Source organism: Leptinotarsa decemlineata, unplaced genomic scaffold, assembly GCF_025532065.1.
Source record: "Leptinotarsa decemlineata unplaced genomic scaffold, Ldec_3_MD MMD2_P_RNA_scaffold_9, whole genome shotgun sequence".
In the NCBI taxonomy this organism is placed as follows: domain Eukaryota; kingdom Metazoa; phylum Arthropoda; class Insecta; order Coleoptera; family Chrysomelidae; genus Leptinotarsa; species Leptinotarsa decemlineata.
Genome location: NW_027412536.1, coordinates 15824975 through 16264720, shown reverse-complemented (window position 1 = coordinate 16264720; position 439746 = coordinate 15824975). Strand labels below are relative to the sequence as shown.

Genomic DNA, 439746 nt, shown 5'->3' with positions numbered 1-439746 from the left:
ACAATTTCCATTGGCAGACAGTTTGAAAATTAACTCCAAAATTTTTAACTTAACTGGAAGTACTTCGTGAAAGGTATATATTGTTCTCATTCTAATGAACTTTATCAACAGGTACTTCAATTTGGAAGTCTCTTTTGAACGATATAACACATGTGGCCATTTCCATTCAAAATGACGGCTAGAATCCATTTTCTCCAAATTTAATATGGCGGCACTATGATGTCAGCAATGGAGACATTGTCAAACAATTTGATATATGGAATAGCAAACGACAGAATTTTATTCTTTTCCTTATTTTTGTTAATGTCATATTCCACTCATTTTTCATATTTTTTGAACTTTGATATCAAAGTATACCCCCTTAACTACAAAAAAATTTCGAATATACTTTGTTGTTCATTTTCGTATACCAGTGAAATAGTGAAATTGTCAAAGCTACCTTACATTATTGTGAATTAATAACCACACTTTATCACTGTCACTAATTAAATAATTAGTATTTTCACCATTTTTTCTGTAGTAAATGAGGTACACTTCGATGTCAAAGTTCAAAAATTTACACTTTCTATTGAGATTTTCGAGATAAATGAAGTAAAATATGGCATTGAAAAAATCACAAAAAAGTGAGTGGCTTAGCAAAAAATTACAATTTTCAAATGTTTATTCAAAATTGAATTCCGTTGTTTGTTTCTCCCTACACCGATTTGTTCGACAGTATCTTCACAGATGACATCGTTGTACAGCCCTATTGAATTTGGATATAATGATTCCTACACCGCCATTTTGAATGGAAATGTCCCCATGTGTTATATCTTTAAAAAGATAAATTTGTATCCGAACAAATGATTAGAAAAATTATACAGGCTTGGGTTTATTTTCGGTTAACCCTGAATAAATTTTCAAGTACTCAAGTGTGTCATCATTGAAAATATCGGCATTGATAAAAACAATACCTTCATCCAAATTCTAAATCTCTCACCTCATAAACAATTGAATGGCGCCGTATGAAATTATTTCGTTGTATACAGGGTTCTATTTGAATTTTTTGATTTTGATTTTCGATTAAACCGAAATAGGTTACCAATTGTTTTATAGTTAAAAATATCGGTTTCAATAAATAATAACCTCAGTTCAAAATTTGGAATTTCCCACACCACAAACAACAGAAGAGTTCTCTCTCCATAAGCACTTTGGACCTAATCTAATTTAAACCCACGAGCAACTGACTGGCGCCATGTACGCTGAATACTTCCTGATCTATCACAGTTATGACAGATATATAAAATTGGTTTCTGAATTAACTTTCGACTACAGATATAGAAGTAGTTTCGGGAGCTATTTCCGAATGACGACGAGCAATGATTACATGTCAATTGTTGTAATGGCTTTCTCGTTGCACCACTTCATTATTTTCCTACAGTTTGAAATAAATTATAGTTTGAAATGAACAACGAAGTGAGACCTTAGAACCCCAACGGTCAACATTCACACTACACTTGCCATGCGGCTTTTTTCAAAATGGACCGACACATCCTGAGTACTGCACTTTTGGTCATGACGTTGGGCCTTGCTACTACCAGAAGAGGAATTGTTCGAAACATTTACAACCTTTCCTACCGTTTCCCATCCAACCAACTATATGATATCGTCAAACTCACACATATTAACGAAAGATTCCAGAAACTCTTAATCCGAACTCTGAACAGCACAAACACCGCTGTCACTGACACGCTGTCAACTCCCTGGAAGCCATGCGCAATCCCGAGGAAGATGCTTCCTTTTCCCCCAGGGTTCCTAGGAGCCCTGGAGGATATTCCGAAGCAGTTCCAGGAGATCATGGTTGAATTTTCGCTGGCAATCCCTATATCATCGCAGGCCAGACCAAAACCAAGCCGAAAATCAACTCATGCTATTGTGCCCGATCACGAATCGCGATGCACAAGAAGAAGTATACCAAACCTCTTCTTTAGAATAAGAGCGTTGTTACCACATTATACTTGTAAAACTAACAACTAACAAACTTAAGATTTACTAACATATAATAAAGAGAATATTGTAGCCCCATAAATATATTGTATACTAACCCGACCTAAGTCTAACGCATAAGTTTATAACACCGGACCCACAAACAAGACCATCCAAAAACGGAACCTATGTAACAAAACCCACCAAAAACTTATTTGAATTGAATCACCTTCCTATTTGATATATTTTTTGAGTGCTTCGTCCATAAATTTTCCCTGAATAGATATGAGAATAATAATATCATCTGTCTTGAAGATATCGGTTGCTCCAAAACAAAACATGGTATCTGACATAGAAATGAAAATTGGTTGATAGGCCCAAATAAACGATATTCGGACGTATCTTTTGAACCAGTCTATTCAATAATCACTGAGTTCCCCTTTGTTTACTCCCTTCTTCTATTTTATCTGTCTGTTTAAGGTTAGTTGAAAGAACAGACATTTAATTTATCGACTTAATGAATTGAACGTCGCCCAATATTTGAATCATTGTAAAGCATAGTTTTTCATTTTTTTTATGATAGAGTCACACATTATTATTATTTTCAACTCAAGGTTGCGTTGTTCGAGCCCTATTCCCAGAAGCCTCGATACATTTTTTGGGGCGCATTAGTATTATTAACCAACGATCACTCCCCACACCATGGGGTAAGTGATCATTGGCTCCGAGAATCATGTGCCCTGAGCAAACGCAGTGAGCCAAGAATTACAGCCTTCTGCATTTGTCCAGCTAGGATTTTCGCCTTAGTGCGGCATCTTGAGATGCGAGAGTAGAGTGGGCATCCCAACCAGAAAAGTTGTTTTATAATTCCATGGTGTTGCAACAGTTCTATTTTATTAGTATTTTATAATTACTTCCAAAATGCTAATTGATTATATTAGATGATCGGTGAACACAATACAGTTGTAGGCAATAAAAGTGTTTTATAAATTTGTCATAGAAACGTTTATGAAATAAAATTAAAAACCATTATAAAATAGTCAGGAAGTTATCATAGAAACGTTTTTGCAACTAACTTATAAAACCTATTTTCCTATAAAAGTAAATTGTTGTGTAGCAGTTTTATAACACTTTTCTGCGAGATTTTTATGATAGTTATAAAACTATTTCAAGCTTATTTTATAACTGTTTCCTGTAGCTTTAATGAAATTATTTTATTAGAACGCTTTCAGATACTATTTTATTTTCATTACCATATTGTCACTTCAATGATAATTTCCCAACTATTTTATAGTATGGTATATTAACTACAATTCAAAAACACTAATATAACTGTTATAAAATCAAATTGCTTTAGCTAATATATATTTGCTGCCACCAAGAATAAAATGCAGCATTTAGTTATGTTTAGTAAGTATATTTTTGTTTAGTTATTCAAGTGGGACACCATCGATATCGTGGTGGAAATTAGTTCTTCAGCAACTTCTAAATATTTGATTTTTATTGAGTATAGGTACCCCATAAGCAAATTCAATATTTTCAATTCATCCCTAATTTTAGACACTATGATATACATATATATGTATATATATATATATGTATATATATATATATATATATATATATATATATATATATATATATATATAGTGGATTTTTCTGTTTGTATCCCGAATATATAAATAAAAATAAATAATAACTCAATGGCGGCCATTTTGAACATTTATTGGGGGGTATATAATAGTTTTAGATTCAGTTCGAAGTGCTTCAAATATACGAAGAAATGACTTGGTAATCCCCAAAAAAAACTTTCTGGAAGCTTTGAGTCGCCCTGTATATTGGAAATACTAAAAAAACACTTTAAACTATCCCATCTAACCTAGTGCTTCAATTTTTTTTGCGAAAAACAGAAAAAGGGTATTATAATGGTTAAAACCCGTCGTTTAGCCTTTATAATCGATAAAAAAAACTTTTTAGCCAAAACATCCCGACAGATAATATTTATCCAAACTGTATGTGAGAAATTCTTCATTCATACAAACACTTTTGTAGAAACCTACAGCTTTAAAAGTAGTCCGACTCTGCCGCAATACCATTATTCTTAACAGTTTTCTAGGGGTAACATAGTAGCTAAAATACGTTGAAATATTTGCTACTGATACCAATTCATTTTATAGAATGACGCCATTTTAAATAATAGCGATCCGGGATACTGAAATTAGATGAGTTGAAAATATGAAATACCGCACATACAGTGATATTTACAGCTGAAAAGTAGATAAATATTATAACATTATATTATTTAGAATAAAGTGAGTTAAGTTTGTGACTAGAAAATCAATACGTCGACAGAGTGAATTTTTGTATAATTAATAATTTTACCGAAAACATTCATAAATGAGTGGTGCGCTTAAATTTTGCTAATAAGAGGCTATATATTTGTCAATAAAATTTCATTTGCAGTAAAAATATCAATCTTCGAAACACAAACAATGCTTCAACAGTTTTATGAGTGCAAAAGTGAAATTTTAAAATGGCTTCAACCTTTCTATTTCTTAGTTTTCAGTTGGTGACATATCAATTATATTTTCCTAGTGTCCAATACAAAATTACTTCTTGCGTCTTCAAGAAAACTTTTTTAACACTTTTTTATTTTATTGTTATCGTTTTCGGCTGTATTATATTTTATAACGCCTACTTGGAACTACTAAAAAACTCTTATAAAACTGTCTTCTGATTATTTTATAAGTATCGATTAAATATGAAGCAAAAGTGCAGTAAGGGAAGTCTTTACAAAACTACTTTTTGAGAGTGTTAGACAAATTTTATAGTAACTGCCAAAATGTTTATAAAACTGTTTTGTAGTGTTTGTAAAAGACCTTACAAAATATTGATAATAACTATAATGTTTCATAAAACGGTGCCAATTTCCTATTTATAGCAGTTTTATAAACATATTGAAAACATTTCTGGGAGAAATGTAGTTTTATAATTTGTTCCTCCGAAACGTTTCCGCAACTATTAGAAAATACGAAATTGCTAGTTGGACATCATTCCAACTACTCCAACCATCTTGACAGGGCGGTCTGGAAATAGTCTGCGGATTTCGAAGAGAAAAATCCCGATATTTTATCCAGTTTTATTTATATTTTCAGACGCCAGGATCTAAAACCTCCACGACAAATTTCGTCTTGCTCTGGTGGTCGAGAAGGACCACATCAGGCTTATTAGCTTCTCTGAGCCTGAGAATGCAAAATGAATAGTTCCAATAAATTCTGCACTTTTCGTTTCCGACAATGAATTCAATATCCCCCGAAGCGTTTCAGGCAACACCGGCAAGTGTCGTAAGTGGTAATAAACTCTTAGGGCCGCGTTATGTCGATGGATAAAGCTAAAACCGCATTTGCTGGACATGCTGGAAACAAGTGCATCAGGGTCTCAGACCGTAAAATATTGCACCGGTTCCGAATATACACCATAATCAAACCACAGTATCTACTATTTTTAAATTTTTTTCTTGCTCATTCAACAAATCATTAATTTTTCACGTAATGTGTATAACATATAGTATGAAAATGCAACAAGCTTTCAGTATCAATATTGAGTATGTTTCGAGTGTTCTGTCCATATGATTCATTGAAAAAGTTAACATTGTGCAGAAAATAACTTCTCCAATAATTTAGGAATGGATAAATAGCTTCATTTACTCATGACAAATATAAAATCAGTCTTGCAGGCATATGTTTTCTTGTGAAACAAGTCATTCAGATTGAAATGGTTGAAGAGTAGGATTAATTCCAAATTAAAAGAAGAGTATAGCGTCTCTGATGAGTATACATTTTTCTGATTTCGAATGCAGCAAAATTTTGTCGTAGTTGATCAAACAATTAGAAAATTGTTTCTTTTCTTTTAAGAAATGATCCGCTTCGAATTGCACTATTTCAACTCCTTCATAGAACAAGCGTTATTATAATTAGTAAAATATTTTCAAAATTACAGAATTATCGTTTTATTGTCGTTTCAATACACAATTAGTTAATTTTAATTTCGAAAATTAATGACCTAATAGTGAATCAAAATACGAACACTTCCCTATAGTAACTAGGCATACTAATATATTCTGAAGACAACACTTGCCTGGTGAAACGAGAAAAGTGCGGCAGTTCTATCTTCATGATAGTTAATCATAAAAGGCATTCATAGCAACATTTCAACACCATTCTGAACTAACTTCAATGTCTAACTTCAAAATATTGTGGATCAAGTTAAATAATTTTTTATATTCGAAGAAAGTATGATACAGTGTTTCTCTTGTCTTTCTTTACTGATAAATCTAAAGAATGTTGAAATTATATTAGTATTACATCTTTTTAGACAAGTTTCATTGGTCAAATATGTACTTTAAAGTGGTCCATTAGGTTTGAAATATAATTTCATTTGGATCAATCGTCTTATTCTGGAAAATCATCATCATTATCAGAAACATGAATGAAAAACGGACAAACTAGCCATATATTTGCATCTGAACTGCGCCACAACCACAGTAATGTAAGAAAGTGGAATATCGATTGACCCATATTCTATATTTGAACCGCAAACGAAGTTTGTCATGCATTCAAATATTCGAACTGTCGTCCACAGCGCATGTTAATGTCATTCACTAGACATATGAAAATTATTTGTTAGCGACAAATCTGCTGCACCCGACGAAATAATGGAAGCGCCAGCTAAAGGAGGAATGGCATTATATGACAAAAAACTCCTAGAACTCCAAGAGAAGTTGAAGGAAAGGTAAGGACGAATAACAAGAGAGCTTTGTCAATATTTTTATTATTTTCCACCAACCTCATTACATATTGTAATTGAAGAAAACACTGCTTCTAGGCATTAGTTGTTGAATAGCACACTGCATGGGACATACGCTACCTGTTCAAAAAATAAGTTGAATTTAAATTTTTCACAAAAAAATATGTATTTATCAATAGATTTCTATTTTACTCCCTCCAAATTGGTCCCCCTCAGATATAATACACTTGTACCAACATTTGTTTTCAATCCTCTTCAACCTTGGGGGCAGAAAACATTCGCAGAGGACCAAATCCCTTGAATAATGTGGATGAGGCATGATTATAGTCTTGTTTTTGGCCAAAAATTACGAACAAGCAATAACGAGTGATCAGGTGCATTTCGTGATGCAAAAGTCATGAAATGTTTTTCCACAATAAGGGACGTTTTATTCATATTGCTTCTCGCAAGCGACGCATGACTTCAAAATAATACTTTCTCTCACCGTGCGACCATGTGCGACCTGATGCATTACGTCACGATAATCGAAGAAGACAGTGAGCAAAACCTTGACATTTGATCAAACTTGGCTCTGCTGGGCTTGAACTTCAGTTTCGATTTAGTTCAGTGAAAAGCTCATATAAAAGCCGCAGAGATTACCTCACTTCTGCGGAAACACAAGGATAAGCCAATGCATGGGGCCTTCATCAATAACATTAGAGACCTTGGCTTATCAAAGCGCCTGACTTTCCTCAGGTCGAGTAGGCTGAAGTCGGAAACTGAGGGGTTCATCATGGCTTGCCAGGGTGGTGTCTTCAACACCTTAGTCTACCGCAGTCGCGTGATGAGTACAAAGGTTCCTGACACAGGACCAGCCGTGATGCTCACGATAACCTAATGCACTTGCTATCAGTATGTCCAGCATATGCAGTCTCGGCCTACATCTATCGACATAACGATATACTACCATTACGGTATTGACGAGACACCATTGTTGCCCTACGCTCCGAAAAGAGGAGAGAAAACGGATAAAATATCGAGATTTTCTCTTCAAACTCCGCAGACTCTTTCCAGACCACTCTATCAAGATGGTTGTTCTGATTATTGGAATCCTTGGTGGAAAATCATACCGGCTTGCCGTACTAAGGCAGAAATCTTAGCCGGACAGATGCAGCAGGCTGTCATTCTTGGCTCACTGCGCTTGCTCAGTGCACATGTTTCTCGGACACAATGATTATTTGCCCCACGGTATGGGGAGTGGCCGTTGGTTGATAATGCAAGCGCACCCCCCCGAATGTATCGGGGCTTCTGGGGATAGGGCCCGACCAGCGCAAACTACGGTTGAAAAAAATAAATCTTCCTTATTCCCAAGAAACAAGAACAGGGATAAAATTTAAAATAATGATTTAATAAATAATTTCAATATTAACATATCAGTTAAATATATAGCACATAAATACATAAAGACAAACACGTATATTTTACATGTATTTTGTGGAATTGGTCGCGGTGGTAGTGCGCCCGACTCACGATCGGAAGGCCGTGGGTTCGATTTCCGCCTCGACCAGATATTTTTCTCGAGAGAATTTATCTGGATGAAGCTGGAATGATTCTGCAACCGCGTTAGGAATCACACATTACAAGGTAAAACCTCGTTAGTCCTTAATTCGCACAAGTTTCTCAACTTCTGAGAGTTGTTGTTCATTTAGGGGCGACAGCTGATTAACGAAAAAACAGATTTTAAACAGACAGAGACAAAACAGTATATACATATATACATACATTTTTACATATACACACACATATACATATATAAATATATACATTTTTAAATTATAATGGTAATTAAAAACGAATAATGTAATATGGAGATCATAATTTTAATTAGAGGAAGAAAGCAGAAACTTTTTCAATTCTGATTTGAATTTTGTTTTTTGGTTCATTTTTAGTTTCTCTGGAAGATTATTATATCTTATAATCCTAAATGAAATATTGATTTCTCCCCAAATTTTGAGCGATATGATTCAACTAGTAGTTTTTTGCTTGTCTTGTATTATAGTCCTGGATGGTATTCATTTGATTGAAATCCAAATTTGGATATTTGTGATTGTTTCTAACAGTTATGACTCTTTTCAACAAATCTTAGCTATGCTCATTCAGCAATTTTGGCTTGAACTTTGCTGCCACATGCTTCAGTCCCGAAATTTACGAAAAAATTGCAAGCCATGAGCCAACTCAATTCCATTTTTCACATGAAATTTGATGCAAACTTTGTGATCCATTATTTTCGATAGTAGAAAATCGCCGAACAAAACACTTTCAACAATTAACTCTTTGAAGCATGGTGGTACACGTTATGCACCACATATTCCTAGTCCTTTAAGCATGGTGGTCCATGAAATGTACCACATATAAATGAATTTTTCTCGGAGTAGCATAACGGTTTATTTTGTGAACCACAGGGTGTCGATCTTTGTTTACATATAGACTCGATATTTCAAGGCCGAATAAGACACCACCTGACAGTTAAATTATTGTACATCATATTAGTTGTTTTTGTGACAGTAGGGTGTGCTGTTGTTGGGCGTTTCCTCTCGTAAACAAAATTCATTTGTTTCTTTATTGTTTTGATGGCATACATCGATAACTGATATACTCAGGTAAAGAATATTGTATGAAATGAAATAAAATACTCGAGATTCTGTAACTGAGAGTCTCATTTGTGAATATTCAATATTCGTACCACCGTGCATGTAGGTTATTTCTCTTTTAGCGCCAAAATGGATGATAATGAAGAATTGCCATTCAGATTAGTGGGTTTATCCAGAGCCGAATTGTGCAATGAATTATACGCTGATATTCCTTTGGGAAATGAATCAGGAAACGATTCGGATGATATTGGTAGTGATTCTGAGAATGTAAATGAATTTCAGAATATCGAACCACCATTAGAACTTGAGATAGATAATGATTGGGAGGTTGATGATCTACTTCCACTCTCCAATTTTAGAGATGTTCCGGTCGTTCGACAGAAACCAGAATGGAATAAAACTTACAATGTCGCTGTTGCGACCCATTTCTCAGAAGACAGTGGCCCTGTGAATATTTCTGGCATTTCTAGACCCTGTCAACTTTTTGAGTTGTTTTTATCTGATAACATACTTGATGACATCGTTTTCCAAACGAACTTGTATGCAACTCAGACTAGACACGGTCGTATGTTCAAACCTCTGACTATTATTGAACTAAAATGTTTTCTGGGCATGAATTTACTGATGGGGTTGAAAAAATTGCCTAGCTATCGGGACTACTGGTCATCTGCTGCTGACTTTCATGACAGTTTCGTGAGCAATTTGATGACAGTGAATAGATTTGGATGGATTCTCACAAATCTCCATATCAATGATAATGCATTGATGCCATGTCGTGGTTCGCCTGATTTCGATAAACTTTATAAAATTCGGCCATTCCTGTCATTACAAACAAATTTTTTGAAGTACTTTAGACCATCCGAATTCATAGCTATTGATGAGTCTATGATAAAATTCAAAGGCCGTTCCTCACTAAAACAATACCTACGTGGGTACAAGGTCTGAGTATTGGCAGATAAAAGTGGATATTGTTATAAATTCGAAATCTACACTGGAAAAACAGGAAACTCGTCCGAGAAAGCTCTTGGGGGGAAAGTTATGACTACATTGTGCAAAGGCCTTGAAAACAAAGGTCACAAGTTATTCTTCGACAATTATTTCAGCAGTGTTGAGCTTATGGAAGATTTAAAAAAGCTAAAAATATTCGCATGTGCAACTATAAATCCAACAAGAAGAGAGTTACCCGTTTTCCGAAAAGATCAGGAATTGAAACTGGGCGACTTTGATCATTATACAAGCAACAATGGCATATATACGGTCAAATGGAAGGATAAACGTTGCGTACATCTGATTTCGAACTATCATCAATCAAATGAAGTGACTAAAGTTAATCGTAAAACAAAAACAGGAGTTATCCAAGAAGTTCCCTGTCCAGCCATTCTATCTGATTACAATGCTCACATGAATTCCGTTGATGAGTTGGATCAACTGAAAAGTTGTTATGAAATCGACAGAAATTCAAAGAAATGGTGGCATAGGATTTTCTTTCACTTTTTAGATGTATGTATTGTTAACGCATATGTTCTACATAAGCAACTGGATGCTTCTTCCAAATTAAGTATGAAAGATTTCAGACGTGAAGTAATCACTTCTTTGATATCACACACAAAAATATGTCAAAAAGAAAATGGTCAGATGCCCTCGAAACCTATACAAATCAAAAAACATAAGCCGTATGTTCCCCCAGAAATAAGACATAGGGAAAATGCCCATATGCCTGTATATGGCTCAAGAAGAAGATGTGCACACTGTAGCACCAGGGAGAAACAGATACGTACCGACTGGATGTGCGAAACCTGCAATATCCCATTATGTTTATCTGAATCTAAGAATTGTTTTTCTGATTATCATAATGTATAATCAAGGATAATATTGTACTCGAATCAACTTAATATATAAGGCCTGGTTTTCATGTTTGTTCATCCTAATATCCCTAATTGCATGGTGGTACATATGACATACCACCTTAGAATAGTTATTTAAACAAAACAAAAAATTCTGTAAACGTACCTAGGGTATATTTCATAAATTAGTGTTCAATAATAACGAAAGAAACTGAATGAATTACAGAAATATATATTCTGTGCTGCTAAGGTATATTTCGCAGTGTTCGCTCTGTGCCTCAAAGAGTTAAGCTTCTCACCAAGAAAATAAACATCCCAGCCACTTGAAACTGGGAACATATGTTCGAGACAAGAGTACCAACATAAAAAAAATCGCTAATCGAATGTACGTAGCCCACGAAGTTTGAACAATAACCTTATTTTTTAATAGTCCAGGTATGAAGCATATTGAAATTTGTTCGTTTTGTCTTGTTCCACAATTCGAAATTTACTGTTATTCCATACATATCAAACGTTACATACGAAATATACATAAAAGATATGAATACAATTATTCAACAATTCATCCAGAATGAGACACAATTGGATTCATAATTATTATACAACAAAATTTCTCAACCGACGGTTGAGAAAGAGTTTCCATTTCACCTGACTGATTCAAGATTGATACAAACACTCTGGTACGATTTATTGGACCTCTTTTCTACAAAATATTTTGTCAAAAATATTAGACCCACGGTACTCTTGGTGAGATAATAAAGAGATCCAGGAAATTTCAGTATTCCGTTTACAGAGGAACTAAGCGCACACAAGTGACAGTTTGACAATGTCACGTCGTCATTTTAAATAAATAGATTTGAAAATAAATATGTACATAATATTAACATAATGGTTCATGAATTGAAGATCTGTATGCTCATTTGTAAATTTAGGCGTTATTTTGATAGGTGGAAATTCAATTGCACTACGCATTTCGTACAATCAAGTGAAATTCCTCACGATATAAGGATCCAAATTTCAATTATGTCTACTATGTCTTCATGAAAGTTTATAAAAGATCATCGAAGATGTTAAAGCTATTTTCTTCACTCACTTTGTATTCAATTCCTTATCAAGCTTCCCTAGAGTAATGAGTAGATTTTGATTACAGTCATAAATTTATATGAATGTAAGCTTTTGAAAATATAAAGTCAATGGAATCTAAAACAACCAATCCGTGAAAAACATATTTCATACCAACCGTGGTAATCTATCTATCTATACTTATAAATGCCTAGGAAGCTAAAATTCGGTATATAGGTGTTTCCTAGAACTTAGATGTGCACTAAGAAAAGACTTTCAAATATTCGAACTGGGGCGCCCCCCGTGGGGGTAAAAGCAGCGCGGTTACATATGAAAATTACCTTTTCATCATTGTTTTTCCGTACCGCTATATTTTCGGAGGCTGAAGTTTTGTATGCAGGTTCGCTTTTATGTTATAGATGTGCAATAAAAAAGAATGTTTAAATATTCGAACTGGAGCGACCCCTGTGGGGGAAAATGCGGCACATTTACACATGAAAATCACCTTTTCATCAGTGTTTCTCCGTACCGGTACATTTTCGGGAGCTGAAATTTTAATAAATCGATGAATGTAGCCGTTACTACGTGGTAGGAAATCATAATGAAGAACAATTGAAACAGTTCAATGTATAAGTTAGAAAATGTCATTATAGGACGAAACTGCAGTAACGTTAGTTACAAATAAAAGTGGTACAAAACATAGAAAGTTTCAATTTTCATTTTTTCAGCTGAAATTTTGTATGTAGATTTGTTTGTTTTATATTGTAGATGTGCAATAAGGAAGGATTCACGAATATTCCAACTGAGACGCCAGCCGCGGAGAAAAAGACGCTTTCATGAAATAAAGTTACCTTTTCATCACTGTTTCTTTATACTGGTATATTTTCAGAGGCTGAAATTTTGTATGTAGGTTCGTATTCGTGTTATAGATATGAATTAAAAAAGTCATTTCGAATATTCCAACTGGGGAGGCCCCCCTGGGCATAACAAAGGCGTGTTTACATATGAAAATTACCTTTTCGTCACTGTTACTCCGTACCGCTATATTTTCGGAGGCTGAAATTTTCTATGTAGGTTTGTTTTATGTTTTAGATGTGCAATAAGAAATTATTTTTGAATATTCCTCCCTGGAAATGAAAGGAGTGCATTTACATTTGAAAATTACCTTTTCATCACTGTTTTTCCGTACCGCTTAATTTTCGGAGGCTAGAATTTTCTATGTAGGTTCGTTATATAGTGTGCATTAAGAAGGTATTTTCAAATATTTCAACCTCCTTTGGGGATAAAAGGGACGCGTTTACATATAAAAATTACTTTTTCATAAATAATTGAATAAAACTAGCCGATACTTGATGAAAGTCCATATTAAAACTAATTGATACACTTTATTGTATGATTTTCACTATAAAGAGTTTTACAAAAAACCGACACGTGTTTCGCTATACAATAAGTTTCTCAAGCATACATTGTAACTGAAAGTTACTTCTGAATTACAAACATTTTATACTCTAACCAGTCTAACCTATTACCTACTCGTATGCCTAATTTCTAAAGAATGAATCTACCTGGAAAGTTCTGGTAAGAATTTATTGAATATATCATAAATTTTTCGAAAGTACCGTAATCATACCAACTATTTTCACCTGGAAAGAACAGATTCAATAATGGTGAATTATTCAATTCAGATATTGGGAGTTTTTGAATTTGTTTATTTCCATACTCTCCAACAGGTAAAGTGTTTTTTGTTCAATTCAGTATTCATATAAGAGTATTTGTTTAGGAAATATTTTTTTTTGTGTAATTCAATATTTATATGAAAGTAGCTGTTTCAGGAGGGCTTTTTCTTCCAGTTTGTGTCTGAAAGTTACTTCTTTGAATGATCTACACATCTATGTATAGAGTGATTTTTTTTGAAATTGATTGCTTCCTTTCTTTCTTTGGAAGTTTCCCACATTTTTTTGTATCAGGATGAAGTAGTAGAAAGCCAAAAACTTTCTTTCCCAAAAATTTGTAACTCCTAAAAATATAACAAAAGTTATATTCTCGATCCTATATTTGATATGAATTTCCAATTTAAACAAAAGTTATATTCTCGATCCTATATTTGATATGAATTTCCACAAAATAAATAGGTCATCAATCGAACAAACCAATTTATCTCCAATAGCTGTTAAACAAGCCTCTATAATAGGGGAGCCCAAGCGGGGATTTCGGGATTTACTAAAGCACGGCAGATTGTACCCGGTTAAGTACCTCCACCAAATATGAGCCCCCTATATAGTGAAGGATAAACGATCAGATTAGTAAAAAAAATTGATCATCAGAAATTCTCGAGCGCGGCAGATTAAGGTAAGGTGAGTTAATTACATGCTGAAAAGTGTATATTCCAGTAACCTGACAATTTGAGAGTGACGTAAAGAAAGGGTAGGGCAGCAAAGTTGTAAAAGAAACGCCATTTCGACATTCTCGAGCGTAGCTAATTTTTTTTATTTTGAAGGATATAAGTCAAGGATAACGAAAAATATACAATCTGACGATTTCCGCAAGCCGAAATAACAAAAATTCATCGCGTCCCTACTCTGAATTCTGTTGCCATGACACCATCACAGCTGATCACAGAGACTCGTTCGTGATGAAGATGAAGATGATGATTAATTAATCAATTGATTATAAAAAATTAAATTTTTTAAAAAACATACACTTATTTATTTGCATGCTATTTCCTGAGCTTTTCGATTATTTAAGTTCAATGATTTAAAAAATAATACTTTTTTTTGTCTGATTAGGCGAATCCCTCTAGATAATCGTCAGATTGTGAGACATCATGTCTAGAACATAAAGATGAACCATATATATCTTAATCTGACGCGCTTGAGTATTTCAAAATGGCGAATTTTTTTGCGCATTATAATAATGACCGCGAGTTTGCGTCAGATTATTGAATGAGAGCTTTTTTTGTTGCACTTCACACCCCCCTAGAAAATCTGACGCGCTCGATTAAATTTTTTTTCTTCTCACTTTTAACCCTTACGTACAACCACCCGCATTATGTAAACGATCAGATTAACATACGAACATTATTAAAAATACGTAGAACATTGATACTATCAATATCTGACGCGCTCGAGTATGTCCATGCAACAGTATTCTTTTACTTATTTAAAAATCTATAGCCGCTTCCCCCACCGATGAAAAGTTATATATTATATAACATTTTTTTTCTTCTTATCATCTGAGCTTTGCAACCTAATATGTCTCTATGACGCTTGAGTAAATCCCCATTTTGCATCGTGGGCTCCCCTACTATAAGTATACAGTTCTGAACAAAGAAATCGGGAGTTTCAAAATGACGCCAATAGTTCTGTAGGATTTCCTGTTGAAGAAGTCTTGCTGCAAGGACCTCTCTATGAATTTTAGGAATTGCATAAAATTTTGGGCAAACTCCATTATATTCAAGGTTCTTTCAAGATTTTCATCTATCTAGCTTTTGAATTACTTTTTTTTATATAAGCAGATAAATCACTGTAGATTTTATGTTAATTCTGATGGTTCTTATGATCTATGAAACACTTACGCTAGTTGCACACACACCGATTTTGGACGGCCAGTATAAAATCGACCGATATTTTATTGGTAGCGAGTATTTGCACACTCACCGGATTTTTATCGGTCAAACAATCAGTTGCTTTGTTGTCGTAATTAGCACGCACTACCAAAACGAAGTTAATGCGTAGTAACTACAATTTCACCGAGCATTCGAGACTGGAATGGTCGGTAAAAAACCGGCGAGTCTGCAAGAGTGTACGCCACTACTTCCCGGTACTGCCGGCGATACAGTGGCAGTGGACGGCTGCTCACCGGTATTTTACCGGCGACGATCACCGGTCGGCGTGTGTGCCAGGTCCCGTTCCCACATGTGGTTCACTATTGGAATTTGGACGACCGGTACAAAGTCGGCCGTCCAAAATCGGTGTGTGTGCAACTAGCGTTTACTTCTCAAACACATGTGTCACTGCCGACAAATTTCAATAAAGTTATTTAACATTCAGTGGATTTATTATTTGACTAATTATCGTTTACTGTTTATTGTGACATGCGGTCAAAACCGCAACTTTCATTTTAAAACTGTTTCTTCAATCCATATGTATCACCTTTTAATTATATTTCTTATATCAAATTCTGAATGTGTTAATCCCTGTAAACATTTTCATTTCCAACAGATATTTGAAGTGGTACTGTAAATTCACATATCTTTAAATCGTTTGAAATAAATCAATCACTGAATGTTCGAAAATTGTTTTTCTTCATGCCTTGTCCATATTGTCGAGTTTTCTGTGTATCACGGAATATTCATTCGTTATTTTTTTGTGATATAAATTTTTTTTCAGAGAACGGATGCATTGCAAAAAATTGCAATTCCAGTGCAGAAAATTGATTGACAAGGATCGGAAAAGACAAGAACGAAATGATGAAATTATTCGAAGTTTGGAAGATATAGAAATGCGAATGCGTAGATTGGCCTCAAAAACGAAGGATCTGGAATTATTTAAATATTCAAAGGAAAACTATTCACAGAAAAACCGACATTTTCAAAGTGGAATTGAAGAGTCGGCTGAAATGCCTTTCACACTGAACCATAATAGAGAAGAATATTATGAAGAAACTTTGAACAGGAACAAATCATCTGATTTCAATAATCGGGACAAAAAATTGAATGAACCTATATTTCATAGATTCAATAAAACTCCAGACGATCTAAACTCTTTAGCCGAACATATGACAAACTCTATTTCTTCCAGATACTACAAAAAAGATATTATTGAAACAACACCAAACCTAAGTTATCATACTGTCAGTCCTCCTAAAAAAGAATTTGAAAAAGGTGTATACAATGAAATTAGGAATGAGAAAATGTCATATGATACCAAAGATTTGAAAGTTCATGAGCCGAAAATGTTCGAAACGATTGGCGAATATAAACTAAATGAAAGTTCTTACTCATTTGATCACCTTCAGAATCTCGTCTCTGAAAACAAAGACGAGACTGATAATCAACCTTCAATTATAGATTCCCAGAAGGATGACCAACTTCAGGAAACTCCAGTGTACAGAGATGGTGAAGATGATATGGACCAAGAACCTTCACAGATTGAACGGGAAAAGAAAAATGGTTCAAAACTTGAAAAGTCTATGAATATATCACATGAATCAGGCTTGAACAATTTGAATTCTGTTGAGAAAGATCTAATTTGCGAAAATAAATCCAGAAATCAGGATATATGTCCGTCAGGAGAGCATGATTTGATAGAAAAAAAATCTGAGAATGTTGCTTCATTGAACAGGAATGAGTATCAAAATTCAAAGGTCGAAAAAAATCTTGATAAGAGCTATCAATTAACTGAAGAACATGTTGGTTATCAGCATGTTGATGAAAATAATGAAGTCCATGATAAAAAAGAGACTGGACCATTGAATAATTATAACGATTATCAAATCACTCAGCCAGATTATGACGATGAACTCAACGAATCCAATCAGTACTTCACCGATAGTGAACCAAAACAATTTTCTACAACGAAGCTCGATGAATTTTCTGCACAGAATAATGATCGAAATAACGAAAATACAGCCTCTGAATTACAGCCTGATGTGAATGGACAATCTATTATATACTCTGACAATACATATGACGAATATGACCAACCGATAAATCACATTGAACAAACTCTTCATTGCAGTGAAACAGAACATCTTCAGAATTCAAATATTGACAATAATCGTACTGAAAACAGGAAAATTCCTACTCATCCAAACAAAACTGAAGAATTGGATCTGTTAACAGAAACTTTAGATAAGGAACAGGAAGAAAATTCAAAACAGTATCAAGATACTGAAATATCAAAAACAAACAAAGATGAATGTGAAACACAAAATGTTTCTCCAAATCAAGTAACTTTTGATGAAATACATTCTGAAGAAGTACCACATGAGATACAACAATCTATGAGAACTTTCGAATTTGAACATGAGATCGATAGCAGTGATCAACAACAAGATCAACATCTAGATGAGCAGTACGATCCCCATACCCAACAATTCGAACACGGTAGTCATCTTCAGTATGATGAGAATGGTCAACCCATTCTTCACTATGAGGAGAATAGTCATCTTCAAGAATATGATCCAAATGCGGGATATCATTATGATCAACAGTATAACAATACTGGCCAACATTATGAAGAAAATAGTGAAACGTATCACCAGCAATATGGGCAATATGATGAAAGCCAAATGTACCATCAAACAGGAGAAATCCACAACTTAGAAGGAGGACATCAGCTTTACGTGAACCAGGATGGCCAATACGTTGAAAATAACCCCCAAAATTATCAGTACAATGAAGTGATGAATATCGGTGAAAATAATACTGGGATTTATCCAAATCAGGATGGAATATATCCTGATAATTTTCAAGCATCAGGAAGTGAAGGAATTAACGCGACAGAAGTACATCCTGATGCCTACATGGGCCAAATGGGGCAATATGATCAAACCGGTAATATATCTCCACACACATACCAACAGCATCAGCAAGTTAATGATACCATGAACGATGGTGATGTAGAACAAGTATTGAAAAGTGAGGTAACTACTGCTAATGATCACGAAGTAATACAAAATGAGGTACCAAGTACTAGAGAAAATAAAGAAAATATTGAAAACCCTAGTCAGTAAGCCAATTTGTTGAAATTGATTTGTTTCCATGACATTTATTCTTGTTGAAATACAATAAATGTTTGAAACAACGATTTTTTTATCAAAACTTCAGCTCAATATAGAGAGAATTAGAACCAAAAATTAGTATCTGAAAACAAAACTAAATTTTTGAAATAACAACTCACAGTTAATTAAAATTAATGTTTTCGATGAAGTTCTATACACCGATATCCCTTGTACTTTCTTATCCGATATAAAAAAACATAGTCGCAAAATGTGTTTGTTTCAGTATATATAACCCAAGAACTGCAGGATCACTTTTCATGATTTTTATTTGTTGGATTTGTCACCGCCCAGAAAAACAGACACCAATATGTCTTGGCACAATCATGTCGCTGGAATTGCAGAGGCTGCTTCTCAAAACCTTGAAACACTATTCAGAACCAGAAAATTGTACACACCTCAGCAAACTTTTGATGCTTTGTAAAGCTCAGAACAGATCATTTCAAGAGTATTGTTCTCATGTATGGCGATCCGCCCCTAAGCATACTCTGAAGCTGCTGGGCTCGATCCAAAAAAGAGTCATCCGCCTGTTCGGATAGGCGAACATCACTTGAAACCTTGATAGTCTGGAACATTGAAGAAATATCGGAGATTTGTCTCTTTTCTATGGATAATTTCACTGAAAATATTTAAGTTACTTGGCACATTTGATTCCACCAAAAGCGGTCATCATTTTAAAGTTCTACTGCGTGAAATAAACTTCCTGAGAACGTTTTTTCAAATGGATTTCTTCTCCATCAATTCGAATCCAATGTGAATCGCTACTTTTGTACGGGCACCTCTTTTAGAGCGCCTTAAGGATTTCCCTGTTGTGCTTGTGTTTTGTCCTTGAAAAAAATGAGCGGATACTTTAGTTACACCGCCTCGCTCGCTCGTTGGGTCGCCAAGCTTAGATGTTACTAAAAATTCAGGCACCTATCCAGGATAACTCCCAGATATCGCGCGCTTCTCTTCTCGTCAATGCAGTTACCCTTGACTCGCAACTTCCCGAAGATCTTCACGTTAATAGTTTACGAGCTCCGTTCTATTAAGGTTGACCTCGATTTTGTAACGCTAGAAACACGACACGACCAATCTGTTGATGAGGATCTGAGGCTGTTGCTCCGCCACCTCGCTCGCATTTATCGCAGTATCATCTGTGTATATGCCCACATATCGAAAAGTCATGCGTGTACAGAGAGTACAAGTGCAGTAGTGACAGGCAGGACCCCTACGGAACACATGCTTCAATTGGATAATTCGTAGATGTGGTTTGGTCCACTCTCACACAAAAAGCTCGGTTGCTAAAGTAGGATTCAAGAATCGTAATCACATATAAGGGCATACCTACCGACCACATATTGGCGACAAATCCTTCTAACCAAACTTCATCGAAAGCTTTTTCATTAACCGGTTGATGAATTCCTTCACCCCGTGAACAACTCGGAATAGTTGACAAGTCGTACTCCGACCTCGCCGGAACCCGAATTGCTCTTCAGGAATGAGGTTCATCCTGTCTTCCAGGCGAAGAAGTATACTCCCAAGAATATCATCAATGACCTTCGCCACCGCACTGAGCAGCGAGATCGGGCGATAGGTACCAATAAGGGTTTTATGTTTTTCAGACTTATGTATGGGTACTACCTCCGCGTGCTTCAGACAATCTGGATAATGCTCCCTGTGGAAAATCAAAGCTCCAGGTGTGGATGGGGTTAAGGTAGTTTTACAGCGCCATCTGCCGCGAAAGGGTGTTGAACAACTAGTACATATATTTAACGGTATAACACTGCCTCTTACAGCATCTGTAGTGATAAATCCTGGTAACATTAGTTTATGTTCTTGCCGAAGCTTCGTTTCGTACAGAAATATTATGTCAACATCATGCGAATGAATCAAGTTGATAACATTGTGGTAATTGTTACCAAATCCATTAATATTCAGCATGCATGCCTTCATAAGTAATTGAAATTTTTACTCGTTTATTCGCGAACGTCGCGAATGCGTTCCACTTTTCCAAGAGGCTTTTAGTACCCGCCATGAGATCACAACGGTTATTGGTTGAACGTATAATCTTAGATAGATTCAACATCTCGCTCAATCTTCGGTACCAATACTTATAAATGACTTGCTTATTCCTCTATCTTTATGAAATTTCATAGATTCTGAAAGATGTGATGATTAAAAAGTTTATGATTATGATTCATTATTTCAAAAATACAAGAAAATTTATTTTCATCGATAAGTATTTTATAAAGTAGAATTGAAAAAAACGTGATTCTATATTTGGCATTAGGAAATTGAATAATTTCTTGAAAAATAAAGGTGCAATCATAGCGTGTAATACTTTTCTACAAAAAAATAATGAATATTACTGGAGTTTTTCCCAACACCAATTCGTTATTTTTAACACCTCGACACGTGTTTCGATCATCTTCAAAGAGGAAGATTAAAACTAGAAACTAATGCTAAGCTAACCCTATTTATGCTATATAGGTATCCCATACAGGTAAACCATCCAGGTGTACCACCCACATACGTATATCAACCCAAATTAATATTACAATTTTGCCTTATTTATTATTTTACAATATATGTTTATGTAAAACACTGTTCAGCTACATAAAAATTATTTTACAATATTGCCTACCTTAATTTATTTTTGCAATATGTCCTTATGTAGTAATCAGTAAACCCAACAATATTATTTTATTTTAACAAGCTATATAGTATGCTCTTTGGTATAGGTCCGTCATCGTTATTCATAATATTATTGTGTTTACTTATTTCTACACTCTCATAGGCATCTAGTTGCCTGTTGTTGTTAACTTGTCAAACTAATCTTAATGAACTAAAGTCTATGGAATGGTTTTGTTGCAAAATATGATGGGCGACTGCTGGTTTTTCAGGTCTTCCATATTTTGAGTGTGCTATGTGTTCCTTATATCTTTTTGTCTGTCCAGTCCTTACATTCAATTTCGTAAATTCTAGACTTTTCCGAATTCTCGACTTTGTCTTTTGGACTTCCCAAAAGGCTCTATAGTATATGACTTGTTTTGAAAACCACCTTCATACCTAGTTCCTTGAAAATCTTTCCAAAGTTCCTCGTGTATTGGTGGTATGGAACTGAGATGTATTTATCTTGGTTTTTGCAAAGTGGCTCACTAAGGAATTTGAAACCTTGTCTATTGCGGAATCAAGTTTTAGTATAAAAAACTCTTCAGAGTTCATACAACATACAAAAAACGTGGTTCTGCAGGAAGGTGAGATTTTGGTTTCTTTTGATGTTAGTTCCTTATTTCCTAGCGTCCCGATCCCGCAGACCTTGGAATACCTCGGGGAATTAGTAGAGAAAAATTATTTCAATAATAACAAAATCGATGAATTCGTTTTTCTCACTAATTTGTGTATGAAACAAAATCGGTTCCAGGTAGAAGGTTGATTTTATGAACAACAGGAAGGAACGGCCATAGGAAACCCCTTGTCCCCCTACCTGGCAGACCTGTTCATGAGCAGATTCGAAATGGAAACCAAAGAAAAGTCGAAGTATTTTCCTAGGATTTGGCTAAGGTATGTGGATGATATTTTCGCAATATTCGATACCAAAAAATTGAATATTGACGACTTTGTTTCCATTTTAAATAATAGATGTCCATCAATAAAATTCACGTATGAGTTAGAAAATAAGGGACAACTACCATTTCTTGACGTTTTGGTAATGAGAAGCCAATATGGAGGGTTAGAATACGATATATTTAGAAAAGAGACAAGCACGTACAGGTATATTCCTGTACGTGTTCACATCACTGTAGACAACAAAAACGTGCTAGGTTGAATTTTTTAGTGCATCGTCTTTTGACTTTCCCTCTAATACATGATAGGTTCACCAAAGAAAGACACAGGAAGTAGCAGTGACTAACGGTTTCTCGAGGGGTATTGTAGATGACATAATAAGGAAGAAGAAGTTTGGGTTAAGAATGAACGAAATCTCAACTTTCAGAAAGGACAAAAACCAAGATAAATACATCTTAGTTCCATACCACCAATATACGAGGAACTTTGGAAAGATTTTCAAGGAACTAGGTATGAAAGTGGGTTTTAAAATAAGTCATACACTACAGAGCCTTTTGGGAAGTCCAAAAGACGAAGTCTAGAATTTGGAAAAGTCTGGAATTTACGAAACTGAATGTATGGACTGCGATGCAAAATATTATGGACAGACAAAAAGATCTATTGAAGTAAGATATAAGGAACACATAGCACACTTAAAATATAGAAGACCTGAAAAATCAGCAGTCGCCCATCATATTTTGCAACAAAACCATTCCATAGACTTCAGTTTATAAGGATTAGTTAGACAAGTTAACAACAACAGGCAACTAGATGCCTATGAGAGTGTAGAAATAAGTAAACACAATAATATTATGAATAACGATGACGGACCTATACCAAAGAGCATACTATATAGCTTGTTAAAATAAAATAATATTGTTGGGTTTACTGATTACTACATAAGGACACATTGCAAAAATAAATTTAGATAGTCAATATTGTGAAATAAATTGTTATATAGCTGAAAATTGTTTTATATAAACATATATTGTAAAATAATAGATAAGACAAAATTGTAAAATTAATTTAGGTTGGTATACCTGTATGGGTGGTACACCTGGATGGTTTACCTGTATGAGATACCTATATACCATAAATAGGGTTAGCTTGGCATTAGTTTCTAGTTTTAATCTTCTATTTGAAGATGATCACTTGGTGACCGAAACAGGTATCGAGGTGTTAAAAATAACGAATTGGTGTTGGGGAAAAACTCCAGTAATATTCATTACTACACCAAAGGTTCCAAACAGTGCATCATAAGTACAAAAAAAAATAAGTTAAAATTGTTTTGATCACTGCTTATATTAATGAATAATATACAAAAAATTTCAAACAGTCCTTGACGTTTCACAACAAGATAGTACAACAATTTCATCTTAGATTCAAACTGGCGGATTGAGTTTGGGAAGAAGTTCTGAATTTCCTCAGGTAGACATATAAATCGTAGTAGCTATTTTGACCATATTGATAATATAAAGTGTTTCTATAATTAGTTCGTAAGCGTTCCAGTAGTCCATCGGCAGGTACATGAAAAACTTCTGGAGCTTCTTTTGTAATATCGACATCACCTGAAATGTAATTATTATTGTTTTCAACAGAATAATAATTTAAATGTCTCAATTACAGGTATGACTGCAATCAAGTTGTCACCGTCGATAAACCAAAATGAGCTATTTATCATTGCTGTCTCAAAAACAGAGATTGGGATAAAAAAAATTTAAAAAGCTAGATGTAATAATTGATGGTGAAATTGAAAAATTCAATTAAATCGTTGTGGAAAAAATAGAATAGTGTGAAAAAGAATTTCAGATATTCAAATATGAATATTCGAATGGCAATTCTTAGTAATATGGGGCAAAATGCTTGCATCAGCTCCCAAATACACCAGAACTATAACAATCTTATCGACATCATCGGTCTAAACTTTACGAAATCCTAAGATCCTACGAAAACTAAGAACTTCCAGTTACACATAAGATAGTCCAATAATTGAATGGAAGTTCTTCGATCAGGTGGCAATTGACATACTGACGAAATGTGATAATTCCTCCAACGATTATGTGCTACGTGGTTGAGTTGTCTGACCTCTTCTAAATTGAGTAACAAGCTAATGTTAGGTATTGGGTCGCAATAAGAGAAACACTACAATGATTTCAGTAAGTTGGAGGACCTTTCCAACTCCAGACTTCTCAAGTGAATATCTTTTAACTGTCACTACTGTCAAGGCTTTTGGGTTCATGCCTACAGGGTTCAACGAGGCTGGAATTCTCTTGGCCTGAATTTTCGTTTTCTGTCCCCTGATCCCTATTCACCAAGTTACTCTCATTCAGTCGGCATGTGACATAACTTATGTTAGATATCACGAGATAATCTGCCACCCAGTAGACATGCACGTGCTTTCCTTTGAGTTAGTTCAATTCATAAACACATAACATAGACAGACGGAACCATTTTGTAGAGTTTTGAATTCCAATAAATATTTGGAATTTAGTATTGTATTTAACATATCTCCAGGAGCTCAGAAGTGGGATAAAGAACCGCGTGTAAGTTAGATTGCATGATTCAACAAAATTGTCGAATATGCCAACATGTCAAAAAATAAACGGAATCAAAGAGCAAGGTCAGGTTCTACTGATTCAACTACAAGTTCAAGTTCGAGTTCCTTCAGAGGATCGCCAAAGATTTCATGGAAGAAAGACTTCGAGAAAATCATCCAGAGGTTCAAGAAAGTCGAGACATTCGGGTAGTTTCAAAAAGTGACACAACTGAGAAACAACTGGTTTAATTCGAGGAGAGTACTACACTTCATTCGTGAAAGACCTACCAGTAATGTCTTTGCAGAAGTTGTACCAGATTTCGACCCTAGCAAGGAAAATATTTCCGAATGGTCCATATTATCGATGAGCATGACCACTGTTATAGCTGGGACGAAAATACGATGACATTTCAGGCACTTCAAAAGTTGAAAGGTAGAGCTGAAAGTTGGTACTATAATTACATCAAGGATTGAATTGAATGGGCAAAATTTTCATGGGCAAAATGGAAGAAACTACTTAGGGGCCGTCCATTAATCACGTGATGTTTTTCTAAGCATTTTCAACCCCCCGTCCTCTTGGTAATACGTGGTGAGGTTTGTTTAAGACTAATTGCCCCCTTCCACACCCAAAATCACGTTTATTTTTTAGTAACTACAAAGAATCTTGAAATTGTTCCTTTCTTATACTCTGCAAATAGGTCTTTCATACAAATCACCTAATTTAGACATTGTTTTAAGGAAAAACGTACGAGGTAACGGTGTGTGCATGTATTCGGCGCCGTTGCCTGGTAACGGCGAGTCAAAGTCACATTACACGCCATTTCTCGGTTTAGAAATCGCGCGTTTCACGAAAAAATAAATACACGTGATATCTTATTACACCCCCATACCCCCTTGTGATATTTCGTTATTTTTGCTAACTTCCCCCTCTTTCAAGCCTCACGTGATTATGGGATGGCCCCTTTGTGGTATATCTCAAATAGATCTCAAAGAGATAGATATATCTCTTTTCTTGCATATAGCCAGCAAATCTGTTGAAAATATTGATTGAAATTTGCATAGTTTCACCAAGATCACCAAATTTCAAATAAAGGTAAATTTCAAACGAAGAAAAAATTGCATTGTCACTTTTGTGGTAAAACGAGACACGTAAGAAGATAACATAATAATATAATAATAATAATAAAATATTGTGAAGTTTTTACAACCTAAGAATGTTCATCAACTCCGTCAGTAATCAGGTTTGATACATTACTTCAGAAAATTCATATATGAATTTGCTGATGAGTCGAACATACTAAAAAAAGTTATTGCGTGAAAGTCAAAATTGGGCGTGGACAGATGAACTTATTCTGGCGATGTCTTGAATTTATTGGAGCCTCTGGAGACACCCTACATTTTGTTTTATGAAAGAGAGGACATTGGCAGATCAAGATCTTCAGATGATGTCATGCTGCAGGTTTTTCTGGGTTTTCCTGCAGCTGAAAAAGCAATCAAAAAATACTTATATCGAGACCGTAGCTCATAATTTTTTATTCGAACCTGGAAGCTATGCCGTATATTGAAGGCAATAGAAACGGATTGTGTGGAATTCTCATGAAAGTCACAGACGTTGCCAAAAAACCAGTGGCGTTATTATTGTATACAGACTTCAGCTCGAAAAAATGAATTTTATTTTTCGAACTTGAGCTGATTGCTATAATTGCTAATGTTGAAAAATTTCGTCACTAACTTGAATGTTGGATCCATACGGATTGTTAAATGTTAAAAATACTCTCCAAAAGAAAACTAACACTGCAAGAATATGTCTGTTGATTTTGAGGCTTCAAAAATCCGGGACAACAAATGCGGCACGTCGATGCATTGAGTCGCAACTAAATGCCCAGTGGAACTGAAAAATATCGTGTCGAATCAGTTATGATCATTTCTGAGGTAGACTGGTTAGCTAAAGTTCAGAATTAAAACCCGTAAATTAGAAAAATACTAAAAATTTTGGAAAAGAGGAAGATGTTTCTAATAAATATGATTTTAGAATAACAGAAGATGGATGAAATGGGTAATTTCTTCATTGAAAAGACACTGCAGAGAGTTATGGAGAGATTTTGGTTTCCCAGGATGAGAAGGTGCAAAGCCAATAGGTGCAGTGTCAATACTATAAGGCTAAATAGGGATAACTCTCCACATAGACCAGGTTGGGCCATTCATAAAAACTAAAAACACATATTGTGGATTCATTCAGGTAATTATGGGTTTATTCACAAAATTCCCATTCATTTGTGCAGTACCCAGTACTTGAAGTAAACCGGTGATTGAACAGATGACAAATATTATCAACAGTTTGAATCTCTAACTCGAGCGATCTAAAATATTGGCAAAGCTTTCGTCTCCTCTAAGCTACAGAAGTTTTGCACAGAAAAGATAATATGTCACTATCATACGGCTATAACTATGCCTAGAGCAAATGGGTAGAAAAAACATTTCAATAAAACCAATAAATGAAGCAAATGAATCCAAGATCTTTTCGGTATTGAATTCAATGCAATACGTGTCCGTTATATGAATCATGTCACTGAAACACTAGCAATATATGTGTCAAAATTGAGAAAAAAAGTTAGAAAAAAATTAGGACAGTAGAAGAAAACAAAATGAATACTCTAACAGCAGACGTATCAGCGAACCGGAGTATCTATTAGGAGATAAAGTACTTGTTGAAGTAATGAATTTTGAAATCGATGGATCCAGTAAAATAATAGGGCATGATCGGCATACGATCAAGGATGATCTTGGATCTGAGAGATGTATGACAGGCAAACGCTATGAAGCAGTCATAACAGCTGGACATAGTAATAACTTTTGAAATTCTTGAAATAGAAAGTTCTGAAATGGCAACAATAATAAAAACTCGTTTCAGTCTGAATGTTGAAGATAATTTCATTCGTGACAATTTTCAGCTTTTGCCGTTCAGGAAGTAATGGGTTTCTGCTTACCAGAAGATTTTGGTGGGCATAGTATATCTTGCAGATAGTGGTGGAGTTTTTAAAAATTATTTTGGATTGAATTTTACGGTAGGGTATCATTATGTTAGTGAACCATTACCTTTTATAAGAATCCTTTCAGAATTTCGAAAACCTGTTTTTCATTTTCTCTTCGGATCGTCATCGGAATTTTTGGGCTTATCTTTTTTTCCAGCCATGTCTTTCTCGCTCAACTTCTTAATTAACAACTCGGTGTTATTTTTTGGAAACTTTTCCCCTTCAATATCTTTACTTTCTGTCAACTTAAATCCAAATTCCGATTTATTATCATTTTTCTCTGTTTGATTAACTTGTTCGTTATTCAAAAACTCAAATTCTTCTCGTAATTTTTTTAACAATTCATATCTCATCTTCAATATCTGCTCCTTATGTGTTTCTTTATTTTTATCGTCGTTCTCCGAGGTTCTTTCGCTTTTTTTGGACATCAAAGCTGGTAAAAAGCTCTCATCGTATTTTGCCGGTTTGCCTGTCTTCACTCGTATGTAAGTAATTTTGAGATTTCGATATTTTGCGTTTGACTTTTTGGGTACTGGAACAACTTCTCTGCGAAGTTCATCTGTCAGGGTGGTTACATCAAACCTGGGCTGAGAAAAGAGCACCTGCATAATGGATTGCGGGGGAATTTGAATTTGATAACAAAATTTTGTCGTAGGACTTTTCGCAGTTTTTGATTCAATTGGCGGATAGACTGGCAAAACCTTCTCTATCACTAGTGTGCTGGTCACTTTTGGAGTTAGTTGTCTTGAAACCACCTTATTGTTTTCAGTCTTCTTGTTATCTGAAATGCGTACTAAGTTTTGTTTCTGCTTGTAGATCAACGGTTTTGCTTCTTTTTGTATAGATTGTTGTTGATCACTAATCAATTGGTCTCTGCTAGCTATTTCACTCTTCATTTCTGCAACCAAAAATTTGTTAAAATGTCTGAATTTGTCTAGGTTTCTACTAGTCTCAAAATCGTGATTCGTAATTTTTAAAGACCCTGATTTACCTTTTCTGTCAAACTTTCCATTTTTTACTCGTTTGTCAAGGATGTGTTCAATTTTTGCTACAACATTTTGTTCAGTGTAATTGTGTGGTCCTGAGTCTTTGTTGGAAAATATACAGGAAAGATCAGTTCCAATGATTCTTTCCCCAAAGTCTACAGGATCCATGACAACGTTTATTTTTGGAAACATTTCTTGAATTTTTGCTCGAGCTTTTCTGATATTATTTTTTTCGACTAGTTTAGTCATTGTTTTACCCCACTTACCTATCAGATTCTTTATTTCTGGAGCAGATTTATTTTTCTTTGAGTCATTTAGCAGAGTGTCTAGATTCAAATTGATCCTTGGTATTGAAACCTGTTTTTCTAGTAAATATTTTGATGATGAAGGCCTGACAATTGAATGTTTTTCCGTAGAAGATGCAGAATCATTTCGATTATTCATTTCCTTTGACTTCACATAATCCAAACATTGCGATGATAACGAGCGCTCCAGAAAATATTTATTCCAATATTTGTCTCCTTCTTTTCCAAGTGACGAAAGTGAGCGCTCCAGTAAATATTTACTCGAATTCTTCTCTCCTTCTTTTCCAAATGATTTTGCTTTCAAATTCATCTCCTTCAGTGCTGGCTTATTTGTACTTTTTTGATTGTATATGTATTCATTTGAGATTTTTTCCAAAGAGTTCTGTCCTTTTTCAGATAATTTTGTTATCGAAATTGGTTTCTTTACCAAATGTTTTTTCCGTTCAAGTTCCATGAAGGGTCTCTCATGCAACTCAAGATTTTCTTCTAGATTATTACTTTTCTTCGAAGGTACTTTCCTTAGAATTGCTTTCTGAGTGTTGGGTTGTTTGTGATATTTCTTGTTTTTGAACTGATTTTCTGAATGGTAATTTCCAAAGTTACCATAAGGTTTCTGCTTGCTTTTTTGTATTTTTTTTGCTTTCGTCAAGTGACTCAATATTTTCTGAGAACCCACTTTCTTTTCTTTTTCATCTACAAGGTATTCCAAACAATATCTTGGACTGAAAATGCCGTATTTTGTATTTTTGGATACTTTTTCAGTTTTTTTCTCAGGATTAGGTACGCTGATATTATGTTGATGAAATCTCTTAGTACTATCTTCAAGTTTCAACCCACTATCTATTTCAAGTTTATATTTCCTCTGATTTCTCTGTAGTTTTTTCGTTTCGTTGTTATTTTCGATGTGTTCAGTCGAACGACCAAATTGAGAAAGATTTTTTCTCAAGTTACCGGTCTCTAGTGCTTTTGTGTCTTGTTTCACGTTATCGCTTTTTGTTTTACTTGTTGTGAGTTCTATCTTCTGGATCTTATAAATCGACGATGGTCTTTCGTTTTCAACAGAGTCCAATTTTTTCCCCATATTTCTTTTATCCTTTTTCTTGCGACTATTTCTATTATTTTTTCTCAGATTTCTATCGAATAATTGGATAATCCGTTCCTTAGATTTTTTTCTTTGAAATATTTTGATTTCATTCAAAACCATATTTTGATCACTAAGATCTTCTAATTTTTTGTTATTTACCCTATATTTTTCCATAATCATTTCGAGATAGACGCTTCCATATATTTCTTTCAATGATTCATCTTTGAGCTCCTTTGTTCGTTCTTCTTCCGCTGTTGAATTGATTATATCTTGGCGCACATGTTTCTGATTGGGTTCATCCAGTCTATTTGAGTAACTTTTAGCAGACTTCAAGTTTTTGGAACTTGACGGTGAATTCAATGTTCGTAATGATTTATTAACATATTTACTCACCTTTTTGATATTTGGTTCTAATGCTGTATTATTGTGTTGAAATTTTTCCGATACACCAAAAGTCTTATTAATTCTAATGATTGCTTTATTTTTCAGCTTACCTGGCAATGGTCCAATTTTAGGTGCCTTAGGATCACTTTTCTTTTGGTTGTCATCTGCGACCACCTTTTTTCCCGGAGCATAAGGATTTTTTGGTAAAATCACTTTCAAAAGTAATTTGGATGATTTTTTTCCTCTGCTATCTCCATTATTTCCTCCTAAATATGTCTCATGATCTCCATTTTTTTCTTGTCCCCGAAACATTCCTTGAGATGAAGAGACGCATTCTAATTTATTTATTTTCGTTTGATTGTTAGACCGTTCTGTATCGAATACATTATCAACAAACCCTTTCTTATGAACGTTATATTTTCTATTTGTCTCTTCCATTTTGAAATGTTCACTAGTTGTCTTCGGAAGAGTTAACCTAACCACACATTTTGGCACTATTTCTGCCGTTTTTGACTTTTTCTTGTTTTTTCGAAAACACAAGGAAAAGCAATCAGTAGTATTTTCTATAACGTTCAAGACTTCGAGAGACTTAGGTCTTTTTGACTGTTTGTTTTCATCTGTGAAATTCTTCTTTTTATTCGATGATGAATTCTTGGTATTTTCAAAAGAGTCGTATGATGTCAACAAAGAAGATTTCGCAGAGAGTTTACTTCCTAAGATATTTTCCTGAAGACGTGCAGGAGTGAAACTAGTAGATTTTTTCAGTTTGTTCGATTCTGAAGTTTCGCTGAGTTTTTTCGATAGGTTCAAATCTTGTTGCAGTGTTGTGAAATGTTTTTTTTTATCTGGATCTGGTTCATTCATATTAGTTTTTGCTGTCTTAAGTTTAACATCGGCATTTTTCTTACATTGGTTTTTATCTGTGGATTTGGAACTGTTCTTACACTGTTGACGTAATTTTCTTTGTCCTAGATACGATGTTTCTTCAAATGTTGGTAGTAATAATGTATTTGCTCTCTTCAAAGGTTTTCTGATTTCCTCCGGATCGTTTTCGTCCAATGAAAACATTTTCAACAGTTTTGAAGTTTTCATTGGTTCCTTTAGAGGCTTGTCGTATTCATCGGGGTCATTTTCGTCCAGTGAAAACATTTTTGATAGTGGAGAAGATTTGATTGAATAGTTTTCCTTTGTAGAGTTGTTTTCAGTCTTTCTATCAGAGGTGCCTAAGTTCTCTGATTTCAATAATTTCCACGACTTCAGATTACTTTCGAGAGATATTGAACGTTGTTCTTTTCTGGAGTGCTTTGTTGGTAACCCCAATTTAGAAGACATTGTTTTGGAATACTGAGGCGGTTTTGATTCTGAATGATTTGCTGAAGTCTCAGCTTGATGTTTTATTATTTCGGGGGATTTTGAGTCTTCAGAGATGTCGGCAAGCTGTCTAGAAAACCTGTTATGATCACTTTTTTTATTTTTTGAATATTGCTCAGTATGAATTTTAGACGTAAGTGTATATTTTTTCAAATTTTTCTTGAACTCAGTTTTTTCTGTATTTCCTTCAAAATTTTCATCGTCATCTAAAAGAAACGTTCTCAGAAGACATGAATCGGTTTTAGATTTCAGCGCGTCAGTTTTAGTCATAGACATTAAACAATTTTTCGGTGGAAGTACTTGTGTTGGCCTTTGGTTTATAGTTTTAAAATGTTTCAAATTTTTTTCCAGCAAATTTGATACAGGAGTTTTCACTGGAATAGATTCATCAACGGAAATTTTCATGTTTGAAGAAACATTTTCTTTGGTAAACCCAATTCGTTTACTGTTATTTTGTGGATTACGTGCACTCCATACTTTTTTTTGTGACAATTTAGGTTGACTGACCTTATCTACAACAATTTTTTGTTCGAGTGGCAACTCTTCACTTTGTTTTCTGTTTTGAGGAAATTTTAACTTCAGTAGTTTTGGTGGCCATTTCAATTCTTTTGATTCATCTGTTCCCTTTCTCAGTTTTGTTGAAACTGTCTCTTCAAGATCGTGTTTCTTCTGATGGACTTTTCTGTCTACAATCGTTCCTTTCTCTAAACACATTTTTGAATCATCTCTCTCATTTTGGTGATTACGTTCTATAAACATGACTTTTTCAGCTGTCTGTGGCAAATCCAAACTAACTGAACTTCTTGACTGTTTTGAAATCGTTGATTCATCATTTCTGATTTCTTCATTTTTTGCAGTACAAATATTATTTTCAATAGTATTCTCATCCACTTCTTTAGATTTTGGAACTGGTTTTTCAGACAGTTTTTCGTAATCAGTTTTTTGCTCCTTTGGATATGTTTTTTCCATAATTTCACAATTTTTTTGGGGGGGATCATCCAGATCTTCTATTGGTACAATTTTGGCGAATTCTAACTTGTTACTAGTCATATTCTCAGCAGTATGTTCAAATTCTTCACTGATTTTGATTAAATTTTCATCAGATCCGTCTTTATATGTTATTTTCAATTCTTCTATGAAAGCTAAAATGGTTATCCAATTTTTTAAACCTTTAGTCCAATCATGTTTTGGTTTGTATCGGTAACCGAAAACAATATCTTCAAGGTCATCTTTTCCCATTTGCTCATATATCGAATTTCTGTATTTCCTTTTGAATTCTCCACTACTGAAACTTTCTTCAGTTTTTTTCTCAGTCTCTTCAATCATGGAGTTACCTTCAACCATTTTTGGAGTGTCGCCGGTTTTTGGTGGGGGAAAAACAAGGTCTTTCTTAGATTTTGGCTTGTCTTTCTTTTCATTTCGTGGTTTCGGTTTATTGATTGGTGGATTTTCTTTCCTGATTGAAGGCCTATTATTTAGGTGAATAGAAGTTTGAAAAACGTCTTGATTATATTGAAACTTTGTATTCTCTTCTGAAGAATTTTCAACGACTTGATCTTTCTGAAATTCGTCTACTTCAGACTCAGAATGCTTTGGGGGTTGTAAAAAAACTTCTTTCCGAATTGGTGGTTGATGCTCCTCGGTTGGATTGGAAATGTCTAGACGGTTTAGAGCAGCACTGGACTGGATACGTGAAGGTTCATGAGAATTCAATGGCTTTTCTTGCGATTGAATGACCTGGTGAGAAGTCCCTTTGTTTTGCAGATGGTTTGCACTATGAGAATCTTTCATTCGACCGTGACGAGATACGAAGTCTTCAGAGACATCCAGTAAATTTTTGAAGCTGTCTAGTAGATGATTATATTCTGGTTCTTCTTTTAATATTTTCGATATATTTTTACTGTCAAGTTTATTTTTCATCTCTACTATATCTGTTACGATATCATCCTGTTCAGGATCTTTCTCTTTCAAGATGTAAAGGAAAGTTTCCTTCACAGCTACATTGTTTTCAGAAACAATACCGTTGTTAACTTCTACCAATTGTTCAGAATACTTAAAATTCTCGTTATCTTTGTTGGAATGCTCATTGAGTGATTGCTCCAAAGAATACTTGTTAGACTTAGAAGAAGGAACTGCCTGTGTATTCTCTTCAGAATATTCACTTTTTGAAATGTCTCCATCGGTTTCGATATTTTTATTCGTATCTAATAAATATTTATATTTTTCATTCTGTGTCACTTCTGCCTCTCTAGTACTGAAATCATTTGGTGAGATTTGAACCTCACCAGTCCTGCTGGTTAACTGGTTCGGGTGCTTTACTGTTGTCTCATTTCTTTTTGAACCCTCTTCTATTCCTAGTTGAACAGCTTTTTCAGATAGTTTGATTGATTCATTTTCATTTGTAATATTATTCTCCACTTTCGTGGCATTTTCTATCATTTTTTCAATTTTCAAACTCCTTGCCATATTTTCCGACAGCTGGTTTGTCAGTTGAGCCTGTAGTTCTCCCAAATTTCTCATTTGATTTTTTCCAGCTTCTTTGAGTTTCTCTAGATACTGACTAGAAGGCTCTAAAATATTTTTCACCTTCTCTTTATACTTAGACTCCTCACTGTGGCTTTTTATGTAATCAATTTGATTCAATTGGGGGGTTTGTTTTGGATAAGCATTTTTCGAATGAGTTTCTGTGGATGTTGTGAGGTCTTTTACCGGGTCGTTTTGCCGTTCAACTTCTATCGAATGAACTCGCAACTCAGTTTTTGAAGAGTTTCCTTCGTGTATATCAGAAGAGCTATTCAAAATATTTTTCGAACTAAACCTTTTTTCTGGATCAACAATGTTTTTCGTAGTTTGTTCAATGCTCTTCTGTTCATTTTGAGATGATTTTTTGTTGCCCATATGCATGTCAGATTTACTTCGAACTTCATATTGTTCTAATATTTTCTTATAGATTTTGTTTTGTAGATATGCCTTTCTTTCATTTTCACTTTCAGACACTTTTTCTGACAAAGCATCATCAGGCTGAAAATTTTCCAAGGAATATTTTGGCGCATTTTTTATTACTGGCGATCTGGTTGATGTTCGCTCTGGCGTTGATCTGAATTTTGGAATTATAACTTTAGCTTTCGCCTCAGATTTTTTTCTCAAAGTTTCTTCATCTGGAATGAGCGTGAATTTCTTTCTCTCATTTGCACTTACTTGCTCTCTATCATGATCCAATAATTTTTTAAATAAAGGTTTCACCTCACTGGACCGATTTTCAGCGGCTTTATCCGAGTTAATCTCTTCTAATTTAAAGGATGTAGAATTTATATTGTCTAAATTTTTCACTGTTCTCATTTTCTCTTCCGCAGGTTTTATGAATTCCAACTTTTTGTCGACATGCTTTATGTTTTCGTCAATTTTATTTGTGCCTTTCGATTTCAATAAGTTATCAGTTTTATTTTTGTCATCATTCTTCTCGACATTTTTAGTGAGTAGTTCTTGAACCTTTTCCTTTCCTTCGATTTCTTTAGATTTAATATTCTTATTTTCGTTCACGTTGATTTTTTTCAGACTAAGATTTTCCACCATAGAGGATGTTCGAATTGGGTAATTCGCTATACTTAATCTACTAATGGAAGTTTGATTTTTCAGTTCATTCAATTTTTTCAAATATTCCCTCAGACTTTCTGCTGGATTCACTATCTTGGATTGGTTTTCCGTATGACCTACATCTTGTACATCTTCTGTATCCTTTTTCCCACCCTGACTCAGTTGGTATTTCAATAAATTTTGGGCAACACAATTGTTGTCATGTTTTGCGATTCTATCGGATTTATCTGTTAGGGCATCGTTTTGTTTTTCAGAATTTTGATAATTAATTTTTTTATGATCAGATACCGCTTCATCTTGTTTTTCTATAGGATGTGTATATACTTTTTCCTGGAATGTGGGAATTTTCTTAGGAATATCGCCAATTTCATCTACGTAAGCTACGTAGCTCTCTTTCGTTTTCAAGCATATGCCATCAACGTCAAATGTTTCACTTTTTTCAACTAAAAGCCTTTTTGGATATCTAATCATTTGCTTCATATCTCTTTGGGTATCACTTGGTAATATGGGATGTTGTGTTATTTTTGAGTTTCTTGCTAAATGATGTAGAGGAATTACTGGTGTTTCCTGATTTTTTTCGATTTTGTTTACGTTGTCTCCCGCAGATAACACTTTGTCTGGTTCTCCACATCGTTCTCCGACAGCATCATTATCTGCAAAATAAAATATTCGATGAGATAATTTTGATTCAATGTGGTATTCAATAATACAGTTGAAATTGAAAGATTCGGAAAAGACGATTGTGAATACTAATAATCGAAACGTCGTGAAGTAACTTGGTTTGAAATCTTTTGATTTTTATTTCTTAAGTGTTCACTTTTCAAGTGTTGCTTGAGTTTTATTCAATTGTGATTTCATTTCAGTGTTTTTTTGCTTAATATAATTGTTATTTTCAGCAGTTATTTTCTGCTGCGACTGATATCTGATCAGGGCGAGGTGTTTAGCGAATATGGATATACAAGGCTAATGATACAACACATTTGGCCAGTATGAATGTCCGAGTGATAAACGTGATTGAACGAACATGGATATCTGAGGTGATGATATCTGATCAGGTTGATGTCTTAACTTCAACCATGGAAAATGAGGTCGGTGGGTCGAAAAGCTGCCGGATGTTTTTGGAGCTCTAATGATACAATCAACTCCAGCATGCATTTCACATTCGTTAATCTTATGTTTCATCATTGAGGGTAGGCACTCAAACTGAAAAGCAAGGTGACGACCGAGCTGTACAGGTTGTTAGGTGGGTGAAGCAGTAATAGCAGGGGAGCCCACAATGCAAAATGGGGATTTACTTGAGCGTCATTAAGACATATTATGTTGCATAGCTTAGATGATAAGAAGAAAAAAATGTTATATAATATATACCTTTCCGTCGATGGGGGAAGCGGCTATAGATTTTTAAATATGTAAAAAATACTGTTGCATAGACATACTCGAGCGCGTCAGATATTGATAGCATCAATGTCCTACGTATTTTTAATAATGTTGGTATGTTAATCTGATCGTTTGCATGATGTGAGTGGTTGTACGTAAGGGTTGAAAGTGAAAAGAAAAAAAAATTAATCGAGCGCGTCATATTTTCTAAGTTGGTGTTGAGTGCAACAAAAAAAGCTCTCATTCAATAATCTGACGATTTCGATCTGACGCAAACTCGCGGCCATTATTATAATGTGCAAAAAAAATTCGCCATTTTGAAATACTCAGAAGCGTCAGATAAAGATATATATGATTCATCTCTATGTTTTAGACGTGCTGTCTCATAATCTGACGATTATCTAAAGAGATTCGCTTAATCTGACAAAAACAATATCAAAAAAAAATATTCTTCGAACTTAATTAATTGAAAAGCTCAGGAAATAGCATGCAAATAAATAAGTGTATGTTTTTTATAAGAAAATATTTTTTTAATGGCTCAAAAAAATTTAATTATTTATAATCAATTGATTAATTAATGAAGAAATGAGAAATGAAACTTTCTATGTTTTTTAACACTTTTATTTATAACTAACGTTACTGCAGTTTCGTCTTATAAGGACATTTTCAAACTTAAACTTGTTTAGGTATAAGTTTGAAAATGTCCTTATATATTGTATAAGTTTGAAAATGTATTTATAGGACAAAACTGCAGTAACGTTAGTTACAAATAAAAGTGGTAAAAAAAATAGAAAGTGTAATTTCTCTTTTCTTCATTATGATTTCCTACCACGTAGTAACGGCTACATCCATTAATTAATTGGTTAATTAATCATCATCTTCAACACGAACGATATATGGGACTTATTATTTGGTGGAGGTACTTAACCGGGTACAAGGTATCCCCCTGTATATTAATCTGCCGCGCTTCAGTAAATCCCGAAATCCCCTCTTGGGCTCCCCTATTATAACAGGAAAAAGCACAAAGGCGTAGTGCTAGGTTACTCAACAGATAACCGTGACTGGTGAAAAGGTAATTAACGTTCACATATTAGTTGAAAGTACAGGAGGGCAATATTCAAGGCCCATCGTTTGAAAGTGGGTACGAGTGACGATCTTACGAAGGTAGATACAAGTGGCAATAGTATGAAGGCGAGTACGATTGATAGTTTTCCTTCAATAGCGAGTGAGCGGATGATACAGGGCTTAACGGAACTTGGTGCGACTAAAGTATCAGGACCAGACCTGGTTGGCCCAAATGCTGAAAAATCCAAGTCCGTTCTGTCAAATACTAAAATGTGTGTAGAGAAAAGGCGATTCAACACTCACCAGAGGGGTAATTTAGTGTTCTGGTGGATCATGGCTACTAAAATGATGGTATCGGCGTTAGTAAAAAAATTACCAATGAGTATGAGAATCCGAATGAGGTGTCAGTACCTACTTATAAGCCGTTCAAGGCTTGGGTGCTGTATTATAGCATATTATGCTCTGAATAAGGTGGATTATAAATTATACTGTGTTTCACAGACTTATGGTACACCCCTCTTTTTTTCCTTATTCTTTCACCTATTTTTACAGAACTATTAATATTGATTATGCTTACAAAGAGGCATTTTTTGATGTAATTTGAGATTTTTTTCAACTTCCGGTTTTTCCGGAATTCTTATCAACGTTTAATTTTCAAATAGAACACCCTGTACATCATTACATTTTTGAAATCTACACAATTTTCTGAATCCAATGATACCCCTCGCTCGGTTTATTTTTCGATCTAGAGAGCCATGAAAAATTAAGTATTTTCGCAATTTATTAAAAGTAAATTAATGAGGTGGCTATGAATTAGAAAAAACTTTTGACATTTCTTACATTAGTTACTGAACACATTGTTGTCAATCGGATTTCTAACAAAAATAAATTAAAAACGCCACAAGTGTATAACAGAAACGAGGAAGTAGATATGCTATTGATTTATGGGGAATGTAGGCAAAATGCAGTTGCGGCTCACCGGTTATACTCGGAGCGATATCCCGCGCGACAATGTCCGTCTAGAAATTATTTCATGCGTCTTGAAGAGAAGTTCAGACGTGGGCCTGATCATAATGAGGGTAATGAAAGTTTTATTATATCTGAAGAAATGGAAATAAATGTCCTCATGAGGTTGGAAATCGATAAAACAGTATCTCTTAGGCAGTTGGCTTTTGAGTTGGATATCAGTCGTGAAAGTGTAATAAGAATTGTAAAAAAACACAAGTATCGATCTTTTAAATATCAACTTCACCAACATCTGTATGACGCCGATAGCGTAAGAAGGGTGGAATATTGCAGATGGGTTCTACACAATAATGTGCAGCCCAATAATGAGTTTTTGAAAACAATTGTATTCTCAAATGAGTCAAGATTCACCAATCTTGGTTTCTTTAATAGACAGAATACCCGATATTGGGCACTAGAAAATCAGAATTTGTTTCGGCAGGGAAATTTGATGGTCCTTTGAGTGGTTATAGATAGCTAGGTTTTCTCAGAAATGAAATTGAAGGATATTTAGAAGATTTACTGATTAATCTGGCAAATCGACTGATTTTTCAGCAGGATGGAGCACCTCCCCATAATAATAGGATAGTGAGTACCTTCGTGATAGATTTGGGGAGCAATGGATTGGAACACATGGTCCTATTAGGAGGCCTGCTATATCACCCGACTTAACCCCGTTGGACTTTTTCATTTGTGAATTTTACCATTTTTGGATTCATGGATTTAGTCTGAATGGTGGAATATTTTTTGGGAAAAATTTACGCCTAGGTGACTTTGGTCGGAGCTGAGTTAAACTGAAGACCTCAGCTAATGTCAGAAAATTACAATCGCATGGTTTCATTGACTGTTATCTGACGATACTAATTTATTTGTAATACAACGTTAACAAAAATCAGCTAACCAACGAACAACTTAAATCATTTGACAAATATTCGAATTTATCAAAAATTATAATGTAGTAAATTTGCAATATACATTTCCCCCTGATCAACTCATTCAGTCTGTTCCTCTAATACTTGGTTGTTTTCTTCAAATACAAATGTAATTTCACATGGCAAATCGTCAGGAAATATACCTAGTGGATAACTGATCTCTTATGTAGAATTTTTACCCATGAAGATGTCCAATAGTTGTCACAAACATAATTTCTGCTTTTCAAATTCTCAAAGGGGCCGTGCTCTCCCCTACGCTGCACTCACTTTACACCAGTGACTTTCCGAGGTCTGAGCGTGTGAAGATATCTCTGTACGCCGATGACACGGCTCTCCTCTCATCTTCCATGGGTCGGGAGCTTGGTGTCGTCTACATGCAACGTGCATTGGACGAGCTCGAGCGCTGGTACCTCGAATAGAAGATCCGAGTGAACCCGGACAAGACTCGGGCAATTATCATGGGAAGACTGAAATCTTCTCCGGACAGAAAAGTGAGGATCTGTGGAAGAAGGATCGACTGCAGGCGCGGGTAAAGTACCTCGGCCTTCTAATAGACCGTAGGCTCAACTGGAACCCGCACATCACAACCGTGAAGGCAAAGATCGAGGGTCGGATTAAAAGTCTGTACCCTCTGATCAACAGACGTTCTAAATTAAGCCTAAAGAACAAGACTACTATCTATAAAACGATGTTCAAGCCTGTCATCATGTACGCTTCAGACGTCTGGGGACAAGCGGCTCCGGCAAAATAAGTTAATACGGATGATAGTGAATGCTCCGTGGTTCGCACGGAACGAAGCCATCTGCAGAGATGAGCAGCTGTCTTCCATTAAGCAGTCAGCTATGGATTATGCTGTAGACGAATCCTCCAGATATAGAAGGCCCAGACACTCTGTCGAGTGAGGCCCTCATGCCCTCCGTTGAAAGATGAACAATGTAATGATAACAATAATAATGTCTTTATTTCCAATGAAAAATAAAATGTTACATAATATTCGTCTTGTTACTCAGAAATCCCAAGGGGGATTTCTGAGTAACACTCTCAACTCAACCCATGCTATTTTGAATATTCATATCATAACTTAAAGACTAACCTAACTAATCCTAAAACCTAAATTTATATAACACAGTTTGATGTCTGAGGACATGCCGCCATCCCATAAATCAGTCTTGACCCGTTTGTCTCTCTAACCTACACCAGTCGAAAGGGTGAGGGAGCCAGGCTCTAACCTGTTTAAGCCAAGATGACACGAACAAACAAACAAACCTGCCTATTGAACTAACTAGAACTCATATGCTGAAAATGTTTATATTGAGAAATAATATATTTTTGGGCAATATTTTTGTTTTATTCAAACAAAACGTTTGATCTATACAGGGTGTCTACTAAACAGAATTTAAGGGACTATTCCTACTACTATTATAAGGATATTTTGTCCTTGATGGTTTTTGATAGGCCACTTTGTTTCGAATATACGGGGCGAAAAAGAATTTCGACAATAACAATTTATTACCAAAAATTACATGTAATGTTTCTTAAACTACAAGAACTGTTTAAAATTACTACTCCTCGCTCGTATGCAAGAATCCAATCCTCTCCTCATCGACTCCCGAACTCTTTTAAAAACACTAGGATTGTTTCTGATTGCGTTACTCCCAGCAATCATCCGATTTCTCAAATCTTCCACATCTTCCACCGGAGTTGTATAAACTAATGACTTCAAGTGGCCCCATAGGAAATAATCTAGGGTGTTCAAGTTCGGTGATCGAGCAGGCCATAAGTCCACCTCGACCAATCCAGCGATCTCCGTATGTTACTGTTGAAAACTATCGAGCCAATATGCTAAAATGCGCTGGTGCACCATCGTGCACATACCAAACTGTATTTCTTGTAACCGATGGTACATTCTTCAGAAACTGAGGTAGCGTTTGTTCTAAAAAGTTGCGGTATACCTCGCCGGTAAGTCTTTCTGGCAGAAATACCGGTCTAATTAAAAAGTCACTTGAAATTCCCACCCAAACGTTCAACGAGAACTCATGTTGAAAGTGATCTTCGAGCAACTCATGTGCATTTTCTTCAACCCAAACATGGTTATTGTGAAAATTCCTTATGGCATTCCTCGATAAATTGGCTTCATCGATAAAAAGAATAAGTGTCAGTAGTTGAGGGATTTGAAGCAATGTGCACAAAATCCATTAACAGAATGCAATAAGTGGAAAAAAATCTGCAGGAAGAAGTGCCTGAACTTATATATTGTATGGGTACAACAAATAGTTTCTAAGATGATCCAAATCGTCCCGTTATTTACATTTAACGTAAGTGAACGTACCTGGATCTTTTCCTATCATGCCCAGCACATTATCTTCTACTTCTACCGTTCTAACAGTCATTGGCCTTCCTGGTCCTCCATTTCGCTTCATTGCTCCTGTTTCACGAAGTTGTTGATGTATACTTTGGAAGGTTTTTCTATTAGGCACATTACGATTTAGAAATCGTTCAACGTACAACCGCCTAGCTTTCAATGAATTTCAAAAACTACACCTCACGATTTGATATCCACAAACTTTATTTGAAAAATATATCACAATATTTTTCGCTAGCACAGCACACTATGGATCTTCAACAAGTAACGGCCGAATCAATCAGAAAATTTCAATGAATTGCCATCAGCAAGTCCATGAATGAAATGCATGTCAGCTATCTCTGCGTTACTATAGCCATTCATGATAGAGGACTTCACTAACAAGACTTTGAATATTGAACACGTCAAATAGACAAAGTTAATCAGTTTCAACCTATTCGACACATACAAATAATCATTCATAAGACATACTATTCAAATTGAATGTCTGCAGCCGTTTGTAGTATTCGGAATACTTGGATTGTTGGATTTTTTATTACTTGTTACATCCGGTATAGTAAGCTATAATTTTGTTTCAGCTACGTTGATAACTTTAAAATTACCAAAATTGTTATTGTCGAAATTCTTTTTCGCCCCGTATCTTCGAAACAAAGATCATCAAAGGACAAAATATCCTTAGGATAGTTCATGTTTAATAAATACCCTGTATACCGCATATTCTCTTAAAATGTTCTGCAAGTAAATTGATGTGCATTCAAAAATGGAAGTGGAATGGAATGGAAATTGGAAGATAATCGAAATTTGATCAGCCAATACAAGAATAAACATGGTTGAAATATTCTCCAAATCAACTTTTCATCGATTTACTTTTTAGCTATGACATATTTTTGATACGATTTCTGAACGGCTCAATACATATCTACACAATATTATATATTCACTTACTTCAAAAAAGGAGATTATTAATTTGAGTCGTAGGTCAGCCTCGGATATAGGAGGAGAAAATTTGGTCACTTGCCCCAAGATGCAGTTCCAGGGGGATTAGTATCAGCTATAATATCATAAGGACATTGATAACTAACGAAATAATTTTATCACAGTTTTCGAAAGCACGTTATTTGGTAACATCCCGACGCCGAAGGCGGAGGGATGTTACCTAAAATAACGTGCTTGAGGAAGTTGTGATAAAATTATGAGTTATTTATCAATGTTCGAGGGATATTTGGTGAGAAAATTTTTTGCAATTCGAACAAAATTATTTATTGAACACACAGTTATTAAAAGAACAATTCGTATAATGATATTCCGTTGATCTTGCTGTATTTGCCTCGGTTACTGCATAGGTGTTTCCACGCATACTATTGATTATTTGGTTATGATGTTCCTGATCAATATTCAAATAAGGTTTTATGGAATTTCCATTATTATGCCCAGTAATTTTCAACAATTGCTGTTCTTGAACTCCACTCTTAGCTAGAATTCATATTTTCTGGTGTCACAAAACTCCATAAATATTTTCCAAGTGTATTTTTTACTACTGACAGTATTTTTTGGTGTATTTTCTTCAATGATTTTGTCAATTGCCGCATCATTTTGAACACCAAAGCGAGGAAGTGACATTTTCGAAATAAATTGAATTACTGAAATGTCAAACAACTTTATTGTGTTGGTTGCTTAGCAATGTCATGACATAAGTGATAACTACCAGTGAAAACTATCCATGGGTAGTTATCAGTGTAATGATGGTTTCATTGGTTATTTCGACACACATGACTAGAAATAGACAAATTTGATAGGATAATTTTTTTGGCAAAAAATTTTCAATATAATATGTTCCAAAGAAAACTTGTTTCACTAGCATGCAGGGCACGATGCTCTACTAATTATTCATTTGCTTTTAAATACCCAGTTAAGTTTCGAACACAGCCTCAGTTATTTTATGAACATATCCTAAGTCCTGGCTAATTTACGAAAAGTTCTGGAAGAAACTGAAGAATACCCTCCAGCTGCAGAATATAAGAATGAAGCTGAGACTGAACGTTGAAATGAGAAAAGGAGATAGATATTTTTTTGCGGCTTCAACTGCTAGATTATTAGCCGCGTACTTGTTATTCGTTCTTCAAATTTGAGCTGTTATATTTGTGGTTTTCAAGAATGCCATCAGGTTGCTCAATGTTCGTCACATAGAATTTCTCTCATTACCCCAGTTCTGTTATGTTGTCTCGCGTTTTTCTCATATTCTGGACATTCTACAAGTATTTGTTGTACTGTTTGGCATAAAGGTTCTTGTTCGCCAAGTAGCACGTATAGGCGTGTCATTTTTGTATGGCCGATTCGCAGACGTGTGAGAACAACTTGTTTTTTTCTGGTCAATTTCAATGGTGAGATTCGCTTATTTACACTAGGTTTTGAGCATTTCAGTTTCGCGTCAAATTCATTCCAAAGAGTCTGCCAGTCACTTCGATTTCATTATAATTCTTCAGATCTTCTAGGTGGAGTGGTACATCTTCATATTCGTTGGAGTTAGCAACCATTCTAGCTGCCTTGTTCTCGTTATTCTATATGCCACTAGATATTATTAACGGGTGATTTCTTAAGAGGTATATGATTTTATTTTCGAAACAACACAAAAAATTTGAAAATATTGATGAAATCTTTATTGGAATCGATAGAACGATCAATATAATTTAATGTTTGAAGATGATTTCATGCAAATGTGGTCTGCGGCTCCGCTTTAGATGGCCCATGCGCAAGGTCCAATTTTGGCACACTCTCTCTAACAAATCGACCGGTTTTTCACGTATAAATGCTTCAATATTGGCTTCCAGAGCGCCAGTCATTGCTGGATTATCCCTGTAGACATGAGCTTTAACATGCTCCCCAAGAAATTATCCAAAGGCGTTAAATCACACGATCTAAGCAGCCAATTGACGGGCCCCAAACGTGAGATATACTGTTCACTAAAGGCGGCTCTTATTTAGGCCATTTTTTCGCGTGCCGTGTGGCATGTAGCACCGTCTTGTTGAAACCACATGTCAGGCATATCCATTTCTTTCATTTTGGGCAATAAAAAGTAGTCAATCATCACACAGTAGCGCTCGCCATTCACAGTAACGTTCCGATGATGCCACCGACCCATAATCCACACCAAACAGTGACCTTTCGGGATGCGTCAGTAGCTCTTGTAATGCTTGTGGCTGGTCTTCACTCCAGATGCGGCAATTTTGGTTGTTAACGTATAAATTCAACCAGAAATGAGCCTCGTCGCTGAACACAATTTTTCGATTAAAATGTGGATCTTACTCCAACTTTGTCAGCGCCCATTCACCAAATGTTAGACGTTGTGGTAGGTCGTGTGGCTTTAATTCTTGCACCAGGTTTTACACCTAAATCCTTTCGCAAAATTTTCCACATAGTGGACTAACAGAGGCCCAACTGCTGCAAACGGCGGCGAATCGACATTTCACGGTCATCACAAACACTGGCGGGTACAGCCGCAATATTGTCTTCGGTCCTCAGTCTATGTATGCGTGTTGGTGGTTTAATGTTCAATAATATAAACTGGGTTCGAAATTTAGTCACAAGCTTCCGAATAGCTCCCTCAGTAGGCTGACGAAACTGTCCATAAATTGGATGAAGTTCACGATGTACTTTCTTCACCGAGCATGAATTTTGATAATAAAATTCAATATTTTGCAGGCGTTGTTCATTCGTAAATCGACTCATGGTTAAATTATAGACCAAACTGAACAAGTTTGACAATGACACAAGACAAGATTCACGGTTGATCTGTCAAAAACAGTGTTGCCAAAAAGATACCAACAAAAAAATTACGCATTATTTTATGTTATGTGGCGATAAGGCAAAATGAAAAACCAATAGAAGATCAGGTCAAAGAGGCGGCACATATATTAGAAAAGTGTAGAATTAAGTGAGTCCTTAAAAACAAACTAATATCCGAAAAGAAAAGCCAACACGATGAAATCTATGAGGGCGAATTAAGAACGTTATAGATCCAACTGGGTAGTTTTTCAAAAACACAGAAGCAATACAAAGGAAACCAGTGTATAGATTGCAGAAAATGAAAATTTTGTTCACCTTATTGGCCACACGTTTTTTAGACTGAAGATCTGAAAATATGGAGCTGATCTAGTTCCAGAAATTTGAATAGAGTTGATTTTCACCAGAGAATAGCCATCCTCAAAAAGCAAGTGAAAAAAATATGCAATATACCTACTAGACATTTCCTATTGCATCTGCAAGCTATGAACGAGGCTCACTTGTCATGTTTTCTGTCAAACTAATGAGAAACTTATCAGCTATAAGGCAATAAAGTCGTAAAAATGTATTCAGGGTCACAAAGAATGTCCCTTATTATATATTTGTGACACGTTAAAAGAACTTCTCGATGTTCATATCATTGAAATTGTAATAATAATGATAATATTTATTCACTATTTGAGATACAAAGTGAAAATTAATCAATAAAGTTTGACATATTGAAAAGAAAATAAGAAAACCATTTTTCACTGCAAAGCAATGCAATTACATATTTTAGCATGACCTGCAATCTGATCAACTTTTTTATCAACAATTTCCGATATTGTCAAAAGTAAAAGTTCTTTACTCATGAGTAAAATGTATATTTTTGAAAAACCTCTTATACGACTGAAGTAATTTGATGATTCAGGTTTGAGTCTTGGCAGAATTTTCAATAAAGAATAACTTTCTCCCTTAAAGTTGATATTAAAAAAGTTTTACTGAAACATACTGTATGTACGAAATTAACCAACAAAACGAAAACGAAAGTATTTATGAAACAAATTAGGGTCCTAATTTTTTTTAGGTCGGTGAACTTCAAAAAATTGTTTTCTTTATCAATTTAGTGTGTCTGTATATACAAATATCATTTCATAATTTGGAGTAAATTCAGTTATTCAGATTTCTTTTCTGACGGAAAGGAGATCAACATAAAACCTAACCCTCATCCAACATGATTATAATACTCAATATCCTGTATATTGGTGAATAATTCAGAAAATTCCAGTTTATTGATATCTGAAAATTTTGAACACAACTTCACTGCAAAATTTTAATAAAAGCTTGGGGGTTATTTTTCACATCAACATATTTTTTCAGTCACTGGAATCGAAGCATTTCCAGTGTTAGGTACGATTCCGTCGTTTTTTTTTTCTATTCTGGTTACTACTTTAAAAGAAACAGATACAATTTTACAGTCCTAGTTATTACAGGATTGTACATGTAATATATTAAATTTTATTCTGAACGCACCCTCTCCCATTAATACCTGCATTCAATTCAGGTAATTTCAATGTATGAATAAAGAATGGACATTTATATGGGGAAATTTTTAAGTCGTGTTGTATTCGTAAAGATTGCCTCCTAAAATCTTTCGTTCCAATCAAACTGCGAGACAACCGTTATTTCAAACTCAACTGAATGTGCCATCTTGAAAATTAAATTTGAAACCTCTGGAGTAAAATGAATCTATAACACTTTTCCAACAGCAGTTAGTCATCAGGAGAAAAATAATAATACATTCTTCAATGTTTTCATATGTCGTTGGACTCGCTTGATCATTTCAATTTTTTCTCATAAATTTGGACGTTCAATGAGCATTTTGTTGCTATTTTTCATGTATTTACTTCCAAACTAAGCGGACTATAAAAGCTAGCTATAAAGAGCACGCTCCACTCATTCAATTTCATAAATGAGAAAAGTCCAGTACCGCTAATCAAGCTTCAGATTTCGAAATTTTTAGATGTCTTCGAAAGTTTATAAATCGAAATATGTGCAATGAGAACGGTGACAAAGATCCCATTTAAAACAACCCGTTGATGCTAACTCATGTAATGATACTTATGATGTACTGTTTGGAACCTTTGGTGTAGTAATGAATATTACTGGAGTTTTTTCCAACACCAAATTGTTATTTTTACACCTCGACACGTGTTTCGATCACCAAGTGATCATCTTTAAGAGGAAGATAAAACTAGAAACTACTCAAAACTGAAGCTATTTATGCTATTCAGGTACATCATACAGGTAGGTAATCAGTAATACCATCCATACAAGTGTACCACCATAAATTAATTTTACAATTGGCCTTTCTATTATTTTACAATATGTCCTTATGTATGTTTAAATGTTACAGCTATATATAGAACAATTTTCAGCTATATAAAATTAGTTTCACAATATTGCCTATCTAAATATATTTACAATGTGTCTTTTTGTAGTAATCAGTAAACCCAACAATATTATTTCAACAAGCTATATAGTATGCTATTTGGTATTGGTCCGTTATCGTTATTCATAATATTATTATGTTTACTTATTTCTACACTCTCATAGGCATCTAGTTGCCTGTTGTTGTTGTCTTGACGTTTTCGTAATGAGGAGCAAAGATGGAGGGATAGAATACGATATATTTAGAAAAGAAACAAGCACGTACAGGTATATTCCTGACAGTTCACATCACTGTGGACAGCACAAACGTGCTGGGTTGAATTTTTTGATGCATCGTCTTTTGACTTTCCCTCTTACACATGATAGGTTCAAAAAAGAAAAACGTACAATACAGGAAATAGCAGCCACTAACGGTTTCCCGAGGGGTATTGTAGATGACATAATTAGGAAAAAGAAGTTTAGGTTAAGAATGAACGAAATCTCGACTTTCAGAAAGGACAAACACCAAGATAAATACATCTCAGTTCCATACCACCAATATACGAAGAACTTTGGAAAGATTTTCAAGGAACTAGGTATGAAGGTGGTTTTTAAAACAAGTCATACACTGCAGAGCCTTTTGGGAAGTCCAATTTCGTAAATTCCAGACTTTTCGAGAATTCGGAAAAGTCTGGAATTTACGAAATTGAATGTAAGGACTGCGATGCAAAATATTATGGACAGATCTATTAGATATAAGGAACACATAGCACACTTAAAATATGGAAGACCTGAAAAATCAGCAGTCACCCATCATATTTTGCAACAAAACCATTCCATAGACTTCAGTTCTCTAAGATTAGTTAGACAAGTTAACAACAACAGGCAACTAGATGCCTATGAGAGTGTAGAAATAAGTAAACATAATCATATTATGAATAACGATAACGGACCAATACCAAATAGCATACTATATAGCTTGTTGAAATAATATTGTTGGGTTTACTGATTACTACAAAAAGAAACATTGTAAATATATTTAGATAGACAATATTGTGAAACTAATTTTATATAGCTGAAAATTGTTCTATATATAGCTGTAACATTTAAACATACATAAGGACATATTGTAAAATAATAGAAAGGCCAATTGTAAAATTAATTTAGGGTGGTACACTTGTAGAGGTGGTATTACTGATTACCTACCTGTATGATGTACCTGAATAGCATAAATAGCTTTAGTTTTGAGTAGTTTCTAGTTTTATCTTCCTCTTGAAGATGATCACTTGGTGATCAAAACACGTGTCGAGGTGTAAAAATAACGATTTGGTGTTGGGAAAAAACTCCAGTAATATTCATGTAATGATATATATAGATAATTAATCAATGAATAAAGATATTTTTCGTTATCAGGCCCTATAATGCTTGAAAACTAATGATTATAAAACTCAAATGAGAATAGTTATTATTATTAGAAAACCCTGATAATAGAATTGCCTGAAAATGCACAACGTTTTTACGAGTGATGCACAGAAATATTCAGATATTTCCTACTTACCTTCCACTAGTTCCTTTGGCTTCAACATTTTCAACTGAACTTTTGCTTGGCTCTTCAATAGGATAACGTTATATTTCTGGTTGATTGACATTTTTGCTGTCTTGGTGGCCTTCTTTACCATAGGATGTTGACTTATGAGATGTTTAATAGAATCCTCAGTTTTCGCATTTTTCTCGCAAATTTTTTCTCGTCGCTTCTTAATAGCACTAATAACCTTCAACAAGTTCTGATCTAATTCTTGTTTATATGGTATAATTTCTATAGTGTTTATTTGGACCCTAGGCTTCGGTTTTTGTTCTTCGCGGAATTTGGCATTAGACATTTTTTCAATTTTCTTTCTCACCGATTTATCGATATGATAAGATGGTGTCAAACCTAATTTGTGTTTGATTATATGAGTTGGATACACAATTTTCAGGGCTTTTTTGTTGTTTTTGGAAGTCATCTTCTTCTTTTCCAGCACCTTTCTCTTCTGCGCCATTTCCTTTATGGTTAGAGACTTCTTGGGTATGAGTCTAAGAACTTGTTTCGGAGTTTTCTCCTCAATCATTATTTTGTTATTGTTACTGCGTTTACTATTTGATTTTTCGGCCTTCTCTTCATCAGCAATGACTACTAATTCATGGGGATATCTAATTTTGAAAGGTTCCGGAGTCCATCCAATAATATTGTGTGCCCTATCAACACGCTGTTTCTTATGTTTAATTCTCATGCACTGTTCAAACGCTTTTTTGTATAATTCCAAAGCTCTATGGTTTTTAAAATATTTTTTGTTGTTCTCTTTAGCTTGATTCGCGGTAGATGAATAACAAAATTTAGATGAAGTAGAAAACATCAAGAATTTTACTTTCCTGTTGCATTTTTCCGGGAAGAGAGATTTTTTCAGAAATTTCAGTCCGGTTTTCCCAACACAAGAAGATGAAAAAGTCCTTGATGTTTTGAATGTTATTTCATTTTTTTTTGAACTTCGTTGCGAATTTTCCTCTGTATTCGTCGAATGTGACTTGGGGGCATTTTTCTTCTGATGTGACGTACTGGCATGGCAAACACTTAGAATTTTCTTGTAAATGGTAGTGAATTTTGTCAAGGACTTGTTACATTTTGGTAGACTTCTAGACAGTAATTTATACATTTGGAATATATTTACTACAATTTTGAATGATGAATATATGTTAATGTGATTTGACAAATTTGACAGTGACACAAACATAGTTGTTACAACAGCAAACTATTGAGTTTTTACAGGATGTTTCAAGTTGGGACAATGAGTTGATGTCAGAATCTCAAAAATATATTGACCATTTTGAGATTTTTCACCTTCCCATTCCAATAAATATAAAAATTGGGTAAATATTCGTTTTGAGGGCACCCGGCGATTTTGAAAAAAATTTTGAGTCTACTTACGTATTTTGATGCTTAGATTACGAATCCGAAAGGAAGGAGCGGCAATCCCCCTTATTTACAAAGTTACGGCCCTCCAAAGTTCAGAAAAGGGCAACTTTTCAGCCTTCTTTTTCACAAGATAAACTATTTAAAAACACAACTATTTATTAACTAGGTCCCCTTTACACCTTATTCGTCCTTAATTGACACTTTCAATTCATCAACCAACATTTTTCTTAGAAAAAACTCAATTTAAAAACGAATGCTTCTTCCAGATTAGTTACTAGTGACATTTCAGATAAAAGTGGTTGGTATTTGCCGCCGCCTACTATTACAAATTCGTAGATTTGGATTTCTAGTTTGACTTGAGTAATTAGAAAAACACAAAATGGATTTGAACGAAATTAATTATTTGGTGAAAGAGAGAAAAAATTTTTTTCTTTATTTGGTTCAAGTAGTTGCAATGAAAAGTGTAAATTGGCAATATTGACAGCATCAACCGTACCAACTATACCATTAACCTTAAAAACGTAAAATACAGAGATATATAAACAAAAAGCAGCTCCGTACATTGTTGGAGTGAAAAGTATCAAGGAAGGAGGAATAAGGTGTAAAGGCGGCCCAGTGAATGAATGCTTGTGTTTTTAAATAGTTTATCTTGTAAAAAAGAAGGCTGAAAAGTTGTCCTTTTCTGAACTTTGAAGGGCCGTAACTTTGTAAATAAGGGAGAGCGCCGCTTTTTTCTTTCGGATTCGTAATCTGCGCATCAAAATACGTAAGTACACTCAAATCGCCGGGTGCCCCAAAACGAATATTTATCAAAATGGGTTTCACAAAAATAATGTTCTGTTTATCACTGACCTATCGTATTCAAAAATTTTAACTATCAAAAAATGAGATAAGAAATTATATTGATCAAAGATAAACAGAATCCAGGCTATTAGGCGGTGATCTAATGAAATCTAAAGTACCAAACGTTTTGTCCACTACTGCGGCATACATCATCAGTGTTATATGCGTTTACTGCGAAGACGAAAGATATATGTAGAGGTCTTAGCATTGTCAAAATGCTAATGAATCTTACATTTTTTTTGGTTGTTAAATTTTCGATCTTTTTTTGATAGGCAATATTATCGAATTCGACAAGTTGCTGATAATTTTTTTTTGTGAAAACTTCTTTGAATTTACGCAGTAACTCATTGGGTACTTCAACACTATAATGTTCTACATTATAATTTTCATATTTTTCGGATTGTGGAAGATGAAAAAAAACAAAAAAAGGTCGACGAAAAACTATGAAAAATATAATTTGTAAAATATGGGTTGAATATAACTGGAGTTTTATCCCAACACCAAACCGTTATTTTAACACCTCGACACGTGTTTCGATCATTAGTGTGAAGTTACCCACAACTTTTCATCCACAGTTTATGACGAAGGACAATCGAACAGGGTTTAGAATGAGATTTGCGAACAGTGTTGCCAGATTGCAAATATTAATCATTTTACCTGTATTTTGATGTTATCATTTTAAAAACATGATATATTATTGAAACATGTCGAATAAATGAGTCGGCATTCTACATAAACTCATTATATCAGCCAACTGTCCGTATACAAGCAGTAATACCGAAAAAAATGTAAAATAAGAGTAAAATATTATTCAGGAAAAATTCATTCGTACCGAAACAGGTAGCGAATGAGAACTGGAAAAATAGTTTCTCAGTAAAAATGTTATGACTTGTAAAAAGTATGTCATTTGAAATATCCTGCGTTAAACAATACCGAATGCCCAGGAAAGACATCCACAAATTATCAAATTTCTCACTGATCAAAAATAGTTTGTTGACGGAAATTTCAGGATTATTTCAGCGAAAGTATATCTATCGACGTGCTACAACAAATTTGCGTACCATTCGTTTCTTGGGTGCGAAAAAAAATAGTTCCATATATTCTGAACTGAATTATTCAAAAAAGTCGAATTTCTCACTTATCAAAAATAGTTTGACGATGAAAATTTCAGAATATATTCTTCTGAAGTATATCTATCGACGTGCTGAAACAGATTTGCGTACCATACGTTCCTTGGGTGCGAAAAAAAATAGTTCCATATATTCGGAACTGAATAACTCAAAAAAAGTATAATTTCTCTCTTATCAAAATAGTTTGTCGATGAAAATTTCAGAATATATTCTACTAAAGTATATCTATCGACGTGATCAAACAGATTTGCGTACCATACGTTCCTTGGGTGCGAAAAAAATACTTCCATATATTCGGAACTGAATTACCCAAAAAAGTCAAATTTCTCACTTATCAAGAATAGTTTGTCGATGAAAATTTCAGAATATATTCTTCTGAAGTATATCTATCGACGTGGTTAAACAGATTTGCGTACCATACGTTCCTTGGGTGCGAAAAAAATACTTCCATATATTCGGAACTGAATTACCCAAAAAAGTCAAATTTCTCACTTATCAAGAATAGTTTGTCGATGAAAATTTCAGAATATATTCTTCTGAAGTATATCTATCGAGGTGGCTAAACAGATTTGCGTACCATACGTTCTTTCGGGGCAAAAAAAAGTTCCGTATATTCGGAACTGAACTACTCATGAAAGTCAAGTTTCTCACTTATCAAAAATAGTTTGTCGATGAAAATTTCAGAATATATTCTTCTAAAGTATATCTTTCGACGTGCTGAAAAAGATTTGCGTACCATACGTTCCTTGGTTGCGAAAAACACTAGTTCCGTATATTCGGAACTGAATTACCCAAAAAAGTCAAATTTCTCACTTATCAAGAATAGTTTGTCGATGAAAATTTCAGAATATATTCTACTAAAGTATATCTATCGACGTGATCAAACAGATTTGCGTACCATACGTTCCTTGGGTGCGAAAAAAATACTTCCATATATTCGGAACTGAATTACCCAAAAAAGTCAAATTTCTCACTTATCAAGAATAGTTTGTCGATGAAAATTTCAGAATATATTCTTCTGAAGTATATCTATCGACGTGGTTAAACAGATTTGCGTACCATACGTTCCTTGGGTGCGAAATAAAATAGTTCCGTATATTCGGAACTGAATTACCCAAAAAAGTCAAATTTCTCACTTATCAAGAATAGTTTGTCGATGAAAATTTCAGAATATATTCTACTAAAGTATATCTATCGACGTGGTCAAACAGATTTGCGTACCATACGTTCCTTGGGTGCGAAAAAAAATACTTCCATATATTCGGAACTGAATTACCCAAAAAAGTCAAGTTTCTCACTTATCAAGAATAGTTTGTCGATGAAAATTTCAGAATATATTCTTCTGAAGTATATCTATCGACGTGGTTAAACAGATTTGCGTACCATACGTTCCTTGGGTGCGAAATAAAATAGTTCCGTATATTCGGAACTGAATTACTCAAAAAAGTCAAATTTCTCACTTATCAAAAATAGTTTGTCGATGAAAGTTTCAGAATATATCCTTCTGAAGTATATCTATCGAGGTGGCTAAACAGATTTGCGTACCATACGTTCCTTGGGTGCGAAAAAAAATACTTCCATATATTCGGAACTGAATTACTCAAAAAAGTCAAATTTCTCACTAATCAAAAAAAGTTTGTCGATGAAAGTTTCAGAATATATCCTTCTGAAGTATATCTATCGGAGTGGCTGAACGGATTTGCGTACCATACGTTCCTTGGGTGCGAAAAAAATACTTCCTTATATTCGGAACTGAATTACTCAAAAAAGTCAAATTTCTCACTTATCAAAAATAGTTTGTCGATGAAAATTTCAGAATATATTCTTCTAAAGTATATCTTTCGACGTGCTGAAAAAGATTTGCGTACCATACGTTCCTTGGTTGCGAAAAAAAATAGTTCCGTATATTCGGAACTGAATTAACCAAAAAAGTCAAATTTCTCACTTATCAAAAATAGTTTGTCGATGAAAGTTTCAGAATATATCCTTCTGAAGTATATCTATCGAGGTGGCTAAACAGATTTGCGTACCATACGTTCCTTCGGTGCAAAAATAAAGTTCCGTGTATTCGGAACTGAACTACTCATGAAAGTCAAGTTTCTCACTTATCAAAAATAGTTTGTCGATGAAAATTTTAGAATATATTCTTCTAAAGTATATCTTCCGACGTGCTGAAAAAGATTTGCGTACCATACGTTCCTTGGTTGCGAAAAAAAATAGTTCCGTATATTCGGAACTGAATTACCCAAAAAAGTCAAATTTCTCACTTATCAAAAATAGTTTGTCGATGAAAATTTCAGAATATATTCTTCTAAAGTATATCTATCGACGTGATCAAACAGATTTGCGTACCATACTTTCCTTGGGTGCGAAAAAAATACTTCCATATATTCGGAACTGAATTACCCAAAAAAGTCAAATTTCTCACTTATCAAGAATAGTTTGTCGATGAAAATTTCAGAATATATTGTGTTAAAGTATATCTATCGACGTGTTCAAACAGATTTGCGTACCATACGTTCCTTCGGTGCAAAAAAAAAGTTCCGTATATTCGGCACTGAATTACTCAAAGAAAGTCAAATTTCTCACTTATCAAGAATAGTTTGTCGATGAAAGTTTTAGAATATATCCTTCTGAAGTATATCTATCGACGTGTTCAAACAGATTTGCGTACCATACGTTCCTTCGGTGCAAAAAAAAAAGTTCCGTATATTCGGAACTGAATTACTCAAAGAAAGTCAAATTTCTCACTTATCAAGAATAGTTTGTCGATGAAAGTTTCAGAATATATCCTTCTGAAGTATATCTATCGAGGTGGCTAAACAGATTTGCGTACCATACGTTCCTTCGGTGCAAAAAAATAGTTCCGTATATTCGGAACTGAATTACCCAAAAAAGTCAAATTTCTCACTTATCAAGAATAGTTTGTCGATGAAAATTTCAGAATATATTCTTCTGAAGTATATCTATCTACGTGTTCAAACAGATTTGCGTACCATACGTTCCTTCGGTGCGAAAAAAAAGTTCCATATATTCGGAACTGAATTACCCAAAAAAGTCAAATTTCTCACTTATCAAGAATAGTTTGTCGATGAAAATTTCAGAATATATTCTTCTGAAGTATATCTATCGACGTGGTCAAACAGATTTGCGTACCATACGTTCCTTGGGTGCGAAAAAAAATACTTCCATATATTCGGAACTGAATTACTCAAAAAAGTCAAATTTCTCACTAATCAAAAAAAGTTTGTCGATGAAAGTTTCAGAATATATCCTTCTGAAGTATATCTATCGGAGTGGCTGAACGGATTTGCGTACCATACGTTCCTTGGGTGCGAAAAAAATACTTCCTTATATTCGGAACTGAATTACTCAAAAAAGTCAAATTTCTCACTTATCAAAAATAGTTTGTCGATGAAAATTTCAGAATATATTCTTCTAAAGTATATCTTTCGACGTGCTGAAAAAGATTTGCGTACCATACGTTCCTTGGTTGCGAAAAAAAATAGTTCCGTATATTCGGAACTGAATTAACCAAAAAAGTCAAATTTCTCACTTATCAAAAATAGTTTGTCGATGAAAGTTTCAGAATATATCCTTCTGAAGTATATCTATCGAGGTGGCTAAACAGATTTGCGTACCATACGTTCCTTCGGTGCAAAAATAAAGTTCCGTGTATTCGGAACTGAACTACTCATGAAAGTCAAGTTTCTCACTTATCAAAAATAGTTTGTCGATGAAAATTTTAGAATATATTCTTCTGAAGTATATCTTCCGACGTGCTGAAAAAGATTTGCGTACCATACGTTCCTTGGTTGCGAAAAAAAATAGTTCCGTATATTCGGAACTGAATTACCCAAAAAAGTCAAATTTCTCACTTATCAAAAATAGTTTGTCGATGAAAATTTCAGAATATATTCTTCTAAAGTATATCTATCGACGTGATCAAACAGATTTGCGTACCATACTTTCCTTGGGTGCGAAAAAAATACTTCCATATATTCGGAACTGAATTACCCAAAAAAGTCAAATTTCTCACTTATCAAGAATAGTTTGTCGATGAAAATTTCAGAATATATTGTGTTAAAGTATATCTATCGACGTGTTCAAACAGATTTGCGTACCATACGTTCCTTCGGTGCAAAAAAAAAAGTTCCGTATATTCGGCACTGAATTACTCAAAGAAAGTCAAATTTCTCACTTATCAAGAATAGTTTGTCGATGAAAGTTTCAGAATATATCCTTCTGAAGTATATCTATCGACGTGTTCAAACAGATTTGCGTACCATACGTTCCTTCGGTGCAAAAAAAAAAGTTCCGTATATTCGGAACTGAATTACTCAAAGAAAGTCAAATTTCTCACTTATCAAGAATAGTTTGTCGATGAAAGTTTCAGAATATATCCTTCTGAAGTATATCTATCGAGGTGGCTAAACAGATTTGCGTACCATACGTTCCTTCGGTGCAAAAAAATAGTTCCGTATATTCGGAACTGAATTACCCAAAAAAGTCAAATTTCTCACTTATCAAGAATAATTTGTCGATGAAAATTTCAGAGTATATTCTACTAAAGTATATCTATCGACGTGGTCAAACAGATTTGCGTACCATACGTTCCTTGGGTGCGAAAAAAAATAGTTCCATATATTCGGAACTGAATAACTCAAAAAAAGTAAAATTTCTCATTTATCAAAAATAGTTTGTGGATGAAAATTTCAGAATATATTCTTTGAAGGTATATGCATCGACGTGCTGGAACAGATTTGCGCAACCTCCGTTGCGAAAAAAAAAAGTTCCGTTTATTGGAAACCAAATTATTCAAAATAGTTAAATTTCTCACTTAAAAAAAGATTGTTAATGAAATTTTCAGAGTACAGTCTTCGAAAGTATGTCTATTCACGTATTTGGAAAGATCTGATTAAAATCTTTTTTTTCTGTTCTTTTCAAATTTAAATCTTTAATCTGATAACATCTTTAGTATGACTATTCAGTTGAACATTTAAATGAATGAAATAATATAATACCATAATGAATTAATATCATTATCATTATTTATAGATTCAGATAGGTATTTATCATAATCTGACTTAATATTGGACAGTTTACAATAAATTAGAAATGTAGACAATAATAATTGATGGAAAAACTGAAATTGTAACTTCATCTGAATAAATGATCAACATTTCGAAGTGAATAATACATTTTATTTTTCACAAAAACTTAAAACAATCGTTCTAAACAAAACAGAAAAATACTTAGCAATAGCTTTGAATTTAAATAATAATAAGTATTTTTTAACGAATTTAAACAAACAACAAATCTCTTATAGATATATAAATAGCAGGATCTTCACATACTTTTGTCAACATTGCATCATACTAATTATTAAAAAATTAAGATCACAGCTACCCATCGATTATTATTAAGCTTAAGATAATTAATAATCAGTGTCAGAAAATTTTCTTATCATAGGTATATTTTACATTTTCAAATCGGCTAGACGGCTAGACAAATTTAGGTATGTACATGTACATTTTCGATATTGCAATTAGTTTCACAGCACACCTGGTGTTTTGCAGAAAATTTCTGAACATGTCGAATCTTTACGAAGTTTCACTTGGGTTATGACCTTTGACTAATTACTGTGGTTTTGAGCTTCGACTTCATACATACATCCAACTTCAAGTAGTACTGACTTCGGTTATTGAATAATGCAGCAAAATATTCCGACTGGTTGTTTCATATGGATAATTCTAAAATTGAACGATTGTCATTCATAAAAGAGTTAACATTGAATATGTAAAATGTTACCTGAACAGAACGTTGTATTTAATATCATTTGGCATGATGGCCAAAATATAATTCTTCTTACGGTGACGGTAGCATATGACTGACTGGTCGTTATATATAGATAATTCTGAAACTGAAGTTATTATTCATAAAGAAGATAACATTGAATATTTGAAATATTACCTGACAGAACGTTGTATTTACCATTATTTGGCATGTTGGCCAAATATATTATTCTTCTTACGGTGAAGATGGCATATGACCGATTGGTCGTTATATGTAGATGATTCTAAAAATGAAAGGTTGCTATTCATAAAGAAGATAACATTAAATATTTGAAATATTACCTGACAGAACGTTGTATTTACCATTATTTGGCTTGTTGGCCAAAATAAAATTCTTCTTACGGTGACGGTAGCATATGACCGACTGGTCGTTATATATAGATAATTCTAAAAATGATGATGTTATTCATAAAGAAGATAACATTGAATATTTGAAATATTACCTGACAGAACGTTGTATTTACCATTATTTGGCATGTTGACCAAATATATTATTCTTCTTACGGTGAAGATGGCATATGACCGATTGGTCGTTATATGTAGATAATTCTATAAATGAAAGGTTGCTATTCATAAAGAAGATAACATCAAATATTTGAAATATTACCTGACAGAACGTTGTATTTACCATTATTTGGCTTGTTGGCCAAAATAAAATTCTTCTTACGGTGACGGTAGCATATGACCGACTGGTCGTTATATATAGATAATTCTAAAAATGATGATGTTATTCATAAAGAAGATAACATTGAATATTTGAAATATTACCTGACATAACGTTGTATTTACCATTATTTGGCATGTTGGCCAAATATATTATTCTTTTTACGGTGAAGATGGCATATGACCGATTGGTCGTTATATGTAGATAATTCTAAAAATGAAAGATTGTTATTCATAAAGAAGATAACATTAAATATTTGAAATATTACCTGACAGAACGTTGTATTTACCATTATTTGGCATGTTGGCCAAAATATAATTCTTCTTACGGTGAAGATAGCATATGACCGACTGGTCGTTATATATAGATAATTCTAAAAATGAAAGGTTGTTATTCATAAAGAAGATAACATTAAATATTTGAAATATCACCTGACAGAACGTTGTATTTACCATTATTTGGCATGTTAGCCAAAATATAATTCTTCTTACGGTGACGGTAGCATATGACTGACTGGTCTTTATATATAGATAATTCTAAAAATGAAGATGTTATTCATAAAGAAGATAACATTGAATATTTGAAATATTACCTGACAGAACGTTGTATTTACCATTATTTGGCAGGTTGGCCAAAATATAATTCTTCTTACGGTGAAGATAGCATATGACTGACTGGTCTTTATATATAGATAATTCTAAAAATGAAGATGTTATTCATGAAGAAGATAACATTGAATATTTGAAATATTACCTGACAGAGCGTTGTATTTACCATTATTTGGCATGTTAGCCAAAATATTATTCTTGTTACGGTTGAGGTAGCATATATTTAAAAGTAAATGGTTCACATAATACGTATCGCGTCAAAGGTGACATTTTCGAATAGAAGTGCATATTATTACAATTGGATTATCATAGTTCGTTTCATATGTTTTAATAAATCGGTACTTTCATCATAGACTAGAACATTTTCCATAATTGTACTTTTATAATTTTTAAATTCATCAATGAATTTAACGAATATGCTTTCATTTTCCCAAATGAAAAGGTTTTCTTTCTATAAATTGTATAGTTATCGTTACATATCCATCACAAAAATTTAGTGACCAATTCCGTCAATAAACATATATTTCGATCATTTTGCCAGAATTTTTGAATATTCTGAAAGCTATTATTATTAGAAAAAAAGAAGTAATCACAACTATGAGGTTTTACACGGGTATATTAGGTAAAGGAGTACTAATATGTAAAGATGAATAACTATCCGTAAACACCAGCAAAAATGCCAATAAATTGACAGATGTAGCCGTAGTAATGGCTACATCTATCAATTTATTGCAAGTTATAACAGTTTACTAATTACTTCTACTAATTGGTAGCGTGTACTCTATTCCCTACTCCACCGGTAACTTTACTCATCAGATCAAAATTAAATTTTGAATACATATGTCGCAATAATCATAAGGGAATGTGTAGTCAGTTACTTTTATATTTTTACTAATACATGAAATATGAATTATTCTTTTACAACAAGTACATGTAATACAGTTCTTAGTTACTATATCACCACACAAAAGGCATCTTTTCTGCATTTTGGAAGAAGCGTTCAAAATAAACAATTTCATTTTTTCTCTATATGCTTCTGGTTTGAAGTTTTTCAACAAAGAGTCATGTTTCAAAATCTGTTCGAAAAAATATAATATAAAAATGCCACAGTTACAATCGTCCGTTTGTTTTACATGTTCTATATTTTTTATTTTCCAGTTGCCTTTGAGGAGAGAATGGTAATGTGTGTATTTTAAAAAATTCAGGAATAATTTTAAATATTTTTCTGACGAGGAATGTGTCTCTCCCATAGGATTAATGAATGTAAAATATTTTTTTTGAATATCTATCAATATAAGACACCAGTGATTTCGATTAATCAATAGTGGAATGGCGATATTACCTTTTTCAATTTCAAATTGATTTTTTGATTGTGAATTTGTGGATGTTTCACTAAATATATTTTCTCCCAAATGAGAGTCTAGTATTTGATATGGTTGATCATTAGTGTCATTCAATAAATGGAACGCAATATCAATTAAAAAATTGGATAACCATTGATTAGTATTCAACGTGAGATAATCACTGGCAGATAATTCTCTAATCATATATTTCATGTTTTCAAAAACTGCAACTATATAATCTCGGTCTGTTGATTTATAATAAGAAGAATTCTGTATTAGGCCATTAGATAGGATAACAAATGGTATTTCAGGAAAGCGAAATAACTTCCAAATTTCTCTTTCGCCTACATGAGACTCATCTAAAATATTCGGAAGTACAAAATTGTAATAAAAAAATAATAATTTCGGCAACATGTATTCCCAGGTTTCTTTATTTCGAAAAATTCGTTTTATGAATATACCCTTTTTTGTATATATAACCAAATCACACCAATTTCTATCGACAATCTCTAACATACCTTGGATCTGATAGTGATATATATGATTGATATTAAGGTCGCCGTTAGCTGACATATAGTCCAATTTGTTCTGGAGAATAGCTTCTCTTGGGTCAAACTGCCTTATGGAATAAGGACATTTAATTTCCACTATTCCTGTAGAATTGACCAATCCGTCTGGAGAACAACCTAAACAGGGATATGTGGGGTGAATTCGTAAACCAGAAGGATTGCAATTGTTTTTAGTTTTCATTGTGTATTGTTCTATGGCAATTTCTTCATTTTCTATTCCATATCTGACAGCTACTACTTGAGGAGTAGTTTTGTTGATTAAATTATATGCCAATGTCACTAATGATTTTCTAGTTTTTGCTTTACAAACGACCCCAAAATTAGACGCTGTTAAACGTTTTTTTCTTTCGGCGATCCAAATACTCGATTTTCTTTGTTGTTTGGTTGATTTTTCTAGATCATAAAAGTTTACATTAGCTAATTCTTTCAAAAAAAAATCATATTTTTCTGCCTGATCATAACCAGATTGTTCCCTATTTTCAACAACATTTTTGTTACGATCCTTCAAACAAAATTTACAAACAAAATCCCCACTGAAACTGTCACTTTCGGACTTTTCACATGTTGCGTGAACCCAACCATCACATACATCACATTGCACCCATAGTACAGTCACGTCAAGATATCCTTTTCCACAGTACAAACACATACTTAAAGTTTTGTCATTTTGTTCTGCGTAGGAATCGATAGCGGATTTTCCGAAATATTTTGGAACATAGGTTGGCTTCTTCCAAGTTTCTTTGTGATCCAAAATCTTGGCATCAAGATTTTTGTTTCTTGTACATCTCTTGGGATCGATGTTAAACAGAGTCTCTTTACAAATACCAATAGTATATTCTCTGATTTTCCTCACCACCCTGCTACATTTTTGACTTTTGTCACTTTTCAAAACTATATTTTTTATAATTCCAAAGAATCTTTCGACTGGTGCATTACTCAATTTTTTTTTACATAGAATTTTACTCCACAAAGGCAACAGTGGTATGTATTTTTTCATTACACAATGGTATAAATTTGGGTTATAAAATTTATTACTTTGCTTTTCTGAGCATATTTCAACTTGTTGTATTTTCGTAAACTCTCTGAACTTCTTATAATACACACTATTTTTATACAAGGTGTTGGCATCAGTATCTACTTCTTGTGGGGCAGATATCTGATCACTGTTCAAACTTAATGAATTCGGTAAAACTAATGCTTTTTTTGTCAAAACATTTTTTGCCCTTGAAACAGATTCAGTTTCTGTGGTGCTACTCAGTAGAATTACCAGACACTTGAGCCACTCAAATATTTCTTTCAATTCGTTGAGGTCAAATAAGGCAGCAAATTTGAATTTCAAAAATTCTCTCTCAGGAATGTCACTCGTGGTTTTATTTATGTCGTTGCAAATAACTTTGAAAAAATGACAGCAACACATATGTATTTCAGTTATCTCATTTGGTCTTGAACTGCTATCATTCAAATAACTATATGTGTTGTTAATATAATCTAATAAAGACATATTATTCCAAAATATAGAAATTGCATTCAAAAATGCGTAAGAAAAATCTACTACAATATTTGAAAATATTGGCCATCTTTTAAAAATTTTTACTGAGTAAATTTTAAATTTCGACAACCAATTACCAATTGATCCAGTGTCATGATTACCAGTGATCATTTCCAGAACTGGACAAACCCGATTATTTTTTGTTTGTATTATTCCTGCATAATAGTAAATTTTATTTCTAACATTTTTTGGTCTTCTGATGATTGTGCCTGTAGCATCTAAATAAAGAGTTGGTTTGACCTCCATTGACGTTTCCTTAAAAACCAAATCAACTTGTTCTCGACTGAAAATATGCACAAAAAAAGGTTCGCCTACAGAATTAATATAATTGTTGTTGTCTCTGTACATCAAAATCATGTCTACAACATCATCGTCACATCTGTCATTTTTTGATAATATCTCTGATCTTAACTTTCTGTAAACGCTATCTGATTTTACTTTACCTAAATTACCAGACTGAACATTCATTTTTGAAAATTCTTTCAAATCTTTGTGTTTTTTTAGTATTGGTTTTCTTGTTAGTAATGAATTACTTAATAGTTTTCTTTCTGCCCCCCTAACATGACTCGTGAACATTTTTAAATGATTATAATGCAAAGAAGAACTCCGAACTAAAACAACATGATCATACATCTTAGTGATATCTTTTATTATCAAAATAAATAATTTGCAATTGTGCATACAATAAGCGTAGATGATGATGTGATCTTTGTTTTTTACATATCTATGGTGTTTCATATTCACTATACAAATGTTGTTCACTGATTTGATTTTTTTTCGTAAGACAAAATTATACATTCCCCTCAGCAATTTATTTTTTGAACTGATTGAAGTAAATTCTTTATGTGTTAAAATGAAAGAGCCTTCGAGCACGTTACAATGTGAGTATTTTGGTCGCACCCAGCTTGGATTCTTAAGATTTTTACTACCAACTGGTAATAGATCCAATGATTTATCATTTTTACTTATTTTTTTTAAACACTTTTGGCACAACATATTTTTCGCTTGAGACGGAATCATACAAACTGATATCGGAAGAATTTATTAAAGTTTTCTCGTGAGTTGAATGTACACTTTCTTTCACCGACTTGAAACAATGGTTTTTTCTCATTTTCGATAATTATATTATTTTCTACCGCTTTGTCACCTTCTGCCGCAAAATAATCTGACTTTCTTTTTTTTTTAGTTTCAATATTGTTTTTTTTTGGCGAAATAACTGAAATATTCAAGGATGAATTGACGCTCTTCAAATTTTCAGATATAATTGTATTGTTTTCTATAAATTCCTCACATTCTATAGCGAAGGAATCTGATTTTCTAATTTTTTTAATTTCTATATTCGTTTTTTCTGGCGAAATAACTGATATATTCAAGGATGAATTGACACTCTTTAAACTTTCAGAAAATGGAGTTGACGATCTGAATTTTCTTAATTTATGTTTGTTTCTATTATGGAAAGCTTTCAATCTCAACCTATTTTTTAAAGAATTCCGTTTTCCAAGAAATATACAAAGTTTGGAATAACTACCTTCTTTACTATAATATGATTCTGATAAATCTATTTTGAGTACTGTTACAGCTTTTTTGATTTGTTGTAATAAATCACTTATCATAATATGGTTTTCGTTATGAGACACGATGAGTTCCTTTATATTTCCGTAATTAAATCTGATAGCACGGTATATATTGAACATATTTCTCTTACTATCCACCCCAAAAATTATTTTTGCCAATTTATGATATACATTATCGTTATATTTGATATTTTTTAACAAATCGTAAGTATACTTAGCTTTCGAAATTTCTTGTGCCAGCGAGTTATAATCAATCTTATTTTTTCGAAAAACCATATTGAATTTTCTATAAGACGTTGGTCATTAAAAATATTATTGTGATGAATGAAACAACAATAAATCATGTATCTAACTGAAAGTGTCTAATTAATAGACTATTATTAATATAACTTCTAATCTAATTAATGTTGTTAACATACCTTCACTAAAAACAATTTTTAAACAAACAGCTACCCGAACCAAAACAAGTGAATCAGCAAGTTCTATTTGAAAAATGAATCCTGTGATACAATCGGAACCGAAAATTTATTATTTTGCAGGTCTGCAGGTCAGCAAATTGTTTTCAATAGACATTGGTATCGTAATCTTGTAGGAGGGCAGAAATTCTTGTAGGCTAATCATTTTCGACAATTCAAACCCCCACCCTTGTAGTATTGAAAAATTTCCAATTTCTCATAAAATTGAAAATAAACCTTCCAGGTCAGCAGAAATTCTTGCAAGTCGGATCCCCCAGTTATGAATTTCTACCAGATTATTCATTTTCGACAAAAAAATTCAATCTCCACCCTTCGAGTAAAAAAATATTTCACAATACCCATGAAATTGAAAATGAACTTTTCTGAAATAATACATTAGACGTTGATTGTAATATTCCATACATATCAGATTTGGAACATTAAAGATGGTCATTTTTTAAGTAAAGAGGAGGCATCGGGTTGGAAAACTGAAATACTACCAACGTCTGTATAAATGTATGCTCTATGACTATATATTATATATAAATGGGTTAGTGTTTAACAATAAAGAGGAAGATTAAACTTCCTCTTGAAGATGGTCATTTGGTGATCGAAACACGTGTCGAGATGTTAAAAATATTGATTTGGTTTTGGGAAAAAACTCCAGTAATATTCAAACGTTTCATTGTTACCCACTAACCCATTTATATATATAATATATATAATCATAGAGCAGATATTCATACAGAAAAACCTTATAATCCAGATTGAATATAAGAACATTCTGAAGAACATTTTGACAATATATAATGTATAGCATTACAAAAGGCCTGAATATAATATTAGATCTTGAGAGACTTTTTGGTAGGAACATAGTAATTTTGAAACAGAAGATGTAGAAGAGTATATAATATTCACTAATATTTGAAAACAAAAATATTATCGATATACTATTTTTGCGAGATTCCAAATTTAAACCGATGAAAAACGGATACTCAATTGTATTATGCACAAAAAAGTTCGCCACAGTCACAGAGAGCCGTCGTTTATCTTCGATGACCTTTGTGTAGTCATATTTAAAGAAAAACATTTTTTTATGTTTTCGTTGAGGAACTAGGATTTTAGTTCTTGAGGTTTATTTGTTACGGAAAATAAATGTGTGTGTAATTTCAATATTTGTTTTTTTGTGCGATATTGCAACCAAGAGTAAATTATTTTGACACTCATGAACGTTGGTAGTATTTCTGTTTTCCTACCCGATGCCTCCTCTTTACTTAAAAAATGACCATCTGAAATGTTCCAAATCTGATATGTATGGAATATTACAATCAACCTCTTATGTATGATTTCAGAAAATTTCAATTTCATGGGGATTGTGAAATATTTTCATACTCGAACGGTGGAGATTGAATTTTTTTGTCGAAAATGATTAACCTGGTCGAGATTTGAATCGAGAGGCCCGTCCTGTAAGAATATCTGTCCTCCTACGAAATTACAATAGCAATGTCTAATGAGAACAATCTGCTAACCTGCAGTCTTGCTAAATAGTTACATCTGCTTGTAATAATGCCATCTCCATTAAGATATTTTACGCAGTGGCGGATTTACAAATGTTTAAGGTGAAGGTTGTACTCTGTTGCCACTCTTGCCACTAGAATTGTCATGCCCTACATTATTTTGACAATCCCAACAATTTCGTTGAAACTGTAGGTAAAATCATTTTGGGTATATTTTTGAGCTAATTAAATCTGAATCATTTACGAGCGGAGTAATATTTTCTACTCACACAATAAGGTACATAGGTAAACGTGAATAAATATTCTTCAATGCGCTTCCGAACAGTTAAAAAAAATAACTCAGTCGTATTATAAAAGTTCGTTGCAATAAATTCTGTGGTCAAAATCATCGTCATGAGTAATCTTGTTCATTAATTCTGACTATGCAAAAAAAAGCAAAGGTGTTCAATTTTTCGTGGCTCAAGGTCAATCTCAGATAATTTTTTAGCCTTTTCAGACAAGAAAAGCTTCTCTCGCTCAGACAATTTGTGAGAGGAGGAAAGTCATCCGCAACATTCGTTGCAGATTTCTATCTGTGAGATATCAGACAACCGGCATGCCAAAATCTCTTTAATTTCCATGATGTAGTAAAAAAAATTGTTCCCCAAATTTGTCGCCCCAGAAATATGCCGCCCTAGGCTCAAGCCTACTCAGCCTGGTAGTAAATCCGCCACTGATTTTACGTGATTGCACACCACATGAAAGGAAAGTTGCAAGGGTTTTGCGTTTCCGCCCCATTTTGACAAAACTGAACAGGTAAACTTTGGCATACCATTGTGCGAGAGCTCTACTTTCTAGGATATTCATGAGATTTTTATTACATTTCGAAGAAATATGGAAACATTCCAGTGCCTACTAATGAGTACCTTAATCAGAATATAATCCCATTAAAATACTTGAGACACAATAGAAAGTGTGCTAGAGACATTCAGTCCTGGCAACGACGCCCAATATGAACTCTGCAGTATTGGAACTTTTAATTTTCTGGTTTTCACTTGACAGCGGCTAATGTTTATAAAGGAGTATTTTGTATCATTTTGATTCAACAGAAATAAACAAAATATAAAAAACTTTTTATGATGCTTATGATCCTTTCATGAGAGGTCCTCAATATAACTAGTACACTAAGATCATTTTAATGTATAAATTCGTGAATGAGCAGAACCAATTGATACATTTTATCACACCGAAGGAACGTATGGTACGCAAATCTGTTTGAACACGTCGATAGATATACTTCAGAAGAATATATTCTGAAATTTTCATCGACAAACTATTCTTGATAAGTGAGAAATTTGACTTTTTTGGGTAATTCAGTTCCGAATATACGGAACTATTTTTTTTCGCAACCAAGGAACGTATGGTACGCAAATCTTTTTCAGCACGTCGAAAGATATACTTTAGAAGAATATATTCTAGAATTTTCATCGACAAACTATTCTTGATAAGTGAGAAATTTGACTTTTTTGGGTAATTCAGTTCCGAATATACGGAACTATTTTTTTTCGCAACCAAGGAACGTATGGTACGCAAATCTTTTTCAGCACGTCGAAAGATGTACTTTAGAAGAAAATCTTCTAAAATTTTCATCGACAAACTATTCTTGATAAGTGAGAAATTTGACTTTTTGGGTAATTCAGTTCCGAATATATGGAACTATTTTTTTTTCGCAACCAAGGAACGTATGGTACGCAAATCTTTTCCAGTACGTCGGAAGATATACTTTAGAAGAATATATTCTAAAATTTTCATCGACAAACTATTTTTGATAAGTGAGAAATTTGACTTTCATGAGTAGTTCAGTTCCGAATATACGGAACTTTTTTTTTGCACCGAAGGAACGTATGGTACGCAAATCTGTTTCAGCACGTCGATAGATATACTTTAGAAGAATATATTCTGAAATTTTCATCGACAAACTATTTTTGATAAGTGAGAAATTTGAGTTTTTTGAGTAATTCAGTTCCGAATATACGGAAGTATTTTTTTTCGCACCCAAGGAACGTATGGTACTCAAATCTGTTTAACCACGTCGATAGATATACTTTAGTAGAATATATTCTGAAATTTTCATCGACAAACTATTCTTGATAAGTGAGAAATTTGACTTTTTTGGGTAATTCAGTTCCGAATATATGGAACTATTTTTTTTCGCAACCAAGGAACGTATGGTACGCAAATCTTTTTCAGCACGTCGAAAGATATACTTTAGAAGAATATATTCTAGAATTTTCATCGACAAACTATTTTTGATAAGTGAGAAATTTGACTTTCATGAGTAGTTCAGTTCCGAATATACGGAACTTTTTTTTTGCACCGAAGGAACGTATGGTACGCAAATCTGTTTCAGCACGTCGATAGATATACTTCAGAAGAATATGTCCTGAAATTTTAATCAACAAACTATTTTTGATAAGTGAGAAATTTGACTTTATTTGAATAATTCAGTCCAGAAAATGTGGAACTATTTTTTTTCGCACCCAAGGAACGTATGGTACGCAAATCTGTTCAACCACGTTGATAGATATACTTTAGAAGAATATATTCTGAAATTTTCATCGACGAACTATTTTTGATAAGTGAGAAATTTGAGTTTTTTGAGTAATTCAGTTCCGAATATACGGAAGTATTTTTTTTCTCACCCAAGGAACGTATGGTACGCAAATCTGTTCAACCACGTCGATAGATATACTTTAGAAGAATATATTCTGAAATTTTCATCGACAAACTATTTTTGATAAGTGAGAAATTTGAGTTTTTTGAGTAATTCAGTTCCGAATATACGGAAGTATTTTTTTTCTCACCCATGGAACGTATGGTACGCAAATCTGTTCAACCACGTCGATAGATATACTTTAGAAGAATATATTCTGAAATTTTCATCGACAAACTATTCTTGATAAGTGAGAAATTTGACTTTTTTGGGTAATTCAGTTCCGAATATATGGAACTTTTTTTTTCGCACCGAAGGAACGTATGGTACGCAAATCTGTTTGAACACGTCGATAGATATACTTCAGAAGAATATATTCTGAAATTTTCATCGACAAACTATTCTTGATAAGTGAGAAATTTGACTTTTTTGGGTAATTCAGTTCCGAATATACGGAACTATTTTTTTTCGCAACCAAGGAACGTATGGTACGCAAATCTTTTTCAGCACGTCGAAAGATATACTTTAGAAGAATATATTCTAGAATTTTCATCGACAAACTATTCTTGATAAGTGAGAAATTTGACTTTTTTGGGTAATTCAGTTCCGAATATACGGAACTATTTTTTTTCGCAACCAAGGAACGTATGGTACGCAAATCTTTTTCAGCACGTCGGAAGATGTACTTTAGAAGAAAATCTTCTAAAATTTTCATCGACAAACTATTCTTGATAAGTGAGAAATTTGACTTTTTTGGGTAATTCAGTTCCGAATATATGGAACTATTTTTTTTCGCAACCAAGGAACGTATGGTACGCAAATCTTTTCCAGTACGTCGGAAGATATACTTTAGAAGAATATATTCTAAAATTTTCATCGACAAACTATTTTTGATAAGTGAGAAATTTGACTTTCATGAGTAGTTCAGTTCCGAATATACGGAACTTTTTTTTTGCACCGAAGGAACGTATGGTACGCAAATCTGTTTCAGCACGTCGATAGATATACTTTAGAAGAATATATTCTGAAATTTTCATCGACAAACTATTTTTGATAAGTGAGAAATTTGAGTTTTTTGAGTAATTCAGTTCCGAATATACGGAAGTATTTTTTTTCGCACCCAAGGAACGTATGGTACTCAAATCTGTTTAACCACGTCGATAGATATACTTTAGTAGAATATATTCTGAAATTTTCATCGACAAACTATTCTTGATAAGTGAGAAATTTGACTTTTTTGGGTAATTCAGTTCCGAATATATGGAACTATTTTTTTTCGCAACCAAGGAACGTATGGTACGCAAATCTTTTTCAGCACGTCGAAAGATATACTTTAGAAGAATATATTCTAGAATTTTCATCGACAAACTATTTTTGATAAGTGAGAAATTTGACTTTCATGAGTAGTTCAGTTCCGAATATACGGAACTTTTTTTTTGCACCGAAGGAACGTATGGTACGCAAATCTGTTTCAGCACGTCGATAGATATACTTCAGAAGAATATGTCCTGAAATTTTAATCAACAAACTATTTTTGATAAGTGAGAAATTTGACTTTATTTGAATAATTCAGTCCAGAAAATGTGGAACTATTTTTTTTTCGCACCCAAGGAACGTATGGTACGCAAATCTGTTCAACCACGTTGATAGATATACTTTAGAAGAATATATTCTGAAATTTTCATCGACGAACTATTTTTGATAAGTGAGAAATTTGAGTTTTTTGAGTAATTCAGTTCCGAATATACGGAAGTATTTTTTTTCTCACCCAAGGAACGTATGATACGCAAATCTGTTCAACCACGTCGATAGATATACTTTAGAAGAATATATTCTGAAATTTTCATCGACAAACTATTTTTGATAAGTGAGAAATTTGAGTTTTTTGAGTAATTCAGTTCCGAATATACGGAAGTATTTTTTTTCTCACCCAAGGAACGTATGGTACGCAAATCTGTTCAACCACGTCGATAGATATACTTTAGAAGAATATATTCTGAAATTTTCATCGACAAACTATTCTTGATAAGTGAGAAATTTGACTTTTTTGGGTAATTCAGTTCCGAATATATGGAACTTTTTTTTTCGCACCGAAGGAACGTATGGTACGCAAATCTGTTCGAACACGTCGATAGATATACTTCAGAAGAATATATTCTGAAATTTTCATCGACAAACTATTCTTGATAAGTGAGAAATTTGACTTTCTTGGGTAATTCAGTTCCGAATATACGGAACTATTTTTTTTCGCAACCAAGGAACGTATGGTACGCAAATCTTTTTCAGCACGTCGAAAGATATACTTTAGAAGAATATATTCTAAAATTTTCATCGACAAACTATTTTTGATAAGTGAGAAACTTGACATTCATGAGTAGTTCAGTTCCGAATATACGGAACTTTTTTTTGCACCGAAGGAACGTATGGTACGCAGATCTGTTTGAACACGTCGATAGATATACTTTAGAAGAATATATTCTGAAATTTTCACCGACAAACTATTCTTGATAAGTGAGAAATTTGACTTTTTTGGGTAATTCAGTTCCGAATATATGGAACTTTTTTTTTCGCACCGAAGGAACGTATGGTACGCAATTCTGTTTAGCCACCTCGATAGATATACTTCAGAAGGATATATTCTGAAACTTTCATCGACAAACTATTTTTGATAAGTGAGAAATTTGAGTTTTTTGAGTAATTCAGTTCCGAATATACGGAAGTATTTTTTTTCGCACCCAAGGAACGTATGGTACGCGAATTTGTTCCAGCACGTCGATAGATATACTTTAGAAGAATATATTCTGAAATTTTTATCGACAAACTATTTTTGATAAGTGAGAAATTTGAGTTTTTTGAGTTATTCAGTTCCGAATATACGGAAGTATTTTTTTTCGCACCCAAGGAACGTATGGTACGCAAATCTGTTCAACCACGTCGATAGATATACTTTAGAAGAATATATTCTGAAATTTTCATCGACAAACTATTTTTGATAAGTGAGAAATTTGAGTTTTTTGAGTAATTCAGTTCCGAATATACGGAAGTATTTTTTTTCGCACTCAAGGAACGTATGGTACGCAAATCTGTTTGACCACGTCGATAGATATACTTTAGAAGAATATATTCTGAAATTTTCATCGACAAACTATTCTTGATAAGTGAGAATTTTGACTTTTTTGGGTAATTCAGTTCCAAATATATGGAACTTTTTTTTTCGCACCGAAGGAACGTATGGTACGCAAATCTGTTTCAACACGTAGATAGATATACTTCAGAAGAATATATTCTGAAATTTTCATCGACAAACTATTCTTGATAAGTGAGAAATTTGACTTTTTTGGGTAATTCAGTTCCGAATATACGGAACTATTTTTTTTCGCAACCAAGGAACGTATGGTACGCAAATCTTTTTCAGCACGTCGAAAGATATACTTTAGAAGAATATATTCTGAAATTTTCATCGACAAACTATTTTTGATAAGTGAGAAATTTGACTTTTTTGAGTAATTCAGTTCCGAATATAAGGAAGTATTTTTTTTTCGCACCCAAGGAACGTATGGTACGCAAATCCGTTCAGCCACCTCGATAGATATACTTCAGAAGGATATATTCTGAAACTTTCATCGACAAACTATTTTTGATTAGTGAGAAATTTGACTTTTTTGAGTAATTCAGTTCCGAATATATGGAAGTATTTTTTTCGCACCCAAGGAACGTATGGTACGCAAATCTGTTCGACCACGTCGATAGATATACTTTAGAAGAATATATTCTGAAATTTTCATCGACAAACTATTCTTGATAAGTGAGAAATTTGACTTTTTTGGGTAATTCAGTTCCGAATATATGGAACTTTTTTTTTCGCACCGAAGGAACGTATGGTACGCAAATCTGTTTAGCCACCTCGATAGATATACTTCAGAAGGATATATTCTGAAACTTTCATCGACAAACTATTTTTGATAAGTGAGAAATTTGAGTTTTTTGAGTAATTCAGTTCCGAATATAAGGAAGTATTTTTTTTCGCACCCAAGGAACGTATGGTACGCAAATCTGTTCAACCACGTCGATAGATATACTTAAGAAGAATATATTCTGAAATTTTCATCGACAAACTATTCTTGATAAGTGAGAAATTTGACTTTTTTGGTAATTCAGTTCCGAATATACGGAACTATTTTTTTTCGCAACCAAGGAACGTATGGTACGCAAATCTTTTTCAGCACGTCGAAAGATATACTTTAGAAGAATATATTCTAAAATTTTCATCGACAAACTATTTTTGATAAGAGAGAAATTATACTTTTTTTAAGTTATTCAGTTCCGAATATATGGAACAATTTTTTTTTGCACCCAAGGAACGAATGGTACGCAAATCTGTTTCAGCACGTCGATAGATATACTTCAGAAGAATATATTCTGAAATTTTCATCGACAAACTATTTTTGATAAGTGAGAAATTCGACTTTTTTGAATAATTCAGTTCAGAATATATGGAACTATTTTTTTTCGCACCCAAGAAACGAATGGTACGCAAATTTGTTGTAGCACGTCGATAGATATACTTTCGCTGAAATAATCCTGAAATTTCCGTCAACAAACTATTTTTGATCAGTGAGAAATTTGATAATTTGTGGATGTCTTTCCTGGGCATTCGGTATTGTTTAACGCAGGATATTTCAAATGACATACTTTTTACAAGTCATAAAATTTTTACCGAGAAACTATTTTTCCAGTTCTCATTCGCTACCTGTTTCGGTACGAATGAATTTTTCCTGAATAATATTTTACTCTTATTTTACATTTTTTTCGGTATTACTGCTTGTATACGGACAGTTGGCTGATATAATGAGTTTATGTAGAATGCCGACTCATTTATTCGACATGTTTCAATAATATATCATGTTTTTAAAATGATAACATCAAAATACAGGTAAAATTATTAATATTTGCAATCTGGCAACACTGTTCGCAAATCTCATTCTAAACCCTGTTCGATTGTCCTTCGTCATAAACTGTGGATGAAAAGTTGTGGGTAACTTCACACTAATGTTTCGATCACCAAGTTAACATACTTTATTTATGATGTTTATGATGTTATATCTAATCGTATACTCAGATATTAATAACAAAATAGATGACTTTTCTAATAATACTGATTTAACTATTAAGCATGCTATGTTGGAAAAAAACAACAAGAGTGAGAATATAAACATACTTAAATTATATTATTTCCACTCTTCTAGCTTTTCTGTTTGCGAAATCCTTAATTATCTCGTGTATGTCTATATGGTCTAGTATGGCCTCCTCTATGAATATTGTTGCTGAATTTGTTAATCTTGCCTGGCTCATTATTGAGCGCGATTTTTTTTTTATAAGTTTTAATTCAGAAAGTAACTCTCCGCGCTCGCTACGGTAACTGGCATAGTTAGCAAAATTCGTAATGCTATGGTGATATTAGGGCAAACAGCTGTCAAATTGTTTAAATATATTAATTCGATAATTTTCACCACATCGTCATTAAATTTTTTGAAAAAAAGACTGACACGACACAATTTCTTCACACAAATCATCGGCGTTAATATCCAATGAATCATTTGCAGCTACTTCTCAATCGACTTTGATCTTGGTCATCACTTAGTTTAAATAAAAAATGAAATACGTCATTATGAATATTCAATAAATTGAATAATTCGTCTACCCAGGATAAAGCTTGATCCAATATATAAAAAATACATTAATTTTAAAAGCGGTTTTCGGATCATTTATAGTATGGTCATTTATAGTATGGCCTTAGGAGTCTTCAAGAGGAAGATTAAACTGATTAGAAACTGATTAAAGTTTTAACAGTTTGATCTTCCTTCTGAAGATTGTTGAGCGCGATCGCTCGCCATCACGTTTGGCGCTTGCTATATGAAACTTGATATTTCGCATCTCGATTAGATGTAGAAGGACATCTACATCCAGGGGACAGTAAAGGAGACTAGACCTCCTCATTGTACCTTCGTCATTTTCAACTTTGAATATATAAAACTTGGTACTGAGCTTCTGTGCTCGGTACACTTTCATCGAGGGTTTTCGAATTTACATATCATAGGAAGTGAGTAGGCTACTCCTGCAATTTCCAGTAGGAGGAACACGAAAGTCGGTATATAGTTTTTCAATTAAATATAAAGGAAAATATATTGATACCAAAGTTGGAGAATGCGTAGCTCCAAAGTAATTCAATAAATTACCTTGACTTAACCATTACGAAAAATAACAATAAACATGAATTTGCAATTTTCCACAAACCATCTTGCACGGACATTATCATACATAATTCCTCCACACACCCTTACCAGCATAAAGTTTTTGCATTCAATAATATACTTCACAGACTATTGAATATTCCCGTGTTAGAAATCACACGTTGAAAGGAAAGACCTCGTTAGTCCTTAGTTCGCACAAGTTTCTCAACTTCTGAGAGTTGTCGTTCGTATGGGTGCGCCAGCTGATTAAGGGAAAAACAGATTTTAAACATATTTAAACTAAGAGTAATTTCCAGAGGGAGCTGAGTTTGATCAAACAAATCGCGGTCAACATCGGTTATGAGGTAGATATTACAGGCTCCATTCTTTCCAAAAAACTACAAAAGCAAGCCATTGGCGTGGGCTACCTAAACTCAAGATGCGATAACGTCAGTTATACAGAACGAATAATAGTTTAATTTATTAAAAACAACAAAGACACAACTTCGGTGTCGGATAGATCAGGAGTATATAAGCTGACTTGTGGCTCTTGTCCAAAACTGTATATTGGCCAAACAGAGAGAATATTTTCCCAAAGAATTAAAGAGCATATAAGTAGTTTTGTAAAAAATAGAAAGACCAATTCCACATTTGCGAACCACTTTTTAGCAGAAGGACATGAGTTCAATCATATGACGTGTTGCATTTAGAAGAGAAGAGTTTGAAACTCAATCTTCTAGAATGTTTAGAAATCAATAGATTCAGGAACTCGGGTAATTTACTGAATTATCAATTAGAATTGAATTAACTCCCCATTACTAAATATTTTTTCAACTGGGACATAAGCTCAGGTAATTTAATTCATTACGAACTTAGGTAAAAATCAGGTACTTGAAATGTAGGTAAAATGTATATATTTCATCAGTTCGGACTTCCATTGTCTAATATAATATAAATTGATTTGAAATCCCTGAAAAAAAATAAAAAGATTAACCGAAAATAACAATTTTATTGAACAAAAATACTGAAATTACAAAGAAATAACATGCAAGCAACAACCAAAAAATAAAAAATTTAAATAATAATAAAAGCTGAAAATTAAAAAATATTATTGACAAATAATGAAAAATTAAAATTAAAAGATTCCAAACCAAGTTACGTCACGACGTTTCGATTGTTAGTATCCACAATCGTCTTCGAGTGATAACTGGACTTATTCCTCCGAGATCCGACTATTTATAGGTCATTCGAGTGCTTTCCCCTATTCCCTCTTCCCTCTCTCCGCCTGGTTTTAGCGGGAGATGACCGTTTTGCAGGAGATGGTCTTTTTCCGCTTGATTAGAGGTTTCCATATGTTACGTATCTCTACGCTAGCTTGACTAAATGCATTGTTGGACAACATATACGCGGCTTCTTTAAATTTTCTCCTAAACCAGTGTTCCTCTTTGTGGATGATTTCAGCTTGAGCGCACTTGATATTATGTTGATGAGTCCAAACATGCTCTGCTATTCCGGATTTGCTGGTTTCTCCTCCTGGATGTGTTTCTTGTGCTCAGCAATGCGAGCTTTCAATGGCCTCTCAGTTTCATCGATGTATGATTCTCCGCACTCGCAGGGTATCCGGTAAATGCAATTCTTGGAATCGAAGTCCGCGTTTGGTGGCCTGCTTTCGTAAGGCTGCTACGGATAGTGTTCCTAAATCTAAAACAGGTCCTGATATTATACTTAGACCCAACCCTTCTTATCCTTTCCGATAATTCTCTGATATAGGGAAATACAAGTACTGGTTGTGGCGGCTTCTCTTCCTTGTGGAGCTTTTGCTGTCTTCTAGCTAAAGCCTGTTCTACCATCACTCTGGAGTAACCATTTCGTTGAAGGTCATTTTTGATGATGCCTAGTTCCTTTTCGAGACCTTCCTTTGTATTACAGAGCCCGAAGGCACGGTCTAGTAAAGTCTTGATGATTCTTGTCTTGGTCGATTGATGGTGGTTGAATTTTTGGTTCAGATACTGTCCTGTGTGAGTGGGTTTTCGATATACAGATGTTTCCCATTTAGTGTCGGTCCTCTTCACCGATACGTCTAAGAAAGGCATTTCGTTGTGGACTTCCTACTCCATTGTGAAAGTGATTTAAGGACTTACGTTGTTGATGTGCTCCTGGAAAGTGTCTAGTTCTGCATTCCCATGATTCCATATTATGAAGGTGTCGTCTATGTATCTCAACCAGACACGGACTTCTTGTGGGCTTCTTCAAAGGCCAGAGTTTTAAACCACTCCATATGTTTATTAGCTATAACCGGTGAAAGTGTCGACCCCATTGGCAGTTCATCATCTTGCATAAAGAATTCGTCCTTCAATTGGAAGTAGCAGTTTCGTACACAGCATCCTAGTAATTCCATGATAACTTGTATCGGTAAGTTTGTTCTATCTTTCAGGTCCCCATCTTCGGATAGCTTCTTCTGTACGATTTGAAGTGCTTCTTCGACAGAAACGTTGGTGTAGAGGCTTTCCACGTCGAAACTGATTAGTTGATCCACTTTGACTTCGAATTTCTCCTAGTAGTTCAACGAAATGCCTCGAATTTTTCACAAAATATGATGTTTTACCTTGCAATGGTTTAATTATTGGTAGTAATTAGTTGGACAAGTTCTGAGTGGCTGAATCTCTAGAGCTAATGATCGGTCTGAGCGGAACATCTTTTTTGTGGATTTTGGGTAGTCCATACAAGTGAGGGGCTTACTGAGGTGCGGTGTTAGCGATGATCTCTCTTTTTCCGAAAAATAGACTTGGTGTCTCCCCTAAACAGTAGGTTCTGGTAAATGCCTGTCGGAAAACACTTACTTCCCTGGCTGATACCACGCTGGATATTGAATTATATCCGACAGACATTTATGCAAGATACTTCACAAAGGTTAGTCTCGCAGATGATTCTCATTCATCCAACTGCAGGACCATACTGAAATTATTTGAGTGGATCACCTACAGCCGGTTTCGAGGTATTCCCTCTCGTTAGTACAGGAAAGATCCTATCCAGGCAGCAAAGTGTCTGAGAGTTGATTAATTTCAACGCGACTCGACTGCATGCATGAAACATTCGTTTAAGAGAAAGATCAACTTGTGACAGCTTCATCAGGTGAACAAACTTCCAAGCGGGAAAGATAGATTATATATACCAATATTCTGACAGAGATCAAAACGTGTCTGTATTATATTGTATTTGCAATATTATAAATAACATTTCCTTGGAAATGGATTCTGTCGGGCAATGAATGATATATTATTATTACATATCATATCAGTCTGTTAACCTGATGATGCTAACTATGTAAGCGAAACGCCCGTCGAGAGATAGCATTTTTGTTGTGGTGAGGAAAAAATGTTTTCAATAGAACAGGTCTGCTCTTTTGTTTGAAAGGAGTTGACAATGTTTCGTGGTGCATTTCATTAGTTTAGACTTCCATTGTTCAATATGATATAAATTGATTTGAAATACCTGAAAAATTCTGAAAAAAATTAAAGAAGATTAGCTGAAAAATAACAATATTATTACGCAAAAAACTGAAATTACAATGAAATAAAATACAAGCAACAACCAGAAAATTAAAAAAAAACTATTAACGCGAGATTAAAATTTAAAATTTATTAACAAGAAATGAAAAATAAAAAATCAAAAGTCTTCAAATTAAGTTACTTCACGACATTTCGATTGTTACTACCCACAATCGTCTTCGGGGGATAATTGGACGTATTCCTCCTGAAAGAGGGGATAGGTGAAAGCATACAAATGACCTATAAATAGTCAGATCTCGAAGGAATAAGTCCAGTTATCGCCCGAAGACGAGTGTAGATATTAACACTCGAAACGTCGTGAAGTAACTTGGTTTGGAATCTTTCAATTTTATATTTTCAATTTTCATTTCTTGTCAGTAATTTTTTTAATTTGTTCAGCTCGTGTTTACAGTTCAAATTTTTTTGTTTATTTGTGGTCGTTGCTTGTATTTATTTCATTTTAATTTCAGTTTTTTGCTTAATATAATTGTTATTTTTCAGGTATTCAGGTATTTCAAATCAATTTATATCATATTGGACAATGGAAGTCCGAAATAATTAAATGCAGGTCTACAAATTCAATCTTAACCTCTCTCGTTTGAGTTTGCTTTTTCTTTCAGATTTCCTGATTTTAGGATTTTTAATTTATTTGACTATTACAAATCAGGATACTAGTACTCAACATTTTCTGAATGTAATAGATTGAATTATGTGATAAGTAGGGGGTATATACTTATATATAATTTATTCAGTAATTAGGAGACCAAAAACTAACCCAATAAATAGAAACTCATTTAACGACACTAATTCAATGGTACTCATTTAATGGCCCTCATTACCGAGGTAATGTTTCGTCGAAATGTAAAAACGATAATCTAACTTAGTTGTACAATTCAGTTCTAGTCGTGTCATCCTGATGATGAAACTTGGTTAGCAAAATATGCGTCCAGAGACAGTGTTTTTATTCTGGTGTGGAAAAAAGTTTTGATTTGAGTGTTTTACATAATAAGTAATAACTTATATTTGCTTGTAGAGGTTTATTGAGACAGTTTTTCAATGCGTTTCATCTCATTTTTGACTTACTTTGAGTAAATCAGAGAAAACATTTCGAACACTCAACTCAATTGGTTTTTTGTTTCTTGTTCATATACCAAAAATATCCCCGTTCTTCATTAATCAACTTTCTCCCACTCTTGTTTTTGAAACAGTTTTTCCGGAAGCTATCACGACGAATGGCATTTTCATCTTCAAGGAAAACTTCTTCTACTTTCCTTTTTCCTAAAATATTACCCTTATTATTAGCAGTTGATAAGTTAATCCTGGATTGTCTCATCACGTTGTTGGTTACTTTCGGATAGATTATCATGGAAGCAGTTTTGTTGAACTTGACTTCTTTGCTGGGTGTCTGTCGTGGCATTTCATTACCGACATGCCTCTTCAAAATTGATTTTTTTGTCTGGAACAATTCATGCGTTAGGCTGTCTACAGACTTTATAGCGTTAAACTTTGTATTCGCTACACTATCGATGTTGAAGTTTTGCCAAGGGTAAGAACTTTTCGCACATATGGGTGGTTCATTAAAGCTGTCCGAAATAGGCATATTTTCCAATTTCTCTCTAATATTCAAGTCGACATAACTGATCTTCTGCTGAAGGCTTATATTGCTAGAGCTCCGACAGAAGTTTGAATTTGACCATGTCACCCTCAAACTTTCATGAGAGGTGCTTGAAGTTACACCTTTCGTCTTTGATATCACAGAAATAGTTCTTTCCGACTTTTGCTTGGTCGTTCCCAAATCATCCGAGGATACTTTTTGATGAACCACGGCTGGTTCGCTTTGGTTCCTCTTGACGGAAGCTTCTTTGTCACAGGATCTTTTATAGTTCCGAAATATATTTGATATAAATTTGATGGGATTGCGGTTTTTGAAATAGTTAAAACATGGGTTATTCATGACGAAAATGACTTTAAAATTTTTCATTGGGTCTCGAAGAGTCAAACTGAAAAAGCGACAGCTTGTGACAGAAGCCTTCTCTCTTAACGTTATTTGTGGACGATAAAATACAGGCTGATGACATTAAACTGCAGATTATTAACACCAAAAAAAATTAATATTTCGAGTGAAATTTGAAAAATTTGTTTCTTCCAGGTGACCTATGACAAAATAGGATTTAGCTATGCCTGCCTGAAATAACCACTTTCCTGGCTGACATAATGTCAGATATTTCAAAACGACAGATTTTATTTTTTTGCTCTACCGCTTCCATTTTCAATAATATCAAAAAATAACAGAGAAATTTAGGCTTTATTTCATGTGCTTCATAATCTGGGTGAACTCATTTTTCAATGCAACGTTTCGTTCATTGAATTCCATCATCAATATATGTTTTTCAAATACTGACCTGTATATTGTTTTATACATTTTCGTAGTCATTATAATTACAAATTCGTTCATATATCACAACATCTATATTTCCCGACGTTTCTTCCCGAAACCACATCATCACTATCATTTTTTATTAACAGCTCGAATTTCCGAATGTTACTGAAATCCAGGGTTCTCCTGACGATAATGTCGTTCATTGAGATTATAAATATTTGTATTCACTGAAATCCAACTAAATTTCTGTCAGAGTCGTCTTGAAAAAGAGAGATCAATAATATTTGTATCAATACCAAGCCATTCATAATTTCCAAATGTCTTTTGAAAATTTGTAGCTACCCAAAAATTTCTGTTCTGAAAATGAGGATAATAACAAGAATTAACTAATAAAAATACTATATTAAAAAAGTCATAGATGATTTTCACGAGAAACATGATAAGCGATAATTTCTTTTTTTGAAGTAAGCCATGAAAAACATGAATGTGAATGTCAAGTTAATTTTCACACACAAAATAAAAGTTATTCTAATCGTTGAGCGATTTTAAGGGAGAAACATGACTTTTTCCAATGACGAAAAAGTGGATATGCTTTTTGTATATTCGAGATGTTTGAGGAATGCTACCAAATCTCTGGCAATGTATCAGGAGTTGTATCGTGAACGACCACAACCTAATCATAGATATTTTCAACGAATAGAAAATACTTTACGGAATTATGGATCTTTTGAAAAACCCTCTGAAAGAAAATGTACGGTTACTGAATATGGTGGAGATAATTAAATCGGCGTTTTAGGTGAGTTCAAAGAAGATTCACAATAATGATAAAGTGACATTAATTTGATTTAGGGTTTATGGAAAATACAAAAATTGAGAGCAAGGAAGTATCTCTGAGGGAAATTGCTCATAATTCGGCCATATCCACTACGTCTGTACGGAAAATTTTGAAGAAAAATAAATAAAAGCCTTATCGAGTCAGGAAAGTTCATCATTTGCGTTTAACAGACTTCAACAGGAGAAAAGGTTTTTGTAGATGGCTCATTAGAAAATTTTGCCAAGATAATGAAATTTGTAAAAAAAAATTGTGGTGTGATGGATGGACGGATGGTTCAACAACCATAACATTATCATTGGCGACAAGAAAATGAATATTTACGTAGAGTTACCAATTTTCAAGAAAGATACGGTGTTAACGTATGACTTGATGTTCTTGATAATAAAGTTATTGGCCCCTACTTTTTTTTAAACACCTCTGACCGATAATGCCAAGATAATGAAATTTGTAAAAAAAATGTGTGGTGTGATGAAAGTACATTTACCAATAACGGATGGTTCAACAACAATAACATTATCATTGGCGACAAGAAAATGAATATTTACATAGAGTAACCAATTTTCAAGAGAGATATGATGTTAACTTATGGCTTGGTGTTCTTGATAATAAAATTATTGGCCCCCACTTTTTTTAAACATCTCTGACTGAAGAATTATACTTGGATTTCTTATCAGGGACTCTAATTGAGTTATTAGATTTGCCACTTAGCCTCATGAGAAAATATGAGTATTTCCAACAAGACGGAGTTCCACCACATCGCAGGAGAATCTGCAGAGATTTCCTCAATGCAAATATGCCAGGAAGGTGGATAGGAAATAATGATCCTATTGAATGGCCACCACGTTCACCGGACCTTTCTCTTCTAGATTTTTCGTTGTGGGGTTTCATAAAAGATCAAGTATTCAGAACAACTTTTGAAAATATTGAAGAATCGAAAGATTCAATAAGGAGTGCCTGCATCGCTATAACTCCACAGATGTTAGAGAACTGCCACAAGCACATTATTTCTAAAGCAAGTATTTGTTTAAGAAATTATATATATATATATATATATATATATATATATATATATATATATATATATATATATATATATATATATATATATATATATATACATATATATATATATTATCTGCGAGCGCTTTCGACAGCTGGTCGTGCTATTATCATCTAGCCTCTACTCAAACTGAACGTGTCATCCATATGTCCTTTTATAGGGTCCGAACGCCTCAATGCAGGTACTCCAGGTACTTCAGGTAAATTTGTCTGTATTTGGATTACATCAGGTACTATTCTTTGTGCTGGATCTTCTCTAGGTTTACTGTTTCTAGGAGTGTGTATTGATTTTTTTAAAATATTGAATGTTATGTCTTGTTGTGTTTTGATTTGAACTTGTTCCTCGATAAGAGATTTATGACTGTTGAATTTAAGGATGTTTACGTTTTCCCAAATGTCCATGCGGTTTCCCTTATTGACTTGTTTTATGAGTTTTATGTTCTCTGTTGGGGGGAAATTATGTTTGTTTTGTAGAACAGAGAACCATTATATATATATATATATATATATATATATATATATATATATATATATATATATATATAGGCTGATTCACGGTGGATGGCACATTAGACGTTTCTGGTGAACCAGACAACGGATCACTTTGAAAATTTAATGGAGGGCATATTCGGACATTCTCTAGCCAACTAAAATATTTTCGACAATGCGGTGTTGCCGCTTCTATTAGAAAGCAGTAGCAACTTTGATTTTTCAAATGGAACACTCTGTATATAATATTATTTTTGGAATCTCCAACAATTGCCCGACAACTTTTCTTGATATTTCCCTATACCTATCTGTTACCGTTTTCGAAATAAAAATTAATTTCAATTTTTTTCTTCGAAAATCATGACTTCTAAAAATGCCGATATCTTTTAGTTAAGAAGTACTATGATATCGAAATTTGGTTTGGAGTTAGGTGATACTTGGGACACTTCCCACACGTCAGCCTAATCTCCGTTACTTCAATACAGGGTGGTAAAAAAATACAGTTTTTTCGTTTGCTTGAAATAGTTGCTGAAATTTGATTATTTTAAATGGAACACCCTGTATATTATTGAAAATTCCGAAAGCTGCTGAAATTTGCTTTCTTTCTATGTATATCATACCTATACCTAACTAGTCAAGTTTCGGACTTATGAACATTTATTTGTGAAAATGTCCCTTCAGAATGGTATTTCCATTCGGTATTTGGTAAGCAGGCCATGATTACTATTTGACAGTAGCGTTGTGACATTCTCCTAATAATATCGACATTTTCGTCACTTCAGAAGTTGCAAATACCTTCAAAACGATGGAACAAAACTATTCAAACGAAGTTCTTATGAATTTGTTTATTATTTTTGGACAGTGTGTCAAAATTATCAGCAGAACATGTAGAAAGTTCAATGAAATGTATCGGAATCTACCGCCAATGAACCTCAAGAAATTTATACGAATTCAGAACAATTTCAATGCATTTGGATCAACTTTAAAAGCACCAAGAAACTTGCCTCGACCCGTAACTTTCGAAGACAACCAGATTAATGTCTTAGCACCTTCCAACCAGATTGAAAAAAAAAAGTTTTTTTGAAACCCAAAATAAAATTTATATTTCAAAAAATTACATATTATGCTCAATATAAAATTTTTATGTAGTAATACTATTTACAAAGAACAAATTCTAACTATACACAATATTATGTACATTAGCATTATTATTATTATTATTACATTATTTCTATTTTGACAATAAGAATATCTGCCAACTCAATAGGATTCAACAAAAAATGAAATTATAATGGATTTCCTTTTGGGTTACCAGTTTTGACTAAATTGGCCAGCTCAATTGCACTATATCCCAGCAACTGTTTCAAATCACACACAAACTTGTAGACGAATCTTTTTCCATGCACTTTTGAAATCATGTCTCCATCATAGTAATAACGCAAAGCCCTTGACAATTTCTCATAGTTCATCATGGGTTTGTTTTTGCGTACACCCCACAAGCGAGCAACTATTTCAGGATGGTTCAATCTGAATTCTCCATCTTTACCTGAAAAACAAAATGAAATAATTATTTGAGGGATGTAAACTCCAAAGTACTTATCGGTCTGGGAGGCAGGGACATTTGGAATAGTTATTCCAACAAAGTTAGTTCTTGTTGTTTCATAATGATAAAGTTAACAAAACTAAAGTTTACCACTCAAATGTTGAGTTTTTAAATGACAAATTATAAAATATGTAAATAATTATGATGTAAATACCTTATATCTACAAACCTGAAACTATGTTTAATGTTTATCAGTAACTTGAAATGGAAAATAATGAAAACCTACCACGTATGTGAATATTCTATCAAGAAGAGTAGAGCTTTATTCAACAATGTTATATAGAAATACATTATTGGTATACTTGAAGACTGGCTGTAAATCAAATTATCTAAAAGAACCATTCATTCAGGCCAGTCTCAACTCACCTACACTGTAGTTTATGGACTGACACCTATCAGAAAACAACTACTTCCCTGGCTAACACCACGAAGGGCGTTGGATTGTATCGATAATTGAAAATCGATTCCGACAGTTGTATCGCCAACAGCATGCGCACGTGTTTTGCCATGTAATGACTTCTTCGGGTGTGTCTTTACTGTAAAGACTTTACTGTGGCCCGAAGCCATTGTATATGGTAAATGTTTTTTGAATACGTTAGTTATGGATTTTCATCAAGTATCGGCCAATTCCATCATATAACAATAATATATTATGCCTATTTCAAAGAACTTGCTTGGTTGAAATATTCCGTTTAATTGTAAAAACATGAGAAACTTTTTGATAATTGTTTTGAATATTGAATTCCAATTTTTTCACTGATTTATCGAGAACATTATACAAGTTGAAGTTCAGAGAATGTTTGTTGCTAACAATTTTTAATAATAATAATAATTATTTATTTCCAGTAGGACAATAAAATTGTGTAGGAAGTGTCAATACAATACAAATTAAAAAAGAAAAGAAAAGAGGAAGACAGGCTCCTGCTCTAAAACTAAGATGACTATGCGTTATTCAAAGAACTCCTGCAAAGCATAAAAACATTTTTCTAATAAATATTTTTTAATGATTTTTTGAACAGAGAAAAACTATTCAAGGCCTTTAAATAATCTGAAAGGTGATTATATATCTTTGGACCTATGTATTCTGGTTCACATGATGTTACTTTCAATCTAGCTAATGGCAAATGAAAATGGTTCTTGGTTTTAGTATCATGTTGGTGAAGTTTTAGATTTATTGTAAATCTTGATTCATTTTTGAACACATACATACACAGTTCAAAAATATAAACTAAAGTTAAAACACCGTAATCATTAAAAAGTGCGTTGCATGATTATCTATTAGAAAAATTTGCTATGCACCTCAGAATTCGCTTTTGTGCTATAAAAACATTTCCTGCTGTGGTGGAGCCACCCCAGAAACAGATACAATAACTAAGTCTTGATTCTACTTGAGCATAATATATATTTAGCAGCTGACTCTTTGTTAAAACTGTTCGTAAATTGATGAAGAGAAACTTCAATGAATTAAGTTTTGATATTAATTGTTGACAGTGGCCTTTCCAATTGACGAACTCATCTAAAATGATTCCCAAGAATCTTACATTGTGATCAGTATTTGTTAGGGTCACATTGTTCACCATGAAATGTATGTTTTCCACTCTGTTTTGTCAGTTGTGAATACGAATAACATCTGTTTTGTCCGCATTGAAAAATAAATCGTTGTTATTGAAATAATTTGATATCCGCCTTACTATTCTGGCACAATTGTTTTGTAATTCTTTTATATCTGGTGCAGATATAACTAGCGAAAAGTCATCTGCATAATATAATGACCTTCGGTAACTACTGATTCACTGTTATTTACATAGAGTACAAATAATAAAGGATCCATTATTGAACCCTGTGGCACTCCCATACCTAGATTCAAATATTCGGAATTGACTCTATAGATTTTATTTTTTCTCTCAACTTGAACTGACACATATTGTTTTCTATTTTCCAGAAATGATGTCAGCCAACTGAGAGAAACCCCTCTTATACCATACATTTTTAATTTTGAAATAAGTTTTTTATGATTAACGATGTCAAATGATCTACTTAAATCACAAAGAATCACGGCTGGGCACTCTACTCCATTTACATACTCTAGGATTTTCTTTAATAATGAAAACATTGCTGTATTTATTGATTTTTCGGAACGAAATCCATGTTGCATTTGACTTAATATGGAATGTTTATTTAAAAATGAACAGAGGCGTGCAAGAAACTTTAGACAATCCACAGGGGACCGTAATAGGGCGATCATTTTCCATGGATGTTGGATCCTATTTTTTGAAAATGGGTATAATTTTTCCAGTTTTTAAATGATTTGGAAAAACACCTACTGTAAATGACATATTGATCAAATGCGTCAAAGGCGCAATAATTACAGGAAGAACTCTTTTTAATATGAACATAGGATCTGGACCTGATGATTTTTTATTTTGTAGTTTGTTATTTAATAGTATAAACAATTCATCACCTGTGTATGGAGTCAAATACATCGTGTGAGTGTTGAAATATACTAATTTTTCAAATTCACTGTTTATAGAGCGTATTTGATTCACTAACTTAGTAGGAGTGTTGATAAAAAAGTATTAAACAAGGAAGAGATAGCTGGTCCTCCAACCTAATATTTATGTCATTGTATGTTCTATGTTTATTTGTTAATTCAGATACCACATTCCATGAGGCACGGCTCTTATTAGGGACTTCATGTATCTTATCTTGGTAATATTTTTTCTTTTTTTTTTCTTTAATAAAGGCTTGATTTTTTCTGTTTGCCTCTTCATAGACTGGAAAAAAAGTTGAATATGTATTTTTTAAACTAAACAAATCTCTCAATGGTGTACCAGAATGTATGATTGAATCATCTACCCATCTCTTATTATTGTCCTTGTAATTAAATCTATTTTCAGGAAAATTTTGATTAAAATGGTTGAGTGAAATTTCATAAAAATAGTTGAAAGCTTCATTGAAATCTGTAATTCTGTAAACATTTTCCCACTGTTCATAAATTAAGGAGTTTTCAAAATTCATTGTGTTACTTTCATTAAGTTTCTCTTTATTTCACTTTTGACGTGACTGACTTTATCCTTATTCAAAGTATCCAGCTCTAAAAGTGCTATTCTATGATCTGAAATATTGTCTAAAACACAGCAAGTACCACTATTAGAAAAATTTATGAAAATCTGATCGATTATTGTTGATGTGGTATCCGTTACTTGGGTAAGCCATCCTATTAACGAAATTAAATTAAAACAAGATAAAACCATACACAATGAATTAAAGTTTTTGTTTGTATACATGTCAAAGTTAAAATCACCGCAGAGTATAAAATGGATTCTGGGTTTGTACAGACAGTCTAACATCTCAGAAATCTCATCTAAAAATAAATTAGCATCTCCACTAGGAGCTCTATAACAGTTTAAAACAATAATTTGTGCCATGTTTTGTTTTAAAGGAATCGGCACAAATTTCAAAGTGTTTTTCAACACACAACAACAAAATTTCGATATATCTATGGATTTCATTTCAAAACTGTGATGGGCCCATATGCTAACCACTCCACAGCGCATGATTGGTCTGCAGTAGAAACTAGTTAGTTTATAACCTTCAATATTTGAGCAGTTCAATTGATCATATTTTACTCCTATTTCCACTAAACATAAAAAATTTGTAGCGATGTGAATTTGGATATGTGATCGCTGTATAACAAATCAGCTTTATCACTATTTAATGTATTTATATTAAGTAATAGAATATGTGGTCGAAATATCACACTATTGTGGTGGTTTCCCTGCATTTGTCCCAGTGAGAAATCAACAGATCTGCATATCCGATGTTAAATTGATGAAAATCACTGTTTTACAAATTTGTTTTTATGTATCTCTAACAAAACATTGTATATGTATAAAGAAGGTACGACATAATACCAACCTCTATAAAGCGTTGATTAACAGACATTGCAAATATGGTGTCCAATTAGTATTAATGAAAACAAATTGAATATGGGTAAAAACTGGACTCATATCATTTAGTAGATCTGAGTTATAGAGAATCTTATAAAACTAAACAATAAATCAGTTCCTCTTAAAAACTAAATCTAATTCTTAGGGGTTTACAATCGATACTTCATTCAATTGGGGTAAACATATAAAAATGCCCAATTCTAAACTCTATTATATGTACCTATAACGATGAGATTGGAACCTTTGGTGTGAAAGTTGAATAACTTTTTTCGAGATCAATTGCCCTAACACCAAACTGATATTTTTGCACTCGACGCTCGTTTCGCCAACAAAGTTAGCATCCTCAGGAGAAGACAATTGATACCTAGTCTAGTCTGGTTAATCCTTATATACTAAAATTTGTTACCTGAGGTTGTATACCTTAAGTCCAATATGGAATTTCTCGGTAATTAACTACCTGCAAGTTCTTAGTAATTATTCTCTTCCTAACAGAAGATTAAAAAGCGGGAAAAACCGGGATGGGTCCCGCTTTTTAAAAAGTGGGACTAAACGGGATGGGTCCCGCTTTTTAATCTTCTGTTAGGAAGAGAATAATTACTAAGAACTTGCAGGTAGTTAATTACCGAGAAATTCCATATTGGACTTCAGGTATACAACCTCAGGTAACAAATTTTAGTATATAAGGATTAACCAGACTAGACTAGGTATAAATTTTCTTCTCCTGAGGATGCTAACTTTGTTGGCGAAACGCGCGTCGAGTGCAAAAATATCAGTTTGGTGTTGGGGCAGTTGATCTCGAAAAAAGTTATTTTATTATATGTATCCTTAGATAGTCTAAAAGCAAAGATCTCTGGCTTACAGAGACAGGCTTGTCTGGATATCAGTGGTGTCATCAGTACCACACCGTCAGCGGCTATGGAGATCCTTCCAAATCTACTACCACTCTACATTTTTCGTGCAATTGCACGAATCAATTTAATGCAACTCTCCTCGATAGGAAGACTTAACAGATTGTCTCTGGACTGGATTCCTGACCATACTGGTCTGGAAGGTAATAAAGCTGCTGACTCCCTTGCAAAGGAGGGTGCTACAAGCAGCTTCATCGGACCAGAACCTGTCATTGGCATCGCTATAGGCTTTGCCAAGCAAACATTGAACACCTGAATGGCAAGAAGATTTATGGATTTCTGGCAGAATCTTCCAGGATTGGATCACTCCAAGGCTTTTATTCACCCTTCGAAGCTTGATACCAAACAGTTGTTGAACTGCAGTAGGAATGAACTACGATGTCTAACAGACCTTCTTACAGGTGTCATTTGAATCATCTTATCATCTTATGCAGAGACTTGGACTGTCGGAAGACAGTGTGTGTCGCCTCTGTTTGGAAAATGATGAAACAGCAGAGCATATACTTTGTGCCTTTGTGCCGCTGGGGACCGAATCAGATTCTTAGAGTTCGGCAGAGCAGTACCCTTTTCATCTGACCTGAAAGAGCACTCACCATACAAACGAGTCGGCTTCGTTAATAAGCTGGGTCTATTTGTCCGAGTGTGAATTGGTGTGAGCCACAATAAATCCTTGCGGATTGCGGTGGAGGGTCGAATAGACCCACTCACTTCAGACATAACCTAACCTAGTCTAAAAGTATATTACTATGCCCAAGTCTAGTCAATAATTCAATAAGGTTGTAGTAATTTTCTGGGAATCAGCTGCAAATGCTAAGAAGATAATTAACTCTATGCTGAAAATAAATTGCAGAGTGTGAAAATATTTCGAACATATAGAAATACTAACAGTTCCTTCACTATATTTCTCACACCTAGTCACTTTTGCAAAAAACATCACATTATCTTCACAAAAAATTGTGATACATATACTGCTAAAATGAACATACATACGAGAAATCGAAAAAAATGTTTTGAACAGGAGTCTCAATATAGAGCAATAAAATCCTACCTGTGTCTTCACAAAGAAATCAGACATACAGAAGACACAAAAAAGTACTTGAAACATAAAATATAATGGATAAATGTGTCATTGATTTTACTATAATTTATTTATACAACTTATGTATTTGTACTTGTATTTAATAATAATAATGTTAATAATAATAATAATGGTGTTTATTGGGTGAAATAGAATATAACAACCAAGAGACAAAGTTCAAAACTGCAGTGTAGAACACTACAGGTTTGTTCTACCACACCAGCTACGGGAACTGGCAACAAAAATATAACAAATACAAAAAACAAAAAATAGAAAAAGACATACATTATAAACCTGATATCGATCAGTATTCGAGTAACAACAAAAAAGAAATATAGACATGGATAAATTATTGAGTAGTCAAGTTTGTTTACCTAGTAGCTCAATTTTCAATTTTGGCCAAAAAATACCTATTTTGAAATGGTTTAAATGAGAGGGAAGTTTATTGTAAACGTTGCATATCTGATATGTAAATGATCACTCAAAAAATTCATGAGTGTGTATCGAAGGAGTTAATAACCCTTTGTGCCGTACATTCAAGTTGTGTATGTCAGTCTGAAATATAATTTCATTACATAGATGAGTCGGAATTTTATTGAAGATAACCTTATGATAGAAACACGCTGAGTGTGGCGACCTTCGGTTTTCCATATTGAGCCAATAAGTTTCTGACAGCTTTGACGAGATTCTGTTCCTTCTACCATGAATGAGGTGAAGGCAGGAGTTTTGAAACGTATGAAGTTTTTTCTTATTCCTAATTGTGACGCTTGGTCCATAGAGTACATCTGCATACAAATAAATAAGCTTGCATTAGCTTAATGAACTGACTGGCCGTTGTCCGCGACTTAGCCCGCTTAGAATAGGCTTGGTTCATAGAGTACATCTGCATACAAATAAATAAGCTTGCATAAGCTTAATGAACTGACTGGCCGTTGTCCGCGACTTCGCCCGCTTAGAATTTTGTTTTGTCACATTAACTTTCGTGACAGACCATTTCAAACAAAAAGTTACATATATTTTCTCATTAACACAAAATTTCAGGTTTCCAACTTCGAAACTGATGAAATTCAATACAATCTTTAAACCCCTATTTTTCCCCTTGAGGGTGGAAATTCCTGATTCCATTTTTTGATGCTTATTTACTGTTTACAAACAACCTACCTATATATTTCAAGATTCTAGATTCAGTAGCTTCGGCTGTACATTAATATAAGAGTGTCAGTCAATCAATAGGATTCCTATTCGACATCTACATGATGGAGTCTAGGGGTGTATTATCAAATGCACTCTCTGTATCCAAGAAAACAGCTGAAAGAACTTCTGCGTTCTTGTAAACATATTCTGCTTTTTTCATGACTCAGCATAAAGCTCTTTCTGTCGATATACCTGATCTTGACTTATATTGGCCTTGATGGTACTGTGGTACTGGTACTGTGTCTCTAATATGCCTGTCAAGTAGTTTTTTATAAGGTGTCTTATGTAATTGGCATGAACTAATTGGTATCAAGAGCTTCAACAAGTCCTGTCCCATTTTCCCAGATTTCAGAATGAAGGCTCTAATCAGACTCCAGACTGAGCAAATGCAATCTAATCTCAGCGACAGATATGGTTGGAACGGGTTTATGGCTCTTTTGATTTCATCCAAATCTACCAAATTCTCGCCACCACCCAATCCTCTCTGCGTGACCTTGTGGGTGCCTCACCTTTTGTGATAGACTTGTGATTTGCTTACAGATTATTTATTGACAACCGAGATCCCTTCAATAATATTTCAGTCTGGCGTATATTTGGGTCTGAATCTCTCCTAGATTTCGTCAGGGCTTTGTTGTATTTTGACTTATGTTTTTTTTCTGGTGGTTTTGAATGGATATGATCAAGGTAGGAGACCCTCCGATTCCAAAGTTCATATGCTGATTATCTGAACAAATTTCGTCATCAGACACATTCCATTTCTCAAATTAGTTACTTATAAGTAATAGTGTGATAAATATATCACTTTCCAGCACAACGTGCTTATGAAGGTAGGTTTATTGCCACAGTATAAAATTAAATTGTTTGTCATAATAAACTGTAGTAAATGCTCACTACTTTCATTGGTATCAGTGTTCCCCCAGACCAGGTAGAATCAATTGGCATCAAAGCCAATTATGAGCTATTAGCTCGTCCATATTCCTGGTCGGTGGTGGTTCCCGACTATCGTAAGGAAGGTAAGCTGATTCAATGACAATTTTCTCAGGTTCATCCTAACCAGCCATCTTTAATGATCAATAGGTTGATAATAATAACCTGTATAAATAAAAAATCTTACCAATCCACTGAATGACGGCTTTGTATTCCCGTGTTGTGAGAAGTTCTAGTAAAAATTGCCATAACTGAATCTGCCCATTATTTCCAGTCTTGTTACCACTGGGAGTATTAGATCCTGGGTCAAAATATCTTACAGCCGTGGAGTAGTTCAAAATCTTCAAATCTTTCTTAGTTGTTATCTAGAAAATAAAAAGTGGTTTTAGTGGCAAACACTTTGAATTGTCAATACTTTTTTCTGTGACAACCAACAGCAATTGATAGTGTACAGCGTACTGCACTTTATGGAAAATTTCACCATGAAAAATGAGAAATAAAACTTTCTTTGTTTTTTACCACTTGTAAATGGTTACAATGGTTTAAAAATGTCCTTATAGGACGAAACTGCAGCTACGTTAGTTGCAAATACAAGTGGTATAGTATTTCCAATACCAATTGAAACAGCACAGAGAAGGAATTCCCGCCTCGACATAGGCATATTATTTCTCAGTGGTAGTTTTTTAGTTACTTATTCTTTCAATCATAGCAATTGATCACCACATGAAAAAGTTATCTCAACTGAATTTTTCCACCATGGTTAATTACGAAAAACTTCGAAATTTAAGGTAGTTGATTTCCGAGTCAAAAAGTCTAAAATACAATAAAAACACAAATATCATACCAAATTCTCGTCAAACATATATATATATATATATATATATATATATATATATATATATATATATATATATATATATATATATATATATAAATCTTTTGTTGACAAATTAATTTGCAGGTAGTGGTTTCACTAGGTAATTACCAAAAAATCAATTAGGATAATCATCATTTAACAAACAAAGTCCGCATCGGACCAAAAAACTTTAGGTATATAAAAAGCTAATCCTTGTCTTTAGATTCAGTATCAATTTGCTTCTCCTGAAGCTAACCTTGTTAGCGAAACGTGCGTCGAGTGCAAAAATATCAGTTTGGTGTTAGGGTAATTGATCTCTAGAAAAAGTTTTCAAAAATCGGTTTACAAAACCACTCACTACCTCACCTAACCCCACGAACACACGGCACTGATAAAGAAATATTGTGAAACGGACAAAAAATTAGTATTCAGCCAGTCCAGCTAGCCGAGCCTTTACTCCTCAACTACATTTGATAGCACGTTTACTAACTATCTGGTCGACTAGGGGCCACAGACAAAAAATGTTTATGACTGTACTCTTATTTTTATTGCCGTTCCAATTGGGAATGGATAGACTATAAAAAACATGATGATCTCCTACCACGTAGAAACGGCTAGATCCATCAATTTATTGGAAAATTTCACATTGGTAAACATGCTAACAACATTCAACTTGTACAGTAATTGAAGCTACACGATCAAAGATGTTAATTCACAATTTTACTTGATAATTCTATGATGAAGCATGTATTTGGTTAAATGACTATGTCAGTAAATAAAACTGTTGCACATTAATAAATACTAAGAAATAGTTTTGAAAGCACCCATTTAAAACCATTTGCTGATTGTTGTTGCAAACATTGTTTTTTTATTACCAAGTTTAGAAAAATTGCTAACCCACCTTGCTCGGTTTCGACGCTTTAGTTAATACTCTTTTTGGATGATCTTCTTTTGTTGTTGCTAAAAAGTTACATAAATATCAATCCCAATATAATGAATTTCCCAAATTCGACTTACCGACCACATTCATTTTCCTCAGGAGTTCTAAATGAGTCCAGAATACATCTCCTGGATCATTTGGAACAATTTTCTGAAAATCTTGAATTGTTAATTCATTCAGCTGTTTTCCATCCATAGACCAATCACTAAGTTTAATTTTGGTTAAATTAAATTGTCGAACCGCCCATTGTACCCAGTGCCTCACATGAAGAGTACTCCTAGAAACAAATACCACAGGTTATTTTTTTAGCTTATTCTACTATTGCTACCTCGAAAACGGTAGGTCCTACAAGATTGGTTAAATGAACCAAGAGTTGAGTTTTTGAAGGCACACAGATTGATATTCTCAGATCGAAGAAAACATGAACTATTTTTTGTGAAAAACTGAAAATGACATTTCGTTTTTTTTTTGCCCTAGCGCCTCCATTTTCAACAATATCAAAACAAGATAAAGGAACTTTTTGCTTCATTTCATATTTGTTTTCTTTTGGTTATACTCAATTTTCAATGCATTTTTTCATTATTGAAATCCATTAACATATTTTTTAAGGATATGGACCTTTTATATCCATATATAAATTTAAAAAGTCATTAGGATTAAAAATTCATTGATGTTTAATATGTCGAATAGTTCTCCAGCATACAGGGGAGATTTTGTGTACCATGTTTTGTTAAATTGATTTAGGTGTATGTTGTTTTTATATCTAGTATCGTGCTCGTGAAGATCGCTATTTTTTGTAAATAATAATAATAATAAGTCGGAAACTGAGGGGTTCATCATGGCTTGCCAAGATGGTGTCTTCAACACCTTAGTCTACCGCAGTTGCGTGATGGGTATAGAGGTTCCTGACACAAGGTGCAGGGCCTGCCGCGAGGCACCCGAGACCCTAATGCACTTGCTATCAGCTTGTCCAGCATATGCGGTCTGGGTCTATCTATATCCATCGACATAACGCGGCCCTAAGAGTGCTATATTACCATCTACGGCACTCTTACGGTATTGACGAGACACCGGTGTTCCCTACGCTCCGGGGGATATTGAATCCGTTGTGGGGAACGAGAAGTGCCGAATTTATTGGAACTATTCGTTCCCCACCCTCAGGCTCATACAAGCTAATAAGCCTGATGTAGTCCTTCTCGACCACCAGAGCAAAACGATATTTGTCGTGGAGTTTTCAGCTCCTGGCGAGACGAATATCGTGAGAAAAGAGGAGGAAAAACGGATAAAATATCGAGATTTTCTCTTCGAACTCCGCACACTCTATCCAGACCAATCTGTCGAAATGGTTGTTCTGATTATTGGAGTCCTTGGTGGAATGATGTCCTCTCTACTCTCGAATCTTGAAATCATACCGGCTTGCCGCACTAAGGCAGAAATCTTAGCCGCACAGATGCAGAAGGCTGTCATTCTTGGCTCACTGTGCTTGCTCAGGGCACATGATTCTCGGACCCAATGATCACTTACCCCACGGTGTGGGGAGTGGTTATTGGTTGATAATGCTGGCGCGCCCTCCCGAATGTAAGGGGGCTTCGGGGGATAGGGCCAGACCAGCGCACACTACGGTGAAAATAATAATAATAATAATGCAGGAATTGCACCATTTTTCCTTAGGGCAGCTGCTCGAGCAGCTGATGAACTCGGTATAGTTTTCGACTCTGAACGAGGTGACCACAACTCTGTCACCGAGTTGGAACCCGTTCAGCAAAAAGCTCAGATAAAAGCCGCAGAGATCACCAATGCAATGCCAATGCATGGGGTCTTCTTCAATAACATTGGAGACCTTGGCTTATCAAAGCGCCTGACGTTCGCTTTTCTCAGGTCGAGTGAGCTGGAGTCGGAAACTGGGGGGTTCATCATGCCTTGCCAGGATGGTGTCTTCAACACCTTAGTCTACCGCAATTGCGTGATGGGTATAGAGGTTCCTGACACAAGGTGCAGGGCCTGCCGCGAGGCGCCCGAGACCCTAATGCACTTAATATCAGCATGTCCAGCATATGCGGTTTCGAGATTTTCTCTTCAAACTCCGTAGACTCTATCCAGATCACTCTGTCAAGATGGTTGATCTGATTATTGGAGTCCTTAGTGGAATGATATCCTCTCTACTCTCGAATCTTAAAATCATACCGGCTTGCCGCACTAAGGCAGAAATCTTAGTCGCACAGATGCAGAAGGTTGTCATTCTTGGCTCACTGCGCTTGCTCAGGGCACATGATTCTCGGACACAATGATCACTTACCCCACGGTGTGGGGAGTGGTCATTGGTTGATAATGCTGGCGCGCCCTCCCGAATATATCGGGGCTTCGGCGGATAGGGCCTGACCAGCGCACACTTCGGTAAAAAAAATAATAATAATAATAATAATAAATGACCTTTATTTTACTTGGCGGAGTTTAGAATACATCGCTACTCTTCCACTTCACCAAGCATACATAGGTAAATAAATACAAATAAAATTAATTCTAAAATGTTAGATATAGATAGATAGATAGCTACATTTATTTCAACAGAGTATTTTATAATCATTCACAGGAGTAGCAGAATATTTCTGTCTGAGAAATATGTCAAAAGGAAAATTGTAAAAATATCAAATCTATGTGTACATATAAATCTAAAAATGAAGCATTCAAAATGAATAGCTTCAAGTTTCAAACACGATTACAAACAAATTAAAATGTGCGTCATATTGCGCATGATTACTGAAAGTAGAGATAATTTCTATAAATACATAGTGCAATTTTCAATAAAATTTGGTTCATAAATTTCCACAGGCCAGAAAATATTCATCAGTATTGTAGGGCTCTAGATTTCATAAGAATTTTCTTACAGATTTCAGAAATCTGTTAGCAACGACAATATCTTTCGTTTTTCGGAAGATTATTATAAAATTTCATTTCAGCATAGTTCATATACGTTCATATAGGGATTTTGCATGGATGGTATATGAGAAGTCTTTTCTTTGTCTTGTCTCGTAAATATGCGTTTTGCGATGTATGTCAAAATGGCCTGGATGATTGATGATAAATTTTATTGATTCATATATATAGATTGCTGACACAGCTGTTGAAAATAATCTGTTAAAAAATGAACTAAAACGGGAAAGATTTTAAAGAACTTTTTATTTGGTTACTTGATGTCAAGATCGTTGTTTATTCAGGCCAAATTTTTTGAATCTATATTTGAAAGATAATGAAAAAAGCTGTTTCATACTTTCTTTGATATTATTGTAGATACTAACAGCCTGATAAGAGACGAAACTGTTTGGATTTATGCCGTATATTCACTCCGATTTCTGAGACTTCTATATCATGTGTATCGCGTCTGTATATCAACTTCTTCAGAAAATATTGAGGTTGCTGTTTTATTCTGAGGTTATGAATGACGTTAGCCAGATGCAGTTCTCTTCTGTTAATCATTTTCAGCCACCCAATCTGATTTATAGAAGGAGATACATGATTTCTGAATTTCAAACCAAGAATAAATCTGGTATATGCATTCTGAACTCTCTGTATTCTTGATGATGTGATTTGATCGAGACAAGGGTCATAGACGATATCGCAGTAGTTGAATATGGATAAAATTAAACTATCGCATAAAATGATTTACATGTTTCGACTGAGACAATGTCTGATCGAATAAAATTTTTTTAACGAACCATAAGCTTTACGTATTAGTGAGTTGACATGTGATTGAAAGCGTAATTTGTCCCAAACATTTAACTTCATCGCTAAATTCAATATCGTGATTGTCGATCCTAATTTTGATACTATGTATGGCCCTCTGTCTGTACAAGATGAATTGTTAGGATTTATATTCAAACAATGATTTCTAAAAATATTCACGACGTTTTTCATATCTAATATGTGTGATTGAGCACTTATTTACTTTATGGTAATTCGAGATCACTTAAATGAAACGAATAAAAAAACTTTTGTCTAAATACCACTGGTAAATTTTATTTATACGACCAGTTTCGGGTTTGACCCCATTAACAAGTTTTATACTTGCAGCTTCTAGATGGAAAGTCGACTGGGGTGGATGGGGTACCTAACGAAGTTATTCGTAAGGTGATAGAATGGAAAGGCAATTGTATGATGGAAATTTTCAATGCCTGTCTGGTAAGAGGACTTTTCCCCGAGGCATGGAAGCGCACAAAGGTTGTTTGGATACCAAAGAAGGACGGAAATCCCAGGCATGGGAAGGATGTTGGACAGGCTTCTTATCGGTAGGATGCAAATCTGGTGCGAAAGAAAGTTAAAATTCTCACCAAGAGGGAGGATGGATACTGTTATGGCAGTAGAGAGTATGGTGAATAGAATGAGAGAAAATAAGAGATGAAGGAGACATATTGGTTGTGGCGTTGGACCTGTCGAACGCTTTTAATGCAAGAGCTTCATAGGAGAGAGAACACTCACCTGTGGTTCAGCCTCTGAAACGGTGAACAGAGGCTGTCTGCAAGGTTCAAGTCTAAGACCGACACTATGGCTGATAGTGATGAAAGCATGGTTTGAGCGAATCAATAGTATGACAGCCAGACAAGGCATTAGGGCCACTGGATTACAAGTGCAAGCCAACGGGGATGACCAGCATGTCATCGAGGGTAATTCTGTCGAAAGCATAGAGGACAGATGGAAGTTGGTATGGAATTAATGTAAGGCATGGGAGGAGGACATGTGACTGAGTTACAATGATAGGAAGGCGGAGTATATGTACATACCAACTAGGAAGGATGAATGACCCCCGGTCCTAGGTATGAATGGGAAAGTATGGAAACGATAGCGAGCGTTAAGTACCTCGGAATTGTGGTGGACTGTTCATAAACCCACCACAAGAAAGTAAGAAAAAAACTGAGTGTGCTAGCGGGAAAAATGAGAAAATGGACCGGGAGGAACATTGGCCTAAAGAGTAATATATGAAAGGGTAGCCAAACCTGCGGCTTTGTATGGAGTACAGGTGTGGGGGAACAGGGTGCATGATAGCAGGGTGAGGAGACAGTTGAGTGCAGCAATAGGGTGCATGTAGGGTGCATAGGGAGACAGTTGAGTGCAGCACAGAGGCCCTTCCTGTTGGAAGAGGATTACATCCAACGGCTGCGCTCAGTGTCATCACTGGAATGGCACCATTACAGATAGAAGGATGGGCCAGATATCAAGAATGGATAGTGAACGGAGCAAGAAAGATTGGGGACAGGGTGAAAGGAGTCAATAGGATATTCCCCTGGTTGCAAGGGGTGTTGCTGTAAGAGATGGAGGATGAAGGAGTGATTGAAGTATATGCAGATGCCGAAGTGAGGATGGATGATGAAATAATGGGGATAGGCAGGGCATATAAAAGGGGAGAGGAATGAAAGGATCACCAGACAAAGCAACGTAAATGAGGCAGAGTTGATTGCGATCGAGCGAGTGACCAGCATATGGAGCATGGATGAGAGCGTGAAATTAATTCAGTGACTCTGCTATGGCTGTGAAACAACTGAAAGTAGGAAGAGTGAGGACTAAAAGGGTAGCAAGGATTCAGCAGATGTTCAAGGAAAGGAGTGCTAGGGAGTACGTACCCAGATCACGTGGAATAGGGGACACGATGGCAACAACGTAGGAAATACGAAGGCTAATGAGGAAGCCACCAAGGGTATGAATAAAACAGAGGTCACATGGGAAGTAGGAAAAGCGTATAGTAAGTTAGATGAGAGAAAAGGGATAAAAGAGAATATCAGAAGAGGATGGCAGAGGGAATGGGAGAGAGGTACGACTGGGCAGCTGTTCTACAGATTTGGTAGAACAGTCGGGTATGAATCATTAGATCTGTCGCGGAAGGCTGTCCAACTGCTCACGGGACATGGGAACTTTCCGTGATATCTGGCAAGATTTAACCTGGGTCCGGAGGTTCCCTGCTCCTGTAACTATAGGAAGCCTGAAACGTCAGAGGACGTGATTGATAGATGTACGAACGGGGACAGGATTGGTTGGAGAGTGGAAGGAGAGGACGGAAAGGATGAATGGTTGAGAGACGTAAATGGGAAAAAAGATGAATGGATACGACTTGTGAATAATTGGGCGGACAATGTGGTGAGGGAAGAAAGGGAAGGATAGATAGTGAACTGCTCGCGTACATGCGTAGTGAGCTAGGAGGTGGGGTTATGATCTCCCCAGTCATGGCAGGAAACGAAACTGATCGCTTGTATATGTTGATGTACAACTGGGATACTTGGGTGGGTCAAATAGACCCAACCCAAATCATTCTTTGTTTTTTATATTTCTTATATATATGTTTGCCTATTTTGAAAGGGCTAGAATTGTTATTTTCAAGTTATATTTGATGTATTATGGTGTATGAATTGTTTGTAATTTTCTGGTAATAAAGGAACTGGGTCTTCTAGCCCGCTGATTCGTCTCCCCGTATTGCCGACGCTTTGGCGCCGGTGATACGGGGGGAGGGTAGTTCGGAGGAGTAGGGGTTCCCTTAGCAGTGGTGACGCTAGATAGAGGAAAGATGCCTGATGTAAGACCTACACTGTCAACTACGAACTATACATTACTTTTCCCAAGTAGAGAGGACTAGATCCTCCAGGAGAAGGAAATATTAAGAGCATATAGTTGTTGATCCATCAGGTGTTTTCAGTTGCAGACCCAGGACAGATATATTAACCTGCCTAGGAACCTTTGCGACTGTATTTCAAGCGGATATTGTGTGCGGAGAGATTGGTAAAATCCAACCTCACACACAAGTCACTCAAAATTTTCTCGGACAGTCAAGTGGCGTTGAAAGCTCTTGGCTTCTACTGAGCAACGTCTAACTCTCCTCAATAGGAAGACTTAATAAATTGTCTCTGGTCTGGATTCCTCGCCACACTGGCCTGGAAGGCAATGAGGCTCCCTTGCAAAGGAGGGTGCTGCAAGCAGCTTCATCGGACCAGAACCTATCACGATAATCCATATCGTGCGTTTTGGGCTACAAATATTCTATCAAAATCTCATACCACATCGCCATGACATTCTAATTGAAGAAATATGCGACTATGCCATTGCAAAATTTATACTTAAGAGGTTTTTTTCATCTACAAATAATTTCATTTGCTTAATCACGAAAAATTCTGCATTAAGTTTCTTGCAATATGCAGATCCCAATTCAGAGATTCATCTAACATGTTACCTATTACCATCTGAACTGAAAGACCACTCACCATACAAACTAATCGGCTTCGTTAAGAAGCTGGGTTTATTTATTTATAGACCCACTCACTTTGGACCTAACCTAACCTAACCTAACATGATACCTACATATATACAAAAATAATAAGATCTAAGGTGCCAGTTAGCTGAATATAAATAAATTCATTTTGATTTCTGTTGTGGTATTTCATTTTGCAGTTGAGTCCTGAATATTAGGTCATTTATAATAGCTACTGATTGTTCCTTCAGTTCATATGAATTATGGTCCGTATGAATTTACATCCATTATGCTCAAAATTTCAACAATTGGGAGATTTAGGTAAACTTATGGTTTTCAACTAAACTGGAGTAATGACTTGACAATTATTTTGAGTTGCATAAGAACATAGAATTTAGTGACAAAGTAAATAATTGAGGTTTCTGAATTAGTAATAATAGTTTAGCCAACATACCACTCCTTGGTATCTAATGGAATTTTTAACCTCTCTTGTTCCTTTTTGTAGTTATCATCGACTTGCCACTGAACTACTACATTTTTTTGCTTGCTGTTCTTGCTGTTTTCGGTGGCATGAGGTTGTTTGGGTACGTCAGAATCTGAGCTCTTCTTTGTATCTACATCTTCTTCATAAGACAAAAATGTTTACATTAGCTTATTTTCATCTATTTAAGTCAAACCCCCACACTCTATCGGTATATCCACACCATTTGAATATTGTAACATACAAAATGATGTTTACCTATATGAACATAATCTTCGGCAGGTTTCAAAACATCAATAATATTTATTCTCTTCAAATTAGTTTGAACTTGAACATTGACTTGAACTAAGCCTTCTCCTTGAACACATTGTTCAACCAAATTTTTATTATCTTCCAACTGAAACAAAATGATAACAGTTAAGCTCTGACACATACCGCCAAGCATTAGTGAATGTAGATTGCCTTAGGACGGCATTCAAGAAGGTAATATTCCTAATTTTCCTTAATAGGCATCTGAGGGTGATCAAAATAGCTGTTTGGAGTCGAAAATAATTTTGATTTTTTTTCATTCTTATCATCTTTGGAAACTATATTCATGGACAATCATCAATCGTAGTCAACATCAACATTCAAACAAAGCAATATTTGTTGGTGATAATTATAGTTACCAATAGTATAAATGTTATACCTGTGTGAAATCTTCACACTATTCTATTTTAGTATATTCATAATATTTTAACATTGTTAATGATATTTAATCGCTCCTTAATAAAATATCTTTTTTTTTAGTCCCAGTGTAATGTTTGGGTTTTCCTGGCTTGAAACATTTTTCATTTCCAAATCACCTCACAATAATTTGTTTCTTCACCAGTAAGTTTGGGTTTCTCATTCTTTATGATTTATGCAATTTATTTTCAGATGTAATATCTTGATATCATTTCAATTCAAAAAAGGTATTTTTTCACATTCCATCACTTGGTCCAAAACTTTGTTTTATTAATTTCTCCAATGATGTACTGATAATTCAATGTCAAGTAAACTACTGATAACATACTTGACATAAAATGTATACGTAGATGTAATAAGTAGGATGTAACATATTAGGTTGATTCAAAAGTTGTCCATTTTTGTGAGTCTACTTTAAACTATAATATCTCAGTGAATACTTATTAAATTCAATCGAAATAATGGGCATTTGAATTAGTGCACCTTTGCCAATGGAACACAAGCCGATTGATTCTGTCAGCAAAAATAGTGTGTGCTCGGGATTCGATGAAGTCGACGAAGGTCGTTTTTGCCTGGTCCTGATTGGCGAAGGTTCTACCGATGCTAACGTTATCGAAGGGTCGTTTTGGTTGCGCAAAAGCAAAGAACACACATCGAAATGTAAAAATTCCTCTCGATCATTCAAATCGTGGGGCACCCGCTTTTAGAGGTTTTGACCTTTCCAATACGTTTAAAACCATCAAAAACGGCATGTGACTGAAGTCGTTATTCCGCCATCCTGGATTATTGTAGGTCGATCACTTCATGGCTCACCTTCGGGGCTAAAATATCCGGAAAGAAATTTCACTAATCAAGGTCAAACGGTGCGTTCATTAAGACTATCATTGCGAAATGATTGGCCAGAAAACGCTCGACGATAGTAATAAACTGAAAAGATGCAAAAAAAAATAAATTTGGAAAAAAATTACTATGAAGTGCACACACTGCGGACACTTTCTGGGATTTGTCCCTTCTCATACCACAAAGATCTGACTAAGTGAGTTCGTCACATTGCTTGGATTCTTTCACAAGAGAGGAAACTCTGGATGGAGATGAAAAACCAATGTGTTCGAGGTGCAAGCAAAGGAGAAAATGTACAAAAGTCCTTATCAATCTATAAGTTTCCCCGTATTTTAGTAATTCATTTGAAAAGATTCTCTCCGACGGAAAGGTTCAGAGGCAAATTGAATGTTTCCATTGACTTTTCTTCAGATGGATTAGATATGAGCAGTTATGCAGCAGACAATGGGGCTCCTTGTCGTTATAATCTATATGCACTTTCAAATCACAGTGGGACTACTTACAACGGACATTACACAGCATATTGCAGACACCCATATAGTGGCACGTGGCATGAATACAACGATTCACACGTGTTCCCAATTTCGCCAAAATCACTTGTGAGCAATGAGGCATATGTCCTCTTTTATGAACAGGAGGGAACGGAGCAGCACCTTTGATGTTTTTTTTTTCTTCTTCTTTCCTTTTTTTATAATCTTAGTTCTTTCAATTGATTTGTATTTCATGATTGTTCCAAATATAAATAAATGCTTACTTTTTTCTCTTTCTTTTTCTTTATATACCTCAGTAACTATTCACTTTAGAGAAAAATTTAAAAAGGACACAGATTTTGAAATTAAATTTTACATTGAGTATAGCTCTTTGCAAAATGGAAAAAAAATTAATTGTTGTGAAAATAGCAAAAAAAATATATAACTTATACAGCTCTGATATTTATCATCACCAACAAGGCATGAAGCATATATTCTCCAGTATGCAGATGACACCTCCCTAATTGCGCATGATCAAACGCCAGACAAAGTTATTAACAACTTGGAACATCTTGCAACAATAACAAATAACTAGTTCAATAAATGGAGGCTCCAGCCAAACCCATCTAAGTCTCAGTTCATTATATTTAATCATCGGAATACCGCAACTTCTCCAACAATCAACGTTTTCCAACATATCTTGCATGCCAAATCGACAGTTGATTACCTAGGTGTTACGCTTGATTCCAGACTAAATTTCAACAGCCACGTCAATAACAAAAAAAGAAAGTGATTGCAAGAGCCGCACATTTCACAAGTTTAACAAACCCGGGAGCAGGTGCAAACATATCAACAGCAAGCCGAATATATAAACTAATCTATCGTCCACTTATTGAATACTCGCACCAACTGTTTCTCAATATCAAACAAAGGGCCTCGAAAACAATTAAAGTATCTGAAACAACGGCTATAAGGAAAATAACAAGATTAAGGCATCCCAATAACCTCAAACACAACCGTCTAAACCCTCTGCTATACCAACTCACTGGTATTATCCCTATCGAGGAAAGACTACCATCGCTTACTCAGAAGTTTGCTAGAAAAGATGACAATGTAGAAATCATTTGAAAGTATGCTGTGAGATGAAAACCTCCATGCAAATGTACGATATCGACACCCAACAGAAACACTGTTAGAAAAATTAACACAAGTTTATCAATGAAATTGTTTTGTTTGTTCATTTTTATATCCATATATTTTTTTTATATTGTAAAATAAGCTATGTTGTTTCAAAGCAATTCTGTTACACAAGCGGAAGGACTTCGGTCGATAGCCAGTTCAACAAAATTGTAATTTTGTTCAATAAATTACAATTATTATTATTATTATTATTAGCAAAAATAATAGTATTCAACCACTTTTTTTAATAGTTTACCTATAGGATTTTCCTCATCTTAGGAAAAGTTTGGATTGATTTTGGCAACAATGTACATTCTCTAGTCAACTGATGATTTCGATGAAAAACATTATCAGTGTTAGTTATGCTTTCAGGCCTAGATAAGTCTGTACATTTATCAAGGTGCAAAGTAAGTTGTTTATTTGCTGTAAACTCCCGTAAAACTTGTCATTAATGCAGAGATGAGAAATTGGTAATGGAAGTCCGTAACTTAGGGATACTTGAGCTAGCAATAGCAGGGATACATGACTCAAATAAATATTTTTGAAACATTTTGTTTTCACAGATGCCTCAAAATTATAAACATGTAAATGGTGTAAATCTCAGAAAAGTGCTTTCAGCTAATGTAATTAGATTAGATAAGATATCACTTCATTTCCTACAGGCATTCACCCAATTACAGGAAATGTACAAATCTGTTGATACAAAATATAGGCAAAACAGGATAATTACATAAAAAAATTAGCTACAGCTAAAAGAAATAGAATAGAAATAGAAGATATCACACGAAGAAAAAAAGTGAAAGTAATGAAAAATGCATTTGAAAAAGATTTAGAAAATTCACCCGCCCAACTGTATGAGTTCCAACAGGGTTTGAAATTTCACGAAATATGCTACTTTATGAAATTTGAAGGTTAAGAAACATTTCCAACATCAATAAATTGATGGATGTAGCTGTTACTACATGGTAGGAGATCATTATGAAAAATGAAACTTCCTATGTTTTTATACCACTTGTAATTATATTGCACACAACAAATATTCAGTGAAACCGAGGAACTAGAATTCCGCCTTTGAAAAGTTAAGATATTATTGTATAATTTTTTTGCTACTTTTTTTGATAGGCTGCCTATAGGATGTCTATAAAGTTCTCCATTACAATTTTCATATTGTGGGAGGTAAAAATACCCAAAGAAGGTCGATGAAAATTATATAAGTATTGAAAAGATAGTAAATTTCTTCTTCCTTACTCTTATTTGAAATATACCTTCTACAATAAAAAAATAGTTAACAATTTGTGTATTTGCGAGAATAAATATGTAGGTACATTTTTGTATGTGCAGATTTTGATGTCATAAATCCTCAGTGTTCAGTTATGAATGTGATCAGCAGACATAAATACATAAATAAAAAGGTCTAGCTTCATAACCAAATAATTATCTATTAAAAAATGTTTACAACATTTTTAAATGAACTTACAATCTGCACTCCTTGAAGGGCAAATATATATCCTGGTAAGCCCACCCCCAAACGATTTTCTATCAACTTTCGTAATTTAGTGAGGGGTTCGCGTATATCCATATGCTGCATAATGTATTGCGACTGGGGATTAGGAACCATACTCATAAAATCAGAGTCTAATTCATTCATCAGATTTTCTTCAAACTCAGACACGGCATCAAGCATTCCTACAAGCAAAGAAATTAGAAAATATTTCAGAATTATTCATTTTGTGATTCCGTATGGGTTTGTTAACCTTTGTATAAAGATGAACAACACTGTTATTGATCAGTAAAAGCCATTAGTTTCACCTTTTCATCAGTACGACGGCTGAAAAACTGCCTAAACTCTAAAACAGCTTGAAAGAAGCTTAAAAGGTGTTACTCAATAACTTACCAAACTGAACAGGATCCTCAAGTGTGACAATATCCTGATTACCACTGTTAGAAGTATCATTACTATCCTCTTCGCTTATGTTACCTTGCGAATCTAACTTCACTGTTGGCATTGATGTTTCTAATTTATATTCTATCATATTACCATCTTCATCTAGAATGTATCTAAAACAACTTTTTTAATTAGTACCATTTTCAGTTTTCTCTTACTTTCTCACTTTTTGTATGGTTCTGATTGCGATGTGATAACCTGCTGCCCAAATTCATTCACATTCAATATAAATGTAGGTGATTTTTTATCCATTTCCAGAAATTGTAACAAGATTAATGAACAAGTAAGGCAAAATAAAATTATATTTTGTTAGCAAAATTTCCATATACATGACAAGTTGGACTGGCTGTCAATGTCAATTCAACTACAGAATAGAAACAACCAGAATCACAGATTAAATATCAGAATTGGAACTCCATGCGGCGTTTATGATCTTTATTCCGTGTTTTCAAGGACCTTGATGATGACATCTCGGTGTAGATCTGAGGGTCGGCTTTGCCCAATAGGTATATAAAAGATCACTTCCGTCTTTAGTTTTAATATCATCCCAGATATTCTGAAAGAACTTCTGGGGCTATATGTATTCCGAAAATATTTTTATTTTATATATATTTATATATTATATTATTTTATATACATTCATATCTTTGAATATTTTTGTTTTGTGGGAGAAGGTACATAAAAAAATGAAAGGTATAGACATATCTGGAACAGAATTAGACGAATTTTATTGATGGATTTTGACTTCAATATTGGAAATAAAGTAATACACAATATAATTATAATATTCATGCAGTTATTGTTCACTGTGGTTCTGGCGTTGAATTTGGTCATTATTACGCCTTGGTCAAAGAAGAAACGGACTGGTTTAAGTTTGACGATAGTCGTGTCACGAAGTGTTCTGGCGATGCATTGAATTTATTTGAGCCTCTGGAGACACCCTACATTTTGTTTTATAAGAGAGAGGACATTGTTAGATCAAGATCTTCAGATGATGTGGTGCTGCAGGTTTTTCCGGGTTTTCCTGCAGCTGAATAAGCAAATGCGCCACTGGAATCAATGAAGTCGCCCCGGAGCGCCAATTAATTTTTATTGTTATTTTTATTTCATTTTTATCGTTGTTTTAATAAAATATTATAAAAATCATTTCAGGGGTATATAATTAAAATACAATGTTTGTTTGAATAATAAAATCAATTAATACTCAACACAAAAACACTTTGTGAATGACAAAAATGAAATATACTCACTATAGTGTCGTCAAATAATTAATTCTGTATTTTTCTTCTTGCTAGATTTAGAAATATATGACGGAATTGGCCGATACTTGATTAAAATCCACAACTAAAGTATTCAAAAAACACTTTATTGTGTTATACAAAAACGCAACACGCTCAACCAGTCGAATTAAATTACACATAAATAATTTCCCGATTAAACCTGTGGTGTCGTTTGTAACGGCACCTACCGTGAAAATCTCAGAAATCCTCTTAAAATTGATTCAAACTATATCAATTTCAATCCGAGATTTAGTATAAATAATATTTCTTATTAATAAGTGAATATTATATAAAACTTAATTCTTCCTGGTAACGCCAAATTAATATTGTTTGATGTCCAAAATTTATTTATAAGTATTCCGCCAATTGAAACAATTGGACAAAAATCACGAGAATCCAGTAGTAAAACGGGAAATTTTAGATTCATTTACTATTTATTTATCTCAAAATTATTTCCAGTTTGACGAAAAGTTTTATTCGTGCAGTGAAAAACTAATAATGGGAAACCCTTTGAGCCCTTAGCCGGCTGAAATTTCATGAATAACATAGAGTATGAGATCCATAATAATCAGTTAACTATTTCTTGTACTGGTGCAGATACGTAGATGATATCTTAGTCTGTTTTGCTGGCACATATAGGCAATTAGGCAAGTTCATTGAATATGTCAATTCCATCCATCCGTCGAAAAAATTCACCACTGAAAGAAAGGTGAATAATTCAATAAATTAAATTGACTTAACCATTACTACAAATAACAATACACATGATTTTGCAATTTTCCACAAACCATCTTACACTGGCATTATCATACAAAATTCCTCCACACAGCCTTACCAGCATAAAGTGGCTGCATTCAGTAGTATGTTTCATATTGAATATTCCACTGTCTGAGAGTAATTTCCAGAGAGAACCCAGTTTGATCAAACAAATCGCGGTCAACAACGGTTATAAGGTAGATATTATAGACTCCATTCTTTCCAAAAAACTACAAAAGCAAGCCATGGATCAGGCCTACCGAAATTCAAGATGCGATACGTCAGTTATAGGACATTGTCATATTTGGGTTAACCCACCAATAATATTGCCCGTTTTTTTTGAAGAAAAAATGCGTAAACGTAGTTTACAGAACGAATAATAGTCTAAGTGAATTCATTAAAAACAATAAAGACAAAACTTCGGTGTTGGATAGATCAGGAGTATATAAGCTGACTTGTGGCACATTTTCCCAAATAATTACAGAGAATAGGAGTGGTGGTTTTCAGGGTCGGAAATTATGATCTGTTGGTCAAAAAAACAATATGGTGGCTCCAAGATGGCGGACGAAATTTGTAGTTATGGTTCGATTCGAAACAAAATTGTTATATAGGGATTTTCAGGGTAGGAAATTATGACCATATCGGAGCATAATTACAAATTTCGTCCGCCATCTTGGATCCACCATATTGTTTTTGGCATTGAGAAACAAATCATAATTTTCGACCTTGAAAACCATCACATATCAATTTGGAATTAAATCGGACCATAATTGCAAATCTTAGCAGCCATTTTATTTTTTCCCTCAGAAAAATTCCATAATGCATTGTCACCGTATTTATGCCAAATTAGCTTGCAAATGACGTATCATAATTTGGAACATTTTTTTCCGCAAGAGGGCGCCAAAAAGAAGTTAGGTGGCGAAAATTGACATGGCCGAATTCCTTATGAAATTACCTTTTTAATGACGTGTCACACTTACTACTTTCCTTATTCAAATTGTTTTGGTAATAGTGACCGAGGGGTGGGGGAGAGGTATGACAGTAGAGGTTATGATAGAAAGATGTCCCCATTGGATTACAAATCGACGTGTGTTTTAGCATTTTTTTCAGAAAACATGTGTTTTGAAGATATTCGATCTGTTTCTTTTTCGGTGCCCCACTCTGTACAGTATAAGCCCATTAGTCCGGCATCCAACAGTTCAGAATGCCCGATAGTCCGGCATCGCTCAGGAAAATTCTGAAAATTTTGGTTTTCTCCAAAAGTGTCTTTAAAGCAAATAAAAACGCTCGAGAGCCATTCGGAAGCTTTCGGGATAGTTCGGGATCATCCGGAATCGCTCGGTATTGTTCGGAAACAATTAGCGGCCGGATAGTCTCAGCTATCACAACAAATACAGGTGCATGAAGCGTCTTTGCCATTATATGAAATGTAAAATAAACTTGGTTGTATTTGCATACTGTATTTGTAGTTTACCAACCTAATTGTTCTTATGATGTACTGTTTGGAACCTTTGGTGTAACAATAAATATTACTGGAGTTTTTTCCCCTTATCTTCCTCTTGAAGATGATCACTTGGTGATCGAAACACGTGTCGAGGTGTAAAAATAACGATTTGGTGTTAGGAAAAAACTCCAGTAATATTCTAATTGTTCTTATAATTACGATTTATGTATGTACTTAAAAAGTGTACAAAGTACATTTGTTTTACGGCAAAGCCTACACTAAACGGCAGGGGCACCGCCCGATAGACCGAAATTTTCGGAAGTCCCGCACCGAGCCGGTACTGAACGTGCCAGATTATCGGACTTCTACTGTATATAAAAAATCATAGAATTATGAAGTTCAACCTCTGCTACTGTGATTGTTCCATGAAAGTAAAAAAGGTTCCACTTAAAGCTCACAGAAAGTTTATATTTCTAATGTGCACTTGTTCAATAAAAGTAAAAATAAAGACTCCGCTGAAAGCCCAGAAAAGTTTCTATTTCTGGTGTGGCTTATCAGGTATCTATATTTCACAAGAAAAAAATTTACTGGTATCGAAAGGCCAATTTATTACAAATTATTTACAAATGTTACAAAAATAATATTGAAATATGTTGATCACAGTACATAAATTTATCACTAACAACGTTTCCACAATATATAAAATTAAAATTGATATTGTCACGAATTTCCTTGTGGGTTGCCTGTTTTGACTAAATTGGCAAGTTCTATAGCATTGTAGCCCAATAATTGCTTTAGATCGCACACAAACTTGTAAACGAATCTTTTTCCATGCACTTTTGAAATCATGTCTCCATCATAGTAATATCGCAATGCTCTTGATAATTTCTCATAGTTCATCATGGGTTTTTTTTTTCGAACACCCCATAACTGAGCAACTACTTCAGGATTATTGAACCTGAATTCTCCATCATTTCCTAAAAACAAAAATCATATGAATTTGGTGCGTTGTTTTTTTGTTTCAATGAAACACAAAATTGGAATTGAAAAGGAATATTTTTAGGAGATATTAGTTATTTGGTAAAACGTATTTTGGCTTTCTACATTTATTGATTAATGATGGAGAAGTAGAAAGCCAAAAAGGTTTTTTAAAAATTGTTCTTGATAACATAGGTTATAGATTGTATCAAAATGATTTGAAGTCAAACCCTAATAATTTTTAAAAGGGTTTACTGAATATAAAAATCCGCTGAGTGAAACCAAAATGGAAGACATATATTAAACTGAGGCATTCTCAGTATTTATGATCCAACATTTCTAATGACTTTCATTGTCAAACCTGTGAAAGAAAAGTACACCTCTCAGAACACTGGGCAAATAATGATTTGTACAATAACAATGAATTTGTAACTTAGTCAGCCCAGTATAACATTTCAAAACAGTCACAGAAATCATAACTATGTATATACGAGGGTTGCCTTTATGTGTCGGGATTTGGCAACCCTAGTGTTGCAATCTGGCAACTGACAGCTCTATCGTAAAGTAACACACTTTTGAGCCTATACTTACTCAGAACGTTTTGACATACGCCCGCTATTTGTGTTGTTTACAGTAACTTGAAAGATTCATCTCGGCCTAAAAATAGAATTAAATCGTGAACATTTTAGTGCGATTGTTTTTTACAACTTTCGACGTGGATTAACTCAGCAACAGTGCATGGATGAACTTAATTCAATTTTTTACGATGAAGCTCCATCAAGGACCAGTGTTTATTGATAGTATGGTGAATTCAATCGTGGTCGTACTTCACTCGAAGACGAATTTCGTGAAGGTCGTCCAAAATCAGTTGCTCCGAAAACCATTGATGCTGTGCGCGAACTGATATCGCAAGAACGTCATGTGACTTATCGTGAGTTTGAGACAACCTCTTAGACATTAGTGGAACCAGCATACATTCGATATTGCATAAACATTTGACTGTCAAAAAAATTTGTTCACGTTGGATCCCACACAATTTGTCAATCGGTCAAAAAAAGGCTTGTGTCGATTGGTCAAAGTTAATGCTCAAAAAATACGATCGCGGTGCTTCGAAACACGTCTATGACATCGTGACAGGTGATGAATCGTGGATTTACGCGTATGAGCCCGAAAGTAAACAGCAGTCAACTATATGGGTGTTTTCAAGATGAACCAAATCCAACAAAAGTTGTTCGCGTACGAAACACTTCCAAGCAAATGATCGCCTGTTTTTTCGGAAAAACTGGACATGCCGCAACCGTACCACTAGAACAACGCAGAACAGTCGATTCTGAGTGGTACACAACCATTTATTTGCCAGTTGTCTTCCAAGAAATCAGAAAAAACAACCGCCGAAGACGGGTCAGTCTTCACCACGACAATGCGAGCTCTCACACAAACAACCCAAAACATTAATTTGATGAGTCATCCGCCGTATAGCCCTGACTTGGCACCGAATGACGTCTATTTATTCTCGCACGTAAAAAACAAACTGAGAGGTCAACGTTTTTCGACACCTGAAGAAGTGGTTGGTGCATTCAGAATGCATCTTTTGGAGATACCTCAGTTAGAGTGGCAAAAGTGCTTCGACAATTGGTTCAAACGCATGCAAAAGTGTATAGATCTTCATGGGGAATATTTTGAAATACAATAAAGTGATTTCCGATGATTAATATTTGTTTTTGTTGTCTAATCCCGAAATATGAAAGGCAACCCTCGTATTTCGAAATATTTATTTTTTAGTATGTATGTATCTCTCTTCGATACGGTCTTCAGACGCGGTTTGATCTCAGAGTATTGGTACATTCTTTTCTGCTTGGGGCTTTGTTCACGAGATGGCGCTATTACTAGTTAACAATCTTTTTCTTAGACGAAGGTTTCATATATGCAGCTGAGCCCTGTTGAAATTAATCGAGTACCAGGCACTTTGGTGTTTGAGTCGGATCTTCACTGATGAGAGGTAATACCTTCAAACCGGTCTGTAGGTGATCTACTCGACTGATTTCAGCAAGGTCCTGTTGCTGGATGAACAAGAAACATCTGCAAGACTAACTTCTGTGAGGTATCTTGTATAAATATCTGTCAAATATAACTCAATGTGCAGCGTGGTATTAACCAGGAAGTAGTTGTTTTCCGGAAGGTATTTACCAGAACCTACGGTGAAGGTAATTAGGAGAGATCAATATTTCAAGATGTCATTTCAAATATTTATTTTCTAGTACTTATGTATAAATAAATTGATGGATGTAGCCGTCATAATGAAGAAAAGAGAATTGAAACTTTCTATGTTTTTTTACCACTTTTATTTATAACTAACGTTAATACAGTTTCGTCCTATAAGGACATTTTCAAACTTGAATTTTAAAAGTGGTAAAAAACAGAAAGTTTCAATTCTCTTTTCTTTATTACTTATGTATCTCTTCACAATACAGTACTCACACAATGAAGGTATCTAAATAGATGAAAAGCAGAGGAGCTTCGTGGTTTTTAACTAAGTCAGTCTAAACTAGATTAGGCATTCTTCATTTTATGAAACACCTGATAAAATTCTAGAAAGAGTTAAGAAAAATGTAAAGGAATATATTTGTTTAAAATCAATTTAATATGATCATCATTGACATGAGTAACCAAAAATAACTTATTCAAAAAAAAAGGAAAATCTGTTCTAACATTACTAACCAGAAATCAATGTACCGACAGGAAATAGTATATTATGCAACGATCATGTAATGATGGTTATTAAGACACGAGCATTAACCGGGATACGAAACGAGCCGAAGGCGAGTTTTGTATGGTATATGCGAGTGTATTAATAACCATTACATGAGAGTTGCATACGTTATTTTTTCTAAACCCGATAAATAATGAAAAACTATAAATATTATATTTGTATTGAACACATTTACAGTAATTAACTCATATTTTTTTAAAAAAACACAAACTTAATGGTATTATCATGGATATATGAAAACTATAAAGATTCTAATTATATTTATATTGAATATAACAACTGTAATTAATATGATCTTTTAAAAATATTGGAGCCGATGGTATTCCTTCTATATCGCTGTTTTCAGACATTTTGATAATATAGGTAGGTAATATGAAAACTGATTTTGACAAATAAAGCAATTAGTTACTTAGGTTAGAATCTATGACAAACAAAGGAACAGGATTCTTGATTGAAAAATTATGGGTTTCTATTGGTTGATAATCTGTATCGTTATGAAAAATCTGTATCATAATGGATATCATTATGAAACGGATTATGGTCATATAAATGTATTGTTAGAGTACGGGTGTAGAAAAAGATATCTAAAAAACCATAAATCGCACTAGTATAAAAACATCTTTAATTAATTAATATCTGTTAACAATGCTTTTGAGTAACAATTCTATCAGATAAGGAAATGTCTATTGAAAAACCTCAAAAAATTATGAATTGAACGAAATACACCCAAAAATGAGTACATGATATTGACTTTTGTCGATTCCTCAACTCAAAAATGGAGCATTTCTCATCTTGTTGAAAAAAAAACGCTGAAATATAGTTCTATCCTAAAAATAGCAAGAACACTCGTCTATATAACCATAGGCTAGAATCAACTATTCCTGTGGGAAAATATCTCTAAATATTAGAAATGCTTTTATATAAATATAAATTAAAGAATAGGTACCTTTTATGAATCCCTACTTATTGAATATATAAAAAATTAAAAACTTCAACAAAAAGACATAATAAATTAAAAATATCAGTGGAAACTCTAAAAGGTAATGTTAACAAATTAACCTGAGATTTTTCTATCATAAACAAATGATGAAAAAGAGAATATCTGTAACTAGGTAGGTAGGTATAGTCCAGTCACTTTAGTATAAAAAAAGGGGTTAACCTCGGAATGAGAAGTAATAAGCTACATATTTGTATATAACTTTATTATGGCGTTCTAAAAGCTGACTCAAAAGTCTCATATAATCTTGTGTCTGTACCGGAAGTTATAAGAGGTCAAAGGTAAAAAAAAAAACAGTTTTTCGCGGTTATCTCAGTTTCTATTGCTCCAATGACGATAACTATTATAAAAATTGTAGAGCATAAAATTTAGGATAAATTTTATTTGAAACTTTTTTTCATGAGCTCAATCGTTTTTGAGATAGAGGGCGGTAAACGCGCAGCATGCCTACCGTAATCCAAGGTCAACCGTGAATATCTGTGAATATTACCTTCAATTTTGAACAATTTGTATTATTTATCAGTTGATATATTTAACAACATTTTACAATTCACATATATTAATTCAATAATACTTACCTACTTTGTGTAATTAAAAACTCATTATAAAATAACTATTGTACATTTTAATGTATTGAAAATACATTTTAAATATAATAGTTTTCAAATACCCATTTTTCTATTATGATTATAACTTGGTAGACATCTTTTCAATACAACCTTTTTCTATGACGTTTATACCTGAAATGAGAATTCAGTGCCCCTATATAATACGACCTTCGTCATATATTATATAGTTAGTTCATTATATATTATATAGAACGTCCATTTTGTGGTGTAATTCGCAACTTGTTTATCTAGCAACAGGTGATTTTAGGAATGGGCGATATTTTAAGGAAAGGGTATTTTTTGTATATTCTTATCAGTCGTCAAATGGATTTCGCTTTGAAAAAATGACCATTTTTCGAAAGAAATGCTCATTTAAGAAAAACTATTGAACTTAGCCATAGGGAATACTTAATGAAATTTGTAGAGGTTTCGTTGGCGCTTCTTATGGATCAATAATATACAGGGTGTTCCATTTAATATAAGGAAGATTTTGCAAATTTTCATTTACAATATTTGGCAAGCGGTTTTTCATACCCTGTATATCACAGGTCGATTTCAGATATATCGTTTGAGAGAGTTACCAATGTAGAATATTCGACCGAAAAAAAATTTCAACTGGACTTGGCACCACTTTATAATTTCAAATATTCTGAGTGACGAATATTGGAAAAAAAAACCTGTCATGCTAGATATCTCGAAAACCATCAATATTTTCGAAGTGCAGATATACATAAAGTTTATTTTATTTTCTATGAAGAAACCGAAAAAGCGATAAAAAATATAGGTTGCCATTTAAAAAGACACAGTTGGGATCCGCCCAGAAAAAATCGAACACCCTGTGTGACTGCCAATATTTTTATTTTGTCGAGCTCGAGCAATAAGGTAATATTATAGAAAATTAGATTCCTATCTGCTTCCTATATAGAGATATGGAACACCGCGCCACTGTTGCAGGACCCTGTATATATATATATATATATATATATATATATATATATATATATATATATATATATATATATATATATATATATAATAATGTGATAAGTATACTATATTATCTAACATAAAAAAATTTATACCTTTTAAAGATGAAATACTTAATTATTTTTATATTTAAAATGTATTTTCAATATATTAAAATGTACAATAATTATTTCAAAATGAGTTTTTAATTACACAAAGTAGGTAGGTATTATTAAATTAATATATGTGAATTGTAAAATGTTGTTAAATATAATATATCAACTGATAAATAATACAATATTCAAAATTGAAGGTAATATTCACAGATATTCACGGTTGACCTTCGATTACAGTTGGCACGCTGCGCGTTTACCGCCCTCTATCTCAAAAACGATTGAGCACATGAAAAAAAAGTTCAAATAAAATTTGAAGCAAATTGTAAAGCAAATTTTATGCTTTACAATGTTTATAATAGTTGTTAACATCATTGGAGCAATAGAAACTGAGATAACCATGAAAAACTGTTTTTTTTTACCTTTGATCTCGTATATCTTCCGATACAGACACGAGATTATATGAGACTTGTGAGACAGCTTTTAGAGCGCCATAATAAAGGTAAATACAAATAATTAGCTCATTACCTCTCATTCCGAGGTTATTAGCTAAATTAACTGGACTGGTAGGTCTAAAGCGAGTGGGTCTATTCGACCCTCCACCGCAAACCACAAGGGTTTATTGTGGCTCACACCTATTCACACTCGGCCAAATAAACCCAGCTTCTTAACGAAGCCGATTAGTTTGTATGGTGAGTGGACTTTCAAGTCAGATGGTGAGAGTACAGATCTGCTGAACCCAACGAATCTGATTCAGTCCCCAGCGGGGAAGGCAGGCACAAAGTATATGCTCTGCTGTTTCATCGTTTTTTAGACAGAGGCGACACACACTGTCTTTCGACAGTCCAAGTCTCTGCATATGATATCTGTAACTTAGTTACATATCTGTAACTAAGTTTAATTCTTTTTTTCAATTTGTACCAAAACATTCATAATGTAAATTCATGGCGGATGCTATAATAATGTATGTTATGTTGGATCAGATCAGAGAAATCTATTGTAATAAAATGTAATTACTTACAAATATTAGAAAACAAATATCTTACCAATCCACTGAATGACATTTCCATATTCTCGTGTTATAAGAAGTTCCAGCAGAAATTGCCACAACTGTATCTGCCCATTATGGCTACTTTTGTTACCACTACTGGTACAGGGTCCTTGGTCAAAATATCGAACAGCTGTAGAGTAATTGAGAATCTTCATTTCCTTTTTGGTTGTTACCTAGAAAATGTTTTCCTTAACTTTAAAAATAAAGTTATTTCTAGGTGACGTACAACAAAGAAATTTAAAAGAATTGCTAAAAACATAATTTTACGGAAGATAAAATAAAACCAAACAACAACTACAACTATTATCACAACACCAACAACTAAAAACATGAGAACAACCACAATAACAGCTAATTTCTTCAAATGTGATATCCTACTTCTCTGGTCTTTCTGGCGGATGACTCTTTTCTGGATACGATAAATTGGGACAGTGCCAAAATTCTAAGGACAGAGTTCTAAGAAACAAAATAAAAACTAATACAAATGACAAGGTATAATTATGAATGGAAATGATAATATGGCATCATGCTCAAATCAATTTAGATCAAACATGGCTTTTTCTGATAAAGGAAGCTGAACAGGAAAATTTCATACCAAGTAAAAATATCAACATCCAGTGTACTGTCTATGTGGAAAACTTATTCAATTTCGAAGGACATTGAATTTGACATTTATACAACAGTGTGTTTTTTTTGAGACAGGGACTAGGGCTGATTCCCAAAACATATCCAAAGGAAGTATATTTTCATCTGAAATTCATATACTTCTTGATTTTTGAATGATACATCTGGAAACGTGGTTCATTTAAAAATTTTCAAATACCAGAAATAGTGTGTGTTCATTAAATACAAATCTAAGTGCTTCATTACCTCTTATTGCTCGGTAAGGTTCAATAATACAGATCTGTTGCCTCATTTAATCTACTCTATGTTCAATATTCACAAGAGCGTGGAAAAAAATGCCTTTGTTAAATATATTTCGCTCTGTTGACTCTGTGATCACGTAATGTCAAATTTGCATCAGCTCGTACAGCACCATATTTTTAAAATCGAACACACCTATTGGTAATACATTAGAAAGACGGGTCACACTTATTCAGTTTTCATAATTTATATCAAATCAATAATATTACAAATTCAAGAAATGTTTACTTAGATTTAATATTCTCATCACTCATTAATATGTCTGTTCAAAATCCATCAGACCCAATTTTTCAAAATACATTACATTATTCAGCAGTTTGTTTTGATAAAAAAAATGATACAAACGAATATCTAAAATATGATGAATACTTTTATCATTTCATAAATGGAGATTATAAGGGCATGAATAATTTTTTGCTCAACATTTACTGGGATTTGGAAATACTGAATAATGAGGATTTAAATTTTACAGTTACAAATTTTTATAATGTTCTTGTGATGCACTGTTTGGAACCTTTGGTGTAGTAATGAATATTGCTGGAGTTTTTTCCCAACACCAAATCGTTATTTTCAACACCTAGGCACTTGTTTCGATCACCAAGTGATCATCTTCAAAGAAGAAGTTTTAATTTTCCTCTTTGAAGGCTAAGGAGCCCGAAACCGGTCTGTAATTGTGCCCGTTCCAAAATTGAAGGTCGACTCTTTCAGTTGTATTGCCAATTGCATATGCAGGAAATGTTCTGTGAAGATTCGTGCACTGCCGCCTGTCGGATATAATCCAACGCCGTTCGTGGTATTAGCCAGTGGAGTAGTTGTTTTGTGATAGGCGTCAGTCCATTCAACGTACTGTGTAGGTATATCCGAGACTGGCTTGAACATTCAAAGTTCATTTCTTTAGATTTATAATTATAGAAAACATTCCTATCAACTTCGAAGTGAATTCCAGTTTTGCATAATCTGCTATTTCAGAATATTTATATTTGAAATATTTCAAAAACATTCCTTTGAATAATAATGATTCATGTTTGAGGGATAATTTAGGTATGATATTTAAACCATTATTTGAAGGTAATCCTTATGATCTCAAAATCTATGTTATACAAAACGATGGACCTCTACTCATTGGTCGTAATGCATTGAGTTGGGAGTAATACATAAATCACGCTGAAATTAGTGGTGTTTATTATTTATATTCTGTTTGAATATTCATCTTAATATGCATATAGAACAGAAAGTTAGTGCTGTCATAGATCACCATTTACCAAAAACTTCTTTAATAATTGGTATAATATTTAGTAAACGTTTCGTAGATTCTCTTACAATTATAGTCTCAAAGAAGAGAAATGGATGGGCCCATTGTCTCTGAATAATAACAACACAGTTAAAAGTCATTAATTTCAATTTGACTCATCTCCCAACATATTATTAAAAATGGGAGTTGCAATTACACTATGAGTAATCAATAGCCAATGAATCACCAATAAGGATGTATGATTGAAGTAATTGAATCTCTAGTATTCTAACTATGAACTTTACACTCGGTAAAAGAAACTTCAGTTATTATGCAATATGCTATGGTATCTAAGTATATGATTTTCCAAAAGCTGCAAACTCACCCTACTCAATTTTACCACTTTCGGTAATGTTCTTGTAGGAGTATCTTCCAATCTTGTTGCTGGAAAATAATGAATTTAGTCCTGGTATAGTAAGATAATCAATTTAAATTTACCGATAACATTGTTTTTTCTCAGGAGTTCTAAATGAGTCCAGAATACATCTTCTGGATCATTTGGGACAAGTTTCTGAAAGTCTTGTATTGTCAACTTATTTAAATGTTTTCCATCCATCGTCCAATCACTAAGTTTGATATCTGTTAAATTGAATTGACGCACTGCCCATTGTATCCAGTGCCTTACATGAAGTGTATTCCTGGAAATAAATAGCAATTTTTCTACCTAATTTAACTGTTGATGTTTAGATTGAATGTCAAAAATTAAGAAATATTGAACAATTGCCTGAATATCTGCAAACAATAGTTATACTTATACGAACTTGGTGTTGGGTATTACCGGACAGTTTCTGGACATGAGCCTATTTTACCTTATCAGATGCATTAACAGTTTTTTTTGTCAATTTCTCGTTCAAAGTTTCTCAACAGTTCTGAATTGAATTTTACGTTTGTGAATGCAAAATCTAATTTTGAGAACCAGATAATGCTCAATAAGTAAAAATATAGATAAAAGATCTTTACAGAAAAAAATTGTCTTCCTAATGCAAGTAGTAACTTTTTATTAAATATAATAGATTTTCATAAATTGTTCAAAGTGTAAGAGATCAGGTTCATAGATTGAAATATTCAAGAAAAAATGTATAGTTCAGCAGGTCTGTATTTAAAATAATATAATTAAACTAACTTTCGCAATGTGAAAGTTGAATTTTTTTTTAAAACTCATATTAACTTTTTGATAATATCAATCACCATGAATTCAATTATTTCGGGCTTCCTTTGTCTAGTATGATTCTACTATGGTTCGAAATCTATGAAAAAACAAATGAAATTAGTGAATATTACTGGAGCTATATCTGTTTAAACAGATGAATCTTCCTCTTGAAGATGATCACTTGGTGATCGAAACACGTGCCGAGGTGTTAAAATAACGGTTTGGTGTTGGTATAAAACTTCACTGATATTATTACCACACCAAATGTGTGCATCACAAGTAAATAGAATTAGAATGAATAGCTAAAATATTAATTATAATTACCAATAAAACGTGAAATGAAAATACAATAAAAGAAATTGAATAATTAATATACAAAATGAAAATGACAAAATAAATTAAAAAAGATTTCAAACCAAGTTACTTCACAACGTTTCAATTGCTGGTATCCACAGTCGTCTTCAGGTGATGACTGGACTATTCCTTCAAAAGATGACTATTGGTCATTGGAGCATTTTCTCCTATCCCTTTTTTCCTCTTTTCGCTTCACCAGTTTAGGGATAATTGCCGGTTTGGCGGGAGTTAACTATTATCCGCTTGATTACAGGTTTCCATATGTTACTTGACTGAATGTGTCGTTGGAAACATATATGCAGCTTCTTTGAACTTCCTCTTAAACCAGTGTTCCTCTTTGTGGATGATCTCAGCATGGGACCACTTGATGTTATGTTGATGACTTCGTGAAGTAACTTGGTTTGAAGTCTTTTTTGATTAATTTCTTTATTTTTTCTCATTTTTATTTTTCATTTTCTTTATTCTGTGGTCATTTTCATTTCACGTTTCACTATTAATTACAATTGATATTTTAGCTATTCATACTAATTTTATTTGTTCTTTCACGCTCTGCTTTTCCCGATTTGCTGGTTTCTCGCTGAGTGTTTTTCTTGTGCTTGGCCTTAAGGACACACTGAAAAACACAGCTAGGAGAAACCAGCGAATTAGTAATAGCAGAGCATGTTTGGTCTCATCAACATAACACCAAGCAGTCCCAGGAAGCAGGAAGTTTAAAGAAGCTGCATATATGTTGTCCAACGACGCATTCAGCCAAGCTAGTGTAAATATACACAACATATGGAAACCTGTAATCAAGCGGATAACGGTCAACTCCCGCTATACCAGTGAAAAGAGGGTGAAAAGAGGGGAAAGGAGAAAGTGCTCGAATGACCTATAAATAGTCATCTCTCGGGGGAATAGTCTGCCATCACCCGAAGACGATTGTGAATACTAACAATCAAAAAATAAGTAACTTGGTTTGAAATTGTTTTAAATTTATTTTTTAATTTTTTGCTTATTTTTATTTTTCAATTTTTCCTACTTTAGTCATTTTCATTTTATATCTTGATTATTTTATTCGTATTGTTGTATTTTCATTTCAATTTTATTGTTTAATATAATTGATATTTTAACTATTCATTCTAATTTTATTTGTTCATTCATAGATTTGGAATCGCAGTAGAATCATATCAGGCAATGGAAGTCCGAACTAATAAAATTCACCATGAAACATTGTCAACCACTTTCGAACAAACGTTCAATCACCATACTTGATTTAATATACTAGGTACATATTATTATTAAAACAACCAACATTTTGATAAACAACCAACTTCTAACAAAAATCTTATTTGTTTGAAGGTGATTGACAATGTTTCATGGTGACTTTCATTAGTTGGGATTTCCATTGTCTAATATATGATTTGAAATAACAAATGAAAATTAAAAAGAATAGCTAAAAATAACAATTATATTAAGCAAAAGAAACATGAAAAGAAATTACAATAAAATAAAAATCAAGCAAAAAATTGAACAATTGAAATAAAAATAAAAAATTTAAAGATTTCACAAATTACTTCACGTTTTGATTGTTAGTATCCACAATCGTCAGTCATCACCCGAAGACGATTGTGGATACTAAAAATAGAAACATCGTGAAGTAACTTGGCTTGAAATCTTTAATTTTATTTCATTCTGATTGTTCAATTTTAAATTTTTTGCCTAATTTTTATTAAATTGTAATTTCTTTTTAGGGTTTTTTACTTAATATAATTGTCATTTTAGTTATTCGTTTCAATTTTCATTTGTTATTTCAGAGATTTCAAATCATTTCATATTAGACAATGGAAGTCTGAACTAATGAAATTCAAAAATCTTACTTCTTGGTTTGAAATTGAGTTGTCGAATCCTACAAATCAAGTTTTTTTTTATGACTATTGGAAAAAAACCTACCATTCTTTTGAATTTAAAGGAATGTTCAACCTTTTCTGTTCCTTTTTGTAGTTATCATCAACTTTCCACTGCACTGCTATATTTTTATTTGTCTTTGCTTTGTTTTGTTGCTCACTGGCCTGCGGTTGTTCAGGGACATCATTTTTTGATTTTTTCTGTACATTTTCATCTTTTCCAGAGAAAAATAGGTTTGAATTATTTTGTTTTCATCTGTTAGGATTACATCTACTGTCTACTTGCCCTCACATTTTATGAAAGCAGAACAATAATGAGCTATAAAATATTCACCTTTATAAACATAATCTTCAGCAGGTTTTAAAACATCGACAATATTAATCCTCTTCAAATTGGTTTGAACTTGAACATTGACTTGTACTATACCCTCTCCTTGAACACATTGTTCAACCAAATTTTTGTCGTCTTCCAACTGAAATAAAATAAAAGTAAGAACAAGTATTGAACATATCACATATTTGATCAAATCCTATATAGAAACATCGTTTTCTCAGAAACGTTCCTGAGAACGTAAAAAAAATTATTCTCACCAACTCACCCCTTAACTTTCGAATCTCGAAAATATAGTAAGTATGTATTCGGAATATGTAAGAGACTATAAAGATGTCTGCAAGTAGGTTACTCAAATATACATAAATGAACTGAAGCAAAAGAATCACAGAAATATTGATCTTAAAATAAGTAAGTCACAAAATAAATAGAAAACTATGTGGCAAGCAATTAATAACATTCAGAAACAAAACAGTTAATCCATTGAGATTGTCATTTTTTAATGTGAAAATGAAATATTGAATCTGAACATGGCCAATAACACAGGTCAACAGTGTTTTTGTCACATGAACTTTGTGATGTATTTTGTTTATGTTGGCCTACCCCCATTATAAATATATAATAATTTTGTTTCAATGGCATCCAGTTTTTTTGTGACCTATATATTCATTTCTGAACTAATATACGTCATTTAGGCGGCTGTATAGCTATTGCATCAGCTAACATACATATTATTTTCGTTAGGTACATCGCAAATATTCAGCGAAAGTGTTCTACTAACCCTGACAGTTTTGTTATGTGTGTGAAGAATCAGCTTTTACATTCCAGCGTCGAAATTTCACCCCACTAATTGAACAGTGCTTTTAAGATTATTTTGGATTTACTGTGCAGCATCAAGATAAATTCTGGGTCCCAGATAAATGTTGTGTAACGTGTGTGAGACTCCTATTAGGTTGGGCTTTTATTTGAGTCGAACAAAAATAAAAGGCATTACAACTAAGGCCAAACATACTATCCAGTATCCAAAGTTGTCTTCGGCCAACAGACCCATCCTACATAGTGCCGAACTGCTTGTGCCAAAGCCTCCAAATCGAACAGAAAATCGAGATTCCAGTCCGGCAGAACTTGTTCGCATGAGGAATATGAAGATAGTGACCCAAGTTATGAACCGCAAACTTCAAAGAACCGCACTTATTGAAAAAAAGTGATTTAAAACGATTTAATACTGATTTGATTTGAAATAAAACCTTACTTTCCTAAAGTCCATTGTAATAATATTTATGTTGTGATGAATGTGACTCCTCAAAAACTAGTTTGAAAGTAGTGTTGCTCCATAACAGAAACGAACTCCCTTCAGTGCTGGTTGCTCATGATTCTGATATGAAAGAGACTTACGAAAATATGAGATTTCTTCTTGAAAAAATAAATACAGTGAACACGCTTGGAAAATTTGTGGCGATTTGAAAGTTATTTATTATTTGCTTGGACTATATGTTGATTATACAAAATTTTGCTGTTTTATTTGCGAATGGTACAGCAGAGACAGAAAAAGTCACTAATAAAATTAAATGTGACTCAAGCGTGAGTCACTTACTCCAGGCTGTAAAAATGTTAAAAATAAGCCTTTATAGTGAACCCTGATGACATACTTTTACCACCGTTGCCCTCGGTCTGATGAAAAAATTTGCAAAAGCTATGCGCAAAGATGTCAGTGGATTTTTATATCTGAAAGAGAAATTCCCCAATCTCAGCGACGCGAAAATTGAAGGAAGAATATTTGTAGGCTAACAAATACGACAACTTATGAAGGATAAGAGCTCTGAGAGGAGAACTAAATGACTAGGAAAAAAACGCCTGGAAATGTTTTGTGAGTGTTGTCCTAAATTTCCTAGGAAATTATAAAGCGGAAAACACAAAGACTTAATAGAGGAACTAATAATGTCAGATAAAGCTTTGGGGTATAATGTGCCCTAAAAAATACGTATGTAAGGGAAGAGATTCCATCAGGATATTTACTTAATAGAGAAGCGTTATCAATGGAAATGGAGCCCAGGAATGCTAGCAGATTATTGTTAGAAACTCAGGAGGAATCTACCACAAGACAAATATTCACGAAAATCATAAATATTTATTGTACAGTAATTAATAATTTCTCTGAGTATAGATGATTTTTGTAATTTTCACCAAAATATATGCTTTGATGTCAAGGCAAAAACCTGTTGTGTCAATTTTTTTTCATTGATACAATATTGGTTAGTGACCCTAGTAGACTCAAAGTTTGATATAAGTTTTCATGTAACAAAAAAACAGTTACAAATTTTTTGACCAGTGTAATTTTAATAAACATTTCACACAAATCAAATATCAACAAGTTACCAAAAAGAATATAACACTTTGTTCTAACTCTCTCAGCCGATATCCGAATAGATTATTTCAAGTTGGTAAACGACCTCAAAAGCTTTAATGCAAGTAGCTGATATCATATCCCGAATGATCTTCTTGAGAAATGTGCAAATGCAGGTTACAAAGAGTTAAAATTAAAAATGTTCTTAGTGAGTCCTCAGTAATCAATCAAGGCATCCCATAGAGATCTTCATTTGGTCTAGTACTCATTTCAATATATGCAACTGACCTGATAAAACATCTTCACAGTCTCACAGAATTACACATCACTGTACCTATATGCTGATGATATAAACATTAGCATTACTCGTCAAAGTAATGTAATAGTAAAGTAAACAACAGGGACAATATATCATGACAAAGTGATAATATTGGCCGACAAAAACCATCTAAATCTGAACCTCAATGAAGCAACCTTGATTGAGTTTACGTTGTTTAGGCCTACAAACAAATTTAAAATCTATGAAAATAACCAATTGGAGGTAGTATCAAATTCAATAATGACAATGCTTGCTCTTAGGTTAGGTTAAGTCAGTGTTTTTTAAACTTTTTAAATATACGACCCCTTTCCAGGCTGAAAAATCCCGGCGACCCCCTTGGGCAATAGAAAGACAAAAAAATGTCAAATAATTATAGACTAAATTTATGACTTCCTTTATTTATTAAAATAAAAAATAAATGTACAGTAAATTACGAGGTAAGGCCTAACGCGTTGTTTTTGCGGGTGAAGGGGGTGGAGCGCCCCGCACCAGCCGCCACCGCCTGCACAATTACGTTCTTTTATCTCGACTCGACCATTCTCGACTTACCAAACCTCAGCAATAACGTACGAACGTGATTGTTTTCCATGGATAAGTTTCTTGAAAGATCGCAGCCTTCAATATCTGGTACGAGTGCCAGTAGTGGAGGTGAATCACACCCGAAAAAAATAGACAATATGATGACAATTACTTGAAATACGGGTTTACAGTCCTAAATAGTAAACCTCAATGTGTAATTTGTGGCTATGTTTTGTCACGTGAGAGTATGAAACCGTCAAAGCTTATACGACATCTCACAACCAAGCATCAAAAAGAAGCTGATAAGCCGTTGGATTTCTTTGAACAAAAGTTGAAAGCTCTTAACCAGCAGCAAAATACTATGATTCAGGTAATAAAATAGCTTTCACATAGTGTTGTAGTAATATTAAAGTCAGCGCTTAAGCGTTCGAACTCAAGCCGAGTTTATTTAAATTTTTGTAGTTTTTAGTGTTTCTGTATTAATTTTGGAATGCAATTTTTCAATTTGTCAAAAATTTATTTATTTTATTTTGTTTGTTTCTAGAAATCTAGTGTCAACGAATCATCATTATTGGCTAGCTATAAAGTTGCCTATCGCATCGCTAAAGCAGGGAAGTCACATACAATTACCGAAAATCTTATTTTGCCAGCAGCTCTAGATATGGTTGAAATTATGGTCAGCAAGCAGGAGGCAAATAAGTTGAAAAGTATACCTCTTTCTGATAATACAATTTCACACAGAATAGAAGATACGGCCAATGACATTCGAGACCAAGTAGTTGAAAAATTAAAGAAGAGCCCACATTTTGCTTTACAGTTTGACGAATCTACAGATGTTTCAGATTGTGCTCAGTTTGTAATGTTTGTGAGATATGAAGCAGATATGAGTATCGAGGAAGAAATATTATTTTGCAAACCGCTTCCAGCAAACACTTCTGGACAGTATTTGTACGATATGTTTTTAAAAAGTACTTGCGACAATAACATTGATTGGAAAAAATGAATCGCTATTTGCAGCGATGGTGCTAAAAGTATGTCTGGAAAAAATAGCGGACTTGTTGCAAAATCAAAATCAATAATGCCAAACGTATCATGAACAAACTGTTTTCTTCATCGACAAGCTCTAGCTGCTAAGGTTTTAAGAGTTCTAGAACTTCAAGCTGAATTGCTAATGTTCTTACAAGATGCCAAATCTGAATATGCTAATCACTTTTCTGAACCTGTTTGGCTCTTAAAATTATCATTTCTGGCAGATTTTTTTAATCATCCCAATAATTTGAATGAGAATCTCCAAGGTAGACATGAAAATATTTTAACAGCTAAAGATAAAGTGAAAGCATTTCATGTAAAACTTCATTTATGGTTAACCTCTCTGCAAAACAGTATATTTGAGTCATTTCCATGCCTTCAGAAAACTATTAAAGATAATGCAACAGATCAATCGCTTGTAGTCGGAACTCACATTCCCTGCATGATACAGAGCTTACATAATCTGCAAGAGAAACTATTAACATACTTTCCAGACTTGCACTCTGAAACTGACAACGGGCGCAGATGGATTCTAAACCCTTTCTTGGATAAGTCAATAGAACTGGCTGATCTGACTACAAATGTGAAAGAAAATCTTATAGATTTAGCTGCTGACGGCATGCTTAAAATGGAATTTTGTTCACAAACTGTTGACGTGTTTTGGATGAAAAGGAAACAAGAATATCCTGAGCTCGCAAAGGAAGCTCTTAAATTATTAGTGCCATTCGCCACTTCATACTTATGTGAACTGACGTTCTCTTCAATGGTAGAAATTAAATCTAAAAAAAGAAATCGGCTTCAATTAGAAAACGATTTGATTGTAAATATTTCAAAAATAGCACCACGATTTGATTTTTTTTTGAAAAATAAACAAACTCATCCTTCACACTATAATTTTGTTTTACTGTAGTGAACCATGTAGAACCTTCCCTTTTTTTCTTTTGCCGGCGACCCCCCGAGTAAGGCTCCGCAACCCCCCTAGGGGTCGCGACCCACAGATTGAGAAACACTGGGTTAAGTCAAAAGTGAGTGGGCCTATTCGACCCTCCACCGCAATCCGCAAGGATTTATTGTGGCTCACACATATTCAAACTCGACCAAATAAACCCAGCTTCTTGACGAAGCCGATTAGTTAATATGGGGAGCTAGAGACAATATGATAAGGTTTCCTATTGAGGAGAGTTGTTTTTGGCAATTTTCTACCTATTAAGACGTTGCTCGATAGGAGCCAAAAGCTTTCTACGTTGCATGACTGTCCGAAAATATTTTTATTGACTTGTAAATGAGGTTGGATTCTTCCAATCTCTCCGCACACAATTCATTAGCATAGATTTCCACTTGAAATACAGTCGCGTAGGTCCCTAGGTAGGTTAATATCTCCGTTGTGGGTCTGCAACTGAAAATACCTGCACCAGAGCCTGAAGGTGTTTTTGATCCATCTGAAAGCCAACAATTATCTTCTCTTAATATTTACTTCTCCTGGAAGATTCAATTCTCTCTACTCGGGATAAGTACTGTATAAGGCAGTTTGTAGTTGACAGTTGGAGACATAATGTCAGAGATTATTCCCAGAATGCTGCGACTTTCAGTGTCAGCCAGCAGTCTAGTGTACTCTGCATTATATTGCCTCGTGCAATTGGCGATGTGAACAAGTCTATATGTAGTCCATCTAGCCTCTCTCTTCAGAAAAATGTGGAGAGGAGGTAGTTCTAGAAGGATTTCCATGGCCGCTGACGGTGTGAAACTGATGGCACCACAGATAGCCTGTCTCTGTAAGCCAGAGAGCTTCGCCCGAGCCGTTTTCTGCAAAGCCTTCGGCCACCAGGCAATTGCCAAATAAGTGATCATTGGTCTGACAATCATCACATATATCCAATGGATTTGTTTGGGACCTAAACCCCAAGAAATCTTTAACATGTCCATAGGGACAGTCTGTATTTGTGTAAAACTTTCTCCAAATGAGCGTCCTTGGTGAAGGGAATTAACACAGTTTTTCTGGGGTTGACAAACATCTGCTCCCTCTGGCACCAACTGTGAACATACTTTGGAGGATATTACACGCTACCCTTCCCGACGTGAACCTTACCAAGACGACAGTCATCTATATAAGCTTGTAGTTGTGGAATTGGCCGCGGTGGTAGTGCGCCCGACTCACGATCGGAAGGCAGTGGGTTCGATTCCCGCCTCGACCAGATATTTTACTCGAGAGAATTTATCTGGTTGAAGCTGGGATGATTCTGCAACCGTGTTAGGAATCACTTGTTCAAAGGTAAGACCTCATTAGTCCTTAGCTCGCACAAGTTTCTCAAATTCTAAGAGTTTTCGTTCGTATGGGGGCGACAGCTGATTAACGGAAAAACAGATTTTAAACAAATTTTTTAAACTTCTCTTCTAACAAGGGCAACAAGCAAACTATCAATCAGGAGCCACCACGATCAGGGCAGTTCCTGTTGACCCTGAACCTAATGGCCTCGCCTTGAAGAGTCATAGTTGCAGTTCTGTTTACCAACATGGCATAGATCCATTCGGTTATGGTCAATTCTATGGCTTTTCCAGCCAAGGTTGATCCTATAGATTTAGGTAGTGCATTGTCAAATGCTCCTTCAATACTGAGGAATACAGCAACTGCAATTTCCTTGTTGTCAAGGGAATGGGAAATTTTCTCTACAAGTGTGTTAGATGCTAAATCTGTCGATTTGTTGGTTTGATATGCATACTGGTGATTATTCAGGAGGGTTACATATAAAGCAACCTTCCTGATATGTCCGTTCAGTATCCTTTCAAGTCCTTTCAACAGGCAGGACGTAAGGGTGATTGGTCATACCGATTTGGGATGTGGGTCTTTCCAACCCACTTCAGGTATATATACCGCCCTTACTGCCAACCAACTGGGTAGTATGTAGTTCCACGCAATACTAGCTCTATACAATTTTATGAGAATGGGTCAAATTATTTCCAGTCCTATTGAAGAAGAGCTGAAAATACACCATCCTCTCCAGGAGATTTGAAGGGCTGAAATGACCTGATAGCCCATTAAATTGTGCGGATTGCAATACAACCACCTCTACCTAGTGCGGATTGAATACTGACACATTTAATTTATGTATTCCAAACACACAAATTGAATAGGGAAAAGTGTTTTTTTTATAAATCAGTGTTGAAATAAAAGTTTCAAAAGTATTTTTCTTTTGTGTAATTCAAGCTGTTTCAAGAGGGCTTTATTTTCCCTTTTGTGTCTGAAAGTTACTTCTTTGCATGATCTTCAAATCTTTGTATAAAGTTACTTTTTTAAATCGATTGCTTCCTTGCTTCAATTTAAAAAAGTGATCATTAACAATGAAGTTTCTAAAGTATAGGTTTTGTTTCACTTCATGATATAAGGGAATTTATTTGCCATGTTCTATAAAATAAGTTTATATCTTGTGATTTTATTTTTCCAAACACTGTCAATTGCATTATCACACGAAAAACTACACATGCTTATTTAGAATGCAGGAGTATGCCTCTGTTTTGAATTAAAAAATTGTACTTTCAAATGTACTTACTATCTGCAGACCTTGAAGAGCAAAAATGTATCCCTGTAAACCCACTCCCAAACGGTTTTCTATCAACTTTCGTAATGTTGTAAGGGGTTCCTGTATATTCATATACTGCTGGATGTATTGTGATGTGTGATTGGGTACCATATTCAAAAAGTCTGTGTCCAACTCATTCATTAGATTTTCCTCAAATTCGGACACCTCATCAAAAGAATTAATTAAACCTGAAAACAAATATATTGTAACTTGTGAAAAAATTAACTTCACCCACTAACCAAATTGGGCGGGATCTTCTAAATTTCCCATGTTCAGATTCCCATTATTATTAGAAGTTTCATTACTATCACCACTTATGATATCATGCGAATCTAAATCAATCATTGGCATTGATTTTCCTGGCTTACATTCTATCAATTCTCCATCCTCACTCAAAATGAATCTAAAAAACATTTATTTCAGTCATAAAACTGTTTTTTAGATATGTTTAACTATAGTACTTTTTGAAAGATTCAGGCTGGGAAGTTATGACCTGCTGATCACCATTATTTATACTAAACATCGTGACTTCATCCATAATTTCAATTCACAGAGAAAGTAAATTGAGTAACACCATAAAAAGAAACATATTCACTCAGAAGAAATGAAAAACAACAAACAAATCAAAGGCAAACACCAAACACCTGAAAATCGATTTTTGAGGTTACGATTTTTTTTTTATTCTTCTTCCATTTGTATGTTCGTTGCGTCGTTGCTTCTTTAGTCAGGCACATTTAACCAGTGTGCCTTCTATTACATAACATAATAAGAGCTTTCAGATTTGATAACTTTGTTAAAAAAAGGTTTTCAATAATGAAGCGATTTGTTAATTATTGATTTCGTCAATATTGTCAGGAAAAAAGGTTGCATCAGCTAAGAAAGACCAAGAAGCATCCTGCTGCGCAGATTGACTTGAGAAAAATGAGACCATGAGAAGTTTGTAATAAATGTTCACAGATTATGAGGGATTTTATAGGATGGCATTTTGGTAGACTTATGTCGGTATTCGCCGTTTTCTCTGCGAAAGCCTGCTTAAAACTCAAGCCAACCTTAAATGTTTGCGGTATGCACCACAGAACAATAAACGTAGCTTAGCCAAGCGCCAAAACAACTTGGCAACGTTGTATCTTTTCAGGGATAATTACTGTTTACGCATCAATTGACCTTATTAAGTGATGCGACCTCATAGTTGCCAACTACGGTAAAATAATGACATTTAACAATTTGACATTTGCTAATGGATAAATAACCTATCTTTCTGACTTCCTTCTGTATTTTAATTTCTGGGACAGACCATTTTATATCTCTTCATAGCTGATTCTTCATTCTGGAGCCCCAACTTCATATAGAACGACTGGAAATCTCTTTTCAGACAAATTCTTGAAATCAGTTTCTCATTTACCAAAAAGGAAAATGCAGAAGGAACTCAGAAAGAAAGGTTATTTACTTATTAGCAAATGTCAAATGTCATTATTTTACCGCAGTTGGCAACCATGGGGTCACATCATTTAATAAGGTCAATTCTCAAATTATGAGAACCGAATGTTAGGTGAATTTAATAAAATTTGGGGTTTCGATGGTTTACTTCCACCTTGTTGTCAAAAAGTATCAGAATCAGACAGAAGAACATACTTACCAGTGAATTTTCATATCTATTACAAACGAAATTAATGAAAAAGTAAGGGTTTCAAACTTCACCTCAACGAAGAATTAATTTTTGCAATTCAATCATAGTCCCCTTATTGCAAAATAAGATCTAACTGACCACGTATAGAGAGAGAAATGTTCTATACAAGACTACCTGCATCTCGACCGATGGCCAGCTCTGCTGAACAATAATAATACTATAAAACTACTTATACATTTTCTTTTTTACATGTAGTCAGTTATATCTTAGGTGCTTGTATTAAAAAAAAGTAAAAACAATTGAATGTTTTTTTCTACAAATCGTTTTCGAATTCTAAAGTATATTCTATGATCTCCAACACATATAGTGTTGTCAGCTTGGTCAGTCCGAATCTTCTGTAAAAGGCCATATCATCCATCTCCTCGAAAATTCTTCGTGGAAATCCAAAATAAATGATGTGTAAGACGACATTATTGACTTCCAGCATGATTTCATCTTCTTGTTCCATCATTCTGCAACAACTGATTTCAATTTCACAAGTCCGTTTACTGAAACATTTTAGCAAAACGACACTTACATTATTTCCAAAACTAAAGAATAAAAAGTGAGTTTCTGATTTCTACATAAACTTGGCTTCACATATAAAGCCATCGAATTTGGCCGCTTACATTTAAGCGAATTGAGGATACGGTGTATACAAAACTGAAGCGTTAAGCAAGTTTTTTCCCTTAAGCTTCGCTTACTCGTATAAGGCGAATACGGGCATTAGGAAATGAGACTTCTCTCTGTGCTATTACATTATATCCTGGTGACAGTCTCTTAATATTCAGTTTATTGGGAAAGAATTCAAGTAATTCATTGAATTAAAACACTCGGGAGAAAGTTGTCTGGCATATCATATATATTAGGTTTTTTTTCAAGTCTAAAATTTTCAAGTTTCAATAATCTATTCATGAAGAAGACTTACTTTCATACTTCCATATGAAAATAAAAAAAATATTTGGTATATAAAGTTCTGATTCTTCATTTCGTGAATGATGATATTGGACGTATCTATTGATCCGAGTATTTGAACAATGTTTTCACGAAAACAAAATGATAATAATAATGAGGGTACCTGACTCGGACCCAATGACTCACTCTCCACAATTTTAGGAGTGGTCGTTGGTTGATGATGCTTACGCGTCCTTCCGAATGTGTCGCAGCTTCGGGTACAGGGTCGGGTACCTGATCAACCTTTAGTTAAAATGAAAATAACAATAACATTGGTAATAATGAATGGTGGAGAGATCACTTCACTCCAACCCTAGTCGCGTGATGGGTTTGGAGGTTCCAGGTAAGGGGTTTCGGGTTTGTCGCGAAACGCCTGCGATTCTAATGCACTCGCTGTAAGCATGTCCAGCATATGCGGACTCAGCCTATACTTATCCATCGACAAAACGCGGCCTTAAGAGTGCTTCATTACTAGCTACGTCACTGTTACGGTATAGATGAGACAGCTCTGTTGACCTACGCTCTGGGAGATATTGAAACGTTTTCAGAGAGTGAAAGAATTCTTGAACAGTGAAGTTCGAGGAGTACTGAGTTGAACCTCAAAACGATGAGCAGCCACAGTCTGTCGCGTATTTCTGATATGTACCAGTCTTGGTGGAATCAAATGTGCCAAGTCACTTGAATAATAATAATAATAATCTTTTCTGGATAGAATCCAGCAGCTTCCGGGTATGCTTAGGAGCGGAGCTCTGTACATGAGAAAAATACTTCGAAGTAGGTCTGATCTGAGATTTATAAACCATCAAAAGTTGCTGAGGTGTGTACAATTTTCTGGTTCAAAACAGTATTCCAAGCTTTGGAGAATCGGCTTTTGCAATTCCAGCGGCATGATTGTGCCAAGACATATTCATTTTAACCCCCAACAAACTTATCGAAGCAGGAAGTGGAATTGTCTGACCTGACATTAATATATCCGGTTCGGAGACATATATCTCTTTGTAGAAAACCGATGCCTGGATTTTTGAGACATTGAATTGAACCTAGTTATTTTCACCCCAATTCGGAATTACTTCTAGATCCTCATCAAGATGTGCAACCTCCTGCTGCCGGTGAAGATGTGAATCCGCCACTGATGTCCTGGAATCCAAATTGAATGACGAGACAAGTTGCTGTCGTAAGCAAAGCAATATATTGGATTCTTGGTGTTTTCCAATGAGTCGTTGGTATACAAAAAAAAAGTTGGAGACAATATAGATCCCTGGGGAACACCAGCGTTGATGGTAAAAGTATTCGAGAGATATCCGTCGACGACCACTTGCAGGAAACGTTCTTTTAGGAGGCTGAAGAGTCATACACAAAAATGATCCGACAAGCCATAGCTTCAAAGTTTGGCCAGAAACCACTCATGCCACACACGGTCAAAGGCGTTAGAAAAATCATGCACTGTTGTGGAGATTTTAGCTCCAGGTGAGCCGAATTTATCCGAAAATATGATGAAAAACTGATAAAAAACCAAGATTTCTTTCTTCGAACTTCACAGACTCTCTCGAAACCACTGGCTGTTTTGATTAATGAAGTCCTCAGTGGAATGCTGCCCTCTTTACTCTCTAATCTCAAGATCAGGCCGGCTCTCTGAACTAAGACAGAAATCTTAGCCAGACAAATGCGGAAGGCTGTCATTCTTAGCTCACTGCGCTTGCTTAAGGCACTCGATTCTTGGACCCAATGATCACCTAGCCCACGGTGTGGGGAGTGGTCATTGGTTTATAATGCTCGATTGTATCGGGCTTTGTGAGATGGGGCCCGATAATCGCAATCTTGGGGAAAATAATAATAATAAGCACCGGACTGGCTTCACCATAACATTTGGTCACGTCAGAGTTCAAACAGGTTGGGTCGCTTTCAGAAAGGGTATATTCCAGGGCGATTCTCTCAGCCCCCCTTCATTACTGCATCTCACTGTTGCCATTATCCGTTGCGCTCAGAATTACTCGAGGGTTTAATTGTGACAACCCCGGAAATGGGAGGCATAAGGTCAACCATTTTTTTATATGGATTATCCTAAACTTTATGCCCCTGCAAAAAAAGATATTCATCAATCCTTGAGGGTGGTGGAAGAGTACACGCATTCAATCGGTATGAAATATGGGATAGACAAATGTGTAACGATTCATTTCAAAAGAGGAAGATGCGAAGACTATTTGAATGGAGGAAAATCGAGGTCACCTCTGGGTGGAATAACGCCACTCATAAGAGATAACAGCTGTAAAGAACTCTCTCCGCGGCAAGTATCAGCACAAACTCCGACATATCTTGTCATCGGGAATGTCGAAGAAGAACAAAGTCGTTGCTACGAATATGCGTGCCGTTCAAATTTCACTCTACCCGTTTGAATTGGATCCGTGAATTGGACCCGTGAGAAGGTGTATCAATTCGTCGTAAAGACCCTAAAAATGATGCATTTCTATAGGAGTTTGTATTCCAAATCGTCCGTTCCACGGTTGTAATACCCTCAACAACAGTTACTCGATGGAGAGTGTGAAGTCAGTGATCCGGGAAATATCAAAATTTATTGAAACAATTCATTCTCCACCCTCGGGCTTATACAAGCTATTAAACCTGATGTAGTTGTTCTCGACCATCTTAGCAAGACAATATTTGTTGTACGGTTTTCAGCTTCCGGTGAGACGAATATCGTCCGAAAAGAAAAAAAAACGGATAAAATATCGATATTTTCTCTTGGAACCCCGCAGATTCTACCCAGACCACTCTGTTGAGATGGTTGTTCTGATTCTTTGATTGAATGATGTCCTCTCTACTTTCGAATCTCAAGATCATACCAACTTGCTGCATTGAGGCAGAAATCTTGGCCGAATGGATGCAGAAGGCTGTCATTCTTGGCTCATCGCGCCTGCTTAAAAAACATGATAACATGATTCTCGGACCCAATGATCACTTAACCCATGGTGACAGGAGTCGTCATTGGTTGATAATACCTGCGCGCCCTCGCGACCGTGTCGGAGCTTCGAGGACAGGACCAGCTTACCCTTCGATGAAATAATGATGATAACAATAATAATTTATATTTCAGGCACTATAATGTTTCTCACTCGCTGCCCCTTTGGAGTCATGTTATAACATAAAACTCATAACAGCGCCTCCTTCATATTCATTTACTTTCACGTAAATTATCTACCCATTGGTAATGGAATTCGAAAATCTTATAACTTGATGAATGAGATTCATAATTTATAGTAACAAGCGCAATTACATTTTTTATCGCTTTCTGGGAACTGTTTAACTAGTCAATTTCTTCCAAGTATCCGAAAAACACTGCGGGCTTCTGTTCTCTGTATTGATATCTTGCTGAACCATTCTCATATTTCTCTGGACACAACATGGGTTGTATGGACAATAAGAGCCAAACAATTTATGGAAATTGTTTGACTCTTGTGATCCAAATCCTCTCCTATGCATAAAATGTGACGAGCTGTCTCTGTCCCTTTGTTGCATTACCTGCTGCTGAGGTCTCCGTTGTACAGCCCTATGTATAGGTGTACTCTTAATAAACAGTTTTCAGTGACCTTATACTTGCCTGTTCTGCTGTTGAACTGTTCTGAGCCTCCCGGCTCAGCTGTTTCGGTTCTATTCTCAGACGGTATCATCATCAATCTGGCTCCGCTTCAAAGATTTTCTTACCCTTAGAGCTGGGTCAGGGCCTATTTATGGAGTTGGGGATCCATGCGGGCTACACTCTCAGTTTTTTCGTTTCTCATGATACCTGAGCGTTCTTGACTCCAGTTCATAATCAATTTATTCCTGTTCGCCAGCTCCGTTCCTCACGACTTCCCCAAACCAGTCTTGATGTCACATTAATACTTACAGTGAATAGAGACACAGCACCTCAAACTTTCTGTTTTTAACCACTTTTATTTGTAACCAACGCTACTGCAGTTTCATCCTATAAGAACATTTTCAAAGTTGTACATTGAACTAACAATGATTGATTACATTAGCTCTTATAAAACACCACAGACAAAACCCGCAATTATCTCTTTTATCAAAATATGTTAGAGATCTGGATTGTTCAATCTGTAAGTGAATTTACGGCTTTGTTTTCGGACTAACTTCTGGATTGTATCTGCGTTAAAACCATTATTATGGCCTATCTGTGTAATTACATCAATGTCTCTAGCTAGATTGTTAGTATTGTAGTAGGCAGTGAGAATGCTCTGTGCAACATTGAATTGTAGGCTGCTAATTTATGACTGTCCGGATGGAAAGAATCACTTGGGATGGTAATTTTTGTATAGCTAGGTTTTCTGAAAACAGTGAACTCAAATTTATTTTGATTGTCTGTAATGGTCAGGTCTAAGAAATTTATCTGTTTCTCTATCTCTGTTTCCAGTGTGAACTGAATGTTGATATTATGATATTGAGATTATTCATGAATGTCATAAATTGGTTCAGCTGTCGGGTAGTAGCTCTGAAACAGGCGAGAATATCGTCTACATATCTGTACCAAAAATGAATATGTTTTTTACCCAGGTCAGAGTTTAGTATAGTAGTCTCCAAGCTGTTCATAAATATGTTTGTTAAAAGTGGACTAAAAGGTGAGCCCATTGGTAAACCTGAATCCTGTTTATAAACAGTCTTACAGTGCATATTGCGAGTTCAAGATTATCAAGACACTATTTTCTTATAATTTTTATTCAATTTCAGTCCAAATTCATTTGTGAATGTTTCTTTGAGTTGACATGGAACAATATGAAATGAAACAGAACTTCTTCTGAAAAAAACGCTATTCTAGTTTGTTTTTGTCAAAATAAGCTTGGAAAAACATCCACTTTTCCATAAATGATGGAACGAAGGCTTCTGAAGTCGTGAATTTGACAGGCGGTTCAAGCTGCTTCAAGAGAGATTTAAATGTTTCTATAGATTCTATGCAGGAAGAACCAATCAACTGAAAGAGAAAGTATTCATCAATATTTGAGAAATATACCCTACATTTATATTTCCTCACGTGAGTCATGAACTTGCCATCAGGTTTCAATATCTTGAAAGACAGCTTCAAAACTTTGTTGATGAAAGTCCAAAGTTCAGAGTGTTTCTTCGAAATAGGAACGTCAGTCAAGTCACCAAAAATGTAGTCAAATTTTCTATCTTCTTTAAAGTACTGATCCAAAAATATCAAACAATCTCCAACTATTATCTATAATAAACAAATATGTTTTATCAACTCAAGGAAATGAACAGAGCAGAATTATTCTGAAAATAGATACAAACGGAAGACATACAAACAGGTAATCATTATAATAAGCAAATTAATAATATAATATGCGATGCTTTCAAAACTGACTCAAAAGCATGAAATAATTCATTCATGATGATGATTAAATAATTTTCCCAATAAATTTTATTTTGAACGCGTTTCTCTGGTACCAGTAACTGATGAAGTTACGTTGTAGCGAAACCCTCTTCGAATAAAATCAATTATGAAAATTTTATAATAATTATCATGGATAGTAGGTATTATTATTTTCCATCAAGTAACGGATTAGATTATTCATAATATGGAATTATTTCTCACACAATTATAGGTATAACTCCATATAAATTCCTACGTTCAAATAGATTATACTTTCCTTAAAAATATATGATTGTGTATGCAAATACATGTCAATTTAGAGACTACAGGGAGTAGCTTTTTTTTAAAAGTCACACTTTATTTTTCGGTGAAATAAAGTTTTTTGAGACTTGGGTAGATTATTTATGCATAAATATGACAATCCTAAAAAATTTTAAACATTTTTTCTTTTCGCATATCTTTTGATATAAATAAGGGCATCCGCATGGACGGTGCTATAGGGATTATACAGTAAGTTTTCGGTCTGTTTGATAATAGAAAGAATAGGATAGTATTTGAGGATAATTTAACGTACCTATTATCAGACCGTCAATCGTTCAACCGTATTGGACTCATATAGTTGTAAGAAAATTGAAAAATACGAAAAATATTACGTTTATGAAAGATGAGTCACCTTCACATTGTGATCGGTTGGTCTATGAGTAGCTAAATGGCAATTATTTGAACCGCTGGAAAGGTAGACAGACAGAGATAACCTGAAATGCTATTCGAATATTGAAATTATGGTATTTATCGTTCATTTGTAAATTCTTTAACCCAATTACTTAGAAACTGCTAGTTTGAGTGATAATAAGACCTCTTTTTTATTAAACAAATAATAATAGCCCCATTTTTGCGTCAAGTGATGGCATGCTATTGTATTTTTATGAAGAAAAAAAAAATAAAAATTATGCTTTTGACGTGAATTTTGTGATACCTTGATATCTTGTCCCGTCCAAAAATCAGGAGGGGAGAGGTAATTTGGTATTCGCAGTGTATATTATATAGTATTGAAAATGAATGCAATTATTATACTGTACTATCGTCTTTCCACTGCTGGTTCTATAATGTAAATGATTCAACTGAATTAGTTATGATTCCACTAGTGTAGTCATTTTTATTCATCGGTAGCATCTGCAACGTGCAGATTGATGTGGATTGTTATTATTATAACAGAATTCTAAAATAAGTAATCAATCAACATTATGATGAAATTGGCTTATACTTGATGAAAATCCATAAATAACGTGTTTAAAGAATATTTTATTGTGAGATTTTCACTAAACAGTTTTACAAAAACGCAACACGAGTTTCGCCATGCAATGGTTTCTTCAGCGTTTTTGTAAAACTGTTTAGGTGAAAATTTTACAATGCAGTGTTTTTTGAATAGGTAAATTAATATTAACCAATCTAAGAAAATTCGAACAATTGATAACACTTGATTAATGAACAAAAGGGTGTCAAGGAAAAATAAAGTATATGGTGAATAAATATTTGTGATTCTGATACATAATTATTACACTGGCTCACCGAATAATACTTTTTGGATTCACAAGCAGACTTGACAATTGTGCGAACGAATATGAATATTTTTGACTACAGTTCATTAAAGTAATCATTAATCAGTATTTTCCTTGAGTTTTACATTCGAATTGTCAAAACTAGATGTCGCGCTCTTTGTGGTTCAACAGAATACCACATCTAAGGTGTTTTCTGTAGTTTAATCGTAATCGAGTGTGTATTCAAAAACGATTCGTAGTTACGTCATTGGTAGTAAGATTAGCTGGAATGATTCAATTTGTGTCAGATGTCAAATTCAATAATAAAAACAAACTTTTCAATTTTCTCTAACTCAATTATAATCGGATTTGTGCAAGTAATACTTTTCCAGCTTTATTTTGTTTTTTTTAAGGACAAAACACAAGCACTACAAGAAAATCCGGGAAAATTTTATTTTATGGGATACTCACGGATTTTCGCGAATTTTTCTACGACGATACTACGTGATAGTAGAAATTCGGATCACTTTTTATTTTTTGTCGCACTCAATTAGTTTTCGAGATATAACCTGTCAAAGTTTGTATGACGTCATATTTTACCTTTTTTTTAAGTAATAAACGATTGCAATTTACATATTTTTTATTCAACACATCTTTTTCCATATCATCGCACTCTTTTCTATCCCTTTTCATTCACTTTTTGCCAAGTTTCTTGAAGTTAGATTGAAATTTAATAATTTGTCATATATGGTAACTCAACCTAACCTTACCCGACCTAACCTAACTCAGTCTAATCTTACTTAAGAATTTAAAAAAACTATTCTAACCTGTCCTCCAAATTCTAAAAGGAACGTATTTTCGAATATTTACTTTTGTAAAAACTATCTTTCCTCAATATCTAACCTGACCTCCGAATTCTAAAAGGAACGTATTTTCAAATACTGAAACTTAATGCAATTTATAAAAAGTGATTTGTGTGCACCTAACAAATTATGGAATTTTATTCTAATTTCAGGAAACTCGGCAATACGTGATTGAAAAGGGATATAAAAAGGTGCGATGATATGGAAAAAGTTGTGTTTTAAAAAAAGGTAAAATATGACGTCATACAAACTTCAACAGGTTACCTATATCTCGAAAACTAATTGAGTCCGACAAAAAATAAAAAGTGTTCTGAATTCCTACCATCATGTAATATCATCCCAGAAAAAATCGCGAAAATACGTGCGTATCCCATACAGTTTAATTCAGCCGAAAATCTTTAAGGAGCTCTCAGATCGGTGTCTGTGCGAAAGTAGCGATTCACATTGGATTTGAATCACTGGAGGTTGAATCCATTTGGAAAAACGTTCTCAGGAAGTTTATTCCACATAAACGCAGTTCTCCAGATGAAAGACTTCTTTAATAGTGAAGTTCGAGGTGTACCGAGCTGAACCTGAAAACGATGAGCAGGCACAGTCCGTCGCGTATTTCTGATATGTACCCCTCTTGGTAGAATCAAATGTGCCAAGTCACTTGAACACCTCCCGTGAAAGTATATATAGAAGAGAGACATATCTCCAACTTTCTTCGATGTTCCAGGAGATCAATGTCGCACGTGATGTTCGCGTCTCCAATCAGGCGGATGTCGCTTTTCTAGATGGAATCCAGCAACTTCAGGGTATGTTTGGGGGCAGAGCTCTGTACATGAGAACAATACTCCAAAAAAGGTCTGTTCTAAGCTTTATAAAGCATCAAAAGTTGCTGAGGTGTGTATACTTAGTTTTCTGGTTCGGAACAGTGTTTTAAGCTTTCGAGAAGCAGCCCTTGCAATTCCAGAGACATGATTGTGCCAAGACATATTGGTGTTCATTTTAACCCCCAACAAACTTATCGAAGCAGAAAGCGGAATTGTCCGACTTGACATTATTATATCCGGTTCGGAGACATGTATCTTCTTGGAGAACATCGATGCCTGGGGTTCTGTACATCCTTACAACGTATTTGATGAAAAGTTTTCAGCACTTTATGAACTATAATGATCAAAATAAAGCAGAAACTGACAACTGACGTATCGTAATGTCAAATTCCGTTTCAAAACCAACCCCACGCTATTTTTGAAATATGATGAATACGTTTCAAATCATAGTTGATGTGACATCATCGTTTCAACGACAGAATGAATGTATTTGAATCACAGATGAATACGTTTTGAATACATGAGCGCCAGAAAACGCCTCTAATAGTTATTGATGTTTCGAAAGGAGCACATACGTGGCGATTGGAAAAATAATATTTCAGAAGGTAACCATTTACATTGGACGAGTGTATAAGTATTTCAAAGTTATCGTGAACGATTACTCCTATAGATTCTACATTAAAGAACCCAACAGAACAAGAAGGCGCTGCAGACACGTTAATACAACAAGATGAAAAGCAGTTCTGTACATGGCTAGTAACTCACAATAGTCGCAATCATTCCGCTGAAGGAGTAGAGTATGCTAGTTTCGTGCAGAAAAAGTTACAATTATTGTCATTGTTGATAACACTAGACAGTCTTGTTTCCACTTACCAGGTCTCATCAATGGTGCTAGGCTGAACCACTGACCTGTCCTAATGAGGACAAGCCTGAAAGTAATGGAAATGACATCTCCACCTACGAAGATGCCATCTATGTGATCAACAGAAGATTCAATTCTCGAATATCAAAGATACAAGAGGCTCCTTAGGGGTATCAGTAGCCAAAGACGTCTTCGACGTCAATCGCCGAAAGAGATTCGACCTCTGTCTTTCACTACAGCTTTCACTGCAAAGCAGCTAGATAGACTCCCATACAGTAGTGCTAGACTGAAAACTGAACTTTCTTTAAAATGACAAGCCTGAAAGTGAAGACGATGATATCTTCTACGAAAATTCCATCTATAGGATCGACAAAGTATCGACTATTGAAGCCTCGTTTATCTTCAATCCTCGAATTTCAATGCCTAGTTTATATTGGATATTCGAGAATTGAGTCTGCTGTTGATCGCACAGATGGCATACTAATGAAGAGTGATATCATCGCTTATACTTTCAGACTTGTCCTTTTTAGAACAGTTTAGCCTAGCACCACTAATGTGAACTCATGGGCCGAAACAACGCTGTCTTATGTTGGATCACAAATCTATCTGCCTTGCAGTGATAGCAACGGTAAAAAGTCACAGGACAAATCTCTTTCGTCGATCGATGTCGAAGCTTGGCTTTGCAATTAATCGCCATAAGGAGCCTTGTTTATCGTGGTTATTAGAGGATTGAGTCTCCTGTCGATCCCATAGATGACATCTTCGTAGGGGGATAAATTTGGCATTGCAACTGATTGCTTTGAGAAGCCTTGTTTATATTTGTTTTACGAGGATTGGGTCTTCTGTCGATCCCCCAGATGACATCGTTGAAGGGGGAGATGTCGTTGCCTTTACTTACTTGATAACATAGTTTCGAATGAAACAAAGAACTAATACTTAAATATTTTTCGGGAGACTTGCCTTATAATTATCTCCCGAATATTCATCTAAGACACTGCCACAAACTGACCTCATGTATATTGCACATGCTGTCATAACAACTTCGTCTATTTCTAACATTATCACTTCCTTTGGGTTTTCGTTGAGCAATTCTCGAAGAAGGGCACCATCTCCTCCACCTGGAAACTGGTCTTTATATAGTGGGCTGTTCAAAAATTAAGTGAATGTTCATGAAATTATTTTACATTTTTATGTTGGTACACTCGTCTCCAACATATGATCACTGTTTCAGCGGTTTAGCATGTTATATGTTTAGTTTATTGGTGGTGGGCATAAAAGTTCTGAGTGATCGTTGATTTTCTGCTACCAAAAAATGTAGATGGAAATGAAATTGAGTGCTCAAAAATACTTGGAATGTTGACAGTGGCATACGGTGATTGTATTCTGCGTCAGAAAAACGTTTACGAGTGGTAGAAGATTTTCACAGGAGGTGTAGAAGATGTGGATAACGACGCTTGCCCTAGTCGCCCCAGAACATCAAAACCTGAGGAATATGTTGAGGAAGTAAAGAACATTATTATGGTGAATCGTCGAATCACTATAATAGAAGTTGCTGAGGATGTCGGCATATCGATATCATCATGACATGAAATTTTTTGGGAAATTCTGGGCATGAAGCGTGTGACAGCAAAGTTCGATCCAAAATTGCTGAATTTTGACCAAAACAACCGTCAGATGAGCTCTGCTCAGGAATTGTTGCCTGACGTCAACGATGATCCAGATTTGCTCAAAAGGGTCATAACTGGTGACGAATCATGGGTATATGGTTATGACACCTAAACCAAAGTCCAATCGTTCCAATGGAAGAGTGCAGAAGAAGCAAGACCAAGGCCAAGGCCAAGTTCGATGAAATGCCAAGGTTTTGCTCACTGTTTTCTTCGATGACCGTGGCATATCGCATCAGGAGTTCCTGCTACATGAACACACGGTCAATAGGAAATATTATCTTGAAATTATGCGCAGCTTGCGAGGAGCAATACGAAAGAAACCTCCGAAAAAAGGTTTTATGGAAAAACAATTCATGGCTTTTGCATCACGATTTGTGCGTTCCATTAAGCTTGTGGCTTACTTGTCCGGCATAGCACAGTACGGCCCGTCCCGTCAAAATATGTATAGGATTGAAACGATGAGAAAGAATGAAGAACCGCCCACTAGCCCGGCTCGGCACAGCCAAGAGCGCCCGCCGCCGGAAAGGATTACAGATCTCCGATCCTGTCCGGCAAATAACGGTACTTACGTGCTGTGACGGACTGGCCAAGTGAGCGCATTGTCGGCCAGCGCTTGCCAGCTTGCTATTCCATCAGTTGACAGCACGGTGTGTACCTATGAAAATTAACGAGAAAAATTGAGATGCTTGTTAAGACAGGCTCTAGAATATCCAGAAGTTCTGAAAATATTGCCAGAAGTAGTAGAAGAAATCGTTCCAGAAATACTGGAAAAATTTCTCCTCGTCTTCTTTCAGGTCGTTGAAAAGATGATGACATTTTTCCAGATTTACCCTCTTTTGATTAATGGGATGGACCCACATCCTTCTTTTTTGAGACTATTTTCTTCTATATTCAATAATGCGGCCACTTTAATGATGACTTCTTCGTCAGAACTGCTAGTGATAGACACGTTTCTGTCACCGCTCGATGTCAACTGAAATTCCCTTGAAATCGAACAAACAGCACCTTCAGTATGCTGGTTGTAGCTGGACAAGTGGGCGACAAGTTTTAAGCGCTCACAACGATCAACACTCCTTAATGGCCGGGACACACTTCTTCATACACCTCTCCGATCCGACTCCGGTTTGATTTTGCCCCAAAAGCGGATCGGTGCAGGATCGCCAGTGTGCAGGAGAGTGCAGTGTCATACATGCTTCCGACTTCTTTCTTCGATTTACCACTCCGGTTTGATACACTTGCTACTCTCGCCAGTGTCCTCTAAAAGCAAAATGTTCAAGAATTTTAGCAACTGCGATTTAGCGATTATGGCACTCTGTTTGGAAGAAGATGAGGAAAATCAGAGATCTCTCATAGAGAACAGCGGTTCAGCTCTTCAGTATGGTCATATAGAACTGGATATTTTCTGACGGTTTTAATAACATTTTTTAAATTTAATTTTAAGAAAACAAAAAACTCAAATATCATACAAACTCCAAGCGATACCCGTCCCGCAGCTGGAGAATGAATAGGCTGCACTATGGGATCGTGATCGAATGCAGGATCGGAGTCGGATGGGAGCGCGGTTGGCTACGTATCGGACCGATGTGAACTACTCTATTCGGACTAAAGTACCATTTCCCTCTCAGACAATCGTCCGACTGTATGATGGGAGTCGGACACTCGTCCGACTGTATGATGGGAGTCGGATCAGAAGGGTGTATGACAAGTGAAATATGACATTTGAAGCTTGGAGATGTCGACAAGAAATTTAAGAGTAGCATAAATTTAGAGTATAATCTAGGTGTGCAATTAGACATGACACTTTCAAAATCTACAGTGCAATATGTGATATAATACAAGTGTATTTTATCTGAGGGGGAATACTTTGAAGGGGACACAATGGAAATTAATGAATAAATTAATGTTTCGAGAAAAATTAAAGTTCACCTTATTTTTTGAATAGAGTAGTATAACAATTACATATTTGAGGAAACCTACGAACTGTAGTTGCTTTCTTCTTATCAACCCAAATATAGTAGTTTTTGTTATAAAGTTTATAAGTCATACCATCACAGGTAAGCATTTAAGAACTCACCTAATATTAATATTTCTTTGTCTTTGTAGTCTTCGATCCCTCTTGCCATCAGAGTCTCAGTATAAATCAAATCCGCTTCGGAAATATCTGAAATTTTGAAATGTAGAGACTAAAGTGAAATGAAAGTTCGAAAAGTGTACTAATTGAGCATTTTCAAGTTGGAAAAACAGAAGGAATGGTATCGACTATCTTAGATTCTATCAAAGGTTGTTTTTTCTAGAAGAGTTTTCAATAATTCCAATGTTTCAACAATAACAAATTGAAGAAACTTACATCAATCATTCTAAATTATACAAATGAAATATCAAAATTATAACTCAGGCATAATGTTTGGCAGAGATATATTCATTTGAATATGTGGATCAGTGATTCAGAGTTCTTTGAAGTCATCTATAGTATATAAGTTTGGCCTGATCATTGATAGTATGTGTTTTATTCCATAACAGTTTCACTGATTTGTATCAAAATTTCATAATGACAAATATCGAATGGATATTGAAAGTGAGATTCAAAATGTTTTTATTCGATAAACACTTACTTCATATGTAGCTCACAGCTTTAGCAAACGCCATGATTATTATTCGTAAAGGCTTGAAACTTCCACAATTCACTTTCCTAATTCTAAAAAAAGTAGTGATGAAAGATATAAGTATGTCTAAATATTTCTTAAGGAGAATTGTTTTTTCAAATAAATTGTACCTGTTTGAAATTGTACTGAAAAATAAAAAATTATCAGCCAGTTGTGAAAAGAAGTTGAAGGAAAACCATTTTTCTTTGTTTGCTCTTTTTGAGGATATTGAAATATTGAATGTTGAATTTGCACAGTCTTTCCTAACTGATTATTCACAAAGTACTTTCGAATTATTCTTGTATGTAAAAAAATTGTGGGGCGTAGATCTTTTTGAAATTTTTGAGATTTCTTATACAGATAGTATAATCCAAATAATTGACAGCTTGATATATTTGATTCACTTTATATAGAATATCCAATTTATTATACTCGAACACCGTGAAAATGATTTATTCTCATATCCTGAAATATACAAGTTATTGATTTTTAATTTTGATTTAATTGAACCATTAATGTGTTATTTACTATATTTGTATACGGCTATTAAATAACGAGACTCGCGCGCATAGAGGGCGCCCTATAAGGGTGGGAAAAAATCGAGTAGTGCGTTGGGTATCCGGAAATCTTCTATATTCACGTACCAAAACAAGTTTTCGTCACTATTATAGTATTTGTGTAGTAGCGGTTTGAAACGAACGTGTTTTTTTCTCGTGCCGAAAAACATGTGTGTCGAAAAACAGAAGCAACGTTGAATTGAAAAAAACTCCGACTGATGCAAGAGGCCTATAGGGACAATTCTTTATCTTGTCCGCGTGTTTTGAGTGGTGTAAGCGCTTCAGTGAGGGCCGAGAGAGCACTGAAGATGACCAGCGCCCAGGTCGCCCTGTAAATGTTTCAACTCCAGAGACAGTGACCAAAATCAACCAAATTGTGCGTGCAGATCGTCGAATGAGCATCCGGATGATTGCCGACGCTGTAAACGCCAATAAAGAAACGGTTAGAAACATTTTACATGAGGAATTACACATGACAAAAGTCTGTGCGAAGTTGGTGCCAAAAAACCTGACTGCTGACCAAAAGCTCTTTCGTCAACAGGTCTGCTCAGATTTCCTAGAAAGGTTAGAACAAGATCCCGGACTGATGAAAAACATTATTAGTTGGGACGAAACGTGAATTTTTCAATACGATGTTGAAACAAAGCGGCAATCGATGCATTAGAAGACGCCTGAATCGCCCAGAATCAAAATGCAAGGCAATGTTGATCGTTTTTTCGACATTAACGGTATCGTGATGACTGAATGGGTTGACTTACTACCCTTACGAGGGTAGGGGAGTATATTGAAGAGGAGCATTTGAATGTAGAATAATTTTTATAATAAATCTCCTTTTCGTAACCAGTCTCGTTATTTGAAAAATAAAAGTTATTGGAAATTAATAGTTATGCAATAAGAAATTGGTCGATTTATAATATTCGTTGAATGAATAAATGCTATAAAATCCCGACAAAAATATGTCACTGTTTTTCGAGTTTGAAAGCTGTGGATTTTTGGAATTTCTTCCTGACGTTTCGCTGGCGCGAGTGGCTACCTTCTTCAGAGGTTCAACCATCATGGCTTGCTGTCCGATGACTAACTTTTAGGCTTCGTAAAGCGTATTTATTCCTTTTCAGGTAATCAGTTGTATTGGTACCTGTATTTGTACCTGTACTTGTACCTGCACGTGTACCTGTACTTGTATCTGTACTTGAACCTGGAACATTAACAACCTTGCTGCCTGTTGTCATTCTGTTCGTTATTCTCAAATTCCTTAAAATGGGGTTCTATATTCGACTGAGGTTCACCGCTTCTTCTCTTCTGTTGAAATTCTCCGTGTGTTTGTGGATCTCTATTGCCTCCCATACCAGTCGGCTATAGTACCCCTGGTTGGGGGCAATTAGTTATGTGTTTTTTCAAACAAAATTATGTGGTCTCCTTCATTAAGCGCGTGTTCTGCCACAGCTGACTTGTTCGCTTGGCCTAGTCTGCAGTTCCTGCAGCCTAAAAGTTAGTCATCGGAGAGCAAGCCATGATGGTTAAACCTCTGAAGAAGCTAGCCACTCGTGCCAGCGAAACGTCAGGAAGAAATTCCAAACTCGGCTTTCAAACTCGAAAAACAGTGACACTGAAAACCTCAGCCGCGAAAGTCTGAACCATTTTGTCAATGATGGGAGGGGTCGATTTTTTTTCTTTGGTGTTAATGACTTCCACTACCATGCCAATTGATTTCTTGTTCTAGATAGGTTATATTGGTTTTCAATTCATCTGGTGAACATCATCACTATTTCCAGTCTATCAGTTCCCAATTACCATACCAACATACCTTCACCTAGATGAATTCTCGCAAGAGTATAACAAGTCGGAATTGCGTCCGACTTCGGTCCCCGGGGTTGTGAGCCGGGCACTTATTGACAGTACCAAATACAGCTGATTTTTATTGAATAGCCATTTGGACACATAATTTTTAACTTTCCACCCCTCCATCCTGAAGGGTGAAAACCCTCATTTCAAAATTTTGAAAAGTAACTCTTTTGGTAATACGACTGAAAAATTCCCTACACTGAATACACCAGAAAGGTTTTTTTCAATCATTCCTTCCTACATAAACTTTTTGGCATGATTTGTTATCTTTGTCCATTTTTGAATTGTTGATCTTTTTATGTGTATCCAAGGAGTTACCAGTCTTATACATTATGTTGATGTTCTCTTTTGATGGTAGTTTTTTCATTTTATCTGATGATTTTCCAGTATATGTGATTTGTAGGTGTTAGTGTTACTTTAAATGTGCGGTTATACTTGAGGGAGCAGATGTCTGTTAACCCCAGCAAAACTTGGATAATCCCCTTCACCAGGAGGAGAAAATTGGACGATCTAACGCCACTTTCCCTCAATGGTGAAGTCATTCCATTTGGAACGGAGGTGAAATATCTTGGCATTGTCCTTGATAAAAAACTCACCTGGAACGCCTAATTGGAAAAAGTTTCACACAAAGCCAGACTGTCCCCATAGACATGTCGCAGGATTTGTCGTAAAACTTGGGGTTTGGGTCCCAAACAAATCCATTGGATTTATGTGATGATTTTCATAACAATGTTCACTTATGGTGCAATTGCCTTGTGGCCTAAAGCTTTACTGAAAACGGCCCAGGCGAAGCTTTCTGGCTTACACAGAGAGGCAAGTCTGGCCATCAGTGGTGCCATCAGTACCACACCGTCAGCGGCCATGGAGATCTTTCTAGATCTATCTCCTCTCCACATTTTTCTTGAGAGAGAAGCTAGATGGACTGCATAAAGACATGTGCACATTGCCAATTGCACAAATCAACTTAACGCAGAGTGCAACAGGCTGTTGGAATAGGAAATATTGAGAGCAGATAGTTGTTGGTTCACAGATGGATCAAAAACACCTTTCCAGTTCTGGTGCAGGTGTTTTCTGTCGCAGACCCAGGACAGAGATATCAACCTGCCTGTCATTGGCATCGCTTTACGCTTTGACAAACAAAGATTGAACACCTGGATGGCAAGAAGATTCATGCACTTCTGGCAGAATCTTCCGAAATTGGCTCACTCCAAGGCGTTAATTCACCCTTCGAAGCTTGATACCAAACAGTTGTTGGACTACTTGGGATGAACTACGATGTCTAACAAGCCTTCTTACACGTCACTGTCATTTGACTCATCATATGCAGAGACTCGAACTATCGGAGGACAATGTGTGTCGCCTCTGTTTGCAAAATGATAGAACAGCAGAGCACATACTTTGTGCCTGCCCCGATGGGGACCGAATCAGGTGTTTACAGTTCGGCAGAGCCGTACTCTTACCATCTGTCCTGAAAAATCACTCACCATACAAACTAATCGGCTTCGTTAAAAAGCCGATTGGTCTAGTGTGAATAAGTGTGAGCCCCAATAAACTCTTGCGGGTTGCGGTGGAGGGTCGAATAGACCCATTTACTTTGGGCCTAACCTAACCTATACTTGGTTAATGACCTGTTTGAAAAGTTTTTTGTCAAGGATGTGATGAATCATGAAGTTGAAGTTTGTATTTTCTGCAATTTGTTTTATCACATTTGATTCCTTATAAAAATTCCCTGTGGACATCGGGATACTGATGAGTCTGTAGATCATGACATTGTGAGCTGTTAATTTTTATTAATGAAGATGATTAGAATGTTTATTGACAGTTGTGTCTGTATGGATTGATTGTTATATGTATATATTGTGTGTTATATGTCGAGGGATATATCTATTTAAAAAAACGTACAATTGTTTTCTCACATGAAGATCAATTTACGAATTACAGTCTTGATTATCTATAATTTAATGGTTTTGACCTGAATTAAAGTTCATTCTTTTCTTTTTCGAACATAAAGATAAGAACTTAGTTTCGAAAATGTTGTTAAATATTGATTTATTCTTTGGTTATTACCTACTGAACGAGTTCTCTAGTCGGTTCATTTCATTCAATGCTTCATTGCTGCATGGTTTTTTGTCTGTTAATTCAGTACAGTTTAGTTTATCAATAAAGAGAACTTTCAGTGATTTAACTCTTGAGGCTACGTACACTTGTCAAGTAGCAAAGAGCGTTAAGCCTAACTAGATAGCAGATTTCCATCACAAATCGGCCTTCTTGTAAAATTTTCTTTGCCAGCAGTTGACCCTTGTCGGTCCCTTCACCATTTGTTCGAGCACCACCAAACTATCCCCAACCTTTGACGAGTTATAACTATTCGAAGTTGGTATGTTGGCCATCTTTTGTCCACCATACCAAATTTGTTTTTCCTTGAACTTTTTTATTTGCTATAACTACATATCACGGAGGTGAATAAAAACATTTTTGGGAGTTCGCCATATTGGACTAATAAAGAAGCGATTTCATTTTTCATATTTTCGACTGAGTTAACATAAGAGGTACTTTGACATCCAATTTTTTGAAATCAGTATCGACATGGATCATTTTACAATATACTTCTGTCAAGGACTTTATAGAATTTATCCATTACTTTTGGGAAGCTGTTACTGATAACATCAGTTGGAAGAAATACTTTATAATATTGAATTGACAGATTCATTATCTGACTTCCATTAATTTTGGTTATTTAATCAAATTTGAAAACTAAAAATTAAAAAGATAAATTGATGGACTCCGCTGTAATAATATAGTATATTATGCCAATTGGGGTGAATTATCGAAATATAATGGAAAAGTTGAAAAAAATATCAGAATTAATTCGAAAATATCAGTCTGTTGTTATACGACAGTTTATTTGAGTATCCAATTGTTACTTTTCATACTTTTTCAACATCCTAGTTTTTCAGTTTTGCCAATTTCAAAAAAAGATATGAGGAATGTTTCTAAACTTACTTTGTAAATCATCTAACACAAGCATATTTCCCAGAGTCTTAGAATGTACGATTTGCACCTTTTGATATGGAGAATTTTGCTCGAAAAGAATTTTATCAATATCATACTCCAAAAGACGTTCATCTGAAAGAAAAAATATACAGTATTATATATCAACAAATCAGCCTCCAAGCACTTAACACTAGTTAAATGAAATGAATAGAAACACCTTTGTCTAAATACTACTAGTAGATTTCATTTATACGACCGGTTTCAGGTTTGACCCCATTATAACCCGAAACCGATTGTATAAATAAAATCTACCAGTGGTATTTAGACAAAAGTTTATTTTATTCATTTCGTTTAAGTGAAATGAATAAAAAATATGAAATTAAAAAAAATGTATGCAAAAAATTTCAAATTTAAATAATTTGAGATTTAAACTAGCATGTAGCCAGACAGTGAATATTACATATAAAGATTTCAGTATCACATGTTAAGTAACATTTGAATAGATAATGAAATATGGGTACATATATATATATATATATATATATATATATATATATATATATATATATATATATATAATATATATATATATATATATATATATATATATATAAAATTATTATTAAAACAGAGATATTTGGTTTCATAACTGATACAAATACCCTAGTGAACAATTGAAAACAATTAAAAACAATAAATGAAAAATCAATAAATGATAGCCAATAATGTCCCAAATAATTCCACATAACTATAAAATTTGTATTCTATTACTTTTTTTTCAATTCTTTGAGTGCTCTTTTTTTATTTCTTCAGGTAATTCATTGAACTCGTGGAAGCCCTTAAAAATTAACGAATTCATGGTATTTCCGAATGCCGGTCTGTTTATATGTATATTATTGGAATTTCTTGTATTATAATTATGAATGTTTTCATTGAATTTTATGTAATCTGTAATCTGGCACATTCTGGTGCCATTCAATTTACAATTTTGTATACTAGAGTCATTATAAAATAGTAGAGTCTACTTTCAATTGATAACCAATTCAAATAATCAAGCATACTTTTTATGGGAGTACAGCGATTTGTTTTAGAGATTACTCTCATCCCTCGATTTTGTTGTTTTATGTAGCATATTTAATTTATTGAGGTTAAATAAAAATAATAATGAAGCACAATAATCAAAGTGTGGTTGAATAATGGTATTGTAAACTGTTACTTTGGACTGCATTGACAAATTTTGTGCTATTCTACTGAAAAAATATAGTTTTTTCGATATTTTCTTATGTATATATTCAAAGTGATTGTCAAAATTTAAAAAATTATCCAGTTGAAAACCAAGGTATTTAACTGATGAAACAACTTCAATTTTTTCGTTATTGATATTGAGGTTTATACCGTTGATATCTAGAGAACTGTGTTTATATTTCGTGGTGAATATCATTGCTTTTGTTACAAGTATTAAAAGATGATGTTTACAAAGTAGCGTGTTAAAAATATTTTTAACACAGTGTTGAAAGTATGACACCACTGTTACAGTCACTAAACATACTATGCACGACGTGGTAACCAAAATTAGTAACATTATCGATGAATTCACGTCTTGATGTGAACGCAACCGACTAGTCTTGAACACCTCAAAATCAGTGATAATGAAATTTCATAACAGAAATAATAATATTCAAGATGCAATGTTCTCTATTGATGAAATAGATATGTCACAAGAAGTAAAATTTTTAGGAACAATTGTGGATGAAGCCTTGAACAGGAACTCTCATATTGATGGTGTCTGCAAGAAACTCAATAAAGCATGTTTTGCCATAAAGCAGATAAAAAACTGTATAGATCAGAAAAGTCTGATTAGCATCTATTATGCAATGGCTTTTTCACATATTTCCTTGAACATCATGTCTTGGGGGTGCGGTTCAGATTTCAACAGGGTATTTATAGGACAGAAACGTATTCTGAGACTAATTTTTGACATGGAATATCGTAAAAGTTGTAAACCAGTGTCTATAAGAAATCATCTCCTAAGTATTCCACAAAATTTTCCGGTTTATATGTCAATTAACAACTGAGCAAAAGCAATGAATCTTTTTCTTGAAGTACGAAAAATCACTCACTAGCAGCGCTAGTAGTTCGGTAGGGACAAACACTGTCTAATCCTCATATAAACATATGGTAAATTACATATAAAAAAGAAAGTTTTTAACACAAGATGATGTTTCTGGAGCAAAACTATAATTTGCAACTGTGAAGGATAACAAAGCAACGGGAAAAAAAGTGAATTAATAGACAGGTTAATATACAAACTCTAGTAAAAGAGTAGCGGTAGATTCTGTAATAAAAGAAATTTAAAATAATTATGAATTTCAGATTTATATCCCAGTAAAATATGAAGCAAATATAGATGGTAATGAAATGAATTTAATTAAATATAATAAATGAATATAGTTTAATAAATGATTGAGGATATATCTCATTCTAATCAATGGTAATTAACTATGAAAAGTTTACTATTCATTTCATGTTTAGAGCATACATATGAATATTTATGTAATTTTTTACACTGGTAAATCCACTCTTCTCGAAGCATGTATCAATTTCTTTCATCTAACCTCATTATTATGAGGTTTTATAAATGGTATAAAAAACACGTTTTCTTTCGGATATCGATTAACCGACGTGCAATTCGCAAAACAGCAATGCTTTGTTGGCATTATACCAGCACAAAATAATTTTTTTAAACAGATTCATATTTTTGAATAATAAATTAATATTACGTAAATAACACTATTTTACATGTGAATAGTTTATGTTTGTCCCTACTACTAGTGCTGCCTCTCGTGACACGTTCGCTGTACTATTCTCAGAAAAAAGACTCATTGAGAGTACCCCTTCACAGGAAAGCTAAATTACAAAAATCACCCCTATATTATGGGATCATCCTGTATAATAAACTGCCATCTTCGATTAAAACTCTGAAATCCGAAAATGTGTTCTATAACCGTCTTAAATCCTTGCTCATTGAAAAGTGTTACTATAGTCGCCAGGAATACCTAAACGATAATTTAATGTAGTTATTTTCTGAATAAGTCTAATGTGAATGTCATAAATGTTATTTATTAGTGTTATAGTATGCTTTTTGTTTTTAATTAACCTGCCATATGTACATATTGTACCCATTGACTAAAATAAATTATTATTAATTTTATTATTATAATATAAGATATGTCTTACTGACAATTGCGTTTGTAAGTATGTCCATATTTTTATTCATTTGTGTTTTTACTACATATCGTTTTTATAGGTTCACAACTTTTTTCTATACTTCATTTCAACTATGTACCGAGGGTAAATGGTTTGATTCAATTGACGTACCGTATTTATATATTATACCACAGTGGTTTATTATATTATCATTATTATTATTATTTTTTACAGGATTTTGTTGACGAAATAGCAATGAACGAAACATAATTATTCAATTTTCAAGGAAGTTTTATTATGAAGAACAGATATAGATACAATTAAATTCTGTCACTATTTTATTATATACATTAATTATATTTCATGGACATTAACATTTATTCTTGAAGTGAAGAGGACGATGCTGTAACGGTGGGACTATTCTTTCTGCAATAGCCATTTTATAAGAAATAGATTGATCGATGTAACCCTCAGCTACTGTTGTAGACTTCCATCCTCCGTGCTGCTTCTGATTCTGCTAGCAAAGAAGCAGAAGGCCTTCTCCTTTGGTTCCGGGAGGTTCAGAGACTCAACAACGGTACAGGGTATTTTTCCAAACGTGTTTATAGCAACTGGGTTGGCACTGCATTTATAATTTGAGTATTTCAGAAAAAAGGTTGATGATTGATAACAGAAGGGAGTAATGCAACGTATTTATTAAAATAAGTCAATGTTTTTTCCGATAAATCAATGATTTATCCATTAATATATTGTCTTCTATTAATAAATGGCACAGCGCTCTTCACGCCGGCAGGCTCTATATATACCTACCGAAATATATATATATATATATATATATATATATATATATATATATATATATATATATATATATACAGAGAAAGATTTATTATATATATATATATATATATATTTCGATATATATTTATATGTTCAACTGATTGTTTTTTACTCAATTTTACTGCCCTGAAGAAGCTTCCCACTAGAGGCGAAAGCTTGGCAAAGTGAAGCAGAGTTTTTGATTTTTTGACTGAGAGATCCCGTTATTCCTTTCTACTGTACATTTCTCCAGTCGCTAAGTTTCTCAAGTTCATATATATATAGTAATATATATATATATATATATATATATATATATATATATATATATATATATATATATATATATTATATATATATATTATATATATAGTACAGGTAAATTTTCCCACGTGTTATATTCTTCTCCACGAAACAAGTGCCTGCACTTATCGCAGAAGTTCCTCATTCACTTCCATCATGTACTCATCATTTTATTTCAAATATTGTAGTGAATACAGTTATTATTTTTTACCGTAGTAAGCGCTGGTCAGGCCCTATCCCCTGAAGCCCCGATACATTCGGGAGGGCACGTCTGCAACCAACGACCACTCCCCACTACCATGGGGTGAGTGATCATTGGGTCCGAGCATCATGTGCACTGAGCAAGCGCAGTGAGCCAAGAATGACAGCCTTCTACATCTGTTCCGGCTAAGATTTCTGCCTTATTCCATTTTTCCTCCTTCGATATTCGTCTCTCCAGAACTGAAAACTCTACGACAAATATCGTCTTGCTCTGCTGGTCGAGAAGGACTACATCAGGCTTATTAGCTCGTATAAGCCTGAGGGAGTTCATGATGAAATAATTTGTTTTTCTGTTTGATTGTTGTCAGTGGTAATGATAGTTATTTCAAATGAAACGCTATAAAAATATCAAATGTGGTATACCCTTGGATTGTGAATTTATCGCTTCATCAATATCTGTAATGAATAAATACAGGTCCATATTAAAAAAAAGTTGATGACGGCCATGTTGACACGAAACGTTTTATCGAATATTCATTATCACATCGTCATAGTACACTTCGAATACAATAATATTTTTCTTTTCCATTTTTGATATTCTACGAAATAACAGTTCCATTCGAAAAAAAAGAAAACCAGCATTTTTTATTTTCCCCATATAACTCGAGAAGGGCGAAAGTTCCCGTGAATTTTCTCAGACCATTGCATTGTTCCCGATGAGAGTTATCTTTTTCCCATTTAATCGTCTTCGTATCTGTTACGGTTTAGTATATAGCAAAGTTACCACATGATGAAAAAAACGGCCTGTATAGAGGTGTAATCATTGAGTCTTGATAATACCGCTTCAAAATCTTGTTTTTCGTTTGTTTTTTGTATTCAATGTCGTGTCAATTATTTATAATATATGTTTTTTGCGAAAGTACCGTAAACTTCGGCAGATCCGGTCGACCTTCTAGCTCCTGTCGAATTAAAGAAGAACGCACCTCAATAAACTTGGATTTTAAAGGTCGAGCTGTTTTTACTATTGTGGAAAAAAGTCAATATTATACAGGGCGAGTCCCGAGTAATAAGACGATAACTGGAAGGTAGACGAAAAATATATACAATGATTTTACATGACACTCTGAAAAAAGTTTTTTCATATAGAATAGGTACCTCCTTTCAGCTCTTCCTATAATATTCCCACTCATGACAAACTCATCTAATTCACCTTTGAAAGACATAATATTAGTTTTTGCCATATTCATGGATAACTGGTTTGAGGCGCACCATCTTTTCACTTCATACGTATCATCCCTGATCATTTCAAAAAGTGTTTCCGGATCTTTATTATTCCAGAGTATACTCCTATCGTCCGCAAACAACGTTAATTTTCCTGAAATATTTATTCTGGCCAAGTCATTTATGTACAGTAAGGAGAGAGTTGGTCCGAGTATTGACCCCTGAGGCACACCACATTCTACAGGCAAATCATCAGAGTATTTTGTCGTTTTAACAACATGGCTTCTACCTGAGAGATTTGATTCAAAACATTCCTGAGAGACACCTCTAGCGTCATAGTGATAAAGCTTTCGCAACAGTATTCTGTGGTTCACATAGTCGAACGCCTTTGATAAATCACAGAGTATCGTCTCAATAGCTTCACCTCGATTTATCTTAGTATATACATCATACAAAAAATAAAATATTGCATCATTTGTACCTTTTTTAAGCTCAAAAGTCGAACTGGGCATTTGAGATGATCCCTTTTTAAGAATGTAGATAATCTAGCCTTCACCAACTTCTCACTAATTTTTGCTAGTATAGGAATGAGAGAGATAGGTCTATAGTTGGATAGATCATCACGGTCACCACCTTTATGCAGGGGAATTACTACAGATATGTTCAGGAAATCAGGAAATGTACCATTGTAAAAAGTTTTATTTATTACACGAACCAGAATATCAAATGAATTTTCTGGTAGATTTTCAAATATTCGTACAAAGATATAATCAATGCCTGAAGTAGTTTTATTTGTAAAAGTTGTTATAGTATTTCCCATTTCAGTTGAATCGGTATCGTGGAGTACTAGAGAATCAGCTTTGAAAGTGAGCTAATGGGTCAACTTGTAGAGATATATTTTCTTTTCTTATATAGTCAGTGGGCATACTTGAAGAAGACTGGCTATAAATCAAATCATCTAAAAGAACAATTCGGTTGGTTACCTCGCTTACAGGCAGATGGGGCGATGACAAACCTTTTGTTTGTTGTCCGTTTCAGCCTAGTTCGGAAATCGTCGACTTTATGTTGATGATAGATAATACCTTGCACTGATGAGTGGCCAAAGAGCCCAAAATCGGTCTGCAAGTGTGTTCCAATAATAGAAAATATATTGCGGCGGTTGTATCGCCAACAGCATATGCAGGAATAACTTCAGTAAAGAATCCTGAACTGACACCTGTCGGATATAATCTAACGGCCTTCGTGGTATTGCCCAGGGGAGTAGTTGTTTTCTGATAGATGTCTGTTCATTAACCGACAGTGTAGGGAGTTGAGACTGGCATGAACGAATTGTTATTTTAGATAATTTGATATATTTTCTGATATTTTGTCAGCATTGAATCAGTAATGTTTATTTAAGACATCAGGCCATAATGATGCTTCAACTTTCCTGATATTTCTGCCTCTGAGGCTGTTTATCACATGCCAGATCTCTTTAGACTTATTTTTGGCATATTGTAAAGAATATGTTGATATCGAAGGTCGATGTTCTATAAATGCAAATTATATAAAGGTTAATTTTTCACAATGGACTAATGAGAATTCGAAATGAGATTCTAACAGATAATTTTTAAGTTTGTCTGCATCTACAAATTGATAGCCTTCGAGGAAACAATTTTTTATCAATATCATGGTTCCCCCATGGACAGTATCGGTTCTTGTTTATTTGAATAGTATGCTATAATTTGGCATTGAAGATGAAAATCATAAATTTTTGAGAGGTATCAATTGACCCCCTGATAATGCTTGTTTTATCATAGTACTGTGAATAACTATTTTTGCATTCTTATGTATAGTTTGAATCAACAATCAATTAATAAATCGATTCACTGACGTCTAAAATTTCATTTGGAAATGGAAATCGGATGCGGTGAACAAACGGTAACTGTTGAAACTCGTGTCAGCTGAGAATTAACGATTTCTTACCTTTTATGGTGCAATTTCTAGCACGGGTGTAATGATACCTACTCAGTGAAAATCAAGAATCCAGCGAAAAAAAGAAAAGAAGAAAATAAAAAAGGAGGGAAAATTAAAAAGATTATGAAAATGAAAGAAAAAAGGAGGAAGAAAAAACGTTTCGGCAAATCGTCTCTTGCCATCTTCTGGTGACGTCTGAAGTGGAAATTATTCTTGTGGGGATCGAAAACACAGAGCACGAAGCGAAACAGCTCATCATTTACAGTGTGCAACATATGGGATTTTTTCAATTGATTGCACAACCCAAATACTTTAATGAAATGAATAAAAACATTTTCGTCTAATTTCCACTGGTTAATTTTATTTATACGACTGATTTCGGGTTTAACCTCATTATCAAGTATAAAACTAAAATGTGAAATTTGAAAACCTCGTTATATCGGGAGTTAAGATAGAGAGGTAAGATAGAGGGACAGGTACTTAAACGAACCAGGGTACCAACTGTAAAATTCAACACTGAAGATTATAGGAGTTGCCAAACTCATAAATTCAAGAGAGGAGACCTACATAAATCGAGTTGCTCATTCAGGGGCATATATTTTAGGTTTTTAATTGATTCATTACATATGTGTAGGATTTTGTTCATACATTGTAGAGTTTTTGCCAAACAGACGTGTTCACGGAGCGTTACGTCAATATTTCTACCGGTTTGGCCAGTAGGTATATACTGCAGAGCATTCGCCACACTCTATTCTATATAGGTATACCTGATTTGGGTTTTGCATTAAATAGAGTTCTGCCTAAATTATTATTACTCATTAAAGCTGTTGTTATTTTGTATTTAGAGAAGTAATTTTGAATATTTTCTGAAAATTTACCTGAGTAATTGATGCTACTATACTTACAACCAAAATACAGATAGTGCGCATGTTCGGTAATAATTTTAGATGCACTTAGAATGGTTGCTAGTCAAACAGCATACAAGATAGGTAAAAAAATATAAAAATTGCTCAAGGGAAAAGCACCCTTCTTTCAGAAACTTCAGCAAAATGTTATTGAGAAAAGTTATTTGCAGTTGAAAGTTATGTTCAAATACTCAAATGCTTAGACATTTTTTAGTTTTTCAATTATTTTCTTTAATTTTTTCCCAGTTTGTAATTTTTTATAATCACCCTAAACACTTTCATAAGTTAATCATAACAAAATTAGTTGAGCATGATTTTATTCAAACTCATGCATATTTGTGCAATTAACTTGGAATTATTTTTTTTAGGGAATCACAAACTTCATGTTTGTTGCAACGATATTTAAAACAACTTTCAAATTTCACAAACCATATTTTTCACGAGGTAAAACATTAATAATGGTAATATGTATATTCAAAAACTCTCATTTTCTATGAACATTTTGTATTTGAAATGTTTGTGAAAAAGCTTTACAAATTAATCGACAAACATGAAATCCTTTTAAAATAATCGCAAATACCCAAGAAACAAAACAAATGAGGGTTGAAAGTGAACATATTATTACTTTTATAGATAAATATTAACAAAATAATCGAAAAGGAATAACACAATGTTTTCAATAGTATTTGAAAGCGGTGCCGATGGTTTTGACAATTTTTATCGGCTTATTTTTATTATAACTTAACCAATCTCAAATGTGTGAAGAAAGAATTATCGATGTGTTTCTTAGAATCCACTTTCTCGTTAAATGCATCTAATTGTCAGATCATAAAATTCGCTAAGAGTAGATCGCAACACACTTGCTGGAATATTTCTACAATGAAATCGTGTCGAATTTTCAAGCTTCTCAGCATTTTTGAATGGTCGATACTTGTAAACATTTTGCTTTAAATATCCTCATGAAAAATCTAATGGGGTGAGATCTGGCGAACGTGGAGGCCATCTTGGATCAGTATTTCGTAATAAACATTTATCACCAAATTTCCATTTGAACATTCTGAAACAATTCTAGTGGAATGAGCAGGACATCCATCATGTACAAACCACAATTTATGTAGTTCTTGAAAGCTCATATTGTTCAAAAAATTAGTTAGTTTGTAGATAGGTACCACCAGTTAGGTTGTTGTGGAAAAAAATGGCCCTATTAATTTGTTGTTAACAGTACTGCACCATACATTTATTTTCTGATAATATTGGTTTTTATTGTCATTGTGTCATTTGGATTTTCATCTGACAATTTTGGGAAAAGATAACGCCATTTGTTGTAAACGTGGATTCATCTCCAAAAAGAATGTATTTATAGAAATCATGTTGATTTTTTATTTGTCCTTGAATCCACATGCAGAAGTCAAACCGGAAGTCATAGTATCCTTCTTGAAACATGCTAATAAAAATAGGCTTATAGACATCTTAAATAATAAAATTGAAAATATAAGTTGAGCAAGGGCTTTGTTCACGAGATAGAGCTCAAAATAGTTAACGATCTTTCTCTTAGACGAAGCCTTCATACGTGCCATCGAGACGCTTTGAAATTAATCGAGTCTTAGGCACATTGTTGTTTGAGTCAGATCTTTCTTGCACTGATGAGTGGTAATAACTCGAAACCGGTCTGTAGATGATATACTCGATTGATTTCAGCATGGTCCTACTGCAGAATGAACGAGAAACATCTGCAAGACTATATGGGGTATCTTGCATGGATGTGTTGGATATAATTCAATGTCCAGTATGGTATTAGCTCGGCAGGCAGGTACGTTGGGAGAGATGAATGCTCTGAGATTTCATTGCGAAATATTTATTTTCGTATGAAACTCCATGAATACTTTCGAGCTAAATGCATGGAGATGAATGATAGATACATTAAAACTTTTTAAACATAGTTTAAACATAGCATAATTATTTCTTAATGTAATAGTAATAGTAATATTATCATTGAAGAATAAAAAAAATATACTCCATATCATGGAAAGGCGATGTCAACACCATACTCACAGGAAAAGTTAAATATGTGTGATTGATGATTTGTTTATTTTATGGTAAGTCATGATCACTTTAATGAAATGAATAAAAAACACTAGTCAATTATATTTATACGACCGGTTTCGGGTTTAACCCCATTATCAAGTATAAAAATAAAATGTGAAATTTGAAAAAACTCGGTTATATGGGGATTTTTTAGGTAAGATAGGATAGGTAGTTGAATGAAACAGGGTGCCAACTTCAAAATTCAACACTGAAGATAATAGGGTTTGTTAAACTCATAAATTCAAGAGTAGATACCTACATTGTTTACTGTAATTTCCTTAATTGTTTTTAGTTCATCTTGAAAATTCTTTTCAGGTCAAGGGATTGCGAAAGCTCTGTGTACCATTGACCTAAACGTGGATAACTTATGCGAGAGTGGACTCAAAGAGTCAAAGGGAATTGTACAGTCTGTGTATGTGTTTTTCCGGTAGATATTCAATTCTGTTTAAAAATCTGTTGTTCCGTTAATCAGCTTAATTGAAAACCATTATTGACTCTTGAAATATTCAAATCTAAGAAGTTAAGCTCCTTGTTTTGTTTGAATTCTACTGTGAATTTAATTTTGTTATGCAGACTATTCAGAAAGTTTAAAAATTGTTTCATTTGTCTATTTGAACCATCAAAACCAACCAGTACGTCATCAACATATCTGAACCAAAATACAATATGTTTCTGAGAAAGGGGGTTATTAAGGATGCGGGTATTTTCTAGTGTGTCCATGAAAATGTCTGCCAAAATGGCACCTAATGGTGAGTCCATAAGGGGACCTGAGTTTTGTAGACGAAAATTATTATTATATTTGAAGAAATTTTGTTTCAGATACGTATTCAGGGGATTGTAATGGTAGTTATATATAGATTTGTATTACAATTTAGAACTGTGTTTGAAGGATTGACTTTTGTGAGGTCTCTGAATCTTGAATTTCACATTTTAGTTTTATACTTGATAATGCGGTTAAACCCGAAACGGGTCGTATAAATAAAATTGCCTGATGGTAATTAGAGACAAAAGTGTTTTTTATTCATTTCATTAAAGTGAAAAGTTAAATATCAGCATACGAGTCGTAATAACAGCACAAAAATATCTCGGCGAGAGGATGAGGGAGAGCAATAATGTTTACCTTGGAAAAAAATAATCCACGAAATCAACTTCAAATCAACAGGTAGAGTATAATATTAGCATACACATCTTGACAACAACATAAAAATCCCTTATTGGGCGGATGATAATAATAATATTATTCATGAAAATGATATCGGAGAGCACCTTGTATTACATCGAATGTTTCAGTTGTTAATCAACAACATTGACATAATTTCATATTTCGAAACTCCTTCGGCATCTGTCGAAAAATTGAAGAAATGAATAATCAAAAAGGAATTACTGCCAATATATTGGATTTTTTTCGTCCATTTCTGAAGACGGAGGCAGATTTCGGCCTCCGAAACGTTAAGATAAGTATTGTATTATTTCTTAACAATTTTTTGATAGGTAAAATGGTTAAATACGACAAGTTACAGATAAATAGAAGATTTTTCTTTGTTAAAAATACTTTGATTTTTAACTGAAAAGTTCAGCCCCAAAAGTTACTGCGTAATATGAACCACTGAAGAGTCCAAACAGACAATAACTTGTATTCATTAATTTTGCTTACATATTGAAAAATCAATGTATAAAATGAAATTTATGTGTTTAGCTTTTTCCATATGGTTGACGTTACGGAAAATATTTTCTGTTTTTGAAAATATGAAACATTCACTTCAGAACATCTACTGAATTGCAAATAAATATACAGTGCATTCCATTTAAAACGAGCAACCCTGAATAATTTTTGTTACAATAATTTGCAGGAAAAATAAAAAAAACGTCAACCATAGTATACGAAGGGGCACATTTTGACATATTCCCATTTGATGTTACTTCCCCTATCGCACCTTTAGAGCATGTCATCAATTTTTTTAAATGGATCACCCTACATTGTTTCGCATTATCAGATGCTCCATGATGAGTAGATTTCAACAAAGTATAGAAAATATGATCTGAAGTTTATGGTTTGGGAGCTACACATTGTTTGAGTTGAAAACGAGCCACCCTGAATAACTTTTGAAACAATGGTTTGCAGGAAAAATAAAAAACACCTCATCAATACCTCATTTTGACATATTCACATTTGATCTAACTTTCCTTATCGCACCCCCAGAGCATGTCACCATTTTTTGTTAATGGATCAATTGTTTTGCGTTATCAAATAATCCATGATGAACAGATTTCAACGAAGTAGAATACATTATGTTCTTAAGCTCATAGTTTGGAAGCTGGAAATTATTTGAGTTCAAAACGAGTCACCCTGAAAGAACTTCTATACAATCTGTTACCTAGGTTTCATAGGTGTTTTTGTGGAGTATACTTCAAAACAGTCTTATTTTGCCTAGTTAAATTTGATTCGATATTCCCTTGATTTTGTATTTGTCTCATTCTACAATAACGATTACCTACCAGGTGAAGTTACAATTGGTGTTTCTGTTTTTGTGAATTCTTGAGAAGCAATGGATTATAAGCTTCGAGAACGGATTGAAATAGTGAGTTTGTCTACCAGAATAAAAATAGTGCTAGAGCTGCTGCCCGTATATTCAATAATAATCTGTTGCAAAATCTGTTTAAAATCTGTTTGAAATATGTTTTTCCGTTAATCAGCTGTTGCCCCCATACGTACGACAACTCTCAGAAGTTGAGAAACTTGTGAGAGCTAAGGACTAACGGGGTCTTACCTTTTAACGTGTGATTCCTAACACATCCAGGAAGAAATGTACGACACAAATACGTTTCGGAATTATTGAACAAATTTATGGAAACTGGATCTGTTAACAAAAAATAGCATAACCGTTCAGGAGTTGTCAACGATGAAGCTATTTGTACTGCAGTTTTAGGGCACGTTGGACTAATGGAAAATTCTCAATCTCTCACTGAGGTATCTCGAGAATCAGGAATCAGTCGTACAAATGTTTTCAGGATCCTTCATAAGTACCAATTTCATGCATATAAAATTAGACTAGTTCATGAATTGAGCGAAGATGATGTCGATAGACGTATCGAGTTTTGTATAAAATTTATTTTTCGGATGATTGTAAGTTTAGTCTGAATGGAAAGGTGAATCGGCAAAATTGTCGATATTGGAGTCATATGAATCCTCATTTATATCGTCAAGTTCATACCCAACGACCTCAAAAACTGAATATTTGGGCAGGAATTTTAGGTGACCACATCACAAGACCTTTTCCTATCGAATTTGACTAGTGATAAATATTTGGATATGTTGGGGAATCGAATAATACCGTGCATCAATAGGGCGATTGAGGAGGATATAAATTTAATCGAAAATGAAATAGTTTTTCAGCAGGATGGCGCACCTTCTCATTATGCAGCTCCAGTGCGACAATTTTTGAATGGTCATTTTCCTGGTCGTTGATAGAAGAGGTTATACAGAATGGCCACCAAGTTCTCCGGATATGACTCCTGTAGATTTATTTCTATGGGATCATCTGAAGTCTAAAGTGAATGAGATAGAATAAACAACATTAGATTTGAGAGGGAATATCATGAGGCATTGCAGAGAAATAACTCCCTAGATTCTCAACCATGTGAGGGCGGCAATGGAAGTTCATTTGTACCAATGTTTGGAAGGTGGCGGAAACGTTTTTGAACATTTACTATTTGTTCAAAAATTAATAAAACATCTCTTTTTCTGATTTATTGCTTCCATATTTGTCTCTAGAACGACTATTTCGAAATGTGGTCTCCTGTATAATTGTTGGTCTGTTTTTTTATTTTTCCTGCAAATCATTGTTCCAAAAGTTAGTCAGGGTGGCTCGTTTTCAACTCAAATAATTTGTAGCTCCCGAACCATAAGCTTCAGACCATATGTTTTATACTTTGTTGAAATCTGCTCAATATGGAGCATCTGATAATGCGAAACAATATAGAGTGATCCACTTAAAAAAAAATTGTGACATGCTCTGGAGGTGCGATAGGGGAAGTAACATCAAATGTGAATATGTCAAAATGTGTCCTCCTGTATACTATTGTTGACGTGTTTTTTTATTTTCTTTATTTTTCCTGCAAATCATTGTATCAAAAATAATTTTTAAATGAAATGCACTGTATTTTCTTTGACACACATCAAAAGAATGAAATGTTCAGATGTCATATTCGATAGTCTCAACGCGTACATAAACGGGGTGTTTTCTCAAAATTCAGTTTACGATGATATCAATGTTCAATCATCAGTTACCATGTTATGAATCGAATTATAATCTTCCGGTTGAAAATTTTCAAGTTTATCCTTCAAGTAGGTTTTATTGAAATTACAGTAGTCATACAAAAAGGTGTACAATTTGCTGTGACCAGTAAGGGAGTAATATTGATGTAGGGCGCAATTGAAAGGAATGAACAAAGTGTAATCTACTGATTCCAATGTACTATGAGAAAATACCATGAACATATACAAAAATGAAGAAAAGAGAAATGAAACTTTCTATGTTTTTAACCACTTTTATTTGTAAGTAACGTCACTGCAGTTTCGTCCTATACGGACATTTTCAAACTTATAGAATAAACGTTAGTTATAAATAAAAGTGGTAAAAAACATAGAAAGTTTCATTTCTCTTTTCTTCATTATGATTTCCTACCACGTAGTAACGGCCACATCCATCAATTTATTTACAAAAATTGTAATTTTTGTTAGCTAAACGTGTAACATACCTGACGACATATAATACCTCATAAAAGTTCCTCTTTTCAATGGAGCCAGGTATTGTGCCTTCTTGACTTCGACTACTCTGTCCAATATATCTCTTTGTAACTCCTTGCATTTCTATAAAAAAATGAACAATCTGTGGTATTTCAATTTTATTAAATCGCATAATTTTTTTGAGGTACGTTAGCGGTAGATTCGGATACCTTTCGCTGAACTTTCTACAAGTTCTGCTGATAATTCTATCACACTGTCCAAAAATATCTAACAAATTCATAAGAACTTTGCTTGAATGGTTTTGTAAAATCGTTTTGGAGGTGATTGAAATTTCTGAAGTGACGAAAATGTCAATATTATTAGGAAAATGTCATAACGTTACTGTCAAATAGTCATCACGGTCTGCTTACAAAATAGTGAATGGGAATATATTTCCACAAATAAATGCTTATAAGTCCAAAACTGTTTTTTTTAAGACAAAACACAAGCACTACAGAAAAATCCTTAGGGCGCTCTAAGAGCGGTGCCTGTGCGAAAGTAGTGATTCACTTTGAATTTGAATCTCTGGAGATATGTATCGCTCTTGGTGGAATCAAAAGTGCCAAGTCACTTGAACACTTTCCGTGAAAGTATCTATAGAAGAGAGACAAATCTCCAATCCTTTTTCGATGTTTCAGACCCTGTAATGAAGTAACGGAGATTACGCTAAAAGAAAGCTTTCAAATATCACCTAATGCCAAAACATATTTTGATACCATAGTTTTCTTTAGCTCAAAGATATCAACAATTTTAGAGGTCATGATTTCCGAAGAAAAAAATTAAAATTAATTCATATTTCAAAAACGGTAACAGAAATGTATACAGAAATATCAAGATAGGTTATCGGGTAATTGTTGTAGATTACAAAAATATTATTATATACAGGGTGTTCCATTTGAAAAATCAAAGTTGCTACTACTTTCTAATTAATGATATACCATGCTTTAATTGCAATGGAGAATATATTAGACATACAACAAGACAGAATTACATCTCAAAGAAGTGATTGTGGATTAAGACCAGAAAAATGTGCTTTAAATAATCACGTAAATAAAGAAGGTCATTGTATGGACTTTAATTCTACAAAAATACTAGCAACTGAACATATCAACCATGAAAATTGATATCAACCATTTGAGTGAAATATATTTCTACCTTGCACTTGGATCAAGGAAATTTCCAAAACCTTTCTAATGAATTTTCAAGTGTTCGACATATATTTCAATGTTAGCTTCAATATTATTTAAACTTCAATTATTATTTCATATTGTGAATTTCTGAATATTAAATTATTTCAAAAAATCTTCATATTAATCAAATAAGAATTAGGACACCTGTCAATTTCTATTCCATTGGGTGTTTTATGACACATTTCAACTTAGTGTTCTATGAAACTGACTTTTGAGTTGCCTCAACTGAATATATTGGCACCATTGTTAAATTTGACCTTTATGTAAAAAACATGCGTCCATCGACTTCAACATTCGAATATTTTTGTTATTCTATTACTGCGTCGTATAAAATGTCAACATTAATGACTTATTTAAATATCTACTGAAAGATTCAAGAGTGTTTTCATAATAATAATGAAATAATAAAAAAAAATCTATTACACAGATTGTATTGTCAACTTTATATAAATGTTTTGTTATACATATATTTGATGATTTTTCCACCATTTGCATACAACCTCATGAACAATGTAAGTAGTTTTATCAATATTACTCCTGTAGTTTCCCTGATGATGACAATAAAAAGTGTCGAAATATTGAAATCAATGTCCTAAGAGTATTCTTTTGCATGGTGCGTACCCAAATAGTTTGGTAATTTTGTTTCTAACTAATCAGTAAATCCTTTTTGCATTTATGCCATTAAATAAGTATCAGTGCAATAGAAATGAATCAATAAGAGAACTATATTTCAATGCTTGTCTGGGATTATAAATTTTTAAAAATTATTACATACGATGAAGTTTCGAAAATTTAAAATATGCTTTATTGAATTGCAACAACAAATGTTAAAATATATTTCACTGTAACAAAAATAAATAATTTTCAATTCTTACAATTTGAAAAGATGAAATGGAGATTATTAATTTAGGATGTTTTTGTAGACTATGTTATGAGTTTTTCCTAACCTAACCTAACCTGAAGCGACGTTTCAGCTGCTCTCACAAGACTTTGTCGCTGTGCTTGCTGTTGTCTTCTCAGCTCAGCTTCTAACCTAACCTAACCTAACATAAAAATGACAGAAGAAAATAACAATAAATAAAGAAAAATTCTAAACAGCTGAAACTATAGTCAATTGGATGGATTGGATTGAATTGGATATTGTCGTGACTGTGAATAATACAGTACGACGGTATTACAGTACAAATGGTTGAAACTTCATTACTGGAATGTTAGATGATGTTAAAGTAGCTAGATTTTGAGATCTTTTTGACAAACAATCTGACATAAAAAATATTTTTTTTTAATAAAAAGTATCCTATGTTACTTCTAATACCTCCAAGAACATATGTACAAAATTTGTGCGTAGAAAGAAAACTTTGCTTAGAAAATATGGCTTCAAAGTTAACCTCAATATTAATCAACCTATAGTCATGAAATGAAATACAGATCATACAGAAATTGTGGTCCAACATAATCATAATTAGTTATTTCCAGAAAATGAAGATTTCCAGTTATAACTCCTCCCTATACTCATTCAAGGAAAACGTATCTGCAAAAATCGCTTTAATGTATACGTTTAATCATGTTTCGGAATAAAAATCATCTCATTGACAAGTCACATTTTTCAGACCACTGAAATAAATGAAATAATTTGACCATTTGAAAGGTCAATTCAAATATTCAATAGATATATTATAAATTTTTTGTCTCGATGTCGACGTATCCGTCTCAAGAGAAGAATATCAAAATATTCTTTGGTTTCCATTTAAATTACTATTTAGTGAATATATTACCTCATTGGATAAGACAGGCCCTTGTTTATCATCTACACAGAAATCGATGTTGACTGTCAGTAAACCGTTATTATATATCCTCAAATTTATTGTAGCTCCAGGTTCTGAATGATACAATTTCAGTAAGCCATCCTGCAGATCAAAGCTGCCCATGTGTTTGCAGTTTCCCAAAAAATTGCGTAATATATTTTCCAATGCGGTAGCGATTGCGTTCAGCTGTTTCTCATTTTTGATTAAGTTGGGGTTTAGAGAAAAATCCATTAGTATTGTATTCACTGCCATATTTTCACGGTTCTGCTGGTTTATCGATCTATTTTGTTGAAACTTCCAGTTTAACCTTACTTCTACAGCTGATTCTGAAAACAGAGAGGAAGGTCAGGAATACAGAGATGTGATGGGAATGCGCTGCGCAATCTCATTATCGCATTAGTCCAGGAAACACCGAAACTTGTGAAATCTTTGATGGGGAATATTCATCGAAAATAATCGCAGGTATCATTAAGTTGTGTTAATAAACTCATTTTCATAACTCATTTAGAAGTATATATAAAAACCGTCAAGTATACCTATTATGAAAAAATTACAGCCCCAAATTTCAGAACAATATTTCCATAGATGTAAATGCATGTTTTCAACACTATCATTTTTGTTTCTCCAAAGAAAGGAACAGTACGTAGACCAGTCCTACAGCGAATTGTAGTGATATATATAGTATTTAGTGATTGCAAAGTGTGTGCTAACTGCGGTGAAAATTAGACAGGATAGTTGTTTCTACTCAATTCAATATAATAATATTTTTAAAATAAATGCAATATTGTGAATACCACCCTGGATATGTTGAGGAAAAATGAGCCATTTTATTGATATTTTTCATTCTCTTCAAAATATCAGATAGTGTTCGAAATTCTTTCTTTAAAGATATATTTTTATGAAAATTACATGCCAGGAATTGCTTTGAAACTATTATGGGTGTATTCTGGACAATATGATCTGACATAGATATATATATCCTTATGGATTCTATATGCATAATGTATCGGATTTTATAACAATGTCATATGGAACCAACATCGATATGACAAAAAATCGTGTTTTGGAATTTTTTAAACATGAGAGATATTGTGAAATTCTGAAAAGTTAAATTTCTTTTGATGAAACGGTTTTGATAAGATCGATGTACGTATATTATCTGAAAAATTCAACATATTATTTAAAAAGTTTGAAGCAACGTTATTGGAACTGGATTGCTGGAATCGAATAAACAAACATATTTCATTTGAAATTTTTTTTCATGACTTGAACTTTTCTGAAATACTAAATTGCATGCATTTGATCGTTCATTGAACTATTTGGAACAATTGAAATGGATACTTCAAAATTGGTATTATGAACCTTCTGAAACTGAAAAAAATCGAAATTTTATGAGTTTCAAAAATAATGCATGAAAGCTATTCGGTAGAATAAAACAGGGTCTTCAGAACTCATTTTGAACAAAAGGAATAAATGAGACATTTCATAGATCTCATTTTCTATGATAAATATTAGCTCTTCTCAAATTTTTATAAATTGAATGGTTTCGAAGATTATGGCGAAAATTTGATTTTTCGACTTTCAAGAATCAACAAACAAATAGCAGTTGTACAAACTTGATTTGCATTTTTTGTTCTCTTCTCTCGGAGCCAACAAAAAAGTTTGTCATACTTATTTTTGGACATTTGCAACCTTCCAAGGAAAAACTTGATTTCTTTAAATTTCAATCAATATTTTCTAATCTATACCGGGTGTCCCACATTTTATGTGACAGGCAATATCTGGTTTGTTGAAGGAGATACACAAAAATGTTTCATACAAAAGTTTTAGGAGTTCATGAGAGCTATATTTTGATATAATTTTTAAATATACAGGGTGTTTGGTGTAGGTACTACAGACCAAAATTCCATTTTTTAAAATAGAACGCCCTGTATATCATTATATATTCAGATGCTACGTTAAATTCTGATATCATTTCATGTTTGGTTTTTGAAATTCGGTTACGGCGTTGTTGAGTTATTGCTTAAAATGTAAAGTTATGAGAACGACTATTATTTTTAAAAATATCTCATACAATTATTCTCTCTGCATCAGATCACATGAAAATTATGCAAAATTTTGGGTGTTCGAAGTAATGGTTTCAATTTTGAGTTGTGGAATTCAGTCAGAAATCATTTTGAATATGAAACAATTGCGAAATTGAAAGAGGTGTATTCGAAAACAAATCTTTAATTAATAACAATGTAAATAATATAACTTGATAAATAATTTCATAAGAATGGTAGGTACCTAGAAATAAGTCATAAAAATTGTTCAAAGTGATGCCCATTAGATATTATACAGGCTTCGAAACGTCGAATCACTTCTCTCGTACAAGTCGCTCTTATAATATCAGGCGTAATATCACTGCACGCTAGTCAAATTTTCATTTTCAGATCATCCACATTCAAAGGGAGAGTAGTGAAAACAATATCTTTTAAATAACCCCATTGGAAAAAATCAAGCGGTGATAAATCTGGGGAACGAGCCGGCCACCGAATTGAACCCTTATTACCAATCCATCTATTTGGGTACGTTCTATCCAGATATTCAGTAACAACCTGTGAATTGTGAGGAGGAGCACCATCTTGTTGCTACCAAATTCCTTGTCGTTCTGCTATGGGAATATCTTCCATCAACTGGATCAAATTATTTTCTAGAAAATGTAAATATCGCAATCCATTGAGATTTTCATTGAAAAAGTAAGGTCCTATGATGCGGCCATTGAACAATCCACACCATACATTAATACCTCAAGTAGTTTGAAAATTACTTTCGCGGACCCAGTGGGGATTTTCTTGAGACCAATAGTGACTGTTATGTCGATTCACAACTCCATTATTGTGGAATCGCGATTCATCGCTCCACAAAATTTGACTGAATATGTTAGGACTTTCATGTAATATTACCTGAATACAAGCAATGAATTCAAGTCGTCGTTCAAAGTCCGTGGGTTTCAAACCTTGTACCAACTGAATTTTGAATGGGTGGTATTTATTTTCTTTCAGAATTCTCTGTACATTAGATTTACTCACACCGACTTCTTCTGCAAGAGTACGGATAGAAACATGTGGATGAATAATAATATAAGCCAACACATTGATCTCTAAATCTTGAGTTCTAACAGATCTCATATGATGACGATGCTTTATAGTAGAAGGAAATGACCCAGTTCGCAATTTTTTTACAACTCTCGAAAAAGTCATTCGTGACGGAATGGATCTGTCTGGAAAACGTTCTTGGTATAGACGTTGTGCTTGACGGCAGTTTTTCTGACATTCCCCAAAAATTAATAACATATCAATGCAATCACTAGGACTAAACGCGAAAGGCATACTGGAGTTTTCGCACAAAGAACACAGTTACTGTTTTGCAAAGAATCACTGAATCGAACTGACAAGTAGATACAATTCAACAACATTTGTTACTATGGCATCAACAAGCATAAGCTACTTGATCAAATTGTGCAATATAAAGCAATTCACCCTCAAGTTAGTCACATTCTCAAGAATTTCAATATTATATTCTGATATCGATATCGTATCGTAGAGGTGAGAATAATGGTTTGTATTCAGTAGTAGTCTAGTTCAATTCAATAAAACATATAGACTGGATTCGTGTACGAGTAAATAAGTTTTTTTGACACTTTATATTTAAGGAAAAGTGCAATAACTCAACAACGCCGTAACCGAATTTCAAAAACCAAAGATGAAATGATATCAGAATTTAACGTAGCATCTGAATATGTAATGATATACAGGGCGTTCTATTTTAAAAAATGGAATTTTGGTCTGTAGCACCTACACCAAACACCCTGTATTTTTAAAAATTATATCAAAATATAGCTCTCATGAACTCCTAAAACTTTTGTATGAAACATTTTTGTGTATCTCCTTCAACAAACCAGATATTGCCTGTCACATAAAATGTGGGACACCCGGTATATCAAGCTGAAGTCTATTTTTTCAGCAGCGGAGTTATTACTCCGCTTACTTGAAAATGATTTATTAATCATTTTCAAATGACTGTTCCATAGCCTTCCATAACTGACTGTTAATAAGTGAAAAATGTAGTCATTTCAAAAGTTCATTGTTATTGTTATTGATCAAGCTGAGGCAAAGTTGCGTGTTTACCTGACTAACAATATGCCGTTGAGAAAGTTCTGAAATTCCGAGTATATCTAGAGATATCCGAAAAAAACAGAAATTTCGGAAAATGGTTTTCATTTTTTTCTGGCTTCATTTTTCGAAAAATTCAAAAATAAATTGCACTTCCACATTGACACTTTCCTTGCTACATAATGGTGTTTTCAGATTTGATATCCGACGCTTCGTCTTCCGGCCATCATCATCAAGTTTATTTTTTCTTATGGGTGCTATATTGGATTCTTTCTTTTTGAATAGAACCATCGGATATGTATTTAAGCTTGTATCCCGAAAGATGACAACCACGTCGAACTATGGTCAAGTTATTGGATCAAAATCTCTCCGAGTTTTGTTCGTTTGATAAGCTAATGAAAAAATACGGAGAGAAAATCAATAATCGAAATTTGATAAATGAGGTGTGTATGAGGTAAATTAGACATTGTGTACTTTTCAATGAAAATATAACTTTGAACAAATAACAATAATTTACTGAAATGTAAAGACAAAAGTAAATCACAGCAAATGCTCAAAATGCTGGCCTTGTTCATGATACACAACTGTGCCCTTCTTCGAATAGTATCCACTGCACGAATAATTTCCCTCCTCCTCAATCTTCCGAACTCTCCAACAATACTGTGTTGAAGGTCCTCAATATTTTGATATTCCCTCTGACAATAAACTCTATATTTCAGTGTACCCCATAAGAATGTATCTATAACACTTAAGTCTGGAGACCTTGCTGCCCACCTCACCGGCCCATTCTCTATCCATTTATCACCAAACCATCATGTTGTTGAAACCAGATCTTGTTATACTCAGCCAAAGATAGATCATCCAAATAGTCTTCGAAAATCGACATTGAAAACTGGTTTCTCCATTCAGAATTCCGTCAAATAAATGAGGACCCAAAATTCTATCTTTGTAAATTCCTGCCCACACATATGGTTAGTCAACCCATAATCTTCGTATCTCTCATAGTTTACGATATCCCAAAGGTGAGGATTGAATTTGAAACACCCTGTGGAACAAATATTAAAAGAGTTTTTATAGTTGTATGTAAATGGTGAGTAACGAAAATATGAAGCACTCGCATTGATTTGGATATTATTTTTGATTAAACACCTAAAATTGTTTTTACTTTTGAATTTCGACATGAATTTTCGATGCTTTCTATAAAGAGCTGTTTTTGATGTATTACATACCTACACAGCTCACCTGATTGAATCAGGAATACCTGAGATATTTACAATTTTTGCTGGAAAAGAGGTTGACGTTATGGTTCAATACCATCTAATAGTGTTGTAATTATATACTTTATTATCTGAAGTTTTCAGTTTTCTCTCCAGTAAAAACGACTGAGTAAATCAACTTTTTTGTTAAAAAAAGATTGTTATTCTTAAGGTATATGACACTTCCATACACCAAAATCTTTCATATACTGTTGATTCTCTGGGGGAAATGTGTTCGCAAATGAGGAAGTTTCACAATCATCCACATACAAATTCAAGAATGGGAGAAAAAATGAAGCTGTGAAATTACTGAAACCATCTTCGGAGAGAGAAATTGTGCCAGTTGATGAAAATTACAAACTTGCGAATTGATTTTAAGAGAAAAATATCGACCCTCGACGAAATAATGGGAGCCTTGAAGCAGAAAGGAATTCAATTCCAATTAGGAATTGCTAATGCAGGTAAAAGTGTGATAAATGTGAGCATAGAAAGATCTGGGCGGAATTTGGACTCAACGAATGATATACCTGTGAAAAGATGTGGCAAAACACGTCAAGCATTTTAAGAAGAATGAAAGTTGTCTTGATGGTTTTGTTGAGGGTCGTTTAGTGATATTTGTGTTGAAGCATTTCCATGAAGATATGAACAGCGATGTGTTTGAAGAACACCTAACTCGGTGATTGTGGAAGTTGAAAGAACTTGTGCAAGGAAAAAAGTGGATAGCATTGAGTGTCTTCGACAAAAATCATACCACAGTATGTTTAAATGAAGCTCGTTTCACGTATCATGTAGTCGACAAGATGGCACAGAATCCAAATATTTTCATTCTGCGTTGGCTCCGTTAACATTGCGAACTAAATCCAATTGAACTCGTTTGGGCTCAAGTGAAGCGTTGTAAAAAAAACATGAAGTATTTTTCAAGGAGCCCCTAAAAATTGGTCGATCCAAAAAAATAGCGGAATTGTATTGAACGTGTTATATACAAAAGAAGAGGATGGCATGTGGAAATTAGACCATTGATTTGGGAGAATTGTAGAACCTTCAATTATGACATTCGACGAAGATTCATCGGATTAATCTGATAAAACATCTTCATTTTCTCTTATACTAATATATCATTATGTGAATATTTCAAATCCAAACAATATAACAATATAAATCATGAACCAATAAATACACAATACAGTTATCAGTTTGAAATTTAAATGTTGTTGAATTTAAAATAATTTTTGAGTGAACTCAATAGTTTATTGATTCAAATATGGAACATAAAATTTTTGTAAGAAAGCCTATTCCATTAAAGCTCCTGAGCCAGGAAAAATTGTATCTCCCTTTGAATTTCAAACATTAGGCAATGGGAATGTTGTCTATGACATCACTAATAAACACGCCAATATCAATAATTTTCTTCAAAAGCAATGTCTACCGAACGGGAAGTTTGAAATAAAACGAGATACTTTGAATATTGAATTTCACTAGTTCGGACTTCCATTGTCTACTATATAAAATGATTTGAAATCCCTGAAACAACTAAAAAAGAAGAATTGAAAATGAATAGCTGAAAATCACCCGAAGACGATTGTAGATACTAACAATCGAAACGTCGTGAACTAACGTGACTTGGAATCTCTCCATTTTTTATTTTTATTTTCCTTGTTTCATTTCTTTATTTTTATTTATTCAATTGTTCTATTTTTACTTGCATTTTATTTCACTATTATTTCATTTCAGGTTTATTTTGGTTAATAATTTTCAGCTATTCATTTTCAATTCTTCTTTTTTAGTTGTTTCAGGGATTTCAAATCATTTTATATAGTAGACAATGGAAATCCGAACTAGTGAAATTCATCATGAAACATTGTCAATCACCTTCAAACAAACTTTGAATATTGTTCTGAATGTAGAGACTGTTTTTCAAAATATGGGGACTCTTGCAAAACTCGATTAAGAATATATGAACATTGAAAATGAGAATGATGTGACCCTCCTGTGGAAAATTTCATTTAAAATTAGTGTACTATAGAAATTTAAGACTCACGTGAAAGAAGAATTATGGAAGAGGAAGTGGAAAATGAAGTTACTAGAGATGATTTTTGTATTCCTAAAGTTATGATGAATCCCCAATTGAATCAATTGAAATATTCGAAAAATACAACGTTATCACAATAGAAATCTTCATTTTCTGAATGTAATTATATTTTACGTAACCAGTACGTAATGCAATAACAACTAAGTGACATGTATCGTATGATATTTTATTTCAGCCTTCATAATATTCTAAGAATATTATGGAACTTCATCTAGTGTTTCCTGATATGACTAATAACCAGTCCGTGCAAAGGTTATTGTTAAATCATCTGAAAATGGAATTTTTAACAGGTGATGATCGACTGTATACTGCCAAACATGTGCCAAACTAACTGCTATAAGGAAACAAGTAAATCTGAGGCACCAGTTAATCTGAATTCCACTAGTTCGGATTTCCATTGTCTGATATATAAAATGATTTGAAATCGCTGGAATATATTAGACAATGGAAGTCCGAACTAGTGAAATTCATCATGAAACATTGTCAATCACCTTCAAACCAACCAGTCAATCTAATATCAATCTTCAAACAAGACTCAACCTCTGACGGAAGCAAGAAACTCTTTCGAAGGTTCGAAATAGGTTAACATTTCAATCTAGCAGACCACTGTTATAATATTCAAGCAGTCATTATTAACTATAGTTCTGGCGTTGAATTTGGTCATTAATACGCCTTGGTCTAAGACGAAACGGGCTGGTTTAAGTTTGACGATAGTGGGGTCACGAAGTGTTCTGGCGATGTATTGAATCTATTGGAGCCTCTGAAGACACCCTACATTTTGTTTTATGAAAGAGGACATTGGCAGATCAAGATCTCCAGATGATGTGGTGCTGCAAGTTTTTCCGGGTTTTCTTGCAGCTGAAAAAGCAAATACGCCACTGGAATCAATGAAGTCGCCCCGGAGCGCCAATTAATTTTTATTGTTGTTTTCATTTTTATCTTCGAAGATAAAGTTCAATAATTCCTTAATTGATTGTTTTACTGCAAATAAATTGTTTAGAATAAATTAAATTGAAGATTTTATTTCGCAGTTCAATTTTCAATCTTCAGAGCAAAATATATAAGAAAATCATAACTGGAAATCTGTTCTATAATTTTTCAATATGTTTCATTTACTAGATTTGGTAAAAACATATATTTTACAAATAAAAATTTCTAAAGATCATTACTAGATATCAATAAATATAAGGTCCAATAAAATGTAAAGTATCAATTTTAATTATAAAAAATTATAAGTAGGAATCTGTTTCGTTGTTATCTAATATTTTTCATTCAATGAAGTTAGTAGAGAAATTTATTTTACAAGTAAACTATGTCGAAAGATATAGGTTCAGATGAAATGAAAATTACTAATTTCAGTTGAGATGAATAGTATACAAATGGAAATTTGGAGCCTGTTTTATAATTACAGAACACTTTCATTTGACAGGGTTGGTTGAAGGGTAATTGAGCATATGTATGATGTTTTTCCTAATGAATATTAGAAACGAGGGCCCTCAGTACCTATTTTTGTAGTTAGCTGTCTGTGAATTAATAGGTACACTCACATTTATAATATGATCATATAGCAAAAATTGTATACATAGCTTACATTTTATTGAGAATTCCAATAATTCAAAAATTAAACGACAACCAAATTTGACGTTGAAAATTTTGTTACAGCACCAAAGAAAATGTGATTATTATAATTCAACGTCAAATTTTGCATTTGTTTTTATGTTTGGATTTATATGCCTTTTTTAAAATTCTATACTAACTTTGGTGAGTTTTTGTAACATATCTATTACTGTATAATATTCACATGATCTTTATTTTGTATATATTCTTGATAAAGGAAAAAAATATATTTCCGAAAGCTTGAATAACAAAAAATAGTGTTTCGACAGCCCGCAGATATTGACTGAAATACCCAACTCAAAAATAATTTATAGTTATATAATAACCAGTCAACTAAATTTGACCTTTCAATATATTTATATATATATATATATATATATATATATATATATATATATATATATATATATATATATATATATTATATTATATATATATATATATATATATACATATATATATATATATAGTTATATATATATATATATATATATAGTTAAGGAGAAATACGGAATATTGTTGGGGATGCAATCAAAATTAATGGGCTGTTGTTTAAAGAATACTCTTTGTTATATGGTCGAGCTTTCGAGAATGTTTATTCCCTTTATCAAGACATCTAGAAGAAATTTAAAAACATTTCAGCAAAATTGTAAAACAAATAGGTAAACAAATTTTACTGATCAACTTGAGGTTATAGTAGAAAGTCAGGCGTGGCAATGAGAAAAAGAGAGTTGATACTTTTCATCATATAGAACAATCATGTAGAACATTCAATTTTAGAGTTTCAGAAAAAAAGTACAAAAAACTTATTCTATTTGAACATTTAAAAATTTAAAAAAATCATTTCACTGGCCATGCTTGGCACTTACTCGGTAGCGTAGTAACAACCATAAAGAGAGAGGAAATGTTTGAAATTTGATAATTGACGTTATGGAAAGACATTTGAAGTTTGATTGTTTGACAGTAAATCACCAAAAGGCACACCAACATCATGGTTGACACAAACAAAATCAAAAGTATCTGAATCTAGGTACAGTGCTGGCAAACACTCACAAAATGAAGTGAATGGTTTTTGACAGACTCAGCACTGCGCCCAAAACCAAACACTGTTGCTTGGGTAACCTGGAGGAATTAGTTCCAATTTTAAGATGTAATTATAGATACTGCTGAGGTTGTTCAGCTCAGTCTTTCTGTTCATGTTATTGGTATTCCTCTTGTTAAAGAACATTTCTTTAAACAACCGTTTTTATAAATTGCTTTCAGTACACAAAACTTTAACTTCGGTGTAGTTCATTGAGTGTTTTGTGCTAATGACATGCTCTGCAAGTGCACAGGTAGTTCTGTTTGTGTTACAATCACTTTTATGTGACGTTATGCGTCCAGATAAAATTCTAGATGTTTGTCCAATATATGTCTTATCACATGTATGACAAGGAATTTCATATACTACATTTGACTCTCTTAAAGTTTTCAACGGAGTTTTAATTTTGGAAAGAAGACTATCAGTAGTGGTAACGATGCATTGAGCAAATTTAATATGTTCACTCTCGTGAACGTTCAGAAGTTTAGGTGTTAAAGTAAGAAAATGTGGTAATGTTTTAAAAAATAATGAATTCGGAGGTATCCATTCATTATTTGAAATATTTGAATTATAATTTTGATTATTATTATTTATGGAAATACTTAAATTGTTTGGAAAAGTATTTATGACTGTGGAAGAGGAGCTAAACAGTAGTTTACTTAAAAGTTTGCAAAGGTATGAATTTTCAAGAAGAATACCTTTTAATTCTTTAATACATTCGTCTTTAAAAAGTGGATATGTTAGATTGATCACCCTGTTCTTCATGGTTAGGACTAAGTTTATTTTCATCTTCGTTGGTAGTTCAGTAACCTGTTACTAGCACATGGCTTCCTGTACCATCTTGTACGTAGGACATTATCTTTATAAAAAGTGTCCTGAAAAACTAGGACGTTGGAGTCAAAAATATACTCTAAAATAGATTTAAAATTTGTAAAATCAAGCATACAATGTTGAGAGATGACATCCCAGTGGTTTTGTAAGCTATTAGTTATTACATTTAAAGGCAAGTTTGTAAAAAGTGAACCTACATCAAAACTCACTAATACATAATCTTCAGGAAGTTTATAATCATTAATAATATTGCTAAAGGAAATAGAATCTTTCACATGAAACTCGTTGTCAATATTATATGACAAAATATTGGCCAACCATTTAGCCAGTTAGCTGTTAGATGAATTTATTGATGACACAATGAGTCTCATCGACAATTCAGGTTTGTGTACTTTAGGCAAAGAGTAAAATCTACGAGTTACTGCATTATAGATGGTCAGCTTTTTGGCTGTATTTTCATCCACCATTTTATCCTTCTTAATCTTAGAAACTATTTTGTACCGATAGCTTGACAGATAATGAAGACTCTTCTTTGTAACAGCCTTACTAATCTGACTGCAACCTCACAAAATACGACTAATAACACTCCTTGTGAATTTCAAGTTGACACCACGTTTCAAGATGTGAAGCTACAAAGTTTTATTTTATAAAATGTATGTTATGTTTCACACCCCTATTTCTTGTTGAGTAATATTCAACAATTCTTATGGATTTGAGAATTTTTTTAAACCAATATTAATCGCTACGCCCCATTCCCACGGTAACAGATTCTGTTGCAGTGAAATTCAACACCCTTTGTGAGCATGAGGTTGATATCACATTTCCATAATGTACAGATTAATTTTTACATCTGTTGATAGTGATATTATTATTTGCCCTTAACCTTTGATGAGCGATTTTCGTGCTGTTGTAGAGAGTAGTGAGAGAGTAGTGTTTTATTTTTTCATTTTTCAAAGATTCATCCCTCATCTCTTGGGAGTTTTCATGCCATTGTGACGAATTGTAGGCTAATATTCAACGTTTTCCGTGAATATGAAGTTGATACCGGGATTCTACACGGTTCCGCGATTTCATTTTTCATTGATGATATCATTATTCATCCCTTATCTCCCCACTGAGGAATTTTTATGCTGTTACGAATTGTATGCTAATATTTATACTCCCTGTGAATATGAAGTGTATCGCGTTTCGATGATATGGAGCTTATTTTTTTTATTTTTCAATGATGATATTGTCATTCACTCTTCATTTCCTCAGGGAAAAAATACTTTCTGCAGCCAACGACGCCTCTGATTGTTCGAGAGATTCCACCGAAGTGGCTGCGAAATTTTGGCTGCTAAATCCACACAGGTGGCGGGCAGTGCTTTCGTTGAGGTAACGATTTCAAATGTTTATTGTTTATTGTTTAGTCAGCGGGCGATTATTGAACGGAGTGGTGTCCAGTAATAGAATAGCGGGTTTTATAATCGCATTTCTTCAATCGTGATTTTGCTTTAGGAGTGCCAGTTTTTCTAAGTGTCAGTAGATTTTTCAGGTGGGTCAACTACTTACATAATGATTTTTTTGTTGAATGAATTCTCTTATCTCACGTTATTCTTATACTTTGATATTCAAAATCAATCGATGGAAACGGACAATCTACAGGGCGACTTGTCATATACTTAGGACGAATCTTAAGAGTTAAACAACATGGTTTATTTACCTGTAAGGTGCACCAAGGTGCGATAGGCTTTGTGGTATTTCAAATTTCATTTCTCGTGTTCAAAAAAAATGTTCGGTAAATATTCGTTTTGAGGGCAACCGGCGATTTTGAAAAAGTTTTTGAGTTTATTTACGTACTTTGATGCGTAGTATACGAATCCGAAAGAAAAAAAGCGGCGCTCTATCGTATTTACAAAGTTCAGAAAAGTCAACCTTTCAGTCTTCTTTTTCACAAGATAAACTTTTTGAAAACACAAGCATTTATTTACTAGGTCACCTTTACACCTTATTCCTCCTTAATTGACACTTTTCAATTCAACAATCAACAATTTTCTTATAAGAAATAAAAACGAAAGCTTGCATCAGTCGTACCAACTATGCCATTAACCTTAAAAACGTAACATACAGGGATATATAACCAAAAAGCAGCTCCGTACATTTTTTAACATTTTTATTGGAAAAATGTTGCAAAGTTACAGCCCTACAAAGTTCAGAAAAGGGCAACTTTTCAGCCGTCTTTTTCACAAAATAAACTATTTGAAAACACAAGCATTTATTCACTAGGTCACCTTTATACCTTATTCCTCCTTCTTTGACACTTCTCACTTCAATAATCAACATTTTTCTTATAAAAAACTTAATTTAAAAACGAATGCTTCTTCTGGTGACATTCTTCTATTTCTAGGTTAGTTAGTTACTAGTGACATTTCAGAAAAAAGCAGTTGGTATTTGCCGCCGCCTACTATTTCAAATTCGTAATACAGCACCAAAAACCAATTCACGATCTAAAGAATAAAGGTAAAAAACATTTAAATTACTTTAGGAATATTGACTGCATCAGTCGTACCAACCATGCCATTAACCTTAAAAAACGTAAAATACAGAGACATGTAATCAAAAAGCAGCTCCGTACATTTTTTAACATTTATATTGGAAAAATACTGATTATTGAAGTGAAAAGTGTTAAAGAAGGAGGAATAAGATGTAAAGGTGACCTAGTGAATAAATGCTTATGTTTTCAAATAGTTTATTTTGTGAAAAAGAAGGCTTGAAAAGTTGCCTTTTTCTGAACTTTGAAGGGCCGTAACTTTGTAAATAAGGGAGAGCACCGCTTTTTTTTTCGGATTCGTAATCTACGCATCAAAATACGTAAGTACACTCAAACATTTTTTCAAAATCGCCGGGTGCCCTCAAAACGAAAATTTACCTTTTTTTTTAATTGAGGTTTTATCACAAGTGAGGTTTTAAAAAAAATTTGAATATTCATTCTGATTAATTCCAATGTTTCACCTGAGTGATATCCCAAATTTGTGTGCTTTGATATTATTGACTAGTAGTTTTGTCGTACACAATTTTTGATAGAGAGACATAAACAAACATTCATATAGAACAAAGTAACGAAGAAAGTATCAACAAAACCCTCTGTGGAGCAAAACCGCAGTAAAATTAGTACTCTCTGATATCAGACGCGAGTATGTGAATTTTTAAATGAATTTTTTCTTTAAATAGTCATCGTTTCTAAACTAACAACAACCCTAATGAGTCGAAATGTCTGCGAATTATGGATTCACGAGCTCCCTATCTTTCGAAGTTTGATGCCCCGAAGGAACGAAGATGTTGCAGTGAGAGTTAATTGCTTCACCTCTACAGGGTGTAACATGAGTACGTTGAAATATCCAAGAAACATATTCCTGAGGTGATTTTAAGAAAAACAGTTTGTATAAACTTCCTTCTTAATGACATGTGTCTATCTTTTGAGGATAGCTTATAATTTACTCGATGATATGTTTGAAATAATGTTCACATACAATGAACTAACTGGAAATATATTCAGATGGATACAATATATTTCCCTAATCAATGGAAACGGTAGTTGCCTTAGAATTTCACGTACATAATGATAATAATGATGATAATAACGATAAAAAATTTTCTCTTCTTCGATTGACGACTTGTTTATTTTGTGGAAATTCATGTTCACTGAGGATACAGTACAAAAACACACTTTTGTCTATTTTCCACTATATTTCTTTATTGTTTACCGGTTTCGGCTATTACACCATTTTCAAAATTTTGAAAGATAAAAATAATAGGAAAGATAATTACCTATGTTCATTTGCTGAAATGATAATATACAGGGTGGGGCACCGAAAACGAAACAGATCGAATATCTTCAAAACACATGTGTTCTGAACATCATAACATCAACTGTCATACCTCGTCCCCCACCCCTCGGTGACTATCATCCAAACAATTTGAATAGGGAAAGTAGTAAGTGTGACACATCGTTAAAAAGGTAATTTCATAAGGAATTCAGCCATGTCGATTTCAGCTACCTAACTTTTTTTTGGCGCCCTCTTGCGGGAAAAAAATGTTCCGTATTCCAAATAATGATACTTCATTCGCAAGCTAATTTGACATACATTCGGTGATAATGTATTATGGAGTTTGTCTGGGGGAAGAACAAGATGGCGGCTTCACAATGGCGGACAAGATTTGCAATTATGGACCGATTTGATTCAAAATTGATAAGTGGTGGTTTTCAGGGTCGGAAATTATGAAGTGTTTTTCAATGCAGAAAATCAAGATGGTTGCTCCAAAATGGCGGACAAAATTTGTAATTATGATTCGATTTAACCCGAAACCGAAAACGAATTCTTCAAAACACGTGTATTGTGAACATAATGCAAAAACACGTCAATTTTAAATCCAGGAGGGACAATGGGGAAACATTTTATTTGAAAGGTAATGTGAACAATTCACGAAAAAAGAACAACAATTGAAAAAATTACATAATCCAATCATCGCAAACTACTTTATTTAACAGTAGACGCTCAAAGTGTTCGCCATGAACTGCAATAAATGAGTATAAGTTATTCTCGAAACGCCGTCTGACGTTTTTGAGCATTTCTGAAGTTATTTGATGACATTAGTTGAATCAAATGTCGAACTTAACGCAAAGGTACCAAGCATTAAGGGACAGCCGCTTTCACAGAGCTTATTCGACTGTCGCGCGCTACACTTCAATTGACCAATGAGAAACGTTTACTCCAATTCTTCACTTCCCCATTTCTCTGTTTCCAGGATTTTTCGCTTTGTAATTAAATAATTTCAAATACAAAAAGACAAATAGGATGAGAATTAACCAATTTATTGATGCAATTGGTTCATTTATTGGCCCATTCAAATTTTTTTGTCGTTTCCAACAGTTGCTGTTGGAGCAATTCATCCAGAATCTTCGCGTTGAGTTTCAAAACTGGTTAACACTATCAGGGTTATATACATTAGGTTACGCATTCGATTAAGATTTTCAAATATTTTTGTTTTTAATAATATTGAATTATTTGAATACGTTATTATAAGATAATTCAAAATTCCATTGTATAGAATATTCCAAAATATACCGTGGGGATATATTCTAAGAATATACCATATGGTATATTCGATCGACAATATTCTTAGAATATTCAAGGGAGAATAATCCATTTAGAGACATTCTATGCACATTCTTTCGGGAATAATCACCATATGCATTCAAGCATATTCTATGAATATTCTAAAGGCATGTATATATTCCAAGAATATTCTATGAATATTTGGAATATATACGTTCGTTTTATGATATACAGGGAATATTCCATGAACATCTAGTGCTGTGTGGGTTCGTACCTTTGGAATAACAATTGACTTACTACGCCTATGTATTGGTATAATAAAAAACCTTTTGTTTCAGTGCTTATTTGTGTCAGTTTCTTGACAGTAGTACGTCACGTACATCAACGAGTGAAATAAAAACTGGTTTATTATGTTCAGGATAGGGTAGAAATAATTGAATATTATTTCAAAAATAATGAATGTGCCAACAAAGCCAGTATAATTTTCAATGAGCAACACACAAACAAAAACGTACCTCGTAAATACGTTTTGGAACTAATTTCAAAATTTCGACAAACGGGATCTGTGGCAAATAAAACACGTCAAATTGAAAACCCAGTAAGAAACGAAGCAGTGGAGGTAGCAGCTTTAGGACAGGTTGCTGCGGATCCAACTCTTGGTACACGAAAGCTTGCCCAATTTTCTGGAGTGAGACGACGTACCGTCGAGCGAATTCTGAAAGCTCACAAATTCCGTCCATACAAAGTTAAACTGTTTCAGGAACATAACGAAGACGACTTTGATCGTCGAATACAATTTTGAGAAATCATGAGTGAACGTGCTATACAAGATCCAAATTCCGTTTTCAATATTTGTTTTTCGGATGAATGCAGTTTTCATTTCAACGGGATTGTCAATCGACATAATTGTCGGTACTGGTCAGATTGCAATTCAAGAGTGTTTCACCAAGTACATACGCAATATCCACAAAAACTGAATGTTTGAGGTGGAATATTTGGCGATCGTATTATTGGTCCATTTTTTCTACCAGGTAATTTGATATGTATTTGGAATTACTCGAAGATACCGTTGATCCATCGTTAACGGACATAATAGAAAACGATAACCGATACCTTGAGGATCACCTAATATTCCTACAGGACGGAGCTACTCCATATTTTGCTGTAGCGGTTCGTCAGTACCTGGATGAAAGATTTCACAGACATTGGATTCGAAGAAGAGGATGCATTGAATAGCCCCGCGATCTCCAGATTTATCCCCTTTAGATTACTTTTTGTGGGGCCATTTAAAGAGTAAAATTTACGCCACTCAGCCAGGTTCGTTAGCAGAGTTACGTCAACGTATTATTACTGAATGTCGTCAAAGAACCCCAGACATGCTCCAAAACGTCAGACACCGTTTTGAGACGAACTTATACTCATGTATGGCAGTGAATGGAGAACACTTCGAACATCTACTATGAATCAATGTTGTCACCGAATTTATGTCAAATTAGCTTGCGAATGAAGTATCATTATTTGGAATACGGAACAGATTTTTTCCCGCAAGAAAGCGCTAAAATCGAAAGTTAGGTAGCTGAAATTGACATGGCTGAATCCCTTAAGAAATTACCTTTTTAACGATGTGTCACACTTACTACTTTCCCATTTCGAATTGTTTGGGTGATAGTCACCGAGGGGTGGGGGAAGAGGTATGATAGTTGAGGTTATGATAAAAAGATGTCCCCCTTGGATTACAAATCGACGTGTTTTTGCATTTTTTTCAGAATACATGTGTTTTGAAGATATTCGATCTGTTTCGTTTTCGGTGCCCCACCCTGTATATGATAACAAAATCAGCTTAACAAAGTTCAAATAAACATAGTTGTTTCCACTGAAGAATTGTATAATTCGAATTATTAACTTCTTCTCACTGATTATTGCAAAATTGAAACTATCAATAGAGAAAATGATTTAAGCGGCGTCACAAACCAGTGCGACCCCCGTAATGAAGAAAAACTGCAATTGCATTAGTTCTGTTTTACGTAGCTGTCACTTTGAATTTCAAGGTCACACTTTTGTTTTGTAATAGATAGGTACTTGATGCCAAAATTAACATCGATACTTATGAACATATTTTGTTTTTGAGTGAATTTTGTTGCAAGTCATTATTGTTAGTTATAAGTTGATGTGAAACTATCACCAAGCGAAGTCAGGTCGGGTTGATAGTATTATATTAAACTTCCGAAGAGTAACAAATCATGCATTCTTGGTCAGACAGTTCTCGATACTCGGTTGGTTAGCATGAGTGGTCTGTTCTACTTATTCAGTCGACAGACATGTGAAAATTGTTCAGATCCCAACTGTAATACTGTCGATGTTCACTGTGTATCGTCCAATCCGTGCGGTAATCGCATGATGAAAGATAAAACCTCGTTAATGCTCATGCGCAAGTTTCGATTTCAGAGGGTTGTCGTTTGTAGAGAGTTGACAGCCATAAAAACACATTTCAAACAAACGTTTGTTTTCAAACATTTCAAAAATTTTTGTGGCGACAATATTCGTTAATTTAAGTTCTTTCGAATTTTAAAAATAATGTGGTCGCACCCCAAATATTCTTTAAAGTTATTGGTTAGAAAAAAAATGGTATACGTGATGTTCCAAAAATCATGATTTCATTTTGTTAGCTGTCTTCCAATGTTTTTAATTGAAGAATATTGAGTGTGAACCATTTTTAATGAAAACACCCCCCTAAAATTTGAAGTTGTAAACCGATTTTAATAATTTTTTTTGAAATGTCAAGTACTGAAAGGTTTACCTTGGGACAAAATTTGAAATGTTTATTAAAGTTTCAGGGCAAACTACATTATTTTTTCTTAGTCGAAAATCGGGATTTTTTTATTAGCGATTTTTTTATTGAAAAAATCACTACGCCACTGGATTCAGAGTGCCTCTAAACAGATGTGACCAAAATTTCATAAAAAAATATTCATTATTAACAAAGTTATGACAACTCAAAAATTCGAAAACTCACACAGCTAACAGTCTCAAAAAACACCCTATATCAGCAGATATAGCCATGAGAATATTTTTGTTATGATTTCAACAATGAAGTGCCGCCAGATGAAAAAAAAAACAAATAGCGTAAATATTTTTAATGAAAATAACGGAATTATATTCCAAGTTTTCACGCAAATTAACTAAAACTAAGACCTAATATTTCAATTTAAATCTTAGTTGCCATGGAAATTATATTACAGTTTGACACTTGTGAAAGATTTAAGTGTACTGTTTGAAGGTGATTGACAATGTTTCGTGATGAATTTCACTAGTTCGGACTTCCATTGTCTATTATATAAAATGATTTGAAATCCCTGAAACAAGTAAAAAAGAATAATTAAAAAAGAATAGTTGAAAATAACAATTATATTAAGCAACAATAAACCTGAAATGAAATGATAGTAAAATAACCTACAAGTAAAAATATAATAATTGAATAAATAAAAATTAAAGGAATGCAAAAAGAAAATAATAAAAATAAAAAAGTGTAGAGATTCCAAGTCACGTTAGTTCACGACGTTTCGATTGTTGGTATCTACAATCGTCTTCGGGTGATGACTGGACTGATTCCTCCGAGAGATGACTATTTTATAGGTCGTTGAAATACTTTCACTTTCTCTACTTTCCATTTTCCGCTTCACTGATTCCGTGAGAGATGACCGATTTGGCGGGAGTTGGTCATTTCTCGTTTGATGATGGGTTTCCATATGTTTCGTATATCTACGCTGGCCTGGCTGAATACGTTGTTGGACAACATGTATGCGGCTTCCTTAAATTTTCTCCTGAACCAATGTTCCTCTTTGTGCAAGATCTCAGCTTGATCTGCACAAAGAGGATCTTGCACAAAGAGGAACATTGGTTCAGGAGAAAATTTAAGGAAGCCGCATACATGTTGTCCAACAACGTATTCAGCCAGGCCAGCGTAGATATACGAAACATATGGAAACCCATCATCAAACGAGAAATGACCAACTCCCGCCAAATCGGTCATCTCTCACGGAATCAGTGAAGCGGAAAATGGAAAGTAGAGAAAGTGAAAGTATTTCAACGACCTATAAAATAGTCATCTCTCGGAGGAATCAGTCCAGTCATCACCCGAAGACGATTGTAGATACCAACAATCGAAACGTCGTGAACTAACGTGACTTGGAATCTCTACACTTTTTTATTTTTATTATTTTCTTTTTGCATTCCTTTAATTTTTATTTATTCAATTATCATATTTTTACTTGTAGGTTATTTTACTATCATTTCATTCCAGGTTTATTGTTGCTTAATATAATTGTTATTTTCAACTATTCTTTTTTAATTATTCTTTTTTACTTGTTTCAGGGATTTCAAATCATTTTATATAATAGACAATGGAAGTCCGAACTAGTGAAATTCATTTAAGTGTACTATTGTCAACAATATTCACCTTATAGTTCTTCGAATTATTTTGTGTCATGGCTGCAAGATTGAGCGTAAGAGAGAAAATTGAAATTGTACGCCTTTCGGGAGATGACGTTAGAAGTGCTAGAGAGGTTTGTAGAGTATTTAATGAGAGACATCCAGATCGTCCTCGTATCAGCTGCGGTACGGTTAATAAAATAGTCAATGAAACTGGTGCAGTATCGAAAATGATGTTAAAAAGTAATCCTGTACAAAGACGAAACAGGAATGATCAAATCATTTTAGATTATTTCGGAAATAATCCTGATGCCAGTATAAGGAATGCCACTTTAGATTTGAATATTCCACGAGAAACTATTCGGAGATGTCTCAAGGCGAAGAATATTACCTAAACCTTTCAAGCCAAAATTTTTACACACACTTCAAGAAGGCGACGAAGCAAGACGCCTGGAATATTGTTTATGAGCCCAAGGGGAATATTTAAACAATTGAAATTTCCTAAAGAATATTGTATATACCGACGAAGCCACTTTCACTACAAATGGAGTAGTGTCATCACAGAATTGTCGCTATTGGGCAGCGGATAATCCTAACTGGGTAATAAACTGTAAAAGCCAGTATTCCCAAAAAATCAACGTCTGGTGTGGGATATTGAACGAACGAATTATTGGTCCTTTCTTTTTTGAGTAAAACATTATTGCGCAGAGGTTTCTAGAATTTTTAAACACAGAATTTTGGGATGCTATTCACGAGGTGCCAATCAATGAACGATCAAATTTAATTGTCCAGTTAGATGGGTGTTCAGTTCATTATGCCAGAGCTGTGAGGCAATGGCTTAACGAACATTTTCCAAACCGATGGATAGGCCGTGGTAGTCCGATTATAGAGTGGCCACCCAGATCTCCAGACCTCACAGTTTTGGACTTTTTTCTCTGGGGACTTCTCACACAAAAGGTTTACAAAAACCGCTCAAGAGATAGAAATGAACTTTGTGCAAGAATTCGACAGGTATGTGCAGATATTAGCCCTCAAGAACTAAGGAACGTAATCAGAAACATTCGTAAGCGCTACGACACATGTATCGAAATACATGGTGGATTAATAGAGGCTACTAGAATATGAGTTAGAATCAATTGTTGCACTGAATCGAAACATTTCAATAATTAGTTATTAGTTACGTTTATTAATTTTTTTTGCTTCATTGTTAGTTAAATTGTGTGAATGTAATTCCGTTATTTTCATTTAAAATATTTACGCTATTTGTTTTTTTTTCATCTGGCGGCACTTTATTGTTGAAATCATAGAAAAAATTATATATTGTGACTGTTAGCTGTGTGAGTTTTCGAATTTTTGAGTTGTCATAACTTTGTTAATAATGAATATTTTTCCATGAAATTTTGGTCACACCTATTTAGAGGCATTCTGAATCCAGTGGCGTAGTGATTTTTTCAATAAAACAAATCGCTAATAAAAAATCCCGATTTTCGAACTAAGAAAAAATATCGTAGTATGCCTAATAAACATTCCAAATTTCGTCCCAAGGTAGACCTTTCAGTACTTGACATTTGAAAAAAATTATTAAAATCGATTTACAACTTCAAATTTTAGGGGGGTGTTGCCTTTAAAAATGGATCACACTGTATATGTTCAATGCATCTAGATAATTTTAGACATTTTATTTTTAATAAAAACAACTTGACATGAAAGTAAAATTCTCACTATGTCGGTACCGTGTTCAGCATCAAAAGTATCTGAGTGATGACGTACTGTTACTGTCACTTATCTGTAAGGCGAGAGGTTGTTTTTGGTTAGTCAGTTTTGACATATTATGGAATATATAACAGATTTTAAAGAATGCCTATCAAACGGAATGTCTCGAGTAACCTCTTGTAGAATAACAAATGATATTGTTTGAATTAATTTGAATCAAAATGATGACACTTTTTCGAAAATATTTTTCAAAATACTGTCAAAGATCCATAGCTATGCAAACTCTCATTATATAGATTCATAGTTGTTGATTATAGTTTAATCTGAAGTTGAAAAATCCTTTCTCAATCAAAGTGATATTTTTTTCTGCTCTACAAATGACAATGAATTGATTGTTATTCTTCAAGGATTTATTTATAAACACCGTCTACCTTGATTATTTTCATCGAACATAACAGCATTGGGCTATCGGATTTTATTATTAGTCTATTTTTCCTCTATCAACGTATAATCATGTCGTGACCAAAAACTGAGTATTCCACCAAGAATGCGAAAATGTTTGTTGCTTCATATGTAAAATGTGGTATTGTTTTTGTATCATGATATAATCAACACCAACATAGTTTTATACTGATTCACATTCCTATCGAAGTCAATCAGCCTTGCCTTTTACTTTTCCTTCAAAAATGCGTTTTATTTTATTATGAAGTTATAAATACTTGTCGCAATCTTGTACAGGCTATGAGTAAATGTTACTCCAACCACTGCCTGAATATCATATAACAACAATCAGAGCAAATCATAAAACGCCCAGTGATGTGGTTTATCGAAAACGTGATTTAACAATGAAGTGAGCTAGGGAAAATATCGTACAATTATATTTTTTAAATATACAAAAGAGAGTCAACATTCAATGTTTCGCTTCACATTACCCAACTAGAAATTCAGTTGACTTTGGAATTATATTTGTTGATTGTATTTTTTTGAAAAAATGTTATATAGTTAACTTAACAGTAACCCTGCTTTTAATTGGAATAGTTTGTAGAAACTATAATTTGTAGTTCATACAATTGAATCTCTCGAGGAGTTGGGAAATTTTATTTTTGTGAGAAATACTTTTTACTAGGAACAGAAAAACTTTTTTAATTTACGTTCAATTTACTTTTCTGTGAAATGGACAGAGGTGTGTACAGTTTTCTGGTTCGAAACAGTGTTCTAAGCTTTTGAGAAGCCTGGGTTTTCGTGGCATTGAACTGAACCTGGTTATTTTCACACCAATTCAAAATCACATGTAGATCCTCATTACTATATGCAACCTCCTGCTGCCGGTGAAGAAATGCATCCTCAGTCGATGTCTTGGAATCCACATTGAATCACGAGATAAGTGTGTTGTCATCAGCAAAGCATTATATTGGATTCTTTGTTTTCCACAATGAGTCGTTGATATACAATACCCTGTTCAATGTGAAACCCAAACGGGATAGAATGAAAAATCAGGTATATATAGAATAGAGTATAGCGAATGCTCTGCAGTATATACAAGTCAAACCGGTAGAAATTTTGACATAAGACTGCGTGAACACGTCAGTTAGGACAAAACATTCGCAATGTACGAACATCTTCAAAAATCAAACCACAAGATAAATGAAGATAACCTCAAAATCCTACACAGATATAATAAAGGGAAAACACGAATTTGTTGGAGGCCATAGAAATCAACAAATGAATTAAAAACCAGAAATATATACCCCTAAACGAAAAACTCGATTTATCTAGGTCTCCCCTCTTGAATTTACAAGTTTAACAACCCTAAAATTTTCAGTGTGAACTTTTAAAGTTGGCTTTTGGTTCGCCCAACTACCTGTCTCTCAAATACCTGTCCTTGCAGCATACCTGAAAATTTTAATATAACCGATATTTCAAACTTTAGATTTCAGTTTCATACTTGATAATGGGGTCAAACCCGAAACCAGTCGTATAAATAAAATATACCAGTGGTATTTAGAATAGACATATACTTTATTGTCCAAGAAAATACAATCTTATTGACAAAGCTTGTTAAAAAATCTGGTATATATAGCACTTCAAAGAATAAGAGAAAAGAAACAATTCAAAAACACTAGTACACAGAAACACAATTTGAGCAAAACTAAATTCACATATCTAATAGATGAAATATAACAATAGAAAATAAAATTTAACAAATTGTGGACAAAATAGTTTGTATAGTCCCTTTCAAAAGATGTAAATAACAAATATATACAATTTGAACATAAGTTCACGTGCCATGGCAATAAAATAATATATATCCCAGTATAAAATTTAAAGCATAAGGTGCCAAGTATTTAAAGCATAGGTGCCAATATAAACAAAAAAAAACACCTCTATTGAATCACAGCAAAGTTGCATTGTAATATTCATCAAAATTGTAGTACGCTTTAGTTGCAAGGGCATCTTTAACAAGATTTTTGAACTTTTTATAGCTTTTTTCCTTCCTAATTTCGTAAGGTATGTGATTATACAGCTTTTTACTTTCATAAATAAAAGAATACTTTGTCTGGCTTGTTTTTGGAACAGGAAGATGTATTTTATTTTCAGTTACTTGCCGGGTTATGTAATTTGTAGGTTCCGGTTCACTGTTACTTGTAGTTTCAAGTATGAAAATACAAGTAACAGTGAGAATTTTTCCTCTCAAAAATAATGGTCTGCATGACTCACGTACTCCCACCTTGCATCGCTTTTGCGAAACAAACACTGAATGAAAAAGTTGTTGACTGCAAAATCCCCAGAAGGCAACACTATATCTCAGATGGGACTCAATCAGGGAATGATATACCATTTTTGTTGTGGATGAACTCAGTTCATTTGAAACTATTCGAAGTACACAACATCCTGATGCCAACTGTTTATTCAAAGCTGAAATATGTTGATCAAATTTTAATTTGTTATCCATGAAGATTCCCAGGAATTTGGATTGCTTTTTATTCTCAAGAATTTGTCCATTCAAGTATACATTGTTAATAGTACAGCTGAAGGTGAGTAGGTTTGTTTTTTTAATATTAAAGCACAAGAAGTTTGCGTGACACCATTTTTTCACAACTTCTAAATCACTAGAGATAGTTTCTTTCACATTAGAAGTATTTTTTCCATGCCAAAGGAGCGTGGTGTCATCCGCAAAGATGGTGAAACTTCCTTGAATTGAGAGAGTCACCAGTCATTTACATAAATAAGGAAAAAAATCGGGCCTAGTACTGATCCTCGTGGTACGCCTCATAAGATATCCTTCGTGTGTGATAGTTTTTCGTTTGATCTCACTAACTGTTTTCTATCACTTAAGTAAGACCTGACGAATAATTACACACTCTTCTCAAGCCATAGTAGTTCAACTTTTGCAAAAGAAGTTCATGATTTACACAATCAAAAGCTTTGGAGAAATCGCAGAATACTGCAACTACGACCTCACCATCATTGAGATGTGTGTAGACATGTTCAAGAAAGGAAAAGATTGCATCATTAGTGCCTTTTGCCTTCTTAAAGCCAAATTGATAGTTAATATATTGTAGCTAATACCCTTTTTTTCACAATTTTTTCTATGATTTTTGAGAGTGTTGAGAGCATGGAGATAGGTCTGAAGTTATTTGGATCTTCTGCATTACCACCTTTGAAAATAGGAATTACAAGAACTGTTTTTAGACAAGAAGGAAAATTTCCAAAGGAAAAGGATTTATTTATAGCCATCAGTAGTGTATTCAAAGCGGAATCGGGAAGGTTATTTAAAATTTTTACTGAAATTTCATCAATGTCTGTTGCATTTTTGTTTTTATTTTCTTGCAAGATTTCTTTCAGCTCTAATAAATTTGTGTCTTCAAAGTGAAAGTTGTTGGGCATATTTACATTATTTAAATAATCCATAGGATTTGAAGTAGGAACAAGGAATGAAGTTAGTTTTTGAGCAATTGTGCAGTAAAAATTATTGAGTGTTTCCGGATCTATATTGACGTGCTCTGGAATTGATTTTGATTTATTTTTTAGACCAGCGTTGGAGAACACCAGAGTTGGGGAACACCAGCGTTAATGGTAAAAGTATTCGAGAGATATCCATCGACAGTCAATTGCAGGGAACGTTCTTTCAGGTAGCTGGAGAGCGATATAAAAAATGCTCCAACAGGCCTTAGAAATATCAAGCGTAACAGATCTTGATTCTCCATGTTTCTGGATTAAGTTATTCCAAATATGGGTGACATACGATAGAAGGTCACCCGTTGATCTTCATTTCCTAAAGCCATATTGATAATCGCTCAATATGTTAAAGTCTTCCAGACATTCAAGGATATGGTGGTTCACGGTTTCTTCCATGATTTTTGATATTACTGATAACAAAGCATCTGGTCTTCAGTTATTTGAAAGATTTTTCTTTTTTTTGGGAATAGGCTGAACGCGAGCAATCTTTCAACAATAAGGAAAAACCTCTTTCTTTTAACGTGTGTAAGGTGGTTCCCTTTTTTGAAATTGATCTTCACATTCAAGGAACTACTTATATGTTCCTGTATTCTTTTGGAAGAAGTTCAATATGACGGTTTGGGCAAAAACGAACTCGATTCGAAAGAACCTGATCCATCCGACAATGGAGTTTTGTCTTCATTGTCATTTATTATATTTTTCAAAATATCATTCGTCTGGTAAGCCACGTCCAAGTCTTTATTTTTCATATTTGGTTTCTTCAGCATACTTCTCACTTCAGAATTCGGAATGAACTTCAGTGAAAAGTATATTCGAACACTCAAAATATAGTTTTATCATTGGGATAGAAAGAATTTTCCTGACAAGACGAAGTGCAGACAAATTTGATGATTGGGTTGTCAAATTTCGTGGATTCGAATATAATTCAAAATATAGAAATTGTAAAGAATAATTCTTGTGACGGCCGTTTTATGAAGTTGAAGAATTAGAATTGAGGTGGCATTTCTGAAATAGAAAAATCTCTGTGAGTAATCTCTTTCCTACATCCTTCATGTTTGGGAATGGTCCTCCAGAAGAAACTTTTTAAAACTCATAAGTTTCTGATAAATCAAATAGATAGCAATAACTGATCTATTTGGAAGAAATGAAGCCATTTTTAAATAAAAATTACATTTGAAAATAAAGTTGTGAGAATAGAAATATCCATAGCTCAAGAAATATTATTCATCTTCATTTGAATCAGGACTCTGTTTTATTCAGGTGCTCCATAAATTAATTGTCCAGTGACTGGCTCTTGAATATTCTGTTCCTATATCTGCTCTGTTGAGGCGGTTCTCCAGGTTCTTTATCAGATAGTCCCTTCATCAAGATAAATGTCTCCGAACCGGATATAATAATGTCAGGTCAGACAATTTCACTTTTCGCTTCGATAAGTTTGTGGGGGTTAAAATGGACACCAATATGTTTTGGCACAATCTCATGTTGCTGGAATTGGAAAGGCTGCTTTTCAAAAGCTTGGAACACTAGTCTGAACCAGAAAACTGTACACATCAGCAACTTTTGATGCTTCATAAAGCTTAGATCAGAACTTCTTTGGAGTATTGTTCTCATGTATGGAGCTCCACCCCTAACAAACCCTAAAGCTGCTAGATTCCATCCAGAAAAGAGCCATCTGCCTGATTGGAGACACGAACATTACTTGCATCCTTGATAGTCTTGGATATAGAAGAAAGGTTGGAGATTTGTCTCTCTTCTATTATTACTTCCACGGGAGGTATTCAAGTGACTTGCCACATTTTATTCCACCAAGAGCGGTGCATATCTGAAATACACGACGAACTATGGCTGCTCACTGTTTTGAGGTTCAACTCAGTACACCTTGCACTTCACTGTGTAAGAACTCTTTTATTTCGAAAACTGCGCTCGAGTGGAATAAACCTGAGAACGTTTTTTCAAATGGATTTAATCTACAGCGATTCAATTCAACTCGACGCGGCAGTCGAGCGTTTCGAGCTTTCCGTAAATGATGCGTTTCGAGCGGCCACCTCCAGGGAGGAGTGTCCGCTGAGGAGCTATAATGAGTTTCCCACTCGTATCAAAGCCTTGATACGAGAGAGAAATCGTCTGAGAAGGCTCTATCAGCGAACCCTTTTTCCAGGGGATAAAAATGCGGCAAATAGGAAGGCCAACCAAGTCAAGCAGGCCATCATCGGTCATAGAAACGAAAGGTGGGAAGAGCTTTGGAATCCTTTGAACCTGGGAGTGACGAGCTTTGGCGAGTCACTCGCAGGCTCAAGGGGAAGAAGACTGCTCTTTCACCCATTCATGGAGAGCGCGGAGTATGCTACTCCCCCGCCGACAAAGCATTAGCCTTTGCTGACTCAATGAAACGTCAGTTTCAGCTTAACGTTAACGACGACGACATCGATCGCGATATGCTGTTGGAAGACCGGGTTCACCGACTCCTCAGGGAAGATGACGATGACGACATGCGTCCAGCTTCTGTGGAAGAGCTGAAGGGATATATCAGGGCCGCAAAGGCTAAAAAAGCACGGGGGTCGACTCAATAACTAACAAGTTGTTGAAGAGGCTCCCGGAAAACTGAGTTGTATGCTTATTGAACATAATTAACAGTTCGTTAGCCCTCAGACACTTCCCCAGTAGGTGGAGGCATGCGGTCGTCGTCATGATCCCAAAACAGGATCAGAACCCGCTGTTCCCACAGAACTACCGCCCGATCAGTTTACTCTCTTCGGCGGTTAAGCTGGCTGAAAGAGTTGTTCTCCAAAGGCTCAACGAAGAAGTTGAGGACCGAAATGTTCTGCCTGATGAACAATTTCGCTTCAGGAGAAACCACTCCACTGAGTTACAGGCTCGAAGGCTGGTCGAAAACACCATCCGCGAGTTAAACACAAACAAAAAAGTGCACATTGTCCTATTAGACATCTCGAAGGCCTTCGACCGTGTTTGACACGAAGGTCTTCTGCACAAATTAAACGCGTTCGACCTGCCTCGGGGCCCTGTCCGGTGGATCGGGTCCTTCCTGAAAAACAGGACATTTCAGGTTAGAGTAGAGGGATCTCTGTCTGATAACAGAGAGATCCTTGCTGGAGTGCCACAGGAGGCCGTGCTCTCTCTGACGTTGTATGCACTTTACACCAGTGACCTTCCGAGGCCTGAGCGTGTGAAGATATCTCTTTACGCCGATGACACGGCTCTCCTCTTATCTTCCATGGGTCGGAAGCTCGGTGTCGTCTATCTGCAACGTGCATTGGACGACCTCGAGCGCTGGTACCTTGATTGGAAGATCCGAGTGAACCCGGATAAGACTGGGAATCTCTGGAAGAGAGATTAACTGGCAAGCGCGGGTAAAGTACCTCGGCCTTCTAATAGACCGTAGGCTCACTTGGAACCCGCACATAATGTGCGTCAAATCAAAGATCGAGGGTCGGATAGCACGTCTGTACCCTCTGATCAATAGAAAATCAAAAATGAGTCTTAAAAACAAAATTACCATCTATAATACGATGTTCAAGCCTGTCATCATTTATGCTTCAGGCGTCTGGTGACAAGCGGCGAAATATAATATCACCATTCTGGAGGTATTACAAAACAAGTTAATAAGGATGATTGTAAATGCTCCTTGGTTCGTGCGGAATGAAGCCATCCGCAGAGATTTGCAGCTACCTTCCATTCGGCAGTCCATTCAGTCGAGAAATCAGAGAGTTTTTGATGGCGCAGAAACTCATGAAAACCCATTAGTTAGGGAAGCTATGGATTATACTGTAGACGACCCTTCCGTTATAGAAGGCCCCGACACACTGTCGAATGAGGCCCCTATATCTTCCGTTGAAAGATAAACAACGTGTTCATCCAATTCACCCCAGCCAGGCAGGGGTACACCGTGGAGGGCGGTACTGATGTCTGAGGGCACTCATGCCGCCATACCATAACACCCACATCAGTCATGACCCGTTTGTCCTTCTGGCAAGCATCAGTTCAAAGGGTAAGGGAGTCAGGCTCCAACCTGACCAAATTCAAGATGACTTCCACCGATTCAGGCATCGATCTAAGAGCGTTTTGTCCGCAAAAAAGTTTCTAATGTGTGTGTTCCCAATCCCAATACCTCTTCCAATACCTTTTCTTCTTGACCTATCTCCTGATCTGGACCCATTTCGTAGATTTTGATAACAAACATAGTTTCCCGAGGGTCCTTCATCTATTATTGAGCCAATCTATTGCTGTTCGCCAATTTCTTCAGCTCTTCATAGATCTACTTCGATTTTACTCTTTGGGTGTTATTGTCAGTCACTGGGAAGATCAGAATGTATCAAAGCTATGCCCTTGAAAGAGGTACTGAGAGGTACTGGTTGTTTGGTTTAGGTATTTGTCATGTCTAACGAAATGACGAGAAATGCTATAGATATACAAATGAATAAAATTTGAGTTTTAAAATATTTTATTCTGAAAGATTTCCAAATTAATAAATACAGAAATTAAAATTGATGTTTACGGCTTTTCCTAAGACTGAAATCTTTAATTGAAGCACAATAATCTAACGAATGAGCTACGTCATTTTGATTGAAAAAGTAGCAATTACTGTAGTAAAGAAGAGAGGTCCGTATTAAAAAAAAGTTGATTCGAATTCCATTCGAAGAAAACGAAAAACAGTATTTTTGGTTTTCCCTGTATAACTCAAGAGGGGCAGGAGTCTTCGTAAATTTTCTTCGACCATAGTTCCCGATGACAGTTACCTTTTTTTTCCATTCAATCGTCTTCGTATCTGTTATAGTTTAGAATATAGCAATGTTACCACATGATGAAAGAAACGGCCTGTATATATTTATTGGGTCGCTTCTTCGTCCGGAGACCTTCAGGTTTTTGAATTCACATATATGGTCCCCTTTACGTGATTATCCAAACCATCTCGGCCTGGATACCGACGTGAATAAAGGGGGCCCTCACTTCACATTTTTGACCAAACTTTCACATGAACTTTCACGTATTAATGACTTTACACTCAGACAATCACAATATGTATAGAAGCCCCGCGATAGCACATGGCATCCGCGTATCTTCTTTGTGGAGGAACGTTATCGGCACGTCCGTCCACTACTATGACCCCCACGAAACTCCTTCATTATTACTCGTTGTCAAATCTATTCATTAAGAATAACTAATTCCTCTGGGTTCTATAGACAATTGACATATTCACTTTATTACTTCATTCAGTATGCAAAAATGCAAATTTCAACAAACGTAAAACTACTCCAGTAATATACATCATATACCATGTATTGACCTTCAACAAACACTTTACATGTTACGTTTCTGTGAAACTGTTTTGGTGAAAATTTCACAATAAAGTTATCGATTTTCATCAAGTATTGTCTGTTTGCATCACATATTTTATCGACCTTCTTTAGGTATTTTCACCTATCACAATCTCAAATATATTGAAATTGCAATTGTAATAGATACGGAGAATTGAATTGTAATAGAAACGTGTGGAAACTTTTTAGTTTACCCCGATAAGTTACTGCATATCTGCAAATATCTTCTAATTATCAATAATTTGTCGTATTTAAAAATTTTGCCTATCAGAAAAACTGAGAAGTTAAACAGATATTCACCTCACCGTTTCGGAGGCTAAAATTGTGTAGCAATTCCGTGAATGATATCTGAATCAATTCGATGACGTATGTTTCCATATTCAATTCCATAATGTATGTTTTGGAACTGAATATGGAATTCGTTTAATTCAATCTGTATGTGAAAGTAGTTTTTTCGAAAGGGCTTCTTCTCCCAGAATGTGTCTGAAAGTAACTTCTATGCATTTTCACATTTTTGTGAAAAGTTTATTTTGAAATCAATTGCTTTCTTCCTTCCTTGGGAAGTTTCCAACTTTTTTTGTATGATTATGGAGAAGTAGAAAGCTTAATGGAACAGTTGTTTTTTTGTTGTTTCCAAAGTGGACATTTACCTGGTGAACAATCTCGTAGATGAATTCTTAACTTTAACTTAGTACTGAATGTGAGGTCAACAAGGGGTGGAGAAGGAGTTATGACAAAAATTGACCTCTTCTGCATTTTTTTCTCAGCAGATGTTTCGTTTTCAGAATACTTCTTACCACTATTTTTCCAAATAATAATTCGTCAATTCACGTGACATTTATATAGCTTAATACTGTTGTGTAAGAATATGTGCTTGATGACGAAATTGATTAAAACAATTGGTTATTCGTCTATCTTTGACTTATTACGAAATTCAGCTATCGTACGTGAGGTACATGAAAATATCCTGACTCGTGACCTACCTTCGGATATAAGCAATTATCAGATGTCATGTTTGTAAATATTCGATTTAGAGAACACGCATCTTTAATGGTTTAATGATAATTCTAGAGAACGGCTTAATTACAGTTCCAAGTTAAATTGTCGGCAATTATAATGAGACGAAAAAATCACAATTATTATGTTTCATGGGAATTATTATACATTGGATTGGTCAAAATGTTTCTATTTCAGAATAGCAACAATCCTTGACAAAATTTAAAACAAATTTTAGGAAGAGTGGATACTTGAAGGATTTTTGATAACGAAGATATTGATAACTTCTTTTCGATAAATAAAAATTAAACATTATTAGAGTGTAAATTCGAAACTGATTGAATTTTCAAAGAAAAAGATAAAACATTCTTTGAATATGTATAAAATTGATGGAGAAGAATGAAATCTTAATTGAGAGCGTTTATGAGTTTCAAAGAGGAATGGGAAATGTACCAATAGACACTTGAAATATACAGGGTGGCCAAACAAAAATGAAACAAAGCCGCTACCAGAACTTGCCTCAACTTTTCAGGAAAATGCAAGAACCAGTCAATTTTTGATTGAAGGATGACATTCCTCATCGGTAATTTTTTCTACCACTTACAGCTTCAAGCGAAAATGATAGTCACCAGCAAATTTAAAAATGACACGTAAATAAGATGCCCTTCAATTTTTCTCTGTAATAGTTAACGAATTTTGGAATCCACATGTGGAATTTGATTTTATTTGGTTGATTACATATACTGACCACTTTTCACATAGTCAGTGGGCATAAATCAATTCATCTAAAGGAACAATTCGTTCACGTCAGTTTCAACTCCCTACACTGTAGGCTAATGGAATGATGCCTATCAGAAAACAACTACTTTCCTGGCTAATACCAAAAAAGGCGTTGTATTATATCCGACAGGTGTCAACGAATTGTTCTTTTAAATGATTTGATTTATAGCCAGTCTGCAAGTATGCCCACTAACTATGTGTGAAAAGTTTTCTTTCCTTATACGAGGCAAATTTCGGATATGCGGTTGGTTACCTCGTGCACAAGCAGATAGGGCGATGACAAATCTGTTGCTTGTTGTCCGTTTCAGCCTAGTTCGAGGAATGAAACTCTGAAGGAATTTGATTTTAAATTATCGGAAATCATCGACTTCATGTTGATGATCTGTTTTAAAATCTGTTTTTCCGTTAACCAGCTGTCGCACCCCTACGAACGACAACCCTCAAAAGTCGAAACTTGTGCGAGCTAAGGATTGACGAGGTCTTACCTTTTAACGTGTGATTCCTAACACGAGTTGGACGATAGCAAGTGAAGATCGATCGTTCAGACTAGGGCTTGAACCACCGACCAACACGGCAGTCAATTCGAGTGAGTGAACAAATCACCCACGCCGAACCGCTTGGCTACCGCTTGGCTACCGACCGATGATAGACACCACCTTGCACTGACAAGTGGCCAAACAGCCCGAAACCGGTCTGCAAGTGTGTTCAAATAATTGAAAATCTATTACAGCAGTTGTATCGCCAACCGCAGTGAAGAAACCTGCACTGACACTAGTCAGATATATCCGACGCCCTTCGCGGTATTAGCCAGGGGAGTAGTTCTGATAGGTGTCAGTCCATTGACATATAGTGTAGGGAGTTGAGACTGGCCTGAAAGAATTGTTTTTTTAGACGATTTGATATTCTGATCATTTGATTAATTGGACCAACTAAGTCCATACCTATTCGTTAACATTTTGTTAAGAACATTTTATGTGTTACAATAGATTTCACACACAAATACCCCCACTCCCTAATATTTGTACTGTCACTATCACCAATTGTATGTCTATTCTTGGAATCTCAGTGATAAATAATTAATTGGCACAATTATTCGAATCCATTAATTATATCTACTAACTCATAATAACTATTAAACTTTAGATTTCTATTACACGTTATGAATATTACTGGAGTTTTTTTCCCAACACCAAATCGTTATTTTTAACACCTCGACACGTGTTTCGATCACCAAGTGATCATCTTCAAAGAGGAAGTTTTAATTTTCCTCTTTACCCTTTCTACAGACCTCATTGAAAATTGTGATTCTTACTCACAAGTGAGTAAAGATCCTACATTAAAAGTTCAACGTAATTGTAATGATTTAATTGAAAAATTATTTGTCAATCCGATTGACGAACTTACAAAAAGACGTGTAACTAATTATACTGGGACCTTGCCAAAATTTTATGCATTACCTAAAATACACAAACCAATTCTGTCGGTTAAACCTTTCATTGCTTCAATTCGTTCTCCTATTGAAAAACTTGTATAATTTCTAACAGACATTTTAAAGAAAGTTTATGAATTTGATAACCAATATTTTATCAATGATTATTTTTCTTTTAAAATAATCATGTGATTGCTAGCTTAGTTACTGAAAAAACATCTTGTTCGACATAGATGAAGTTCGAGTGATATTCATTATCTAGAAGAGACAAGGAAACGAGTCTTTGAACCCAACTGAACAACTGATTTGATCGCCTCAATCTCTTATAAAAAAACGCAATTGCCTCTAGTACCACCAAAGTAGCTACATCATTCAGAGTCCTCACCGACGTCAATAAAACCAACCAAGAAGGTTCCCCCCAAGTATACTGAAAAACCAATGAAAACCCGCTCCCCTTAATTACTGATAAATATTAAATTTTATTCATATTGATATTACTTTTTATTTGTTTTTCAATAATCTATTAAAATATGATAAGGAGTCTCAAATTTGCCCATCTTAATGTAAGGTCTCTATTCACTGGGTTTGACTTGCTTGAGGATTTCATCATCACTCACAATATTGCTATATTTGCTATATCAGAAACTCAGTCAAGATATCTCTTCAAATATAGTGGAAATTGAGAATTACCGTCTTGTTGGAGGAGGTGGAGTTGGCTTTGACATAAAAACTTCTATAGAATTTCAAATAGTTTTTTCTGAGGTGAGTCTACACTTAGAACAGATGTGGATTTCAATAAGAAAGTTTAGTAAAACTATCTTTGGAATCGCTTATCGATCGCCCAAAGTTAACGTAACACCCACTATCTGCATTGGAAGAAGTTGTGTCGAGTCTTATAATAAACTTTGACTATTTGAATTTAGCTGGCGATCTGAATATAAATCTCTTAACAATCCACGGAGGGATTATTGAATCTACTTGAGAGTTATGCTTTGTCCCAACTGATTGAAGTTCCTACTAGAATAACCGCCAATACCTAGTCAAACTTCTTCACATCATACGTAAATGATATAAAATCCGTAAATGTTCCGGACAGTGGTATTTCCGACCATTCTGCTATTTTATGCGAAGTATTAACATTGAAAACATATCATGAACATAAGACAGTAAACTTCATATATTTTTGAAAATATCATACTCATTGACATACTATAAGCAAATGCAAAACTATACCATGGGTGCTATAAGACGGGAAAAAAAGCTTACTTGGAATTTACTTTGAGAAATAGTAGTCTTAAGTAATCTGGAGCACGCTCAGAACGCTAGATATCGTGAAGACATCCTTCCACCATCATTTTCATTTCGTTAATATAAAGCATACTGTTAAAGCAGATATTCAGATATTCTCTTCCGGAAAAATACAACCAAATTCCAAATTCTCAACTTTGTTGAAGATAAATCCCTCTCAGGTGCAGCAATATCTGAATCGTGTAAAAAGTAACTGTGCTGGATCAGATGGTGTATCTCTAATTATGTTAAGACATGTTGAAAGTTACCTTATCAACCATATCACACATATATTCAACACCGCAATTGTAACAAACAGCTTCCCCACTTCATGAAAAGAAGCCATCGTTTTACCGTTACCGAAATGTGACAATCCAACAGAACTATCACACCTGAGGCCTATCAGGAAACTGCCTGTTCTCTCCAAAGCATTTGAGTTGATCCTCAAATATAAGATTGATTCAGTTGTGTATAGTAATATCATCATCACTGCTGTCCAGTCAGGTTTCCGGGAATCCCACACCACTACAACTGCTCTTGTCAACATAACGCAGGTTTTATTCAATTCAATTGATAAAAATCAATTTACTCTGATGAAACTGCTTGATTACAGTGAGGCCTTTTATAAAATACTTTTCTGTAAGAAGATTTCATACTTTGGATTTTATAAACATATCGTTGAGTTAAGAATATTACTGAAGTTTTTTCCCAACACCAAACCGCCACTTCGAAACCTCGGCACGTGTTTCGATCATCAAGTGATCGTCTTCAAGAGAAAGATCAAACTGTTTCTTTGTTTTTTGCCACTTTCTTGATTTCTGATTGTTTGTTGTGGGGGTATATTAATCTGTAAGTGAATTTACGGCTTTGTTTTCTGACTAAGTTCTGGATTGTATCTGCGTTGAAACCATCATTATGGCCTATCTGTGTAATTATTTCAATTTCCCACAGCTTGATTGTCAGCAAACAAAGTCAGTGAGAATGCAACATTGAATTGTAGGCTGCTAATTTATGAGTGTCTGGATGGAAATAATCTGTTGGGATGGTAATGTCTGTATGGCTAGGTTTTCTGAATACATTGAACTAAAATTTATTCTGATTGTGTGTAATGATCAGGTCTAAGAAATTGATCTGTTTCTCTGCCTCTGTTTCGAGTGTGAACTGAATGTTGCTATTGAGATTATTCATGAATGTCATAAATCGGTTCAGCTGTTGGAGAACCTACTCTTTAATCGAATGAAACTAAAATTGAATTATGTGGCGTGGTTTGGTTCCTTATGTTTTCCACTAAAGTCAGTGAATTTTTAATGATGTGAGGTGTGACGAAATTCATTCATTTTTGATTCAGATATGTAGACGATTTCTTAGACATGGCCATTACATACAATCAGAATGAATTTGAGTTCAATGTATTCAGAAAACCTAGCTATGCAGACATTACCATCCCAAGTGATTCTGTCCATCCAAACAGTCATAAATTAGCAGCCTACAATTCAATGTTGCACCGAGCATTCTCACTGCCTTTGTCTGCTAACAATTAACAATCTAGCTAGGGAAATAGAAATAATTATACACTTAGGCCATAATAATGATTTCAACGCAGATACAATCCAGAAGTTAGTCAGAAAACAAAACCGTAAATTCACTTTCAGATTAATATACCTCCAGATCAAACAATCAGAAATCAAGAAATGGGTAAAACATATTTTGGTAAAAGAACAGAGATAATTGTGGTTTTTTTCAGAAAAAACATATTATTCCTTGACATGCCTCATGCAACCACAAGTTTCCAAAGCTAAACGATTCGGAAATTTTGCACTATGCAAGGAAGGGTTGCGAACTCAATTATTTGGAATCCTTGGAAATTCACAAGCATAAACATTGCGGGTGCAACCTGTTAAATGATCAAATCGATCTAAGTAGTTTACTCACCGGTTTTCATACTGGCTTGTCTACATTGTCACAAGTAAACAAAATTCAGGTATTCATCAATTGAGTTAAGTATCTCTATTATTGTCTTATTATTGTCACTGTGACTTATTATCAGTTTATTGTAATTGTTTAAAAATGTCCTCATATGACGAAACTGCAGTAACATTAGTTACAAATAAAAGTGGTAAAAAACATAAGAAATTTGATTTCTCATGTTCCGTGAATAATATGAAAGTAGTTGTTTCGCTTTTTCTTCCAGTTTGTGTCTATTTGTTTTGTGTCACAAGTCTTTGTGAAGAGTTTATTTTGAAATTGATTGCTTTCTTCATTTCTTTGTAAGATTCCCACATTTTTTTTGTATAAAGATGAATAATAATTACAAATCCAAAACCTTTCTTTTCCAGGTACACCTATTAGGTTATGAAATTTTCGAATAGTTTTGAAATTGCACAAAACATATAAATAAAATGTCAATATGTACTAATCATGTGTTTTTGATATTTCCCTATTAGGTAGGTATGTTCTTAAAAAATATTAAATTCCCGCAAATCTGTTTCGCACCCTATTCGTTAAATTCATCAGTGAAACTCCGATAATTTGATTGCAATAAAATAATTTCATTTCGCTTCGACTGTATTTCATGTTCACATTTTGTTCATTACAGACATTTGAAGTGAACGTGGTTACGTTAACATCGACTCGATTACGCGGCAAAGTTACGAACCGTAGCAGGCCAGATCTTGATGTGAAGTGTTGGTTGCCTACTTCCAGTGTGCATCAGGAAACAACATCAAAATGCATTTTCCGAGGAGTCTTGATAGAAAAACATGTAAGTGCTTTGGATATTGATACTATTTTTCTGTCAACATGTGAGGTTTATAAAATACTTTTGCTACTCAGTTTTGAATATTACAGTTTTTTTGTAGGCATTGATATAATGTTCCTTTGTATCCAGTATTCACAAAAGTTTAGAGATTAATTATTCGTCAAAACTTTCGAAAACTATAATTATGGTATAACTTGGTAATGGAGTCTGTTTTTTTTATGTTACAATAATATCACAATTATATTCATTTGGATTATGCTGAAAGAAGTAAAATATCATTGAATTGAAGTGGTGGCTGTGATTCAAAATAGAAATGTGAAAATCGGTGCAAACTTTTTGATGTTAGAGGTCGAGAACAGACCCCAACGAATGTGAAGGTCGAGCATATTTACATTTACGGATCGATAAAAATAATCAACTGGAATGTACCATATGTGACAAGTGATTTGAATTCTTACAGGTGCTTTAATTACATTTTAGTTCGATTAGAAGTGACTGGCCATATGTTAATTTATCAATAATATACGAAGTGATCAGAGTCTTTTTAAAAGGTTTGATAAGTATGTTTTCCAAATAGGTATTACAAACATTTTACTAACTTGAATGGAGGAATACATAATATTGGAGAAAACTATGAATTAGTACCTTCAGGTTTTAACAAAAATCAACATTCAATTTTTTTCTAATTTACCAAAGATCACGTTTACACGAATACCTGTGTAACATCCCTTGTTATAAGATGTTAATGTTAATAACCACTCTCTGGGGAAGTAATTACACGGATCGAGTGTAATTACACGGTGCGTTGTCTTCATGAATCAAACTTTTTTTCATTGCCATATGTGGTCGTTTCTTTGCAATTTCGGCCTTCGAATGCTCCAATAACGCTATATAATATTCACTGTTGATGATATTCCCTTTCTCAAGATAGTCGATGAATATTGCACCACGTACATTCCAAAATACACAGGTCATAACCTTTCTAGCCGATTATTGTGCTTTCGGCTGCTCTAGACGAGGTTCACCAGTTGCCCTCCACTCAGATGACGATCGTTTTGATTACGGAGTGAAGTGATGGATCCATGTTTCATCCATTGTAACATATTGACGCAAAAATCCGGTTTGTTATGTTCAAACATGGCCAAACACTACTCAGAATCGTCAAGACGGTGTTGTTTTTGGTGAACAGTGAGCTCGCGTCTCACCTTCTTTGAACAGAACTCCCATATAGTCAAATGATCATGCAATATAAAGCCAACACGTTCTTTTGATTTCTTTATAATGTCAGCTAACTCACGTAACTTTACTTATCCATCATTCCATCATTTTTTTGTTTTCTGGTGTTACTGCCTCATTTGTGCGTTTACTGCGTTCTGCATCATCGGTATCTCTACGACTACGTCTGAAGTCAGCAAACCAACGTTTAATTGTTGTTTCTGATGGAGTGGAGTACTTATAACACATTTTAAGCCATTGCTTTGCTTGAATAGTATTTTCCTATCAAAAAGCATTGTTAAATTAAAACGCGGAATTGATTTTGATCCATTGGTTTGAAAATAATAAAAGTAGTGTCACTCTTAGCCCAATGACTCTTTAACTTATGAGTAGATTTTCATGAAATTTCAAGTTTTCTTTTGAAGGTTGTACTAACTAAAAAAGCGGTGGATACAATAATAGTAGCGGCATCAATGTGTTAGTCCCGAGAGTTTTCAGCCCATGTAGTATTTTGATAAGTAAAACCCGTCTCTGACAACAACCGTTACCAATATAACATTTGAATGTGAATTTGGCCTATGCGCCGTCAGAAAGTTGAGGTTTTTTTCTAGGAAATAGAGAACGCTGTATACCAAGGAACATATTATTTCACCGTTTGTGTTGTGACCTCGTATATTCGAGCAAAAGTGAAAATACAGTTGTTTCAAGAATCGTTATCGATCAAACTACAAATTATCTAATTTTTTTTTCTTATAAGGGTTGAACAGGCACATATCTTGAAATTGAAATTTATAATGAACAGTTGATTGACATTTTCTATACTGGAACAGATACATAGATGTTTCACTGTTCAGGTAGACAATTGGGCAAGTTTGTCGAATTTGTTAATTCCGTTCACCTATCAACTGAATTCACACAACTGAAATGGAGGTAAATAATTCAATAAAATTCGCTAGACATAACTATCAATCAAAAATAAACATTATTTTGCAATTTTTTACAAACCAGCTAATACGGACATTGTCATACATAATTCCTCGACACATCTCTGTCAACTAAAGTAGCAGCTTTCAATAGTATGCTTCACAGACTATTGAATAGTCCATGTCATGAAGTAATTCCCAAAAAAAAATCGATTTCTTCAAACAAATCGATGTTAGCAATTCCATATTTATAAAAAAACTACGGAAACAAGCTATTTAGCAGGTTTATCCCACTTAAATAATACCTCTTTCCATATTTTTCTGAAGAGAGAGGCTAGACAGAGAGACTGCATCTAGACTTGTGAACATTGTCAATTGCACAAATCAATGTAATGCAAAGTGCAACATACTGTTGGTTGACACTGTAAGTCACAGCATTCTGGAGATGACCTCTGACTTTATACCTCCAACTGTCAACTACGAACTGCCTTATAAAGTATCGTCCCCGAGTAGAGAAGACTGGATCCTCCAGGAGAAGGAAATATTAAGAGCAAATAGTTGTTGGTTCACCAATGGATCAAATACATCTCTCGGTTCTGGTGCAGGTGTTTTCAGTCGCATACCCAGGATAGAGATATCAACCTGCTTAGAAACGTATGCGATTGTATTTCAAGCGGAAATTTACTCTATTGAATTGTGTGCCTAGAGATTGGAAGAAACCAACCTCATTGAATAGACCTACTTACTTTGGACCTAACCTAACCCAACCCATTTCAATAAACAATAATAAGCGGCATATCGACATACTTTGGCGAACTCATCAATAATATGGTTCGTTTTTTGAAAAGGACATATTTAGACTAGCTTGTCAACCGAATGAAAATTTAAGAGAATTTATTATGGACAATAAAAACAAAACTTCAGTGTCGGATAGATCAGTATACCGTGTGACCACGAAATCGTTGTACGTGCCACGAGGTAAGAAATTTGAAATTAGGAATACAGTTCATCGAAGTCTATATTTTTGATGATGGAACATAGGGTTGACCGGAAATTAACTGAAGTAAAAAATTTTAAATAGAACCATTGACCATTTGATCGAATATACATTTTTTCATGAAAATGACATAATCTGCCATTTCCATTCAAAATGGTGGCAAAGGAGCCATTTTCTCCAAATTCAATATGGTGATACTATGACGTCACCTAAAGAAATATTGCCGAAAAACTCGATGTAGGGAAAAAAACACGAAATTTTATCAGTTTTGGGATGAAAATTTAAAAATTTAAATTTTTCATTTCACCCACGTACTCTTCCTCAATTCATTCCAAATGCCATAATTTATTACTTCATTTATTTCGAAAATCTCAATAGTAAGTGACATCATTGACATCAAAGTTTACCTTTTCTACTCCAGAAAAATGAAGATACTAAGGTGTTCATTTTTCTGTGCCAGTGAAGAAGTGAATAAGAAGTTTAAACTCACAATGATACAGAGCAGCTTTGAAACTTTCAAATTTTCTATCAAAATGTTCGATTTAAAGAAGTAAAACATGGCATTTGGAATGAAATTGAGAAAAAGTATATGATTTAGTGAAAATTTCAATTTTTGAATTTTTAATTGAAAACTAAAAAACTTTCGTCGTTTGTTTCTCTCTGTATCGAGTTGATTGATAATACATTGTCATAGTGCTGTCATATAGAATATGGAGAAAATGTCTCCTACGTTGCCATTTTGAATGAAAATGGTAACATATGTTCTATCGTTGAGAAGAGAATTTTATATTCGATCAAATGGACGAAAAATAAACAAGGTTTCATTTTAAATTCTTGACTTGGGTTGCTTTATGGTTAACCCTGTATAGATTTTTGAGCATTTCATCATTGAAAATATCGGCTTAGGCTATACCTTAATTCTGAATTTCAAATTCCTTGCCATATAAAGAATTGAATGTGCAATGATTTCGTTGTCACCCGGTATAAGTTGACTTGTGACCAAACGAAGAGAAACTTTTTCCAAAGAATAAAAGAACATAGAACATATTTCGACAGAGGGGTATGAGTTTAATCGGGACTATGAAGTAATATATTTGTAAGAGAAAGGTGTCAAACTCAATCTTTTGGAGCGTTTAGAAAATAACAGAATTTTGGAATCCCGGAGCCCTTATCATCAAGATCGAAGAAGTCGGTAATACACGTATCTCAAGTTGCCGGCCTTTCTAACATGGAATCAAATAGAAAACAAAGAGTGAGAATTGGAAGCCAAATCAGTGCAAAAATGGAAATAACATGCGGTGTACCTCCAGGGACAGTACTGGGGCTGGTGCTATTCGTGATCTATTTGAATTACTTATTCATACAAAAAACAATCGAAAAAATTATAAGTTTTGCAGACGACACGGTAATATACTATAAAGATGAAGACTGGTACAATCTGAAAGTAAACATTGAAAAAGACCTAAGAAATCTCAAAGACTGGTTTGACAATAGATTACTTTCAATTAATTTGACGAAACAGTATACTTACCATTCAGCAGTCTCTCAACATCCTTGCCAGAATACACTCTAAACATTCAACAAGATCTTGTAATCAAACCTACGGAAAAAATGAAATATCTGGTTGTATATATAGATAATCATCTTAGATGGGACCACCACATATAGTACTTAACAAAAAAACTACGCTGTATTTCATATAGACTCAAACAAGACTCAAATCACACTTGAATTATGACATTATTGGTTGGGGAAGAGTATCAAAAACTCACCTACATGCTCTTGAAATCTCTCAAAGACGATTTCTTCGAATACTACACAAATTTTAAATAAAAAACAATTATTCATCGTTCAGATAGGATGCCAGATATACAAGAACAAAGCTGAACATGACACTTCAAACCATCCATATGCAACGAGAAACAGGCACCACCATTGTATACCACTGGTTTCCAAATCTATAGGACAGAGAAGCTATCGGTATGTAGCTCCCAAACTATTGAATTATTTACCAAAAGAAACATATGAAACTTCTCTGGAACGCTTCAAAAAACAATCATTTGTAGAGGAAAATGCAAGAATGGATATTCATAAACTAATCGAAGGTTGAACCACTATCCAAATATATTGTTACTATTGTTATATGTTACTATATATATATATATGTATATATATAATATATATATATATATATATATATATATATATATATATATATATATTATATATATATATATGTGTGTGTGTGTGTATGTATGTATATATGTATACGTGTATATATATGCATGTATAATGTTATTCATTAGATACAAGATTTCTGCAGATATTGAAATGTATATATGTATACTCAAGTTTATCTATAGTATTATAATATAAATCAATCAGGTATAATATTATTCAATGTATATTTATTTTACACTCAGTTTATCTTTTCATGACTGTCTCTATTGTGATTCCACGAACAAGTATGTATGATACTTCTGTGGATATTATTATGTTTATTCATTATTGTATCGATTTCATTTTATCACGTCATTATTATTATTATAACAATTTGATCAAAATTCACTGTTATTCATACTCAATAAATTGATATTTCATATTGGGAATATGCTCTGAGTTTGAATAGGAAATGAAAAGGTGAAACAAAATGAAATAATATCATTATAGATCATCTCCAATTGACAAATTCCTTATATTAACCGAGCAATTTTGGTACCAGTTTTAATATCAACCTGTGAGGCCGGCCTGAATAAATGCTTGAGAATAAAATGAAAACATTAACTTTGAACAAGTGCAAAGGAAAGAAAAATTGTTACAATATTCATTTACTCTGTAGACATCTCTTGGCAATATTACAACGAAGATGATAAATATGGTAATAATTTTATGCAGAAAATTTAAGACGAGATTATGGAGTAGAATCATAACCCGCTTCCAGTGTTCGACATTTTCTTGTATCATTTTCTAGTTCAAACTCACCTTAATGTAGTTTGACGAAGGACACCATTCAAATATGAAACGATTTACTTCGAAGAGATATTTTTTCTGTTTTATGCAGTTTCCATTATACTGGACGGTAAACAGAAAATGATTATCAGTTTTGTATTTTTGTGATTTATAAAAGATACCTTAGTTCATGCACTGATTGATAATCACTATCAGAGAGACCCCGATGAAATGTCATGAAGTCATGAAGGTTTTGCGGGTCCTACTTCGCGATCAACTCATGACCAGCTAATTTTTATAAAAACACTGATAATTACTAATAAACAATTTTTGAATTCATGTTATCTTGTAATTGCATAGCGTCGAGGCAAACGCCAGGCAATTAGGTACTTTCTTGTAAATGATTGAATGTTATTTGGAGAGATACACAAGACATTCTCGACATTTATAGATTTTGGCTCATCTGAAAAAAATCACTGAATTTGTCTAGAAATACCGTTGCATTATGAACCATTTATATATCGTGTGACTTTACAAGTAATAAATACAAATCATGAAATTATGAATATTACTGGAGTTTTTTCCCAACACCAAATCGTTATTTTTACACCTCGACACGTGTTTCGATCACCAAGTGATCATCTTCAAGAGGAAGATAAAACTAATAACTACTCAAAACTAAAGCTACTTATACTAATCAGGTACATCATACATGTAGGTAATCAGTAATACCACCCATACAAGTGTACCACCCTAAATTAATTTTACAATTGGCCTTTCTATTATTTACAATATGTCCTTATGTATGTTTAAATGTTACAGCTATATATAGAACAATTTTCAGCTATATACAATTAGTTTCACAATATTGCCTACCTAAATATATTTACAATGTGTCTTTACACATTTCAACAAGCTTTATAGTATGCTATTTGGTATTGGTCCGTTGTCGTTATTCATAATATTATTATGTTTACTCATTTCCACACTCTCATAGGCATCTAGTTGCCTGTTGTTATTAACTTGTCTAACTAATGTTAAAGAACTGAAGTCTATGGAATGGTTTTATTGCAAAATATGATGGGCGACTGCTGATTTTTCAGGTCTTCCATATTTTAAGTGTGCTATGTGTTCCTTATATCTCACTTTAATAGATCTTTTTGTCTGTCCATAATATTTTGCATCGCAGTCCTTACATTCAATTTCGTAAATACCAGACTTTTCCGAATTCTCGACTTTGTCTTTTGGACTTCCCAAAAGGTTGTGCAGTGTATGACTTGTTTTAAAAACCACCTTCATACCTAGTTCCTTGAAAATCTTTCCAAAATTCCTCGTATATTGGTGGTATGGAACTGAGATGTATTTATCTTGGTTTTTGTTCTTTCTGAAAGTCACCTAAAATTCTTTTTCCTAATTATGTCATCTACAATACCCCTCGGGAAACCGTTAGTGGCTGCTATCTCCTGTATTGTACGTTTTTCTTTTGTGAACCTATCATATGTTAGAGGGAAAGTCAAAAGACGATGCACCAAAAAATTCAACCCAGCACGTTTGTGCTGTCCGCAGTGATGTGAACTGTCAGGAATATACCTGTACGTGCTTGTTTTTTTTCTAAATATATCGTATTCTAACCCTCCATCTTTGCTCCTCATTGCCAAAACGTCAAGAAATGGTAGTTGTCCCTTATTTTCTACTTCATACGTGAATTTTATTGATGGACATCTATTATTTAAAAGGAAACAAAGTCCTCGATATTCGATTTTTTGGTGTCGAATACCGCGAAAATATCATCCACATACCTTAGCCAAATCCTAGGAAAATACTTTGACTTTTCTTTAGTTTCCATTTCGAATCTGCTCATGAACAGGTCTGCCGGGTAAGGGGATAGGGGATTTCCCATGGCCGTTCCTTCCTGTTGTTCATAAAAGCAACCTTCTAGCTGGAAACGATTTTGTTTCATACACAAATTGGTAAGAGAAACGAATTCATCGATTTCGTTGTTATTGAAATTACACGTGTTTCGATCACCAAGTGATCATCTTCAAGAGGAAGATAAAATATGGAAGACCTGAAAAATCAGCAGTCGCCCATCATATTTTGCAACAAAACCATTCCATAGACTTCAGTTCTTTAAGATTAGTTAGACAAGTTAATAACAACAGGCAACTAGATGCCTATGAGAGTGTGGAAATAAGTAAACATAATAATATTATGAATAACGACAACGGACCAATACCAAATAGCATACTATATAGCTTGTTGAAATAATATTGTTGGGTTTACTGATTACTACAAAAAGACACATTGTAAATATATTTAGGCAATATTGTGAAACTAATTTTATATAGCTGAAAATTGTTCTATATATAGCTGTAACATTTAAACATACATAAGGACATATCATATTGTAAATAATAGAAAGGCCAATTGTAAAATTAATTTAGGGTGGTACACTTGTATGGGTGGTATTACTGATTAACTACCTGTATGATGTACCTGATTAGTATTTGAGTAGTTATTAGTTTTATCTTCCTCTTGAAGATGATCACTTGGTGATCGAAACACGTGTCGAGGTGTAAAAATAACGATTTGGTGTTGGGAAAAAACTCCAGTAATATTTATTACTACACCAAAGGTTCCAAACAGTATATCACAAGTACATGAAATCATGAATCAACAAAAATTAATTGGCGGTCTGTGACGACTTCATTGATTCCAGTGGCGCATTTGCTTTTTCAGCTGCAGAAAAACCTGGAAAAACCTGCAGCATCACGTCATCTGAAGATCTTGATCTGCCAATGTCCTCTCTTTCATAAAACAAAATGTAGGGTGTCTCCAGAGACTCCAATAAATTAAAAATATCACCAGAACACTTCGTGACACGACTATCATCAAACTTAAACCAGTCCGTTTTGTCTTTGACCAATGCGTAATAATGATCAGATTCAACGCCAGAACCACAGTGAACAATGACTGTATGAAGATTATAACAGTGGTCTGCTAGATTGAAGTGTTCATCTATTTCGAACCTTCGTAAGAGTTTGGTGCTTCTGTCAGAGGTTGAGTCATGTTTGAAGATCATTAGTGTCATTATTAGATTGACTGATGCCTCAGCTAGACTTGTTTTCTTATAATAGTCAGTTAGTTTGGCGCATGTTTGGCAATACACTTGATCATTACCGGTTAAAAGTTCCATTTCCAGATGATTTGACAATGAATTTTGCACGGACTGGTTGAAGTTCCAGAAAATCACATACGTTTTTGGTACTTGATACATCTTATATTTACTTCAGTGACTCTATTCTATGTAGGTAGGGGAGACGGGTACAAAAGGAACACTTTGTACTTTTACTCTGATTTCTGGCTGGGTGTTACAGTTGTTATCAAATTAATATAACCATGGATAAATTCTATTTATGTTCTTTACACTATTAACTCGATTTATTATATTATGATGTGTTTTATATGAATAACATAATTTCAAAAAAAAACGTTAGTTGTTACTTTCGACCACGTAGGCAGGTCGAAAGTAACACGTTGAGGGTCGAAAGTAACAAGACCAGGGGTTGGTAATGAATACAATATTCTACATGGTAAATCAACAAATTATTTATTTGAAGACTTCGTGATAATAACACAAATCAACCTCTGTATTTTAAATGTTCAAAAAGTATATATTAAAAAAACAAATCAATGAAAAGTATTCTTAGTTTAAGTTATGCGATCAATTTAGTATGATGCTAATCATTCTTTTATAATCAGACTATTATACCTCATTCATTATTTGTTTGAAGGTGATTGACAATGTTTCGTGATGAATTTCACTAGTTCGAACTTCCATTGTCTACTATATAAAATGATTTGGAATCCCTGAAACAAGTAAAAAAGAATAATTAAAAAAGAATAGCTGAAAATAACAATTATATTAAGCAACAATAAACCTGAAATCAAATGATAGTGAAATAACCTACAAGTAAAAATATAATAATTGAATAAATAAAAATTAAAGGAATGAAAAAAGAAAATAATAAAAAAGTGTAGAGATTCCAAGTCACGTTAGTTCACGACGTTTCGATTGTTGGTATCTACAATCGTCTTCGGGTGATGACTGGGGTCTAATTTTTATTTATTCAATTATTATATTTTTACTTGTAGGTTATTTCACTATCATTTCATTTCAGATTTATTGTTGCTTAATATAATTTTTATTTTCAGCTATTCTTTTTTAATTATTCTTTTTTACTTGTTTCAGGGATTTCAAATCATTTTATATAGTAGACAATGGAAGTCCGAACTAGTGAAATTCATTCATTATTCTCTCACTCTCTCACACAAAAATACAAAACTGATAATCATTTTCTGTTTACCGTCCGGTATAATGGAAACTGCATAAAACAGAAAAAATATCTCTTCGAAGTAAATCGTTTCATATTTGAATGGTGTCCTTCGTCAAACTACATTAAGGTGAGTTTGAACTAGAAAATGATACAAGAAAAGGTCGAATACTGGAAGCGGGTTATGATTCTACTCCATAATCTCGTCTTGAATTTTCTGCATGAAATTATTAAATATTGCCAAAAGATGTCTACAGAGAAAATGAATATTGTACCAATTATTCGAATTTCTTTCCCAAACACTTGTTCAAAGTCAATGTTTTCATTTTATTTTCAAGAATTCTTTCAGGCCCTCCTCACAGGTTGATATTAAAGCTGGCACACATAATTCTTATCATCACCCACGCATTCCACATGAGACCATATTTTACATTCGATGCATTGTATGCACTGTACATTTGGACTATTGCCAAAAGTTTCTAAACAGACAAGACAAAAGCAATATTTGTCAAATTTATTTTCCTTTTCTTTGGTGCGTTCGTTGTTTTTTTCCTTTTCTAAAGAAATGAACTTTGAACTTTCAAGCCAGTCTTGATATACCTACACAGTAGGTTGAATGGACTGACGCCTATCAGAAAACAACTACTCCCCTGGCTAATACCACGATTATATCCAATAGGCGTCAGTGCAGAAATCTTCACAGAAAATTTCCTGCATATGCAATTGGCAATACAACTGAAAGAGTCGACCTTCAATTTTGGAACGGGCACACTTGCAGACCGGTTTTGAGCTCATTAGCCACTCGTCAGTGCAAGATAGTGACCATCATCGACCTAAAGTCAATGATATTCTGTGAAGATTCCTGCACTGACGCCTGTCGGATATAATCCAACGTCCTTCGTGGTATTAGCCAGGGGAGTAGTCGATATGACGTGGCCCTTAGAGTGCTATATTACCATCTACGGCACTCTTACGGTATTGACAAGATACCGGTGTTACCCTACGCTCCGGGGAATATTGAATCCGTTATGGCGAACGAGAAGTACCAAATTTATTGGAACTATTCGTTCTCCACCCTCAGGCTAATAAGCCTGATGTAGTCCTTCTCGACCACCAGACCAAAACGATATTTGTCGTGGAGTTTTCAGCTCCTGGCGAGACGAATATCGTGAGAAAAGAGGAGGAATAACGGATAAAATATCGAGATTTCCTCTTCTAACTCCGCAGACTCTATCCAGATCACTCTGTCAAGATCGTTGTTCTGATTATTGGAGTCCTTGGTGGAATGATGTCCTCTCTACTCTCGAATCTTAAAATCATACCGGCTTGCCGCACTAAGGCAGAAATCTTAGCCATACAGGTGCAGAAGGCTGTCATTCTTGGCTCACTGCGCTTGCTCAGGGCACATGATTCTCGGACCCAATGATCACTTACCTCACGGTGTGGGGACTGGTCATTGGTTGATAATGCTGGCGCGCCCTCCCGAATGTATCGGGGCTTCGGGGCCTGACCAGCGCACACTACGGTGAAAAATAAAGTTTATTGCCCATCAAAATAACAAGATAATAACAAAAAACAAAATACAAGAGAGAGAAAAATGAAAACACTTTGTATTTGATTGCAAATGGATTTTGGTTCAGATCGCGAATTTGCATTCGCATCTGCTCTTCCATCAATGCCGAAAATGTATAAAAATAACTAAATGAGGGCTTGAAGAGAAGAAAAGAAGAAAGAAAAAAAATAGAAAAGGTAATATAAAGATCTAGATATATGAATAGCTAAAACCTTTTTCAGGTTTCTCACCGCGGACCTAGTTATTCTGAATGCTGAACAAAAACAGTTTCCGACATGTTGAAACAATTGTTTTCCCATTCAAGGAGATAATTTATTGTGGAGGACATAATATAGGAAAAAGATCGTTTGAATATTTCCTTTTTATGTACAGGAATGTTTAGCACTGTCTCTTTACGCAAATTCAGGTTATTGATATCTGTTCTATAAGACAAATGTTCATATAAGTAAGGAGGATTCCTATATTTGAATATTTTATAGAATATGCACTTCAAATCTGCTAATTTGTGTGAAATTCTGGACCTTCTTCTGATACCAAATATTAACCTGATACAAGAGATTTGAACTCTTTGTATGCCACATCTGTCGTTCTTGTCTAAACATCAGTGATAAACAACGTCACAGTGGTTGAAATGAGATAAAACTAATGAATCACATAGCATTTTCTTGACATCTACATCCAAATATTATCACTTTTAGAATCGTATTCAAATCAAAATTTATATTGGTTACTGCTTGACTTATATCTGAAGATTTGAAAGATAAATATATTTGAGAGTCATCTGCATAAAGGTGATATTTACAAGACTTTATCTTCTTGATATATGTGGCAGTATATAGGGTATAGAGTTAAGACTGGCCTGAACGAAAGGTTACTCTAGATGATTTGATACAGATATTTGTCGAATTTGCATTAATATACTTTTTCTTGTTTTACGGAAATCATTACATTTCGGTAATGGTTTGGTTTGAAATAAAAATCGATTCTTCAATTTTTCTTCGAAATGGAAATATTTGGGTGTCTCTTTCTGATTAGTGAATCATGTTTTTATAAAATTAACACCAATGTTGATTTTATGATTTTTTCTGGAAACTTTTGTCTAGAACAGTAAATTTGACCAGGTTACGACAATTAATTCATTAAAATTATGTAATACAGTTCATTGTATGATTTTCACTAAATTGAATAGAACTGGCCGATACTTGATGTAAATCCATATTAAAACTAATTGATACAGTGTATTGTATGATTTTCACTATAAAGGGTTTCACAAAAACCTCGACACGTTTCACTATACAATAGCTTTTTTAAGCGTATTTTACGCTTGAGAAAGCTCTTGTATAGCGGAACACGTGTCGCGGTTTTTGTAAAACCCTTTATGGTGAAAATCATACAATACACTATATCAATTAGTTTTAATATGGATTTACATCAAGTATCGGCCAGTTCTATTCAATTAATTTGTTGACATTGTTCTGTTTCGCATCTTTCCAAGTCCTAATGGATATTACAACATCTGCTGTCGATTTTGACGAAAATATCTTTGTGGAAAATATAACCTTCACTCAGAAAAAGAAACTGGACCTTTTTAACAGTGCAAATTAAAATCTTGCTCGGTTGGCTTCTCGCAATACACTTTTTCAACTTTCTCTCCCGCAACTGGCCGTTTCCTTGAAATATAATATCAGGTCTATACCGGTATCCAACACTCGTCTGAAAGTGGTTGAAATTGTTTATTTGTGAATGTTGAATATTTGGGCTACCATTAACTCTTAACTGAATATATTAACCGGTTCGAAACATAGTGAAAATTCGAATTTCGCGAGTTGAGTACATTCGACAAGCGATTTTTCAACTTTTTTATCATCGTCCCAAAGAAAAAGCCCAGGAGAGCCAAGACTAAGCATGCTGAGTTCGATCAAACGTCAAAAGTTTTCCCCACTGTTTTCTTCGATTACCGTCATGGTACATGTAGATGGTCAATAAAGAGTAGTACGAGTATCTTGAAGTTATGCGTCGCTTGCGGGTAGCAATACGAAGAAAACATTCGGTATTCATGGCTCTTGCACCTTCTCACTCGTCATTGCTTGTTCGTAATTTTTGGGTAAAAACAACATCGTAATCATGCCTCAGTCACCGTATTCACCAGATTCGGCCTCCTGTGACTTTTTCCTGTTTCCAAGATTGAAGAGACGCTCAGAGCTCAAGGACATAACAAAAATGCATATGATACTGCTTCGCGAATTGAAAAAAATTTGCCTAAAATCTGTTTTTCCATTAACCAGCTATTGCACCCCTACGAACGACAACGATCAGAAGTTGAAACTTGTGCGAGCTGAGGACTAACGAGGTTTTACCTGTTAAGGAGTGATTCCTAACACGATGACACAAGTGTATTACATCTTGGTATTGTGTAAGTGGGCTCAGAACTGATTCACCACTACCGATTTGCTGATTTCTACGGGTTGTTTTCCTTTGTTCGACGATTTATTGGTTGGTTCAAGTCAGACAATATAACCAATTTCGAAAAAGAAAACCTCCATAACTAATCTTTAGAGTTACCCGAACTGTAAGTAAAGAAGTCTTGTATATCATTTGGGCGAAAACCATCTGGTTCTCCGGCTGATCCAGTGCAGAACGTTTTCAGTGTTGCAAGGATATGTGGTTCGAAAGTTTGAAACGTTGAATTTGTTTCTGTTTAAAATCTGTTTTTCCGTTAATCAGCTGTCGCCCCCATACAACTCTCAAAAGTTGAGAACTTGTGCGAGCTGAAGACTAACGAGGTCTTACCTTTTAACGTATGATTCCTAACACATTGCTTGTTTGATCAAATAAATGTTTATGTGAATTCGATATCGAGTAAGCTTGAGGATGTTTAAGAAGGAGCTTCAATGAAATATAATTGTCTCGTTCATCGGCGAAGAGTTTGGTGAGAACTCATAATTTTGATAGCAGATGAAAGATCGCCCTCTTTATTCAAAATAACTTTGGTGATAATTTCTTTAAATCGATTATCAACTACTAGAAGAACAGTAGATGATTAGTTATTTATAGTTTTGATGTTCCTTCTTTTTCGTGTATTGTACAGCGATAACCCTAAATGCGAACGAAAGGAGATTTTCCCAACAAAATGACGGTTTGGTGTTGGAAAAAAATCTACTAATATATATTATTCAATGCTATGTTCTTCTGAATTTGAATCTGGAAGATTTATGACGAATTGTGCAAACATTGTACCTACATGTCGTATGACTTACATCTCATCATTATAAGTAAAATCTATTCGAATGAGTGAAAACAGGTCTATTCATGAGAAGATATTTATTATTCATATTAATTTCTAATCACGATATTATTGACCATGCAATGAATTTTGGACTGGCGATCATTTTGTTATATAATATTCGCATGTATCGAAAGGTTTAAATTACCTATTCGACATGAACATATTATGTAAAAGAAAACTATCAAAATATTTTTTATACTTATTTTCTATGTAACATTGTACTTTGTGAAGGATTTATTCTTTTGTTATTGCAAACAAGGATCCTTGAGAATAATTTGATCACGCAATGTGGAAGATGAGTACTCGAATACATATTAAATGTCAGCAATCAGAATGATATGTATTCAGAGGGCTCTTTCAAAATATGGTTATCTCTCATGAACTTGTTCTGTGACTAGAATATGTGAACAGAAAAGTGGCAGTTCTAAAATGTTTCATAACTATCCAACCTTCACAGATTTTCACAGAATCTTAGAAAATTTTACAATCATTGCATAAAATGAACACAAGTTGAGCATATATTTGACATGGTGCAACTTTGTTAATAGTATAGCCATAATTGGAAATTCGTATCCGTTCAGAATTAATAATGACGTGCACTCGTGAATCGACTAGAAACAGTTTTATTTGATACCATTTATGACGCTATCATTACCATGACCCATGGAGGTGTCTGTATTTATGAGTAGCTTATGACATACAATTGTTATATTGTGAATAAATTTCAATCTTCGCAGACCAACCACTTTTTGCCGATTGACCCGCACAAGTTCCCAAACGACTTCAGGAAGCCTAGAGCCATTTAAAGTACATGAAACACATGACATATACAACACATAGTCATATAGTTGAAGAATCGAGCATCCAAACAATCATATAAGGATCCAATTCAGTTTTCCACTCTACCTCCCTTTTAATTTTCGAACGGGACGAAAGATCAAGTTCGGATAAAATATATGTTGAAAAGTATTCTTTTTAGTAGTTCAGACAATAATAAATTCAACTGGTTCGGACTTCCATTATCTGATATGATATAATATGATTTGAAATCTTCGAAAGAACGAATAAAATTAAAAATTGAAATGAATAGCTGAAAAATAACAATCGTATTGAGCAATAAACCATGAAATGGAATTACAGTAAGATGAAAATAAGCAAAGAAGTTACTTCACGACGTTTTGATTTTCAGTATCCACATTCGTCTCCGAGAGATTTATAGGTCATTCGAATGCTCTCACCTGACTCCTTTTCTCTCTCTCCGCTTCATCGGTTTAGTGGGCGTTGACGACGGTTTTTCCGCTTGATTAGAGGTTTCCATAATAATAATACTAATAATAATAGTTTATTAACCATTTGTTGGTACGCTAGGTACATATGGTAGGTCCTTATAGTATAATATTACAATTTGTTACACTAAAAATATACGGACATATGTATAAATAAATAAGTAAATAAATAAAATCTGTCAATTTGTACATATGAATTTGATTGTCTGTATATAAAAATAAAAATAAACAATCAATATTGTTAACCATTAAAAAGGTAAAAGTCATGTAAGATCTGTGTCTATCGAATTATCGTTCATAAACTCTTGTTAACTATAATCCTGAAATTCTGGAATTTTACAAAAATGATAAAAGGCAGAAGAGTCTTGAGTTTTCCTTCCAACAAATAAGCGAAATTGATATACAAAAAATTATATACACTATAAAAAGTAATGCTCAAGGCTCCGATGGCATAAATATCAGATTATTGATTATGTGTTGTCCTTTCATTGTACCTTACATAACACATAATAAATTTCTGAATTCAAACAGGTGATTATCCAAATTGTTGAAAGGAAGCCCTGGTAATACCTCTTCCAAAAAAAAGTAATCCAGAAAGCTTCAAAGATTTGCGTCCAATTAGCATTCTGCCAGCTGTTTCCAAGTTATTTGAAAGAGTGATTTACAACCAACTTTCTGAATTTGTTTCAACTAAAAACCTTCTACCAGAAACACAATCGGGCTTCCGCCCATCTCATAGCTGTGAAACGACAATTTTGAACATTACAGATGATGTTTTCAGCGCACTTGACCATAAAAAGCTACAGAACTTGTTATGCTTGATTTTTCGAAAGCTTTCGATACGATAAATCACGTTATCCTCCTCACTATCCTCGAATCCATTGGTTTGTCAAATATCGCGGTTCAACTTTTTGAAAACTATTTGAGCGAGCGAGTGCAAAGAATCAAACTAGATAATATAGTATCCAGTCCATTGAAGATAAATCGCGGTGTTCCACAAGGCTCTATTTTAGGTCTTCTTTTATTTATATTATATACCTCAAACTTTGTGAACGTAATCAAATACTCCAAAATAAACATATACGCTGATGATACACAATTACATCTTTCATTCCACCCTTCGGACATGATTACTGCAATGCAGATGCTAAATGAAGACATAGCCTCATTGATTTCTACCTCTGCGCAGCATTGTCTTCAAATCAATGCTAGTAAAAGTTCAGTTTTGGTCTTTGGGGCTAAGAGAGAACTGAATGGCTTTCAATTAACTGTAGACAAGGATGTGGTTGCACCGACTGATGATGCAAAAAATTTAGGTATCATCCTTGATTCAAACTTGAAATTCAAACATCACATCAATAAATGCATCAGTATTGCCTATATGAACATCAAACAAATTTATACCAACAGACAATGTCTCAACAAAAAAGTAAAAACCATACTCTGTGAATCTCTTGTATTATCCAGATTTAATTTTGGAAGCACAGTCTAGGGACCATGCCTTGATTATGAAGATAAACGTAGAATTCAGGTTGTTCAAAACAATTGTCTACGTCTAATACACGGCATCAAACGTGGCCAACATATATCTCATAAACTCAAAGATACCAACTGGCTCAATATGGCAATAAAATTATCACTGAAGAAGCTCCCAAATATCTATACAAGAAATTTTCATACCGTTCAGATGTCCACAATATCAACATTCGTTACAGGGGAAGACTAACACCCCCCCTACACCGTACAGAATTATTCAAAAAATCTTTTTCATACCAGATCGCACTAGTGTACAACTCAATCTCTGATGAATTTAAACTGATGTCTTTGAAAAAATTCAAAAGAGCATTGAAACGGAAATATTTGAACGAAATCTAATGTACACCCATTGTCAATAAGAATGGTGGTTCGTAACATTACTACCTTCTTTTTTCTAACCGTTTATAATTATGTCTAATATACTATTATGTCAATTATATATTTAGTACTTTCACTCAACAATTTGTAAATAGTTTTGAATATTTTTCTCTGTTATTTTTTCTGCCGATTTTTTTTTCTTGTTTTTTTGGATTACATATGTGTATTTGTGTATATGGGTACATATATGTGTATATGTATTGTGATACATGTATATATAGTTCTTTTTTTTGGCCTAAGATGAAAAACAGAGGTTGCATCTTTTGGTGCAACCAACTGATCTTCAGCCTTTCCCGTTTATTTAATGTATCATTATGGGAATAAAGACCTATTATTATTGTTATTATAATAGCACTTTCTAGAAAAATTTTAATTTTGTTGTGAAATATCTTATCATTGGTAATTTGTTTCAGCTGATTTGGTAACTTATTATAACAACTGATTACATTGTACCGTGGGGAGTTCTCATATAATGAGGTTCTGTGTTGTGGAATTCTCAAAAAAGCTCCATGCCGTGTATTATGTTCGTGTTCAGATCCATTTGTCGCAAAAACCGATAAGCTATGTCTTGCGAACATAGCACATTTAAAAATATAAATGGATATAAGGGTTAAAATCTTTCATTCTATAAAAATAGGCCGGCAACTATCTCTGAAATTCAAATTGAATATAAGTCTCAGGATTCTTTTCTAAGCCACAAAAACTCTATTCAAGTCTCTTGCTCTTCCCCAAGTATTGATATTTAAACTAAGCCGAGAGTGAACCATTGCATAGTAAATATTTAGGAGGACTGCTTCATCTAAACTGGGCTTCATCTGCCATATAGCATAAAAGGCTTTGTTTAGATCTATACATACATGATTAATTTGTTTTTCCCAATTTATGTTGGCGTCAAGATGAATACTCAAGAATTATACTTCTGTGGACGTTTGCAAGTCATCAATTTCGAAAACGTTGTGGGGTCGCCATTTCCTGTAAAATTTCACGGCCACTGACTTCGAGGTGTTGAGGATTAGTTTATTTCTCTGACACCAGGAGCTGAACTCATCGATAACGGTCTTCATGTTGGAAGCAAGTTGTTCAACAGTTGAACCTGATATGGTAATGGTAGTATTATCGGCAAACATTGTAACATAACCCGTTGTTGAGGCATGTTGTTAACATATAGGAGAAAGAGTAGTGGTCCGATAACAGATCCTTGGGGGACACCAAGTTTTACGGTATGAGAATCAGAAACTACATTATTACAAGAGACGTACATAGTTCGTCCTGTCATGTAGGATTTGATCCAATTTATGACGTTAGATAGGAAATTACATTGTTTTATTTTTTTTCAAAAGAAATTTTACGCACACCGTATCGAATGCCTTCGATAGGTCGAAAAATAGTGATAAGACGTATTGATAAGACATAGTTATTATTATCAATCTGAGTGTAAATGTAATCGAGAAGATGGTAGGAAGCTGTTTCAATGGATCTCTTTTCAACAAAACTGTGCTGAGAAGTTGAGAGTATGTTGTTGCTTTCCAGGTAATCGATTATTCTGTTTACTATTCTCTTTTCTATTAATTTGAATAAGGAACAGAGCAGCGATATTTGTCTGTAATTGTCAATTTCATTAAAATTACTTTTTTTGTGGAGAGAAATCACAAGTGCCTTTTTTTAAAACATCAGGAAAGATTCCTTGCACGAGAGATTGTTCTATAAGAAAAGTTAGTGGTTTAATAATAACGGGAAATATATGTTTGATAGTAATAATAGAAATTTCATCTATACGGAGGATGATTTGTTCTTCATTTCAAATAAAGTTTTCGATATTTCGTATTCAGTGATGGGTGGCGATTTAAATGGAAATTTAATGTTGATTTCCTTTACGAGGGTGCAAGGAAGGACCTTGTTCTGTCCCAAGTGATTTGACATAGCTATTTCTGCTGCATTTGCGAAATGATCGGCAAACAATTCCGCAGTCGCAGTAGTGTCAGATGTAAGACAATTTTTGGTTGTAAGAGTAATATCATTTGGTTACTATGTTCTCGTCCCAATTATTAATTTATTATGTTCCATGTTTCTTTGGTTTTGTTAGTTGCCTCACTTATTTTAGTCCTGTAATATGTTTGTTTTTCCAATTCAACTTTATGTCTATGTGCTCTCATTTTGTTTTTATAGCTTTCCCAAAGGACGCCATTTTCCTGGTACGTGGCAAGAAACCAGTACATCTCTCTTAGACTTTTTCCTTCTTCAATAATATCCGAGGATATCCACTTTTTGTTAGGTTTGTTTTCCAGAACAACATTTTTAACTGGATATGAAACATCAAAACACCATACTAAAGCATTGAAGAAATGTGAGAAAGCGTCATTTATTGGCATGTAGTAAATGGGATTCCAATCCTCTGAGCTCAAGCTAGTGATGAGTTCGCTAATGTTTTCCGGGTGGAGTTGACGTTTGAGAATTGAAGAAATATTAGTCTCTGTTTTAACTGAAAAAGTATGTACTTGAAGAGTTAGGATATGAGCCAGATGGTCTGCCACATTTGGCTGTATTAGCTTGCATACGTAATGGGACTGTGGAAGATTTGATATCATGTAATCGATACTGGATGAGCTGGTATGGTTATTTTTATTGGTGAACACCCTGGTAGGACCATAGGAGTTTCCACATAGTTGATATGAGGTGAAAATATCCGAAATGAATTTAGAGTTAATACTGGGTTTTTGTAAATCTATATTGAAATCCCCACATGTAATCAAAGCGTTCAGATGCTGACAGAAGGGCCTGTGTTAGGCCATCAATGAAATTAGAAACAGTACCATTTGGTGGTCTGTAGACTGCCACCAGAGCTATTTTGATACCATTCAAATTATAGCAAATTGCAGAAATTTCAATTTCGCCTTCGTGTCTAACTCTTTAACTGCAAAACCTTTCTTGACTGATATAAGAGAACCTCCATGTATAAGGTTATTTCTTGAATAAATACATGCTATTTCATAGTTACCAAAGAGCACAGAATTTTTCAACTGAGGACCCTTCATCCAGTGTTCCGATACACAGAGCACATCAATATGATTTATTTCTACAAACATCTCAATTGATGTATGCTTGTTTAAAAAACCTTGTACATTTATATGACCAGAATATATGTTGTAGTTGTGAGTAGCTGCAAGGCAGTTTTCTGTGAGGTTATTGCTAAATTTGATGTTGCGTATCTCTAGGCTACCTTGGCTGAGTGCTTCGTTAGACAACATATATGCAGTTTCTTTAAACTTCCTCTTAAACCAATGTTCCTTTGTGTGGATGATCTCAGCTTGGGACCACTTGATATTATGTTGATGAGTTCAAACATTCCCAATTTGCTGATTTCTCCCGCTGTGTGTTCTTCTTGTGCTCGGCAATGCACACATTCAATGGCGTCTTAGTTTCACCGATATAGGATTTGCCGCACTCGCAGGGTTTGGTGGCCTAGTTTTCGTGAGGCTGCTACGGATGGTGTTTCCGGATTTGAAGCAGGTTCTAATGTTGTACTGCAAGCACTGGTTGTGACAATTTCTCTTCCTAGTGAGGTTCTTGCTGTCTTCTGGCTAAAATCTGATCCACCATCACTTCTTAATAACTATTCCGTGACGTTGCCTAGTTTCTTCTCGAAACCTTCCTTCGTATTACAAAGCCCAAACACGAAGGAAGGTCTCTAATTCAAACACTATGCTTCTTGGCCATCATTTAAACTTTCCAAAAACAGAAAAAAGGAATAAAACATGATCGTCAAATAAATTACCGTAGTAAAAGGGCAATCTGAGAAGTCAACCCTGAAAATTTACTGCTTGATATAGCTGAAGCGAAATTCGGAATAAACAGTAAGTATTTTCTCTGTTTACTATGAAATTAATATGAAATAATAGTTCAACTGAGAAAACTCGTAGTGGAAGGCGTAACGGAAACAAAGTCTATCTCGTAAAGAATTTAAATCATTATTTTTATTGATTTGCACCAAGTAGGTAACTGGTCAGTGTATTCAAAATTTTAAACAGCTTCGACGAGCTACTTGATTCTTTCGTACTCCAAACTGCTTCTACGATTCATAATAATAAATATAGTTCTAGTTTTAAACTACAATTTAGATATAAATGAACATTCTGAAAGCCATCTTGATATTTGCAAGACTATCGGAAAAAGAGGAGTTTTAGGAGACTGCGTTTTTCTAAAGCCACTTCCTGAGTACTTCGAAACGTCAGTATCACAGTTTTGAAATGTATATTATTTCGATATTTGAAAATCAGTTTCAAATAAGACATTCACTTATCGGTTTCGTAGATTACATTTAGATAACATGGCATCGCATCTTCTCGTGGTTTTTTTTAACTACGTTACTGGATACGTGTTATTTTATTGAACTTTTTTAAAATTTGAGAGGGAAAAAATCAATTCAGATTCAGTACAACATGAACTTTATTGAAGTATTTGACTGAAAGTTATTTTTAACCCACCGAAACGTGAGTACCTATTTTTTTATGCCAGAGATTAGTCATAGGAAAAAGCCTTTTTTGTACAACAGTCATTGAAAGTGACATTTTTAATGGTTGTCAAGAGTATTGAAAGATGATGTTTACAAAGTAGCGTGTTAAAAATATTTTTAGCACTAGTGTTAAAAGTATTTACATCACGATTTTTTTCGACCAAATAGTAATAGACGAAATATAATTATTTAATTTTCAAGGAAGTTTTATTATAAACAGCAGATATTGATACGATTAAGTTCTGTTTCAAATGTATTATATACATTAATTACATTAATATTATTATTTATGAACAATAACATGAAAAGTACAATTAGAACCTCTGCTGATAATAATACCTTGCGATGTTAAAGAGCCCCGTAATATATTTGAACTAGCTGAGTTGACAATTCCATGGGCATTAACATTTAATTCTTGAAGTGAAGAGAACGATGGTGTAACGCTGGAGATGGCTGTAGGATTATTATTTCATCAATAGCATTTTTATAAGAAATAGATTGATCGATGTAACCCTCAGCTACTGTTGTAGACTTCCATCCTCCGTGCTTTCTAATATCCGTTATATTCGCTCCTGATTCTGCTAGCAAAGAAGCAGAAGACCTTGTAAAACAGTGACCTGTATATTCCTTTGGTTCCGGGAGGTGCCACTGCCACTGTGCCTCTCGATCCACCACCGAATACGGTGGCTGAGGCATAATTACGGTGTTTTTTTTTGGACAAAAAATTATGAACAAGCAATGACTGGTGAGCAGGTGCATTATCGTGACGCAAAAGCCATGAATTGTTTCTCAATACTACCGGATGTTTTTTCGTATTTCATTTCGCAAGCGGCGCACAACTTCAATATTGTGAAGAATTGAAGAATTAACTGTCTTAAACAAATCTATTTTAACAATATTTCACTATCACAACTGATTTATATACAACACTCAGCAACTAACGCTTAATTTATCTTCACTGTTCGAATTCTTTATTTAAACGCACGATTCGCTTTTTGAATACAGACTCCCTCTTTGAGCGAGGACCCTACCTTTTATATTGGTAACGATCGTTCCAGATCTCTCTAGTCGTTTCGGCACTCATCTATACTTTTCGCAGTGGCTCGCGATGAGTCATGTGTTTGCTGGCTGAGATATTGGTCAGGGCTGGCTTCAGATTCGTTATAATATAATACTCTTTTTTGACCGTACGACCATGTGACAAAAACTCCTGATGCACTACTTCACGAACTCTTCCATTGGGACGATTGGACTCTGCTTTCATATCGTCACCAGTTATGTCCTTCCAAAGCAAATTTGGATCGCCTTTGACTTCATTCCTGAGCGATGCTCATGCGACGGTTTGTTTTTGGTCAAAATTCAGTTATTTCAAGGGAAGAAAAGGAAAACAAAATTTATTGCCCAACAGATGAATCCATTTACAGGACAATAATATATTCAATATAATAATTCAGTATAAATAAAGGCTATCTAAGCTAAATATAAAACAAAATATTGACATATTAAGGATTTACTTGTGATGCACTGTTTGGAACCTTTGGTGTAGGTAGTAATGAATATTACTGGAGTTTTTTTTCCAACACCAAACCGTTATTTTCAACACCTCGAGGAAGATCTTCCTCTTGAAGATGATGACTTGGTTATCGAAACACGTGTCGAGGTGGTAAAAATAATGGTTCGGTTTTGAGAAAAACTCCAGTAATATATATTAAGGATTTGAGAGATAAATTCACATATATGATCGAATTAAGAAAAAAAGATGACATATTAATTGATTATTATTTGTAAATAACATGAAATGAAGACAGTAAGCTAGATGATGGTTTATTCATTGGATGATATTGGATAATATGGTCTTCAGTGAATTTTGGAATGAACTTCGCTGCCACATGCTTCATGCCCAAAATTTCCGAAAAAATTATATGGCATGAGCCAACCGATATGCCAACATCCTCAGCAATTTCTTCAATAGCTATTCGATGATTCTCCATAACAATTTTCTTCACTTCCTTAACATTTTCATCGGTTGTTGATAAGCTATGGCGTCCAGGGCGAGCGTCGTCATTCACATTTTTTCGACCTTCTGTGAAAAGTTTGTACCACTTGTGAACATTTTTATCACTCAGAGTACAATCACCGTATGTCACTGTCAACATTTCACGTATTTTTGAGCACTCAATTCCATTTTTTTTTTACACAAAACTTGATGTAAATTCTTTGATCCATTTTTTCGATAGCAGAAAATTGTCGAACACGCAAGTTTTATGCATCTCGCCAACAAACTGAACATGCTAAACTGCTGAAATTGTGAACATATGTTCGAGATGGGTGTACCAACATAAGATAATTAGAAAAATCTCTAATCGTAGTCCGCGAAATGAGAGCATTCACCTTATTTTTTGAATAGACCTCGTACTTGAAGCTTATGTTTTCAACATACTCAGTTCATCTTCATGCACCAAATAGGTATTATTCCCTTTAGATTCATACTATTGTTGAAACAATATGGGTATGGATTGGGAATGTAAAATTTCAGAGTTCCTAGTTGTCTTTCGAACAAACAAAATATTTTCAAACAATAAATATTATTTTCACACCGGATAAAGCTCTCGAGATGTAGGTAAGCAGTAAATTATACAGTGCATTATATTCAAAACGTGCCACTCTGAATAACTTTTGGTACAATGATTGGCAGGAAAAATAAAAAAACACGTCAACCATAGTATACAGGGGGACCCACTTTGACATATTCACATTTGATATTACTTCCCCTATCGCATCCCCAGAGTAAACTGGAACAAACAACATTAGAAGATTTGAGAGGGAATATCATGAGGCATTGCAGAGAAATAACTTCCTAGATTCTTAACTATGTGAGGGCGGCAATGGAAGTTCATTTGTACCATTGTTTGGAAGGTGGTGGAAACGTTTTTGAACATTTACTATATATCAACGTTTTCTGGTAACATTTTTAGTAAAACTATTGGAATATCATCAGGGACAGGAGAATAATCTTTCATGCATTTGAGGCATTCGCTAAGTTCTCCTTAAAGTTATTTGATTGTCCAATGTATTTGATGTTGTGGCTGAAGAAGTTTTAAACGATTTAAACGGTTTCTGCTATATCTTCTGGAGATGTAAACATATTTCCGTCTATTGCTATGTGGTTAATAAAATTGTGGAATTAAATTTCAGATATTTTTTTTAGCGTTTGCCAGACGGTACTGGATGGAGTTGAGCTGTTCACAAATGTCTTCCACGAATCGCGTTTACTCTTTTTCATTGTGTACCTAGCTATTGCTCTCAAGCGTTTGAATTCTATTTTCAGCTGTTTTGTGTTTCTTGAATATGTTGAATGTTTTTTATACTCCTGGCTTCGAAAATAGCATTGGGTACCTTCAGTGGAGCTGTAGTACAGCTGTGACCACGTCTAAAATCCAACTGTACTGTTGGTAGTATGCTGATGGCCCGCAGATCTTTCAGTTCTGCTGGATTATTGTCTTTTGGTATTGCAGTTACCAATGGTGATCTCCACATAGTCGGAAAAACGTTGTTTTCTATATAAAAGTTGATGATGTGCCTTAAATAAGGAAGAATGAAAAGACAACACAATGAGATCATATTTATACCGAGCCCATCGCATCCGGTGGAAGTTTTTCAATCAAAAATATTGTTGGTGATATGCAAATATCATCCACAGATGTAAGCGGTAAGTCGGCTGAGATATTACAGTTTGAAGTAGACTAATGACAATGATATTGCATCACTTGTATCTTTCTGCGTCTGGAACCCAAATTGGTTATTACTCATGATATCCTACAAATTTAAGAAATTATTCAATCGTTTATTCACTAATTTTTCAATAATTCTCGCTGAGGTTGGAATTAGAGAAATGGGCCGCAGATTGGAGGGATTTTGCAAATCACCTCCTTCATGTACGGGAATAACAATTGAAGTCTTAAAAGAAGGAGGGAATGAGCCAGTTTTGAAGAAGGCATTAATGATATCAACTAAAGTTTTCAATGCATTGCCTGGTAGATTCAAAAGTATTTTTAACGAAATCTCATCATACTCAGAGGCATTTTTATTTCTGATGTCGTTCAAGGTTTCAATTAATTCATGAATATCTGTGTTATATAAAATGAGGCTATCATCGATATTAATATTTTCTAGATTGAATAAAGGATCATAGGGCACGCGAATAGTGCTGCAGTGGTACAGTAGTACATTTATTTTGTAGTACATTTATTTTGTTAGAATTTCATGGGATATCAACCTTGGTTTTCTTCGATTCTCCTCTGAGGTCATTTATTATAGACCAAGTCGCTTTAATTTTGTCAGTTGATTCACCAATTCTGTTTTTGTAATACATTTTCTTTGCTAGCCTGAAAGTTGATTTATAAATTCACGCTTCGATTTGATTTTCTGTATAGAAAGCAAAAATGGTGGGGTTTTCTGTAGATTTTCAAAGCTGGCAGATTTCCTGTTGAGGTTTTGATGCTTTGAAAATATTCTGTTTGAATTGCCATTGATAAAACTTCATTTTCAAATAAGAGGATACAACTGCTTCCAATCAATAACTGTTACGTTCATATTTGTCTCTAGAACGAATATTTCAAAATGCGGTCTCCTGTATATTTGTTGACCGGTTTTTTTTTTTTTCTGCAAATCATTGCTTCAAAAGTTATTCAAGGTGTCTCGTTTTCAACTCAAATAATTTGTAGCTCTTGAACCAAAAGCTTCAGACCATATGTTTTAAACTTTGTTGAAATCTGCTCATTATGTAGCATCTAATAATGCGAAACAATATAGGGTGATCCATTTAAAAAAATTGGTGACATGCTCTGGGGGTGCGATAGGGAAAGTATCATTATGTTAATATGGCAAAATGTGTCTTCTAGTATACTATTGTTGAGGTGTTTTTTATTTTTCCTTAAAATCATTGTTCCAAAAGTTGTGATGAACTGTTTGGAACCTTTGGTGTAGTAATGAATATTACTGGAAGAGCATACTCTTTGATCTTCCTCTTGAAAATGATCACTTGGTGATCGAAACACGTGTCGCGGTGTTAAAATAACGGTTTAGTGTTGGAAAAAACTCCAGTAATATTCGTTCTAAAAGTTATTCAGAGTGACTCGTTTTCAATTCAAATAATTTGTAGCTCCCGAACCATAAGATTCAGACCATTTGTTTCATACTTTGTTGAAATCTGCTCATCATGGAGCATCTAATAATGCGATAATGGTGATCCCCTTTAAAAAAATTAGTGACATGATTTGGGGGATGCGATAGGGGAAGTAACATCAAATATGAATATGTCAAAATGTGTATACTATATATAGTATACTTAGTATATTTAGCTACGATAAAAAATATATACGATTGAAACACCCTATTGATAAGGCCGCATACAACTACTATAAGCAAAAGTACTCGCAATCTATGATTCAAACAAAAAATTAGCAATTTCATACAAAACTCAACCAATACACCTACAGATAGCTAAAAACTAATTAATTATGAGAGGACTTCAGGTAAAAATAACTTCAAGACCACTTGTGTAAAACCAGACACATTTATAGATGTTTTTACCACTGTAGCTGACAATATGATAAACTCTCTACAGCCATCGCATATGGAAGCTACTGACTTCCTTATATATGTTCCACATGTCATAACAGGCTTTTATTTAGAACCAGTGACCTCGTTTGAAGTTAGAAATGCAATCAGTTCTTTGAAGCAAACTAGAAGTTTCGACATTTTTGACCTAAACAGTATAATAATTGAAGAGTCAATAGAATTTTCAATCCCCCCTATGACAATTTTGATAAATGCATGTTTCATTGAAGGAGTGTTTCCTGATGCACTGAAAATCTCAAAACCTATTCCTATACTCAAAAAAGGGGACGAAAAATTACCTAAAAATTACTACAGACCTATTTCATTAGTTCCAGTGTTTTCCAAAATCATAGAGATAATTTTGAAACAAATATCAATTAAATATTTCCAGAAATATTCTCTCCTACACGAAAATCACTTCGGATTCAGGAGGAGTTGTTCAACAATAGATGCTATCTGTAGGATTGTACAGAACATTGTAGAGGGCCTTAAGCTTGGTAAACATGTGGGAATCACAATGTGCGATCTTAGCAAGGCCTTCGACTGTGTCTCACACAATAGTCTAGTTAAAAAACTCGAATACTATGGCATTAGAGGTCCAACACTCCAGCTGCTGAGATCGTATTTAGTTGGCAGAGAACAGTGCGTTAATGTGGATGATGAGCTATCAGAATTTAGAACAGTGAAGCATGGAGTACCACAGGGTTCAATTTTAGGCCCATTACTGTTCATTATACACATAAACGACCTGTTCTTCTACCTTTTTCCAAAAACTATAATAATGTTTGCAGACGACGCTACTTTGGTTAACTTTGACAAGGATACTTTGAGCCTAAATACTGCTATGGAAGAGGCAGAAAGCAAAGCCGAAACGTGGTACAATTCCAACAACCTCAAACTGAATAGAGAGAAAACCCAACATATCACGATTTCGACAAACAACCAGGTGGCAAATGGAAATCACGCGAAATTACTGGGTATAATTATAGATGATAAACTCAACTGGTCGGAACACGTATATGAGTCAAGCTCAAAAATATCCAGTTATATTTTCCTGTTACGACAACTTAAAAAGGTGTTGAACATTGACACACTTCTCTCTAGTTACTATTCACTGGTTCACTCCCACCTAACATATGGTGTGATCCTCTGGGGGAACACATCCATCGCCAACTAAATTTTTACACTGCAAAAAAAAAGTGTCAGAATAATATCTGGAGCAAATTTTAACGATCACTGCAAATCCTCGTTTTTTAAATATGGAATAATGCCATTACCGTGTTTGTTCATATACTATTCTATGATTGATATTCACAAACACAAAAGCAATTTTACACTAATGTCAGAGTCCCATACCTACAACACCCGTTCATCTAATCTTATGAAAACACAGTCTTTTCGACTTACAAAATCAAAAAACAACTCCCATCCCCTAGGGATTTACAATAAAATACCGGAGAGAATAAGGCAGCTCCCACTACAGAATTTAAAAAAAAAAACTGAAATGTTACCTTCTTAAAATTGTTTCTACACTGTGGAAGAATTTGCCTCTTCTCACATGGACATATAGACCACTGTACGTTGATATGCAGGACCCACTTATTGAAATTATATATAGGTATGAAGAATTTTTCTCTATTTTAAATATTGCCTTCGGCAATTCTGCACGACTGTATGTGCGTTTAGGTAATTTGTATTTTATTTATATATATTTCAGTCTGTATGTGTGTGCGAGTGCGTGGGCATACCTATATGTATGATTTATTAATATAATTCATGGGAAAGAAAGTTTTTGGCTTTCTACTACTCCATCTTGATACAAAAAACAAGGATGAGGGAATCTTCTAAGGAAAGGAAGGAAGTAATCAATTTTAACTCTATACATGGATGTGTAGATCATGCAAAGAAGTAACTTTCAGACACAAACTGTAAGAAAGTCCTCCTGAAACAGCTGCTTTCATATAAACATTGAATTACACGAAAGAAAAAATCCTTTCGAAACAAATACTTCTATATGAACACTGAATTATACAGAAGATGCTTTTCTCTACTCAGTTTGTATTTCAAACATTCGTTGAGGAATAAAAATCAGATATATGTATAGAGTTACTTATTTTAAAATTCCTTTCCTCAGAAGATTCCCTCATCCTTGTTTTTTGTATCAAGATGGAGTAGTAGAAAGCCAAAAACTTTATTTCCCAAAAATTAATCACTCCTAAAAATATAACCCCTTCAATTCAAATATAATTCATATTATGAAGGAATTTATACTATAAACTGACACAGTCTTCCTAGTTTTACAATGTACAATGAATGACATGACTTGCTACAAATGTTTTTTTACATAACGTAGTCAAATAAGATCTATCTATCTATGTACACTATAGTTGACGAGTTTTTTTATTTCTTCTGAAAATCATTGTACCAAAAGTTATTCAGATTGGCTCCTTTCAAATGGAATATACTGTATTGGGTTTCCATATTTAGTCCATTTCTGGAAAAAATGTGTAGAAAAGTGTTTTCATTCATTTCTGAAAGGTCCTGTAAGGTGTCATAAAGCGAGTAATAAAACGCCGTTTATCTCGACGGAGTTGATCAGCTCAAAAAAGTATTGAAAATATATCTGTCATACATGGATGTTCTAATTGAACGATGACAGAAATAGTTCCATTCCACTTTCCAAGAAGATCGACGTTGTCGTCCTCTTGAACATAGTCAAATAATGACAATGAAAGTACTTAGTTACTTAACAAAATTGTCGGTGGACTTGAATCACTTAGGAATTTAAAAAGGCTGGACGTTATGAGTCTATATAGATAGAAAAGTCGTGCATGCATATCCAATATCCGATTGATGCAAAACTTTCACTTGTTATTGGTACAATGGAGAAACTTGAATTACCTACATTATGAAATGAAATACCTACTTCGTTAAATAATCATCAATGAGAAGATCATACCATTAAAAAAGTCAACAATTCAATCAGCGTTGGGGACATGAAATATTTTCATAATGATTTGAAGTTTTATTGTCAGTGAAATTTTCGTATATTCTCATCTATACTTAGGTTTTGTCAGTAGACATAGACACCTAGGATGTAGAGGTTCTGTAAGTTTGAATTGAAGGGGGTATAATTTTAGGAGAGATTAGTTTTTGGGAAAGAAAGGTTTTGACTTTATACTTTTCCATCTTCATACAAAACTGAGAAAAACTTCCGAAGGAAGGAAGAAAGCAACCAATTTCAAAATAATCAGAGATGTGTAAATCATGCATTGAAGTCACTTTCAAATACGAACTGGAAGAAATATCTCTCCCGACACAACTACTTCCATATGAACATTGAATCGCTCGGAAAAGCAAGTATTTTCAAAATAACAAATTCCATATGAACATTAAATTATACAAAAATAACTTTGTCCTACTCAGTTGTTTGTAATCAAAACAATCGTTATGGAATCATTCAAAGGAACACTACACAACAAAAAATATGAAACAGTCCCGATATTCAATTTCGTTGGCATGCAACACTATCATCCTCAATTGTCGACTTCGAAGTCTCGGAATAATACATTCATTACAAGATGAACCACTCAATTCATCCATAACATAACAATTCCATGCCATGGAATTGAGTTGAGTCTACTCATGTCACGATGACAGTACGTAATAACGTTCACACGCTTATTTGATTCAATCCCAGCCACAGGAATCTTGTTTGAATTGAAGGAAGTATATTTTTAGGAGAGTTTAGTTTATGGGAAAGACAAGTTTAAGCTTTTTGCAGTATATTTCATTGTTCATATTGCACTCGAAACATTCGTTATGGAACTGAATCAGATATCATTCATAGGAACGCTACACATTATCAACTATGGAAAGATAACGAATCATCTAAAAGAACAATTCGTTCGGGCCAGTCTAAATTACCTATACTGTAGGTTAATGGACTGACACCTATCAGAAAACAACTACTTCCCAGGCTAATACCAAGAAGGGTGTTAGATTATATTCAACAGGTGTCATTGCAGAATTCTCCACTGAAGTTATTCCTGCATATGCTGTTGGCGATACAACTGCCTCAATGGATTTTCAATTACTGGAACACACTTGCAGACCGGTTTCAGGCTGTTTGGCCTCTCGTCAGTGCAAGGTGGTGTCTATCATCAATATAATGTCAATGATTTCCGATAATTAAGAACAGAATTCCTTCGGAATATCATTCTTCGACCTAAGCGATAAGTGAGCAAATACTTGTTTCCAGATAAAATTACCTTACTTAACTACATAAAAAAGAAAAATATATTCAATCCAATACAAGAACATTACGAAAAAAAAAGCATCACACTCAAAAAATATATATGGAAATGACAGTGTAATGCAAAAAGCAAACACAATATTGAGAACATTTATACAGTAAATATTTTTTTTGCTGCATAGATAATACATACTCGATAAGTGAGCACACACCTGTTTCGAGATAAAAGTAGGTATATCACTTAACTACCTAATAAATATTCAGTCCGAATTTCACTAGTTCGGACTTCCATTGTCTACTATATAAAATGATTTGAAATCCCTGAAACAAGTAAAAAAGAATAATTAAAAAAGAATAGTTGAAAATAACAATTATATTAAGCAACAATAAACCTGAAATGAAATGATAGTGAAATAACCTACAAGTAAAAATATAATAATTGAATAAATAAAATTAAAGGAATGCAAAAAAGAAAATAATAAAAATAAAGTGTAGAGATTCCAAGTCACGTTAGTTCACGACGTTTCGATTGTTGGTCTACAATCGAAACGTCGTGAACTAACGTGACTTGGAATCTCTACACTTTATTTTTATTATTTTCTTTTTTGCATTCCTTTAATTTTATTTATTCAATTATTATATTTTTACTTTCACTATCATTTCATTTCAGGTTTATTGTTGCTTAATATAATTGTTATTTTCAACTATTCTTTTTTAATTATTCTTTTTTACTTGTTTCAGGGATTTCAAATCATTTTATATAGTAGACAATGGAAGCCCGAACTAGTGAAATTCATCACGAAACATTGTCAATCACCTTCAAACAAATATTCAGTCCAATACAAGAACACCACGAAAAAAGCAATACACTTAAAAAATGTATATGGGAATAACAGAGTTATTAAAAAAGCAAACACATTAATAAGAACAAGTACAAATATTTTTGAATATAAGTAATAGTTATGAAAATAAAAATTTTACCTGTGCATGAAGAATTAAAAAAGGCGAGTTTAAATAAAATAAAATTAAATTGGAGAAATTTGGTTCGACGATCTCATTACATTTGGCTCTTGGTGTTTCGTATATGAACCGTTTTACCTTATTTTCAAACATGTTAAAGTTCATTGTTTCTTTCATATGGGTGCTATAAAAGAAAATGATCGCTGACAAACAGATTTTCTCATCTGCGGAACAACATAATACTCTCTTTGTCGAGTACCATAATTATGCGTAGGTAAACTGGCGTGATTTTTATTTTTTTATATTTCAATATAACATTCAAACAATATAGTTGCCTCAGATCCAGTATCCCGCATTCCTTATATAAAAGATCTGTAGAATATCGGTGGGGTTTTTCTAAAATCAACTTCAGGAATCTGAATTTATAAAGGATGCTCTGTAGTTTTTTGATGACATAGATAATGTGATTTTTCCATTTCTGGTTACTATCAATGGTTACAACTAAGTATTTGATTTCTTTTACAGGTTATATTGAGAATCTTTGGTTTCGTGCAATAACGATTTCAAGATTATCAAAATGCGGTCTGCTTACATTATTGCGACTGACAGGACTGATTGGTTTTTTCCAAGTCAACCGCTGGTAATTTATGTTCGAGCCAGTTCTTTACTAGTGAAAAATCAGCCTGAGCTTTATCTCTTAATATGTCCCAGTTTTCAGCATCGTACACTGTTGATGTGTCATCGGCAAATCCAATAATTTTGCCACAGCTTTTTAAGAGGTCCCAGAACACTACCTTGAGGCACACCATATTCAATAGTTTCTTCCTGACTGAGGACATCGTCTACCTTGTACCGTTTTTTCGAAATGAGTATAATCTGCAGTCATTCAAATCTAACGTAATTTCTACCTTCACACAGACACCGTTCTCGAACCATTCAAAAAATTATGAGGCTTTGGTGCTATCATAGGTTGCTAACAATTTGCTCACCCACTTGATATTTTGTATTCATAGTATATACTGTCCATTTCGTTATTTATTGTTTGCATATTGTTGTTGTATTCTAGTTACAATATTTTTTCCTGGATTACTTCTCAACCTTTGAAATATTATTTGATTGGTGATTGGGAGATTTATTTCGTCCCTTTGATATTTCACACTTTTCTGTTAGTTTCCTGATGTTTTAGAAATTGATTAACTTCTAAAATCAAACGGAAAATTTATTGATAAGAAAATATTTGATGCCACGCCCCATTTGTCAATTATTTTTTTCACCTTACTTTAATATATGTGATTCATTACCGACTGAAATCAGATGAATCTATTCAATGTTCTCAAGTTGATTGCTACCGTGGCCCTGCCATTGAAGGCTGCCGTGAGTTATTTCAACACAATTTGGTGTTAACTGTCAAGTGTATTTTTCATATAACCAACATTTCACGCCCATAGAATGTTGTTGAGTAATTTAATTAAAAACCTATTAAAAATACGAAAGTTATCGATTATTCAAAAGTTTGAATGTCAGTCTTTGTAACATTATTCAACTCATCATGAATATGTGAGGGGTCATTTACTGCCAAGAGCGTTAAATATATGGCAAGGTTAGAGATGCACAGAATAAACAGTTCCCTATAATAATCCAGTCATTTAAGCTTAAATTAGGTAAGAATCTCGGAATTCGAGATACCCAGTTGTAAGTCTGTAAATACTTGTATATTGACACCCTAAAAGTTGTCTCAAAACCTACATATGGTAGGGTGTAAGCAACTATTGAATTTCAAGGTCAAAGGTCACAAAAATCAGTTTTTTGCGCTTTTTTGGAAATATCTCATTTCCTATGGGTTTTTTGCTATTTGTATTCATTATCAATATTGTAGAATATAAAATTCTCTACAAATTTTGTTCAAAAAAAATTTTTATACGGTGAACCATTTTGGGGATAGAGGGCGGAGAGCGCGCGGTCACAGCATCACTTCAGGTCAACCGGTGCCTCCGGTCGAAAACGCGCCATATATAGTTGATGAACTATCGATAAATCAATGATTATAAATATTTGTCAATTTTTATTAACTATTATATTATATTTTATCATTTTTTTCCTAACGTATCCACTTTTTATTCAGTATTAATTTATTTAACAACAAATCAAGAATCAAAGTCTAAAAAAACTGCAGTTATAATAGGACAAGATATTGATTTACTTGTCATTTTAATTGGGCATACACTGTCTTACGAACAAGAAATTTTCTTTAAAAAAGTTGGGAAAGGTAATGTAAAAACGGAGATATACTCGACTAAAAGTTTTGATAATTATCCTCATTATAAAAAACATATTTTATTTCTGCACGCATTAAGTTGCTGTGACACAACTTCTGCGCTTTTTAAAAAGGAAGCATTTGAGGAAGAAAATTGTTCGGCCCAGAGATTATTAGCGAGTGGAACTCAAACCTTATTGGCAGTCTATAATGCTCCGAAATCTGTGAAAAGTCTCGATCATCTTCGTTATATGCATTACGTCAAGTCTAGAAAACTTAATAAACCTGTGCAGCTTTCAAATATTCCACCAACAAGTGCAGCTGTTCATCAACATTTCAACCGTGTATATTATCAAGTTCAAACTTGGTTGGGACATGATTTGGAACCCCAGGTATAGGGTTGGACAATGTGAAACGATTTTCTGGAGCCTATCATGACAATTTTACCACCTGCTCCAGAAGATTTGCTAAATACAATTTTCTGCAACTGCAAGAGTGGTTGTGATTTGCGATGCGGATGCAGGAAAGCGGGCTTGCAATGCTCTTTAGCTTGTGGCCAATGTAATGGGCAAGCTTGTCTCAATGCTCTACCATATCAGATGCGACATTAACGAAGATGGAACCTTTGACCCCGAAATCATGGAAGAACTTGAAACAAATGTCGTTGAAGACGATAATGAAGACCAGTTTGAAATTTACCAGCAGCCAGAAGACGACGATGAAGAGGAAGAAGATGATTAAAATTATAAATTGTAGTTTTTGTACCCTTTATTCCATTTCTTTACTTTCAATAAAAATAAATGTATTCAATGATATTTTTTAATAAAAATATTAATTCATAATTTATTTGTTTTTTTTTCATCATGTAAGAAGTTAAAAATATTAATTAGGTTAAAATTCAAATATAATTTCTATATTTTCATTAACAATTCTGCAATTACATGGGCAGGTAAGTGTTGTTAAATAAATTAATACTGAATAAAAAGTGGATAAGTTAGGAAAAAATAATAAAATATAATATATTAGTTATTAAAAATTGACCAATATTTATAATCATTGATTTATCGATAGTTCATCAACTATATGCTGTGTGCTGTGACCGCGTGCTGTGACCGCGTGCAGTGACCGCGTGCTCTCCGCCCTCTATCTCGAAAACGGTTCACCGTATAAAAAATTTTTTTAAACAAAATTTGTAGAGAATACAATATTGATAAATACAAAATAGGATACGAGATATTTCCAAAAAAATCGCAAAAAATCGATTTTTGTGACCTTTGACCTTGAAATTTAATAGTTGCTTACACCCTACCATATGTAGGTTTTGAGACAACTTTTAGGGTGTCAATATACAAGTATTTACAGACTTACAGCTGGGTATCTCGAATTCCGAAGTGAACTTACTATAATGACTGGACTAATGAAGCTATATACGAAACCAGTTCCTTTTTTTTGTAATGGGATTCGTTATTGGTTTACACTGCGAGAAGGGAACTTGATATGAGTTTTTTGACTTCAGCTCAAGTCAGTTTCTATTTCGAAAAAATCTACTGGATATATTTGAATAATTGATATCGTTGTTGCATATACAGTGAGAATTAAGAAAAGACAAGTTTGGGTTTTTCTTAGTTCTTTCTATTACCTTACATTCCAAGCAGTGCTAATGTTATTTGTTGAATTTTTTTTAGCGTATGTTCGTTTGAAAATCGTTTGAATATTTTAAGGATCGAAATAATCCAAATTTTCATGTCCGTCTTTTTGTTGAATAATACATAAATATATGGAACAAATAAGAAATATCGTGGAAAATAGACGAAAGTATGTTTTTGTAGTGTATCCTCAGTGACCAAACGATAACACAAAAAAATCAGATATTGTTGATTTCATGCGAAATCATGACATGGAAATACCCGAGAAGATTTCAACGAAAAAGGTATTACTTTAGTCCATAAAACAACGTTATTTTAAAAGAGAGCATATTATTGATTCAATGTGTGAAACACGTGGTCATTTCTCTGACGTTTGCCTCCATACTATTTATTGTGTTCAATCCAAGTGAAATGGTTTGGACTACAATGAAAGAAATCTTGCGGAAATGTAATCAGTCACCGACTTTGAATGCTGTAGTGCTTGACAATATAAGGCGAGTGGTGAATGACGTAGGTTATAGTGATGTGTGGAAGAACTGTGTGGTCCACGTTATTAAAGAAGAGAACAAATAGTATGTGCAAAGTTCCATAAATCCGATCGTTATTCAACCCGATGATGATTCCACCTCATCCGAATATAGCGTGGAAGAATTTTGATTTTCCTAGCAATTTTGTTGGCCTCTATTATTTTGTAAATATATGTTTGACGAGAATTCGGTGTGATTATTTGTGTTTTCATTGTACTTTAGAATTTTCGACTCGGAAATCAACTACCTTAAATTTCGAAGTTTTTCATAGTTACCCATGGTGAAAAAATTCAGTTGAGATAACTTTTTCATAGGGTGATCAATTGTTATGATTGTAAGAATGAGTAACTGAAAAACTACCACTGGAAAATAATATGCCGACGACTATGTCGAGGCGGGAATTCCTTCTCTGTGCTGTTCCAATTAGTATTGGAAATACTATACAACATGGATCCTTGGGGAATCAGCTTCGACGGTGAAAGTTTTCGAGAGATATCCATCGACAGCCACTTGCAGGAAACGTAATATCAAGCGCAACGGCTCTTGACTCTCCATGTTTCACGATTGCGTTATTCCAAATATGGGTGACATACAATAGAAGGTCGCCTGTTGATCGTTGTTTCCGAAAGCCATATTGATGATCGCTCAAGATGTTGAAGTCTTCCAAAATTTTGAGAATATGCTGGTTTACCGCTTTCTCTATGATTTTTGATATCACTGATAACAAAGCGACTGGTCTATAGTTATTTGGAGTTTTCTTGCCCTTTTTGGGAATAGGCTTAACGCAAGCAATCTTCCAACAAGAAGGAAAAACCCCTTGCTTGAAAGGCAGGTTGAAAAGTGTGCAAAATACTGGTGCGAGTTAATTTGCGCACTTTTTAAGTACGATGACGGGCTCTTCATCAGAACCAGACCCCTTGTTGATATTGAGCTGTTTCATAAAAAAAAACACTAAAGCAAAATGTACATAGCCAGCGAAATTTCAACATTCACCTTATTTTTTCAACAGTTCACTATAGCAAAATATTAGCTGTGACACTGAGAAAGAGTATCTACATCCTAACGAAAACTGATTAGCAATTCTTGTAAAGTAACGAAGAATCTAAAATGTCAATTGAAATGATTTCAAAATGTTGAATAGATACATTCTTTTTTAAATATCTCAATGATATAATACCACTGATGATTCGAAAGAATATGTTTGTTCAGAACATTTTTCTAACCCATATTCATATGGATATATGGAGTATAGATACGCCTGAAGAAGCTATTGTGTAGGGAAACACGTGTTGCGTTGTCGTGAAACTGTTCAGTAAAAATCCAACAATAAAGTGTTTCTTGAATGGATCTTCATCCATTCCCTCACATATATTCATTTCCATTTCATTCACATTGATTGATTTCCTTTATGAATTTTCACTTTTGAATTAACATACCAAGAATGGTGAAAATTAAAATACGAAATACAATGGCTGCCATACCACTTCAAGAAATAAACAATTTTTTTTCGTAATTTTGAAGGATACGGAAAATGGAATTGTATGTTGAAGTTGGTAGTATTACTATTGAATGATACCTAACGATAATATTTGTTTTCTTATTAGTCAGTGGGCGTCAGTCCATTCAACCTACTATGTAGGTATATTCGAGACTGGCTTGAACGTTTGAAGTTCATTTCTTTAGATTTGTCTACTGTCAGTCTTCAAGCATAGCCCACTGACTAATAAGAAAGTTTTTCTTCCTTATTCAGAGGAATCGGGCAAATAACGGATATGCAGTTGGTTAGTATCTCGTCCACTAGATGGAGTTACATTTTGTTGTTCGCTCCAACTTAGGAAGAGGAATGAAATACTCTGAAAGAGTTCCAATTTTCAATTATGAAATATGATTCACTTTAGGTCGATGATGGCCACTATCTTGCACTGGTGAGTGGCTAATGAGCCTGGAACTGATCTGCAAATGTGCCCGTTCCAAAATTGAAAGTTGTATTGCCAATTGCATATGCAGGAAATTTTCTGTGAAGATTCCTGCACTGACGCCTGTCTGATATAATCCAGGGGAGTAGTTGTTTTCTGATAGACGTCAGTCCATTCAACCTACTGTGTATTCGAGACTGGCTTGAACATTTAAAGTTCATTTCTTTAGATTTGATCTGTATCTGTATCTGTAGAGTAGGGAGGGTGAGTGTAAGCCCACGCACTTAGGCCACATGTGACCCATTGTACATCCTCCCGAGGAGTTGTCCTCCTAGGTCGTCGTCCATCCTGTCCTTTCCAGGAAGGTGGACAGGTCGCTGGGAGACATCTCCTTTATATCGGCAGGTGTAGGCCAAGACTCGCCGAACACACACTCTCTTATTGACGATAACTCCGGGCACTCGCACAGGACATGCCTGACAGTCTCATCTTCCTGTTCACACATCCTGCATAGAGGTGTGTCCACTAGCCCCATATTATGTAGGTGTTTCCTTCGCTGACAGTGGCCAGTCAGAAATCCTACTGTAAGGCGTAGATTTTTCCTGGTCATCGCCAGATATTCCTTCGGCGCCAGCTTCCCAGGGTCGCCCAAGGTGATCCTGGCAAGATGACATCCTTTGATTTCATCCCATCTCCTTAGAGATTGAGCATGGGTGTAACTTTTGACTAGTTCCGCAATTGTCGAAGTCATCAGGCCGTGGGTGCCACTTGGTCCTAAAATTCTTAGTCCAGCCGCTTCCTTGGCTAAAGAGTCGGCAATGCGATTACCTTTACTCCTGTTGTGCCCTTTAACCCACCTCAGGATAATGTTATTATCTATCGAGGCTTTGGCTAAATCTTCGTGGCACTCTAGTGCTAGCCCTGAAGTAACACGGTGTCTGTTCAAGGCTAATAGTGCTTGTCTGCTATCAGTGCAGATTGTAATGTTTTTGCCAGAAATTCTTTTCTTGGTTATTTCTTCTGTGGCGATTGAGATACCAGCCAGTTCTGTTTGGACCACGCTGGTATTTCTTCCCATTCCCCACTTAATCCTTAGGCTTAGTGATCTGGAGTATACTCCACATCCTGAGCACTTCGGGCGTTGATATCCTTGCTGCCCCAGCTCACGTGGTGAGAGTTTGAGTCGCAACCCAATATGAGCTCCACTCTCTGGTTGAGGCAGTGGTTTACTAGTACCTCCATTTCTCTGGTCGGTGGTAGGGTGGCTGCATCTGAAGGGAGGTACACAGATGCGATTATCAACGCCATATATTTGCCTTTCCCAACTGGACATTCAACTTTGACCGCAGTGAGATCTGAGGTGCTGAATTGTGCCATCGGAAACGCTCTGTATTTCCTAGGAACGTAGACAGCCGTCCTAGGTTGCTGGTTGCTTGGTAAGCTGAAAATTTGACCAGTTAAACTACTGAGACCAGTAATTTTGGTCTTTATTATCCAGGGCTCCTGGATCAAAGCTATTGCATCCTCCAATACATCAAGGTAGCGACATAGTGTTGCCGTTGCCGCCTTTTTGTGTTGGAGGTTGCATTGTATTATTTTTACTTTTTTTCCAACGTCCTTGCCCATGAGACAGTTGTTGGATACAAAGTTACCTTTAGAGGTCCATCTGCTTCCCTGCTAAGGGGGAGGTGGCCTCGCTGTTTTTGGGTGCCTCCTCCGTCAGGTCATCGAATGTCATCTGTTCAGATGCTTCGACTTCCTTTTCGGGACCTATGGTGGCCTTGGGGTCAATATCCACTTTAGGTGGTTCAACTTCCGAGGACTTAGGGTCTTCAGAGGTACTCTCTGTTTCTTTTATTGTTGCCCTAATAGTTAGTGAGGTAAACGCGTAGCTTAACCTCATCGACTTCTTCTTCAGGGCAGCCATATCCTCGTCTCCGATCCCGAAGACGAAGAGGTGTCCTTGTGGGTTCATCTCAACCTCATGATGGAAGGTGCACCATCCTGCTACCTTCAGGTCAGGATTCTGCGCCTTCAGTCGACCCAGCACCCTCTCCTTTTCACCGGATGTCGTCTTGTGGACGTCCTCCGGGATCCAGAGTGAGGCTTTGGTGAGCTTCGGGAGCTTATCCACACTGACAACCGCAAGTGATGCCTCCTCCCATGGCTTAATATTCATTGTGGCTTTCTTCAGCCACTCTAGCGTCACATCGTCATCGCAGACCACTCTGATGATTTCACCGGAGTATGTCCACGACTTGAACGTGGGCGGTTTGCTGTTGTTGCTGGAGGCGGAGAAGATGATCTTGTCCAGCTCCTCCAACAGTTGTTTTTTGATGAGACTCTCTCGTCCTGCGGTAACCTTACCATACGGGTTAGTCTCATCTATGATGGCTACCTTGAGGTGTCTCAAGGCGGCCTCCAAGAAGGTTTAGGAAGGTGCAGCGACATTTCTGTCGCTGCGCAGCTTCTTCAACCTTCTTGGGGTTCCCTCCGTGGAGGTACTCGCATGAGGGCGCTTTCCTGCGGTGGCAGCCGGTTCCTTGCCTTTTTCCAAGGCGGAGCTCTTGGCGCCCTCCGCAAGAGGTGCCCTTGTTGTTGAGGATGGAGTGGGGGAGGGGGATGGTGCACTCATAGTTGCTGCCACTTCTGCCTCTTTCGCTCTCTTCCTCCTCTTGGCCTCGGCGCCGCTGATCCGCTTACGTCCAGCCTCGGGATTGGTTGTTTTTTTTTCTGTTTTGGTTGTTTTGTTTGTGTGTCTGTGTTCATGTGTGTTCCCACGAGTAGCAAGGGAAGGGTTGGTCACCTCTAGCAGAGCCCCGCATTACCAGAGGAATGCTAGTTACAATGAGGTTTCGCCCGGTTCCTCAAGGGGATCGTTCGTAACCGCATATAACCCTGCGGCCATTCAGCTGTCGACACGCTTCCTTACATCTTAGCTTGGGTAGGCTGGTCCGCGGTGGCATGTTTTGCAGGGCTTTTGGGGGGTTTCAGTTCCCCTCACGCTACTTATTTCTGCCACTGACCAGAAGTCCGTCAACCCCGTCCGTTAGGCCACATTGGCTTCCCGGATAGGACCTCCAGTCCCCTGGCCGTTCCCCTATCCGCCACCTGGGGACGCGCCCGATAGGTAGCCCAACCCACGGGCTTTAGATTTGATAATATCTGTATTGAGAATCTGTTCCGGAAACAAACGAATTCTTTGGTTTCGAAAAATTGGGTTCAGTGAAATTAATTATCTTGATCACAGTGATGATCATTTTGAAATAAAAATCATTACCATCGACTATTTTGTAAATCTACTTATCATCTCAATTTCCTGTAATAGTTGATTTGAATTTGTTTTATTAGTTTTCGTTCAGTTTCATGGTTCACTTTTTCGTAATTCTACAAATGAAATGAATCCTTCTTGCGATCTCAGGCGAGAACATCTTTTGTTTCTAGCTTTCCATATTTCTTCATATTAATTTTTGAATTATTTTGAAGTGGTCCCCATTGTTTCCATACATTAATCATCTTAGGATCGTTTCATTTCATAGCTCTTCCATTCCTACATTGGAAAATCTGTATTATATTACATTAAATTTTCCATTTAAACAAAATAATTGTTCCTATGTTTGGTCTACTTTTTACGTTTTCAAGAAAATTCACCTTTTAAAGCCTCTCATTTTTTCTGGCTTCTCTCAAATCAATGTTCAAAGGTGCGTGTAGGTACAATGATTTATATGGAATTTTCACTTTCATATTCCTTCATTTTTGCCTGTTTTATATTTTTTTGATCTATCAATTCTATGCTTTTGGTTTTTACTTCGTTCATGAACAATCTCCTTTTTTATTCAACTAAGAGTTATGACTAGAATCTCTGAGGTGAAACGAATCTATTAAAATTTTCGTATCTGCATGATGCATGTGTGAAATGAGTCACTAGTATCAGTTTTAATCTGAAGGTGGCAACATTGTTGAAAAAACGTGAATAAATAATCGAGAAATTTTTCTGATATATGACAGAAGTAACTTCGTTAGACTTTAAGTAGCTTCTGCTCTTCTCTGCTTCGGTTCTGAAACACATTTTTTTTTAATGAAATACAGAAGTAACCTGTAATGATAAAACCGATCTATTGCTCCAAAATATGCTTCAGTTGATGATTTTTCGTTAGCTTGTGTGACATGCAGAGATAAAAGAGACCCTCTAATTAGTTCAGCTTCATTCCTATCTCAGATTTTCATTTTGTTTATCAACTTCATCGTTCTAAATAGATTAGGTGATATGTTGCATTGATAAATCCTTGTTTTCCATCGAATGTAAATTGATATGAATTATTTGACATCAGGTTTTGGTTTATTCAAATTCCAAGGTGGTCAACCAAATTTTAATCCAATGAACAGACTTGAAAATATTCCATGATTCTGTTCAAGTTGTTCAAGTTTGTTTCGTTGAAATTACAGGTATCAAAAATATGCACTACCGGTCTTTTCATAACTTCGTCTTCGTCTACCTTGAACCAACTAACCTAAGCAGTACAGGTTGTAGAATACGAATTCCTTCCATTCAAAAATACTGGAAAAAACATAGCTGAGTTTGACTATTACGATGTGAACTCTCAATGGTTCAAGTGAAATGACTACGTGGTACACGTGGTACATGACTATTATAATTTTTTTGTTCCTAAAATTGGATCCGGATGAATTTTCAACTAATTCTTTGTTTTATAATGGAGAATGGGTTTCAATAGTTGCTTTCGTCCATACTAGAATATTTAATAGCCCAGTCAAATGAACACATGTAGGTGAAGCGGAAGGAAAGTCAATCAAAAAGGAACAACTGGATAGTTATTTGGAATATTTGGGGTAGACGAGAATGTGTGAGGATGTGGTTTCGAGGGTTTTTTTTTTCGATTATTTCTCAGTAACCATCGGTGCTGAAGAAAAGTAATCTTCCTATAAAAGTGCAGCTGTTAACGGGTTATTCTCTCTCGAAAATCCACCTGTATAATTTTGGATAAAATCATTTTTTCAACAATTTTGGACGAAAGAATTTTCCCAACAATCTTTATTACACAAAAAACCCTCTCAAAAATTTCGGAAAATTCCATTCACTCCAAAATACTTATTTCATATATGATTTTATGTGACTTCAATCCAAAGTTAGGAAAATTTCAAGATTTTTATTGATAATCAGATATTTGTGGAGAGACTGTCAATCACCAAAATTTTCACATATAGTCAGTGAGCATACTTGAAGACGGGTTATAAATCAAAATCTAAAGGAACAATTTGTTCAGGACAGTCTCAACTCCCTACACTGTAGGTTGATGCACTGACACATTTCAGAAAACAACTACTACCCTGGCTAATACCACGAAGGGCATTGGATTATATCCGATAAGTATCAGTGCAGGATTCTTAACTGAAGTTATTCCTGCATATGTTATTGGCGATACAACTGCCGCAATAAATTTTCAATTATTGAAACACTTTTGCAGACTTGTTTCGGGCTGTTTAGCCACTCGTCAGTGCAAGGTAGTGTCTATCATCAACATAAAGTCGGTGATTTCCGATAATTGAAAATCGAATTTCTTCGAAGTATCATTCCTCGAACGAGGCTGAAGCGGGCAGCAAACGACAGGTTTGTCATCGCCCCATCTGCCTGTGAAGGAGGTAACCAACCGCATATTCGAAATTTGTCAATTCTTTGTATGAGAAAAGAAAAATTTTCAAATATAGTCAGTGGGCATACTTGAAGACTGGCTATAAATCAAACCATCTGAAGGAACAATTCATTCAGGCCAGTCCCAACTCCCTACAATGTAGTTCAATGGACTGACACCTTTCAGAAAACAATTACTCCTCTGGCTAATACCACGAAGGGCGTTGGATTATATCCGACAGGTGTCAGTGCAGGATTCTTCACTGAAGTTATTCCTGCATATGCTGTTGGCGATACAACTGCCGCAGCACCACATCATCTGAAGATCTTGATCTGCCAATATGCTCTCTTTCATGAAATAAAATGTAGGGTATCTCCAGAAGCTCCAATAAATTCAAGACATCGCCAGAATAGTTAGTAGCACGATTATCGTCAAACCAATCCGTCTCGTCTTTGACCAATGCGTGATAATGACCAGATTCAACGCCAGAATCACAGTGAACAATGACTGCGTGAAGATTATAATAGTGGTCTGCTAGATTGAAGTGTTCATCTATTTCTATTTGTAAAAGTTTGGTGTTTTGTCAGAAACTGAGTCATGTTTGAAGATCATAAGTGGTGAAGATTGACTGGTACCTCAGCTCTGCTTATTTTTTCATAAAAGTCAGTTTGGCGCATGTTTGGCAATACAGTTGATCATCATCCGTTGACAGTCCCATTTTCGATGATTTAACAATAAGATTTGCACGAACTGTTTATCAATCATTTTGGGAAACGCGTGAGGGCAGACATCGTTGACGGTTGTGTTGAAGTTTTGTTGAAGTTTTGCTTATTTCTTTATACAGTGTCACCATCAAAGTGCGTACCATATGGGAAACTTTTTTTTCGAAAAGTTTCAATGAAGTTTAACTTCGGCACTTTTTTGTGCTTTATATTTAACTAAAAAATGATGCCGCCAACTGCGACCCACTGACGTTCAGTGTTTGTCAAATTCAACTTTTTTTTTAATTGAAAAAGTGCATTTCTAGATCGAATTTAACAAAAAGTTACTTGAAAAAGTTGTGTCTACGGCAATTTTATATCTATATGCCAAGTTTAATGCAACTAGGATAAAGTTAACGTTTTGCTTATTTTTGACAGATATCCCCTTTTTCACAAACTACACCTAAACGATTTGATCTCCACAAACTTTATTGAAAAAATATATCACAACATGTTTCGCTAAACATTAGCTTTTTCAAGTGATTAATACATCCACGTTTAGGTGTAGTTTGTGAAATAACTATGGATCTTCATCAAGTAACGGCCGAATCAATCAAAAAAAAGATATCCCCTCTATTTTAAAAAACAAGTTCAATTCATTATCATCAATTCATGTATACAAAACAAACTCATCATGGAGTTTAACATTTCTTATACATTTTTACTTATACGGACATTTTTAGAGAGAAATTAAAAATTTGCTATAAAAATTTTAACATGACTGGTGCAAAGTTTCAATCACTTGGCTATTTTCTTAAACAAACCTTAGATTTCCAAAAAGCAGAGGCAACTAAAAAAATAGCAAATAATTTCTGAAGAACCATTATTATTATTATAAATTTTAAACAACAATAATATTATAGAAAATACAAATGGGCACAAAAAATTACTTATTGATCTAAATGAGGTTGTCAAACACTTATAGCCTACATTTCAGTATGTCGTCCTCCACGTTCAATATAAATTATGGTCCTTCTACAGACATTTGTAACTGCATTTTTAATAAATCGGGGATTTATATTTGCACAGCACTCGCGAATGGTATTTTCCATATGTTGTGGGTCAGTAAATGGTCGACTTCGGTACACTTTTTGTTTCAGGTAATCCCACAAGAAAAAATCTAAAGGCGTCAAGTCGGGTGATCTAGGTGGCCAATAATGTTCTCAGTTACGTCCAATAACTTTGCCTCTGAACATTTGTTGGAGGGACTGTTTAACAGCAATCGTGTGATGTATTGGTGGGCCATCAAGCTGATACCATAGGTCGTATTTAATATTTAAAGGCATATTATCTAAAACTTCACTAACCTTATTATTTAAAAGGTTGAGATAACCGACGGATGATAAATTTTCCGTAAAGAAAAATGGCCCAATTATTTGGTCGTTCAATATCCCACACCATACATTAGTTTTAAAGGAATACTGATCACCAAATTCAACTGTGAAATTGGGATTTTCTTGGGCCCACCATCGGCAATTTTGAGAAATTACCGTTCAATTTAAAGAGAACGTTGCCTCATCTGTCCATAAAATTTTATACGGAAACTTTACATTTTCTTCTCTCTCTCCTTGAAACCAGAATGAAAACCCCAAACGGGGTTTTCATTCTGGTTTCATTCTTAAAATGTGTTAATACATTTTGGCTTGTAAGGCCAAAATTAATTCTTCAATAAAACTTTTCTAACACTTTCTCTCTTGTAATCGGTATTTTTTATGATATCGGTTATGCTCGTTTGCCCGTGTTCAATAACTTTTAAACAAATGTTAAGTTGGGCCTCATCATCATATTTACTTGGAGTGTGCTTTTTCATAAATTGATTTGCTACGGATCCTGTTTCTCTGAATTTCGACATTATCCTTGACACAGTAGAATGTTGAATGTTTTTTCCTGGATGCCGTTCATTGAAAATGTTAGCTACTTGCCGGTATGGTGTATTCTCACCACATATTAAAAGTATTTCTATTCTTTCCTGAAGAGACAACATTATTGCAACAATAACTGTTAAAAATTTGACAAGTAAATCAACAACTTGACACTACCATTGCATGCATTTTGATTGTCAAGACCTACTTAAAAATTTTATTCAACGTGATTAAGCATCCTTACCGCCCTAGTTAGTGTTTATAAATAATCTGTAAATACTGAATATTGAAATTTTAATGAAATTTCAACTCTAGTAATTTTATTAATATTTATCGCAGTTTTTGAGTTGTGTCTGCTTTTTCAAAATTGAAGGTACTGACGTTTGTTTAAGAAAATAGGCAAGTGATTGAAACTTTGCACCAGTCATGTTAAAATTTTTATAGCACATTTTTAATTTCTCTCTAAAAATGTCCGTATAAGTAAAAATGTATCAGAAAAGTTGAACTCCATGATGAGTTTGTTATGTATACATGAATTGATGACAATTAACCGAACTTGTTTTTTAAAATAAAGGGGATATCTGTCAAAAATAAGCAAAACGTTAACTTTATCCTATTTATCATATTTGGCATATGGATACGAAATTTCCGTAGACACAACTTTTTCAAGTAACTTTCTGTTAAATTCGATCTAGAAATGCACTTTTTCAATTTTTTTCAAAAAAAAAAGTTGAATTTGACAAACACTGAACGTCAGTGGGTCGCAGTTGGCCGCATCATTTTAAGTAAAATTTAAAGCACAACTTTCAACTTCATTGAAACTTTTCGAAAAAAAGTTTCCCATATGGTGCGCACTTTAATGGTGACACCGTAGGTAACATAATTCGATTCTCGAAGCTATATATTACTTAGTGTATTTTCAAACTTAAAATATAAAGTACTTGCTGTTGCTCGCTGTTATATTAACGTACAGCCGAAGATACTGACGGTTTCACAACCGTCAAAAAATATGTACAAAACCCGATCCCACTGTGAATAATATACAGGGTCTTTCACGACGAGCGTTCTCAACTAAAATATTTTCATCTTCCGGTCTCTTTCTGTTATACCGGAAGTTAACAGGGCAACTTCCTTATTTCAAATGAAACACTCTGTATTCCATTACATTTTTGAATTTCTCAGCACATTTTAGGCCCACTTTTTATAATATATACCTTAAATACACCCCTGGCAAGATCTACAAACACAAGACTCAACGGAATCATTCATTCCAGAGCGGCCAGGAGTATTGATTCTACTATTTTTTTGCTCACAAACAAAAACCCCAAGAATCCAGAGCAATCATCTTGTTGTACTAACAAGTATCTAGTGGACTTAAAGACTCCAGGAAATCGGTTGGTGGAGAAGATGATACATTCTTACGAAACTGCAGCTGCATGAACAGGTGTTTGAGTTTGATGAATAAGTAGGAAACATTCCTGTACTCGTTCATCATTAAAACCTCGTTCTTGACATTCTTCGTCATGAACAACACTTGTAAAATGCTATTCATGTAGCAAGTGTTTCCTAAATCATCCAATCCAATTTTCTTCGCCAAAAAACAAATATGAAAATTCAAAGTGGTTTTTTATAGTTCAACAAGGGTCTACTTATCGAAGTAGGTGATTCCAGTAATTATCTAACTCTGGGATGAATTTTAATGAAATTATGGACCAAAGGGTCTTCTTTTACAGAACTTTTCGAAATGTTGAACAATATTTCGCTATCCACAATAGTGATAGAACCTGCAACATAAATGAATGAAAGCGGCATTCGAACAAAAAAACATAATCACTCTATAATAACAACTGCTCATAATCAGGCAACAAAAATTTTGCGAAACGATTATAGGTTTTCTTTTTCTGTTCATACCTACTTTCTATGACTGTTTCACAATAATACTATTGAGAGACAATTCTGTGATGTTTTCGAAAAAAAGGTGAATTGTTTAAAACTGAAAATTGTTCGACACACTAGACTACTTTCTCATTTGAAAAACTGCAAGAGACTCGTACTAATAATTTTGTAACCAGTAGGTACTACTTAAGTTTGTTATTTTAAAGCTTGATTTTATTCTCTTTCGGAATCTTGATTATTTTTGAGTTCGAAGTTGAGGGATCATATTCAATACAAAATTCCAATAGATCTTTTCCATCCCTTCAGGTTGAAATTCTTCAATATCAACGTCTATAGTGACGTTGTGATAGTTTTTTTTTAACAAGGTGAAGGTGAAGAGTCCATATGATGATCTGTTTTCCTTTTTACGGCCTTCAATGGTTTTTACATGTTTGATTTATTTTGCTAATACGAATAGATTGGTCAAAGGTTTCACAATTATTATACGTTGTTGATTCCTTTTATCATGTAGTGGAAATAATTATTCCATCGGAAAAAAATCAATACATTGATGATAACCTTTCACAAAAATGGAATTTGATCTTGAACGTATAACCTCACAAGGATGACCAATAAAGAAATTGCATTCTGTTTGGTTAAATCTTTCAAAATCCGTTTTTCCATTAACCATCACTTCTGGTAGTTAAATTTACAAGGAGTTTACAAATCAAAATACATATCAAATACTTAAAACAGGTTTTTTAACGGAAATCAAACCAACAGAATTGATAAGCTAACAGAAGCTGTTCAATCCAAACGGATTCTTTTGATAGACAGAATCTCCAATGAGAAATTCATTATTTCCACAATAATGTTCACTTTTCTAACAACTTTCCTGAAACCATTCGATTTTGCTTTCTATTTTGAAAGTATGCCAAGTCCTCTGGAAAGTGAGAAGTTGATAGATGACACCTCAAAAATGATAGTGAATCCTGCACAGATGAATCACGTCCTAATTGACTAGATTTATTTTGAGGTTTTCATTTTTTCCATCAACATCCTTTCGCTAGTCTTCAGTTGCATAATGCTCTAGCTACAACGAATTATTTTCTGAAGTGTTTTTTTTTTAAATATAATAATTTACAATGGCTATTCATTCATATTTCTTCTCATATTCTCATATGTGTAAGGTGAACAAAATTGTTAAAAACTGTTTCAACTTCCAAGCAGCCAAGTTGAATAGAAATAGATGATCATTATCATCATCAAATTCAAAGTTTTGAACCAGAACAAGACAGAGAGATATGTTGCATCTGAATTTGGTTCGTATCATTATGCTTTGAGAGAATACAATGAGATACTTATCAAGAAACAGTTTAATTTTTCTGAAAAAATAGTAGAAAAACATTCATTCGTCGAATTAACTCACGCTAAACAGTCAAAACTAAAAATTTACTCATTTTCCATATTTTTGATTATCAGTATTTCTTTTTATAATTATTTTGTTATGATTCTTTAGTGGTTTTGATTATTATACATTTATAGCATTAATGATAGTTTGTTTTATTTATTCTATAAATTATACCAGCTCTACCACCAGTAGACTACTACTGAAGTATAAATAATCGAAATTTGAATACTCCATTAATACATTCATACATTGTGGTATCAAAAAGTAACTCACTATATGTAATCTCGAAATTGAATTGAAATTTATATTATGAAAAATATTAATTTATGAATTTTATGCAATTCTATATGTTCAACATTTTGTTGTTTTCAAGAACATTTTGTCAATCCGAAATCGTCACTGTTTATTGTTTTGCTTTAAATGATTTTTCCATCCAGTACAATAACAGACTTGAGTCTTAGACTAATTTTTAATTCAGTTAATACACTTTGCTTTGATATAAGTATAAATATACAAATATTGACAAAATGTTGTTCCGTTTGTGAGATTCAATTGCGGGTGCAGTTTACAGTGATAAGAGAAAATATTCACTTGTAAATAACACCTAAAAATCAATATGATTCTTGCTTGTTGCTTACTAAAGGATGTCATATAGGATAAAATCCTGTTTCACTAGCTTTACTCCGTGCTTGTGTTTTTCGACGTGGAAGAGACCGTCCTGCTGTGGTCCAATGGCTGGGGTTGTTGGTTCTCTTTCTTTGAAGGATTGGAATCGACCACCAATGGTTACAAATCTAAAGAAGTGAACTTTAAATGTTCAAGCCAGTCTCGGATATACCTACACAGTAGGTTGAATGGACTGACGCCTATCAGAAAACAACTACTCCACTGGCTAATACCACGGACAGCGTTGGATTATATCCGACAGGCATCAGTGCAGAAATTTTCACAGAAAATTTCCTGCATATGCAATCGGCAACACAACTGAAAAAGTCGACCTTCAATTTTGGAACGAGCATACTTGCAGACCGGTTTCAGGCTCCTTAGCCACTCGTCAGTGCAAGATAGTGACCTAAAGTCAATGATATTCCATAATTGAAAATCGAAATTATTTCAGAGTATTACATTCCTCGTCTTAAGTTAGAGCGAACAACAAAAATTTCACTCCATCTAGTGGACGAGGAACTAACCAACTGCATATCCGAAATTTGCCCAATTCCTCTGAATAATGAAGAAATACTTTCTTATTAGTCAGTGGGCTATACTTGAAGACTGGCAGTCTTATTCAGAGGAATCGGGCCAATTTCGGATATGTAGTTGGTTAGTACCTCGTCCACTAGATGGAGTGTCATTTTTGTTGTTCGCTCCAAGTTAAGACGAGGAATGAAATACTCTGAAAAGATTTCGATTTTCAATTATGGAATATCATTGACTTTATGTCTATGATATTCACTATCTTGCACTGACGAGTGGCTGAAAACCTGAAACCGGTCTGCAAGTGTGCCCATTCCAAAATTGAAGGTCGACTCTTTCAGTTGTGTTGCCAATTGCATATGCAGGAAATTTTCTGTGAAGATTTCTGCACTGACGCCTGTCGGATATAATCCAATGCCGTTCGTGGTATTAGCCAGTGGAGTAGTTGTTTTCTGAAAGGTGTTGGTCCATTCAACCTACTGTGTAGGTATATCCGAGACTGGCTTGAACATTTAAAGTTCATTTCTTTAGATTTGTTTACTGCCAGTTTTCTAGCATAGCCCACTGACTAATAAGACACCAATGGTTACTCTGCTCCGTGTTACAGAAGTATTGAAGGCTCCTACCGCGTGCGCCAGTTTTGTTATACATCACTTAAAAAAAATAACTTTTTTCAAAACTTTCATTAACTTAAAAAGGGTATCGATCGTTACTCCTGAGTTACAGAATATTGTACAATGTTATGTCAGAGTTGACGAATTAATAATAATTTCGTAACTATTGACTTGTATTTCGTAAATAACATATTTCGTCACGCTGGACGTATTCATAAGGAAAGCACTGCAAAGTTTTTTGGAATGATAAAATACAAGCACTGCTGAAAAATCCTTAAGGCGCTTTTAGAGCGGGGCCTGTGTGAAAGTAGAAATTCACGTTGGATTTGAATCGCTGGAGATTAAATGCATTCGGAAAGAGTTCTTAACACTTGAGTTCGAGGTGTACTGAGTTAAACATCAAATCGATAAGCATCACAGTCTGTCGCGTATTTCTGATATGTATCGCTCTTGTTGGAATCAAATGTGCTAAGTCACTTGAAAACCTTCCGTGAAAGTATTTATACAAGAGAGACAAATCTCCAACCTTTCTTCGATGTTCCAGACTATGGAGGTTGCAAGTGATGAAAGTGTCTATTAGGTGTACAATGGACATTAAATAGTGCCTGGCAGCCTACTAGAACCGCGAAGGTACCGGATATCGACTCAGCTTGATCTTGAGTGCGTTACCTTGGGGATGGATGGTAGAGGTCATACCATATATCATAAGTATATAAGTAAACAGGATATGGAAACACAACTCTGTTAGGGTTATATTTTTAGAAGAGATTAATTCATTGGGAAACAACGTTTGCCTTTCTATTTCCCCGTTATCGAACAAAAAATGTCGGAAACTTACAAATAAAAGAAGAAATGAAAAAACTGCAATGAAAACTCCCTACACAGATATGTATCGCATTCACAAAATTCATAAAAAATCGCATCGCATCGCATCGCAAATCGCATTCATAAAAACTGGAAGAAAAAAACCTTTCGAAACAACTACTTTCGTATGAACATTGAATCACACGAGAATCACTTTTTCTCATTTGATATTGACCAAGGGCGGATTTTGGGGGGTGAATTTTGAATTTCGTGGAGGGCAATCAATGCAACTCGTGATATTATGTGAATTAATGGATTCTCATAATACTAGGAGAACAGAAACGTTGTAAAAATTGTTTTGTGTTCATTTAACTCTCTAAGATGAAGAAAAAACTTTTTATCATTTTAATTATGATATAAATATTATAAATTTCGTTATGTTGGAAAATTGAAAATGTGGTAGTCTCAAGTACACGTAATTGCTTCGTTTATCGTGGAAAGTTGTTATTGAATTACGTTTTACTTGAAAGGTGACATTGAATTCGATTCGAAAGGTGATATAGTCAATTTCGAATTACAGGGTTACACGTGGTGCTGGCAATTTCTCTATTGTCTCTAGAATTGAATCGAGAGTTTTCTTTTGTAAAGAAGACGAAATCATATCCAAAAAAAATGAAAAATCAATATGCTCGGGTTCTGATTCTCTAGGAAATTCTACAACATGAAATGAATTAGCCCTGTCATTAAAAACAATTCCTTGATTGTTTCTTTCCTATACAGTGTGTAACAACGAAAACTTAACAGAGCCGTTTTTGAATATGAAAAGTAAGATTTTTAAAAAAGCTTGGACACGTCGATTTCTAATTAAAAGGGGACAACTTTCAGACTAATCAGAATTTTTGTAGTACGCACCCCCTCAGAGGGGTGCGTCCGACGACCCTTATTTAGATAGGGAAAGTAGGTCGAGTGGCACCTTGTTATGAAGGTCTTTCGAATACCTTCATATCTCTGTTAAAAGAAAATATTTGTAACGATTACTTTTCGAGATAATTTGAAGATTTGAAGGTATTTTTATTGAGTTCAACTCTTTTTAAAATAAATCAAATTGTTTTTAAGGTACAATTTACGTTCAGAACTTTCATTAAAAAAATAAATTTTTGCTTTTTATGATAACCTGCTAATACGTGTCCATTTGATTTCGTAAAAAAGTAAGAATTATTTGTGTATTACGAAGAGATTTTTTTCGGGGGATGGGGTTGGTTACCACCCTTAACATTTTAGGTGAATTGAGTGGCACCTCCTTATGAAGGTTGCCTTTTGACGTGGATATTTAATACTTCTGAGAAAAAAGTGAATCATACTAAAAACTTACCTACACAACGAATACAACCTGATGATTTCCTCGAATGCTGATGACACAGAAAAGTTTAAAAAACTGTTTTAGGGTTAATAAATCCCAATAATTGTTTTTAAAGCACATACAAAAAAAGTAACACCTAACAAGGGTAACTCACATAGGAAATTTAGAGTAAATGTTCAAAATGTGCGCCATTTTGCTCCATGCAATAATGAAGATTTTGTTCGAATTTTGCTCTTACATTATTCAACATCTCAGGAGTTATAGCTCGGCATTCATCAACAATTCTACGACGTAATTCATCCAAATTGGCTGGCTGTGTAGCATAAACTTTAGACTTCAAATATCCCCACAAAAAGTAGTCCAGTGGGGTTGAATCTGGTGATCGTGCTGGCCATTCAATTGGACCTCTTCTGACAATCCATTGTCCTTCAACCTTTGAACCTGCTGGGCATAATGGGGTGGTGCACCCACCGTCTTGTTGAAAATGGATAATTTCATGTTGACATCTTGGATTCTGTTCAATTATTTCAACTATACGAGGTTGTATTGCCTCTTCAAAAAGTTGTAAATAGGAATCACCGGTTAAATTTCCATCAATGAAAAATGGACCTATAATATGATTGCCTAATATTTCGGCCCAGACATTCAACTTTTGGGGATGTTGGGTATGTATTTCTGCTTATTGTCTTGGGTTTTCATCCGACCAATAAAGGCAATCGTGACGATTCACGCAACCATTTGAATAAAATGATCTTTCGTCCGAAGAACAGATGTTATAAGGCAGCTCGGGATTTTGCATTAATCTCTCACTCATGCCCTCACAAAACTCCTGTCTTCGGTCCAAATCATCCCCATTGAGTTCATGAACAAGTTTAACTTTGTAAGGATGGAATTTGTGGTTTTTAAGGATTCTCCATGCGCTCATATGGCTTATTCATATGGCATTGCTGCCATATGAATAAGCCTCTGGTACTTAACCTGGGATTGGCGATGACACTCCAATCGCATTATCGTCATTCACTACCCTTCTCTGAACATTTCTTTTCGATTCGATTTAAAATCTAACTCGTCTTCCTGAATTTTGTGACGAAATCCAGAACGTAATTTCTGCTTAGGTGTTTCCCAGGGTTTTGCTCGTTGAATGAAATTGATGTTCTATTAGCATTTTGGTCGTTGCCAAAAAATAAAGCAATAACTGAAACCCTTTCAGCAGTAGTGTGAGGCATTTTTAAACAAATAACAATACACGACCCGTTTGAACAAAACAATTGAACAATGTACTAATGAAAACTGGAAGAAGAGAAGTGGGTATTGATTTAAAAAAAAGGATTTTATTCAACAAAAAACTGATAAGAACTGCTCGACATTTTTTTCATTTAGGCGCACCCCTCCGAAGGGGTGCGCACTACAGAAAATCTGATTAGTCTGAAAGTTGTCCCCCTTTAATTAGAAATCGACGTGTCCGAGCTTCTTTTAAAAATCTTACTTTTTATATTCAAAAACAGCTCTGTTAAGTTTTCGTTGTTACACACTGTATATTATTTTAATGTAATTTCCCAATGCTCTGAAATTTGAAACCTTCTCACTCTCAATATCTTCCTTCCAGTAGACAATATGAGGAATCGAAAAAACATGTCAATTTCATTGTCAAGGGGACATTTTCAAGGACTACTTATAGCCCTCGTGATTCTACCCCCTACGAGGGATAGATGTTACCCTTAGAGTTTTGAATGGGAAGGGGGGTCGAGTAGCATATCATTTTGGTTTGCGTTCATTTCTGCTTCCAATGGTACCCTGACTTATTATTTTTTTATGAGCATTTTCCGTAAAATAGCGTTTTTAAACTATAACAGAAGTGATTATTAGTACGCATATACTGAGATGCATGGTTTGACCAGAACTTGTAAGAATATTATATACCGTTTCAACCCTTCATTAGGGGTAACATTAGCCATTAGCTTCAATTAATTTACATCGAAAAGTAGTCTAATTATAAAACGTAGATGGTAGTAAAGTTGTATTTATTAAATGCTGAGTTTTCAATTCTCATCGCAAAATGTTAAAATTGGTTTGAAAACTTGAACGATGTGATACCTACTATTGTGCATACAGTGGTAGATACCTGTTGGGCAGTTTACGTTAATGATTGTATAAAAGTGTAAAAATGGTTTCATTCTTCAAGTAAGTCACCGGTATGTGCTTGATTTGGTGAATAAGTTTTACGAATAGCAATGTTAATAGACAAAATTATCGCTATTGGTGTGACGAAAACCTACATATTCGTCGGGCAGGGCATACACAACACCCACAAAAAGTTAATGTTTGGGCTGGTATTCCTGGAAATGCCATTATTGGTCCATCATTTCATGAAGAGAACTTGACTAGCAATTTGTACCTTGAAATGCTTGAAGAGACTATCAATCCTCTTCTAACTCACGAGATAGAAACTCAAATGGATGCTGGAGGTAATGAATTTTTGTAGGAGAATCTGTTACATTTCCAGCAGGATGGTGCTCCACCTCATTATTTTCTTCCCATCCGACAGTGGTTGAACGAGAGATTTCCTGATAGATAGATTGGCAGAAGGGGAGCAGTTGAATGGCCTCCAAAATCACCGGATTTAACACCCTTATATTTATTTCTTTGGAGGCGTCTTGAATCCGTTGTTTATAAAACACAACTTTCTGATTTTGAAGAACTCAAAAGACGAATTAAAGCAGCATGCCAGTCAATTTCCAGTGAAGTTTTCCGTAATGTTGGACGAGAATTCGAAAACAGACTCACCGTTCAGAGCAAAATAGACGACATTTCGAATTTTCAATAGTTCTACTCCCTGGCTTCTTGTACTCACGACTAGAAAAATTAGTAAGGGAATTCAATTCTCTCAGTTCGTGAAAGAAATGTTTCTGAAATGCGTAGAGTTAAACCACTCTTAATCTTTGACACTTTCTATTTCCTGAAACTCAAGAATAGCAGTTCAGATATCATCAATTGGTATTGACCAAAATTCGTCACTTTCATGGTTTGAATATTTCAGTCTTCGGCTGTTTTTCATCCACTTCAATTTATAGTTTAGTTGTATTTTAGAATGATTACTTCTTCATTTACTATGTTGATAATATATATTTCATTAGCCTTCTCTTGAACATGATCACTTGGTGATCGAAATACGTGTCGAAGTATTTGAATAACGGTTTGGTGTTGGGAAAAAAACTCCAGTTATATTCAGTGAGATAATTCAAAAGAGAACATCTTTTTGGCTTCCATGCGGTGACTTCATGAACTATCTTCATTCTGCACAAGTGTGAACCTGCACCAAAAACTAATTTTATACCCAGTAAAATATCAAGTGACGACAATTCAGTAAATTGTGTCTCTATTTCAAAACAGAAAGATGTTAGTGGCGCATCATGAATCAGACCTCACGGATTTTAAAATTGAAAAAGGTTTGATTCACCGCAGTTTTTGATATTGGGTGGAATGATAACACTAATCAACAAAGCTTAATCAATAGAGAACCTGCTGAAATGTATAAAGGACAAACTGAAAAGTTCACCCCGAAAAGTTACTCCATGATATAAACGACTGAACACTCCACTTGGTCGTATTTTTAACTTGTCTTTTTCATTGCATACAAATTGAAATTCACTATAGAACTTTCGCCTCAAATTGGAATATCCAGATGTCATAAGCGATAGTCTACATGGAAACATACACTGAATGTTTTTTGAGAATTCAGGTTAATATTTCCGATTTCAAACTCTCTTCTCAATGCCAACCAGGTACGATCCATATTCACAGAGCTATATTCGAAATACACTTGTTACCTACTAAAAGAATATATGCGGATTTTGTTAGTTATCATATTTTTTCATGAGTTTCTTTGGTGATAATTTTTGTTTCACTCCATTTTATAGCGTGATCACCAAATGGTTTGAGTATAAACATAGAAAAATTTTCTCAATCAAACACAGAAACATTCAGTAACCTATTACAAAATGAGCCTTGGACTGAAGTGAACCTCGCTAAAACAGTAAATAGAAAAACTGAAGCATTTTTTAAAATCTTTATGAATCTTTTCAACATTGTGTTCCCAATAGTTTTGAAGGATAAAGACTTAAAGCAGACTAGGAAAACCTATCACTTGGACTCTGAAAAAATCAACAAAAATAAAGAAATTCTAAACTTTTCATATGAAGTATTCAAATTCAAACCTAGTGAATTCAATAAATCCCAATATTTCGAGCAAAAAATAAATTTAAACATATTCTTAAAGAAAGTAAAGAAAACAATATTAGGAACCAAATAATTCATTCTGAAAACAAGGCTAAAACAGTTTGGAAAATAGTTAATTATGAAATCGGTAGATATAAAAAACAGCAAACAAATGATATTGACCTAAATCTATTTAACCATTGTTTTGTTAATTATTCCTCCGATATAGTTAGCAAAATCGACACTGGTATATGCACATCATCAAAAAATCACATATATGGCAATAAAGGATCTCATTCCATATTCCTTCAGCCTGTAGATGAATATGAAACAAGTACTATTATTTCCAACATTCAATCTAAAAAAAAAACTCAGGATATATATGAAATAAGTTTTTATCTGATCAAGTTCATCTCACATAATATCGTTGGTCCAATAACTGAAATAATAAACAGCAGCTTACTAGAGGGAACATTTCCTGACTTACTTAAAACAGCCAAGGTACTGCTCATCTATAAAAGTGGGGACTCAATCCTACCAGTAAATTACCGTCAAATTCATATTTTACCCAGTTTTTCGAAAATACTAGAAAGAGTCATAGTTCATAGCACAACAAATAATTAAATATCTAGAAAAATTTAATCTTTTCTCAACTTGTCAATACGGTTTCAGGAAAGGCCAAAGCACCTCCGATGCAATTATGGCTCTCATTAACAACATTGCATTGCATCACAATCTTTACCGATCTTTCTAAGGCTTTTGACTGTGTAAGTCATACCAAGCTTATAGAAAAACTTCACAGGTATAGAATAAGAGGACTAGCCAACAAATTAATATGTTCTTACTTTGAAAGCAGATATCAAGTTGTGTACAGGGATAATAAATTCAGTGAGAAACTGACTTCAAAAGGAGGAGTTCCTCAGGGGTCTATATTGGGACCTCTTTTATTTTTAATCTACATAAATGATTTACCTGATTTTATGACCCATATATATGAGAACTTAACTACAATACTGTATGCAGATGATACAAACTTCACATATTCTAATAACAAAAATGAAAACTTTATTATTCCTACAAATATTATGTCAACGGCAAAAGAATGGTTTGATCTCAACGAATTGTTTCTAAATCACAATAAAACTCAAACTTGTATTTTCACAACTGATTATTCATCTGATGAAACTGAATGTGTCAAATTCCTTGGTGTATATTTAGATAATCACATGTCTTGGATACCTCAAATTGACTATTTGTGTAGCAAATTGTCAAAAACAGTATTTGCCATACGCGGCATATCACATCTCACCAATAAAGATATTGCTATTACAGTTTACTATGCACTTTTTCATTCTGTCATGACATATGGTTGGGGTAATGCAGCTGATTCCCACTTGCAAAGAATATTTATGGTGCAAAAAGCTGCTGTGCGTTCAATTGTAAAAGCCAAATTTGATGACTCTTGCAAACCAATTTTTGAAAAATTAGGTATTATGACTCTCTACTCCAGCATTGTGTACAAAAATCTTACATATTAGAAAACAGATAGATACTTTTTCAAATTACAGAATGAATCACACATATAACACCAGGGGGAAAATCATATTTTACAACCTCGCCATAGAATTAACAAAACCAATATAGTAGGAATAAGCTATTTCAACCAGCTTTCAGACCATATACAAAACTTGTCATTGACTAGTTTCAGAAATAAAATTAAAGAAATCTTGAAGAATATGTGTTTATACAGTACAAATGATTATTATGACGGGATAAAGCATGTGTTCTCATAATTGGTAATTAGTAACCTTTTATTTATTTTAACTATATTTAGTAAGTTTTTGTCTATGTGCATATATGTTGTATTAGTCAAACTAACATTTTGAGATATTTATTCTGACTCATGTAACTAACCATTGGTTTATAATCTGATGACATTCATTTATGTAACTGACGACTGTAAGCACTTTTGTGTATCAATTAAGAATAAATATATATATGCTCCTCTATCCTCGAACCTGCCATCTTTCTTCTCCTTATATATCATCACATCTAGGGGTCTTAAGGTTTCACCTTTATAACTATTTCTACAGGAACAAGGTATATTGTAAATACAATCTTTCGTTCTTTGAACCGTATTTTCGAGTTTGGTTTGTGTCGAAAGAGATCTAAATGTGTTAGTAGTTCTAAAAGTTGTTCTTACATTATATCTATAACCGATGCGTCTCAATTTTTCAGACAAAGTGTGAACATGAAATATGAGGTATGTGTATTGCTGTTAGATTTGTTGTTATTTCATGTATCTTTATATTGCTTTTTAGCAATTTCATTAAGAACTCTTCCACGAACTGCATCGGGTATACGGTTTGCTCCAAAACTGTTTAATGATAGTTATTTTCTCTTCCACATCATGAACTGAATTGCGAACTTTCTTTGCCCTATCATACAAACATCTAACTATACCTTTTTAGACGCTAGCATGGTGATTAGATTCACAGTGGAGATATTTCGAGGCATGCGTTTTTTTTTTTCGATAAACACGATGCATCAACAGTATTCATCGACTTTTTCAACATAGTGAAAAGGAAGTTGATTATGAACTTCCTTTTTTGTTCAAGTATTTCAAAAAAAGTTGAAATCATCTGGGTTATGGTTCCTGATAGAGAATACATCATCACCATATCTTCACCATATCTTTGGACTATTCTGGTAAGCTTCGATGTGTTTCCCCATAATGCTCTATGAAAATGTTACTCAGAATCAGTGACAAAGATGAAACCATTACCATTCTAAATTCTTGTTGATAAAAATCGTACTTGAACTGGAAAGAAGTTTTATTGGTACATAATTTCAGAAGCTCCAAAATAGCTTGTATATTCAGTTTTGTCCTATTTTTAGAATGCTATCATTTTCCGATGTAGTTCTTACAATTCGTAAGGTTTAATCGACCGGAACATTGGTGAACAAACTCACAACATCGTAAACTCACCAGAACATCTCCGTTTCTAGTTTGTAATAAATTGAGTTTAGCAATGAAATCAGGAGTATTCTTTATGAAACTACTAGTTGTTGCCCGCGGCTTCGCCCGTGTAGAATTTGGTACGTCACATTAAGTTTCGTGACAGACCATTTTGAACAAATAGTTACAATATTTTTTATCAACCCGAAACTTCAGGTTTCCAACTTCAAAACTGACGAAATTCAATACAATATATGGATCATTTTTTCTCCCCCTGGGTGTGGAAATTTTTGATTCCCTTTCTTGATGCTTATTTACGCTATCCAAAAAACCTACCTGCATATTTCAAGATTCTAGGTTCAGTAGCTTCACCTGCACGGTGATATAACAACTAGTAACTCAAATGTTTACGTTAAAAACACAGTTACTGAAAAAAATCTGCCAATAAGCTTCGAAAAGCGAATTATTTCGCCTATAAAGAAACTGACACAACCGTCAACGACGTCTGCCCTCACGCGTCGGTCCGTGTTCGGATCGCGTTCTCAGCGATGGCACTTCATTTCTCAGACCGCCCCTCTACCCCCGCGCATCGTACCCCGTTGTCTTACAGTAGACACGACGTGTAATGACTTTGAATGTGAATGTGAATCTTATTGTGATAACTTTTGAAAGATTAGTCCAAATTACTTAATGTACAAGACAAATGCCATCTATATTAAATACTTATTATCAATTTTCATAAGAATCTACAGACGTTTCTATAAATACTGTACCCCTTTTCAACACTTGTAACTGTAGACCAACCTTGTTACACCGGGATATAGGACCCTTCAGGAATACGGTTTACTTGAGAGTTTTGATAAGGTTTTGCATCCGCAACCTTGAAATGAATTAATTAACAAAAATACTAAATCAATATTGAAATAAATAGTCACTGTATGAAGAAATCAGAGTGTGTATTTTCTCAAATTTTTTACTTTTTCCAATGATGGCTTCTGTTTCATATTCCTCCAAATATAGACTCCTCAGGGACTTCGGCAGTCTGCAGAAGTAGCCACCTCATAGGTACCTACTTTTATAGTGCAGTCCAAGACGATATACTTCTTGTGTCTAATCTATTCAATTCATTCCTGTTTTTATGCTACTTGTGGTTCTTATGCTTTTTATGATTGTGAGATTTTTACGATTTTTTATGCTCCTATGATTTTTATGATTTTGACATTTGAAGATTATTACTATCTTTGCCTGGCAGAACTTTAAAACAAAAAAATCTGTTGTTAAATAAATCCTAATGACTATACGATAAGTTATAATCAAAAAATTAAAAATATGATTGTAAATAATCCACTTTGAAATTCATATTTATGAATATTTTAAAAGTTGGAAGTTATTCTGATGGCTCATTTCCAAAAGAAAAGCCAAAGAAAAGACCGTTTCAAAAATTTAACCTTCACGCATAGAATTGGAATCGGTTCAAAGTTCAAGCAATTCTCTGACCTGCTGAAATAGACAGATACACAAAGCCCACCGATTCTAAGTATGACATGACTGAAAGTAGATAGTACCTCAGCTGTACCAAGGAAAGAACTAGTTGACGTATATTTGTCTAATCGTATCATGAATAAAGATAATTAAAATAATCAATATGGACACTGAGTAGGTGTCAGCATTCTGATTTTTATTTATTTGGAGTACTACTGTGGACTGCTCAAGAAGAAACTTAGATTTGTGAAAAAATACAATCGAAATTTGAATAATTGTGTTTCAATCTACAATTCAAAATTGGCAAAAAAGGGTTTCATCGTTGTTCAGATTGTGTCGTCAACCATAATAAAATGAAAAGTGGAAAATGGATTGTTACAGAATGGTGAAGCAAACTTTTGAAATGGTTCGGTTGAAGAGTAACTGGAGGATCCATTCATTAAGTAGCAAGGCCTGTAAAATTATTCCGAATGCTGACACCATGCAAGGTTCTTCAACAAAATCGGATTTCAAGTGCAAACTAACGATTCGTGATCGGTGAGTTGAGCAAGTTTGTTGTTTTGATCAACTTGACATTTTGATCTCAGCGATCAACCTTCGCAGTAGTTGTTCAACCCCTACAAATTGCGTGGACGACCTCAGCGACTTTAATGTAACTACACGCAGAAGTAACAAGAAGAAAGGAGCGCGGGTAGGGGCAAGCCCACATACCTGACTACTCGATCAGGTGTGACGTTTCCCGAGTCTTCATTCGCAGTTGGCACTGACTGCACGAAGTAGCGGAACTAGATACAATCTGTTTCCAAAGGTTGAACGCGTCCGCGAGTGAAGAATACGAAAAGAAGAACGAAGAAAATAAAGTAAGTCACAGTTCCGTCGACTGAGTGAAATTTGTGATTCGCGCTTGCGGTTGTTCGTCTTCGGTTGTGTTTTGTTTTATGGCAGGATTTCGCAACTGGTGGATTTCTATTTTGAAATGTATGAGTAGCCGGTGACCGACATTTGTTGACCACTTACTTTCAAACAACGATTGGTTCTGATTACATTAATGGACGTAAATGTTATGGTAATTCATGATTAAGTCAGTGGGTAAACTTTGTATTCTATGCGTGGCATTCACAGAAATTAATTCACACAAATACTACATATTTGTTTTTCGATATTGCATTGGTGGGTCAAGCAAATTTTAGTGAATTTTTTGAGCCAATCTTTCTAGAAAAATGAACGGATTCAAATCGAAAATAATTTAAAAATATCTGCAACTGATTTAGATACAATAAATAACATGAAAGTGAAAATATCTTTAACAAAATCCAATACATTCTACAAATCTCTCCAAGTTAGTGAAAAACGAAACACAATCACTTCTGAATGTACAAAAGAAACTTTAAACTATTTCAATACTATATTTTATTGTTCGAGAAAGTAGAGAAAGGTGAATTATGTGTATCTAGGTATATCGAAATCAAGAACATCAAAAATATATATTATACTTATATAAGTGTTTGTCACTATTTTCTTCTTCTCTCTCATAGTTTTTCAAACTTGACATTCGAATATGCTTGCTGAAATTTCCAGTCTGACATATCTACAAAAATGTTTGTATTTCAGGGGTTTCCGAAAATAATATCTATTTTCGTTTGTGAAATTCAAAATTTTTGGAATCATCATAATTTTTCGAATTTGAAGATATGACAGCTTACATTTATCGATGAATCGTATTTTCCATTTGAAACTTCATTTTTCTAATAATAGTGACTGAAACGTGAATCAGGGAATCTATCGATATAATTATGTTGTTTGTATGAGAAGTTCAACCACAATTATATATACAAGATGATAAAAATATTAAATACATTTCATAGGAAATCGATGAGAATTAAAAGCTTGGCAAAATAAACGAACTGAACAACAGGATGGTGAAACTGAGGTATTAAAACACAGCTGTTGGCCATTCACTTCAAGGAACTTTCAAACTCTTTCCCATTTTTTCAGAAATCTTGTTCATTATGGACACTTAATAATATGAATAACGTGCCATAACTCCACGTGTTCCTTTTTCGTTAGAGTAGTTGATCATTCACACTTTTTCAAATGACTCACCAAAAAAAAGGCTAGAGAAGATACATTTATTGAACTAGCAAGTCTGACTGTACCATTTCTGGCAATCTATCCTCCCCAAGAATATAGGTATTCTTTAAGGAATTTATTCTCTATTCTCTAGTGTTAGAGAAGTGCAAAATCTTAATATTTCTCTTGAGACCGTTCGAGTGCTTTGTTCATTTAATACAACATTTAAAATAAGTACATTCAAAAGCAATCTACCAAAAAAGTTGTATTATTATTCAGAAGTTTGTAATACATTTTTGTCTGACGTAGTTGTTCAGTGTATCTGTCGGTGCGTAAATAACATTAGCACTAGCATTCTAGGGACATTTTTCAAAAATTAAGAACAATATCACTTTCTCGTTTCTAGAGTCCATTGAACAAATTATTATTATTATCAATAACAGATGTCAACATTTATGTGTTAGAACCCAATTAAGGTATTCCTTATGAAGTTTACAGTTTTATTCAAATTGAAGGGGGGATATTTTTAGAAGAGGTTGATGTTTGATCCAAAAAATGTGGGAATCTTCCAAAGAAAGGAAGAAAGCCATCAATTTCAAAAAAAGTCACTCATAAAGATGTGTAGATCATGCAAAGAAGATTCCCCCGTTTGTTTTGTCAAAATGGAGAAGTGGAAAGTCAAATCCTTTCTTTCCCAAAAATCAACCTCTCCTAAAAATATATCCCTTTCAATTTAAACAAGATTCCTTAGGCTGGAATTTCAATCATATCGAATTGATGGCATTATGTAGTGTTATTGATGACATGAGTGGATTGAACTCGTTTCGTGACACAAAGTCATAATTACATGAATGAATTTGGTACTGAAGAGCTGATAAAGCAAGTGTCTTACGGCGAAACATCGAATGTCTACAGTGTTCCATGTAAGTGAAATTTTACCTCTTTCATGTAGTATTTGTAGGAATCCTGTGAATGATATCTGAATCAATTCCATAACGAATGTTTGGAATACAAACTGAATGGAGTTACTTTTTTGAAACTGATTGCTTCTTTCCTTTTTTTGGAAGATTTTCTTATTTTTTTATATCAAGATAGAGAAACTTTTTTTTTCTGAAAATTTACAGTTTTCATCATGGTTTTACTGATCGTACTGATCGTAAGTGTTGAAGTATGAACAAAAATTCCAATCCGTTTCATTGAAAAGATATTGATTTTATTTAAAAAAAGTTCCAAAAATTGTCAATACAAAAAACCACTTACGGCAAATATATTTGATAGACTAAAAAAACAAGGTGAAAACAGGAATATGTACAATATGGTGTGATGTAGGTGATGTAGGTGTACATGTAATGTTTCCTTCACTTGCTGTATTAGAGAGTTTTCAATCAATATCTATATTTCTTAAAGAAATCTTGAATTTGAAATATTTCATGTTATTTCTTGAGCTGTTTCGTTTGGTTTAAAATTTTCAATTTTGTATTCATTCAGTCGTTAATGAACATTTGATTTATATCTAAATAATCAACGTTATTCATGAAAGAGAATTCAATTAAAAAATCACTTAAAAAAGAGCTTTCAACCTCTAAGTGGACTTTCAACATTACTTTTTGGATATCTTTGAAAAACAATTCAGTCTTTACTTGCAAAGTCTCAACTTCTTGACATCTGAGGTGAAAACCATTCAAACGACTGGCTGATTTATTAATTCCAGCGATATGAATATTGTTCACTAGCGATCTGCTCCGGCTCCACACGGGTGCAATGCTGATACTAAATATAAATTCACCAACCGGAAATTTAACAGCATGAAAAAACAGGTATGGACGCACGCGCCTTTCCCCCCCACCCCGACTAGCACTCCAGTTTGAATATTTAAAAATAATTTTTTATCATTTACAACATAAAAACGAACCTACATACAAAATTTCACCTTCCGAAAATATTGTGGTACGGAGAAACAATGATGAATAGGTAACTTTTATATGTGAACGCGCCACGTTTACCCCCCATGGGGGGCTGTCCAGTTGGAATATTTAAAAATCCTCCCTTAGTGTGTATCTAAGACCTGATAATCACCTATATACCAAATTTTAGCTTCCTAGGACTCACCAGTACGGAGAAACAGATATGAGTGAGTGAGTGTTAAGTGGTTGACTTTCGCATTTATAAGTATAGATATAAAAAAGGAATATTTTTATGAGAGATTTTCGAAAAAAATATATGCCCAACATATATTTGTGAAACGTTTTTTTTATTGACTGGCTAACCAAACGAACAATAAGTAATGCTCCTCTAATGTTCTTTTCAAAAGTAAATAGCTAGCGATATTGAACAAAAGGAAGATATATTTTATGTAAATGATAATTTGAGTGTTATGTATTCAATTCTAAGTAAAAGAAAGTGTTGTTGTGAAAGTAACTACGAACGAGAATCATATCATTCAAAACAATATGAGTAGATTTCATAATGAATCGCACACCATAACTTTTGTATGAAATATAAATCTCTACAGGGGGATAAGATTTATTTACAAAATATACTAATGATGGACTCTCGTTTCATTAACCCTTCTCTAGCATACAGTATATTTGTGAATAACAAAAATTGATAACATTAGGATTTATTTCAAAAGAAGGATGTGATTAGGATGTTATATCTAAAAGTTATTTCTTAATCGAATTATTTTAAAAAATAATCGAATAGCAGGGTCGAATTTGTAATGGTACTCATTTTCAGAAAAAAGACATTATGCCTTTCTAATTCACTATACAAAAAAGTGTGAGAACCTTCTAAAGACACAAACTGGAAGAAAAAAACCTCTCGAAACTTTTTATAAAGTTTGTTTTGAAATCGGTTACTTTCACCATTCTTTGGAAGATTCTCACATTTTTTGTGTGAAGATGGAGAAGTAGAAAGCCAAAATCTTTCTTTCCCAAAAATTATCCCTCCTTAAAATATACCCCTTTCAATTCAGGTACTCCTATTTTGTTAAAGGAAAACAATTTTTCCACAATAGGAGACAAAAGTTTCATATGTTATTCGATTTCGATATTGTTCATAGAAAATTTCAAACATCAGAACAAGAGAACTTCTTCTCAAAAACTGGTTCTTGATAAGTATACTACTGAGGAATCAGTTTCAGTCATCTTATAATGATAACTTTATCAGTGTAACGCACGTCTAGAGAAATTACTGTCATTTAGGAATATGGAAATTCTAAAGTATTCATCCAAATGGAAAAATCGCTTTAAATAGAAGTTGCGAATTCTGTTGTAGTAAGCACCTCTATTTTCAAATTGAACCAGTGAAAACTGTACGAAATTTGCTGCTCGCAAACTTGGTAAGAAATTGAACTCAATTGTTAACATTGTGAATTGAAGCTTGTTGTAGATCTCAGCCCGAAAACTCATCATTGAAACTAGCTATGCTTTCCAGGTATGGCGTCTTGAACTCAGTAACATAAGAGCAAAAACCCACTGTAGACTCTAACATGAACATTTTATTGGAACAAACATATGTAACTGTATATTTCAATATTTATAGTACTTGGCCATCGCAAAGTCTGCATAGTTTCTGTTGATCAGGCTCGTCTAAGGACTAAAGGTCGGTTTCCAAGTCACTGGCCTCACGTCCTCCAAATTGGCATCGATATCTTTCTCACCTTCGTCATCCACCTCAATGGATGCGATGTCAGTCTTAGTCACCTCAGATGTTGCTAACTTGGTTAGCCAAGTACATGTTGAAAGATATTTTCTGATGAAAATAGAAATGATAATTTCTATGTTTTTTACCACTTTTAATTGTAACTAACGTTACTGCAGTTTCGTCCTATATGGACAATCTCAAACTAATACAATTTACAATGTTACCAATTGAGTTCAATTTGTTTGCGAGCAGCAAATTTCGTACAGTTTTCACTGGTTCAATTTGAAAGTTTATTGTATTAATTTGATAATGTCCATATAGGACGAAACTGCATTAACGTTAGTTACAATTAAAAGTGGTAAAAAACATAGAAATTTTCATTTTTCTTTTCATTATGATCTCCCACCACGTAGTAACGGCTACATCCATCAAGATATTTTCTGGTGTAGTAAAAGTGTTTTCAATAGATTAATTCCACATCACGTTAGAGTGCGATGTTGAAGCAGAGTCCACTGTAGTTTTGCCGAATATTGCTCAAGGCAGGCAATATTGCAGCTTTTTTTGCCACCGCAGTAGAAGAGCTGGATCAGAGATAGTGTTGAAGTGTCGTTCTCCATACCAACGGGGATGGGGCTTGAGGGATCTCGTTTCAACCCCATTCGACGAGGTCTAATGAGTTTCCAAACCATTCTTCGATTTGATTGTATATCTGAAAGGAATGGAGACCAGCAGAGCCCAGTATCAGTGGACTTAGCTTGGCTGCTCATTTTCCCAAATTAACTGTATCTTAAGAAATTGATTCCCTGACTGCTGCTGGTGGCGTCAGATTTGGAAAATACGTCAGCTTGTATTTCAACTCGGGAGTATACCTACTCAAGATGGATGCAGCTACTAGTGATGTTCAGGTCAATGGGAAACTGAGTTGTTTCACAGTTGGCGAAAGCATGAATAGAACTAGGAAACCTGTATGCCGTACTAGTTGGAAGTCGATGAATACATGCAATTCTCTTTGCCACTCATGCCTAGTTCCTGGAAGTGCAAGTTCTTATTCGAATGGAGAGCTTGTATTGGGTTCGAATATTAGAGAGAAGGTTTTTTTATAAGATGGATGGATGGATGGATGTATATCATGAATACTTCATGATATACAGTCCTTTCAAAATCACTATTTCATAATTTTCGACCAAGTTGAAGTCACTTTTGATTTATGTTCTGGTTCTGAAATTGTTGCGCTTCAGATACATAAAATATGTATGTGTATAAAAATAGAATATAAAAGTATTTGAGTCCGAAGCAAAACAATTGAATATTTCGTGGTTTATCGTTGGAAAATTTGGATTAATCTTCCGTACCATACCTGAACATATCAAAAATGAAATCCTTTCCAACAATTGCTGCAGGGTCGAACCTATTGGGGCAGTTGATGGAAAGTGAAGAACTTATCGGTTGATTATTGCCTTAATTAGAATTTCCTGATCACCAAAATGATTAATTCATGTAACCTTCCGAAGACATCGGAGGTGAACGTTGAAGACTGACGAGTTAACATTATGTAACTGCTATCAAGAAATACATTTTTATGACCAGTTTGAAAGTTTCTAAACGGCATTCTATTAATTTTCCTGATAGTGTAATGAAATCCGATTGTGAGAAATTGTTAACCATCCATTAAGAATGACCAAGGTTAGTTAAACCATTTTAAATGGATTATTCCTAAACGACATAATTATTTTAACATAAGGATCTATGAATGTGTCTAATTGTTGGGTACTTAGTGGAAACTGTAATTTATTTATGGAAAAAATAAAGTTATAGTCTTTCTACTCCTGCATCATTAAAAAAAAATCATGGAATACTTCAGAAAAAAGAAAAAAAAGTATTCATGAAGATATGTAGTGCATAATTATGCATATATGTACATTTTTTTCTTTGGCGTAATTCAATGTTAGTGTGAAGGTAGTTGTTTCGAAAGAATTTTTTTCTTCAATTTGTATCTGAAGGAAACTTTTATGAATTCACTACCTTCTCCACTTCTTGGAAAGCTTTCCATTTTTTGTTTGATGATGGACAAGTAGAAAGCCAAAAATCTTTTTTTCAAGACACTGACCCTTATTCTCGTCAACTGAAATGAAATTTCTCTACTGAGGAAATGTGAAAGATGTGGGCATTGAGTGTATCCGTTTTCCACACTTTTTTTATCGTGAAGGATACAAAGGAATATTTATAATATATATATATATATATATATATATATATATATATATATATATATATATATATATATATATATAGAAATAGATTAGTCCATAAACCCTCTACTACCTACTATTTAAACGTTGTTGAGTTTTACCTGCGTTCTTCTTCTTCTTAGTTGACCTCATCTCCCCGTTAAGGTATTGAATATGAAATCTGAAGTTTTCACGGATAGGAATATGCTGAACTGGTTTTTCCGGGTATTTCATCCGTGTATGTGATATTATCTCTAATTTCACCGACGTTTCGACAAAATCTCATTTGTCATTATCAAGGTGTGCTGTTACGTGTTCAGAAATGTGTTGACCTTGCTCAACTCACTTCTTACTATAATGGTAAAATGGTATTCGTTATGTGTTCAGAAATAGATTAGTCCATAAACCCTCTACTACCTACTATTTAAACGTTGTTGAGTTTTACCTGCGTTCTTCTTCTTCTTCGTTGACCTCATCTCCCCGTTAAGGTATTGAATATGAAATCTGAAAACCAGGAAGTTGTTGTTTCTGAAGAATTTTTGTTTCAGTTTGTATCTGAAAGAAACGTCAACTTAAGCACTACATATCTTCATGAAGAGTTTTCACTGTACGTGGCTGGCTGCGAGAAAACTCTTCAATCGTCGAAAATTTGGAGAAAAATAGGAGTTTTCCGTCAGTCATGTGACGTTGCGGAATCATGCCAACTTCAACTAGATATATTCTTTAAAAAAATATCTGGTCGAGGTTCAATTGTAGGGGTTCTCAAATGTTTTTCATCATAGACCACTTTCGAAATTCTGCCGGTTCCGGTGGACTCTACCGTATTCCCAAAATTTGATAAAAAATGTGAAGATTAGATCTAACTATGTAAATTCGCATTGCAGCTACGTTCCAACCACGAATTAACAGTTTTAGAATGATAAGAGAGAATTGCTTGGTTAATTAACTAATTGATTGTACTAATAGTGGATGTCAAAAAAGTGAAGTTGGTCAACTGAAACAGTAACTCCATCTAACTTTACTTTTTTAGTATCCACTCACAGCACAAGAAACCGATAAAATATCACTTATTTTATTTGTAAAACTCACCATTTGGTGTGGTGAAAATAAAAATAGAAATAGTATATTTTATTGTTATACATTCAAATATGTAAATATTATATTACTAAAGTCAAAATATTCATAACTTCAATAGAAGTTGTATTTTTTTTGGTGGACTGACAGCAAAATATCAATATTTGGCTTCAGTCTTGTTAGGAATAACCGCAGAGCTGCGTAAAATATCATCTGCCTACATTGATAGGTGAAGTCAAGCCAACATTTCAGTTTTTCACTATAGAAAACAGATAAATTTTCGTGCTTACGAATTATGAACCCCCATTTCTGTACATGCCAACGTAGACCCCCGTCTAGTCTCTCGTGGGGGCTCTGAGAGAACATCTAGACCACTTTGGGAAACACTGTTCTATTGCCTTTCTATATATTTTGGATATACTTCGTATTTTGGGTCTAATCCCAACAGGTCTAGATTCTTCTGGTCGATAGCAAAAGCTGTTAATCAGAACTTAAGAAAATCCACCTAACCGGATGGTTCAATTGCAACAACAACCATAGAAAAAGCAAATCTACTAGCTGAAAAATTTGCTCCTTAGTCCACAGTCAAATTTCCGGGAAAGGCATCACTCACTATTCCCACAGTAGAATTCACAATGCCGGAAATCACTTTTCGACAACGTCTAGTCAGGCGAATTTTGAAACAGCTCAATATTAATAAGGTCTTGAAGAAGTGCCCGTCATCGTACTTAAAAAGTGCGCAAATGTACTCGCACCAGTATTTTGGAGACTTTTCAACATGTCTTAAAAAGAGGGTATTTTTCTTTTTGTTGGAAGATTGCTCGTGTTCAGCCCATTTCCAAAAAGGGCAAAAAAATCTTCCAGTCGCTTTGCTATCAGTGATATCACAAGTTATGGAGAAAGCCGTATACCATCATATCTTTGAATATTTGAAGGGCTTTAGCGATCATCCATATGGCTTTCGGAAACAAAGATCAACAATACGGAGAGTCAAAAGCTGTTGCGTTCGATATTCCTAAGGCTTTTGGCCGTGGGTGGCATGAGGGTTTGCTGGCCAAACTTCGATGCTATTGCTTGTCAGATCATTTTTGTGCATGACTCTCCATCTTCTTGGAAGAACGTTCCCTGCAAGTGGCCGTCGATAGATATATCTCGAATATTTTAACCATCAACGCTGGTGTTCCCCAGGGATTCATATTGTCCCCCACCCTCTTAGTATTATATATGAACGACTCATTGCAAAAAATCAAGAATCCAATACATTGCTTTGCTGACGACAGCATACTGTCGCATACCTTACACGCTCTACTAACTACTACCCACTATATAAATATTGTTGTTGATGTTTATCTGAGTTCTTCTTGAATAACCTCTTATTCCCGTGAAGGTTTGAAATGTTAAATCTAAAGTTCTCAACGATAGGAATATGCTGAACTGGTTTACGGGGTTTTTTCCGTGTTATGAGCTATTATCTTCAATATCACCGACGTTTCGACAAAGTCTCATTTGTCATCATCTGGATATTCCTGTCAAGTGTTCGGAAGTCGGTCGACTTTACTTGATCCGCTCCCTACTATACCGGTAAAATGATGTTTGTTACGTGTTCGGAAGTATATTGTCCTTACACGCTCTACTACCTACTATAAAAATATTGTTGTTGATTTTTACCTCAGTTCTTCTTCTTGAATAATATTTTCTTCCTATGAAGGTTTTAAATGTTAAGTTTGAAGTTTTCAAGGATAGGAATATGCTGAACTGGTTTCCGGGTTTTTTCCGTGTTATGTGCTATTATCTTCAATCTCACCGACGTTTCGACAAAGTCTCATTTCATCATCTGGATATTACTGTTAAGTGTTCGGAAGTCGGTCGACTTTACTTGATCCGTCTTGTCATTCCATTGGGATTCCAGGGCACCGGCTGCGGATGTACATCTTCACCGGCAGCAGGAGGTAGCATATCTTAATGTCAGGACAGACAGTTTCGCTTTCTGCTTCGATAAGTTTGATGGGGGGTTGAAATGGACACCAATATATTTTGGCACAATTATGACGCTGGAATTGCAAAGGCTGCTTCTCAAAAGCTTGGAACACATTTTCCAGTAACTTCATCATTTACAATGAAATATATCACAATATGACTAAAGACTGAAGAGATACATATGTACTAGAACTCCCAACCACCTATACCATAGTTTCTGGTAAACGCCTGCCGCCTTTCCCGGCTAATACCACGCTGGATATTGAATTATATTCGTCAGACATTTATGCAATATACCTCACAGAGGTATATCGCAGATATTTATTGTTCATCCAGTATCATGACCATGCTGAAATTATTCAGCGTGGTATTTCCGGAGAAGGCGGCAGACGTTTACCAGAAACTACGGTATAGGTGGTTGAGAGTGATGAATTTCTCTAGATTTTATTTCGAAATATTAATTTTCGAGTACGCATGTATCTCTCCTCGATACAGTTTTCATGACCATTTTGATATATTTCATTGTAAATAATGGGAGATGTGAAAACTCCATTCGAATTATTGTTTGAAGCTCTATATTATTTAACATATTTATATCATTTCCTTCAGATATATGCTTTAGCATTCTTAGGCGATATTTTTGGCTTCTCTCGAATTTTCTCATGTTTATGGCGAATGAAATGCTGAAAATGGACTGCTCATTTCATGATGGATATTCAGTAGAATTTATGACTTTTCATCCTGAAGAAAAAATTGAGGATTCTTTACATGTTCAGGATAGGCCGATATCTATGAAAATGAGTTCCAAGGTATATAAGGACAAAATACATGAGTTATTGAAAGAAAAAAATTTGAAAGTTTTGACTTTTACAGGAAAATTTGGAATACTCGTTTTCCTGCCGTATTTTGTAAGTGAACTTTCATACAGAAACGAAACTATACAGAAATACATAATTTCTCTAATATGGACTATTCTATCTCTTTTCCGGGTACCCGTTCCACCAAAATAACGTTCATAATTCCTACGGTGAATAATGTTCTCTAGAGTAAAAAACTAACAAAATATTCAAAATGACGCTACTAGTAGCCAATTCGCTGGCGCAATTAAATTTCAAGGAATAACAAATTATTTTTTTTCATCATATTCTGACCATCGAACTCATTAGATATTCCCGCATCAGCATTGAAATAAATAACACTATTAGGTATAATGATTGGTGAATTTTAATTTTGAGTAAACTGTTTGAACGGTCAAGGACAAAAATATTCCTTAGTAAAAGGATAGTGTCTTCCCAGTGTTGTGAATTTCATTATTTTCAAGTTCTTCTAACGTGCCAATGACCAAAGAACTAGTTTGAGCTATGCTTTTTCAAAGAAACTGAATATTCATTCTGAAATAAGGTTGAAAACGAATTCCTCAAGTTTAAAATATAACGGCCACTCTTGACTTCCCACTTCACGTGTACTCTCAAAAATTAGAGAAGTAATGTACTGAGTTGGCCACATTGGAAACTTTTAATGTTTTCAAACTAGACAGATGAAAACTAATGTCTGTGTCTGAGGGTCAAATTTTATGTCAAACTTAATGGTGAAAACTGCATATCAATATCTATCAGTCGGTCGGTAGCCAAGCGGTTCGGTGTGGGTGCTTTGTTCACTTACTCGAATTGACTGCCGTGTTGGTCGGTGGTTCAAGCCCTAGTCTGAACGATCGATCTTCACTTGCTATCGTCCAACCCGTGTTTGGAATCACACGTTAAAAGGTAAGACCTCGTTAATCCTTAGCTCGCACAAGTTTCGACTTCTGAGGGTTGTCGTTCGTAGGGGTGCGACAGTAGGTTAACGGAAATACAGATGTTAAACAGATGTTAAACAGATCATAGTTTCTGAGTAACAGCATGTTTTTCGATAATGTGCATTTTCGAAAAGTTGCTGTAACTTTTTTTTTGTCAAACAGAGGTAAAAGTGCGTAGGCGTCAGGTCCGGTGACCTGGCGGGCCAACGGTTGGGTCCTTGGTTGACTATCCAATTGTTACCAAAATTTGCAGCCAAAATATTTGTGACAATTACAGATTTTTGAGGCGAAGCTCCGTCTTGTTGAAAAATATATTTCTCTGAGCTCTATTAGTGACAATTCATCAACAAGGAGTTCAATATGTTTCCTTAAATTATCTAAATATTCCTGGGATGTGAGAGTACCATTATAAATGAACGAGCTGATAATTCTACCCCAGAAAAACCTGCCCACACACTAAACAAAAATCTTCCTTAACGTCTCTGCCCCACAATAGAATGAGGATTTTGTTGTGCCCAAGTATAAGAATTGTAGCTGTTGAAAATGCCGGCTCTGCTCACATAAGCTTCGTATGTCCAAATACAATCTAATGAAAATGTACACACTTAGTGTCAACTTTCCAGGAACTACTGGCAAAAAGCCATGCAGCGTTCAAAATCTCCTGGTCTGAGTTGATGGACTCTTCTGATCCGGTATGGCTAACGTTAGTTCTTGGTAGGCTTGTTGATATTTTCAAATTTCACATTGACGTTTTGGGATTATTTTCAACAGCTCCTATCTCTTCCAACACCGTATCCCTATTAGTTTCTATTAGCTTGTATCGCAATCTTGTCTCTAAAAGGTTGTCCTTTCTCTGTACACCTCTAATGATACAAATTGCTTGCTGCTTCTACATTTTCTCCGGTTTGTATAAAACAGACTATCATATGCCATTTTTCATAATTCTCATACTTCATTGCGAATGTGTTTGAAAATGTGTTCGATAGTTGTAGAAAGTCATATTGAATATAGTATATAGAATAACTTTTGTCTAATTTCTACTAGTTTTTTATCATTTGTTACGACCGGTTTCGGTTTATTAGTTACTTGAAAATGCTCTAATAAACCAAAACCGGTCGAAACAAATAATAAATATAGTAGAATTTAGACAAAAGTTATTTTCTTCATTTTTTGGAAATTGTACAAAAACCACTGATTAATTGAAGAGCGTCTTCACTGCTTAAATCAAAATTTGACAGCATCGCCCAAAGCCTACTTGATCAAAGGGTGCGTTTCAAAGTCCACATGAAAAAACTTAAAAGCTCTGTATTTCAAAGATAACTCTAGCAAAACATCAAGTGTGCTACATTTTGCAGGAATATACAGAGTGTCTTATTGAAAAAAAAAGAGTTTTCCATCAATAACTATTGATATCTCATTTGAAAATATAAGTTTTTCATATCAATAAACTCTACGTAAAAAAGTGCTTTGGAAATGTTTTCATAGAATCAAGAAACTTTTGCAGGAAAAAGTTACAGCAAATTTTCGAAAAGCATGCTGTTACCCAAAATCGATGATAGATATCGATATGCGGTTTTCACCTTTGAGTTTGTCATAAAATTTGACCCTCAGACGTCAGTTTCCATCTATCTAGTTTGAAAACAGAAGTTTCCTTTCAAAAGTGTTCAATTTGGCCCACCCTGTACAAATTTGCATATAAGTATGCTAACACATGAATACATGGGCTATCAAGTGAACATGATTTGAAAATTAATCCTAATAAAACTATGATGATGCACTTTGGATCGCAGAAGAATCGTAAATTTGCAGAAAACAATTTCCGTTTAGAACTAGGTTATACTATCTTGACTCCTGTCAATACAGCTAAAAACTTAGGGGTCATGCTTGACACTGATCTTAGATTTATTAGTCATGTTAAACATTTAATGAAAAAAGCTTATATGTCATTGAAACTGTTATACTGTAATCGTTTTATTTTGAGCCAACCTCTAAAAAGAATGCTCTGTGATAGTTTGGTGCTAAGCCATTTCAACTACTGTGACTTCATATATGGGCCATACTTATATGATTCAGATAAAAAAAGAATACAAAAAGTGCAAAATTCTTGTTGCCGTCTAATTTATGGACTTCGTAAGTATGATTCAATTTCTGAAGCCTTCAAAAACTCCCGCTGGCTCAATATGAAAAACCGTATGATTCATCATTTGAGTTGTTTTGTCCATAAATTTATCACCCTTAACTATTCTCCTCTTTTAATACAAAAACTAATTCTGCATGAAAATATTCACTCAAGAAACATCAGACATAAAAACAAATTAACTATGCCACAACATCGCACTGCACAGTTTCAGAGATCATTTCTTTTTGGTGCTGTAAAACTCTGTAATTCATTGCCTGAGCAATTGAAAAGATTCAATATCAGGAAATTCAAATGCAAATATAAAAATTGTATCTATGATAGTCAGTAATGTCAACTTTTACTTTTTAGACAACAGATCAATTCAATTAAATTATTTATCAACTATCTTTAGAAGGTAATCACAAATTATTATTTTATTTACGGTTCTCATTTCGTGGAACTATCACTGTTAATTGCTTTTATTTTTGTATGTTTGCGTGCATTATGGAGTGGTGCTTGTTGGTTGACTTAGAGTAGCTTTGAGCTAGACTTCGCCAAGGAGTACCAGAATCTCCTGTAAACTATTTTCATTTTCAAATATATCTTTGTATTGTTTTTTTTTGTATAATCAATAAAGCCGATTTATTATTATTATTATTATTATTTAGAAACCTTCGAATTATGTGGTCTAAAACGGATCCAAAATATTTTCAACCGTTTCAAGTTTTGTTTCTGAATATGAATAACATTTTCATTCTCTTTGTATCCGAATAAAATTTGCAATGATCGTTAAATTTAGTTATATTTGTTTAATGGGCTGGAAAAATTACATTTCGTCTCTGAAAAGGTTGTAGTACATACTAAGGGAGCTTAGAAAGTATACATGTTTCTTCTTTGATGCCGATTTCAAACTTTAAATGACTTGAAGTTGAATTCTAGAGTCACAAAGTGGAAATTTCGAAATTGGAATCGAAATATTGAATTCCACTGGTTCAGGCTTCCATTGTTTAATATAATATAAATCGATTTGAAATCCCTGAAAGAATCTGGTGAAAAAATAAAAAAATCAGCTGAAAGATTATATTGAGCAAAAAAACTGAAATAAAATGCAAGCAAAAACCAAAAAAAAATAAAAAATTGAGCTAGTAACACGAGATGAAAAGTAAAAAAATCACCCGAAGACGATTGTGGATACTCACAATCGAAACGTCGTGAAGTAACTTGGATTGGAATCTTTCAATTTTTAATTTTCATTTCTTGTTAAAAAAATTGAAATATTAACAAGAGATGGAAATTAAAATAACTAATAATTTTTTTTTGATTGTTGCTTGTATTGTATTTCATTGTAATTTCAGTCTTTTTGTTTGATATAATTGTTATTTTTCAGTCGATATTTTAATTTTTTTACAGATTCTTTCAGGTATTTCAAATCAATTTATATCATAAAAGACAATGGAAGTCCGAACTAATGAAATGCACCACGAAACATTGTCAACCACCTTCAAACAAACGAAATATTGAAACTTGAAATCTCAACATTGAACTCGAAATTTTCAATTATAACGTCAAAATTTCGAGAGCAAAGTCGATATATAAGCTAATGCAGACAAATAAATGCGAGCTTAAGTGATGCTTGTTTGCGTTGGCTCATGAAAGACCATGCATTTCAACAACGTCCCTCTCAATGCACAATTTGCTCATTGTCCACCCGTGTGCATCGAATCTAATACAGCTATTTGCGACAGAAATTTTTTGAAATGAAAAATATCCAGAGACTCGTATGTTTTGATGAAAATATGTATTTAGTATCGACGAAAACTTTCGTAAGGTGTTACTTCATTCAACGGACACTTATTTCTCAGTCGTTTCAACATACGAATAGAGAAATAATGCAATCATGGCTATACTATTTAGCCTCCTTATCAATATTCAGAACACGGTATCAATTTATAGAGGATATTTTTGTTTTCATTTCAATTCATGTGTCCGTGTCATGAATAAATGAAAGCCAGAGTAAGTTTTTTTGTTGCGATATTTCGTGGATACAAAATGACATGTTGTTTGAGCGGAAGAGGTTACGCATTAAAATACTTGATATTGTAGTAACAGTACTTTGATTTTCCTCATTATCATATACCTGAGGGAACTCCAGTATTTTTATAAGCGAAACACTTTTGTTTTTATTATTGAATAGAAATTTCGAATTAATTTATTTCTCTTCACAGCAATATCAAATAATTGAATGTCACGTTATTAAGTGCCTACCTATTTCATATAATGTTTTCTATTAAATTATGTTTTATATGGAACATTAGAATCTCAGAAAAAATGGAATATTTTACAAGATACTGTTACTTCCTGGATTCTTTGATTAGAGACACACTTCGAAAATAAACGAACCCATTCAATAGGTCAAAAACACAAAAAAAACACTTTTATACTTCAGTAACTATCTACTCAACTATAACAATCATTTTACTGGACTGCCTTTGCTATATCTGAAGTGAAACTCTTTTTTTTTTTCTGGTTGATTCGGCCGTTACTTCTGGAAGCGCGTTAACGCGCGTTTCACCAATCCAACGGTCATCATTCTACATTCTACAGGAGTATTACATATGCGGTTTTAGAATTGATGATCAACCGAATAAAGGTATGAATGAATTTCATTTCAGTAACAGATATGAGTTTTTTTGGAACAAAAGGTTTTGGCGGTCTACTTTTCCATCTTTATACAAAAAATGTGGGAATCTTCCGAAGGAAGCAATCACTTTCAAAAAAGTCATCCTGTGCAAAGATGTAGATATCACGCAGAGAGTAACTTTCAGATACAAACTGGAAGGAAAGTTCTTTCGAAACATCTACTTTTATATAAACATTGAATTACACAAAAGAAAAATACTTTTGAAACAAATACTTTTATATGGACACTGAATTATACGAAAAAAACTTTTCTTTATTCAGTTTGTATTCCAAACTTTTGTTTTGGAATTGAATCAGATATCATTCACAGGATTCCTACTTAATACATGGAACAGTGTCATCCTCACTGGTGGACATTTGATATTCCGTCGTAAGATATAAAATGTTTTTATTACACTTTAAGAAGAAGTTGCGTCGAGAAAATGATCTATTCGATTTTGTCGAACAAATATCTGAATCAACTCGTTCTCCAACTTGACTGATCTTCATTGGAATAGATGTTAGTTTCAACTGGTTTCTCTAGAGATCCCATGACGTCATTAATTCTTGTATTGGATAAAATTGGGTTGTTTGTTGACCCTCCAATTGTACAATTCCCATTTTTTTGACATTTTATGATATTCATTGTCATATTGCGGTAAGTTCAGGTTCTTCAGGTCGAAATAGATATCATACGTTTATCGTTGTTGAAAACAGTTTAATTGATTTTTATTCATGGCTGTCAAACAACGAAAATCTCTACCAAACATAGGTTGAAGCAACTAACTATTGAAAAATATTCTTAATTAGAAGGTTGGTTTAATTCTAGTAGGTATTTCAGACCAGACAGGACTGAAGTTGTATCTTTCAATCCAACAATTGCTTCGTGCAATTCATCACTTTATGCTGCCCTAGTAATCAAGTTAGTATCTGTTATTTTTGCTCATTGAACGTGGAGAAATATTTCATAAATCTCTCTTATTATTAACATTGATACAAAATATCAATTCTCAAAAACTTTCCATTAACTGTCAAAACTAACATGTATTTTATCAATATACAATGAGATAAATTTTACTATGAAGTAGATGAATTTTTTATTGAGTGACTGAGTGACTGTGGTGCCTGAATGCATTTTAATGTGTTTTAAATGTGTATTTTATACTCTTAGGTATATGACCGGTGATAATTATCAGAATATTACTTTATAATTTTTACTATTATTCAAGATTTAATATATACATGTGCTGTTTTCTCTTTTTTTGACTGTTCCAATATCATTTGAATTGGGATCTGACTGGAATAAAATAATAATAATAATTATTATTACTAATATACAAAATTATGCACAATGAAAGACCATTGAACATTTTTTTCATGATTGATTTCCACAATATCAGGAATGTTTTTTATTCTTAATATAACTGGTTATCTATTACAAGGACAGAAAAATATTTTGTCGTAGATGCGACTGCAATCAATTCTCAAAAATATTTCATTAAGTAACTGTTAAAACTAACATTTATATTGTCAATATACAAAATGATGCTCAATTGAAATTTTTTTAACATATTTTTCATATTTGGGTTCAACAGTGTCCGAAATGTTTTTCATCATTATTTTACGTATTATAAGCACAGGAAAATATTTTATCATTAGCTTCATAGATGCGACTACGTGTGTCTGAGGCGCTTATGTTTCTTGTTTGTTTCTAAGTTGTTGCCGAACATAAAAGCACTAATTTTCCGAACAATGGATGACTGTATTTGGAAACGAAACTAGGGCTATCCATTTGTATGGAGGTTGATTTTCTTGATGGTTCTCAAAGCTTCAATGAAAAGTACCTAATTGGTGGCGATTTCTTTTAGTCAAAACAGACCATGCTCACATCTATTTCATGCTTCTTGACTGCTTTGGGAAATAATTTTCGTATATAACTTTTGTCAGAAACGGATTTGTTGTTCTATTCCATTCACTTCTATTGTCATTAGGTATCTAGATCTGATTCTGAACTGATTTCAGCTGATTAGAAAAGGAAATTTGAGCAGAAGTATATTTTCATATGTAATTTCCTGAAGATATCCTCTCAACGGTAGAAAAAGAGAGATTTGAAGAGTAAAAATATTTTCATTATGAGTAAAGCTGATGAAATCTCGGATAAACATAAGTGCCGACTAGTTACATCTAGCTTATTCCTTTAGTTTAGGGTAGATACAGGTTAACAGTATTATTCCAACTTTATTTTTTGTAGCACTTCCATTTGCTTCACTACGTTAATCTTTACCAACCATTATTACCCAAAAAATACTTTGAATTCTATTTTGTTATCTTCTAACATAATATCTACAGTTTGCTTGAACTAGGCCTGATATCACCTGAACACAAATCCACAGTTTACCCAAAATCATTTCATAATTTTCTTTTAAGGATAATTTTTATACTTTGTATCGTGTGATACGTAGAGACCAGACCTATTCTCTATTCCATATATTTCCACCTTTCATATTCGAAGTGAGTTTTCAGAATGAAATACTCTACTACCTCATATTCTCCTGATACAAAAACTTCCGATCTGGATGAAAACTCCGACAAGTGGTGAAGTTCTGAAACTCCCTTAATATACTCCACATAGGATAGAATCCACCAATCACGTCGGAACTACTTGTTGTCAGAAAGCTTTCCAGAGTTTTCATTCAAGATTGCTTCCAGGAAGTGGGAAAATGATATCAAGGAAACAGAAAGTGAAAGAGGTTTTCAGGATTTTCAACCCCCGATATTGTGTTGCACCCTCGATCGATTGATGCTACACTTAGTTTAGGGGGCGTAACTCTCTTTGTTCTTTGATTCGAGGGGTGAATAATATTAACAGGAGGAAATTTAAACAGGGTTTAACTAGATAGTAGAAAAATATTCAACAAGGTAACCTACCACATACATTTATGGATAATATTAGATCATATTCCACATTTTTACTGATCTTTGCAAATATCAGAAGATGGAAAAATGAATCATAAATGAAATCTTTCATTGTTTTTTGTTTGATATCTATTTAAATTCGTTTCTGTACATAGGGATCTCGTAAACGATAAGAGATAGAGTATCGGTTAGATCGTGGCAAAGTTGCGTATTTTAAAGACTATTCAATGATGTAAAAAAATCGAATATAACTTTTTTGGTTCTGGAGATATACAGGAAAAACCAAATAATCCGAAATGATTTTTTTGTCTATATCTTCTTTATTCACAGACATATTGAAAATCTGTCCACACGTTGCTATTGACACTCGATGTGAACTATCAGAATATATCCATGAATCTTTTATATAGGGTGTCATCTGACTTGGGCCACCCTCATCTCTAAAATTTCAAACACGGACTTGTATTTTTTTTTTGTAGTTTTTGGATCGTACACGTTCAGTTCATACTGAGAAATTAAATTTCATTTCATATTTCGGGATGTTTCGGTAATATTTGATTATAATTGGGTGAATTATTCCCTTTTAAATTACGGCCCTGGAAATTGGTTGACTGAGTTGAATAAAAACAAAATAGCAACTTTCACGTCTTCCTATGTACCATAGAGTTTTTAGAGATTTTTTTTTCATTTTAGATGCCATTCCATATTTCCATTGCTCTGAGCATTTTCTAAAATCGAATAAGAAAATCTTTTATGATTATCTGAAAGATATCTACAACAAAAATATGTTATGTGTAGTTTGATGAGCAAAAAAGAAAGGATAGTAATAATAAGATCTAAAACCAATACATTAATTGTAATGACAATTGAAATGAGGTAAATTATGTAGGTACACAAAAAAATTAATGGCACAATAAATGTTCGAATTGGAGTCCTTCCATTTCGAGACAAATACTGGGCTAATATAATGGTCTGCAAGATCACCGGATCTTACTATTTTGGACTATTTTCTATGGGGGACATTGAAAAATAGGACTCACGCTGGCAGAGAGATGGAAAATGTGAAAGACTCGAGATTGAGGATTTTGAATGATTTCGCAACAATCCAGCAAATAAGTGCATTAAGGACAATGAATAATTTGAAAAACCGAGTTCAAAATGTTTCGAAATGGAAGGACTCCAATTCCAACATTTATTGCATCATTAATTTTTTTGTGTATGTAAATTACTTCATTCAAATTTTCATTACGTTTCGGATGTTATTATTGCTCTCATTTTTTTTCTGCTTATTAAAACACATATAATATAATTTTGATGTAGATATGTTACAAATAATCATAAAAGGTTTTCTTATTCGAAGTTCACTGTAGAAAACGCTCAGAGCAATGGAAAAAATATGAATAGGTACCTAAAAATGAAAAAAAAAAAACTCTCGAAAAACTCTACGGTTTATACGGAGAATGAAAGTTGCTATTGTGTTTTTATTCAACTCGGTCAACCAATTTCCTGGGCCGTAATTTAAAAGGGAATAATTCACACAATTATATTCGAATATTACCAAAAAATCCCGAAATATAAAATTGAATTCAATTTCTCAGTATGAAGTAAACGTCTACGATCCAAAAACTACAACATAAAATACAGGTTCCTATTTAAAAATTCAAAGATGGGGGTGGTAAGTCAGATGACACCCTGTATAAAAGATTCATAGATATATTCTGAGAGGCCACATCAAGCGCCAACAGCAAAATGTGGACAGATTTTCAATATGTCTGCGAATAAAGAAGATATAGGCAAAAAATAATTTAGGATTTTTTGGTTTTTCCTGTATATCTCCAGAACCAAAAGAGCTATATTCAATTTCTTTACATCATTGAATAGGTCTCTAAAATACACAACTTTGCCACAATTTAACCGTCACTCTATCTCTTATCGTTTACGAGATCTCCATGTACAGAAACGAATTTGAATAGCCCTGTATATAAAATCTCAGTTGAATGAAAGAGATGAGATGATTCCATAAAAAAATTAAATACTCTATTCTATCCTGTTCGATACAAATATTTCAAAAACTCACTCAGATTTACAAATTGAGCGAGTTTGCCATGGAAACCAGAAAATAAATTTCAATGATGCTTTCCTATTCGAAAATTTAAGTACTGACTTGAAAACTGATTCAAGGTTGACTGAAACTCCTGAAAAATAACAAAGTGTTGTTGAAAATGTTTATTTTTGATTCGGATAGATGAAACTATAAACAAACCACTCGTAATCCATCAACAGACAGCACATTTTGTTCTGCAATAGAATCATCAGCGATTAATGCATCGTAGAACTACCACATAATCCTATGTAAAAGTAAAGAGACGGCTTGAAAGGGATCGACCGAAGGCTCAGAACATGCTTATTTAGGAAAAACAAGCAATCACAACAGTTTTATTGCCAAGCCAAGTCACCACATTCATCATGGTTCTCCTGCCCAACTATTTATTCATTTATTCTCATAGTTTTTTTCTGATCATCAGTCATGAATAAACCGTTTATAAGTTTCTTCAGAAAAAACTTTCGAATCTCGAGGAATATGAGAAGGGTTTTCGAAAAGGAAAGTTCACGATATCATTCTAGTCGATTATGAAAATTTTACCAAGCAGTACCTGGAAATATTGAGGTTTTCAGTTGAGTTTCTGTTTACATTTTTCTAATCGCATATTTCCTTTTCTTCATTTTTTTTTTATTTGAGTTTTTATTTTCATTATACTTATGCGAATGAGTGACATTCCATTGTTCAACTCACTCACCAATTCATCTCCATTTCAGATCACAATTTGCGTTGTTATATTTAAGAAATTCATATTCATTCTTAATTTTTTTTTATATTTTCCCTTTTTTGAATAACTCGTTGTTTTTTCAATTTTTCCAATATTTCATTCATTTTCATTTATTTTTCTCGTACATTCCAAATCTGTCAACACCTTCTCAAACAGTGACCATTCCGTTAATCGTCCACAAACCTGCATCTTATTAGGATGTCAGACACTCTAGTCGGAGCAGTCTCTGGGTCCAGATTTTCTAAATGAATCCAAAATAACTGCTTTGACAATCTGAACATTTAATAAATTGCTTGTCATTGATCTCGTGATGGACATGTGGCAAGAATATCGGAAGCTACCACTTTTGTAGCTACTCGATTATTATTCAAACATATGAACATATGAAAATGACTCCTACGGAGTTATTCTTCTTATTCTTTAGACCTCTAGAATAATTTATTTGGACTACAAATGATTTGTATATATGGCAGCACAGGGTTCGTTCTGGAGAAAACAATTTTTCCACCCCAGAACAACACGGCGTCTCGACGTGGGTTTCACTAACCATAAGTCAGCCTCATCTGAAGATGATGTAGCTTATATCAGTTGAATTGTTATGCTCGCCACTTTAATCATTCCATGCACTTCACAAATTCATTCAGATAAATATTACAGAAATCGTACACATTTTCTCATAACAGACAGATGCTTGCATAACATACTGAAGAGAAAGTTGATAACTATTCGCAACCAACTTAACTCGTATTTATATAATGCCATGGCGATTTTTTCACACCGTGTTTCCATAATGAATGTGTTATGTCGGTAAAGTGATCGGCATTGTTCCGAGTGACTATAAGTTTCATTCATTTGCGTGAGACAATACACGCTGTAAAAAGTTATTGGGTTATTTTAAAGACAACGGCTTGAAAAACTTACAGACTTCTAGCATCTATATATCACGTTATTGAAGAAGTGATAAAAATAATGGTTTGAATTGTAGTTCATAGCATAGTGAAATTGTCTTTGGGATTATATACAGTGTGTGAAAGCCAAATGGAATAAATTAATTATTTCGGTTGCTGTACATATTTAAAAAAATCCCCAAACACTTCAAATGTAAATTCTCTATTCAAAAATGTTATCGGTTTCAAGTTTGTTGACTGGCCAGCGCGATCACCTGATCTTTCATCATAAGATTTTTTCTAATGGAGATATGTAAAGAGCAATGCATTCAAAACGAAAGGGTCCGCCTGATATGTTAAATAATGTTGGAAGACAGTTTTATTTGAGATTAGTATGTTGTCAAGACGTTCGCGGTGAACATTTAGAACATCTACTTCGTTAACATCCATAGTTCTTTTTCGTATTCTACATTTCATTAAATTTCACTTTTTGAGTGTATTTTTATCTAATTTCGGTAACCACATGATTTTAATTTATTTCATCTCAATTGTTGCAATAATCTTGAAAGCGATAACATTTTTGAATAGAGAATGAAGAGACCTTCCAAACTATACAGGGCTTTTCATGATGAGCATTAATTAGCCGTTTCTGACAAACTATTTAACGGATCAACCTTAAAATTTCGCAGTATGCATAAATCAATATGACCTACACGCCTAAAATATTTCAGACGAAGCGGCGTTGTCGCTTCTACTATAAAGTAGCGGCTTCTTTGATTTTTCAAATGGAACACCCCGTATATAATATCATATTATGATTCATTACCATTTTGTCAACAAATTCATATACTATTTCCCTATACCTATCTATTACCGTTTAGAAGATATAAATTAATTTCTTTTTTTTTTTACCAAACATGAACTTTTATAAATGCTGATAATCTTGAACTCTCTTGCACTAAAACGATCAAATTTGTAATGGAGTGGAGTGATACTATGAGGATCCTCTCTGCGAGTCATATTTTCATTTGCCTCATACAGGGTCTTCAAAAAATGCAGATACTTTGATCTCATGAAAAAATGAGTGGAACTCAATTTTTTAACTGGAACACCCTGTATATTTCAACATTTTTGAGCTCTAAATCCAATTTTAGATTAACTTTGTTAGATAATACTATTTCTATTTTGAATCGTTTTGGAGATAAACTGTTTCAAACGGAAACTGGCGTGGTTTTATTGCTCGTTTTTTTGAATTCATCACTTATTTTGGATATTCATCTTTTTTTTTTATACTTAGTAATATTTCTCAGATCAGTCAATTCGAAATTGATGTGTACCTACCTCAGAAAAAGTTACAATTTGTATGCATTGAGGTATTGGTCTCTAACGTACAACAGTACACATTAATATTTTTTAATAGTGTGCTTTGGAAAAATAAATAAACCAATTATTTAACGTCAGACTTTCGTTGGTGGTTTTGACTGATTGTGATAGCTACCAATTATAATAAAATAATGTCAAGATTAGGTTACAGTAATGAAGATTTCTTGAATTCATTAATAATTTATGGTGAGTGCAATATAATTGCAAGTAGAACATGCCGAGTATTTCATGAAAGATATCCACAACTTCCGAAGCCGAATAATAATGTGATAAATCGACTACTAAAAAACTGTAGATTGAATGGAACCTTCCGTCCAAAAATCATTCGTAAGAAGACTAAAGTGGATGATGATGACAATGGTATAACAGTTTTGGGATACTTTCATGCATTTCCAAATGCTTCTCTGCGCGAGGCTGAAAGGGAGATAAGTATACGCTACGTGACAATTTGTAGAATTCTCAATAAGCATAAATGGCATCCCTATAAGTTCTACTGTGTCCAACATTTGAAACAGACTGAAGTGGAATTCTTTGAATGGTTACTTGTCAAGACTCAAGAGGATGAACATTTCCTTGACAATATCATATGGACAGATGAGGCCAAGTTCATAAAAAATGGAGTTTTCAATAGACACAATAGTCATTATTGGGCGCCAGAAAATCCCCATGTTGTCCGCCAAAGGGGTTCTCAAGAAAGATGGCCATTCAATGTATTTTGTGCCACAAAGAATGAGTCAATTTTTTATATCGAGTTTTATGATGATAATTTTAATGCATCAACATATGAAGATTCACTGAGGAATGGAATTCAAATGATTTTAAATAATAGACCAGGAAGAGAACGTGTATGATACCAAATGGATGGTGCTCCACCCCATAATTCTCATTCAGTCAGCGAAGCTTTAACCGAAATCTTCGAAGACAGATGGATTGGTAATAATGGACCATTTCGTTGGCCTCCTAGAACGCCAGATGGCAATCCATCAGATTATTTCGTGTAGGGTTATATTGAAAATATTGTTTACTCTACTCCAATATCAACAATGGAAGATATGAAATCGAGAGTTACAACTGCTTTCAATAGTTGAACTCCAGACTTGATCAGAAGCGCTACACATGACAATCTTTTGAAGAGATTACATGTTTGTTTAAGTAGAGGTGGATATGTGTTCGAACATATTCTGAAATACACTGACGATTAAATTAACTCATCAATTTATGGGTTTATTATTTTCAGTTCGTGTTTCAGCGTTGATAAAACTATTGTTTCAAGAGAAGTTTCATTTCAGTTGAGGAGTATTTTAATAATTATCTTTTTATTGTATTATTCGTGACTAACTGAGAAACATCAAACGAAATCTGTTTTACAAAAGTGAGTGATGAACAAGGAAACCATGTCAATTTCCGATTGAAACAGTTTATCTCGAAAACGGTTCAAAATAGAAATAGTATTATCCGAACAAAGTTAATCTGAAATTGGATGTAGAGCTCAAAAATGTTGAAATATACAGGGTGTCCCATTTGAAAAAATTGAGTTCCACTCATTTTTTCATGAGATCTAAGTATCTACATTTTTTGAAGGCCCTGTATGAGGAAAATGAAAATATGACTCGAAGTGAAGATCCTCATAGTATGACTCCACTCCATTTCAAATTTGATCGTTTTAGTGCAAGAGAGTTCAAGATTATCAGCATTTAGAAAAGTTCATGTTTGGTAAAAAATATATCGAAATTAATTTATATCTTCTAAACGGTAATACATAGGTATAGGGAAATAGTATATGAATTTGTTGACAAAGTGATAATGAATCATAATATGATATTATATACGGGTTGTTCTATTTGAAAAATCAAAGAAGCCGCTACTTTATAGTAGAAGCGACAACGCCGCTTCGTCTGAAATATTTTAGGCGTGTAGGTCATATTGATTTATGCATCATGAAAAGCCCTGTATATCACAAGCCTATACTTTTCATTCAAAAAATTGGGGGTTGTACCTGTCATTCGATGGGTGTTGAAGGGAGGGGTAGCATTTTTCCGTTGAAGTATGTCAAATTGTAATTTAAATTAGGTATTTTGGGATTTTTTTAAATATGTACCGTAACTGAAATAATGAATTTATTCCATTTGACTTTTGCACACAGTATTTTCGTTTAATTGCAAATTGCCAATAAAACACGTTATCACTATTGTAGTTCCTTAATAATCGACTGCCTCGGTCAAACATCAACAAACAAGAAAAGGGTCATCCAATACAAGACAATATTGTCAAGTGTTGCTAACTGAACGCACCTGTACAATAACATAGACACCTTACAATATAAATCAAAATTTTCATAAATCTGTCGTTAATTATATGGTAGCGTGAAAATTTAAAATTCAGTATTGGCTAATCTAACAACCTTCGATTTCAAGTCTGCAATAATATTTGCTTGAATATTAATTTCAAAATTAAGTGAGTGAAATAATTTCTAGCATCTTTTAGATTTTGTAATATATTAACGAATCAAATGTCTTAAACAAATTTATTTCTGATAATGTTTCACTATCACAAACTCATTTACTTTCAATACAACTAACCCTTAATTTATCTCCACTATTTGAATTCCTTGTTTAACCGCTCAATTCGCTTTCTAAACTCAACTGCCATCTCTGGACGAGAAGCGGGCCTTGTTTATCGGTAACGACCGTTCTAGATTTCTCTAGTCGTTTCGGTACTCAACTAGGATTTAACCGGCGGTTGTCGACTGCATTCCTTTTGCGTTGATGTCATGTGTTTATTTGCTGGCCGAGATATCGGTCAGCGGCGGCTTCAGATTCGTTACAATATAGACATGGTCGATGAAAAACTTTATATACATTTATCCGATTGGAATTGTCATTTACAAAATCTTTCTGAAATGTGTAAGAAACCTTTTGAAACCACCCAAATTCACGCAGCGAAATTCACTCAGTTTCATAACTATAAAACAAGTGACCAATGTAGAAAATATAATCTCTCAGTTTTTTTAATGCGTTATGAATATATCAGAGAGAAAGTTTTATTGTAGTAACAAAACTCTTGTTGATACCATCAAAAGAAAAGAGTGTTTGACAAATAAAAGTAAGAACAAACAAATTTTGGTGATATTGTGATTTTTTCTGATTTTTTTTATTCTAGAAATTTCGGTGTAATGTTGTCGATGATCCTTGTTGATGGTGATTCTCCTACGCTCGCTGACGTTAAATAGCGGTCTTATAATCTTCTTTCAAAATATTGTCTGATCATCGTCATTGATACACTATTTCTTATTGATTTCTTTGGAGTTTATATTCCATTGTTATCCACTATGATGTATTACGTCTGTAACAAGTTGGAAAGTAAGTACAAAATCGATTTCAACATTTCTCCGAGAAGAAATTGTCGATAATGAAAAAGTGATGAAGAAATGTGAAATTTAGTTGAATTTATTATTTTATATGATATTTACATATTTTGAATGATGATTCGGTACATTAACTTATGTCATATATGCAGAATCATAAATATGATATAATTTGAATAAAAACTTCATAAAATGAATTGGAATATACTCGACTTCTTGTTTAGGTTGAAGGTTTTTGCAAATGCCAAATTTTCAACAATTCAAATTGAAACGGTCATATTTTTAGGAGTGACTGATTTTTGGGAAAGAAAGTTTTTGGCTTTCTATTACTTCATCTTGATACAAAAAAATGTGAAAATCTTCCAAAGAAAGGAAGGAAGCAATCAATTTTAAAAGAATTTACCCTATACATAGGTCCGTAGATCATTCAAAGGAGTAACTTTCAGACACTAACTGGCAGAAAAAGCCCTACTTGAATATAAACATTGAATTATACGAAAGAAAAATTCTTTCGAAACAAATACTTTTATATGAACAATAAATTATACAAAAAACATTTCTCTCTGCTCAGTTAGTGTTCCAAACATTGGTTATTGAATTGAAGCAGATATCATGCACAGGATTTCTACACAGTATACTAAATGAAAGGTAAAAATTTCACTTACATGGAACACTGTCATCCTCACTGGTAGACATCGTTGTATCGCCGTACGGCACTTGCCTAAGGGCTCTTCAGTTTCAATCTTGATAACATCATGAGAAAAAACACACAATTCATTTATAAATTGTGATTTTTATGCCACGAAATAAGTTTGATCTACTCATGTCATCGATGATATCATAATGACATTCATTCAATTATTTGATTAAATTCCAGCCAAAAGAAACCTTGTTTAAATTGAAAGGGTTATATTTTTAGGGCTGATTAATTTTTGGGAAAGAAAGTTTTTGGCTTTCAACTACTCCATCTTGATACAAAAAAATGTGGGAATCTTCAAAATAGAAGAAGGAAGCAATCAATTTCAAAAGAAGTAACTCTATACATAGATGTGTAGATCATGCAAACAAGTAACTTTCAGACTTCAACAGTGTCTTTCTATATTTGAATTCTTTTGAACTGACAAATCGTGGAAAACTTCTGAAAGACGAAAAGGAAGTTTTTGGCTTTCTACTACTCCATCTGATACAAAAAAAATGGATGAGAGAATCTTCCAAATAAAGGAAGGATTAATCAATTTGAAAATAAGTAACTCTATACATGGATGTGTAGATTATGCAAAGAAGTAACTTTCAGACACAAACTGAAAGAAAAGTCCTCCTGAAACAGCTACTTTCATATAAACATTGAATTACACGAAAGAAAAAATTCTTTCGAAACAAATACTTCTATATGAACACTGAATTATACAGAAGATACTTTTCTCTATTCAGTTTGTATATCGAACATTCGTGGAGGAATAAGAATCAGATATCATTTACATGAGTTCTACTTTGAATGAATGGTAATAAATTGTACTCACATGGAACCCTAACTGGTATACACGTGTTTCGCCTTAAGACACTTGCCCTAAGGCTCTTCAGTACCAAATTGGATAACATTATAGAAAATACACACACTTCATTCATGAATTACGATTTTGAATATCACTCCTAAAAATATAACCCTTTCAAATCATGAAAAGGAAGTTGTTAAGTCCATAATTGATTTTATTCCACAGCTCTATTGTCCGGTGGATATCCTACCTTGTTTTGTCGTTTTATTCCACTGATGATTCTAATAAGTTTGACGAAGAAATATTTTGACTTTTTACTTCTCCATTTTTATACAAACATATGTGGGAATCTTCCAAAGAAAGAAAGAAAGCAATCAATTTCAAAAAACTTAACACTATATGAAGATGTGTAAATCATGCAAAGAAGTAACTTTCAGACACAAACTGGAAGAAACTGCCCCCTCGAAACAGTACTTTCATACAAATGCGAAAGAAAAATTATTTTAAAACAACTACTTCTGTATGAACACTGCGGAGACCTCATAAATCTACTTACTTTATTGTGTAGCAATCCTGTGAATGATATCTGATTCAATTCCATAACGAATGTTTGGAATACAAAATAAATAGTGTTTTTTGTATAATTTAATGATCATATAAAAGTAAGTGTTTCGAAAGTACTCTTACTCTCATGTACTTCAATGTTTATATGAAAGTAGATGTTTCGAGAACTGTTTTTCTTCCAGTTTGCTTCTGAAAGATTCCTGCACTGACACCTGTCGGATATAATCCAACACCCTTCGTGGTAGTAGCCAGGGGAGTAGTTGTTTTCTGATAGGTGTCAGTCCATTAACCTACAGTGTAGGGAGTTGAGACTGACCTGAACGAATTGTAGCTTTAGATGATTCGATTTATAGCTAGTCTTAAAGTATGCCCACTGACTATATGTGGAAAGTTTACCAGTTATCCATAAAATTCAATTCCACATTAAAAAGTTTCATTTAGATATACACCTTTTTCTTCGGTTATTGTATTTTCCATACTAGTTCTAAAATATATATACTCCACCAGTTCTGTGAAAAGATCCAACACAAAACACAAGAAGATGAACAACGGTAAGTACTTTTCTACTGAAAATTCGACGAGCAACCTGCTTAACGATACGCAATAGCTTCTTTCAAGTCTAACTTCTCAAAGCAATACACGTACACAATAGTATACTTATGTCACAATTTGATTTGATCTAGTTTTCTGAAAAACTGCATTCGTAATAGAAATAATGTTTTTTACCGACCTTTTTGGGAATTTTCACCTTCCACAATCTGAAAAATATGAAAATTCCAAAAGAAGGTTAATGAAAACACTGATTTTCCTATACAAAAAAAGACTTTCGTTGAATGTTTTTTTTATTTCTGAACAGCTAAGCAAGAAGGCAGATCCGTTAATGAAAATTACTCGTTGCTTAGTAATAATAAATAAACATTCTGCATTCTTAATATTCGATAAAAATAATAAATTTCATGCGTTCCCTTCTCTCTTTTGAAGGGTTTAAATTGATTTCGTGAAATTTTCAAATAATTATTATTGTAATAATATTATTTGTTATATTCATATGTTAAGTTTTACATATTAATAAAGAGAAGCCGCAGAAGCGCATCAATTTATACAGGATCTAGCTAAGATACGTAAACGATGATTAATGAAGAGTACAATGAATTATAGAAACATTGTGTAGGTATAGCTGGGTACTGTTGAATGTAACCGAAAAATTGACTTGAGCTTTTTTAGAAATCATTAATACAGTTTAACGAAGAGTTTTACAAAAACCGCAACACATGTTTCGCTATACAATAGCTTTCTCAAGCGTAAAATAATAAGTTACTTCTAAATTACAACTGTTTTATACTCTAACATATTATCTACTTGTATTCCTACTTTCTAATAAACGAATCTACCTGTGAAGGGCAGGTATAAATTCATTAACTATATAAATAAATCAAATTTTTCAAAGTACCGTAATTATACTTAACTTTTCTTAGCTGGAAATAAACAGATTCAAAAATGGCGAATTTTTCAGTTCAGTTCTATAATCTAATGAGTGTCATATGTGTAATTTATTTTTCCATTCTGAAAACTATTTCTGTGTTCCTTCATGCGGCTTTGAACGTTTTTCCAGTTCGACCTATATCGAACATCACCCACATGAACTGAACTTTCATCTTTGTTATTCTTCATGTGCATGCCTAAGTTTTTGTTGGTTTCAAAAGGAAATATTCACACCTTCGTTGTGCAGAAAATTTGAAATATTTGTAGTGAGTTGGCTACTACGAATATTTCACTACGGCCAGAAGAAAGGTTCAAAACTTAACCTGTTGGAGAGTAAGGATATAATAAATTTAAAATCTCTCAATATCTTATAAACGATCAAACAAACGATCGTCATTATTGAATTCAATATTAATGATTGAAAAATTGCTGAGTATGAAAATTAAAAGTTCAGTCGAAAGACACCCTACCCTGTATAAAAATTCATTGATAATTTCATGGTAGTCTAATAAAAGTTGCTACGATGAAATGTAAACAGATTTCTAATATTTCTGTAAACAAAGAAGATACAGCAAATAAAAATTTTCAGTTTTTCACGTATATCTCCGGAAACAAAAAAAAGTAGAATCGACTTTTTTATATCATCTGATAGTACCCAAAATGGCCAACTTTTGGACACAATTTTAAATCATCTCTCTTATCATTTACGAGATTATCATGCACAGCTGTGAGAAAAAAGTGAGAAAAATCATGCATAGAAACATCTCTTAAATTTGACATCGACATTTGTCGATGGGTGCAACCCGGCTAATATTATAAAGATGGTCGTACTTCCTTCAAAACAGGAACAGGAGAATTGAATTGAATTCAACCCTTAAACATTATAACATTTTGTATTCCTCGCAAAATTCTTGGCAAATGTTTAAAATGTCATATTCGGAATGTTTTTCACATATATTTAAGGTTTAATATCAAGAATGACTTCTACAGGCTCTGAAATGAGTATACATTTTTCGTGTAAGTCCTTACATATCACATGTTCATTCAAACGATATTCATTTACAAAATTTGAGTTCCTGTGCAAGATTTCATTAATTTTCAAATGATGAGGGGCACATTCATATATTTATTTGATTGTTTTTCAATGTATATTGACAAAAGAAATCATGTGATCTTCAAATAACAATCAAAGTCGAAATATTGAATTTACTTTATATCGAAAACTCAGACAAATCCAAAAAGGAACACCCACTCAGAATAACTCTTGTCAGAGAATATTATGAAAAATATTTCCAAGTCCAAAATCTAAGAATTCAGTTTTGTCCTGTTGCATACGTTTGAAATACGCAAATTGGCATTTGTTCTTTACTGGAAGTGTCACTATTTTGAAAATACTTTAGTCAGGTTGCCTGCATCAATATTAATATACCTACTGTCAAAATTTTTCTATTGCATGTTTTTCCATATACAGTTCAAGTTCAAAAGTTATGATACCAATATAGATCTTAATTAGTATACTTTTTACCACCCTTACCTGAATATTCATGTCAATCACACTATTTTCGAGTTTGTTGCATTTACACAAACATATTTTTTCCGTATCATCCACTCAATTTAACTTTCACCTCGGCAGTTATGAATGAAGATGAATCTCAAGTACAATAAATGAAGTATTTTAAAATTATGGTAATGATTCACTATATTTCTCAATAAACGTCACAAACTGCAGTATCTAATTGAAGTCTCATTTTACGATGAAATAATGTTTAGGTTTACCATTGTTGTACTGTTTAAAACAAATTATGCAATATTAGTGTAGAAGTGTTTCAACTTTATTGTGTTGTAATTGCATGAGAAAACGTTTCAATGACGAAAGAAATGAGGTAGGGAATTTGTTTTATTTATAGATTTGGCTGCATTTATGTTGTTTCGTTCATAAACAGAATTAATATTTCTGCAATAGACATCAATAGTACATCCATAGGTGGATACTTTCAAAAAAGTCGTTAATAATTTTTCAACTCATTTACTTATATTTTTCATATGACACTAGTTCTTCAGGTTTCCAACTTCAAAACTGACGAAATTCAACACAATCTTAATATAAAATAAGAGTGTCAGTCAATCAATAGGTACCCTCTAATAAAATATTGAATAGCATCAGCAAAAAAACAACGGATTAGAATTATATACATTGGCAATCCTACTAATCCTACTCCTACTAATATTATGGGGGATGAATGAATGTCATGTATGTATTTACATTCTATACTTTTTCACGCCTAAATAGCTTAACGGATTCGAATGTAAGTTAGTATATAGATGTTTTATGACTCTGGCGCACGCCAAGATAGCTCTCAGGGAGAAATAATTTTTCCGACTAACCTAATACTTACCGTTATATTATGACCAAAGTCACAAAAAAATCTTGGTAAATTGTAGCCTATATGTTATTTTGATGTATCAGCTGAATTTATGTAAAGTTTCATCAAAATCCGTTCAGTCCTTTAGGCATGAAAGAGCCACAAACATACATACATACATGTATCCATCCTCACAAACTTTCACATTTATAATATTAGTATACAGGTTGTTTATTAAACATGCGGTGAGAGACTATTCATTGGACTATTCTAAGGATATTTTGTCCCTTGGTGATTTTTGATATGGCGCTTTGTTTGGAAGATACAGGGCGAAAAAGAATTTCGACAATAACAATTTTGGTAATTTCAAAATTATCAACGTAGCTGAAACAAAAGTGTAGCTAACTACACTGGACCTACCAAGTAATAAAAAATCTAAAGTCATTAGTTATACTACTCCAGTGGAAGATTTGAGAAATCGGATGATTGCTGTGCAATTACAAACAATCCTGGTGTTTTTGAAAGAGTTCGGGAGTCGATAAGGAAAATATTGGATTCTTGCATCCGTGCGGGAGGGAGTCATCTTCAAAAGATGTAGATTTAGAAACATTACATGTAATTTTTGGTAAAAAAGTTTTATTGTCGAAATTCTTTTTCAAAAATCATCAAAGCACAAAATATCTTTAGAATAGTCCCTTAAATTTTTGCCGCATGTTTAATAAACTCTTTGTAGATTCAGAATTATGAAGTATTCAATAAGTAATATTGGATGTATTTCGTGATCTTTTTCAAGTTTCGAAATTTTGATGTTTTTGAACTCGGTATATCAAATCATTTCAGGATTGAATTTCTATACGGTGTATGGTAGTTAATCTAACAGCATTAACTTCAGAATTGTTTTTTAAACCATTGAGGATCTAGTAGGTACCCTGTGTTGTTGTTCATTATTACTGAATCTCATTATATTTTCTGATGCTCAGTCGTTAAAGTTTTTAGGAATTCACTTGGACAGCAACTTGTCGTGGAAAACTCACACAGACAATCTTTCGAGTAGGTTATCTAAGGCCATTTATGCTATTAGACAAGTTAAAATTAATTTAGGTAGGGAAACGGCTATCATGACATACCATTCACTATTTCATGATGTTATGACATATGGATTATTAAATTGGGGACACTCTATCTACTTACAGCCAATTTTTTTACTCCAAAAAAGAGCAATTAGAGCAATTATAGGTTTAAACAAATTGGAAAGTTGCAAGCCGTGGTTTGTACAGCCAGGTATTTTGACGTTACCTTCATCAGTCATATATTCTAACTTGGTATTCATAAAAGAAAATATCAGCAACTATCAGACACTTAGTGATAATCATAATTATAATACAAGAAATAGAGACAACCTGCTGATTCCACAACATAAATTAGCAAGTACTAGTCGCAATTATCTAGGAATGAGACTGTTTGATAAATTAACTATTGAAATGAAAGATACACACCTGGAAATATTCAAAAAGAAACTGAAGAGTATTCTGTTGAGGAAAGCCTATTACGAAGTAAATGATTTCGAATTGTCCTAAGTTAATTTGAATTACAATTCCAGTTATTTTTTCCATCTTTTGGTTAAATTAGGAGTATTAAGTTAGGAGTATTATTACTTAATACTCCTAACTCTCATTTATAAATATGACTTACAGATTTGTTAATAATCTATATGGACCTTAATATGTTTATGTTTCACTTTTAAATTTTGTTTCATATGTCATGTGTTAGTAATCATGTTTGTAACTTTACAATATATATAATTTATAATTCACAATTTTATATATGTCATATATGTGTATTTTATGTGACTTATCCAGACACCATGGTGTACTTGTGACCAATAAAACAAATAAATAAATAAATAAACTTCAGTATTGAATAGATTTTTTTTTCATAGATGAAAATGAAACTGTGGCAGAGTTATAGTTTGTAAAGACAAATAGAAAATCAATGTCTATTCTCATTGAAGATGTATATGATTTTCAATAAATAACTATATCACAGTATGAGAGCAGTTGGTAACATTCACTTGTTCGATATATATATATATATATATATATATATATATATATATATATATATATATATATATATATATATATATATATATATTAGATCGAAGGTTTTCATATATATATATATATATATATATATATATATATATATAATATATATATATAATATATATATAATATATATATATATATATATATATATATATATATATATAATATATATATATATATATATAATATATATATATATATATATATATATATATATATATACATACATACATCTCTACATATATCTCTACAAAATAAACAAATTTTTCACAGAAAATGTTTATTGAAAAGTCATTCGTTTTCGAGATACAAACTGTTGAACATTTTCAAAACATCGTTGATTTTAGTCATAAGTTTTTTGCAATTTTGATTATTTCCGTCAAATTTAAAAAAAAAACTTGTTTATTTTGACGAGATCCACCACATAGTGAGTTTCTGTAATGTTCTCAACAACTTCACTTAGCGCCCTAGGAGCTAAGTAATAAGCGTCGATATAGAAAATTGTAAAAAGGTATGGGAATTAGGTTTTTTTCATGAAAAATACCAACAGTTCACTGTCAAATTTGAGATAAATAATGACAGCGTACGCAGCGCTCTTCAGATGTGACATGGAAATTAATACAAAATTATGATTTACCACGTCGAAAAACCTCGGTTAGCTCATTTTTTGCAAAAGTAATTTCGAACAAACGAATAAAAAAAATTTAATTTCAACACCCTGTATCTTCGAAACGAAGCATTTCCGGACACAAGCCTATAAAGACTTTTTTTTTAATTATCTCAGAAATTTTCGAAATAGTTTAACGTACTTATGTTACACGCTATATATTCGGTAGGTCTGAGAATGAATTTCAAGCTATTCTTCATACGTCTAAGTGATATAAAGGTGCTCCACCCCAATTTTTTTTATTTTTTGGAGAAAATTCTTTGTTTCCTTTTTTTTTTCTCATGATTTGGCATTAAAAAGTATATATAACCCTCGATTTTTACCTTTCCATCACCAACCCTTAGTTTTAAAAATCATTTTAGTAATTTATTCATTTTGATCAGTTATTCCTTCAGGCGTCTACCGGTTCCATTTCTCACTCGGTAAACACTATGTAGTAGGGATGAGAACGAAGTTGGTCTCCAGTCTTTCTCATACATTAAGCCATCGCTTCCTCCTACACAGTTTTCGGCCACTATTATTGCTCATTCATCGAGGAATGCCACCGAATAATTTATAACTGAAGGTTGAATTGCTCCGTAATTTGAATCCATCACGGCTGTGCAACGACACGCGATTAGTCATTGAAAAATTGATGAAAAGCGTCCCAAGGCCAATCAATGTCCATTTGTGGCTTGAATTTGATCACACCATGTTTTCCACACTGGCAATTAATTATACGTGACATGCTCTGGAGTGGGCAAACCATCCAGTTTATGGTAGGTAAACATGGATAATGGGACTAAGAGGATAGGAGATTAATATTATTTGTAAGTGTCATTGTTCTGATACATACTTACAATGAGTTAGTTATTATTTTATACCCTAAAAATTCCCTCGAAATATTGTATGTGGCCAAAGTTTCCCACGTCACCTAGTTGTTGAAATAAAAATTTGATCTGAAATACTCTCAATGAATTGTCCGGAAACATCTCGAGAGATCTTCAAAATCAGTTTCGAAGTAATATCAACTCGTATTTCGTCTAAAGTTCTATGATCAATCTGGCTGAAAACGCTTATCAACTGCGATTTTCGAAATTCAAAAAAACCATTTTTCATATCTGTTACTTTTGAAACATTCTTTATGAACTCTATAAACCATGAACTATAACAATCTTCTGAACTTTTAGGCATAAGTAAGTTTCCAATTTATATGTGAATATTTACTTTTATGTTTACTTACCAAGCCGTCGCGTCGTCTTAATTTCGTTCAGGTTGGAGCCTGGCTCCCTCACCCTTTCAACTGATGTTTGTCAGAGGGACAAATGGGTCATGACTAATGGTAGAATGGTAACATGAATGTCCTCAGACATCAGTGCCGCCCTTCACGGTGTACCCCTACCTGGCTGGGGTGAGATGGATGAAATGATTGTTCATCTTTCAACGGAGGACATGGGGGCCTGATTCGACAGAGTGTCGGGGCCTTCTATATAGGGAGGGGTCGTCTACAGTATAATCCATAGTTTCCCTGACTAACGGATTTTCATGACTTTCTGCGCAATCAAAAACGCGCTGATTCCCCGACTGAATGGACTGCCGAATGGAAGGTAGCTGCAAATCTCTGCGGATGACTTCATTCCCCACGAATCAAGGAGCATTCACAATCATCCTTATTAGCTTGTTTTGCAATCCCTGCAGAAAGGAGATATTAGACGGAACCGCTTGTCCCCAGATGCCTGAAGCATACATGATGACAGGCTTGAACATCGTGTTGTAGATGGTGATTTTATTTCTGAGATTCTTTTTGGATCTTCTGTTGATTAGAGGGTACAGACTGGCTATCCGGCCTTCGATCCTTGTTTTAACTGATATAATGTGTGGGTTCCAAGTGAGCCTGCGGTGTATTAGAAGGCCGAGGTACTTTACCCGCGCTTGCCAGTTGATCTTCCTTCCAGAGACCCTCACTTTCCTAGCCGGAGAAGATATCGTTCTTCCCAAGGTTATCACCTGAATTTTTTCTGGGTTCACTCGGTCGAGGTCGTTTATGTTTACCTCCTTGTGTCCTGCCTAGATAAGGTACTGCTTCTGAAATGTCTATTTCTGAGTTTATTGTCAGGGAACTTTGAATTACGTCGTGAAAAAAGTGAAAGGATATCACTGTATTCATGTTTCTGAGTAATTCATTAATTCATAAAAATACTTTGAAGACTTTGTACTGAAACATTGTGTAGTGGCCGACGTCATTCAACTGATTATGTACAAATTAATGTTCTGGGTAGTGCACGTGAAAGTAATTATAATACTTTTTCATTGGAATAGTTATAAATTTCCATCGAAGTCAAGTATATACAAAAATGATAAATTATGTAATCTCGTTTGCAGATTCAACATTATCATGACCACCATTATTCATTACCACAAATTGATTGAATAATAGAGCTATATTTTTTTCTACATAACTTGATATTGGAGATAAACATGTTGTTGATTGTAAAACACATAGATAATGAAAAAATCCTCGACTTCAGAAATAAGCAGAATTCAACAACAAAAATCAAGTTTATATTTCGCAACTGTTATATCTGCAAGATCAAGATTATTTTGTTTTATTATGTCACCTACCTCATTCTATCTTATTTATTAACCTACAGAACGAGCAGCTCCATTAATCGATTACAATATCAAAAACTAATTAAATAACCATTCTTGATATAATAAAATGACTAAAACTAAAATTACTCCAAATCTCCTGAATCAAATTCTAAGACACATTCAGTTGAAAATAGCAAAAGGACCTTTTTCATTTGAAATGACTCTCAGTTACAATTAGTATCAATTTCTAAAGATGACATCTCAATTTCAATATTTTTTAAAATGTTTTTACATTACATTTGACAAAGAAATCTACATTCCTCAAACAAATTTGCGAGAGAACACATATTGAATATTGGGGAATTTAAACCTAGATCGAGGTTCAGGCAAAACAAATATATCTTTCCTTTCATTATTGAAGTATGTACTACAGTTCAGATACAATTTTGACAACAAGTGTGGATTATCTACTTTATTATACAAAAGCTTATAGAAAAATAATAGAAAACCATTTTTTCTTCAAAATTCTAAGGCTGTGAATTTAAATTCATTCAAGGAAATATGTAGAATAAATGAGATTGAAAATATATTCACCATGTTTTTGTAATGTAGAAATCTTAATAATTTCTTCTGTGCCTCTTCAATTTTATTTTTATGAACTGAATAATAAAAAGACCATACTATTGCACCATATTCCAGTAAACTACGCACAAATGCATTATAAACTGTTAGTAATGTGTGTTACAATTTTTGTGAATTTGAATGAGTTCCTGATGTTGAAGCCAAACATTCTATAAGCTCTTTTTATAATGGTGGTCATATGTTGCTCAAAAGTGAGTTTTTTATTCAGCTTAACTCCCGAATCTCTACATTTTATCTTCTTTACTAAATATTCATTGTTTATCTTATACTGAAAATCCTCAGTAGTTTTTTCCTAGTAATTGACATGCTGAAGCATTTGTCAATATTGAATGTGAGGCGATTTGCCAGGGACCACTCGTAAACTCTATCTACGTCATTTTGTAGCAAAATCACATCTTCATGACTTTTGATTTCCTTGAATAATTTAAGATCATTCGAATAGTGCAATTCGCGAGTCCAGAACTACTTCTGGCAGATCATCTATTAGTAATAAAAAGAAGAGGGGTCCTAGATAGGACCCTTGAGGTACACCAGATCTTGTGAAGAAATCCTCTGATCCCCATCCCTTATAAACTACATACTGTTTCCTGTCTATAAGATACGAAACTGACAGCTTCAAGAGTCGATCTGAAAGCCCAACAGTGTATATTTTTTTCAACATAACCTCATGATCAACCTTGTCGAAGACTTCACTGAAATCTGTGAAAATAATATCTAGTTGACTATTATTGATTTGCCTCTTGTAGATGTTAGGTTAGTTATACCTACTTATACATAAAAAATAAATAATCGAGAACCAGATAATGTATTTGATTAATAACCATATAACAAATTACCTATACCAGAATACAAGTCGAATGAAGTTTTCAAGACCATTTAGAATCTTTCTTTTTTCTTTGGATATTCTTCAATTAATTTCCACGTTTCACCAAACAAAGATATTTATTTTGTTGGTGAACTTGATAATTGTGAATTTTTGGAAATAGGCAGTAAGCTTGTTTTGATGCTTTGGACTTCCGAATATGAACCTGAAGTAATGAAAAAAACAAGTTTTCTATTTTGCTTTTTATGAAAATAATGCTACAGTTTCATTGATACAGATATGAATCTACCGAATTTTTTTGTGATTTTTTCAAAAAAATGTAGAGATCAAATAATCATTTTGTTCGTAGATGGCCCTGTGAGTCAAGTATTATCGAAATAATATATCAATACCAGAAGAAAATATGATATCGTTTTCTCAAAGATACTTTGAAAGATTCTTTCATATTATTCCATATCAGAAAAAGAAAACTCTCAAAATACCAATTCCGAAGTATATTATATACAAGATATCCGACTTCATAAGGATTAAGGTTCATTTGAGGAAACTGAAATTATACATTCAATGAGAAGATTTTAGCGTACGAAACGTTGGTATAAATTATAATTTCTCAGCTCTTGTTTCAATTGGCAAACTTATTGAATACGAAAAATTACTGATGAACAGAACATATTGCTTTGTGAAAAATAATTTGAATACATGCAGTAACTCATGGAAGATAATTGAAAAGTTTGCTCTTTCCCCACACCTGTTTAAAGTTCTCCGTTAAAATTTTTATATTTTTGAGATTGTGGAAGAGAAACGGCCCAAATCTTTTTCGTTCTCAATCTTCCATTTATTTCCTACAAAACTGTATTTTATCTGCAATTATCTGTAATGGATAATAACTATTACTGAAATGTTTTTACTAAGTAGATACATAAATTAATGAAATTGAGGTTACTTTCATCTGAACCACGATAAGAAACCATAAAAGTTTGTTTTTATCGTTACTTTCAATTGTTATTTCGTTGAGTGCATGAATGTGGATAATGAATAGTGCTGATTCTAATACTTGCTCAGAAGCTATTAATATTTTTCCAAAGTTAGGAATATTTGTTTTGCAACGGAATTTTTTAATAACGCTTTTTGGGTACAGCTTTGTGTCAGGGATTGTTGTCAATTATTTTCCACAGACAATAACTCTGAAACATTCCGAAGTTAAATCCCTGGTTCTTTATTATACTAGTAAACAAATAAGTGGAGATAACGAAACTATCATATGAAAATTGCGATGAGTACATATTTTTTGTGATTTCCTGCAGTAAATTCAGTAAAATTATTATGGAAGCTATTGCGTGTCATTGTTCAATAAGAACAATTTGAATGAAATTTTGCGCTTGGTAACATTGCGAAAATTATTATTGAAACATAGTTTATAGTATCATTAATAAGACATAGATATTAACACACGATAATGGAAGTTGAATTGAGTAATATTGAAACTTCATTCAGTTGTATGATATACACTTGAACATAAGCACAGAATCGATAATGAAATTACTGAACTGAGTGGAATTATGCATCTTTTGCCTGATATGTAGGGTACTGTAACAAAGTGAAAATCTGACGGCATGCTTTACTAATCTACATGAAAAAGATGTCACTTATAGGGAACATATAAGACCGAATAGTTTTTTCAAAATAGGTCGAATTACAGCTTCATACAGTTTTAATATTCTCCTTTACTTCCTATGAGCTCAGGAGTCCTCAATGAACCATTTTATTAGTTATGATATCCGTCTTAGTGAAAAATAGTAGCTTTTCAAGCACAACTTCCGCTTGTAGGCGAATGTGTCGATAATACCCACTAGCAATGTAATTGAAGAGAGGCAGCTTCGTACTGAAAACATAGCATGGTCAATCTGAATATCAGACAGATACAACAACAAATCTTTCAGTTATTGCCGACTTTGAAATCATTATATCTGTAGATGTCGCATGGGGTCTTCCACCCCATGTGGTCACCTGAATCTACACTGCAATAATAAGGCCTCTATGTTAACGTACGGGCCATTTCATGGGGACCGAAAGTTCTACAAGCAACGGCCATCCAAAAATTACAGCGACTGGCTTGTTTAAACATCACAGGAGCCATAAGAACAGCACCAACCGCGGCAATGGAATTAATTACTGGTCTGACCCCTCTGCATCTGTACGTTAAGTAGGTTGTGTTAATGGCCATGTTACGATTGCGCACGTCTGGTGTAAACCTTGAAGCAGGAATGGATCAATTGAGGCTGAGCGCTTGCAACCTCTGCTGCAGGCAACCAGTGATGCAATTTAACCCAGGTAGGGTTCGATGAACCCTACAAAATACAAATAAAACAGATAACAGAGTCAGATGATACAAATGCAATACGCATATATACAGACGGCTCAAAAGCCAAAGAAGGCTCAGGATGTGGCGTGTACTTTAGATCACTAAGCCACTAAGTGAGGAATGGGAAAAAACATAACAATCTGCACTGACAGCAGACAAGCCCTATTAGCCTTAAACAGACAACGTGTTACCTCAGGGCTAGTACTAGACTACCACCAAGATTCAGCCTCGATAGATAATAACATTATCCTGAGGTGGGTTGAAGGGCACGACATGAGTAAAGGTAATCGCATTGCCGGCTCTTTAGCCAAGGGAGCGGCTAGACTAAGAATTTTAGGACCCAGTGGCACCTACGACCTGATGACTTCGACTATTGCGAAACTAGCCAAATGTTACACCCATGTTCTATCCCTAAAGAGATGGGATGGAATCAAAAGATGCAATCTTGCCAGGATTACTCTGGGCGATCCTGGGAAGCTGGCGCCGAAGAAATATCTGACGAATACCAGGAAAAATTTACGCTCAACAGTAGGATTTATCATTGGCCATTGTCAACTAAGGAAACACCTCCATAATATGGTGTTAGTGGACACACATCTATGCATAGAGTGTGAGTCTTGGCTTACCCCTATCGATATGAAGGAGATGTCTCCCAGTGACCTGTTTACCTTCCTGGAAAAGACAGATTGGACGATAACGTAGGAGGAAAATTCCTCGGGAGGATGTACAATGGGTTATATGTGGACTAAGTGCTGTGGGCCTACATTCATTCTCCCAACTCTACAGACAGATCTGGAGATTTCGCCACGGAGATGAATAGTTTGGAAAAGGGTTCATGTCTGAAGAAAATGATGCACTCATTATATTATGTGGTCCTAGTAGGTTTTCTCATATTGGATAATACCATACGATTTCTTGTTCTAGTGTTTTCTTTTGTTGGCAAGAGAAGTCTCTTCGGACCGTATATGAGAACTATTTTTGAGTCAAGTCTGCATTTGAGATGACTTTTTTTGAGGAATGTTGGATAAATCGGAAATAATAGTTTTCATGTGATAATTTTTTGTATGATGATACAATCTACCCTCCTAAAGATTCCATCGAGAGAATATTTCACATCTGAAGTTTTATGATCATGCAACCATTTCCATGTTCTTATACGTATTTTATCCTTTCAAATCTGGACTAACTGGACATCTGTCTATGAGTCTCGATTCTATTGTTCTAGTTCACTGTCATTGATGAACGATATTGACGTTACTACCTACAAAAGTTTTAAATACGAATGGTGCAACGAGTTATTGATGAGGACAAGGGAATTTGTTAGTTGTTGATAAGTTGCATTGAATAATTGTCAAATGGTTAGGAGTATCTTGTTTATCTGTGCTCATAACGTTGAACGAGCACGAATGACATTTATGAAATTATACACGAAATATATGTTATGTTAATAAAGTTCACTTTGATAATAATATGCGGTAGAAAAGGCCTATTTTTGTGCTGATGAGATGATGTACAGGTAAGTGCAGGTTCTATTTTGAATTATATTATAAACAGTAATGCCATTTACTATTTGTTTGGTGAGAGCTTTCAACTGTTCATAAATTTCCATCGAAAACAACTTTGTAATTTCACTTAACCATAAATTTTCAATGTACGCTTTAAAAAACACCTATGTGGGTTTGGTATCCATTCAGAATCAATGAAAAGTTTAATATAAAGTTAGTTATACCATTGCCAAAAAGGATGAAGAAGTTGGAAAAACAATTTCACACAAAGTTTCACTTGCTGTGAAATTCCCAAAATACATTTATCTTGACTAGTTCAAATTGCTTTGTAGACTATTTTATAAAATTGATGTACAGAAGCTGCGCATTTTTATTTTGGTGGATGAACTGATTCAACTTGTGATTAGAATAATTGTTGGTTTCTCAAAACAGTCATTTCACCTCAGTATTCAACTGTGTGAAGTTTCAATATATTCTGCAAATACTCACTTGATAAATGTGCAAATGACTCATGTCGTTGCTTAATCGTTCAGAATTATCAACCATTTTTTTATTTCACAGGTACAACGAACGATTCTCGTATTATCCAACAAAACTTTTCAGCTGCCTTTGGAAAAAAGCGAACAGTAATTTTTGTGTTGTTTCAATAGTCAACGTTTGGCTGTTCCCTAAAAAAAAGTGCTTCGAAAGTGTCTTTAAAGTGCATAAACATGAAGGGAAGAGAAAAGATTTGTGCGAAATTGTCCAGTACCTTTTTGAGAAAGTGGTGTAAGTATTATATTTTGATTATTTTTTATCCATGAAGTCGTTGGAGAAAATTAGTGCCTGGAAAGTTGTTGACCCAAAATACTGATATATGTATATTATTTTTTATGCACGACCGGGCGTAAAGTAGCACTTTATCGCCCGGATTTGAGGGCGTGAAGTAGCAGTTTAGCGCCCGCGGACTACTTTATCGCCTGGCGGGCGATCGGGAATTTCAATGTCATATCTACGTTCCGATAGTTTCAATAATTGCAAAATTAGTGGAACATAAGTCTGAAATATACAGGAGTGCACATTACGAGTCGAGAATCCAGCAATCATTATCATCATATTGTCAATATATCTATTGTATTTGGTAACTCATAAAAAGCTATCAATCTCGCGTATCTACTGATATATCTATTATCATGTACATTTCGAAAGTGACAAAAGTCATAGAGATATCGGTCGAAATTAAATGACAATTAATAAAGCGAACTCAACAGGAAATGAAATATAAACACTTATATTGGAAGTCAGTTTCAAATATTGTCTCTCTCAACTGGCCCGCACCCAATTCTGATACATTTTTCAATTCTTTTTCTATTATTGTTAGCCACTCTTCTATGTTCTGGAATATTCATTTCACGGCAGGCTTGCCATATTCTCTCACAAAGTTCTAGCCGATTTCGTGGCCTACACTTGTGAATTATATTTCTGACAGTTTCCCAGAAGTATAAACCCATTGGAGTTATGTCAGGAGAGCGACGAGGCTATTGTTTATATGGGCTATTTCTACCAATCCAACGTATTGGAAAATGAGTTTATTGTATCGGATTGAAAGTGTCCTTATAGGACGAAACTGCAGTGATGTTAGTTACAAAATATAGTGGTAAAAAACATAGAAAGTATTATTTCTAATTTTTCATGATGATATCTTACCACGTAGTAACGGCTACATCCATCAATAAAATTAAATTCTTTAACCACTCTCGAACCATCTGAAAATTATGAACGGAAACTCCGTATATCTGAAAGTACATTTCTTGTCGCACATGGGGGGTAGATTTTCAATGATTTTCCAAGATTCATTATCGAAAAATATTCTATAGTCGTTCAGGGTTAATGGCATTACTGAAGAAAAACAGTCCAATTATTCTGTCACCTAGAATACCACACCATACATTAACTTTTTGAGAGTATTGGTCCTTATAACCCAGTGAGGATTTTCAGTAGACCCGTGTTTGCAATTTTGAGCAAATACTATTTCGTTGGTAGTGAACGTATTTTTTGGGATGTTTAATACAATTTATCGACAATGGATGTCACGTTGATAAATACATAACTTGTTAAAAATATACAAAATGTTGTTTTTTTAAAGACTATATAGTGTTCACAAAAATACAGTGAAGATTAAAGATAAAGACAAAAGAAAACAATCAAAAAATATCAGACTCGAAAAAATGTACAAATATGTTTATCAATGAAACAACACAATTTCAAAATTACTTGACATAAATCGTAATATAGGTACATCGTGGTATTCCGAAACTCTAGAATTTGCATGCAAAATACTCTTCCAAACTCTAGAAGCATTTTCCCAAACCAAGGTTCTTTACTGATTTTCTGAATTTTTTAAGTTCATTCATTGATATTCATTGTTTTGGTAGATAATTATATATTTGTCTACTTCTATAGATTTGGAACTGCCTGGTCAAAGATGATGTGGGCAGTGAAAGGGCAAGTTTTTTATCGCTACGCGTAGACCTTTCTGTATGGCTTCCAAACTTTTCTTTATGTTTGTGAAGTAAGCAGACAGTTTTTCGAATGAATATTTCAAATATTGCTAATATTTTATTCCTGCAGAAAAATGGCTCACACGAATCACGCATCTTCAATTCAAATATTATTCACAAAGCTCTTTTCTGGATAACGAATATACTTTGCATCAAAATCTATCTGCCTAAGCCCCAGAAAGGAATTCCATACCGGAGATGACTCTCCATAAGTGAATAGTATGCATTTATTGCTGCTGAAAATCCCTGTTCACGAGATATGACATTTATGTCAATACAACCAGAAGATAATTCTTTTTTTAAAGCAGTAATTTGCGTATCAAATTTTAAATTACTGTCATAGAATATACCAAGAAATTCAGTTACAGACTTGTTCTAAGTCCCACTTGAATGTTATCGGATTTGTTTTACTAACATTCAGCTATAGCACATTCGATTCACACCATTTTTTCATTTTTTGTAAATCTGAGTGGACAGACCGAGTCAAAGTATCAAGATCTTTATTTCGTCAAAGTACCGTAGTGTCATCCGCAAACAAGGTAAATGCTCCAGATATATCAAGTTAATATATATCAAGCAAGAATGAATATATAGCAAGAATGAAATTGAGTCTAGGACTGACCCCCGAGGAACTACGCGTACAATTTTTTCACTATCAGAACTGTTGTTGCTCAATGTTATTTTTCGACTTCTACCAGTAATATAAGATCTGAACCATTCTAAGGCTGTTCACCGGATTCCATAGTGGAAGATTTTTGCAATGAACATGATTTTTCTTGGGGAATTTCTATCATTTAAAAAATTCCTTCGGGTCCAATAGCAGTAATCTAATCGTTTGTCACTTTCTTTCACTGTATGCAAGTACTTTGGTTTAGGAGGTTTAATTTTTTCATTGACGAGACCTCTTCTGATTTTCTCTACTTAAATTTAATTGCCCAGACCTTTCACACAAACTGATTTGAGGTTCATCACGAATTGAAACTAAAACATTATCATCATCATGGTACCTTCGATTTCGATGTGGATTATCAATAGCGCGATGATGCTTTAATACACTTCCGGTATGAGTAAAAAGTTTACTCACGGAGGCTGCCGTTCCATATCAACTTGTCTGCTACTTCGACTACCATCACCAAATAACCTTATTATTTAAATTTTTTCTGATAAATCGAGACGTTCAATATGCATTTTGTTACTGTTTTTGACGCATTTACTTTTAAACTGACATTTGGGGTATAATTAGTTCATCCGTTTTCATGACACTAGCCCAAATCGAAAACTGTTGATACAAAAAATATGAGTCTGTTTTGGAACATTGAGAATGATGATTTTTTATCCAATATAAGACAAATTCGCAACCAACCATATTCAACAGGAAATTGGAAAATTCCTCAAAATTGAAGACATGCTAGTGAAGAAGATTCATTTCGAATAATTTACATTTGGTAAAATAATAATGTTCAAATTCACTCATTTCCATACATTCATTTCATTGGTTTTGACTATTTTATTATTTCAAGTGATCGAAATCACTTGAAGTGATTTCAATCACTTGAAAAATCTACTGTGCTAGCGAAACATGATGTTATATGTTTTCAAAATAAAGTTTATGGAGATCAAATCGTGAGGTGTAGTTTTTGAAATGTGTATTAATTGTTCAGCATTAATTCATTTAGTCAAATATATCTCTTGTCATTGAATCATACTGATAGTTATTATGGTAGTAAAAATTCAAACCATTTTCAACAAACATCGATATACTAGTTCGAATAATTCAAGTGATAAATTGAACTGAATTTCACATTGAAATACCATTATAGTTTACTCGTAATAAAAATTTATATTTCTCGGTCTACCCTGTACACCGTTTGGAAATTTAGAATTTCGACAACTCAAACGCAAGTTTACTGCAATACACCAATTTTTTGACAAATGGATAATAAAAAAGTTTCCCATATGGGGCAAACTTTTTGAAACTCACTGTATAATGAAATATCGTAAGCCACATAGTTGATTTGCATGTACATAGTTAATTCGTATGTACTTCACAATCACTCACAGATTGACGACAATAAACCAAAACATAGTTGCAGCAGAATTACAAATCATTCATTCTATTTACATAAAAAATAGTCACTTACATTTTGTTTACAGAATATATTCATGCTACTATCATTTTTTTACCACATAGTCGTATAATCCTTCAACATATCCGCAGGTGAATATCTGTTCTGAGAATCATAATCGCAGAATTAAAGTAATGCTAATCATACGTAAATGGAATCATATTTGACGATGATTCGAGAGCTCTCAATATCTCAGATTAATTATTTTTTTAATTGAACTTGAGGAAGCTATCGTATAGCGAAACACGTGCGGCGGTTTTGTAAACAGGCCAGTGAAAATCTGAAATAGAATGATACTTAAATTAGTTAATAATAGAGTGATTTTCAAAATGCAACGCCCTTTCACAAACTGAAAATTGGCTATACCAAAATATATATTCAAAAAATACTTTCAAAGAGAGAAATTCTTGAAAACAAACTGTTTTCCTATTTGTTGTTTCATATATGAAGAGTGAGGAAGTGTTTTGTGTGTGTTTGATTTTTCAGGCTTGAATATGCTTGAAATGAAGCCGTATATAAAACTCCTTGTCATTGTTTTATTGTATCAATTTGAAAATTTCCTTGTAGAACAAAACTACAGTAACGTTAGTTACAAATACAGATGCTATAAAAATATAGGAAGCTTTATTTCTTACTTTTCAAGCTTGAATTTATCGTAAGTGATATGATAGGTAAATAGAAAAAGGATGTAAGTAGGTTATTTGTGACGGTATTGTATTTTCCAATTCCGTAAAACGATAATCTTTGTTTATATTCGTGAAAAAGCTATATTCTACTTCCATTTAATCAAATTAGCATTTGAAGGCAGCCCGTTCTAATATTTCACTTACTTGCAGTATTTTACCATGATTTTGTGAATGAAAAGAGAGAGTGCTCATCATTGTGGTCAAATAAGCAATTTTTCAATTTGTCACATGACATCTCCAGAAAAGTGTATCATTATATTTGTTAATTGTGTTTTGAAACAGAGCGTTTCAAATGTTTCGTGTAAGAAAAGAAACTGTGGGAAAGAACTAACCCAGCAACCTCGGTATGCACTACAATTGGAAGTTTAACTATGATTCGTTAATGACTTAGTAAATTGAAAGTGATCGTTTATTCTAATGTTAACAATTTTCAACTAATACGGAACATTATGATTTCAGTCTATTCATTTAGGAAATAGCTGTAACAATATATATATTTGATTGTTAAATATACAAATGGAAGAAATTACCGAAGAGTTTGAAAACCTTCCAACAAAACCTGTGGTAGAAGTCCATTATATTTCGAAATGGAGTCTAGTAGATTTGCGAATCATAAAAACTCAAATTGTCTCCACAATTCATTATCACCCTCAGATGTTAGACCGGTTGAACCATCAATCATGTACATGTTTCGAACCTATATAGGTTCATAATCGGCTGATTATTTAAAAATTATGGAGAAGAAAATTATCACATGTTACCAAGGAATACATAATCACAATGACATGTTAATAGTAATGAAATAGTAATATTTAGTAAAATGACGGAAGTTTGTGATTTTTAAATAATTAGCTGATAATGAACCTATATAGGTTCGACACATGTACGGATTTATGGTTTTACCGTTCTTACATCTGAGGGTGATAATAAATTGTGGAGACGACTTCGAGTTTTATGTCTTGCAAATCCACCAGCAAAAAGCGTGTTACATACAATCTGGAATAAATAGTTATTGATCATTATCATGAATATTAAGTTTTTTTAACATGTCATTAAAATGTGACGGATGATTTAAAAAAAATTGAAGACTTCTAAGCTTCTAAGGAGATTTAGTATAGTTTTTGAGAAAGAAAGTTTTTGGCTTTCTACTACTCCATCTTGATACAACAAATATGGGAATTTTCCAAAGGAAGGAAGGAACTGATCAATTTGAAAATAAGTAACCCTATACATGGATTCCCACATTTTTTGTATCAAGATGGAGTAGTAGATATCCAAAAACTTTCTTTCCCAAAAATTAATCACTCTTAAAAATATAACCCCTTCAATTCATTCAGTATAGTGTTCTGTAAAGTATAATCTCAAAATAATTCACGTTTTTCCATAGTTCATACATACAGTTATAACCTTCATGGCAAATATTCCAGAAACAAACACTTTTTCAATCACCAGAAATGCAACACTGTTCGGGAGATGAAGAAAACTCAATTTGCAGAAGTCACATTCCGTCTACAACTACGAATCTAAGATGATGAGGTCACATACTCACTGCTCTAGATGTTCTCACAGCACACACTGAAGTAGATAGATCTGACATATTCATCTCCTGAAGTGGAAGTATAGGTCATATCGTTGATGCTCCACGGTAATGTTTCTTGCGAATTTCCGGGAAGACTGATGGGAATTGACCAAGCTGGTAACTGGAATGTAAATTTCCCCAGAGGAAATTTTTGCATTATCAGTTTTCTCATCACTACTTTTGGTTTTTCGATTGGATGGTCACATTATTACTAAGTATAATATAAAATCAAACGAATCGGTGTAGCCATAGACGATCAGTCGGTGCAGCCATTTCTTGATATTTTTTCAAGACAAAAAACAAGCACTACAGGAAAATCCTTGAAGCGCTCTCAGAGCGGTGCCTGTGTGAAATTGGATTTGAATCGCTGGAGATTAAATCCATTTGGAAAGGCGTTCTCAGGAAGTTTATTCCACATGAACCCAGTTTTCCAGATGAAAGAGTTCTTGAACAGTGAAGTTCGAGGTGTACTGAGTTGAAACTCAAAACGATAAGCAGCTACAGCTACACTACTCATGAAAGTATCTATAGGAGGGAGACAAATCTCCAACCTTTCTTCGATGTTCCAGGCTATCAAGGTAGTACGTGTTCGCGTCTTCAATCAGGTGGATGGCTCTTTTCTGGTGGGAATCCAGCAACTTCAGGGTTTGTTTGGGGGCAGAGCTCCATACATGAGACCAATACTCCAAAGAAGGTCTGATCTGCATCAAAAGCATCAAAAGTTGCTGAGGTATGTACAGTTTTCTGGTTGGGAACAGTGTTCCCAAGCTTTCGAGAAGCAGCCTTTGCAATTCCAGCGACATGATTGTGCCAAGACATATTGGTATACATTTTAACTCCCAACAAACTTATCGAAGCAGAAAGCGGAATTGTCTGACTTGACATTATTATACCCGGTTCGGAGACATTTATCTTCTTGGAGAAAACCGATGCCTGGGTTTTTGTAGCATTGAATTGAACCTGGTTAATTTCACCCAAATTCGAAATCACTTCTAGATCCTCATTAAGATATGCAATCTCCTGCTGCCAGTGAAGATGTGCCTCCGTAGCCGATGTCCTGGAATCCAAATGCAGTAACGAGACAAGTGTGCTGTCGTTAGCAAAGCAATATATTGGATTATTGGTTTTTTTCAATAAGTCGTTAATATACAATAAAAAGAGGGTTGGAGACCATATGGATCCCTGGGGAACACCGGCGTTGATGGGAAAAATACTCGAGGGATATCCATCGTTGGCAATATTACCACGTTGACAGAATAAACTGTCAAATAATTCTCTAAAGTCGACAAATTCTCTACTCAAAAGCAACTCGCTTAAACGCTTTCAAATGATGACATTATTATTATTACTATACGGATACCCCACGGAAAGTGTATCCGCCGGTGTTCATCTAGGTACTCATCTAGCGGTAAATATTTTGACCTGAATTGGATGTTATAATAATCAGTTAGTGTTCTCAAAACTTCCATTTCTCGCTCGAATGAAGCCAAATGAGGACTTTTTGAAATTTCACAGGAAATCAAACAGTCTGTTATGCACATTAAAAATAATCAACAAACGAGCCAATGAAATTTATATTTTACTGTTATATCAGACCTGCATGAATAGATAAAAACGTGTCGGATAGTTTGGATTTCCGTGTTTTATTTTCTGTAAGACAAGAAGCCGGCGTTAGTTAGTTCATTCACCTACACTACTAAGAGATGAAGTCTTATTCCGCCGCAGGTTGATTGAAACTATTCAAGTATTACTCACCAAGAGTATATTTTTTTGGTTAGGAAATGGTTAATACATTTTTCACTATTTAACATGGAAAAACTGATATTTTGATTAGTGATTGTCCAACTATTTAATAAAAAAAATTGTAGAAATACAAACTTGAAAGATAGTGGGGTTTGAAATGATCTGAGATGGTCTATTACATCTATTGGTTTCGAAAAGGCTAGCATTGCCAGATTAGTGAGAATATCTACGTTATTCCAAATAGCCCATAATTTTGATAATAAGCAAACAAAATCGCATAATATTCACCCACAAACAAAGGTGCAAGTATAACCTTCATTCCGTATCGAGTATCTACCTGTAGGTTTCATCATATATGATTGAATTGTCAATTAAGTATATCTCTGAAAACACTATCAACTCAGTACGTTACCACCGATAGATGATTGAAGTAAAAGTTATATATCAACGATTCCTCTAAACCAGGGGTCTCCAAACTACGGCCCGCGGGCCAAATCCGGCCCGCCAGTGTCATCAATCCGGCCCGCGACAGCCAATGATTTACTGTCATCAATCTGGCCCGCGATAGCCAATGATTACCTAATTGTTGTTACTATTGTTGTGATAAGTTGAAGAAGAAAACAGAATGATAATTACTCGGTTTTATTTACTTGCAAGGTAAAACTTAACGACAGAAATGATGACAAAGAAAACTCAACTTAAGTATATAAGTTTAAGCATATTAATAACTAACAAATAATTGAAATGAATCACCGTAAAATAAAAACACTAATGAGATTATCCTAGTCTAGAAATATATTTAAGGGCAGAAATTGGCCCTTGGAACAAACTAAAAAAATCATTATGGCCCGAAGGCTTCAAAGTTTGGAGACCCCTGCTCTAAACCAGGGGTCGGCAAGTAGTTTTAGTTGGGGTCCGGTAACTGTGGGAACATATTTACTAGGTCCAGAAAAAACACTGATAAAAATCAAGTGTTACCTATGTATTATTTTGGTTTCAAATCAAATTCTGAATTATAAAAAACAAGATCTAAAATAATGTGAGAAATTACATCGACGGTCTTGAGCCAGTTTTTTATAGTTTGGTTCTCTAGAGGAACAGCATATACAAAGTGTGTCTTCTAGGTGTGCGTCCGTAAATCTCGAACGATATTGGTTTTCACAAAATTGATCTTTGAGAAAAATGTGTCACATACTTATGTCGAGCCAAACATAGTGGCCAAATTTGTAGCCAGTTTCTTGCGATTTTCGTATTTTTCTGGAACATGTTTGTTCCAAAATAATTCGGTGGAGACGGTTTAATATATTTGTGAAGACACATCTTCTTGCAAATCAATTATCTCTATTTGCGTTATGTCTTTGGCAGCTACATCTGTCCATTATATTGCTACATCAGCTTCAAATGAAGATTTAAGAAACGGAGATAGCTTGCCCAACTCTGCAAAGTCTTGGAATCTTGTAGCAAATTCATTCCTAAGATCGGCCAGCAATTTTCCAAACACTGCAATGTCTTCTTCAGAGTTATTTTTATATTAAAGAATTGCCAGAATATGAATACAAAGATATCCAGCTCGCAACGAAAAGCAGACACGTTATGTATCAGATCACATATTGATTTTCCGTTCTATGTTGAGCGCTCTTGAATATTTCAAAATATCTGGCTCTCTCCGTATCTAAGTTTGGCAAGAAGGAGGTTACTTCTTCTTCTATCAGCCAGAAAATTTCAATAACTTGACCTTTACTTAGCCAGCGAAAATTTTATCAGAAAGAAACTCCTTGAAATGTCGGTGTTGAAGAGCAGAATGAGATCTCATAAAATTAATCAGCTTGACCAAGTTGTCCATCACTTCTTTCAGTGTAGCACTAAGACAAAGGGCTGCCTGGTGAATTATGCACTGATACGATATTACACTTGAGTTTTCATTCCTGATTCTCTTTACAACACCTTTTTCTTTGCCAATCATTGCTGGGGCCCGGTCAGTTGAAAGCGACGGAACCATTTTATCATAACTAATGTTAGATTTAGTAATAGATTCATCAATGACCTTGAATAAATCTCCTCGAGTGTAACTTTACGACGTCCCGTGGGTTGGGTTACATATCGGGCGCGTCCCCAGGTGGTGGATAGGAGAACGGCCAGAGGACTGGAGGCCCTGTCCCAGAAGCCAATGTGATCTTACGGACGAGGTCGCTGGACTCGTGGTCAATGGCAAAAATAAGTAGGGTGAGGGGAACTATATCCTCCCAAAAGCCTTTGCAAAACATGCCACCGTGGACCAGCCTACCCAAGAGGTAAGTTGTAAGGAATCGTGCCGACAGCTGAATGACCGCAGGGTGATATGCGGCCACGAACGATGCTCTTGGATGTTAACTACAAATGAATCAATTTTATATCGCTGCCATTATCACTACAAGAAATATTACACGACAAAACACTTTTCACATCTAGTAAAAGTTTAAGAAGGGCTTGAAGCCCTTCAATTGGTGGAACTAATTGTTGACAATAAATATTTACTGATACAGCAGATGTTTTGAACAACTGTTTTGGTGAATTGTTTGCTGAGACTAGATCTCAGATGAAAATAAGTTTCATCCGTTATTTTCAGCGAAAAAAACAGGTTATTCAACATTGAAAATTTGTTGATTCGATTTACTGAGACATATTGAATATATATATATATATATATATATATATATATATATATATATATATATTCAATATAATCTTGAACCCTTTTACCCTCAGGGTGTCGGGTTATCATTTTATTGTTGCTTTACGAACTTTTTCCATTCCTTTCTATCTCTAGTCAGTGTCTTTACTTCGTTCCATTGTTTATTTCTTCCTTGTAGAATCTTTCCTATCATGTCGTTCCAGGTTTTTTCAGGTCTTCATCTTCTTCTCTTGTTTTGTGTTTTCGCTTCATAGATTTGTTTCACAGGTCTATTGTTTGGCATTCTCTGTATGAGTCCCCACCATTCTAATTGTTTTTGTTCTATAAATGAAATAATGTCTTCTATGTCTAGTTCTTCTCTTATTCGCGTATTTCTCATCTTATCTCTCCTTGTCACTCTTATAATTCTCCTCAGGTATTTCATTTCTGTTGCTTGTATTCTACTTTTGATTTTTTTTGTTAATATCCAAGATTCACATCCATATGTTAACACTGGCCTATATATTGTTTTGAATATTTGTAGTTTTGTCTGTCTTGAAATTTCTCTTTTATTGATGAAGTTCTTATTCATTGTATAGTACAATTTTATGGTTTTCTCGATTCTGTTGTTAATTTCTGCTTCTTGTCTTCCTTTTTCGTCTATTGTTACGCCTAGATATTTGAAATCTTTTACTTGTTCTATTTTTTTTTAACATCTATCATTATATTTATTCATTTTCCTCCTATGGTCATCACCTGGTTTTATCTTTGTTTATTCTCATTTGTTTTCTCTTCAGTGTTTCATTCCATATTTTTATATTATGTTGTAATCGTTCTTCATTTTCAGCTATCAGTACTATGTCATCGGCAAATGCTCCCTCAGCTATCTCTACTCTTTGCATATTGAATATATTTGTTATAATATGGGTTGCCTCACTAGACGAATACATTTTTTTACAAAAGAAATCGTTTAGTATATAATGAATTGACAAACACAAGTTCGACTACAGCTGGATACTGATTTCTTTGCAAGAAGAAATCGCCAAATCCGATACAGACACATTGTTATGTCATTAAAAATTTTCTCGAAGGTTTCCAGTATAATTACCTGACAAACGTTTTCAGCAAATATTGTATAAGAAATTAAAAGGTTCGCGAAATAACCTCGAGACGACTATCGTGAGTCAAGAATTTCACCATAATCTGCAAGGCTGTAGTTAACAGTTTTCCCCGAATGCCTTCAAAAAAATGTATGCCAGATATGTTACATATTCATTTTCTTTCTGGATTCTGTTGTGTTTCATTTGAGAACATTCTTAAGTTTCACGAACTGGAATTGACACAACCATTTAGCGCATTTGCCACTCTGAGATTTCATCTGTATTTATTTTTGTCTCTCATCAAACACATTCAAGGTATTTCCAAGTTTAACTAATTGATTGATTGAGCATTGATATTAAAACTCTGTACACCTGTACTATTTTTGTTTATTTGTACCTTTGACTTAGTTGATGAGTGAAAGTAACAAAAAGGAGTGTTTGAAATATACGTGTTTAAGAGGTATTTTTGTATTGAATTTTTCACGATACGGGAAACGATACTCTTATTTAATACATTTGATTATTATTTCGATACGTTGAAAATGAGAAACAGAATTTTCATCTGCAACAATGGCGTACAGCACAGCTGAACGTGTGGAAATGATTTTTATTTATGGTAGAGAAAAACAGTGTTTGTAAAGAACAACTAAAGTATTCAACCAGTGGCACCGGAAGAGAAATGTAAGTCAAGTGTACATTCGCCAATTAGTAGGAAAATTTCAAGAAACTCGTACTGTCACAAATAAAAATAAGGATCAACCAAGACCACTGGACGAAGCAACGCAAACTCAAGTACTCGGACAGTTTGCAATGAATCACACTTCATCGACTCGTCAGGCAGCTACAACAACCGGATTACTTAAAGTACTCAAATTACATAATTTTTTTCCATATAAAATGCAAATCCTGTAATGACCTCGACAGAAAAATTGAATTTTGTAAAATTATGACAACTAGAATTATCGCAGAACCTCGGCTCATCAAAAATATTTGCTTTAGTAACGAGTGCACTTTTTATTCAAATAGGCACGTAAATAAACGTAACTGTCATTACTGGTGTGACGAGAACAAACGACTATTCAGAGAAAGGCATACGCAATACCATGAAAAAGTCAATGTTTGGGTTGATATATTGGAAGATACAATTATTGGTCCATTATTTATAGAAGGGAATTTAAATGGCGAAATGTATGCTCACATGCTACAAAAATCTATTGAACCTCGTATAACTCATGAATCAGAAAATCTAGATTTCTCTCTCTGGTGCCAACTAAAATCTGTTGTTTTTAAAACGCAACCTGACTCAATAGCGCAACTGAAGGAAAGAATAATTCAAGACTGCCGAGCTTCTTGAATTGATAATAGACAACAAAATTTTAATTTAAATAAATAATGCTTTTTTAATAAACCAAAAAGTACTACATCGAATATAGCTTTGAAGGGTACCATTGAAGAGCATTTCTTAGAAGCTTTTAGATAGGTATCACAAGTAGGGAGTTGCCATTTAAAACTATGGAATTGGGGTGGCTGCGGGGGAAGGGTAAATGAAAACAAATTAGCTATTACATCATTTTGTTTCCTCCTCCATATATTTCATTTGCTCAGAAATAGTCATTTTAAGTTTTCGAATTGTCACCCTGTATGTATAGGTATATACATGTGTATATTATACATTTATAAATTCATTCATATATAAAAATTTGATTTTTCTTTTTTACTGTCATCATTTATAACAAATTTGTTGTTGATCACGGTATAGTTGAGTTGGCACCCCCCGTTAGTGGGCACCCCGTATTTCTTTCTTAAAACATTGAAACGTTTTTCAGCCTACCTGTGTGGTGGTATCAAGTGAGGTTTGTTTGGAAACCGTCATAATAATTGATAAGTTTTTTTAAATTCGAAGAATGCATTCATAAGCAGGAATTGGTTACTAAATATTCAAATTGATATCTTTATTCCGAAGCAGAAACGGTGTTTTACGATTGAACGCATTATGGAGATTGTAACAGTCTACTCAAGATGCTCTCTAGTGGAGCAATAAGTATCAATGTAGAAGACATTACAGTCAGATGACTGGTCATGAGAGGATGTTCACAGGGAGGGGTCTTATCACCCCTTCTTTGGAACATAGTTCTGGATACCACAATTAACCACTTCAACAATAATGGATTCTACACAATGGCATATGCAGATGACATACATATCAAACAGATAGGCAAATTCCTGAACACACTCTGTGATAGAGCGCAGAATGGGCTCAAATTAATAGAAACATGGCGTAAGGAACACTCACTGTCGATCAATCCCAAGAAGACTTAGATGGTCTCTTTCACCAGTAAAAGAAGTTTATCGGGCTAAAACATCCCAAAATTTCCAAAAGCAAAATAAACTTTTCTGAAAAGGTGAAATACATTGGTACTATCTTCGACAGGAAGCTAACATGGAACTTTCACCTACATAGTAGAGCAAAAAGAGCATATGTGGCTTATGAGCAATGTCGGAGGTCAAAGGGACGCTCATGGGGTCTTTCACCCCGTGTGGTCATCTGGATCTACACTGCAATAATAAGACCTATGTTAACGTAAGGAGCCATTGCATGGGGGCCGAATGTTCTACAAGCAACGGCCATGCAAAAATTATATCAAATTCAGCGATTGGCTTGTTTAAACATCATAGGAGCCATGAGAAGGGCACCAACCGCGGCAATGGAATTAATTACTGGTCTGACCCCTCTGGACATGTACATTAGGCAGGTTGCGTTAATGGCCATGTTACGATTGCGCACGGCTGGTGTAAACCTCGAAGTAGGAATGGGTCAATTGAGGCTGAGCCTATGGCGAGAAGCGCTTACTGCGCAACCTCTGCTGCAGGCAACCAGGGATGCAATTGAACCCAGGTTTGTATTTAATAAACACTATAAAATACAAATAAAACAGAACACAGAATCAGATGCTACAAATGCATACAGACGGCCCAAACACCAAAGAAGGCTCAGGATATGGAGTGTACTCCAGATCACCAAGCCTAAGGATTAAGTGGGGAATGGGAAAAAATACCAGCGTGGTCCAAACAGAACTGGCTGGTATATCCATGGCCACAAAAGAAATAACCAGGAAATGAATTTCTGGCAAAAACATAACAATCTGCACTGACAGCAAACAAGCCCTATTAGCCTTGAACAGACAACGTGTTATCTCAGGGCAAGTACTAGAGTGCCACCAAGATCTAGCCAAAGCCTCGGTAGATAGTAACATTATCCTGAGGTAGATTAAAGGGCACAACAGGGGTAAACGTAATCGCATTTTCGACTCTTCAGCCGAGGAAGCAGGTGGACTAAGAATTTTAGGACCCAGTGGCACCTACGGCCTGATGACTTCGACAATGGGGAACTAGCCAAATGTCACACCCATGCTCAATCCTTGAAAAGATGGAATGAAATCAAAGGATACAATCTTGCCAGGATCACCCTTGGCGACCCTGGGAAGCTGGCGCCGAAGAAATATCTGGCAATGACCAGGAAAAATCTACGCTTAACAGTAGGATTTCTGACTGGCCACTGTCAACTAAGGAAACACCTCCATAATATGGAGCTGGTGGACACACCTACATGCAGGATGTGTGAACAGTAAGATGAAACTGTCAGTCATATCCTATGCGAATGTCCGGAGTTATCGTCAATTAGAGAGTGTGTGTTCGGCGAGTCGGCCTACACCTGCCGATATAAAGGAGATGTCTCCCAGAGACTTGTCCACCTTCCAGGAAATGACAGGATGGACGATGACCTAAAAGGACAACTCCTTAGGAGGATGCACAATGGGTTACATGTGGCCTAGGTGATGTGGGCCTACACTCACCCTACCTACTCTACAGATTCAGAACAGACCAATTGTTCGTTATTCTGAACCATATAAAAGTTTGATTTTAGGTCTTTTTTGAAACGTAGGCGGCTGTTCAAGTCATACCAATAGAAGGTTTGTTATTCTTCGTCATTGCTTAAAAATTGTCTGGTCTGTCTGTAGGTTACAATGAACAGTGTTGAATTTCTCACTCGAATCTCGGATTTGTTCTAATTTCTTATTAAGAGACGTTCTGATCAACCTGTTGTTGTCTTTTCAGTAGAATGCTTTTTATACATATCTTCCTGTTGCCACTTTTATTTTTGGTTTTGTTTACTTTGAAAAAACTAAATCATGTCAACTCACCTATTGTTTTTGATTTTTCAATGAATAATACAACGCATGCTACTTGCTTTATTCGATAAGGAATGACTAAAAACTGCGATTACCTTTTTGATTGAAAAACCATTTTTCCTATGGAAACTTTGGGCCCATTTATCTTTTCGAACTAGGCGAAAACATGAAACATAGAGGCTAAATTCTGTGGATATAAAATGAAATGAGTACAACTGTAGAGTAACTGAAAAAGTTAGGTACTTTACCATTACAAATGTTACATGAATCTGTGTACCTACTATCAGTTCATATGTATGTACTTTAACAAAGCTGTAATTATTTGTAATGAAATGTATTACCTATCATATTAAATCCACCTATTTGCCAAAATGACGGTAATTCATACAAATAAATAACTATGAATTACCACTGGTGAAAAATATCGATTTCGATATCGAGGAGGAGTATACGCCTACTTAAAAACGGTTCACGCTCTACAGATATCCACTGTTTTCTCTGACCTACATCAACATCGTTAGATATTCACCTTCCTGAATGAACTTAAGTGTGACATATTGGGTGCGGAAAAAATATTCATTTAACCGATGTTTGGTTAACTACCAAGACCATTTTCAAGGATTCTATTTTTATTACTATCAGAGTACTAGAGAGATACTTGCTGGAGGTTTCTGTGGAATTTTTCTCAAGTGCAATACAATGGTGAAATTATTGTTTCAGTCGTTAATTTTTCTGATGCTATTATTCTAAGATGAATGTACAAAATTTTCCTCTATTTGAAACCTTTTGATGGCATGTAACATGGAATTGGAGAAAGTTGGATGATCTATCGCTACTTTCCTTCAATGGTAGGGTCATTCCATTTGGAACGGAGGTAAAATATCTCAGCATTGTCCTTGATAAAAAACTCACCTGGAATGTTCACTTGGAAAAAGTTTTACATAAAGCCAGACTGTCTCTATGGGCATGTCGGAAGATTTGTGGTTAATCTTGGGGTTTAGATCCCAAACAAATCCATTGGATTTATGTGATTATTGTCAGACCAATGATCACTTATGGTGCAATTGCCTGGTGGCCGAAGGCTTTATAGAAAACGGCTCAGGCGAAGCTCTCTGGCTTACAGAGACAGGTTTGTCTGGCCATCAGTGGTGCCATCACTAACACACCGTCAGCGGCCATGGAGATCCTTCTAGATCTTCCTCCTCTTCGCATTTTTCTAAAGAGAGAGGCTAGATGGACTGCATATAGACTTGTGTACATTGCCAATTGCACAAATCAATTTAAAGCAGGTTGCAACAGACTGTTGGTTGACACTGGAAGTCACAGCATTCTGGAAATGACCTCTTACTTTATGCCTCCAATTGTCAACTCCGAACTGCCTTATAAAGTACTATTCCCGAGTAGAGAGGACTGAATCCTTCAGGAGAAAGGGATATAAAGAGCAGATAATTGTTGGTTCACAGATGGATCGAAAACACCTTCAGGTTCTGGTGCAGGTATTTTTAGTCGCAAACCCAGGACAGAGATATCTATCTGCCTGGGAACCTAGGAACCTGAATTGTGTGCGGAGAGATTGGAAGAATTCAACCTTATACGCAAATCAATATAAACATTCTCGGACAGTCAAGCAGCGTTGGAAGTTTTTGGCTCCTACCGAACAGTGTCTAAATTGATAGCAAATTGCCAAAAACGACTCTCCTCGATAGAAAGTCTTAACAGATTATCTCTGGTCTGGATTCCTGGCCATACTAGCCTGGAAGGCGACGAGGCTGCTGACTCGCTTGCAAAGGAGGGTGCTGCAAGCAGCTTCATCGGACCAGAACATGCCATTGGCATCGCTTTAGGCTTTGCCAAACAAAGATTGAACACCTGGATGACAAGAAGATTGACGAACTGGCAGATTCCTCCAAGGCGTTTATTCACCCTTCGAAGCTTGATACAGTTGTTGGACTACAGTAGGGATGAACCACGATGTCTAACAGGCCTTCTTACAGGTCATTGCCATCAGAATCATCAAATGCAGAGACTTAGACTGTCGGAAGACAGTGTGTGTCGCCTCTGTTTGGAAAATGATGAAACAGCAGAGCACATACCTTGTGCCTGCCCCACTGGGGATCGAATCAGGTTTTTAGAGTTCGGCAGAGCCACACTCTTACCATCTGATCTGAATGACCACTCACCATACAAACTAATCAGCTTCGTTAAGAAGCTGGGTTTATTTGGTCGAATGTGAATAGATGTGAGCCACAATAAACCCTTGCGAGTTGTGGTGGAGGGTCGAATAGACTCACTCACTTTGGACCTAACCTAATATGACCTCTATGCATAACTATTATTTAGAAATAAACATTCTGGAACACTTTTTATCGTTAGAGAAAGTCCTAACTGTTGAATAGTGCAGAAACTGATAAATTGATGTTTGCCAGTAACTTTCACTGAAACGGTACAAATATATTTTCATACTATTGACCCAACAACTAACACACCAGCCTATCTCGTAAACTATATTCAAATCAGTACTGATAGTCGAATGACGCTGATCAAATTACCTTCTGCTAAACGTTCTCTTCGTAATTATTGGATGTTATTTTCCGTCTGATATTTTATACAAAACATGTATTACAAGGTACAGATAGGATCACCACGGCCGGTTTCTTTGACGTCATTCGTATGAACTTGATATTTCGAAACTAAAAATCAACATTCTGAACTCTTCGTGAATGCTGAGTGGAATACAATGAATAATCATTTGTTGGATATGCGCATAATGACTTGAGGTTGGAAAAGGATTGGATGGAACCTAATATACTCAACCAAATCCTTATTCAGAGAGGTTATTCATTCAATGCATTGAAATGCATGAAAGATTTATTTTCTAGCATACAAAATCTTTCAAGGTCATCAGACAACGTTTGTGAATATCAACAATAATCACAGGTGCTGAAACAGAAAAATAAAAAAGGAAATTGAAGGGGCGAAAGAAGCGAAAAATTTTTGGATCATTAAATCATTTCTATCACGCCGACTTGGATCATATCATGATTTCTCTGTACCAGTATATCGAATGTAATTGAATGTTATTAGCTTATTTGATATGATCATGATATGATCAATGTTGACTTATAATAATAATAATATACTTTATTGTCATTAAGAATAAATCTTGTGGACAAAGCTTGTGAAAGAAAATACAAATATAGAAATATAAAATTGAATATAAAAACACTTACAAAAAAGTAAAGTTAGAACGTACACTATAATTCAACGTCGAAATTTTGTATCAAGATGGTTGTGTACAGATTTTTTTAAAATTATTATCAACACATGTATAATAGACATATAAACTTATATACTTATAAGTATATAAAGTTTCATAAATAAACATACCCATTGCACCAGGCAAACAAACATTTATATTCAAACAAAAATATAAAGAAAAATCTAATATGACCTTAATGCAAATATGCACATTTTGTCACGTAAATTTATCATTATATACAAATTATAATAGGGTCTATCAGTCAAAAATGTTTTTCCTCTTATTCTAAACATTTTGTTGGTCAAATTTGCCTGTCATATATCTGAGGGAAAGTGATTGAACATCTTGACCCCATTGTAATAAATAGAATTCCTGACCAAATTTGTTAAAAGAATTGGCAATTTCAACGCGGTAGAACGGGTGCTATAAGAATGGCGTGAAGCCTCAAATAGGGACATATTTTTGTAAATGAGGCAAACCGATTCCAAAATGAACAAAGCAATCACTGTCAAAATCTTGCTCAACGAATTTGTGTCTGCATGAATCACGGGGTTTAATCTTACACATATACCTGATAGCCTGTTTCTGCAGTTCTAATACAGCAACTCTTAAGTTGTTTGATATGTTCAATAAATTTGAGCTTATTGTCAATGTGAATAGCTAGAAATTTAGATTGAGTCTCGTTCTTGACCACTAAGTTATTACCAGATGACAGGTCATCAAGAGCACATCTGAATGATTATTGAATAATAATCAAAGAAACTCATATGAAATCGCATACAAAGAAATGCAAGAATTACCTGAATTATAAATATTCATCACATTTTGAACAAACTACAACTTTTTTTCTCAGGTGAGCATTTTCAGTAATTCTGAATTGAGAAAAAAAAACAAAAAAAGCTACTGAAGAATAAGGGTCCTGTAACCAGAACGAATTTGCCAGTAGAACAAATGTTGGACTCCGGCAGTGTTCTATTCGATAATGTTATGTTCAATTCGAAGACGAGTCCTTTACACAGGACATATCATAATGAAGAAATGTTTCCAAAATGATTTGCTGTTCCTAGATGCAAAAGTGTGGAGATCAGAAGTGAATGGGAAACATTCGAAAACTGACACGAAAACGAAAACAAAATTAGAAATCTGAAATAAATAACGCGATGACAATTTTGGATATTAACATTTTCACTTTTAAAAAAGGATAACTTTTATAATGTAAATAATAAGAATAGTATTATCCATGTTTGGCAAATATCATAAAAAGTCAAGTATTTAACATAGCTATCAATGACAAATCGATTTATCATTTTAAATATTTCAGGTAGATTCAAATATGTAAAACATGCGCGTTGTGAAAATGGGACTTGATAATATTTATCGAGTACAATTTTTATCGATCATGAAATAGTCCATCAAAATTTCTGGTCAGTGTTTTTGGACTAAGCAATAACTGACCTGACAGTTTTCACGGATATTTCTATAACAAACAATTGATGTAATAATATTTCCAAAATAATTCAGTTCTTATGTAACATATGAGCATGATGATTTAATTACAGAATTTATAATTCGCAAGTTTTAGTAAGGAAACAAAATATCTTGTTGTGAAAAATGTTTTGTGTGAAAAAAGTAATAACTTATTAATCGATTTCAAACAAAACAGAACACTTTTTGATGAAAATCCTTATTAAAGAAACCTAGGCTATTCTCAACACACCAACTATATAAAGATACTGACATCTTGAATGTCAAGGGTTTATACTCCTATCAATGTCTTCAGTAGATGTTCAAAAACAAACAAGACTATAAAAAAAATCTGGCGGAAAATCTCTCAGAATACCCAAATTCAGAAAGAGTCATACACAAAGATACATATTTTATTTCGGATCTAAACTAGACAACATATTACCTCTAAAAGTTAAGCATATAACAAAAATGGCAAACTACAAACGAAGCATTAAAAGTTTTATCCTCGAAAACATAACACTGCATTTAATTTTCAACTGATACACATCCCTCTATTACTTATGACTTATTACTTATTCTTTCTCATTTTCTCTTTCCCATTGTCCTAACCAACCCAACTAATATAAAATAATTTTTTTGATAAATTTCGAATCCATCTACTCAATATTATTATTTACATTTACAAGTAAATAAAGATACCCAAATGGAAGAATGGAACACTACGACACAAGCATTAATTGCTTAGGTATGTTTTATGCTTCCTTTGTGTTTACGGCATTTTCTTGATAGCAGTTATTGTACCAAAAATAAACAAAAAATGAACGATATTTATGTCTATTTATATCATGGCATCTTGACTGTTCCATAGCAATCCAGATTTCTTTCAAACTTTGATTCCGAATGAAACAATTTCACACAAATTTGATTGGTTTTAATTTGCTCTCAAAAATTTGGTTTTTCAATAAAATTAGAATAACACCATCATAAAATATGAATGCATGAAGTAAAACATAAAATAATAATGTTCGCAAGTGAACTCACCTTCGCGAGTCGTTATGAAATATTTTTCAAGGAAAATTCAGTGGTTTGTTGAAATTTTGCGGCTTTTTTTGCATATTGACCAAACTGGAGATGTGAAACATATTTAACTATTCAAAATGACCTCTCAAGTTTATGTGTCAATAATAAATACTACATCATTGATAAGATAATTGATGAAAACCACCAAAACTTTATACGCTGTCTGGTTGTGGTAATTTTCTACGGTTCAATTCTTTCAATTTGACGAAAATGCAGAGAAAAATATAGGCGTTTCTAAAATATTTTGAACTATCATTGGTGGTCTTTGTTTTGTTTCTCAACGTCTCCAGGAACAATGGTATTATTCATTGTCTCTGACCATACCTTGGCTTATGAACTGGTTTTCTAGGATTTTTGTTTACAAATAATATATTTTGCTGTGAAAAAATTACTGGGATCAAATTCTGAGTTCGAAATAATTAGTGACAGTATTTGAGATTATAAACTATTACTTGAATTGAAAGGAGATATTAGTTTTTGGGAGAGAAAGGATTTGTCTTTCTACTTCTATATCTTCATACAAAAATTGTGGGAAATGAACATCTTTGTGAAGGGTTTGTTTTGAAATGAATTACATTCTTCGTTCCTATGTAAGTTTCCAATATTTTTTGTATGAAGATGCAGAAACAGAAAACCATAATTTCCCAAAGACTATTTTTTTAAGGATAAAATACAAGCACTACAGGAAAATCTTTAAGGCGCTTTCAGAGGGGTGCCTGTGCGAAAGTAGCGATTCACAATGGATTTGAATCGCTGGAAATTGAATCCACTTGGAAAAACGTTCACAGGAAGATTATTCCACATCAACGCAGTTGTTCAGATGAAAGAGTTCTCAAACAGTGGAGTTCGAGGTGTACTGAGTTGATCCTCAAAACGATGAGCAGCCACAGTCCGTCGCGGATTCCTGATATGTACCGCTCTTGGTGGAATAAAATGTGCCAAGTCACTTGAACACTTCCCGTGAAAGTATTTATAGACAAATCTCCAACCTGTCTTCAATATTCCAGACTATGAAGGTTGCACGTGATGTTCGCGTCTCCAATCAGGCAGGTGGCTCTTTTCTGGATGAAATCCAGGAACTTCAGGGTTTGTTCAGGGCAGAGCTCCATACATGAAAACAATACTCCAAAGAAGGTCTGATCTGAGCTTTATAAAGCATCAAAAGTTGCTGATGTGTGTACAGTTTTCTGGTTCGGAACAGGGTTCCAAGCTTTTGACAAGCAGCCTTTGCAATTCCAGCGACAATATGCCAAGACATATTGGTGTCCATTTTAACCCCCAACAAACGGAATTATCTGACCTGACATTATTGTATCCGGTTTGGAGATATTTATCTTCTTGGAGAAATCCGATGCCTGGGTTTTTGTGGCATTGAATTGAACCTGGTTACTTCCATCCCGATTCGAAATCACTCCCAGATCCTTATTGAGATATGCAACCTCCTACTGCCGGTGAAGATGTGCCGATGTCCTGGAATCCAAATAGAATGGCGAGACAAGTGTACCGTCGTCATTAAAGCAATATATTGGATTTTTGTTTTTCTCCAATAAGTCGTTGATATATAATAAAAAGAGGGTTGGAGACAATATGGACCCTGGGGAACACCAGCGTTGATGGTGAAAGTATTCGAGAAATATCTATCGACGGCCACTTGCAGGGAAAATTTTTTCAGAAAGCTGGACAGCCATACACAAAAATGATCCAACAAGCCATACCATCGAAGTTTGGCCAGCAAACCATCGTGCCACACACGGTCAAAGGCCTCAGAAATATCAAGCGCAACAACTCTTGATTCTCCATGTTTCTCGATTGCGTTATTCCAAATATAGGTGACATACAAAAGAAGGTCGCCTATTGATCTTTGTTTCCGAAAACCATATTGATGATCGCTCAAGATGTTAAAGCCTTCCAAATATTTGAAGATATGGTGGTTTACGACTTTCTCCATGATTTTTGATATGACTGATAGCAAAGCGACTGATCTATAGCTATTTGGAAGATTTTTCTTGTCCTCTTTGGGAATATGCTGTACGCGAGCATTGTTACAACAAGAAGGAAAAAACTCTTTCTTGTAAGACAGGTTGAAAAGTCTGAAAATACTGGTGCGAGTTCATTTGCGCACTTTTCAAGTACGATGACGGGAACTTCATCAGGGTCAGACGCCTTGTTGATAATGAGGTGTTTCAAACTTCGCCTGACTTTTTCAATTGTAGTATTCTTCAAAACTCCTAAAGTTTCTCAACTTCATTGTGAATCTAGTGACCTGAGCAAGATGATATAATAAAAAAATGACGACAGGTGTTGAACTTCCAATTGCGATGCATAATAAAGAACTGTTTTCAATATTATTGAACGTGATTCATTGCGATACAATGAATATCTAAAAATAAATAACTGATGTTTACTAACAATTATATACTATTATGTGTATAAGTACTTAATATAATTATATTCTGTTGAGTTGTCCTCAGTTATGAAATCTGGAAACACGATTTCATCTGAGTATGGACATCGACCAGATCAAATTTCAAGGGTGTCGACTTGTTAAACATGACATTAATTTTTTTAGTCTCGTACCTGTTTGCCAGCAATGAAAATAACGATGTTGCCAATTAGTGGTATCTGAAGGTTACCTTTTAACTGACGGAATTTTCATCTACTCCATGTTCAGAATTTTTCTTCCAAGAGTTATGAAACAAGGTGTTTTGAGGAAAGTTTAGTTGAAGTGGAGACAAAAAATATTGGACGACTTTGGATCATAATTTCTTTCGTTATTTGTTATTATTGAAATTGACCACTTGAATGAAATAAGTTGCATATACTAGCCCAATATAATATTGAAGTTGAGGATGATTGACAAATAAACATACAGTACCCAATGTAGAAAAACAAAACTAATTGCTAGCAAAAATCATCAGAGGATAATAAATCAATCTTCTGTTCTGTCATGATGGTAGTGGTATTTATTATGGAGGTAGTATATCTAACTGATTTTTGAGTTTTCAGAGGTCAACATGCGTTAAGGACTTAGATATTTTCAACTACAACAAACTAACAAAAGTTATTGTAAAATATACTTATATCATATCACGGGATGGTTGTGGAATATATTCTCTGTTATTACATGAGGTTTTGTACTAATATAATCATCTTCATTGTGCTACGAATCGCATGTTAAAAGGTAAGACCTCGTCAATCATTAGCTCGCACAAGTTTAGCTTTCTGTTGGTCAAGATTTCAACAATTTTTTTCAAATGTGATAAAATTTGATTGTTTTTCAAAATTTCTTCAAAAAGAAATCGAGTACATTCTTATACCACATTTATACAACATTGCGTCTATAACGAGTATGTCGCAGCGCCTCTGGTGAATTCTGGTGGTAACTCGAATCAAATATTTTCAGATATAAAAGAAACCAATGTTTCTTCAAATGAAAAACAGGCAACTGCTCAATTCAAATCAGCAACAAAACCTGGCTTTCTGGTAGATGCTGTACCATTCGTTTCTAATTAAAAAGAAATTAATCTCTTCAAGAGATCGTGATCGCAGTTATATATTTTTTTCGAAAAAATATACATCGCCATCCAATCTCACTGCAAATTTCAATGGTTTAAGTATTTGTTCGATTGTGCAATGATGATTTTCCATATTTTTCACTTGTTTATTCGTATTTATTGTGAGTAAATGTTACATTACAGTTCAAGGTCGTATCAAAAAATAAATTTATTTTGGTGTTGGGATAGTTTCTACAGAGTGTTTGAAGCCGCTACTGCCGATTTTAGATAAACTGAGTAGTAATTGAAAAAGTTATCTTTAGCATGAATATATCTGTGATCAATTAACAGGAACATGAGTGTGTTTGTGGAGCGCCATCCAAGCCACATTATCTGATCTGTCATATCCACTTTGGTTTTTAAATAAGTCTTCAGTCAAGAGTTGAAAAAAAAACGTTCTCCTGAATAAGTAGTGACAGGCACTATGACAGTATTTTCAACAGGTGATGAAAGTTGAAAAATATATCGTTATTGCATTCACTAAAAGCTTCTTTGTCACAGTACGGCCTGCTCTTTTTTTACATTTTATTCCACACACGATTTCGTCTAAATTCCGATATTTCTCGTACAGAACGACAGTTTTGTACTAATGTCAAACATATGAACGAAATTTATCCAACTTATTTCCGAGAAATCAGATACAGTATCCTCCTCCAAACACCTTAGTCGTTTTGGCAGAGTTTTTGAGTAAATTTCCGCTGATTTAACAGTCTATATGGTTTCTAATTTGTAAAACAATACATATATGTATATTGTTTATTTTGAAAGAATTTTGTTTTCAGTTTTTGGGAGTGTACATGTATATATCATTCAATTCAATAACGAATGTATGGAGTACAAAGTAAATAGGAAAAAGCGAAGCCAAAACGCATGTTTCCCAAAATACAAAAGTATCCTATTGCTAAAAAAATAGCTACTGTGAAAATACAGAGCTTGAAGGAATGATTGAAGGAAACTTTCATTGCAGTTACGCCATCATAGCCTTGATATGATAACAATCAATTACTAAGAATTGCAGAATTGGAAGTATATCATTTGTCAAATTATTTTAGGTTATGTTATCAACTGAAACAAATTGCAAAAACAATAATTTATGACATTGACCATGACTAGTTTTTCCATTATATCTTATGCAAATAAGCATTTGTTCACTTCTCGGAATATCTGTTCTTTCATCAGCAACAAGAGGACAATATTTTGCTTCATTTATTCTTACGTCAATATTTTTTTGGTAATAATTTTTAAAGAATTTGATTTCTAGGTAGCCGTGGAAATATCAAGCTTATGACAGTTTGGTGACTTTTATAAGTAATTGATAAATGGTTATTGACGGTGTTTCAAAAAATCGCCAAAAATGAATGCAAATATTGATTATTCAAACGAAGTTCTTATGAAATTATTTATTATACACGGACAGTGTGATCAAATCATTGCCAGAACTTGTAGAAAATTCAACCAAATGTATCCTGAATTAACACCAATGAACGAGAGGAAGTTTGTAAGATTACAAAATAATTTCCTTAATTATGGCTCCATGTTAAAAGCGCCTTCAACATTACCAAAACCTGTTACTTCAAATGAGGACAATACTGTTAACGTTTTGGCATATTTTTATGCATATCCAGAAGCTTCCATTCGCAGTGCAGAAAAAGATTTAGGTGTATCACATGCTTCATTCAGTACAACGAATTTTGAAAAATCACGGAATGCATCCGTATAAATTTACCAAAGTTCAAGCTCTAAAAGCAGATAACGTTGAACGTTGAATGCATTTTTGTGAATCCCTTTTAATTCATACACAGGAAGATCGGGAATTTTTGTCAAAAATAATTTGGAGCGACGAATGAAAATTTACGAGGGATGGTATTTTCAATAGAAGGAATAAACATTTTTGCCCTGATTATAATCCTCATGTTACAAAAGAAATGAGTTTTCAAGAAAAATTTGACCTGAATGTTTTCTGTATTCTGAAGAACAATAAAATTAGCTTTTTTATTTATGAAGACACACTGAATGCAGAGAGATATCTCCAAATATTAAAGACGACTGTAACCTATTTTCTTGAAAATTTGCCTTTAGAGGAATATGGGGATTCGTGGTTTCAACTGGACGGATCGCCAGCTCATTCCACCCAGGAAGTTTCCAGGAAACTTGACGAACTCTTCGACGATCGTTGGTTTAGGCGTTTAGTGCCGTGGGATTGGCCACCGAGATAACCCGATCTCACGCCACTTGACTTTTTTTATGGGGTGTTTTAAAAGAAGGTGAATACGGAACTCCAGTGCCTACCAAAGAATAATTGTGACGGCGAATAGTGCGGAGTATTGAAGATCTGGATCCCAGGAAATTGAAAAAGCAACCACAAGTCGCGTACAAAAAAACATTTTGAAGTGTTTAGAATGTAATGGACAACATTTTCAGCATTTATTGTGAAAATATGATATTTTGTTTACAATTTTGTTATTTTGAATCATCCTATTCTGTTATTGTCTGTACTTTCACATGTTTTAGCCCACAAAATCTTACTTTTCACCTAGAAATGACTGATTTTTGGTACAGTTGTTCCCTGGAAACTTTGAGCCATAGTTAAGGAAATTATTTTGTAACCTTACAAACTTCCTCTCGTTCATTGGTGTTAATTCAGGATACATTTGTTTGAATTTTTTACACGTTCTGACAATGATTTGATCACTTTGTTCATGTGTATAATGAATAATTTCATAAGAACTTCTTTTGAATAATCGATATTTGCATTTATTATGGAAGATGATTCGAAACACCGTCGATAACTCTTTGTAAATTACTTATAAAAGTTACCGAACTGCTATAAGCTTGATAATTCCATTGCTACCTATATCCAAATTCTAAAAAAAATAATGTTTTTAGAAGAAACGACTTTATTGAGAAAACTTGACGATTTAGGTATAGGGACATGATATATCATCTTGAAGCATTTTTCACCATCTTTCAATTTATTGAGTAATATACAGGGGGTTTCATTTGAAAAAATGAACTTTCGACTACTGTTATGCACAATGGAAATAATAGTAATTTCAGCACGCCCTGTATGATATGTAGTCGATTTCTTGGTGTTATTTGAATATTTCGAGTTTGTCCAAACTATCATCGAAATATCAACTTTTCATGAATTGAGAGTACTGATGTACTTAATTTCAATTAAGGCTATGTTTTGGATCATATTTAGCACAATTTATTTTTTATCTCGAAAACAGATAGAGATAGGTATAGGGCATTATTGACAAAAAAGTATTAAAATACCAGAGCGATTCCAAAAATGTATTAATATACGGGGTATTCCATTCAAAAAAATAAAGTTGCTAGGACAAGTAAGAAAATGTGAGAGGTGATATTTTCAGAAAAATCATGCTTTGCGTTTTCCAGAAACGTCTAACCTACCATCGACCGTGAGTCACGCTGTATGGACTCGTTCGACATATTCAATAACCTTATTCCATTCGCTATTTAGGGTGGTGGATGTCTCCGATTAGGTTCAGATCGTTTTTCTCCTAAATATTCAACGAAAGTCATTTTTTGTGGAGGAAAAAATCAGTTTTTTATCGACCTTTTTTTGGGTAATGGTTACCTTCCACAATCTGAAAAAATATAAAAATTATAATGGAGAACTTTATACAAGTGTAGAAGGGCAAACTTTTTAGTTTACCCCGATAAGTTACTGCGTAAAAATCAAAGTATTTTTCACAAAGAAAAATCTTCTATTTATCAGTAACTTGTCGTATTTCACAATTTTGCCTATCAAAATAAATATTAAGAAATTATACTTATCTTTTACGTTTCGGAGGCCAAAATCTGCCTCCGTCTTCAGAAATGGATAAAAATTCGAATAAATATGCAGTTATTCCTTTTTTGAGAGCTTATTTCTTTACTTCTTCGACAGATGTCAAATAAGTTTTGAAATATGAAATTAAAAATTTCATATTTCATATGTCAAAGAAGTTTTGACTATTGCACTCAATGAATCTGTGAATATTACAGAATTTCCATTTATTTGTCTCGCGTGTATAATAGTATACGGGATGACATACACTTCTCCTGTCTAGATGCTGCTGATACAAGGTAGTTTACTCTCATGTTTACTGATGACAGCTGCTCAACACCTTCTGTTTCAGAAGCATCCGTGTAGATGTGATTAAAGTTGGAGAACTTGGAAGAAACTGCCTGGAATATCTTTCGGATTAGTGTCCTAGGAGCCTCATTTTTCGGGAATATGAGGAGTTTTGTGTTACAGGGTGGAATACGATTATCCAAGGTGGAGGGGTATTGAAGGAGATGGGATAGGTAGAAGAGAAGTTGATACAGGTATTCTACAGATGCGGGTGTGTATGGGCGGCATGATGTGAATCTTTTGTTGGTATATGTCATTTATATGCTTGGAAAAAATGCTACTATAAGTGGGATTTTTAGAATCTGATGAAATTCTTGAAGCATAGTGTCATACTGTGATAGTTTCTTCTCAGTTGTAATGGAGTTCTCCTGCCTCAACGTACAAACTCTCCACTGGACTAGTCTGAAATGCTCCATAGGCTATTATTATACCAGCATGGTGAACGCTATCTAATAGCTTAAGTGCTGTTTCTCTGGCACTTGAGTACACTATAGCTCCGTAGTTCAGTCTTTATCTTACTGTTGCTTCATACAAGTGCATTGTTGAAAACAGTTAGAGCTTCAACTCGTGAAGAAATCAAACCGGAAGCGCATCGGTGAAGTTTTTCAAAAAATATTCACAGTTCAAGTCAAATAAAATTTTGATAATCCAATTGTTTTTTTTGATAATATTCGAAGAAAGTTTTAATATTTTTCATCGAAGTTTCGGGGGGATTCTGACCCCTGCAACGTAGGTACAGATTTGTTAGGTTTCCCTAGTGATATTACAGTGTTTCATCAATGTTGACTTGAAAAATTTTTGAAATATTTATTCGGTATCAAAATTGTATGCTCGGAATTCCATGAAGTTGACGAAGGCCGTCTTGGCCTGGTTATGATTGGCGAAGGTTCTACACCGGTAAGAAAGCTATCGAAGTGCCTAAAAATATACTAGTCGATTAGCGAGAGGTCTGGTGAGTATAGTGGCTGAGGCAGAATTTGGACGCTGAATTCGTTCTATTTTCGGACTATGAGTTGTGAAACCTGTGGACAGGCGTTGTCGTGGAGCGGGATCGGACCACTTCTGTTGACCAGTGCCGCCTGCAGCTCACGCAATTTTTGTACATTTCGTCGATTTCTTCATGATAGAACACTGCTGTGATAGTTTGGACGGTTGGAGAAAGATATAGTGAATCACATCAGCACACCAGCTGCCGATCACACAGTAACCATGGCTTTTTTATGTATTTTTACCTCTGGGAAGTGCCCTAAGTGGCCCAACGATGAACAACCACTGTCCTGAACATCTCCCGTTGTCGTAAAGATTCTGATTTAATCACACGTGGCGATCTGATCCACAAAAGGATCGTTTTAGTTGCGCAAAAGCAAAGAAGAACAGGCCTCTAAACGTGACAATTTTTGTAGGTCATTCAAATCGTGGGGCCACTTCTCGAGCTCTTTGACCTTTCCGATGGATAGATAGATGGTTTGATAGATGTTTATCGACTACGGTATATAAAGGTACATTAGTAACAAGTCGGTGGTACAGAATGTTGATGAACAGCATAACTGAAAAAAGTATATATAAAAAAAACAAATAACAGGTAAAATATACAGAAAAATAACTGAATAAAATACATACAACTTCACAAGGAAACTGAACATTAAATGTGTATACTATTATAAAACTTCAAGCACTGAGGTTGTGGCAACATATCCCTCCGTACTATGAAAACTTTTTTTCACTAGATAGTTTTTCACATATAGCCAGTAGGCATACTTCTGGCTATAAATCAAATCATCTAAAGGAACAATTCGTTCATTTTCTTTCTTTATACCACTAATTGGACAAATTTTGGATATGCGGTTGGTTACTTCCTTCACATGCAGAAGGAGCGATGACAAACCTGTCGTTTATTGTCCGCTTCAGCCTATTTCGAGGAATGATACTCTGAAAGAATTCGATTTTCAATTATCGGAAATCATTGACGTTATGTTGATGATAGACACTACCTTGCATTGGCCAAACAGCTCGAAACCGGTCTGCGTGTTCCATTAATTGAAAATCTATTGCGGCAGTTGTATTACCAACAGCATATGCAGGAATAACTTCAATGAAAAATCCTACACTGACACCTATCGGATATAATCCAACGCCCTTCGTGGTATTAGCCAGAGGGGTAGTTGTTTTCTGATAGGTGTCAGTCCATTAACCTACAGTGTAAGGCATGAACGAATTGATCCTTTAGATTATTTTATTAGATAGTCCTTGATGTACTTTCTGAAACTTGGCGCTGGTAAATTTGTAATAATGGATGGTAGAATATTATATAGCTCTACATCAAGTGAGTTCTTAGAGAATTTTTGTAAATTGAACCGGTGACGTCTCAAAAGATTAGCCCCACGAGTATTATACCCATGAAATTGAGAGTTGGTCCAAAAACCATCTATATTTTTGTGTATTTCCAAGAGTGTCTGATATATAAAAATAGATGGTAACGTCATAATGCCTAGTCTTCTGAAAAATGCCCCACATGAATTGCGGAAACCTACGTTTGATATAATTCTAGTTGTACGTTTATGAAGAGTGGAAACTTTTCTGGCATTGGAGGAGTTGCCCCAAAGTAGAGTTCCATAGCCAAGTTTCTCAATTGCCGGAACAAAAAATCATCGTCAACAGTGATTCCCACAAAAATTTTATCAGTTGAGATAATTATTTTTCGTGTTTTTCACTTATTGAGTTTGAGAAAGTTTGAATTGAACCACGATTCACTTGTCTTTCTACAAGAGACCTTGAATTATATTGATATTCACAAATTTCAATAATGTAATTAATAATGATTATTGTTTATTTTCTTTCTGTTGCTTGAGTTATTATACCTGTTATGACTGAACTGAGCAATAAATTACCTACGAGAGAAATGGAAATTTTTTGCAAGTTGCCATATAAGTCTGACCAATCAATCGGCAGAATCATATAAAACTTTGCGTAATCATCAATCTTATTTAAGGAGAGCCTTTCACTCTCACTTGTTTGTTTCTGTTCACAAATATTCGCAGATGATGTGTGTTGAAGACTTCGACAAAATAAAATGGTTTTTGAATAATAATATACATATTTTTATAGCTTCTGTATAAATTAAATTTTTCATCAATACTTTAAGTATGTTAGTAGATTCAGCGATGAATTTTCTCTTCGGTTCATTTGAAAGATAATTTTTTACAATTGCTTTTCTTAAAATTCACAATAACTTCAACTGAATTCACTCATTTGCTATTGATTAGGCTGTTGGGAATGTGTCATTCATCACCGTTCATAAGTCTCTTTCGACATTTTTCGATTTCCTAACTTTCGAAGGACTCCAAAAATGTGTTGTCATGTACCGGTCTCAACAATATCAAACATTACCCGCTGATTATGTGGACAATTTCTGTGGCATTTGTGCTTTACTGGACTTCTCTTTTCTATGAAATCAAAGATAGTCCGCTTAATTTGACCTACATACTTTTTTCGTTTGAAAGTGCAATTATTGAATACACAATGTTTGAATATATGAACCTGTCTGTTTGAAAATCTGTTTTTCCATTAATCAGCTGCCGCCCCATACGAACGACATCTCTCAGAAGTTGAGAAACTTGTGCGAGCTGAGGACTAACGAGGTCTTACCTTTTAACGTTTGATTCCTAATACGAATAGAGTAAATAATTAAACTCGTATATCTCAACTGAGCTGGCATCCGACTTATTTGACGCAGCTGGACGATTATGCTGACCGGAAAATGGACGTAGTACGCGATACGTATATTTCGAAAAGAATGATTTTCAAAATAAATTTGAGCAATTTGGAAACGTTGTACAGGCGTCAGTCTATTCATGTTGAAATGCCAAACCAAACTGAACATAAGGTATTTTCTGGCGTTTGATCGAATTCGAGCGTGTATTCAAAAACGATTCGTAGTAATGTCATTAATAATGAAATTCGCAAAAATGGAATGATTCAATTTGTTTGTGTGTAATGATTTTCAAGCTTTATTTTATGCATACTGTACTTTTACTGTACTTTTAGTGTTGATTTCTTCTTGGACGCATTCATTTAATTACCGAAATAATATTTGTTTCTTCTCTCTCTGTATCTTCCCTGTTACTTTCGTATCAATCCCTATTACCTTTTTCTTTTCTTCTCTTCCATTGCTTTTTTTCGTTAATGATCTACAAAGGAAAATTAAATCTCATTCTTGTTTGAAATAAACAAGAATACAAGAAATAATAAAGGTAATTTTTACTCACCACAAATCAACATTTTAATTGAAGTAATAATGTCGCCGACCGTTTTCAAATAGCAGTTTACAAAAACACAGACAAAACACCGAAACCCTTTTATCTTTCCCCCTGCCGTTTGGTGGAAATCCGCTATTTCAATGCCGTCTTTCAATTTGTGACACATTCAAAATATCGATTACTTCATGCAATTGCTAAGAAATATAACTTGAAAACAGTAGTACATATACTTCAGGATCAAAAAACAATTCCGAATCCGGCAAAAGATGGAAGTCGAGTATCCCTATTGATAATGTACATACTGTAAGCAAGTATGAATCATTCTGAAGAGGAAAACGGGCATTGCAAAAACTATTCGAAATCCTTCCATTGCTGTCTGTATTCCGATGGAGTTATCGAAAGCAGTAACTCATGAATCAAACACAACGATGACAGCAAGTAAAGTAGGTAGATGAAGCAGTAAAATGCGGTTGAAGATAAGTAACGCTGTTTGCAAGTTATATTGAGCGATCATCAATATGGCTTTCGGAAACAACGATCAACAGGCGACCTTCTATTTTATGTCATCCATATTTGGAATAACGCAATCGAGAAACATGAGCTGTTGCGCTCGATATTTATAAGGTTTTTGACCGTTTGTGGCATGAGGGTTTGCTGGCCAAACTTCCTGAAAGAACATTTCCTGCAAGTGGCCGTCGATGGATATCTTCCAAATACTTTCACCATCAACGGCAATGTTCCCCAGGGATTCATATTGCCTCCAACCCTCTTTTTATTGTATGTCAATAACTTATTGGAGGAAACCAAGAATCCAATATATTGCTATGCTGATGACAGCACACTTGTCTCGTCATTCCATTTGGATTCCGGGACATCGGCTACGGAGGCACATCTTCACCGGCGGCAGGAGGTTGCATATCTTAATGAGGATCTAGAAGTGATTTCGAATTGGGGTGAAAGTAACCAGGTTCTATTCAATGCCACAAAAACTCAGGCGTCAGTTTTCTCCAAGAAGATAAATGTCTCCGAACCGGATATAATAATGTTAGGTCAGACAATTCCGCTTTCTGCTTCGATAAGTTTGTTGTGGGTTGAAATCAACACCAATATGTCTGGCACAATCATGTCCCTGGAATTGCAAAGGCCGCTTCTCAAAAGCTTGGAATGCTGTTCCGAAACAGAAAACTGTACACACCTCAGTAACTTTTGATGCGGTCAAAAACCGATCATGTCTAGTATCTCTGTTTGACTGCTCGCATAAAAACGCTGGTTTGTCACATTGTAAGTATTTTTGGCAAAATATCTGATGATGAAAAGAGAGGTTCTGATAACCCCTATTTTAAACTAGCGAGTACGCATATTCTCGTATGAACGAGTACATATCATTACTTCATTCATTTAGTACCTATTGTAGTACTTTTTGATACTAGAATACCTTTGAAGTTTAGTGAATTTGACACTGTCACTTTCTCAATTTTGATGTCAGTTTGTTATAAACTTATTCAATATCATGTAATTCGTAAAATAGTTATTTTTTGTAAAATCAGAAATATATTTACTACACCTAAATAGGAAAATCAAACGAAAGAAATATTCAATCAAGATAAAACATGTCTATATGCCTTTGTATGTAATTTTAATATTATTCTTGACTATAACAGTTGGACAAATGCTAATATCTATCTATTTTTTGCAGGGTTCGTGGTAGCAGTGTCAATAGGATGTTTACTATTTGGGATAATGGTATTAATATTCTTCACCGCTTGGGTCAACTTAGTCGTAGATCATGTGAGTACTGATTTTCACATTCGAAAATGTTAATGAGTTCGAAGAACATGGGGAAATAGCTCTAGTGAAAATAAAGAAATTGTTTCTTAAATTTTGATTAGAAAATATGAAATTCTGCCGGAAAATAGAAAAGCACGTTTCACAACACCAAATATAATATAATATTTGGTATTGTAGACAATAACAGGATATTTTTTCGAAGTTGTGAAAATTGAAAACTTTCTATCCAGATCATTCTGTCAAGATGGTTGTTCTGATTATATTGGAGTCCTTGGTGGAATGATGCCCTATCTACTCTGGGATCTCAAGATCATACCGACTTGTGGCACTAAGGCAGAAATCTTAGCCACACAAATACAGAAGGTTATCATTGTTGGCTTACCGCACTTACTCAGGACACATGATATTCTTGGACCCAATGATCACTTACACCAAGGTGTGGGGAGTGATCCTGAATGTATCAGGGCTTCGGGAGATAGGGCCTAACCAGCGCAACCTCAGGTTGAAAAAATCAATAATAATGAATTTCTCAACCCGACAACTTCGGAAAAATAATAATGGAAGCTGTCAGCATATCTAGCATGTCTCATCGGCCTATATCCATCAACATAACGCAATCCTAAGAGTGCTGTCTACTCAATACAGTTTGGAATCGCAACGTATTGGAACAGATGAAAAAGTGGCATATCCAAGGAATGACTTGCTTTTATAGAAATTTTTTTGAAAAATTGATCCTTTTATGTGAGAGCTAATGGCATAGACTCTGAGAAAAAGTACCTCAAAAACGGAATCCCTCAAGGATCATCACTCAGCGGCACCCTCTTCATCATAGCCATCAACGACATCTTGCAAAATATCAAATTCCCAGTCAAAGGGCTGCTATACGCGGATGACCTAGTCCTATTTGTCAGTGGCAGAAATATTAACACATTGGAGTCACTTCTTCAAGAGGCGATATCAAGTCTGGAATTATGGTCCCTCAATACAGGTTTCCAATTTTCACCAGCGAAGACCAAATGATTCCTATTTTCCAAACAGAAAGCAACTAATTTCCCAAACTTTACGCTTGATGGACAGCAGTTAGAATTCGTTGAGGAAACAAAGTTTCTTGGGATAACGTTTGACTACAAACTGAATTGGAATTGAATATGGGAACGCCCATATTCGCAATGTTAAGAAATCTTGTCAAAATGGTTTGATCCCAATGAAGTTCTTGTCAAATCACACCTGGGGAGCGGACTGCAATACTTTGTTAACTATCTATCGGGCGCTAATTATATCTAAAATAGACTATGGATGTATTGCCTACTCTACTGCAAATAAGTCAGTTCTCAAACAGCTGGATGTCATTCAACATGCCGCCATTAGGATAGCCTTAGGATCATACCTTTGTAGTCCAGTCGAAAGTTTACTTATCGAAGCAGAAGAACAGCCTCTCGATCTTCGCCGTGAGTACATGACCATGACTTATGCTGCAAGAATTTCTGATAATATAAACAACCCCACCTATCATTATATCTTCAGTAACAGATTTTCTCTTCTTTTCAATCAAAGTAATAAAGGTGCTATACCACTTCACGCAAAAATGTTAAAAATTTCTAATATTCCTGTAGTCGCTGATAATGTCATGTCACTTGGTTTCTGCTCTTCACCACCATGGACCATAAAGATCCCATCCTGTAACACCCAACTCTCCACCCACAGGAAAAATGATATCACACCAAGTTTTATCCAAAAAACTTTCTCTGAAATAATCTCCAACTACAAGGAATACAAACACTTATACACAGATGCTTCGAAATCTTCTGATTGTGTGGGAGCAGCCGTCATTACAAGAGATACGGAGCTTGCCTACCGTCTGCCACCAATCTGTAGTGTTTATACAGGTGAATTATACGCCATAGATCAAGCCGTAGCACACTGTGAAAGACTGGAATGCAACTCTGATATTATCACCTATTCTCTCAGCGTAATTCATGGAATCAGACACTTATACCCAAGCAATTCACTACTTGTCCGTATAAAGGAAAGGATATCCAAGCTAATGCAGAATCAAAACTGTATTAAACTAATCTGGATACCTTATACTGGAATCAGAGGCAATGAGGAAGCCGATGCAGAGGCTCGCAATGTTACAGTTACTCCTTCCGCAACACTGTTTGAACAAATTTACCACTCAGATTACTTTAATATCATAAATAAACTAATAGCAAACACTTGGAAAGAAAGATGCATGGTCATGGAATCAAATAAATTACGTATGATAATCCCGACATGCGCTTCCAGAACTACCAATCGGCCCAACGTAGACATCAAGTCATTTTTACTCGCCTCAGAATCGGACACATAAGACTAACACACCAACACCTTATGAAGAAAGAATATGCTGCCGAGTGTGATATTTGTGGTGTAATCAACAGTGGGAAACACATTATCCTGGAGTGCCCAGTTTTTGAATATGAAAGACAAGAAGCATGACCAGTGATCTCAATTCTGCCCTAGACGTGGTGAACTTGAACTCTTTAGTAATCTTTTTGAAATCTATTCATACATTACATAAAATATAATTATACCTAAATGTTCCTCCGCTAATAACCCTTCGCGGTTGATGCGGTTATTTTTTAAATAAAAAAAAAATACCGTCTACAGGACTTTCACGGTATTAACGAGACACCGGTGTTGCCTTACGCTCCGAAAGATATTGAATCCGTTGTGGAAAATGGAAACTGTCAAATTTATTGAAATTATTCATTCCCTTTCTCTAACCATCACTAACTCAACGGTGTGAGGAGTAGCCAAAAAATATAGGACTTCCTTTTACTCGCAAGAGGTTGACACTTTGGGTATAAATTTCAAATAAAACATTTTGTCAAAATAAAAATTGATGTTCTTCAAAATTTTTGACAACACGACCGTGTTTGAGGTATAGAAGGTATCATGTATACATTATCAGTATATTCGACACACTCTCTTCCACTACAACTTTTACTAGCGATTTCACTACAAAGCAATTTGATTGAATCAGAGCCCAAAAACGGAAAAATCGTAATTCAACGTCAGAAAGCGCCGTGTCTACCCACCCTAAGTCCCTTCAGTGATGCTTGGCTGAACTACAAATGCAAGAAATAACCAAAAATGAAAAAATAAACGAAAACATAGATTATAACGAACAAGTACTATTTTATAACATTTTTAGATTTAATTCAGCTATCGAAAAAATATTTTGAAATTTAAACACTATAATTTCAAGTACGTTAATTCAATAAATTATTTCATTGTTTCAGGTATTAACATTAAGAGCTGGCACACAGACGTTTGGATGGTGGTCGAAACCCCCTGTATTGCCAATGATGAAAGTATACGTGTATAATGTAACCAACGCGGACGAGTTCCTGAATAATGGATCAAAACCAATTGTCGATGAGCTAGGCCCTTATGTATATCTGTGAGTAGACATATAAAAAAAAATGATACAGATATTTTGTTTATAGAATTCAATAATTCGAATCTTATTATCAGCCTCAACTAAAATAATATAGTGAATATTTTTTTGTATTAGTAATCTGAGAAATAAAGCCAAATCAATAGATTGATAATCTGCCGTAGTGTAATAAATGACAAACTATCGATTCAACTTTGTTTATTTTTCTAATTGTGGAAGGTTTTACAATCAAACCGTCGGTAAAAAATATTGATTCCTCCATAAAAAATGTCTTTCTCAAATAATATTCAGAACTGAAAAATTTCATTCATTTGATTTCTTAAAATCTTGTAAAGTAATTGACGACTCTATAAGAGATCGTTTATATTTTTTAAAATCAGTTAGGTACCTTGATATCAGCGTTAGATTTTCGAGTTATGCAATGAAACTGAAACAGAGTTAAGAGAGTTCAAAAACATATACAAACGAAAATCCATATAGTTAATTTTGATCATCAACTATTCAATATGTCATTACAACTCTCCCTAATGCATTCATTTTCACAATTTGGCTTTCACCTTCAGCTATACGTGATTACCTCTGAACATGATTCAAAAAATTTCGAAATAAAAATTGATGTTCTTCAAAATTTTTGACAACACGACCAACGAGAAATGGTTCTCATGGAGATTCTGTGAAACGTGGTCTTCCTTAAGAATCAGTAGAGAGTTGTCCTGAAAATCTAGAGAAGAAAATTGGATTGGATAATTTAGGAAACACTTGCCACATGAATAGCATTTTACAAGTGTTGTTCATGACGAAGAATTTCAAGAACGAAGTTTTAATGATGAACGAGAAGGAGAATGTTTCCTACTTATTCATCAAACTCAAACACCTGTTCATGCAGCTGCAGTTTCGTAAGAAGGTATCATCTTTCCCTCCAACCGATTTTCTGGAGTCTGAAGTCCACTAGATACTGGTTAGGACAACAAGAGGATTGTTCCGAATTCTTGGGGTTCTTGTTGAATACTCTTCGTGAGCAAAACAATAGCAATATCAATACTCCAGACCGCTCTGGATTGAATGCTTCCATACAGCTCATCTCCTCTTGTGTTTGTAAATTTTTCGCTGGAAAAATCCTCACTTGTTTACTTTGTAGTAAATGTTCAAGAAGTAGTGAAAACTCAGGTGAATTTCTGAAACTTCATCTAGCTTTTCCTAATATGACTAATAACTAGTCTGTGCAAAGCTTATTGTTAAATCATCTGAAAATGAAATTTTTAACAGGTGATGATCGACTGTATTGCCAAACATGCGCCAACCTAACTGACTGTTATAAGGAAACAAGTTGAGCTGAGGCACCTGTCAATCTAATAATGACACTGATGATCTTCAAACAAGACTCAACCTCTAACGGAAACAAGAAACTCTTTGGAAGGTTCGAAATAAGTGAACATTTCAAGCAGACCACTATTATAATATTCATGCAGTCATTGTTCACTGTGGTTCTGGCGTTGAAATTGGTCATTATTACGCTTTGGTCAAAGACGAAACGAACTGGTTTAAGTTTGACGATAGTCGTGTCACGAAGTGTTCTGGCGATGCAATGAATTTATTGGAGCCTCTGGAGACACCCTACATTTTGTTTTATAAGAGAGAGGACATTGTTAGATCAAGATCTTCAGATGATGTGGTGCTACGGCAGTTGTATCGCCAACAGCATATGCAGGAATGACTTCAGTGAAGAATCCTGCACTGACACCTGTCGGATATAATCCAACGCCCTTCGTGGTATTAGCTGCAGGTTTTTCCGGGTTTTCCTGCAGCTGAAAAAGCAAATGCGCCACTGGAATCAACGAAGTCGCCCCGGAGCGCCAATTAATTTTTATTGTTGTTTTTATTTTATGATGTATTATTTTTTCCTCTTCTCTGAAGAAATATTATTAACACAAATATTGGAAAATCTTTGGGTTCTATTACTAAAACTAAAAGTTCGAGAACAGATGTGAACTATTCCATTTTGTTTGGAATTCTCGAAATTTATATAACTAATATTACTGAATATCTGAACTAGATACATTTGAAATTTGTCAAAGTCTGGAATTAATGAATTTTTACACCATAAATAGAATCAGTTGAATGAGTTTGTTCATTAAATGCCAGTAAAACGTACCATTTGTATTTTCGGAATGAACTTCAAAATTGGAATAAATGTGTAGGCTCTGATATGAATTTTCATTTACAACTGAAAGTATCTTTGGACTAGTAGAAACCACAAAAGCCTTTTTGAAAAAACAGTATTCTTCTTGAGCTAATCCAGTTCTTTGTATTGGAATAAATCTATAAGAATTTGATAGATTATAGTTGGAATTATCATGAACAATTCATATCATTTGACAAGTTCATTGGCTCATTTTATGAGTATGATGTTCTTATCAGAAGCATTGTAAATGCCAAGAAATTAGTTTAATCAGACACTATTGAAAAGTTACTTCGTATATTGTATGTATGTGGTATAAAAAGTGAATAACATGGATTTTTCCGTTAACCGGTTCACATCTCTAAATAAACTATTCGATAAATTCAAAACTTGAACAAACAACATTTAAACGTGCAACTCCTAACCTTCGTCAGACGCGGTAAATAACACTCATAGTTTCAGAGCTAGATCGGTCTCTCATCCAGAACTGTGGAGTGGCATAAAAATTGTTCAGCAAGTGTTTTTTATGGCTAAAATCCTTCTTGTACCATCCATTTCTGTTAGTGGTGAAATTATGAAAATTTGACAGTCGATTTTTGCTACTGACCAGAAAGATGGATGTAGCTCCGTTACTACGTGGTAGGAAATCGTAATGAAGAAAAGAGAATTGAAACTTTATATGTTTTTAACCACTTTCATTTGTAACTAACGTAACTGCAATTTCGTCCTATAAGGACATTTTAAAACTTATACATCAAACTAACAATGATTGATTAAGTTAGCCCTTATATAACACTTGTGGTTTCATCCCAATGGTTCGAAAATGTCAAATCATTTTTACCTAGTCTGAAGGACCTTTCATGTTCAGCATTCTGTTTTTGGAAATTTCAACCACCATGTCCCACATAAACACTATTACAACTCCAGATTTCTCCAACTTGTCCACTTCATCTTTGGCATTGAAAAAGAAATCAGATAACCTAACATGTGGACTGAATGCCACTTCTGCATTGTTTTTCCTAAAGAAACCCGCAAGTATCTCTGTTCTTTCACCAAAATATGTTAGAGTTATCCATTTCTTGATTCCTGATTGTTTGATTTGGGGATATATTAATCTGTAAGTGAATTTACGGCTTTGTTTTCTGTTTTCAAAATTTCATTTTGAAATATTAATTTTTTCATACGTATGTATCACTCCTCAATAGTTTTCACTTTTGATGTGTAAACACGTTTGTTTAAATGATATTACTGGAGATTTCTCCCAACACCAAACCGTTATTTTAATACCTCGACACGTGTTTCGATCACCAAGTGATCATCTTCGAGAGGAAGATTTTCCTCGTTATAGTGTTGGGAAAAAACTCCAGTAATATTCAATATTACATCAAAGGTTTCGAACACTGCATCAGAATTACCTTTGTTTAAATTACCTGAGACCAAAGAAAGCATTCTTGGCATTACAAAAGGTATTTCCACCAAGTTTCCCATTTTATAGTAGTAATGAGCTCAAGTTTTTGGACTGCTCAAATTTATGAACAGTTGGTAAAACGTATTGTGTTGACCACAATGGTATGTAGCGATGGGTTTCATAAAGGTATAGAGCTATAATGACGCTTGGTCCGTGAAAATACTCTTCAAGTGGTGGATGTTAGAACTACGGTTGTTATAACATCATCAGCAGAATTTTTTTGATTTCGCGGACTTTCTCATAACATTTATAAATTCATTGAAACCGGTTCAAATCACAAGAACTATTTTTCTAACAATAATATATTTTGTATATTTCATGGAACAACTTGAAAAAATTACAATATACGAATAATACTTTTTAGTACACTAATAAGGCAACATAACAATTTTTTTTTGTAAAGGAACTTTTCCAAAGTATTTTTAGTCAAACATATTTTGTTGTTCATGTTTTGAGTGTGAAATTATCTTCTTTGGCACTGTGCTTTACTCATAACTACTATATCACCTGAGTTTGCATTCGTCAAATGTCAAAACAATATAGTTATATCAGTTTTCCGCTTGTCTCAGATTGTTCAAAATAATCTTTATTACCATGTTATCTTTTGTTATTACTTCTTCTTCGCGTAAACAATGGAAATGATTTCACTTCGAAGTTTCAATGCAACATGCTAATGCAATATTGGTATTCATGTAGTGAAAAAAAATTGCAAATGACTATTCACCGTCGTAGGCGTGCTCGGTGACGTGTTAGGGGTAATAATTCATGATATTTTCAAATGAGTTTTTCTTTGTATTCACTGCGAAAAATATCCAAACTACTATTGGTGAATTGAAACTTTGAAATTCGTGGCGATGGATATTTCAAACAACGGTTTATTGAAATTCTTGCAATTCTCCAGTCAGCTGATTAAGTCGGAAATGAATTTAGGTTGTCACGGAGTATCTGATATCATTGCGAAAAATAGGTTTTTGAAGTGATACATTTTTATAGGAGGGTAAACCGCTTCGTTTCCAAACGCGTAACGGGGTCAGTTTGTCTGGTTTCCTTTTCTCTTACGCATACGCCAGCGGAAGGCAGGCGCCTCCTCTCTCGTCGGACATACGCTCAGTGTTTAGTGTGCGTTAGACATATATTGTTGACTGTATTATAAAAATCTGACCAGCAAGCACGTAATATTCTTTTATTATGGGAAACGTGGCTTGAAAATGATGATACTAATTTTGTGTATGTACATTAATAATAGTAGGTTTCATTATTTGATCCTATAAAAGTATCAAACAATTGGCTTGTGTACATACACAAAATAAACAATTGAATGGAAGAATGTAAACTTTCACGGCCGGAAATAACTGTATGAACATTATTTTCCGGATTTAATGTTAATGCGTTGGATACAACAGGAAAAAGAACCAGACCACCAGCTCGGGTATTGCGACCGTTACCACATCGCCTTTGAAAATGTCTACTGCAGCAGTAGGCGAAACCTTTCCTTACATCATATATTAAAATACATAAAATTTAAGTAGTAACTGAAGCTTTCCTCAAGTTGAATAATTTCAATAGTAAATATTTCAAATTAGATCAGTTTGAGTTATAACTTCTGTCGGGCATATCGACACTCACACTTTTTTGAGTTTTGATCCACACAATGGTGTAAATAAGTTTTGATTTTCACAATTCGTGATATATTGTGATATGTGAAATATTCACATAACAAAACAGACTCTTGTGATGTACTGTGATGAATAGGTAGTTTAATATTTTTCTTGAAGATGACAACTTGGTGATTGAAACATGTGTCGAAGTATTGAAAATAACGGTTTGGTGTTGGAATTAAACTTCAGTAATAGTCAAAACAGACTATTTCAGTGAGTTTTCAATGGAAAGGGGTACGATTGAATACATCAGCTTTTTGACATTGATTTTAAATTCTGAACATTTTGGTATTCACTGATAAATGTGATTGTTTGCACTATAGATAATAGCAAAATATGTCATTTCGTTTTAAAAAACTCACTTTGATACACCTCGGTATTTTGTATATTTTGAGAACAAGTTTTTTGTATTATCTAAACCTTTATCAGATTTATCTCAAACCTATAATAGATGCTCGATGTCACACACAATGTATATATTTTTCTTATAACGGCTGGCACTAGCTGTATCTTATTTTTGATACAAAAATTTAAATGGAGTTCAATAACTCACATCAAATAGTTACAAAAAACTTCAGGAGATTGACTGATTTTTCCTTGTCGATTGATTATCGCAGATCATGATTTATTATTCACATTTTACCCAACAGACTAATCTGCTGAATAACATGGCTGAAATATTTGAAAACAAATTTGTATTCAGTTTGAAAACATATTTCTATATATTTTATTGTTAGTGTGATGAAAACAATGCATGAACGTATATTTTCTAGAGCAATAAACAACATGACACCTGAATTGTTATTACAAATACTTCGGAACGTAACACAACATTGCTTTGTACAAAATGGCCGCCTTATATCAGTATGAGTAAGTCATAGTAACGTTTAAAATATTTGCGATTACGATTACAGTTTTGTTGTGGTTTCTTATCTGAGTGAAGAATTAAAATGATTTAATTCCGAATGATGATAAAACTTGTATAATTTTGAATCAGTATTTCAGTACAGTCAATATCAATATAGGTTTCATTTAGCAACATGATTTTTTTGACATTTACTGGGTGAAGTATATTTTAAAACATATTGAAAAGTTATCACAGAAATATTTGTGAAAACTGCAAAATCCTGAATTTTTTTATTTGTACAAGAATCATACCCAAAAAAATTATTTATTGAAACAAGATACGCTTCCTCCCAAAAACTATTCATATTTTCTTGTTTTGTATTTATTATCCCAAGAAACATTAAATGTTTATGAATAGGGATAACTAAATTAACTCAAGATACAAATTCAACAAAATTATGAGATATAAACATTAAATTATTCAAATAAAGTGATACAAATCATGAACTCATGAAACAACAAAAATTAATTGGCGCTCCGGAGCGATTTTATTGATTCCAGTGGCGCATTTGCTTTTTCAGCTGCAGGAAAACCCGGAAAAACTTGCAGCACCACATCATCTGAAGTTCTTGATCTGTCAATGTCCTCTCTTTCATGAAACAAAATGTAGAGTGTCTCCAGAGGCTCCAATATATTCAAGACATCGCCAGAACACTTAGTGACACGACTATCGTCAAACTCAAACCAGTCCGTTTCTTCTTTGACCAAGGCGTAATAATGACCAGATTCAACGCCAGAACCACAGTATACAATGACTGCATGAAGATTATAATAGTGGTCTGCTAGATTGAAGTGTTCATCTATTTCGACCCTTCGTAAGAGTTTGGTGCTTCCGTCAGAAGTTGAGTCATGTTTGAAGATCATCAGTGTTATTATTAGATTGAATTGTTTTCTCATAATAGTCAGTTAGTTTGATGCCTATTTGGCAATACAGTCGATGATCACTTGTTGAAAGTTCCATTTTCAGATGATTTAACAATAAGCTTTGCACGGACTGGTTATTAGTCATAATCGGAAACCCTAGTTGAAGTTCCAGAAATTCACATACGTTTTTGCTACCTCTTGAACATTAAATACAAAGTAAACAAGTGAGGATTTTTTCAGCAAAAGATTCACAAACACAAGACGAGGTACACTGTACGGAATCATTCAATCCAGAGCGGTCTGAGGTATTGATTCTGCTATTTGTTTGATAACGAAATGAAATATAGAACAAGAAAACACAAGTAATTGATATGAACAGTGAACTAAAATATAAAAAAATATAAATAATTGAATGAAAAAAATACAAGTAGAATAATCAATGTGGACAAACAGTCAAATGTGAAATTTTCCTAATTAATATAAAATATTTAGATGATTCTGGCTATATGAAAATTATATAATCCTGTTTCTTTACTTCAATTCATCAACTGATTTTTGAATTGGAGAGCAGTTTCATATTTTTACATTTTTTATTGGTTTTCTCGTTTGCAAGAAAACAGAGTTTAAATACGCATTGTTTTGCAGCTGAATGACACCCCCAGTTTTTCCACCAAGGTACTAAAATTCTGTCTGAAAGATATGTTCTCAGTTCTATGTGTGTGAATATGCTCTTAATTTTCTCAAAAACGAAATAAAATTCGTTAAAAATCAAATTTGTAGCTTACTCAGATTTGAATTTTTGCGTTAATCAAAAAATCTTCATGTTCAAAAAATAAATAGTTTTGAAAATCATTCCAAACATGACATTTCCTTCGTATGTTTGATTATTAAGTCGGTTACTCGGCTGCAAGATATTATGCAACTGAATAAATTCCTAGTATAACTATGAATGAAAAATGTCACAGGAGTGTTCCGTGCTATATGCAAAATATAAAGGAAAAAAGTTTTTATTCGTTATTATTATTGAACAAATGAAAATATAATTGATCGGAGGCAGAATGCATTTTTTTACTTTGAGGACGAAACAAATAATTATTCTCCTTTCCAGCATCATTTGCAATGATATCTAAAATCCGATAAATTAGATGAGCCTTCTAAATCGAAAGGAAAGGGTTAATTAACAGAAGATGACCAAATGACCAAATTGAAATTTGTAATTGTTGATTTCCTGCACAATTTGTGAAACACCGTGATTTTGTTGATAGATTTTTCTACTAATTGATCAAATCAATGCCCTCATATTAATTTTGAGTTCCTGCAGAAAACTGATTTCAGTGACTGTGAACAACATTGCCCAAAAAATTATTTGAGACCAAACAAACATAAGTTCTTATCCTGAAAAGGAAGGGTTGATTAACAAAAGATTCATTAGATATTTCAAGGATTCGGAAATTCATAATCAGGTTACTAAACCGACAACGAATAATGAATAATGATTTTTCAGAAGCAACTACATTACCAGAAGTCATAAACATTTCATCCAGTCAGGTATTGAAGGTAACAAATTAGAAAATTCCGTTTCATGACTCACGTAAGCTACAACAAAAATGAAGTGAAGACACGTGTTTCTATTGACTGCCTTTTTTAAAACGAAATATTCAAGAAGCTAGCCAAATGATGCCAAATGATGTAGCAAACTCATTTCAAAGTGTCTGGAAAGCTTCTCGTTTTTCAGACTTCTAGTGTCAATAAAGTTTTTATCGGATTTCATCTGGCTGCAGCATATCACTGATACTGCAGATTTGAAAAAAAAATTGTTTTATTTTCCATTCTGTAGAACGATGTCAAGGTATTTGTGTTGAAAATATTTGTAGTTGTGTGAATAATAATAAATGAATATGTCAAGCGTTATAACGCGATGGAAACTCCAAATTATAATAAAGGTTTTTATTCTGCAATGGGGACAATTCACATATGTTTATTCTCTCAAAAAAAAGTAGTAAATGTAAAAAGTGAATTATTTCATTATCAGATTGAGTTCATGGAAATACCTTATCAGTCATCATCTATTCAGAATTGAATGAACTTTAACTATAACATTGAATATTTATTAAATGAAGGATTTCGGAACATTTTTTTTGTTTTCATAACTTTGTATTTCGGATAACATTTCAGAAAAATATAATTTTAATAACGTTAATTGCGAGAAAATTCATCTTCAGGAGTTACTTTTTGATTTGAAGATTTACTTTAGAGCTACAATAATGATAATTAATTGATAACAATGAATATTTATTTGTTTCAGGGAGAAATGGGAGAAGAAAAACATACAATTCCATGAAAATGGAACGGTTTCGTTCAACCAACAAAAAATATACACATTCGATGAATCACTATCTGCTGGAAGTGAAGATGATATCGTTGTGGTACCAAACATTCCTATGCTGGTAAGAAAATTTTTCACATCATTAAATATGGAATGAGGGAAAAAACAAGTGATTACTTGTTTGCGTTAGAGTTATATCATACTTACAAAGGGAGACTTTTTTCGGATTCTAAAAGGGTTGACTTTGAAGGGTTTTTTCGGTTACACATCTGTCACAAAATAGTTTCTCTTCTCTTTCCTGATAGGGGCTTTCCAAAATGTCACTGGAAACTTGTGAATACCACTTATGAAAATACCAAAATAATTTCATAAAATTAAAAAAAATATTTTCTGTCGAGTATACTTTCAACAAACGTATTGCATTTGTTGTTCCTCAGATAAAATTATTTCTTTTATTTTTTTAAGAACAAAACATAAGCACTGCAGGAAACTCCCTAAGACGATCCAAGAGCAGTGCCTGTGCGAAACTAGCGATTCATATTGGATTTGAATCGCTGGAGAATAAATCCATTTGGAAAAACGTTCCCAGAAAGTTAATTCCACATGAACGCAGTTCTCCAAATGAAAGAATTCTTGAAAAGTGAAGTTCGAGGTGGACCAAGTTCAATCTCGCGTATTTCTGATATGTACCGCTTTTGGTGGAATCAAATGTGCCAAGTCACTTGAGCGCACTTACCTTCCTTAGATGTTCCAGACTACCAAGATTGCTAGTGGTGTTCGCGTCTCCAATCAGGCGGATGGCTTTTTTCTGGATTGAATTCAGTAGCTTCAGGGTATGCATAGAGGTGGAGCTCCATACATGAGAACAATACTCCAAAGAAGGACCAAGACATATCGATTTCCATTTAAACCTCCAACAAACTTATCGGAGCGGAAAGCGGAATTGTCTGTCCTGATATTATCATATCCCGTTCAGAGACATTTATCTTTTTGGAGAAAACCGATACCTGGGTTTTTGTGGAATTGAAATGGACCTGGTTTTTTTACCTTGGGAGCTGTATGACTTGTCCATTCAGTCCAAGTTTCCAGAATAAACTGCAACCTCTTGGGCTTATTGCGTTTTTTCTTCCATCTTCTCATGACACCCAGTCCATCAGTCTCGTTCCCTGTACTAGTTTGTACAGGTTCCGTGTTGGATGTACGTCATATTCTTCTGGGCGTAATTATGTACGTCCATATATTGCCTGCCTCCTGTGATTCAGTGCCTCACATTCGCATAAGATGTGTAGAGCTGTTTCTGTCCCTTCGTTTTTTTCCGTTATTCAGGTGTCCTCTAACCGGACAGTGACCGGTTAGTAACCCTGTAATTATTCTGAGCCGGTCCCTACTATATTGAAGTAGTTCTTCGGTTCTTTTCTCGGACGGTTCCCTGATGAAGGTTCTACTGTGTTTGTTGCCCGGTATTCTTGTCCAGTACTCTGTGTGCTTCTTATTGGTCCATGTCCTAATCTGGTTTCGTACTAATGATTTTGGTACCCCCAGAGCTGGTTCAGGACCTATATATGAAGTTGATGATCCGCGTCTAGCGTATTCATCAGCATTATCATTACCTGTGATTCCTGAATGCCCTGGCACTCAGTACAAAGTTAATTTGTTCCTGTTTGCAAGTTCATTCAGTTCTTCATGGTATTAAGAAAGTGACTTCCAACGCCAAACTTGCTTGCGTCTACTCAGCCCTAATTCTGGTTGATGATGATATTGCCGTAACTGGTTAGAAAATCCAGACCATCCTCAAAGCAGCAAATGTTGACGTAGGACCATACTGGCCTGGTCTTTTTGCAAAAGCGCTAGAAGGAATCAACGTTAGGGAACTGATCACCAACAGTGGGTCTTGAGTAGGAAGTGTACCCTCTGCAGGAGGTGCTGCAGCTCCAGCTGCCTCAGGAGGAAAAGAAGAAGGAAGGAGAACATGAAGAGTCTGATGATGATATGGGTCTTGGAATGTTCGATTAGAGTACAAGTTTTGTAACTATGTGACATAGGATTAAACTTTTTCTAAGTTGTTCTAATTACCAGACCAGTTTTGATGTCACCTTTGGGTTTGTCAGAACCTCTAGTGCGCTCTTGCTGTCTGTAAAAATATTGATCCGCTCATTTAATAAGCCTTGCACACTGCAAGATAGCATATACTTGGATCTGGTTACTTCCGCCTCAATTCAAAATCACTTCCAGATCCTCGTTGAGATATAAAACCTCATGCTTCCGGTGAAGATGTGCATCCGTGGCCGATGTCCTGGAATCCAAATGGAATGAAGAATGCTGTTGTCAGAAAAGGAATTTGTTTTTTTACAATAAGACGTTGATTACGATAAAATGAGGATGAGAGACAATATGGATCCCAGGGGAACACCAGCATTGATGGTGAAAATATTCGAGAGATATCCATGTACAGCCTTGCAGGGAACGTTCTTTGAGGAAGCTGGATATCCATACACAGAAATGACTCGACAGCATTTTAGAGGGAATTCAGTATCTCGAATAAATTTGTTACCTTTCGAGCAAATGACAATGAAAATATATGAATGGCCAATCTTTGAGAGGAGAAGTGCTAGCGTTAGTTATCAAAAAATTTCTTCAAAAATGGCAACTTTCCAATGATACCGCGATTTCAATCCGATTAGCGAATGTTCTGATTAGTGAATAAATATTTTGAGAGGGATGGTCATCTCAGAAATATTGAAATGAAAACGTCAAATCTATATTGTTCAACTGATAGTCCAGAAGTCAAGAATTCAATTACATTATGATGAATGTATTGCCGTTGACACCTAAGAAATGAATACATTTTGGGAAGTCAATTAGATGAAGACAGTGTCCACGTCTCAACAGACGACAATAATGAACAAGCACTGAAGAATTTTCAAATATCAAACCAAGGTCTAAGATGAGCTGAGCTCATCATCACATAGATGAATTTTATTTCTGTTTGAAATATCAATGGAAACTCACTACAAACAAAATAAGATATCAAAAACTCAGAGATTGTTATTTGGAGGACGAAGAATGTTTTGGAAATGTAGTTGAAAGATAATTTTTTGTTGAATAGCATAGTTCAAGATGGAGATGCCATAATATGACAAAATAAAAGGAAGTGATTCGAATACTGGAAGAGTTTTATGAAAATCTTCATTGAAATTACTTGTCATTTGGAAACTCCTATGGAAAAAGTTCCTTTGCATTAAAAAATTCATGAGAAGAATTGTATTCTGAAGATATTACACTTATCCTGAATTTTTGGGCAATGTTAGTATTCATTCCATCAAAGAAATAAAAAATATAGAAATCGAAATCAAATTCTAGTGTGAATTACTCTGAAGAGTTATGGAGTTGTACATTTGTGATTTATATTTTCTAAATGCTGAATGCCAGAAAATGGTACACTATTTTGAAAATTGTATCAAATCATTACGTAAGAAAAAGTTCAGGAATGTCAAATGAGGCAGTTTTGATGGCCAATATTCCTCCCAAGATTTTCCTATGAATTTGGCTGCATGCTATAGAAAATCGGTAACTGTTTCAATGTAAATACCTTTACATTACACGTTGCTTTCAAATGAGTACTGATATCAACAATTGATTATTAAATGAAGACGTTTTCAGTACCATATGTTCATATTAATTATTTTCTTATAAACTTTTCCCGACACCCTTTCCTTTTAGGAACGGTTATTTTCCTAATATTATCGATACTGGTTTGTACATATTCAACAAAGTTTAAACAAAATCATTCGGATGTATTCTTTGTTGCCCACAAACATATCAGTCATATGTTAGTGTTTTGTGATTTTGCCCCAGTAAAAATAACTTATATTTTTTTGGAACAGACAATTTTATTCAGATATAAAAATAATAGTCGAGAATAGTTTACGCTTGTTAGCGGTAAGTACAGTGATTTGATATTATGCGTGAAATGCGTTTTGTTAGTTATGGCCTAGATATTTATTTAATTATTAACGCTAATACTGGGTTATATCCCACTGGTTCAGTTCTGGTTGAAATAAACTGAGATTTGTTATTATTAATTTGAAAATTTCTATATTCTCAGCAAATCAGTCAGCTGCAATATTATACTTCATCCCAACACGACATCTCTCAGAAATCCAGAATCGAATAGTACACTATTATTGAAAAATACAGTACATTCCATTTAAAACGAGTCACCCTGAGTAACTTTTGGTACAATGATTTTCAGGAAAAATGAAAAACCACGTCAACAATAGTATACAGCTCCGTGATGAGCAGATTTCAACAAAGTATAAAGCTTCTGGTTCGGGAACTACGAATTAAAAAAAACAGGTCAACAATCATACAGAAGGCCACATTTTAAAATATTCGTTCTAGAGACAAATATGGAAGCAGTTTTTGAGGTCGTTGTGTATGAACGTGTATGACGGTATAAACGAGGATTCGTATCACTCCAATATCGGCAAAATTGTTAAACCTAGATAACAGATTGAACAGAAGTTCATTCAGGGTGGCTCGTTTTCAAATCAAATAATTTTCAGCTTCCAAACTATGAGCTTCAGACCATGATGTATTCTACTTTGTTGAAATATGTTAATCATGAAACATCTGAAAATGCAAAATAATTGATCCATTTGAAAAAAGAATGGTGACATGCTCTGGGGGTGCGACAAAGACAGTTAGATTGAATGTGAATATGTCAAAATATGTCCCCCTGTTTTATACTTTGTTGAAATCTGCTCATCATGGAGCATCTGATAATGCAAAACAATATAGGGTGATTCATTAAAAAAAATTGCTGACATGCTCTGGGGTGCGATAGGGGAAGTAACATCAAATGTGAATATGCCAAAATGTGTCCCCCTGTATACTATGATTGACGTATTTTTTATTTTTCCTGTAAATCATTGTACCAAAAGTTATTCAGGGTGGCTCGTTTTAAATGGAATGCATTGCATATTTTTGACGTAATTGCTTGGTCTATAAAGATAACTACAAAAACTGACTCAGCTGATATTGAATTGAGAACTTACAAATGATAATCTTATTTTTTTTGTACAACTCAGATTGGATCAAACTAGACCACAAATGGTGATGAAGAGTGTCATGTGATGGGATTACCGGCTCTCAAACCCTCCTTCAACATAAAATTCATTAGATGATCCAAGTAACTCATTCATCTGCCATTTTAGGAATATCATAATCAACAATAAATTATTTCAGATCCTCTTTCGAGAGATTTATTATTTGTGTCATGAAACTGTATGATGTGCTACTGGATCAAATATAAAAAGGTTCAACAAAAATACTTCTAATAATTTTGATGGAACTGAGTAGAATAAAATCAGTATTCAGTAGTTTCTTCAATAAACAAGATTGGATGTAAAACAGATAACAAAGCAGAAAACCATTAAAGATGGTAATAAGCTCTTTCTCAAAAATTCATGTCCTGATTCATTTTCCAGCAATTTATTATACTGTCAATTTTTTTACTGCTTTATAGATACACTGGAATTGGGTGATGAAAACACATTATGTATATATTCACAGTAATTATCAATTTATATTGAAATTACTCACGGAAAGTGTTCAAATGACTTGGCACATTTGATTCCACCAAGAGCGGTACATATCAGAAATACGCGACGGACTGTGGCTGCACAACTTCACTGTTCAAGAACTCTTTTATTTGGAGAACTGCGTTTATATGGAATAAACTTCCTGATAACGTTTATCCAAATGGAACTGCGTTTATGTGGGATAATCATTAGATTTAATCTCCAGCGATTCAAATCCAATGTGCATCAATACTTCCGTACAGGCACCGCTCTGAGAGCGGCTTAAGGATTTTCTCGTACTGCTTGTGTTTTGTCTCTAAAAAAATCTATTGTAATTCGAAAATAAATGATTATTGGAAATTCAATTTATCTGTCTAAAAAATATCCGAAAATATTGTGAATTTTGCTTTTTTCTATAAGGTTGTTTCAAAATTTTTGACGTTTTGATGTCATATGTTTTTATGACTTCATATCTCAATAATTGTTCATTTCACTTTGTTGTGAAACAAAGTGAAATGCGATACAGAATTTTGTACTCTATACATTTTTCCAAATTCTTTGCATCTTTTCAGCTCGGTAATATATATCATGTCGCTGAGCAATTTTCGGACAATTGTTTTCTTCGAATTCAAATTGAACCAAAGCATTGCCGAACGGCCTAAAAAAATGAACAGGCGTTTGTCAATGCCTCGAAGATGAGTTTCGAAGTGGTCGCCCTACACTAATCTAGGACGAGGATTTGAAGACTCTTGTGGAGACTGACCCATTAAAAACGGTGTATGGGATGGTGGAAGAACTGGGCGTCAGCACCCATGCGGTTTTTTGATGGTTCAAAACGTGTTGAAAAGTTCAATAAGCAACCGGGTCAATTTGAACAAAAATACCTCTGATATCCGCCACTACATAAACTTTTGTTTGTTTCCACATATACTTTCTCCTCAAATGGTTTTTTAATTCCAATAATTGTGTTTTACTTTATATAATATTGTCTTATGTTACATAACGATACGGTCTCATACGGTTATTGGATTGGATAATATAATTTGATTAGGCGTTTCCTGTTTCAATGACACATTCAGCATGATGTTTATTCATTCATGCAAGGTGGTGTCGAAGTCAGTAATTCAATAAGAGTTATTGCAAACTAAAAATTTCAACAACAATGTTAACGATGAATAAACATCACCAGAAATATACAAGGGGCATCAAAATATAAAAATTAAATGATTTCAGTAAGTTCGAGGTTGAAAAAACTTTACGAGATTCCATTGTTTAGAAAAAAACTTAGTATTGTCTACAAGTATACTATAATATTTCAAAGTAGATAACCGTTTAGATGGCATCCCATGAATTCAAAATGAGACTCGATGTTCATAGATTAAAAAAAACATACCTTCAAAAATATTCATCAAGTAAATGTAAACAACTTTTTGGAGTTTTTTTTGCTATAATTGTATAAACGTAAAGTGACTCTACAGTTAAAGTTCAATAACATTATATGTGCTTATTCACACATCGGAAAAGTCTAGGGATATTTTTATAACATACTAAATATCATAAAAATAAATGCATGAGGTCGTTTAATTTCGATTAAATTGGTACACTCGACCACCCTGTAGATTTCTATGGGTTGAACAAAGCCTGCAAAAACGGTAACTAATCTTTTATCAAGTTTTTTACAAACTGTAGGTTTTCGGCTAAAATGAATAATCTGAAAGTGTCGAGTTTGTACATTCTATGCAGTTCTTGCTCAGCAATTAAACTGGAAATATTGTGCTTTAACATGGAACGCCATCACTTACCATTGGCTGAGATGAATAGAGCTATAGGGCGTCTTCAAGGTGGCATGCGACAAAATGATGTAGCTCTTCGTTTGGGGGTCTCCCAAAGTGTTATCAGTCGATTGTGGCGGCGTTTCCGTGAAACTGGCAGTCCAGCTGAACAACATCCAGGGCGAGGACGCGCTACAACTGCAGTTCAAGGCCGATTTTTGGTCTTAACCGCAAGAAGACAACCGACAATCACAGCACCTGAGTTGGTTAACGTGTTGCAGCAGACGCACCAGGTAACCATTGGTCGTGATACTGTCAGAAATCGACTGCATGAAGCAGATCTCCACAACAGAAGGCCACTTAGATGTCCACCTTTGTCAAGAGGCAATCGCGGTAGAAGATTAGAGTGGTGTCAAGAACATCAAAACTGGGATGCAAATGATTGGGCCACAGTTTTGTTTACAGACGAATCCAGATTTGGATTTCATCCAGCTTCTCGTCGAGTAATAATGAACGTTTGAGACACGTCCAGGAAGTCCACACATACAGAGTTGGTACAGTAATGCTATGGGGCCGAATCATGATCTCAGAACCGATCTCGTTTTTCCAAATCGCTTCCTCACAGCTCGACAGTACCTCTACACCATTCTTCTACCTATCGTCCGTCCGTTTGCTGGTGCTGTTGGTGAAAACTTCCTCTAATGCACGATAATGCTCGTCCACATGTCGCGCGTCTAGTGACTGACGGGCTCACCTACGAAGGAGTTGATGTATTGCCATGGCCAGCACAATCACCGGACCTGAATCCCATCGAGCATGTCTGGGACATGCTTCAACGAAGAATTACTTTGCATATGGGGAACATTCACACAAAGTTTCAATTGAGAGAGCTTTTAATCGCTGAATGGGCAAATGTACCTCAACAAGACATTGACGATCTCATTTTGTCGATGCACGATAGATGTAGGGCCGTAATAAACCAGCGTAGAGGCCATACTTTGTACTGATTCCAATTTTTTTTGTATTATGATTTTTTTTCGGGGTGCCAAAGAAGAGCCATATTTTCTTTAGTTTTGCTTATATGCGCACTCAGTATTTTTGACCATTTAATAAATTTTGTTGTAAGTTACATTCGTTTAATAATCACCCGTCAACTGTTTTTTCCCTAAAGCGATCTAAAAAAAAATATTGCCATTTTTAAAAATATCCCTAGACTTTTCCGATGTGTGTATTATTGTCTATAATGAGGAACTATCTAAAGTCAATTTGAACAAAATACAACGTAAAATTAGATTTTCATTCAATTTTCGTTTTAAGTTATTAAAAAATACGATACGAAGCACAGCTTTGATACAATTACTGGGTATTGAAGTTTTCAATTCAATTCAATTAAAAAAGTATTCAGTTTTGGGTCGATACAAGTATTTTGTGTTGGGGTTTTCAGGGGGCCCTGCTATAGGCTTATGCCTCTTCAGGTTTGGAGTTAGTGTGTGAGTTGTCTTTGGTTATCACGTGTTTAATTCGCTCTCTCCGTAGTTCCGTTGTGGTGGTCCGGGTCCGTTGCGGTGGCCAGTTTCTCTATAGGTTCAGGTTGTTAGGCCAGAGGTGGATGTTGTTATATTTCAGTTTCTTCCGAGATGTAGCTGTCCACTATCTGATTCCCAGTGGGTACTCCTCCAGGATGTCTTCGATCTGCTCCGACGGATCTTGCATTTCTCCCAGAAGTCTGGCTGGGGGAAACGGGAGCTTCTTCCTAGGTATCCTTCTGAGGCCTTCATGGGGTGTCCATGATGTGGTCAGCGTGTTGATGGTGGCGGTGTTGTTGCTGCACATCGTTCTGGTAGCATATCGTCCTTGGAGTTCCTGAAATCCTAGGTTGACTGGTGTAGTATTTACTAAATTGTATAAGGTTTGAGATGGATAGCAGTATTGGTTGTGGATGTTACGTAGGATCCTTCTCTCGGTTGTTAGGATGCGGTGGAATTGTCTCGGGGGAAGCGTACAGTAGATCGAGGCTTAGTAATCTAGAATTGGTTTGATGAACATTTTGTAAGTATGCAGAAGGGTTTTACTGTCGCCTCTCCCGAGCTTGTCTCTCAGTGCGTTTAGTAGATTTGGTCTTTTCCGGAGTCTGTTTAGAGTTTCTTTCAGGTCGACTTCCCAGTTGAGGGTCCTCGTCAAGGTGACCTCCAAGTAAGTTACCGAGTCTTGGAGTATGAGGTTTTCTCCCAAAAGTCTTAGGTTCAAGTTATCAGAATTTAGTTTAGGGTGGGTATCTCAAAAGTATGGTTTGGTTTTGGTGGGATTAATTTTGATGCGCCACTTGTTGCGCCATTGCTTGAAGTGGTCGATCATAATTTGTGCTTGGATTTGTAAGCTACAGGTGTTACGAGCGGAGGAGTAAAGAATTTTTTGGATCGTGTGGACATCGTGAACATAGATCAGAAATAGGGAAGGAGCAAGGACTGAGCCCTGGGGGATACCGGATTTGGGGCATCGCCGACTTCAACGCGGATTTGTCGATTGGATAGGTAGGAAGCCACTAGTCGGATGAAGTGGTGCGGCAGGCGAATTTGGATGAGTTTCCAAATTAGGTCCACGTGCTAGACCTTATCGAAGGCTTTCTGGATATCTAGGAGGATTGCGATAGTGCTGATAGAAGAGTTGATATTTTGGGAGATGTGGGAATGGAATTCGACCAGTGCATTCTGTGTGGAATATTCGGCCCTGAAACCATGTTGGTGAGGAGGCATAATGTCTTATTCTTGTAGAAAGTCGTTTAGTCTGTTGGTCATCATTCGTTTCAGCAATTTGCTCAGACAACTAAGCAGGCTGATAGGTCTATAGAATTCTGGTTTGGTGAGATCTTTATGTGGTTTAGGAATTAGGATCGTGTTTGCCTGTTTCCAGGCGTTTGGGAAGTAGGCATGTTACTAAACATGCATCAAGGATGTGTTGGAGAAAAGCGAGGGTGGATTCGGGGGGGTTTTTCAGGACTAAGCGATTCACCGAGTTGGGACCTGGAGCGGTATTTCTACCGTGTTGAATGGTTTTGAGGATGTCAACCTTGCTGAATGGGGCTATTAACGGATAGATTAGGTCAAGGGAGATTTGTCCGGGGTGCCTGTCCCCCAGAAGGTTGTCGAAGTGTGCGTGGTTGGGAAGTTGGTAAGTAAGTTTGAGGTTTTCGCGGAAGGCTTCTGCTTTTTCGGAAGGTTTGGAAATTATGTTAGTGTCAATCACTAGGTGACTGTTGGATTTTCGTTTTTGTCCGGTTAGGACTTTGAATTCATTCTTGAATTCCAATCCATCCCTGTACTCAAGTTTTTTTGTCTCCTCTATCAACCTTTTCTGGATTAATTGGTTGATGAGGAGACGTATACGTGAGTTTAGTCTATTTCATTTCGTCTTTAGGACGGGGTCTCTAGTTCGTACGAATGTTCTATATTGTTTTCGTTTGCTTTGGTTAAGTGTTATTAGATAGGGTGAAAGTGGGGTTTGGTCGATTCGTCTAGTAGTTATTGGGGTGGCAATGTCGTCTGAGTCTTGGATAAGTTTTTGCAGTTTGTCAATTAGTAAGTCTATTTGTCTGGAATGATCGAGGAAAGGATTATAAAGGGTTGCAAGTTTTTGGTTGATGAGGGAGTGGAATCGTTTGCCGTCTGTGAATTTGTGATTTAAGTAGGAAAAGGTATCAGGAACTGACGAGACTTCGAAGTTTAGAGAAGTTTTGATAAGAAGGGGAAGGTGATCCAACGTGATCCTGTCCCCAATGAAGGCTCGATAATCAAGCTATCGGAGCATAAGATATGATTAATGATTGAAGCCCCCTGGTGACTCAAAAACGTTGGAGCCTGACAGGGTACTCCGTATATGTTATGGTCAAGAAGAAAATTGGTTAGAAGTCTTCCGTTGGCGTTGGAGTTAGTGTCTCCGAATTGGGTATGTCTGGAGTTGAAATCTCCTATTAGGAAAGCTTTGGGGGAAAAGCTGCATATTATATTATTTTTCTGGAGATAGTTTGAGTAGGATGATTGTAGTAAGCTATAATTGTTTAGTTGGAAAGTGAGTCGATTGCAAGGCAATTAAGATCAGAAAGGTTGGGTGGGAAGTTGTACTTTTTGTGGGCAAGTCCTTGTTTAGTTAGGATGGAAATGCCTCGGGATTGTGTCTTCTGGGCGGTGGGTAGTGTTGTAACCGGAGAAGTTGGGAGATTTTCGGTTAGAGTGTCGGTAATACATAGGATTTGGATATTTTGGAAGTGGAGGAGGGCTTTGGTGTGGTATCGTTTTCTTATTAGGCCCTGGGCGTTTACTGGACCGAGGACGATCAACCATTCAGGCCTACGACCAGCTCAGTGAAGGTAATGTCCAACTTGTTGCCACTGGCTGTGGCGAAAAAGGAGTGGCCTAGGATGGTTTTACAAAGTTGATTCGTGAAGGAGAAGATTTGGGACCTCATGGATGCCCTAAGGTTGAGTAGGAGAGTAGTTTGGATTCTGATGACAGCTTCTATTTGCGTGATGATTGGAGTGATGTTAATGGGTTTTGTATTGTAATAGGAGCTACTTCCTTGAGGTTTTCGGAAGCAATTATCCTTTTGGGGCATTTAATTTAATTGAGTGGGGTACTTCGTTGCCAGGTATCCAGTAGAGCTGCAAAAATTGCCGTATTTGGTAATGGGAGGTAATGAAGTTTTCAATAGGAATGCTTATCATTATATACCTCCAGACCTGAATCTTCTCAGAAAGAAGATACTTCAAGTAAAATGATCACCAAGGAAAGGTATGACCTTCATTGTGGGCTCTAGGTGATTTGATAACAAAGTTGGACGAGCATGGTTTCACGACTCAAGATAAGATGATGCAAGAATTCCGTGTTATTCTCGCAACTAATATAAAAAATCCATGATGATTTTCACACTAATAACTTCACTGAGATGCATTTAGCTCCACGGTAGCTTAATCAGTCGAACTACTTTCACCAGCTGGACTTATTTTGTCTTATCATGGATAGTTTTATTGATTTCCATCAAGTAACGGGTCAATTTATTGATAATGAAAACGACAATTTTAATTCTAGCAAAACAGAACTGATGAGAGTAAACACTTCAAATGGTTACATTTTTCAAATGAATGACATACCGTACTACTCTAATGAGACTCAGAAAAATGATATTTACTTATCCTGTGATTCGAATCATTTCTGAAGTAAAAATTCACAAGAAGCTGTAAGAAGTGTTTGAAGTCATAAACTTGATTATCTACTAAATCGATAGAACTAAAACACCCTCTTATAACAGCTGACAGAGAAAATTGAAGTAACACATAACTTTCAGAAAGATACAAACAGTCTACGGTGAACGTTGAACATATGGATGTATTATTAGATCGTAAAACATTTTGTATTAGCTTCATAGTGGTAGAGTCATAACAATAGCACTTTGAATTGCTGGTGAAATATGAAAACAAGCATTCTGCAAACTTGCGGTGTGCAAAAATTCGTTTGAAAACAACTCCGACAACAACATTGGGAAGACTTTTGAATTTATTCTCTTCACATATTGTGATAACAAGGGACGCTGAAATGGACTAATTGACTGAAGAATTATCCGTGCTAGAAGGATTCTGTCGAAACGAATCCTTTTTGCATAACGTACTTTGAAGCTTCAACATAATGGGCGGGATTAATATCTTTACTGGCACTCATTCGTCATTCGGTGCTTTGAGTCCAAGAATGAATATGAAAGACGAAGAGGAAGTGGAAAAATAGGCGAGAAGGAAAAGATTGACTCTATGCTGGGTTTCAGAACACTGCGGAATCAAAGGCAACAAAAAGCTACAGAGGTAATTAACCCTTCATCAAAAGATACAAATTTTTTGGGAAAGAAATTTTTTGGCTTTTTACTACTCCATCTTGATACAAAAAAAGGATGAGGGAATCTTCCAACGAAAGGAAGGAAGTAATCAAATTTGAAAATGAGTAACTCTATACATGGATGTGTAGATCATGCAAAGAAGTAACTTTCAGACACAAACTGAAAGAAAGTCCTCCTGAAACAGCTACTTTCATATAAACATTGAATTATACGAAAGAAAGAATTCTTTCGAAACAAATACTTCTATATGAACACTGAATTATACAGCAGATACTTTTCTCTACTCAGTTTGTATTTCAAACATTCGTTGTGGAATAAAAATCAGATATCATTCACATGAGTTCTACTTTAAATGAATGGTAACAAATTGCACTTACATAGAACACTGTCATAGTTACTGGTATACACCGATGTTTCGCCTTAAGACACTAGCCCTAAGGTACTGAAGAGTCTTATTTTTATTTCACTACGAATGTTTGAAATACAAACTGAGTAGAGAAAAGTATCTGCTGTCATATAGAAGTATTTGTTTCGAAAGAATTTTTTCTTTCGTATAATTCAATGTTCATATGCAAGTAGCTGTTTCAGGAGGACTTTCTTTCAGTTTGTGTCTGAAAGTTACTTCTTTGCATGATCTACACATCCATGTATAGAGTTACTTATTTTCAAATTTGATTACTTCCTTCCTTTCGTTGGAAGATTCCCTCATCCTTTTTTTTGTATCAAGATGGAGTAGTAGAAAGCCAAAAACTTTCTTTCCCAAAAATTAATCACTCCGAAAAATAAAACCTCTTCAATTCAAATAAAAATTTTATGTTATTGTATAGAAACAAAATCAATGAATGAAAACATTGAGAAAAAATGATAACATCTCATGCCAAGAACGTATCTTACGGTATGACGAATTCCTCAAATTTCATAAGTTCGGACTTCCATCGTCTAATGTGATACAAAATAATTTGAAATTCCTGAAAGAACCAATACAATTGAAATGAATAGCTAGCTGAAAACAACAATTTTATTGAGTAAAAAAAAAACTTGAAATGAAATTACAATGAAGTAAAATACAAGAAAAAATTTGAAAACTGAACAATCAACCAAATAAAAAATCAAAAGATTCCAAACCAAGTTACTTCACGACGTTTCGATTGTTAGTATCCACAATCGTCTTAGGGTGATGACCAGTCATCACATGATTTTCAATAGTATTGGTTCTTGCACGGATTTCAAATCATTTTATATCATACGAGAAGAAACCAGCAAAACAGGAATAGCAGAGCATGTTTGGCCTCATCAACATAATACCAGGTGGTCTCAAGCTGAAATCATCCACAATGAGGAATACTGGTTCAGGAGAAAATTCAAAGAAGCCGCATATATGTTATCCAACAACGCATTTAGCCAAGCTATCATAGTGATAAGCAACATATGGAAACCTATAATCAAGCGGAATACGACCAACTCCCGCCAACCGGTCAGCTCCCGCTAAAACTAATAAAGCGGTGCGGGGGAAGAGGGGATATGTGAAAGCACTCGAATGACCTATAAATAGTCAGATCTCGAAGATAAGTACATTTATTGCCCGAAGACGATTGTGGATACTAACAATCGAAACGTCGTGAAGTAATTCGGCTTGGAATCTTTCAATTTTTATCTCGTGTTGATAGTTGAATTTTTCTATTTCTTCATTTTAGCTTGTATTTTATTTCATTGTAATTTCAGCTTTTTTGCTTAGTATAGTTGTTATTTTTTTCAGCTAATCTTTTTAATTTTCTATAGATTATTTCAGGGATTTCAAATCAATTCATATCATACCAGTTGTTGCCCGCGGCTTCACCCGCGTAGAATTTGGTAGTTGTAATACTAATTAGTACTATGTTACTGTATCGCTGCCGTTCCAATGTTTTGACAGAATCAAAATCAACGAACTTAGGCGTGCGCAGCGTTATAGAACAGTGCTTTCAAAAAATTGTTCTGCAGCGCCATCTAGTGGCGAGTTACGGAAAAATTGATAGCCTAAAAACCTTCTCTATAAAAAATTACTTATACATGTCCAAGTTTCATCACGATCGGTTGAGCGATGTAGAAGTTTATCACTTACCAACCAACCAACAAACATCCATTTTTATATATTAGATTAAACAATTAAAGTCCGAACTAATGAAATTAACCATGAAAAATTGTTAACCACCTTTGTATATTTAATTTCTCAACATTTCAAAATTTCTAAAATTCGTCTCCAAATAAAAAATGATGAAAATAATGATCATCTACTCCTTCCTCAATGAAGTACCTAGAATAGTCTTTTCACATTTTTCATTCCAGATGAAAGAAATAATTGTGACAATCCCATTTTGAGTTTCAGTTAGAAATATCTATGGATTTTATAAATTCAAAAAGATTGGGAATCATAGATCATTCGGGATAAGTAACAATGATTGGCTCCGAACATTCGAATGCGTTAATCACCCTACTAACTACCATAGTTTTCATTTGATTTTTCATTAGAAATGCTTGAAACCGCAGTTTCAAGCATTGATACTTCAACATCTGTTACCATTTGTCTTATTTTTAGAGTGCCACCTCTCAATCGAAACACGCCGCCAGGTTTTTGAGGCTCGCGATGGCCAGCATTATGGACATTTTGAAGATCAAACCCTTCGTTGAAGTGTCAGTGGGTCAGCTATTGTGGGGTTACGAGGATCCCTTGCTCAAATTAGCCAAAGATGTTGTTCCTAAGGAACAGAAATTACCTTATGAAGAATTTGGTCTTATGTATAAGGTGAGGAAAATATTCTCCGTATTTATTTCAAATTTTTGCTACACTTACTTTTTGCTACATTTACTTTTTGAAACATTTCAAAAAAATGTACAGAAAATATTGGAATAATTCAAAATCACTCAACAGTCAGTTACCTGGTCATTTGTAAGCCGTTTTCAGGAGTTTATTACCACTTGTGCTACCTGTACATGTCAGTAAGTCTATAAACTGTATTTTATATCGAAACCACACACTAAAAATCCAAAAATATTCATATGAATATGAATTTTTTTTCCAATTACTACAATTTAAACATTCATATTTGAAATTCCATACTGACTCCTTTAGTTACAATCATACAGGACCTGCGAACGAACTTCATGTAAGAAAATTAAAAAAGGTTTCGGCAATAGATCATAATATTATAACGAAATCGTTCAATACAACAGTTCATTGGATTCAAAGGGATATATATTTTTTGACTTTCTACTTTTCTATCTGTATACAAAAAATGTGGGAATCTTTCGAAGAAAGAAAGGATGCAATCAATTCAAAAAAATTAACTCTATACATAGATGTGTAGATCATGCAAAGAAGTAACTTTCAGACATAAACTGGAAGAAAAGTCCTCTCGAAAAAGCTAGGTTCATATAAACATTGAACACGAACACGAAAGAAAGATTTTGTCATCAATAAAAAAAAATTGAAAAAGATAATTTTGAAAAATATTTGATGATTCAAGAAAGTTTCAGATGAAGGAACATTTTGAGAAATTTTTAATATCATCCTCTATCCAGTCAGGTTTTTGCAAGGGATACAATTTTACTACCACACTCCTGCATACTTTATTCAAGGTTTCAATACAATTAGGTAACTACATTAATATTTAAAATATTTTCATTTATAGGTCTCATAGATTGGATCATTTTTAAAAAATCGTCAGCAAAATGTTAATATAGACGGTGTTGAATCACAATTTCTCTATTTCACTCTGGTGTTCTAGAAAAATCTATTTGGGGTTCCCTGTTTTTTGCCTCAAATCAAATCAACAGCCTTCAGTATTTCTGTATATTCGAATCCACAATATTTATTTTCTATTTGGGGAACAGCTGATTCATCAGTGAGAAATCCTCTGAGGAGACTGCAAAATAAAATTTCGAAATGTATATTCAAATTAGCATATATTGAACCTAGGTCAGATTTATATATACCACGTGATCTTTTAAATATTCACTTCATTTTTCAATCGAAAATTTGTTGTTTCATTCATTCTGTTAGAAAAAATCACAGTTATTCGAGTTTCAATTTCAATCAAATAAATATCATCCATGATTATAATACAAGACAAAGCAAAAAAAGCAAAAAAGCTCAGAATTAGGGAAGAATTTCATTTATAAGTTGAAATATATAATAATTTTTCAAAAAAAACGAAAATAAAAATCAAAAAACAAAATTCAAATCGAAATCAAAAAGGTTTCCGCTTTCCTCCTCTAATTGAAAGTTTGATCTTCATATTACTTTTTTCTTTTTGATTACTTTGAAAATTCAGTTATGTATATTTGTATGAATGTGTGTGTATATGCGTGTTTGTATATAGTGTCCCACATATAGTTCGTGACATATGGATGTTTTTTTAATGATAAATATAATGAAAAGTTGACTCCGCATTTAGTTTGTGTTTGAAAAATGAGTGGAAAAAATTATCTCTCCTTTTGTCATGTGCTACTCTGAATCTGTTAAATTTGATAGTTTTTTCGAAAATTCTCAAAAAATCAGTTTTTAAATGCCAAAGAAAAAAGTTGCTCAGTTTCCAATATTATCTTACTCAGAATTTGGATGCTCTACGGTCACTGCGTATCGAAACTTTCGCTCAGTTCTGTTTCATATAAAATCATCTTGAGTAAAACCCCAAAATATCCAGAAAAATTACACAGATAATCACAACCTCAATATTAAAAATACAGGTTTGTTAACGGCCCCCTTCTCAGATGCAGTTTCAGATATCAAGTATGCGCAATTCATAATAATATTCCCAAAGTCATGCCTTGATGTAATGGTGCTCATATATATGTTCGAACACTTGGTCAACTGCGGTGAGTATTGATGTGTTTATGATGCTCGTAAAAAAACAATAACACGACGCAAACAACAATAACACGAATTTAATCATGTTATCGGTGGTAGGTACTTGGTAGTTTTTTCCACCAATAAGTGTTCAGTTCATCTGGGCCTGGAGCGGCATAGTTCTTAAAACCCACCAGGGTTCTTTGAACGTCATCCGGGGTTATCGAGTTGCGCAGTTCATTGACCTGTGGCTGTCAAAGATCTCTGTTGAAAATTATCAAGGAAAACCTCAGGTTCCGTGATAATTTTTCGCTTGCCTCACTAGTGACTTCTAAGCAGCCTCTAGCATTCGTATCCTATCAAAGCAGTCTGTTTGGTGGTCGGCAACACTCGAAGTGTGATGAATACGTCGTAGTTTGGCGGCTATTGACTGCAATGCGGGCATGAAAAGCCTGTTTGTTGCCCTGTTATCCACATCACATACGAAACGCGTGTTGTCTCGCCGACGTGATCTTAGCCTCCATCTTGTTTACATGCCGTACAATTTCCCGAACCGCGAGGCCGAAATTTTGTCCTTCCGATTCGGAAAGCGATTGGATGACGCTATACAAGGCGGTGTTGATTTGCCAGATGTCAGCCTCATCTATTGAAACACAATGAACCTCTTGTCAGTTCTTGTGGCTTCAGAAGCCGAATTCTGTGGGGCGTCCTGATTATCTCCATCGATGGCATGATGCGAGTCTCCTCTCTAGCCGTGTCAACATGTGGTAGAAGTGTCACTTCGTTACCAAGCTGGGAAAGAGTTATATAGCCCCGCCGCCGAAAATAGGATTCGTTATCCCTAAGGTTTTGGGTGAAGAAGGAGGCATGCTCAGGATTTGTTCCATTCCACAGATCCTACATTCTTGCCATGTACCCTTTTCGCACGAGGCTGTCTCTCAGCTCATGCGTTCACTCAAGGCGTCCGTTGCCAGTGCCGGGTTTGTCATCGGTAGGCAAATCTTCGTTATGGTACCCATCACCTTGCCTCTGACCTCTACGAGAGGGACGATTGTCGGGACCACTTTTTAAGGAACCAAGTTTTGGGTCTACCGGGTAGTTAGCCTTGTAGACTCACCGCTGGTACCGGAAGGAGAATAGTGTTCTCCCAGGTGCGCCTGAGCTGCCTGTCCGGTTTTGCACCGGTTGTCCAGGCTTCACCAACAAAGGCTTCAGATGATAGTGGCCATCGCTCTTTATTTATTATCATCATTATGGTTTTGGTTTTTCTCAAATACTTCCATTGTAGAGACAACGATCGCTTGAACTTTTGAATTCCATTTCGATTCTGTAGGGTTTCTTTATTATATTTTAGTCTGATTTATAATACTTATGTTATTCACCATATTCGAAATTTCCTCTTCATTTCGTTTCTTCCAGACGTAGCTAAATTTATAAAGCGCCGGAAATTGGAATTAAAAAAAATGTATCTTGAAAATGTTGTTAACCATAATTTTCGAAACAAAAAATAGACGATTTTTCTACATATATATCAGAAAAAAGTTCATCAGATATTTTCTTGCTGTGCAAAACCTATTATCTGTATGAATGGGGTTTAGACTACGTGATTCCTTTTACCTTCTTTACATCTTTCATCTACAAATTTCATTTTTTGAAAGTTGGAACTCATGCAAACACTGATGAAAGAGATTTAACTTTTCAACATGTGATTTCTTAGACGGTCAACGATATTGCATCAAAATTTCGCGCAAAAATCAAGGCTAGGTGCTTTCGTCATCCAAATAATATGGCCGTGCCTAACTCTTGATAGCGATAACATATTTATTGTATCTCGATGCCGTCTACAAAACATAATAATAAACACTAGATGTTTATAGAAGTAGCTACTTATTGCTTCTACTAACCAAAGTATATTTGTATTTGTTTTGTTAAAGAATTATGCGACATACTTTCAGCAAAACTGTGAATAAATACAAGTACTATGTTGAATTTTGATCGATGATAACCCCAAGTAGCAAAATTGTTTTATTATTTCATGGTGCTGCAACAGTTTCATTTTGTTGGTATTTTATTATCATTTCCAAAATGCTAACTGATTATATTAGACGAGCCGTGAATATGATATAGTTGTAGGCAATAAAAGTGTTTTATAAATTTGTCATAGAAACGTTCATAAAATAAAATTATAAATACGTTATAAAATAGTCACGAAATCATCACAGAAACGTTTTTCCAACTAACTTATAAAACATATTTTCTTATAAAACTAAATTGTTTTGTAGAAGTTTCACAGCACTTTTCTGTGAGGTTTGTATGCTCTTCATAAAAATTTTTCATGATTATTTTATAACTGCTTCCTGTAGCTTTCTTTGTTTTCATTACCATATTGTATAATATATATGTATGTATAATGATAATTTCCCAACTATTTCATAGTATGGTATATTTACTACAATTCCAAAACAATAAAATAACTGTTATAAAATCAAATTGCTTCGGCTAATATATATTTGCTGTCGCCAAGAATAAAATGCATATCTCAAGAAGAACCAGCTGACATTGATTCCAGAGGTCGTGTAATGAAGTATAATTTGTCAAGTTCAATATGACTAGCGTCTCAATAACTACATACCTAATAACGTCGTGTTATATTGGTCATTAGAAGAAAAATTAAGAAAACTGGTTCGTTTTCGACGAAGACCCACGTAACCCAGTGCTTCAATTTTGTTCTTGCCAAGAACAGGATTAATAATGATTAAAATCCGTCGATTTAAGTGGAGCGCCATTTTTATATACACTCTAATCACTAGCTCAAAACCACTTCGAAATTCAGCCTTTATAATCGATGGAAGAAGCTTTTTAGCCAAAAAATCATGACAGATAAATTTTATCCAAACAATAAGTGAGAAATGGAGTCTTCATTTTCATGGAAATCTATAACTTTAAAAGTAGTCCGACTCTGCCGCAGTACCATCTCTTCTAGAACTAAGTGTTTCTTAATAGTTTTATAGGGGTAACATAGAAGCTAAAATACATTAAAACTCTTGCTATTGATACCAAATTATCTTATAGAATGACGCTATTTTAAAATGATAGCAATTCGTAATACTGACATTAGATGAGTTGAAAATATGAAATACAGCACATATAGTAATATTTACAGATGAAAAGTATATAGATATTATAAGATTATATTATTTAGAATGAACTGAGTTAATTTGAAACTAGAAATTTAATACGTCGAAAGAGTGAATTTTTGTATAGGTAATTAATAATTTTTTTCCAAAATTTTAATAAAAAAGTGGCGCGCTTAAATTTTACTAATAATAGGGCTATATATTTGTCAATAAAATTTCATTCGCAGTTAAAATATCAATCTATGAGGCACAAACAATGTCTTTACCGGTTTCATACGTACAAAAGTGGAATTACCAAAATGGCCTAGTGTCCAAAGCGAAATTACTTCTTGCGCCTGTATTATATTTTATAACGCTTACTTGGAATTACTAAAAAAACTCTTAAAGAATTGTATTCCAATTATTTTATTAGATTCTTTACGAAACCACTTTTTAAGAGTGTTAGAAAAATTTTATAGTAACTGCCGAAATGTTTATAAAACCGTTTTGTAGTGTTTGCAAAAGGCGTTACAAAATATTATTAAAGACTATAATGTTTTATAAAACGGTGTCAATTTCATATTTATATATTTTATATAGAAATACAGTTTTATAATTTGTTTCTCCGAAACCTTTTCACAACCATTATAAAATATAAATTTGTTAGTTGGGAACGATATTCAGTAATTAGAACTGATTCTATATTCTGAGCGAAACTTACTTATTTCAGTTCATTAACTTAGTACGCTTCTTCAAAAACTTGTTTTCACTGCAATTTCAGTTTATACTTTACAGTTTGTACGTCTCAATAATCGATCAATTTCTATTTTTGCTGTATGTTTTGGTCTATGAAAATGATAATTAGCAATTTTTTAACGTCCGCCATAATGGATTTGAAATGCCATTTGAATGATCGAGCATTCTTACGAGAACTAGACGAGTCTTGAAAATTTCAGCCCAATCGGTCAAGGTTAACTGATTCCAAATTCAGTTTCAATATTTGTTCCCGACTAACATTCTAACATATAGATCAAATTGAATAAAATCTTGTTGAAAACAATTCCTATATTTTTGATATTATTTTTCTTATTCATTATGATATATATAGTGTGATGAAAAGGTGCTGTTTCAAGATAATCGGCATTACATTTTATTTGAAATGTGACAGAGTGAACGATATCACCATATTTCAGTGATAATTTACTTCTGTATTGAGAACCACCGTCACAGTTGAAGTGACATCAATTTTTATTTTCAGAAAAATGGTACCTCAGAAGACACATTGACAATATTTACTGGGTCTGAAGACATATCGAAATATGGTCTGATTGACAAATTCAACGGAAAGGATAATCTAACACATTATAGCTCAGACGAATGCAACAGTGTCATGGGTTCAGATGGTTCTATCTTTCCACCACACATGACTGTGAATACTACTATTCATTTATTTGACAAGGACCTTTGCCGAAGATTGCCTTTAGTGTGAGTACATATGATAACTGATTTGTTTTCAGTTTTTTTTGAATAAGAGTACTTGTGAAAAAAATTTTTTCAGATAAATGATCTAGTGATCCCAATAACTTGTTTCTAGGAAGGTTTGTTCACTAACAGGATCATATTTCAAAACAATTGTTTCCCTGCCGATATTTCGAATTTTATTATATTCTTTTCAGGGGTCTGTAACAATGAATTTTATGAACACATAATTACAACCAACTTTTTTTTTTAATATTTTTGAATTATTGTTAAAAATACAATTTACATAATGGAATTAACATAACAAAAAACTCAAAATCGAGAGCAATTACAATTTCCTATCCTGAAATTAATTAGCAATTACAATTTCCTATCCAGGGTTTTCTGTCAAAAAATAATTCTTCGAAACCCCTCATCCAAAAACCAACCAATCCTCTTCGCAAAATACCAGAGCAAACACAAAATGTCATGAAATTACATATGTGAAAAATTCATATGAAAAAAACTTGGTCTGTTACTTATACTTACAAATAAATCAAAGTGGCCTTATCCAATGAGAATACTATTGAAAAATGCTTTTCCTCTAAACAGGAAACTAAAACACCGCTAGATGTACAATCTAACATAGTTCACAATTTGAACTGTGAAAATTGTCCCAAATGCTATGTTGGCCAAACCGAAAGTTATCTCAAAACACGAGTATCTGATCACATGAGAGGTGCTGAAAATCTCAATATCAGGAACTCCACAGCTCCTGTTGATCATGAAAGATAGTACAAGAACATTTTCGATTCTAGATATCCAATCATATTTATTCGAAAGAATTTTGAGCGAAATGATATCCTCAAATAAGACACTAGAAGGGATGTCGATGACCTCAATACTGCATATTTCAACTTGATCGGTAAAATAGCAAAATTATTTCTTCATTTTATTCTAATTGTGTCATTGTGTCATGTCATTGTTTTTAATTTTTTATAGGTATCTAACACGTCTAATGATTTCTGAATTCAATTATAGTTTTAACTTGGAAAAACTCGTTTTCGGTGAGTGATTGTATTATAATTTTATTGTTACTTCTTACAATGACAACAGTTATACAGTTTGTGGCAGGTATGCTTTATAAAATTCATTGTTACAGCCCTGAAAATTTCTGGATTCAACTGTAATATTGGAAACTTATTTAGATTGCATTCAAATGAAGCACAAAAAATACCAGTTCAAAGTTAGCTTTATAAATGTACTCGAAATAAAATACGATGATATGAAAAATCCAGTTCCATGATTATTTCCACCATAATATTCTGTCTATTTTCACAATTATGTACAAATGACTTTTTTCATTTAGTTCAATCAATAAACTGGCTCCTCTTGCTATTCACGCAAAATTTCAATAAAACTCGTCTTTTACATCAAGCAAGAAATTGGATGCCAGAACCCGAAAGTCCTATACCAGACAACATTGTTTCGATCTGCTATAGATCTCATCAGTGGTATTTGCTGGATGATAGATGCGACTCTTCAGTCTTTCTACCCTTAAAAGAACAACTTCAAGTAGGAAAATATCATTAATTTCGCTCAAAGACGGTAAAAGAGTCTGATTGGTTGACGTCAAAGTATGCAAAATGCGACCCAGCGTCTTTTTTTCCATTACTAATTTAGTTTTTCAGATTTGCAACAGAACATGAGTTTATTCCAAACATTTCATAATACATAAACAATAATAATCAAACTTTTTAATGAACTGGTACAATCCTCTATAAATAAAACATGTTCAGATCATGAAAAAAGATACACCCCTACAAATACATACATATTTAAAGTTTTTCAGAAAAGCTAATGAAAAAAATTAAAATTAAAAATAAATACATTTACAATATGTTCCTAAATAACAATTCATGTATTTGAGTTATTAAAAATTGTAGTGGATGAGATATATCATAGTTTATTTAAATTCATTATATACCTAATATTGAGATGGTAAATACTCAATAATTTGTCTATTGCAGAATAATAACAAATCACCTACCTGAGTGCTGCTTGCAACTAAGTTTACTAGAATCATACGGCACTTTTATTGATGTATATTCTGGTGTAGACAGTTTTTCTTTATTCTAAACAATCTCCTCACAGAAACAGAAGAATTACACAACTTCAGTTTTTTTAGATATCAAATAACTAAAAACTAAAAGACAGTTAAAAACAACACTTTTCATCACATGCTTATGAATTTTTGAAAGAAATTGGTAGAAGAATGATGAATTCTACCAATGACAACCGAGCCTATTCATTTTTGATTGAAAGAATCAGTATCGTCATTCAAAGGGGTAATGCCACATCGATATTGGGTACTCTTCCGTCTACTCAAAAATTAGATGAAATATTCCTGAACCCACAAATCAAATCAAAATTTCCTTTGAACAACGCAAAATGGAGTCAGTAGATTGATCATTGCCCAATTGTCTCAGAAGATGCAGAGGAGAATAAACAAGTTCTGGAATCATCTTTCACAAATTCGAAAAAACCACCATGAGCATTTCTGATTCAATTTCAAGAAATTTTACTTCAAATTCCTCATTCCGTTGGTCCAATAATGGGAAGAATCATTACATCCGTGATTACTGGAATGAAAACAGCGGTGGCGAACGTATCACCAACAACACAATTGAATCAGTGATACATTCCTTAGTCAAAACCCTTGGGCTTAATAGGTTGAAAAATATTGGCAACACCTGTTTCATGAACAGTGCAATCCAATATTTATCAAATACGAGATGGTTACTGGAATATTTGGAAAAGGATGAGTACATGAAAGATATCAATACTAATATTTCTAATACGGAGGGTGCTTTGATCAAAACTTTCGCAGAAGTTATCAAGAAATTGTGGTCAGAAGATTCATCTGATAGAGCAGTGAACACAGTCTTCTTAAAAAGTGAAAAACCGAACAGTCATGGCTGATTTATTTAAGTACATATAACTCCAAAATTGTAGATAATTTTGTTGGTCAATTGAAATCCACGATGAAGTGCACACATTGTGGAGACTCATCTGTAACCTTCGATCCTTTCTGGGATTTGTCACTCCCCATACCACAAAGAACTGGCCAAGAGAGGAAACTTTGGATGGACATGAAAAACGTACGTGTTCAAGTTGCAAGGAAAGAAGAAAATGCACAAAGTCTTTATCGATCCATAAGTTTCCCCGTATTTCAGTCATTCATTTCAAAAGTCTCAAACAAAAAGATTTAGAGGCAAGTTAAATGTTGCCATCGAATTTTCTCTAGATGGATTAGACATGAACAATTATGCATCAGAAAATGTGACTCCTTATCGTTATATTCTATATGCCCTTTCGAATCTCATTGGATCTACCTACAGCGGACATTATACAGCATTCTGCAGACATTCTCATACTGGCACGTGGCACGAATACAATGATTCACACGTGTCACCAATTTCACCAAAATCGCTTGTGAGTGGAGATGCATACATCTCTTTTATGAAAAGGAGGAAACAAGTTCGCATCTTTGAGCGTTTTGAAATGTTATTTTTGTATTGTTGTTTTTAATGTTATAATGAATTAGTGATGTAAGATTTATGTTATATTATATGTAAATTAATAACAACATGTTTGATGAAAAAAAATAATAATAAAATATCAAAGATTATTGACTTTCAAAAATTTTGGTTTCCGGAAAATATTTTGTACTAGTGATAATAAAGTATATATTAGCTGATTAACGGAAAAACAGATTTTAAAAAGATTTTTCAGTTAATGAAGAGATACCTGCCCGTAGCTTTGTAACTTTTTCCCTAATAAATAAATAATGTTTTCGTTGATCAGCAATATTTGAAATCATCCCACTAGCGATATTCCTTTATATGAGCCGGTTTTACATATTCAGACATAATTACAAATGTTAAATTATTTTTCAGATTTGACAAAGAAGTCATTAGTAGTAACGACGTTCCTGCATACAGATTCAAACCTCCAAAGAATGTCTTCGGGGACTTGGAGGAGAATCCAGACAACGCCTGTTTCTGCCCTCAAGGACCTCCATGCGCTCCTTCTGGATTCTTCAACGTTTCTCTGTGTCAATACGGTAATTAATTTCCTATGACTATCGACTAATTTGTTATTAGGGCATTATTATTAGGTCTATGACACGGAATGTGTCCTCATTTATAACGATCATGTATGTGAAGAAGAATTTTCAGAAAGAACCTACGTCATTTTGATTGATCTCAAGCAGTTTTTCTTGAATATTACTGGAGTTTAGTCCCAACACCAAACCGTTATTTTTAACACTTCGAAACGTGTTTCAATCACCAAGTGAATCATCAATATTATCCTTATTTATACCACAGATACCTCTGCTAGGTACCTGCATCTTAATTGTCCTAAATTAATTTTACATGTTGCTTTATCCAACATTTAGGTAAATCTAATAATTAAAATATTATTTCAACAAGCTGTATAGTATACTATTAGGTATCGGTCCACCATCGTTATTCATAATATTATTATGTTTGCTTATTTCTACACTCTCATAGACATCTAGCTGCCTGTAGTTGATAACTTGTCTAACCAATATTAATAAACTAAAGTCTATGGAAAGGTTTTGTTGCAAAATATGATGGGCAACAGCTGATTTTTGTGATCTTCCATATTTTAGATGTACTAAGTGTTCTTTATATCTTATTTTGATAGATCTTTCAGTCGGTCCATAATATTTTGCATCGCACTCTTTACAGTTAATTTCGTAAATTCCAGACTACCGAATTCGCGACTTTGTTCTTTGGATTTTCTAGAAATCTCTGCAGTGTATGACGTGTTTTGAATACCACCTTCATATCTAGTTCCTTGAAAATATTTCCAATCTTCGTATATTGCTGGTATGAAACTGAGATATATTTGTCTTGTTTTTCGTTTTTTCTAGAAGTCGAGATTTCGTTTATTCACACCCTAAACTCAAACCTTGAACGAGACATACAAGATCGCTTAAATTGAAATAAAGGTGCCCATTTTAGAGCGTCCTATCTTGCCTATCTTGTATAACTTGAAAAATGAGATGTTTTTTTGTGTTTTTTGAAACCTTTATGAATAACGACAGAAACAAAGGCGAACTGGAGTATTTCGGTTCTTTTGAAATTTTTCATATTGATAAACAATTTTTTCTAATTTAACCGACTTCCATTTCCGATTATTTCATGATGGCTTTCCTCAGGTTATACAGTTCCGTCAAAGATTTGTGATAGAATATGAAAATTCCAAATAGCGATTTTTCAAAATCAAGAAAAGCATGATCTTAATATCTATTGCCAACATGTTCTGCTGAAATGATTCCATATATTTTTCAATAAGCAAAATCGAGCAACTCAATAAAATATATAATAAGCTCCTAGTTCTCAATATATTTAAAGTTATTTAAAGAAAATCAGAATATACATTTTCTCATTTCAAAAACAGTATAGTTTCTCAAGTATGTATTTCCTGGACTATTCATGTTTATATTTCTATGGTAGATCATTCATATTTGAATATTTTACTGATTTTGGTCATGTGTTATTGAAGATTATGGTCCTGAGTGGATCTCTTTTGTATCAGCGATTAATTCACAAATATCGACAATATTAACTTAGGTAATGAATTCAATTTGAGTTCTTCAGAATATTTTCTGAAATCCTTATAATCACATTTATAACAAAACGTTAGTAACGGCTTAGAATCATAATAGATGCCTTCATCAAGATCAGAAGATGAACTAAAATGTATTGAATATCAGAAGGGATCAAACAAAGAAGTGAACATGTTTTTTTTTTATAGTTAAAATTGAAATTTATCTCACCAAAATTTATTGAAAAGAGGAATGTATAAAAAAGTAATTGAATCTATAGAAATATACCTACCTAGATATTGCTGAATTAAACAATTGAAAATGTCATAACATCTACTCAAGAAACATCAATACTGATCCCATGATACATTACGAAGTTAAGTATCTTTGAATTACAATGTATTCATTAAATATTGTTTTATCTTTCAGATTCTCCAGTTCTACTGTCTTTTCCACACTTTTATCTTGCCAATGATAGTTACAGACTCGCTCTAGATGGTATCTCGCCTCCAGATCCAGAAAAGCATTCGCTCTATATGGACATTCAACCAGTAAGTAGTGGTTTTACCTTTTGTGATCTACAACTGGTCAGTTCGTGAAAAACGAAGTACACTCGATTTTCTATAGTTAATTTCATTTCGTACTATATATTTACCAGTAAGCTCAATCATTAGACTTTTTCGATCATTAAAACTCTTATAACAACGTTAGTTCGTCCAAATGATATGCAAAATAGAATAAAAAATGTCAGCACTTTTGAGAAGCTTCTATCAGGAAACTGAAAGAAATGAATATATTTAATAAATGTAATGCAATTTGGTTTGTACACCTGATGAAATTATGTATTGAGTATGGGTGAACCTGAATTATGTCCAGAAGAATATGGCATGCATCCAGCAGCAAGAACAGAGTAAAAGATTGTCATGAAAGAAAACGCAATAAGTCTATGAGCCTTCATTGTTTTCCGGAGACCTATGAGAAATAGAAGGCTTCCAAGTATAGGGTCTTCCAACAGAGACTTCCAAACTCTAACAATTGATAACAACCATGTTGTTGAAGCTACCCCTGTCAAATTAGTTTTCATTTATACAGTCTGTTTTGCCAGATCATCATGGGCTAGCAGCGTCATTGGTCTATAGTTATTTGGGAACGAAGTTGACCAAGCCATCGCTGTCAACGGCGAGCACCATAGGTCGATGATTAGCAACTTCTTTAGGCCTGAATTGGATGATCCGGACACCAACAATATGTGGTTTCAACAGGACGGCGCTAGGTTCCACATTGGATATTCTACATGAGCGATTTGAGTGAATTGAGAATATTTCTTGAATATACATTTAAGGATATTGTACTATGCTATGAATATGTCATGGATATACATATATCTTCTGGATAATATTCCCTGGAAGTGCTCCTGGCGAACCTTTGATATATTCTAAGAATATTCCTTGGGAATACCTTGGGAGTTGGTGAAACTAAGAGGTCATTGAATGTTCGCATTGCCGAGCACAAGAAACACACACAGCAAGGGGAAACCAGCAAATTAGGAATAGCAGACCATGTTTGGACCCATCAACACAATATCGAGTGGTCCCAAGCTGAGATCTTGCACAGAGAGGAACATTGGTTTAGGAGAAAATTCAAGGAAGCCGCTTACATGTTGTCCAACAACGTATTCAGCCAAGCCAGCGTAGAAGTACGCAACATATGGATCCCCATCATCAAGCGAAAAATGGCCAACTTCCGCCAAACGGTCATCTCCCACGGAACCAGTGAAGCAGAAAATGGAAAGCGGGGATAAGTGAAAGTACTCGAACGAACTGTAAATACTCATCGCTCGGAGGAATCAGTTCAGTCATCACCCGAAGACGATTGTAGATACTAACAAAAGAAACGTCGTGAACTAACGTGACTTGGAATCTCTCAACTTTTTATTTTTATTTTCTTTTTTCTTATTTCATTTCTTTATTTTTATTTATTTTTGTTCAATTGTTCTTTTTTACTTGTATTTTATTTCACTATTATTTCATTTCAGGTTTATTTTGCTTGATATAATTGTTATTTTCAGCTATTCATTTTCAATTCTTCTTTTTCAGTTGTTTCAGAGATTTCAAATCATTTTACATAGTAGACAATGGAAGTCCGAACTAGTGAAAATCAAGATATAGGTTAGGTTAGGTGAGGTTTCTCGCTTTAAAAAATAAACCCACAAATGAAGTATTTTAAATGAGTGGTATGATGGGTTCCTAAATGAATTTCACTTACTTAAATTTATCAAAATGTTGCTCACCAGAAGAGTTTTACTGATATTTGTCCAACAATGCATCAGCCAGGGTTTCAATATTAATACCTGGAACAAAATGCACATTAACGTTCATTCACTATTTGAAAGTGGCACAATAAAACTGGAATAAAAATCAATCAGATAATTTTCTCATAGGTTCCTCATGAACATTTACAACTTTTCATGACTTGGAGGGCAACTTGCATTCCCTTGTTGAAAAGTACTCATTACGTTTTCAGTTTCTTGGCGCACCTGCCTATATCAGGTATCACTCCGTTTTCTTTTGGGCATATTGATACTATCTTAAAAAGAGTTATAAAAATTATGAAAACCAATGATACAAAAGAATGTGCCATTTACTTACTTTTCTCTACTGAAGATACACAACTGAAATCACTCTAGTAAACATGTACTTAGTCAAACCAACAAATCCCACACACAAACTCTCCTCGAGCCTTAATTAAGGTATAGTAGGTTAGTCACCATGACTTTACTATCAATACCATTGCCTTTTACTTACTTTTCTCAAAGACTGAATATGCAACTCTACTGTTTGAAGATGCAAAAGCAAACGATTCGCTGTACTGCGAAATGGAAAACCCCAAACTATAAACGGTACACTAAACATGAGAAAATTATATTTTGATAATAACACCAATACACCATGCATTACACACGCGAACCTGCCACGTCAACCGCCATGTTAAATCAAATGTCGATTTCAACGCAAAGTCGTTGTCTGTCGCGCGCTACATTTCAATTGACCAATGAGAAACGTTTACTTCAATACTTACTTTCCCATTTCTCTGTTGCCAGGATTTGTCGCTTTGTAATTGAATAATTTCAAATACAAAAAGACAAATAGGATGAAAATAAACCGATTCATTGATGCAATCGGTTCATTTATTGGCCCATTCGAATTTTTTTGTCGTTTCCAACAGTTGCAGTTGTAGCAATTCATCAGAATCTTTGCGTTGAGTACAAAAACTGATTAACACTATCAGGGTTATATACATTAGGTTATGCATTCGATTAAGATCTTCAAATATTTTTGTTTTTAATAATATTGAATTATTTGAATACGTTATAAAATGATTCAAAATTCCAGTAATACATTATATAGAATATTCCAAAATATACCGTGGGGATATTTTCTAAGAATATACCATATGGTATATTCGATCGACAATATTCTTAGAATATTCACGGGAGAATAATCCATTTATAGACATTCTATGTAAATTCTTTCGAGAATAATCCTGCCATATTCATTCAAGCATATTCTATGAATATTCTAAAGGCTTGTATCTGAATGCATATCTGAATGTAAACTGTTCGGCCATATCAAAAAAATTCAAAATATCCTATAGAATATTGACAATACAATGATAGTCATATGACAACGCACCACTCAACAAAACAAAATCGCATTCCAGTTTCTCATTTTCTATCAAAACTTTCTAAAAGGTTTTTTTGTCAACATCTGTGAAAGAAATGGAACATAATTATTCCCTGGATATTTTTCACCTGATCATGTGCAGCCGTTTTTGTAGTTCATTCGTTTGCTTTTTATTAGTTTAGTAAATATTTTTTCCGATGTGCGTTTTTTCAGCTAAATTTAGATTCGTGTTAAAGAATTTCTCCCATAAAATCATAATTATCAGTGAAACTCCTCAACAGTTTAGCTGTGAAGAAGAATTTGAAACATTCGAATGTTGAGTTTCATGAGATTCAGATAACTGATCAACACGAAACGTGATTATTCCACACGTATTATGTACATACAAAATATGGAATGAATTCGATATTTCATAGTAGAGTAGCTTGTTAGTTTAAAAACACCACGAATCTACAGAACTTGATATTTCTTTTGAAAAAATATCTGCTATCACAATTGTGACTTAAACTTCCATATAGGTACTGTACTTTTTGTTTACGACTTCATTTTAGCATACTTTGTATTATTCCTGTTATAAATGTTGTTGAATTAACGTTATCATTATTATTTCTGCTTTGATAATTATTCATTTCAAATAATGGTGGACGAGCGGGTTTGATGTCGTCGAGTAGAACTACATTTTTATCAAGACTCGTTGCTCCGATCGACTTTCCACACGAGTACTTTTATTCATAAAATTGTCCAAGTAACCTTATTTTGTTGAAAAATATTGAAAAATATCTGTCATTTCAAAGTTTTGGGGTGTGGACCATCGGGGGTAGTCCGTTCCTGACTTTGTAGCAAAACAACTGACTCCTGCATGAAAGCTCATCGACGGAATTCATTTGTTTAGTCAATTACCAAAATTTGGATGATTTTGAATATTCACTTGAAAAGTTATCAAAGAAAAACATTTTTCATTTTGTAACTTCGAGGGCCCGTAACTTGGTTACGAAGACTTTTAGGAAGAAAAGTTATATGAAGTACTGGTGATATTTTGACCCCATCTATACATTCCCGAGAGGAAAAGAGGAAGTCCAGGGACACCCTGTATACAGGGAATATTCCATGAATATCTGATGCTGTTTGGGTTGTGTGATTTGATCCTGTTAGCCTTTTTTGTGGGGTTTCCTCAAGTTGCAGGTATATGCGAATAAGCCACAAACCACAGCGATTCCATGCCAACGGTCAAATTCAGCCTGATTTATGCGCCAGAGTCATGGAAAATTAGACGTCTCGGATGCGCTCTACCCAGAGAAGCCGTGGCAGATATTTGAACGATGTTATATTTCACACATAATGGTTTCGATAGGTCTTTCAAACGAATGAAAAATTTTGCTGATATCCCATACACAACCTTTTTTTTCTTACATTTGAAGATAGATAGTGCTTGTAAAATATTTCAACTATATGATACTATATTTTGAAGAGTGGATCATAGAGTTTGAACCATTTTAATATGCGGAGTTGAAAGATCTTAGAGATGGTACTTATATTTAATTTGGATTTATTTGATGAGTAGATCCATTCAAGGCATGAAAGGTTGCTAATTTGAGATAATCCTGAAGTATCTTTATCACTCATTCATTTCAACTATATCTTCAACCAACCAAATCATCAGTGCATATTTGAAGACTTCGAAGAAAGTTGGACAAATTTCGGATATGCAGTTGCTTACCTCGTTCACAGACAGATGGGGCGATGACAAACCTGTTGTTTGTTGTCCGCTTCAGCCAAGTTCGAGGAATGATACTCTGAGGGAATTCAATTTTCAGTTATCGGAAATCATCATTTTTATGTTGATGATAGGCACTACCTTGAGATCTATTTCGTAATTGCTGCCTAGTTTAACTAAGTATTTTATCTTAGCAGAAATTAAATTATTGGAGTATTGGAAAATGTCGAGAAAATGGCGATTATTTCTTAATTATTCATAGTGCAACTTCAGACGAATCCAGGATTGATTTCAATACTTCGTTAATTTCACCTTCCGTGTGATCTTTACTTACGATACTAGTTATCATAAAATAGTATGCAACACTGTTTATAATTATTTTTCTCTGAGTCTGCTCTATATGTCTTGTCAGTAAGCTCAACAATTTGTACAATATTTTTTCATACTTCACTTGAGATCATTGATTCAGTAGGAAGAACACGTCATTAGGTATATTAGATTAATTTTTTTTTCATCTATTATTTTTATTATTACAGATGATGGGTACTGCTATGGCAGCAAAAGTTCGGGTCCAAATCAACTTGGCCGTGTCACAAGTTGTAGACATAAAACAAGTTGCCACCTTTCCGGATATAATATTCCCTATAATATGGTTTGAAGAGGTGAGTTCATTAGTATTTTTTATTTTGAATCCGTTCGAAAACTCGAAAGTTACCTAATCAGTGCTATAACAATCGGGGGTTAAATTAGGGAGACACAAATGTTATAATTAACGACATAGGAATCACTAACTGAAGATTTACACTGCAGAATCTTGAGAGTAAAATATAGAAATTCAAAAGTTAGTTAATGCTATTATTCCAAAATATATTCCATCAGAATTTGGAGTATCATGAAACTTCGAATATCAGGAGATCAATGTAACAAAATTATGAGTGATAAAACGGCATCACCCGAGACAACGTTGAGGAACCTTAAATTGATTACACTAGTTTACAGCCAATTTACGACGGTAATGCCGAAGTCGGTTCTTTGTTAATTTTTGGTCCCTAAATGCGAAAATAATAGTGAAAATTTCCTAACACGTAACATTTTTGAGTTATGATTTTTTTCACAAAAATTTAATGAACACGACATTCCAAATTTGCTTTTCCCCTAAATTGAGGAAATTGTTTGAAATCTGGCAATACAGCGGCTCTGCCCAGTATTTGGTAGTGGTGAGTTAGTATTAGAGACGCGAGGTGAGCAAACACGCGAATATTAAGAATATTATATTAGTGTTATCTTTGTGAATAAAATAAGTTGACTCCTGTAAACGCAGTACCTATCATATATTTGAACTCGACGTACGCAACGATATAAAAATGTCCAAAGTACAAAAATGTGGCTGCGTTAATCCCGCAAATAGATTTAGTTTACTCCTAAATCGCAGAAACGGCCATATTTGGATGTGTTGTTGGTGATCAAGATCGGGACTGGGCTCCTCACGTATGTTGCCAAACCTGTGCAGTAAATCTAAGTAACTGGTTAAATGGCAAACGCTCTTCTATGCCATTTGCAGTTCCAGTGATTTGGCGAGAAACAACAAATCATTACAACGACTGTTACTTTTGCATGACAAACGTGTCTGGTTTTTCAAGAAAGATCAAACACAAAATTGTATATCCGGATATTCCTTCTGCAAGAAAGGCGGTTTTTCATGGAGAAGGTTTACCAGTTCCAACACCCCCGTCAAATTGGGAGAAGGATTTGGAAATATATGATGACCAGGCAGGTTCTCATGATGTGCCAGAAAAAGACGGTCCTTATTTTCCCGAGGGTGAAGAAAGAACACCCCATTTAATCGAACAACCTGAATTAAATGACCTAGTTCGGGACATCTTCATGTCCAAAGAGAATGCTGAACTATTAGGGTCTAGATTACAACAATGGAGTTGACTAGCTCCTAAAACCAAAGTTTAAATATTTAGTAACCGTAACCATGAGATATCCTCGTTTTTTACTATGTACCATGAAATGTGTTTGTGTGAATCCAAATGGTGTGATGGAAAAATTAGGATTTGCACATGACCCGGACGAATGGTGTTTATTTTTAGATTCGTCTAAAACAAGTTTAAAAGCCGTTCTGCTCCATAATGGTAACAAAAGACCCTCTATTCCTTGCATATGCATATTCCTTGCATATGCAGTTGCCATGAAGAAAACACACGAAAGTATGGCACTTATTCTAAGTGCAATGAGTTATAATATGGCAGATGGGATGCAGCAATGATGGGGGATTATTGTTGGTTCCTTATGAGGGAAAACGATGAAACATACAGGGTGAAACATAAGTACGTTAAAACATATCCAAGTGACGTATTCCTGAGACAATTTTAAGAAAAAAAATCTCTATGAACTTGTGTCCGAAAATGCTTCATTTCGGAGATACGGGGTGTTGAAATTGAATTTTTTTTTCGCTTTTTGAAAATAATTCTTGCAAAAAATAAGTTATTTGCACGAAATTGGGTACCCGGGGTTTTTTTGGCGTGAGAAATCATAATTTGTATTAATTTTTATGTAACATCTAGAGGACGCTGCGTAAGCTGTCATTATTTGTTTCAAATTGCCCTAACTTTTTCGACAGTGAACTTTTAATGAAAAAAACTAATTCCTACACCTGTTCCAAGTAAAAAAAGGTACAGCTCCTCAAAAACGCTGGAGGTGATCGTTTTCGAGATATTTACAATTTTCTAAATCAATGCATATTACTTTATAGCCAAATTTGATTTCAATTATTTTTGTCATTCTCCGCTTGCAAATTAAGTTAATTAAATCGATCAGGCTATGAAAGTTTGTTTATAAAAATAGAAGATCGCTGTCACATTTTTAACTATTAATTGACAAATTCACAGTTCGGAGTTTATAAAGTGATTTTTTGGTACCATGCCCGGCTTGGCATGGCTTGGCTGAAGGAAATTTAAGCGAGGCCAGACGCATCTATCAGGAAAGGTATCCCCAACGCGTGACTCCTTGTGCAGCGATATTTGCGAATCTTTTTCGGCGACTTTCCGAATCTGGAAGCTTTGAAATAAATTCTGCAGTAGGACGGCCACGGCCAACAAGAACTGTAGAATTGGAGGAGGCCGTTCTCGAAGAAATTATGGAACATCCAGAGACAAGTACAATAAAAATCAGTCAAACTTTAAATGTGAGTCACATGACAGTTTACAGAATTTTAAAGGAACAGCAAGTATATCCTCATCATATTCAGCGTGTCCAGGCACTTACGCTATGTGATTTCCAACCACGTATCGAATTTTCTCAATGGCTTCAAAGAAAAGTCGAACAACATCCGCAAATTTTATCGAAAATCCTCTTCACAGATGAGGCTAATTTTTCAAGAAATGGTATCATGAACTTCCATAACAACCACATCTGGGCGGAAGATAACCCACATGCGATAACGCAAACTCGTTTCCAAGACAGATTCTCTTTTAATGTATGGGTAGGCATAATTGGGGATTATTCAATTGGGCCCTATTTTCTCCCCTTACGTTTGAAAGGAGATGGTTAACTACATTTTTTGGAATACGAGCTTTCCCAACTTATGGAAGATGTTCCCGTTGGTCTCCGAAATCACTCTTGGTTTATGCACGATGGAGCTCCTGCTCATTTCATTGAAAACGAGGAAATGTTGCTTATCGTTCGTATCGTTTCGCATCATAGCTTGCTGCGAAACGATAAAAAACACTCCGGGCATTTTTCAACGGGCGCGAAATTCTTTGATGAGGAGAGCAGAAGCTTGTATTACTGTTGAGGGTCGTCACTTTGAACAGTTGTTGTAATAGTTGTTTCGTTCAATTTTTATATGTTTATTCTTCTAATAAATAACATAGTATTTCTCCGAATTGTTTTTTTCACAAACTCCGAAATGTAGCACTTTCTAATTGAGTAATTAAACCTGACAAATTTTTTAAATTTGGATTGAATAAGCAGTTCGATAATGCTCACTTTAGAAGAAGTCTGTACGGGTATACTGTGTATAAAGTTTGATGAAAATAACTAAAATTGCAAAAAACTCAGGACTGTGTTTTGAAAAATTTCAACAATCTGTATTTCGAAAACAATTCATTCTTCGGTAAACATTTTATTGAAAAAGTTTGTTTATTTTGATGAGATCCACAACATACATATTAGTTTTTGTAATGTTCTCAGCAACTTCACTTAGCGCTCTAGGAGCTAAGTAATATGCATCGATATAGAAAATTGTAAATATCTCGAAAACGATCACCTCCAGCGTTGTTGAGGAAGTGTACCAAAAAAGCAATTTGAAATAAATAATGACAGCGTCCTCTAGATGTTACATGAAAATTAATACGAAATTATGATTTCCCACGGGTACCCCGGGTACGGAATTTCGTGCAAATAACTTATTTTTTGCAAGATTTTTTTTTTAAAAACAAACAAAAAAATTCAATTTCAACATCCCGTATCTCCGAAACGAAGCATTTTCGGACACAATATAGACTTTTTTTTTAATTTTCTCAGGAATAGTCACTTGAATATTTTAACGTACTTATGTTACACCCTGTATAAACGAAAGTCAACATTTGCAAAAAGGTTATGCACAAAAGACTCCATTTGAAAGTTTTTTCATGTGCTTTGTAAATAAATTCTGTTATCCCCAAAATATAATAGTTTTTCTTGATCTTATATTTTCGTATAATATGTAAAAATTTTTGTACAAAAAACTCATATAACTCAAAATATTTACGTGATGGAAAATTTTTGATGTTTGAAGCATCCGGCAGGATGCTTCAAACTCTCATGTTTAGCCATTATAATATTAGTCGCACTTTTTTTTTCTTATTTGTTTTCTAGTGTTATTATAACTTATTATGACAGAATCATGTCACGAAATAGTTGTGTCAAAGAATACATAAAATAGGAAATCAGAAACCTCTTGAAGCGGGAACAATAGCCTTTATATTATAACATTATGTATGATATTCACATAAGAAATACAGTTTTGAGTGCCATTCCCTGTGAAAAATATAACAATATAACAAGTTCATTGAATATTTATGTAACAATTATGGCACCATAGTTGAAGTTGTTTTTGATAAATATATCAATGAGGGAACGAAAGCTTTTGAGAAACAGCCACAGTCAAGTGTTTATCTTTTTGCCAACTCATTATTCTTCAGAAGTTATTAGAGCATTATTTTTCAACATCAACATCAAAGTCGTATCAGTTTTTGAGGACTTCCGGGGAAAACATTTCATTGAATCAACGAAAAAAAGATGAAAAAATATCTTTTCACATTCCACCTGAAGATGGAAATAAGTCAAAACGTAACTGTTGTATTCAAAACAAAGAATTTTAATTTTGTTCATTTTTGCTAGGGAACGAAATTCAATAGATATAACAATATATATTGTGAAATATTTATTCACCTATCCAAAAATAAAGATGATAATATCAATCACATAATAAATCAAAGCATAAAAAATAAAATATCTTTCAGAAATCAATCCAATGAAAGTATTGGTACCAGACGCTACCATTTATTACAAAACATGATGAACGTACAAAAATGAGTTTTTCAGTCAATTATAAAAGTTCCAGTTACTCAATGATTTCTTTATTGAAATTATTTTAGCCTTCTACAAATATGAATATTGAATGATATAACACTTATTAATTTTGTTAAAATAATTATTGCTTCATTGAAAGTTTTATTCTTTATTGTTTAAGTTCAATCAAATCAGTATAACATTTTGTTAAATAATGTAAATTTGAGAGATGTATTTGAAATGAAATTATATCACTATTATTTATTCTACCTACTGTATAGTTATTGAATATCTTATTTGATATGATAATTATAAATGTTTTTTTAGATGTATCAATTATTATCTAAGGTTCTTCAATGATAGCTTCACTGAATAATTTTTTGCAGGGTTTGGATTCGCTTCCCGAAGAAATGACTGGCCTGATGAAGCTGGCCACAAAAATACCGCCAATAGCACAAGTCGTCCTCGCAATAATACTTTTTGTAGTTGGAGCAATCCTATTGGTCATTGCAATCTGGAGGATTGTCAGGGGCGCAAATAGACTCAGCTCTCTACACTTAGCTCCCGGACACGTGGGCCAACCTAATAAACCTAAAGATGTGCCTATGGCCAATGTACAGAAATATTGAATAAAAAAACTTTCGAAAGGGGTAGGAAAAAGTGAACAGTGCACATTCCATGGAACGTGAAATAAATTTCATCAAGTGAAACGAGATATATTGATTTGATTAGTGGCATTATTGATGATTGTTCCCGACATCCTTATGGAAGAATAAAAAATCAACTATGTGAGATTCTTTCGTAATTCATCAACTCCACTTTTCAACAACGCAAAAAACAACTTTTTGAAATATGTTAAGTTCTTTGTTAAAAGTATGTTGTGGAAATCTCGATGGTTGATTTTTTCACTTATTTCTACCTGCTTCAGGTATCGAATTTAAAAATAAAATGTGATAGTTTTCATTATAGCAATGTCTTCCTGCCAATTGGCCCTTCCTGGATATTGAAATACTTTTATATTTTCAAGTTTTTATTTTTATCAGTGTATAAATATATTTTTTAATTTGTTATAAAGACGTGTCAAATTGAATTTCGAATATTCAATAGGATTCTCTCAGACATTTCTGACTGGAAATGACGAAACTATTTGAAAGAAAACTTTCAGATTTGAATACTCAGAAAATGTTACTCCATTTTTCCACATGAAAATGTTCACGAACAAATTATATTATTCACAAAGAAAGTTGACGATTACCTACAGATTCAGGTTTAATTCTGTTAAACATTGTCAATTTTGACTTGAAATCATTCGTTTATATTCACCACTGAAATAGGTTTGAGGTGAAATGGTTTGCTCATGTTTAGGTTTACTATTTTTAATTTATAGATATGTATTTGAATTCCAAATAATATATTGAATGCGATGGGTGCTGTGTGTAAATGTAAGTACAAAACAAGAAAAACTTTCTTCTCTGGCCTTCAATAATGGTTGAAACATTCAAAACCTAATGTGAGTTTAAATGACAAATATCATGAAATCTTTGGGTTGTTGATTTATTTACTGTATAATGTAGAACAAGGTAATAGTTTTGTAGGTAGATATATATTCTATGACTTTGAAAATACACAGTTTTTTACCATTTCTTGCTGGTTTTAGTACCATACCATAAACCATCGCCTCCCTCCAAAAACTACCTTCATTTATACTCGGTCGCGTTGTTGTAACTAACTCAGTGTCACTTCACTAATATTTCTTTATATGAATTTGTCTGTTCGAGAAATGAGGTGAATTTTCATTTTTCTCAAAGAACATCAATTTTGGGAACAAAAATTTGTATTGGAGTAACGGACATGTCCTTTTTTGCTTTGTATCAAGCTATATTGGTCGCCCATGGTCTTCCTGGAATTGAAATATACACAAGCCAATCACCAACCCCCCCCCCAGATGAAATTATATTTTTCATAATTTCTACATTCCAGACTTACTTATTATTTTCAACTTTTTTATTGAAGTGGATAAGTGTAAATAAGTGAAAAATATACGAACAAAATTTATAATTTGTTGAATCTGGAATTGAGAATTGAATTTTTGTAGACTAAATCCAACAAAAATATTTCTCTCATACACTAGGACTGTAACACTGCTCTCGCCGTTGGTTTTGACGACCAATTATGAGAAAAGTGGTTTTGCTGGATTTATAGTTTCACATCATCAAATGAAGTGAAAAAAGCTGAAAAAAAATTTGAAAAGACTTTGAAATCACTATAAAAGGTTAGTTCTTCTATTGGATCTGGCAGTGAATAACAAAATTTCTCACTCAAATCATCTTACAGTAACGACAACTCAATTTAAAGTTGGAAATGTTTGAATTAGTACGATTCGATTGAACCTAGTTTCCTTTCATCTTAACATGAAATCTGACTGATCCCCCGATAAATACACTAGTTTACAGCCAATTAACGACTGTAATGCCAAAGCCAGGTCTTTTTTAATTTTTGGTCCCTAAATGCGAAAATGATAGTAAACATTTCCTAACACGTAAGATTTTTTTACATTTTTTCACAAAAATTTAATAAACACGATATTCAAAATTTGCTTTTCCTCTAAAGTGAGGAAATTGTTTAAAATCCGGCAACACAGCAGCTCTGTCCAGTATTCGAATCTGCTTCCGCTGTATATGAGGCTTGTAACGCCGCTTCCCTAACTTCCGATACTCGAAGGTTCCAGAAAATACCAGAAATACGGAATCGCTATAAAAGTCAAAAAAAGACAGTCCTTAGTTTCCCGAAAGTGAAGGAAGAACACCCCATTTAATCGAACAACCTCAATTTAATGACCTCCACTTGTCCAAAGAGAATGCTGAACTATTAGGGTGTAGATTACAACAACTAGCCCCTTAAACGAAAGTTACAATATTTAGGAACCGTACCCATGAGCTATCCTATACTATGCAAGATGAAATGTGTGTGAATCCAAATGGTGTGATGGTAAAATTAGGATTTGCACATAACCCTGACGAATGGCGTTTATTTATAGATTCGTCTAAAACAAGTTTTAAAGCCGTTCTGCTCCATAATGGTATCAAAAGACCATCTATTCCTCTTGCACATGCAGAAAACACACGAAAGTATGTCACTTATTCTAAATGCAAGTTATAATACGTAACAGTGGCAAATATGTGGTGACCTAAAAGCCATAGAACTATTACTATAGTCCAGTCATTATAGTAAGTTCACCTCGGAATTCGAGATACCCAGCTGTAAGTCTGTAAATACTTGTATTTCGACACCCTAAAGTTGTCTGAAAACCTACATATGGTAGGGTGTACGCAACTATTAAATTTCAAGGTCAAAGGTCACAAAAATCGGTTTTTTCTCGCTTTTTTTATGAATATCTCATTTCCTATTGGTTTTTTGCCATTTGTATTCATTATCAATATTGTAGAATACAAGATTCTCTACAAATTTTGTTGAAAAAAATTTTTCATACGGTGAACCGTTTTCGAAATAAAGGGCGGAGAGCGCGCGGTCACAGGATCACTTCAGGTCAACCGGTGCCTCCGGTCGAAAACGCGCCATATATAGTTGATGAACTATCGATAAATCAATGATTATAAATATTTGTCAATTTTTATAAACTATTATATTATATTTTATAATTTTTTTCCTAACCTATCCACTTTTTATTCAGTATTAATTTATTCAACAACACTTACCTGCCCATGTAATTGCAGAATTGTTAATGAAAATATAGAAATTATATTTGTGTTTTAACCTAATTAATAACTTCTTACATGATGAAAAAAAAAACAAATAAATTATGAATTAATCTTTTTATTAAAAAATATTCAATACATTTACTTTTATCAAAAGAAAAAAAATAGAATAAAGGTACAAAAACTACAATTTATAATTTTAATCATCTTCTTCCTCTTCATCGTCGTCTTCCGGCTGCTGTTAAATTTCAAACTGGTCTTCATTATCGTCTTCAACGACATTTGTCTCAAGTTGTTTCATGATTTCGGGTTCCATCTTCATTAATGTCGCTCTGATATGGTAGAGCATTGAGACAAGCTTGCCCATTACATTGGCCATAAGCTAAAGAGCATTGCAAGCCCGCTTTTCTGCATCCGCATCGCGAACCACAACCACTCTTGCAGTTGCAGAAAATTGTATTTAGCAAATCTTCTGGAGCAGGTGGTAAAATTGTCATGATAGGCTTCAGAAAATCGTTTCGCATTGCCCAACCCCATACCTGGGGTTCCAAATCATGCCCTAACAAAGTTTGACCTTGATAATATACACGTTTGAAATGTTGATGAGCAGCTGCACTTGTTGGTGGAATATTTGAAAGCTGCACACGTTTATTTAGTTTTGCAGACTTGACGTAATGCATATAACGAAGATGATCGAGACTTTTCACAGATTTTGGAGCATTATAGACTACCAATAAGGTTTGAGTTCCAGTCTCTAATAATCTCTGGGCCGAACAATTTTCTTTCTCAAATGCTGCAGCTAGTTCATCCAAATTTGTCAGTTTCTCAAAAACTTTTGAAAATTATTTTTTTTTCCTTTTTTAAAAAGCGCAGAAGTTGTGTCACAGCCACTTAATGCGTGCAGAAATAAAATATGTGTTGAAATGAGGATAATTATCAAAACTTTTAGCCGAGTATATCTCCGTTTTTACATTTCCTTTCCCAACTTTTTTAAAGAAAATTTCTTGTTCGTAAGACCGTGTACGCCCAATTAAAATGACAAGTAAATCAATATCTTGCCCTATTATAACTGCAGTTTTTTCAGACTTTGATTCTTCAATTGCATTTTCAACAATAAAAACATCCGCATCATCTCTTGCTTGTTTAGTAGTAATATTTGCAGCTTGTAGTTTTCCAATTAACATATTAACGAATTTTTCTTGAGTAACTGGTACAACCATTGTTTCATCGAAACAGACTTCATACGTTTTTGAAAGTGCAGCAGTTCTTCTCTGCTGCTCCATAGCGTTTACGTTGAATATCCGTCAAATACAACAATTATTTTGGAACTGTAATGCCTTTGTAAATAATTCATGTATTTATCAAAAATAATAGAAAAAGTATCTTCTCTGCTCCATACAACATGATGAAGAAGAAATCCGCCATCAATAATTTACGTTACATTATTTTCATTGAGAACAAAATCAATTGGGCTCATGTAGTCATACAATGACGATTTTGTTGTTTTTCTCATGCCATCATTATCAAATAAAGCTGTTCGATACGGACTCACTTCATATTGAAGGTTGACCTAAAGTGATCCTGTGACCGCGCGCTCTCCGCCCTCTATCTCAAAAATGGTTCACCGTATGAAAAATTTTTCGAAACAAAATTTGTAGAAAATTTTGTATTCTACAATATTGATAATAAATACAAATGGCAAAAAACCCATAGGAAATGAGATATTTACAAAAAAAGCGCAAAAAAACGATTTATGTGACTTTTTACCTTGAAATTTAATAGTTGCGTACACCCTACAATATGTAGGTTTCGAGACAACTTTTAGGGTGTCAATATACAAGTATTCACAGACTTACAGCTGGGTATTTCGAATTCCGAGATTCTTACCTAATTTAAGCTTAAATGACTGGAGTACTAGGTCTTCAGGGCGGATTTACGAAGTTTTGCTGTTTTATTTGCCTTTAGAACAGTAAGGCAACACAGAGCCATTATCAAGTAAAATAATGGCCTCCGAGAAATAAATATATTCCAGGTCAAGCTAACGTGAAGAATATACCTCTTGTTAATCCCAAAAACGTTTTGTTACCTCCATTACACATTGAACTGGGGTAATGAAAAATGTTGTAAAAGCGTTGGAAAAAGAAGGTGATGCGTTTAAATATCTCAAACACATTTTTCCAAAATTAAGTGATGCAAAACTCAAGGAAGGTATATTTGTTGGACCACAAATTAGAAAACTACTAAGTGATCAACAGTTTGATCAAAAATTAAGCAATGTTGAATTAGCTGCGTGGAATTGTTTCCGAGTTTTTAGGGAACAAGAAAGTAGAAAATTACGAAACACTTGTAGAAGAACTACTTGAAAATTACTGCAGAATGGGATGTCGCATGTCTCTCAAAATCCATTTCTTACACTCCCATTTGAATTTTTTCCCAGAAAATTTGGGTGCTGTCATTGACGAACAAGGTGAAAGGTTCCACCAAGACATACTGACAATGGAGCAACGTTTCCAAGGCAGATGGGATGCAGCAATGATGGGGGATTATTGTTGGTTTCTTATGACGGAAAACGATTGTTTTGATCTTATATTTTCCTATAATATGTGAAAATTTTTGTATAGAATAAAAATAACTATAACTCAAAATCTTTATGTGATGGAAATTTTTTTATGTGGAAGTCGAAGTCAGGATGCTTTAAACTCTCATGTATAGCCATTATAATATTAGTCGCAATTTTTTTTCTTTTTTGTTGGCTAGTGATATGATTCTCAATACATAGTTTTAATATGAACTGAGTGGAACTATTTGATATCTATTTGACTTGAAGATAATGTTCAAATGAATTTGAAGAATAAGTCTTCAGCTTACATAAAACTATTCATAATAAGACTTAAACAATTTTCACAAGCATTTTTTATTTCTATACGCGTTTGGATAATAACGTAGTATCTTCGGTATATTTTTTCACTCTTTAATAAATGGCTTTTACTTTGATAAAACCAGCTTCCATATGGTTGCCTCACAGTGCGTCTTCGTAATGAGGGATGTCATCGCTGTTCACTGTTTTCTACTTTGATGTTCCCCACCTCAAACTAAGAAGTTGCGTAAGGAAATATTTTGTAAATAGAAATAGGTATTTGTGAATGACCAGGTTGGAAGGAACCAAAATAGCATACGAGCGAAAATATATACCGTCACCTTCTACGCCCCATCATCTTTTGAAAATATGAATTCCAATTCAATATTCAATATATTATTTATCATTGGTACTTTTTGAAAAAAAATAATCACTTTTCCTATAGTTGGATAGTTTGTTGTTGAAACACTTTGTGAAGTTGCAAATGCTTCAAAATGACTCCGATACTCGAGAGAAGCCTTTTTCTTGCATTATTTCATGGAAGATTATATTAGATGTTGGTGAGTATCCCCAATAGTAACTGTGAAAATGGGAGGTCACTGCGAACAATTTTCGATACTTTTGAAAAAAAGAAGCTTCAAAGGAACGAACCAAGCAATCAAGTTCAGAATAAACACAAAGATATATAGAGCATGCCTGAAAATTCACTTCAGCTACAGACAGAAAGAGCAAGGCCCTTTCTTAACAACTACTTTCATATGAACATTGAATTACATTCAATTCCATTCAATTTATACTTCAAACATTCGTTATGGAATTGAAAGAGAAAAGTTTATGGGAATCAAGCTTCTTGGCTTTCTATCTTTATGAAAAAATCTGTGAAACTGCAATAAACTGGTAAACATTCAGAAAGTTTTTTTTCATCATTTTTTAATAAAATCGTAATCTAGTGTGTTTTCGTCATCAGAAGTCCAAAGAGGTGTTGAAGATAAGTGCTTTCGACATTAAATTTCGAGTAAGTAGTACAACGAAGATATCAATGATTTTTCATATACATTGTCACCCCAAAGTAAGGAATAGAAAACTCCTAGTAAGAGTTTGTGCATCCTCGGAAAGTAAACATACCGCGCTAACAAAATATAGTGAAACACACGTAGGTAATATACGTGTGTTAATAATTATCAGAAAAGTTGTTCAGCATCAAAAAATATATTTAGATTTGGAGTCATGATGATCATCTCAGTAGAGTCTTATTTTTACCAATTTTTTCAAATAGGAATTTCGAAAAATTTGCCAAACGATAAATCGATGACATCCTGTATACTGCGGTGAAAAGTCGGTAATCAACAAATTACCGAACTATTCTGTTCACCACGGTAATTCTTTGGTGTAAAATAATTTTCAAGGGTTTTGGTGCAAAGTTATTTCAATTTTTTGTTATAAACACCTAAAATTGCTCAAAATTATACAGCATTGTGACAAGAATTCAATATTTGTTTGAAGGTGGTCGACAATTTTTCGTGTTGCATTTCATTAGTTCGGACTTTCATTGTCTAATTTGATATAAGTAAATTGATTTGAAATCCCTGGAAAAATCTCTTAGAATTAAAAAGATTTTCTGAAAAAGAGCAATTATATTTAGCAAAAAAACTGAAATTACAATGAAATAAAATACAAGCAACAAAAAAACAAAAAAATGAACTACTAACACGAGATGAAAATTAAAAATTATTAACAATTTTCTCCTAAACCAGTGTTCCTCTATGTGGATGATTTCAGCTTGAGACCACTTGATGAGCCCAAACATGCTCTGCTATTCCTGATTTGCTGGTTTCTCCTCGCTGTGTGGATTTCTTGTGCTCGGCAATGCGAACTTTCAATGACCTCCTAGTTTCACCGATGTATGATTCTCCGCACTCGCAGGGTATCCGGTAAATGCAATTCTTGGAATCGCAGTCCGCATTTGGTGGCCTGGTTTTTGTGAGGCTGCTACGGATAGTGTTCCCAGATCTGAAGCAGGTTCTGATGTTATACATGGACCCAATTCTTCTTATCCTTTTCGACAATCCTCCAATGTAGGGAAGTACAAGTACTAGTTGTGGCGGCTTCTGGCGGCTCTTGCTGTTTTCTAGCCAAAGTATGTTCCACCATCACTTTGGACTGAACATTCCATCACCGGTTATAGCTAACATATAAATGGAGTGGTTTGAAACTCTGGCCATTGAAGAAGCCCACATGAAACCTCGAATCTGATTATCTGGTTGAGATACGTGGACGACACCTTCATAATATGGAACCATGGGAATGCAGAACTAGACACCTTCCTGAAGCACATTAACAATGTGAGTCCTTCCATCACTTTCACAATGGAGAAGGAAATCCACAATGATTAGTGAAGAGGACTGTTAATAATTATTAATTTTCATCTCCTGTTAATAGTTCATTTTTTAATTTGTGATTGTTGCCTGCTTATCTTTTTAATTTATATGGATTCTTCCAGGGATTTCAAATTAATTTGTATCATATATGATTTTCCACAAACCATTGTACACGGACATTATCATACATAATTCCTCCACACACCCTTACCAGCATAAAGTTGCTGCATCCGATAGTATGCTTCACAGATTATTGAATAGTCCACTATCTGATAGGGATTTCCAGAAAGAGCTGAATTCAATCAAACAAATCGCGATTTATAACGGTTATAAGGTAGATATTATAAACGCAATTCTTTCCAAAAAACTACAAAAGCAAGCCATGTACCTGGTCTACCCATATTCAAGATGCGATAACGTCAGTTATAGGACATTGGCATATTTGGGTGAACCAACCAGGAATATTGCCCGTTTTTTGATGAAAGAAGGCGTAAACGTAGCTTACAGAACGAATACTATCAAAAATTGTTTTCTTGTAAACACAAGATCTATCAATTGAAACCACAAATGTGCGGTTGACTCCTGCTGGTGGCTCCGTGCATTTGTATTTCTATCTTTTGGTAACCAAGTGTTGTCCATCCTTACACTTGGCTGCACCATAATGATGATGGGACAAAAGCCCGAAACACGTGTATATAGTTTGCCACTTTCTTGAGTGCTATGTCCGAATAATAACTTCTATTTCTATATTAAGACACTCAATGACTTTCATATTTGTATATATATATATATATATATATATATATATATATATATATATATATATATATATATATATATATATATGTATATATATATATATATATATATATACAGTGTGACCCATTTAAAATGGAACCACCCCTGTAGAATGTGCATTTTTCAATCAATCTCAATTTTTTTTTATTGAAATATTAAGCATGAAAAACTGTATCTTGACACTAACTTTCACAATTTTAGTTTCATTTTCAAGACACTCTATGGTTTTTTTTGTTTGTCAAAAACGGCAAAAGTTTATTAGGCAATTTTTGTTTTCAAATTTGACTACACCACTGGATTCGTAGTCGTTATAAATCAAAACTGTCAAATTTTCATTAAAAAATATTTGTTAACAACGAAGTTACAACAACTTCAATTTTGGAAACAAAGTATTTGTTTGTAATTTTTATTCAGATTATAGACATATTTGAGATCTGACAACACTGTCATCACCAAGTAGAACACCAGTGAATTTGTACAGTGAAAATCCGAAGTCAACAGCTCAATGCGTTCTAAAGTTATAACTCCTGAAAATATGGTAATGTGAGAGATTTGTGGTGCAAGCGTTTTGTAATAAAAATCTGACTACGCCACTGGATTTGTGGATAATATTCCCTTAAAATCATTCATTTGAGTGTAGGTTACGAGAAGTGAAAATAAAAATAAAAATTGAATAATTGAATAACAGAAAATTAAAAGTTCATTTTCAAGTTACGCAGAAGTAGACCAAGTTCAGAATCTCATGTCATGGGATCTCCCAATTGCGCTTTTACCAAATCTTGATAGAATCTTGAAGTATTAATGGTCATACTTGTAAGCTTTTTGGAAGTTTCCCAATAATAAATAATAATACTTTTGTAACAGCGCACCTGGAAAATCACATTTTATGAGATTCTGAACTTACTCTACCTTCTTCTATAGCTGATGAAAACAAAATGTATACAAACAAGTTTCAAAGTATTTATTCAACAATTAATTGCCATTAAGAAAAAACTGATACTAAAATAAACATTGATTTAAAACTAAACATTCAAATTTTTGTGGCTTCTACCAAACCTCCATTAAGTTCAATACATTTATCGTATCTCTTCCGAATATTGTTTACACTATTTCTTATTTGTTGAACTGTAATTTCGGCACAAGCTTGTCGTATCCTTTGCATGAGTTCAGCTCGATTCGTTGGTCTTGTTCTGTATACTTTTTGTGTCAGAATACCCCACAGAAAAAAGTCTAATATTGTTAGATCAGGCGATCTAGGTGGCCATTCAATTAAGTCACTACCTCGTCCTATCCAATGATTTGGAAACTGGTTATTTAGCCACTCTTTAACAATCCTCGAATTGTGCACGGAACAGCCGTCGAGCTGAAAATATAAATTTACTTGTTCCGCAAGAGGCATTTCATCTATTTCGTCCGATAATTGGTCATTTAGAAATTCCAAAAAATTTTGCCCGTTTATGTTTCCATCAAAAAAATATGGACCTATTATTCTATTTTGTACTATACCACACCAAACGTTAACTTTTTCGGAATATTGACTTTTACAATTTATGATCCAGTGCGGATTTTCCGTAGCCCAATACCGAGCATTTTGCGATGAAACTACCCCATTGGTGCTGAAAGAAGCTTCATCACTAAACATTATGCATTTTGAAAAATTTCTTGTATTCAGGTACTCGCCTTGTGCCCACAAACAAAATTCCATACGTTTCACTTCATCACCTGCCTTTAAAGAGTGAAGAAATTTAGGTTTAAATGCTCTCATTTTGTTTTGTTTAAGACATCGTCGAATAGTCTCTCTCGGTAAGTTTAAATCCAAACTGGCGACTCGTAAACTTCTGTTTGGGTGGTTTCTAAAATAATCTAAAACAGCACCTTCGTTTAAATTTCTTCTTCGGTGATTATTTTTAAAATATGTTTGCTGACTGCACCGGTTTCTTTAAATGTTTTGTTAATTTTACTGACGGTGCTTCTGTCAATGGGAAGTCGATTTGGATGTCTGTGATTAAATATCCTAGCTGCTTCTCTTTCACTATGATAATTGTCCCCAGAAATTCTCACAATTTCAATTCTTTCTTCTAATGATAATTGCAAAGCCATTATTAAATGCACGTAACTAACAACTATTATTTTATTTATGATTAACTGTCAAAATCACAGCCTACTGTTGATTTATTATAAAACCTTTGCATAATGAGTTCAGCGTCCTCAAATTATTGATATCTCCTCTAAAAGATTGTTTTAGCTGAGTTATGAAGAATTTACAGGGAACAATTTTTGTCCTGCTCTCTGTTTTATTATTGAATAAATGATTTCCATGCTTTAAATCAATTTGATTTTAGCGGCTATGCGGAAGAATGTACTAAGTACTGCATAACTTGAAAATGAATTTTTAATTTTCTGTTATTCTAGAATACACTTCTCGTAACCTACACTCAAATGAATGATTTTAAGGGAATATTATCCACAAATCCAGTGGCGTAGTCAGATTTTTATTACAAAACGCTTGCACCACAAATCTCTCACATTACCATATTTTCAGGAGTTATAACTGTAGAACGCATTGAGCTGTTGACTTCGGATTTTCACTGTACAAATTCACTGGTGTTCTACTTGGTGATGACAGTGTTGTCAGATCTCAAATATGTCTATAATCTGAATAAAAATTACAAACAAATACTTTGTTTCCAAAATTGAAGTTGTTGTAACTTCGTTGTTAACAAATATTTTTTAATGAAAATTTGACAGTTTTGATTTATAACGACTACGAATCCAGTGGTGTAGTCAAATTTGAAAACAAAAATTGCCTAATAAACTTTTGCCGTTTTTGACAAACAAAAAAAACCATAGAGTGCCTTGGAAATGAAACTAAAATTGTGAAAGTTAGTGTCAAGATACAGTTTTTCATGCGTGATATTTCAATAAAAAAAAATTGAGATTGATTGAAAAATGCACATTCTACAGGGGTGGTTCCATTTTAAATGGGTCACACTGTATATATATATATATATATATATATATATATATATATATATATATATATATATATATATATATATATATACATAATTCCATGAATATTAAAAAATAAATAAATAAATAAGTACCATTTTGATTATTCCCATATCAATTTAAGAGCCACCGGTAGACAGCTGTTTCAGAAATAACTGTGTAAACGCAGTCACCACCAATAGATGGTTCCACTTATGTCTCGCTTGCATTTACGCAGTTATTTCTATCAAGTACTTTTCTTGGTTTTCCACATTTTGTTTTCAATCGAGTACCGCCTGCCCGGTACTAACGATGCCCAATAGGCTGAAACAGCTGTCTATCGGTGGCTCTTAAATTGAAATCAATATGGGAATGATAAAAATGGTACTAATTTATGTATATATATATATATATAATATATATATATATATATATATATATATAATATATATATATATATATATATATATATATATATATATATATATATATATATGCTGAACTGGTTTTTCCGGGTATTTGATCCGTGTATGTGATATTATCTCTAATTTCACCGACGTTTCGACAAAATCTCATTTGTCATTATCAAGGTGTGCTGTTACGTGTTCAGAAGTTTGTTGACCTTGCTCAACTCACTTCTTACTATAATGGTAAAATGGTATTCGTTACGTGTTCAGAGATAGAGTAGTCCATAAACCCTCTACTACCTACTATTTAAATGTTGTTTAGTTTTTCCTGAGTTCTCCTTCTTCTTAGTTGACCTCATCTCCCCGTTAAGGTATCGAATATGAAATCTGAAGTGTTCACGGACAGATTTCAAATTCTTTCAATCCCTTCATAGACTATTGAAATACGAGTTTGTAATATTCGTCAAAAAAACATTGTCAAGCACTTCAAAACTCACTCTTTCTTATCTCAAGGTATTCAATAAACCTGGTATTCAGATTATAAAAAATTACTCCACACGTTTGGAAAATTTCCAAACGATCAATTGAAAACAACAACTCTTTGAATTTTGAATCAATATTTTCAGGTTGATATAAAACTCAACGAATGTTATTGATATTATTTATTGCAAGCCTGAAGCATTCCGGAAACTAAACGCATTTCGTCATAAATTCAAATAATGACAATATAAGTGCCGCAATTAACCTCTTATTGTTGATGAAATTTCGGTTCTTCTACCTTGTCAAGGTTTATATTCATTTTGTCATCCGTTAATGATGTTTTCGATAGCTTCCGTTTTCATCCTCAATGACACTTCTTCAACAAAACCTTATTTATTTTCAATAGACTACCAAAACGGAGAAGATGATAATTTTTTTGACATTGATAATGATTGATAATGATAATGATTGATTTTTTATATATAATTTAAATAACCTTCGATTATAAAGTTGGAATTACTCAGAAATGAAAACTCGTATAAAACACTAATTTGGGAATCCAAAAGTTTTCAGAGTAAGTTTTTCCTACATGATTCTGAGTTTTCAGCAATCATAGTAGAAAATTATGTTATTATACTGTAGAAAAAGTATTGAATATATGATGTCATTCATTTCAAGTGATGATTAATTGTCATATATTATAATTATTATAATTGTCATATGAACGTGTGTCTCAACTTTCTTCGTTCCCGAGTAATCAGTTTTACTGATTTTTTTATCAATAACTCAAAAGTCGTATCGCCGATTTTCAAATCTAATCAAAATGTACTTTATTGTCGAAGATAAAATCTCATTGACAAAGTGTTACTATTCTTAGAAATATAAGATACACAACTCAAAAGATATTGTCGAAGATAAAATATAATTGTCAAAAGTTTTATTATTTTAAAGAATATAAGTTATACAAATCGAAAGTAATATTTGAACATTTGGTGATTTCAGCATTTGATGAAACTAGATGTGTTCATTCGCAGTAACAAGAGGCTTTTCCTTCATGGAATCAGATCATTGATAATAATTCAGTGGTGTCACAGTATACGCCACTGTTTTACAGATTTTGTTAATGATAACTCAAAAGTCCTTTCGCCGATTTTGATGAAACTAGGTGTCTTCATTAGCAGCAACAAGAGGTTTTTTTTTATGAAATCAGATCATAGATAATAATTCAGTGGTGTCACAGTGTACGCTACTGTTTCACTGGTTTTTGTATAATAACCCTAAAGTATTTTCGCTGATTTTGATGAAACTGGGTTTGTTGATTAGCAGTAACAAAAGGTTTTTTTCATGAAATCAGATCATAGATAATAATTCAGTGGTGTCACAGTGTACGTCACTGTTTCACTGAATTTTTTTTAATAATAACTCAAAAGTATTTTTACCGATTTTGATGAAACTAGGTGTGTTAATTAGCAGTAACAAGAAGCTTTTTTCATGAAATCAGATAATGGATAATAATTCAGTGGTGTCACAGTGTACGTCACTGTTTTACTGAATTTTTTCTCTAATAATAACTTAAAAGTCTTTTCGGCCGGTTTTGATGAAACTAGGTGTGTTCATTAGCAGCAACAAGAGGTTTTTTCATGAAATCAGATTCATGAAATCATGAATCATGAAATCAAATCATAGATAATAATTCAGTGATGTCACAATGTACGTCACTGTTTTACTGATTTTTTTTTTAATAACCCAAAAGTCTTTTCGCCGATTTTGATGAAACTAGGTGTGTTAATTAGCAGTAACAAGAAGCTTTTTTTTATGAAATCAGATAATGGATAATAATTCAGTGGTGTCACAGTGTACATCACTGTTTTACTGAATTTTTCCTCTAATAATAACTTAAAAGTCTTTTCGGCCGGTTTTGATGAAACTAGGTGTGTTCATTAGCAGCAACAAGAGGTTTTTTCATGAAATCAGATTCATGAAATCATGAATCATGAATCATGAAATCAAATCATAGATAATAATTCAGTGATGTCACAATGTACGTCACTGTTTTACTGATTATTTTTTAATAATAACTCAAAAGTCTTTTCGCTGATTTTGATGAAACTAGGTGTGGTAATTAGCAGTAACAAGAAGCTTTTTTTTCATGAAATCAGATCGTGAATAATAATTCACTGGTGTCACAGTGTACGTCACTGTTTTACTGAATTTTTTCTTTAATAATAACTTAAAAGTCTTTTCGTTAGGTTTTGATGAAACTAGGTGTGTTCTTCAGCAGTAACAAGAAGCTTTTTTTCATGAAATCAGATCATGGATGATAATCCAGTGGTGTATGAACTTTTTTTCACAAAAATGACAAGTAATCGCAACCTGAAATCAATGACATCATTTGAGATACACCATGTATATAAGAAGTGAGAACAACCATTCGAAATCCCCAATACGAAAATGTACGGCGAACAATTTCTGAAGAAATCAAAACGGTGATTAATAAACAAATATATTTTTACAGAGAAGAATTTAGAAGATTTTCAAAAGTACAACGAAGTTAAAAAACTTGCAGTTTTTTTTAAATTTCAATGGTGCCCAATTTCTCAGACAACAACTGAATACAAAAGTAATTCTCACGTTTGACAATTAAATAGTCAGAGTGTCGTGAAGAATCAAATAAAGTTGCCCTGGAAAATTATTAATTTTTTCAGAGCTGACCACTAACATCTATCAAAATCTGAAAAAAAGATTGGTTGGGTAACAGGATCAATTTTTCCTTGCCGACGTTTCGAATTTAAATAATTTTTTTTCAGGGCTCGATAAGTAGTTTTTTCGTGTTGATTATATTACTATTTTATTTGTTTTTGATTTTTTTTAAATATTCATCTAATATGTCTGATGGTTTTAAAAATAGTAATATTTTCAACACGAAAAAACTACTTTTCGAGCCCTGAAGAAGAATGTAATTAAATTCGAAACGTCGGCAAAAAACAATTGTTTTTTCGCTGCCGTAAAAGAATGAATGACCTTCAACCTAGGAAGGGGGTAGAGGTTGATCTTACTACTTTACTAATTTATACGGCATGACAGAATAAATGACGTACAGTAATAATTCGCATACTGAGGTCACTTTTCTGAAACTAAAGTTTTTTGATATTTTTCTGTCGCGCTTTCTTCAACGGCGTTTAGTCAGATGTAATTAGTATCTTAATTTACATTCGTCGTACCCCTCTTGAGTTGTGTTTTCACTTTTCCAAAATTTTTATGTGTACCACTCTCAACTCATTTTGTACTTCACTATTATAAAATTCATACATTTTCAAGAGCCTCGAATATTAAAGCATAGGCCTGCAGTCTATTGAGATTTCACAAAATTGAAACTTTCACGCAACAAAATAAATTGAAGCGGCTTCAAAATCCGATGCGACACGCATGCTGAAGAACAGAAGTAGAAGTCGCGTTTTTCTTTTGCTTGTTTTCAGATAGATAGGTATTTGTCTATTTTGAAATTGAAATTGATAGTTGCGAACATATTTTTCCCCAATGTGAATTTAATCAATGGTCATTATTATTAGTCACAAGCTGAAAAAACATAACAAAAGAAATAGGCATATTTGCTTGCATATATGCAAGGCCGGATCGGAACAATAATGAATGAAATATTATCTTTTGAAACAGCATAGTGCTTCCTGTAGAATCCAGGTTTGTGACAAAAAGTTTCATCATAAAGTGATAAAAATTATTTGTTCGTTGAAATAAATCATTAGTTTTCTTTACTTCAAAGAATAGAGGATCTTCAAGTTACATAATTCCCGTTATAAATATTTGACAAAGACTCGTTATTTGCTAAACAATGTATTCTTTGAAACATTTGTATAGTAGAAATAGATGTATAATGTCGAAGCAAATGAATAGTAGAAGTGTCATTGTAAAAGTTCCTATAAACAAGTATTAAAAGTTGATCTTTTACAGAAAGACATTTATTGTTTGGTAAAGATATTCAAGCAGATGCAAAAAATTACTTTGAACTGAAGATAATAATACATTTTCACAAAAAAATTGTACTCGGGCATTGAAAAGATTCGTTTGGGAAAATAGTAACCAGAAAAGGTATATTTCAGTGAAAAGTTGACTGACTGACTAAATAAATTTCAATATTGTAATAGTAAAGAACAAAGTAATACAAATCATGAAATTATGAAAAATCAATAAAAATTAATTGGCGCTCCGGGGCGACTTCATTGATTCCAGTGGCACATTAGCTTTTTCATCTGCAGAAAAACCCGGAAAACTTTCATAAAACAAAATGTAGGGTGTCTCCAGAGGCTCTAATAAATTCAATACAAAGCCAGAACCAGTCCGCTTCGTCTTTGACCAATACGTAATAATGACTAGATTCAACGCAAGAACCACAATGAAGAATGACTGCATGAAGATTATAATTGATTTGTTCTGGTTCTACAAAATTCAGGTTCTAGGACATCAGAATCATGCGCAGTTCATATAAAGTGTTCTGGTTTATTGAGGATAGGTTCGGATTGATGAATCCTCTGTTCTGGTTTCGACTACGTAATGATCCTAATCTGTCTAGAACTGTCTCGAATCGTTCTTGCTCTCGAGGCTTAACTGTTGGGAACTATTTCCTCAACTCATGCACATTAACGTAGAAATTTGTTTGGGCTATTTTCTAGGATGTTTTTTTATTTATTTGATTCAAATAATTGATGATTGGTGGCATAGTGGTATCCTCAAAATGCGTTCTGGTTTAACCAAGTGTCCGATACTATTTCGGAGTCTTTGAGATTTTTTGTTTGTACGCATCATGTCTTGCTCAGTTTCCAAACAGTTCCGGATGTTAGAACCAAAACAAACCTAATAGTGGTCTGCTAGATTGTTAGGCGCACGTTTGGCGTATGTTTGGCAATACAGTTGATCATAAGCCGTTAAAAGTTCCAAGTAAGGAACTTTTAACAAACAAGTAAGGAAACAAGTAAGGATTTTTCCACCCAAAGATCTACAAACACAAGACGAGACAGACTGTACGGAATCATTCAACCTAGAACGGCCAGGAATATTGATTCTGCTATTTTTTTCTCATGAAGAGTATTCAACAAGAACCCCAAGAATTCGGAACAATCGTCTTGTTGTCCTAACGAGTATCCAGTGGACTTCAAAGACTCCAGGAAATCGGTTGGTGGAAAAGATGATACATTCTTACGAAACTGCAACTGCATGAACAATTGTTTGAGTTTGGTGAATGAGTAGGAAACATTCTCGTTCTCGTTCATCGTTAAAACATCGTTCTTGAAATTTTTCGTCATGAACAACACTTGTAAAATGCTATTCATGTAGCAATTATCTAATCTAATTCTTTTGAAATTCAAAAGAAAATATCTTCAATGTAGTAAAACCAGGTGATCCTTCATATATCCTAAAGGTATACCTTCAGAATCATATTTGGGATCCTGTATATTGGCACAAATATTTATAGAATTGCTTGTCGTTATTTTCAATCAGGGCAAAGTCCCAATTACACTCCTTAAAGAAGTGTCCTGAAATTAAAAATTTTACGATCGATTGAATATATTTATGGTGAATGAAGAACATAAATAATTCTGCAAAATGTTTATTTAATCATACATAAACTGCAAAATGAATATTGATGAGCAACGAATGCAAAAAAATTATTGTCACATTTATTCTCATTGAACAGATCCAACTTCCTTCGATCTTCGTGATGCCTCAGTCTTATTCTAAACATACATATGAAACCTGTAATTCATTAGATCGTAAATACACAGGTTGCGGGCCTATAACTGTTGCAATTTCTAGTCTTCATTGATCATCAGAGAAGGAGTCGGCAATATTTTCTAGAGATAGAAGCATACTAACACTGTATAAATTGAAAGGGGTATATTTTTAGGAAAGAAAAATTAATGGCTTTTTATTCCTTCGAATTTATACAAAGAAAAAATGTGTAGATCAAGCGAAGAAGTTACTTTCAGATACAAACTGGAAGAAAAAGCCTTTTCGAAACAACTAATTTCATGAATTACACGAAAAAAAAAATACTTTCGAAAAAACAACTTTTATATTAACATTGCGCTTGATATTTCTAAGGCCTTCGACATTGTGTGGTAGAGGGTTTGCTGACCAAACTTCGAAGCTACGACTTGTTGACTCATTTTGTGTCTGGATCTTCAGCTTCATGAAAGAACGTTCCCTGCAAGTGGCTATCGACGAATATCTCTTTAACACTTTAATCATCAACGCTGGTGTTCTCCAGGGATCTATATCGTCTCCAACCCTCTTTCTATTGTATATCAACGACTTATTGGAGAAAAACAAGAATCAAATATATTGCTTTGTTGATGACAACACACTTGTATCGTCATTATATTTGGATCCCAGGACATCGTCTGCAGATGCACATCTTCACCGGCAGCAGGAGGTTGAATATCTTAATGAGGATCTTGAAGTAATATCGAATTAGACAGTGTATAACCAGGTTCAATGCAATGCCACAAAAACCCAGGCACCAGTTTTCTCCAAAAAGATGAATGTTTCCGAACTGGATATAATAATGACAGGTCAAACAATTCTGTTTTCTGCTTCGATGAGTTTGTTGGGAATTTAAATGGACACTAATATGTCTGGGCATAATCATGTCGCTGAAATTACAAAGGCTACTTCTCAAAAGCTTGAAATACTGTTCCGAACCAGAAAAATGTAGGTACACACCTTAGCAACTTTTGATGCTTTATAAAGATCAGATCAGAACTTCTTTGGAGTACTGTTCTCATATATATACCCGAAAGCTTCTGGATTCCATCCAGAAAAGGGCCGTCCGCCTGATTGGAGACGCAAACATTACTTGCAACCTTGATAGTCAGGAACATCGAAGAAAGGTTGGAGATTTGTCCCTCTTTTATAGATACTTCCACGGGAAGTGATTTGGCACATTTGATTCCACCAAAAGCGTTACATATTAGAAATACGCAACGGATTGTGGCTACTCATCGTATTGGGGTTCAACTCAGGACACCTCGAACTTCACTGTTCAAGAACTCTTACATTTGGAGAATGACGTTTATGTGGTATAAATTTTCTGGATCCAAATGGATTTAATCTCCAGCGATTCAAATTCAATGTGAATCACTACTTTCGCACAGGCACTGCTCTAAGAGTGCCCAAGGATTTTCCTGTAGTGCTTGTATTTTGTCTTTGAAAAGAAATTGAAACATACAAAAATCACTTTTTCTATACAGTTTGTACTCCAAACATTAGTTGTAGAGTTGAATCAGATATCACTCACCGGACTGCTACAGAATATAGTATATGAAAGTATATGTCAACAACCTTCAAATGAACAGAAAAAAATGCACTTACATGGGACACTGTCATCCTCAATCGCAGACATGGATGTTCTGGAATCAGGCTCTCGCCTTATTGCCTCTTCCGCACCAATCTGTATTAATGCAGAGTTCAATTTTCGGTAAAAAATATTTTGAATTTCTACTTCTCCCTCTTTATACAATGATACATTTTTGAGCGCTTATTATTGTTCATTCATTTAACCACTTGGCACCTGAACTTTTTCAATTCTCAATTTTGATATTCAATGAGTTGAAATAATATTTTTTCATTGGAGGTGCAAGGTAACGGTGTTTGGCGCAAGCCAGAGTACCTGTTGAATTGTATCCCTTCAATCGTCGTCATGTAATGCTTGTTTCCACAATTATATCCATCTTCTGTGATTATCTTGTGGTACAATAATGTATTTTGACAAATGCGATAGATTAGTTTTTCATCTGGTCCTTGTTGTTTTTTTGGGTCATTCTTCTGATTTTAAGATTGTCTTTACAGAATTATGAACAGATTTGAATAATTATTTGGGAAATATTCGACCAGTGAAATTGACTAGCAGAAAGAGAAAACAAAAGAGTTTCAATACTAACTAGATCAAACACTTCAAAGGGAAACAATCAAACAAATGACAGTCTTCCTTTCCGTGAAATAATAATGCAGGGTGCAATGCAAGGGTGAATGATTTGTTAATGAGCAAAAAAATAGATTCCTTTGTAAAAATATGATTTCCTGAATTTCGTTTTCCTATTTCTATCAACTTCGTATATTTTAATCCGTACTAAGACTCATATGAAGGTTTTCTATGACTGATCTCATAATAAGAAATTTATTTTCCTCACTTCCAGTGATATGTTTTGGTCTATTTGCAATTTAATACGCAACATTTTCAATTGCACCTACCATTTTCATAAAAAACTCGTGGATGTTTGGGTACATAGTACTTCATATGAAGTGTAATGAAATATAGGGTGTTTCATTTGAAAAACAGAACTTTGATATGTTACACTTTTTTTAGCCACCCTATAGACTCCAAATAATTTTCTTCTGCAGCCTTAATCAATACACATATAATAAAATGGAGAAATTCCCGAAAAAATTATTGGTTTGGTTTACAGAGACCCTGTATAATTACCTCACTGATGACTTGATAGTGTAATAGTGTAATTTTGTTTTGTTTGCACTTTCTAAATCATCAGTGTCTGACATATTTAATTTTTAATTATTAAAAAAAAAATATTCAGTTGAACACAGGTTATGTATACTGTAGTCAAAAAACCCGACTTCAGTATGGCGAGAGAGATAGCGTTACGTCGAATCAGTGGGAAGAGAATGTCTCATATAGCGTGGCGACGTGTCGCCAGGCCAGCAATCGATTTTACGTGCGGCTATAGATGTTTCACATCAAAAATGGATTCAGATATAATTTGGAACCGTTGACAACATTATCTAACCTGTCTATAATCTTATATATAACCTCCCACAAAAAACTGCAAACTCATTAACGAAGTTTTCAAAATATAATATATTCCTAAAAATCACATGAGTAATATCAAGTTAACTCGAGTATCAATAGATTATCGTTTTCTCACTGAAAAAAGTGATACATGTTTACTGAATTATATAGCTTATGGGAAAGAAAGTTTTTGGCTTTCTACTACTCCATCTGATACAAAAAAATGGATACAAAGTAATCTATTTCTTTGCGCATTAACAAATCATTCACCCTTGCAGGACCGGCACTAGGAGGCTGCTCATCAAAATTTCAAATGGAACCAACCGATATGTAGCTCATTTTCAAGGGCTTGGAGAAACTCGCATTTCCTTCAAAACTAGAGGTTCCTACGGTCTCTCATTTTCGAATATTGAGGAAAAATAATAATGAATGACATTGGGGAGAGAATTGTAAGTAGGACTGTTGCATACTGAGAAGTCCCAGATTTGTACAATGCAAGATTTTAGAACATTTCAAATACTGTCTTAAGCTTTTCCGAATTGAACAGACCAGTGCACTATATCCCAATATGATAAGCATAATCACAAAGTTCAAGTTTCATTTTAGTGCTGATGGTATCTTTATGAATATAAAGTATCTCCAACCTTGCATTTTTTTTGTATCAGATGGAGTAGTAGAAAGCCAAAAACTTTCTTTCCCAAAAATTAATCACTCCTAAAAATATAACTCTTTCAATTTATATAGCTTATCTTATATGGTTGGGGAGAGAATTGTAAGTAGGACTGTTGCATACTGAGAAAAGTATCTACAACCTTGCATATTAGTTTTCAATTTGGTTATTTACACGTCCAAAAATTTTGATTTCAGGATGAAAGACTCCGGTTCAGATAATCTAATATATAAAAATGAATTGGCTGTTCGTGGGTCTCGCTAAAACTCGAGAACGGCTGGACAGATTTGGCTAATTTTGGTTTTGAATTATTTGTGGATGTCCATGGGAAGTACAAAAGGTGGGTAAATGTGAAAAAAAGGAAAATAATATTAATAAGAAACTCAAGAACGGCTGGACCAATTTTTAAAATTTTTGTGTTTCTGGATATGTCTTGTTCGGGAATAGGATGATAAATATTTAATATGTGTGATTGATGACTTGTTTACTTTATGGTAATTCATGATCACTCAAATGAAATGAATAAAAACACTTTTGTCTAAATACCACTGGTAGATTTTATTTACATGACCGGTTTAGGGTTTGACCCCATTATCAAGTATAAAACTGAAATCTGAAATTTTGAAATATCGGTTTTATTAGAATTTTCAGGTATGCTGCAAGGGCAGGTATTTGAGAGACCTTTTTTCCCTTTATTACAAATGTGTAGGATTTTGAAGTTATCTTTATTTATCTTGTGGTTTGATTCTTGAAGATGTTCGTACATTGCAGATTTTTTGTCCAAACAGACGTGTTCACGCAGTCTTATTTCAAAATTTCTACCGGTTTGGCCTGTATATACTGCATAGCATTCGTCACACTTGATTCTATACAGGGTGTAACTAAATAAGTGTGAAACATTCAAGGAGGTGATTCCTCATCGAAAAATAGATCTTTCATATAAAGAAATTTCATTGGAGCATTCGTTGTTAAAATACAGCCCCTTAAAGGGGATACATAAAATTTGTATAACAAGTTTTTTCACAAGCACTAAAAAAGGTACGGTATTGAAATTAACCTGACGTTTTGTACTTAGACAGAAATTTATTTGGTTTACCCCATGGTTGTAAGGGGTGGAAGACGCAAACCTTAAAATTTATTTCCGATGTAACTTTTTATCTTATTATATGTTTACCATTTGAAAATTTATTTCCGATAGCCTGTTTCATTCTAAATGAAAGAAGTCTTCTGGGGTTCTTGCCCAAAATAAACCAGTTCGCAGCAAAAAATTATTTTAGGAACAACTACAGAGATACATCGTCATAAATGCGAAAATAAGAAACTAATCTATCTAGTCGGTCGTTATTAGCGATAGTGACAATTGAATTGGTTTGACGCTGTCAGTTTGTGAATTTTCGAAATTGAATTAATACTGATTGTGTGTTGTTGTTCTGTTCTTAATTTGTTACTTTGATAATTCACTTGTTATTAAAATGGCATACACAAATGAGGAAATGGCTGATCCATTACGTTTACGGTCTGTCGCAGGGGAATGGGTTAGAAGCTTCTAGAAGGTATGTTGAAATGTATCCTCAACGGCAGCATCCTTCACATAGAATATTTGCTCGACTTCATCAACGATTACGAGAATATGGTTCATTCGACAAAAGAACGCTGGATTGTGGTCGCCATCGAGAAATGCGAACACCACAGCTTGAGGAAACAGTACTTAATTTGATTGAAGAACAACCTACTACCAGTACTAGAAAGATTGCTTTCCAGCTAAATGTTGATCATATGACGGCATTTCGAATTTTAAAGGAACAACTCTTACCATCTGCAACGAGTACAGGCACTGGATGCTGGAAATGATTAGAAGAAATTGTGACTTTCTGAAGACGATAGAATTCACAGACGAATGTAGTTTTTCTCAGGACAAGATTATTAATTTTCATAATTACCACATATGGGCTGATGAAAACCCTCACGCTATTGTCGAAACTAACCATCAAGAACAGTTTTCTCTTAACGTGTGGCTGGGAGTTATTGAGAATGATTTAATTGGGCCTCATTTTCTACCTCCTTGATTAAATGGTGAGGTATACGTTCAATTTTTAAGATAAGTGCATCCAGTGCTGCTGGAGGAAGTTCCTTTGGCGTCAGAAGGGATATGTTTTTTTATGCATGATTGGGCTCCCGCCCATTTTAGTGAAGTAGCACGTCAGCATTCAACTGAAACATATGCAAATCAGTGGATAGGTCGAGGAGGACCACAGAACTGGCCCGCTCGATCCTCAGATCTCAATACTCTCGATTTCTATATTTTGGGCCATTTACAGCATTTGGTTTATCGTACTCCTGTTCGCGATGTAGAGGACTTAAGAAACCGCATAATCGATGCGTCCAGGGTAATCAGAGAGACTCCAGGAATATTTGAGCGACATGAATACGTGGCTCAATACGCCTACGTCTAGACGCATGCGTAATATCTGAAGGTAGACATATTGAACATTAACTATGAATTCTACATGTTGTGTGTTTTGTTATTAATAAATTAGTTTTGTTTATTACCCTCTAATCGTTCAATGCAGGTACTAAGTGCAAAATAACAATAAATCCAGTTCGCATTTATGACGATGTATCTCTGTAGTTGTTCGTAAAATAATTTTTTGCTGCAAACTGGTTTATTTTGGGCAAAAAACCCAAGAGGATATCGGAAATAAATTTTTAAACGGTAAACAAATAATAAGACAAAAAGTTACATTGGAAATAAATGTTAGGGGTTGCGTTTTCACCCCTCAGAACCATGGGGTAAACCAAATAAATTACTGGCTAAGTGTCTTTTGGGTAGTACAAAACGTCAGGTTAATTTCAATATTGTAACTTTTTCAGTGCTTGCGAAAAAAATTGTTATACAAATTTTTTGTACCCCCTTTAAGGGGCTGTATCTTAACAAGGGATGCTCCAATGAAGTTTCTTTATATGAAAGATCCTATCTTTTTTTCGATGAGGAATCACCTCTTTGAATGTTTTACACTTATTCAGTTACACCCTATATACCTGATTTTTTCATTCTATCCCGTTTGGGTTTTGCATTGAACAGGAATCTACCTAAATTATCATTACTGTTGAAAGCTGTTGAAATTTTGTATTTAGAGAAATAATTTTGAATATTTTCCGAAAGTTTACCTGAGTAATTGATGCTACTGTACTGTCTTTTCTATTAGGGAAATTGGTACCTGATTGTTGACTGCAATTTGCTCAATTATATTTATTTCATCTTGGAAATTCTTTTTCGGTGAAGGGATTGCGAAAGCTCTGTATCATTTTCAAGATGAAATAAAAATAACTAAGCAAATGGTAGTGAACAATCAGGTACCAATTTCCCTAAAAGAAAAGATAATATCAGGTAAAACTCACAAAACACTTATGAATAATTGAATAGAACTGGCCGATACTTGATGAAAATCCATATTTAAAAAAACTGATCAATAGAGTTTATTCTATGATTTTCATTATAAAGGTTTTACAAAAACCGCGACACGTGTTTCGCTATACAATAGCTTCTTTAAGCAACACTGAGACTTACTTCTAAATGACAACCTTATATACTATAACCTAGTACCTATTCGTCTACCTAAGTAATAAATCTACCTGAAAAATTATACCTGAAAAATTCAAGTATCAATACATTTTTGAAAGTCTACCTGTAAATATACCTAACTATTATTACCTGCGTATGAACAGATTCAATAATGGCGAATTATTCAATTCAGTTTGATCGTTCTTAAGATGGTGAGAGTTTTTGAATTTGTTTATTTACATACTCTCCAACAGGTTAAGTTTCAAACCTTTCTTCTGGAAATGGAGGGGTTTGTATTCATGGTTGAACTCATGTCCCTCTGAAATTAGATGACTAGCATATGTGGAATTTACTTTTTCGTTCTGAAAACTATATTTGTGTTCCTTTATGCGGGTTTTGAACATTCTTCCAGTTTGACCCATATAAAACATCGGACATGACACACACGATTATTTATACACTCCTGATTTTTCTGAAACTGAACTTTTATCTTTGTTATTTTTGATGTGCACGCTCAAGTTGTTGTTGGTTTTGAAAGCCGTATTTACACCTCTACTGTGCAGAAAATCTGAAATGTTTGTAGTGGGTCGGCCTAAGTAGGTTAAGGTTCTATAACTTTTATCCTCTTCTCTTCGAATTGGGTGAACTTCTTTCAAAGCTTGACTGTATAACTTCTTTGATAATAAAGAATGTATCAAACCACTATCATAATCATTGTTGACGGCTATTTGCTTTATTATAATCAGTTCTTTATTGAAATTCGCTTCTGACAAGGGTACATTTATCAGTCTGTGGATCATACTGTTGAACGCTGCTACCTTATGCTGAAACCCTTATAGTGAAAATCATAGAATAAACTCTATTGATTAGTTTTTTTTACTTATGAGTAAATTATACCCAAACTATCGAGAACACAATATAGTCAAGTGCAGTAGCATCAATTACTCTGGTGAACTCTCAGAAAATATTCAAAATTATTTCTCTAAATACAAAATTTCAACAGCTTTCAACAGTAATAATAATTTAGGTGGAACCCTGTTTAATGCAACCCTGTTAGAATGAAAAAATCAGGTAGAACTTTTGAGATAAGACTGCGTGAACACGTCTGTTTGGACAAAAAATCTGCAATGAACGATCATCTTCAAGAATCAAAACACAAGATAAATGAAAACAACCTCCTAATATTAAACATTTGTAATAAAGGAAAGCCATGGAAATTAACAAATCAAATAAAAACTAGAAACATATACCCCCAAACGAGCAACTCGATTTATGTAGGTCTCTTCTCTTGAATTTATGAGTTTAACAACCCCGAAAATTTTCAGGCTGGAATTTTAAGGTGGCATCCTGATTCGTCAACTACCTGTCTTTCAAATACCTGCCCTTGCAGCATATCTGAAAATTATATATATATATATATATATATATATATATATATATATATATATATATATATATATACGCCAGAAACACGTGTCCGCAAACCGCGGACACGTGTTTCTGGCTATTGGCCTCATCAGCGCGGTGTAGCCAAGTGTAAAGATGGGCAACACTTGTTTGCCGAAAGCAGGAAATAACACATATGCACGGAGTCAACAACAGAAGCCAACCGCACATTTGTGGTTCCAGTTAGAAGACTTAGAATTCCCAGGCTACATCTATCATGACCACGTAGGCAGCTATAGCTACCTGCGT

General features: G+C 34.2%; 8 protein-coding genes, 1 long non-coding RNA gene and 1 pseudogene across 19 annotated transcripts; 4 read left to right on the top strand and 6 right to left on the bottom strand.

Moving 5' to 3' along the window:
• Positions 1 to 6576: 6576 nt before the first annotated feature.
• LOC111505458 (uncharacterized) lies at positions 6577 to 19271 on the top strand. Its single transcript, XM_074170723.1, has 2 exons — positions 6577 to 6756; positions 16696 to 19271. The coding sequence occupies exons 1-2, from the start codon at positions 6680 to 6682 to the stop codon at positions 19040 to 19042; spliced, it is 2424 nt and encodes an 807-aa protein (XP_074026824.1). The 5' UTR covers positions 6577 to 6679; the 3' UTR covers positions 19043 to 19271.
• A 4829-nt stretch (positions 19272 to 24100) lies between these two features.
• On the bottom strand, positions 24101 to 51667 carry LOC111505453 (uncharacterized). Of its 5 annotated transcripts, none has more exons than XM_023160261.2 (4): positions 50456 to 51667; positions 29235 to 36620; positions 28308 to 29141; positions 24101 to 24243 (listed from the first exon to the last, which is right to left on the bottom strand). In XM_023160261.2, the coding sequence occupies exons 1-3, from the start codon at positions 51663 to 51665 to the stop codon at positions 28348 to 28350; spliced, it is 9390 nt and encodes a 3129-aa protein (XP_023016029.2). In that variant the 5' UTR covers positions 51666 to 51667; the 3' UTR covers positions 24101 to 24243; positions 28308 to 28347. The 5 variants fall into 5 exon arrangements, 4 of the variants coding, with proteins under 4 accessions (XP_023016029.2, XP_023016030.2, XP_023016031.2 ...); XM_023160262.2 differs by having other exon boundaries at positions 29496 to 36620; XM_023160263.2 differs by having other exon boundaries at positions 31113 to 36620; positions 50456 to 51666.
• Positions 51668 to 59024: 7357 nt separating this feature from the next.
• On the bottom strand, positions 59025 to 61032 carry LOC111510188 (uncharacterized). 4 transcript variants are annotated; one of them, XM_074170719.1, is made up of 8 exons: positions 60932 to 61032; positions 60771 to 60875; positions 60608 to 60712; positions 60283 to 60387; positions 60119 to 60224; positions 59958 to 60062; positions 59632 to 59737; positions 59025 to 59573 (listed from the first exon to the last, which is right to left on the bottom strand). In XM_074170719.1, exons 1-8 carry the CDS (start codon positions 60953 to 60955, stop codon positions 59522 to 59524), a joined length of 708 nt encoding a protein of 235 aa, XP_074026820.1. In that variant the 5' UTR covers positions 60956 to 61032; the 3' UTR covers positions 59025 to 59521. The 4 variants fall into 4 exon arrangements, with proteins under 4 accessions (XP_074026820.1, XP_074026822.1, XP_074026821.1 ...); XM_074170721.1 differs by lacking the exon at positions 59025 to 59573 and adding an exon at positions 59794 to 59899 and having other exon boundaries at positions 59636 to 59743; XM_074170720.1 differs by lacking the exon at positions 59025 to 59573 and adding an exon at positions 59794 to 59899 and having other exon boundaries at positions 59636 to 59737.
• Positions 61033 to 81231: 20199 nt separating this feature from the next.
• Positions 81232 to 82613, bottom strand: LOC141480559 (uncharacterized). Its single transcript, XR_012464424.1, has 2 exons — positions 81761 to 82613; positions 81232 to 81702 (listed from the first exon to the last, which is right to left on the bottom strand). It is a non-coding gene; the product is annotated as an uncharacterized lncRNA (long non-coding RNA).
• Positions 82614 to 86314: 3701 nt separating this feature from the next.
• Ets97D (DNA-binding protein Ets97D) lies at positions 86315 to 109872 on the bottom strand. Of its 2 annotated transcripts, XM_074170716.1 has the most exons (9): positions 109676 to 109872; positions 109459 to 109622; positions 109042 to 109250; positions 104608 to 104746; positions 104323 to 104491; positions 96721 to 96920; positions 96605 to 96663; positions 95035 to 95212; positions 86315 to 86733 (listed from the first exon to the last, which is right to left on the bottom strand). In XM_074170716.1, the coding sequence occupies exons 1-9, from the start codon at positions 109759 to 109761 to the stop codon at positions 86474 to 86476; spliced, it is 1464 nt and encodes a 487-aa protein (XP_074026817.1). In that variant the 5' UTR covers positions 109762 to 109872; the 3' UTR covers positions 86315 to 86473. The 2 variants fall into 2 exon arrangements, with proteins under 2 accessions (XP_074026817.1, XP_074026819.1); XM_074170718.1 differs by lacking the exons at positions 109459 to 109622; positions 109676 to 109872 and adding an exon at positions 109319 to 109444.
• A 3700-nt stretch (positions 109873 to 113572) lies between these two features.
• On the bottom strand, positions 113573 to 134868 carry LOC111505451 (DNA-binding protein Ets97D). The gene is made up of 9 exons (XM_074170714.1): positions 134656 to 134868; positions 134434 to 134597; positions 134165 to 134382; positions 126412 to 126550; positions 126124 to 126292; positions 123126 to 123325; positions 123013 to 123071; positions 120468 to 120645; positions 113573 to 113966 (listed from the first exon to the last, which is right to left on the bottom strand). The coding sequence occupies exons 1-9, from the start codon at positions 134730 to 134732 to the stop codon at positions 113710 to 113712; spliced, it is 1461 nt and encodes a 486-aa protein (XP_074026815.1). The 5' UTR covers positions 134733 to 134868; the 3' UTR covers positions 113573 to 113709.
• On the top strand, positions 127653 to 130726 carry LOC141480558 (zinc finger BED domain-containing protein 5-like). Its single transcript, XM_074170715.1, has 2 exons — positions 127653 to 129960; positions 130135 to 130726. Exons 1-2 carry the CDS (start codon positions 129838 to 129840, stop codon positions 130591 to 130593), a joined length of 582 nt encoding a protein of 193 aa, XP_074026816.1. The 5' UTR covers positions 127653 to 129837; the 3' UTR covers positions 130594 to 130726.
• A 6640-nt stretch (positions 134869 to 141508) lies between the features above and the next one.
• On the bottom strand, positions 141509 to 219527 carry Sms (Spermine synthase). Its single transcript, XM_074170713.1, has 8 exons — positions 219369 to 219527; positions 174411 to 174766; positions 171418 to 171529; positions 155972 to 156094; positions 150002 to 150088; positions 147221 to 147378; positions 141838 to 142026; positions 141509 to 141777 (listed from the first exon to the last, which is right to left on the bottom strand). Exons 2-8 carry the CDS (start codon positions 174690 to 174692, stop codon positions 141616 to 141618), a joined length of 1113 nt encoding a protein of 370 aa, XP_074026814.1. The 5' UTR covers positions 174693 to 174766; positions 219369 to 219527; the 3' UTR covers positions 141509 to 141615.
• On the top strand, positions 186864 to 413020 carry emp (epithelial membrane protein). Of its 3 annotated transcripts, none has more exons than XM_074170711.1 (11): positions 186864 to 187005; positions 213090 to 213254; positions 359216 to 359307; positions 362592 to 362752; positions 372130 to 372271; positions 387957 to 388163; positions 394581 to 394807; positions 398740 to 398906; positions 400851 to 400972; positions 406355 to 406480; positions 411764 to 413020. In XM_074170711.1, exons 2-11 carry the CDS (start codon positions 213221 to 213223, stop codon positions 412004 to 412006), a joined length of 1521 nt encoding a protein of 506 aa, XP_074026812.1. In that variant the 5' UTR covers positions 186864 to 187005; positions 213090 to 213220; the 3' UTR covers positions 412007 to 413020. The 3 variants fall into 3 exon arrangements, with proteins under 3 accessions (XP_074026812.1, XP_074026811.1, XP_074026813.1); XM_074170710.1 differs by lacking the exons at positions 186864 to 187005; positions 213090 to 213254 and adding exons at positions 278303 to 278460; positions 323707 to 323913; XM_074170712.1 differs by lacking the exons at positions 186864 to 187005; positions 213090 to 213254 and adding an exon at positions 358990 to 359145.
• On the top strand, positions 373773 to 374163 carry LOC111504531 (large ribosomal subunit protein P1-like; annotated as a pseudogene).
• Positions 413021 to 439746: the final 26726 nt, after the last annotated feature.

What these genes read in the sequence shown, in the direction of transcription:
- LOC111510188 (XM_074170719.1), bottom strand. Translation starts at nt 60,955, where the DNA reads ATGGTAAATACAACGTTCTGTCAG. An exon ending in TAAATACAACGTTCTGTCAG is followed by an intron (nt 60,063 to 60,118) that starts GTAATATTTCAA and finishes CATCATTTTTAG; the next exon opens with AATTATCTATATATAACGAC. An exon ending in AAATACAACGTTCTGTTCAG is followed by an intron (nt 59,574 to 59,631) that starts GTAACATTTTAC and finishes GTTCAATTTTAG; the next exon opens with AATTATCCATATGAAACAAC.
- Sms (XM_074170713.1), bottom strand. Translation starts at nt 174,692, where the DNA reads ATGGCAGTGAATACAATACTAATGGATTTTTCTCTAAACCCCAACTTA. An exon ending in GGCCTGTCTTATCCAATGAG is followed by an intron (nt 171,530 to 174,410) that starts GTAATATATTCA and finishes ATTTTTTTATAG; the next exon opens with AAATGCAAGGAGTTACAAAG. An exon ending in GAGGTATTATATGTCGTCAG is followed by an intron (nt 156,095 to 171,417) that starts GTATGTTACACG and finishes TTTTTCTTTCAG; the next exon opens with ATGAACGTCTTTTGGAGTAT.
- LOC111505453 (XM_023160260.2), bottom strand. Translation starts at nt 51,665, where the DNA reads ATGTTTGTGTCACTGTCAAATTTGTCAAATCACATTAACATATATTCA. An exon ending in GCCAAAGGAACTAGTGGAAG is followed by an intron (nt 36,621 to 50,455) that starts GTAAGTAGGAAA and finishes TTTATTTTGCAG; the next exon opens with ATAATGATGCTGTCGGAGAA.
- emp (XM_074170710.1), top strand. Translation starts at nt 323,856, where the DNA reads ATGAAGGGAAGAGAAAAGATTTGTGCGAAATTGTCCAGTACCTTTTTG. An exon ending in TACCAAACATTCCTATGCTG is followed by an intron (nt 372,272 to 387,956) that starts GTAAGAAAATTT and finishes TCTTATTTTTAG; the next exon opens with AGTGCCACCTCTCAATCGAA. An exon ending in CTATAATATGGTTTGAAGAG is followed by an intron (nt 406,481 to 411,763) that starts GTGAGTTCATTA and finishes AATTTTTTGCAG; the next exon opens with GGTTTGGATTCGCTTCCCGA.
- LOC111505458 (XM_074170723.1), top strand. Translation starts at nt 6,680, where the DNA reads ATGGAAGCGCCAGCTAAAGGAGGAATGGCATTATATGACAAAAAACTC. An exon ending in CAAGAGAAGTTGAAGGAAAG is followed by an intron (nt 6,757 to 16,695) that starts GTAAGGACGAAT and finishes ATTTTTTTTCAG; the next exon opens with AGAACGGATGCATTGCAAAA.
- Ets97D (XM_074170716.1), bottom strand. Translation starts at nt 109,761, where the DNA reads ATGGATAAAAAATCACCTACATTTATATTGAATGTGAATGAATTTGGG. An exon ending in TGAGGATCCTGTTCAGTTTG is followed by an intron (nt 109,251 to 109,458) that starts GTAAGTTATTGA and finishes CTTTGCTTGTAG; the next exon opens with GAATGCTTGATGCCGTGTCT. An exon ending in CCATTAGATACCAAGGAGTG is followed by an intron (nt 96,921 to 104,322) that starts GTATGTTGGCTA and finishes ATTTGTTTCTAG; the next exon opens with GAGTACTCTTCATGTGAGGC.
- LOC111505451 (XM_074170714.1), bottom strand. Translation starts at nt 134,732, where the DNA reads ATGGATGAAGTCACGATGTTTAGTATAAATAATGGTGATCAGCAGGTC. An exon ending in AGAAGATCCCGCCCAATTTG is followed by an intron (nt 134,383 to 134,433) that starts GTTAGTGGGTGA and finishes ATTTGTTTTCAG; the next exon opens with GTTTAATTAATTCTTTTGAT. An exon ending in AAATGTCATTCAGTGGATTG is followed by an intron (nt 113,967 to 120,467) that starts GTAAGATATTTG and finishes TTTTGTTTTTAG; the next exon opens with GAAATGATGGAGAATTCAGG.
- LOC141480558 (XM_074170715.1), top strand. Translation starts at nt 129,838, where the DNA reads ATGAAACCGTCAAAGCTTATACGACATCTCACAACCAAGCATCAAAAA. An exon ending in AGCAAAATACTATGATTCAG is followed by an intron (nt 129,961 to 130,134) that starts GTAATAAAATAG and finishes GTTTGTTTCTAG; the next exon opens with AAATCTAGTGTCAACGAATC.